This window comes from Ochlerotatus camptorhynchus, unplaced genomic scaffold (genome assembly GCF_037179485.1).
Source record: "Ochlerotatus camptorhynchus isolate MF236.1 unplaced genomic scaffold, CSIRO-AGI_Acam_v1.1 ptg000002l, whole genome shotgun sequence".
NCBI lineage: Eukaryota > Metazoa > Arthropoda > Insecta > Diptera > Culicidae > Ochlerotatus > Ochlerotatus camptorhynchus.
The window spans coordinates 2,607,232-3,183,947 of NW_027040494.1; the positions used below are offsets into that span (position 1 = coordinate 2,607,232).

The window sequence follows — 576,716 nt, forward strand, 5'->3', positions numbered from 1 at the left end:
CGTATTACTGATTTGTGCACGGTCAAATCATTGATTATACTGATGTTTTCTGCTCGATAGAACGGAAATGGACGAGTACGACGAAGTAGCGCCCTACCCTAGTTCGAAAAAGGAGGTTCTTATCTAGCGTTCAAAACGTCAAATACAACAGGGAAATGTTTTGCTGCTGGGTTATTAACGAAAGAGAAAGCCGATGAGGAGAATCAATCAATGCAGATAGGACCTTTTGAAATGTTTATCTAGAAATATGATCGGAAGGACACGTGTGCAAAGTGGACCCTACACGTTTGCTTTTATTGACAATAATCGTATTGTCAATATAGAATGACGTCCATATGTAGATGTATAGATGGAATATTTATGTAGTCATCAATAATATTATTGTCGATAATTCCTCTTCACGTCCATATATTGATACGTGTGGGGTTTGCTTAGGTGAGAAAATTTGCGAAAAAAAACTACGGCAATGTGGATTCATATCACACCGGTTGCCGTAGATTTGTTCCCAAATTTTATTACACACATGTGTCCTGCTGATTATTGTGCTTTTCTTCACAGTGTATCCTCTAATTGGTTCAAACAATTAAAAAATAGCTTGACTTAAAGTTGGAGAAAAGTATCTTGATTATGATAACGTGGAGAGTCTCCAGATTCCGATCAAAAATTCGTTGGATTGCAATTTTTCAAGTTTACCCAGAACCAAGAATTTAATAGATTTTTGCAAACGATACAATGTCATTCCGGAGATGCTGGGGTGTGCTATGAATGCGGTGTCCCCCGACGTTAGAATGGAATACTTTTGTACCATGGTATCGAAGATGATCTCTATGTGTGGGATGGTAATTTGAATTAAATCTTTTTACTATCTCCGGAAGTCCGCTCTTGGATCAGGAAAGATAACCAAAACAACTGTCTCGGTGAAACTTCTGTGTATCGAGCTGATATCCTTTACCGGCCAACTGGGTGGTTCAGAACACTGAATAAGCCTGAATTGGAACGTATCTCATTGTGGAAATCTGAGCTGTTGGATTTCGAATGCTAGGGAAACCTACACTACATCTGCAGTACAGCATGAACACGTTCCCCGTGTCCCAGAAGCTGCACACTACGAAAAAGTAATGTAAATTTCAGTGCCCTGAGACCGACACATGGAAGCGGTCCTTATGACATAAGAATCAGTTGAAAGAGACGAGAAAATCAATTCAATCAAACACACTTTTCGTCGAGTTGCGCATGCTTCGGTTTCGGTACACTTAATTTTACATGGCAACTTTGTTTACGTTCCATGATTTACGTCAAATATGAATTATGTCACGTGTAAAAATAGTAATTTTTAAGTGTATGTGTGCTAGTTTTGTGTAGCAGTTTGTCAAGCTGATCGATCATGACTTCAACCGATACGTGATCGTTGTGTGAGGGTCATCAAACGAAACTGCAATTGTATCTGCCCCAGGAGGAATTATGTGGATGTAAGTCCCTCAACATTGCCGCCAAAATACCGGATGAACTAAAACTTAAAGACTGCAAAATGGACCTCCGTATGAGAAACACCGGTTTCTGAAATCCTACGGAATCCAATTCTAGTTCGAAGATTCGATCGTTTGTCGCCAGATCGGCCTGGTCTCGGTAGCTGATCTATCTTCATCTTGTACTGCTAGTTTGTAGGTAGCATAGTTCTGGCTGGTCAATTTAGTTGATTTTGTCATTTTTATACCCGTCTTAATGTTAAAACATTTTTTAAATACATCAGTTATTTTGCTATAAATACAATATTCTTGATAAACTCACTTAAAGTTTATAATATATTATTCATCATTAAAAATTTTACATATACATTGTAACAAGAAAATATATAAATTTAAAATGAAAAAGCTTTTATTTAACATTAATAATAATAAAAATAAAATTTAAAATATTAAATTTAAAATTAAACGTTGAGAAAAAAAAAAGCATTTTAAGTTGATAATTCAAACATGCAAAATTAAAATAATAACACTAAACATTAACATTTTAAAGTTCATTTTTTTTAAATTTGGTATACAACATTTAAAATTTAACTTAAAATATAATTTGAACATTTCACTATCTACATTTAATATTTAATATTATTTAAAGTTCGTGATCGATTTTACTTTAAGGTTTTTTTTTGTATAAAGTAGTTTGACAGCTGCGCTACTGTATCTTCTTCATTTTATTTACTCCGCCAAATGAGAAGTTTTCTATGGTTCAGCAATAAAAAGATCTCATTATCATTATATATCATTCTTTTCGTCTCTGCTCATTCCTTTATATTACCAAAAACAGTATCGATTTTGGTCCTTTCCTTTATTTAACGTCGGTCTCTGTTCCGCAATCTAGTGCCAATCACCGACGGACATCGATTGCCATCCATTGACGGCAATCGAATGTGCAGGAAGGCAGCTTCCACACTTGCGAATGATATCGCACCCATTCAACACACATGGGCCGGAACCAACGGCTTTACTTCCCTTCCGAAGGAAGACGTGACCAGAGATTTTTATGCCTCAGAAAAATCCCACCGACCTCGGCTAGGAATGAACCCAGACCCATCGGGGTGTATCGATTTTGATGATTGGTCATTTCATATTCAATGTTACGGTGTCTTAAGTATGTCAAGTATTCTTTGAAATTTTTGCCACCTGGCCAAGTGTGCTTCACATAAAAATGAACCACCATTCGACCTTTTATAACTGATACTTTTTGACATTCGACGGTTTGTCCATTTGACTTTTTCATTTTGTCCCGCTTTGAATCGTTCAACCTTTTGTCCATTCGATCTTTTGTTCCCCTTCTCAAAATTCGATCTTTTGTCCTCCTTACCATTTGTCGATTCCAATGTTCGTCCCCCTTCTCAACATTCGGCCTTTTGTCCATTCGACGTTTTGTCCTCCTTCTCATCATTCGTGACATGGTCCATTCGACCATTTGTACCTACAACCGTTTGTCTTTCGACCGTGCGCTTTTACCTTAAATCGTGTTCGTGTCTTCGGCGTACTTCTTCCTTGGTTCGGTTGTAGGACAAAATGTTGAAAGACATAAGGTTGAAGGACAAAAGGTTTAATGGAGAAAATGTCGAACGTACAAATGGGTGATATGGACAAAAGGTCAAAATTGATAAATTGGTCAAGTTGTCGAATGATAAAATGGGTGGCTATTCTCAAATATGTTTCCTTCCTTAAATCATGAGCAGTTCTTTAAGAAATTAATGTAACATATAGTTACTGTGCGTGTCATGACAATTTACTATCTTTCTTTAGAATATATTCCTCCTTTAAATCATGAGCAGTTCTTTGAGAGTATTTTTTTACCCCTACTAAAGTTTGAGCTGGAAGATTTATCTATTAAATAAGTATAACATAATAGCAGTGCCGGTGGTGTAGTGGTAAGCGTGATTACCTCTGACCCCAGCAGGCCTGGGTTCAATCCCAGTTGGCGCCGCCGGGATGTAAAGTAAAGCCGTTGGTCCCCGGTTCATGAGTTGATGGGTCGATAGATAGGGTCCAGGTGTGGGAGCTGCCTCCCTGGCGTCGGTAGCATTGGTGCTCAGCACGGAAAACAAGATCGACGGAAAACAAACCAAAAAGAAAAAAAAGCATAACATCAGAACCAGATTATTAAAAATACCATCTGGTTACAATTACAGATATGAATTCCAGACTGATTCCCGACGAATTCGCAATCCATAGATTTTCATTTTTTTTTTGGCTGAAAATTTTCAGAAACGTTCCTCATGACCAAAAATTCCATTTTGCATCTTCAGATCACCATTTTTAATCGAACCTTAGTTTTGAAAAGGCCCTTTAGAAATACATTAAGTTTATCTTTAAAATCTGTTACTCGGAATATATGTGTCCAATCGGTTTGATACCTTAAGCAATGTCTTAGGGAACATCTGAAACTATTTAAAAACAAAATTACACTGTTAAAAAAAATACTATTTTTATAAATTAAGGACTATAGGACAAGATGCAAAATGATGGGCAAAAAAGTTATAATTAAAAAAAATCATAATATTTGGAAAATCTTCAAAACTTCAAAAATACACCAAATTTAAAATAAAAAAAACAACTACTTACTTTTGCTTAGTCATACCGTTTTCGAGATGTAGTGGTTTCATACATTTTTTAAAATGTTGGTAGTTTTTTAAACAATTAAACAATGCGGCCTTTTATCATAAACCTCATAGGCATTATCTACATTACATACTACCTATTGCTAAGCAATTCATGGTACCAAGCGGCATAGTTTTTAATTTCCTACATCCATATTTAAGGTAAGTCTGACACGGATTCAATATTAGAATATAATTTGCTGTGAAAAAAAAAGTGCCAAAATCTCACGGAAAATAATGTTCAGAAATTGATTGAGCTGGGTTTTGCGGAAGAGAACCAACTTAACAGTAACTTCAAAATTTGCGATTCTTGTCTTATACAGCTTTCTTAACGTACCAAACTATCAAGTAGCGATGAGTTATCGAACTGCAATAAACAAGATATCAACATGAATGTCCCAAGTCAAGTGTCCTTAGCAACTGTACCAACAAAAACATCGACAGAAACAATTGACTCTAATGTTGGCGAATATTCGCAAAGTGTTAATAACATTGAGCTTTTCAAATTTATTTATAGTAGTTTGACATCACTAATTAATCTGAAGAAAATGAGCTATGTAAACTATGCTGTGCAGAAATATCATGAAATTAATCAAAGAATTAGAAAGCACATCTTTGCACCTAATGCAGAAGCTAAGTGAGATGATAGCAAAACTGACTATTTTAATGAAATTATTGAACAGTGTACAGAGAACTTGATGATGACTGGCTCACGAAATAAAACCATGTTAAATAGTCAAATTTCCAATTTGATATTTAGTCATATTTTTAAGAGTTAGTAAGATTTAGGTTGGACAGTTGCAACTCAAACTTTCAAGACTCGGAGTGGGTTTGAAGTTTTGGAATATTTTAGGACTTGTGTGTTTAGTGTAATAGAGTTGGCTAAAACTCACTCTTATCCGCTTCAGTTACAAGATAACGGGATTTCACCAAATTTTCCACTAATCAAAAAGACTCTAGGACTTGGCAGAATCCAATTAAATCAACCCAGTAATATTTTCAAGCGTCTAAGGCTTAGCCAAATTTTCAAGGCTCAATGAATCAGCAGAATAATTCATGCATCTGGTAGTTGTAATAATTCTCAACATTATGGACCAAACTTTCAAAATTCTGAAACTTGACCTAAATGTCAATGTTCTAACATTAAGTGCAGTTTCTAATCTTTTAAGAATTAATGAACATTTTTAAATTCCGAAACCTGAAAAAAGAAAGCGTTTGGGACACTGTCACACATGCTTCGGAGATTTGTTTCAAGTGTTTATTGATTAAGGCCCAAATGACTTGAAGACTCTACGACACCGAGTTACAATGAATATTAATACAATTGAATGTCTATTATTTTTCCTGGAAGGCAGCTTCAGTTTACGCATTATTCAGAACTGAGTGGTGCGGAGCCGATCACTTTCAATTTTCAAGTTATTTTGTTTGAAAATTATTATTGTTCTTGCCCTTGTTTGGTGCCTTTTTTACAGAACAAAAGTGAGAACTCTTTCGTGACTTTCTTATTATTTGTTTGCTTGACAACAATTGCTTGATTGAGCCAATTTTTGTATAGTTCGAAATAAGCTTTAAAATGGTTATCAAGTAAGAAGCTTATTAATATCAAGTCAGTCGGTTAAATATGATTTTGCTGCTTTCACTCAGACTCGATTATTTTGATGTTTAAGTTTTCTTTGTTGAGGATGTTTACAGAACCATACTTTTTCATTGATATCAATAAATTTCACCAGCCTTTATATTACTTTACATTTCAATTTAAGGATAACATTTTAGTGTTGACCCTTATACTTTATGTTTCGAACGAATCTGTTCACGGTACGCAAGCCTTGGTGTTGGTCCTGACCGTTGGATTTTGTATTGACAACACCAGCTGGATTTTTGTTTTGACAACCATTTCGAATGAATCCACACCACTCAGGTTCAGACTATAGAGTTAATGTTATAATAATTATCGACAAGATACATGTCATCAAGATAGTATTATAACATGTTATAACTGCTCAGTCTGATCATAGCATTTGCTTCTGCTTTCTGCCGTTCCTGCCATTTACATGTATGTTCTTCTATTTGTTAGCCAGGTGGATAGACCTCCTCTATGACCTTCATCCGCTCCTTCTCCGAATACTCTACAATTCCAAATTTTGTAGAATTAATACGCGTCATTCCAATGTATCATTTGCTTCCTTTTCATTGTTCTTCTCGGCTTCCAGGGACATTCACCACCACTTCCTCAGACACCTGAACCGCTTCCTCTGTTTCCTTATCATAATTGTCCATCGATGTACTTTCTGTCACTACACAAGCATACGTACTACTACCGCTCTATTTTTTCTGTTGTTGCATTTATGGATGCAATTGAGCCTTCCGCTTAGGATAGGAATTCATCCAGTGCCCCTCCATAAGAAACTTATGTTTTCGTTCCCTTCATAGAATATATGAAATGCAACGAGATGTAAATTTCCCATGCCTTATCCATATGAACTTCTCGCACACCTGTGTACATGTCGAAGCGCATCTCCAAAGGGAATTTCTCCCGCATGACACGCTTCATTTTCCCATATTCCACCAGCACTAACGCTAGGTCGTGATCAGGAAGCTCCGATGGTAAATCATACACACGCACACATGCATACTACCTGTCACATAACGGCCATTTATCACTTCCGGGTTAAACATCAATTTTGCCTTGAACTTTAAAAAAAGAGCTTTGTCCCTCGTCATCCGAAAGGCTGCTTCCATTTGGACAGAAATCACATCCAGTGCTGTTTTGAAAATCATGATTTTCAGTTCTGACAAACGTGATTTAAGTTCATGAGTTGTGCTACCGTTAGAGCCACCGAAAGGTCTGCTACTGAAATACGACGACGAAAGGTCAGAATCTGCCAAAGTGGTCATCGATACAGAAGAAGAAGCGGATGTATCAGCTAGCACCCACATCACCGGTATTGGAGCCAGCTCCACTGACCACTCCGAAGCTAGACGAAATTGCTGCTGTACCGCGTAAAGTGGAAAAGTGGACTATCATCCGCCGTATACAAGTTTGATTGGTGAATTCTATAGCTGATATAAATGAACTCGCACCTTGCCTACCAAACAGCTAGTCATGAACAACGACTGAAAATGACAGCGGCCGCAGCTCTGCTCGTGATCAAAATTCACAGTAGCAAGAACGAAATCACGCTTATGGGTTCATGGTTCACGAAATCATGATTTCATTTAGTGTTTTAAATAGCGTTACGATTATTTGTTTGCTGCACTGTATAGGTGTGAACTATGTTCATAGATTTATGGTTAAATTTTTAAAAATCCGAATTAAGCGATCACGTTTACTGCAATAATGTCATGAATTCAGATCAACTAGCAGCTCACGAAATCATGATTTTTTGTTCACGAATGACGTAACGGTTTTTTTTGCGGGTACTTCTACAGCACACATTTTTTGCTTACAACGAAAAATGCAATCGAGCTGCAGGCAATGAAGAAAGCGCACCGAAACAATAGCTACTGTGGAGAATACAAACTGTCCATGACCAACACCGAGAGTTATTGCTGTGCTGCTGACGACATTGATGCTGATGAAACTGATGCTTGAGGGATTTGACCAAAATATCACAAATCCGAGACGGCCTTCACTTGAAGACTTGAAGTAATTTTCAAACTTTTAGCAATTAGCTGAGTCAAGACTTTAAGCTTTATGGACCTCCTAACTAGAATAAATTCTGCTGAAACTGCAAAACTGCTGAAACTTGGAAAGGCTTTGAATTGTAGCCAAATTTAAAAACGCTTTTGAAATTGGTAAATTTTGAATGTTTTCTAATTTAATGATTCTGGAACTAGGAATAATTGTCAATGTCCCGTGAGTTGGAGCAAAATAGTAAATCTTCCGAGACTTGAGCCAAATTTATAAATTTCTGAAACATTTCAAATAATTCAAGCTTATTAGATTTGGTTTAGCATTACAATGAACAAGGTGCCCAATTTCATATGTGACCATTGGATGAGAGTAGCAAAACTTCCACTTGTTATCGCGTTGCTCGAAATTTGGAATTCATCTTGATCTCTTAGATGGAATAACAGAAGAAGAACTCTACAATTTCTCATAAGTGCAGCAGGAGTTAGGAAGCTTCTTCTTGTTCATCACCGATGAACTGGACTCTATGTTAGGTTATGGTTTGGCAGGCAATATGCCCGTTGTGGTAAATCATCTAGTCCGTACATCACAACGGAGACGATGAACACTCAGAAATACGTTAAGGAATGTCTCCAGAAGCGATTGTTGCCGATGATCAGGCAGCACGAAGGTCAAGTAGTATTTTGGCCTGATTTGTCATGTCATTACGCAAAGGACACTTTAGAATGGTACAAAAGTCAAAATGTATGTTTCGAGCCGAAAGACATGAATCCGCCGAACTGCCCGGAGGCATGGCCAATCGAGACTTTTTGGGCTTTAACCAAAGCAAAGCTTCGAAAATTAATAAAACCAGCGGACGACATCCAAAAATTCAAAAAAGATTGGCCAAAAGTGGTCAAAATGGTGGGAAGTACCACTGTGCAGAAGCTAATGGGTCATGTTCGAGGAAAAGTTAGGAGTCTTGGCTATGATTAAATATGTTGATTAAACGAGAGTAAAATATCATTTGAAATACAAATATGATTTGCCAAATAAAATTATTAAAACTTAAACAAACACGACTTTTTTGTTATTTTGAAAGTGTGCTTATACTTTCTGGAACAGTCTATAGAACCCATCATCATATACACATGGATCGGGAATAATTACTTTACGACCTCGGCTGGAGTAGAACAAAGACCCACTGTGTTGATAGGCAGTCACGCTTACTGGCATCCACACGGAGCTTGCTGGTGGGGGAAGGAAATTTTCAAGCTACTGAAACATACACTGAGATTTAGTTGATGACTTGGTTAGAAGATTCCTAGATTTTGGGACTCACTACTGTAGGGTGTAGGACATAGTCAATAGGGAAGAATAGAAGACTTTCTGACATTCTGTGAAAATATGGTGGGCTTTACTCCCCACTCATCCTTCAACACGGTATTACCTACACACTACGAAAAAGTCATGTAAACATGGCACATGTAAGAATCAGTTGAAAGAAACGAGAAAATCAATTCAATCAAATTTTCTTTTCGTCGAGTTGCTTATATTTAGGTTTGAGAACACTTAATTTTACATGAAATATTTGTTTACGTTCCATGGTTTACGTCTAATATGGATTACGTCTCGCGTAAAAGTAGTTATTTCTAAGTGTGTAGATCATGGACAGTTCAGAAAATTATGGACAACACAATCAAAACAACTGCTAAACGATAAAGGTGTACACTCCACTATTACTTCGAGGTTAGGTAGTGGATTGAGTGATGATACAAAGGAACTTGTTCTACAGTTGTTTGAAGACGATGAAACCAGCGGAGCAATGTCTGGGCAGCGTGATTGTGATAAGCTGATAAGCGTCAGTCGGTTCAAAAATGGTTAATGACGACCACTTTATGGGAGTCCTACAACCGATTCAAATAATCAACTAGTGAAGTACAAGTTGGGTTTTCAACCTTTGCAAATCTCAGGCCTAAGAAATTTAATCTAATCTAATCTAATCTAACACCAACACAGCCAGTTCTTGAAAGCATCCTGGAAAATGATGGATATACCTCCATCATTTTTCTTGTCTATTTGAAATATGTTTCACATCAAAGATGCGTCCCACATATCAAAACGGCCAGGCCTACTGTGCAGCATTTAAGGGGCAAGATGATTCAGAAAACATCGGGCCTGTTCAAATCGAAGATTGAAGCACGATGCTTCAGAATGCAATAAATGGATGAAACGTGGACATCTCGTACCGTACGTTCCGATTTTGGTAATTATATGATTGGAAGCATCAAAGCTAGAAAGGTTAAGTGATGCTCCATTTTCTTCTGACGGTTGGGGCATGAGCACTAACTCTTGTCCTAGCCTTTTATGACTTATGGCTATAGCACCATTACTCGCTTTCTGAAAAGAGAAAAGGGAAAGGAAAAGGAGAAGGACAAAGGGAAAAGGATTATGTGAAATCTATGAACATAAAAAATATTTTTGATTTGAAATATACAATATAGAAATGCATAACCCGAGTCTTGTCACTATTATCAAGTCATAAAAAGGAATAAGGACTAAAATGATTGATTACTGGAAAATCTTGATTCCCTTGTTTGAAGTTGTCACGACTAGGGTTCGGTGGTGGATCTAATACCAGTAACGCACTATAAAAAGGTGATCTCCCAACGTTACTGGCTTGAAAAGATAAAAATTTACAAAATGGAACGAACTCACCAAGTTAAGCCAATTGAACCTGAAGGCTGTCTGACATGTGTTGATGTAGAAGTCCAAATTGTAGACAAAGCTTGACGAAGATCAACATGAACTAGTCTGGTGTATGGTGGTTGCGCGGAATGTCTTCCTTCGATTTGAGATAAACAAATGTTTGGATGTATGTAGTCGATTTTTGATATGCATTGGCAAGTCTTTTCGTGGCCAATAGTCAGGTTCAACGCTGAGACTCAACGAATGATGGATCTAATGATGGGACGAAGGATGGGACGCCTCGTGGAGGTTCTACTTGGCTTCTGAACAGTTTCTTAGCGGTAAATAATAGGGACCTATAATTTGATTTGTCCATTCGTTTGACGTCGATTACAGATAGTTTGATATGAGAAAGAGATTTCTGCTTACGACGCTGTGAAAATTCCATAGACTCATATTTTTTCGAACAAAAATTGATGGAAGGAATCGTGGAAAGAGGCAATGATGACCTTGTCCATTCGACCTTGTTTTTCGTTTATTAGTTTATTAGTTAAAAATATGAAGCTTTTACGAAGACGTCAACATTTTAGCTGCCTTGGTTTTCAAGATACATTTGGATTTCAAATCTCAAAAATCAGTGTTTTACACTTGACTAAGTTTGTTATCATCAAACGTGGTAGTTTTTAAATTATGTACTGACGTATTCTAGGAATGATGCAAAAATAACGGACAAACAACCATTTCAAATTACGGTAGAAAACATGCAAAACACTAACAACAAAATCGATACAACAAAACTTTCCTATCGTTGTTTATTCACAACTGTTACCCCTCGGACCTCTTGCGACGCTATCCATCATCACATGCACAAGGACTGTCTATTTCCAATTGCCTATAATCATCGACAGCGAAGCCCCTTTCGTTGCCAGTGCCAGTGTTTTCTATTTCGTTCCGTTTTCGTTTCAGCTTGTGGAGGGAATGAAATAGTTCCTCTGTCAGTCCGGGCCGTCGATCGCACAGAATCGAACCGGGTAGAGAGGGGACATGTTTTATTCAAACTGCGCGTTATTGCGTTCGTTTTCAAGCAGACTGAGAGCGTTTTCGTGTGTCCGAGGGAAACTTGTAACAGCTAAATTAAATTTTTGTTTGATTTTGCGTGAAATATGATGCCTGAGTTTGAATTTTCCTCCCTGTTTTTCTCGTTCGCTTTTCGTGTGTGGAATGTGTTTCTGACGACGACGCACGGTCGGGGACGGTAAGTGTTTGCTCACCCCGATCAGAGGAGAATGCTGCACGGCCGATGAGAGTAACTCAGTAACTGAGTCGAATTCAACTGAAAATTGAAAAAAGTGGCGTTACTCAGTGAGTGAGTAAAATTTTCCTCACTTTTCCAGCGGCTTGAATAGGAGAAACATCGACCAAAATTATACTCACTCTAGGAGTGGAAAATCGAAGAAAAATTTACTCATTCACTGAGTAAATAAAGTTTTAAGCTACACTCATTGGCCGTGTGTTGCCTAGCTCGGCGTCAATTCTACGGACTCGGCAGCATGAGAGGTGGCGTGCTTGGTTTGGCGTTTTATTTTTTTTTGCGCAAAATCTGTTATTAATCGTAAACAACTGTAAATCAAAAATGCTATATTATTCGCACAATGGATTTGTTTGTTACTGCGAACACGATCGGTGGCGAAAGCGATGGCGTTCGGAAGATGAGTAACAGTTGATTGGTTTATTGGTTGTTTGTTTATTACACTGTAGTTCATTGAAGCTGCGTTTGAGTCACGATGTTAGAGCATCGAAATTGGAAATTACGTCGATTACGGTTTAACGTTAGAAGCAGCACGAGTGGTGTTGTGAATAAATTTTAAAACAAAATACATTGAGGAAACAGTTCCGGCAAATTTCATGAAATTAAACATGTGCATGTATAGTTGAATACGATTCTAAACACGATCCAGTTTCATAAGTATCTTTTGTTTGCACGCTAGCTATCATATTTTTGGCTTCTTGCTGATCAGTAAATGTGCCTTCCTACAGCCTTACTTTTGGAGGCCAAACCTATAGCCTTACTTGTGGGGAAGGCCTAACGTGCTTAATGTGTTTTTTATTGTTACGAATAGACATACGAATAGCAATGTTCAAAATGAGAAGAACTATGTTCGAAATTATGGTATGTATGTATGTATGTAAGGTAGCCATCCCTTCAAAGATCTTGTCTTGTTTGCAGCTCCACTTAATAGCAAGATCAATTTGAGCTACCGATCTGAATTCACAATATCGCTGTATGAAGGGCCAAAAACGGAGGTACGGATCCGTAAGCAGAGACTCTTACACGAAATCCACGGAAATTTAAGAATCTCCTTCCAACGATACGATCCAACAAATCGAATAACACAATTCGCAATACTTATTAAGCTTTCTACAGGATGGTTTGTAAAGAAGGGCGCGTCAATCTCAGTGAAACTGTTGAAGTAGAATTAACACCACCACAATCGAATCTGCAGGATAAAGAAAATGATAGTGTTTATTCCCTCCTAGACTCCGGTTGTCATACCACTCCATCGTCCAGTCCCAGGTCAAATGATACCCTGATGCTCCCTCCCAACCCAGTATTTATTTATATAATGAAAATATATGTAGTGGAGGAATTAAGTATATCAAAACATTAAATATGAAATAATGAATATAAAATTATATAGCTAAAATAGTTGATATTCTGCAATGAAAATAATAATTATTTTACATATAATAAGATGCAGCTCTATGTTTCCTCAGCTCACAATATCAAGTGGATGTAACACTGAAATTTCAAGGTTATATTAAGCAAATATATATTTTTATCTCTAATTACTAATAATGTAAGGATGTAAATGTAAGGTGTAAAGTGTGATGTATAACTAACATGACTAACAATAAAATGGGATTACGAGAAAAATAAAGGAAAGATATCACCCGATATGTTGCAAAGGAATCCATGACATCACGATGATTTCGAAGAGCTCCTAATTACTAATAAAGATATGCTGCCGCTACTTCTTCAACCGGTGTTAAAAACAGCACTCTCGCCTTTCGGTTCTCACACATCAGAGCAAACCCCATCAACCACGAAATACACTCTAGAGGGATCTCAGCAGAGAAAAAAAGGACTGCATCCACTTTCCATCACCAATCACTCGCGACGGCAGTTCCTCACCGGCCCAATCAACTCGCGACCAACGCCGAAATCAGAACCAAACCAGGGATGTGTTCATAATTTATTATATAAATAATGATCATGTTTAAAGTTTGCCATACAAGTGTATCCGCGGCATTACACTGACCAGCAGACGATCACTTTTGTAAGCCGTAAGAACAATGTTCGAAATTATGGTCTACTGAAAATTGGAACAGATTGGCCAAGTGGTTCCGGTTTTATTCCGGGTTTCCAAGAGGCCATCGGGGGCGATAAAAGGTACCATGATTATTCTCTGCCACTATATGAAATGAAGTAAAATGGTGATTTTTGATGTATCAGCTGGTCAATGGCTCCGAGTGGTCATCAGATGACCCGCCGAAAGATCGGAACATCCGTCAAAATTAGTTGCTCTGTAAATTTGATCAAAGTAGGCCTTGATGTGATTTGATACGAAATGGAATGTAGAGAAATGGTGATTTTTGATATATTAGTTGGTAATTGCTTCTAAGTGGCCACCAGATGGCCCCTGGAAGATCCCGAACATCCGTAAAATTTATTGTTGTATACATTTGATCAAAGTAGGCCATGATTTTTCTTTGTAACTATATGAAATGTAGTCAAATGGTGGATATATATATATATTTATATTTATATTAGCTGGCCATTGGCTTCAAATGGTCACCCAGAAGGTCCACCAGAAGATTCGTAACATACGTAAAACTGATTGTTATGTAAATTTGATCAAAGCTTGCCTTGATTTCTATATGCAACTATATGGAATGTCGTAAAACAATGGTTTTTGATAAATTAGCTCGTCATTGACTCCGAGTGGTTCCTGGATGATCCACCGGAAGATTTGGAACATTCGTAAGATTGATTGCTGCGTAAATTTGATCAAAGTAGGCCTAGATTTTTATCTGGAACTATATGGAATGTAGTAAAATGGTGATTTTCGATATACAGGTATACCTAGATATAACGTAACTGTCACATCGTCAATATCTCGCTCATTGCAATTTAATCATACAAATTATTATTACCAATAGATGGGGGATTATCTCATGTGTCCACTGGTGATATTATTTTGCTTGTTTGAATGATAATTTGCGAAAAATCAGTGATAGAAGTCAAAAGTGACAGTTACGTCACAGACAAACAGACATAACACATTGAATATTGCTCATTGTAAAACATCGTGTGTAAACATTACCGCCATCTGTTGAGTACACTGTGGTGGGTAGTATGCTGAACAGATGGCGGTAGTGTGTAAACGTCAAACGCAAGGGAATTGATTATGCACGCCACAGGTGCCAATACTACCCACTGAGATACTTTTAAATTGACTGTTAAATGCTTGTTCGATTAACAACTTGTGAGTGTTATGTCTGTTCTTCTGTGGTTACGTTATATCGAGGTATACCTGTATTAGCTGGTAATTGGCTCCGAGTCCGCAGGAAGATCCGTTCAATTTTTTGGGGTCTTAGACAGTAGCGTATCTAGAGGCGGCAAACTTGATTTCCGGAGCGGTCTAGAAAATGTGTAGACCTATACTTACCACAAGATTTTTCGCTGGTTTAAAAAGTTATAATTATGCACGAGCTTGTAATTTTTTTTTTTTAGTTTATTAGATCCACTAGCTTGTTGATTCTCTTGAGCAACTATGGGAAAGAAAGGGTTAACATCAAATAGACAGACTTTAATCACAGAAAGACTGTTGAAAATGATTTTTTTATGTCCATAAATTGGTGATAGCACTACCGATAATGCTTGATTACTCACTGTCTGAAGATTTGTGTGTTTAATCATTTATGAAGAGCCAATGTGTGTAACCTGCTGATATTTTTACAGTATAGATTTACTCAAGTGTATATTGCTTCAAATTGTTTTATATTGATAATTTTGTTTTATTATTATGAGCTTCAAAACATTATAGGCCATTCACTAGGTCATAATTGTCGCAGGATGAGATGTAGACTCGTGACCTTCAGCGTGAGATGATTGATGAGCTTTACATGAGCGATTCTCTCTTTCTCAACTACATACTAAGAAGTCATCGCTATGAGACGTTACAAAACTAATCCAATGAAACCGTCACTGTGATGCGACGCAGAAAACTGTATGGAGCATTTTACGAGACGTTTCTTATAGGCTAATTTATCAACTCATGACAGGAGACAGCCTCCTAAAATCTGTAAGAAGCAACATCAATAACATTTGAATCTGTCTGGCAAACTAGATCCTGATGTTTCGTAAAATGATCTATAAAGAACTGGCAAATGTAGCAAAAGTGGCAAATGATTAAGAACCAACCCCTTCAATCATCTTCTTCAGCTTCAGAGAAAAGTCACATTAGGCCAAATCTACTATGCGGTTTGAAAAACGTATGTTTTGTTGTATTTGGTAATATTCTAGTGATCAATACCTTGCATTTTCAAGATCAAATACACGATATTATCAATTTAACAGATGTTCCGTGTCCAGTGGATCACCCAGTGAACACTCAGAGTCTATGATCACCCTTTGTTGTATTTGATATCGATCTAGAGAAAATTTCTTAGATTCCCTCAAACACGCATATGATTTCTCAAAAGTACCGTTTTGTTACATCCAATATTTTGCAGAGTATGATCACTTCATTCTTCAACCTAACATACAAACGAATTAGTGTTATGGATGTTCATAATTTTGTGGAAGAGTATTAGGTGACAACCCAGAGTTTTTGATAAGCATATCACAAATCACAATGTTCCAGTGAAAGCAGTGAAATAATTATTATTCAAAAAGTGAACGTTGTATTGAAATACTTTAAATCGTGTTAAATTTAAATGCTCCCTCATTTCACGTTGAACCATTCTGAACGGTGTTAAGAAAATACCCGGAGATGAGCCCTCCAAGGACTAGACACTCTTAGTTCTGAGCTATGAGTGTGAACAAAATTAAACTTTCTTCACACATTCGATCTTGGGATACGGGCCTCCCCGGGCTCAGTCGGTAAAAGCGCAGCTACAAAGCATTACCATGCTGGAGGTGGCTGGGTCAGATTTCCGGTCCGGTCCAGGAATTTTTCGGGTTCCCTAGGCACAGAGTATGATTGTACTTCTATGTCCAAAACTATCGTGGGATAACCAGCCTTTCTGCCGCTTTGAAGCTATACGGGATCATCGTCAGCGATCATATTCTGCGTGCTGCAAAGACCCACATTACGACCGATCAACACGTGTTCATTCCCGGCAGGTCCGTAGCTACTAATTTGTTTGATCTAACTACCAACTGTTTTACGGCTATGTAATCTACACGGACCTCAAGGCGGCTTTTGACAAAATCGATCACAAAATGTTACTCAGCAAATTATCACGATTGATAGCCTCGAATAGACTGCCAATAAACGCATATCAGTCCCATATGGATTTTCGTAAATTTTGAGATAACAACACTATACTCATCAATCAATTTAGACTGTACACTATCAAGTGGCATCTACTTTCATATTATGTAATAAAACTACGGACTTAGATCATGAAAAATGTGAAAACAACAACAAGTCAGTTTGTCTCATCAATCAAAGTACTCGCATATCAGTCCCATCCTTGATATGCAAGCTTCAATGAAACTGATTTTAACTTGACAAAATATTATTAAAATTACATCGATTTTTCTAATATTTTCATGGGAATGCACTTCGTAACTTTGATTGCCATTTTCTCAATGCTTATATTTTCCATATGTGACTGATATGGGACATCGCCTAGACATCGCCATTTGCTAGCACGTCCGGCGTCCCACAAGGACACAATTTGGAACCGTTACTATTTGTCATATTTCTTAATGACGTTGCATCTTCACTTGGCTGTAGGTGCAAGCTAATGATCTAAAGATATATGTGGTGACATCGATATTTGTCTTCACCAGTAAATGTTGCTCTAGAAGTGAACAAACACTGTGTCGCTCGAATAAACTTGTCATCGGCATCATCAAAAAATGTCACGTGATGACCTTCCATCGTTGCAAAGACCTGATAACACTAGTTTACAAATAAAAGTTAAAAAAAAAATGTAAAATCGTGCGCTGAATGCAAAAATGTAATGAAGCTTTATCAATTATTAAAACGACAAATGAAAGGTGAGAAAATTTTATTTCAATCAACTAAACATCATTTATCAGTGAGATGTTGTTGTGTTCTGCAACCTTTGATCACCTTCACAGAGGACCACCAACTATCGACGGAGGACATCATGATTTTACGAACCGTATCTACACCATGGAAACAGGATGTTGCAGAGAGCCTCGAGATCAACAAACAACGGAATTCAACTTTACTCAACAGGGATCAAGGAAACGGACACACGTGGCTTTTCAAGTTACTACCTAGGACACATCAACGAGTAAGCAGCAGAGTACCTGCTCCTACAGGAAATTAAATTTAAGTTTAACTAGATTCTAAGTGAAAATGTACCTGTGTTAATATATATTCGGTAAAATGCGATCTTTTTCTTCAGTCGAGTATTAGTACAAGACACTGAAGAATTCTGCACATTGTAGACGAAATACGCGTATCTGTCAAGGATAAGCTAATGAGGTAGTGGAACTAAATGGAAATTACTAATCCTTCTCTCTCTATACAGATATTCCACTAAGACGCCCACATTCATCAGGATTGATATAGCTTCATTACAGCATATTTAGTTCACAAACTTTTATTAGGTGAAATTTCATTTGTTAAGCTGTATCTAGAAAACTATCCTACTGAGATATGTTCTGACTACATTTTTGGATTCAGCGCACGATTTTACATGGGAAATGACCATCAGCGTACATACCCAACAAACAATTGAGAGCTCTTATATAACACCTGAGTTGATCAAACGTTGAATGAATTGAACAAGAATGTAGTTGTATTGCCATTTGATTAAAAGTTTTAAAAGCTGTTGGAGCACTCTTAAATGATTGTTTACGTTCGGTTTAACTATATGCTTTATAAGACCTACGATAACTTTTATAACACCTTTGTTAAACTGATTGACAAGAGCTATATAGAACGTGAAATAAACGCATCAAAACAAACCATTGGAAGCTCTTATAAAACACCTGAGTTGATCAAACGTTGAATAATAGCTTCCAGAGTTGTACAAGAATGTAGTTGTATTGCCATTTGGTTAAAAGCTTCAAAAGCTGCTTAGAGCACTCTTAAATGATTGTTTACGTTCGACCAACCACCAACCACAATTTTGTTGCTAAAAATAGCACAAGTGATAGGCACGTTTATATGACCATAAGGCAATGATTATTCGACTGCAAGAGAAGTTACTCAAGATGAGCTTCATATACTTCTCTCATAGGATCAAAATATGTATTCAAGAATAGAGCAGATGGAAACAGAAGCGGCTGGCAATCCGGGATCATGAGTTCGAATCTTGCTTCGAGAAACCCTCGGTGGAGTAGAGGTAAATTATATATAGGTGTTATTAATAAATGCAAACATTAATTTAAGACATATATCATATAATTAACGATAACATTTCTAGATAAATTATCTCAATTAATGATTAGAGAGATTAATTGAAAGAATATCAATCAAAGATTAAACAGATGCTTGTTACTACTTCCTCCATGATCACAGAATGTGAATTATGGTATAATTACATATTTTTTTCAATGTGCACAAATAAATTAAATTAATAAAAACTGTACAAGCAATTATTTTGGCGTACCACGAAAATTGTTAAACTAATTTTAATCTGTGAATATTGTGAGTACTTACACAACGGTTATTAAGGAGTCATTAAAAGTGCTATAAACGCTTTTCACCGCTTGCTGTATAGTGATTATTTAGGAGTCATAAAAGAGTGTAACAAACGCCTCTCAGGTTTCCTCTCTACTAAATTTCAAAGCAGCTGTCAGGAAGTGTCTACAAACGTTGTATAAGAGCTTTCACCAAAACAATAAAGCTTGACTTTAAATATGTATCTATAAACGTTGTATAAAAGTTGCTTCTATCCGGTTATTAAGGAGTCATTGAAAAGTGCTATAAACGCTTTTCACCGCTTGCTGTACAATGATTATTTAGGAGTCATAAAAGAGTGCACACACCAAATTCTAGTTTTGATGTTCGGTAATTTTTTTTACGGTTTTGATCTGTAAAATTTAATTTCTACAGAGTGATCTGTAAAATTGCTTTAATTTTCTTCTGTCTGTCAAATAAATACAAGTTTTCGGTAATTCCCATGAAAATATTACTGAAAATTTGCATCTATTTTACCGATGTAGTTTGTAAGCCATGAAATGTCATTTAATCTAAACTGTTCAGTAAAAGTTTTACCGATTTCCAGTGAACAATTTATAAATACTGACGAAAAATGTAAACAATACAGGAGTTCAGTAATTATTACTGAACGCTTCAGTTAAAATCATGCCTGTCAAATCTTCGTCAATTTCACATGTTAAGCGGTGTAAAATTCAAGTGTAAATAAATTTTAAGAAAATCGTGCGCATATTAGCAGAAAAAAAAACTTGTAAACCATTGAAATGGAAGACGTGTTCGATGAGATTAGATGTGCTAGCGGCCCGATGCGGAAGTAAGGGATCTTTTCATTAAGTACCATTTATATTATCTAAATGTTTTAATTTTTTAGCACTCAAATAAAATGGCTGGCGACCGCTGACTCGTTGTATAAACAGATTGATGAATTGCATTTAATAAAAGATATAAACAACAATTTATATTGTGCATGATTTGAACGGAACAATTTCCTATATTTCACGGTTTTTCAGTAAAAACTACCGAAAGAACTGTAATTTTTGGCAGATGACGAGCTTTCTATTTTTACAGATTATTTTGTAAATTTTACCGAACTTCGGTATTGAGTGATGAGCTAGTCGGTATTTTTTGACAGTTGAGTATACATTGCAAGTTTACTGATCGTTCAGTAAACCAAACTTTTACCGAACTGATTACCGAATGTTCAGCTGTTTGAAAGTCAGTAAAATGTTTACCGACAACTGTAAAAACAACTTGGTGTGCAACAAACGCCTCTCAGGTTTACTATCTACTAAATTTCAAAGCAGCTGTCAAGAAGTGTCTACAAACGTTGTATAAGAGCTTTCACCAAAATAATAAAGCTTGAGTTTAAATATGTATCTATAAACGTTGTATAAAAGTTGCTTCTACTCCTATACCGCGTATACATATAATGCTGTAGTTGAACAGGTTCTCCAAACGAGTTTAAACAAGAGTTTTACAGAAGTTGTAATAAACAAATTGTACAGTTATTATTCAGCATGAAGTTGAATAAAATCACAATGGAAGCGTTTCTTCAACAAGAAATTGATTTTGGGTAAACGTTTTACTGAATACGTTAGACAACACCTTTGTATTGCAGTCGTATAGGTTCTCCAAACCAGTGTAAACAAGGGTTTTATAAAAGTTGTGGTGAACACATTGTGCAATTATTATTCAACATGCAGCTGAACAAAATCAAAACGAAAGCGTTTCTTCAACTGGAAATTGTTACTTGGGTAGTTCAAAAATGCTGTAAACTAGTGTAATGTATGACCACATCGATTTATAGGGTGGACCATGTGACTGATCTTGGTGTTGTGTTGCATTCGAAGCTCTTCTTCCATTCCTATTATGCATCGATTATTTCCAAAGCAACCCGTCAACTTAGCTAGCTGAAAGTACTATATTGTTCCATCGTGCGACCGATTCTAGAAAACACTTTAGTCATATGGGCTCCAAACGACGTTATCAGCATTGGCGTAGCTAGACAATTTATCTTGTGGGGGGGCCTAGATACTTCTGGAGGGGGCCTAGATAATTCTGGAGGGAGGCCTAGATAATTCTGGAGGAGGCCTGGCACCCCCATTAGCTACGCCAATGGTTACCAGGCTTGCTCTCAAGAATCTACCGTGGAATCAGTTTGGCACTGATGCTATATTCGGATCATATCGCAACGTTATTTCTAGATATGGCTGCCATTGACAATATGCTGTGTATTCCCATCAATTTTAAGCGTCTAATTTGACGGCTTCCAGTGCTTCGTAAACCGCTTTCACTTCGCTCCTCTCAGTCGGCTGCTCTGTTTTTTGTTGACCGATTTTGTCGGAGCTGCGGAGTCTCCCAGAAAGTTGTGGAATTGGATTCCTTTTCTCTTCCGTCGACAGCATTGCAAGAATAATTACTAGATTATCCTTTGGCATTTCCTTGTAACTCTGCGTTTGAATAGGGTTAACTACCCCATTTCCGGCCTATTAAGCACAACCCGCATTTAGTCTTTCTTAATCAAGCGCAGTTTAGTACCAAACGGAATGTTATTATTACTGATGGCTTCCAAATTTATTTACCTTTCCGTACGTACCGTAAGATTCGATAAAGAGAAACAAATCGTTGAGATATTGTCTAAAGTATAACACTGCTTCTTGACGCCAAACTCGGCCTACTGATTTTAAACTCGGCCTAACGCATTGAAACGCCATTGGAACGACAATGAATTCACTTCGGCCTATCGGATGAAGATAAAAATTGATTCGGTCGGAGCGCTTCTTTTGTTTTTGGGAGTTATGGGTGCAAACGTTCATATGACGCGTTCTCATTGACTTCGTTCGGTAGCTTATTAACTAAATTATCGTACCAAACACATAATTGACTTGTTAACTCTGAAATCATAGATTTATTTGAAGTTTTCTGCTCGATAGGCTCAAAATGGGCGATTAGGCCATACCCTACCCCACCCGATTATGTTTTTCTCTGTCTCAAGGCGGATCCATATTTTTAGCTTTATTTGAAAACAGTGGAAGGTTTTGTGATACACTTCATTTACACCAAAACGCATCAATATATGCTTTTTAATCCCGTTTGAACCCGAGCGGTTTCATAATTGCTTTTATAATGATAAAACATTTAATGGAGTATTTTGACATGATATTAATAAAACAAATACCAATTGATTTACTGAACTTTTTTATAAAGGGATAGACTGCCGTTATACGCATTAGAGTCCCACGGTGCATAAGGATTGCGTAGAACATGGGACAGTTAGGCGTAGAACGGCAGTAGAGTGCTGCATTAAATTCATTTTTAAACCAGACAATTTCTGATTTTCTAGTCAGGTATTAAAAGGTTTTTAAAACGGCATAAAGCTGAACTACTAATCAAGAATGTTTTGCATTTTTAAATGCTGTATTTAAGCTAAAAAGATTGCTTATTGCCGTTATAAAGCCACAATAAATCAGAGTGAAAGCCAAAAGGCTGTTAAATTGTTACTTGGGAATTATTTGCATCCGTTGAATCCGCTTTCGATTTTGGTATGTCCACGCCACAATTTGTAAATAGAGTAAGAAGATTGAACATTATTTAAGATATTCATTAAGTCTGTTTTGTTAGATGAATTACTGATCAATAAATAAATAAATACCTAGCCGTGATAGAATTTTGAAACGATCATCAATTCGATTGTTCTTGCGTTGGCCACGAGGCGTAACTTTTGATCGCGAATAGCAAGCGATCAGCGGGGACTTTTTATATACCAGCTACCACCATACATTTTGATTCATAACCCCAAAATATGAGTCGGGGTGAACAAATGCTGAACGGTTAGAGGTCGCGCAAATAGTTTAAAGTTGCTGCATGGCCGATGAGCAGCGTTGCCAGATATACCGATTTATCGGTATTTATACCGATTTTCAAACTAGATACCGATATACAGATAAGGTTCCTCAGAATACCGATTTTTAAGATTTAATACCGATTAACACCGTTTTTTTTAAATAATCAAAATTAGTATTGCCTGCCCGCGCACGAATTTTGAATAATTTTTTTGTGAGAGACTTGTATCTTTTTGACTACCTCTTTCCACTCATGTTTGCATTTCCTCACCGTTTTTGGCAACCCATCAATCGAGATATAGTCGATGGCTCTTTCCGGTAATTTCTAGGGAATCGAGAAATATATTTTAAACATTATTTAACTTCCGAAAGTTTTTATTCATTTTGAAACTTCTTGAAGGTTCATCCAACTTTCCCTGGAATTTTCTTCCACCTTACCTTGGAAGCTTCTTCAGCCTTCGCTCGAATGATTATTTCATCTCCTCCCGCCCGTTTTTTTTTTTAACTTTTCCGGAGCTTCAAGGCTGCTATCAGATTTTTATTGCGGATCCACACTAGCTGCAGGCACATTTAAGAAGTTCTGAATCATCAGAAAAGTACAGACTTTTGTGTAAGTTTCGATAAATTAAAGACAGTTTTATTAAATTCTGTTAAAATTCGAAAACCTGGAAATTTCGGAAAAGTCCTGCAAACTTCAGTGAACTTAAGGAAACATCATAAATATTTTGGAAACTTCACAAGTCCAAAGAACTTCAGGGAAATTTAATGGTTTTCAGGAACTATTGTGAACCTCAGAGAACATCAGCACAGATCAATTAATTTCTATGAGGTTGCTGAAATTATAAAAAAGTTCCTAGAAACTCAGGCGATTTCCGAAAATTTCAGCAATGTCCATGCAAATTTGGGAAACGTAAGGGAAGTTTACATTAGATCATTGTGAGAACATTTTATGGGAATTTCTATGCTTTTTAATGGCAGTGTCGATAACTTTAAAAAATCGGGACGATCAGAGAACTTCAATATTGATGTTACAATAAATTCAAAAAAAAAATGTGAGAGCACTTAAGAGATTTCGTAATCTTCAATAAAGTCCAGAGATCGTCTAAGATGCTTAGAGATATTCCGGTAGTCTTAGTATGATCAGGGAAGTTCCGAGCACTTCGAGGATGACCAGAGAACTCCAAAACAGTCCCTTATTTCAGGAAAATTACAAGAACTTCTATGGAATTTCGAGGAATTATGGAACAGTCCTAAGTGCATTTCGGGAATGTTCCGAAAACGTCAGGGATGTTTTTTGAATATCAGGAAAATTTTCTGGATCATTAGAAAATCCCTCAGGAATCTCTTTCTTCCGGAATTATGTCCTTGTTTTTTTCGACCGTTCCGTAAGCGCTCTGGCTTCCGACTTTCTTCAGATGTTTCTTCCAATCTACCTAACGAAGTTTCTGCCTGTGTCTGCAGGTAGTTTATTTCATCTTCTCAACAAAAATAATTCTCCCAGAAATTTCTTTCGTCTTCTTCTGGAAGTTTGACCATAATCCAAAGGTTTTTTTGTTCGACTTCTATTGGAAGTTTTTTCTGATCTTCTTCTGGCTTTCCCTGGAAATGGCTACTTCTGGAAATTTACTTCCGGTTTTCGAAACTTTTCTGGCTTCATTTGGACGTGATATCCGATTTTCTTCCGATAGTTTATTTAAATTTCCGCCACAAGTTTCTCAATTCGTATCTTGAAAGTTTGCCGGAGGTTTTTAAAGCTTTTCTCGAGCTTCATTCAGGAGAGCTGCTTTCGTTTTTCTCTGGATTTTTTTTTCAGCTCCATTCAGAAGCTAATACAAACATTCCCCGGAGTTTTCTTCCGGAATTTTGCGATCAAAGTTCAAAAGCTTAAATTTTGCTTTGATTAACGGCTTTCTCAGTCTTAAAACACTACAACGACTACGATGTAATCTGCCCGACATTTCGGTCATAGGTTGTGGATTTTTTCAAGGAACAATATTGTTTGTCGTTATTGTCAATAGTTTAGTCGTTGTTGTGGCTGATTTTCCATATATAGGTTTCATTTAATGATACACACACAGCAACGTTTTTTAATGATAATCGGTAAATGAATAATATTACAGATTTTCGGTAATTTTTTTTACCAACATTCGGTAATTTTTTACCGAAGTGACGGTGTCTAAGTGTGTTTTTAATTGAAAAAAAAAACTACTTGGTCACAATTTTGATCACTACTTGAGGACAATGATAATTTTAAAATTTAAATTAAAAAAATAAAAGAGTTTTTTAAGACTGAGAAAGCCGTCAAACAAAGCAATTCCCCTCAAATGCCAGTCATTACAATCGTTAGAATTCTCGCTTTCAAAAACGGCAAAAATATAAAATTAAATAAATAGTTAATACCGATAAATACCGATTTTTTAATACATTTGATACCGATAAGCTTTAAAACAATCTGGCAACGCTGCCGATGAGATCCACTGAAAATGGAGTCGCATTTCACTCAAAATCGTGAAAAGGTAGATTTACTCACAGAGTGAGTGAAATTTTCCTCAATTTTCCTTAATAATCTGCCTGAATATGAAGATGATTGAGAAAAATTAAATATGAATATACTTGAAATCAAAATTTGGGCAGAAGAGCATTAAAATTGTATATTAACTGTGATCTGAAACAGTATTTCAAACCATGATACTTATTTTCACTGCTTATAATCTTTAGCACTTTACAAGTCTTATATAAGACACACACAAAATCAAATTCTAACGTTATTTTGCCACATGTCGGTTAGGCCGTTATAACTATACAGTGTATACACTTATCTAAAATCGATAAAGATTCCAACGAATTCTATCAATCACCTCGCAGTAATTTCATTCCGTGGTTGAATTTGAATGGCCGAATAAATCAATCGTCCACTCGGGACATAAAACTTTGGTTAACTCCATTCACGCCGACCATAAGCCTGCCATAAAGAAAGAAGAAAAATCCCCTCGTGATAGCCGCATAAAAACATCAAAAGTAGAATTAACGCCACCGCCGCCGCTGTCGCAGCCACCACCACCACCGACGGTCCTCGGAATCATCATCCGATTCTCCATCCTTTCCCATTGGTTTCTCTATTTATGCTCGCTCGAGTGCTGCTGCGGCTGTTGTTGCTGTTCCTCTTCACTCTGGAATCAAATTATGTTTGGATTATACACGCTCTTCCAAAAGCAGATCCCGACGACGGCGGCAAGGCGAGCACCGAGGGCAACAACTTTAGCTTCATCGCAGCCAGCATCCGGCCCAGCACAAATGAGAAACCATCCAATCGGTAATTTTTCTATTTCTTCATTTTATTGTGTCCTTCACTCCTACTTTTTCTGGCCGCTTGGATCGCATCATCACACACCACGGAACGACCACAACGGACAGTCGATGACGCCGTGTTTTTCCCGTTTTTCTCTGATTCTGTTTGGTAGTAGGTACAACATTCGAAGGGTTCCGAGGCAATGCGTGTGGGGTGGGCTGCGAAGCGTAATCATCAAGGGGGGTTATTATTCCCCATGCCCATCGCCACACCGTTTTTGTGGAAGGGTGCAATGCTTACCTCTTCTCTAATTTACTTTGCTACTTTTCTGCATACCTGACGTAGCTTACCTACTATTCTAGCTATTTTGGACTGTGTTTTTGACAGCTTATGTTTTATGTTCTTCCGACTATTATCTTTTGTACCGCGAGCAGAAGTAAATAAAAAGTCCATTTTATAGTTTGTGATAATCGCGTGTTTTTCTCCGGGTTTTTCGTTCCGAAAGTCCTATCGCGGGGTGATATTCGCTGTGCTGGCCTCCGGACTCTGCCGTCAGGTTATGGGCCCAGAAAGAATCGGAACAGAAAACGGAAAGATTCGATCGGGAAGAATCGAATAGTGTTGTGTGCTTGCTCGTCGCGTCGGCTAAGTGCGATTCCGCGAAAGACCTTTGTGCTCGGTGTGAAGAGCCATTTTTTTTGGACAAAAGTGCGGTTGATTGAAAGTGAAGAATGGCTGATTCGAGATTTGCCATTGCCAAGTTGAACGGTACCAACTGGCAAACCTGGAAGATACGCCTCGAGATGCTGCTAGCTCGAGAGGACCTCTGGCACGTCATCGAGAAGGATATCCCGCAAGGAGCAAACCTGACTTCGATGTGGAAGAGCGACGATCGGAAGGCGAAAGCGACGATGATTTTGTTACTGGAGGACAGCCAGCTCCCGTTGGTGAGGGATTGCGCTCATGCCAAGGATGCATTCAATGCCCTCAAGCGCTATCATCAGAAGACAACCCGATCGATCCGTGTATCGCTGTTAAAGAAACTATGTTCCACAAACCTCTCGGAAAACAGTGATGTCGAAAAACATCTTCACGATTTTGACGACATTTTCGATCGGTTGGATGCTGCAGGGATGAAGCTGGACAAGGATACCAAGGTCTGTATGCTGCTGCGCAGCCTTCCTCCTTCATTCGACGGCTTGGTTACGGCTCTGGACAGCCGTTCAGACGACGATATTTCACTCGACGTCGTCAAGTCAAAGCTGGTGGACGAATACAACCGGCAACTGGAACGAAAAGGAGGACCGGCCAAGGTGGAAAAAGCGATGCGATCGGAGATGCGTTATCCGGAGAATAAGCCGGATGTGCGTACTTGCCACTTCTGCAAGAAGCCCGGGCATATCAAGCGGAATTGCCGAAAGTTTTTGTCGACGCTGAAGAAGGATGGGAATTCGTCCCGTTCTGATACGAATGGTCATGCCAAGGCCAAAGCTGCTAAGGGTGACGTCAGAGGTGTGGCGTTCGTCGCTGGAGAAGAAAAATCGTCCAGCTGGGTGATCGATAGCGGTGCCAGCGCGCACATGACCAACGACAGGTCGTTTTTTGGATCGTTGAGTGAATTCGCTGGTGGCTGTATCACACTGGCGGATGGTAAGAAGACGAAAATCGAAGGAGAAGGAAGCGGAGTGATCCATGGCATTGGCGCTGCTGGTAATACCGTGAAGATAGAAATGAACGATGTGAAATTCGTGCCAGGACTGTCTACCAACCTGATATCGGTCGGGAAGTTGGCTCAGAAGAGTTTTCGAATAGTTTTTCACAAAAGTGGTTGTGAAATACTCGATGCTGAAGGTGTAGTTGTTGCTACGGGAAACTGCCGAGGCGGTTTATACTATCTGCGGGTTGCAGAAGCATCGATGACTGCATCTGAAGGGGTGCATAAACTCAACTGCCAGCACCAGTGGCATCGTCGGCTCGGTCATCGTGATTGGGCTGCGGCTGAGCGGATTCTGAAAGAGGACATGGCTACTGGAATCAAGGTGAGCGAATGCGGGCTACGCCTGGTGTGCGAATGCTGCATGGAAGGTAAGTCTGCTAGGCTTCCCTTCCCCCCGGTCGTTGACCGGAAGTCCTGTCGAGTGTTGGACATTGTCCACACTGACTTATGTGGACCTATGGATAACGTCACCCCGAGTGGCAATCGGTATGTGATGACGATCACTGATGATCACAGCCGATTTACAGTCACATACCTTCTGAAACATAAATCGGAAGCAGCCGGTAATCTGAAAGATTATGTTCGATGGGTCGATAATATTTTCGGGCGCAAACCACACGTTGTGCGCTCTGATGGAGGGGGTGAATTTGATAATAAAGAGCTGCGGGCGTTTTACAAATCGGAAGGGATTCAACCGCAGTTCACGACTCCCTATTCTCCCCAACAGAACGGTGTTGCCGAACGGAAAAACAGGTCGCTGACGGAGATGGCAACGTGTATGTTGGTAGATGCTGGATTGGAGAAGCGGTACTGGGGTGAAGCTATTCTCACTGCTACGTACCTGCAGAACCGACTACCATCAAGATCGATCCCGAAGACACCGTATGAGCTGTGGTGGAGTCGTAAGCCGGACCTCAGCCATCTTCGGGTGTTTGGAAGCCACGCCTACGTGCACGTACCGGACGTCAAACGCAAGAAATTGGATAGCAAGGCGACCAAGTTAACGTTCATCGGGTATGCAGTAGACCAGAAAGGATATCGTTTCGTGGACCTGGAGACGGATCAAATCACCATAAGCCGGGACGCACGGTTCATCGAACTCGGGAATGGTACTACGACAGTGGAAGTATCGTTTCCGGTTGCAAGCAAGGAGGCTGAAGAAGAAGAAATCCAGCTGCTGCCGAAGAAAGAAGACATTCCAGATAAGGATCCGGATGAAGACGAACGTGAAAGTGATCCCGAAGACTACTATGAAGCGGATAGTGGAGAGGAAGGTGCAAGTTCAACCCTTCGGCGAACAGAACGGTCGACTCGAGGTGTGCGTCCGAAGTACCTTGATGATTTCCAGCTGGAGTATGCTGCAGGCGTAGCAGCGTGTGCAGTTGAAGAACCTGTTAACTTGAAGGATGCCATGGAAGAACCTGTGTGGCGCAAGGCGATGCAAGAGGAGTTGGACGCTCATCAGCGTAACGGAACGTGGCGGTTAGTGCCGCTGCCGGAAGGACGCAAGGTCATTGGATCCAAATGGGTCTACAAGGCGAAGCGAGATGAAAACAACCGCATAGTTAAGTTCAAAGCTAGATTGGTGGCTCAGGGCTATGCGCAACGGTTTGGAGTTGATGTTGGTGAAGTTTTTGCTCCCGTGACCAGTCAAGCAACTTTCCGGACGTTTCTGACAGTGGCAGCGAAGCGCAATATGTTCGTTAAACATCTGGACATCAAGACAGCGTATTTGCATGGAATCCTCGAAGAAGAAGTCTACATGCGCCAACCTCCGGGCTTCGTTTCTCCCGGAAAGGAAAAGCTTGTTTGCCGTCTTCAACGAAGCATATATGGTTTGCGTCAGTCGGCTCGCTGTTGGAATAAAAGACTACATGAAGTGCTCGTGAAGAACGGATTCAAGGCAGCAACGGCAGATCCCTGTTTGTATGTGAAGGATGGCGGGAAGGCTAGAGTACTTCTGTTGGTATACGTTGATGACCTGTTGTTAGCGTCTACGGATGAAAGCGAGATGACGAAGATCCAGGATCGCCTGAATGCGGAGTTCGAGTTGACCAGCCTCGGGGAAGTGCGGCATTTCCTGGGAGTTGAAGTGAAGCGTGAAGGAGATACGTTCAAGGTGAGCTTGCGCAATTATATTGAAAAACTGCTGAAGGAACACGGAATGGAAGAAGCAAAAGCAGCGAAGTCGCCGATGGATCCTGGATACTTGAAGATGGTGGATTCAGGAAAAGCGTTCGACGATCCGACGAATTACAGAAGCCTGGTTGGTGGATTTCTCTATCTGGCCGTTGTTGCAAGACCGGATATTGCCGCCAGTGCAGCCATTCTGGGAAGGAAGTTCAGCGAACCGACGGATTGTGATTGGACAGCAGCGAAGCGTGTACTACGGTTCTTGAAAGGCACGAAGGACTATCAACTGCAGTTGGGCGGAACTGGTGATCAACCTCTGTTTGGTTTCTCTGATGCAGATTGGGCAGGTGACGTCTGCAGTCGTCGTTCTACTTCCGGAGCGGTGTTCGTGTTCGGTGGAGCTACAATTTCGTGGAAAAGCCGTCGTCAATCTTGCGTGACCCTTTCGTCCATGGAAGCCGAATACGTAGCGCTCAGCGAGGCGTGTCAAGAAGCGTTGTGGCTCAGGCAGCTGCTCAAGGATCTTGGCGAGCAACAGGATCAGCCCACGGTTCTCAAGGAGGACAATCAGGGATGTTTGGCGTTTGTGCGGTCGGAGAGGACAAGCAGACGGTCCAAGCATATCGACACCCGAGAGCGATTCGTCCAGGAGCTGTGTGAAACAAAGAAGATACGGCTGGAGTATTGTCCGACGGAGAATATGACAGCCGACATCATGACGAAGCCTCTAGGACCACAAAAGCACCGAGAATTCTGCGTATTGCTCGGGCTAAAGGAAGAGATTACACATTGAGGGGGAGTGTGGAAGGGTGCAATGCTTACCTCTTCTCTAATTTACTTTGCTACTTTTCTGCATACCTGACGTAGCTTACCTACTATTCTAGCTATTTTGGACTGTGTTTTTGACAGCTTATGTTTTATGTTCTTCCGACTATTATCTTTTGTACCGCGAGCAGAAGTAAATAAAAAGTCCATTTTATAGTTTGTGATAATCGCGTGTTTTTCTCCGGGTTTTTCGTTCCGAAAGTCCTATCGCGGGGTGATATTCGCTGTGCTGGCCTCCGGACTCTGCCGTCAGTTTTAACCTCAGCGTCTTCTTGGGTGAACTCGACGCTGAGATACATCGCGGCACGCACCCCAATCGAATCAAGACCGAAAGCGAATATCATATTGGTAGCTGGTAGGTTAGGTGGGTTACCCGTTCCGAGCCGAAATCGCAGTCACACAGACATGCACAAACACAAAGGGCAAAACAATTGAAATGCCACTCACGTTCTACCGCGTTGTCGTCGTCGTCGTCGTCGTCGTTCCACGATATGTTGTTCAATGGCTATGGTACAGTCACTTCACTGCTAGATGCAAGATTCGGTTACTTTGCCACCAGAAGGGACAATTTGATGGTGATAAAAGCCGTTTCGAGGTTGTAAGTGCTCAGTTGAATGAAATTGAAGCTCATTGCCACGGCAGCCACACTTACCTGTTGTATTGAAACAATTTTTTAACGTTACTTGCTATTTAGACAATTTTTTAATGAAAGGTAGTTGTAATTTTTTTCTTATAAAGGCAAAAATAAATCACCGGAAATTTAATCGTTAACATGAATTCGGTTTACTGCCAACAAACAATTCAAATAGTCAAAAAAACATACCTATCGAATGCATGCAGAATATTGAACAGAATTATATTTAGATTAATAGAATCGCTTCTGTTCATTTTCTGCTGTTATTTGAATATTTTTTTTTCTTCCTTTGATTTGTTTTCCGTCGATCTTGTTTTCCGTGCTGAGCACCAATGCTACCGATGCCAGGAAGGCAGCTCCCACACCTGGATCCTACCTATCGACCCATCAACTCATGAACCGGGGACCAACGGCTTTACTTCCCTTCCGAAGGAAGGTGTGATCAGAGATGTTATGCCTCAGTAATCACGCTTACCAATACACCACTGGCGCCGCTACTTTTGATGGCATATTAGAACAGTCAGAACAAGTAATTGCTTCTAAGTTTAATGACTATTTTGTCGAGAGCGTTTCACTGATCAATCAATCTATTGAACTGATCAATGAACCGGACGAAATAAAACAGCCGATTAATAGTAATTGTAGATTTGATGGTTTTCACCCAATTACATTAGATGAACTTAAAAATATTTGCTTTTCATTAGGAAAAACGGCTGGAGTAGATAATGTTAATGCTAGAGTTATTCAAGATTGCTTTCATGTCATTCGACACACTCTGCGGGACCTTATTAATCAATCATTGCAATCTGGGCACGTGCCGCATATTTGGAAAGAATCTTTAGTTGTTCCTATACAAAAAGTTGCTGGGACGATTAAAGCCGAAGAGTTTCGTCCCATCAACATGTTGCACACATTAGAGAAAATTTTGGAACTTGTTGTAAAAGGCCAGCTGTTAGAATATTTAAATAGTAACTGTTTGTTGATACCGGAACAATCGGGATACCGGGAAGGCCATTCTTGTGAAACCGCGTTAAACTTAGTGTTAGCTAAATGGAAAGAAAATTTGGAGCATAAAGATACGATTGTTGCTGTGTTTTTGGATCTAAAACGCGCTTTTGAGACAATTTCTAGGCCCTTATTGTTGAGAACAATCAAGCGCTTTGGAATTTCGGGTTCTGCATACAAATGGTTTGAAAGCTATTTATCTGACAGAACACAAAGGACTGTTTTTAATGATTTTGTATCTTGTCCCGTTGACAATGACCTTGGAGTGCCTCAGGGAAGTGTATTAGGGCCCCTTTTATTTATTATGTATATTAATGACATGCGACGAGTTTTACGGTTTTGTGATATTAATCTTTTTGCTGACGATACTGTGTTATTCATTGCAGCTAAAGATTTAGAAGAAGCCGTTTCACGCTTGAATGAAGATTTGCGTTCTCTAAGTAGATGGTTGAAGTATAAACAATTGAAATTGAATATAAGTAAAACTAAATTCATGGTAATTTCGCGGAATCGTGTAGATGATGATGTCTGTGTTGTTATTGATGATGAGACACTTGATCGCGTTCAGGAAATTAAATATCTTGGCGTGATTATTGATGACAAACTCAAGTTCAATTCTCATATTGACAATGTCATCAAGAAAATTGCCAAGAAGTATGGAATCCTATGTCGCTTGAAAAACGATTTAACTATTGGTAGTAAAATACAGTTATACAAATCAATCATCTCCCCTCATCTAGACTTTTGCCCTTCCATTTTATTTTTGGCCAATGAAACACAAATATCGAGATTACAGCGTTTGCAGAATAAAGTAATGCGTTTGATTTTAAGATGTAATAGATTCACTTCCTCAACTTTTATGCTGGACGCTTTGCAATGGCTGTCAGTGAAGCAAAGAATTGTGTTTTTGACTATGGTGTTCATTTTTAAAGTAGTTAACGGTTTGCTGCCTCGATATTTGTGTGATCGGATTGAAAGAGGAAGGGATTTTCATAGATATAACACTAGAAACGCGGATGAAGTAAGAACACCACATCTTTTGAATAATGCTTCACAAAATTCATTATTTTTCAAAGGTATAAATGTTTTCAATTCGATGCCTAGACACATCAAGCGTGCAACTACACTTACAGAATTCAAGAGACGCTGCATTTCACATGTAAAAGCTGTTTATTGAGCAGTTAAATTTTTATGAATGGATAAATCATGTATCTTGACAAAGTTATCTCTAACGGATTATTTTGTATGGTGACTGTCATATAGACATTTTAGTAATTGGTGTAGCATATACAAAAAACTACATTGTTTGCCTCGATGGTGATGATGGATTTTTAGTTTTTTGATTTTGTAGTAGTAATAGTAAAAATAGCTTTGAGTAGTCTACGATGGTTTGAGCCTCGCGCGCGGAATACAGGTATAAATGACTAATACGTGGAAATTGTGGCAAAAGCCTTGAATTAGTAAAGGGTTGGCTGGAAGTCGTTTCCTTGGATATAGTCCTGGCACTGCGGAAGCTTAAACGTGTAAATCCCAGGTCACGTGTAAATGGAAGTATTGTCGAGGACTATACTTGGACTTTTGATAACTAGTTACACCTTTGAATGTTTTTGGTTGATGCCTATAGCATATTTAACAGGACATTTATATCTGTAATTGTAACCAGCTCGATTTTGTTTGCAAACCTGGTTAAAATGTTTATATTTAATTATCTTAAAGATAACTCGTCCAGCTCAAACCTTTGTAGGGGTAAGAGGTGGGACCATCATCATCATCATCATCATATACCGTACCGTTCACTGGTGGAAAGTTGATCACATTTTACTAATAAAACAAAAATAGATAGATCCAAGCACATATTCGATACAATAACAAATGTCTCTCAAACCACTTGGGACTCCTTTTCTGATGACGTAACTGAGTTCCATTGGCAAACAATGTGCTAAATTAATGCTATTATAGACAGCGTATAAGCTTGTATCTACATCTGAATAGTTTCTCTCGGGAAAATATTTTTGATGATTCCTGGCGGATTGATTTGAACAAAGTAAGATCTATAACTTTAAATTGTCTACGTAGTTAATGAACAGCCCCTATTTAAGTTCCAGGTGACGATGAGATGTTCTATATCCTCATCAAAAAACTCCCAGAGAGTACCTACTATTTTAGTTTCCATTAAGCATACTTTCCTGATAAAGGGAAAAATGCAAAAGTTGTTGGAATTTTTGAGCCGGATAAAAATCCAGCTGAAGCTTCTAACTACCGTCCAATAAATTTGCATTCATCAATAACTAAACTTTTATAAAAGCTAGTTTTGAACAGAATGATGCTTCAAATCAAAACGACATATTTTTTTGCAAATGATCAGTTTGTCTAGCGCAGTTTAGCACCATGTTATTATTACTGATGGCTTCCAAATTTATTTGCCTTTCCGTACGTACCGTAAAGTGGACCCTACACGATTACTTTTATTGACAATAATCGTATTGTCAATACATTCTATATTGACGTCAATATATCGAGATTGACAATATTTCTGAATTCACATCATCAATATTATTGTCAATAATTCCCCTTCGCGTCAATATATTGATGCGTGTGGGGTTTGCTTAAGATTTGCTAAAGAGAAACCAATCGTTGTCAAAAGTCTAACACTGCTTCTTGACGCCAAACTCGGCCTACGGATTCTAAACTCGGCCTAACGCATTGAAACGCCAGTGATTTCACTTCGGCCTGTCGGATGAAGATAAAAATTGATTCGGTCGGAGCGCTTTTTTTTGTTTTTGGGAATAATGGGTGCAAACCTTCATATCACGCGTTTTCATTGACTTCGTTCGGTAGATTATTAGCTAAAGTATCGTACCAAATGCATAATTGACTTGTTAACTCCGAAATCGTGGATTTATTTGAAGTTTTCTGCTCGATAGGCCCAAAATGGGCCATTAGGCCGAAGAAGTTCTCTACCCTACTCATCAGCTTTTAAGAGCTACCAATTTAATTCGTTTAAACAAATCTGACGGCTGCTCAACTGGAGTTGCTCTTCTAGACATAGAAAACATTCAACAGTGTTTAGCATGAAGCCTTGATTTCTAAACTGAAAAACTTTAATTTTCCACACTGGATAATGAACTCTGCTGCAACAGGTATATTATCGAAGTTCCAATTCAAAAGCAAATTTTCATTATGTCGAAAGTAACATTCGTACTGATCCGAGAAAAATAAAGTTTTGTTTTGATGACCGAAAAGTTATTCCTATTTCCAATTGAACACATAAGCGCACTGTGGGCGGAAGCGGAACGGAAACGGAAAGTTTGACAGTTGTCACAAATGACATCTATGTAGATGCCTAAAGGCCCAAACGCAATGTGGGCGGAAGCGGAACGGAAACGGAAAGTTTGACAGTTGTCACAAATGACATCAAGCTGCCTAACCGAAGTCGATTTGGTTCTAACTTGTTTTCAATCCGACAAATAGGCTTACTCAGATCGGGCTATTCCGCTGCCGCTGCCGTTCCGCTTCCGCTGTCATTGCGCTTGGGCCTTAACCGAAGTCGATTTGGTTCTAACCTGGGAGGGAGAAACAGACTCGGAAAATGTGAATGTTAATTGAAGGATTGAAGCCAGAAATGAGCTGTCACAAACTGTCAGTGGGAGCCAGCAGTACAAAACATCAATCAATGGGAAGTATTGATATCGAATACAAAATATTTTCTTGCTTGAAAACAATTTGCACTGCAAAATTTTCGTTTTTTCAGTTCAGGAATCGGTATGTAATTTAGCTAAATTGTAGTGTATCAAGCATGTTATATCGTAAATTTGATAGTTTTCTCAAAATGGAGGGGGTTGTAGAGATATTCAGGTACGGTTACTCTAAATTTCCGGGTTCGTGTCGGGTACGAGTATACGAAGAAAATATTTTTGAGTTCGAATCGGGTAAGGGGTATATTTGGGTACGGGTAGCATCGAGGGCACGCAAAAACTTCAACTACGGCACAGGAAGTAGCCGTAATTAAATTAATTCCATTAATTACAGGGGTCAGGTCGGCTTCGGGTTCTTGAAATTTTTATGAATTGGGTACGGGTTTGGTTCGGGTATTCAAATGTCTATATCTGACCATATTTATTGGATTGTTTGTTCATGTGATGTATTGTTATTGATAAATAAAGGAAATGCTTAAAATATTCACATTTATTCATCATTTCATAACAGTTGGTAACAACAAAATTTCAGCTCAATTCAACTCAACATACTTCGGCTATCAAATTTTCTTTTCCTCATTTTACGATCTCTGTTAGTTTTAATTTTGAAGAGCAAAAATCTTTTAACAAGCTTGAATTTGATATTATGGCAATTCTGAATTTGCAGCGGCAGCGACATCAATGTCTTTTGTGCCTGAAGGATTACACTTCTGTTAGTTGATGCCTTGTCAGTGAAATTTTCTTTGAAAATTGAGTCCATACACGTAAAGAAATAAAATATTTCTTTCGAAACATAGGCATGAGGCCTTCCTCTCGCTTTTGCTAGTAAACATGAGAATTTGCCATAACTTTTATCGAACGGAATCGCAGTTATAAAATCTTGTATACAGTAGGAGCATGAAGTGCTGTTTTTTCTTATGCTTCCCATTAGATATCCTGCAATGTGAAATAAGGCGTTAGTTTCGGCATTATTCAAATTTAGAAGGATCTGTTTCGCCAAAGTTGATATTTCAGCTTTCGAAAAATCAAGAGTTTCTTCCAGGATCGCTGTAGATTGCGTTGCAGAAGGTTGCTCTGCGTTGTTCAAGTGATCCATAAATCCTGACAAATATTCTCTGTCGTGCATGTTGTAAAAAGAGTTTTTGACGACTACCGGGTCTGAATCCTCTTCAGTGATCATCTTTTTCATCTCCAATAGCAACCCATTCAGGCACCACAGCAGAAAAGTTCGCGTAGTTATGATCCAGAAGAGCCGGCGAAGAGTAGAGGGGACGGGATTTATAAAAGTCCAACAACCGATCGCTCTCTTCCGGTTCGTCTTCAGGAGGTAGCAAGAAAGCTTCAATCGACGGAACGGCATCTTTTTTTTATCGTTTTCTTCCCATTTTTATCGACGCGGAAGCAGTCCTCTAAGAAATGGGCCAGCAAATAATTAAAAAAGATCATAGCAACATTGATAAAATGCAAAACACTTGTACCGTCAACACTTACGCTACAGACTCGCGAGCTTGGTTTAATTTCGCCGGTTCCGGAATCCATCCGACAGAACTTAATCCATTGGGATCTTGTGATATAATCAGTAGCAAAGCGCAAAAAACCCAATCCAGGATAATTCCTGCTGTTCCGGCCGCAGTATTTCACCTGACACTTCATTTTGGCTGATTCACTAGGAGTCTCTACAAGTGATTTTTCAACTCCAACTTTACACAAGCATTAAGTCATCCGACGGTAACACGTAAACAACAGAGACACGAAAAACCGTGACCCCTCATTATGGGAACAAATTTTTTGATAATTTTTATTTGCCAAGAATTTTCTTGCGCAATATTGTGATTGATTTATTAGATTTTGTATGTAGTATTTGCTTCTCCCTCCCAGGTTCTAACTAGTTTTCAATCCGACAAGTAGGCTTACTCAGATCGGGCTTTTCCGCTGAAACTGCCGTTCCGCTTCCACTGTCATTGCGCTTGGGCCTATAGGTATCCCAACAAACAATTGCCTATTGAAGAAACGACTTCTTGACGATTTTATTCCAGTTCATGCTTAATAATACTTGTACTATTTTTAATAATAACTTCTGTTCAGGCTTTGTTCACACAAATCTGGAGAATTAATTCAACATATTTGGTGTTGAATAAGGTATGTCGAGAAGCTTTTATACTTACAAGAGTTTTAAACAGAGCTTTATTCGATCAAATTTTTGATTATTCAGCGTTTATTAGACATCATTTACTTCCTTAAACAGCGATGGTATAAAGGTGTATTATAGACGCTTGATTCTCATGTGAAATAATGTTTAATTAAACACTATTATACGTTTATTAAACTACGGGATAATTAATCCGAAAATAAGAACGGCACAGAGCAGGGGGGGGGGGGGGTTGTTTTTCTCGTTCGTGATTGTTGTGTCATTATTTCTGTCGAAGCAAGCCACCCACCCACCCACCACACAGATACTACAAAATTTATTACATACACACACACACACATGTCGTTAGATGGGATTCAAACCATGACCTTCCTGATCACCAGCCGCTTGCCTTGCCATCTGAGCTATCCTAGAATACATCATATGGGCAGCTAAATAAGCAATAAAAGCTTGAATCTGAATACCTATCAGCACTCCCTGCCGTAACTCTAGCTAATTCAAGGAGATGTGAGAATGATTAAATCATTAATAGTTGTTTTACATGAGACCAATGTTACCTCTCCATCTCTCTAATTTCGATGGAAAGGAAAGGATGCTGGGCTATTCTTTTAGATAGATTTATGAATTAGTTGTCGTGAGTGATACAATCTATGATTACGATTTAAATAAATTAGGCGTAGAAAATATATATAAAAAAGGGTTTAGGTTGGGATTGAACTCGCTACCTTCTACTTGGAAAGCGGAAACGGTAACCACTATGCTACCAATTTCGTTTTGTTGTTAGCCTGAAGCAGTGCTGTGGAATAATGAATGAATAGGCCGCTTGTAAAGCATTTACAAAGCATGAAATTAAAACATGGACGCATAGTGGTATAAGAGCTATTATGCTGACTGTATTCACCTTCATTCAGCATTATTGTTAAGCAATGCAATGGAATCTAATAATGGATCTAGAAAACAATTATTAGACGTATAATAAAGCATGTTATTGAATCAATTTGAAACAGTCGAATTAAAGCGTCAATGTATGTGAAAATTACACTTATTCAGTATGTTATTAGATCAAACTTCTGGTGTGGAATCAGGAAGACAGTCATCGTTTGTATAGATTTGAATAAGTATATTAATCTGATCAGAGCAATCAGTGGAACAAAGGCGCATCATCGATCTCAATGTGGTTTTATGAGCACATAATTTGACAACCCGTTTTATTCAGCATTGTACACTGTTATAAAGCATTTATTCAGTTTGTGACTCTGAATTGTTCAGTCAGTGTTGTGGAATAATGAATCTAATACGTCGTTTATAAAGCATTTACATGGCATGCAATTAAAACATGGACGCAAAGTGGTATAAGAGCTAATTTTCTGTATTCACCTTTATACAGCAATATTGTAAAGCAATACAATGAAATCTAATAATGGAGCTATAAAACATTTATATGTATGTGCAAATTACACTTATTCAGTTTGTTATGAGATCAACCTTCTGGTTCTGAATCAGGAAGACAGTCAACGTTTATAAAGCATTTAATAAGTAAATTAGTCATATCAGAGCAAACGGCGGAATAAAGGCGCATCTTTCGTTCTCAATGAGCTTTGTTTCAGCATATAATTCGACATCATGTTTTATTCAAGAATGTACACTGTTATACAGCAATTATTCAATGTGTATGCTTATTTGTGACTGTGAATTGTTTGTTGGGTTTTACTGTATTTGTTTTTTTTTGTTGCCATAAAAATTACATGAGATTTTTTACATGATTGAAGTGCATCCTATTGGATTTAATATTATAATTAATTTTTTGCTGTGTGGGGCAATATAACCCTCCTTATCATGACCAATTGATGCAGAAGAACGTCTTGGTTTTTGACTGCCAGTTCCGATCGTAGTTGTTCTGGGTAGGTGAGGGCTGGCTAAACTAGCAGGACAAGAGTGTTTTAAAACCCCCAGTGAGTTTGAGGTGTTTCAGTAGACTTCGAAACGTTGCGGACAATTTCTGAAGAAAGAGTTGAACGTAAACAATCTTGTTTACTAAAGGATCATTTTGCCCCGAACTTAGGAGTGCATTTTCCTCCGAATGTACAAAGAAAATGTTTTTGATCATAAAATAGAAATACACATTAAAACTTATCGGTGTTTCATCGTAAAGATGTAGCTCTAACCTCAGTCAAACGGGTAATATCTTTCACCGATGCAACAAATATATAAAATGTGTGTATCTTCTTATAAACAGAAATCCAAACTTGGCCTGAATAATAAACAGCTAATATTGAACCAAGTTTTAAGAACGACCATGCTTTATGCTGTGCCAATATGCGTTGTTGCACTACCAGGAAAAAAGCACTTCAAAGGATTCAGAACAATGTTCTGAAGATGATTTTGAAGTTGCCTCCTTGGTACAGTACTACCGAGGTACATAGAATTTAGGGTGTTGAGACTATAGAACAAAGTACATCAACATAATTAATAATTTCAGGCATAAATCGTTGCAATCTTCAATAAATGATATGATGAAATGATAAATGATGACTACAAACGATCAAAACTTTAGCTCGTTTGGTTTATTGTACTTCATGAAATTCCAGTTTCAGAAAAGATACCGATAAGTTTTGGATACTTGACCAAACAAGCAGCCACATATTCAGGAAACTTCATGGTTAAAGGGTGTACCGTTTAAAATCCGCACACACACTCAAATTGCTCTTACTTCTAATCCGTTGGGTAACATTAATTGTTTAATGTGTATTGTTTTTTTTTTTTTCCTTTGGTTTGTTTTTTCCGTCGATCTTGTTTTCCGTGCTGAACACCAATGCTACCGACGTGCCAGGAAGGCAGCTCACACACCTGGACCCTACCTATCGACCCATCAACTCATGAACCGGGGACCAACGGCTTTACTTCCCATCCGAAGGAAGGCGTGGATCAGAGATGTTATGCCTCAGAACATCCCGGCGGCGCCGACTGGGATTGAACCCAGGCCTGCTGGGGTGAGAGGTAATCACGCTTACCACTACACCACCGGTGCCGTTAATGTGTATTGTTTACACTCTGTGAGTTGATTTCATCAGGTGCGCAAAAGTGTTCAAAATGGCGACGAAAGAACAGTGCGTGCGCGAAAAAGTTTTGCACGAGTACTTTGAGAATAAGGATTTGTCGCATCGTGCCATCGGAAAAAAAAGTTGGGAATCACGAATTCCACGGTGTCTGGTATCATAAAATATTTTGAAGAACGTCTGATTGTTGATCGGAAGCGAAGATCTGAAAAAAAAGTCGTCAGGTCAACGAGAACGATCACAACCCGAGCAAAGTTGGATATCAAAATACTATCAAAATGATAAATATCCAATTATGTTTTTGAAATCATGTTGATATTTTGATATTCTATTTTTTAAAGTTTAGTTGAATTCATATTTTGATATTATTTTTACAGTTCTAAAAAATATAATTAAAAAAATATATATATAAAATGAGCATCCACATTTATCACTGAAATCTATTTTTTCTCTTACGAGTCAATCAGGATGCTTGCTGTTTTCTTCATGAACATCACAAAGACAATAATGATTTTTACAGTTATATTTAACAACATTTATTGATATTAATCCACCTGCGAATTGAATTTACACACTTAAAATTTTTCGCCGAGATTCCAACAGCCGAGCAGTTCTGCAATATATTTTGCTGAGATTCAGTAAAACATTTGCCGAGATTCAGCTAACAAATAACATTTTACTGAGAGATCAGCTAACAAACAGATATTTTGAAGAGATATCAGCAAAAGTAAATGCCGAGGTAATCGGCTGTTGGAGATTTTACCGAGCTGGATTAAGTGTGTACATATCGATATAATTGTAAGAAATCGATATAACTGATTGAAATATAGGTGGGATTTTTCTGAGGCATAAAAATCTCTGGTCACGTCTTCCTTCGGAAGGGAAGTAAAGCTGCTGGTCCCGGCCCATGTGTGTTTGAATGGGTGCGATATCCTACGCAGGTGTGGAAGCTGCCTTGCTGCACATTCGATTGTCGTCAATGGATGGCAATGGATGTCCGTCGGTGATTGGCACTAGATTGCGGAACAGAGACCGACGTTAAATAAAGGAAAGAAGAAGAAGAAGAAGAAATTCATATGCAGCTGAATATGCGGTCAGATTCTGACCTGAAGCATATGCGAGTGTAGTCGATGTGCACTCAATAAAACAACCAATATTCGTGTTTGATATATTAATTACCAAAATTCAGATTCTGGCAAGATCAGGTACCTCAGATGTACCAGTATCAGCATATGGGGGTGACCAATGTCAATGAGGTTTGTACAGGTGTGGCACAAGAGAGTATTTGTTGGTATTAGTAGCAAAAAAGAGGTAAACAATCGGTGATGACGTAAAACTCCTAAAAAATTTACATGAAAAATGTGGAGTTTGGCGTCACGGAAAGTATCATTCACAAACACTATGACGTATTTTGCACTACACGAATACCGTTTTACGATCATTTCCTCACCTGTACATATATCTTATTGGACCAATGTAACGGTACACTCAAAAATATTAGTAAACAACGAAAGATTAAAATTTAATCATTTTATCCTTAAGTTATATTTATACATTGATAAGATTAATATTCAACTTCAAAATTATACTAATTCAGAATAACGTCTCACAATTCGTTCAGTGTATACCTGCGTTGCGTTTGGCAGGCATCTGTTTTTGAAAAAAAAACAAACTCTGTTGCGAAGTTCATCAGTGCGCGAAAACAGGAACAACATTTAATTAGAAAAGTCATAGGGATTCTTTCGAAAGCATGACTGTAAAATTGTTTACAAATGAACGCTGGTCGAGGTCAATAGCAAATAATCAAGTAATTCTCTATCCAACATCTAGCGAACCTAATGATGGACAAGGGCGAAGCATAGGAAGGTTTAACCGAAACCTGGCACCATTACCATCTCATCCCTGCAGGCAAAAATCGTTGTTCCAGGACGGATCGAGTGTAGTTACACGGACATTCTGATGACTATCCTATATATGGGTTCGACCCAAGTGCAATTCGCTAAAAACAACAATGATCCGACTGGGTTCCGACGTCCACCTCTGCCAAGAAAAGGATAGGATCGGAAGGCAGCTGACTGAGATCCGGTAGGAGAATGCCAAATCTTTTCAGGTATGTTACTGGGGTTTTATTTTTGGTGTGTTTAACTAAGGTATATTCTTTAATTAATTTCAGCACAAGGAAGCTGTCCCATCCATGATGTCGTTAATTCCTGATGATTTCGATGATTTACAAAGTGTGGGAGTGAAAAAGATAACGACAGCATTCTCCAAGGAGGGTTTCGGTGCAGCGTTGAAGATGAACAAGGCGCAGCGGGAAATGGAGGAAACTATTAGTCTATGCTGATTGATTAGCTCACTGCAGATACAGGTTAACCCGATTGGTTGTAATGCTGATAGCTGGCAAGTACAGATAGCCCGACAAGTAAAACAGGACATAGCAACAATCACAACCCCAGCCCGATACGAAACAACCTGGTGGTAAGTCTAGCCAGTCAAGCCAGCTGGAGTCCGGAATCGATCGCAACGGCCACGAAATAAAATGCAACCCTCGGCGCAACCACAACCCATTCGATGATTGCTACATGCCCGGTGAGATGATCACGATGGCGATGATAATTACAAGTACAATTATTGTAAGGAAAAATTCAAAATAAATAGCTTTCAATGTTTCTTCATACTTCGTTTCTCTATCCAATTAAAATGAAAATAAAATTCTAGTTCTGACAGCAGCCTCAATACAAGCAAACCAAGTTTTAACTAAGATTGTATACTTGCAGAATATATATTATCACGTATAATCCATTTTTATACTAAGTGTGTATTCTCTGTCTTTATTTCAAGCTATGCATCGGTCAGGAGAGGTGACTTAGTGTAACTTTTAATCTATTTAGATTTGAAAATCTTTTGAGTGTACGTCCCTTACGACCAACACAGACAAGCGGGTATTTTGACATGAGAATCAGTTGAAAGAAACGAGAAATTCAATTCATTGAAACGCACTTTTCGTTGAGTTGTACATGTTTTTGATTCAGAACACTTAATAGTACATGACATGTTTGTTTACGCACCATGATTTACGTTCAAAATGAATTACGTCACGTGTGAAAACAGTTTTTTTTTATCTAGTTTGAGGAGCTGATAATTAATTGTAAACTATTTTTAACAAAATTCACTTAATTCCATGTCCAGTAGGAGTTGGGCTGAATACTCGCGGCTTACCCGAGGTTAGAGGGGCACATTGTTGAAGGATAGGATCAGGGGAGGAGCTTGGAGGTGGGGTTTCGTTGTCTCATCAGAGCGCTGTCGCCAGTATGAACGGTAGTGCGGTTCTAACTTCGTCTGGAGTTCGACTATGGTGACCAGTGGGCGACGATGAGACTCATCTGGACGTGGGAACAAGACAAACAAAAAATAATAAAGAGAAACAAAAGACAAAGGAATTAAATTCTTATGCTAGACATTTGAAGAAAAACTTACATCTACTGCATATCGTACACTGAAACAAATCGACATGTACCGTTTATTGGATCCATCTTATAACATAGCAATGTTAGCAGATTTATTCATCCTATGTGATGATTGGTAGATTCCATTGGATTATCACTTAAAAACTATGACTGCGATATGGAATGACTTCTATCGTAATTTCACATATTTAGTTCTTGATAATACGTTGCTTCGAGCGTGGTTAGCGATAGATAAGATGTATATGAATATTGTCTGATATATTTCATGGTGAAAAACTGGTGATATGTAATGGGACATCTAGAAACTAATGGAAAATCATATAAGTTTGCACTATGAGAAAATTCAATAAAGTATACCTGTTTTCATGATGAATATTGCTCACTAAAAGATATATCTTATAACATAATTATGTATATTTTATTGGAGTTGCTTTTAACGATTTTTGACGTTTGTTGATTTGTCACGTTAAAACAGACATGTAGAAACTATTGGACAGTCATTTAACTTTGCAGTATAGGAAAACATGTACATCTCATTGTAATAGCTTCCTTTGATTTTTGACGTTTAAAGATTGTAAACAGATCTATCCCAATCATTATATAATCATATAGATTTGCCTTTTACGAAATCCAACAGCAAACATTTATTTTGGCATGGTTTTCTGGGATGAATATCGCTCCCAATAAAATACATCTTACATGATTGTTCTTCATAAATTATTGAAACAATTTTCAACGATGTTATCGTACACTCATTAAAATGATTAGTTGAACTAAAAATAACTAACAACAATGATACTGTATTGAATAATCCTTGTTTGTTATTGTTCCATAAGATAAGGGGTTCCGGAAAAGAATGTATTTAGATTGAAAAAAAAAAAATGATTCTACTGCAATATTTACTTTGCTAAGATTCTAATTGTAAGCCTTCTACAAACACTTAGAAATTATCGCCGAGTTCGGTAATTTTTACCGAAATCTGAACAGCTGCTTTGAAACTAAATCTCTACTAAAATGACAAGATTTGATCATTTAAACAAGGTTGAACATATTTTGAAACTATTTTCAAATTCAATTACCTTTAAAATTAAGGTCAAAGTTTTACCGAATGTTCAGTTGTTCTGATTTCGGTAAAATTAACCGAACACGGAAACAAAATCTAAGTGTGCGTGGCTAATTCAGATTCCAGCACTAGTACTCGATCTTCATGAACCAGTTCCATGAACTCATATAATGTAGTCGTCGTATTATTGCACACAGGAGCATTAAGAAAGATTTGAATTCACGACCCCAGCATAAATTTGTCATAAATTTTTCACTCTAGCAAAACGGCATAACGTTGCACTGCATTCCATGTCGGGAGAGCTGTTCTTACTTCATGCTAATTGAACGAGCTCAATCATGAAGTCAGCCGTGGCCCAGTGGAATCGAGCGCACACACCGAAAGCATCACACCTCAACAGTTCTGGATCGAATCCCAAATCAGCTACAATAAAAAAAAGACACAACTGTGAAAGCTCTCACTGCCTGATCTTTATTTTTCGATTTATTTTTAGAAATCGATTAAATATATGTGTCAAAAGAAGAAGTAAATTTCGTGTGATTTTCACATAAACTTTTCTTCGATTTTTTTTCCTTTGGTTTGTTTTTTCCGTCGATCTTGTTTTCCGTGCTGAGCACCAATGCTACCGACGTGCCAGGAAGGCAGCTCCCACACCTGGACCCTATCTATCGACCCATCAACTCATGAACCGGGGACCAACGGCTTTACTTCCCATCCGAAGGAAGGCGTGATCAGAGATGTTATGCCTCAGAACATCCGGCGGCGCCGACTGGTATTGAACCCAGACCTGCTGGGGTGAGAGGTAATCACGCTTACCACTACACCATCGGCGCCGTTTTTTTTTACTTCGATTGATTTATGGCATATATTATATTGTGGTGAAAAGTAAAGCTTATGCTAGCGATTTGCATTTGTATGATTAAAACCCTGCTAAATATGTTAAACATTGCTATCACTATGAGATTATATGTGTTTACTTGGAAATAGGAATAACTTTTCGGTCATCAAAACAAAACTTTATTTTTCTCGGATCGTCGCGAATGTTACTTACGACATAATGAAAATTTGCTCTTGAATAAAAGTTACCAAATTATTAGCATTGTAAATGTATTACATATTCATATAGAATTCAACTGACACATTTTCAGTCAAATAATTTCCATTGGATTATCTTATAGCGCAAATTTATTAAACTTCCTCAGAACAGGAATATGTCATATTGGTTCAGTGTACCAATGCTACCGACGCCAGGGAGGCAGCTCTCACATCTGGACCCTACCTATCGATTCTTTCGAAGCAAAGCGTGTTCGAAAAAAAAACTAATTTTACACGAGACGTAATCCATATTGGACGTAAATCATAGAACGTAAACAAACACTAAGTGAAATTTTCATATAACATTCTAGATAAACATTTTTAAAGGTCCTATCTGCATTGATCGATTCTCTTCATCGACTTTCTCTTTCGACAATAACTCAGCTGCAAAACCTTTCCCTGTTGTATTTGACGTTTTGGACGCTAGTTAATAACCTCCTTTATCAAGCTATGTGGTAGAATTAGCGCAAAATCCGTTTGGATAGCAGTGGTTATGAAAAGAGAAAGTCGATGAAGAGAATCGATCAAAGCAGATAGGACCATTTGAAATGTTCATCTAGAATTAAGTGTTTTCAAACCGAAACATCAGCTAGTCGACGAAGAAAATGTTTGATTGAATTGATTTTTACGTTTCTTTCAACTGATTCTTATGTCAAAAGGCTCGCTTACATGTGTCGGTCTCAGAGAACCGAAATTTACATGAGAACCCAGGCCCTTTGGGGTGAGTGTAGCTTGATTATTAGTGGTCATCATAGTAAAACCCACTTTGAACATTCCTACTAAGACATATTTTGGAAGATTCCACATCTTTTGCAAATTACCCCTATCAATTTCATAGTTCATCAGGTTCTTCAGATTTGTGCAAAAAAAAGTGCCCCTGAAATGGCGATACATTCTGATCATTGTTTCCAACTTCTCCATTCACACTTAGAAAAAATAACCGACTTCGGTAATTCATTTACCGAATTCTCAACAGCTGAACGGTCGGTAATGTTTTCGGTAATCGAGAACATTACCGAAAATCTGTAAACTGAATCAGCAAAATTAGCTGTCAAATTTACCGAACGATCGGTAACGTTTACCGAAAAAATATGCATGATTTGTAATCGACTTTACCGGAGAACTGTAATTTTGAAGTCGATATGGAAAATGAAATTTACCGAAAGATCTGTAGTTTTTTAAAAGGTTACCGACTCAACTGTAATTCGCTTAAATATTGTTTCAAGGTATTTTCTTGGTTTTATCAATTGAATAAAATAATTTTTCCTTATCCTTTATTTTATTTTATTCTTACGGATATGCTTTTCGTAAATCTAAAAACCCAAAACTTACTCGTAGCGCTGGCGGTCACTGCAATCCATGCAAATATTTGGCTCCAGTTGTGGTCAATGTATTAAAGTTTAAAAATTGCTGCCGGTATAAAATTTCTCTTCTTATATGGTCATTGTTATGTCGGTGCAGTCCGGTAACATAGCCTGGTACTTGTGACCGACAGAAAAAATCGGCCATCTGTAACAATGGGTGTTTATTTAGATAACGAAATACCATTACTTACGGAAAATATCTACGATTTGCTCATCTTTATGCGTTGCAGCTGGTCCATAAAAGCCTCCATCATTTCACTTTTTGTTTTTCATAACATTTTCCACTTACACACTTTTTTTTAAAGGTCGAAAACACATTACGGCGGATTTGACGTTTCTCGCTGTGAAAGCTACCGAACTCGGTAATGGAACGCTTTGTTTACCGAAACTTCAGTAACATATTTCACCGAAGTCAGTGATTAAGCTGATTTACAGATCTGCCGGTATGTTTTTGCCGTTTTCGTTGAATTGAAATGAAATCACCGAAATTCGGTAATTTTATTTACAGTTTTCAGCAATATAGCGAGAAAATACCGAAACATCTGTAATTTTTAGGATTACCGATCTATGACGGTAATTTTATTTACCGAACTCAGGGTCTCTGTTTAAGTGTGTTTACACCGCAAAAACCACCGAAAGTGCACTAATCCGCATGTTTCATCTCAGTGCTCGTTGCGGTGGCAGAATACCCCCCGTCTTGTCCTGCTATTATCTGATGATGTTACGTACCCACACCAGCCATCATCCGCACGGTTCACAGAGCACTGCACAAAAACGAACCGAGTGGCGGGCAAAGCTATGTGGAACGGCGACGAGTTGGAACTGAGAAACTTGAAACGTTTGCAACGTTTCTTCGAGGGCATCGTTTTGATTTCTGTTCATGAAAGTGGAATCAGAAAAGTCAGTGTCCGCTTCAGCAGGAATCGGTAGGTATCAGGTTATGTGCTAAATTGTGGAAAAGTTGGCAAAGTGTAATGATATTTATTTTTCGAATCAATGAATAGATCATGTCTGATACACATGAGGCTTTCGTATGCCTTTTCTAATGCGTCTGAATTGGGATTTGATCCTGGACTGCTGGAGAATGACGTTATCGGTAACTTCGCCCGACCTCATTGGTTCAGCATTGTAAGACTGTTTTATGATTATGGATAATGATGATGAAGACAAAACACTTAGTTTCGATGATTGCCTTGCAGCAAAAGCAATTTACGTCGTATTCAAATGTAAAACACTTCAGATTCAGTTGCTTTGAAAAGTAGTGCGATTTAATTTGTAGCTGACGGTGAAATATTTTTGAACATTTAAACACATTTAGACACCTGGAAATTAATGAGAAACTCACTGAAAAAAATCAATATTAATGTGCTTTTGAAAATTCAAGTGCTTACACACTTCGATCAGACGTGTGGATTTTTTCGAGAATATTATTGTCGATGCCACACAATATGTATACAAATTCATGCATTGGTGGGTATAGAATGCTCTCAATTGATTAAAGACTGGAACGCACAAAAATTGGTCGACAAAAAAAATCGTTCCTTTCAGTCAAAATTCATATCACAAAAATCCTCTTATTTTTCTTTTGGTAGTTCAATTCATATATTTAAAGGAAAAAAAATGTTCGTTTATTCTTTTGGTTTGCCAAATCCGAACTGCCGTGCCTTCCGCTTAACCCCTTCCATTAAATTTGGCACAGTGGTCTCATCGACCTTATTCGCCGCCGAACGACAGTTAGATTCAAACCGCTGCTCGTTTTCCATGGATTTATTAGTTTTTTTGAGATTCCGTTTGACCAAGGCCTAACACCGTTCGATAGGGCGGAGTTCTGGGCTGTTGGGAGGGTTGTGGTCTTTGGGTACCACAACCACGTTGTTCGCATCGTACCACTCGATTGCCTTTTCCCCATAGTGGCAGCTCGCCAAGTCCGGACAGAACAGCACAGGTCTATTCTGTTGCTTTAGGAATGGTAGCAGCCGCTTTTCCAGGCACTCCTGGACGTAGATCTCTTGATTGATGGTTCCCGTAGTAATGAAAATGGCACTTTTTAGACTACACGTGCATATGGTCTGCCAGACGAGAAATTTTTTTTTGGGAACTTCGATAGTTTGATGGTTTTGAAAATTTCAGCCACCTTCCCTTTTCCTGATGTGGTATAAAACTCCTGTCCCGGAAGCTGCTTGAAATCCGCCTTCACATAAGTTTCGTCGTCCATGACGACACAGTCGAACTTTGTGAGCAGATTCGTATACAGCTTTCGGGACCGCTGCTTTGCCGACGTGTTTTGTTTGTAATCTCGGTTCGCCACCTTCACCTTCTTAAACGTCGACAACCCGGCTCGTTTCTTGGCCCGCTGCACAGTAGTATGGGAGACATTGAGCTTGTCAGCGACGTCCCGGATGGAGATGTTAGGATTCCGCTTATATTTCACCGCCACCTTCTTTGTCGTCGCCGCCAAGTCTGGATTACGATTGCCACTGCTTCCAGGCTTTCTGGCAGTCGACAGATGCTCCCCAAACACTTTTAAAACGTTTGTCACGGTCGATTTGGTAATTTTGCCAACTTGGCGTGTGAGAACGTCGGATTCTCTTGCTGCACGAGCAAAATTTTGACACGCTGCTCCTCTTGCTTGGATGTCATGTTGAAAACTGCAGAGCAAACGGTGAAAACTCATCAAAGCAACCATTGTATATACACTCAACTTCCAAATGCAGCATCTAACAGAAATACACCAATTTTTTTTTTTTTTTGTTGATTACTTTATTTGTACAGGCTCATTCGAATAAACTTTACAGAGCCAAGTTATCATTTTCTTTATACATTATAAATGTCTTAAATCTAAAATTAAAGGATTGGAACCGATTACTCGCGGTCTTCTCGAGGTTAGTGGATGACAATTGTTTGGATCGGGAGAGGGAAAAGGAGATTTGGAATATGATTTATGATTCAAAAATGTCACTATTTCTAAAACAAATACTTAATCCTATCGACGTTATATCAACTCTGTAATTATACAATTATTACAGAAACAAATCTACAAAAAAAAAATACACACACACATACAAAACACAAACTAAACACAAGGTTAATAAAACTTACAATCTATGGTTAATATTCTTCAAGAAAACATATATGAGTTGCATAAACTCCAGATCGCGTCTAGCCAAAATATCCCGAACTGGAACATTAGGTTGTCTACCTCGAGCCCGAAGGGAATCGTACAACTCGGATCTGACTCCACGGTGCTCAGCACATGACCAAATAATGTGATCTGCGTCCTGGTAACCTTGTCCACATTCACAGAGATTACTGTCCCCCAGCTCAACACGGAACAAGTGAGCGTTTAACGAGTAGTGATTGGACATGAGGCGAGACATCATACGAATGAAGTCTCGACCCACATCCAACCCCTTGAACCAAGGACACTTCGACACCTTAGGGATGATTGAATATAACCATCGTCCCAAACTCCCTTCACTCCATTTATGTTGCCAGCTGGCGAGTGACTGTTGACGAAAAATGAAGAAAAAATCGTTTTAGGCGATTTGTCGATCGTAAATATCGTCTTCCATAGCATAGCGCCCACCTTTGCAAGCGAGTCCGCCTTCTCATTGCCCGGAATCGAGCAATGAGATGGGACCCATGCAAAGGTGATGACAAAAGATCTTAAAGATAAAGCACTTAGAAGCTCTCGTATTTTCATGAGAAAATACGAGGAGTGCTTTACCGGCCTCATGGAGCGAATAGCCTCGACAGAACTGAGACTATCCGTAAAAATAAAATAATGATCTGGTGCAAGTGAGGCGATCGTTTCTATCGTATAATGTATTGCCGCCAGTTCAGCAACATATACGGAAAAAATAGCATGAAGCATTCGAGAGGCGCTATGAAATTCGTTAAAAATACCAAAACCAGCGGACGCCTCTATTAGTGATCCATCTGTGAAGAACGATCTTGCGGAATCAACTTGGCCAAACTTTGCAGCGAAAATTGACGGAGCAATCATGGAACGATGATGCTCTGGGATTCCGCGAATCTCTTGCGTCATTGATAAATCAAAATGAACAGAACTGTCGAAGTCGGAGAAGCAAACACGATAGGGATTATGCTGCGAAGGGCTGACATCCTGTGTTATGTACACGTAGTACAATGACATAAAACGAGTTTGAGGGTTTAGCTCAAGAAGCTTCTCAAAGTTTGCAATCACCAGTGGGTTCATAATTTCACAACGGGTGAGGAGCCTGAGGGATAATTCCGAAAACCGATCAGAGAGTGGCAACATGCCCGCTAACACTTCGAGACTCATCGTATGAGTCGAGTGCATGCATCCTAACGCGATACGAAGACAGCGATACTGGATCCGTTCCAGTTTGATGATGTGAGTTTTAGCCGCCGACTGGAAACAAAAACTACCGTATTCTAAAACCGATAAAATCGTTGTCCGGTACAACGTTAGAAGATCTTGCGGATGGGCTCCCCACCACGTTCCGGTAATTGTTCGGAGAAAATTGATCCTTTGTTGGCATTTCCGCTTCAGATACTCAATGTGGGATCTCCAGGTGCATTTTGAATCGAACCAGACCCCAAGATATTTGAAAGACATGGAATGAGTGATCGGCTTACCCAAAAGTTGAAGCTTCGGTTGTACTGGGCTATGCTTCCTAGAAAAAACGACCAACTCAGTTTTCTCCGTGGAGAATTCGATACCTAGCTGGATAGCCCAAGTAGACAAATTGTCTAAGGTATCCTGTAAGGGTCCTTGCAGGTCGGCCTCTCTGGGTCCTGTCATAGACACTACTCCGTCATCTGCAAGTTGTCTCAACGTGCAGTTGTCCCTTAGACAATTGTCAATTTCTCTGACGTAGAAATTATACAGAAGGGGGCTTAAACATGAGCCCTGGGGGAGACCCATGTAGCTAAATCGTGAAGCTGTAGAGTTTCCATGAGAAAAGCTCATATGTTTCTCTGACAGCAAATTGTACAAAAAGTTATTAATTAATGGAGAAAGGCCACAAGCGTGGAGTTTGTCTGAAAGGGCTTCAACCGATACTGAATCAAAAGCCCCCTTAATATCCAAGAAGACAGAAGCCATTTGCTCTTTATTAGAAAAAGCCAACTGAATTTCAGTGGAAAGCAACGCGAGACAGTCGTTCGTTCCCTGCCCCTACGGAAACCAAATTGAGTATCTGAGAGTAGGTGGTTCAACTCAACCCATTTTATCCAGGCGAAAAAGGATCATTTTCTCCAACAATTTTCGAATACACGATAGCATCGCAATGGGACGATACGAGTTGTGATCTGACGCGGGTTTTCCAGGCTTTTTAATGGCTATAACTCTCACCCGCCTCCAATCATCCGGAACAATATTAAGCTCCAGGAACTGACCAAACAAGTTCAACATGCGCCTCTTAGCGACGTCTGGGAGGTTCTTCAACAAGTTGAACTTGATTCTATCAGCCCCCGGAGCCGAATTGCCACACGAAAGGAGCGCGAGTGAGAGCTCCAGCATTGAAAAAGGCTGGCTGATCTCGTCTACCGAATTCGTCGTTTCGCGAGGAATCATCTGTGCCGGCACAGAATCAGGACATACTTTTCGCGCGAACTTGAGAATCCAACTATCGGAGTACTCCTCGCTCTCGTTGTTTGAAGACCGGTTACGCATCCTTCGCGCCGCATTCCAAAGCGTATTCATCGACGTTTCGCGCGATAATCCGTCCACGAATTGCCGCCAGTATCCGCGTTTCTTGGTTTTGATGAGGCTCTTGAGTTCGCGTTCAAGAGCCGAGTACGCTTCGAAATGTACGGGTGTTCCACGTTTCCGGAAAAGCTTAAACGCGTCGGACTTTTTACGATAAACCTCAGTGCATTGCTGGTCCCACCAAGGGGAAGGAGGTTTCCTACGGAAAGACGTTCCTGGAACCGGCCGAGTTTGAGCTTGAAGCGCGCTGTCCAAGATCAGATTGGAGAGGAAGTTATATTCCTCCAACGGTGGAAGCCCTTCTACCGACGTTAGGGCATCTTCTATCACATTCTTGAACTTTGTCCAATCGATATTACGGGTAAGATCGTACGCGACGTTAACGGGTTCCGACGGATTGAACCCACTGGCAACTGAAACTTTGATCGGCAAGTGATCACTACCGTGGGGATCTTGGATCACATTCCACGTGCAATCCAACGATAATGAGTTAGAGCAAAGTGTGAGGTCTAATCTACTTCCATTCGAGGATGGGCCAGCCAAACGTGTTACTTCTCCATTGTTAAGAATTGTCATATTAAAGCTGTCGCAGAGGTCATATATCAAAGTAGAACGGTTGTCATCATGCAGTTCCCCCCAGCCTGTACCATGGGAATTCAAATCTCCCATAATCAACCGTGGAGCAGGAAGTACCGAACAGATATCTGAAAGTTGTTTGCGATTAACAACGGCTCTAGGAGGAATATAAACAGAAGCAATACAAAGGCTCTTACGTTTAATAATAGCCTGACATGCAACAACTTCAATACCTGGAAATTGTGGAAGATTCACTCTATAGAAGGAATGGCACTTTTTGATCCCCAAAAGTACTCCTCCTCCACGCGAATCCTCACGATCCAGTCGAATAATGTTAAAATCATAAAAAGGAAGATCGATATCTGAAGAGAGCCAAGTTTCACAAACAGCAAATGCATCACAATCATTATTGTGAATTAAAAACTTAAAAGAATCTAATTTAGGAATGAGACTTCGACAATTCCACTGTAGAACAGTGATCAAATCCCCGACCTCGTTTGGAAAATTATCCATCGAAGGAAATGATTGCTGCAATGAGGGGCCACTTCAATGTCAATTGCTTCAAGAGGGTCTTCACAGAAGGAAGCATTGCCAGAACAATGCTTTTGAGAGGATCAGAAATATTGAGGTACTTGAGAATATCGTCCACAATTTTATCAAATGAGAACAACCCGGATGAAGAAGGGGCTTCTGTTCTTAAAAATGGGCCATCAGGGGTTTTTGATGTCCCCGGGAGAGATGGAAAGTTCTGGTTATAGTCAGTTCTGCGGAAACCAGGAGGAGTTGAAACTTCCTTTTTTCCATCACTCCTTGATTTGGGCAAGCTGATTTGGGGTTCCTTATCTGCAACTTTCCGCGAACGGATGCGTTTTCGTTTCCGTGCAGAACCTTCCGGAAAACTGAAAGAAACTCCCTCCTCAGCCAAGTCAGAGTCAGACTCGTCATCAGACAAAACAGCAAAGGGATTTTTGTCGATGGTTGATGGTGTGGCTGTTTTTAGCATTGCTGCAAAAGACTGCCTGGAACGCTCCTTAAGAGAGCGTTCTAGTTTCTCCCCGCGTTGTTTGTACGCCGGGCACGATGAGAGACCATGAGGAGTTCCCTTACAGTACACGCATTTTGGTGCAGTGACTGAGCAGGCGCCATCCTCGTGCTTCTCCCCGCATTTAGAACAGCGTGCCTTGCTGCCACAGTGAGAGGCCGTATGTCCCAACTGTTTGCAGTTTTGGCAGTTCATGACCCGAGGAACAAACAAACGCACAGGTAGCCGAAGTTTTCCCAACTCGATGTAGTGAGGAAGGGCTGAACCAGAAAAGGTCACTCGAAACGAGTCTGTGGGGGTAAAGCTCTTTTTACCCTCGCTGAAAGATACTGAGTTCAGCTTCTGGACTTCCAGTATCTCAACCGTGGGAAGCAAGGGGTTTTTGAAACGGCCAACCGCTTGCTTCGCCAAGATCTCGGGAGTCAGACTCGCTTCGGTGACCACACCTTCGATCTCCACATTACGAGCTGGGATGTACACTCTATACTCGAGTGTAAAGAGCTGGGAGGCAGCAATCTCGTTAGCTTGTTTCAGGTTAGAGACGACAACGCGAAGTTTATTGTACCTCACCTTAGAGATTTCGGTCACGGCCGAGAACCGCTTCGTCAGATCATTAGTAATTTGCATTACATTCAAAGGTTTCTTTTTGGGCTGAAAGTAAACAACCCATGGGCCAGTCGAGTCTTCTGGGTAGGCTCGCGATCGGGGGCTTATCTGTCCCTGTCCATTACCAGACTGAGATGACGAACCAGGGATGACATCATCTGATTTCTGGGATGACAGACGTTTTCGACCCTTCTTGCTATCGCGTGGCAAAGTGGTGTCATCTTCCGACAAAACGTCCATTTCGTCTTCCGACAAAATGTCCATTTTGCCGTACTAGTGGGAGCGAAAAACGCTCTACCACTGCAACGATAATCAAAATTACTCGGACACAATACACGAGAAAAAAAATACAAACACAGAAACACAAACTTAAAATTTAACTGATAGGAGAAAGAAAGAAACAAGAACAAAAACTTATCTGATAATCCTATACTACTACCACCGAGCGTTTACACAGCAGCAGCGGAGCGACGCGCAGCTTTGATGATCTTCGATCCGCGTGTGCGGGCGGTCTTCGTTGGTGTGTGCTTGTATGAAGCTCGGCACTCAGCTGAACACACGAGATGGATGAGCGGTTTGAATGTGGAGGCAGATGCTGACACTCGATGACGATGATCCGTGTGCACAGGTATGCGTGACCACGTACCGATGGTGCGCAAAATGGTTGGCGAATTGGCAATCGCAAAAACAATTTTCCTTCCGATGATGCCGAAAACACACTTTCTTCTCAGAAAAAAACTCACTTTTTGATAAATTTATCGGGAATTATGCCAGGAATCACTAAGCGAGAAAAAACTGATTATTTACGTCAGATAATAGCGAGAAAACTTCCAAATTAACGGAGCGCGAAACAAGTCGACCGTTCTTCTTGCTAGGACGCAGTGAGATGATACACCAATTTGAAGTTGACAAATTTTTGTGCGTTCCAGGCTTTACTGTTGAAGTGCTTCAAAGAAAACTTAGTCGAGAGGAGGCACAAGCTCTGCAAGGGCGCCAAAGCCATGAAGAAGAAGGATCATATAATTATAGTGTAACCGAAAGAGCCCAATTCGATACTTAATCGGTATCTTTTTTCGATGAATCAAAATATGGTTACCTTTATAGACACTTAACTTTAGAGAGTTATATTGGGAAACCACTCTGTAAAGCAATCTATCATCTGTTGATAAATCAAACAATATATTTTGACATCGTCGGCAACCGATTACCAAGCCTGTGACGGACTAGGTGGTAGCGATAATGAATAGCAAAAATTGATGTAGTTCTATGTTACTTTCCTGTGGTTAGGCGGTAAAATTGGTGAATGGATATTGAATAGCCATGATCACCCTAATAAAAAAAAACACTATACTCGAACCCAAATGATAAAACTATTCCACCCTGAATACGTCGTTAAGCAAAATAATTTTAATCATATTATAAGGGCAGCCATTCCATCATGGATACAAAAATCATTTGTTGGTAGAGGAAACTTCCTCCACCACGATATAGACAATTTTCGATTTCCACGCTTTGCCAATGTTCGTACATCCTCTGATAGCGGTGACTAAGTTTCAATCTCGTTTGTCAGTTCAGATCAGCAAATGACGTTCGATAGAACTATTTACATAATCGTTTTGGATGATTTGCGTTATGGGGTTGAACCAATACCATATGTATTTCAATTAGGATGACAATATTACCACAAACGAAGTGACAGACGACTAACTGGCGAAGAAATCAATTAAAATAATGTGGTTCGCTGTAATAGAATTTTCTTAGATGCTTGTACCATCAGCCACTAGATGGGCTAGTATTTTTGTTTTGATTTGAACATAGTTGATTTTGTGTGCAATATGATCTTTGACAGTGTGCAAAGAGTGTATCATTTTGTCATTTTTTTATGCATTTCAGTTTAGATTAGAGTGAAAGAGATAGAATCAAAACATTCTAGTACAATTAGTGTTGCCATGTGGTACAATCCATTAGTAGTGTTGCCATGTGGCACAATCCAGTAGTAGTGGTGTTGCCATGTGGTACACTGAAAAATTGCATTAGCAGGTGCGTCACCAAAGTTTTCGAGCCGCTCCGTCTGTCACTTCGTTTGTCACGTATTTCAACTGAGGATCGTTCGCCTCTCGTATCAATGTTCATCCTGTATTCGACAGGAGCATCCTTTGATTACGAAACAACCCTTACCCGGTTGCATCTATCATCAGAAAAAGTGATTCCGATGTTTCGATTTAATTGGTCTGAGGTTTCATTCGAACAGAGGATGGTGTTTTGGTGCAGTGTACTCTGGTAGCATGTTCAAATATATAATAATGCATCTTTCAAATTGTAAACATTTGCGAATAGATAATCAACCTCAAAACTCATCATCCAACAATCACAAATGGAGCACTCATAAACGCAAAATCGCTACCGACCGTCACACAGTTGTATCATGTCCAAACGGAGCAAGCCAGCAGCAACCAAACAAGTTTAATAAAACTGTGCGCCCGTACACACGGCGAGAGCGGAGCGGCCTTCGAATTTAAATTAACGTAAACAAGCTTCGCCAATGTTGACATACACGAAAGCCGAAACCACGTCGAGCTGCGGGAGAGCTGAAAGAGCGAAGAAGTGCATCAAGAAGACTACGAAAATCGAAATCAGCGACACAGAGCGAAACGGCAGAAAACGGTACAACGAGCGACGAGCGGTTCGGCACGAATCTTTCAGCATTTTGCAGCAGTGCTGCAGTGCTCCTTCTTTGATTTTCAATTCCGAACGACAGTGATGCCAGCCGATGAAGCAGCTTGATCAGAAACATCGGGAATGCTCTCAAGCGATTTGAGCTCGTCGGTGAGGATGTGTGGGTTATTTAATGACTCTACCAGTAAGTGTGTGCGTGATTTTTGTTCGGCAACAGCCACAGTCGGATGATTTTCGTTTCCATCGGATTTTAGCCCGAGCATAGTTCGGATGTGCCCGAAATGAGAGAAATGCAACGTTGTTTGACGAAGTTAAACGCTCTGTTGCCGTATTTTTTTTCGAAATAATTTTCAAATTATTGCTGAAATTCGTGGTTTTGGGACTGTTTTCACATAGTTTTCGAAATTTGATCATGGAAATCAAATTTTGATGCTCTGTTCGAGTAACAGTTTGCTGAAGTGGAACAAATTGCATGTCACCACGACGTCTTGCACACAGTATGAACTCGTCGGCGCTTGTATGAAGAGTTAAAGAGACGAATAATTTTCGAACGAGATCAAACCATGGTCGTGAAAGCATTATGTAAGGAATTAAGAATTCATCCAAAAGATTTGAACGAAAAATCGGATATTTAGATGATATTATAGTACAAACTAATAAGATTCAGCTTGACTTATTCGTGGAATGAGATATGAACTCGGCGGTACTTGTCAAATCATCGTGCAAAACAGTGAAGTTGAGTTTGCGCAGTACACTACAGCTTGGGAGCAGTTTGGGAGGATACCAAATTATTTTAGGGTGTTATTTCTGAAAAGAAAAATTAACATCGAAATTGAATTTCTGGAAGTTGTAGCGATTAGGCCCTCTTAACTTATTATAGTTGATTAATGTTGCGAATTTAAATTTGATGCTCACCGAATGCAAAAAGAAATGTTCTAGAGCAGAATAATCCTTGTCGCTACTTTAATAATTTTTGTTAACCGATTAGTATATCATCAAAACTCTGCATGAGCATATGTTTTTCACGTTGAAAACACGTTTTCCGAAAAATAGAAAGTATTGATTTTTTTCCAAAATGGAGAACGACCACTACCCAATAACGTGGCAACGTAGCGTCCAGCATGAACTCGTTAACTTTATCGCCAAATTTTATCGTTATAACCATCGCTCGATCAAACCCACAGTGGGATAACAAATCTCCTCAATTTTCCCATCGGAATTCAACTTTCATCGGTTGTGAAATCAATTTCCCATATTGAAATTTAATGAATCAAAATTGTTTCAATTTCGATCCGGAGAAAATTCGCCAACAACGCGTGGCCTGTCAAATCGAACGAACGACGCAGTACGTTGTTGCCGCTATTTTCAAGCGTGCCTACCCGAACGGGTACCACGAAGGTGCGATCGGCTCGTCAAGCACACGAACCATGATCGGCCCATTCCGCTCTCGGGGCTTGGGTCCACCTACTTCGGCCATGTTCGTGCGCCGATCGGGCGTTGCCTTCGGGGATCGTTAAAAATGGAGAACTTCGCAGCGGAATTGAAGGGTTTTTTGGATTTTCTAAATCAAATTTGAAATTTTTCACCTGGTCAAGGCAGTTTTTAATTTGGTCATAGATTTGAAAGCACTGTGAGTTTAGTTTACGATTGAATATTTGATATAGAACCACGTTCCAGTAATGATAAGTGATGTGCAAGGGCTAGGGGAGTTCATACCAGTATGAACTAGTCGGAACTTACTCCGTAGGTAATTCGAATAGTTTGACGGTATTTTATCATGATATAGATGGAAATCCATACAATTTTGATTCGTAAATGATGTCAAAATATGCAAAGAATATTGTCGGATTGGAAATCTTCACCTATTGCTCTATATGTCTCAAGTACCACTACCACTTCAATTACTGGTTCTTTGAATGTATTAACTTTACGGGACTTGATTACAAAGATTTTCTTATAATCTGTTTTTTTATGTATTTCTGCTATGGTTTTTCAATAAATCGACTATTGAGTAAGGCAGCATTTAAACAAGGTTGAAGTACATGACATGAAAATGCAAAAATCCAGATGCGACAGATTTCTACCTGGAACATACGGTGTTGCTAATTTTCTAACTTTATACACGCAAAACATATGTCTCTTATCTCCAAGGTAAGGTTGGATTTATTACATCCTCTGTTTCATAAAACGAATGAAAGTGCAATTCTTGCAATGAACTGCAGCGTACTAATGAGGTTTTCCAGAATGCATATTTTTGTATAAAACCTCCTTCAGGAGATGATTTTCTAGACGTTATGCGGTTGGGCAAACTATCTTTGTTCGAAAAATTTGCTAATATTAAAATAACAAAATTATTTTAAAAACCTTCTGGCGAGCACATTACAAAATCAGTTCATGGCGAACAGGAATCACCATCAAGATAGCCCTATAAAATGTTATAACCATAGAGGTAACTCTAAGACCAGAAGTTCATGAATAGATGGATAGAAACGCCTGGGACGGTGGCGACGAAATTTGATAATAATGCCGGAACAAATCACATGTTTTTCATTTGTCACTCGATACTCTCACTGGAAGAGAGGGGGGGGGGGGGAGCGGATGAACAAAAAAACATTCAAAATTCGTTTTACATCACATATAAACCGTCTATTTCAAGCGTTTAAATTACTTCTTAGCCTTTGCTTTAGTCACAAATGTTGACTTTATTATGTGTAACACTCGAGTTATCAACAAGACATTTCGCGCATAAGTGTGATTTTTGGGTTTTGATAAATGCTGGGTAAACCATCAAGTGGAATACCACAAACGTAATAGTTCTTATAAAAAAACGTTCTAATTTCGGTAGTTCCTCCATATTCAAATGTTACATGGCAGAACAGGAAACCCAAATTGATATGAAAATGCCTACTTTGTGAATTTCAACTCAGTTTTCGCAATTGCGCGTGCTTCAAAAAATCTAACTAGACGTATGAATTCAGGAAGGTCTATTCAACAAAATCAAAGCCTTATATTCAGAGGAAGAAGCTAAAATCCATCTTGGCTGAACATAAAAACCAAATTTTAACAAAAATACGTACTTTTGTCAATTTAATCCTAGCTTTGTGTGTGATTATAAAATTAATTATAACGTATGAATTCAGCAGGACCATAACTTTCAAAGGACGGTATCAAAATTCAACTTAGCAGAAAAGGAAACCCAAATTTTCTAAAAATATACTTTTCGAATTGCAAACCCGGTTCAACCTTCACGCGAGGTCCATTCAATAAAATACATGCAGAACCGAAAAACCAAATTTCTATAAAAATAGAAACATAGTATTTTTGTGCGGTTTTCACAAAAAATTAAAAATTTAAACCTGAAGTATGGTTTCAGCAAGGTCCATTCTATAAAATCCAAGTCTATTTTTCAAATATCGGAGCCGAACTTCAACTTGGCAGAACAAAAAATCAAAGTTTCTATGAAAATAAGTAATTTTGTGAATTTAAACTCGTTTTTCTTCAAAATTGAGAAATTCAACCCTCGCGTATGGATTCAGAAAGTTCCATTCTATAAAATCAAAGCACAAATTTCGAACGATAGAACCGAAATCCAATCTGGCTTCAGAGAGTAGGCTCTGCCTTTGAACAAATTTGACGTGCATTTTCTCCGCTGTTTATTTGACGAGTAAAAAATAGGAAAATATATTTCGTCATATTTTTATAACAGTATCAAAAACCAACCATCACACCGGTCCAGGAGTCGATAACAAAGAGTTCAAGCAAAGAGTCAAGAAGGAGCTTCGAAAACAAACTCCCCCACTGAACCCCCGACGTTCTTTCGTTTGCGACGACGTCACGGAGAAGCAACCCACAAGTGGTGATCCTGGAGACTCCTTTAATCACAGATACAGGCAGGAAATTCCCCTGATTAAAAGGAATCAGCATGGATCAAGGTGTATTCAAGGAGGGGCAACATGTTATTTCAGTTGAAAAGCATCATCAGTACGAGGCGGAGGAAGCGGTCAAGGGTGGATATCATTCTGATTCAAGCAAGAAAGATGGACCAGCAGCGCCATGCAATTTCATCCGGTTGACATTGCTCATGGATTCATTTGGTGAGTTCGTTCCTATTCATTAATTCACTTGTGATGATGATCGTCAACAGCATTGAACAGCCAGAAACAGTTGCAGAATTAGGCAAGAGCTTTCCATTTATTTGATTTAAATCCCAAACATCATCTGTTGGTTCTTTGTGTAAATGCAGCTGATCTGGCGATAACAGAGCAGCAGCCGTGGGCGGTTAATCATGCTGATGCTGATGCTGATGCTCATGCAAGTAGTCGCTTACCCAGTGCTTCCAAATCAGGTTGGCTTGGATTGGAGATAATCGCCATCATTGCCACAGCACGGTGACGCCATTATCGTGGGTGCAAAGTGGATTGACAATATTGAATGACCTCAGGAAGAAGTGATTCTACTAGCGTACTATTCAAATTCCTGTTCGACATGGTCAAATAACCCTGTATCAAAGGAATTCAGAAGTATATTATTTTGCATGGATCCCTAGGACACATCAGAGTAAATGAAAACGTGGAAACAGCATATTTTGCAGCCTTTGGCAGACTAGCAAGCTGCTACACCTGGAAGGTCCCTGCCCTGGATCTACATCATTGGCTCGTGACCACAATATTAAACTGCTGAAAATGCGGAATGCCTACAGACAGGAAATCATTTCTTCCGGAGGATTAAGGGGGATACAACGAGATGGGAAGACCCACCATTGAGGAGGATTGGCGACATAGCCTGATCGCAAGTTCCACATGGCCAGATGTCAACAGGCACTATTAAGCCGAATGTAACTAGGCCCAAGAAGTCACTCGGTCAAATGAGTAATGTAACTGATTTTTAAATTTGTGTCAAACTGCATAAGTGATTTTCAAATTTGCATGATGAAGAGCATATTCCAAATTGACTTGATAATAGTGACAAGAATCGGGTTGTGACCACCACCGTTATGAATTTCTATATTGTATATTTCAAATCAAAAATATTTTTTATGTTGATAGATTTTACATAATCCCTTCCCCTTTGTTCTTCTCCTTTTCATTTCCCTTTTCTCTTTCCAGAAAGCGAGTAATGGCGCTATAGCCATAAGTCATAAAAGGCTAGGACAAGAGTTAGTGCTCATGCCCCAACCGTCAGAATAGAGCATCACTTAACCTTTCTAGCTTTGATGCTTCCAACGACCACCCAATCATATAATTACCAAAATCGGAACGTACGGTACGAGATGTCCACGTTTCATCAATTTATTGGATTCTGAAGGCGATGTTTTCTGAATCATCTTGCCCCTTAAATACTGCACAGTAAGCCTGGCCGTTTTGATATGTATGACGCATCTTCGATGTGAAACATATATAAAATAGACAAGAAAAATAATGTAGGTATATACATCATTTTCCAGGATGCTTTCAAGAACTGGCTGTGTTGGTGTTAGATCAGATTTGATTAGATAGAACCGAAATCCAACCTGGCTTCAAAAAAATCTACCATCACGTATGAACTCACAAAGGTCTATTCTCCAAAATCCAAGCCTGTTTTTCAAAGGACGGAGCCAAAATCCAACTTGGCTGATCAAGAAACCAAAATTTCCTTAAAAATAAGTACTTTTGTGGACGTAAACCCAGTTTTCTCAACAATTGTGCTTGCTTAAAAATATATACCGTATGCGTGATAATGTTTGCACCATCGTACAAATAAGGTTCCCGTTTCACCTGTGCATACAATGCCTTGGTTTTCTTTGCATGCACGTAATATATAGCTCATACCGTAGTAGGCTGTGTATAAAAGAAAATGATTTACTTAGTTTGACAGTTGCACCATGGCGAAGTGGCAGCGTATTCGTGATTTGTCCCACGCGCAAATGTCGCAAGAAGACATTTCAATCGCCGTCGGAGTGTCCCGGTGGACCGTCAAAACGGTTTTAGACCGAGAAAAGAAAGGACAACTATCCACGAAGGTGGCCACAGGTCGTCCGAGGTCAGCTCGGGTTCCGAGGGTTATCGCTGCTATCAAAAGGAAGATTCGGGTGAATCCAGTGCGTTCAATAAGTAAAATGGCAAAGGAACACGGGATCAGTGACTTTACGGCACGGAAGATCGTAAAGGAAGATTGCGGGGCGAAGTCGAGGGCACGAAAAAAAAAACTCACATGATTACCAACCGCATCCGAAAGCTATGAGTCGAACGATGCAAGAAAATCTTGAACTTCCATAAGCTAAAAAATCCAGTAATCCTGTTCACCGACGAGTGCATGTTTACCGTCGATCCCGTATCAAATTCCAGAACCGACCGGTATATTAGTTCTCTTCCGGTAAAAGGCGTGGCCGACGAGCACAAGAACGTGTATTTGACCAAGCATCCTGCTAGCGTTGTGGTGTTTGGATTGGTGGCTTCCGGTGGCAAAAAAAATGGACCCGGTGTTCATTCCAGAAGGCGACAAGGTCAACACGGAGGTCTACATTGGGATTTTAAGTAAGTATGTTCTTCCGTGGATTAAAGAACAGCACGGTCCGAAGCCAAATGTTGTATTTCAACAAGATGGGGCTCCGTGCCACACCTCGAACCGCACTCAGAAGTGGTTGCAGGAACATCTTCCGTTCTAGGCGAAGGATATGTGGCTGCCATCCAGCTCCGATCTTAATCCGCTGGATTACACAATATGGCGCGTCATGAAGGCCAAGGCTTGTTCTAAACGCCACCCGAGTACAGCAAGCCTCAGACAAACATTGACCCGTACTTGGAGAGAAATGGATCCAGACTATATTATTAGAACAAACATTATCACGCATACGGTACTATTTACCATCTCGTTATCGCTTTCCCCTCACACACCATTGTCTTTAGGACAATCAACCTACGTATGCTTATATCATATCGTAAAAGTCAACCGCCCGCAAGAAATTGAGTACAGTTTGTGCTGTACTCCTGTCGTTGTACAATACCTCACGGATTGAACCAATGACACCCATTTCTTCCCTCAATTGTGCTCGAGCCGGGCACTGCACCAATAGATGATTTACATCTAAAACCGCACCGCATCTCTGGCAGTAGACCACACTGCCGCTACAACGAGGTCCATGAGTGAGCCGTGGATGACCAATCCTCAGCTGAGTCAGAACTTTCCGATCTCGAGAATTGGGTACATCTTTCCACTCTTGTGTAGTGTTCTTGATTCTACGCAGGAATGCATCACAGTTGTTATGCCAAGATACATTCCATGCGTATCGCGAGGTCTGCTTCACCCAGCGGGTAGCGTCACTATAGGGCACCGAAGTGGCCTCTAGCTGAGCAAGACGACCCTGGTTAGCTAGTCTATCAGCAGCCTCATTCCCTGGTATACCTGCGTGCCCAGGTACCCATACGAAGGTTATGTTAGCGTACCGTTGCACCTCCAACAACCGCGGGTGTCCAACCCGCCCATGCTCAAGGGCAGAAAGACAACTCGCAGAGTCAGAGAATACAACGACCTGAGACCCGTTTGCTAGCCTGCAAGCTTGAGGAGAGCATAGGCCTTCCCAGACACCCCACAACCAACTTCCTCGTCGATCAGCATGGGCCTTCCCTCGTATGAGGCAGCAACCTCCCTGAATGCAGCTTTTGCCACACCAGAGCTGGTCCCCGCCCCGCACATAGCTTTAACTCTCCAATCAACTTTCGGGGCAGTAGCATCCCATGCCCGTTGCCACAGCCTAACTCGATGGGCTAACGTGAGAAAATCTACTCCCGTCAAATCGCTCCACCATTCTCTCGCCCTTGCAACCGTGGGCCTCTCTAATAACCTCAGCGCCTTAGTGGCCAGGTCTTCAGTGACAACATTCACCAAAGGTACCTTACCATTCTCCATCAACAGGAAACCTATTGGTGAAGACCTCAGCGCTCCACTACAGATTCTGTACGCCTCATTGTATTGAGGTTCCAGAATCTTGAGCAGGGAGACACCACCCCTGCTCCACAATTCCGCTCCGTAAAGGATGCTAGGGACAACCAGAGCCCTAGCAACCTTGGTCAATGTGCTACGAGAGGCTTCAGAGAAGCGACCATTTAGGGTCCGAAGGATATTCAACTTGTTGTTGACGTTATCCTTCACCAACTTGGCGTGCTTAACAAATCGGAGCTTGTTATCAATAGTCACACCAATCAGTTTCATCTCGTGCACGGCCTTGACTGCATGCTCACCGATACTAACAAATGGCAGACTCGGTCTGTGATGATGGCCAAAGCAGACATGCAACAGTTTGGACTTCTCGGGGGAAATTACAAACCCAATACTATCTGCCCAGTCAACGACAGACTGCACTGCATCCTGCATTTTATGCCTAACCACCCTACCGTATTTACCTAACACGATGAGGGTAATATCATCGGCGTACACAATAATGTGTACTTCCTTAGGAATGCGTTCAAACACTGAGTTCATCGCAATGAGAAACAGTGTAACCGAGATGACAGACCCTTGCGGGATACCATTCTCCAGCAACCTCGAGGAAGAGGCTTCGCCAGCGTTCAAAACTCGGAACCTACGGTTCTGTAGACAGTTTTCTACGTAGTTAAACATACATCCTTGGAAGTTCCAGTTCTTCAGGGAAATCAAGATAGGAAGCTTCTATGTCATATCATATGCCTTGGACAAATCGAGGGAGACTACATCTACATGCAAATCATCCAACGAGGCCTTGTCCAATAAATGATCGAGCTCAGAGAATAACGTCTCCGATCCATAGCCGCATCGGAATGCGTGTTGCTGTGGGTGGATCCGTCCTTGCCTCTCCAGCTCAATTGACAGACGACGATTAACCATCCGCTCGAGTGTTTTTCCCATGCAGCTCAGCAGGGTTATCGGTCGATAACCATCCGTTTGGGTTTTATCCTTCTCAGGTTTGGGAATGGGAATAACCAACCCTTCTTTCCACTCGTCCGGTATCTGGCCGTTCATTGTCTCAAGAAGAGCCAATCGGCCGACAAGAGGTAATCTCCTAAGCAGGGGATACCCAATGTCGTCAGGGCCAGCAGCCTTACCAATGCCACGGCGCAGGGCCCAGTTGAGCTCCACTGCCTGTCACGGGAGTAGCGGTACTCCCCCTTAGCCAATGACTTTACACGCAGGCACTCATCACTGTGATTGCTGTTTGCCGACACCTTGGCAAATTGATCAGCAAAGGCCTCACTGATAAGTCCTGGGTCTTTCGTGTATTCACCATTCAACTTAATCACCCTCTCAGCATGTCTATTCTTACCACCGACAGACTTTACCTTTCGCCATAGCTCACCAGAGGTAGTGGTTTCCGATATGTCCGCGGTGAAAGCAAACCATGTATCCCGCTTTGCAGCTTTGATTACGCTTCTAGATTTAGATCGAGCAAGCTGAAACTCCCTCAATCTGTCGGCCGTAGAAGGATCATCAAGCTGCAACCTACGCAGCACCCTTAGACATTTACATCTAGCCCTAATCGCCGTATGAACTTCTGTCCCCCACCAAGGGACAGTTTTCATACCTCCCCTACCACCTTCAGCCTTTGGGATGTGACGATGAGCGGCCTTACTCAAGATTTGGGGCCAGTCACCTGGTCTCAGTATCGTGTCATCACCTGGCAGTTAACGACAGACTTCTTTGCCAAAGCCGTCCCAATCTGCCTTCTCAAGCTTCCATCTAAGTCTTGTCACAGTAGACGGGAGGTCTACCACCTGTGACAATGAAAAAGGGAAATGATCACTTCCGTGTAAGTCATCGTCAACCCACCAGATAAACTGGCTGGCTACATCCCAAGAGGCTATGGCCAAATCAATCAGGGACTCTACCCTGGTGGTGGGATCGAACCGAGTCGGTCTGCCATCGTTCAGCACTGAACAACCCAACGTGTCCAGTAGCTGATACAACCTCTTACCGCGAATGTCAGTCTTATGTGATCCCCAAGAGGGGTGATGCGCATTCAGATCGCCCACTATCACATAAGGGACAGGCAGCTGCGAGATGAGATCTTGCAGTTTGCCGATGACGTTCAGTTCTTTGCCAACCCTATTCCTCGGAGCCATGTATAAGCTAACAACAGTCAGCTTATACGGAAATTGAATGGTGACCGCGGTGGCCTCCAGTTTAGTATCCAACTGCTCTACCTTATGTGGTATATCTTCTCTAACAGCCAATCCAGTGCTGTGGATGTAGGCATTAATGTGAGGCTTAATATACCACTTATATCTACCACTGAGATAGTTTGGAGGTAGATCTGCTACCTTGGCCATCGTTTCTTAGTCAATAGTTGGATCTCAGATAACTTTGATCGCAACCCATGGACATTCCATTGCAGTATTACGTTCGATGGCTCTTTGCCATTCTGTTGTGGGACATCAGACAACGTAACTACTTATTACCGGTAACAGCATCGCTTTCGCGCTCCGATACCGAGTCAATAAGGGGGAGAAGGTGCTACATTTTCTCCTCTTTTACGGCTCTTATGGCCACGAGTGTCCTCGAGGCCGGCAGTCTGTTTCCTTTTCCGGCGGGTCATGGGAACAGTAACCTCGCTCTCATCGGAGTCGAGGTTAACGCCTACTCTTTCGAGTTGTCCAACAAGGGAAGCACATTCCATCTCAAGGTGAGTCTTCGACTCCTTGAGCTGTTTGATTTTTCCCTTGCCAAGGGCGACCTCCTTTCGCAGGCTTTCCAACAACTTTTCCAGGAGCTGTTTTTCATTTTCAGTTGGTGTTTCGGCATCAGGCAAGGGGTCGGTGCCAACCTCTTGGGTTGGCACTTCGCCCTCCCTACCAGTAGCCTTACCACTCTTAGCAACATCTCGTGCAAGACCGGCAGGTGGACTAGCACCAACCCCAGTACTCTTGCACTGGGTAGTTCCCTTTTTGCCGGTCTTGGCACCCTTAGCAGACGAAGCTCCATCTGTCCCTTTGCCCTGAGGGATTGATTGCGCAGCTCCCTGCTTAGCCTTCTTCTTTTTCTTACCTTTGGGAGGTAAAAAAGAGGCCTGCGGAACCTTACCAGAGTCCACAGGCGCAGTCCTAGCAACCTCTGAATACGAATTTCCACCCTTCTCCGCGCTATAAACCCTCTTGGCATCCCCAAAGGAAACACCAAGGTTGGTCTTAATACGCAGTATATCAGCCTTCTTCACGTAGGTAGGACACCTACGGCTAGTCGGCTGATGATTGCCTCGACAATTGGAGCAGAAGGCCTTTGCTCCACATTTCTCAGCAACCGGGTGGACCCATGAGTAGACCCCGCACCTGGTCTTGTTCTTGCAACCCGCGCGACCATGCCCATACCCACATCAGTTGTAACACTGCAAGGGAATGGCGTAGTACGCTCGGGTTCTCATGCTGAGGAGACCAAACTTAACCGTTTCCGGAAAGCTGGTCCCCTCGAAAGTTAACACCATGGATGAGGTTTTAACCTTCCCCTCGCCACTACCCTTACAGATTCTGTGGACATCTACTACACCCTGTGTAGCAAAATGCTCCTTCAGAATCTGCTCCGATTCGTTGATGATATCCACCCTTGATATCACGCAACGAATTTTGTTCAAGGTAGGGTGTGCACCCACCCGAACCTTGAACCCTCCACTTAGTTCACTGACCTCTAGAACGTAGCGCGAACCACCCCGATCTGTATGGACCTCAACGGCATGCCCAGCAGAACGCTGAACCGCTGAAACCACATCGAGATGGTTCCACACTACATTCTTCCCTCCATCGATTGCCTCCATGAGGAGAGCAATCGTCCCGCTACGTTTATTTCTCGCCAGGGTCCGTTGACCCTCAGTATAGCTGATTTTATTTTGCATAAATCAACTATTTCGTACGGAACTGCCGCCAGAAAGGCTGAGCACGATAATCGGATGGGCCTAAGACGTGACTAGGTCCCATCCTGCACACACTCAAAACTTTCGGAGTCCCTCGTTCTTGATCGCGTTACTGGCTACAACGCATCATAGCCAGCAACCCCACCGAGCGCGTGGAGGTAAGAATCGGAGTTCAGATGCACAGAAAACACAAGTCGCCGATCGTCTGGCAGAGCCCGACAACCATTGACGAGCGCTCTTATGCACCTGCTTTGCCCGGCGATTGCCCCTTCCAGGAGTGTCAAATCTTTTTTGATTTTAAACGTATCCGCATCCGATTCGGCTTGGGCTTCTAACAGTCATTACTTATATTGAAACTGCAATATGCTTATTGATCCTATGATACCGTTTCCAAGAAGCGTACTTGTTCCCAGCATCGCCAAGAATTTTGCAAGTTTGGTGTAATGGCAGTTTATTGTGTCGCTGTCGATATGATGCTGGCTAAAACCATAACTCTTGAACCAGTCATACTCGTAATGAAATTATTTTAGCAAACCATAAACAATATAATCTGAAAAATGTCTTCCACAACAATTTTTCACGGTTTGATGAATGAGAAAAAAAAAAACTGAAAAGGTAATTTTCCAGGTGGCGAACATTTTACTCAAACAAATCTCTTGTTTAAAAGATTTTTTTTTCATTCACTGGTCAAAGTTTTTCAGTGCTCTTACCATTTTTAAGTTATGGATTTTTAAAGTAAGTATTTTAAATTCCGGATAATCGAAAAAGTTGACCTACATTTGTCCTAACAGTTAGTTTCTCGTTCATAACTCAGAAAAGGCATGATCTTTTTAAAATCTTTACACAGGAGATGTTTAGACACGGGCTAGTTCTTATCCGAAGAAACGGCAGGACACAAGTAACAATTGGGGTTTTATGAGGGTTCTGTAGACCATAATTTAGACTTGAAGAATGCTTTAAAACCTCGATAAAACTTGAATTGTTACTTGGGGAGACACCACTTTAAAATTTTCCCTTGAACCCGCGGAAGTGATAGAGAATCTCCTTCCAGAAGTAAGTTCATACAGCCAGAAACCAAATTGTCTTAATAGATGGGGAGAAGAGCCCGCCCTCCATTAATGAAATGTAAGCAATAGGGAGTTGGAAATCCCACTCTTCCCATGAAAATCGCATCAATCGGGTGCCCTGATGGTGCCACCCGGTACCCGATATATATTTTATTGATTGAACAAGAAGCACCCAGCGGCAGTTTTTGCAACATTTGTAGCAAGTGCAAAATAACCTAAAATTCTAAAACTTCCCAAATTTGCACTTCTTAGGACATTAATCATGTTTTTTTTTTGTATTCTATGTGCGACATATTTTTGGTCATTGAACATTAGAAAATATTGAGAAACTGTTTCACATGATTCACATTCACACAAGCAAAAGAAATATTTTCAAATGACGCCTACAGCTGAGTACCTTGTAGGGTAAATGTTGGCTTCGGCACCCATTGACTGTTTTCGGCAACCAAAATTTAAACGTTAATTTCACTATGTTTTCCCATCAACGCACTTCCCTGAATGTGTCCAAACGATTGTTTAGCTTTTCAGCTTCAATCTGATTATATTTGAACGATCGAGCAATCCAGTAATGCTACATTTTTCTTCAAATAAAGCATACGCACTACAAAATGAGGTTGATTTCGAGTTGCCGATAATAGAACAGCTGGTTAACACGCAGTTCTAATGGGAAGGTTGCCGAAGAAAAAGAGACTGCCGACAATAGTCACACTCACCTGAGAAGTTTGGAGCGTTGTAAAAACGCTTTCAAAACGTTTTGAAAAATTCTGTCGATTGGAATGGATAGAGAAGCAAGCAGCAGATGAATGTAAACAAACAGACACATCATATATGTGCGTGACGCTGAGAAAATGCTAGTAGAAGTGCAGACGCTGCTTAGATTGACGAGAATACGTAAATTCCCCTATGTTCAATATTTTTTTTATCAATCTTAACAACCACTTACCTATGTTGCCATATGTTAGTGACATTTTTCCCCAGCCGGATACCTGAAAGATAAATGAAAACACTAACAGGCACACACACATACACACACGGACGCACACAGATCAGGCCTGTAATTTGATGAGATAATCAATAAATAAACCAAAAATAAAAATTACCTAGCAACAATGGCAAGAGGTTTTACGACGAAATAATGAAGCTACACACAATTAGCTTAGACCATAACGTTGACTGGAAGGGTGCAACAAGGTGGTAATCATAATTTAATACCAATACTGCTGAACCATTGATAAATGAAGATGACCCCCCGATTATATCCCGCCTCTTCAACCTGGTAAACCTGAGAATCCAGTAGCTTCTCTTGTCTTCTTTTTAGACGTTTACAGAACAACGTATGAACATCCTGAGCAATCAGTCGGACATTATCCCGTAGATGGGCAGCATATTTTTGTGATACGCAAGGAGTATTCTTTTGTTATATTTTTTGTTGTGTTGGCTGTTTATTTCAAGGGACAGGCATGCAGCCATCTTTTCGTAGGCAGCATAAAAAAAGTTAAAACAAAGCAATCAAAGCTAGTGCAAGCTAGGGCAAGCAAAGCTAGGCCCAAGCGTGGGCCCGCGGCTACTTGTTATTAGTAGAGATAGGGGTGCCACTTCCCTGGTTTATTTAACTACCTTGATAACCGGGTATCAGTCCTTGTTATGCGGAATTATGTATCCGCATGTCTATGAATGTAGTGACTATAGATACGACCTTTGCTCATCATGCAATCTGCATTGATTGATTACCTACATTGATTTTCTCTTTGGTGAAACAATTTTGTGTGGGTATTTTCACCATTACGTTTTTACAAACATCTCAAAACGACAAGCACATTCAGGAATATTTGGGAGTGGGAGAATCCAAAGGGATTATTCCCCCCTAACCAATAATTACTATTGATTCTCTGAATTAAACATGCTTTTGCAGCAGAAAATCATTCACAGAGATATGCCTTTTTTCGTGTTACATGTATCCGAGAGATATCAGCAATCATATTATTGCTGAAATGGCATTTAAATGCTTCTTCGAGAATAAGTCATCCGTATTTAAGAACTATTTTTCATACTGGCCTTGTTGCACGTACGAACTAACCGGAACTCACTTGCAGTGTATGATGTAACCTTAATTGGCAGCAAAATAAATAAATTCTCCGATCTTAAGCTGTATATAGCTAAAAGCAATAAGGTAATTCAACTTTTTCAAATTTTAGATCATAAAGTATTCGAACGTTTCATACTATTAAAAAATTTCTTCTCATTACTAAAATTTGACGAGTTCATACCATGCAACACCTTCTCATACGAGTAGGCATCTCTCAACAGCAGTCGCGCGACGTCCCTTTGTTGCAAAGGGGTGGAGCTTGTGCATTCGCATCGACCAATCACAGTCATCCGCTTTGGGAAATAACGGCATGGGGGACGTCTTACGATTGACTGTATTGGTGATGTATTGCACGTCTTCCAGTAAACGAGTTATTAACCGTTGCAAGCCAGAAGCAGGTATAATCTGGGTCAAACGTGCACTGCATCGGTGGCAGCGTTGGTGTTGATGGTGGTGGTGGTGGTGGAGGTGGCTGTCGCGTGGCTTTGAATACAGCTAAAGGAGAAACACGGTGCATTTGGAGTGTTTTTTTTTCGGTAAGTGCATGTTTGAGGGCACGTATAGAAAAGTGTTGCGAAACTGGTCTACATGAAAGGAATGGAAGGTGATTAATTATCTGAACGTAGAGGTGCTTGATCAAAATACAACTGTTTATGGATTAGTACAATACTTTGGAGAAGCCTGCTCATTGTAGACGATAATCGTGTATCTTTTTTTTCTCCCAGACCTGTTGGTCCATATTTATTCGTGTATCTGTCAACGATAAGCAAAATTTGATTCTTTAATTTTGGAAACCAGCCGGCGCCGGTGGTGTAGTGGTAAGCGTGACTGCTTTCTAACACCCCGATCGGTCTGGGTTCAACCCCAGCCGAGGTCGGTGGGATTTTTCTGAGGCATAAAAATCTCTGGTCACGTCCCGGCCCATGTGTGTTGAAATGGGTGCGATATCCTACGCAGGTGTGGAAACTGCATTCCTGCACATTCGATTGCCGTCAATGGATGGCAATCGATGTCCGTCGGTGATTGGCACTAGATTGCGGAACAGAGACCGACGTTAAATAAAGGAAAAAGATAAATTTTGGAAACTGTAACGGTTTTAATTCGTCATCTGAAAGAGCTTCGTTTTCTAGGCACAACGATATTTTTCTATATCCCATAGACTGTCCTCTCGACTTCACTATTTGACACCAATCTAAGAAATTGGCAACTATACAAAAGTGATTTTTTTTCTAATGTAATCGCACTTATTTCAAAATAATCCAGTGCACCACAATTGATGACATTTTGGATTTTGTTCCATTTTTAATGCAGTTTTTGAATATGCATTTAGAGATTGGCAATCCGTTCACGAGCGGTTCTAAAGAACTATTTTTTTCCTTTGTTTGTTTTTCGTCGATCTTGTTTTCCGTGCTGAGCACCAATGCTACTGATGCCAGGGAGACAGCACCCACACCTGGACCCTACCTATCGACCCATCAACGTCAAAAAGTTCATCCGATGAACACTGAGTTCATTTGTGACTTGAAGCTAATGAACGAATGAACGATCGTTCTTTTTAAAAGAATGGTAGTTCTTTTGGAAGAAATAAAGCAAAACGAATGAACGGATCAAAGAACGTGAACTGTCACATGGAGATGAAAAACTACCCAAAATTAAGTACTTTTCCCTCAATTCCCAGGTTCGGCCCAATAGCCCATATTTGAGTAAACGCCAGCAAATAAATTATGTACTCTCAAGTGCAACCGTACCAATAAGTATATAAGGCACATTTACCAACCTCTACCATAACGCTAATTGCGTACCGGGGGTTGCTATTCAGGTGGGGGAAATAGCAATCCGCACCTTGGGAAGTAGTGAGTTCATAAATTTAGCAACCCGGTAGCAACGCATAATACGGTTGCTATTTTGAATAAACGTCAAAAGTTTGTTTTGCCGGTGTGGAAAACGGTAACTTAAATTATGACTCTGATAGCAACGACCGGTGTGGAGAGGAGTGATTAAGCCAAAATGGAAACACTGTGCGTAAGTAAAATAGTGCCGCAAATGGCAACGACTGGTACGGTTGCTCTAAGTATATTCTACCCAAAATTAAGTTTAATTCACGTTAATTTGAGAACATGCAATTTACTCAAAAGTAACTTATTGGACTGAACTATACCGTTGGGTGTAATCTCTCGTTCCTTTTTTGGCAACAATAACGAGTGCAAGTGAGCGGCTCAACTCAAAATTAATTAAAAAGAACTCAAATTTTGGGTAGTATTTTTTTATCCGTTTACATCGAACAATTCAAACAATTCATTCAACTGGAGCCGAAGACGACTGAAAACCGTCTTCGCATGCAATTCCTACTTTTTTTGTTTATTAATTTATCTGATAAGGCTCAACCGAATTAAATATACAGTACATCTTAAAACTATAGTCAAAAAGGTACAACACAATAATCATTTTATCTTCCGCTATCCAATAAGCCTCCTATACCAGAACGGGAGCCGCTTCCAGTGGTTTCATTGTATGGCAGATTCGCCAACGGAGGTCAGAGCGCTTCCATTGCAGCAATGGACGCAAAACGTGGTCGGCACTCACACATTCATCACAAAACGGTTGTTTGCCAAAGTCGACTACGCATCGACTGAAAGAACTGCTGATGAAGAGCAATAAGGAGGAGCACACAATGGTAATGCCGAGTAAACAGACGATCGCGTAACACACATTGAGAGTGGTCTGCTTCTGTCGACAGCCGAGTGAACACTCTTTCAATTCCTACTTACCTTAATACATTCCGGCCGGTGTTATACAATAATTTCGCCGTTTCTTAGAGCATTTGCTCCGACACGGTTGGCATTTTTTTAAGTCCCAGATTTGGCTGACTGAGTGGCTTTTACTCAGTTTGAAATTTCTCGTTTACTCAGATTTTGACAACCTAATGCATCATACGAAATTGAGTACGTTCGACTCACCCGGTGAGTAAGCTGAAGTAAGCGTGTAGTAACAGATCCATACACGCTAACTTGAAAGTACCCATTAATGGTTGAAAAAGACCCATTTTGAACAAAAGTGGCTTAACTCATTAAATGAGTAAATTTTTTAATTGTTAATCATTAATGGGTAACAGATACTCATTAATGGGTAAAATTGTTTAATCATTAATGAGTTAAGCCACTTTTCTTCAAAATGGGTCTTTTTTTACTCATTAATGAGTACTTTCAAGTTAGCGTGTACGAGAGGGAACATAATGCATAGAACGGCCAAGATAAGTACTCTAAATAAAGTGATCTGACTAGTGTAAAGGACAATTTGAGCCATTTTTAAATTTCTGAGTTATTGTCTAAGTTCCTCTGAGTTTTTTTCCTTTGTTGGGAATATTAAACCACTGCGACTAGTACTTTGATCCGAGGGGGGCGACACATCGAAAATGTCATTTAGCTTCAACTCTATTTACATATGATTTTCTTGTTCAGTGTAGATTTGCAGGATTCCGTTTCCTACTGTTCGCTGGCATCTACTTTTTCGATGCTGCAGTAGATAGAAGTCGATGGTGATAGGTACGGAATGATTTTTCATGAAAAATAGGTGTGTGTGTCAATTCATTTGCTGCTAAGTAGACACGAGCCTACATATGCTTGAAATCAGTGAGCTTGCAACTCTGAGGTGTCACGGTCTAGAACAGTATGTTTCTCGGAAAATGAGAGGATTATATATGTATACCGTAATAAAATTGACATATTTCATAACGAACCAATACTCGGAAATAATCAATTTTATGAGCAGCATACAAACTTTTGTATGGTAGGGGAAATGTATGTAATGTCAGCCTAAATGCCTCTAATTTTAGCCCATACATAAATTCAGCAATCGTCCAAATTTTCAATAGCGACCAAAAATATCCATTTGTACCGTCCCAAGACGCGTTCATCTAGATAAAATTGATAAATAGCAGATTTTTAGGGATGAAACCAATCTTAGAGCAATTTCCCCTATATGTTTAAAAAATGATGTACCATATAGAGATACAGGTGTTGTCAATCAGGCTGGTTGGTTTATATAACACATATGTTATCGATAGGAAACCTTCAAAAACTAGAAGGCTGGTGATCCAGTACAGTAATAGACCTAAGCGGATCGGAAGAATTGTGGATTAAAACTTGCGCTTTTCCATGAATAGAGCATTTTACGAGACATTTCTGGTTAAATTCATGATTGAACGCGTAATACTCTTGTAAATCTTTGAAGTAAATCTGCCGACCGAGAGTACGTGCCGCTACAGGAATAACCGAAGAAATTCATGTTACAGTAAACAAGCCCGGTCAAACCGTGAACGAGTTAGTTTTCACAATACCGCAACCTACCTGTTGCGGGGGGTTATTCCGAGAGTCGAAGTAACTTTTGTCACTTGTGAAGTGAGAAAAATCACGTCGTGGTGACGTGGCTCTCTGTGCAAATCAAATGAAGAATCACGTCACCACGACGTGACTTTTCTCACTTCATTAGTGACAATAATCACTTGGACTCTCGGAATAACCCCCGCTGACTGACTTTGACTAGAAAGATGCCGGAGATTTACGACCATTGCGTTTCTCTTTGCAGAACCCTAAACTGGCAGTGGTTTTCATTGGCCGGTACGGCAAGGATTCAAGCTTCCACAAAGAAATTTCGTAGCGCTGAATTCATTTGCTCGTAAGAGTATAGATTCTTAAAATCTGCAATACTAGAGCTTCCTAAATGACCATCATTTAGTGGCACCATCTCTATCGCCGAACGGACCGCTTAAAACACACAAATCTATAATTCTGGTGTTACGACGTTGAACAATTATCCCTTGACCACAGTGTCACCGAAATGTAAATAAACACCTCCGGTTTGCTGCTTCGTCTGCAATGGTTGTTTCTTCGGTGATAGCTCGATCACGAAAAGATTCGAGCATGCGTAAGTAGATGGTAGTAGATGCCAAAGATGCAAACAGATGGTGTACGGTAAATAAATATATAAAACATAGGACAGATTCACGCTGAAAATGAGATAATATGGATGTGTCGCCCCCCTCACTTTGATCTATTGTATCTTAGTTTTGTGCATGTCATATTACCCACCGATGGAAACTAACGATTTCAAATTGGCTCACTACTTGACTAGCCAATTGGTCCCAAGTACATCTATAAGCGTACCCCATTCTAGACGAAATTCAAGTACTACACAATGTTTGTTTTGATTCGCTATAAAAGTTTGACCGATAAAATGAGGGGTTCGTGGATTTTCCTATGTTTCGAGGGGTGCATCGATTAGCTTGGGACCGAAGAGCGTACCAGAGCTGAGCCAAAAAGTTGAGCACGTTTCTCCGGGACCTTCTGGTCTTAGAGTTAGCTCTATGATATTATTCCTTTACTATTGAGAAATGATGAAGTATTCGGTTTTGATACAGTTGTCATTCTTCCCTTCATCGCAAGGAATCGATTCTAATTTAAAGGACCCGCTATTTATACCCTTCGAAGAGTGACAGCATCACCGCTGCAAAATATCAATATCACAACCTACGAAATGCTGCTGCTGAATTTCACTAGCCACCTGATGTCAGTATCAGTTTACACAGTCAGAATATCAATATCATTCGCCTCAATGTCAGTGCGCAAATGACATTGACATCTTAAAGGGACTACGCTATACAAAAAAGCAGATTTATTGAGATAAATGTAAGATTTTAAAATGTTCCCAAGTGGTATTCATATGGATAGTAATATCAAAGCCGTACCGCCTGATATTCTACTTACCAAGAATATCAGTGCCGGTAGTGAAATTTGAAATTCAGTGCTAGACCAATATCTTACGTCAATTGACATTGTTGACAACACGCAGCACTGGACAGCACCCTTCAAAGGCGCATCCCTTTGTCAGTCAAGATTGGATTCCTTAGCAATAAAATCAAGCAATAACATCGATAAAGAATATGCATCAGAACCCTAGTCTTATCCACTTCAAACTTGGGAACAATGAACAGAATATTACTCATTTTTCCTTGTTTCAAGATCATCCTCGGTAGATAAAGCCGAGTCTTACCATTATTAATAAGACATACAAAGATGGGTTACTTTGATTACTGAAAAATTCTGCTCCCCTAGTTTGAAGTAGTCAAGACTAGGAATCGGTGATAGACCTTGCATCCCGTAACGTACCACGAAAAGATGATCTACCCACGTTACAGGGCTCCTCAGAGGTTTATTTCCAAACATTTCTAGGAACTGCATAATTAAAAGCATATTATCGAATACAACATATCAATATAACATAACATGATATGTTGTCTTCGATATTATGCAGGTGTTGTAGTTTTTAGATGCACAGCCGAATATTTTCGATTACTGATGAAGATATTTTCACAATCCATTCCAAAGAACCACGATGCCATCGATTCGAAAGAATTTTCTATGCTGACCACGTTGCTGTTTCAAACAAATTGCTAAGTGCCAATGCTATAAACAAACGACTGAGGACCAGTTCTCAGAGTGTTCCTCCCTGCGTTGCCTAACGAAAGCAGGACCACCAGTTGGTATCTGTGGACAAAGGAAAGACTTAGACCGCAGACAACAAATCAAGAAGACTGGCATCTCGTCCATTTTCTCATACCAACGCTATGCGACAGGTACAATCGCGTCATCTGTCGCTCAAAGGTAAATACTTCGAACGAATTTGATAGCAAAGATTACATCCTCAGAAGAAGGGTTTGTGTATTTGCTCATTTTTCTATGCGTTGCTTCCACACTCAAGCGCAGCGCCATTGCATCTGTCACTTGGATTCTGGGAAAGTTGCCAGTCTTCTTGATTTGTTGTCTTCGCTTAGACTCAACGATGAGCGTTTTATTAGAATAATTGTATCAGAACTTCGTGTCATGAAAGCCAAGCGTACCGCTGCTAAGAAGGACAAGAACTTGCTCAATTCGAATGCCACGGGGCCAGAAAGGGAGCGGATTCCGGTGCCCGCAAATCACAGAAAAAAGTTCAAAACGTTAACTGTCGCGTAAAATCTCCCCTCGTTTAATTTTATAGTTGGCATAATCATCCAAATTGCTTACAAGCTTATGTACATACAATATTATGAAATATAGTGTAAAATTACGCAAAATCTAGTGTTAATAACGTTAGTGCTATATATCGCAGAAATTTACATGAATTTCTCGTACGGTGAGTTCGAAGCAGATGACGACGGAATGTCCTATGTGAAAGTGTAAGACAATCTTATAGACTCGTGAACCATGCCCGGAACTATTTTTTTTTATTAAATCATTCTAATTAAAATAAATTATTTGTAAATATCACAAAATATTTTTGATATTATTTACAAAAGAAAAATAAAAACAAGCATATCATAAAATTAATTCAAATACGAATAAATAACGACTATGCATAGAAAGAATACGTGCATTGCATTATATACGTCAATGAATATTGGAGAAGGGGCCCTGGTCAGCCGTACGACGCAACTTAGTCGCGATGCTCTCACAAGAGCGCTGGACGGCACTGAAATCATTCTCATTTTTCATTGAACACCCGTTATATACCAAGCTATGCGTCGGACAGGAGAAATCTATTTAGATTTGAAAATCTTTTGAGCATTTGTCTTAAATCTCCTTCGGTATTCGATTCAACCAAAATACTGGTATTGCCTAGGGTATTGTCGCAGAACAACACTCACTTTTGATTAAAAATAAGTGATTATTTCACTTAAAGGGGCTGATTATCATTCAGTCCGTTAACTTACTATGTTCAAACGAGCGTTGAAAATGTTCGCGATATTTCACTAAGTTCTCGAGTCATAGTGAGATTTCGGGATCTTTCCCATCACTGGTTCAAACCCATATGTTTATCAAACCTTTTCAAATGAACTTAGTCTAGAAGGTATTTTAACGTTGTCTCATTTTGTAGGGGAAATACTTTAAACTATTATCGTCAGAGGGTAAATAAAGTCCTAGAGCACTCAAATTTGGCCAATATTTGCTCTGAAACACAATGCCAAAATTTAGCTTTCAAGGACGATGTTTACCCCCTGACAATAAAAGAATATAGTATTGTCGAAGCCATCGTTTACCCTATATATTCCGTTTAAGGAAATTCATCAATATCCTAAAGATTGCAAAGAAAGAATGGCAGATGAAACGCACGACGACAGCCATTGCTAAAATGATGATGTCCAATATAGGAAGCAGCTGCTCGCCTGTCGTGAAACCAACGAATCAGAACAAGTTCGGTTCGATTTCTCTTCACTGCTAACAGGGGGATGCGATAGAAAGCTTTTCAGAGTTCCGTTTTCTCTCACAAGATGTCTCCTTTGTTGTTAAAGCTGTATTCGTGCACTTGAAAGCACACGGCTATTGAACATTAATCAAATTTGAGTACCTTTAACTCTCCCTCGCATAAACATGTATGGCAAATGAATCTATTCATATTTAAGTACCGTTTACACAAATTCGCATAAACGTATGTCGTTCATAAAATGAGTAAATATTAACTCAAGTATGAGTAAATGTTTACTCTAATATGTGTGACATTCACTCATTTTTTAGTAAACATTAGCTCATTCTATGGGTGACCTACGTTTTGCAAATTTGAGTGAATGGTACTTATATATGAATTATTTTTTTTTACCGTGTTATTTATTGGAATTTGAGTGAACGGAACTCAAATATGAGTTAGATTCAATGGCCGTGAGAAAAGCGTTTGTATGCTTTCATTTTCGTGCGTTTTTCTGATAGTTTCCATGTTTTGCTGATGGAGGGTGATGATGATAGATGCATGGATGATTAAATCGACTCAAAATTAAGTTGAATTTGACTCTATTTTGCAAAAAGTGGATTAGGTCAGAAAGTAACATTTCCCCAGAGACGACGTTTTATAAGAGACGCGCGGAGAGAATAAAAGTAAATCTGGTTGCACGGCCAACTAAGCTATTTTGACTGCAAGGTTTGGCAACCCGCAATTTTGTGTTTGCTTCGAGTGATTTTTAAGGCTCTGAACCATTTGGCGAATTTTTTATCATTTGGTTAAAAAATTGAAAGCATGTGATCAAGCTTACCAGCAAAAGGAATAACAATTATTAATAAAATATTTTGTCCACTCGGTCGCCAGCTTTCATTCTGACAGGCATCTTAGAGTGAGTAAAATTTTTGACCATTTTTCTCACATTCGAGAAGTTTTCAGGGAAAAGCTCTGAAAATTTTACTCATTTTGTGAGCAAACCTACTTTCAACTGAATTTTGAGATGATCTCATTGTCCGTGTATTGAAAAGCGGATACGGGCGGTTCGACCCAAATATGTGTTTCATTTACTCAAATTTGCAAAACCCAGGGTCACTCGTGGACTGAGTAAAACTTTACTCAAATATGAGAAAATGTCGCTAAGTCATAACATTTTACCGAAGACATCATATCAAGAAGACTGGCAACTTTGCCATATTCCAAGCGACAGATACAATAACGCTGCACTTGAGCGAAGATGGAAGCAACGTAAAGAAAAATTAGCAAATACACAAACCTTTCTTCTGAGGATGTAATCTTTGCTATCAAATTCGTTCGAAGCATTTACCTTTGAGCGGCAGATGACGCGATTGTACCCTAGATTGTACCTGTCTCATAGCGTCCGTATGAGAAAATGGAAGAGTTGCCAGTCTTCTTGATTTGTTGTCTTCGATTTAAGCCAAGAAGTTTTTTTTTTGTGAATTTTAGTAAACGGAACGGAAAATGTTCACAAAATAAGTTTTTAACATACATGTTATCGACTAATGCACTCATTTCAGATGCCTGCTAATAATTTGTAAAGTTCTATGCATTATTGCCGAAAAAAAAAAAATAAGTTTTGTTTACATTCATATGTACCTACAATATGGGTATTTTTTAAACGGGAATTACTTGTTGAGGCCGGAAGTTGAAGATTGACACCATTTTGAAAAATACCCTGCAATATGGATGCTTCTTGGAATGAGCATGATGAGTATAGTTGACAATCACCAATTGACGCCATTTTGAAATCAAATATGGTGACTGCGGTTTAAGAATATTTGATAAACATTAAAAAATGGGTGTTTTTTAAACGGGAATGGCGTGAAGAGGCCGAAAATCGACGATTGATGTTCTTTTTAAAACCAAGATGGCAGCTTCCCTTAGCTCAGTCGGTAAAGGCGCAGCTACAAAGCAAGACCATGCTGGAGGTGGCTGAGTTCGATTCCCGGTCCGGTCTAGGAATTTTTCGGGTTGGAAATTTTCTCGACTTCCCTGGGCATAATAGAGTATGATTGTACTTGCCACACAATTATACCAATGCAGAAATGGTGCAGGCATCGAAAGCTCTCAATTGATAACTGTGGAAGTGCACAAAGTTGAGAGCACGCAATAAGCTACACAGCTAAAAAAAAGTAGTGTAAATTTCCGTTACTATGATGCACATAAATGGAGCGTCATATATCATACAAGTTTAGATTATAGATCGTGTAAATTTATGAGACATGTCATTCAATATTCCACATATTGTATGCAACTGTCCACTTTTGTTTGCAACAATTCTTGCAAGCTGCTAGTTTACGTGAAAAGGAAGTTTACATGTATGGATGTTTGCATGCATGGATGTTTACATCGCCAGTAAAATTCAGTATTTTTTGGTGTGATAATATGCAATATGCAATAAGCTTGGAATGCGAAGAAGAAGAAGCTTTCGTTTTTATAAAATATTTCAAATAATCTAGATCCACTATATGGGTACAACGAGAACGGAAACGACGAGAAGATACAGATCGATGATGGCTGTTTCTGGTTTCTGAAAATGGACCGAATTACTTACCAATTCAGGTTTTTTTTTCGGAACAGTTGTGACGTGTAGTGGCAGGTTCAGAGACAACATGACAAATTTGGTAATGTTTGAAAAATCACTCTATTACTCCGTAACTATTCAGTTTTACTAACCTGCCCTTGTTTTTTTAAGCTAGAGGAGTGGAGCGATAGGCATGCATCTAGAACAAGCTTTTTAATAAGCTTATAAACATGATATCTAACGGGAAGCCTACCGACTAAAAGTACTGAAAAAGATATCACAAATCCAAGAAAATAGTTTTTTTTTAGCACATATTACTGAAAAGTGTCAAAGTTCTACTTTTCAACACTCTTTTGAGAAGCCGGCGCCGGTGGTCTGGGTTCAATCCCAGTTGAGGTCGGTGGGATTTTTCTGTGGCATAAAAATCTCTGGTCACGTCTTCCTTCGGAAGGGAAGTAAGCCGTTGGTCCCGGCCCATGTGTGTTGATGAATGGGTGCGATATCCTACGCAGGTGTGGAAGCTGCCTTCCTGCACATTCGATTGCCATCAATGGATGGCAATCGATGTCCGTCGGTGATTGGCACTAGATTGCGGAACAGAGACCGACGTTAAATAAAGGAAAGAACACTCTTTTGAGTGCATTTTTTTTGTATACAACGCAGCAGGCCTCGTTGGATAAATTAATTCTCTTGTTGAAAAAATCTTCTTTTTGCAACTTGTAGCATAAATAGCTTTTTTACTTTTATACTTTTATTTTATTTTTATAGCTATTGGACTCTAAACAAAACCGAAAGGTCGAAATATGCGTTTTCTTGAATCCAGCTTTTTGCCCTGACGTATTAGAAAAACTGTTACACGTAATTTTTTTGAAAAGGAGTTAAAAACTGATGTTTTTTTTTATTTTTGATATCTTAACCCGGTAAACTTCCCTTTTAAGAAGATCAGAAGATTAACTCCATTTTGGAATCCAAAAATAGCGATTTCCAGTTTAAATTACTGTGAATTATCCAGGGGGCAGGACACCTTGGCTGAATATATCATAATATTTTCAGGTATCTTCAATTTGTTGACTTAGAATGGAAAACAAACGTATCCGAATAAGAAAAATTGTTCATCACAAAAAGATCTATCTGTTGCATGTATTAATTATTAACAATGCTTAAATATTTACGATGATATCTAATTTTTTTTTGTAGATATTTTCATACACAGTGAGCTGTCCACAACTCGATATCCACTAATGTCCACTAACTCAATATCGAGTTATGGAACCTTATATGGTAACGCCAAAATACCCAATAATGGCTACAAAGTAAGCATTTTAGAGGGAAACTGGGACTACCCATTGAATGAGTAAAATTTGACCCATTTATGAGGAATTACAACTACAAAAATGAGTAGTAAGTATTGATTTATGAGTCCCAGTTTCCCTCGAAAATGCTTACTTTGTAGTCAATATTGAGTCTTCTATAGTCATTATAGGGTAGTTTGCGGTTACCGTGTAGTAAAGAATAATGTCATGACTACTGTGATAGCGATTTTTTATGGGATGTTATTATATAACTCGATGGTCCCTTCAATATCGAGTTGTAGAGAGTGCACTGTATATCTAAATATGTTATATTGCCCCTTTGAATTACCTTGCAATATGAATTTGACCAAAAATGTGTTAAACTGACTATAATACCACAAACTTTGATGACGAAACTGCTATAACAATTGTTCAGTATAACTCATGGCAACACAAATGCCATGAGACACCAGATGGGATAGTATTTTTGTTTTGATTTGAACAAAGTTGATTTTGTGGCAGCGTGCAAAGATTGTTTCATTTTGTAATTATTTTTATGCTTTTATTTTTTGAGTAGAGTGAAAGAGATATAACCATAGAGGTTACTCTAAGACTAGAAGGTCCCGAAATAACGTGCTCAACTTTTTGGCTCAGCTCTGGTACTCTCTTCGGTCCCAAGCTAATCGATTCACCCCTCGAAACATAGGAAAAACTAATAACCCCAAACTTTCATACTCGGTAACCGCAAAATACCCAATAATGACTACAAAGTAAGTATTTTCGAGGGAAACTGGGACTACCCATTAAATGACTAAAATTTTACCCATTTATGAGTAATTACAACCAGTGCTGCAAAATCTCGACAGTACACGGTGATATTGACAATTCTGCTTTGGTCACTCATTTGAGCTAACAGTCATAGTCAAGGCAAACCATGTCAATTGTCAATGACAATGGTGTCAGTGACGAACATGTGCAGATTTGTTTATTAGCTTAATTTGTACGAAATTAAATGACTTGAGCAAAACAATTACATGGATCCATTTTAATGAACAAGTATCTACGTCCTGATAACAATAATGTGACACAGAATGTACTAAATTACACTTTTTGTTACCAGGTGAATCTTTGTCATTGACGAAAAAATGAATGAGATTTTGACGAAGGTTTTTTTGAGGATCAAGTCTGTCAGTGACTATGTGACGAACTATTTTGTCAATATCGCGCGAAAGTCTGTCAATGACAATGACAAATCTCAGCACTGATTACAACTACAAGAACAAGTAGTAAATATTCATTTTTGAATAACAAATACTCGTAAATTGGTAATATTTTTACTCATTTAATGGGTAGTCCCAGTCTCTCTCGAAAATGCTTACTTTGTAATCATTATTGGGTATTTTGCGGTTACAGTGTAGCGAATCAAAACAAACATTGCGTAGTACTAGAATTTCGACTAGAATGGGATACGTTAATCGTTTACTTGGGACCAATAGGCTAGTCAAGTAGTGAGCCAATTTAAAATCGTTGGCTACAAAGTAAGCATTAGTAAGCATAGAGGAGGTTACCTCTATGGTAGTAGCACCGACAAACTGACATGAAACTTAAACTTAACTCTTAATCGAGAATCCATAATGGCCGACTCAAATGTGCAGCGATCCTATCTGTCATAACCATAGATTTTTTTTATCTAGATAAAAATAATTTGTCCGGAATAGATTAGACACGAACCAACTCATAAAATTTGTACGCGTGTTTGTGGCTAGTATAAACATTTTCCACGAACACGGCGGCAGATGCCAGTTTTGTGTTTTGATCAGAAATTTCATTGTAATTTGTTTGGTCATTCATGTCGGTTTGTCGGTGGCAATCTAGTAGTAGCAACAATCAATTCGAAACTAACGATTTTAAATTGGCTCACTACTTAACTGGCCTATTGGTCCCAAGCAAACGATTAACGTATCCCATTCTAGTCGAAATTCTAATACTACACTATGTTTGTTTTGATTCGCTATGAAAGTTTGACAGATAAAATGAGGGGTTAGTGGATTTTCCTATGTTTCGAGGGGTGAATCAATTAGCTTGGGACCGAAGATAGTACCAGAGCTGTGTGTGTGTGTGTGTGTGTGTGTGTGTGTGTGTGTGTGTGTGTGTGTGTGTGTGTGTGTGTGTGTGTGTGTGTGTGTGTGTGCAATCTAACCCCCACTGTCCGGCAGTGTTATTATGGAAGAAAACTGCTTTTTATTACCCTTCAATTAAAGCAGGTTTAGTCCGGACCGAAGATAGTACCAGAGCTGAGCCAAAAAGTTGAGCTCGTTTCTTCGGGACCTTCTGGTCTTAGAGTTACCTCTATGGTAGTAGTGTTACCATGTGGTACACTGAAAAATTGCAATAGCAGGTTCGTCACCAAAGTTTTCGAGCCGCTCCGTTTGTCACTTCGTTTGTGCTACTACTGGATTGTACTAGTATTTTCACCAAATGTACTAGAATGTTTTGGTTCTATCTCTTTCACTCAACTCAAAACTGAAATGCATAAAAAATGACAAAATGATACACTTTTAGCACACTGTCAAAGATCATTGCACACAAAATCAACGTTGTTCAAATCATAACAAAAATACTCGTCCATCTGATGGCTGATGACATAAGCTTTCAAGAAAATTCTATTACATCGAACCACATTACTTTAATTGATTTCTTCGACAGTTAGTCGTCTGTGATTTCGTTTGTGGTATTCAGAAGCGACGCCGGTGGTGTAGCGGTAAGCGTGATTGCCTCTCATCCCAAAAGGCCTTGGTTTAATCCCAGTCGGCACCGCCGGGATTTTCTGTGGCATAACATCCCTGATCACGTCTTCCTTCGGAAGGGAAGTAAAGCTGTTGGTCCCCGGTTTATGAGTTGATGTGTGGATAGGTAGGGTCCAGGTGTGAGAGCTGCCTTTCTGGCGTCGGTAGCATTGGTATTCAGTACGAAAACAAGATGTTTTTCCTTGATTTGTTCAAGGAAAAAAAAGTAAGAGGTTGTATCCAAGACACGACCGTTGATTTGACGTAGGATTACGTGCTCGATATCAATATCAGGACTGATAGCATAGAGGTAACTCTAAGACTAGTAGGTCCCGAAGAAACGTGCTCAACTTTTTGGCTCAGCTCTGGTATAATCTTCGGTCCCAAGCTAATCGATGCACCCCTCGAAACATATGAAAATCCACGAACCCCTCATTATATCTGTCAAACTTTCATAGCGAATCAAAACAAACATAGTGTTGTACTAGAATTTCGAGAAGAATGGGGTACGTTAATTGTTTGCTTGGGACCAATAGGCTAGTCAAGTAGTGAGTTAATTTAAAATCGTTAGTTTCGAATTGATTGTTGCTGATAGTGCTGATGCGAAATAATAGTAGTGACTTTAGTGACTAAAATAACGTTAATAGTGGCCAAATAGTGACTCTAAAATAATAAATAAGTAACCAATAGTGACATTTATATGATGAATTAGAAACTCAAATTAGGTTTAAAATTGGAATAAACTGTTTTTATCATGAAACTTAATATCATATTTCATCAATTCCTCTAATTATTTCGAAACTCTCAACGGAATCTCCTTTGAAGAGCACTTGAAGTGATTTGAATAATTTTCTTTTGATTACGTTATACACTATGGCCAGCAAATAGCTATTTCCGGATTTTCTCGGAGTTTTTTTTTTAAATGTTGCTGGTTGAGCGTTACATAAATTTCCGCTTAGAATAATTTTGGACTTCCCCCATGATTTATATTGGAAATTCAATTCGTGTTCTCCTCAGAATTTTAATGGTATTTCCTCAGCATTCTCAAAACAAAAATCCATCTCAGAACACCCTTGAAACTCTTCGAAGAATTCCATTGCGATTGAACCCTCAAAGCCGATTCCATTGGAATTCTTCTCGGAATTTATTTCGAACTCTTTAGACTTTTCTTGAAAGTATCCTCAGAAATCATTCCATAATTCTTTTATAACTATCCGCAGAGATCGTCTGTGGAGTTCGTGGGATTTAAATGGAATTCTCATCAGAGCTCTCTCAAAAAATGAAAAAAATAGGTTTGAAATCTTATTAGAATTGTACCTGGAATCCTCATCATAGAATTCTCTCAATTGGAATTATTTCCAGAATTGCTACGAAGCTGAATTTTGCATCTTTAATCATTTAAACAATAATCAAAAGTAACGCTCGTATGTGCCAGTCTCAGGACTGGATTTTTCACCTCCGCTTAAGCTTTCAACCAGGCACCGGTGGTGTAGTGGTAAGCGTGATTACCTCTCACCCCAGCAGGCCTGGGTTCAATCCCAGTCGGCGCCGCCGGGATGTTCTGAGGCATAACATCTCTGATCACGCCTTCCTTCGGGAAGTAAAGCCGTTGGTCCACGGTTCATGAGTTGATGGGTCGAGGTAGGGTCCAGGTGTGGGAGCTGCCTCCCTGGCGTCGGTAGCATTGGTGCTCAGCACGGAAAACAAGATCGACGGAAAACAAATCAAGAGAAAAAAAAGCTTTCAACCAGGTTTAGCTATATGGATAAACCTGGTTTAAGATTTCAGCGGAGGTGAAGAAATCGGCCCTTGATTTGCACTTAATTTTACATGAGACTTTCGTAGTCTGTACTTTGGTATTCTTCTCTGAAATGTCTTGGAAATGTCATTTAAAATTGTCTTAAAATGGCTTTTGATTTTTTTTTAAGTTCTTGACAATTCTTCAAAGTCTTCTGAAAATCTAGCACAGACAAATACTGTTGAAAAGTTTTTTAGGTTCAGAATTTACTTTTGGAGATAGAAGGTATATTTTCCCCGATTTTTCATCAACATTTAAAGCATTTCCCAGTATTTATCCTGGTCTTAAAGTAAAGTAAAGGTCCTTGAATTTTTGCGGTTCACTGGTCATCCTGGTTAAAATTGTTTATTTTTCAACAGATATTCATATTTTGTCATAATTGGAGGCGAACCAGCCCAAGGCTGAAAGCCTCCTTAATAAAGCTAAATAATAATAATAATATTTTTTCATAACTACTGTAGACTTCCTTAGTGCCAAGTAATCAATTTAAAAATTTCCTTGATATTTTTCCATTTACTCTATTTTAGTTGGGAAAAAGTGACTTGAGTGACTATTACTAGGGATATAGTGACTTTAGTGACTTTTTGGTGTGAAAAGTGACTTTTTAGTGACTGACTTCAAAATAGTGACAAGGTCACTTAAAAGTGACCTGCTTCCTGTCGTGCAATATTCGGCGATTGTGGTGGGAAACCCACTTTTTCCCATAAGGGAAAAGCTTTTCTGATGACCAAATTACACATTTTCGTGTAGAAAACGCACGGAATTTGGGTATATTCAGTAAATAAAAAAAAAAAAAAAAAAAAAACGAAAATTGATTGATTTTCCAATCGCGAGATATTCACGATCAATCATATAAATTCTAGATTTCTTTGCTTTTTCTAGCGTCCTGGACAAAACCTTACCTTAATTCGAAGTGTTTCTAGTTAATTTAAAACATCATGTGGTATTCGGTCATTGTGTGACCACTTCAATACTGTTACGCATTTGATCTCAAACGTTTGGCTACTGGGTACATTAGCAAAGAGCTCTGGGGGTAATGTGACTTGCAGCAGTGAAGGAGGAAACGTTTTATGAAAATTAACTGTTAAACAACAATAATTTATGGTGGTCCTGAAAAGAACTGTTTTGTGGTGATGGTTGAGTAATGCTGAGCTATTAGGGTGTTCAACACGGCTGAAGCTGGTGAGCTGAATGTTACTTGGATTGAGAGTGACGTGCTTGGCATAGGTGGCCCATAGCGACTCACGAAGAGCAACTGAATCCGTTTGCGGCTTCTTCTCCCTTCTTCAGTGAATGGACGCTCATGTGGGTTGCAGCTCTCTGCTTGCAGGCTGCCTTTCGTTGTGTACTGGAGAATAATGTTCAACGCCCTTCTGCTGTTGCTGCTCATGACGACCGATCGGACACCACCACATATGGTGATTGGATAAGCACCGTTCAGCGAGACCGGATGGAATCTGAGTTTGAAATGTGTATTGGGGAAAGTGCTTTTTGCAGGCTATCGGTGATAATTTTGATCATCATTGCAACAGTTGGACATTCGTGTAGTTTTCATTTTAACTGATTCGTAGAAAAGTTCCCAATCGATTGGTTTGTTTAGAATTAAAATCCATCCGTTATTGACAGAGTTATAAGTGGTCAAAACCTGACCACTTTTCGTAATGCGGTTATGGTTTTTTAAATTGCACCCCAATATGTTGCCGAAAGACGTAATCCTACGTAAAAAGAAAAAGATTGCATTCATTTACCTGCCTGTGGAAAATTTAGAAATCATCATCACTTTCATAGTTCTTCTATTCTCCAATGTTTTCTTTTTGTAAACCTACCCTGGATTCTACCCATATTTGAGTAGTTTGGCAAGATAAGTAGGGAAGAATGGTACAAAACGTGCGTACTTCCCCGGGTAGAACGCACTTTGTCAATTTTATTTTGAGTTTTTCTTTGAATTTTTAATTCAATTGTAAGATTTATCATGCATCATTTTGAGTTCTGCTGCTATGCTAAAAGTGCTGCTTGATAGGACATCGAAAAAGTTACCAAAAAGCCATGAAAAACACAAATGAAAGTAAGCTGGTGCGTTCTTCCCAGGGGGTGCGTTGTATACCATTGTCCCCTAAGTAAATAATGTTGATGAGCTGAGAGTTTTCATGTTTGTCTACTCACAATTAGGAACTTTCGGATTAAAGCAATTAAACTTAGTACTTTATTTTTTTTATTTTCGTTTTATTTCATTATTCGCATCGTGCCCATTCATACAGTTGCTCATTGTTGAAGAATGCTAAGTTGCATGCATTCTCCGTTTTGTTGTAGGTTCGTTTTGATTTTCCGTTCAAAGACAAGTGACAGTTATTAAGAGAGTTGTAGCGGTAATGGAAAAATGACAGTTATAACATCGATTAAAGGTAGACTTGACGTTAAAGTTTTAAGTTGATTTGCTCTCTCTCGCTTTCTCTGTGACAGTTAAGAAAAATTTAAATTTACAATGGTTCTTGACAGCAGAGTCGTTTTCGTTTTAAACATTTAACTTATCGGCTTTGCATTTTGGCAGTGTTTTGTTTTTGTTTGTTTTGAGATTTTAGCAAATCAGATCAGGTTAAATTTTATTAAAAATTAGCCAAAATTTGCGTCGAAGCTAGCCAATTTATCAAAACAATTATCAATCTTAGTAGAGACTGCTTGCTAACATTTACAGATTAAAAACAGTTTTCAACGTAAATTCGGATTCGGTTGCATGTAGAAAAATAAACATCCTTCCCCCGGGGTTGGCATCCGGAAGACCGCGTAGAAGAAATAGAACATAATTTTGACCCTGTACTTTCCTTTCTTGTGTTAAATATTAGTGGTAGATTTTTTTTTCAATCCGTACATTTAGCAAGAGAAGTTTTTAGTTTAAAGTTTAACTTTACGGTTACTTCGGGACTCGTTTTTCACTCCTCCGGTTGGTAATATTTACAGAGCTGAAAGATAGAAATTACGAGCAAAGCGGTTTGCCTGGCAGGCAGCGTGAGAAGTTTCTCTTTTTTTTCCCCTTCCGAGGAACAATAAATTCGAAGTGAAGCAAACCTAAAAAAGCGACTAGGAGTTGGTATGACCGAAAAGTAGCGAAAGTGGCATAGAACTGACTTGCTCCCATTCGCTCTCTCTCTCTCCACGATGGTTCCCTGATGTGGATGCAGCTGTGGGGGGTTGCACCTTAAGTGAGAATGAGTTTCACGTGGGTGATTTTAATTTGTGGCTGGAAAGTTTTTCTTTTCCGCACAGGATTTCTCCAGACAAGGATTGAGAGAGACGGAGAGTGAGGGGGAGGAAGAGATTTCACGGGTGCAGTAAGCTTATCCGGTTTTTAGCTTTTGTAAAACAGAAACTTTTCCTTAAATAATGCGTTCTAGCAACAATGCTTCCACTTTGATTCACTTTTTTTTTCTGGTTTTGTTCGGTTTATAAAAATTTTACTCGTAACAAAAATATATATTTATATAAATCTGTGTGGTTTTCGTAACTCTCACTTTTTCCTCTTCTAGCTAACTATAAGCCTAGTACGTACTAATTGTTGTTGATGTTGTTGTGTTATTTTGTAAGTTGGTTGTTATTTCCCGCTTGGCTCACCTACTTCTATCAATCGAGTTTAGCAAAATTTTCACTTTCTTGTGCTAGTTTAGGTTGTCTCACATTTACAACAATTATTGTGAAGTATTTTGGATTGCAAGGTTTGTTTGATCGACATGATAAAGTATCCTAAAAAAAATACGCCGGAGCTGAATCGATGGGCGATGAAATAATTCACAGAGAGTTGTTGTACAGTTTTTAAGGGACTTTAATAAGGATCTAAAAGAAGGGAAAAAATTTTAAAGAAGGGAAAATATTAATTTCAAGGATGATTTTTCAAAAGAATGTAACTGCATTTGTAAGCAAATATTCAAACGTCATTTTTTCGAAACTCTTAAGGGCCACCCAAAATAGATCCATTTACCTTGCGTTGACGTAAATTTGACAGATAGACAATAGATTTAGCTGTCACTTTGCTGCAACGTATGACATCTGGATCTATTGTCTCGACTTTTTGTTGTTGAATCTTTTGTTGTTTCGAACTTGTATCATTCGAAATTTTGTCCTTAAACCCTTGGATTCCACAAGGTGTGGTTATTGATTTGTAATGCATGCATATTGCATGATTTCAGATACGATGTCCGATGGCCGCTTTCCAAAATGGCGGCTTGCTTCGCCTTGGCAACTTGGTATCTTTGAAAACCTTGCGCATGATAGCACCCAACACACAATTCAGAGTCACAAATAAGTATAAACGCAAACCAAAAAAAAAAAAATATTACAATGAATGTTAGTTCCCTTTCCTATCATCCTCTGTTCCTGAACATCACAGCGAATTTAAGAAGTTGATCTTTCAGTCGATGTAATGGTTTTTTGTCATTTTTATTTCGTATTCTGTCTGTACGCTTTCGACTATACCAGTAAGCTTTTTATTTATAACATTGTAGAACGACTGACACACATACCTCGAATCTCTCCAGCAGAAAAGCATACGAAGTCGAGCATGAGAGGAAATGAGCGCTTCTTGTTTGCTTTTAGCCTATCCATATCCTGAATCATGGAGAGAGCAGCGGAGAATGTTTTCCAGATTCAACACCAGAAGCTTGATCTGATAACAAACTTAATAAGTGTAATTTACACATACATCGACGCTTTAATTCGACACTTTTCAATTGATTTAATAAGATGCTTTATTAGAAGTCCAATAAATGTTTTCTAGCTCCAATATTAGATTTCATTGTATTGTTTTGCAATATTGCCGTATAAATGTGGATACAGTCAGCATAATAGCTCTTATACCACTATGCGTACATGTTGTAATCGCATGCTTTGTAAATGCTTTATAAACAACGTAGGGTAATTGATTTTGATTGGACCTATCCAAAAACTGATGATGATTGGACCTATTTTTTCAATCGCTATTTTGGTCAATCTTTGCTATTTTTTTTTCAAAGATTGCTTTACTATCATAAACAACTCTTTTTCTTAAATTTGCATATATGTTTTATTGAAAAAACTTCAAAACAATTGAGCTTCAATGTGTTTTCAAAACAGTTCACTTTCCACGCATTAGCACATCATCATGCCTTACTTTCAAACATACAAAAAATGAATATTTTTTACATTCTTTTAAATTTTCATGCAGTATAATACTGCTTTAAGATGTCCACAACACATTAATGCACCATTTATCCATTAGTTTTACTAAAATATTTGAATAATTGACGAAATTCGAATAGATATAGGTTGGACCTACGCATGATGACGGTAGGACCTATGTGTTTCCTAAGACGGCTGTTCATGCACAGCTGATTTGAAATTCGATTTCGCGTGTTCTTCGGAAGTTTCTTCGGTTGAAGAAATAGCTAAAGAAAAGAGTTGTACAGCCGAAAATCTTCAAGAAGCTGTTATTTTAGTAAGAAATAAATCATTTACCGCATACCAGGCACAGAAAAGGTACAATATTCCGAAAACGACACTTCACGCAAAAATTAAGGGAAGCTAGCTAGGGGATTGGGTTTGCATGTGCGCTGCTTCTGGCAGTCCCAAGACGAACAAAAAGATCTTGAAAACTGCTAAGGACCTTGCGTCACTAGTTGGACGTAAATTTAAAGGAGGGATTCCATCGCCAGGTAGGCTGAAAGGGTAATCATTAAAAATATTCAAAATTGCATGCTACAATATGCAATTCCTTCTTTTCGTGTAGTGTTATTCCATTATTTAATTTTGTATTTTAAAGTCTGAGATAATATTCAAATCGCATTCAATTGTTCCTTTGTTATAAAATGTACCTTCCGGTATAGCTTTATTTACCTGCATCCAACAATCTCAAAACGTACTCCTGAGGCATTGGGAAAATCATCTGCTGGGTTTAATATGAATTTACATAAAGCCTTTCTCATACACCTTCTGTGCGTGAATTAACTTGAAATAAAATTTCTAACAAACTTTTTTTTTTCGAAAAAAAAACTCCTACGAAAAAACTATTAAACCGGAATTGATTCACCTGTGGTGTGATCTGACCCTTAATATATCTGTAAGTTCAGATATTCTGTCATTTTAAGTTCCTCAATTCCCCGTGGGCACCCATAACATGTCCGGAAGTGGTCAATGTGGTCCAATGCACTCAATATTGTTATTGATCTTGTTATCGAATTTGGAAGTGATGTGAAGTGTCGAATGATAGGTTTTATTCCTTCCATGTCAAATTTAAGTCCATGGTCCAGAGCGTAAAATTATTGACTGCTTAGGCTGAGTGTGAAAGCACTGCACTACGAGGGGCACGCAATATAAAGAACCGGTGCGTGGATTTTAAAATGCAATCAAAAGTACTTAAAGTAATTAATGCGTTTTGAAGTAGTACTGACGGTAATTAAAATTATCTATCGGTAATTAATGTAATTAAAAGTATTGAAAATGTAATTAATGTACTTTAATTACGAATCTTCGAATGTAATTAATGGAGTTAAAAAGTAGTTAATGTTCTACATTGTGTAATTAATGTAATTAAAGCAGTAGTTAATGGAATTAATTTAAATACAGCCGTTGCCTGCGTTGGAGTTAAAGGTTATTGCGTGCCCCTAGCTGCACTATTCAATCCATTGCTCAAATGGTAAAGCTGGGTTTAGGCAGGGCAAGTCAATTGATCAAGTCAGTTGAATTCAACTGACTTGAACGCGAATTGAACGTGTAAACCATGCCCTTCAACTGACTTGATCAACTCACTTGAATTGAAAAAAGTTGAACCAGGCTCAACTTTTCAAGCCAATTGAATTCAACTGAGTTGATCATTTGACTTGCCTAGTCTAAACACAGCTTAAAGGACGAGGCAATGAAAGAGCCAGCAAATACATTCAGTCACTCACGAACAGGTGACTCACATCGCTTGCTTTCGCACACACAGCTGTAACTGAGGCATTTTTCCATGGAAAATGTACGCTCAGTGATTCAAAACAAGTATTGGGTATCATGACGGAAGAATAAACTTTGCTGACTGAGCTCCGCTGTCAGTGACTCGTTTACCTCTCAATCATTCAGACTCTCACGAGGCAGTGAATGATGAGACAGATGCTAGCTCATATTCATACGAAAATGACTCATTGAACTTGACAGTTTTGCGCACTGCCATGGTCCATATTTCCGGAACCAGTGGACCGATTCCAAAAAATATTCGATAACTTTCGATAGGACCACAATCCCTATAGTTTGTTGTTAAAAATTTTCCCAATCGGGTCAGTGATTCCGGAGAAAATGCGCCATAATGAATAGCCAATGCGTGAATTTAAAAAATAACGCAATGGAATTCAATTGTTTTGGTTTTTTTTTTGTAACGAATTCCTAAAAATTTATTTTTTTAATAACAAATTCATAAACTAAACTAGCATTTGCAAAAATAGGTCAGACCATCATCATTTTTTAGGTCCAACCAAGATCATAATTCTTTGCTGAATAAAAGCGATTTATAAAATCATTTGTTCATAATATTTAACTTTTTATGTTTTTATTAGAAACAAGAAAGGTAGATCTTTCCCCTAAGCACGCATTTTTCATAATTATATGTTGAATTCATAAAAAATACGACATGCATTTTGACGTCGTGTAAAACTGACCTAAATAGGTCCAACCATCATCAATTACCCTATTAGATTTATTATTCCACAACACTGGTTCAGCCTAACAACAAGACGAAATCAGTAGAGTAGTGGTTACCGTCTCCGCTTCCCAAGAATAAGGTCACGAGTTCAATCCCAAGCACAATCCTTTTTTATTTGTGTTCTTCATCTAATTAATTTAAATCGTTATCATCGATCGAATGACTCACGAAAATGAATTCACTGATCTAGTTTAAAAATAACCCAGCATCCTTTCCTTGGAAATTGGAGAGATGAAGTGGTAGAATTGGTCTAATGTAAAACAACGATGAACGAATTAATCATTCCCACTGGATCTTGAAGGAGATATAACTATAGAATCGTTATCGGGAGTGCTGATAGGTATTCAGCTTTAAGCAAGCTTTCGTTGGTTATTGAGCTGCCCATATGATGTATTCTAGGATAGTTTAGATGGCAAGGCAATCGGCCGTTGATCGGTTTGAATCCCACGCAACTACATGATACATTTTCTAATATCTGTGTGTGGTGCGCGTGCTTCGGCAGAAAAATGAAAACAATCACTAAACAAAACAACCCCCTGTCTTCCGTTCTTATTTTTCGGGTAAACGTTCCGCAGTTAAATAGTCGTTTTATAACCTTAACTTAACGCTGTTTAAGTAAGCAATGATGTCTTATAAACGAACGTCCTATAATCAAAAATTAGATCGAATAAGTTCTGTTACAACTCATGTAAGTCAAATAAAAGATTCTCGAAACGAATAATACAACACCAAGTAGTTCAATGTTATGGTTGAATATTAATATTAAGCAATGAAGTTGAATAAAATCGTCAAGAAGTCGTTTCTTCAATAGGCGATTGGTCGTTGGGCATCTTTCTTCATGACCATGACCATGAGATATTCTATATGTGTTGGAGAGTATCCCACCCCAAATTGGAAAAAGAGCGGCCATACGGAGTGGGTGCGATGTAATGTTTGGGTATCATTCATTGGGCTTGATCATCGCATAATTGGAGTTATGGAGTACGCACACACAGCGTTGCCAGTATTCTAGATTTATCTGGATTTTCAAGATTTTCAATCGTCTAGCAAAGTACACAGACAGATCACGTTTATATCCAGATTTTTTTAATATGTTCTTGATTTTCCCAGATTTTTTTTTCAAATATGTTGCTTTATAAATATCACTGCAATTAATGGACCCTCTAATCAAAAAATAAAAAGCCAAACTTGCTACTTTAATTACTTAAGTATCAATGTTGGACATTATTGCAATATCATACATGGAACTGTTACAGCATGTTTGCATTGCAGAATCATGAAAATTGAGACATTTTCTAAACATTATTGGCTGTACAAAATCTTCAAATTTTTAAAAATATCAAGCCAGAATTTTAGTGTGTTTCTGGTTAGATTTGGGCTATAATTAATATTTTTTGAATCCTGGATTTATAAAAATCAATATATCAATATGGAGGATTTTTCCTAATTCTGGAATTTAGTGAAATCGAAACCTGTTCAGGATTGAATACAATGAATTGAGCTTTGAAAAATTACCAAGGCTTTGGAATCTAGACAACCACTAGGATTTTGAAGTAGGGTAAATGTTGGCTTCGGCACCCATTGACTGTTTTCGGCAACCAAAATTTAAACGTTAATTTCACTATGTTTTCCCATCAACGCACTTCCCTGAATGTGTCCAAACGATTGTTTAGCCTTTCAGCTTCAATCTGATTATATTTGAACGATCGAGCAATCCAGTAATGCTACATTTTTCTTCAAATAAAGCATACGTACTACAAAATGAGGTTGATTTCGAGTTGCCGATAATAGAACAGCTGGTTAACACGCAGTTCTAATGGGAAGGTTGCCGAAGAAAAAGAGGCTGCCGACAATAGTCACACTCACCTGAGAAGTTTGGAGCGTTGTAAAAACGCTTTCAAAACGTTTTGAAAAATTCTGTCGATTGGAATGGATAGAGAAGCAAGCAGCAGATGAATGTAAACAAACAGACACATCATATATGTGCGTGACGCTGAGAAAATGCTAGTAGAAGTGCAGACGCTGCTTAGATTGACGAGAATACGTAAATTCCCCTATGTTTATGATATTTTTTAGAATAATCAATTAGCTTTTGAAATATAATTTTATAGTACCTGTGAATATTGAGTTATCTTAGTAGTCTGAAATACTTTAGAATTTTTTTTTATTGTTATTATAGTCACTTTAACACTCTTGGGTCATTCGTGACTTGTCCGGGGGTGAGATTTGAACTCGTGACTTTGGCGTGAGAGGTATGGATGTTAACCACTACGCCGGGGTCGCCCCCCTACTTTAGAATTCTGCATTGCCATAAATTTAAGAATTTTAAGGTAATTCTAAAATATTTTACAGTGCAGTGTAAGTATGCAGTCAGTGCAACCTTTGATTGAAGTGAAGACGGTATAAATTGTCTTTTGCAAATTCTGATGACAATTGCATGGAGATTTTTTGAAGAAAGGAAATAGTTAGAATTCAGAAGAAAAATCATAGACAATTCTTAAGATGAAACCAATGCTTTAGCGCCCATTACAAGTAGTATGAAAGCTGAGTGCCTCTAGTGGCGTAGTTTTACTTGGGTCCTATGGCCCATTCTTTTTTGGTCTAATCCTGAAAAATAAGTTTGACGAACACAATAAACTTTCATATTTTGAAATAAATGATCCAAATAGCGAATACCCCATTTACCGTAAGTATCCTTCGATTATTTTTGCAAGTTGTCTGATTTAGTTCATAGCAAATATAACTTCTATTTAAAACATTCCCTCCTCAAACGTGAATCATTTCATCGCCATCGATTCCATCCTCCGCCAATAATTCAAACGCACCCATCCATTCGCAATACTAATTGGCATTCATTCCATTTCAGCATAGTTTTGAACTTGTTTCCCTAGTATAATTTTATCTACTCTCGATCCATCACGATCGCGATACGCATGGCAGTAGTACTCATGCATCTGGAATACAAAAGTTTATCGATAAATCTACCTGAAATCTTTCTCTACATTCAAGTTCCCCCCTAGCCCAGTTATTGCACCGTTTGATTTGCCGTGCATCTTCACATATGATGCTAATCTGCATAGTGTTTCGTTTCCGTCCTCTCCTTCCCTGGAATCTGGCTCCAATTTTTTTCTTGTTAACAAACTGTGCACAGCTTCACTTACAAGCAATGATGCTAGGCTGCACTATTACATATATAGGTAACGATCGTGTGACGTTGCGAGAAAAGCACCTTCAATCATATCAAAAGTAGCCTAGTGCTCACGTTGTGGACGTTGTAACGACCAAGAACCGCTCGGTTGGTTGGCCGGATCGCCGGAGAAATTACCATTTGACACGCCACCACCGCTCTACTAGACGTACTTGCTCAGGTCCTCGTGGAAGTCGTGCAGGTAGGCAATTAGCTGCGGGAACGAGGGACGCTGCTTGTAGTCCTGAAGCCAGCAGCAGGACATTACGGTGTAGCTGTGGATGGGAGAAACAATGGCACATGAGAAAATGGGGGAAACAAACTGGTGTAGGGTTAAGATCTAATGTCCGTCATACTAAGCACAATCCGAACTTGACTACTTTTTTTTTCCACCGGGGTTGAACAAAAAATTGAATGTTTCTATCAAAGATGTTTTTTTTTAATTTATGCACCTTACCTTTGATATAATCAATCAATTTCTTGTTCAAACCCGTTCGAAAAATAGAGGTCAAGTGCGGATTGTTAGATTTGATAAAGAGTCACAAATTTTAAAAATCTAACACTACTTCTTGATTTCATTTCCGTCGAAACACATTGAAACGTCATTGGTTTCACTTAGGCTTACGTATAAAGACAGAAAAAGGATTCGCTAGTTTTGAGTTTGAGAATAATGAATGTAAATATTCATACTAGGCGTACTTATACACTTTGTTCTGCACCTGTTAAACGAAATCAGAGATATATTTGATGAATCTTCTAGATTTGACGGAAATGAGCGCTTATGCCGAAGTACTGCTCCACCCTATTAGCTTACATTCTATGCTTTCGTTTTTTTTATGCTCTTACTATCGTTGGCGTCGTAAGTACTCGGTATGGGTATTTTCCCACTGAGCTGCAACCGCGGAGGAGAGGGATGTGAAAGCGTGTGAAGAACTTTTTTTCTGGGTTTATGACAGTCGTGTCGGGTGAGATTAGTCCGGCCGGAAGGTGTTATCGGACTAAGAGGATTTAGGGTTGGAATGAATTTATTGTGACCAGCGACCGAGCGAGCCCGTGAGAGATGCGACATGTTCATATGGTTGAAAGGAGATTTTGTGAAAGGTTGGTTGGGATTGGGACAATGTGTTGTAAGCACTAATTACATCGATGAATGAATTAATTTTGGCTCCGTTGATCCTACGGATCATATGGATTTGTTTTGTTTTATTTACTCAGTGTGAGATTGGTGAATTTATTGGTTGCTGTAAGCGATCCATTCCAGTGAGATCGTAGCAAATATGTTTGCTGGAAATACGTAGTGACTATCAAATCTAAATTAATCACGGGATTACAACTACAATTAGTTGAGGAATATTCCATTCATGATGCTTTCAGTCTAGGAACGGTAGGTTCTGGAATCATAACGTGTGACCGTTATATGCGTGATGAGGAACCTTTATGAAACATCTCATCAGTGTTGCGAAAAAAATAAAAAATAAAACTCAAATATCATGCTTGTCACAGATTAGTTTTACCTTGCGAAATTCAAGTCACCGATGAGCATTCCGGATCTTTGCTTTACATTTATTTATTGTTTTTTTTTAGCATTATTGGATGAAAAACTAACCAAACATGCATATGCATACAATCAACTGAAGTTTGGGTGGTTTTTTATGAGTTTTAAGGTACGGCCGCACTGGCATCCGATATAGGACGACACGATCCCGAAGAAACGTGCGCAATTTTTTGGCTCAGCTCTGGTACTCTATTCGGTCCCAAGCAAATCGATACCTTACCTTACCAATCAGGCTAAGGCCTTGTTGTCCTCTGCTGTCCGAAGAAGTCGTCTCCACTCTACTCGATCCATGGCCACACTTCGCCAGCCTCGTAGTCTGCGAAGGGTTCGCAGGTTGCCTTCTACTTGGTCGATCCACCTTGCCCGCTGCGCGCCTCTTCTTCTTGTTCCTGTTGGGTCGCTTTCTAGAACCATTTTCACTGGGTCGTCGTGCGGCATTCTTACGACGTGCCCAGCCCACCGTAGTCGCCCATTTTTTGCAATGTGGACGATAGATGGTTCTCCCAGCAGCTGGTCCAATTCGTGGTTCATTCGCTTCCTCCACGTTCCGTCATCCATCTGCACTCCACCGTAGATGGTACGCAACACCTTGCGTTCGAAAACACCAAGGGCGCGTTGGTCCTCCACGAGCATAGTCCAGGTCAGCGTCTTGTAGACAGTCAACTTGGTGCGGCGGCGAATTTTATTAGACCGGAGCGTCCTCCGGAGTCCAAAGTAGGCACGATTCCCTGCCATAATGCGTCTTTGAATTTCTCTGCTGGTATCATTTTCGGCGGTCACCAGTGAGCCCAAATACACGAACTCATCGACCACCTCGATTTCATCACCATCAATCTGAACTCAGGGTGGGAGGCTAACATTGTTTTCCTTTCATGTATTTTGTCTTTGATGCGTTGATGGCAAGTCCCTTTCCGCCTAGCTTCAACCTTCAGTCTGATGTAAGGGAGAACAGCCCATAATGCACCCCTGGGGTAAAATGCCCACTTATAGAAAAACAGCGATAACTTTTCCTCAGATGCATTTTCCGGGTAACGGATTGTGTTTGTTTTCAACTAGAGGTTTCACAGTTGATTCTTGATCATAAAATCATATTTTGACCTACTGATTCCCTTAGAAAATAGCATTTTGTGCAAAATATGATACAGTTGTTAAAATCGTCGACTTCAAATTAAGCTTTTAACAGCATATATCGCAAAAAATTGAACTAATTCACTTTTCGTATATTTTTTAGATGTTTTACTTAATGCATCACAGCTTAACACTCTTGCGACCTTATTTCTGATGTAACATAAAGGAATAATCAACAGGCGTCAGATCACCATGAATCAGGCGTTTTGCCCCGCTATCATATTGGAACCAATTTATAAAATACCTTGAAAATCATGAAAATGCATCGTTCTATAGTTCGAAATCACTTGATCTTCGTAGAAAACATGGTAATGAACCAAACACCATTACTTTCTTCTTGATTTTAGCTTCCATACGCCAGCAATTGACGATTTTGCTTAAACGGTGCGTTTTGCACCATCCTACCCTACGTTTCCGACATCGTCTCAAAGTTCCGTGCCATGATGTCAATGTCATCGGTGAAGCCAAGAAGCTGGTTGGACTTCTTGAAGATCGTGCTACTCGTGTCTATCCCAGCTCTTCTGATCACACCTTCTAATGCGATGTTGAATAGCAGACACGAAAGTCCATCACCTTACCGTAACCCCCTTCGAGATTCAAAGGGACTCGAGAGTGTCCCCGATACTCGAACAACGCACATCACTCGATCCATCGTTGCCTTGACCAATCGCGTCAGTTTGTCCGGAAATCCGTACTCGTGCATAATCTGCCATAGCTGATCTCGATCGATTGTGTCGTATGCGGATTTGAAATTAATGAACAAATGATATGTGGGCACGTTGTATTCGCGGCATTTCTGCAGAACCTGCCGAATCGCAAAAATTTGGTCCGTGGTAGCGCAAGTGCACCCATGAATCCCGCCTGGTATTGCCCCACGAACTCTCTTGCAAATGGTGACAGGCGGCGGCATAGAATTTGGAAGAGTAACTTTGTAACGATAACTTTACAACCCAATAGCATTTAATAAACATTTCGCCTTTAATTATACTCATTAGACTGCACCCGGCTTAAGCTACTCGATACCCTACCAACACAGTACCATCCCAAACTGCTCGAATTGATCTTCCAGTGTATAGGCGATCGAGAGAAAAGTTTTTATTTAATTTTCCCACGACGCAATAAAATGAATTTGCCTCACTCAAACGCTATTACATTTTGTCTTTGGGTTTGATTTAAACGACGGAAATAAATTTGATTGGTTAATCCAAGGTCATGGGACTTGAAAGGATTAACCCAGAACACATTTAAATGACTTTTGTTGGAGTGCTTAGATTGTTCGGTTCGATTTTTATAAAGCGGAATAAGTTTTGAAATAGTAAAGAAAAGTTTGAATTGGTTTAGTGGTGAATTTTTGGAAAAGCCTAGAACAAATTTACTTTAGTGAATTGTATAAGCTGAACCTAAAACAAATAGTGAACATTGGTAGTATTTAGAACCAGGTCCCCCATTAACGTGGGACTTTGGTTGGGATCGAGAATCCCCTATTTCGAGAGCGAATAAGGCTAATAGCGGTCGTGGATAAAGCAGGTGGTAGACTATACCCGTGAACACTACACGTGGTCCTCGAGACCGAACAAAACGTTACCCTGCACTCCCCTAATACGGAGACGCATTTACTCCGTCCACCTCGTAACAACACACACCGCATCCTTCGGAAAATATTAGTACCAAACCGCCGGCAGATTCTAACCTCTCGTCGTCAAGTTCGAGAGAAGGTGAGTCATCAGACGTTACGCACGCGAGGGTTCTCGCTTAGCCTGGACAACCATCCGTAGCAGATGTAGAGTTCGTCTCGTCGTAGAGGAGCCACTCCGACAGCACCAGCACGGCCGATGAATGATAAAGGGTTATGAAAACAGGTCAGTGATCACTGCTTAGGACATCTTTGAGCTCATTGATTAGATTGGACTGGTTCAAATAAATCCCGGGTCAGAATATCAAATGATCGATTAAATTAATGCAAACGTTTGAAATCGCGTTTCGAATAAATGTTCTGAATGAACACTTTGGCTGTGCGCTTCCATGAGAGTAGTTTGCGTTCGTTTTTAATTAAAAATAAAGCTTCTCGTAATTGATTTTGAGTTAGATTATTGGTTGTATGACGTTTCGATTTACTCGCCCGCAGATTGGGAGTTTCAGGCAGGGCATCCCTGAAATAATTTCCGCTTTCGACCTCCGGTAAGGAGTGGCGCTTAAGTCGTTTGCAGGTTTGAAAAGAAACTGAGCATTTCCTGTATTTCGGGGACTGAGCAACACAGCAAAAAAATAATTTTGATATCACGTCAAAGTGGATGCACTACAATCGTGTCGAAAATATGGTGTAATATTACTTGCTAAAAAGGACAAAATTATCAATAATACAATGCATGAACTGACATTACGCTGCTTTTACTGCATTTGTTTATTTATGTGGTCATAAAAATTACATGAAATTTTCGACATAATTGTAGTGCATCCACTTTGATGTGATATCAAAATTATTTTTTTGCTGTGAATGTAACGCTTGGTCGTTCGTTCGTTGAGAAAAGTTACGCGTTACACCTAGTAGGCAGGGCTCAGCAGTGTGATCACGCGGTTGTTGCAGTAATCCAACTTGTCGCCCTTTTTGTAGATTGGGCATACGACACCTTCCATCCACTCCTCCGGTAATATCTCCTCCTCCCAAATCTTGGCAATTACCCAGTCCAGCGCTCTAGCCAGTGCTTCACCACCGTATTTTAAAAGCTCACTTGGTAGTTGATCTACACCAGTTGCTTTGTTGTTCTTCAGCCGACCGATCTCCTCCTCAACTTCTTGAAGATCAGGGGTCGGTAGCCTGTCGTCTTCTGTGCGTGTTGCCGTGCCACCTTCGTTTTCTGCTGCTTCACCGTTGAGGTGCTCGTCATAGTACTGCTTCCACCTCTCAATCACCTCACACTCGTTCGTGAGAAGGTTACCGTCCAAGTCCTTGCACATATCGGCTTGCGGCACGTAGCCTTTGCGCGAACTATTTAGCTTCTCGTAGAACTTCCGTGTGTCGTTTACGCGGTACAGATTTTCCATCGCCTCGCGATCTCGGTCTTCCTGCTGACGCTTCTTCATTCGGAAAACCGAGTTTTGTCTGTTCCGCGCTTGTCTGTATCGCTCCACATTCAATCTCGTGTGTTGCAGCATTCTCGCCCGTGCTGCATTCTTCTCCTCTACTAACAGTTTGCATTCGCCGTCAAACCAGTCATTTCTTCGGTCCGGGATTGCAGTACCTAGTGCCGCTGCAGCAGTAGTACCCATGGCGGAATGGATGTCCCTCCAGCCATCTTCAAGAGAAGCTACGCCAAGCTGCTCTTCCGTGGGTAGTGCAACTTCCAGCTGCTGCGCGTAGTCCTGGGCAACTCCGGTGTCCCGTAGTTGCTCAATGTTGGGTCGTGGCGTTCGACTTCGACGTGTGTTATGCACCGTCGAGAGTTTTGAGCGCATGCATACTGCAACTAGGTAGTGGTCCGAATCTATGTTCGCACTGCGGTACGTGCGGACGTTGATAATGTCGGAGAAGAATTTCCCGTCGATTAGAACGTGATCGATTTGGTTTTCTGTGTGTTGGTCAGGTGATCTCCAGGTGGCTTTGTGGATATCCTTGCGGGCGAAAAAGGTACTTCGAACTACCATACCCCGAGAGGCTGCAAAGTTCACGCATCGTTGGCCGTTGTCGTTCGATACGGCATGCAGGCTGTTTGGCCCGATTGCCGGTCTATACATTGCCTCCCGTCCTACCTGAGCGTTCATGTCGCCGAAGATTATTTTGACGTCCCGTTGCGAACAGCCGTCGTACACCTGCTCCCTTCGTGTGGGCAGTGCACGTTGATGATACTGTAGTTGAAGAAACGGCCCTTAATCCTCAACTTGCACATCCTCGCGTTGATCGGCTGCCAACCAATCACTTGTTGGCGCATCTTACCCAGCACTAAAAAGCCGGTTCCCAGCTCGTTGGTGGTGCCACAGCTCTGAAAGAAAGTAGCCGCTCGATGCCCGCTTTTCCATACCTTTTGTCCCGTCCAGCAAAGTTCCTGCAGGGCTACGACTTCGAAGTTGCGTGGATGAAGTTCATTATATATTAACCTATCGCAGCCCGGAAGCCGAGCGATTTGCAGTTCCATGTTCCGAGTTTCCAATCGTAGTTCTTATTTCGTCGCGTAGATCTGTGCCGATTGTTCCGATCCGTATTTCTTTCTTCAGTATTTGCAACTTTATGTTTTTTTTCCAGGGCAGCTTGTTGGGCCTGCCCCAACCCCCTGTCTTGCCGGGGGACCATCGTGCACAGCTCTGTTTAGAGTCCCACGCTGGCACTAGGACGGTGATCAGCCGCTCCTAACATAAAGAACAGACGCCGTTTTGAGCCGCACCGCCATGGTGAACAGACGCTCGGGTTTGGTGAAGCATTTCCTCTTTCACCGTACTATGGTTACCACGCCAGTGCTCGCGTGTATAAGCATTCAATCAACTGAAGTTTGAATGGTTTTTATGAGTTTTAAGGTACGGCCTCACTGGCATCCGATATAAGACGAGACGATCCCGAAGAAACATGATCAACTTTTTGGCTCAGCTCTGGTACTCTCTTCGGTCCCAAGCTAATCGATGCACCCCGCGAAACATAGGAAAATCCACGAACCCCTCATTTTATCTGTCAAACTTTCACAGCGAATCAAAACAAACATAGTGTAGTACTAGAATTTCGACTAGAATGGGGCACGCTTATAGATGTTCTTGGGACCAATAGGCTAGTTGAGTAGTGAACCAATTTAAAATTGTTAGTTTCCACCGGTTGATAATACGGGAATATCATGGCGCCTAAAAATCGAGAAATTTGAAAATTTCACTTAACTTTTTTCTTTAAAAAAGATCAATAAATATTCTAAATTTGTCTGAGAGTTACATAATTACCAAATCAACGGATGCAGCCAGCAACAAGCACACTCACCGCATTTCAGGGACTCCACGAGCGATTTTAACGGTTGTGTACTACTGTGGTAACTACGGTTGTGGTAGTGCACCGGTTCACACGGGCTCCCGGAATTCTACCACTACTATGCGGGCAGTCTGATGGTCATCGGTAGGAGAATGTAGAAAACTGGGAGAATAGTCAGTAGAAATAGATCCGTCGTCGCGATCAGTGACAAGGGGCAAACCCTTGTTATCGTTTTTTTTTTTAATTGTTTACTGTTAGCCTTAAGAATAAATGTACGAGTGAATAAATAATGTAGTGTCGTTTGTTAAGCTTAAATAAATTCGTGTATTGTGTGAAGAGTGTGTTTGATTGCTGCATGTGAAGAAGGATCTGCCGATGACAAGGATACAGGAAGGATAAGGATCAAGGAAGCAAAGGACGATTCGTTCAAGAAGGAGGTACGTTTTCTGGTGAAGGTCGTGTGGAGGTCGAAACCAAATCGGTCGGACAGGTCTCCGACATAAGCTGGTCTATCGAGCCAGATCTCCACTACCTGCGGACTGAATCTCGACGATCTCGGCGCCAATAAACATCCATCAAAAGGCCAACCTGGGACAAAGCATTCGCGCCATTCCATAGTGCCCTGAATGGAACAGTCGCCATCTCATCGGTGCATGAATAGATCCTGTGGCCATTCCGATTGCATGAAAAGGAGTCAGCAGCCATCGTCTTGCTCATCAATAGTCCTTTTGAATCGTGCCCAATCTATCCGCCATCGTCCTCTTCTGTGAAGACATCAGCTACATCAACCTTCATCAGCGAGTGGGAAAACGGACTTCGAAGGCTACATCGGTTGTTCATCAGGATTGTAGAATAACCAGAGCGTTTTCTACTACCATTCCAGGACCTACTATCGACGGACACTACATTGGCATTGGTGAATCAGTTTGCGAAGAATCGATTCACAACGCTTCCTTCGATCGGTGCATGGTGCATGCAATCCAATGCGATTCGGTTGGACCTGCAACGACGACACAACTACGATTCATTTGCGACGACGGAGGACACCACGATTGCTTCGAGCTCGGGCATTGCAGCGGCCATTTGCGGTCAGGTAAATAGAATAATTACTCTTATAAGTATATGCCCAGCCGAAGCTGGATTTGGATACCACAACAATAAATTATTACCCTTTCGATGCACATTGGACTGTTTCGAGTCAACTCATTTATGGACGCAATCCCTGAGGTTTCACTGTGGTTTTCGGACTGAAGCTAATTCGTCAGCACCATCTTTAGTGCTCTAGGTGAGGCAAAGTATATGTCCTACCGGGGCAGGCTTATTTGTGAAACTACATTGGTCATTTTTTCTCCGCTGTACTGGATTTGAACTTTCGAGACGATTTCGTACTGTACTACTCGCTGCATACAAACATAAGAGACGATTTTGATGCCTTTTGAGCTCGGCTGCTGCTACATGCTACTGTTTCATAGGTGAGCTGAGCAGTATATGTCTAGCCGAAGTTTCAATTTTGTATACTACATTCGCTTCTTCACCCCCTCGCATTTCACTGGTTTGAATCTGAATCTGAGGTTACTGATCGAACGTTGGAGGTGTGTCGATTTGGATTTGCTGTTTGGCTTCGGAGGTGCCACTGTTTCTTCACACAGGTGAGGTGAACGGTATATGCCCAGCCGAAGTAGACAAATTTGGATACTACATCTACGTTTTCTCTCGCCTTTCTGAACTGCCAGTGGAGTAACCTGTTCATCAACTGACATTCGGTCGAGTTCCTGTACTGTGACGACAGCAATTATGGCAACAAAACCCGTAACCAGGAATGCCGGATCCCTGAAGGTTTTAACATCCCAACTCAAGGGGCTCAAATTATCATTAAGCAATATTTGTCAGTATGTTAAGAACTTCAAAGAGGGAACCTCTGCCAATCAAATTAATGTTCGTATTGAGCGGTTAGATATACTGTGGGTACAAATTAGCGAAACAATCTGGGACATCCAAGCGCATGAGGAATATGCAGAGCAAGATGGTAGCCAAAGGGAGCAGTTGGAGATTGAAAATCGTTACTACGATGCGAAATCGTTTCTGGTTGAAAAGGTTGACGGATTGCAGGAAGGGTCTTCGTCAAACCAAACAGTGCGGACTGCAGATGCCACTCTACATGGCGTAATAGATCATGTTCGTCTACCTCAAATCCAGTCGCAATCCTTTGATGGTAGTATCGACGATTGGTTGAGTTTTAGAGACCTCTACACATATCTGATTCACGAAAAACCCGATCTACCTGATGTAGAGAAACTTCATTACCTCAAAGGGTGCTTAGCAGGCGAGGCTAAGGCACTGATTGATCCGCTAAGGATCACGAAAGACAATTATCAAGTTGCTTGGGACACGTTGCTAAAACGTTACAACAACAACAAACTTTTGAAGAAGAAGCAAGTTCAAGCGCTCATCAAGCTGCCTTCGCTTAGCAAGGAATCTATCACGGATCTCCATAAATTGGTGGATGGTTTCGACCGTGTGATTCGGACGTTAGACCAAATCATCGAACCAGCCGATTATAAAGATTTGTTGCTGGTAGAGCTGCTGAGCACTCGTCTCGATCCTGCCACACGACGAGGGTGGGAAGAACATTCGTCTACGAAGCAGTAAGACACCCTAAAGGATCTGCAGGAGTTTCTTCAACGCAGAATGCAGATTCTTGAAGCCTTACCTGCGAAGGTGGAAGCGAAGGTTGAACGGTTCCAACAACTAAAAAGAAAGCCGTTCTCTACAAGGGTCAGCCATAGTGCCGTACAAGGAAACAACGCTAAGTGTCCTTCTTGCGCGGAGATTCATGGACTGCATACTTGCACGTTTCATCTACTCCATCTATCGTATAAAAATTACCACTACAGTCTGTTATTTGAAATTAGCATCTTCAACTAGGTTTAATGTGTCAAACACATTCTTCGCAACCTCTTCTTGTATCCTACCAAATTAAAAATATGATCATGGCATCTAATTATTTCATAATTAAAAAAAAAAACATTGTTTTAGCTGAAATGAGCATTTGCAACATTGGTTCAGAAATCATTATGACTACTAAATTTAAAGAATTTGAACATGTATACTTTCCTCCGAACAAAGCTCATAAGGACACGTATGATAAGTTTTTTGGAAAAGCAGAAGAAATTTTGTCTACTTTACCCCCTCAAGGAAAAGTACATATATATTAGACCTGTTCATGTTAACAGAAATGTTCGTGATGCACCACCGTGTTTACTGTTCGTCATGTTAATTTGAACTTCTGTGCAAATTTTCAGCAAAATCGGTAATGATTTGGAGGTGCTTCAAGTTAATTTTATGTTTTTTAGGTAATTTACGGCTTGTAATATTTGTATCTCGAGATTGAAACATATCTGAAAGATATCTTAAAAAGTGAAGAATTTTAAAGTATTTGATCTACGAACTTTGCACCTTGTGTAGTCTACGGTATAATGTTCCTTATACTATTCTAGAAATTTTGTTTAAACATAGTTTTCGTGTAGATTCCATAGATTGAGAGATAAAAATCAGAAAAGAGGCCGTTATAGCTCAAATTCACAAGACAACAGAGCCAATAAAAGTTTCAATTAGATTGACAGAATATAGTTGCATTGCTTTTCAATGACGACCGATGACTGTTTTATTGATTGATTACTTTTTTAGATATATGAATCCTCAGTAGACGTGTTTTTTTTTATCAAAGGCAAGTGTCACTCGAGCCATCCAAAATGGAAGATGTGGAAAGGGCTACAATCCCTCGAGTTTGTGTGGTTAGACCGCATTTTGAAAGAAATTGTCTACCATCCGCAAGGCGAGTTCTACTGGTATTTTTTCACTACAATCGTAAAGAACATAAATATGTACCCCAGATTTGCGCTACAGTTGCTCAGAAAATAACAGCAATTTATAAAATAAATTTATAACCCACAATGACAAATCTGATGAAGAATGATGATATTTATATATATGTTTATTTTGAAATATTTACCATTTACTTTTCCATTCCCTTTTCCATTTATTATGCTTAAATGAAGCTGTTATAAATAAAAACATCAATTCCATAATACATTTTAATAAATAGTCTTGTGATAAGCTGCAAAAACCGAAAAATGTCGGAACCTTTAAGATTTATTAAAAAAAAAGTTTAACAAAAACGAAGTTTTGAAACCTGAACTATCGGATTCACAACCTGATGCCTGTGACCACTTGACTATAAGACCATCTTAATTTATGCTCATAAAATTCCATATTAAATACACACTGGGTTGCTGGTGCTCGGTTTCAGGCTCATCATGCACATAAGACACATTATCTTCAAAGTGTTTTTATGTTACTTCATACGCGAAGTTAGCAATTTTCAGAGTTGGTTGGAAATGCTAACATGAAGCTTTAGTGTGATGATTTATTAGCTAGAGAATGATCTTTAGAAGAGGGTAGGTGGATAGTTCCGTTAGAGTACGGCAGTGTGAAAATTGAATAGAAGTTGAAAATGAGCGAAGGGCCATTAATGCGACAGTTTTTAAAGATAGACGCACATTTTTGCCTAACCCGTACGACTTGAAGTATGTCTCCAAGTCTACAGGCAAAAATTTTGCTCATAAACTGACTGCGGCTGTGGAATAGTTCTAGCGACGTTTTCATCACTACCTAAAGCCCCACGTTGCGAGAGCATTTCCAGTCGATGGTGTGTTATAATGTAGTTCTTCTTTACCCAACTATTGTGTTGCTCCTCTCGTCATGACCAACGTGATCATCTCAGAGAGAAAGCAGTAGGGTGGTTGTTGCGTGCTGTACCAGGTAGTGATGATAGGTAGTGATGAAAACGTCGCTAGAACTATTCCACAGCCGCAGTCAGTTTATGAGCAAAAAGAGGGACGCACATTTTTTTTTTTGGCTCCCGGACCAAACATTTGTGGCATCGCGAGTGAAAATTTTAATTTCTGTTTATTTACGCGGTGATGAGCACGGCGCTGATCTATTGTTAGGGTTTTGCGATGTGCATTGCTTTTGTGCATGGAGTGTCTTGAAAGTGAAGAAAAGTGATATTTGGTTGTTGTGTGGTTGAAGTGGAGAGAAAAATATGCGTGGAAGCATCGGGAATGCGCTCTCGGGTGAAGTGATTTGGTGAGTACGTTCCAGTTGAAGAACCAACTCAGACACATTATCATTTATATTGCACATTAGCCATCTAGTTTTTCAAGTCGTTATCCTCGCAAATAATTTTTTTTTTTAATTTTATGTAGTGGGGACTTGTCAAGAGTGCCACCTATCAAGTAACATCATTTTCTTAATTTTTATCATTTATGGGCAGCATAAGAACGTATTTTTCACTTTTAATAAAATGAAAATATCGTAACAATACTATTGTGCCATCGGAATGAAGGAATTATTAAATAGCATTGATTTTCCACCAGAAAAGCTCAAAACTACCACTCACTAATTTGGTCATATCTCAAAAACTATTTGTCCAAATCATTTGCCCTTGGAAACACATAAACTAGAAGAGTGTTCCAAAGTGCGGTGAAAATTTGAGCCCAAAATATTAAGAAATAAAAAATCTCGTCCCTGGCCCTGGTGAAAATAGGCCATGTTTTGGCAATTTGGATACCTGTCAGGAATCAGCCTGTTTACTCTAGTTACTGTATAACAAAAACAAAATGTGGGTGCACCTATGTGAATCTACATTAAATAACCCAAATTTACGTCCTAAGATCACGAATAGCTTATTTGGTTGTGGAGTAATCATTTCTGAAAGATAATTTTTTGAAATCTCGAAAATCCAGGGTTGTAGCCGAGAGGGATCTAGGCACTTCAGAGCAAAATAATAAAAAAAAAAATCTCAAATCTCAATCTTCTCTCAAATCGGTGACATCGACCACAGGTGGTGTACCCACTTGAGCTGGAATGACTCATAGGCTAGTCAAGTTGTGAGCATAGGCTCAAGTAGAGACAAATATTAAATGTACGGAACGGTGCCACCGAACATTTATTATCAAGTTTGAGTGGTAGTAAACAGTAAAGTAAGAAACTAAAAAAAAATCAGTTTGCATCGTGCTCTCTTGCCTTGCACATCTATTTGCTTTTTGCTGAAGGAAGGTGTAGGGGAGCTGGTTCTCCGGACTAGTGGTGGACTCGCGGCGGATAGTGTCCTTCGGGTATGGTTTTCACCGTAGCCAAAACATGCGAATTGTGGATGATACGTGGTACACTGAACTACTGTACTCGGAACTTTATTTACTGCGATAGAATTTTAGATGTACACTCGTCGGTAGCTTTATTGTACTGATTTTTATTCGATAATCTGATACGGGCTATCAGTGAAGAGAGGTTGTGTGTGTCCTATATGGTGTGTGAGAAATCCTACCTACGGGCTTTCTTCTCTGCTTTGTGGCATGCAAAATAAATTGAGTATGAGTGCCCTACTTCAACTAGCACAAATTCATTTAGGGTAAATTTTATAATTATTAGAAGTGCCTTAACAGAAGGCCTACTGCTACCTTAAGCTACAACAAATTTAAACAGCACTTTTCAGTGCCCAACTTGTAAAATGTCTACCTTGATTGACTCTTACTCCTCTTCGATCCTACTTGGATATCGTTTTGGAAAATTCTTCTTCAATCCTTCGGATTCTTATGTAATCTGCTTGGAAGTCGTTTTGAACAAACTTGGTTCTGCCGCCATGGCGCCTAAGCGCAAAAGAAAAAGGCAATCGCTTGACCGGTTTCCGATGAAATTCAATTGAGCAAACAATTTGATATTCCTATGGATGATGAGAGTGATCCACCATCCATTAAATATTCCCGGCTTAATGCCAAAATGGAAAAGATTCCCCCTATTGTTGCAACCACTTCCTATTTCCATGCTCTTCGCAAGGAAGTTTTAAACTTCGTTCAATTGAAGTTTTCACTTCAAATTCGCCGTTGGAGTGAATGCCATGTATTGGTTGAAACCTTGTACTGATTCAAACGTCTTCTCAAGTACCTTACTGAGAAGCAACACACATTTTTCACTTACGACACCAAAACTGAACGTCCGTTCAAGGTTGTCTAGAAAGGTCTGCCAAGTATGTAGTGGTGAATCAGAGGATCAGATCAAAGATGAATTGACTAAATTACTTGGAGTTCAGCATGTATAAGTAATCATAATTAAAATGAAATCCCGTCCTAGCGATTCACGCAACGGGATTTCCAATGATTTTTATATTAATTTTAATATGTATCGATTAAAACTTAATTATAATAATTAATATTAATTTTGCGTTAACACCAAATAAAAATAAATATTAAGTGATTCCTTCACTTGTATAATCGTTGCTATCATGAAGCAATGTCTCTTTTAGTTGATGAGAAAAGTTTATATAGCTCAGTTAAAATAAATTACAATGATTTCGTGTCATAATGTAATATTTTTTTATTTTGAAACTGTTCGACACAAGAAAAAGTATGTCATACGCCGAGAGTTCACAAGTCTTCCACTGCATGGCAATCGTAAAACAACCGTGATCATTCCGGAATTAGCCGCGAGTGTTCCACAAACTTCACCTCCCATCACGTGTCCCAATGCCAGGCCAGATTCAAAGACCACGGCAGCTTTAATCAGAGCAAATGGAATCATAACTTTATTTCCCATCATAAAACACTTTCAGCTTCACTTCGGCAAAGGCAGAGCAGTTCAAAAGAGCAGTTGACTTCAAAGAGCGAAGGTAAAAAGCCCCGGCAATAATGTCAAAACAGGAAGAGCAACCGTACAATAATAAAAAAAAAATAAAGGAACACCAAGCATGAGTGCAGCAAAAAAAAAGCAAAAATCATTGTTCTCTTTAGTGCCATAACTTCGACGGTAATTTGCTTCCATCCTCAACTGCCATATTGCCGTGTCCTCTGTGTCCTCCCTTCCCACTGAGCTGCCTTTCCATCATCGAAACCGCATTCCTCCAGTGCCTCGTTTTGCCACCATATTGCCCTCTCCGGTTTCGAATGTGCTGATTATAATAAGAGCATAAGCGAGAACAACAAAAATGAAACGAACACAATACAGTAGCAAGAAAAATATTTACTGCAAATAAAAAACCAAATAGCCCCCCTCCCATCTTGCACACCCATCACCGGTGCATGAGAGCTTAAAATTTCGTTTATGTTCTAGTAAATGGTAAATTGAGCTCTTCACTTCAAAACTTCACAGCCCAACGAGTGGATTGCCCATACTTTTCCCTTTTTTTTCCATTCTCTTCCGAGAGTGAGGGGTGCAATTTGGCCCTTTGATTCCACGCTTTTATTGCACTCATTTCCATATTGTCGCGTGGTGGTGGTGCCTTTTTTGCCCTGCTGAACTCACGTTCCGGTGCAAAGTATGGCTATGGTAGTTGTGTAAAAGGATATCTACAAGCCTACGAACGAAGAGTGGATGCAATTTCCGAAATGGAGGAAGGGGAAATAACTGATGGGGTGAGTGCCGTAGAAGCGTTGCATAATTTTGAGTATCTTCGCTTGGTTCCACCATTTTCAACAGTCGCACAGGCATGCAGGCAGATAATGGCAGGTAGTGATGAAGAAAGGAACGAAACTGGGTAAATGAATGGCCAAAAAAAAAAAAATGGGTAGGAAATTTGCTCTTAGAAGCGAAGCAACCCGAGTAAGATTTTTTCCAGAATGATAGCTTTTATGAAAAGTTGATTAGTGTCCCTAATCAACTTTTCAAAAAAGCTATCATTCTGGAAAAAATCTGCTAGTTTGGACCCTTGCTCCAGTAATTGGGCTTAATGGATAAATTATTAAAAATATCCGATGCTATACAAATATAGATCTTTGAATGGTTGTAATTTGAAAGAGCGATACATATTGAGTTGTTGTCTAAAATCTCACTGTATTCTATTTGAAGCAATGCGATTTATTTCAAATAATGACTCTGTCATACGAGACAATTCGTTATCCACATTGATTTAGTGTAGAACAATGAAAATTTGGAGCAAATCATTTATCGTGTAATCGTTAAGCAAACTATTAAAGTTTTAAACAAAAATGCAAACTAAATCGCTATTTCACTTTATTTTATGTTTTTCGACTACGGCCAAAAACTAGATCAGCAGATCATAGTGTGCACTAATTGACACTAGTGTGATAGCGAGCTTTACTTGTTGATTTTTGCTAGTATTTGTTCGGCTCGGATTTTCAACTTTAATTTGATTGGATCGTGTTTCAAGGTAAGGAGAAAAAGTGTTTCATAATTCGACTTTGAAACAACTTTTATTTCTCTCGATTACCGAAATCACTCCGATTACTTAAATAATTTTAGGAATTACTCTATTATTCAATGATTAACAATGTTTCCAACGGTGTTAAGCGATACAAACTATTGCCTTTCTATCATTGTATGTGATACAAAAAGATCCATCCAAATTTACTTTCATTTATTTAAGATAATCATAGGTCAAAAATTGTCCAATGTACAGTTTGAAATGATGGGTACCTGATTGTTACTTCGGTCATTTGGACTGCCTAACATGATTGGTGCTCATTTTCTAAAGGCGGGGCCAATCTAAAGTTAGGTACTCTACTCTGAAATCTGTGAAAGGGAATACAGTATCATGTAGAACAAAGTGTCCAATGTAGCACTCATTGATTATGTCATTCAGAAAAATCGTCCAATGTAACATGTTCTATATACAACTTGACTAGGAAAAACGTCCTATGTGTTTTTTTATATTGTAGCATGAAATTCAAAGTAAAATTGTGATTTTACTGTTTTTACTGAATTTTCAACGTTACTATTCACTGGTTACATTAAAAATAGTATTGCAAAATGTATTGTTTCCAAACAATTAAAATAATAACCTGTCGAACTTCAACTTCGATTTTCTCAAAGTGGTAGATATGTTTCATTGGTCTATTTGAAAAATGAAATTTTATGTTTTTTTTTTTTTAAATTTTATTCAATATAGTTTAACTCGATACACTTAGGGGCTGTTCATAAACTACGTATACAGTTTACGGGGGGGGGGGATAATTGTCTAATCCACGGCCCATCAAATTTCAAAAAAATTGTATGAACAATTGTCTACGCAGGGGGAGGGGGGGGTCAAGAATCCCAAAAAAACTGTCTATGTAGTTTATGAACAGCCCCTTATTCCAGCGATTTTCCAACTTGATGATCCCGTGCGAAAATGAAATTTCCGGTAGGTCTGCAAAATACTCCTACGCGGCGTTGATGATTTATTTCCTCACGTGAGCTGAATTTTTAATTGATGAGCCATCTTTAAAGGTGAAGTTCATTGCCGGACACTCATTCTGTTCTCTGGGGTGTAATAGTCGATCCAGGTTTCATCAATAGTTACCAATCGACGCCAATAGTACGCCCGATTACGCGTCAGCAAGTTCAAACACTCTTTTGAAGTGCTCTCGCGTTCGTGTTTTTGGTCAGGAGTGAGCGTGCGCAGCACCCAGCAGCAGGATAACTTTTTCATATGCAGAATCTCGCCCAAAATATGGTATCTGCTAGCTCGCGCACCTTCAATTTCCGGTCAGCCAACACCGTTTCATGTATTTTTTATATTGTCCTCTGTAACCGCATCGGAGCGCCTGCCGCTGCGGACGTGATCGGTAGTGGCATGCTTGGCATACACAGTTTTGGTCACGACCTGCTCATTTGCTAATAACTTTGCACACAGTTGACGGAACATAGTTCTTTTTGAAGCAGTAGATAGAATAAGAGTGTTAGCTTGTTATAGATATATAAAAAAAAGTAGATTTTAATGCTGGTAGTAAACAGTATTTGTTTTTGCGTTGTAAAAATGAGCTGAGAAATGCTCACTACACATCTCGGAATTTAAGTGTTAAATTGATTAGTGGTGATTCAAACGTTAAGCTTTACTTAATCTTCGCATATCTATAGTTAACTATGAGCCTAATCTATCAATTACTTTAAAGAAAAATAAATTTCAACATCTGAGTGAAAAGTTATTGCCAAATGAGCAGTTGGTGTGTACAACTGTACATGCCAAGCATGGGTAGTGGAGCTGCTGCCACCACGAAACTCTCGAAACCAATATTTGAAGGTGTAATCTGACGGAGCATTAGCCCCATAATATTTATTCAACTTTTCTTTTTTTTCCTTCGCCTGAAATTTGGCATGTGTGCCTCAAGTCCCCGGAAAGGTGACAGATAACCTTAGTTTCACGTACCCACTTGCAAATCGTAGATGTCGCCACACAACTTAAACAAAGGGATTGTTCTTCACTGCCGCAACGGTATTTCTCTATGGAAAACCAACTTTTTGTTTCACCATGTATGGATGTCAAACAACAGACAAGAACTCCATATGAAAAGAGCTAATTTATGATTTTCGTGGTGAAACGAAATAAATCCATACAAATTGAACCGAGTTTCATCTTCATATACCATCGAATGGCAATAATAATACTGTGGTTTCTTCAGTTATTTTTTGCTCTTAAATTTGACTATCCTTCAGATTATTGCTTTGAGCATACACACTAATCGAGTCAGTACGGTTTTACCGAGTTTTTGAATTGCGGAACTGTTCGGTAAAAGTTTAAAAATCCTTGGAAAATTTATTAATGAGAATATTTGTTCTGAACTTGTACATACTTAGTTCTGTTAACCCCATTTAATGATAGAAAATAAAATTGGTCGATTTCATTGATTCCTTACGGATAACGGTCATTTGAATTTTTACCGACTTTTTCAGCAATTCAAAAACCCAGTAACAAAATACTGACTCCTGTAAAAAATCTTAGTGTGTAGTAGTGTAATGAAGGCTTGTCCTGGTTGTAACGAGCATGTATGTCGTTATCTATTTCGTTTGTCGTATAAATCCATCCGTATTCAAGAATATTTGTTAACTACTTAAATAATTATTCACCCGATCAGAGTTCTTTATATTCATTTTGTTCACCAGTTACACAGATGCACAAAGTAAAATTAAATGAGTTCCCACACGTTTGTGATCGCTTTGATCATCTCGTATCAGCTTATAGGCGCTGGGTTGCTCGATCGTCGCGTAGCTACCGCGATTATCAACCCGTTGGAAATCCTTTCACGATGTATTGACCTTTCCCTAATTTTCTCTCCCATCCTGGTTTTGGGCCGAAGTTGGTTGGGGGATAGAAATCGTTCTTTGGAAAGAGATGCAAAAATGGCGCGCAATGAAACTAATGGGAGCGTGAGAGCAATTTTCGGTATCACGAATTTAAACTTCGTGATTTCCGGTAGCGAAGATTTCAATATCGTGGTTAATCTGAGGATCTTCAAACTTAGTCTCGTGCACTTTGAACTGATCCGTGGAAGGAGTGGCCCAAAGTAGTTCTCACGCCGTAGTGTTGTCCAAAAGTTTTTTGTAGCGTAGAAGTGAGAAGTGTGTGCTATTCTCTCAGGTCGTGTGTTATCGGGTTGTGCTTTGGTGAATAAGCAGATTCGTGGCAGTACCAATATACGTCCAACACACCACACCGAACCATCTGTGACCATTTCTGACCCCACCGTCAGCTTCAAAGCTCCCGGAGTACGCCGGAAGAGGGACGTGAACATCAACGACGCACCCTAGGCAAGGCGATCGGCCATTCAACAGCTCAGCAGTTAGCAACACGTTTTTCCTCCCGTTGGTGACGACCAAAGGGATACCAACGCTCGTACCGCGTCGTGCAAGACCACGAGTCGATGAATAAGACGTACTGGTTCATCCGATGCACGTAGCACGCATCTAGACTTCCGGCGGTCTCCGCTGTCGAACAACGCAGAAGTAGCAGAGTTCACCACCACCCCGTCCGTTCATTCGTCGAATGCGCGGCGTCCATCACCGGCATCATGAAAAGGTCGTGAGCACAAGTACTTTATGTTGTGAGTGTCCATGCGCATGTGACTCTAAAACGTAACCATTGCTATGTACGGTTACGAGGCGTACGAGCATCCGGCCATCGCCATCCGGGCATCGCCATCCGGGCATCGCCATCCGGGCATCGCCATCCGGGCATCGCCATCCGGGCATCGCCATCCGGGCATCGCCATCCGGCCATCGCCATCCGGCCATCGCCATCCGGCCATCGCCATCCGGCCATCGCCATCCGGCCATCGCCATCCGGCCATCGCCATCCGGCCATCGCCATCCGGCCATCGCCATCCGGCCATCGCCATCCGGCCATCGCCATCCGGCCATCGCCATCCGGCCATCGCCATCCGGCCATCGCCATCCGGCCATCGCCATCCGGCCATCGCCATCCGGCCATCGCCATCCGGCCATCGCCATCCGGCCATCGCCATCCGGCCATCGCCATCCGGCCATCGCCATCCGGTCATCGCCATCCGGCCATCGCCATCCGGTCACCACTATTCGGCCACCGCCATCAGAAAGCCACTATCTGGCCATCGTCATCCGACAGCCACTATCTGGCCATCGTCATCAGACCAACTTTATCCGGCTGGCTGTCGCAATCAGGCCACCGCCTTCAGACTGCTTCCATTCTGCTGCCGCCATCGAGCCGCCGCCATAGGGGTGCTTCCCTTCGGCTGCGACCAGACGGTATTAGGCTGCCGCCATCTGACCGTCAACATCCTGCTGTCACTAACTGGCCGCCACCATCTTCTTCTTCTTCTTCTTCTTCTTTCTTTTATTTAACGTCGGTCTCTGTTCCGCAATCTAGTGCCAATCACCGACGGACATCAATTGCCATCCATTGACGACAATCGAATGTGCAGGAAGGCAGCTTACACACCTGCGTAGGATATCGCACCCTTTCACAACACACATGGGCCGGGACCAACGGCTTTACTTCCCTTCCGAAGGAAGACGTGACCAGAGATTTTTATGTCTCAGAAAAATCCCACCGACCTCGACTGGGATTGAACCCAGACCCATTGGGGTGAGAAAGCAGTCACGCTTACCACTACACCACCGGCACCGGCGCCGCCACCATCTAGACAATCATATTGGTTCGCATAACAAATAAATCGACAGTGAGCATCCATAAGGGCGAATACGCGATGATCGATTCTCTCTATCGATTTTCTCTTTTCATTGCTACAGCTAAGCGAAACAATTTTCTAGAATTTGTTCAATACAGAGTAGTAACAGGTTGTATTGGCTATCAAAAGCAACAGCAAACGCACCGAGAAACGTTAAATATAGCGAGTTATTAACTAAAGAGAAAATCGACGAAGAGAATCGATCATCGCGTATACGCCCTTATTCATGCTCACTGTCGAAATGTAAGGTAAATTCTACTTTTATAGTTGGTTAGGACTTCCTCACAATCCTAAAGCTTCCCTACGCAAAAACGCCCTGGGATCCGGAACCAAAAGAGGCCTTGAGTGCCCACCCCAGGAGCTGCCGTTGGTTTAAGACCATCAGCTCGGGGCTTAGGCTGGTTCCCTTCTGGGACTAAGAGGTTCCGGGGCCTTAAGTTGTTTCAGTATATTCCCAAGCTGCCTGTTGGCCCGGACTTTATATAAACGTCATTGACGTAATGTGGCCCCTATTTTTTAAGATATTATTTTTTTTAATATCTAATTTAATTTCCACTAATTCAATAATAAATTAACCTGAAACAACTAAAATCATAAAATTTACATAAAATAATACGCCGTTTTAATAGAAACTAAGCGATTGATTCAACCTCTGGTGGTGAATATGAGAACGTCAAAAATAGTGTTGTGAGCAGAAATTTTTGCAGTGAGACATAGGAAGTGGAACACTTTTTCACTTTTCCTGATAAATTGATTCCTTCTTCTGATGCAAACAAACGGTTTGATTGACGTTTCCTCTTGAACTCTCGTGGTGCCCTTTACGTTGGTAGTGCATTAAAAAGGCCTTTAAAGAATATGATAATTCCAGAGTACAAATATTTATGGAATTACTCGAATTACTGTTAACAAATAATTTTCCAGGCAGTAGGAATTACATTGAAATTAGTGAGTAATTCATTATTCAATAATTATTTTAATAATTTGTGGTAATTTTTGATTACCGATCACCTTAAAAGGTTGGTAGAGACCTCTTGCTCAGGTGGCTCGTTTTATTACTCAGAATTGTCTAAGCTTCAATTTAATGGCGTACTTAAGTAAGAAAATATGCTTGCTAACTAGTGCCAAAACGGGCCCACCTACCCTACTTGCTCATGTAACTTAACACTGGTCTCTTAAAATATTTAGAACAATTATTCGTTAAACTCGCATTATGAATTAAGACGGAAAGCCTTTTGAAATAATTGACATAAATTTAAGGAAATCATTCCAATACCATTTTGGATTCAGATTTGTCAGGGACAAATTTTGTCCCATTCCAGTTCTGCAATAGCTTTTTGGTTCCTTCCAGTTAAATATTGTTATACAGAGACAACTTTAAACGGGGCTACAACTTTTATCGGAACATTTGACTAGGAAATAAATGAGATGTATTAAATGTGTCTCAAAGCTTAAGCATACGGACAATTTGCAGAGCGTAAATATTCAAGCATCCGCCAGTAAACCACCGTCCAGTGGGCGCAGGCATGCCAAGAAACTTTCCATTACCCCACATGCAGGAAAGCAAATGTAAATGTAGACAACAACAGCAAAAAACAACTTCGGAATGCTGTCATCACACGAGACACCAAAAAATGCTGTTCAACCCAAACCCATTAGTAAGACTCTCTGACTTCCCAACATTAAACCGAGCACTGCTGGCTCTGTCACCCACTTGCCTTGCCCAGGAAAAGTAATACGGTAGGATGTATACAAGCCCTGTCGTAGTTGTTGTTTATGGGGTTTATGCAAAACGTCGAGCCCACTTCTACTCGTTCTGTTAACTTGCCTAGCTGCCGTCAAGCTAACAGCAATGATGACTGAAGGAACGGGGGTGGAAATTGGAAACATGAAGCAGGGTAATGAATGAATAAACAGAAACATATTTTCCTTTTTTTCCATCGTGGCGGCTTGATGATACTTGGTGGATGCTCTCACGCAGAGCGATGGCGACACTCATTTTCGTGGGTAATTGCTGGAAATGGCAGATAACTGGAGGGAATTTCCTCGACAAATGAGCATTTCGGAGTATAGGTTTCGCGAAACTTTTTATTTTTGGTGTTTCGTGTAAATTAGGCATGCAAAGGAGATAGCTTTACGCGCTGCAACTGTCAGGGTGTAGACATTCGAAGACGTTCTTACTTTGGTGTTCTTAAAAGTTGTGAATAAGTTTCAACTTCACTGAAGTTCGGTTACACAACTCTTTGGAGATATTCATATATTAGTAAGCAATTTGTCGGTCGTTTAATCATTTTATTTATGCAACATTTTGTTTACCTTTGGGCCCATACAATAATTGAGCAGCTTCACACCAAATGACGCATCGGAAAAAAATCGACCTTCTCCGAGTAGCAGAGGAAAAGATGAGCGGAGAGAATGTTTTGAGCCAAATGAACTGTCATTAATCTGAGCCAATCGAACATCTCCATTAGATTTTTTTTCGAGGATTTCTTATTCTTAAGCGCCCATTACACATGTCAATATATTGCCAAACATCGTATTGTCAATTTTACTTACAATATATCGTTACACGGGTCAATATATTGACAGTAAATTGACATACTGCTTATATTATTGAAAAGGTAATATTGATGACGATGGATTGATGATGAGTATTGTTGAATTTAATTTCAATTTGTCAATGTTCTTCCCCTACCCAAGAGGAGGCACCTTCGCGCATGCAGCGAGGCATGTAGTGTTGCCATTTGTTTAAATCTTCTTGTGTGATATAAAATCGATTTCAAACTAAATAAAAAAAGGTATCTTTTTACGTTTATATGAATGAACATTTTCTACAAAATCACAAGCATAATCATGTTATTTTTTTACTTTAAAATAAAATAAATACTATCAGCGTTTCACATACCTACACGTAACGTAAATTATTTATTATATGCATGATTTTCATTTATGAATGTTTACCAAACATCAGCATGATAGTTTCTATTTGGGAAACTGCGTAACGTGAACGTGGGTTATTCCACACGTGTAGTAATTCCGCGCACTCTACAATCGTTTTGATTAAATTCTATCAATTTGGAAGTACATGTCATATTATCTGTTGTCCCGTGTATTTTCTGTGTCCTGTCAAATAGTTACAACATTTGGTATACCAATTTGGCATTACAGCTTATTCTGCGTGATCACGTTCACGGTACATCGTACACACCAAAAATTTCTGAATTTTACTGGCGATGTAAACATCCATGCATGCAAATATTCATACATGTAAACTTCCTTTTCACGTAAACTAGCAACTTGCAAGAAATGTTGCAAACAAAAGTGGACAGTTGCATACAATATATGGGATATTGCATGATATGTCTCATAAATTTACACGATCTATATCTAAACTTGTATGATATATGACGCTCCATTTATGTGCATCATAGTAACGGAAATTTACACTACTTTTTTTAGCTGTGTATGTTTATTAATAAACTTTATGTGTGTCTTTTAAAACAGTTTATATGACATATTACCTGCATTAACTGCACATCTTCTGTTCATTAGTTGACTTTAACAATCATCAATAGTAATTTGCCAGAAAGTATAAGAGGATTTTCATCATGATAAAACTAGTGTATCATTATGATAAAACTAAGAATTATATGTATGGGTAACATTAAGTAAACATTATTGTTCTAACGAAACAGGAGATGCTATAATTAATCACCTAGTTCTTACATCATTCTGAGAACTTAAGAATAGGCCTGGATTAGATCATAATTAACACTATTTATTCTAAAAATCTTGAAAATTAGTTTAAAATGTACAAGTATAAGTAAATGTTGGGTGAAAATCGGTTTCTATATATCCACTAAACCTAAACTCCGCTGTTCGGTAATTTTAAAACTACGGTTCGGTAAAAGTTAACAAATCAGTGAAAATTTTTAAAAAATTTGGAAGCTTATTCCGAAAATGTACGAACCTAGTTTACCTCATTTAGGAATACAAATCAAATGTGTCAATTTTATTGAATATATTAATATATTGCACGTACATCCAAAAGAAAAAAGTAAAGTTGTAGAAATATATTTTATCGGATTCATCCGATATAATCGTGCATAAATCTCTAAAAACAAATAATATCGATTTTTATCGGTCACATCTCTTATATCGGGTCACATCTCTATAAGTATCATGGCAGGTAACGATGAAAGCCGTTTGTTTATAGAAAGGAACGTCGTGAAATCTCAACCAACAATTCAAAAAGGCGGATCAGCTTTTGTAATCAAATCTTGCAATGCTCTTTTCTCGCAAATCGAAGCTCACAGTGCCAAATCAACAACCACCTTTTCTCCTATCCGATGGTGGAATTCGTTTGCGTAGGTGTTTATTTGTTTATTTGTTTATTTGTTATGGTTGCATCAACAGACTAGAAATAGTCCCAATGATGTGTTGTAAAAAAAGTACAGATTATACAGACGACATACATATACTATAGTTACTACAGTTACAAACGAAAATAACTTGGAAAGCATTGTCAAGTTACTAAAAATTAAATTTTACACTTAGCTGTTGGGTATCAAGCGCCTTCGGTCAGCAAAAAAGGCAGAGAATCTTCGGCGAAGCATATTCCGTGTCAAGTGGAAATCGAACATCGACGCTACTCGGTTGAACACTAGCTGCAAGCCGTAAATAGCGCTCCCTATGCTATAATTAGTTCGAAGAAGTGGAAGTCTCAGCATAAGACTGTTGCGTAGTGATCGAGGTTGAACATTAATGTTCACTTGTTGCAGAATTGCTTCGCAGTCGATTCTTCCTTGCAGAGTATCGGCGACGGTTAAGGCTCTGAAAACATCTCTTCGGATACGTAAGGGCTCGACATTGATCAATTGGCAGCGATTCTCGTAGCTTGGAAGACGAAGTGGGCATCTCCAAGGCAGCTTACGCAGCGCGAAGTGAAGAAAACGTCGTTGAACAGATTCAATTCGCTCGGCCTATTATTGTAGTTCGGGCTCCAGACAGCAGAGCAGTATTCCAACGTAGATCGTACGAGAGAGCAATAGAGCGATTTCAAGCAGTAAATGTCCGTGAAGTTCTTAGTAATCTTGAAGACAAAGCCAAGCGTTCTGGACGCTTTGCGACGACATACGATATATGGTGTGAGTATGTCAGCTTTGAGTCTAGAAAAACGCCTAAGCCTTTCACGCAGTGCACCCGTTCGATAGTTGTGCCTAGATGTTTGTAGTTGAAAATAATCGGTTGTAACTTGCGTGAGAAAGTAATAACTGTACACTTAGCTGGGTTGACCACCAGTCGGTTTAGACTACACTAGTCAGCAAAGATGTCAATCTGATTTTGGAGAGAACGGCAGTCGGCGAGTGAGCGGATGCGCAGAAAAACTTTCAGATCGTCTGCAAACGATAATCGTGGCTCTGTGATAACATGGTGAACGTCGTCGAAGTAGAGGAGAAATACCAATGGTCCCAGATGGCTACCCTGAAGTATACCGGACTTTGCGCAGAAGCTTGCTGAGCAACAAGTACCCAAAGTTACTGTCAATTGGCGCTCCGTGAGGTAAGAACGAAACCATCTCAAAAGATTTCCACCGATCTCTAGCCTATCGAGCTTAGTGATCGCAATTTCGTGGTTCAGCTTATCGAAGGCTGCCGTAAGATCTGTGTAGATAACGTCCGTTTGGGTCCGAGCAATCAAACTGTCTGTGATGTAAGACGTTAGGCACAGCAGGTTCGTAGTTGTGGAACGCCCACTTATGAATTCGTGTTGATCTGTACTCAGATATGGCTTGCAATGCGCATTTAGGGACTCTATGACAACCAATTCAAAAAGTTTTGATACAGCACTCAGCGATGTGATTCCCTGGTAGTTGTTTACGTCGCGTTTGCTTACCTTTTTATGAACAGGAAACATATCCGCAGTCTTCCAGCAAGACGGAAAAATGCCGCTGGAAAGATAGAGCTGGAATATGCGGCGCAGTGGATCTAAAAGACAAGTGATGTTCTATCTAAGAATAATCGACGTCTTAAGTTTAGATGCTGCTCTAGAAATCGTATCTGTAGTGGCTTCGACCATGCTGAGCGTTTGGTGTGCTTAAGTTTGCAAGATAAGATCATTACAAGTTTGCTGATCCACCTTTTAGTGTTGTTGGTTGATAAGTCTGTTCGAAAATCGTTTGTTCAAAAATCATTTATGGTGATTCCTTGAAGAATCCACAAATTACCTGATGATGGCTGAGATGCCCTTATCACTTCAAGTGTTCTAGAGCACAACTTTCGGACACAGTTGTGACATCCCAAGTAACAAATCTAGAGCTGCTTGGCTATATTCCAAATTTATAAAGGTTTTATTGCAGCTGCAACCATTACCTACAGCTTTATGACGGTCATATACAATGCAAGTCATGAAACATTCTTATAGCTATCTACAAAACCCCTATAAAGCTAATTAAAAAACCAACTGATGCTTATGCTATTTTCACTTATGAAAGGTTTTATGATTGCTTTGAAGTATACAAAAAAGTAATATAAATTGCCCTTATAAAACCAAAAAATTAATCCTTTCGTTGCTTTATAAATAACCGCACTAAAACTAGTTGGCCATGAAACAGTTATTTTAAAACAATTATAAGCATTCAGTTGCGACTTGTCAGAAATGTAAATAGGTGGTTTATTTTTACAACATAGAAAAGAATCAAAACTTTCCGGTACTTCCAAGCGGAGCGCAAAGAAAATCAACAAAATTGTTAGCATGAGCATGAAAACATTTCGTGTATACGTCTCGCTCGCATAGACATGGGGTGACACGGTCGAATCTTGGTCGAAATGGTGACAGTCCTAGGGCAAAAAGGTTGAAATCACGCATAACTTTTCATAAAGGTTAATGTACCATTCAAAACTTTTCTAAATGTTTGTAAAATTCATCGGTTGCACCCGTAGAATAGGAATATACATTTGCCCTCAAATAAAAAAATGAATTCTAGCTGAACATTGCATTAGGTTCTAAGTAATATTGACAGATTCGCTTCGTCAACTTTCTCTTTGCATCCCCACGGTCATGTAAAGACATTCCCAGGTATTTTCAGCACATAAACCGATAAAAGAAGCTTTTATTTAGCATCCAATACGACAAACACATCAAGAAACGGTTCTGTGAATAAGTTATCAACGAAAGAGAAAGTCGACGAAGAGAATCGATCAATGTTACTTAGGACCTAATGCAAAGTTCAGCTTGAATTGCTCTTGTAAAAAGAAAATAGTTCTCGTAATAAAATCATGCATTATGCTTTTCTGTTCTGCTTTCATCCTATGCACACTGGGCCAGGAATGCAACCTAGCGGATCAAAATTAATAACTCCGAAACGAAGCATTTCCGCGACTTGGTGTCTTCGGCAAAATTTTTCGTCATAATAAGGACCATCATTGACATAAACAAATAGTTCAAAACTCTTCCGCAAAGATGGTGTTACAATCTAACTTCTTTCTCTGACGTTTTGGAAACTTGATGTCTTCGGCAAAGTTGTTTATTTTGACAAAATGGACAGCTCTTTCAAAGACGTTAAATTTCCACAGTCTACTAGTTCCAAGTTATATGGAGTTAAAGAAAAAAATGTCGAAAATATGTTTTTTTTCAGTTTCGGTTTTTTTGCTTACAGTTTTATAATGTTATGTTTTTCTCTTATGCAAATACATTAAATAAATAGCTTTTGTGAAGAAACATACTGGATTAAGCTTCAAATTTCAAAGATATTGTTGAAAAAACGAGAAAAAAAAACACCATTTTTGAACATTAATATCTCCTAAAGCGCAGAAAATCGCAACCTGACATTTTCAGCAAAAAAATAAGCAATACTCGATAAACAAAATATCAAAATTTGAGAGAGGTATATTTTGGTGTTTTGTAGATATCTTCATTTTAATGGAACATTATTTTTTTCTATAACTTTTTTAATGCATTGAAATGGCGTTTTGAAGACTTGACGACTTTGGCAAAATTGTTTATCTTGATAAAATAAACAACTCTTCTTAAGACGTTAAAACTTCACAGCCTACTGTTTTCGAGGTATATTCATTTAAACAATATATTTAAAATTAAAACACTTATATTCATATTTTTTCTGTAATTTCACATAACTCGAAAACAGTAGGCTGTAAAGTTTTAACATATTTAGAAAAGTTGTTTATTTTATCAAGATATCCAACTTTGACAAAGTCGTGAAGTCTTCGAAACACAAATTCAATGCATTAAAAAAAGCTATTTCTTAAGCTCTCAAATTTTGATATTTTGTTTATCGAGTATTGCTTAATTTTTGCTGAAAATGTCAGGTTGCGATTTTTTGCGCTTTGGGAGATATTAATGTTCAAAAATTGTGTTTTTTTTCTCGTGTTTTCAACAATATCTTTGAAATTTGAAGCTTAATCCAGTATGTTTCATCACAAAAGCTATTTATTTAATGTATTTGCATAAGAGAATAATAAAACATTATAAAGCTGTAAACAAAAAAACACCATATTTTCAACATTTTTTTTCTTTAACTCCATATAACTTGGAACCAGTAGACAGTGGAAATTTAACGTCTTTGAAAGAGCTGTTCATTTTGTCAAGATAAACAACTTTGCCCAAGACATCAAGTTTCCAAAACGTCAGAGAAAGAAGTTAGATTGTAACACCATCTTTGCGGAAGAGTTTTGAACTATTTGTTTATGTCAATAGATGGTCCTTATTATGACGAAAAATTTTGCCCAAGACACCAAGTCGCGGAAATGCTACGTTTCGGAGTTATTAATTTTGATCCGCTAGGTTGCATTCCTGACCCAGTGTGCAATGTAAGCATTAGACATTTTAAGAAATTGCGCTTGGTGTTTTTCTTGCCTGCTGTCCTCTGTCGCCATATTGTCATTATGAAAATGCCATTAGCCTTGGAATAAAATCCAAGAAATTTCAATAAAATAATGGCTAAATAAGAGATCCGAAATGATTTCCAGTGTGCATTGGTATGAATTTATGTATTGAGATCAATTTTCTGTAAAATTAAGGTAATTCCATCAAATTCATTTGATTTCTGAAACAATCTTTTTTGTTAACTTGAATTATTTTGGAGGCGCATTTATTTAACGCTCATATTACCTCAATATACACGATAACATTTCAAGCGCATATGTTTTGGAACTTCTAAAAAGTCATATATTTTCTTTAAAATTTTCACTAATGTCGCCATGAAACAAAATTGATGGCATGGTGATCTTGACACCAACACTCAAACATATTTTTACCGCTAAAGATTTCCATTTGGAAAAAAAAGTTTCAGCAGAACAGAACAACAACAAGCTAATTTATGGCGGTTGCTTTGAAGCCAATAAAAATTAAATTGGCTTTATAACTGATTTTCACCAAAGCGTAATAAAACTGCTTGGATACAATATTACTCTTATAGAGGCTATGAGAACCTTTTGTAGAGTATGAGGCTTCCTGACAAAAGGTTTTAAGACAGCTTTATTGTGATTCTCAAACATGCTTTATAAACCTTATCAAGAGTGGTCCACTAAGCTGTATGACGATCTTATAGCGGTTATCAAAAGGTTGTGCTGGAGCTATTAATTTTATTGGCGGTTTTATGAAATTGATCTCAATAACCACTAATAGAGTGCAATAAAACAAGAAATGCTACTTGGGATCGCTCATGAAATTGGAACTTCCTGTTTGCTGCATCAAATGTGAAGTTCTGGTTTCATTGTTGTATGTTTTGTGGCAACTGTGCTCTTGAAATTTTGATAAGTGCGGAAACGCTTATATCCATCACTACCTCAACAGACTCCCCCAATCTCAGGCATCCGGTGAAGATCAGCATCGATGGCCATCAATTCTTCCAGAGTTCGAACATGCAACAATCACAAAAGCAGGTGCTCAAGAAAGTGACAGTTCACATCACAAAACACACTAAAAACAACATCAGCATAACGCTCGATAATTCTACCATATCCAAGATTATCGATCAATAGTGCTTGAAATCGGATAATATCGGCAGGTGCTTCTTATTATTGATTACGACTCGAATTTATCTTAAAAACCGAAATTTTGAAGCAAATTTTATAGAAATCCGTTGTATGAAATGTAAAGTTGATTACTTTCGTCTCCCTTGTTAATCATAAAAAAAAAATCATTTCACTTTACATTTAACCACATGCACTCACTGTATAATTTGATTAGGGCCTATGCGTTAATTATGTCACGCTAAATCGAGCAAAAAATTACCCCCTCTCCCCCTATCGTGACGTTTTTCCTATACCTTATGCATTGCATGTCACAAAATCTTAGACCCCCCTCCCTTCTTAGAGCGTGACATAATATATGCATCAACCCTTACTTTATCACTCACTAAATGATCTTCTCTTCAATTCTAAACTAAGACTGACTTCCGATTGCCTGTCGGGCCCTATTTAAAACCTAAACCTTCCTATCCTGCAATAAAGTCCGGCGTTTCAGGTTCCTCCAAATCTGCTGACCCTGGCTTGGTGACAACGCTGGCTTGTACCACATCCCTGACCGAAGCATTGGGATTCCGCTTAAACGCTTTCACGACACGCTTGTGATCCTGATCACTAATAGAACATCCATTCTGACCGCATTTCTCCGTCTGTTAGATGTTCAGAGTTTCGTAGTAATGTTTAATCACACGACTCACCGTTGACTGCACGATTCCGAGTTGTTTTCCGATGTCCCGATGAGAGAGTTGAGGATTTTCCAGGTGCATGCGCAAAATCAATTCACGACGTTACTTTTCGGGTGACGCCATTGTTTCCAACTTAGGATTGGGCTATCTTGGATCGATCGATTTTTTGTCCACGAAAAGATCGAAAAAATCGATTTTTTTTCGATCTTTTCGATTGTCAATAAAAATATGTGTTCAATTTTTTAAGAGCATTTACATCGAAAAAACGATTTACTCTCACCCCAGACTTCGTGGTAAATTTAACAAACATAACGTCAACATTAGCATCGCTCTCTATGTTAGTTGAATTTCCAATATTTACGAATACAGCAACTTAATTCATTAATTAATCATTCTGTTTTTCCGTGGCAATCGAACTGAATTGACACACACATTGACAGTGAGTTCATTTCCTCGTTGTTTTGCATTTTATTAAAAAAAATTCTGGCCGGTGATTTAATTGAATATTATAAAGGAAAGAATTTCTTGGGGTACCAACGTAAACAAGCGTATCACAAAAAAATCAAAAGATCGATCTACCAAAGATCGATTCTTTGGTACCGATTTAATCAGTGAATCGATTCTAGAGCCAAATATAAGATCGATTCATCAAGATCGATCTTTTTTGAAGATCACCCAATCCTATTCCATCATTTAAAAAACTGACAGCGATAAAAATACAGTGTAAACAATGTACTCTAAACTACTTCTGCCCAAATTTTCAAGAGAAAACACCCAATGGGTAATTTTTTACAGCGTTTTTTTCGTGATGCAATTTGATGTGGGACACCCTTTAAAACATTCTGAAAATTGTACGTAGTCTACTTTGCTTGACTAAATAAATAAATAATTAAATCTGGTAACGCTGACTAATATCGAGTGCTTTAAATTATGAACATAAAAATGCAGACTTTTTTTTCTTCTTTATTACCGTGATTTTTAGCAGTAGGCTTGTTCATCACGGTCTATAGCAGATGTTCAGGCTAGATCCTTACTCAAAAAAATAGGTTTAAATTTGACATTAATTAACGTGACGTATAACTGACCCTGATTTCCCAACGAATGAGACAGACAACATTTTAAAAACATAATGTAAAGTGAGGATTACATCGGGGCTGTGGTGAGGGCTGGGTGCGTGAACAAGGTAGAGCTCCACCGACCGTAGAAGACAGTGCCCGGTCCGAGGGAGAAACCCCGATGGCAGAAAAAAAGAAAGGTTCGGAAAACACGATCAGTGCAGCCACCGACGGGGGGCTAGATTTGATCTTAAAGTGGGCATCCTTGCGAAAGACGATCAGCGCAGCCAACGTCGAGGGGTCATAACCAAGCAAATTACTGACGTTGTTCGGGAGTTCATGTTGTTAGCGTAGCTTCTGAAACTCCGGGCAGACACACAGCACGTGTTCCACCGAGGCGGGGATGCTGCAAATTGAACAAACCTTGCGGAAAGGTGTCCCACCGAAATTACAGGAAATCTTCGCATGGCCGGTCCGGAGTCTTGAGATGATCCGCTGGTTCTTGTACTTTTGGCTGTCCAGCCAGGAGCGTACGGTTTCCTTGTTCTTCCTCAGGAAAGTGGTCCGGGACTGAAATCATTCCTGCTGCCAGGCTTCTATAATAGTTTTCACAATCCAACGCCTGACGTCTAGGAGGGGTACGTTCCTGATGCAGCGGGGACGGTAGGCACCAGATCTCGCCAGGCTGTCCGCAGCTTCGTTTCTGGGAACACCGCAGTGTCCGGGGATCCACGTAAATACGGTTGAAGGTGGGGCGTACCATGTTATGGCTTGTATCCAGGGGTGGCTCGGGGCTTCGGCTTATAGCACTTGGATGACGCTGTGTGAGTCAGTTAGCCCGAGGATCGGTTGATCTGCTGGAGTGATGGCTGCGTTTAGAATAGCTGCGGCTTCAGCGGAAAACACGGAACACTCCTCCGGTAGACGTTGACTCGTTACAGTGTTCGGTCCTGCCACTCCGAGTCCAACTCCAGCCCGCGACCGCGATCCGTCCGTAAAGCGATGAACGTGCCCCGTATAAATCGACCCGAGAAGCTCTGGAACAGAACGTCTCAAAGCTACAGAGTTATCTCCGGCTTGGAATCCACTCTTAATCCACTTATCGATTTTGACAACTTTTGATCGCCAACTCTTCTCTCCATTCCAGTGGACCCTGGCCACCGGGGGAGGTCACGGTTGGCTGCACTGCGGAGGGCTCTGTCGCCTCGTTGAGGAGGAAGACCCTTTTCGTTCCCGGATGTCTTAGCACCGCGGGCAGCGGCTTTCGTAGCAATGGCTGCAGCAGATCGATAGCAGAAAGGGAGAATTCCGATTTCCACGCATGCGGCGTCTGCAGGCGTGGAAGGGAGAAGACCGGATACGATGCGTACGTAGGTGTTGTATACCGAACCGAGGATGTGGTTGAGCTTCTCGGTGGCTAAGCAGGTTATTTCGAGGCCGTAGAAAAGCCGACTGTCGATAACAGCCCGAACGACAAGAAGGCGGATCTCACGGTTGCTGGAGCGATGCGGGCGGGAGATTGTCTTGACTATGTTGATGCGGCTACGACAGTTTTCTTTCACCATCCTGAAGTGCTGGTTGAATCTTAGGGTGCGATCAAGTACTACCCCCAGAACACGCATTGTTTTTTTTAGTGGAATCGGATGATCTTGGATGGTGATCGGTGGTCCTCGAATCAGATGGCCCGAGTGACAGATAAGGCACCGTACACTCTTCGGCGCGGAGAGCTGGAAACTAACCGAATGTGCCCACCTGCTGATGGCGGAGAATGCTGCTTGAGCTATGTTGCTGGTCCGCTTAGTCGTTCTCCCGTCCCGTCGGCATAAAAGATTACGTGCCCGTTCTTGGGCAATCGGCTGAATACCCCGTTCATTGCCACCAGGAATAGCGTTACCGCTATGACGGATTCCTGGGCCACTACAGTTTCCTCGGAGAATGGATCCGAGCGAGTGTTCCCGACAGTCACCTGGAAACAGTCAAGGAGGAAATTCCGTACAAAATGTGTGATGCTGCCTGATGACACCAGGTGTCCATGTCCTGTTGAACGCCTTTGAAATATCAAGGGAGACTAACTCCGCATGGTGACCGTTGTCCTGGGCTTCCTTAAGTACTTTCCCGAGGGCTGCAAAGTAAGTGGAGGAACCGTGTCCTTGCCGGAACGCAAGCTGCCGTTCGTCAAGGAAGCCGTTTGACTCAAGGAACTGCCTACGACGATGATTTACCGTTCCCTCCATCACTTTTTCCGCACAGCAAGTGAGCGCAATCGGCCTAAAGGAGGAGGCTTCTTCACTCGACGTGTTGTTCTTTGGAATGGCCACAACCAAGCTTTGTTTCCAGAGGTTTGGATACGAGTCAGTGAGCAATAGATCGTTGAAGAGGTCGATTAGCCTCGTTTTTCCGTCGAGGGAGATGTAGTATTCCAAAATAATCATTTACAGATCATTTCATATCTCAAGTCATAAATTACAATAAGACACTTGTGAGTGGCCAACACTCGCAAGTGCATGCTCAGCGAAACTCAAAACAAACCTCATTCCAAATTTATTGCATTCACATGTTTGCATAAACATGTTATTTCTTTCCTTTTTTTTATGTTACTTCATACGCGAAGTTAACGATTTTCAGAGTTGGTTTGGAAATGCTAACATGAAGCTTTAGTGTGATGATTTATTAGCTAGAGAATGATCTTTAGAAGAGGGTAGGTGGATAGTTCCGTTAGAGTACGGCAGTATGAAAATTGAATAGAAGTTGAAAATGAGTAAAGGGCCATTAATGCGACAGTTTTTAGAGATAGACGCACATTTTTGCCTAACCCCTACGATGTACGCGGGGACTTGAAGTATGTCTCCAAGTCCACAGGCAAAAATGTGCGTCCCTCTTTTTGCTCATAAACTGACTGCGGCTGTGGAATAGTTCTAGCGACGTTTTCATCACTACCTATCATCACTACCTGGTACAGCACGCAACAACCACCCTACTGCTTTCTCTCTGAGATGATCACGTTGGTCATGACAAGAGGAGCAACACAATAGTTGGGTAAAGAAGAACTGCATTATAACACACCATCGACTGGAAATGCCCTCGCAACGTGGGGCTTTAGGTAGTGATGAAAACGTCGCTAGAACTATTCTACAGCCGCAGTCAGTTTATGAGCAAAAAGAGGGACGCACATTATTGCCTGTGGACTTGGAGACATACTTCAAGTCCCCGCGTACATCGTACGGGTTAGGCAAAACTGTGCGTCTATCTTTAAAAACTGTCGCATTAATGGCCCTTCGCTCATTTTCAACTTCTATTCAATTTTCACACTGCCGTACTCTAACGGAACTATCCACCTACCCTCTTCTAAAGATAATTCTCTAGCTAATAAATCATCACACTAAAGCTTCATGTTAGCATTTCCAAACCAACTCTGATGTTATTTCTTCCAAACCATAATATGGACTTTACCACTTCAAAATAAAAGCAAAACCAGCAAAATGCCACCCGTGCAGAAAAGATACATGTCGCGCGTATTTATTGGTCCGATTCCACAACACATGTTGAACAAATAGACTATTCAATGACGATTGGCTATCGTCTTTACAAAAGTGAGTCCAAGCTCCTCCCATAGAATAAATGTTGTGTAGAGTTAAGATTTTCAATGTAGAGTTAAGTTTGAATGTAATGAAAACTGATGAAGAAATATAATTGAAGTTGTACTCTAGACGAGTGAAGAAGTGTTTCTTATGAAAGAGAAACTCCCGACCGGTTTTTTTTAACACCAGGTATCCAATCTCGTCAGGCCCGGCAGATTTACCACTACTGCTGCCGAGGGCAAATTGAAGCTCCCGGAAGGTAAGAGCTTCGTTGATCTGGAGCACAGCAACATCGGGTGGAATTCGCAAATCGCGAATGCTGCTTGTGGAAGGTTTGACGCGCTGGACGAAATCGCTGTCGTAGCCACTGACAGCAGATAGACCGGCAAAATATTTTCCTAGTTCGTCGGCGATGTCCTTCGGTTCTGAGATCGAGGTGCCATGAGCTTGGTGGAGTAGACCGCCGCTTGCCACTCAGAGCGTTGACACGATTCCACAATTCACTCGACGATTGGGATTCGTCGATTGAATCCAGGAAATCCATCCAGCTAGATCGCTTTGCGTCACGGATCACCTGTCTGCACGAGAGATGGCGTTCTCGGTAAAACTTCAGCGCTTCCTCCCTATCCGGGTCGTCTAAGGCGAGACGCTTAAGCCGGCGTGAAGCTTTGCGTCGCGCTTTCACCGCACATTTGGTATCCTCGTTCCATCAACGTAGGGTTTTTCGCCAAGGTATGCTACCCGTTCTTGGGATAGATACTGTTGCAGCTTCGTAGAGTACTTCCGTGAAGCTCGAGATGTCGTTCGGATCGCGTTGCTGAAGGAGAGCGTCGGATTTATCCCTGAAGGCGTCCTAGTTGGCTTCCTCGTAGTGCCATCTGGGTCTCCGAGTCGTTGGAGGGGCCGCGCCTGTTACCGGATCGGGTAATGGTCAATACCATGCAGGTCGTTACTGATATTCCACTGTGTCCTGTTCGCGATAGATCGACTGACAGTGGACATGTCGATCGCGGTGGTGTGCCGTCCATTAAAAAAAGTGGGAGCGCCGTCGTTCAGCACCACCAGGTCCCCACTCTCGAAGATGTTCGCCAGGGGTCTGGGCGAGGGCTGCCCCAGTCTAGATAGTTTGAAGTCACCGACGATGAGCCGCGGTTCTGGAAGCTAACAAATAGCTGCACTTAAGTCTCCATCTAAGTTGGCTATCCGTCCGCAGGGCAGGTACGCACAGCCGATAGCTAAGTTAGCGGCGTTCTTAAGGTGAACGCCAACGATTGGTAGGTCGGTTTGGAGGTCAAGAACTTGGTGTGGAATGCTCCTAAGCACCCCGATGGCTACGGAGTGCCTGAAGTTGCCGCAGCGCTTGTAACTCCAATCGTATCTCCCTCCCAACGAACGATTGAGTTGGTCGGTTGTAACTTTATTGACCTCTTGTAGAACTGACTGGTTCTTTCATCGGTTTTAGATAATCTTTGAAACACTCTATAATATGACTATTTTCCATATATCTGGAAATTTGTATTTCTTTTCGTAAACCGATGACTGTCATCTTGGATTCCAAAATGACGTCCAATACGTATTTTTTTTAGCATCTAACGGTTATCCTCGCTTCAATAATACCCATATTGTAGGGTACAGAGAAATCTCGATTTTGGAAACATAACTGCACATTAGACTGATGCAAAATTTGAAATTTTCGCTCCACAGGGCTCAAACGGTTTCAAATCAGGTCCTGATTAGCCTCCCAAAATTTAAACTCATTTGGTAAGAAACTGATTTGGCACAAACTATTTGAAGTTTATATAGAAATTACTATGGGAAAACCAAACTTTTTGTTCATTGTCTACTACCCATTTTCCATATTGCTTTTTCGAAAAGTTCTATAATTATTCTTATGGCATTATTTTTCTAAGCTACAACTTTGCGGAATATCGTTTTTCATAGTTGAAGATGCTAATTTCAAATAACAGACTGTAGTGGTAATTTTTATACGATAGATGGAGTAGATGAAAGCATAGAGTTGATAGTTCCGTTAGAGTACGGCAGTGTGAAGATTGTATATAGATATTAGATAAGCGAGCTAGGACAAGTTTTAAGGAAGGTACAAATCGGTTTTTTCATCTCTCTTTACCAAACTCCCCCTTTGGAGAGGGATGGTGAGGGGTGTCCCCCCCCCCCCGCCACCACTGGCAAAAAGAGATGAAAACCGACCCGCTCAAGTACCAACTGTGTGTTTGAAACAGTTCTACCGATTTTTTACCGCACTTCAGTTGTTATTTGAAGGAAGGCATCCAGTCGTAGGTTTGGAAATTGCAACTATTGTTTACCCCTACCACGATATGTGCTCCTGTCATCGTTTTTCAGCCAAATGTCAAATGAAATAGTTATTAATTGTTTGAGAGATTGATAATCTTATGGCATGATCAAGCAGCTGTTCTGTTAGCAACACTGTATTCTGCAGTGTGACATAGTAGCCATGATATTTGTGCTATATTCTTCGCACCAGAAACACCAATGCTGCCTGCTGAACAGTTGAATGAGCATAATCATAAGATATCAGTTACTTGAATCATTAATAACTTTTGTTCCTTACATTTGATTGAAAAGTGGATTTCAACAAAGTTGTAGCTGGGAAAATTTTCTACAATTATTGCTATCATTTTTAAAAGCATAGTGATGTGGTGAATTATTAGATACATATGAACAAAAACATAAGTTTTCCCATAGTAATTCCCATATAAACTTGAAATGATTTGTGCGAAGTCAGTTTTTTACTAAAGTAGTTCAAATTTTTGGAGGCTAAGCAGGGCCCAATTTGGAACCGTTTAAGCACTGTGGAGCGAAAATTTAAAATTTGATGATCGAAGTAGGTCGCGCTGTAAAACTGACGTGTTTTGTTTTTACTGCGGCTTCCCTTTCACTAATTTAACGAATGTTGTGGTGAAAATTCAGTGTGGAAAACGTGAAATTTGTTCATTTGTTGATGAGAAATAGTGATCATTATCGAATCATGTGCAGCAAAGGTTTTGAATTCCACGTGAAGTTTACGGACAAGTTGCATCCAGCAGTCAACTAAATTGGTAAGTTCACTCATGTTTAATTGTTTTTTTTTCATATACTTAGGGGCTGTTCATAAACTACGTAGACTCTTTACAGGGGGAGGGGGTGTTAACAAATGTCTACGGTCCATACACATTTTCAAAAAAATGTATCGATTGTCTACGCCGGGAGAGGGGGAGGGTCTAAAACCTCTAAAAATCGGTCTACGTAGCTTATGAACAGCTCCTTAGCTAGGGTAGGATATTCAAACAGATGCTTGAGCCTGGGAAAAGAGGGAGGAAAAGATATTAAGATATTATATATCTATCCCAGGCCGTTATTTTAGAAAATCGTTACAGATAGAACTCTGGTTTGAAAAGCATTGTTAACTGCTTTCGGAAACGTCATTTTATTCAAATAGCTTTTTATCCGGACTTCAAATATCGTCTTTCGTAGCGTTTTTGCTTCTCTGTTCGGGACCAAACACTACTGCGACCAGTAAATTGATCTATTGTAGTCCTATTGTAGGCGTTTTTGCTTACTGAGCAGAAGATTATGGGTTAGCACTCAAGCCTATTTGCATTATTGAGTTGATCAATACTGGGTCTGTATTATATATTGGGCGGAACGCGTCAGAATGTTTAGAAAAATAGGGCGCACGCTTGATCCGGTTTAAGATACATTGTTGACTGCTTTCGGGAACGTAATTTCATTTTAATAACTTGTTTACTTGTTTAACCAGGGCTTAAGCAATCGTCACGTCGGTCATAGCTTGTTATGATAGCCTGAACAATGCGTAAAGAGCAAACCGCGAAACATTGAACATCGCGTGAAAGTGGAACTTAATGAAGGCCTAAGTGCTTTTTCGTAACTTTTAGTTTTCGGATTAGAAAAATCATCGGTTGCAGGACAGTGTTACCGATTTATATTGGATGATCCAAAGCTATGTTGATCATTATAACATTAAATTTTGAATAACAAATGATAAGACAATCTTATTCAAATGTCGTAATAATACCTCTGACCAAGGAAAAATGATTTATATGGTTTTCATAAAAGTTGACGATACAAATACTAATGAGGAAAGGAATTCCGCATTTCCTTTTCCCAAGTCCTTTTCCTCTCCTTCCCTTCCCTTCTTCTCTTTTCAGAAAGCGAGTAATGGCGCTATAACCATATGCCATATAGGGCTAGGACAAGAGTTAGTGCTCAGGTCCCAACCGCTAGAAGAAAATGGTAGCGAGCAAGGGCGCTATAACCTAGGCGAATACAGCATTCCCTCCGTATAGGTTACGTCCGCACACCGCTCTCTGTTGTCCTTCGACTGAGGTCGGCTGGATCGATTGAGGGATGGCAGTGGGTGGGCGGTGCCGTCCATGCTTGTACGGAGGGAGGACTGTACGCTCGAACACAAGGGGTAAATACCTGTGTTCCATCCCAGGAGATCGGAAAACCAAGGAGTGTACATTAACTTTCTTAGCTCTGTCACTCCCAACGATTTATATAGCCTATTTTCAAATCCTGCATACGGAGCGGTTGGTACGGTATGTCCCCGCTCTTTGATTACCTGTGGATTAAATGTTAACCACTGTCTATACTTATTAAGTAGACATGGTAAACATTCACTTCCACAAAAATTAACTAAACACTACACAGTAGGCCTGGCCGCTTTATTGTTTGTTTCACATCCTTGATGTGCAGCAGGCATTAATAATGACAAGAAAAATGATAGATGTATCATTTTCCAGGATTCTTTCAAGTACTGGCTGTGTATGTGTAGACTAGACTAGACTAGACTAGACTGTGGAGCGAAAATTTCAAATTTTGCATCAGTCTACTGCACATGTTTGTTGCCAAAATCGAGATCTTTTTTCTATGTGTTAAAGTTGAGTGCAAGGATGACCTAACAATTAAAATTAACGTTCCCTGTATGAATGTTTTTGAAAAACTATTGAAAAATGGTTTTTAGGAATATTTACAGATATTTTAAATTTTCTCGGGAAGAGTAGGTTCTATCTTTGAACAAGTTTGACGTGCATTTTCTTTGCTGTGATTTTTAAAACAGTATAAAAAACTAATCTGATAGTGATTTCTAAAGTTATTCAAGTTTGGGGCTGTCTTTCCATGACTCTTAACAAAACCCGTGTCATGAAGTTTTTTCAGAGCTTCAGAGGGCAGCAGCTCCAAAAAAAAAAACTCCCCCAGTGAACCCCCAACGTTTACATTTAAAATGTAATGGTTTCATGATTCCTAATTCAGTAAATGCATGGCAAAAACCTTGCTTCTAACTCCTAACTCGACGGATAAGCGTGTTTGTTCCGTTAATTGTAACGAAAATTATAGAGTTATTGTCATTTTTGAGGAGGGTGGGGGTTTACTATACTTGATTACGCAATGAAACGAATAATGAAAACTGATTCCATGACACTGTGATGAGAAATCTTTGAACTGTAAGCTAATTATTAATTTGATAGTACAACATAATCATCTAGGTAACGTGATTAATTGGTCCAAAAAAGTGAATTTGCCTTTCAAGTGGGATAAAAACATAAGAAAACAAATAAATATAATATTATATGAAAAAAGTCTGGACAATTTGCCCCCGGAAAGTTACACTCTTAAGAAATCTTAATTTTACACGTGACGGAATCCATTTTTGACATAAAGGATGAGACGTAAACAAACAGGTCATGTAAAATTAAGTGCTCCGAGACTGAAAAGTTCGTTACTCGACGAAAAGGACGTTTGCTTGAAATGAATTTCGCGTCTATTATGACTCAATTTTATGTCAACATTGACGCTCGTATATGTCAGTCTCAGAGCACCTAAATTTACACGATTTTTTCTAGGTATGTAACGTGTTTTTTGAAATTATATAGTTGTTCGAATCCTAATGTTTTTGTGATCTTCCTAGAAAGATCTTCGCGCATTTTAGGCATGTTAACATTTCCTGAAAGAAACGCAAACCCAACCAACCAACCACTTAACTTGTTATTTAACAAATCCACCATTTCAATATCAACTACCACTTTAGAATACTCAGATTAACCTACATTCATCACTCTTCTAGTCTTCTCAATCCTTTTAAAAGTACTCCACACGCTTTTTCAAATCTTTTAAACTAGAAAAATACTTACAATTCATCCGGACAATTTACGGGTTGTGCTAACCGATAGCCATCCCTGAGGTAAGCACCCAGCTCAAACGAATCCACCTCCTGTTGAATGCAAAAGAGAGAGAGAGAAAAAAAAAGGGAAAACTGTAAGTGGGGGCGCTATAGTGTTACAGCCACAGACAGTAGCGGACGGCAACAAACACCATTTCGCCTTAACCGCAGGTGGCCAAAGTAGGTATCTAAGTGAGAAAGTGAATAAATAAAAAAAGAAGTAACTAGAACATGGGGAGCTCCATAGCTCCATCCGTGCTATAATTTCACTGCTGCTAGTCGACCAACCACCCACCCACCCACGCCGATAGAATTACGCGCGGGCTGGCTTTGATCTCCGCTAGAATTCATTAAATCCACAGAAAATAATGTTGCCCTGCCCCGACTGCAACCGACGTGTAGAAAAAGATTAAAGCGACTTGCTACGGCTAACCTCCATTTCTGGTGTGAGAGCCAATAAAGTAATTTAGTTCCTGGGTGGTTGCAGAAGGGAAGGTCCTTGTAAAAGGGTCCCTCATACTTTACGGCCACCGTCGTTGTCGGCTGGCTGTATGACGCCTTTGGTCGTGGTTTGGTTCGGAATGCGCGCTACGAGAAATGAACGACCATAAAATCTTATGGCCGACTGGCTTAGCAAAATGGTTCGCTTTGACTGGGATAAAACTGTAAGAGTCCAATGTTCTTCTTCTTTGGCTTTATGACGTCCCATCTGGAACTTTACGCCGGCTCTCAACTTTGTGTTTTTTGAAAGCAGTTGTTAATTGAGAGCTTTTTAAACCAGTACCATTTTTTGCATTAGAAGGATTGTATGCCCAGGGAAGTCGAGACAATTTTGAGCCCGAAAAATTCCACCTCCAGCCTGGTCTTGCTTCGCAGCTACGGCTTTACCGACTGAGCTAAGGGAGGCCCAATGTATGTTCATGAAATAGAGGAATGAATGAATATGAAACAATAACACGAGAAAGCAATAAAGACTAAACCACTGGAAACATTGTCGAAGGGGATGCGATGAATTTGTGGTATAGAGCAGGGTTGGCAAATGTTTAGTTTGTCTTATTGGATTAATAGAGAATCGAAATAAATCGTATCAATTATGTTCAAAATGTTGCACAGTTCAAACTGCGTGGATGTAATACACACTTAGAAAAATTCATGTAAATTTAGGTGCTCTGAGACTGACATATATGAGCGAATTTTGGTGCTGATTTTCATTTGGTGATTTTAACAATTTTAATCATGTTAACAAACCTCCAATTGTTCAATTGTTCAAAATCTCATGAACGGGATCGAAATAGATCAGACCATGGCGGATGATAAGTAAAAAGGAAAAAGAAAAAGTTGGAAGGGTTGTATACTAGATACGACCGCAGGGTTGGCGTTGGATAACGTCTGTTATGTGTTGTACTTAATTGTGTATATTATATTTTTGGAATATTCCTTAATAACTCTTTTGCGAAAGTTTGGTGGCCCTGAAAAGGGCCGTTTTGTTGGGCTGATGTTGTTGACAATAGTATATACAGAAAATATCAGAGGTGTCAGATACTCGCATACGTACGTTAAACACTTTCTTGATAATGTTGTGGCCCTGAAAAGGGCCATTTGTCCAACGCGCTCGGCGTAGTTGCCCTTGCGGAGCAGACGGTGAATACGACCGACTGAGAACTGCAGCAGCTGGGCATTCCATGACGGCGACCCAGTATACCGGAGCACTGGCACCAACGCACTCGGCGTAGTTGCCCTTTCGCCCCCAGGCTCTGCTGCCGCTGCTCTGCTGCCGCTGCTCTGCTGCCGCTGCTCTGCTGCCGCTGCTCTGCTGCCGCTGCTCTGCTGCCGCTGCTCTGCTGCCGCTGCTCTGCTGCCGCTGCTCTGCTGCCGCTGCTCTGCTGCCGCTGCTCTGCTGCCGCTGCTCTGCTGCCGCTGCTCTGGTACGGCTGCTCTGCTGCTCTGCTGCTGGGTCGACGATCGGATAGACAATGATGGAACGGGCGACCTTGTTGGACGCTTATATAGTAGAACAGAAAATATCAGAGGTGTCAGATACTCGCATCTGATGTCTCGGTTGGCGAAATATAAGAATATAAAAAAATCAATCGATTTTCACCATCTTTAGACAATGGTTTACTTTTAACCATTTTTCAATAGTTTACAGAATGAAATCAATAGTTTTGAAACATTCAGCAAATTGCTAGAAATATTTCCAATCGATTGATGCCATTATCTCGTAAATCTATCGAGAGACGGTTGAGTTATTATCGTTCAAAATCTTTTAATTTTTCGTAACGCATCTAAAATGACTGTTTTCAATTTTGTACCCCCGTATGTTGCCGAAAGACGTTATCCAACGTCAAAAGGGAGATCCAGGAGCGGTGTTTGTTGGGAGCTGTCTTAGCTGATGGGCAACGAAGATCCCAAGATGATCACGATGGTGTGAATCAAGGTTGCAAAGACTCATTTCAGCTAAAACAATGTTTTTCTAAATTATGAAATAGTTAGATGCCATGATCAAATTTTGAATTGGTAGGATACAAGAAGAGGTTGCAAAGAATGTGTTTGACATATTAAACCTGTTTATTTCACTTCATGAGAGTCACAATCAGCGATTTTTCACAAACTCACTCACTCACTCACTCACTCACTCACTCACTCAGCGATCAGCAAATCGCTGATTGTGACTCATAGAAAGCAAAATTTACAGGTTTTATGTTTCCAACGCATACTTTGTAACCTCTTCTTGTAAGTTACAAGTAAAACATGCCATCATACCATCTTTTGGTTTTATTATTCCGAAAAACATTATTTTAGCTGAAATGAGTCTTTGCAACCTTGGTGTGAATCTAGCAGGATTATAGCGATACCGAGAGATGCCGGACTGTTGCATTTGATGCATCTCTTTCCGAGGGCTTGTAACGAGTAGCGGTTTTCCTTAATCAAGATCCAAGAAACTTTTCTAAACTGTATTCGGGAGCTTCAAGGATAATTCGGGTGAGATCCTTCCATTTTATTTATTTAGTTCGTAGCATTATGTTCCATATAAAATAAACAGTTTAGGCTTGGCAGTCTGCCAATCACTCAATCAGAACAAATTAATTTTGTAATTTGTACCTACGTTTCGGCTCTTTTTTTTATATAATCCATTTATTTGTAAATGCTCAAATGCGGTAGCTTTACGGAGCCAAATTAATTTAAATGTAATTTTTTATAATTTGTTTTACAACTAAAGTTAGTAGAATGGGGGCCGAATACTCGGGGTTTACTCGAGATTAATAAATACATTTATTTAGAGGATTGGAAGGGGGCAAAGGGAAAGGGATATTGGTAAATCTTCTTTCTGCTTCATTCGACGGATGAGTGTCACTGCACTGTATTGGCGGGTATGTGCTGTGGATATCGAAGCATTGAAAGCACAGCTGAAATGATACAAGATGGGACTTGGGTTGGGATAGTGATGAAAGAATGAAAGAATTAAAACACAAAACACTACTACATACACAAATCAGCACTTTTTAAAAATACGTAAATTAATCTCATAACATCGAGATCACGGCAAGCCAGAACGTTTCTTATTGGTGTATAAGGTTAATCGCTTTACCCACCCTTAATCGAACAGGATTGCATTGTCAGGTGGTGCCTCTCTTGCATACTCTTCAACGAATTCCAGTGATTTGCCAAGCTGGAAAAAGTCACTAACAGGCCCTCACTCTTAAGTTAATCACTATCACCCAACTACGCCCCATCGTCTCCAAGCTATACACAGCAAAAAAATAATTTTGATATCACATCAAAGTGGATGCACTACAATCATGTCGAAAATTTCATGTAATTTTTATGACCACATAAATAAACAAATGCAGTAAAAGCAGCGTAATGTCAGTTCATGCATTGTATTAATGATAATTTTGTCCTTTTTAGCAAGTAATATTACACCATATTTTCGACATGATTGTAGTGCATCCACTTTGACGTGATATCAAAATTATTTTTTTGCTGTGTACATCGACACAAATCAACGATTCAGCGAATATTCCAGCATCTTCATATTCATCCATATTCACCAATCTGCAATTAGCAGACAAATTAAAAAAAAATCTTAGAAGTTATGGCAAACTCAGATGAGCTCAACGAACTTCAAATAGCTTCAGTAGAAATCTCTAAATTACATTAAACATCTCAAAACTGTTCTGCCAGCATCACAGAAGATCAGAGAGAAGTTTAGAAAATTTCAGATAAATGCTACCCTAAGAAAAGTCCTATGCGTTCGAATGAAGTATGCCTTACTTCAGAGTGGTTTTACAGATTTTTGAGTACTCTTACCAATTTCCTGTAAACTTCAGAGAGGCTATGCATACTGCATATATTTTAGTTTCATGCCTTTTCTGCGTGGTGTGAGATGTGGGATAACTCACTGACCTGATTTTATAAACATTTCACCTCAACCTTAGGCAGAGATCTTTGAAGACTAAACTAGATTCATTCTCAACACAGTGTACGGATTTCGATTCAAAATTGTACGGATTTTGATTCAATCGTAGAACGCTGTACGGATTTTGATTCAAGATATGTGCAATATTAATCCTTTTTTCTAATAATTAAAAGTAATTTTAAGACCTGGTGTTTGCAAATAATGGGAAAATATAGATAAATGTGTAGGGAAAAGATGTGATACAGAGCATAATGTGATAGCATTATTTAGTATTGACCGTTAATGATTCTCTCGTGCTTAGGAGCTGTTCATTAACAACGTAAACAGTTTTTTGGGATTCTTGACCCCCCCCCCTGCGTGGACATTTTTTTTTTTTAAATTTGTATGGGCCGTGGATTAATTACATCCCCCCCCCCTAAACTGTGAACAGCCCCTAGGTGTACGGATTTCGGTCCCGCACGGTATAGTTGCATTGCTTTTCAATGACGACCGATGACTGTTTCATTGATAGATGACTTTTTTAGAAATATGAATCCTCAGTAGACGTGTTTTTTTATCAAAGGCAAGTGTCACTCGAGCCATCCAAAATGTTTGTTATTTTATAAATTGCTGTTATAGCTCGAGTTAACTTGTGTTTGGAAAAAAAACCTCTACCGAGGATTCATATTTCTAAAAATATCATCTATCAATAAAACATCCATTGGCTGTCATTTAAAAGCAATGTTACTATGATCTGTTAATCTAATTGAAAGTTTTATTGGCTCTGTTGTCTTGTGAATTTTAGCTATAACGGCCTCTTTTCTGATTTTTATCTCTCAATCTATGGAATCTACACGAAAACTGTGTATGAACGAAATTTCTAGAACAGAATGAGAAACATTATACCGTAGACTATACATTTTGATATAATATGGATGGAAAGTTCGTAGAACAAATACTTTAAAATTCTTCACTTTTTAAGATATCTTCGAGCATGAAACTAAGTCAAACTTCAATAAAACCACTTTGAATAGTCAACCTTTGGTGACAAAGTTGGTAGATAACACATTAAGCTTTACTATGAAAGTTATCGTTTTTTTCAGTCTCGAGAAACAAATATTATAAGCCGTAAATTACCTTAATAACATAAAATAAGCTTGAAGCACCTTTAAATCATCACCGATTTTGCTGAAAATTTGCACAGAAGTTCAAATTAACATGACAAACAGTAATCTCGGTTGACCCGTTGCCTTCCGTACATTTCTGTTAAAATGAACAGGTCTACTACCTATGCAGTTTATGAATGATCGGATAACTTCAAGCGAAATTCTCTGAACTTAAAGGGAATTTCACAGAACATGCAACGAAAAGTTTACAGACCGCATAATTTCCACACGTTCACATAACTTCCGACGAAAAGTTTACAGAACTTCCTTGATGCTCAGAGTACTTAAAAATTCCTAAGGTCCACAGAACTTCCCTGAAATATACAGAACTTTATCAAATTTCCCTGAAGTTTGATGAAAAGTTAAAAGAACTTCCAACAAGAAGCTCAGAGATTTTCTGAAGAGAAGTTCCGAGAAGCACACAGAACTTCATTTAAGTTTTCTGAAGTTCCAACAACAAGTTTAGAGAGCTTCCAAAGAGAAGTTCTCTAACTTCCAACGAGATGTTCTGATGGTCAGAAGATGTTCATAGTACGTCGGAGGAGAGGTTCGCTAAATCAGAACCTCCGACAGATGGAGAAGTTCAGAGAGCTGTCAAGGAGAGGTACAGAGAAATTCCGAGTAGAAGATCAGAGTACCGTAAAACGGGGTAACATTGATAGTTTTTTACAACAATTTATGTTTTTCTTATTTTATTATTTTAAAACTAGTACTGGGGATCCTAGAGTTAATTCGTTTGTAATATGTTTACCAGAAATTATTGCATTTGCACTATTTTTATTGTCTTGTAACCGAACATATGTAAGCTTTTTGTTTTGGGTTTACTTTGATAATACTCGATGAATGTAGAAAACCATACGTGAATCTCATAATACACTTTGATAATACTCGATGAATGTAGAAAACCATACGTGAATCTCAAACAATTTTGATCAAGATATATAAAACTTTGAATGAGTATATAATCAGAAACGTCATAAGTTATTAAAAACAGTATTAAATTTGTGATGACTTTATAGGAAAACATTTAATAAGTGATTGTTTGAGTGCCTTTGCAATTAGCCGAAAAACAATAAAAAATGTTTTGCAGGTATTTGGAAAACTTGTAAAATATACTACTATTCTACTATCAAAGTTACCCGCATTATCAAAGATACCCTGTTTTACGGTAGAAGTTCAAAGCTAATTAGAAAAATATTTATGAAGATTGACAGAAATTTCAATGTCGATTCAATGGCTCATTTAACCTAGTGACACTTTCAGCCGGTGTCCGACCATTTGGCCGAATTCCATTTGTCCGAATGCCATTTTACCGAATGGGCCGTTTGGCCGAATGTCGCTTGACCGAATATTTGAAATGAGATTTCTAATTTTTGAACACTACTTGAACCTAAATGGCAACCCTGAGGACTTTTTTTTACTTTCCACAATTATGGTTTTTTGACATTATAAATATGGGATTTTTGGTTAAATTGTATGTTGTATAAAACTGAAATTTTATACTGTTGATGAATTCATTATTCTTATTAAGATGAGCTTTTTGTTATGTTATTAATATTTTTAGCAACCCTTTTTAACATGAGCAGTTCTTTGGAGTTTTGATGATCTTATTATTTTTTGCACAGTAAACGCAGCTTGTTAAAAAATTAAATTAAAAATTATTTGAACAATTTTAAGAGATTTTTCCTCGCCAGAGAGTGACTTTCAAATACCCTTGAGGCCCAAGGAAGACAACCCTATGTTCCTATCAGTGACGTGTTGGGAACTCGCTATATCTGCTATATGCAGTCGGTTTATGTATTTCTTCAAATGTCTAGTATAAGAATTTAATTCCTTTGTCTTTTGTCTCTCTTTATTAGTTTTTGTTTGTCTTGTCCCCCCGTCTCGATGAGTCTCATCGTCGCCCACTGGTCACCCACCATAGCCGGTCGAACTCCAGACGAAACTAGAACCGCACTACCATTCATACTGGCTAGAACGCTCTGATGAGACAACGAAACCTTACCCCCAAGCTCCTCCCTTGATCCTATCCTTTGACAATGTACCTCGCTAACCTCAAGTAAGCCGCGAGTATTCGGCCCAACTCCTACTAGACATAGAATTAAGTGAATTTTGTTACAAACAAAAAACAATGAACTATCGGCTCTGTAAAGCTAACGCAATTGAGCCTTCCAAATAAACAAACTAGTTAAAACAAAAAGAGATTTTTCCTTCTTTCAACCATGAGCAGTTCTATGGAGTTTTATTATTGTAGGGTTATCTACACGCAAACCAAAAATCTTTTACAATGAATGTTAGTTCCGTTTCCTATCATCCTCTGTTCATGAACATCGCAACGAATGTTAGAAATTGACCATGCAGGCGATGTAATGTTTTTTTTTGTCTTTTTTATTTCGTGTTCTATCTACGCTTTCGACTATAGCAGTAAGCTTGTAGAACGACGCACATTGTAGAACATTGTAGAACGACGCACACACCTGCCTCGAATCTCTCCAGCAGAAAAAGCATACGAAGTCGAGTATGCGAGAAAATGAGCGCTTCATTTTTGCTTTTAGGCTATTTAGAAGCATGGAGAAGGCAAGGGAGAGAGCACAGGTCTGATAATCGCAACATTCGTGGTTCGTGTCCAGTTGGCAATCTGTTTCCTATTTTGACGTAGGACTACGTCTTTCGGGAAGATGGGGGTACACTTTATGAAAACCGAAAAATGAAATTATGAAAGATTTTGAACGTTAATAACTTAGCTGCCCCTGGACCAATTTCAATAATTTTATGTCCAATCGATCAGAAACTTTTCTACGCATCGATAACAAAGCTTTGGACTGTTGATTTTTTAATTGAAACTATTGAAAAAGTGGTAAAGGTCAAGCATTGTCCAGAAGCTTCGAAATAACTAATAAATCCACCAATTACGTACATGCATGTGCTGCTTCCCCAACACAGTCATCAGATAATGGTTCCTAGATGAAACAAGTTGAAGTGACATTCGTCTCCAATCTTCGGGCGTGTATGAATAGGGAGGATGCAATTGCGGAACATTTTGTTGCCAATTCAGAACCACACGCCCACAACGACCACACAAAAGGCTCTCCGTTTTTTTTTCCTTGGATTTGTTTTCCGTGCTGTACACCAATGCTGGACACAATGCCACACCTGGACCCTACCTATCGACCCATCAACTCATGAACCGGGAACCAACGGCTTTACTTCCCTTCCAAAGGAAGGCATGATCAGAGATGTTATGCCTCAGAACTTCCTCTTTTCTGAAATCAACTTGGTGGACCTGAAAAGAGCCGTTTTGTTACGTTGGTGATAAGTTTTAACCTCCGAATCCGTACAGAATGCGTCCCTGTCGCTTCAGAGCGTAGACGACATCCATGGCCGTGACGGTTTTGCGCTTGGCGTGTTCAGTGTAGGTGACGGCATCAAGGATCATATTTTCTAGGAACACCTTCAGCACGCCTTTCAGCAAGCTTTGTCGATATTGAGAAATTGCTATGTAGCCTGTCAACATTATCATCATTATGCAGTGGCGACATCTGCGTAGAGCTTTTACGGCAATTTCCCAATATCGACAAAACTGCATCACCATCACTGTAAATAGCCAATGGGAAGCGAGGAAATATGGTACCGGCAGAGCTGGTTGTCTATATAAGAGGTTGCTAACCACGCTTTAGGCTTAGTTTCGATTCACCCGTTCAACGACAAACATCATGCATCAAAGACTGGTCATGGCAAGGGAGGCAAAAGTCTTGGATAAGGAGGCGCCAAGCGTCATCGGAAGTTCTTCGTGATAACATCCAGGGCCTGCCATCCGTCGTCTGGCTCGACGTGGTGGTGTCAAGCGTGTCTCCGGTCTGATCTACAAGGAAACCCGAGGTGTGCTGAAGGTGTTCCTAGAAAATATGATCCGTGATGCCGTCACCTACACTGAACACGCCTAGCGCAAAACCGTCACGGCCATGGATGTCGTCTACGCTCTGAAGCGACAGGGACGCACGCACTCTGTACGGTTTCGGAGGTTAAAACTTATTACCAACGTATCAAAACGGCCCTTTTCAGGGTCACCAAGTTCAATTCAGAAAAGAGTTAGAATAGAATTTATATAGAGTAACTCATGATTCACCCATTCAATTTGTCACTAAATTGATGTATATTGATGATACAAAAATCAAATAATTTGTTAGGGAAATAAATTATGTTCTATTTGTAGTCTTATCGGTGGGTCCGTTTAACTTTCATAAACTAAGAAACCCTCATCGTATGCATTCTCGTGCTGCGCGACATCTTCGAAAACGTCCGAACCGTTAAATAATACAGAGTACAGAGAGTACAGACTAAAAAATCGAACAAAAATTTCGTAGTCCTACGTCAACAATGCGGTCGTGTCTTGTACACCACCCTCCAACTTTTTTCGACATAACTGATTTACTTCACTAATACACTCTACATTTTTCGGTCTACAAATTTCCTGGAATGGACCTCAGCTAGGTATATCGCATACTCGGTTCATGCGGTCTCCACTAACATTCTCTGATGATGAATACCACATAATTGTAATCAAATCTTACATCCCCCGGTTGCGTGTTCCCCATTTCCGGCATATTAAGCACAACCCGCACTTATTCTTTCCTTCTTCTAGCGCAGTTTAGCACCAAATGGAATGTTATTATTACAGATGGCCTCCAAATTTATTTACCTTTCCGTACGTAAGAGAAACCAATCGTTGAGATATTGTCAAAAGTCTAACACTGCTTCTTGACGCCAAACTCGGCTGACGGATTCTAAGCTCGGCCTAATGCATTGAAACGCCATTCAAACACCATTGAATTCACTTCGGCCTATCGAATGAAGATAAAAATTGATTCGGTCGAAGCGCTTCTTTTGTTTTTGAGAATAATGGGAGCAAACATTTATATCACGCGTTCTTATTGACTTCGTTCGGTAGTTTCTGAACTAAAGTATCCCACCAAACGCATAATTGACTTGTTAACTCTGAAATCATGGATTTGTTTGAAGTTTTCTGCTCGATATGCCCAAAATGGGCGATTAGGCCGAAGTAGTTCTCTACCCTAGTTATGTTTTGCACAGTAAACGCAGCTTGTCATAAAAATGACGACAAATAAGAATTTAATAAAAATAGGTGATTTTTCGTTCTTTCAATCATGAGCAGTTCTTTGGAGTTTTGTTGTTCGGCATTCGGCCAAACGGCATTCGGCCAAACGGCATTCGGCCAAACGGCATTCGGCCAAACGGCATTCGGCCAAATGACATTCGGTTTAACGGCATTATGCTAAGCGGCATTCGACCAAACAACCCATTTGGCCAAATGGCATTCGTCCATATAACATTCGGCCAAACGGCATTCGACCAATTATCCGGAACCTTTCAGCCAAATCACATTCGGATAAATAGCATTTGACATTGTTAGATTATTTTACAGAAAGTAGTATTTTTTACTGGGTTCTTGAATTGTTCAACACGTTGGTAGAAATTCAAATGACCGTTGCCCGTAAGGAATAAATTAAACCGACAAATTTTATTTTCTATTATTCAATATGGTTAACAGAACTAAGTTTCTACAGTTTCAGATTGATTGATTGATTTATCTTTATTAAGGAGGCTTTCAGCCTGAGGCTGGTTCGCCTCCAATGTTTAAAGTTTCAGAGCAAATTTTCTCATTTTTGGATTTTCCACAGATTTTTAAACTTTTACCGAACAGTTACTGATCTAAAAACCTAGTAGAACCTTACTGACCGCGGAGGCGAACAAGCCTGAAAAATTCCATAATGAAGAAAACTCAACTTAACTTACTGACCGGATAAGTATGTAACCATAAATTCTACCTGTGGAGAAAATTTCCATAACCCTGATAATAAAAAAAAAAAAAAAATCCACTGGACACTCGACATGGCTTCCGTTGATCTTGTTTTGGAATTCTGAAGTAATTTGATGTGTCGCATGCTGGGTTTTGGTTCTACTCGGGAATTGGCCATTTCTTACCCGGAACATGGCTCTACGAGGCTAATGTGGTCCAGAGCACTCGGTTAGGCTGCCGTTGATCTTGTTTTTGTATTCTGATGTAGTTTGCTGTGTCACATGGTGGATTTTTGTTCTAGTGAGGATCTGGACCCTTCCCCGGAGGTTCCCAGAGCATGCCCAGATGTGACTAATATGCTCCTGGGCACTGGGTATGGCTATCGACGAACTTTTTTTGAATTCTCATGTGATTTGAGGTGTCGCATGGTGGGATTTGATCCCAGTCAGTTTTGGATCTTAGCTCGTATGACATGATAAAAGCATTTCTGAGTCAATGCTCATAATTTTTCGGCCCAAAGTTTTACGAACCAAATAGTTTTAGAAAGAATACAATCATAATGGCCTAATGCAGACAAACTCGTATCTCTACGCCAACAATGCGAGCATATCTTGAACGCAGTGCCTTTTTTTCACCAAAGAAAACAGCAACCCTTCTCGATAAGAGAAAGCCTGTAGCATTGTTTAATCGCTTTCCTGCACCACTGTCTACTCCATTCCTCAGAGTCTACCGATGCAACAACCGCACATCATTCCGAATCGGGGAAGGATTGTTTGTAAGCAAAGCACAATGTACCTACATTAGAATGCCAACAAGAAATGAATTATATTTGTTTTAACGAGCAGTGAATAAATGCCACTTCGAATCGGTTCACCACACAATGAACATTCGGTCAGGATATTAGGAGGGTTGTAAGGGTGAAGGGAGGGGTAAAGGGAAACTCACAGGATGTTTTATGAAGAAACGAGGCGAGAACGACAAAATTATTATTATGGCCATAATATCCTGGCTGAGCGGGAATTTGTGTTGTTATGAGGAGGAGTTGCTGAGAGACATAAAAGCATGTGTCGTAAAAGTGCCGGGCGAAACAGTGGAAGCGAATTAATTTAATTAATTGATGCTCATTTATTATTAATTTATAATCGAACATAATGTGGTTATGAATTAGCTTTAATGATTTTCCGAGCTGTTTCGGGAGTGTGTTGGATATTTCAACACACCATCGAACTGGAATGACCTAAATAGCTTTGAGGGACCGATTCGACGAATTTGTATGCCTTAATGGAGTGGTAACATTTGTTTGGACTGCGAGCCTAATTAATTGCCTTGCCACTTCGTTCAAAGGCAGCAGTAGGTATATTCGATTTGTTACGGTTTGATTTCTTTCTTCCTGAACAAGGTTCAGAAAGGAAACTAATCAACGAATGGGTTCGTCCTTTCACAATCCTGTCTGTGGCCCACCAACCATCACAGTCATCACAGTGTTATCACGAAACGCTGAATCGCTGCTCTTTTCGCTAGGATGGTGCCTGCAGCGGAGCACGAAGAGTAAAATAGGCCAATGTTTGGCACACATTTAATTCAATTTGGGCAGCTCGTTTCAATCGATTGGCATTTCTCCTACTCTTCTTCGAAGGCGGCGCACAAGGGATAGTCAACTATGATCGTAGTGCTCTATTTTTTCGCCGAACAATAAACATGAATTATCGTGATTGTTTTCATTTCAATTGAAAGCATTGATGCGTTTCAATGCTCGTTTGATTTTGTTGTTTTTGTTATGCACACTATTATTATTTTTTATGGTGATTACGGTGTTTGCATGTTTATTTGACCTAGCTTCAAACATCACGGATTTAACAAGCTAATAAGAGTAAAAAACAACGTCGATACTGAACTCAATTATACTAATTTTGGTGAGTGTATCGTTTTCAATTTTCAACGTGCAAGACTGGAACGCGCAAAAATTGGTCGAAAAAAAATCGTTTCTTTCAGTCAAAATTCATATCACAAAAATTGGTCTCTGGTCGGGTTGTTTCAACAATGATCATGCCTTGTTAAAAAATAAAGGAGATTCCCAGAAATCCGAACAAGATTCTTGAGAATATTTAGTTAACATTTTGACACCTTCAAAATATTGTGCGAAATAAACGGAATAACTCGATGTACCGCACACCCTTATGCCGCGGATACACTTGTATGACCTACTATGAGCATGAGCATTATTAGTATAATAATTATGAGCACTATACAACAACTTTACACAAACTATACAAGTGTGACCATGAATGCGCTCACAATTTATTATACAAATAATGCTAATGCTCATAGTTTGTCATCCAAGTGTATCCGCGGCATTACTCCCACTATGCATCACTTACCTCAAACGGCATCGCCGCCAGTGTGGCCAGCTCCCACAGCAGCACCCCCAGGCTCCAGATGTCACTCGAGGCGGTGTAGAACTTTTTCTCCAGCGTTTCCAGCGCCATCCACTTGATCGGGCGGTTCTCGTTGTCGCCAAGGCAGTGGTAATCATTCGGGAACACATCACGCGACAGTGCGTTATCACAGACTCGTACGTTTTGCTCGGAATCGAGCCTAAAGGCAGAGGGAAGAAATCGGGCAGAAATATCATGTCTCCGTGTTGCAATGAAGATCCGGTTGGGGGTGGAGGGTGAGTTGAAATTTGTAGACATAAACGAGGGAAATTTGTGTCTCTATTATACATGTCGCTTTTCTCTTCGGCCAGAGGGAGAGGGCGGGGGAGGGGGGAGTCTCTGGCAAGACAAGTCGTGCTTTGTACGTGATTGTGTACCACCGCACTCACATACATCAGGATGGCGGAGATTTATGAATACATTATCTTGTGAGAACGTATCAAGGGAAGGATAAAATTCAATTTCACTTTTTCTGGGAAAACTTTCTTCTTGACGTTTTTCATACGAGGCAAAACTTGATGGTTTGCCTTCTCAGCAAAAATCAGTTAGGCACACAGGGAAAGACGTTTTATTTATTGTGATTATTTTCCATTGAATGCAGAGCTGTCAGTAATATCTCGTACTCAAAAAGTTTCTGGTTTTGCTTTGAACCACTTGGATTAATGTCTGAATTAACGACAACCACAAACTACAAGTAACTACTAAGAAAGATTGCCGTATTTGAAAGCAGATTCGATTAGAAAGCAATTCTAAACCTTCCCAACTAATGCGTCGCGGTGACATACTTACACACAGTTTCTGGTGGCGACATCCTTGTGCAGGACTCCGAGCGAATGAAGATGCGAGATGCCACGGGCCACTTGCAGGCCACACTCCACCAGCTGTCGGGTGCTCAACGACATGCCCGAGCTTTGCATGCCGATATCACGACAGCTCTGAAGGTATCTGAGGAAAGAACGAAGAAAACGTGATACGCGAGAATGTGAGAAGATTGCGCAAGTTTAGAGCGAAGACGAGCAAAAAAAAAAAAACAAAACATCAAGGAAAGGTTCGATAGGGAAAATTTATGCAAATTTGTCGAATCACTTCTCCGCAGCAATGTGCCTTTTGTCGATGGGAGGGAAAAAAATGTTTTGATACGGAGGAAAAACGATAACACAACAACAACAGCATTGCCTGCAGGAAATATCTCTATGTCAACAGCAAACAATATGGGTCTTTTTGTCTCGCTTTCTTGCGATTGGTTGGCTTGTGTTATGACCGCTAAGGATAGTTTTTCATGTTTGTGAAATTGGCTCCCATTATCGTTGTTGCCCGGTGACGGCAAGATTTCTTGGGACCTGTTTGAGTAAGAGTTTCCGATGACTTTAAAATACAATTGAAGGGAAATTGCAGAGATCTGGTAGAATCAGGTGAAGAATATGGTATCGGGATACATGATAGGTTTAGAAGCAAAGTGATCTGGGCATCGAAACGATTCATGTTCAGGCCTGTCATGGTGCTACCATGAGTAAGGTTACTCTATAAGTAACTAGCTCCAAATGGTGATTATTATTATTATTATTATTTTTAATCAATATAAACTGGGCATATCGATCTACATGCGCTCTTCTCATAAAAGTTTTTGGATGCGTATCCAGGTTACTAAGCGGTCATATTTACAAAATTGCGCTGCAAACTTCATCTAAAATCAATCTGCACCTTTAAATGTGAAATGAAAGCAAAGGGTGTATCGTGGAAAATGGTATACACATAAACAGCTGTTATTTTTAAACTATTATATCAAATAACTTGACATTTTAAGTAAAGAATGTTTAGCCCATAACGGTAATTTTTATGAGGGTCTAAGCGGTTGTGTATCTCTGGCAATGGTCATGAGAACAAAATGTCTAATAAATTTTCAACAGTCAGTATTCAGTAAATTTGAAATCAGCGGTTATGCAAGGAGATTCTTTCGTAGTTGCTGATGAATCTTGGAATCCAACCATTTTATTTGCAAAATAGTATAGTTAAAGATTTTGCGCAATTAGTCCAAAATTTCACTGCCATATTTTGGCTCATTTTGAGTTAAAAAATCAAAACCTCTCGAAACAAATAAAAATTCATTCCTTTTACGCCAAACGATACCATTTTTTTCTGTCACACTTCAAAACGGCGTGAATAAATTGAACAAGGAGTTGAAAAAATAAGTAAACGTGAGCAAAATGTGCCACTGTACAACATATTTAGGATACCATTTTGTTTTTTTGATCTAAACTCAAGTCACAGCTCTTATTTGAATCCTTGAAATATTAAATTTATTTTGTGTGCTAGTTCAGCTGTAAGATTATGTGTATGCCATTTTCCACGAATACACGAAAGATGAGGGAATCAGATATTTAATGTATTACGCCCATCAGTTGTTGGGCCGCCATTTGCGCATATGCGCTCTTAAACGTGAACAAACATTGATCACCCTATCGAGATAAAAACAGTTAATATATTCATGGTATGGTGTCCAAATTCGTTAAGGAATTTGTGGATGCAAATTGTCAATAGGCGCTCGTAAGTACATATTGCTTCGCCACTATTGATAGAGCAAAACTTTAGAAAGTGCTCCACCCAATTTAGAAACATGTATACATTACATGAGAATACATAATCCAAACATGTTTTCAAAATATGCCTAAACCCTTTACCACTCGCTCAGTTTTTTTTTCCTTTGATTTGTTTTCCGTCGATCTTGTTTTCCGTGCTGAGCACCAATGCTACCGACGCCAGGGAGTCAGCTCCCACACCTGGACCCTACCTATCGACCCATCAACTCATGAACCGGGGACCAACACCTTTACTTCCCTTCCGAAACACAACCTCAGAACATCCCGGCGGCGCCGACTGGGATTGAACCCAGGCCTGCTGGGGTGAGAGGTAATCACGCTTACCACTACACCACCGGCCCCGCTAGACTCGCTCAGTTAACAGCACACAGGAATTCGCAAAACAACTTCAGGCATCAGGAGAAATTCGGGAAGATGAAGTCATGGTTTCATTTGATGTCACAGCACTTTTTCCGAGTGTATGTACCAGTAAAGGAAGCCCTCAACCTTTTAGAGGACTGGCTTCTGAAGCAACGTGAGGATTCTACTTGGAAAAACAAAGGTCGGTCATATCTTAACCTTACTCGTCTATGTATGGAGGAAAATTATTTCATATTCAGAGGGAATTTTTATAAGCAAACTAAAGGTGCTCCTATGGACAATCCGCTTTCTCCACTTTTATGTGAATTGTTCATAGCTAACCTAGAGAATACTCTGGATGATAGAAATTTGTTGCCCAAGTGTTGGTATAGGTACGTGGATGACATTGTTAGCATTGTCAAAAGGGAAGATTTATCAAAAAAAAAAAACAAAAAAAATGAGGCCATAAGCAACGTTCACAAGGACATCAAATTTACTCACGAAGAAGAGAGAGACGGCAAACTCCCCTTCTTAGATCTTCTCATCATCAGGGAAACGTCTTCGTTCAATTTCAAAATCTATAGGAATCCAACAAATACAAAGATAACCTCAAAGTATAATTATAGCGTCCAATAAATGCAGAATTCCGAGAAAAAAATATAGCGCAATGAGTCGAAGCAACCCTGGTTCAATTAATTTCAGGAACATAGAGGGAACCTTTAAGAAGTTCCGAAAATTCAACGATATGTACTGCCGCTCATGGCAAGTCCGTCCCATAGCACAAATCAGCAAGCCGAGAAAAACGCATTTTAAGTTTGTTTCTTATGTAATGGGACAAACCGTTTGACTGTTTTAACAAACTTTTCCATGACAAAGTTGTTCAGATCATGCAGTATAATCAATGTTTGGGTGAACTTACACTTCCATTGAAATGCATTCCATAGAACTTAGAAATTTAGGTATCTACACAGAAGTACCAAGATGTTCATGGAAGTCTAAAGCACTTAAGGGAAGTTTGGAGATCTTTGGGGCAGTCCCAACAATTTCAGGGTAATTCCAGAAACATTCTCAGGAGAATAGTGAGAACTTCAGGGAAGTTACTTGAATTTCAGAAAAGATTAGAAGACTTCAGGGCAGTCCCATTGACTTTACGAACATTGTATGAACGTTAAAAAAAAAGTTCAGAGGAATATATATAAATCCGACGAATGATTCATAAGAAAACTGCGAGAACAAAAGGGAAGTTCAAGAAAGATCTGAGAAATTCTAGGGAAATTCAGGGATCTTGAAAACTTCAAGTAAATTTTAAAGATGTAGACATAGCTTTAAAGAAGTTCCTATTTCCTCAGAGAAGCTAGCTTTAGAGAACTTTTCTGGATTTTTCTGATACTATATGGAATGTAGTAAAATTGTGTTTTTTTATATATTAGCCAGTCATTGGTTCTAAGTGGCCACCAGATGGTCCACCGGATTATCTGGAATATCCGTAATTACTTAATATTTATGTTATTTATGCTATTCATATGCCTGTTCGAAAAATAAGGCCATAACCAAAAGTAAGGCAGGTGGAGGTCATTTGAAACGCTAATAACTTTTCGGGGTTAACATCATGATTACATGGTCTACATGTTGTACACGAAGAAAACCTACTAGCTACAGAGCTACCTAGAGTCAGGAGTGGAAAACTGGCTCGTCCCTCCATAAATTTTTGTCGATTTTCCCCATACAAACTTCAAGCCCTTTCAGCGAGGGGTTCCATTTAACCAAATGACTTCAAATTTTGGCAGGGTGTTTCTGACCCCTCATACTACCATGTCAAGGGGTAGCAATTGAAATTTCAGGATTGACCTTTTTAGAAACACTCTAATGCATATCGATTATTTCAACATAAGATTATATTATTTGTATTTAAAAATTGCAATACCCCAGAAAAAAATAATTTTGATACCAATGAACAACATGTCTAGTTATTTAAATATTTTACATTTGCAGGGTTTCCTGTATACACAAGCATTGTTGATACATTCAATGGTATCCCTTGTAAATATAATCTCCCATGTCCAAATAACTTCGCACGTGAAAAAAGTGTGAGCACACTGAACGAAAACATCCGCAATATTTCGAATGATTATTGCATTACTCGAGCCCTTATGCTTTTGAATTTCGGATGATTTCCTTATGGTTGAATTCGTCATCAGATGATGAGCATGCATGTGACTGTCATCCAAATAAAGGATGATATTTATTTGAAAATTGGCTGTAAAACATACAGCGCTCATAGGACAACAATTTAAGAATATGATGACTAGCAAATGCTTTCAATGTTGGTAGCGGAAACTTCCTCTACCACCAAATAGACAATCTACGGTTTCCACGATTTACCGATGTTCGTGTCACCTCTGATAGCGATGACTGTGTTTCCACCTCGTTTGTCAGCTCAGATCAGCAAATGACGTTCGATAGAATTATTTACATCATCATCATTTTGGATGATTTTCGTTATGGGGCTGAACAAATACCATATGCATTTCAAGTTGGGATGACAATCATTCTACGGAGAGAACTACGTATTTCAACTGAGGTCCGTTCACATCTCGTATTAATGTTCATCCTGTCTTCGAGAGGAGCATCATCTGATTACAAAACAACCATCATCTGGTTGCAGCTATCATTAGAAAAAGCAATTTCAATGATTCGATTTGAATAGTCTGAGGTTTTATTCGAACATAGGCTGATGTTTTGGTACAGTGCAGCTCCAAACAAATATTATGGAATAAAATAAGTTGAATTGCAATAAATCAAAATCTAGGTTATTTGTATTATTTTTCATATTTTGTTTTTCACCACATATTTTATTTACATTAACTATTTCATGATTATTGGGGTGGGTCATCATGTTCACATTTTCAGAAAAATATTTTTTGGTTCCATTTGGGGTTGTAGCCCGGCTTTTCGCATTGCGTTTGAAATTTATATGGAAATTAGTAAGGGAAAACTTACGTTTTTGCTTTGTTATTCGTAGGGACCACAATTTTGCTTGAACTATGTGAAAGTACAGTACTGCAAGTGCCAAACAACTTTGCCCAGGGATGTATGGTGCTAGAATGTCTCTTAAAAAAAAGTTATACCCGTTCAAAGATCGATGTTTCGAAATAAATGCCAAAAATCACTTTTCCTGCCAACACTGCCGGTGTACCAGTGGAAGTCAGATTCCAAACTGAAATAACTTCGGAGTTTCTTATCTTAGGGGCTTACTATACCCCCGCTCCTCTCACTCATATAAATGGAAGTAAAGCTTCAAACTGAAATAACTTGAGAGTTTCCCATCTTCTCGAGTTGGTATATTCGGATGTGGATTTAAAAAAAACATTTCCTCAATCTCATAGGCATAGCTCAAAGGGGCAGAGTATTTCCTTAAACTGTTGTATTAAAAATTAACAAAAAACGAGCCGTCATCACTATCTGTAGTGTTTGGCTGAAAGAAATAACAATTCTAAAATTACATTTTATCAGTGGTCAATGAAATCACATTTTTTTAAATTATACGTACTTTTACGTTTATTTGTCGATTTTTGTTTAGTTAAAATTATTTTTATAATAAATTAAACGCCGACTTCAAAATTGAAATTCAATGCATCTATATCTACATCTATCCTATCATTACATTTTTCAATGAAGGTGATGTATATAAATAAAATCTTCAGAATTGCTGTTCTCGTATTCACAGATATCCTTTCTAATGAAGGTCGTAGAAGTTCGTCGCACTTGAAGGATCTCCATCTGCCAGCGCCATCAGTTTTTGCAGAAGTAATTCAAATGCACCACGTACTCTAGGGCAAGCAAAGAATTTGTGTTCAATGGTCTCTACAGCAGCCACACAATGAGTGCAATTTTCTCCGTCTGTACGTCTCATAATATTCAAAAGCCGCCGGTGTGGGACCTTTTGGTTCACCCAGATATACAACGCACTACGCTGCGACGACACTAGATTCCGTGTAGCAATATTGCTCCACACACGACGATTTCGGGGTTTGCTATCTCCACTTTTGGTCTGTCCGTGTGTTCTACCAAGAAGCGATGGATGAGATCGGCGGAGGGGTGTTGGCGGATTTGGAAATCCTGTTTGTTTTCAGCTGGGCGATTCTGTCTTTTACTGCAAGTGTTGCTTGAAAGATGTTTCGTCCGGCGTTTAAGCACTTTTGGGAGCCGGACAGAACACCATGAGTTCTAAGTAAATTTTCAAGCCGCTGCTTCAAGATCCGTGAATGAATTTTGTAGTCCACATTGACTAGGCTTATTGGCCTGCATAAGCGAGCGGTGTTCCCTGTACCGCGTTTCTTTACCAACACGATCACTCCATCAACGAACTGAGCTGGGAAGTTGGATCTGATGGCCTCATTCAATATCAGATTCAGTTCTCGATGAATCACATCGAATGTTCGTAGGTAGAACTCTTTAGGTAGACCGTCGGGACCTGGTGATTTTTTGGATGCGGACGTACGGATAGCAGAAAGAATTTCAGTCGTTGTGATCTCGTTCATGGTGGCTTCATTTACAGCATCTTGTTCGGGGATGACTCTCTCGCAGTAAAAAGGGTTGCCTTCATCTTCTTCGTACACTTGCTCACGAGCGTACAGGTTGGTGAAGTATTGTAGCATATGATCCTGAATAGATGCTGGATCTTCGATTATTTCGTCTCTCTCGTTCCGCAGCTGCTCGATGGTGGTTTTACGGCGCATTCGTTCACCCAGTTGGTAGGTAGATAGTGGCTCTCCGGCAACGAAAGTCTCGTTAATATGCACAAACAGTTCGGAGAAGCGACGTTGATGCGAGAGCATTTCTGCCTTTAGTCGGTTGATGGTGGCTAGCATGACACGGTTGTTTTGGTACGCTTGCCGTAGAAGCCCGTGGAGACGTTGTTGTTCACGATTGAACTCGTCGAAAGCGAGCTTTGATTTCCATCGGAAAAAAGATTTTGTTTTGGGCTTTGCGCACGATAGCCACCATTCCATCAATGACGTGAAATTACGACGTTGGCGAGTCCAATATTGCCACCGTATTTGGAACTCGTCAATATTTTCAGCAGTCAGTAGATGGGGACGGAGTGACCAGAAACCACGACCATGCGCTCTGTGAGGGAGAGGAAGGCATATTCTTACAGTGACGGCTTTAGGATCCGAGAAACAGCACACATGAACAGCTGTTGATCTCAGCTGTTGTCGAAGACCAGCACTTACGTAAAGCCGATCGAGCCTGGACGAAGAGTTGTACGTGATATAGGTACGTGTATACCATCTCACGCGGTTGCAGCTGCTGCCATACGTCATGCAGATGAAGTTGCTGAACGGTGGCTTGGAGAGCGGGACTCGTATTATATCCAGTCGCATCGCATTGTCGTAGCACACAGTTGAAATCGCCTCCTAGGGATGTGATCGGTGCGATGACGAAGGTAGTATGCGATTGTATTGTTGAAGAACCGCTCTCGTTCGGCACGCAGAACAGAACCCGATGGGACATACACATTACAGAGGGTAGTGTTGTATACACGCAACGCAAGCAGTCTTCCATCCAGGCTCTTCTCTACATGCGAGAATTTGAAGCTGATCGTTTTCCACCTCCTGCAGGAATACGATGTCCACTTCCATCGTGCGAACGAATGTGCGAAGGGCGTTTAGCTTGGTTGAGTTAGTGATTGTATTGATGTTGATGGTTCCGATATTGCAGCTCTCGTACTCCATCATTATTGCATATCTTCATCGAAGACGACGTGTTCGTGTTCGATGGTGGTGATGGCTTCTCCAGAGTGTCGCATTTTCTTGCCGGGCGGTTGTCTACGTGAACGTCGGCTGCCGTTCGAAGTTTGTGAGCTGTCCGTTTCGTTGCCATCGGTCCTGCGTTGAAAAACAATGGTGCTGATTGGGACTGACACCGGCGTGAGCTGGATGACGGCTTGTGTGGCGGTTGGTTTTTGTTTTTGTATAGTAGCAGGTGCAGCGGGGGGTGGCATCGTGGTTTTAAGTTGTGCTATTATAACTCGCGTCTCACTTGCTCCAATGAGATTTGGAGCCATGCCCGAGGCGCCTGGCTGTTCGATTACAAGCGGACCTTTTCTCGCCGGTTTGCGTTGCTCCTCTATGTACGGTGGAGGTTTGCTTGGTAGAGGTTTGTTCGGTTTACCTTTTGTAACGTTTGCGTACGATTGATCTGCTGCAAGCTTCTGTACCAGAAGTTTTTTTTGTTTCGCACACATGGGATGTGCGCAAATTCATGGCAGTGCAAACAGGTTTGCCTCTGCCCCTTGTAAGCCACCGCAGTTTCTTCGCCCTGAATCGTAACGAGAGAAGGAATGTTCTTCGTTACCACTACACGCGCGACACGAACACCGGTTTTAACACCACCAAAGTCATTGCAACGGGTATCCCATAGTAGGTCACAAATGTAGATGACATCACCGTATTCGGCGAGGAAAACTGCGATTTGTTCTTTGGAGACGCCTTCGGGTAGATCGAAAAATTTCACTTCCACCGCCTCCATCATAATTCGTAGCTTGTACGACTTTCCGTCAAACACGAACTCGTGTTTACCATCGTGTTGCTCCACGATCGTCTCGGCAAGATCGAGGTTGTTAACCTTCACGAAGGTACATCCCAGCCGTCTGCTTGGCTGGAGTTGTAGCACATTTTCACGCGTAAGACCAAGTTCTTTCGCGATGAACTTGTGCATCGCGTCATGGGAAAGGTGCTTCGGAAACTGCGAATAGTCGACGCGAAACGTATTTTCGCGGCGTGGCATCGCGAAATATGACGTCGCGACGGAGGCGAACGCGGTACTTGGTGCGACGGTATAAAAAACCGACAAAGAACGTACAAAGTAGCCTGTGAACGACTTCCGATATCTGCTCGTCCGAAAACATCGACTTGGAAGTTGACGAATGCAAACGCGAGTTTGATCAGCAAGCCCAAAAATTAACGTAATGGAACATGCATAAATGGTGTAGAATTAGAGGGGGCCGGGGAGTTTCAGTATCTTCAGTTGGTATCTTATGGATGGTTCCTAAATATAAAAGGAAAAAAATGAAAACTGGAGAAACATAAAACTGCCTTCACGAGTTTCGTTTTAGACACGTATATAGGTACAGTCGAATGTGGCTCGTTGGGCTATCTTTAGTGGGGCTATAGCCCACGTATATCAAAGTCAAACGTCATTTCTGACAAAGTTTATTCCTTTTCAAAATATCGACCGACTTCATATGACAACCGGTAAACGAGTGGTTTTGATATTTCTATAAAATATAATTAAAAACTAAATTTAATATTTTTTAAAATAACATCCACATATATCACTGAAATCTACATATATTTTTATTTTTTGACGTAGACTACGTCTTACGGGAAGGTACTGGGGGTAAATCGAAAATCTAAAATTGCGACCGTAACGAAAAGGTGTAAGATTTTGAACGCTTATAACTTTGTCATTTATAGATGAAATTAAAATCCAAATACACCAATTGATAGGAAATAACTCTCGTAAGCTGTAACAATAAACGCTTTTTAAATTTTTCATATAAAAAACTGTTAAAAATGTACAAATAAAAAGTGATAATTTTATCACTGTTTTCATGAAATAAACGTTCTCCCCAAACCCAGTCGTGATAATTGAATACCATTTGGTTGCACATCGTGCTGCTTGAATCTGAAAAGTTATAAAACCGTGCTGCTAATGTGCCTCAACTCATTTTCGCTTCGGACAGCGGGTAAACAGGTAGCAGCAGAAGCAGCAGTAGCAGTAGCAGCGGTAGGAAGGCGGTTCCTGTCAGGCGCGCAGCGTTCGAGTGTTGCACCTCGAACGTTGCGCGTCGTTCCCATCGAGATCACTGGCTGCTTGTAGCGGCGTCGCCTCGATGATGCAAGCGCTCCTTGTCTGAATGATAACTACAAATTTCGATTACTTTTTCGAAAGAACATATCAGTTTTTGTAAACAACGCATTTTATCGTCGGTTTGGCATAACTGATAGCTCCCCCTCGGAGCATGTTTTGCAATACACCTAATACATCGAAGGTCCCAACTTCTGAAACCCCTCTCCTCCCTCACTACGTTATTTATGAAAGTTCCCTAATCATTGGGCAACACTGAAAATCAGCAGCACACCACATTAAACGGGTTGGACAATTTCGGTATTGATCGTCAATATTTCGCGATCAGAACATTTTAGTTTGAAATCCCTCCATTTAATTCTCGGTACATCTTTAATCTATTGATTGAATTGAAAAATTCTTAACATGGTGTTTTAAGATTTCGTGCGTTTTGTGAACGCACATTATTTATTTTGCATAAGAAAACGGGAACGGGGTATTTCTGTGGTGATAAAAAGGATAAATCAAGACCAACAATTGAAATGGTCTTAACTCCATTTTGTCAACAAACCAAAGGCCATTTTCTCACGAACCGAAACCTTCATTCGCAAACCTAAACCACAATCGGGTAGAGGAGAATTTCCCCTGCCTGTTCATTATGTTGCTTTGTCTTTGCGGACTTCGGTTCGCGAGAAAATGGCCTTACAAGGTTTGTTTACAAAATGGAGTTAAGGCCATTTCAATTGTTGGTCTTGAAATGTGATAAATTATCAGACGGTACCTCTATTTATGCTTTTAGATTAGCTATGAAAGTCCCTCCTACTTGGAAAATTTTGCTATAGAACGATTTATACAACCCCAGTTTATTGCTGATGGGGGCGAGGCATAGCAAGCCGTTCGATTGCATAATTCTTCAAGTAGGAGGGACTTGCAATTCTGATCTCTTAGCATTAATAGAGGTACCGTTGAGTTTTTTTTTTCAGTGCTAGGTTCTGAAATTCGAAAGTGAGCGTTCAAAAGGGCCTATTTCGATTCTCTTCATCGATTTTATGTTTACATTGCTACAGCTAAGCGAAACAATTCAAGCTGAACATTGAATTAGGTCCTAAGTAACATTGACAAGATTTTCTTCGTCGACTTTCTCCTTGAATCCACGTGGTCCAGGTATTTTCAGCACACATACCGATAAAAGAAGTTTTTATTTAGCATCTAATACGAAAAACACAACAAGAAACGATTCTGTGCTCAAGTTATTAAGGCTGTGTTCCATTTGGTGAATTTTTACTTAAATTTGACAGATGGAAAATTTTCAAATAAACCTGTTATTCTGTCTATTCTTTTTTTATATAGACTTGCTTTTGACCGACAAGGAATCAATTTTTACAGACGCTTTCTCGAAAATCGGCCGATCAACAACAGAGGGATTTTCAAACATCTGAATTTATTTTCGAAGTGTTACATCTAAGTGAAAATTTTCCAAATGGAACACAGCCTTATTATTTTTTTTATTTGTTCAATCGGTAGATAAAAGATGTACCGAGAACTTTTTTGAGGGATTCATGGCTAATTGATATCATCCCTATCAACTATGAAATGTTGCATCATGTTGGTGCAAAATTGTGCACTCCGTTTTTGTGTGTGCATTTATTTTTAGCGTTTTGAAGTTGAATCGCTGAGGATCAATCTCATTACCATAGAAAAATTTCAAGAGTATCTACAGATATCAGCTCTCACAAAACTTATAACAAAGAAACTGGAACTTCACGTTTGTTGCAATCCAGTACACAAGGAGTTTCAATTTCATGAGTGATGTCACAACCGTCCAAGATTTGTGTCCTAGAAATCTTGAAGTGATAGGGAATATCAGCCATCATGACGGTCATTGTTGGACGCTTCAATGAATCACCTGAAGAAAGCCTTACTCATATCTGATTGTAGTTTAGGAACCAAATGGAATAGATGTATTGGCATTTTTATGAGGTCTAGAATTTAACCAAGTTTTACTAAGTAGGAAATCCAAAATATGTATATAGGACCGAAATCATATGTTACTTCTACTGTATTTTAAATCAATATCTAGAAAAATGCACGAGAGTTTCACTACACAGCTTAACGTAGTCTACGTCAACCATGCGGTCGTGTCTTGTACACAACCCCACCATTTTTTTTCTTACGAGTCAATCAGCATGCTTGCTATTTTCTTTATGATCATCACAAAGACAATTCAAGCTGAGCATTGCATTAGATCCTAAGTAACATTGATCGATTATCGTCGTCAACATTCTACAAAATTTATTGATATTAATCTACCTGCAAATTTAATTTACTAATCGATATAACTGATAGATATCGATAGAACTGATTGAAATATGGGTTTGTTTTTATTTTGAATAAATGAAAACTTAATGATAAGATTTTTTAATTTTGAATCTCTATATCAACCAATAGATTTCAAAACATTCAGATTACTAAATTTGATATCATGATCTCAAAATAATAACTTGAGCGGTGCCGGTGGTGTAGTGGTAAGCGTGATTACCTCTCACCCCAGCAGGCCTGGGTTCAATCCCAGTCGGCGCCGCCGGGATGTTCTGAGGCATAACATCTCTGATCACGTCTTCCTTCGGAAGGGAAGTAAAGCCGTTGGTCCCCGGTTCATGAGTTGATGGGTCGATAGGTAGGGTCCAGGTGTGGGAGCTGCCTTCCTGGCGTCGGTAGCATTGGTGCTCAGCACGGAAAACAAGATCGACGAAAAACAAAACCAAAAAAAAAAAAAAAAAAAAAAATAATAACTTATGTTGTTTTTTTTTTATTTTTTTGTTTTCCTACCACAGTTATAATAACATATTGATTACTTATTTTGTTTATTATTAACGAAATTACTGATATCAAAACGCATACATACATATCAAGAAAACATGATTTGTTATCTTTTTAATATCCTTCATATATCATTTAGATCTCATTTTTGTTACGATTACTGTTAACTCGACCACATGGTAGGCAAAATATGTTATCACGAACGCTTATATCAAAATATCAAATTTAGTTTTCATTTTGTTTTCATTTTCTGCTCGGGTATGGGATTGAGCTAATGGTTTTGAATAACCAACACCGATTCGAGAAGATGGGAAACTCTGAAATTATTTCTGTCTGTAACTTTAATTTTATTGATGAAATTGAGATGTCAGAGGGGGGAGGATACAGTAAGCCACTTATCTAATTATGCTTATGAGATTGAGCAATTGTTTTTGCATAATTCATCTGAACATACCAAATCGATAAGATAAGAAACTCCAAAGTTATTTCAGTTTGAAACTATAGTTCCATTGATATAGAAGGGTTGGGAGGGGGTGCAATAAGTACCCCCCCCCCCGCTCACCATATACGCATATGAAATAAAGCGATTGGATACTTCATCTGCACATACCAAATCGATAAGATAAGAACCTCCAACATTATTTTAGTTTGGAATCTGACACCCATTGGTACACTGGCAGTGTTGGAAGAAATAGTGAGTTTTGGCATTTAATTCAAACTATAAATATTTGAACAGTTATAACTTTTCAGACATTCTAGCATCGTATTTCCTCCGAAAAGGTTGTTAGACAATTCCTTGTCTATATTTTCACATGGTTATTGCATCATTCTAGCAAACTTGTGGTCTAGGGATAAATATGCAAAAAAGTAGGTTTTCCTACAACAAAACCGGGCTACAAACCCCATTGCAAAAATGGCCCCAAAAAATTGTTATTCTCGCTTGATAAGGTCGAGTTTGCGTTTTGACAGTTACCCACCCTAATGATTATATTTAAAATTATCCTGAGTATTCATGAAATGCTGGGACGGGCGGGATCATTGAAGTTGTAACTGGACAATGGAGTGGATTGTCAACCGGAGTCTAGGATGGGATGTGTACACTGAAGTCTTTTTTTACACGGTTTTTTTTACGCGGTTTTTTTTACACGGTTTTTTTTACACGGTTTTTTTTTACACGGTTTTCCACGATTTACACGGTACGTTTTTAACGATTTCTCGACAACGATACAACCTATCAACTTGATTCCAATCACATTATCCGTTTCAAGCTATAAGTAATCGAATGGCATACTTAAAAAACAAAAATCACAATTTTTGGTGTAAATACAGAATTTTTTTAAATATGTCTATATGGACCATATCATGCTTTAATTACAAATGGCATCAAAATCCGATTTTTTAAAAACATTTAATCATGCGAAAAATCAAAATCTCGTAGGTTTTTTTTACACGGTTTTTTTTACACGGTACGTATCCCCCGTGTAAAAAAAGACCTGAGTGTACTTTCATTTTAGATTTCACTCTAATAGTTGGAATGATTTGACGCGCTCTTCTCAAACAAACCCCTCCCGTTGAAAGCTTAACATGTATTACGAGTTTCGTTATTTGTTTCGTTGGATCCATATTGTTGGAAGGAGATGCTCTTATTCCCACGGGTTTCGCGTAAGTGTCTCTGCGTACGGACCCGTACAACCCTTTTTGGCCCTTCATACAGCAGGATGTTGAATTCAAAGTGATGACGAAATTTGATCTTGCTGTTGAGTGGAGCCACATGCAGGGCAAGATCCAGGTGGCTACTTCAATACATACATGCATAATATCCAAAGATTTCAACAACTCCAAAACTTTTCTTTTATTTAACAAAAAACCTTTAGAAGCTTTCAATTCCAACCAACTTTTTATTCCACCACAAAGCATTTGCCAAACAAGAAGACAATCTAACCCACACACTACGAAAATGTCATGTTAATATCGGTACCCTGAGACCAACACAAGTAAGCAACCCTTTTGACATAAAAATCAGTTAAAAGACACGAGAAATTAATTTCAATTAAACGTACTTTTCGGTTTCGAAACACTTCATTTTCGAAAAAAAATAATTATATCTCGTGTAAAAATAGTTATTTCCAAGTGTGCATTCCGGCACATGTTGTCAAGCCCCCCACAAGATACAATCTACATTTACCATGTGGCCCAGCTCGGCAAAAGTTGCTGCCATAATTTTAAAGTTCTGGTGCTCGCTGCTGTTTCTGTTCTATGCTAATGTTTGTTCGATATCGCCACTTGTCCTGTATAATTTTGTCTCCTTACCAGAACCCCTTCTCTCGTTGATCTACTGCCAGCTCCATCGCGCAACATATGCAGTATAATCTATGCTAGAACATGAAACTTAAAACCGAAAAAGCCCTGTCGGAAATCTCCGCCAGAAAACTTTACCCCACAGCCTGGAGGAGAGATATTTTGTTGCGTCCATTTCAAAGGAAGGAAAACCCGTTTTCTTCTATTCAGGTCATTGCTGCCGTTTCGTTTTCCCCCGTTCCGTGTTTTTGTGTGATTGACGAATGGGGACGAATTCGAGGAAAAACCCGAGGTCGTAATAAATCTTTGATTCAAAAATCACGATTCATGCGATATGCGGAGAAAGAAAAAAGAAAAAAAAAGAAAACAGAAAGAAGTCTGGCAAAATGGGTCTTACAGTTTGAGATTTCCTTTCGCTGCCAGCGGATAGGCAACTTTCGGTGGGCCCGAAAGCTCGGTGACAGCTGCCACAGGGAAGAGTATGTTGGGATGAGACACCCCACAAAGCGTTGATCCTTCCGACAGAAGATAGGCCACTTGACTGAGCGAGGCACCGTCTGAAAGCAGAGAGAATGAAATGTAAACGGTTCGTTGGAATTTGGATGCTACTTGTTAAACTGAAACCATGCGGGGAAATTTTATGGGAATTCCATCTGAATAGCCAATGCAGGCAACAGGAAACGGAAAGCTTTGGTAGCAAGGGAGGATGGGCAGCAAATTGAGAAGATTAATGGTTAGTTACCTATTCGAATCGATGCGGACATGGAAAGTGGATCACCACAATTGAATGCACCGCACAATAGCAAATAATTAAAACGACAAGAGGCTAGGATTTCGAACGGAATTTGATTCCATGGCAGGAGGAAAAGGTCATGATGGGGGTGGAAGCATACCAACAATCGTCCGACTTACCGACAACAGTTTTGATTAGGACGTCCCTCGTTTCGCCGAGAGGATGGTGCAGAACACCGTAGAATATCCGTCCGTAGGTGCCCTCCTGTGCCAGCTGCTGGCAGATGATGGTGTCCGGCGAGACGGCAATTCGTCGGAGCTTATCTTTCGGATTGGAGCTATTGCTATGGATACTCCGGGCTGGAGTCGATAGGCTGTACACCTGTGCAGAGATGAAGAGAGGGGTAGAGAAATAGTAGTTGAAGGACCGTAACAAAATGGGAAATCAGATAAGTGCATTTAATGCGACCGAAGAGAAATTGAGGATTTTTCCCCCTCAATGCGTAAATACAGATATCGGTGACGCGGTGGCCCTTAGAGGGTAGTTGGAGGTGAGTCACGTGAAGATTGTGGCAGAGAATGCAGTCTAGAGAGGAAGAAGCGTAATCTATCAATTTAGGATCCCGACGATTGGTCGGTTGCCATCGAGATGGTCTGGCATTAAGTTTCCGAACAGGAGATTTGGAGCTATCATGTTTCTTCGTTCAGAGCATGATTCACAGTGGGAATGACAGGCATTTGCACTACTCCGTCACTCAAGTCAAGTCGTACCAAATACTCTACAAATAAATAAGCCGAAAAAACGCATTTCAAGCTTGATATCCACTTTGCAATAGGACAACCAATTTGGTTGACTTTTCAATTCTAATTATAATCGTAGGATGGAGCGCTATTTCGTCGTAATCGCCCATTTCCGTTCTATCGAGCAGAAAAAATCAATAACATCAATGATTTGAACGTGCAGAAATCAATCATACGGTTGTTTCAATGCATTTGCTCATAAACTACAAATCAAAGTCTGTTAGAGCACATTGTATGAATATTTACACTCATTTTTCTCAAAACAAAAGAAGCGCTCATAGCAATCTCATTTTTCTGCGATCATTCGTACACACTTAGAAATACCTAATTTTTCACGTAACGGAATCCATATTTGACATATAGAATGAGACGTTAACAAACATGTCATGTTAAATTAAGTGCTCCTAGACTGAAAGATTGATCAAAGTAGTCGATCGCGTTCAGAAATAACGTCAAATAAAACTCTAAAAAAGGAAAAATATTGTGCACAAACACCTGGAAAATTCGGAGTGGTCCGATTCCAAGCTGCACACTAAGAAATAAGTGATTTTACAAGTGACAAAATTCGTCTTTGACATAAAAGATGAGACGTAAACAAACATGCCATGTAATATTAAGTGCTCCGAGACTGAAAAGTTCGTTGCTCGACAAAAAGTACGTTTGAGCTACATTTCGCGTCTGGTATAACTCAAATTTATGTCAAAATTGATGCTCGTATATGTCACACTCAGAGCACCTAAATTTACATGATTTTTTCTAAGAGTGTGTGGCTAAAGTGTTGAAGATGCCGAAAACAACAGTTTGTCGAGTGCTCAAAACCTACAAGGAAACCCTGAGTGTGAAAATGAATTAGCGGACCTACGAAAGAACTGGAACCAGGGAACGTCAGCTGTGCAGCAAGGTGTTGAGGTGCGTTAAAGCTAACCCTGGTCTTGCGATCCTAAATGTGGCCAGAAGGTACAACGCCTACTTTCAAAGAAGGATACTAGTCGTACAAATCCAGTAAATATCCAAAACCGGCACATGGAGCAGAATTCCGTGGTCAAAAAGCGTGCAAGGCTCTTGTACGACCGTGTTTTGATGGAACATAAGGGCTGCATTGATAAATGACGAAACATACGGCAAACTCAATTTTAAGCAGGTTCCCGGTCAAAAGTTTTACATCTCAACTTAACGTGGGGATGTGCTGGGAAGATTCAAGTTCGTGTTTTCCGACAAGTTCGTGAAAAAAAAGCCATGCTTTGGCAAGCGATTTGCAGTTGTGGCCTGAAAGCGGAACCATTCGTCACATCCTCGGCGATGACGTCCCTAGTTTACATCTAACAATGCCTGAAAAGCGTGTATTGCCGTTCATCCGTAAGCATACACGGTAAGAAAAAAGTACCCAACGGAAAGTTCACTTTTACCTACTTTTGACTAGTTTGTCTCCTTTTCCTTTTTAAGCTGTTTGCGCCTACTTTTCACACTGACTCCGCTTCTCCTACTTGAATAATCCTTCTCTTCTCCAATCTGCATCATCAACTCGTATTTCTGCCTCAAGTACTCCTGTTCTTCGTCGATTTCCTTCAGCTTGGCCCAATCATTTTTTCTTCTTCCGCACGTTTCTTCCACAGCTCCCGTTCCTCCTCAAGAAGTTGAAGGCTGAGCTGCAATCTTTGCGAAACTCGACTGCTCTTACTGACGGACGACTCGTTGAATGATGCACCCGACTTCGATGCACCACCTTCTCAGTCTGTCAGGCAATCGTTGCACTTTAAACTTCTTTCAGGCTGCGCAATAGATTCGCTGACACCCGCGCACAGTGGTCGGAGATGCCAATTTAGTGAACTTAATTATTTTGTTACCAAACCGCTGACCTAATCCAAAAACTGTCTTCAGAAGAATTGTTTACAAAAACATTGTGCATATTATGACAATTACCAATATTTGTCATGGCATACTATGAAAAAAATAAATAAAAAAAACTAACGTTTTTTTCAAAAGAGATAGAAGACTAGTTTCTTGAGCAAAGTTGTAGAACTTACAAAAATATGAAACTTTGCTCAAGACACAAAATTTGTATGACGAATACTTGTGAAGATATTATTGAAGGAAATGTCGATACTGAAGTAGAAAAATTTCACTTAATTCTACAAAACCTAATCTTAGAAACTGTACCATCAAAAAAAAGAAGACGAACACAAAACAATAAACTACCCGCATGGTTCAATCCACAACTGAAAAATTTGAAGAATAAAAAACAGAAAGCTCATAAACTATACAAAAAAGAAAAAACTGAAACCAATTTGCGAAACTATCACAACTTATGCAACCAATTACATACAGCCACTAACTCTGCATATGAGGACTATAACCGCAAAGTCGAAAATGAAGTCAAATCATGTCCTAAGAACTTTTTTAATTATGTAAACACGAAATTAAAAAGCAGCAATTTTCCTTCGCGAATGAATTTGGATGCAAATGTAGGTGAGAATTCTTCTGAAATTTGCAGTCTCTTTGCAAATTTCTTCCAAGAAGTATACACCACATTTTCCGAAGAAGATCGTGACCGCGATTTCTTTGCATTCATTCCTGAAATTTCTAAAAACATCTCTGTCAACCAACTTTCTCAACATGAAGTCCTCAATGCACTAAAAAACTTAAACGCGTCGAAAGGGTCTGGACCTGACGGCATCGCACCCATATTTTTGAAAAACCTTTCTGAAGAACTCGCATTTCCTCTAGAGCGTCTTTTCAACATGTCTCTGAAAAATGGAAAATTCCCTGAAATTTGGAAATCATCTTATTTGGTACCTATTTTCAAATCAGGTGCAAAATCAGACATTCGAAATTATCGTGGAATTGCTATTATTTCTTGCATTCCAAAACTTTTTTTTAATCAATCGTAAACGGAAATATTTTTCAGCAGGTGAAAAATCTAATTACAAGTAAACAACACGGCTTTTTTAAAGGTCGTTCAACTACCTCTAATCTTCTAGAATATGTTTCTTTCATTATTAAAGCGTTGGACAGTGGCAAGCACGTTGAAGCGCTATACACCGACTTCAGTAAAGCATTTGACCGCATCGACATACCATTATTAATCCTCAAATTGCAGAAAATAGGAATGGAGCCTGGACTTTTGAATTGGCTTCAATCATACCTAACACATCGTAAACAAATAGTTCGCTTTCAAAATAAACTTTCAGAACCAATTTCAGTCACCTCTGGGGTACCCCAGGGTTCTCATTTAGGCCCACTTCTTTTTATTTTGTACATAAACGACATTTCCTACATACTTAAAAAAAATAAATTTGCTTGTATATGCAGACGACATGAAGCTCTTTATGGAATTAAGTAATTCTAGCGATGCAGAAGAATTCCAGAATGAAATCAATATATTCCACACCTGGTGTAGTAAAAGTCTACTTAAACTGAATGTAAAAAAATGTACTGCAATAGCATTTAGCAGAAAAATTGAAACACCGCATATTGAAATATCATTAGGCAACCAAATAGTAGAAAAAAGCAAAATTGTAAGAGATCTAGGTGTAATCCTAGACTCCAAACTAACTTTTATAGAACATTATAATACTATCATTAGTAAAGCAAACAGAATGCTAGGCTTCATCAAAAGGTTCAGTCATAATTTCGAAGACCCATACACTATTAAGCTATTATATACCACATATGTAAGGCCAATTCTGGAATACTGCCACCTAGTATGGAATCCATACATTTCCATACACGAAGAACGCATAGAATCTGTCCAAAAACAATTCCTTTTATATGCTTTACGTAAATTGAATTGGACTGCATTTCCATTACCATCTTATGAAGCGCGCTGCATGCTCATCAATATACAAACACTTAAGGAGCGCCGCCAATTTGCAATGCTTTTCTTCATCAACGACATTATTTCAATGCGCATAGATTCGGCAGTAATTCTCGCACAATTAAATTTTTACACACCTTGTCGATATCTTAGAACACGGAATTTATTTTCAGAAACATCGTACAGAACAAACTATGCAAAAAATAGCCCAATCAATCGAATGATGCGCCTATATAATTTGCATTGCGGAACTATTGACATCACTATGTCCAAGCAGCAAATACAAACTAAGCTAAAACAGAATAGAATTAATGCATAGTATGTAAGTAAACATTGTAATAATCATTGTATGTAGTCTACACTGGCTTGACGAAATAGAAATAAATGAAATTGCACTTTTTGCAACGCTTTTCATTGGTAACCGAAGTCATACTGTTTGCGTCCGGCAGATCGACCTAAATTAACCTGACAACCGTCTCAAATGAAGCTTTTGCTTATCAATTTCTAACGACTAACTCTAATGCTAACGGACGGTGATCCTCGCGACCGACGAAGGTGACAGAATCAAAATAGGCACTGCCTTTATTATGCTACAGTTTCGATGTTGGTCCACAATCGATGCGAACCGTCATTGTTCATAAGCAAAACCTTCATTTGAGACGGTCGTCAGGTTAATTTAGGTCGATCTCGAAATGCCGGACGGCGGATTACTTCTAACTTTTTTCATCAACAGAATTTTACAAAAAGATGAATGAAGCTTTTGTAGACTTTGATATAAGCTACAAACTGTTGTCAGTAATGCAAAACTGTATCTCTTATGTATGACGAACAAGAGTGAGCAGAACTTGTTATTATTTTTCAGTGCATGTAAATAACATTCACTGAAAAACAATAGCAAGTTCTGCTCACTCTTGATCGTCATACATAAGAGATACAGTTTTTAAGTTATTCGCAGAAGTTTTAGCTAGTGTAATAAGTTTCAGCTAATATAATAAAATGCAAAAGCTTGATACATTATTTTCCGAATTTTTTTTTTGCTTAAAACAGATAGAGGCAAATTAATGTAAATGAACGCACGAAGTGAATGTAAATGATTGTCCGTGTCTGGTTACATGTATTACCCAATTGAAAATAAATGATCCACACTATGGAAGTATTCGACAACGTATTCAAGTGATGGATGCACATAGCTTATTTATTTATTTATTCTTATTTCATCTGACTTTTTTCTGTCCTAATGAAATCTAGAATGGGGAAAAGCCTCTTTGAGTAAACCATTCATAAACCCCATGTCTTTTCATACATATAACAATAGATAAAATTACAAATAGTCAATACACAGAATACGTTGAATACAAATTAATACAAATGACAAAAATATTAAAAGCTAAGTCAATAATCTAAAATAATTAAACACAACAATCTGCAAATGCGTCGCAGCTCACGCGTCGGAGGGTTGGAAACTCGGCGTAGTGTTGTAGAAGGACCATGTAATAAAAAAAAAACAGCGAATAATACACACTTTCGAAGTAGCAGTGATTGGACAGATACTCACCGCTGTGCATTGACGCGGCGTTGAAAAGTGGCAGCAGAAACATTGAAGTCAAATTGTCCACTAACATCGTTAAACCGAGAAAACATTATCCTGATAGGATCGTGTTGACCATAACGGCTGTTCCGGGTAGCAAGGTGCAGGAAATTACGTTGCCTCAAAGGTCTTTGCGGCGCCTATACGTTCAATTCAGCAAGAATATCTGGGGCATCAATTTCATTGGTCATTACCTTAGCGACGAAGATGGCTTGCAAATTGGATCTTCGCTTCTCCAGAGTATCGATGCCTAACAGCATAAAACGATGTTCATATGGAGGAAGATTTGACGAATCACGCCAGGGTAAGTGGCGAAGAGCGAGGCGCAAAAACTTTTTCTGCACCGCCTCGATACGGTCAATCCAGTTTCTGTTGTACGGACACCATACCAGCACGGAAGATTCCAAAATAGATCGAACCAGTGCACAGAAAAGGGACTTCAGGCAGAGAGGATCACGAAATCCATCAGCAAGCTTAAACATGAAGCCGAGCTGTTTATTGGCTTTTGCAATCACGTCTTCGTAATGCGGTCGGAAAGTGAGTTCGCGGTCCAATATCACACCGAGATCCCTAACCTGATACAAGCGCTCGAGAGTTTGTCCACACATGCTGTAGTTGAAATTGATTGGTTGCCGCTTCCTGCTGAATGATATTGTGTTGCATTTGGCTATGCATAAATCGAGTAGGTTTCGCTTGCTCCAGTCCTCGAACAAATCTAATAACCTCTGCAACTCCAGGCAATCCTCAGTGCACGTGATGATCATAAAGATCTTAACATCGTCGGCATAGAATATTTGCTGTCCACGTGGCAACACAAAGGCAATGTCATTTATGAATAATGAGAAAAGCAGCGGTCCAAGATTACTCCCTTGCGGTACGCCAGAAGGAATCATAAACGGCTCCGAATGTGACGAACCAATCCTTACTCTCACGGATCTTTCAGACAGATATGATCTAAACCAACTAACAAGCGCGGAAGATACCCCCAGCTTCTTGAGTTTTTGCAACAGGATATCATGATGCACACGATCGAATGCAGCCTTGAAGTCCGTGTATACGGCGTCCACTTGTGAACCCGCGTCCATAGAGCGTATGCAGAGTGAGGTGAACTGAGTGAGGTTAGTAGTAACAGATCGTTTCGGGTAGAATCCATGCTGGGCATATGAAATGTAGTTTTTGGTGGCTTCAAAGAGAGCGTTGTTTACAATTATTTCAAAAACTTTAGAGCAAGCGCTCAAGGACGTTATTCCATGGTAGTTGATGACGTTACATTTGTCACCCTTTTTGTGAATCGGTGATAGAAACGAAGTTTTCCATCTAGCAGGAAATTTTTGCTGTTGGAACGAGAGATTGAACAGTTTTACTAACGGTGTCATCAGAGAACTCGACCAGTTTTTCAACACAGATGGAGGAATCCCATCAGTACCGGGTGACACGGAATGTTTGAGCTTACGTAATGCATTTTCGACATGCACCTCGCTGATCTGGAAAATTCCATAGTCGATGCTATCTAGCGGCGTATCACGAACAGCAGCCTCTATCTGCGGTGGCTTAGCAGGCGTATTTGAGAAAACATTCTTGAAGTGTTCAGCAAAGATCTCACATTTACTAGAGGCTGTGCTAGCAAACCGGTCACCGAAATACATGGACGTAGGCAATTCATCTTCCTTGCGTTTAGTACGAACAAAAGACCAGAAATTTCTCTGTATCGGATCGAGCATACAATAGACGGTTATACCGTGTGTACTTGTTACTGGCCATTACAAAGCGATGTTTGGAGGGCTGCGGACGACTCCGACTATACGTTCGAAGTGCAGATCGCCTACGGCGCTTCAACGGGCGGAGGCTCCTGTTCGTCCAAGGAGGCATCAGTGGAGGGCGCTGAAGAGGCTCGTGAGCTTCGATGACTTGACGTATCTCCGTGTTAAAAATTAGACCTGTGCGCCGATCAAAATATTTTCGGCGGCGGCGTGATATGTTATTTTCTGCCGGCGGCGGCGGCGTGGCGGCGTCACGCCGTTTGCTTTCGGCGGCGGCGGCGTGGCGGCGTATGTCGGCGTGAGTTAATTCCAACTGATTTAGAAAAAAAAAATTACTTTCCAAACCTATCGCACATGAACAAAAAATGCTACCCACATTTGATTTCAGATTACTGAAAATCGCTAAAACGTAGGTCACTCATAGTTTGAGTAAATTTTCCGACACTTTCCCGGGAAAAACTTCTCGAATAGGGGAAAAATTAAAAAAATTACACAGGTTAGAAGTGTACTAGAAGACAGATTCAAACCACAATCAGTTTTCCTAATATTCGAGAAGTTTTCCTCGGAAAAGCGTCGGAAAATTTACTCAATCTATGAGTGACCTACGATTTTGCGAATTTGAGTAACCTGAACTCTCATGCTTCGTTAGTGTGGTGACCAAAATCAAAAGAGGCTACTGCTCAGAGGAAACTAGCAAAACTTCAACGTCTAGCATGCAATTGCAATAACGGGTGCGGTGCGTAGCACCCCATCAAAAGCATTAGAACCCTAGCAGCACACTTGTCACTGAGTAGTTGTGGAAACTTGTATGTAGCTTATTTCAGTCACAATCAAGTTGCGGCTACTTTTTATGATGGAAGTGTGTTGCTTGGGAAGCAATCCTCAATCTGCTGCCCTTGCATGAACATGTGCAACTAAAAGTGGAAAGAAGGGCTCAAAAGATCTAAAATAGTAATGCCAGTTGATCTTGTTGGTCATCTAAGCATCTTACAATACTTCCAAAGAGGACTAGTGATGAGTATGAATGGAGACTGGATGAAACCAGAGGACAACTATGAAATTCCCTTCAACGTATGTGAAACGGCACGTTCGGATTGGGAAACTGGTGGTCCTAACGTTCGTCAAGGCTCAATCATATTTTTCACAGATGGCTCAAAAATTGGAATACGAACAGATGCAGGAATTTTTGGCCCCGGGACAAATATTTCAGTTGCGATGGGACATTTGCCAAAGGTGTTTCAAGCGAACAATACTGTGGTATAACATACTGTATGGTAAAAATGGAACTCAAATGCTGGGAAGAGCAAAGGGTGATGGCCAATTGCACATGCACAAACTGCAACCAGTCGAAAAGATGTATAACTCCTAATATAACATACACCAAAAAGCTCTTAGTGCTCACTAAAAGAGCTCTTAGTATATACACTGGCCTAGTAACTAGTCACTGTCCTAGTAGATATCACATTAAGAAGATTGGTCGGGTTCAGAGTAATATCTGTCGTTTCTGTAATTTGGAACGTGAAATCTCGGAACATCTGTTCTGCAGTTGTGGTGCATTACACAAGCATATATCCAAATTTCTTGGAAGTATTAGCTTACAACCCAGTGATATTTAGTCTGCACATCATGGAAATGTAGTTGGTTCTATAAACCATATCATAATGGACTGGGAAAAGATGTGTCCAGGCAAATAGCTGTCTACTTGTTAAATAGTGGTCGATTTGCATGATACAAACAGCAAATAGGGGTACCACAAAAGTTCAAATAATGCACGGAGTGGTTTTACATTACTTACTCAATTTTGAGTCGTTATCATTGGCCGTACATGCGGAATTTGTTTAGGAAAATATTTCAAGTGCTTGTTGGTGAAGTCGTATTGCAAAGTGTTACAACCCTTCTATTAAGTATAAGAAAAGTACGACCCTATGAATTCTTTCATTTATTGAGCATTACATGTTTTTAATATGTTAATAGCGATAAATGATATGCTTGTACTACTCTGTTTGAATGTACACGCATTGTAGCCATACAACTTTTGGTTTATTTATTTGAAGCACAACTTGAACCTGTAAGAGATTAAAAAAAAAAGCTCAAATATCAACGTACTGTTAGTAATATAGAGTGTTGCAGAATGTCTTAGCACGATTTGAAAAAAAAAACGATGACGTAACTTTGTTTACAGCAAATACGATTTTTATTTTCATGTTCTCTATAGTATTCTTTTACAGTAAAACGTAGCTTCAGTCCAACAAGTTTGGATACTTTTTCCCAGTTTTTCACAAACTTTGTAACGGAATCCGCTGCCTCTACAAGTGTCCGCAAATATGCTTGGGTCAGAACCCAAAAAGTTTCGATTGGCCTGGCCTGGGGACAGTTTGGTGGATTCATCTCCTTGGGTACGAATTGGACTTTGTTGGCTTTATACCAGGCTATCGTGTCCTTGGAGTAATGAACCGACACCAAATCCAGCCAAAACAGTACTGAGGCGTCGTGTTTGCGGATCATGGGTAACAGACGCTTGTTTGAACACTCACGCACTTAAACATCGGTTGTCATTGTCTCCGTTGTCACCAACGGTTTGGAAAGCACTCACCAAATAGCGGAAAAAAAAAATCGACTTATCCGCGTTGTCAACACTTCGGCCATCACGAACGGCTTAGTACTGATCACTAGGAAGAGTTTTGTAATCAAATTTAACGTATGATTCAACGTCCATAATCTCGAACACCGATTTTCCGCACAGCAACTGGTCGTATAAACCTTTTTGACGTTTAATAGTCTTTCTCAATCTAGCATACATGGATGAATGAACGTATTGTTTTCCCACTAATCTGTTTCCCTCTTGCTCGTACTCGTTCGATTTAAATGGTGTAGTAGTGTGCGCAGATTAAACGTCAAAAAGCTATATAACTTCCGAGCAGGGTGGCCAGACCTACCGATTTATCGGTAGTCCTATCGATTTTCGATATGCCTACTGATTCACAGACAAAAGGTTAAAAAGCACCGATTTTTCACTTTTCCGAGAATCACAGATTTTTAGTAATCTTGAAAAATATTCATACTGATTTCGACACGTTTAAAGCAGAAGAACTGAAGGACAGTTACCCCCTCCGCTCATAAAGGTTTCAAGTATCGGGAAAGCCTTCTTCAGACGGCCTACCGATAACTATCGATAATAGTTTTGAGAAGCCACCTTCGCTTTGGCTTCTTCTGCTTTTGAAACGTCTTTAGACCCATTCTTGCCTTGGCCCGCTGGACGTTAGTTTTCGAGGATCCCACGTCTCGAACCGAAGCCCTTTTCTTGCGAGTGAAAGCTTGCACGATTTTCCGGTTCAGATTTTGGTCAACAGGGTTCCGTTTACCTCCAGATTTTTGCTTGTCCTGGAAAGTTGCTTCATCACCATACTTCCGAATCGCGTTTCGAACGGCTCCGATGCTTACACCTTCCAATTTCGCTAATTTACTCAGAGAAATGTTGGAGATTGGGCTGAAAGTCTCCTTAATAATGATATTTAAAAGAAAATGGGTACAGTACACCATTTGTGCACGATCTGTTTGCGCTTTTCCAGAGAAATGCTTCGCATTGTCACGGAAATGTAAAGAACCGTAACTTGCGATATGCGAAACTGTTGGTCGAAATGTAAACAATGATTCAGCGTGATAATCAGCTGCTTAAACGGCATATAAAACAAGCAGGGGTGTTCGAAAGTCGTGCTTAGACATTCTGGGACACCCTATATTCACTTATTCACCTTTATGTAAATCCGACCTGAATGATTCATTATTGTGTGCTCGATCGAGAAAGTGCGAACAAAAGTAAAAAAAAACTAAATGACAATCGGTGCACTACACGCTAATTTCAACGCGTTGAAGATGCATTTTACCTAAAAGGTGCTACGAATTTTTCATCGGCGTGACATAAATGTATTCGGCGGCGTGGAAGATTTTACTTCGGCGGCGCGCCGGCCTAATTTCATCGGCGGCGGCGGCGTATGAAAATCGTCGGCGGCGGCGGCGTGGCGCGGCGGCGCACAGGTCTATTAAAAATACATACAATATCGTCCAGATCCTGATCAGAATCCAAAAATTGCCAATTGATTGATAATAGCGCATCATTCATCGAACTATAATCAGTCCGACGAAAATCGAACCGGCAGTCGTCTAGAGATGGTTCAAGTGACACTGGTACCGAAATAGAAACGGTGACGTCAATAGCAGGATGTGGAGTATCGATTTCTACGAGCGATTCAGCCGCGTCAGATACGCAACAGCTTGATAACGCTGAATCATTCACGAGTACTAAATCGAGAATCCGTGAACTGGAGTTCTTCACAGTATTGATTTGTGTCAGACCCTGGAAGCAGAAGGCATCGTACACTGCACAACTAGTGGGAATCTATTGTGAGGCCACCATCCTCTGATGGTACCCGGTGCATTTCAGGATGATTATAGTCTCCAAACTGGAAAGCAAGGTCATGAGGCCTCAAGCCGGAAAGGATTGAATCAATGGAGTCAGTATGCTGCTGTATGAGCGACAGGTCGTCTCTACAATCAGGTGGTAGATAAAGCACTCCAAAGCTGACATCATAGTTCTGCAGTTTGATTTTAATCCAAAGCTGCTCGAGAGCGTTACTTATCGGAGCTGGATCAATACAGCAACACAATTTAGAAGAGACGGCTATCAATACACCTCCACCACGAGTTTTTCGACTGTTCAAAGAGCTACGATCTGTCCTGAACACAGTGTAAGAGTCGTTGAATAATTGAGTAGAGCCAAGTCTCAGTTAGCACGAAAACATCATATTCCGAGTCAGTTGTAGCTAAGAAGAAAGAATCTATCTTTGTCCGAAGTCCTCGTGCATTCTGATAGTATATGGGTAGCTCGGAAGTTGTTGAGGAAGGATTGTCACAAACTTCTCGTCCGTTCCTCGGCAGAATGCAATGAATTTGAGTGGGTGTTGCGCTGAAATCCAAATGTTGATCGCGAGGAGAACCACCGAGAAAGCACGCATACTTGCCTGAAAAGCCAGGATGGGAGACCCTCGCCCTATCTCCGACTACAGGGCCGGAACGACTTTGACGGTAGGATACCACAGATGACTGGCAGGAAACAGCAATTGGCTCGACTGGGTCAGAGTGAACGAGGGCTCCCAAGATACCTTGTGGCGTGCGTTCCCGATGCAACCTATTACGCTTGTGGAGAGTAAATATTTATTTTTTTGAGTATTTTTAGAGTTTAAAAAAAAAAACTTTTTAATTTTGGGTGTATTTTGATGTTTTAAATATGAAACGGACCACCCTAATAAAAAATAGGTGAACCACCCTTGTGAAGTACCACGTATTAGATACTAGTGATGGTTTAAAATGATATGCAAGCAGATTGGGGCTAGTTGTGAGTAGTTTTAAAAGTCAATCGACCATAAATATAGCCCGCTTTCCTCTTGAAAAAAAAACAGGGTCCCAGAAAGTCAATATTTGACAAACACATTGTTTTTCAAGATAACTCAAGATAACAATTTAATTTCAAGATTTGTTTGTGTTATGTCTGATTAAGCCCTATGTTTTCACATGGGCTTTTTTAGCGGCAATACATATTTTGCACATGGTCGGTTTTGGAAACCCAACATCACCATTTCCATTGGCTCCCTAATAATCATGTAGTATAATAACCGTATTTTCAGTTGAATTTGATCCCCAACAGACAGCATTCTTCACCATTGTGTCAAAACTCGTATCCAGACATTTATCATACCATACATCCCTTGAAACAAGAACAACTCGGGTTGAGTCATTCCTTAAACCTTTTATAATTAATTTTCATCAACTTTTATAGGGTGTCAGACACAATGGACTCCGAAATCCCACATACATGTGTCATTGTTTTTGCTCCCATCACTCACCTCGGCAGTGGATACAATATCACACCTAAACATAAAGAATTCCGTCCGTAGACGTACATATTATATATTGTTCGCCGTATCACCTCGCCGGCAGCAGCTCTATAAAATCCCTCGCCTTTCTCAGAACAGACATCACCCGAATGAATGGACCCATGATAAGTTAGGAGCGGCGGTGGCGGGGAGACTGTCCGCCGGTGGTCCTGTATCAAATTAAAGCCTTTTCATTCCTCGATGTCATTAACAGAGAACACAGAGAAAAGCGGCTTTCCTTTCGAGTGTTGCAGGATTCGAATCCCCCCTTCCCCTCGTCGTCTATCCATTCCGTCTTTCACCGGGTTTTATGCCACCTTTCAACGAGAGAGCATTCCACAACTTACGAAATAAGGCAGCAGCAGCAGCAGCGATCACAGGGTAAACTCTACGACGACAGACGCCGGGAGTGATTAAGGTGTATTCAGACCTGAGCGTGCACGAGCGGAGCGGAGCGGATTGAAAGATTCAACTAGAGCTAGTCAATCGCACTGCGCTTCGTCTGAATTGACCTTCAGACTTGAATACTAATAAGTACTTTTCTATCTCTCTCTTACCACGCCAAGCACGCTCAGGTCCGAATACAGCCTAAAGGTTTGCATCAGCAGCAGCGGAGTGAATGAAAAGGCAAAAATGCAAAAGGTGAAAAACGAACCCCATCTGCTTAAGCGACTGCTGACTAAAAATAGCTATAGGTAGGTATACAACAACGGCAACGGAATGAAAATTCAAAGCTGGGTTTCTTCCGTCGTCGTCGTCGTCGCTGTTGGGAAAAGTGGATTCATGGTTAAATTTGCTTTCACTTCACCTTCAACGCCATGAAGTGTGTAGGTAGGTAGAAAAGGATGGTCTAAAACGCACCCCTGGGGTAAAATGGCCCCGCAATTTTCAAAGCTTTCCGATTGTTAAATTCTTGAATTTCACGAGCAGCATTACTAGTTAACTAGGGTAAATGTCGGCTTCGGCACCCATTGACTGTTTTCGGCAACCAAAATTTAAACGTTAATTTCACTATGTTTTACGATCAACACACTTCCCTGAATGTATCCAAACGATTCTTTAGTCTTTCAGCTTCAATCTGATTATATTTGTAGGACCGAGCAATCCTGTTATGCCAGATTTTTCTTCAAATGAAGCATACGTACTACAAAATGGGGCTGATTTCGAGTTGCCGATAATAGAACAGCTGGTTAACACGCAGTTCTAATGGGAAGGTTGCCGAAGAAAAAGAGGCTGCCGACAATAGTCACACTCACCTGAGAAGTTTAGAGCGTTGTAAAAACGCTTTCAAACAGTTTTAAAGAATTCTGTCGATAGGAATGGATAGAGAAGCAAGCAGCAGATGAATTGAAACAAACAGACACGTCATATATGTGCGTGACGCTGTGAAAATGCTAATAGAAGTGCGGACGCTGCTTAGATTGACGAGAATACGTAAATTCCCCTACTTGAGCTATCATTCTGATACATAAAATCCCAGCATTAGTAATGGGAAAGCAACGAAAAACCATGCGGAGCCATTTTACCCCAGGGATGCAATATGGACTGTTCTCCTCTACAAGTTTCGAGAAAACAAAAGGCCCAGGTGTCGGATTGGGAGCTTGAGAGTAGCGGGCTCAGTCAAAGGTGAGAGGATAAATTTTCCAGGACGGAAGAGGAGGGGTTCAGGATGAGAAGCACGGGATTGTATTTCAAATTAAGTGCAAACGAAGCGCGCATTGTTGGTGTGAAAAGTGTAGGATTGCGTTTCGGCTTTCACCCCCGCCCAGCTGGTTGATCGGCCTGGGCGAGGAGCTGTTGGTGCACATTATGGGGCAAATAAATTAAAACATTGAAACTGAATGTTGCACTATGTTTTTGTGAGAGTGATTTTTTTATTTGGTTCTAAACAAGATGGTATAGCAAATGCATGGCCGTATCATAACATAATTGAAAGTAATACATTCGGTCTTGGACGTGGAACATTCGAAAGTTCCGAAAATCTTTAACATTTAGCAACTCCAGGAACTCTCGTAAAGTCTTGGAACTCTCGAATGTCGGAAATCATTCAACGCTCTTTTTTTCAAAAGGTTTGTCGTTGTTTGGACATGCAAAATTGTGTATTTGTAAAAAGTGGTAGAACAAAAGATGTCACATCCAAAATTTTCGAATCCATTAACGAAACAAATACAGTGCTTTCCCGATTTTGTCAGCTCCCAATTTTGTCTACCCCCTGATTTTAGCCAGAATTTTTTTCTCGATTTTGTCAGTCTGAAGATTTTGCTGAACTTTTTGGTTTTTGAGCATTCTCAAACATTTCGCACCAAATGACACTTAATTGTTTTGTCGCAACAATAACAGAGGTAACTCAAATAAACCTCAATTATTGCGACACTGCACAGTTGTATCGAGTCCCTCCCGATAAAGGTAACTAGATGGCGGATAGAGCTGGGCTGGCTCCAATACAAGTTATGGGCAGATACCCCATCCAAGAAGAAGGTTTCGTGATCGCCAAAATTAACGGAATATTCATATGCAGTTTCTACGCACCCGATGGACGATGGAGCAATTCCACGAGACGCTGGTTGAAATTACCGAAAAGCTGATCGGACCAAGACCGGTAGTCACATTCTGCTGGAAGCTCTGGCGAAGCTGGAAATTAGACTGTTCAATAAAGGCACCACCAGCACTTTTCGCAGAGATGGCTGGGAATCCATTATCGACGTCACTTTATGCGGACTGCAGTCCGTCGCTGGTGGAAAACATTAATTGGAGAGTGTGTGAAGGATATACCCATAGTGACCATCAGGCAATCTGATATGGTATCGGTCAACGGAATCCTCTGGCAGTACAGACGACGAGAACTTGCGACCTGAAGTGGAAGACGAGTTGACAGAATCGTTAGTGAGAGCATATGACACGACCATGCAGAGGAAACTGGAGCTATACAACAGAAGGCCCCCAGCTTACTGCTGCAACTGCAACGAGGCAATTAGCACCCTCCGCGCTAGCTGTCTCAGAGCCAGAAGACGTAGAAGAGGAACGTAGAGAAGTGTTGTGAGCACATAAACGAAAAATAAAGCAGAGCAAGTCAAACTGTCAACTGGAGCTGGGTCGAGACGCTGCTGCCAACGACGCACACCGTGTCGTGATGACGAAGATCAAATGTCAAGTCATGCCCACTGGAATGTGCTTTGAGAACCTGAAAATCATCGTGGAAAGACTTTTTCGAAGCATAATTAAACGATCTGGCCACCTACATCGTAGGGAGACGGAGAGGGAGATAACGACGATTTCACCAACGAGCAACTCGAAGCAGTGCTTGTTGAAAACACTCGGAAAACTCTTGGAGAGGAGCTTCCTAAACAGGCTGACGTAATGCATGGAGAGTTAGCAAGGATTGTCGGAGAGGCAGTTCGGATTTCGAAAAGTGGAGTGAAGTGGAGATTGGATCGATATTACGCCTTGATAACGATCGACGTCAAGAATGCGTTCAACAGCTCCAGCTGGGAGGCCGACGCTACTTCCAGAACCGGGTTCTGATGTACGAGCCAAATATGGGACAGAGATCGATTAGGATCACGGTGGGAATTTCCAACGCTCTAGAACGTGATTTAAAACGACGGTCCAACGCTGAAGCTACCCAAATGAGTTGAGATAGTTGGATTTAGATGGAATAGATGGAAATGTTGGCGACCGAGGCGGTCGACATGATTGGAAACCTCATGCATGAGGCGAAGCTACAGCCAGCCCACAACAAAAGCGGGGTGGTATTGATCAGTAACTTCAAAGTGCTGCAGTGGTCAGAAATTACCGTGTTGAAATGCCTGGGAGTGATGGTCGACGACCGTTTGGCTTCAACAGCTACGTAGAAGGCAGCGAAGGTCATCAACGCCGTAGCCAGAATCATACCGAACATCTCGGGACGGCTCCTGGCTACTGTATTTACGTTGATACTGAGATATGGAAGTTCTGCCTTGGTTGCAGCGCTGAAAACCAAGCGGAATTTAAGGAAACCGAACAGTACGTACCGGCTCAACAAACCGTACGCAAACATTTCCAGATATTTGGTGTATACAGCAAAAAAAAAAAAATTAATATCGCATCAAAGTGGATGCACTTTAATCAACAATCAATGCGAATTAACGATTTTAAATTGGCTCACTACTTGACTAGCCTCTTGGTCCCAAGCAAATCGATAACGTATCCCATTCTAGTATAAATTCCAGTACTACACTATGTTTGTTTTGATTCGCTATGAAAGTTTGACAGATAAAATGAGGGGTTAGTGGATTTTCCTATGTTTTGAGGGGTGAATCGATTAGCTTGGGACCGAAGATAGTACCAGAGCTGAGCCAAAAAGTTGAGCTTGTTTCTTCGGGACCTTCTGGTCTTAGAGTTACCTCTATGCTTCAATCGTGTCGAAAATATGGTGTTATATTACTTGCCAAAATGGACAACATTATCATCAATACCGTGTATGCACTGACATTACGCTCCTTTTACTGCATTTGTTTGTGGCCATAAAAACTACATGAGATTTTCGACATGATGTCAGTGCATCCTCTTGGATGTAATATTAAAATTTATTTTTTGCTTAACACTTAGAAAAAATCATGTAAATTTAGGTGCTCTGAGACTGACATATACGAGCGTCAATTTTGACATAAAATTGAGTCATAATAGATGTGAAATTCAGCTCAATCAAACGTACTTTTCGTCGAGTAATGAACTTTTCAGTCTCGGAGCACTTAATTTTACATGACATGTTTGTTTACGTCTCGTCCTTTCTGTCAAAGATGGATTCCGTCACGTGTAAAATTGGGTATTTCTAAGAGTGTGTGTACCCTTTGTTGTTAGAATAGTAAACATTTATCAGTAATTTCATTAACAGTGGATAAATAATGGTTAAACTTGATTACAAAATCATTTTGATGGTTAAAATATTGAAAAAGAAAATTTCCCGAATTAGTCAAACACTTAGAAATCATGAATTTTACACGTGACGGAATCCATCTTTGAAATAAAAGATGAGACGTAAACAAACATGTTATGTAATATTAAGTGCTCCGAAACTGAAAAGTTCGTTGCTCGACGAAAAGTACGTTTGATTGAGCTATATTTCACGTCTGTCATGACAAAATTGACGTTCGTTATGCCACTCTCAGAGCATCTAAATTTACATGAATTTTTCTAAGTGTGCAGCTTCCCGTTTTTGTCAGCCTAAAATTTCAGATGGGGCTGACAAAAACGGGAAAGTACTATATTAGAGCTCCGCGAAACTTCGCATAATTGATCGCTAGAGGAAATGAACCAAGTGTATGCTGGAATTAAGCCATTTTGGCTTTCGCCTAGTTTTTAAAAATGGAGTGTTCGATATTTGTCAATAAATCATAGCACGAAATCGGCTCTTCTAATCGAAATGGCGTCTGAGACAAAGTTGTACGCGTTATTTCGTCTTTTTGACTATTACGGTCCTCATCAGAACTTTCAAATACTGGTTTAGCCGATGTATAAACTTCGTTAAATTTCGGACACTTTTATTTCAGTGTAGTTATTTAAATATTTCACGAACCACTGAAACGTTTCACTTATATGACAGCTGAAGCTCTTCACTTTATTTCGTGGTACAACATGTTTACATTATAGTTCAGTGGCGTCGAATCAAGTGGAAGTACGCAAACGCGTTTTGTACTAATGGCAGCAAAATCCATCGTTATTGGAACGAGATATCGCCAAAAAGCTAAAACTGTCGAAGAGTACCGTGTTTAGAAGACTGATGCAAAATTTGAAATTTTCGCTCCACAATGATCAACCGGTTCCAAATTGGATCCTGATTATCCTCCCAAAATTTGAACTCCTTTAGTAAGAACCTGACTTGGCACAAACCATTTGAAGTTTATATGGAAATTGCTATGGGGAAACCATAATTTCGGTTCATATCAATCTCAAAACTCGTCAGTTCACTTTACTTTAAAAAATGATAACTGAACTTGTTGAAAATTTTCTCAGCTAAAACATTGTTGAAGACCACTTTTCGATCAAATATAAGGAACAAAACAATATTAATGATTCAAGTCACTGATGTCTTATGATTATGCTCAACCAACTGTTCAGCAGGCAACATTGGTGGAAAAAAAAAACATGGCTACTATGTCACACTGCAGAATACAGTGTTGCTCACAATACAGTTGCTTAAACTTGCCGTAAGATTATCAATCTCTTAAATAATAAATAACAATTTTATTTGACGTTTGGCTGATAAACGATTTTCTGCAGAGTTGTAGCTGATAAAAAATCCCATATGAATAGCAATAGATCTTGTTAACAGTACAATATGGAAAAAGACTAGAAGACAAGGAATAAAAAGATTGGTTTTCCCATAGTAATTTCAATATAAACTTCAAATGGTTTGTGCAAAGTCAGTTTCTTATCAAATAAATTTAAACTTTCGGAGGCTAATTAGGACCCGATTTGAAACCATTTGAACACTGTGGAGCGAAAATTTCAAATTTTGCATCAGTTTAGTGTTTAGTGTGTGCAAATCATTTGACCAGCGTTTAACTGTGGATCGGAAGGTTGCAAGTGGAACAAATCGAAAAGTATGCTTTCGACAAATGGACCAGAAGGTGGTAGGCATTCTTGGGAACCATCCAAACCTTTCAGTTCGTAATGTGGCTCGCAAAGTTTATAATCAAAATCATATGTACGAAAAGTGAAGCAGAGGCATGAGCTGAAGGTGTAAAAAGTGAAAATGGTGCCTTATCGTAATGATAAGCAAAATGTAACTGCAAAAAATCGTGCTAAGGAGCTTTTCACACCGTTTTTGCAAAAATGAACGACGAAACATATGTGCTCGAAGACTTTCCGAGATTGGCTTTTTATACTGCAAAAGGAATACCGTTTCCAAGTGTTTCGGGATAAAGAAGTTTTTGAAATTCCCCAAAAAGTATTTGGTTTGGCAGGCCATATGTAGTTGTGGCCGCAAATCCAAAAGTTTCATTTATAACAATGATGTATACGGAAAAAATGCTTGCAAATGCGGTTGCTACCTTTTATCAGAAGCTACGATACTGCAGCTCTGTTTTGGCCTGATTTGGCCTCTTGTCACTATGCAAAATCCATCCTGGAATGGTACAATACGTGCCAAAAGCAGCCAATCCGCCAAACTGTCCAGAACTTTGCCCAATAGAAAGGTACTGGGCTCTGGTTAAGCGGAAACTAGAGAAAAGCAAATGGCATCAATGATTTCAAGAGAAAATGGAGGCACATCACCACTAAGGTATCTGAGGATACTGTACGGAACCTGATGGCGGGTATCCCACAGAAAGTTCAAGAATTTTACAAACAAAAGAATTAACATTCAATTAAGCTACATTTGCTATCGATATTATGTGTAGATTTTTTTCGCTGACATTATCTTAGTGTCCGAAATTTAACGTGGACAGGCTTTATAACCAAAAAGGTTAAATAACGTACCTATGGTTCCTTGGGTGGTCTGCCTTAAAAAAAATACACACTGACAAGGCACTGGCCATGAACTACGTAACGGGAGAGGAGGCCCCTATATTGTTACGAATTGTGGAATTGGAGGGGAAATAATGCTTTACGTTACGTAAAAAAAAACAATGATTTTTCACTTTTTCATTACGAAAAGGTTGAAAATCCAGGTAAAAATTTGGTATCACTAAATCTTGCTTGTAGTGGCACCGGTGGCTTAGTGGTAAGCGAGATAACCTTTCACCATGTTCTGAGGCATTAAATCTCTGATCACGCTTTCCTTCGGAAGGGAAGTAAAGCCCCCCGGTTCATGAGTTGATGGGTCGATAGGTAGGGCCAGGTGTGAGAGCTGCCTCCCTGGTGCTCATCACGGCAAACAAGATCCACGGAAAACAAATCAAAGAAGAAAAAAAAAATCTTGTTTGTAAAATGGATGTGTTTTCATTTTCTATCTTGAGTTTCTTTGCTTTCGATATACTTTTGAAAAGCATATACTCCATGATACGCTTGTATTTTGTTTCAGTTGTGAGTTAAACTAATACCATGAAATAAAAAGGTTATAACTGAATCAAACATGGATCGAAAAATTTGAATTTCATGAAATTAACGAGGAGGGGGCTTTAAGAACGATACGTAATAAATAGAGGGGGGTTATTTTTCGTGTTAGATTTTGTCATCCCCTCTGCGTATCATACTTTAAACTTTGAATAATTTCCACGGGGGCAGCAATCAAGAATTTCGTCATAGCTGTAACCTGCGTGTTACAATTAATCCCGTTTTGTGTAGTTTTGCCGCCGAGTGTAATTTAGCCGTGTTTGTTATGTTTTTTTTTGTCATTTACCGGCCGGCAACATACTCACCACTATGCCTGCGTGAATAATTTTAATTTGTAAATTTTGCACGTTATTTTATTTGGTATTTTTTATTGCTAAAGTTTTATTGGTGATACGGTCAAAATTTGGTCAATATCAACTTGACGTATTTCTTTCAATTTTGCATTTAAAAAACCTAAACACCCCTCATTTTGAAGGTGTGTGTGTGTAGAATGTTGCTCCTATTTTGATTTTGGAATTCACTCTTCAGTTGTCAAAATGCCGTCCAAGCAAGAAGAGCAGCGTATCAAAATTTTGCTCGCGCATCGCGAAAATCCGAGCTACTCGCACGCAAAGTTGGCAAAATCGCTAAAAGTTGCCAAATTAACCGTTACAAATGTAATTAAAGTGTTTGGAGAACGTTTGTCGACAGCCAGGAAGTCTGGATCGGGGGGAAATCGAAAACCGGAAGCCGCTGAGACGACAAAGAGAGTTGCCGGTAGTTTCAAGCGAAACCCTAACCTCTCTCTCCGAGATGCCGCAAATAAGCTGGGTGTATCGTCTACAACCGTGCATCGAGCCAAAAAACGAGCAGGACTATCGACTTACAAGAAGGTAGTGACTTCAAATCGCGATGATAAACAAAATACGACGGCCAAAGCGCGATCCCGGAGGCTGTACACGACGATGCTGACGAAGTTTGACTGCGTGGTAATGGACGACGAAACCTACGTCAAAGCCGACTACAAGCAGCTTCCGGGACAGGAGTTTTATACGGCAAAAGGAAGGGGAAAGGTAGCAGATATTTTCAAGCACATGAAACTGTCAAAGTTCGCAAAGAAATATCTGGTTTGGCAAGCCATCTGTACCTGTGACTTGAAAAGCAGAATTTTCATAGCTTCCGGGACTGTCAACCAAGAAATTTACGTGAAAGAGTGTTTGAATAAACGTCTGCTGCCTTTCCTGAAGAAACACGGTTGTTCCGTACTGTTTTGGCCGGATTTGACATCTTGCCATTACGGTAAAAAGGCCATGGAGTGGTACGCCGCCAACAACGTGCAGGTGGTTCCCAAGGACAAGAACCCTCCCAACACGCCAGAGCTCCGCCCAATTGAGAAATACAGGGCTATTGTCAAGCGGAACCTAAAGAATACAAAAAAAAAAAAAACCGCTAAGGGCGAGCAGCAGTTCAAGGCAACCTGGCTTTCTGCGGCGAAGAAGGTGGACAAGGTGGCTGTACAAAATCTGATGGCAGGGGTCAAGCGTAAGGCCCGGCAATTCGGATTTGGAAAAGCGGAAGCCTAACTGAATATTTTTCCTGAATTTTATACTAATTGAACTTGAAAAAGAAATTTAATTCGATTTCACCGATTTACACGCGTTTTCCCTTGACCAAATTTTGACCGTATCACCCTTTAGTTTAGTTAGATGGGGAAAAAAATATCGTTTTAAAATGTATCGCGTCCCAAATAAAATTAGGCCTCAAAAGCTCCTCCCGCTGCAAATAAGGCGAAAAGCATAAAAGCATAACAGTCGAGCGTGGTTGCAGGAGCGATGGCGGTTTGTTGTTTTTTGTAATTGTAACGCTGTGAAGAGACGAACAATTCGAGCCACGGTGGAGTGAGCGTGTGTTTTTTTGTTCGGAGACGATTTTTGGATCCCGAACTAGCTGATCTCCTATTGAGAAGATTTCCCAATTGCGTCGCGAGTGCAAGTACGATTTGTGTAGTGTACCGAGAGTGGAAGCCGGCCCCGTGGCTGTGAAAATTAGTGTTGTTTAGTGCAACCAGAAAGGGTGTCGGATCGCCATTGTGGGAAGCAGGAGCTATACGCTTCTCTGGCTAATCACCAAGGATCCGGCCAACACTCGCCGTCCTGACTGCGGTGGCTCAGCCAATAGAGCCAGTCTCGCCACCGCAGTTAATCGTCAAGCAGGACAAAGCAGGCAGTACTACAGGTGAGTTTGCTTGGGCAGAAACACTGCTGTGTCTGCCGGGGTTGCCTACGGCGAGTAGGCAATCCGGTGATTCGTCACTAATGTCGCCGGGGGGTCTGATAGACGAGCCCAGCTCATCCTCCCGCTAATTGTCAAGGACAGCTGCTATACAGCCGAAGAACAATACCGCTCAGCACAGGCCGTGCTTTGTAGCAGCAGAACCGCCGCCATACCGTCGGCCACACCGAACATCAGCAGCAACAGCGAGGAGGAGGACAAAGGTCAGGTTAGACAATATAAGTAGTTAAATTCAATTTTCTTTCCTTCTTGTTGTTTTGTTGTAACACCCAAATCCGACCGACTTGGAGAGGAAGTACCCTTGCTCGAGGCCGCCCCGCCGGGTTAAAATCGGGTCAGCTATAGGCTGGTAGGTAAGCCGTGAGTTACATAGCTTACATCAATGTGATGATTACAGTGGTTAGGAATCCTTAGGATGACTGTAACCCCAACAAACAATTCTAAGTCACAAATAAACATACATATTGAATAAATGCTGTTTAAAAGTGTACAATGCTGAATAAAACAGGATGTCGAATTATGTGCTGAAAAAAGCTCATTGAGATCGATGCTCTCATATGAATAATGTACTTATTAAAAGCTTTATAAACGTTGACTGTCTTTCTGATTCAGAACCAGAAATTTGATCTAATAACACACTGAGTAAGTGTAATTTGCACATTCATGGACGCTTCAATTCGATTTAATAAAATGCTTTATTATACGTCGTATCAATATTTTCTAACTCAAATTATTAGATTTCATTGCATTGCTTTACAATATCGCTGTATAAAGGTGAATACAGTCAGCGTCATATTTAATGAACTAAATTGTTTGAATTTCATTCATTTTCTTCTACATTCATCGAGCATTATCAAAGTAACCCCGAATCAAAATACTGAAATTCGGTCACAAAACTAAAAAATAGTGCAAATGTTGAATTTCCGTAAAACATATTACAGAAAAAATAACTCTTCAATCCTCAGTACTTGTTTTAAAAATATAAAATTTGAAAAACATTTATTGTTGTAAAAAATATTTAGAATATACTTTAAAAAACTATCAATGTTACCCCGTTTTACGGTACTTATAAGCAAAAATTGTTCATAGCTTTCCAACAGAAAGAGATAGCAGCTTGTTCTAGAAGATCTAGAAATGTCTAGAACAAATCATTTGCAAGAAATCAATTTTCAAGTTTTTCTGAAACCGTAAGCCGCCATCTTGAATTTCAAAATGGTGTCAGACATCGGTTTCCGGTCCCTACAAGATACCTCGATTCCAAAAATACCCATATTGTGAGGTATTTGATAGTATTTCCCAGTTTTTCTCTAACCGGATGCCGCCATCTTGGATTGCAAAATGGAGTCAGACATGGTTTTCCGGTCCTTACACGTCGCCCCGTTTTCAAAACTACGCATATTGTGTGGTATTTGACGGTATTGGTGACAGACATGAATTTTCAATCCCTATACGTCACTCCGATTCCATATTGTGGGATATTCGACAGAATTTCCGAGTTTTTCTGAAACCGGAATCCACCATCTTGAATTTCAAAATGGTGACAGACATCGATTTTCGGTCCTTGTTTGTCATCCAGATTCCAAAGACCGCTTTACAATAGTGCGTTTGGCGGTATGGTTAAACAAAAGTTGAAGTTGAGTTTCAGCAGATATCTCTGACACCGTTATATTATCTGGAAGACATCTTTTGCGAGCCTTCATCAATCTTTTATACGAAGGGTAATTCTGAGTAACATTGCCTTGTTTTGTTACGCAGTAGTGTCCATTGGTCCTTGGAAAAGTCTCCATTGATAAATAACGACTGACCTTCATTTTCAGTCATAGATCGCTCGCTTCTGGAATCATTGTGTGACTTCCAAGTCTGTCGAATTTTCTTTGCTCGAGTGAGTTGTCTGCAATGCTTCATGTACTCATTTAGCCGCATCCGCCGATCCATCAGCACGTGTCTTTATTTCCGTAGCGTAAGCCAGTTCCTCGCTTGTTCCAGAATCTGTCAGAACTTTTACCCTGCGTCTCTTGTTCGGTCTATTCAGTTCAGTGAACAATTTTTTTGGTCGTCCTTTGGCAGTTTCGTGTGAAATATTTGAAAAAAAAAAAAAAAACGTTTCCCTTCAGCCAATCTGAGTTTGCAACTACAAAGCGGCTGAGCGTGCGTTTGGCCCTGAACCATCGCTTATCTAGATCTGCGCAAAATCTTGCTACAGCGTTTTTCTCATTTTTGCAGTTATCTTACAAAATTCCAACTTAATTTGAAAGCAGATTTTCATTTCACGATAATCATGATAATTATGTAGAATATTGCACAAATGGTGCTGTATAAAGTAGCTTCAAAAATTATGTACCCGACTGTTCCTGATACTATTTTTTTAAATACTTACACATAAAACCATGACATATTTTATGACGGTGAGTGTTGTTGAACAAACATGCACATTTTTGTAAAATTTATTTTAGAAAATTGGTGTATTTTGGCTTTGAAATAAAGGTACATTAAAATGAAGCCGATAAAAGTTGTTGGTGTCTTCATAAAAGTAATTGATTTTGATAATATCTTAATCTTTCTGGAACAATACGGTATTGATAAAAAATTAAAAAACTCGAAAACCAGTTTTAAGGAAGTCTGAAGAGAAAATCCGCTATATCTAATTGTGTCTTTAACAAAGTTTCTTAAAATATCTAGTTTCACAACTTCGCTGAACACGTAGTACGTCGGTCTCAATTACGTAAAATGTTCGATTTTCTAAGAGTAATACCCTCTTAATACAACATCAGTGTATATTTCAAAAGAAGTGGATCACCATTCCAAACAAATTCACCAAAGAAACCTACCCTCAGAAACGTCAATGAAGATGAGAAAAGACTTTTGACCGTCTTTTTTCCCGAACGGCCTCACTCTTTCGTCACGAATCGTACTTTTTCACCAAATCATTTTCAGCCACTCAAATTATAAACTGTTGTTCAATTCTTATAAGGAGTTTTAAGCATTTTCCGAAACTTGCAATCATATTTGAGGTTTACTTTTCATTTCCTTAGTGATGAAAACTGTTGAAAAATCAGGCAAAAACATTGATACATCCTGGTAGAATGAGTCTTCTGTATTTCTGTGCACAAAAAATTCCCCACATAACTGATTTGACATCTAATAAAAACTGACTGCAAGATTTCTGCCCTCATCAAGATTAAGCTCTACATGCCAAAACCAGCCTGGCGCCAAAAAGTATTGATCCACCAATTTCCCTCCACTGACTGCATCAGCAAAAACACTTTTCCGTCAGTAGTAAAGCCTAGCTGTCTAAGGAAATTGATGGCAAAATCATGTCTCAAGTTACTGCTAGCCCCCCCCTCGCCCCCCCCCCCATGCAGCAAGTGGGGCGCAATTTCAAAGGAAAATCTGTAGCTGATAGGTTGCCACAAAAATAAAAGCAAATTCTATAACCATCACTCCAAAGCAATTCCACGATTGAATACCTTCACCGTTGGAGTTCCCGGGATCTGAAAATCGAGAGTGTCTGATAAAAATGTAGCTGCCTCGATATTTGTTATTCAAACCCATTATTAGTGTTGGGATCAAACGTTCACCCCTTTTTCTGGCGTCGTCGTCGTCGTCGTCGTCGTCGTCAGCAGGGCATTGTTTCACGAAGGCAAGCGACTGTCAAGAAGGGAACGTTTTGTTCTGAAACTGAAGCTGGCGCGTGCAGAAGGCAGATCAAACAGCTTTTTCTCAGCACGTGGTTAGCCACATTCACATTCACATTCACAAACCCCCACGTTTATTGACTACATACTCAGCTGAGCTGATTTCCTCTGAGAGGAGGGTGTGCCGATGTAGAGCAAATAGGGGGTTTAACGCAATTTATTTCCCGTTTGTGTGGTCGGGCGGAAGGGGGAAGGGGTTTCAATGTTTGATTTCTCCTTTATTTAGACAAATATCCTTAGCTGGATCCAATCATTTCTCCGAACGATTTTAAATTTGGAAGAATGGTTCAATTTGAAAGAGGGTGACTGGCGAGTGTTGTGGAATGATAAGTGGATTTGATGTTTTGCTTGTTTGAAATTAATTCGTTGCCGTTATGTGTCTGTTGGAATTTGAGACTTACTAATCTTCAATTGCATCGTATAACAGGGTGAAGAAGTTGATGCTTGAGAATATGTATTATTCGCTGAAATTTACGTTTTCGAATCATAAAACCAATAGCATGGGAAAACTTGCTTCTAATTAAAACGTTTTCTCTGCTTGACATTTCTTGATTATTACTTATCGCATATCAGCTTATTGTCAGTTCTCAGTTCCACAGTTATTAATTGAGAGCTTTTGCTGCTTCTGTCATTTTTGCATTACATTCCTACTTGACTGGACGAACTTTTCGAGTACGACTAGGATCTTGTGTCTCTTCTACGTTTACCAGCACCTCTGGAGTATCTCAGGGAAGTAAACTGGGTGCACTTTTGTTTACATTATTCTTCAACGATGTAGCAGCTTTGTTGGGAGTTAAATGCAAGCTGCGAGTTTATGCAGATGATATACGTCATAGTTCACTCGATTGAGGATTGTCATCGTCTTCGAGCTCTGCTAGATTTGTTTGTGGATTGGTGCCGTCGCAATAAGCTCATCATCAGCGTTCCAAAGTGTGCAGTGATGACGTTTCACCACTCTAAGAGTTCAATCCTTTACGACTACTGCATTGACAATGTAACGCTTCGCAGAGTAGAACGTATGACTGCTCTTGGTGTCCTTTTAGATCCAAAGTTGACCTTCAATCTTCACTATTCTAAGATTGCACGAGATTTCAAAGACCCTCACTGCTTGAAGGCATTATATTGCTCTTTAATTTGGCCCATACTTGAGAATGCATCTGTGCGTCATATGAGCTAGTGTGGAATCTCCGAATAGGACGTGTTCAGAAAAGAATTTTGAGGTTGGCTTTGAGCAGCCTGCCATGGCGCGATCCAATGAATTTACCACCTTATGCAGACCGATGCATGTTATTGAACCTGGACACATTGGAACACAGAAGAAAAATGCAACAAGCCTTATTTGTAGCGAAACTTTTAAATGGCGATGTGGACTGCCCTCAACTGCTTTCACAATTAACCTTCCGTGTTCCTCAAAGGATGTTGCGGCAATCATCCTTACTTCAACCAAGATTCCATCGGACTGCATATGGATACCATGAGCCAATGTCTGCGAAGATTCGGACATTCTCCGCTGTGGAAGAAACATTTGAATTCGGAGAAACATCGAACCAATTTCGAAACCGATTGAGAAGATTGTGATTATTTTTGTAATCTGTTTATCTGTTGCTTTTTTGTGTTATATCTAAGTTTTATTCATTAAGACAACTACTGTCAGATGAATTACAATAAATGAATAAATAAATAAATATAAAAATAAAATAGTTTCACTTGAATTTGAAAATTAGCAGCAATGCATGCTTGTAAATCTACCCCGAATTCTCAATTGAGTACGTCCATCTGTTACCAAGAACATACCGGCAGCCGTTGGTTTACAATGCACCTTGTTTTCTGTCCCCATAAAAACGGATGTGTCAGCTGCTGCAGCAGCACAGAAACGATTTAATGAAAAACCAGCGCATCCAACACAATTGTGTCCATGTCCGGACATAACGCTACACACCAAAAAAAAAAAAAACATCCACAGAAATCCTCCAATATACGCGGTAGAAAATAAATGCTACCCACTCCTGTTATTCGATTGCTTTCCAACCATTCAATTCGATTTTTTGAATGTGATTAGTGCAACCCTAGACTAATCACTTACAAATAATCAGCTAGATTGGCTGGAAAGCAGTCGAATAATAGCGGTGGGTGGAACATATTTCCTACCGCGTTTATCGCGGGATTTATGTACTCTGCCGGTAGAACTTGAATAGACCGGCGCACCATAAAAAAAACCAGCGGCACACAGTGCACGATACTCACCTGAGTTAGTTGCGATGAAGCGTAATAGGACACCCGGGATGGACAGACCGATTCCGGCTTGGCGTAGACCGACTCCGTCGTGGGCAGTCCGTTCTGATGGCTGTGAGCGTGATTCAGCGGGAGTAGGGCCGTTGCGTACGGCGACGGGGACGGTGTGCTCCGAAACCCTAAAAATAAACATGCCACAGGGGTAAATAACAATATCATGAACAACGACAACAACATGACGGATCGGAGAAGGTGGAAAGCAGCGAGATGAAAAACGATGATTATCCTCTCATGATTATGACGGGGGAAAATCTCTACGCGGCGCGGCTGCTGAATATGGGACTGCGTATGAAATTGTGACGATGACGACGACGATGATGGGTTGGGTGCGGATGCTTTGCGGGTTGGTTACCGTGGTGAAAGTTTGTTTGTATGGTTGTACAGGGGAGAAACAGAAGAGCACCATTTTTGTTGGAAGGTAGACGATGGTTGTGAGCAGGGTGTCTTCCACTCACTTCACTCTAAAAAATGTTTTTCGAAATAATAAAGTCATTTGATGTTAAAATTTTATGTTGTACTTGTAAGTTACAAGAAGAGGTTGTTAAGTATGTATTTGATACGTACAACCCGTCAGTTTCGCATTCGGAGAGTCAAAATAAGCGAATATACGATTCATGAGCGGTCATTCAGAGTGAGCACCCACGAATTATAAAATCGCGGATTGTGACTTTCTGATAGCAAAATTAATCGTATTGTCGGGCAGTTTTCGGACAAAAATGGAGCATTATTTTCTATATTTTTCAAGCTTAGCCTAAATAAGACTTTATTTCCCCGAGGTTCTAGAAGAAATATTGTCTCAATAATGATCCACGGCAAAGTTCGAGCGGTAACGTCATTTTAAACTGCTCGAATGATGTGATCCATTGGAATGTCTTCTTGTAACTTACAGGTACAAAAATCATTATAATATCAAAAGATTTGATAATTTCGAAACAAAAACATTTTTGCATAGCGCAGTGAGTGGAAGCAACCCTGTCGAGAGGCAAATCTGAACCGGCTTTTGTTTCCCCCACGTGTTTTGTGGCGCTGGAGGCTTTAACTTGCCGGGTGTGTTTATTATATTTCATGGATGAGTAAATTTTGTTTACGTGCGTGTTTTCCAAGCTGTGAATGTCCGGAATGCAAAAAACAAAGTATCATGGGTCCGAAACGTGTAAATGTAGCGCCTGAAGGAGGGACTGTCGATGGAGTGTGAGTAGTCTGGGAAGGATTCATACCGTATTTCTTTCTCCGACTATATAGATAACAAAACATAATTCTCGATTACTTTTTCAAAGGGACGTATCAGCTTTTGTAAACAATGCATTTGATCGTCGATTTGCCGTAACTGGTAGCTCGCCCACACATGCTAACACTACTATCAGATAGGAGAAATTTTCCCCTACCTGTTAGTGGTGTTAGTAAGCGTAGTAAAGTAGTAAAGTAAAGCTGATACTTCCCTTTGAAAAGGTAATCGAGAATTGACTTTGTACTTTTCTAATACTAAGTAACTTAAAAATATGATATTAGAATATAAACTTCGGTTACTTGTATCAGAAACATTTCAAAATTATAAATATCTCTCATTTTCTCTATGATAAGTTTTGGACCAGTATAATGTTATTTTTTAACGACTATTGTAGTATACAACCTTCAAAGTTTTTCCAAATCATCATGTAATAGAATTCACAAGAAATAACATATTTTTCATAGCTACACTTCAGGTTTTTCCAGTTTCACTTCAAAAACAACATGTTTTATGCAAATCAGGAAACCTTTCTTTGGACTTACCCATAATAAAAACACGCAGCATATCTTTATATTTTTTTATTATACTAATTCTAACACTCTTGGGTCATTCTTGACTCGTCTGGGGGTGAGATTTGAACTCGTAACTTTGGCGTGATAGGTATGGATTCTAAACACAACGGCGGGGTCGCCCCCAAACATCTGTAGCTTAAGCCTAGCCTAGCATATAAGCTAATAACAATAATAAAGAAAATACAGTTTATTCTCATATACTCGTTACTGGACATGCTGTCCATCAATGTTTTATTTAGTATCACAGAAGCCATCAGTCGAGTAGAGTTGTTAACTATTATCAAATCTTGACTTAATAGAGTACTTTACGAGACGTTTCAGATTCAACTCATGAATAAATTTGACAGGCTGTGAGAAGGAACATGAACATTAGAGTGATGCAAAATTTGAAATTTTCGCTCCACAATACTTAAACGATTCCAAATCGGATCCTGACTAACCTCTCAAAATTTGAACCCATTTGGTGAGAAACTGAAATGGCACAAACCATTTGAAGTTTGTATGGGAATTACTATGGTAAAACCAAGATTTTTGTTCATGTCTATCTAATAATTCACCATATCGGTCTGCTTCAAAAGCTTTCAATTTTACTTGTAGGAAATTTTCCCAGCTACAACTTTGCCAAAGACTACTTTTTGCAAAGATGCAAGGATCGAAAGTTATTAATGGTTCAATGCACTGATGTCTTATGATCATGCTCAATCAACTGCTCAGCAGGCAACATTGGTGTTTCTGGGGCGTTGAATAGGACACCAAAATTATGGCTACTATGTCACACTGCAAAATACAGTGTTGCCTACAGAGCAGCTGCTTGATCATGTCATAAGTTTACCAATCTCTTAAATAATTAATAACTATTTTCTGTCTCGTTTTACATAGAAACGATCTTCAGCAAAGTTGTAGCTGAGAAAATTTTCTATAAGAATGGCTATCGAACTGTTTCGCAGCTCAGTATGGAAAAAGACTAGAAGGCAATGAACAAAAATTTGAGATTTCCCATAGTAATTTACATGAAAACTTCAAATGGTTTGTGCGAAGTCTGTTTCTAACCAAATGAGTTGTAACTTTTGGAGGGTAATCACGACCCGATTTGAAACCATTTAAGCACTGTGGAGCGAAAAAGTCAAATTTTGCATCAGTCTAATGAACATCATCAAATTCTGTCAGGCAAATCAGCTCCTACCATTTCGCAAAATGGTCTATACTCATTAGGCTTTGTGCACAAATCACGTAACGCATGAAGGGGGAGGAGGGGGATCGAGCTTGCGTTACTTATTGTTAGGGGAAGGGAGGTTAATGCTAAATGTTATGTAACAGAATAACCAATGAAAAATCAAAAACGGGGGTTGAGAATGCTTGCGTTTCGTAATTTCAGAGGGCGGAGCATAGGCGTAGCCAGATAGGGGCAGGGGGGGGGGCGACTGCTCCCCCCTAAACTCGGCAACACAAAGGCTTTCGAGGGAATGGCGTTCGGTGAAATGGCATTCGGCCAAATTTTCCATGGTAATTTTTTTTTCGCCCCTCCCTAGCTCGAAACCTGGCTACGCCCTTGGGGCGGAGTCTTATTAAGCGTTACTTATTGTTACATAAAGGGTGTCCTATATCAAATAGCATCACGGGAAAAAAAAACGCTGGGAAAAATTACCCATTGGTTATTTTTCTTGAAAAATGAGTAAAACTAGTTTAGAGTGTATTGTTTACACTGTATTTTTATCGCTGTCAGTTTTTCGAAAGTTGGAAAAAATGGCGTCATCCGAAAAGCAAGGTCACGAATTGATGTAGCGCAAGCACCCGGAAAATCCCCAACTCTCTCATCGGGACATCGGAAAACAATTCGAAATCGTGCAGTCAACGGTGAGTCGTGTGATTAAACGTTACTACGAAACTCTGAGCATCGAACGGAAGGAGACATGTGGTCAGAAAGAATGTTCTATTAGTGAGCAGGATCACAAGCGTGTCGTGAAAGCGTTTCAGCGGAATCCCAATGCGTCGGTCAAGGATGTGGCCAAAAAGTTGAATCTGTCCAAGTCTTTCGTTCAGAGACTCAATGACCGGGAGCGACTGCATACGTACGAAGTGCAGAAGTCTCCAAATCGGGACGAACGGCAAAATACGGTGGGAAAGTAACGGCCCTGAAACTGTACACTCAGATGCTGACGAAGCCTCATTGTCTCATCATGGATGATAAGGCTTACCTCAAGGTGGACTTCCGGCAGCTTCCGGAGCTACTGTTCTTCACCGCCCAGCACAAGTTTGATGTTCCGGAGGAAGTAAGGAAGCAGTTTGTCAAGAAATACATGATTTGGCAAGCGATCTGCTCATGTGTCAAACGGAGTACGCCGTTTGTAACTACCGGGACTGTAAACGGAGAGATCTACCTCAAGGAGTGTCCACAGAAGCACCTGCTTCCTCTGTTGAAGCAACACGAGGGGCCTACGATCTTCTGGCCGGATCTAGCTTCGTGCCACTATTCAAATGTTGTTCTGGAGTGGTACGAAGCCAACGGGGTCACTTTAGTACCTAAGGACATGAACTCCCTTAACTCACCGGAACTAAGGCCCATCGAAAAATACTGGGCCATTATGAAGCAGGCACAACGGAAGCATCCCAAGGAGGTCAAATCTGAGGAAGACATGAAGAAGGTTTCTGTACAGAAGAAGCTGCAGCAAGATGTTGTTCATAACCTTATGAGTGGAGTTAAGCGTAAGGTGTGAGCGTAGTGTTACGGTATTGAATTTGAATGAAATAAATATGCCAAAAGCTTACTAATTGGTCATATTTTACTGTCTGAAAGTTTGAAAAGGATCGGTCATTTAGGTAATTTACTACAGCGTTTTTTGGGACACCCTTTAGGGGTGAGGGGTCGAAAATCCGTATTTTTGTGTTTCGTAATTTGTGTATTGCACCTTATATGAGAGTTCATATCCGGAGAACAAACTTCAAGATATGGGCGTAACTGCTTTTGTACACAAATACAACAATCGCTGATTTCTCGCGAATAAAAGCTAAATCTCGGGATCAAATTATGCCAAATACTAGATGAATTATTCCTCAACCTGTGTGTGTTTTTAGTTTTCTAGGCTGAGCTTTTACTCGCGAGAAATCGCCAATTGAAGCGTTTATTATCAAAAGCAATTACGCCCAAATCTCAAACCACTCCGAATATACGGTAAATGACGACTTCGGCACCCAGTGACCGTTTTCGGTAACCAATATAAACACATTAATTTCACTGTATTTTCCCATCAAACACCATCCCTAAATGCAGACAAATAATTCCTTAGTGTTTCAGCATCAATCTGATTACCGTAGAACAGGATATTTCTGATAATGCGGGTAGTTTTGATAGTATAATTTAATGATTAATTTCAAGATTTTGCAAGTCAACGCCAATGGTAGCCTTTTCAAGTCCACTGCTTGCTTTGGTTTCTTTAGAGCAGGTTCTGGGTGCCCCGGGGGAAGTTTCCAGTTTGGAGCATGACTGGAACCATATCAATATGGGTGTCCAACTTCAAGATTGTTCAAACCATTGCCAATGGTAGATTACCCATGTCCACAGCTTGCCATGGTAACCCTGTAGCAGGTTCTGGATGCTCCTGGGAACGTGGCCAATATGGGTATGAAACTTCAAGATTTTGCAACGAATGCCAATGGAAGATTTTTCAAGTCAATAGCTTGCCCAATTACTCTGGAGCAGTTTCTGTGTACCCCGGGGAAGTGGCCAATTTCCAGAACCTGCTCCAAGGAAACCGAGGCAAGCTATGGACCTGAAAATGCTACCATTGGCATTGGCTTGCAAAATCTTGAAGTTTGACATCCATGTTGATATGGTTCTGGTCATGCCCCAAATTGGCCACTCCCTACGGGGAATCCACAACTTGTGGTGCTGAACACGAATCTGGGACATGGCGCTGAAAATCATGGGAATTGATACCCATTTTGGCGATTTCAAGGAAATTGCTTGATCTCGGTTGTTTCTCAACAGATCTTGAAACTGTGGCCAACATTGAATTGAGAATTGATTTTGGTATCAGGAAAAATTTGAATTCAAATAATTTTTCATACCAGAAAAAAAAATACAAACGACAGTTTTAGACATACCCCTCGAAATCCGGAACATCTCTGGCCACCACAAATTTTTGAATGATTCACTCAAACTACTATAAATTTTCCGTCAAATGCATCCGGTCACATCAAAATTGGTTTATTTTTCAAAAAGTTTATACCATTTGCATTTTGACATTAACTGATCATTTTGTCTATCCACTGTACACTGAAATGATATGCATTAACAATAACATAAAATACAGCGATTTTATAGCAAAAAAAAAACAATGTTTACTTTTAAAAGGATTTCCATGCCAAATACTTTTTCAAGTAATATAATGAAGGGGCCATTGACTTGAGAAGGATTTTGAGTAATTATACTTGATTTTTCTGACTGTTGGGTGGTAATTTCTACGATTTTCGGCTATACAGTCTGGCGAGGTTTTAATTTACAAGCAACCAAAAGTTCCGCATTCCACGATAAAACCCACTTTCAAGTTCCATAAAGTGCATATAAAGTTCCAACAGAACTTTCTGGCTGCTTTAGAAAGGCTCCAAAAAGTTCCAATGCGTACTATTAGCAACTTGAAGTTCAAAAATGTTCCACAAATCATCCCTAAGATCTTCTTAGGAACTTCAGGAAAGACTGAAAACATGGTCAAAACAAAGTTCCGAACAAGTTACCAGCGGATCTTCTTAGCTACTTGAAAGTTTCTAAAAAGGTCCGTCAAAGCCCACATCAAATAATCCGCATAAGTCTTTATAAGTAACATAATTTCATGTACGCAAATATGAAATGATCAGTGGCTCTAATAAATCATAATCCTTATATTTATGTAGTGCATCAATATTCTAAACAAACATTAAACAAATCAAATTATAGAGCAATTTCCTGGATTCGAACCCGTGCAACCGGCATGCGATCTACGAACGCTAACGGCTGCGCCGCAAGTGTCTTGAAATACCATGCGGGCAAACACCAATTTAAAATTCATCAAGGTGTTTCGTATTCAAGTTCGTCAGCTAGATCTGAAGACTCCAACAGAAGGCGGGACAATTGTTAACATTAATATATCTCAGATGGCGTAGCGGTTCGGGCTTGCGTTCTCACGCAGAAGGACTGGGTTTAATTCTTCAAACAGCTCTGAATTGATCACTATCACGGTTGTTTTGGATTTTACGGATATTCTGGATGGACAGTTGTTTTTGGGGCTGTTTTTCTAGTAATAAGTTCGAATTTTTTCTTTTGAAACTTCTAAAAGTACTCCAGGATCAGTTTCATGAATTGACTACCCCCTGCATACATTTTAGGTCACAAGTCTGAAATCATTTTTATGAGAATTCTATAAGTACTTTGGAAAAAATCCCGGTGCTCTAGGGCTAGGTTCATGAATAGACCACTTTAACGGTGTACGGTTCCGTATCTTCCGGAAAGGTGCCAGGTGTTCCTTTTTTTGGTCAAAACTCAAGTCCGACGTCATTCGATTGAAAAAAAAAGTCCACATGGCTCCAGCAGTAATTTCATGAATTGACTACTTTTACGTTCAAAGTGTTTTTTATGTTACTCCCTACTTTTACGATTAATCCAGATCTTCCATAACGTCATCCCATGTTCCCCCAGTGCCATTTTTGTTTTGACAAAAGCCATTCTAATAAGACTTGTATTAGTGCTTTCGAAAAAAGCACAGAGCTCTAGGACCACTTTCATGAATTGATCCGATTGTTCCGGATTTTCTGGAAAGTGATCTCGTTACTCCACCCCAGTGCTATGTTTCTGGTAAGTCTTAAGTCATTCTTATTAGACTTGTATGGGTGCTTTCGAAAAAAAACTGCGGTACACAGAGGAGCGGGTCGAGCAAGCATCTCAAATATGCTTCAAAAAGAAGCTTCCAAAATAAGCTTTTAAAAGAAGCTTCTAAAAAAAAGGTTCAAAAAGAAGCTTCCAAAGAAGCTTCCAACACAAGCTTCAAAAAAATCCTTCTAAAAGAAACTTTCAAAACAACCTTCCATAAAAAGCTTCAAAAAGAAGCATCCAAAAGAAGGACACGAACCAGCCAAAATGTGAAAGTCTTCCAAAATATGCTTCCAAAAGATACATACAAAAATAGCTTCAAACAGAAGCTTTCAAAAGAAGCTTCTAAAACATGCTTGAAAAACAGTTTCCAACAGAAGCTTTAAAAAAACTTCCAACAGAAACTTCCAAAACAATCTTCTAATAGAAGGTTCTAATAGAAGCTTCCAAAGAAAGCTTACAGAAAATCCTTCCAATAGAAGCTTTCAAAAGTAGTTTCATAAAAAAAGCTTCCAAAAAATGAAAACGAACCAGCCAAGGTCTTCCAAATGATGATTCCAAAAATGCTTTAAAAAAAAAACTTCCAAAAGAAGCTTCCAAAAGAAGCATCCGAAAGATAGAGACGTCTTGAACTAAAAGCCTCTTTAATAAAGAATCAATTAAAAAGGTCCCATGAGAAGCTTCCATAAGAAGCTTCCAAACCATGCTTCTAAAGAAGCTTCCAAAAGATGCTTCGAATGATGCTTTCAAAAGAAACTTCCAAAAGCAGCTTCTTAAAGAAGTTTCCAAATGAAACTTTCAAAAAAAGGTTCCAAAATAAGCTTTAAAGAGAAGCTTCCAAAAGAAACTTCCAAAAGAAGATCCCAAAAGATGCTTCCAAAAGAAGCTTTCAAAAGAAGCTTTCAAAACAAAATTCCTATAGAAGCTTCCATAAGAAACTTCCTCAAGATATTTCCTAAAGATGCTCCCAAAAGAAGCTTCCAAAAAAGCTTCCAAAAGATGCTTCCGAAAGAAGCTTCCAAAAGAAGCTTTCAAAAATGGGTCCAAAAGAAGGTTCCAAAAGAAGTTCAAAAGAAGCTTCCAAAAGAAACATCCATAAAAACCTTTACAAAGAAGCTTCCAGAAGAAGCTCCAAGAAAAAGCTTCCAAAAGATGCTTTCAGAAGAAGCTTCCAAAAGAAGTTTTCAAGACAAAGCTTCCAACAGAAGCTTCCAAAAGAAGCCTCCAAAAAATGCTCCCAAAAGAAGCATCCAAGAGATGCTTCGGAAAGAAGCTTCCAAAAGAAGCTTTGGAAGAAGCTTCCAAAAGAAGATTCCAAAAGAAGTTTTCAAAAGGAGCTTTCAATAGAAGCTTCAAAAAGAAGCATCCAAAAGAAGCTTTCAAAATGAGCTTTCAAAAGAAGCTTCCAAAAGAAGCATCCAAAATGAGCTTCCAAAAGAAGCTTCCGAAAGAAGTATTCAAAAGGAGCTTCCAATGGTTGGCAATCGATGTCCGTCGGTGATTGGCACTAGATTGCGGAACAGAGACCGACGTTAAATAAAGGAAAACAAAAGTTTTCAAAACAATGCTTCCAACAGAAGCTTCTAAAAGAAGCCTACAATGGATACTCCCAAAAGAAGCTTCCAAGAGATGCTTTCAAAAGAAGCTTCGAAAAGAAGCTTCCAAAAGAAGCTTCGAAAAGAAGCTTCCAAAAGAAGCCTCCAAAAGAAGTTTTCAAAAGGAGCTTCCAATAGAAACTTTCAAAAGAAGCTTCCAAAAGAAGCTTCCATAAGAAGCATCCAAAAGAAGCATAAAAAAAAAACTGTCTAAAGAAAATTTCAAAAGAAGATGCTTCCAAAAGAAGCTTCCAAAATAAGCATAAAAAGAAGTTTCCAAAAGAAGCTTCCAACAGAAACTTTCAAAATAAACATCCAAAAGACGCTTCCAAATGAAACTTCCATAAGAAGCATCCAGAAAAAAGGTTTCAAAAGATTCTTCCAGAAGAAGCTTTCAAGAGATGCTTCCAAAAGATGCTTCCAAAATAAGTATCCAAAAGAAGCCTCCAAAATAAGCATCCAAAAGAAGCTTCCAAAAGCTGCTTACAATATAAACTTCCAAAAGAAGCTTCAAATAGAAGCTTCCAAAAGAAGATTCCAAAATAAGCTTCTTAAAGCAGCTTCCAAAAGAATCTTCTAAAAGAAGCTTCCAAACGAGGCTTTCAAATCATGCTTAAAACATTTCTTGCAACAGAAGCTTCCAAAAGAAGCTTCTTAAAAAAAGCTTCCAAAAAAAGCTTCCCAAACAGCTTCCGAAAGAATCTCCCAAAATATGCTTCCTTAAAAAGCATCCAAAAGATGCTTTTAAAGAAGCTTCCAAAAGAAAGCGACGGAGTAGCCTAAGGCTGAAAATCTTTTTAATATACAAAAAAAAAAGCTTCAAAGGGAAGCTTCCAAGAGAAGTTTCCAAAAGATGCTTCCAAAAGATAAAGACGAACCAGCCTAAGGCTGAAAGTCTCTTTAATAAATAAACAAACAAAAAAGTTTCAAACAGAAGCTTCCAAAAAAAAAGCTTCCTAAATTGGCTCTTAAAAGATGCTTCGAAAAGAAGCATCCAAAAGAAGCATCAAAAAGAAGCATCCAAAAGAAGCTTCCACAAGAAACTTCATAAAGAAACTTCCAAAAGAAGCTTTCAGGAGATGCTTCCAAAATAAGCATCCAAAAGAAGTTTCCAAAAGAAGCTTCTAAAAGAAGCTTCCAACAGAAATTTCCTAAAGAAACTTCCAAAATACGCTTCCAAATGAAGCTTCCAAAAGAAGCATCCAAAAGAAGCTTCCAAAAGCAGCTTACAATAGAAACTTCCAAAAGAAACTTACAATAGAAGCTTCATAACGAAGATTCCAAAATAAGATTCTTAAAGCAGCTTCCAAACGAGGCTTCCAAAACATGCTTAAAAAGCTTCCAAAAGAAGCTTCTTAAAAAAAAGCTTCCCAAACAGAATTCCTCAAAATATGCTTCTTAAAAAGCATTTAAAAGCTACTTCTAAAGAAGCTTCCAAAAGTAAGCGACGGATTAGCCTAAGGCTAAAAATCTCTTTAATAAACAAAACAAAAAAAAAGCTTCAAAAGGAAGCTTCCAAGAGAAGATTCCAAAAGATGCTCCAGAAAGAAGCTTTCAAAAGATATAAACGAACCAGCCTAAGGCTGAAAGTCTCTTTAATAAATAAACAAACAAAAAAGTTTCAAACAGAAGCTTCAAAAAAAAAAAAACCTTCCCAAAGCGGCTCCCAAAAGATGCTTCGAAACGAAGCTTCCAAAAATTAGAGACGAACCAGCCTAAGGCTGAAAGTTGCTTTGATAATGAAACCGAAAGAGCTTCCAAAGCTTTAAAAAAAAAAACATCCAAAAGGTATTTCCAAAAGAGCTTCCAAAAAGATGCTTTCTAAAGGCTTCCAAAAGATGCTTCCGAAAAAAGCTTCCAAAAGATAGAGACGATACAACCTAAGGCTGAAAGTCTCTTCAATAAAAAACATAAATAAAAGCTTTCACAAAATGCTTCCAAAAGAAACTTTTGAAAGATGCTTTTAACAGAAGCTTCCATAAGATGGTTTCAAAAGAAGCTCCTAAAAGATGCTTACAAAAGAAGCTCTCAAAAAAGCTTTCGATCAAAGCTTAGAAAAACGAAGAAGCTTCACAAAGGAACTGTTTTAGAAGCTTGCCCGTTGTTCCGCTACTATATCTACAGAAAACACGGACAAGAAAGTAAATCTTAGTAGCTAAGCAGTAAAGGAACAATTTCCCAATGTTTATGGATAAAAGATTAAAAAAAATAGTGTCCAAAATATGAAAAAATATATGTCGAATTTATGGATTATACTAATATTTTTTTAAAGCGCATACTTGAATTTCTATGGTTCAATTGCGTTAGTTTTAAGGATCATTGTTGATCGTTTTATAGATCAATTACAATGTGTTTATAATTCATTCATGCAATTTCAATGCTCATTCTTTAGAAATTTTGCAAACAATTTTACAATTGTGTTGCAAATTTTTTCTTAAAATATGGATCTCTGGATGGATATCTTTTATGGAGCATTTCAACTTTATCATTTGGGTGTTTTTAAGGAACTTTTACAATTACTTACGGATCGTTGTTTAAATTCTACAGGTGTATACTTAGGGCTGCCCCTGGCTGTTCTTTAGACTCTGGACGAGCCGAGAACGTTCATCTTGGGAAGGTTCAGAGACACCTGTCTGAGGTCAGATCAGAAGATCCTTAGGGATCTAGCACTCTAAGAAAAGCTTTGTGTAGTTAGGTACACACTTAGAAATTATTACCGACTTCGGTAAGTTCTTTCCAAATTTGCTACAATACAAATGTACTACAATAGATCAAATTACTGGTCGCAGTGGTTTTATGTCCCGAACAGAGGAAAAAAAAAAAAAAAGTTCTTACCAAACTTTCAACAGCTGAACGTTCGGTAAAACTATGACTCTTATTAGAAAAGCAGTTTCACTAAATTTTAATTTTAAAACACTCTCAGCCCTGTTAACATATTGCGTGCTCTCAACTTAGTGTTCTAAATGCACTTCCACAGTTATTAATTGAGAGCTTTCGATGCCAATTACCAATGCATGAATGTGTATATTGTGTGGCAAGCACAATGATACTCTATGCCCAGGGAAGTCGAGAAAATTTCCAGCCCGAAAGATTCCCTCGACCGGACCGGGAATCGAACCCACCGCCTCCGGCTTGGTAATACCGTGCCTTTACTGACTAGGCTATGAGGCCCCGAAACAAAAACTAATGGATAACAATGCGGTAAAAATTACCGAAGTCGGTAATCGTTTCTAAGCGTGTAGGTTATAAAAATTTTCTATACATACATTCTTAATAGCCCCCAAGGAGCAATAAATGTAAGCTAGTTGTCAAACGAATGATGCATATGAAACAATTAAAATGAAGAGTAGGGTGGGTCAGGGTTGTATGGTGTACAACATTCCCTGTTCCCCACTGCTCTTCCGATGGGTATTGAGGTCCCCAACAACACTGTCAAATTTGAACGAATTTGGTTATGATCTGGATTTGCGAGAGAATTTTAAATTTTGTATGGGAAACGAAACGAACCTATTCATTTACTTGTCAAAAATTCAAATAATGCTAAAATTTCACCAAATCACGGGAGTAGATGGAGAATACTATGCAGAACAACTTTTTCCGAGACTGCAAATTGATTAGACTTCGGTAAAAAAAAGGTATTATTATATTTATTTCGACCTGTTCTTCCGCGCATACCTACAACAGGACATATGAGCTTGTAGGCACGTGTCAAACACTTGGTCAAAAGTGAAAGATTAGTAAGTTTTTGTAGATCAAATCGATTGCAGTCTTCGACAAAGTTTTTCTGTATAGTATTCTTATCAAAGTCTAGATAATATTTGGTAAAATTTGAGTAATTTTTAATTTTTGGAAGCTAATTAATAGGATTGTTCCGTATCCCATACAACATTCACTATTCTCCAGAAAATCTAGAGTATAACCAAATTTGTTTAAATTTGTCACAGTTGTTGGGAACCTCAATATGCATTGAAAGAGCAGTGGGAAACGAGGGATTGAAAAGTTGACTCACTCTAATGAAGAGCCCTTCAGGCTAAATCACTTCAAATGGTACACATTAATCAATAGAAATGTACACCATTTTACTACTGCTAAAATATTCTAATGATTTAAGTAAATCCTCACTGGTAAATTAAATCCATTGACTGGGACCATTTCTCGACAGAGATACTGAACGATCCTGATCTTCATCAGATTTCCGCTTTGCCGTAAATCCACCTTCGCTCCCATGCCGTCACAACCCAAGTCAAGCATATATGCTCTGCCTATATCCAATATCCTACATAGATCCATACTTACATGATTTTTTCGACTCACTGATGGGGTATTTGTTGAGGCTGGCAATCGTAGCGTAGGAGCCACTGTTCGCACTGGGTGGTCGCCCCAGGGGATCCAGACGGATGAAAACATTCTGATGGCTGCCATAAGCAGCAGTGGTAAAGCTGGTGCTGTTTGTTTTCCAAAGCGTTGGGCGTGGAGCGTCGATGCAGGGAGAAAAACAGAACAAAAGGAAAAGCAGTTTATTTTAAAGTGTTAAATCTGTTGGCTTTACAGTAGTACTGTTGTTGTGAATAACTTTATTAAGAACTTTTCGGTCGGCAGTGCCATATTGTGGGATGTCAGAGCTCGGAATGACAGTCGCCTGTGGATACGGATAAAAGTGATTATCTGATAGTTGGAATGTTGTGTTAGGTCTCTGTTTCGAAGTTGAACCCAAAAGCATTAGAAAATTAATGCGCATGCAAATAGAATCCATAAGTATGATGGTGAGACTTGATGGTGCCAGTGGGGCTAGAAGTAGGGACACTTTGTTGTTGGCTGCCTGGCAACATATGCTCGAACAAGTTTGTGATTTTAGATCAGATTGGCAATGTACTGTGGAGCCAAATGACTCAATTTTACAAGGCAAGGAGAAGGCTTAAAACTAGAGAATGGTGCAAATCATGCAAAAGTGATTGCAAATTGAATTAGCAATATCTTGAATTACTATGAAATTGAATATCGATTCTGATCATCAAAACTACTAACATAATTGATTTTTACTCTAACAAAGACCAAGATCCATCGTCCTAAAATTTAATTTCAGATAGTCCTGCAAAAACTTGTCAAGCTTCTTCTGAATAATCATGACCTGTACAGGGGGATCAAGCTTCCATCAATTACACGGTCAATGAAGAAAATGGATTTCTTCGAAACGCACGGAACCGCAAAATCAAATCACACTTGTTTTCTATTTTTCATCCATCCATCCATCCATCAGACAATCACTTTCAATTGTTCCGTTTGGCTTCCACTCGGTAACGATAACAATCTACCGACACCGGGAGAGAGAGGGAAAGGGAGATAGCCTCCCGACATGGGGTGATAAATTGTTGCATCTACCCGAGTCCCCCTGGTGGCACACCGTGTAAACATGTACGTAAAGTACCAGACCGTAGGAAACAGCTCAAGACAGCTAAGAAACAAGGCACAACAATGTTCCGGAGAATCATTACTCACTGTAGCGAGTCCTGGCGTATCTGCTTGCGGGCCCTCACGTACATCGCGCTGGCAATGAGCCCCACTACCAGGACCAATCCGAGGGCACAGGCCGCGGCACCGAGGAGGGCAGGTCCCTGTGGGGGTGCGATTTCCGCTGCCGGGAGCCGGTGTCGTGGCGGGAAGATGCCTAAATTAAAAGAAAGTATGTACATACAATGATCAGCATCAGCATCAGCAACAACAACAACAACAGCCGGATAAAGTTTCGGTGCGGGTGGAGCAGAGAGTGAAAATTAATGTTCAATTAGGAAACATCGCTGGGAGTCGAGCGTAACGCTGGAGCAAAGTTTAATTTGGTGGGTGAAACGTTGTCAGCGGGGGAGGTAATTCGAATTTTTTGAAGAGTGGTTCTTCTTTCCCGTTTTATTAACCACACGAACGCAAATTAATAAAACAAGAAACTGGAGAAAGCACTCGGCAATCCATCACGCGGTTGTCGGCGAATTTTTCCGTAAATTAAATAACGAGAAGCATTAACTGTTGCTCTTTGGGTGTCGTTTTCGGTTTGAGCCGATATCGTTCATCTCCGAAAGGCGGACTCATCGGCGTCGGCGTTCGCTTCGATAAACATTGTTGCGAGTTTCATCCGATCCGATGGAAAGAGGACTCGAGTGGCAAACAAAATTAATCGAATTCCAACTTGCTGATCTGCCAAACAATTTCCAGATGAATTCAATGGCGGCGTTGCAGAGGATATACATTTTCAGTGGAAGCGAAACGGTATGAAACCAACATGGTTTTAACAATGATGAGAATTGTATGAGCTAGTGGCATTTAATTAAAATCGTTTTCTGAAACTTTTTTGTTTTGTTTTACTAAGATTCCAAGATCATTTATTACAATTAATTGTAATAAAATATCACCGAATGTGCTTAAATTTTCAACAGCTGAGCATTTAGTAAAACATGATCCCTCCTTTTAAATTGAAAACTGCAAGGTAAAGTTCCCACTGATTTGGTGGCGCACTGGACAAATTTCTGAAAGGCATGGAAAAAGATACTTTAGGGGACCTTTCGGTTCACGCCAAAGCGGGAATAAGACCATACACGCATACATTTCGACGGTTGATTTCGTTGTTGAACCTCCGATTGGGTGATCGGTTACAGTTTGAGGGTTCTGACATCGGGTGGCTATGATGATCGTTATAGTTGCCATTCCAAGCCATCCTGGCCGACAACTACTACAATCACTACTGAACACCTGGATCCCTCTCTTCTTGAAGAAAGAGAAAGAACTACTGTGTCAGCCCTTGCTCAAGTGATCGAGACCAGTCCAGTCTTTGGTCTACGATATTCTTTGAACGATCTTCTCCGATTATAAGCTCTCATCCGAAGATACGTCCACAACTGCAAGAACCGTGAAGATCGTAGAGTAGGCTTGCGTCAGCTGCTAGCTCTTGCCCAACAGGAAAGTTTCCCCGAAGATCTCGCCGAGAATGGTGAAGTCAAGCCTACATCGAGAATTAACCAACTCACTCCACGCTTAGTAAGCGGATTAATCCAGGTTGGCGGCCGGCTCGCGAATCCTAGTATTTCGGCTGACTGAAAACATCCAATTATCATTGACAATCAACACCCGCTATCAAGTCTCATCGCTGTCGATTATCACCTGAATCATCTCCAAGCTGGACAACAATTACTGATCGCCAGCATGCGGGAAAGATACTGGCCAATTTCTGCTCGGAACCTGGCACGCATGGTCATTCATCGCTGCGTAAAGTGCTTCCGTGCTCGACGGATGCATCACGAACAACTCATGGCGGACTTTCCAAACGAGCGAGTAACTCCCTTACTTACCTTACCAATCAGGCGAAGGCCTTGTTGTCCTCTGCTGTACGAAGAAGTCGTCTCCACTCTACTCGATCCATGGCCACAGTTCGCCAGCCTCGTAGTCTGCGAAGGGTCCGCAGGTCACCTTCTACTTGGTCGATCCACCTTGCCCGCTGCGCACCTCTTCTTCTTGTTCCTGTTGGGTCGCTTTCTAGAACCACAGAACCGCTTTCACTGGGTCGTCGTGCGGCATTCTTACGACGTGCAAAGCCCACCGTAGTCGCCCAATTTTTGCAATGTGGACGATGGATGGTTCTTCCAGCAGCTGGTGCAATTCGTGGTTCATTCGCCTCCTCCACGTTCCGTCATCCATCTGCACTCCACCGTAGATGGTACGCAATACCTTCCAATCGAAAACACCAAGGGCGCGTTGGTCCTCCACGAGCATAGTCTCGTGGCCGTAAAGGACCACCGGTCTAATCAGCGTCTTGTAGACAGTCAACTTCGTGCGGCGGCGAATTTTATTCGACCGGAGCGTCCTCCAGAGTCCAAAGTAGGCACGATTCCCTGCCATAATGCGTCTTTGAATTTCTCTGCTGGTATCATTTTCGGCGGTCACCAGTGATCCCAAATACACGAACTCATCGACCACCTCGATTTCGTCACCGTCGATCTGAACTCGGGGTGGAAGGCTAACATTGTTTTCCCAAGAACCTCTTCCTTTCATGTATTTTGTCTTTGATGCGTTGATGGCAAGTCCAATCCGTCTAGCTTCAGCCTTCAGTCTGATGTACGTTTCCGCCATCATCTCAAAGTTCCGTGCAGTTCCGTTCGAGATTCAAAGGGACTCGAGAGTGTCCCCGATACTCGAACAACGCACATCACTCGATCCATCGTCGCCTTGACCAATCGCGTCAGTTTATCCGGAAGTCCGTACTAGTGCATAATCTGCCATAGCTGATCTCGATCGATTGTGTCGTATGCGGATTTGAAATCGATGAACAAATGATGTGTGGGCACGTTGTATTCGCGGCATTTCTGCAGAACCTGCCGAATCGCGAGAATTTGGTCCGTGGTAGCGCGGGCACCCATGAATCCCGCCTGGTATTGCCCCACGAACTCTCTTGCATATGGTGACAGACGGCGGCATAGAATTTGGGAGAGTACCTTGTAGGCGGCGCTCAGCAGTGTGATCGCGCGGTAGTTGCAGCAATCAAACTTGTCGCCCTTTTTGTAGATTGGGCATACGACACCTTCCATCCACTCATCCGGTAATATCTCCTCCTCCCAAATCTTGTCAATTACCCAGTGCAGCGCTCTAGCCAGTGCTTCACCACCGTATTTTAATAGCTCACTTGGTAGTTGATCTACACCAGTTGCTTTGTTGTTCTTCAGCCGACCGATCTCCTCCTCAACTTCTTGAAGATCAGGGGCCGGTAGCCTGTCGTCTTCTGCGCGTGCTCCAAGGTCTGTTGCCGTGCCACCTTCGTTTTTTGCTGCTTCACCGTTGAGGTGCTCATAGTACTGCTTCCACCTCTCAATCACCTCACACTCTTTCGTGAGAAGGTTACCGTCCAAGTCCTTGCACATATCGGCTTGCGGCACGTAGCCTTTGCGCGTACTATTTAGCTTCCGTGTGTCGTTTACGCAGTACAGATTTTCCATCGCCTCGGGATCTCGGTCTTCCTGCTGACGCTTCTTCCTTCGGAAAACCGAGTTTTGTCTGTTCCGCGCTTGTCTGTATCGCTCCACATTCAATCTCGTGCGGTGTTGCAGCATTCTCGCCCGTGCTGCATTCTTCTCCTCTACTAACAGTTTGAATTCGCCGTCCAACCAGTCATTTCTTCGGTCCGGGATTGCAGTACCTAGTGCCGCTGCAGCAGTACTACCTATGGCTGAACGGATGTCCCTCCAGCCATCTTCAAGAGAAGCTGCGCCTAGCTGCTCTTCCGTGGGTAGTGCAACTTCCAGCTGCTGTGCGTAGTCCTGGGCAACTCCGGCGTCCCGTAGTTGCTCAATGTTGGGTCGCGGCGTTCGACTTCGACGTGTGTTATGCACCGTCGAGAGTTTTGAGCGCATGCATACTGCAATTAGGTAGTGGTCCGAATCTATGTTCGCACTGCGGTACGTGCGGACGTTGATAATGCCGGAGAAGAATTTCCCGTCGATTAGAACGTGATCAATTTGGTTTTCTGTGTGTTGGTCAGGTGATCTCCAGGTGGCTTTGTGGATATCCTTGCGGGGGAAAAAGGTACTTCGAACTACCATACCCCGGGAGGCTGCAAAGTTCACGCATCGTTGGCCGTTGTCGTTCGATACGGCATGCAGGCTGTTTGGCCCGATTGCCGGTCTATACATTGCCTCCCGTCCTACCTGAGCGTTCATATCGCCGATGACGATTTTGACGTCCCGTTGCGAATAGCTGTCGTACACCTGCTCCAGCTGCGCATAGAATGCTTCTTCCTCGTCGTCGGGTCTCCCTTCGTGTGCGCAGTGCACGTTGATGATGCTGTAGTTGAAGAAACGGCCCTTAACGGCTGCCAACCAATCACGCGTTGGCGCATCTTACCCAGCACTACAAAGCCGGTTCCCAACTCGTTGGTGGTGCAACAGCTCTGGTAGAAAGTAGCCGCTCGATGCCCGCTTTTCGATACCTTTTGTCCCGTCCAGCAAAATTCCTGCAGTGCTACGAATTCGAAGTTGCGTGGTTGAAGTTCGTCATACATAGATTAACCTATCGCAACCCGGGAAGCCGAGCGATTTGCAGTTCCATGTTCCGAGTTTCCAATCGTAGTACTTATTTCGTCGCGTAGGTCTGTGCCGATTGTTCCGATCCGTATTTTTTTTCCAGGGCGGCTTGTTGGGCCTGCCCCTGTCTCGCCGGTTGATCATCATGCACAGCTCTGTTTAGAGTCCCACGCTGGCACTAGGACGGTGATCAGCCGCTCCTAACATGGAGAACAGACGCCGTTTTGAGCCGCACCTCCATGGTGAACATACGCTCGGGTTTGGTGAAGCATTTCATCTATCACCGTACTATGGTTACCACGCCAGTGTTCGCGTCGCACCTCTTCACTTTGCTATTGCCGGACTGGCAACATTGCCCAGGCTACGCCACCCAGCTGTGTCCATGCTTCAGCTGGTAGTCTTTTGTTATCATATGACTCGAGGAGGCGTGAACTTGTGAGGACCAGGGCTAGGATTTCCGGTCCTTCCAGGTTGTCAACTCACCATTTTGTACCCCAGCGAGTAACTCCCGCTCCTCCGTTAATGAGGGTAGGACTGGATTGCTGTGGTCCGTTCAATATACAGTACCCGTATAGAAAGGGAGCACCCATCAAGTGCTTCGTCGCCGTTTTCGTGTGCCATGTAGGGGAGGCTGTCCACCTGGAGATCGTGGGAGACCTCACCAGTCAAGCCTTCATCGCTGCATTGAAAAGATTTGTCGCTCGCCGCGGTTGCCCAGAAATCATCATGTGTGATAACGCTACCAATTTCATCGGGGCATGGCGCGAATGGGATCAACTACGGAATGTTCAACAACCAAAAATTTGCGAAGAGAGTTGCAGAAGAGACGGCGATGGACAACATCAATTTCAAATTCATCTCGGCAAAGTCACCAAATTTCGGAGGCCTTTGGGAGGCCGCCGTAACATCGATGAAGGGACACCTGAAACGTACTGTAGGAAACACAATTATCTCATCGGATGAAATGGCAACTCTGGTGGTACAAATTGAGGCCTGTTTCAACTCGAGGCCGATTACACCACTCTCGAATGACCTGAACGACATGGAAATCCTGACTCCTGGTCACTTCTCGAATATGGGGAAATTAAAAAAAATAGTACACAGACTAAAACCACAATCAGTTTTTGTCATATTCGAGAAGTATTCCTCGGAAAATATTCGGAAAATTTACTCATTATATGAGTGACCTACGTTTTCGAGAATTTGAGTAACTTGAACTCAAATATGAGTAACTTTTACTCAATTTGGAGTCGTTCTCATTGGCCGTGCATGCGGAATTTGTTTAGAAAAGTATAGGGGATTTTTGTTTAATTGCCGAACATGTTTGGGCCGAAGGGTCTTCGATTTCTATTAAACTTCGCCCATAGGTAGAGTTCATGGATATGTTAACATAAGTAAATTACAAATCGTGAATAAGGCTGAAATTACCAATAAATAGATTCACTTACCCGGTAGCCATAAAATGGCAGGATTAACCTGGATTAACCTGAAAAGTGGTCGATTTGCTACCAAAGGGCCATACATATCACTTCAGATATTATCAGTCTGTCAAAGAGATTCTTGTTTTGTTTCGGATAATATTCTTTTGAACAAAAAATGAACGAAAATAAACAGTAAAAATAATTATCTCTTATTTTCTGGGTTTGCTTCTATACATAAAAAAAAACAATGAAAATTCATCATTGCCATCATTCACAGCATTCCTCACATCTATATTCAATATAGCATGATCGATGTGCAGAGCAAATGGTGTTTCCGCAAGTGTTACATTTTACTCGACATTTTGATGAGTTTTCCTTTCCTTATAGAATAAGTAATCTGACTTGACGGTTCTTCGTCTTAAGTTTTCTCCTTCACAATTGATGCAAACATAATACAAGCTGTGACGCTTAAAAACACCTGAAAATTGCAAAAATTACACTTTCTTAAATGGTTTGACCGAGTGCAACTCTTACAACTTGTTGTTTGCGGAAGATTTTGATTTGCTTTGATTGATTGCCCTTTTGTAGGAATAATTCAAAGTCTCTTTGTAAGTTAGTATGCGCTACTCCTTTCTTCGATTTTTGCTGTCGCGATGTATCCAGATATCCTGAGCATCGTTTTCTGGCCACCCTGAAGCAGCATCGATAGGGTGATGGCATAATTCATCTATACTCAAGATTGTATGCAATTTAGAAAAAAATCACAGACCTCTGGGACTAGTTTGGGAAATAAACAATTTCCCAGTGAATCCGGATATCCAGATGGGCGTTTTATGGCCACCGGGGGATTGAATCAATATATAGCTGAGATATCGCGTCTCAACTGAAGGTTATTCATATTTTCTAAAAAATCTTAAATCTCTAGGTTTACCTCAAAAAATTGACCATGATTCCAGGGATTTCGGATATCCAGAAGACCGTTTTCTGGTCACTCGGAAGCAGCATAGATATGGTGATGGCATATTTCCTCTGAGCTCATGATTGTATGCAATTTAAGAAAAGAATCGTGGAACTCTAGGACCATTTTCAGGAATTTGTTAATCCAGATATCCAAAAGGGCACTTTATGGCCATCCGGCAGCAGAATCGGATTAGTGATGGCATATTTCCTCTATGCTCATGCTTGTATGCAATTTAGTCTCTGGGTCTACTTTTAAGAATTGACTTTTTTCCTGGTGATTCCGGATATCCAGAGGACCGTATTCCGGCCACCTAGTAGCAGAATCGATATGATGATAACAAATTTCTTCTATGCTCATAATTTAAAGCAAATCTAGAAAAAACACGAATCTATATGTCTACTTTGAAGAATTAACTATTTTCTCGGTGACTCCGGATATCCACAGGACCGTTTTCTGGCTACTTGGTTGCAGAATCGATATGGTGAAGGTTTATTTCCTCTATGCTCATGATTGTTAGCAAATTAGAAAAAAAAAATCGCGCAGCTCTAGCTCTACTTTTAAGAACTGACCATTTTCCCGGTGAATCCGGATATCCAGAAAGCAATTTAATGGCCACCAGGGGACCAAATCAACATGTCACTGAGATATATCTTCTTAACTAAGGGTTCTTCACATTTTCAAAAAAGCACGGATCTCTAGGTCTACTTTTTGGAATTGACTAATTTCCCGGTGATTCCGGATATCCAGAGGACCGTTTTCTGGCCACTTGGTTGCAAAATAGATATGGCGATGGTATATTTCCTCTATGCTCATGATTATATGCAATTAAGAAAAAAATCACTGATCTCTAGGTCTACTTTCAGGAATTGACCATTTTCCTAGTGAATCCGAATTTCCACAGAGTCACCTTTCACGGGTTTTATCGTTCCGATTGGCCATCCACAACTCCAATCGGTTCTTTGACTGTTCCGTTTGAAAGTAGATAGTCATACCTTTCAAGTAGTGGCTGTGGTAACCAAATTGCCGAGAACCAGTCATGTCAACATGAATCGACACGCATTTTGCTCGGGACTTTTCCGGGATTTTCCGTTCCGACTGGCCAACGACAGGTCCAATTGGGTTTCTGAGAACCAGCCATGTCAAAATGCATCGACACGCATTTTGCAGCCTTGGGGTTTTGTCAGTTAAAATCGGACGCAAGTGTATTCACCTTGTTTATTCTGCAGGAAGCCAAATTTTCGTAGGTTATTAATTACTAAAAAAATTAAATTAATCACTTCCTAGACCTTTAACACTAAATAAAATGTTATACTTCAACAGGACTACACATGGAGAAGGTAGCGTACTACAACGTTCAAGCATATTGCTGTAATTCAAACAAAATTATTCTGCTGGGAATCTAATTGGGGGCAAAATAAGCAATATTCAGAACAATATGTTTGAGTTACATTCGAAAGGCATGCAACGTGTAACAGATAAAATAAAACTGTGTACATCTTGTCGGCCTGCCATCCATTTGTTACAATTTGTTAACCCTAACCTCGAGATAGCCGCGAGTAATCGGCCCCCGATTTACTAACGTTAGTTTTAAGTAATTTTGTTATCTAAACAATGAATATCGGCTCCACAAAGCTACAGCAAATGAGCCTGGAAAAATAAACGCATTATTAAAAAACCATTCTTGTTTGATCCAAGATTCGATTCAAAGCCCCAAGTAACTATTCACCCTTTTGTAGTTTACTACAATAAAGGTTGCTCTTTAAAAGTTTTAAATTCTATTGTAATAGCAGATATGAGAAAAAAAACATTACTCAATATCGGTTTACACGTTTCAATATAAATAACTTTCAAAATTAGAAGATAAATTTCCTGATCTTCAAAAAAATATTTATCTGTCTGATGGTTGCCGAGAGTAGACGATAATTTCCACAGATTTTCTTTAAAGGTGAAAATCTTTTATGAATAGTTGATAAAATTTCAAGAATTTTTTTTCAATTGACTTTGACTGTGCGATGCTTGGTTCAAAAGTAATTATTTTTTTAAAGTTTGTGGTGTCCGAGAAAATCGGAAAATTTAGCTATGGTTTTCCGAAAAAAAAATGCAACCCTATTTTTTCAAAATTTACTTTTGTTAATATATCTATGAACTCTACCTATTGGCGAAGTTTCATAGAAATCGAAGACCCTTCGGCCCAATTTGTCCGGTAATTAAAATAATCCCCGTGTGTCAAGTGCTTGTTAAAATTGCAGGGGGTGGAGTCGTATGGCAAAGTGTTACAACCCTTTTATTAAGTATAAAAAAGTACGTTATGTAGGAGTGTATAGTATTTAAAAGTAATCTGTTGCATTACGTAACATTGTAATGGGCCCTAGAAATCCTTTCATTTATTGAGCATTACACGTTATTAATATGTTGATAGCGATAAGGGTTGATGCATATATTATGTCACGCTCTATGGGGGGAGAGGGGGTATAAAATTTTGTGACAAGTAATGCATTAGGTATGCTTGATTTAGCGTGACATAATTAATGCATGGGCCCTAAATGATATGCTTGTATTACTCTGATACATATTTGAATGTCATATAACTTTTTGTTTATGTATTTGAAGATGATGTATTTCGGATATACGTAGAATCTTGCACAACTTGGACCTGTGAGAGGTCAAATATCAACGTGTTGTTAATAATAGTCACTTATTTACCTTTATTTAAATCCGATCCGAATAATTCATTCCTGTGTGCTAGATCGAGAAAGTGTAAACAAACGTCAAAAAACTAAATGACAATCGCTGCATAACACACAAGTTCTAATTTCAACGCGTTCAAGATCCATTTTACTGAAAAGGTGCTGCGGATTTTTCATCGGCGTGACATACATTTATTCGGCGGCGTGAAAGATTTTACTGCGGCGGCAAGCCGGCTCAATTTCATCGGCGGCGGCGGCGTATGAAAATCGTCGTCGGCGGCGGCGTGGCGTTGCGTCGCACAGGTCTAGTGGAGATTACCCGGGAAAGGACGGCAACATCCACGTCGTTAAGGTTCGCACGAAGGACGGAGAGTTCCTACGGGCGATATCCAAAATTTGTATCCTGTCAATACGGGACAATGAAGCAACTACAACATCAGTTCACGGGGAGTATTAGTTCCTTCTTCATCGAGCGCTTTAGAGCGCTTTCGAGCGCTGCAGAAGCCTGAGGATCTCCACGTACCAGTTAAGCCTTCGTTTTTCAATGAACGGTCAAAAAGGTTAGAGAATGTTTTGTCGCCCATAGTCCAGTTCCTCCGTCGCGGCTGGAGCCGCACGTCCGAAGTTCTAATGTCCGCGGTGTTCCTCTGCCCTTCATCTACCAGTCATCATTAACTGTCGTGCAAGTATCAGCCTCGAAGTCATACCGAAGTGTCAACAACAACCAAATTCCACTTGGACAGCCCTGAAACATCCGGTCTGAAGGCAATTCTTCATCATCTGATGGTTACTCGACGGGGTCATCGGAAGCGCAATTGCGTTAGCGGAGGCGGACGGCCTCCGCGGACCGGGGAAGTCGTTCGATCTTTATAATTGATTGACAAAAAATCGCCTCACATCTTATTTAGAGAATTCCAGTCGAAGATAGCCTCATCCGAGGTTGAAGGGTCAACTAGCGAATTGAGTCGGAATCCATGGACGATCCCCAACCATCCATCGACCACATAGGCCGTGTGAGCGATGACGAGACAGACGAACGAGGCATACATTCCAGCAGCTGCAGTACAGTGATATCTATTGTTCTATTTGTACATACGTTTGTTTTGATTTGCATGTTACTAAAAATTGATTTGCATGTTGTTGGAAAAATCATTTTCAAAAAAAGTTCTATCACAGCTCATTGCAGAGATAAATCCCAAAGGAACTTCTCACAAAAAGTTCGCGAACGAGAGATGATAAAAAGTTCATGAAAGCGTAGAGCGAGAGAAATTTTCATTTCGTATCGCGAAAGATCTTTCGTCTCTCCATATCACATCAATTCACACGTACTCGTGATTCGAACCAACCAAATATCCCCTCAGCTTTGTTCTTTTTTTTCCAGCGAGTAAAGGTAGGCGATGATCATGGGAGAGTGTCTGTTTGTTTTCTTCTCGTTCTCCGATATTTTTCGCATCCTTCACATTAAATACCATTTCCAGAGAACTTTGAGATTTGGGTGTAATTGCTTTTGTAAACAAACACGTCATTCAGCGATTTCTCACGAATCAAAGCACAATCTAGCGAACTATACTATTCCAAATGAATCATTCCTCTACCTGTCTGTGTTGTTAGTTTTTTAGATTGAACTTTAATTCACGAGAAATCGGCGAATTAAGTGTGTGTTTACAAAAGAAATTACGCACTAATCTCAAAGTTTTCCGGATTTATTTATAGTTTTAGTTCTCAATGCAACCAGCTAATAATAGATACTTGTAACCAGTGCTGTAAATTTTCATATCATTCGATTGAAGATGAACCACTACAACCATTCACAGAATTGTGTAAACGAATTCTCACATGACCATAATTTGAAGAGCCCCTTTCTCATTCGAAGCTCATTGTCACTGTCAATTGAGTCACTCAGTATCATTTGATATACGACAGTGGAGTATGGAAGAAATCCAGGAAAATGGTCCCGAACAGACAAGTCGACCCGATGTCGGATCAATGTAAGGCTAATTTAAGGTCGATGTCGACCCAATGTCGTGTTAATGTCGGGTCAATTTTGGGTTTATGTCGGGTCAATGTCGGGTCAACATCAGGTTGGGGTTTGATAGAAGTCAGGTTGGTGTCGGGTTGGCTTAGCTTTTTCGCCGGAATGTCGACCAGAGCTCCGTTTGTGTGTAGGTTACACTCAATCGAATGATATATAGCGTTTCTCAAATGAGAATGATCCATGCCTTCGTCAAATGACTAAGCAACTGATATTTATCACCCATTCGGAGGAGGTCCCCTTTGATAGCGAATAGCTACTTTTCTAATTTTCATCAAAAATGTTCAAATGATTTTGAGAATTTACAGCACTGGTAATAGCACAGTGAAAAAGTTCACCACCACCTATATTCCCAACCATCCCCCTGCATATAATTATTGCATAAGAGCTTACAGGAACGATATTACGAACACTAGTGATGAGAGGAGCCATGCATTAACTTTATTTCGTGAAAATGAGGATACATTAGGCGCTCCTCCTTCCGCAACCCCCTATCCTGAGGAACGGTTTTAATATAAAAATTGCTAGTCACAAAATCTTACACTACCCTCCCCGTTCCTCGTTAATGTCGCGTTGACACTTGTGCTGATTCATTCATTTTTTTGCCAGAAACCAATGCACCAATCAATCAGTTGCACAAAACTGTTCACATCATCCTGATATGCTTTAAACAACAGGCGCCAGTAGACAGCCAGGTACCAGACTTATCAGTCTTTAGAGATTGTATTGATTTACTCGGGATAGCTTTCTGTCTATAATCTTTCCCTTGTGAAATGTGCAGTGCAATTGTCAAGAACGAATGTGGTGTAAAGAGATAGAGAGAAAAAATGATCTGATATTTTTCGTATCCTCACGTTGGTGATTCGAGTTAAAAAAGTTCGCGATATCTCATTCTCTCATCCCAGAAAGTTCGCTCAGGAAATATTGGAGTGTGAAACTAGTGAGGGAAAGTTCCCAAGAGAAAACGTATCGCAAGCGAAAATGATATTTTGGTGAGAATTCCATCACTGCATGTTAGGAGATAGGAGTTATTTGTTTCCTGTTGAGAGCTATCGAAGTATATACATATTGTAAGTTGAAACTAGGCATTTCACGCCGGTTACCGAGGTATAAGTTTTTTGACGTAGGACTGCGTCTGTGATTTCTATATGGAGGTACACTTTGTGAAAATCAAAAATGGAACATGTAACAAAATTATGAAAGATTTTGAACGTTAATAACTCAGCTGCCCCTGGACCAATTTCAATCGTTTTATAGCCAATCGATCAGAAATATTCCTACGGAAATTATGAATTTATCGTTTTTCAAAATGTTACTATTGAAAATTGCACGAATGTGGAACCGTTTCTTATGATAGTTAAAATAATCACCAATTGCCTACCAAAAGCGATTTCCCTAACACAGATTGCAAAGTTAAATTTCATCCGGTCTGACCAAACGTTGTTTATTCATTGAGTGGTGGTGTTCTCCAGTACACAACGAAAGACTCCCCACAAGCAGCTAGCTATCAAGGCTGGCCTCAACCGCTGATCGAATTCAGTTTCAATCAAAGTGTGTGGTGGTGTCCGGTCGTCGGCATCAGCAGCAGCAGCAGTGCTTTCGGCACGTGGCGTTGAACATTTTTCTCCAGTACACAACAAAAGTGAGCTGCAGCCCACATGAGCATCCACAGAAGGAGGAAGACGCTGCCTTAAACTACAGTTTGCATGTGGTAAGGGGTATAAAGAACTACGTAAAATGGGTTACCCGTCAGTCAGTCGCCGAAGCCTACGCCAGCGACTTGAGGCATTGCACTTTCTTCCGGGTAAAATAAAATTCTCTATAGGAAACTAAATCAAATTAATTCTATATAATTTCATTTTTAATTTATTGGAATTTCTCCTGAAATTTTTGAACTTTTGCAGCATAAAGTTCATAGTTTTGACAAAAACGAGCGTGATTGTGGAATTTTCATTGATGAAATGGCTATTGAGGATGTAATTCGCTTTGACCCAATCTCTAAAACAGATTTGGGACACGTAACTTTGGGAGATCCTACTATTGTTGCGAATAATGCGCTGGTGTTTATGTTGGTTGGCGTGTGGAGTCGTTGGAAACAAGTTGTTGGCTACCATCTTACAAGCGACTCAGTTAATGGTGATCTGATGAAATCAGAAACTCTTAGAGTTATCCATGAGGCAAAAAATATTGGGCTCAATGTTCATTTCGTTACAAGTGACTGTGGAGCATGTAACAAAAGGATGTGGGCAGAGTTCGGAATCAAAACTGGAAAGCAAACCATCACCAATAACTACACTCTTCCTCATCCAGCTAATCCATCTCGATTTATTGAGTTTATTCCGGACCCTGTCCACGTTTATAAATCGGTTGTTCGAGGTTGGATCAACAACCGTATTGTTAATTTTGACGATTCCTTTGTCCAACATCATCACTTGGAAACAAATGCCGCAGATATTTCACATTTGACCGAACTGGTTGCTTGGGAATCTCGGATGCAAGTTTACCCTGTTCATACGTTGACGAAAGAGGATGTGGAGTTCTCACTGTACGTATCAAATGTGGATAGAATGGAAGGTGTCAATTCGTCTAAGTATGTGAATAAAGACGTAGCAAATGCCCTAAGATTTATGGCAGATCAAGATAATCGAAAAGATTTTTTGACGACTGCAATGTTCATGGAGCAGGTTGCTCGCTGGTATGCGCTCACGAACTCCCGAGAAAATTCCTCAGATATGCTTGACCCATCAGATTCCCGGAAGTACGAGGAAAACATTCAATGGTTGGAAAACTTTTCGGATTCAGTTTCACTAATGAAGGTTGGTGAAAAAGGAGCTTGGAAACCATGGCAATCATCAGTGATAATAGCAACTAAAGCTGTTATTCGGTTGCAAGCACGCTTGTTCGACAGTCTAGATACTCCAATGGTTTGTTTCTGCCTCATATTTTTTATATATTTGTGTATGTTCTTAATATATTTTTTATCCCTACAGCCTCTTCCAACGTCTCGATTTGTCCAAGACTGTATAGAAAATCTTTTTTCCAAGTGCGAGCAAAACAATCATATCCAAACGATTCCTGTTTCGGGACTCCCTTCGTACGATCACAATTTCAGGATACATGTCTGACGTTGGCGGCTTTTCATACGAGAGTGATGAACGATCTCATCTGATAGAGTACTGCTCGGAAACCTCTAGGATCAACGACGAAACAGCCTTCTGTCTTCCGGTTGGTGAAAAATTCAGAATTGACATTTGTGACGAAAATTTGAACAATACTCAGAAAAACATGATCTATTATGTCGCATGTATGTTGATGAAGCGATTGAAAAAAATAAGCATTTGCTCTAAATGTTACGTACATTGCGTTTGTGAAAAACCATCTAAGACTGGCTTTGCCAAGTTTGCATTGTTCCACAGTTCAAACCGACTAGAAAGCGTTTTCATAAATCACGATTTTGTATGAGTATTTTCTGGCAATCAACAAAATTTTTTCATATTATATTCGGCATGTAAAAGAAGAAAAAGTGGATGTTAAAAAAGCTATGTTCTCCATACTCCTCCAAATTCCAATTAATTTGCCTAACTGCAATGATATTCAAGCAAATTTGATCCATTCATTTATAACATATCGTTTGAAAAACATGCAGAGGGGAAAATGAAGAAGACACGATTCAGTAGCAAATCTATGATGCTGTAAGATTTTCTTGTTAATTTTTTTTGTACTCTATTTGTTTATATTTGTTTTAATAAATTTAAAAAAAAAACAAAAATACGTTTGTTCATCAAAACTATGAATATGTTTCCAAAAATAATAACAACTACGCTTTAGATTACAACACTCCATATCTGTTTCTTCCGTATGAGCTCTTAAAAGAACAGTAACAAATGGTTCGATTTTGACAGTTCAAATTGGTTCGAAATCCATTACGAGTCCGCCAGACCTAGATTGCAACCAAATGGTTCACGATTATGACGACTGGGTTTGGGAAGAACGTTTATTTCGTGAAAACAGTGATAACATTATCACGTTTTATTTGTACATTAAACAAGTCTTGACAATATCACTTTTTCGATAGTTTCGTGTTGAAAATCAACAATCAGAAGCATTGTTATTGAAGCATCGAAATATTTCTGATCGATTGGTGATAACATTATTGAAATTGGTCCAGGGGCAGTTGAGTTATTAATGTTGAAAATCTTTCATAATTTTGTTACATGTTCCATTTTCGGTCTTCAAAAAGTGTACCCCCGTATAGAAATCACAGACGTAGTCCTACGTCAAAACATCGCATGCAATGCCACACTGGGCAAAAATTCACAAAACCGCGACTAAATTGAATATATCGGTTGCCAAACGGTTTCAGTCAACATGTTATACATATTCTCAAAGGAAAAAAAAATTGCTGAATCGATTGGCGGTGGTCTCATTTACCGGAGACTTTTGCGTACCGAGATAGAGAGCCGGGATCAATCCGAATTCCCGGTAAAGTAGGAAATGCCACTATTTATCGACATAATTTTACACTTTACTTACCGTATTTACTGAAAATTGATAGTACTAAGTATATATGGTGTAAAGACACCATATACGCCCTCAGGAAAACTCTACTGGCCTAAAGGAGGATCCGGATCGACCGATAAAGTGGCCACATTATAAAAATGATCCTAGAGCCTTGCGATTTTTTCTATGTTGTTCACAATCAAGAGATCAAAGCGTATTTTATATGGAAACTATATTTTAGGGTAAAGTGGCCATTTTATGGTTCTACGGATAATCTGGATTGACCGATAAAGTGGCCACATTATAAAAATTATCCTAGAGCCTTGCGATTTTTTCTATGTTGTTCAGAATCAAGAGATCAAAGCGTATTTAATATGGAAACTATATTTTTGGGTATAGTGGCCATATTCTAGTTCTCCGGATTGACCGATAAAGTGGCCACATTATAAAAAAATTAAATGTTGTTCAAGGCAGTCTGCAATTCGTCTGGCTTCCAACTTCCCTTCCAGGTGAGTGAGGGCTGGATGTCCTGGTACTAATTTTTTGGCTCCTGAGCGGATGTCCCACTGAACGGAATTCACTTTATCGGTCAATGCAGATTATCCGGGAAATCAGAATATGACCACTATACCCCAAAACATAGTTTCCATATAAAATTCGCTTTGATCTCATGATTCTGAACAAACATAAAAAAAATCGCAAGGTTCTAGGACAACTTTTATAATGTTACCACTTTATCGGTCAATCCATATTATCCGGAGAACCAGAATATGGTCACTATACCCCAAAATATAGTTTCCGTATAAAATTCGCTTTGATCCCATGATTCTGAAGAACATAGAAAAAATCGAAAGGTTCTAGGTCAATTTTTATAATGTGGCCACTTTATCGGTCGTTCCGGATCCTCCTTTAGGCCAGTAGAGTTTACCTGAGGGCGTTTGTGGTGTCTTTACAGCATATATACTTAGTACTATCAATTTCCAGTATTATACGTTAAGTAAAGTGTAAAATTATGTCGATAAATAGTGGCATTTCCTACTTTACCGGGAATTCAGGTTGATCCCGGCCCTCTATCTTGGTACGCAAAAGTCTCCGGTCAATGAGACCACCACCAATCGATTCAGCAGAATTTTTCGTTTGAGAACATGTATAATATGTTGACTGAAACCGTTTGGCAGCCGAGATATTCAATATAGTCGCGGTTTTGTGAATTTTTGCCCACTGTGCAATGGTGTAGATCCATAATTGATCATATAAGTTAGTTCGCAATAAACCTTCCGTACGAGTTCATCGGTTTCTGTACACTACGCGTGTGACTAATTGTGTAATTGTGAAGAACAATACAGTCCACTTCTTACACCGTCTAAGTCCGCGAGTTTAAGTATCTGTGCGCGTTATCCGACGACTTTGAAGTCAGTGTTTAAGTCTCCGGTTGAACACCATGGTTTAGACTTTTAAATTGCTGTAAAACCTCAATAAAACTTTCAATGTTACTTGCGATGGGTTGTCACAGTATTGCTCCCTGAATTTTTCCATTACCGCCAAGAGATTCTTACATGACAACCGGACTAGGTACAGTACTAGAAGACGGCAGATTTGAAGACATGCCTTCATTTTTAAAATTTTTGAAATTTTGGATGCCATTTTTTTATCTGCAGACATTTTGGAGACCTTCTATGTTTAAATACATGCTGAAACTGAATAAGACTTCCAAAGGATTTTTTTTTTTAATTTATGCAGACATAAGACGTAAGACATGACAGTTTCAATAACTTCAAGAACATTTCTGGTAAGTTTAGATCTTTAAAAAGTCAGAAAGCTTCGGGATAGTTCTCAGAATGTCAGGGTGGTTCCATGAACATCTAAGTAATTGTGGAAAGCTTAGGGAAGTTAACTACAACATAAATGCAGTCCAGAAATTTTCAATGCATTTTGGAGCCCAACACACATTTTGTGTTGATTAAAAGCTGAAGAAGCAATTTTTAAGCTGAAAAAACATATTTTTGACTGAATAAACTCTTATACTATACTGCTTCTAATGTTTGTTGGAAGCACCATACATAAAGCCCTCCCAATTTAGAATCGGTACGCTTATTTTTGTCCGGTACAGCGTTCCTAGTAGTCGCTTCTTGAATCTTTTGACATACATCTGTCTACGATGTCTTTCTCTTTCATTTAATTTATGTCTTTCCTGTGCAAAAATTAAAAAAAAAGAAAATTTGTTGATTTCTTGAAATGCCACGCGATGGAAGAAAAAAGAAAGGAATTAATACTGCACACAAGATATGAAAACCCGGTGCCGGTCAGGTACGATGCTCGTAAAGGTGTTGAAAATGGCCAAAACCACCGTCCGTGCAGTGCTGAAACGTTTCAAGGAACGTTTGTCTGTTTTCCGGAAGGTGCAATCAAGGTGTCGAACCGGTACAGTGGACCGGAAACTGCGGATGTTAACGGACTGGTTCAGGTCAATGCTGGCAATTTTGTCGCACAAAGCTTGCGGTTGTTCAATGTATTGATTTATAGGACATACTTCCCAAGTCTTCGATGTGTATCATACCAAATTTCTCAAAAGCATACTTTTCAGTACAGTGCAAAGCAAAATCAAAATCACACACATCCCAACCATGCATTTGGCTCGTACTCGCACATTAATGCATAATATATTGACCTCGACATAATCCTAAGAATAATTTTGCATTCATCTCACAATCCAACAAACAGATTCCTCCCTCCCGTGTATCCGTGTATAACATTTAATGACACAGAAATGAAGCGAAAATCAAATTGCAATCTAATAACCGACGCGCTGATTGGCAAGAACTGAATAAACAGAAAAAAGAATACTCCATTAACCTATCCCAATCAACTGGTATCCAGCCAAACACTCCCGCACTGCTACTGGGGATGGATGGGGATAGCAATCCAATCCCATCACCATCACCATCAGCATCACCATCATCATTGTAGCCGTTGAAATGGAAGCTCTACTAAAGTGCGTTCTCCATGCTCGTTGTGAAGTGAGAATCCCACCACCAGCACCACCACCAGGAATATACGGATTCGCACGCAAAGCTGATCTAATATTGATATCATTGCGCTCCGGTATAAACGTTAAACGCCTCGGCTGATCCCTCGGCCATAGCCACATGGTTCGACCGAAAATAAAAACTGCGAAGTGAGAGATCTAGGAGAAAAATACACATTTCGATTCCATTTCCATTTGAAATGATGACACGTGAGCGTGGCACGTGGTGCGGGTATTGTGTGGGGTTGGAGGTTTTTTGAAGCGATAAGCTATCAGAAATGGAAATTGTATTTCAATGTGTTCAATGAGAGGCAGGATCCTGGGATAGGATTTGCAAACGAAGCGGGTTCTGGTTCTGGAGCGTGTAGGAATACATTATTGATGAGCCGTTTAGGGTCGGAGAACAACCCTAGCAAGCACCGCACCTCATCGCCTCGAACGGGAACAAGGATAATGAAGTGGAAAGTGCTAGGTTGAAAAACGGAAATCGCTGTGGGCGTGTGTGACATCTGTTAGCAAAAATATCGATCCGGGGCACCACTGACTGGGTTGTGTGTTGCAATTAGACCTGAGCACCGTCTGGGAATTTCGGTGGTGCTGGAGGTGGAGAGAATGAGCTTTGTACAATGGTTCAGATTGAGGGCAGTTGGGGGAATGAACATGCAGCAAACTTATCGGCACACGTGAGCAGCAACTCCTGAAGGCTATCGAAAATGTCAGCTGTTGTATTGAAAAACGTGTTCTATGTAATTGAAAATTCTCATTTATATATTCTGAGCTCCTCCAGGTCCAGGTCCACAGGGCCAACATGAAAGACTTCCAATTTGAGATACTACTTGCTTTAACCGTAATGTGGGTCCAGGATAATTCTGGGTCCGGGATTCTATGGAATTCCTATTGGTATTCTATGGAATCTCTTTGGGATTCTCCGGAATCCAGAATGCCATGAAATATCATCTGAGGTTTGTGGAATTTGGGATTCATTTACATTTCTGCCGATAGTCATTGGGAACCTAATCAGGAGTCGGTGGAGTCCAAATGCATCCTTGTGTATTTGTCGAATAGTTGGTTGTTGGTGTAAATTTGACAAAAATGATATCACGTATTAAGGTTGTTGGGTGACTACTTAGTTTGATTATTTTGTGAAATATGAAAACCGATTACTTCTTTCGGGACCTCTGGATTCTACTGGATAATGTAGTTCTGGATAGTTATTATTATTATTATTATTAGGTGGTTGATTGTTCCATCCTGAAAATGTTGATGCATCGCAAAATGGAGTTCTGTGAAATATGAGGACAAACCTATCCTAACGTTTTTTTTTTCTTTGATTTGTTTTCCGTCGATCTTGTTTTCCGTACTGAGTACCAATGCTACTGACGCCAGGGACGCAGCTCCCATACCTGGACCCTTACCTATCGACCCATCGACTCATGAACCGGTGACCAACAGCTTTACTTCGCTGTACAGGATCTTACAAACGGCAGTAAAAAGTTCTGGAAAATTTTCAAGCTTGTTCGTAATAGGATCAAATACAATCCACCATTCAAAGAAAAGGTTGAAGTACTTGTGAGGAGCTTTGCGAAGGCACACGACAACCAAATACCGGGGGATCAAGCTACCAGTGCGGAGGTCCAGCAGACAGTAAACATGATACGAGAAGACAACAGTGAGAATTCCGACTGGTTAACCTACATGAAACAAAAAGAGATAAAGATGCTTATCCGGAGGCTAAAAAACTACAAGGGACAGCCCTATGTGGTTGTACGCAATGTTGACGTAGGACTACGTGGTCTTATATAATAAATCTTATTTGTTAACAGCAGCAGGAGCTTGTGTTTGGTGTAGGAATAGGAATTTGTGCGGGATTTATACTCTGTTTATACTCTTAAGTGTGACGCGCTTGACGTAGATGGCCCGCAGCGACTCACGAAGAGCTACTGATTCTGATCAATAGTGACAGAGCTACTGATTCTGATCAATAGTGATTCTGATCAATAGTAACACTCAATTTTTACAGATTCGTAGAAAAAAACCCAACGATTGGCGTAATAAGAATTAAAATCCATCCTCTCTGGATCAAAATCAGACCACTGTCATGCCGCGACCGACTTTGGTTCTTGAAATTGCACCCCCAATGTTGCCTTCAAGAACATGGTATGTTAGATTTAAACATATCTAGATAAAGCTGAAATTAGGCGTTAACAGCTTTTGTAAACAATGATTTCTCTCGTTGATTTTTAGGAATTCAAGGCAAGCCCACGCAAACCAACATTACCGTCGTGTAGAGGAAGTCTTACCCTACCTGATGGTGATGATGGTTTGCGTGAGCGAGCCTTGACTTTCAAGACATCATCGAAAGAAGTAATTGTTTACAAAAGCTGCTACGCCGTAATTCCAGCTCTATCTTGATATGGGAACTAACATCCGATTGATGATTTTGAAAAATGTCCCAAAAATACTCTGTTACAAATTTATGGTGGGCCTGAAAAGGACCGTTTTGCCGTGATGATTGAGTAATGCTGAGCTATTAGGGTGTTGAACACAGATGAGGCTGGTGAGCTGTATGTTTTCTGGAATGAGGGTGATGCGCTTGGCATAGATGGCCCACCGCGATTCACGAAGAGCTACTGATTCTGATAAATAGCGGTGCTGCTTCTTCCTCCTTCTATGGATGTTCATGTAGGCTGCAGCTCGCTGTTTGCAGGCAGCCTTTTGTTGTGTACTGGAGAACAATGTTCAACGCCACACGCCGAAAGCACTGCTGCTGCTGGTGATGCAGACTACCGGGCACCACCACACACGGTGATTGGAACTGAATCCGATCAGCGGTTGAGGCCAGCCTTGATAGCTAGCTGCTTGCGGGGAGCCTTTCGTTGTGTATTGGAGAACATCACCACTCACCACGCTGTGATTGAATAAACACCGTTTAGTAAGACCGGATGGAATTCAACTTTGAAATCTGTGTTAGGGAAATCGCTTTTCTCAGGCAATCGGTGATAATTTCAATTATCATAGCAACAGTTTCACAGTCGTGCAGTTTTCAATAGTGACATTTTGAAGAATGATAAAGTCTTAAATTGAACAAATGCGTAGAAATATTTCTGATCAAATTGTGATAAAATTATTGAAATTGGTCCAGGGGCAGCGGAGTTATTAACGTTCAAAATCTTTCATAATTTTGTTACATGTTCCATTAGACTGATGCAAAATTTAAATTTTACTCCACGGTTTTCAAACGGTTTCAAATCAGGTCCTGATTAGCCTCCAAAAGTTTAAACTCATTTGATAAGAAACTGATTTGGCACAAACCATTTGAAGTTTATATGGAAATTACTATGGGAAAACAAAACTTTTTGTTCATTGTCTTTTAGCTTTTTTACATATTGTACTGTTAACAAATTCTATTACCATTCTTATGGGAATTTTTATCAGCTACAACTTTGCAGAAAATTGTTTTTCAGTCAAATGACAAATTAAATAGTTATTAATTGTTTAAGAGATTGATAATCTTATGGCATGATCAAGCAACTGTTCTGTGGGCAACACTGTATTCTGCAGTGTGACATAGTAGCCATGATTTTTGTCCTCTATTCTACGCACCATAAACACCAATGTTGCCTGCTGAACAGTTGATTGAGCATAATCATTAGACATCAGTGAGTTGAATCATTATTTAATAACTTTTGTTCCTTACATTTGATCGAAAAGTGGTTTTGAACAAAGTTGTAGCTGAGAAAATTTTCAACAAGCTCAGCTATCATTTTCTAAAGTAGAGTAAAGTGGTGGATTTTGAGATAGATATGAACCTAAATTATGGTTTTTCCATAGTAATTCCCATATAAACTTCAAATGGTTTGTGCCAAGTCAGTTTCTCACTAAATGTGTTCAAATTTTGCGAGGCTAATCAGTACCAAATTTGGAACCGTTTGAGCACTGTGGAGCGAAAATTTCAAATTTTGCATCAGTCTAATGTTCCATTTTCTGTTTTCACAAAGTGTACCCCCATATAGAAATCACAGACGTAGTCCTACATCAAAACAAAAAGGCACCGGGCTTGGATGGCCTCCAAATCGTGGTACTGAAGCAGCTACCAAGAAAAGGACTGGTCTCTTTCACTAAGATTTGCAATGATTGTTTAAAACTGAGCTATTTCCCAACAACATGGAAGCACGCGCTAGCAGTAGGCATACCAAAGACGAAAAAAAACCTCGCCCAACCAGGGAACTATCGTTCAATAAGTCTGCTAAATTCGCTCCGTAAAAGTTTCCAAGTCGTCATGAATGAATCACTGTGAACAACACACGAAATCCCATTTGGAGTACAACATTTTTACTGCCGATGTCATAATCGTAGACGAAGCAATATATGCATTCTTCGCTGATGATACCGGTTACCTCGTATTGTACAAAGATCCAGAAATCGTAATGGTTAAACTTCAGGGCCCAAGTAACATTGCAAGTTTTATCGCGGTTTTATAGCATTCTACAAGTCTAAATCCCAAATTATTACTGGGGGAAGTACATAATCGCCTTGAGGAGTTCTACGACAAATGGAGAATCAACATCAATCGCATTAAACCCAAGCTCCATGGTCCGACGATGCTAAATATTTAGGATTAGTCCTCGACTTCAAGCGTACGTTTGCCAAACACAATAATCAAACGCTTGCAAAGTGCTCGGGACTGACCCGATGTCTGTACTCTATGGTGAATCGAAGAACTCGCCTCCAGCTTCACAACATACTGCAGCTATATAAATTTGTATTTCGGCCTGTACTAACCTACGGATTTCCAGCCTGGATCAACTGTGCAAAGACGCATCGTATCCGTCTCCAAAGGGTGCAAAATAAACCCCTCAAAATGATATACAAACTCGCATCCAACCGAAGTCCTGCTCACTAGCGTGCACAGTAGACTGATGCTAAATTTGAAATTTTCGCTCCACGGTACTCAAGCGTTGCCAAAGTGGGTACTGATTAGCCTCCCAAAATTTTAACTAGTTTATTAAGAAACTGAATTGGTACAAACCTTGCGAAGTTTATATGGAAATTACTATGGGAAGACCAAATGTTTTGCTCATATCTCTTTAAAAATTCACAATGTCGCACTACTTTTAAAAATAATAGCTTTGCTTGTAGAAATTTTTCTCAGCTACAACTTTGTCCAGTACCACTTTTCGATCAAATGTAAGGAGCAAAAGATAATCACGATTCAAGTCACTGATGTATTATGATTATGCTCAATGAACTGTTCTGCAGGCAACATTGGTGTTTCTGTAGCGTAGAATAGAGCACAAAAATCATGGCTACTCTGTCACACTGCACAATACAGTGTTGCACACAAAACAGCTGCTTGATCATGCCATAAGATCATCAAACAATTGATAAATATTTAATTTGAAGTTTGGCTGGAAAACGATCTTTTGCAAAGTTGTAGCTGAGAAAATATTCCATATGAATATGTAGAACTTTTTGACAGTGCAATATGGAAAAAAGGGTAGAAGGCAATGAACACAAAACTTGATTTTCCCATAGTAATCGCCATATAAACTTCCAAAATTCCAACTTCAAATGGTTTGTGCCAAGTCAGTTTCTAATCAAATGAGAATGGGAAGTTAATCAGGACCCGATTTGGAACCGATTGAGCATTCTGTGGAGCAAAAATTTCAAATTTTGCATCGGTCTAGTGCACAGGGTGGGGCAAGGTGAGGAAAATTTCCCCCTTTATATAAGAGATTTTTATTTTCTCATTTACAAAACTATGATATAAAATAACTTGACTTCTTGATAACTTGATTTGAGGGTAAAATAACTTCATTTCATAATATAAGGGCACTGAAAAACTTTTATTGTGTCAATTCCTTTGAGATAGTGCCTGAAAATTGCACCAAAAAGGTGCATGAAGGGACAAACTTATATGAAATTTTTGGGTGCATACAAAAAATATCTGCATATTTTTTTTTTCAAGGTTGTTCATGAAGAATTAAAAGAAGAGGGTAAATTTAAGGTTGAAAAAATTCATCTTCGTGGTGGTAAATCGAAAAAAAAGCTTTTTATTGAATATTTCTGGTGTAAAAATATCATCAAGCTGGTGGTAAAAATTTGGAGGTGCACATTTAACTGAAAATTTCTGGTAGAAAGTTCGCAACACTGTGGTGAATGTAGAAGCAAGGTTTATTCCTTTTTCTGGTTCATAATTTGCATCGTTCTGGAGAGATTTTTTTTTCCTCTGTTCGGGACATAACACCACTGCGACCAGTAATTTGATCTATTGTAGTATATCCCGTGTCCTTAGTTTAGTGCATGTCGTATTACTCCATCACTATTGAGAAATGATGAAGTATTCGGTTTTGATACAGTTGTCATTCTTGCCTACATCGCAAGGAATCGATTCTAACTGAAAGGTTCCGCTATTTATACCCTTCGGAGTTGGAACACCCTCCAAAGGCGCGCCCCTTTGTCAGTCAAAATTGGATTCCTTCACAACAAAAACAAGCTATGACACCGATAATGACCATGCATCAGAACCCTAGTCTTTACCACTTCAAACTAGGGAACAACGATTAGAAGATTAGGAATCACATAGGTGAAGACTAACTAACTCATTTTTTCCTTGTTTCAAGATCATCCTCGGTCCAGGCAACCCGAGGACTTATCACTATCAACAAGGCATAAAAAGTAACAAGGACTAAGATGTGTTCCTTTGATTATTGAAAAATCCTGTTCCCCTAGTTTGAAGAAGTTAGGACTAGGAATCGGTGGTAGATCTTACATCCCGTAACGTACCACGAAAAGGTGATCTACCCACGTTACGGGGCTTCTGGAGAGATATTTGAGGGGTGGGGGTAAGTGGTTCAAAATCTAACCCCCTTAAGTACTCATCCCTAGGTAAAAAAGTCAAGATCACAGTTATAAAAATGAAACTACAATGTGTCGAATCGGGTTAGATTTTAATAAGTTCTTTAGTGGGAATGACACTGATGAAGACTGCACATTGTAGTCGAAATACGTATCTGTCATGGATACCAAAATTAATTAAGTGGAATTAAATGGAAGATAACCTTTTTTGCTGTTTTATTTAAGCATTCCGCTAACAACCCAATTTCATTACTTCATTTATTGATGATTTTCATAAATTGTGGTATCTCTAGAATTTCTAGGGTATGTAGATTATTTTTAACGTAAAAATATGAGAAATAGGATCATCTACTTTTTTAAAAAGCGAAAAGAGTCGTTACACTTTTTTTTAAAGGTGTGTTTATGGGTTTGGCAAGTGGCTTAAGGGCTATACTTTAGATTAATGGGAAAAAATGTTCATAACTAGCCAGAATACAGTCATGGTTCCTGTATCCAGGAGACAACGGAACGATCCTCCGGAAGATCCGCAACATCCGTTAAAGTGGTCCGTCTGGATGATCTGGAACAACCGTAAAATGGTCAATTCATAAAACTGATCCAAGAGTTCCACGGAACACGTGGAACTGTGTTATAAGAAATAATTTGGAGTCGTAAGATAAGCATGGACCTTGCGAAAAAAAACTGCGGAGCTCTAGGATCAGGTTCGTGAATTGACCACTTTTACGGATCTTTCGAGGACCGTTCCGTTGTCTCCTGGATCTATATGTAGAAACCAAGACTGTATTCTGGCTAATTATGAACATATGTGTCCAATAATCTAAATTATAGATCTTAAGCCACTTGCAAAACCCATAAACACACCTTAAAAAAAAACGTGTAACGACTCTTTTAACTTAAAAAAAAGTATGCAACCCAAATTTCAATCTTTTTGGAAAGCATCATTAACTGCTTTCGGTGACGTCACTTCATTTAATAGCTTTTTGTTAAGTTAGTCGTAGATTGTGGTGATGTGAGGCAACCGTTTTGTGGCTTTAGAGCAACCGGTTTTGCCTAATGAGTAGAAGATCAAGGGTTAAAACTCAAGCTTCATTACATTGCTAAGTTAATATATCCAGGCCTCTATTGTAGAAAATCATTGAAAACAGAAATTGGAGGAACGATTCAGAAATGTAATAAGTGAGATGTGAAACACACGAAAAAGCAGCACAGCTATTATCCTCTGCAAACCAGTCATTGTCGGACAGGTACTCGATTGAAGTTCTCAAGCCTCTCAGACCTAGGATGAAAATCATTGGCTTTTCGGATACGATTGACGAGCAGCAACTAATCGACAAGCTCAGAAAGCAGAATGATCTCGCAGATACGGTTTCGCTCGAGGTCATTCGACTGATGAAAAATGTGAATAGACCATCAAATCCAATGAGTGCGCTGATCGAAACTGATTCTGGGATGTTTGACACTCTGATGAAACAGCAGAAAGTTAACGTTGGATGGGATCGCTGTAAGGTTGTGGAGGCAGTTGATGTTCTCCGGTGTTTCAAGTGCTCCGAATACTGACACAAAGCTTGTTCATGTCCAAATCCGTCCTGCTGCCCAAGATGTGCGGAATGTCACCAAGCCAATGAATGCATCTCGGATTACGAAAAATGTGTTAACTGCGATAAACTTAATAAGCGTCAACGACTGCCAGCTGATGATGCGTTGGAAATCTCCCACGCGTCTTGGAGTTCAGACTGCCCCATCTACCAGAAAAGGTTGAAGAATGCGAAGCAGCGAATTGATTACTCCAGCTAGCAATCATCAGCGAATGGTGCATACATTACCCCACCTGAGCTTCCTGTTTCTCCAGGTGAGCTTACGAATGGTATATGTCCCGCCGAAGTCCGGCAGGATACTGCACCAAATTTGAATGAGCCTTCTTGGTTACAGTGCAATGAAGATATCAACCTTTGCCGCACATCTCTTAACGACAACGCAATCATCACCTCGGCAGATGACGTCAACCACTCAGGAGCGGCCTTCCCTGTTCTTCCAGGTAAGGCAAACAGTGGTATATGTCTCGCCGAAGCCGGGCTAGATGCTATCACGAAATTGAATATTGTTCCCACGTTCCAGCCCGCTGTCGACTCAGTACAAACCTCTGCTAACACAACGCCCTCTGATGACATTGAAGATATCAACATCACTGTAATCACCGCGCCTTTCGGCACTGGGGATTTTTGTGCATATCACTCGGTTGCACTTCCTGTTTCACCAGGTAAGCTAAACAGTGGTATATGTCCCGCCGAAGCCGGAAAGGATACTGCACAATCTCTGAATAGTAACCACCTATTTCAGCCTGTCCGAGAAGAGTCCACCATCTCTTTGCTTCAGCCTACTACTACCACCTGCGACGTCGAAACCCATGAAACTGGTCGCCCACGCTGTGTAAGCTTCTACTACTCAGAACCAAAATAGAAGGCTTCTTTCTCGCTGTCTCGGAGATGGAGTACGACATCGTTGTTCTCACAGAAACCTGGTTAAACAACGAGATCTCATCGCCTCAAATCTTTGGGCCACAGTATCAAGTGTACCGTAAGGATGGCGATCCCATACAATCTGGTAAGACAAGAGGTGGTGGGGTACTAGTAGCTGTGCATACTCGACTGAGCTCCAGCATTTATTCTGTCGCAGTGGATGCAGATATAGAACAAATTTGGGTAGTTATAGATGCAGGAGCTAGACATATTTACGTAGGGTCCGCTTACATTCCTCCTGATCTGGCAGGCAACGTGAACATTATTAGTAAGTTCGTTGAATCAGCTGATAGAGTTCTAAACTCGGCTCAAGAGCTGGATTTGCAAATGGTATTTGGAGATTTTAATCAACCTTCACTTGTATGGTACCCAACCCCGGATAGATTTGCCCTTACGGATCCCCACGAATCTTCGTTTCCACAATCCAGTATTCGGAATGACAGTATTTTGTTTAAAGCAGTTGATTTCGATCAAAAATGTAGGAAACAAAACCTTAGACCTTTTGTTCGTTAACGCAGACACCAGACCATTATGTGACGTCTTTGAGCCCCCTGAACCACTAACAAGCGTGGATCAATTACATCCGCCATTCCAAGTTCTACTGCAGTGTTCTCCACCCACCAGGTTTGAAGAACTAAACGACGACAGAGAGTTCAACTTCAGTAAAACTGACTTTGCCGCTCTGAATCTGGCTCTCTCTTCCATCGACTGGTCCCGACTGTATGAGTCTGTTGACGTTAATGAAGCAGTTGATGTGTTCATCATCACCTTGCACCAGTTGTTCCGTGAACATGTCCCTCCACCACGTTCTCGCCCATCACCGCTATGGTCAAATAGCCATCTCCGACAACTCAAACGTGAGAGAGCAGCAGCACTGAGGAAATACTCAAGGGACAAGAACCCCTTCTCCAAGAGAAATTTCTGTGTTGCTAGTAACAGATACAAAAAGTATAATCGTTTTTTGTATGCTAGACATGTTCGTCAGCTTTAATCAGATCTCAAAGAAAACCCGAAAAGATTCTGGACGTTTGTTAACAACAAAAGAAAGGAAAATGGCCTTCCAACGAACATGTTCCTGGGAGACGAATCCTCTGACTCTATTGATGGTATATGTAACCTGTTCGCTGAAAACTTTGCAAACGTATTTGACGAACTTATGGTGGACGAAGATCAAATAAGAATTGCTCTTTCAGATGTTCCAGCGAATGCTCTCAACTTCCGCGTAGGTGACATCGCAGATACGGATGTGCTCACAGCTCTGAGGAAAATGAAGCCTTCGCATGTCAGCTCGACCAGATGGAATTCCTGCTACAGTTCTGAAAAAAATGTGCTGAGAATGTCTGTGGGCCCTTGAGATTTATCTGCAATAAATCACTTTCAGACTCTGTATTTCCCGATAAATGGAAGGATTCGATAATGTTCCCGACGTTCAAAAAAGGAGACAAAAGAGATATCGCAAATTACCGTGGAGTAACATCATTGTGTGCTGGGTCGAAGCTGTTGGAGGTACTGGTGTACAACATGCTAATTCGTGCTGCTAAGATGTACATATCCCCGGATCAACATGGTTTTTTTTTCCAGGGAGATCCACTGCCACTAACTTGATTCAGTTCACATCTAGCTGCCTTTTAAGTATGCACGGTGGTCATCAAATGGATTCCATTTATACGGACTTAAAAGCCGCATTCGATCGTGTCAATCACCGAATCCTGCTCGCAAAACTCGAACGCTTAGGAGTTGAAACTCGGTTTGTCAAATGGATGGAATCTTACCTTGCGAACCGTCATCTTTGCGTGAAACTTGGCACTTTTGAGTCGCACACTTTCAGCAACAGCTCAGGAGTTCCACAAGGAAGCAATCTTGGACCACTGTTATTTTCCCTGTTTTTCAACAATGTCTGCTCTCTCCTACCAGACGGGTGTAAAATCTTGTATGCAGATGATCTAAAATTGTACTTGATAATACGATCTATAGAAGACTGCCAGAAGCTTCAACAGTATATTGATCTCTTCGAAGCCTGGTGTGACAGGAATCATCTCGTTATAAGTGTGAAAAAATGTGCCGTGATATCTTTCACCCGCAAGAAATCTCCAATCTGCTGGCCATACACGATTCGCGGAGAAGCATTGGAAAGAGTCACAAGCATCAGGGATCTTGGAGTGGAGCTTGATAGCAAAATGACGTTTCGGGATCATTACTCCAACATCATCGCTAGGGCTAACAGAAATCTGGGATTCATCTTCCGCATTTCGAAAGAGTTTCGCGACCCGTACTGCTTACGATCACTGTACTACTCCCTTGTACGTTCCGGGCTAGAATCTGCTTCTGTCGTCGGAGTCCTCACCACGAGGTCTGGATAAAAAGGATAGAAGCAGTTCAATCACGATTCGTAAAATACGCGCTCCGGTTCCTGCCTTGGAATAACCCAAACGATTTACCACCGTACGAGAGTCGCTGTCGCCTGCTAGGAATGACAACTCTGGAAAGCAGGCGAAGCCAACAGAAACCAGTTTTTGTTGCGAAGCTGCTGTTAGGAGAAATTGACGCTCCTGACATACTCTCTCGAATAAACCTTGGTATTACACCCAGACAACTCCGTCAACGGCAGATCTTGAGGCTTAATTTTCAGAGGACCGATTATGCTCAGAATGAACCTATTAGGGCAATGTGTGTTGAATTCAACCAAGTTTTTTATCTATTTGATTTCAATGTTAGTATTAATGTTTTCATTCAACGACTTCGATCAATGCTATAGTGTTAAGGGTGCCTAGTGTATGTTAATTCATGTAGACCGTCGTATGTCCGATGAATAATAATAATAATAATAATAATAATAATATGGTTCTTTGTGCATATTTTGCTAAATCTGGTCAATCTCGCAGTAGCAACTACTGAAATATATGGTCGTCAATACTCATGCTCATGCTCAACAATTATCTAAACTAAGGCTGTATTAAAATCGTTGTAAAGCATCAAATTGTTTAGTTGAAGATGCTAATTTCAAATAACAGACTGTAGTGGTAATTTTTATACGATAGATGGAGTAGGTGAAAGCATAGAGTTGATAGTTCCGTTAGAGTACGGCAGTGTGAAGATTGTATATAGATATTAGACAAGCGAGCTAGGACAACTTTTAAGGAAGGTACAAATCGGTTTTTTCATCTTTCTTTACCAAACTCCCCCTTTGGAGAGGGATGGTGAGGGGTGTCCCCCCCCGCCACCACTGGCAAAAAGAGATGAAAACCGACCCGCTCATGTACCAACTGTGTGTTTGAAACAGTTCTACCGATTTTTTACCGCACTTCAGTTGTTATTTGAAGGAAGGCATCCAGTCGTAGGTTTGGAAATTGCAACTATTGTTTACCCCTACCACGATATGTGCTCCTGTCATCAAATTGTTACCTGGGTTGAATGTTGATATATTTTTACATTTTTTTGCCCAATATACCTCCCTTTAAAAACAAATTGTTTGAAACTGAACTACCGCTAATATTTGATCATTTGCACCCGGAACACGACTGGCCATATTACGATTATAAACATAAGGCCAAAAGATTATCATTGGCTCCACCGAGCAGTGGTCATCGGCGCACTCATCTACCCTCGGTGCAATGTGTGAAAAGACCATTCACCCGCCAAACGCCCCCCTTTCATCCGTCCAGAAGAGAAGAGCAAGAGCAATTTGCATTCATCGAAAGGGACATGCAGACAGACAACATCGACGACAACGGCGACGCCCTGAATGCTCTCAGGCGGAAAAGCGTCCGACCGGGAAATGTGCAGAAAAGAGCACTCACCTTTAATGCAAATTTTATTTCGTTTGATAATCAATTTCGTATCGTTTTGCTTCGGTGGACCCTCGACGTGTAGTTGGATTCCGACCGGCACCTCCCTCGACACGTTGCCGGTGCAACGCAAATGGACCTTGAACGTCTCGACCGTCCTCGGGATGGCTCCGCTGCTGGGAATGTTCAGCTCCGGGTGCTGCAGGGCTCCCTGGTTGTCGTCCAAGTGCACCGATATCGTATAAGCAAGCTGCAAAGAGACGGAGAGCAAGAAAAATCGCAACATGAAGTGATTTTGAGGTTTTGGTCTTGCCTTTCTACGGCTTAAACTGCAAATGGAAGAATGTGTATGGCAAACAGTATTAATTGAACCCCCATCAGAAATACACCGGACATTTCAGAGTGTCATGTTTTTTTTTTTTCATCGATCGATCGAGAACACTAATGAAAGCATGTGCCCCTTGAAAGCAATCGAGTTTGCCATCTGTTGGAAAATGTCCTAGCAAGATCAAACATTTCCTCTACCTTAGAGGAGCAGAACGAAGAAATTGAAATACTTTCTAATTGAATTACCAGCACAGCAGAGGGAAAACGAAAGGTTTACATCGATCCACCCACTGCACCCTTCGGGAAAATAATAGACTTCTTCGAATCAAATCATCTGAAAATAAGTTTCCACTTCCTCACTCCACTAGAGCTCCGTTACCGTTTGCCATTTTTCATACTTCATTTGAGAAAAGGTACAGCCTCCATTTTCCGACCTGGAAGGAATTGAATTTGAAATCTCTGCAAAATTAATTAACAACTTAACTCCCATCGGCACGCCACCGAGAGGAAGATTATTCCATACACAAACACAAGCTCCCATCCGTGGTGAATGGTAACGATGATTGGAAGTCGGGGAAATAGTTCTTCCTGCAGTGGAGGTGGAAAGGAAAACTATTAAGACGATCTGCCCTCACCCCTGGCTTCGTTCTCCAGTCAGTGCCAGTGGTGGTGCTGTTTTCTGCTCTTTCCTTATTTCTGACGTCGACGACGGACGGTTTAATTCAATTAGGCAAGACTTTCGGGGCCAATTTAGGGGCTAGCGCGTTGCTAATGGCAGGGTATATAGCCCTGGATGGATGTATTAAATGGTGCGTTCAAATATTCATGAGATTATGGAAAAAGGTGGATTTCTGGCCAAAGGGAACTGGTTCTGGTTCGCAAATCGGTTGGACATGATGTTAGAGTTTACACAGAACATTTATGGGAAGCTAATATACATAACCTACATTTCCACTGATTTGTTTTCAGCAGGGAGAAAAAGTTGAGTTCTATCGAGAAAAAAATAAATAGCGAGACCAGAAGAATATGAACATTTCAAGAAAGTCTTGGAAAGTTATACCTACTTTCTTTGCTTCACTCGTTTAGGTTGCGTATGGGGAAAACGTAAAGAATGTATTGCAGTCATCAATATACAAAAAATAACTTTTCACGATTCACGCGTTATGACCGCATATTTCAAGATTCACTTCCACTGAAAAAGCTACCTTAGCCCTCATTTTCTGACAGACAATGCCATTTTAAGTTCTCTAAATACTTGCATGAAATGTATTTTAAACAGATATTATGGAAAATATTATTTCTAAATTCAGTTTTATGTAGAGGAAATGGATGTAATGTCGGCCTAAATGCCCCTAATTTAGGCCCATACATAAATTCAGCAATCGACTAAATTTTCAATAGCGACCAAAAATATCCATAAGTACCGTCCCAATGACGCGTTCATCTTGATAAAATGGAGAAATAGCAGATTTTTAACGATGGGCCCAATCTTAGATCCATAGGACAACATGAGAGCCAATTCCCCAACCACTGGTAATTTAACAGATCAATGAAAATGTTACTATCAAGTTTTGAGCCACAATCGTTCTACCCCAGTGGTTAATTTACCCCGGATCACAGTAGTTATTTTGTGTGTGTGACGAAATGTACACACTTAGAAATTATCGCCGAATTCGATAATTTTAACCGAAATCTGAACCGAAATCGGTAAAATTTATGGCATTCAATTCAATTGCTTTTCAGCTACTTTAAAACTAAATCCCCACAAAAATGACAAGAACATGTTTTAAATTCTTTTCAAATTCAATAGCCTTTAACATGAAGGTCAAAGTTTTACCGAACGTTCAGCTGTTCTGATTTCGTTAAAATTTACCGAACACGAAAACAAAATCTTAGTGTGTAGATACCATATTTTTATATGATTTTTTTTTTCTTTTCTTTTTTCCTTCATTTGTTTTTTGTCGATCTTGTTTTCCGTACTGAGTGCCAGTGCTACCGACGCCAGGGAGGCAGCTTCTACACCTGGACCCTACCTATCACCCAATCAACTCATGGACCGGGGACCAACGGCTTTACTTCCCTTCTGAAGGAAGGCGTTAACAGAAATTTGATCCCTCAGAAAATCCCAGTGGTGCCGACTGGGATCGAACCCAGGCTCTTTGGGGTGAGAGGCAATCACGCTTACCACTAAATCACCGGCGCCGCTGATTTTCTTCTGATTGTTTTACTATGGGAAAACTTATGTTTTTGTTCATATCTATCAAACAATTCACCACATCACTATGCTTTAATAAATGATAGCAGTGATTGCAGCAAATTTTCCCAGCTTCAACTTTGTTAAAAACCACTTTTCAATCAAATATAAGGAACAAAAGTTATTAATGATTCAAGTCATCAATGTCTTATGATTATGCTCATTCAACTGTTCAACAGGCAACATTGGTGTTTCTGACGCGAAGAATAGAGCAAAAATATCATGGCTACTATGTCACACTGCAGAATACAGTGTTGCTTACAGAATAGCTGCTTGATCATGCCATAAGATTATCAATTTCTTAAACAATTAATAACAATTTAATTTGTCATTTGGCTGAAAAACGATATTCGGCAATGTTGTAGCTTAGAAAATTTTCCGTAGTTATAGAAATTTTCGTAAAAGCAATATGGAAAATGGGTAGAAGACAATGAACAAAAAGTTTGGTTTTCCCATAGTAATTTCCATATAAACTTCGAATAGCCAAGTCATTTTCTTACCAAATGAGTTTAAATTTTGGAAGGCTAATCAGGACCTGATTTGAAATCGTTTGAGCACTGTGTAGCGAAAATTTCAAATTTTGCATCAGTCTAATGCATATGCTGCTTTCCCAACACAGTCATCAGAGAATCATTCCTAGAACCAAACATGTCGATGTAGCATTACGACGAGGCTCGGTAGCTCAGTGGTTACCGTTTCTGCTTACTGAGCAGAAGGTCAGTGTTCAATCCCAGGCCCGTCCCCGTCCTTGCAATTTTTCACTTTGCCTTATCCTATGCCCACTAGATTTAAATTAAAACAAATTTTGCTTTAACCGATCGCATCACTTACCACATGAATCCTGATCTAAAAATAACCTAGCTCACTAACACAACTATCCTTCCCGAGACAGCCGTGAAGATGTTGAGGAATTCTCTATCTCTGGTAACAACAGCACTGCGCAAGTTGATTAGTTCTGATCATTCACGGAGGAGCAACTAAGAAGGTCGGATAACGTTAACTCGACGGCAAACATTCATTGATACCATTGTTGTTGTGGGTGATAGAAGAGAATAGCAAAAATAGTGCGAAATAGGTTAGTGAAGCCATGGTGATCACAAAAGAGGAAATCGATAAAGAATTGGCTTTCACCCTTCTGCTTCTAAGCCCCTTACAGTCGTCATAACAGTAATGAAAACTAGCATCGCACCGCTCAGGAGCATCTGAAATTCGTGCTTACTGGTTGAGCTTGGTTGTAAACACCCCATGAGTAAGGAAAACGTAGACAATTTGACTGCAGTCGTCGTTTGACTGCCGAGTGCTAAAAAGAAGAGGTTTTTGTTGAGTTATACACTGAAAACGAAAATAAATCAGTGAGTGAGTAGTTTTTATTGAGCTGTGAGTCAATTTTACTCATTCGAATGGAGATATTTCTTAAAGCGTTGGTCACTCACAGCATGAGTAATACACGCTTTTAGACATTTCTCCATATGGGTGAATAAAAGTGACTCACTGTCTGAGTGAGATTCGTTTTTAGTGTAACTTTCCATCCAGGGTAGAAACAAAAGTGATTCAGATGCATAACCCAACTAACATTTTCAGCTTTATCAGCCAAATTTTCCAGCATTGTGCTGTAAAGTAGCTGAAAAAAGCTGCAGATGCAGCTACAAGCAAAGGCTAGTAAAATAGTTTTGGAGAGCATTTACTCAACTTTTTCACAACCATTATTCAATTTGTCAGTCGCACTGAATAAAAGCAGCAACGCTAATGTCACTTCTATGCAAATATTAATCAACTTTCAACATGTAGCTGCAAAACAAAGCTTATAAAGTGAATATATTACTCATTTGATGGCTGTTACACAACCAACCACTCTTGCTGAATAACATAAACATCAAAAGTAACTTTTCTGCAACTAAACAACTTGTACTCAGCTAACAAACTGTGTAAGCGCTACATTGGAAGCATTTTGAAAGTCATCTAGGTTTATTTTTAGACTTGTGCAGTTTTACATCTCTTACTCCGCTCATTTACAAAGCTGAACTTACTAGTCGATGGGAGTGATTCATGTGTACTATGGTGGTGCCGGTGTTGTAGTGGTAACCGTGTTTACCTCTCATCCCAACAGGCTTGGGTTCAATCCCAGTAGGCGCCACTGGGATTTTCTGAAGGGAAGTAAAGCCGTTGGTCCACGGTTCATGAGTTGATGGGTCGATAGGTAGGGTCCAGGTGTAGGAGCTGCCTCCCTGGCGTCGGTAGCATTGGTGCTCAGTACGGAAAACAAGATCGACGGAAAACAAAGCAAGGAAAAAAATGTGTACTATTATAAAGCCTCTACTCAGCGATCTTGTTGTAGAACGTCATGTAGATTTGTTTACGTCAGTTCAAAGTGTCGGCGTAGCGAAGTTCGTAGTGTCAAGGTTTGCAAATACGAAGTTTGAGTCAGGTTCCGGTGCAGGGTAATAATTTGGTGGTGTGCTTATATTATAGCTAATTTCGAGTAATTTGATTCGCAGATAAATAAAATCAATAAATGCCATCAGTACAAAAAGTAAACTTTATTCAACCCGGCTTCAGGATCAAGCGGTGTAGTGATTAAATATTGGATAATCAGGAAAAGGTTGAATAAGCGCTTTTCAACTAAATAGCAGAATAACTGATGTAAAGAAGCGTAAGTATATACGCAATAAGAGCTTGTCCCAACCGTCCCAACAACCATAAGTAGCTGACTAAGGTTACCTCATGTTGTATAGCATTTGAATACAGCTTGAGGCTGTATAAATGAAATGAGCAAAGCGGTTACGTTGTGAAAATTTTTAGTTGGGAAGGCCTATTGGATGATGAAGCTCAGTGTGCTATTTGCATTAAATTTCCTTCTGTATTCAGTGAAGTTATTTGGATAGACACATTTTCTGTGATAATCGGCTGCCTTTGCTTCCGACATTTGCAAAACAAGCTATCAAATGACAGTACCAAACTAAAATGTCATATGACAGTCTCTGTCATACGCCACTGTCACCGTAGATTGTCAAGTATTTATGTATTTTAGCTTGTCTCATAACATGAACTGCTAATGTTGTGATGGTGTGAATTCTGAAAAGAACAAGCAGCGATGTTCTTGTAATAACATTTCAGATCACGAATGAGAACGAAATCACACATTGTCATATGACAATTGTTTGATTTTTTTTTTGCTTGAATGTTGTTCTACCGTTTGTGTTGTGTGAGAGAGACGACGGTAGAGCATGAGTGTACGAATACAAATAAACTGTCGCGCACAATAACGAAGCGAGTGTAGTAAAAAACGTCAACCGTTTTAACCGCTGGATGGACAAGGCCTATCGCAAGATTGGCCTCTCAGCTAAGAATTCACTCACCAGGCAGCGCTAGTGTCATTTTATTGCTTGCTTAAGCACTCTAAAGTCACTGAAAACGAATCTTATTTTGAGAGTGAGTCATGTTTACTCATTCGTATGGAGAAATTTCTTAAAACGTAGGTCATGCGCTGAGTGACCTACGCTTTTAGAAGTTTCTCCATACGAATAAGTAAAAGTGACTCACTCTCAAAAAAGATTCGTTTTCTGTGAATTTAGAGTGCTTAAGCAAGCAATGAAATGACACTAGCGCTGCCTTGTAGTGAATTCTAGTTAGTTTCGTTTTCAGTGTTTCGACTAAATAGGAGTTATTCAAATGTTTAAAACCTATTTTGTAGTCCTTTTTAATTGGGTCGTATGTAACATTTTTGTCAATTAGAGAAACGAGGTGTTTTGTTTCTATTTTCAATGAGATAGATAACACTAGTTTACAGCATATTTGAACTTTGTACGCTGATGGTCATTTCCCATGTAAAATCATGCGTTAAATCCAAAAATGTAGTCCAAACAAATCTCAGCTGAATAGTTTTCGAGACATAGCATGAAATTTCACTTTTTGAATAGTTTTCGAGACATAGCATGAAATTTCACTTTAAAAAATTTGTTCACTAAAATACAAATATCTCCGATTGTAATGAAGCTATATTAATTATTTTAACGCAAAACTTAAGGTGATAAAATTTGTTTTCGATTGTTAACACATAATTTTTCAGTGAGATTAGTGGTACAACCTTTACAAACATTTTCATTTGCTCTGCTTAAAAGCATAGAAGAAATTCAATTTTTCTGGGAAAAATGCAAAATATAAAAAATAAATAAACAAAATAATAATTAATAACAAAAACACAAAACTCACTGACAATTTCTAATAGATTGTTGGAAGAAAAATTTCTAACCTTTAATTTGGTGTTAAAATAATTGATATATTATCGTTGTTAGGTACTGATCTAAACCTAAACTTATCTAATAGCTTGAAAGTAGAATTTGTTCCTAGAAGTAAATTGAATTTCTTGTATCTAATTTAACCTAGAGACATTATTTGCTGTCTACCTTACAAACAACGAAACAGATCTAATTTCTTATATACTAGTACCTACGAACTACGAACAAATCACACAATGCAAACATGCAAATACACCGATCGCGATTATACTACTCGATCCCGATCTTTTTCCTTTCAAACACATACATACATGCAGAGCATTAAGCAAAAGCAGTTTAAAACTGCGATCATTATGTACGTAGAGTTAGTTGCCATCAGAAGTTCGGGAAATATAGACGTTCCAACGAGAAACGCTATTTTTTCAAAGTGATCCGAAAGATTTTCTCTTGGTTGACCGAGGTCGGTGTCCGCCGTGTGGTTTTTGCTAAGTGCCGTTTTAGCAAGACACTTTGTCACTTCGGTTGTGTGGTCGAAGAAGGTTTTTCTACTAAGTCCCAAATTAACGGGGGACTTAGCCGTTGATGGTGAGAACTTGACGATATGTGCGTCGGCCGATCTTTAGTGAAAAAGAGGGCGAGCAACGATCAAGTTCTGGGTTAGGAAAACCCCATCGCCGCGTGTGTGGGAAGCGAACGCCTTCGTTCAATTCCATCGTGACGTTTTTGTTTCAACGTGCCGCAGATACGCTTTTGGGCCCAGAGGCCACCAGTGCCGTCAAGAAAGCCTGCGTATGTCCGGAAATTAGTGCGTGGCGCGTACAATCGTTACAACCGGCGATATTTGTATATTAGTAAACAAATTTTTTTAAAGTAAATTTTCATTTTTTAGCTGTATCTCAAAAACTATCTTCCTGAGATTTTTTTGACTAAATTTTTGGATTCAGTGCCGCACGATTTTACATAAGTATCATTGGTCAAAGAATCAAGTTAATCTTTTTACTTACTGACCTTTTGCATGTTATGTTGGTACATTCGACCTTGTGCATTTTAGTGGCTTAAAAATGTATAACAATGGGTAATATCTCATGGAAAGCGTAGTTATCTTTTTTTGGACCACCCATAACCGTTTTACATTGCATTTACATTGAAGATTTGCAAAATTTGCACATTTATTACGAAAAAACAACAGGTTGTTACATATGCGTTCATCCCTTGGCACATAGGACCAATAGCTTTTTGATGAAAAAATGTAACAGAAATGAGGTAGTGGGCCCAAATTTAAACAGAGTACTGTCTGGTAGCATTAATCTGTCAATTTGTTAACGTTTGTTACATACGACCTTTTCAAAAAGCACTCCAGTATTGTTTAATGGACAGCTCAGATCAGAATTCTCATATCTGTCGGCGCTTATGTACCATTTGACTTCTGATTGCTTGCTTTAAGTTCACTGCTCTGCTACATAGAAGGTTGCTGATTGCGCACGGGCGGGATCCCTACGTTGTGTTTATGATCGTTGTGATAGGTACGGAGATGGAAATAAATAAAACACACAGTTTGCTTGACCGTCCTGCCATGGCGGAGGTATTCGAGATACTGTATTGTTTTCTATATTTCTTTGTATAGTAGCTACAGTGGGTAGGGTAGTTGTACATGTAAATGACATTGCACAAACAGTTGCTGTCTTTGGAAAAGTTGTTCAGATGAGTACTTACAACAAATTCCGAATTTTATTGTTACGTTCCAACTGGAATTATATACCTCTCTTCAACCACTTGCTGTGAAAGTGGTAAAATTTTGCTTTCAAATCGCTTTTCATAGCAAATAAAGCAATATACAATATTGCTGAATTCAGAAAAGTTGTGTATTTTTATGATATTTAAAATTTTGTAGAGGCGTAGAAGGCATGTTATCACCTCTTTTGTGTTCTTAAATAGTTAATGATGTTCTCAAAAATTGAATAGCCCAAGGATTCGAAATAGTTGGCATCGCAGATGATATAGTCATAATTGTACGTGGAAAATATTATTGTATTATCGCTAACAGAATGCAAATTGCCTTAAATTTTGTCTTATCATGGTGTGATATGGAAGGATTGAACATAAATCCTTCTAAAACTACTATTGTGCCATTTACGCGAATGAAGAATGTTTCATTAGGCAATATAAGATTGAAAGGCACACTTTTAGAACTTTCTAATGCTGTCAAATATCTTTGAGTAATCCTTGATAGTAAACTTAATTGGAACATGCATCTTGAGCAGGCAATAAACAAAGCTACTAATGCTCTATGGATATGCAAAAGAACAGTTGGTAAATAGTGGGGACTCGGCAATTGTGAAACCCAGGGCTACTTATGGTGCATTGGTCTGGTGGTCAAAAACAAAAGACCGTGTTGCTCAGAGGAAGTTAGAATAACTCCAAAGGTTAGTATGCTAGCCCCCATTAGCCATTAGTTGGACTTTCGGACGTGACGACTATACACAAGAATTGGTCAAGAATCCGTGCAGTTGTTTATTCCACTCATATTTTATATCTTACATTCTAGTACTTCAGCTACACTTCAAGAGAATGCTTACGCCTAGCTTATCGTACGATTCTCTCTTTCTCTCTACACATGCTCTGTCATACATTCTTACGTGAGCATGAGTGACCGTCGTAGCTTACGTTCTTATGACCTAGTTGTGGGCTTTTGGTGTGGTGGCATGAGGAAATAAGTAAGTTTACTGGTAAGCACATTGTGTGCTTGGAAGTAGGTTTTGGAAACGATGACCAAACATTGTTGTTTAAAGTTAAGCAGAAAGGTATGAAGAAAATGGAAGTTTAAAGGTACACAACTCTCTCAATAACAGGTGCAATGAGAAGTACACCATCGAAAGCATTGGATGCTTTGCTTTGCATCAATTTGTACTATTAGAAGCCGAACATTGTGCTCTAAGGATTACAACGTCAGTGAAACTCTTTGAGGAGACCTTAGAGGACATCTTAGGATTCTAAAAACTGTTAGTATCTGTAGAGTTGGGAAATTAAATAAATCACTATTTCATTTACGTTTATGATTCACCCCTAAGAAATTATAGTTTTAGTTGATGACTTGACTTCACCCCTGACGAACGACGGCAGAAAGGAGACGGGAGCTCTTGATGCTCGGGGGCAGTCGTGATCGAACCTTTATGGAAAGCGGTAGCTAGACCTCTTAGTAGCAGGAGTGTTTTTGGAAGGGCAAATAGGAGTGATTTCAAGGCCGGCGTGATTCTACAATTTGGCGCAGCCGGTAGCATTAATTGAGGTGAGTAAAGCAGGATAATGATGCTATGTTTGTTAATATTCGATTCGGAAAAATTTTTGATGTTCGGGAGCGTTTTTATTTTCTCGTAATGTGAGAACAAAATGGCGGCTAGGATGAAGAAAAAAGTGGTAAAATGAAATCGACAGCGGGTCCGATAAAATGTCGTAGCGCTCACACTGATACATAGCAAAAAGGAGGCAAAAGTGAAAAGCGAGACCGGTTCATAGCCGCAGCGCTGATTTGTTAAAGTAGAGGAAGCGAGTCCGGTCGATGTCCGAAGTGCTCACCATTGTATAGAAGCGAAAATTTGAGCGAGACCGGTTGAGGACCGCAGCGCACGAAATCGAAGCTTTCTATGTGAATGTGGAGTAAATAGCGAGGCCGGTTGACGACCGCAGCGCGCAGCAATACATAGAGGTATAAATATAAGCGAAGCCGGTTGAGGACCGTAGCGCACACAATTAAAGCTCACCACATGTGTGTAAAAAAATAACGAGACCGGCTGATGACCGCAGCGTGCATGAATACGAAGAAGCAAAACGAAATGATAGCGAGGCCGGTTGAAGACCGAAGCGCATATGCTAGCATTGTGTCTGTGTATGGAAGAGAAAAAAAAATTGCAAGGCCGGTTGAGGACCGCAGTGCTCACAAATATTTAGAAGTAGGTAATAATGCGAGTCTGGTTGATGATCGAAGCGCTTGTGTACAAGCTCTGGTAAATAGGAAGCAAGCGAAAAAGTGGTAAATAATGACAAACAACGAGTTTTTAGAATTGTGTACATGATGATGTTTTGTTGCTGAGGACAGCCAGTAGTGTAATGAGATAATTAAAGCAGACTTAATCACGGGTCATTGAATTGTTAATCACAACATGCATTTGCTGAGTTAATTAGGCTACATTTTCGCTATAAATTTCGAAAGATAGATTTTTTTAATTCGAGGAACTGTTTTGTTACAGCTGGATCCGGACAAGGATTGGCCGTTGGAGCCATTTAATGACGCAGTTGTCCCTTCCGATTTACGTCGTGAATGGGAAGAATGATTCAGAGCGTTCGAACTTATCGTAGAATTGAAGAAGATTGAGTCGCAACATGACAAGCTTGTTCTACTCCTGGCACGAGGAGGCCGAGGCCTTCAGCGAATTTTCTACAACTTGCGACCGGTGGCTGATGAAATTTATCCGGAGCCGGCTGAAGTACCATTTCTGCCAGTAGAGACACCGGAGTACGACAACGCAATCAAAAGATTGAGCAACTTCTTCGTGGGAAAACGCAACGAGCGCATCGAGCTGGAGGTATTCCGGGCGTTGAAGCAATCGCCTGATGAATCCTTCAACCATTTCATACTGAAGTTACGTACACAAGCCGCTCGTTGCGACTTCCGGGTTCGAGAAGAGATGGAAATATTGCATCAGGTAGCGATGGGAGCCCATGACGAACGAGTCAGGGACAAAGGTCTTGAAAATTCAATGAACCTGGATGAGCTGACCAACTACGCTGTAAACAGAGAGATGTTATTGAAGCAGAAAGAAAAGGCACTTCCTTTCAAGGCTGAAGTAGATTATGGTACTGTGGCTGCGGTCAAGCAGGAATGGAACAGGGAGCCTAGACCGACAAATTTGGGATTGCGTGAGAGACGACGGGAACAGAGCAGCCGTATGGAGTGTAGAAATTGTGGATCATGGAAGCATCGAAAGGATTCTCGGGAATGTTCTGCCCGAAACGCCCGGTGCAACAACTGTGGGCGTACCGGTCATTATGCAAGAAAGTGCAGATCAAGACACGAAAATGCCAGGAACTGGAAGCGTTCATTTGGTGAAGCCAACTCGGTGCGAGAGGACGAACGTCGTCGTTTTGGTTACCGCTACCGGGAGGACCCTGAGGAAGGACCATCTCGACGTCCCAGCCCGGTGTTGAAGGTAGAATAATTTATATCTTCCTTCTTTTTGATTTACAATTATATTTCAGTTCAAGTTGAATTCGATAAGTTTTGATTTTTTTTGTAAGCATATGTTGAGGGCTTGTAGAATCACTCACCGCATATTTTTTTTCCTGATTAGTGTGGATTACTAATAACTTAAATTAAACGGAAAATAAAATAAAACTGAAATGATGTTTATATTTGATTTCTTTATTAAAACTAGGGAAGTACAACGAATGACGGAAAAATAACCTGCAAGATTGATGAGCTTCCAGTGGCATTCTTAATAGACTCTGGTGCCGCCATCAACACAATCACGGAAGAAGATTGGAAGGCACTTGTAGAGAACAAGGCAAAGATATACAAGAAGAGGTATAACTGTGATCGACAGTTCACTGCATACGCCAGTCAGGAACCTTTGCAGGTTGAGCTAATATTCGAAGCTTGGATTTCAATTAATGACTTCAAACCACGAACCTACGCCGAGTTTTTTGTCATTAAGGGAGCCAAAAAGTCTTTGCTTTGCAAGAGGACTGCGGAAGAACTCAAAGTATTAAAAGTTGGCCTTGATGTTGCAAATGTCGAAGTTACGGATGATGTTTTTCCGAAATTCCCGAATATTCAAATTAAGTTCTCGATCGATCCAGACATTCCTCCACGGAAAGTAGCATTCTTAAGAATCCCAGCTGCGATGGAAGAGAAGGTGGACAACAAAATTATGCAGATGTTGCATAGCGATGTCATTGAACCGGCCGTAGGACCGCCGGAGTGGATATCTCCAATGGTTGTGGTTCCGAAAGGGAAGAGCGATATTCGCTTGTGCATAAATATGAAATACCCTAATCAAGCTATCCAGCGCGAACATTATCCGCTTCCCATGATCGACACTTTACTGAACAAGCTAAGGGGCTCGAAATTATTTTCTAAACTGGATATAACATCTGCATTTCACCACATTGAGCTTCACCCTGATTCCCGTGGAATAACCACTTTCATGACCAGTAGGGGTCTCATGAGATTTAAAAAGTTGATGTTCGGCATCAACTGAGCGCCGGAAATTTTTCAGCGGGTGATGTCCGAAATGCTGGTTGGGATCGAGGGAATAATAGTATACATTGACGATATAGTCGTTTCTGGAAAAACACGTGAAGAACATGATGCTCGGCTAAAGGAGGTATTGGCAGTTCTAAAGGCAAATAACGCGACGCTGAGCTGAACAAGGAGAAGTGTGTGTTTGGTGCAACGAAACTTGAAATCCTGGGCTATGAGGTCAGCGCAGCCGGGATCAGCCCTTCTGAAAACAAGATCTCTGCAATTCAGAATTTCCGACGACCAGAGACGAAGGAAGAAGTTCGTAGCTTCCTTGGACTCGTCAATTTCGTCGGGCAATTCATTCCGGATCTATCTACGAGGACTGAGCCGCTTCGTCAGTTTATTAGGGGAGACGTAGAGAATTTCGGCGATGCCCAGCAGGTGGCTTTTGACGATTTACGAAATATGCTTGCAAGTACTGTTCGTAAGCTGGGATTTTTTGATCCCCGAGATAATACGGAACTGTTTGTAGATGCATCACCCGTTGGTCTGGGCGCAGTTCTAACTCAAAAGGACAAATCGAACAAGTCACGAATTATAAGTTTTGCTTCCAAGGGCTTGACAAAAGCAGAAAGAGTGTATCCACAAACTCAGCGGGAGGCACTGGCGGTTGTATGGGCCGTCGAAAAATTCTACCCATATCTATTTGGAAGTAGATTTACAGTATTCACGGACCATAAGACTTTAGAGTACATCTACGGAGGAAAACACCAAAATGGAAAGCGTGCCTGTACCAGAGCTGAAGATTGGGCCTTGCGTCTTCAACCTTATGACTTCACGGTGCATCATATTCCAGGCTCAAGTAACATCTCGGATATTTGTTCTCGATTGTGTACTTCATCAGAAGAGCCATTCGATGAAACTACAGAACATTATCTCTGCGCGGTAGGGGAAGGGCCAACCGCCATTACATTAAAGGAAATAAAATCCGAAACGGCAAGTGATGAAACCATGACGGCGGTTATCAAGGCTATTCATATTCAGCAATGGCCACAGGACTTATATCGGTATCAGGCATTCTCAAAAGAGCTGGGAGTGATCGAAGACATCGTAGTTAGAGAGGATCGAATTGTGCTTCCGCTAAAACTGCGACAGAGAGCATTACGGATTGCTCATAGAGGTCATCCTGGTATAGTTGCGATGCGGCGAAACTTACGTGAGAAGGTATGGTGGCCATGTATGGATCGCGATGTTGGTGATTATATACAGTACTAAGCCGTATTGGTGCCGGGATGAAGAATCACGGGACCGTGATGCAATCAAGAAAATGCAATGCAAGATCTACGCTGACAACCGAAGGAAGGCAAAGGAATCGGAAATTGATGTGGGTGACGAAGTAATGCTCAAAAATTACGAGACAGGCAAATTGGAACCAAATTTCAAGCTTGAAAAGTTCGTGGTGGTTAAGAAAACTGGAAGTGATGTCATCGTTAAAAATGAAGAAGGAGTAACGTATCGCCGTTCCGTTTCCCATTTAAAGAAGTGGCCATCTTCACGAAATGCAGGTGGACTGCCCGAAACTCCGGATCATTCGAAGGATTCATTTCTACAAACGGCGAAACCATCAATATCCCGAGAAGTTGAGCTGGCATCAGAAAGAGAAGCGGAAGCACAGAACTCCGATCTGGAAGGAAGCTCCCCTCAACAGCGCCCGAAGCGAATGAAGAAGTTGCCGGCAAGATACAACGAATAAATGGTCAACGTGGTCGGACCAAGATTCTGATTTTTTCTTTTCTTTTTCTTCTTTTTTTTTTTTCTTTTCTCACAGCAGAAAAGGGATGTAGAGTTGGGAAATTAAATAAATCACTATTTCATTTACGTTTATGATTCACCCCTAAGAAATTATAGTTTTAGTTGATGACTTGACTCCACCCCTGACGAACGACGGCAGAAAGGAGACGGGAGCTCTTGATGCTCGGGGGCAGTCGTGATCGAACCTTTATGGAAAGCGGTAGCTAGACCTCTTAGTAGCAGGAGTGTTTTTGGAAGTGCAAATAGGAGTGATTTCAAGGCCGGCGTGATTCTACAGTATCAACTCTCTAGTTAGGAGCAACGAAGACTGGGTAGAGAAAAGATTCCATTTCAATCGACTTTTTCAAGTATTTGACCCTGGGCGTGGCAATTTGGTGGTCCGATTTTTCGTCTAGGTTCGATTGTTTTTTATACAGATAGTTCAAGATTGAACAATCAATTGGGAGCAGGAGGAACTGGCCCAGAGATAGACATATTGGTTCCTAAGGGCAGATGGCCAACTGTATTCCAAACTGAAATCCAAGCAATTTTAGAGTGTTCTATGATATGTTTGCGTAGAAACTATAAGAGTTCAAATATATGCATAATGTACGGCAGTCAAGCTGCTCTAAATGCTTTGAAATCGGCGACATGTACATCAAAACTTGTCTGGGAGTGTGTTCAATCACTTTAAACATTGTCTTGTCTTATATTGAGTTCCTGGTCATTGCGGGAATGACGGAAATGAAAGAGCTGATGCACTAACAAGACTCGGATCTTCTAATAAGTTCATAGGGTCAGAGCCCTTTTGTGGCTTATCGGCTGCATCTTTTAGAATGGAACTAAAAGCGTAGGAATCTTTAAAAGTGGAGGAAAACTTGAAGAACACTTCCATTGCTAGGCAGTCGAAGTGATTCATTAATCCAAACATTTCTGTGACCCTCAAAATCCTGGAAGTTTCTATGAAAGATCTTGGCATGTATACAGGTCTTATAACAGGCATAGAAAAGGAACACTCGGAACATTTGCTATGCCACTGTCCGGCAATTTTCAATAAAAGGCGTAAGCTATTCGACAAGAACCCTTTGACATTTGGAGAACAACTTCCAGTACGGCAGTGCACTTTATTCGAAGGGTAATGCCTTGCTGAGATAATGCTATTTGTCAAACAAGCACGATAATAGTAGTAATACGGCATCTTGATAAAGCTAAAAAAAAATTGGGAGTATATCACAATAGATCAGAAAAATAGTCACAGTGATGAAAACACCCGACAAGGATTTAAAAAAAAACATTGAGAGCTTCCGATGCCTGCACCATTTTTTGCATTAGTATAATTGTGTGGCAAGTACAATCATACTCTATTGCCCAGGGAAGTCAAGCAATTTTCCAACCAGAAAAATTCCTAGAACAGACCGGGAATCGAACACAGCCACCTCCAGCATGGTCTTGCTTTGCAGCTGCGCCTTTACCGACTGAGCTATGGGAAGTCCTACATAAACATATTATCTTGTGATTTAAAACAGTTATTTTATCTAAGTGTAATATCACCCTAATAATATTTAATATAGACATTTCAGAGGATGCCGAATAACATTTCAAGAAACTTCTTTAAAGACTTCGAAACGCTAAACATCGTGGAAAGCGAGAAAAGGATTTTGATCAGAATGGTCCCACTGTGCTCCGTGTAGCAACTTCGGCGGTTCAATTATGAGCTATTCTTCCGGCAGGGAGTGTTTTAGGATGATAATAAACTGCTGCTCGGCTATGTTTGTGGTGGTAAGTGAGCTGTCAGTAATATACATATTAGAATATCCCTAGGTTATTATTGCAAAATCTTGACACGAACTCTGAGAAAATTGGGGATGATTTAAATGGAATTCTTGAAATAACTCTCCATGGAAACCTGTGAGAGTTCAAACGAAATTATAACAGTAATTCCAAAATGCAGGGTCAAACAATTCTCAACATTTTGAGGATTAAGTTGGACATCCCAGGCTCAGCAAAAATATTGTTTTTTGAAATAATGAGATTCCATTCCTTTCTTTTTTTTCGACAATTTAAACAAATCCATTTATCCATCGTCTCCGACATGGAGAGCTAGCAAGTTTTTAATACGATCGACTAACACCGGTCCAGTCCACTGTAATTCAGGTCGAGCTCAAATTTATCCCGTTAAAGCAAACTTCAGCTATCCCACCATTAATCACTCCCATGTCAGGAAGGTGGAATAAAAATTTGGCGATTGTCTGAACACCTAACAGCAGCCACTCCCCCGCACTGCTCGGAAATGGAAACGGCAGCCGGTCGGGATCGCTTTCCACGTTTTCGGTACTTGGAATTAAATTTACTGAACAAATATTTGCTCGAAAAGGCGTATAGTCTCTTCTCCCTATATGGTAGGATGGCAACCAACATTGGACGCAACGTTCTAGTGATGATGGAGGTGTTCTGTGGTGCTGCAGGTGGCAGAACGAAAATGAAACAATGCTAAATCAACATCCGGCACAAATTCGACCTTTACCGGTGTGTATGTGTGTGCGAACGCCAACCTCCGTATGCATTGTAGGACCAGGAATGCGTGTTATGCCAACCGACGACGACGACGACGACGACGACCTGATGATGATCCCCGTATGTTAACCCACATTTGAAGGCATGGGTGAGTAGGAAGGTGCAGATGATGCCTACATGGGGCGGTTCAGCTTGGGTGCACCACATAGAGCCAGCAATGCAGGGCTTTGACTTTACCGAGCTCGAATGCGCTTTGGCGTGGAATTACTATTTGCGAAGCTTTTCACAGTCACTTCTGCCGCAAAGGATGAATTATTACTGAGAGACCTATATTTGAACGAAAATTGCCGAAATGAAGCGAGTTTTTTTTGGAACTTGTTCATGCTTCTTATTTGCAGAACAGGAACTGGATGGAATCGATTTAGATACTAGTACGCAAGTCTATGCTTGAGAATGCTTAGGATAGGTGCTTTAATGTTTATGCTCAGAATGGTTAGTAATTGAAACAAAATGAATAGTTTAATAGCCAGAGTGAGGCGAAAATTTCACGCGGTTAAAAAAGGCCATTTTCTGCTAGGTTCAACGAAACAAACTTTCGTAACAAAGACAAATTAGCTAAGGTAGGGGGCTTTAGATAGCCTGGTCAGTAATGGAGTGCTAATCTTTGACTATTCCATTCATGGTAATAACCTAGACTCATCGTTCAAGATACACTCTCAAGGCCTTGCAATATTAAAGTCTTCTTAATCGTTAAAGAGATCAGATCACATGATGTACTAGATTTGCCGTGACTATGACCGTAGCAGTAGAAACATGTCCAAGCTGATTCATACAATGTAGGGGAAATGGATCTAATTTTGGCCTATGGATCTAAGATTGGGCCCATCGCTAAAAATCTGCTATTTATCAATTGTATCTAGATGAACGCGTCATTAAGACGGTACTAAGCCGTTGCTCTACCTGATGCTGCTTCCACTTCCAGATTGCAGCCCGCTGTTCCATGCGTCCCAGCATCTCAAATTCTGCTATACTACCAGAACGTCGGTGGCATAAACAGCTCACTCGCCGAATACCAGCTAGCATGCAGCGACGCATGCTACGACATATACGCCTTCTCGGAAACCTGGATGAATAACAACACTTTGTCAAAGCAGTTGTTTAACGATACATATTCCGTCTACCGTCAAGATCGATCAACCCTCAACAGCAACAAGACCTCCGGTGGTGGAGTCCTTCTGGCCATTCGCTCCTGCTTCGTATCTCGCTTACTGAAACCTCCTGAAGATTCGACGGTTGAGCATCTGTGGGTTGCAATTTCAACTCTAAGTGGTACAATCTATATCTGCGTGATATACGTTCCTTCCGACCGCGTTAACGACCACAGCCTGATTGAGAAGCATGCACTTTCGCTGGATTGGATTGTCTCTCAAATGGATGCCAGGGACAGCATCGTCATCTTGGGCGATTTCAACCTTGGCACTGTATCGTGGCTTAGCGATGCTCACGGCTTCTTCTTTCCTGACAATTCCCGTTCATCGTTCAGACCGGCTTCTCTCTCCTTGCTTGACGCGTATTCAACCGCAAGGCTTCAGCAAGTGAATGGCGTTCTGAATGCAAACAACCGTTTGCTCGATCTGTGCTTTGTCGGGGAGGATTTGGGACAAAGCTGCTCTGTTACCCATGCTCCGGCACCGCTCGTCAAAAACTGCAGACATCATTCACCTCTACTGTTGACGCTTGCAATCGATCCTGAGAAACGCTTCCAAGACCACGCCGAAACCGTCTTCTACAACTTTCACAAAGGAGACTTCGAGCGAATGAATAACTTTCTCGCTAATGTGGATTGGAATGCGACACTAGACTCCGGGGATGCGAATTTGGCTGCCTCGACCATGTGTGGTATCATATTCTACGCTATCGTTCAGTTTGTGCCAAAAAAACTACGGTGTAAACCTGCCAAACCCGCCTGGTCGAACTCTGATCTTAAGCATCTGAAAAAGGTGAAAAGGGCTGCACTGAGGAAACACAGTAAATATCACACAGATTCTACGAAGGCTAATTACGTCCGCGCCAACAACGAGTACAGAGATCTCAATGCAAGCTTGTACAACGCACATCAGTCTCACTTGCAGAGTCGTCTCAAAGCTAATCCTAAGGAATTCTGGCGATATGTGAACGAGCAACGGAAAGAAACGGGATTACCGTCCAATATGACTGATGGCGTTACTGATGCCAACTCCGTCGCAGATATCGCCAATATGTTTCGCACACAATTCAGCAGCGTTTTTTCAGACGAAGTTTTTGATGCTCAGGAAATTGCTGCTGCCACGAGTAATGTCCCTCGTACGTCGGTGTTTGGTTCTCCATTCACCATCCACAGCGACATGGTGATTTCAGCCGGGAAACAGATGAAAACATCTACAGGATCTGGTCCAGATGGCATTCCCTCATTAGTACTGAAACGTTGCTTAGACACTCTTTCAGAGCCCTTAGCTAAGGTGTCACACTTGTCAATGACCTCCGGAGTTTTTCCAGAATGTTGGAAGGATTCGTTTGTTTTCCCTGTTCACAAAAAAGGATGCAAGCAGACTGTCGCCAATTACCGCGGAATAGCTGCATTGAGTGCTATCTCCAAACTATTCGAGCTAATTGTCCTGGAAAAGTTGGTTCAAGACTGCTCGTACAGTATTTCTCAGGATCAACACGGCTTCATGCCTAAGCGCTCGACGACGACTAATCTAACTGTTTTTACATCGTTCATTATTCGTGAGATTGAACGTGGCCATCAAGTTGACGCCATATACACCGACCTCTCTGCAGCTTTCGATAGAGTGAACCATGAAATTACCATCTCTAAATATGACAAAATGGGTGTTCATGGGAGTCTACTTACCTGGCTTCGCTCCTATCTGACTGGCAGATCTATGTCTGTTAAGATCGGTGACTACGCTTCTCCACCCTTCATTGCTTTTCCTGTTGTATATGAACGACGTGAATTTGATCCTCAAATGCCTTAAACTCTCGTACGCCGACGACATGAAGCTCTACTACGTAATAAAAGGGCCTCAAGACGCTCATTTCCTCCACCAAGTACTTGAAGTCTTTGATGATTGGTGCCGGATAAACAGGATGTCTTTAAATGTGTCCAAGTGCTCGGTCATCTCATTTGGACGTAAACGGGCGATGCATTTCCACGATTACACCTTAAGAGGAATAAGCTTGAAACGCGAATCGACTGTCAAGGACTTAGGAGTCATGCTCGATTGCAAATTAACGTTCAAGGATCACATTGCTTATGTTGTATCTAAAGCTTCATCGCAGCTAGGATTTTTATTCCATTTCGCCAAAAGCTTCAAGGACGTGTATTGACTGAAGGCGTTATACTATTCCCTGGTTCGACCTATACTGGAATACTCTGCCGTTGTTTGGTCGCCATTCTATAAGAATGCCATCCATAGAATTGAAGCTGTTCAGCGAAAATTTATTCGCTTTGCGTTGCGACACCTTCGTTGGCGCGACCCGCGTAACTTGCAGAGCTATGAAAGTCGCTGTAACCTCATCGACCTGGAGCTCTTGGAAGGAAGGCGTAATGTGGCGAAGGCTTGTTTCGTTGCGGATCTTCTGCAAGGGAACGTCGACTTCTCCACACTTCTCAGTCTTCTTGACTTCAACACTCAACGACGGGACCTCCGGCTGCATGCGTTCTTCAACAACCGGCGTTCGAGGACCAACTATGGCGTACACGAACCAATGTTGAGTATGTGCCGCGTTTTCAATAGTTGTTATTATGTGTTCGATTTTAATGTGTCCCGCGAGAAAAATAAGCGTAGCTTTAGGAGATGTCTGCGTTAATTTTGTGTTTGAAGCAGTTTTGATGTTTAGATATAGAAAATTGGTAACTATTTTATCTGTTGACAAGTAGAAATAAATAAATAAATAAATAATGAATATTTTTGGTCGCTATTGAAAATTTAGTCGATTGCTGAATTTATGTATGGGCCCAAATTAGGGACACTTAGGCCGACATTACATACATTTAACCATATATACTCTATTCTAAGTTTTCAAAATCTCCAAAGCTCAGATACAATTATTACCGACTGGAACTAGTGTAACATGTCCACGAAGATTCATATTGTCTCTGCACATCATCTTCGATTCGTGTCCATATATCCGATATTCTAGGTTATCCAAATTGCTATTTGCGATTCCGACGCCGTTGTTATAGAAGTGGACCTCGTATGCACTGGATCCAGATGATTCAGGAGAATTATTAAGGGAACAATGAAAAGTAGAACGTATACTTACTATATGATCCTTGGGCCTTAGTGATGTATAGTTTTATCAAAATTGGTCATACAAAGAGGGCTGAGTGAAAAGTGGTGCATAGCAAAATATTCTCGAATTGATACATATTCTGTAGATATGACAAACTATAAAAGTCGATTCCCATTCTGTTTCAAAAGAAAATATTATATTTACCTCTGGACATATGAACCCTTAACTCACCCCCCCCCCCTCTCTTCGCTACGCCACTGACTCCCATATATTTTACTTACTACCTTTCTGCAAAGAGAGTAAGCTACTGTGTCTCTTTCACAATTATCTCTCTCTCACTCAACATGCCATATATTTTTATAACACACGATTTGTGATTTACATCTTACAAACTTAATAATAAATGGAGTTTATGACATTGAATAAGTAGTAAAAAGTAGTAAAATTACGTTTATTTCTGTTAATTATAATTTTACATTATTTTAACATTTTAATTGATTAGCCTATCAGGCTCTTTATCTTTGTTTAATTTGTTATTCTAATTTACGTATTCACGTTTTTCTACTAGTGTAAAGAATACCCCTGGGGGGAGGGGGGGGGGGGGTGGTTATATTTTAATTGAAAAAAGTGATAACCTACCTTACTACGAGTATAACTAAACCTAGCTAGATCACGTATGGCCTGATGCATTGACCTCAGACAGGTGTCTCTGAACCTTTCCAACTCTCCGTTCTTCTAATGTCTGAATTCCAGGTGGATTTCTAGTTCAGCAAGATTCTAGTTCTAGACAGCAAGATTATTTTTCAGGGACAGGATGGATCTCCTGTTGATGAGTGGATACAGTGATCTTATTAAGATGTTACACTTGGTTTTCGGTTTGTCAACGTGCTCCCTGAAAATCAGCTTGCTGTCTAGTGTTAAGCCGAGGTAGACTACCTCTTTCGACCATTCCATTACTGTGCCGTTCAGGCAGATCTTACCTGGGTCTTTGCCGCGTTGATACGGATCTTCCAGCTGTTGAAATATTCAGACAGGACGTCCAGGTCTCTCTGAAGTTTGGCAGTCAGAGCTCCGATGATCCTACCCTTGTAGAAGATAGATGTGTCATCTGCGAACAGAGACAACGATCCACCATCAGGGAGAGCCGGCATATCGGAGGTGAACAGGTTGAATAGAATGGGGTCAATGATGCTTCCCGGCACCGATGTTGAAAGCATCCGATGTGATGCCATTTAGAGAGACTCGGAACGTCCTGTCCGATAGATAGGTATTTATTATCATCACTAGGAAAATTGTAAGACCGTACTGCTGCAATTTGAACACCAGGTCATCATACCAGACATTGTCGAACACTTTTTCAACGTCCAACGCCATGGCAGATGTTTTCGAAACAGACTTGTTCCGTCTGAGAATGTTTGTTACTCGAGTCAGCTGGTGGACGGTCGAACGCCCTTTCCGAAAACCAAGCTGTTCCTCGAGTAACAAGTTGTTTTCTTCGGCAGTTGTTAGGAGCCGGTGGTAGACTGCTCTTTCGAACAGTTTTGATAACCCTGAGAGAAGGCTGATTGGTCGATAACTTGAAGGTGAGGATGGATCTTTCCCAGGTTTCCAGATCGGTATGACATTAGCTGACTTCCAACACGAGGGGAGGTAGCGAAGTTGGCGGCACAGATTAAAAATCAGTGCCCGATGGTTGTAGAATCAGGAACTCAGTTCCAGATTCAGGATGTTGTCGAAACCTGGGGCTTTCATGTTTTTAGATGATTTGATATAGGCCAACAGTTCGTCAGCCTTAATCTCGGATTCCTCGGAAAAAATATTGGGAATCTGATGAGGTTTGTTGCGTTTTCAGCAACCTCAGCTTCGTGAGGGCTGACGATGTTTTGTCCGAGATTATGAGAGCTGACGAAGTGTTGACCTATCGCGGCAGCCTTCTCTTCAGGAGTTATCAGATGAACCACTGGGTCGCGGGGACTATACAGTGGGGTCAGTGGTGGAATGGGTCTTGGCTTATTTTCAAGACTTTTATTTAGTTTCCAAAAGGGTTTTGCTCAATCCGGGAGAGAGCGGATCCTGTTAGCAAAGTTCTAATTTTTTTAGGACCACCATCCTGGCTTGGATGGTCTTTTATAGGCGATTACAGTGGGTCTTCAAGACAGGCAAGCCAGAACAATGATATTGACTTCAAATTGAGTTACGGAGTCTAACAAGATTTTTGGTAATTATTTCAAGTTCACCTGTCTGGATACTGGCACGTGTTGTTCCCTGGCCCGGGATATCGCCTCCTCGATGGAACTCAGACACCCGTCAACGTCTTTGGGTGTCTCCGGAAGGACACCGTAGTCCCAGTGGAGTCGACACAGTGTAGGAACTGACCCCAGCTGACGATCATACGATGGTAGTTGCGTCGGGAAGCTTGGAATCGGTTGACGGATGAGCCCACCTCGGCTACCACCGGATAGTTGTCCGAACTCAGCTCCTGGTCACAGGTTGCGAGATGTTGTCTCCCATGTTGCTGACGAAGATTCCAGATCGGCTCAACCGGGTGAGAAAGTCCGGTGCTAATATGGTGTAGCGAACGTCTTGCAGGTCGTCGTTCAAGATTGTGCCGTTTTGGTTGCGTCGAATGTTGCCCCAATGATGTACTTCTCATGCCATCGAGTTAGTCTGATGATGTCTCTCCGCAGGTCTGCTGCCGACCGTCCCTGATGGTGACTTGTTTGGGACAGTAGGCCGCAATGATGGTAATAGGGCTGACAGGAGTGGAGACTTCCACACCCACTGCTCCGATCATCTTCAGCTGGAAACTCGGTAGCAGTCGACAGCCAATATTTCTCCTTAATGCGATAACCACGCCTCCTGGTTCGGTCTAGCCTTACGAGCTGAAAATCTGGGAGGTGAACATTTATCTCCGGCTTCAGGTGTGTTTCGGTGATGACGGCGATGTCAATGCTCAATGAAATCAATGAACTCAATGATTGAGCGAGCAAGCGTTCCAGTTGACTATTTTGATGGCTTCACGGTCCATACTTTTGCACGAGGGATATAACTGCACGAAGCTGTTCAGGTAGTGTCTTGGTGGTGCGCAAGATTATGATCACCTCAGTCACGAGGATCACTAGTTTGTCGCTTGTGAGTGGAGAATTGTCTTCTGACTCACCTGACACAGCACGGGCGTACGATAATCCCAGGGCAGTAGAGCCATGGCTCGGCTGGGCCGCAGCGGCTGTGAGGCGATGCTTAACTGAACGATGGCTGGGACCCGCTTGATTTGATGTTGGATTCGCAAGGGGGAGGGGGGGGGGTTCGCTGGTTTAGTGGAATCGGTGCTAGATTCGGGACCATAAGATGAGCTTGAAGTACTGAAAACGTGGTTCCTCGTGCAAGCCTGTTGTCGGATCTGGATGAAGGCCGCTCGCTTGGGACATCTCCTATCGCTGCCCAGGTGGTTGCAATTACAGCTCCCGCACTGTTTCTTCTTCCTTTTTGCAGGCGGTAGTATGGTAAAACCCATCACATTTGCCACATCGAGCTTTCATGTGACAATTCTTCGTACCGTGCCCAAATGCCAGACAATTCGTGCACTGTGTCACGTCACGGTGCCGAGGGCGATGCTTCTCCCACTGAATCACGATATTGAACAGCGCGTGAATCTGCCGTAGAGCAGCCACACTGGTGGAGCCCTTATCGAAGTGCACCAGTTACAACTGGTCCCGAAATGCACTGGTTTCATCACGTCTCGCAATGGGGAAAATGTTGATTGGTTGCAGATGAATGCGGTCCAATTCCGCTTTAATCTCCGCACAGAGTGATTTGGAAGACCACGGATCACCATTTTCAGTAGTTTGCTTTCAGGAACGTCGTGAGTGTAGAACTCAAACCGATTCAGCTGAAGAAATGTGCGAACACCAGCGTCGAGAACAGCGAAAGGATCTGATTTTTAACCAGCTCATTCCTGAGCAACGCGAGTTCTTTCGTCGAGGTGAACAGTAGGGGCACTTTTCCCCGTTTCTCAACTGGATGTATATTTGCTTCTTCGTGAAGTGCTGAGAACGTAATACTATGAAGCAACCCTTCCGTATGGTTGCTGACACCAGCTTTCTTGCGAGGTCTTTTCGGGGCATGTTGAACGGATGCGGTCCCGAGCAGGAACGAATATTTTGATACCTTTAATTGGTATGGATGAGCCTGACATAAAAGCTAAAATACCAAAAAAAAAAAAAAAAATCTCACAATATAATTCCAATACCAAATTATGATAATGCGATACCAAAACAATACCACAGAGGTATTCTTTTCGTATCCAAATATAATTTTTTGTTATTCAAAAAACATTTTGCATGTAATTTTTTGGTATTATTCTTTGGTTGGCTCTTATGTCATGTTGGTCAATACCAAATTTTGGTAGCAGATCAGAATGAGGTATTCGTTAGTTATTTTCTCCTGCTCGGTGTTGCATCCAAACTTTGGCGACCCATCACTTTTTGTTTTTTAACGGTTGATTGGATGAATGCCTGAATTGTTGCTTCACTACCGCCGATTTAGTGACTGCCTCAAGGGAGGCGAGAACTGACGACACGTTGTTAGACAAAGCGAAAACTCGCGACGGGTTACCACGACTGAACGACCGACTCAATACACCGAACGACTCGAGAGAGAGTGCGAAAAGAAAAACCGGACTATACAGCTTGATAGTCAAGCAGGCAATGATGGCAATGGCAATGAAAAAGTTGTCGATCGGTACCCTTATTTATGTATTTCGATTGACATTCGAAGTCCCTCCTTTCAGGCATACTTGTTACAAAACATACTTCCAAAGCTCCGCCCCTTACGGGATTTCACGATATTTCTCTGATTGGGGTGGGGCTAACGCTGGTAATGCTGGTAGATTACCTTTTCGTGATGCGTTACTGGTACACTGGAACCTCCATTTACGAACCAAAACGGGGGTTCGTAAATCGAATTAGTGCGTAAAAAAAAACCTCGTTATTTGGGATTTACTTCGTAAAAAGAAAACTCGTTATTTGGGATTTACTTCGTAAAAAGAGGTTTTTGAAAATATTGTCAAATACCCCACAATATGGGTATTTTTGGAATCGGAGTGACGTTGAGGGACCGGAAATCGATGCCTGACGCCATTTTTAAATCCAAGATGGTGGCTTCCGGTTACAGAAAAACTTGGAAATTCTGCCAAATACCCCACAATATGAGTATTTTTGGAATCAGAGTGACGTGTAGGGACCGGAAATCGATGTCTGGCGCCATTTTGAAATCCAAGATGGTGGTTTCCGCTAGCAAAAAGACTTCGAAATTCTATCAAATACCCCACAATATGGGTACTTTGGAATCGGAGTGACGTTGAGGGACCGGAAATCGATGTCTGACGCCATTTTGAAATCCAAGATGGTGGCTTCCGCTAACAAAAAGACTTCGAAATTCTATCAAATACCCCACAATATGGGTATTTTGGAATTGGAGTGACGTGTAAGGACCGGATATCGATGTCTGACGCTATTTTGAAATCCAAAATGGCGACTTCCGGTTACAGAAAAACTTGGAAATTCAGTCAAATAGCCCACAATATGGGTATTTTGGAATCGAAGTGACGTGTAGGGACCGGAAATCGATGTGTGATGCAATTTTTTAATCCAAGATAGCGACTGCCGGTTACAGGAAAACAGAAAAATACCGTTAAATACACAAGAATATGGATATTTTTGGTATCGGAGTAACCTGTGAGAACCGAGAATCCATGTCTGACGCCATTTCGAAATCTAAGATGGTGACATCCGGTTACAGAAACACTGGGCAATACTGTCAAATACCCCACAATACGGGTTTTTTGGAATCAGGGTGACTTATTAGGACTGAAAACCCATGTATGACGCCATTTTGAAATTCAATATGGTGACTTCCGGTTACACAAAAATCATGTTAATAACCTACAATACGGGTATCCTAAGAATCGGGGTGCCGTGGTGGTATTTGCCAATTTTTCTGTAACCGGAAGCCGCCATCTTGGATTTATAAATGACGTCAGACATAAATTTCCGTTTCTTACACGTCACTCCAATTCCAAAAATACACATATTGTGGGGTATATGACAGAATTTCCAAGTTTTTCTGTAACCGGAAGCCACCATCTTGGATTTCAAAATGGCGTCAGACATCAATTTTCGGTCCCTCAACGTCACTCCGATTTCAAAAATACTCATATTGTGGGGTATTTGGCATAATTTCCAAGTTTTTCTGTAACCGGAAGTCGCCATCTTGGATTTCAAAATGAGGTCGGACATCGATTTTCGGTCCTTTCACGTCACTCCGATTCCAAAAATACCCATTTTGTGTTGTATATGGCAGAATGTCCAAGTTTTTCTGTAACCGGAAGCCGCCATCTTGGATTTCAAGATGACGTCAAACATAGTTTCCCAGTTTTTCCCAGATTCCCATGATCGCAAAAAAAACTCGTTACTTGGAATTTACTTCGTAAAAGAAAACTCGTTACTTGAAATTTACTTCGTAAAAGAAAACTCGTAATTTGGGATTTACTTCGAAAAAAGAGGGACGTAAATTTAATACTGCGTAAAAAAAGACTTCGTAAACGAAGGTTTCAGTGTATAAGATCTACCACTGAGCCCTAGTCCTGGCAACTTCAATCTAGGTGATAAGGATTTTCAGTAATCAAGGGAACACATTTTACTTCTTGTTACTTTGTATGCCTTGTTAATACACACTTAGAAATAATTAATCTTACACGTGACGGAATCCATCTTGGACATAAAGTATGAGACGTAAACAAACATGTCATTTAAATTTAAGTGCTCCGAAACTGAAAAGTTTGTTATCCGACGAAATGAACGTTTGATTGAGCTGAATTTTGCATCTGCTATGACGCAATTTTATGTCAATTGACGCTCGTATGTGTCAGTCTCCGTTAGCTCAGTCGGTAAAGGCGCAGCTACAAAGCAAGACCATGCTGGAGGTGGCAGGGTTCGATACCCGGTCCGGTCTAGGAATTTTTCGGGTTGGAAATTTTCTCAACTTCTCTGGGCATAGAGTATGATTGTTTACTAATATAAAACCCGAATTTATCCACCTATGGTGTGATCAGACCCTTCTTACTTATTCAAGTTTATTTATTTTATTGTCATTATCAGTGACCAAGCCCCCCACCCCCGTGTCATCCAGTGACGCTACGCCACTGCCTGGGGGTACCCGGAATATATCCGGGTGTAGTCTATTTGGTGAGGCTACCAATCACCTTATCATCGTATTTTAATGTGATTTAATGGGTTTTAATTCAATTCATATTCAAGCAACTTCCCCGGGGTACCCGGAACATGTTCAAGTGTGTCCAATGTGGTCTGGAACACTTAACACGACTTGCATTGATCTTATTTTTGAATTCTGTAGTAACTTGATGTGTCGCTTGATGGTTTTGATACGTTTTCCGTTAAATCCAGCGTGAAGGCCCATATTCACCGGATCTTATTCCGGCTATATCTCCGGAACCGGTCCACCTATTCCAAAACCGTTCAATAGCGTTCAATGGGACCCCAAGACCTATCATTTGGCGCCGAGGTTGTTCAAATCGGTTGAGCTGTTGCTGCGAAACGTGAGCGCATTCATTTCGTTACACACACTCACACACACACACACACACACACACACACACACACACACACACACACACACACACACACACACACACACACACACACACACACACACACACACACACACACACAACACACACACACACACACACACACACACACACACATACACACACACACACACACACAAACACACACACATACACACACACAGACACACACACACAAACACACACACACACACAAACACAGACACACACACACACACACACACACACACACACACACACACACACACACACACACACACACACACACACACACACACACACACACACACACACACACACACACACACACACACACACACACACACAGGGCTACAAATGGTGAGTTGACAACCTAGCTCTGGTTCTCACAAGTTCCTACCTCACGCCTCCCCGTGGTGTAGCCTGGGCAATGTTGTCCTTCTGACAATAGCAAAGTGAGGGGGTGCGACGCGAACACTGGCGCGGTAACCATAACACGGCGATAGAGGAAATGCTTCGTCAACCCGCAGGAGTGCCAACCGGCACATTAGGATCGACGCCAGTAAGACCCTTATTACGGCATACTGGATACGGCATGGAACTATGGACACGACACGGCACAATGGATTGGATACCACGCTACAGGGCTGACAGTCGTGCTATTCTGCTCCCTAAGTAAAGAAGGGTGACACCTTCTTGAAATGGCGAGTGGGCTAATAGTGCGGCTGCCCCCGTCCCGGTAAAACCTTGGCAGGCCTCCGGATACGTTCAAAACTCGTCACCAATTGGTGATTGGTGAGTAGTAGGCTCAGATGTAACATTCCTGACTTACGCCGATCTGGCTCTGAACACGGCCCCCATGAAGGACCGTGTCAACCCTAGCATGGCCTCCCTGCTTGCATAGATAACCATGGGATCACGATAGGAGACTACATACAACGAGTGGAGATAGCGGCCCGAAGGGGGGACCCATCAGAATGGATAAAATTGGAGAAAAAAATAAAAATGAAGAAAAAGAAAAAACCAAAAAAAATATGAAGAACGACGGCAATACGCCAGACAGTGAAAACGGAGGAGCAAACGTGTTCGCAAGGAGTGGGATATTGCAGAGATCACCAGTGTCGAACCTGGGGGTCACTGCGAGTTCCAGCAGCAGCAGTAAGTTTCAAGAAGAGCAGCCAGGCGTTGGGCTAAGCCAGATATTCACACCAATATCCAGTAGTAGCAAATCCCAAGAACTGCAGCTCGGGAGAACCAAAATGACGGAGGTCAGGAGGAAGATCGATGATCTCTATGTGTTCGTGAAGGATAAAAACAACGTACACAAAGAGATCAAGCAACTTGTGACCGGTATCAAATCCGGCATAACAGTGGCAGATCGGGAATGTCAAGAGTGGAGAAAAAGGGCCGAAAATGCCGAAAAGGCTCTGCTGGAGGCCAAGGAGAGCATAAGACTGGCTCAAGCACATGAGACTCCGAAGGGACCCACAAATCCACGTCCTGAAAAGAGAGATAGGGACACGCCAGGAGATGAGGAGGAGCCCAAAAAACGCAGGGACGACGAGGAAGGCATCAAGGAGATGGGAGAAAATGGTGCGTGGCGTAAAGTCGAGAACCAGAAGGAGAGGAAGAAAAAACAGAAGGAAGATGAAGTGAGGAAGAAGGAAGAGGAAGCGAGGAGGAAGGAAGAAGAAGCGAGGAAGAAGGAAGAGAAGAAGAAGGAAGACAGGAAGAATAAGGAGAATCCTAGGCCTCGTAGGGAGAGAAGCAAGGGTGACGCTCTGGTTGTTGAGGCGAAGGACAAAACGTCCTACGCAGCACTCCTCCGGAAAGTGAGAGATGATCCGGAGTTGAAACACTTAGGCGAGAATGTGGTGAAAACCAGGCGAACCCAGAAAGGCGAGATGCTATTCGAGCTGAAAAGGGACCCTACGGTTAAGAGCTCAGCTTTTAAGGAGCTCGTCGAAAAATCTCTTGGCGAGACGGCGAACGTAAGAGCCTTATCCCAGGAGTCAGTGGTCGAGTGCAGGGATCTGGACGAGATCACAACAGAAGACGAGTTGAAAAGTGCGCTGAAGGTGCAATGCAACCTGGGAGACGTACCGATGGCAATTCGGTTGAGAAAGGCGTATGGTGGCACGCAGACGGCGTCGATACGACTTTCTTCGGACGCAGCTAACGAGCTGCTGAAGACTGGCCGAATCAAGGTTGGGTGGTCAGTGTGCCCGTTGAAAGCTATTCCTCGGGTATCTAAGAAAATGGAGAGATGCTACAAATGCATGGGCTTCGGTCACCAGGCGAGACACTGCAAAGGCCCTGACAGATCTGATCTGTGCAGGAAATGCGGAGAGAAGGGGCACGTTGCAAAAGACTGTACAAAGCAACCGAGGTGCATGCTCTGCAAAAAGGAGGACGGAAATGGCCATGTGACGGGAAGTTTCAGGTGCCCTGAGTTCAAGAAGGCGATGGTGGGCCAGCAATAATGAAGGTAACCCAAATAAATCTCAATCATTGTAACACAGCACAGCAACTGTTGTGGCAGTCAACAACGGAAACAAAGTGCGACGTTGCAATCATTGCAGAGCCATACCGAGTCCCTCTCGATAATGGTAACTGGGTGGCGGATAGAGCAGGAATGGCGGCCATACAAGTCATGGGCAGGTATCCCATACAACAAGTGGTGGCAAGCTCATATGAAGGTTTCGTGATCGCCAAAATCAATGGAATCTATGTATGTAGTTGCTACGCACCCCCGAGATGGACAATTGAGCAGTTCCACCAGATGCTAGATGGGCTCACCGAAGAGCTCATTGGACGGAGACCAGTCGTCATCGCAGGAGACTTCAATGCTTGGGCAGTGGATTGGGGGAGCAGATGTACCAACGCAAGAGGGTATAGCCTGCTGGAAGCTCTGGCAAAGTTGAACGTCAGTCTGGCCAACGAAGGAACCATCAGCACCTTCCGCAAAGATGGTAGGGAATCCATTATCGACGTTACTTTCTGCAGTACGTCGCTAATGGCAAATATGAACTGGACGGTGTGCGAGGAGTACACCCATAGTGACCATCAGGCGATCCGGTACAGTATCGGCGAACGAACACCGGTGGAAATGCGGAGGACGAAAGTAAGCGAGCGGAAGTGGAAGACGAAGGCATTCAATAAGGATCTCTTCATCGAAGCTCTAAGGGTAGACAACAGCGTCCCGGGCCTAAGCGCGAATGAGTTGACCGAATTATTAGCAAGGGCATGTGACACAACTATGTCGAGAAAACTGGAGCCAACGAACAGGCGGCGTCCAGCCTACTGGTGGAACGAGGAAATTAGCACCCTCCGTGCTACTTGTCTTCTAGCCAGAAGGCGTGCTCAGAGAGCAAGAACAGAAGCAGACAGAGAGGAGCGCAGGGTGGTGTTCCGAGAGGCCAGGGCTGCACTGAAACGAAAGATAAAGCTGAGCAAGTCAAATAGTTTCAAGGAGTTGTGCCGCGATGCCGATGCCAACCCCTGGGGCAACGCATACCGAGTTGCGATGGCGAAGATCAGAGGCCCAACGATGCCGGTTGAAATGTGTCACAACAAGCTGAAAGTCATCGTGGAGGGACTTTTCCCACAGCATGACCCAACGAACTGGCCACCTACACCATATGGCGAGGTAGATGAAGACAACGTTGAACAAGTCTCCAACGAGGAACTCATAGCAGCAGCGAAAGGGTTGAAAGCGAATAAAGCTCCCGGCCCGGATGGAATTCCCAACGTGGCGTTGAAGGCGGCGATCCAGACGTTCCCGGACATGTTCAGGATGGTGCTGCAGAAATGTCTGGACGATGGTCAGTTCCCTGATAGGTGGAAGGTACAAAAGCTTGTGCTGTTGCCGAAGCCCGGAAAACCGCCGGGGGATCCTGCATCGTATAGGCCAATATGCTTGCTGGATACTGTAGGAAAGCTCTTAGAGAGGATCATCCTCAACAGGCTGACGAAATGCACGGAGAGTGAACACGGATTGTCGGAGAGACAGTTTGGATTCCGGAAAGGGAGATCGACGGTGGATGCAATTCGGACAGTGATTGACAGAGCCGAGAAAGCTTCCAAACAGAAGCGGAGAGGAAATCGATACTGCGCCGTGATTACGATCGATGTCAAGAATGCATTCAATAGCGCCAGCTGGGAGGCCATCGCCAAGGCGCTCCATAGAATGAGGGTTCCGGGCTACCTCTGCAGGATTCTAAGTAGTTATTTCCAGAACCGGGTCCTTGTCTACGTGACAGACACGGGGCAGAAATCGCTTAGAATCACGGCGGGGGTTCCCCAAGGCTCCATTCTAGGTCCCACGCTGTGGAACGGAATGTACAATGGCGTGCTGACGCTCAAGCTGCCCAAAGGAGTTGAGATCGTTGGCTTTGCGGACGATTTCGTCTTGACGGTAACCGGTGAGACGCTGGAAGAAGTGGAAATGTTGGCGGCTGAGGCGATAGATACGATTGGTAACTGGATGCAAGGAGCGAAGCTGCAGATAGCCCACCACAAAACAGAAGTGATGTTGGTCAGTAACTGCAAAGCAGTGCAGCGGGCAGAAATTACCGTTGGAGAGCACACCATTGCTTCGAAGCGCATGCTTAAGTATCTGGGAGTGATGATCGACGACCGGCTAAACTTTAATAGCCACATCGAATATGCTTGCGAGAAGGCGACGAAGGTCATCAACGCAATAGCCAGAATCATGCCGAACAATTCTGGTCCAAGCAGCAGCAAGAGACGTCTTCTGGCTAGTGTTTCCTCATCAATACTAAGGTACGGAGGTCCAGCCTGGATTGAAGCGCTGAAAACGAAGCAGAACCAAAGGAAATTGAGCAGTACGTTCCGGCTCATGGCCATGCGAGTCGTGAGTGCGTACAGAACCATTTCGATGGAGGCAGTATGCGTTATCGCCGGTATGATCCCAATCGGCATCACCTTGGCGGAGGACTACGAGTGCTATATGACGAGAGAAACCAGAGGAGTACGAAAAATGGTGAGAACGGAGTCGATGGCTAAGTGGCAGCAGGAGTGGGATGCAGCAGAGAACGGTAGATGGACACACAGGCTAATACCGACTCTTTCGACCTGGGTGAACAGGAAGCATGGAGAAGCCAACTTCCACTTGACGCAGTTCCTGTCTGGTCATGGCTGCTTCAGGAAGTACCTGCATCGGTTCGGACACACAACGTCACCCTTCTGTCCGGAGTGTGGGAATGTGGAAGAATCACCAGAGCACGTGGTTTTCGAATGTCCTAGATTTGATGATGTGCGAGAGGATATGCTCGCCCTTAGCACGGAGAATGTCGTCGAAGAAATGTGTCGAGAGGAGGGCACCTTTAACGCCGTCAGCAGAGCAGTAACGCAGATCATGTCAGCGCTGCAGCGAAAATGGCGGGAAGACCAACTAGAAAGTAGTAATGTGCTCACACAAGTGCGAACTGAAAGCCGAAGCCGGGAGAACTCTCCATCAGAGTAGGCTGTATCCACCACCAGGGATAACCGAGTAGAACGTGACGCTGGGAGATAAATGGCTCACAAATTGGAGAGACGATCAGCGAACTGGAAGCGCCAATTAGCTGAGGTAAAGTGAGGTGCGTAATGCACGGCCCCCTCCGAAGTAATACGACAAGTGGTTCCGGGGGAAAAGGGCAAGGCGTCTAAGGAGGTTTTAGTGCGGTAAGAATCCCACACACCGTGTCACCGCGACTGTGCGCCCAGTCGTCAAGCGGTGGCACGATGGCCTTTTTAAAGGTTTCCTCCTTGCCAAAAAAAAAAAAAAAAAAAAACACACACACACAGACATGTTCCGATCTCGTCGAGCTGAGTCGAATGGTATATGACACTCGGCCCTCCGGGCCTCGGATCGATAGTCGGTTTTACAAGTGATATCTATACCCTTCTTTGTAAGAAGGGTAAAAATGGTACAGGAATCGAAAGCTCCCAATTAATCACTGAGAAAGTGCATCTAGAAGTTGAGAGCACGCAATAAGCTAAAATGCGATAAGCATTAAGCTTGAAATGCGAAGAAGAAGAAGAAGAAGAAGAATAAGAAGAAGAAGAAAAATATGTCGATCTCAGAGTACCTAAATTTTCATGAATTTTTCGAACATGTTATCATGGTGGTTGAATAAACAGCCAACATAACAAATATTATAACGAAAGAATACTCCTTGGATATCACAAAAAAAAAACTGTGTTAGTTGTCATTGAAAACATCTTGATAACAAATCCTGTGATCCATTCGAACTTTTTCAGCAATTTCAAATTATTTGATCGATTTGGTATAACAGCGTTGGGCTGATAAATGAAATGTGTTTTTATTTCTTACCATGCGAATAATTTTGGAAGTTTTGAACTGACCTTGTATCATTTCATTTTCTCTCATGATAACATTTGATAACAAAATTAGTCGAGGTTGACAACTAAATTAGTTATGTGTTAACAAGTGAAAACAACATGATATCTGGAATAACAAAACATGTTTTCAGGATGACATCAGGTTGTTATTTTACCTTGCTCGGGTACCCGTTACAACCACACCCAAATTAAGAAAGGAACCAATACCAACATGCATTGCAAATTAGAAAAATTGGAAGTATTGAAATTTTCACCATATGCGTAAATACAATATTATTGTATAATTGTAATAATTCTACTACTGAAATGACAACTTCAAAGGCGAGATTCCAAGTTCAGGGAAGGTCTGCCGAAGGACAAGGAAATCCTAATGAAGCTCAGGGCAGTCTTGCCGTAGTTCAGGAAAGGTCTGCAGAACTTCAAGGAAGTCCTGACGAAGTTCAGGGAAGTCCTGCCATTAAAATTCTTAGATGTTGGTTTATTTTCACAATGGTTTCACAATTTGGTTTAAAAAATAATTTATTTAGCAATGGCAAAGGTGGGTGATTTCTTAAATAGTTCAATTCACCAAAATATTTTTAAGAATATCCAAAACAAAATAATAAAAAAAAACTACAAGGGACAGCCCAATGGGGTTGTACGCAATGGTGACGTAGTACTACGTGGTCTTATATAATAAATCTTATTTGTTAACTGCAGCAGGAGCTTGTGTAGAAATATGAATTTGAGTGGGGTTTCCTCTGTTTATACTCTTTAGAATGACGCGCTTGACATAGATGGCCCACAACGACTTACGATGAGCTACTGATTCCGGTCAATAGCGGTGCGGCTTCTTCCTCCTTTTATGGATGCTCATATGGGGTGCAGCTCGCTGCATACAGGTAGCCTTTCGTTGTGTACTGGAGAACACCGCCACTCACCACGCGGTGTTGAATAAACACCGTTTGGTGAGACCAGATGGAATTCATTTTTGAAATCTGTGTTAGGAAAATTGCTTTTCGCAGGCATTCAGTGATGATTTTAATGATCATAGCAACAGTTGCACATTCGTCCAATTTTAAATAGTGACATTTTGAAAAATGATAAAATCTTAAATTTAGCAGATGCGTAGAAATATATCTGATCGATTGGTCAAAAAATAATTGAAATTGGTCCAGGGGCGGCTGAGTTATTAACGTTCAAAATCTTTCATAATTTTGTTACATGTTCCATTTTTGGTTTTCACAAAGTGTACCCCCATATAGATATCACAGACGTAGTCCTACGTCAAAATATTCAACTATCGTTATTTTTCGCAGAATATTTTGAATTGAAATACCAAAAGATATCTAACAATGTTCATCAATTATTGCAAACGTAAAACGTCACGCGCAAGCTCGATCATGCTCTCGGTGCTGATGGTTTTTCTTGCTAATTTATGCATGGATCACCCCATCGTGTGGCTTTTCATTTCGCTTCTCTGTTTTGTGCGAGCATTCCCAATCACTTTGTTCTTCCACTTGGAGACTACTTATGCACAGATGCATGCAAAAGCCAGTTGATTGCTTAGGAAAACAAAATCTAATGCTTAGGGTTGCGTTACAAAAAAAAAAAAGATATTGTATTCAGAGGAAATGATCCTGAAAATATTTTGAAACTATCGACGGAAGTCAAATACGACAATTCGTACTAAATACTTGTGTAATTTATGAGCAAAGTTAGCGACAAGTATGATTTTGATCCTAAAATTGAACGTAAAAAATAATTTTCAGAAAACTTAATTAATAAATCAATCTTGTAAAAAGATAGTCATTTAAGTTTTTTTTTTTTTAATTTTTCACAGTTTTTTTCGATTGAGCTTTGCGTTATTTTGTAAAAAAAATCGATGTAGTGAGTCATTCTGAACCAATTCTCTTTCACCAAGCTTTAACTTGCAGAATCAGAATAGTTGAGACATTATTGTTATTTTTTTTTAAATTGTAATCGTTGAACGAAAAATTACACTGAAAATTGAGCAAAATCGTACAAATAAGCTGTACTACGAAATGATTTTTTATTTTAGTTGGTGTGTATCATCTTTTAGACGAGCTAAAATCAAAAAAAAAAATTAATTAATCCTGGGTTTCAAGTTATATAGGCAGTATAAAAATTGATATATGAATACATTGCTTACTATTTTTTCATGATGCTTATAAGTAGAGCTTAAAACTTGCCAAAGGAAGTGTAGTGTAGTCAGATAATAAAGTTGTGACTGAAAGTGTGTGTCCGTTTTATAATCGGAACAGTCCTTAATTGCGACTATTCGCATAACAGAATGTTATGCGAATAGCGGCAACTAAGCGCAGAAACTATTTCCATAGATTCATTCACCTGATGACTAAAGCCAAACATCATTTCTCCCGAATCCACATTTAACAAACTCAAATTTATCGACCAAAGCAATACCGGACACATCACTCAACCGGTGAGCAGTTCTGATGATGATGACCATGCACATTCGTGCTGACAGACAACACTATGACAACAACCCATCATCCACAATCAGCCCGGACAGTCGGGAAGGTAAATGCACTCACCGGATACGCCGTTCGGCTCTGCCAGGAGAACTGCATATCGTCGTTGCCGGTCTTCATCGGAACCATGAAGCTGAGGGCGTAGTCGCTAATGACACCATTCCGAACGTAGAACAGATCTGCCTTGAGGCCTGCAAAAAAAAACGTGGAAAAAAATGCAACGATGAAAAATAAAAATGAATATTTTAGTCCAAGAGTCGTCGTCATCGTCGTCGTTGGTGCTGCCTAGGAGCATTCACGAGAGAAATACATTAAAAACAAATTTATCATGATAAAGTTGGGTGACGGGGTAAAATGGAAAATATTTTCAGTGGGCTGGGTGCTGGCGGCGTCTGTTCCTTCTTCCCACCGCCGGTTTTTTTTTTTTTTTTCGGGGCTGTTGCTGGCTCACTGAACTTTTGCTAGCCGCACGCCCATGTGGAACGGGTTGTATGCAGAATCATGACGACGGGAGAGGGAGAAGGCCAAAGCGCGAAAGTTCAAAAGTAGACACGTTGTCAGCAAATATTTTCTCATTAGTTTTGAAGTTGGCCTATTCATTGGAACCGACGGACTCCGGCAGCCGGACTGGGGTTAAGTTTTCAAGTGAATGTTTTCGATGAGGGCCAGAAAGTTTTTCCATCCGGAAGAGAAAGAACAACAACAAAGCGGCAAGTTATGGGCTCAACTCGAAAGCTTTTGACAGTTATTGTTTGTTTTTTCCTTAGGTTTTCCTTTGGGAATGAGATACGCTTATGGATCATAATAGCAGGAATGTTCAAGACTGTTTTGTTCGCATCGTATTCTTCGCATTCAGTTGCAATGGGAAATTAGAATCATTAAAAGAGAGCTTTGAAATTTTGAGATATTTATTCAACTATGTAAATCGTTAACTTCACGCAGAAGTAATACAAACAAATAGTTAAAGTACAATATACTATTTTTATTCACTTCCGAATCCCGGGATGGTGGAAACCAGCGGAAAATAGAAGCTCTACAACCAGGTACTGTACTTGATCAAGTCATACGAGGTGGACAGTCCACTGTCTAATGGCTGTGCCCTGCAACAATGAGTGGTATGCTTTACATACATACATACATACAAATATACATTGGATGCTTTCAGGAACATCTTTAAACATAGGAAAAGAACTTTTTGATTTAGAGAAAAGGGATATTTAAAACTGTCCGACTCTATTTCCTGTATCTCAGTAAGTAGGAGATTAGAAGTAAAATGCCCGTAGTGGGAAAAATGCGCCCCCCCCCCTTCTATCTCCGCTAGTTAATATGATTTCGAAAAATTGTTGCCATACGTTAAATCTTAAACGTACTGGGAAAAGAATGAAATGTCGGCCTAAATGCCGCTAATTTGAGCCCATACATAAATTCAGCAATTGATTAAATTTTCAATAGCGACCAAAAATATCCATTACTACCGTCTGAATACTACTTGCAGTCTTTATCAGCGCCAAGTGGTGTTGAGTACTTGGCACTAATGAAGTCTGCAAGTAGTAGACGAAATACGCGTATCTGCCAAAAGATAAGCAATTATAACGGAATTTAAAGGAAATAAACCAACACACTCTTTATAGATAAAATTGATAAATAGCAGATATTTGGCGATGGGCCCAATCTTAGATCCATAGGCCAACATTAGAGCCATTTCCCCTATATGAATGGAAGCAAACCAATTTTAGTAGAAAGTTCCTCCGGTTACTATGGGGTGTGATATATGACGGCGAGTCCATTCCAGTGCTGGAATTCTCACCAAAATATCATTTTCGCTTGCGATACGTTTTCTCCTGGGAACTTTCCCTCACTAGTTTCACACTCCAATATTTCCTGAGCGAACTTTCTGGGATGAGAGAATGAGATATCGCGAACTTTTTTAACTCGAATCACCAACGTGAGGATACGAAAAATATCAGATCATTTTTTCTCTCTATCTCTTTACACCACATTCGTTCTTGAAAATTGCACTGCACATTTCACAAGGGAAAGATTATAGACAGAAAGCTATCCCGAGTAAATCAATACAATCTCTAAAGACTGATAAGTCTGGTACCTGGCTGTCTACTGGCGCCTGTTGTTTAAAGTAGCCGTTATCAGGATGATGTGAACAGTTTTGTGCAACTGATTGATTGGTGCATTGGTTTCTGGCAAAAAAATGAATGAATCAGCACAAGTGTCAACGCGACATTAACGAGGAACGGGGAGGGTAGTGTAAGATTTTGTGACTAGCAATTTTTATATTAAAACCGTTCCTCAGGATAGGGGGTTGCGGAAGGAGGAGTGCCTAATGTATCCTCATTTTCACGAAATACAGTTAATGCATGGCTCCTCTCATCACTAGTGTTCGTAATACCGTTCCTGTAAGCTCTTATGCAATAATTATATGCAGGAGGATGGTTGGGAATATAGGTGGTGGTGAACTTTTTCACTGTGCTATTGCTATTACTGTCCTCTCCCATGACTGAGAATCCTGTAAAACAATGTAAAACTAGAAAGGGTCTAGACCCTCCCTATGTAAAACCATAAGGTATGCGGGACTGCTGCACTGCTGAACTTCAAAACGCTTTATTTGCTGACCAAGGATCTGACCAAAACATCTTTTTAGTGTGCAATTTAGGATGATAAAAAATTTAAACAGGTTATTCAATGTCCATTAAAACTGTAAAAAATATAGGCAGAAAAAAAAGAAAACAAAAAATTATTACCAGTTGGCTGGAAATGAACACAAAATTAATCAAAGTACCATGTACCTTGAGCTTTTGATATAGTGATAGATTGAGAACGATCTAAATTTTCCATCCACAAGTATTGCAAGACTTGAAATTAACAGACAATATCAAAATACTTTCAACTTGCGAAGTGATAGATTCCCAAGTGAATACACCTGCTGAATAAAAATTATCAAGTAAACTATTTTTTTAGAATCGATTTTTAATAGATTTTTTTTGCAGTTTGAGATCCATGAAAAAAGGTACAGTAGCTTTATGGCACCAGTGACCAGCAAATTTAATATTTTCATTCAAGGTTGTGTGGAAATTCAAGCTACCGGGCGAGCTACTGGGTTACATTGCTGTCCTCTACCTAATGCAGTCGAGTGATCAAATCAGAAAGTTAGCAGATTAGAAATCAATTAATAACTAATTTCCTCAACGTTAAATTAAAAAGTGGTCTTTAGAAAAAAAATGTAGCTGAGAAAATTTCCTATGAGTACACAAGGCAAATTTATTGGTAGATCATTATGGCGAAATTTAAAGACGAGGTGAACAAAATAATCACTTTTCCCATAGTAATACAATAAATTGGCAAAATTTAATAAGTATTGAAGGAAATGTCGATACTGAAGTAGAAAAATTTCACTCAATTCTTCAAAGCCTAATTTTAGAAACTGTACCATCAAAAAAAAGAAGACGAACACAAAACAATAAACTACCCGCATGGTTCAATCCACAACTGAAAAATTTAAAGAATAAAAAACAGAAAGCTCATAAACTATACAAAAAAGAAAAAACTGAAACCAATTTGCGAAACTATCACAACTTATGCAACCAATTAAGTACAGCCATCAACTCTGCATATGAGGACTATAACCGCAAAGTCGAAAATGAAGTCAAATCATGTCCTAAGAACTTTTTTAATTATGTAAACACGAAATTAAAAAGCAGCAATTTTCCTTCGCGAATGAATTTGGATGCAAATGTAGGTGAGAATTCTTCTGAAATTTGCAATCTCTTTGCAAATTTCTTCCAAGAAGTATACACCACATTTTCCGAAGAAGATCGTGACCGCGATTTCTTTGCATTCATTCCTGAAATTTCTAAAAACATCTCTGTCAACCAACTTTCTCAACATGAAGTCCTCAATGCACTAAAAAACTTAAGCGCGTCGAAAGGGTCTGGACCTGACGGCATCGCACCCATATTTTTGAAAAACCTTTCTGAAGAACTCGCATTTCCTCTAGAGCGTCTTTTCAACATGTCTCTGAAAAATGGAAAATTCCCTGAAATTTGGAAATCATCTTATTTGGTACCTATTTTCAAATCAGGTGCAAAGTCAAACATTCGAAATTATCGTGGAATTGCTATTATTTCTTGCATTCCAAAACTTTTTGAATCAATCGTAAACGGCAATATTTTTCAGCAGGTGAAAAATCTAATTACAAGTAAACAGCACGGCTTTTTTAAAGGTCGCTCAACTACCTCTAATCTTCTAGAATATGTATCTTTCATTATTAAAGCGTTGGACAGTGGCAAGCACGTTGAAGCGCTATACACCGACTTCAGTAAAGCATTTGACCGCATCGACATACCATTATTAATCCTCAAATTGCAGAAAATAGGAATGGAGCCTGGACTTTTGAATTGGCTTCAATCATACCTAACACATCGTAAACAAATAGTTCGCTTTCAAAATAAACTTTCAGAACCAATTTCAGTCACCTCTGGGGTACCCCAGGGTTCTCATTTAGGCCCACTTCTTTTTATTTTGTACATAAACGACATTTCCTACATACTTAAAAAAATAAAATTGCTTGTATATGCAGACGACATGAAGCTCTTTATGGAAATAAGTAATTCTAGCGATGCAGAAGAATTCCAGAATGAAATCAATATATTCCACACCTGGTGTAGTAAAAGTCTACTTCAACTGAACGTAAAAAAATGTACTGCAATAGCATTTAGCAGAAAAATTGAAACACCGCATATTGAAATATCATTAGGCAACCAAATAGTAGAAAAAAGCAAAATTGTAAGAGATCTAGGTGTAATCCTAGACTCCAAACTAACTTTTATAGAACATTATAATACTATCATTAGTAAAGCAAACAGAATGCTAGGCTTCATCAAAAGGTTCAGTCATAATTTCGAAGACCCATACACTATTAAGCTTTTATATACCACATATGTAAGGCCAATTCTGGAATACTGCCACCTAGTATGGAATCCATACATTTCCATACACGAAGAACGCATAGAATCTGTCCAAAAACAATTCCTTTTATATGCTTTACGTAAATTGAATTGGACTGCATTTCCATTACCATCTTATGAAGCGCGCTGCATGCTCATCAATATACAAACACTTAAGGAGCGCCGCCAATTTGCAATGCTTTTCTTCATCAACGACATTATTTCAATGCGCATAGATTCGGCAGAAATTCTCGCACAATTAAATTTTTACACACCTTGTCGATATCTTAGAACACGGAATTTATTTTCAGAAACATCGTACAGAACAAACTATGCAAAAAATAGCCCAATCAATCGAATGATGCGCCTATATAATTTGCATTGCGGAACTATTGACATCACTATGTCCAAGCAGCAAATAAAAACTAAGCTAAAACATAATAGAATTAATGCATAGCATGTAAGTAAACATTGTAATAATCATTGTATGTAGTCTACACTGGCTTGACGAAATGGAAATAAATAAATACCTTTATAAATTTTAGATGGCTCAAATTTTGGGAGAATTATCTGGACCTGATTAAAAATCGATTGAAATTAGTGAAGCAAAGCCGATATTTTGAACCACCCTAATAAGCATGTTCTCAATGCAGTAAGACTAATCAACAGAATGCTTGCTAGCTAACACTCAACATTTCTAAGCGCCAATCTCAGTGGTCTAACTGTACTTCGCACTAATAGCATAGTTCTTCTTGTCGAAGAGTACAGCTTATAGGAAAGTTTGAACATACTGAGAGGTAAGCACATATCATCGGTAAGAGACATGTGTGTGAGAAAATTTGCGAAAAAATCTAAGGGCACCGGTGGGATACGAACCCACAATTCCCATTCAGTACACGGGTGCATTGCCAATTATACAACGGTGGACCTATGGTCTACGGATGTATTTGGCTAATGACATTTGAGTTTCGAATCCGTTCCCCACCCTAGTCTTTTTGCGCAAGCGTTCTCTGATACACAACAATCGTCTATTATCGACGATATGTGCTTGTACCGCAACCACTCAGTATCAGTCGATGTGAACAAACACAGCTCATTTTTGTTGTTCATCTTACATGCTGAAATATGTCCAGTACAGTATGACTCTAACATTTTGAGCTGCCGGCCTCACCTCCGACCACCGGGCCGTAGTTGATGAATATCAATTACTTTTACTTTTTGATTTTACGGTTTAGCGACTTTGCAGTCAATTTAATTGTTTATAGGAAAGTTTGAACATACTGAGAGGTAAGCACATATCATCGGTAAGAGACATGTGTGTGAGAAAATTTGCGAAAAAATCTAAGGGCCACTAATCCCACCGGTGCCCTTAGATTTTTTCGCAAATTTTCTCACACACATGTCTCTTACCGATGATATGTGCTTACCTCTCAGTATGTTCAAACTTTCCTATAAACAATTAAATTGACTGCAAAGTCGCTAAACCGTAAAATCGAAGAGTACAGCCACAAATGATGATTTGGTCAGCAAAGATTAGACTCTTGGTGAATAGTTACAAGTATCTACTATTAGCTGGTTGCATTGAGAACTAAAACTATAAATAAATCCGGAAAACTTTGAGATTAGGGCGTAATTTCTTTTGTAAACACACACTTAATTCGCCGATTTCTCGTGAATTAAAGTTCAATCTAAAAAACTAACAACACAGCCAGGTAGAGGAATGATTCATTTGGTATAGTATAGTTCGCTAGATTGTGCTTTGATTCGTGAGAAATCGCTGAATGACGTGTTTGTTTACAAAAGCAAATACGCCCAAATCTCAAAGTTCTCTGGAAATGGTATTTAATGTGGAGAACGAGAAGAAAAGAAACAGACACTCTCGCGTGGTCATCGCCTACCTTTACTCGCTGGAAAAAAAAAAAGAACAAAGCTGAGGGGATATTTGGTTGGTGCGAATCACCAGTACGTGTGAAATGATGTGAGATGGAGAGACGAAAGATCTTTCGCGATACGAAATGAAAATTTCTCTCGCTCTACGCTTTCATGAACTTTTTATCATCTCTCGTTCGCGAACTTTTTGTGAGAAGTTCCTTTGGGATTTATCTCCGCAATGAGCTGTGATAGAACTTTTTTTGAAAATGATTTTTCCAACACTGGTCCATTCTAAATGATGATCACCTTAACTCTAATTTATTTACATCCTATTTTCTATGTATATGTAAGGGAGAACAGCCCATAATGCACCCCTGGGGTAAAATGCCCACTTATAGAAAAACAGCGATAACTTTTCCTCAGATGCATTTTCTGGGTAACGGTTTGTGATTGTTTTCAACTGGAGGTTAAACAAATTATTCTTGATCATAAAATCTTATTGACCTACTGATTCCTTAAAAAAATTGCATTTTGTGCAAAACAGGACACAGTTGTTAAAATCATCGACTGTAAATTAAGCTTTTATCATCATGTATCACAAAAAAAAAATTAAAAAATTTACGTTTCGTATATTTTTTAGATATTTTACTAGATGAATCACAGTTTAACATTCTATTGAGATTTTGAGACCTTATTTCTGATGTAACATAAAGAAATAATCATTTGAAATACCGCATCCCTTTGCATTATCTACTTGCAGGGGTTATGGTTTGTTTACCATGGGGTGCATTTTACCCCAATGTTGTGGTGCGTTTTAGCCATTGTTGTCGTGCGTCTTGTCCCAATGTTGTGGTGCATATTGCATCATGAATCAGGCGTTTTGCCCCGCTATCATTTTGGAAGCAATTTAAAAAATACCTTGAAAGTCATGGAAAATCATCCTTTTGTAGTTCTAAATCACTCGATCTTTGTAGAAAACATGGTAATGAACCAAACGCCATTACTTTCTTCTTGATTTTAGCTTCCATTCGCCAGCCATTGACGATTTTGCTTAAAGGGTGCGTTTTGCACCATCCTACCCTACACTGAAACCTCCGTTTACGAAGTCTTTTTTTTACGCAGTATTCAATTTACGTCCTTCTTTTTACGAAGTAAATCCCAAATAACGAGGTTTTTTTTTGTGATTTTGGGAAACTGGGATATACTGTAAAATACCCCACAATATGGGTATTGTTGGAATCGGAGTGACGTGTAGGGACCGGAAATCGATGTCTGTCGCCATTTTGAAATCTAAGATGGCGGCTTCCGGTAACAGAAAAGCTTGGAAATTCTGTCATACGCCCCACAATATGGGTATTTTTGGAAATGGAGTGACGTCTAAGAACCGGAAATCGATGTCTGAAGTCATTTCGAAATCCAAGATGGCGGCTTCCGGTTACATAAAAACATGGAAATTCTGCCAAATACCCCACAATATGGGTATTTTTGAAATCGGAGTGACGTTCAGGGACCGGAAATTGATGTCTGACGCCATTTTGAAATCCAAGATGGCGGATTCCGGTAACAGAAAAGCTTGGAAATTCTGTCATACACCCCACAATATGGGTATTTTTGGAAATGAAGTGACGTCTAAGAACCGGAAATCGATGTCTGAAGTCATTTCGCAATCCAAGATGGCGGCTTCCGGTCACAGAAAAATTGGCAAATACCACCACCTCACCCCGATTCTTAAATACCCATATTGTACTTTTATGTTTTTATGTAACCGGAAGTCGCGATATTGAATTTCAATATGGCGTCAGACATTGGTTTTCAGTCCTAATAAGTCACTCCGATTCCAAACAACCCATATTGTTGAGTATTTGACAATACTTCCCAGTGTTTCTGTAACCGGATGTCACCATCTTGGATTTCGAAATGGCGCCAGACATGGGTTCTCGGTTCTCATAGGTCACCCCGATTCCAAATATATCCATATTGTTGTGTATTTAACGGTATTTTTCTGTTTTCCTGTAACCGGAAGCCACCATGTTGGATTTCAAAATGGCGTCAGACATCGATTTCTGGTCCCTACACGTCACCCCGATTCCAAAAATACCCATATTGTGGGGTATTTGACAGAATTTCGAAGTTTTTCTGTTACCGGAAGCCACCATCTTGGATTTCAAAATGGTGCCACACATCGATTTTCGGTCCTTACACGTCACTCCGATTCCAAAAATACGCATATTGTGGGGTATTTGACAGAATTTCTATTTTTTCTGTTACCGGAAGCCACCATCTTGGATTTCAAAATGGTGCCACACATCGATTTCCGGTCCTTACACGTCACTCCGATTCCAAAAATACGCATATTGTGGGGTATTTGACAGAATTTCCATTTTTTCTGTTTCCGGAAGCCGCCATCTTGGATTTCAAAATGGCGTCAGACATCGATTTTCGGTCCCTATACGTCACTCCGATTCCGAAAATACCCATATTGTGGGGTATTTGACAGAATTTCCATGTTTTTATGTAACCGGAAGCCGCCATCTTGGATTTCGAAATGACTTCAGACATCGATTTCCGGTTCTTAGACGTCACTCCGATTCCGAAAATACCCATATTGTGGGGTATTTGACAATATATTTTTTTTTTATATTTTTTTTTTTATTATCCCAAATAACGAGGTTTTTTTTTACGCACTAATTCGATTTACGAACCCGAAATTTTAACTTTTTCGCTCCACAATGCTTAAATGGTTTCAAATCGGGTTCTGATTAGCCTCCCAAAGTTACAACTCATTTGGTTAGAAACAGACTTCGCACAAGCCATTTGAAGTTTACATGTAAATTACTATGGGAAATCTCAACTTTTTGTTCATTGCCTTCGAGTCTTTTTCCATATTGAGCTGTGAAACACCATTCTTATAGAAAATTTTCTCAGCTACAGCTTTGCCGAAGATTGTTTCTATGTAAAACATGACAGGAAAAAGTTATTAATTATTTAAGAGATTGGTAAACTTATGACATGATCAAGCAGCTGCTCTGTAGGCAACACTGTATTTTGCAGTGTGACATAGTAGCCATGATGTTTGTGTCCTATTCAACGCCCCAGAAACACCAATGTTGCCTGCTGAGCAGTTGATTGAGCATGATCATAAGACATCAGCGCATTGAACCATTGATAACTTTCGTTTCTTGCATTTAATTAAAAAGTGGTCTTCAGCAAAGTTGTAGCTGGGAAAATTTTCTACAAGTACAGTTGAAAGCTTTTGAAGCAGACCGATATGGTGACATGAACAAAAATCTTGGTTTTACATAGTAATTCCCATACAAACTTCAAATGGTTTGTGCCATCTCAGTTTCTCACCAAATGGGTTCAAATTTTGAGAGGCTAGTTAGGATCCGATTTGGAATCGTTTAAGTATTGTGGAGCGAAAATTTCAAATTTTGCATCACTCTAGTATACACGTTAAATAACATGTATTGTATACACACTATAAATAGCATTTTACGCTTCAGAGCATCTTATCGATCAGAATGGATTGTGCATATGTTAAGGAGCAACCGAATTTCAAGGAGTCAACCTTTTACAATTCTGAATCTGATGACTGTTTTGAATAATGGGTTTAGGTAATAAGCAGCAACAACGGTAAATGGATAAATGATTTACAGGTTTTATTTATTAAATACTTGATATTACGATTGCCAGCAACGCCGGCTGGGCAAATCCTATGGCTTACCTTCCCTGCTAACAAAATTCCACCCTTCCCATTACACTTATGAGGGGTCGTAGAGGTCTCTGCATCTCTCTTAAGTAAGTGTCGGACTAACATTACCCTCCCATCCCCACAAGATGCAAGGACGTGGGCGGTACAGCTCTAGTCTGTCGGAGAAAGACTCATCCTGTATCTAAGAGGTAGTGGTTAACCACAGATTACTATCTGACAGCAATGGATGAAGGTGGGTCTCCTCCTTAACAACAGTTTGGAGCTTGTACCAACTACGACATTGTGCAACCTGGTTTATGCTATGCTATGCTTTAAAATTTTGAGATATTTGGGTTTATATATATTTTTTATACTTGAAATTACAGTTAACTACACACTTAGAAAAATTCATGTAAATTTAGGTGCTCTGAGACTGACATATACAAGTGTCAATTTTGACAGAAAATTGAGTCATAACAGACGTGAAATTCAGCTCAATCAAACGTACTTTTCGTCGAGTAACGATCTTTTCAGTCTCGGCGCACTTAATTTTACATAACATGTTTGTTTACGTCTCAACCCGTGTGTCAAAGATAGATTCCGTCACGTGTAAAATTAATTATTTCTAAGTGTGTATCTACAACTCGATATTGAAGGGACCATCGAGTTATGGAAATACCACATTGAACAACAACAATCCTAAAGAAAATAACCATCGCAGTAGCCATTAAATTAAATTTTACTATGGTTCTATAGCTCAATATCGAGTTAGGGGACATCGAGCTGTGGAGAGTTGACTGTAGTACGGTTTTCTGCTCAGTAAGCAAAATAGGTCGTTCCTAGGACACCGAGCTTCAAAAAACAATTATGATCAAGTTTCCGTTCAACTTGATGTTATCCCAGTGGTGACCTCAATGACGACGACAACAACTGCTCTGGGGAAGGATTTGATTTGGATTGCCAATCTACACGTCTTTCCTAAAACTCAAATATTACTTCTTTTACGTACCAGGCCCTTCAACCGAATTTCTTCACGCTTTACATCGTATTATGAAAGAAACCCGACTTAAAATATTACTGTATAATGTGAAGGAAGTTAAGATTCAACCCATGCTTTTCTGCTCAGTAAGCTGAGCTCATTATTTCACTAACAATTACGACCAATTTCATGTTAAATTTGCTGTTACTACGATAACAGCTGCTCTTGAGAAGGATTTGTTATAGATTTCCAACCATCACGTATTTTCTTAAATTCGGATATTATTTCTTTTACGTACTCGTTCCTCCAACCGAATTTCAATGCGCTTTATCTCATAGTAAGAATAAATCCGATTCACAGCAAAGCTCTTATTATGTGACGGAGCGTGAGATTGAACCCATAGTTTTCTGCTCAGTATGCAAAATCGGTCACCACTAGGATCATCACGCCTTAAACATAAAGCGGCAGCCATAAAGCAGCCAAACTCCTCAATTAATTCTTTGATACATTATTTGGTAAAGATTGAATTAAATATAAACAAATAACTGGAAAGAATCTCAGCCAAACGATCTGTAATTAGCTGGTCTCCTAATGTTTCATAAGCTTAAAATTAATCGCTCTTGCAAGTTTACCACCTAAAAAAAATATATAGGGGAAAGGGATGTAATGTCGGCCTAAATGTCCCTAATGTGGGCCCATACATAAATTCAGCAATCGACTAAATTTTCAATAGCGACCAAAAATATTCATTACTTCCATCCCAATGACGCGTTTATCTAGATAGAATAGCAGATTTTTAGCGATGGGCCCAATCTTAGATCCATAGGTCAATATTAGAGCCAATTTTATCGTGTCGTTATTTCCGTATAAAAAATATAAAAAATAAAGATTTCAAAAATTTACAAGCAAAAACTTCCACCTATCAACTCGACAAAAAAATCGCAATTTAGGCCTTAATTAAAAAGATAAATGCGATTAAAGATTTTGAACCATCGAACATCCTTCAAATCGCGGGTCTCTCGCCAGTGTCGGAGATTGTGAGCAAGCTGAAGGATGCTTCGCTGGATACGCCCAAGACTGGACGGGTGGTAGCTGGTGGCCGTGAACGGTTCCTGGGGAAAGCACTAGACGTGAACCTCCTCGCAGATGACCATGGTAATGCAAGAACATTTGTTTTCGTTGAAGGAAGTATTACAACAAAGGTAATTGCTATTAGATGTTTTTACAAACAGTGACAGATAGCAGACATCAAGCTCAAGTGGAGGTGCCGGGCAAAGGTGTTATATCCTAGACAAATGGTAAGTTACAAATTCGCTGTGGTCGTCGTCGTAATCGCCGTCGTAGGTGCCGTAGGCAGTACCGTTAGTATATTTAAAATTTACTATCAGCCACTGAAACTATACGAATTACCGAGAGCGTAATTTCATTTGAATTGCTTGTTTAACCAGGGCTTAAACAATCGTCACGTCGGTCATAGCTTATTATGATTGCCTGAACAATGTATAAAGAATAAATCAAAACATTGAACGTCGCGTGAAAGTGGAACTTTATGAAGGCCTAAGTACTCTTTCGTAGCTATTAGTTTTCGGATTTGAAAGATCAACGGTTGCAATGACTTGCTTACTGAGCAGAAAATCGCGGTCCCAGGTCCTGTAATATTAAAAATGTATGGTAAGATCGCTTGTTTATCGTGTATTTTGTAAAACTTTTCGCTGTCGTCGGTGCCGTGTTTGTATAGTTATAACAACTTGAGTAACGGTATAATGTGATATGAGGGGCTCGGTGGCCTTAGAGCTACCGTTTTTTGCTTACTGAGCAGAACATCGTAAGTCTAATCTCAAGCTCATCAACATTCAAGATTCGTCAATCGTTTTAGATGTTAACATGACTACATGGCAATAACAGCAACTCGATGATTAATTTACTTTTCAATATTTTTAAATTTAAATTAGCAACAATTTACTATTATACTTAAGACGCTCAAAAATCGTTCTGCTCCACATTATTACAATTTTAATTTAATAAAGAAACTATAATTTATCATTGAGCTTTATCTAGTCAAATATCAACTAACCTAATGTTTTATTATAACGAGGAAACTAACAGCTTCACCAAATTTTTAAACATAGGGAAAATGGCTGTAATGGATCTAAGATTGGGCCCATCGCTAAAAATTTGCTATTTATCAATTTTATCTAGATGAACGCGTCATTGGGACGGTATTAATGGATATTTTTGGTCGCTTTTGAAAATTTAGTCGATTGCTGAATTTATGTATGGGCCCAAATTAGGGACATTTCCTCTTTTAGATTTTAATGCCAGTCAAAGTTCTATTTATTAACACATTAATTTAAATTTCAAAAAATTCATTTAAAATTCTGTCATTCTGAATTTCAGAACTTAGAGTTTCACCTAAGATTCATATAATCAAATGTAACGTCAATCTTGAGTGACATTTATTATGACAATTTAAGCCAAGCTCTAACGTTTATTGTAGGATTCAAGCCAAGCTGCATGAGCCCAATTTTTTAAAATTTTCAATTTTAAGCATCCAAAACTAACTGTTAGAAACTCGAAGCTCTTAAGGCCCACACACATTAGATCCGGATCGGACGCGTTGCGGCAAAGTGACAGCTAAATCTATTGTCTAACTGTCAAATTTACGTCAACGCAACACAAACGGATCTAATGTGGGTGGCCCTTTATTTATTTTAACTTCAGTCATAGAAATCATCAATTTTTATTTATAATTATGTTTTTGTGGTTGCCCACTTAAAGCATTTTAATTTTAATTTATTATACTTTATTAAAAATATTCAAAGGTCTTATCTACTATTAATCATAAGCATTTCGGAGCTTTACATGTTTTTAGATTTTAATTTCAAGTATGCTAAACTAAGGTCTGTATTCACATTAATCCGGACACCTTCAAATCACTGTAACTTTTGAAATATTGCACGTAAGAGTGCAAAATTTCGCTGAGGTGTAGCTGGGAGTTATTGATGGAAAATACTATGATTGGTGTTTACATTCCATGTTAAGTGTTCAAGATGGTAACGAAAACACGTGCGCGAGTAGATTTTGTACGGACGTAATGTAAATCCTGAATTGTCAATACGGGAACTTGCAAAAAAATGGATTTTCCTGAATCCACTGTTCACGGTGTGCTCAAATCATTTTCGGAACGTTTGACGGTCGAGAGGAAACCGAAAAGTGGTAAAAACATTGGACGTGCTGCTCCTGTCATGGACCGAAAGATGAAGAGGATATAGAAGGGAAACCCGAATCTCTCTGTTTGAACGGTGGCTCAAACGTTGTTATGGACGACAAAACTTATGTCCTGGAGGATTTCAAGAAGCTTCCAGAGCTGTCTTTCTATAATGCTATGGCTAAAAATGCTACAGATGAGTATTTCAGGACGAAGAAGTCATCGAAATTTCCCAAAAAAAAAACCTTATCTGTTAAGCAATTTGCACGTGTGTGGCCGAAAGAGTAAATCTTTCGTCACTAGAGGTATAATCAACAAGGTGGTTTACCAGAAAGAGTGCCTGCAGAAGCGATTGCCACTCTTCATCAAAAGCCACAAAGAAAACCGTTTGTTCTGGCTGAACATCATGCCATTATGCTACAACTGTGATGGAGTAGTACGAAGCAAATCAAGTAAATATTGTACCAAAAACCGCAAATCCGCCAAATTGTCCAGAGTTACGTCCAATCGATTCAGATCGGGCTCTGATGAAGCGGAAGCTTTCTGGAAAGAAACAAGAAATACAAGATATCAAACAATTCCTACTAATTTGGACAAAGACAGCCACTACGGTATTTGAAGAGTCTGTACAAACCCTAATGGAGCACAAAGGTCGAAAGTTTTAAATTTTATGGAAATACCGGATAACTATGTTTTGGCTTCATGAATTTTTGAATCATATTCCCTGAATCTGAAATAAACAACTACAATTGAAATACGCGCTGCTTGTGTACTTCGGATGCTGCTGCTGGTGCGACTTGTTCCGAAGGGCAAAGATACCACCAACTTGACGTTTGTGTCTTACAAAATCGGATTGGACCCTAATCTGAAGGAATTGGCGTTGGAACCCTCGACTTGGTCCGTTGGTATCCGATTACGGGAGTTTGTCAATTTCCTAAAAAACTGATGCTTCCTGTCGGATAGACGGACCCCGTGACGCATGTTAAAAAGCACATTGGAGGCCTCTTCTCAGCTCGACACAGTTCGGTCTATTGCTGCCAACATTCATCATAGTCGTCGCGGTCCTGCTGTCGAGACTGTAGTTGAGGTCCTCCAGCCTGCTTTCCTAGGCAAGTACGTTCTTTTTCATAAACTTTCACTTCCTGATCGTCCTTCCGATTCCAGCGTTTGAGGACACTATTTGTTGCAATATACCAACGCATAGACCTTCATCACTTTTCAACGCTTCATCTTCACGCCACTCTTCAACACAACCAAGCTCATCGTCATCTGACCCGGGACGCCCTACGCATAGCAGTACGGAAGCCTCTGACCCGCCTAGCTCAGTCGAGCCCGTAGCCGTCATGGAAACTATCTCGCAGCTTTCTCGTTCCTGTCACCCAATTCGTCCCGGCCCTGAGTCTAGTACTGGCGATGGGGTCTTCCAAGCTGCCTATCATGGCAAGTATCCTTGCAGTAACAGCAATTTTCGTTCTGAATAACTTTCGTTCCCTACACGCAAACCAAAAATCTATTACAATGAATGTTAGTTCCGTTTCCTATCATCCTCTGTTCATGAACATCGCAACGAATGTTAGAAATTGACAATGCAGGCGATGTAATGGTTTTTTGTCTTTTTTATTTCGTGTTCCATCTACGCTTTCGACTATACCAGTAAGCTTGTAGAACGACGCACATTGTAGAACATTGTAGAACGACGCACACACTTGTCTCGAATCTCTCCAGCAGAAAAAGCATACGAAGTCGAGTATGCGAGAAAATGAGCGCTTCATGCTTGCTTTTAGTCTGCCCATATTCAGAAGCATGGAGAAAGCAGTGGAAAAAGCACAGGTCTGATAGTCGCAACGTCCGTGGTTCGATTCCAGGCGGCAACCTTTTTTCTATTTTTTTTTTCGACATAATTAATTTCACTCACTAATACACTCCACATTTTTCGGTCTCCAATTTTCTTACATCGGACCGCAGCTAGGTATATCGCATCCTCGGTTCATGCGGTCTCCACTTACATCCTCTGATGATGAATCCCACATAATTGTAAGCGAATCTTACATCCACCGGTTGGGTGTTGGAGATGTCTGGATTTATTATCAAATCGTGAGAGGTTTGAGGACTAAACTGGACGACATTTTTTTTGGCATTTCTCGACAGTACCTACGATGTCGTTATGCTAACGGAGACAGGATTAGACGAAAGCATTAATTTCCTGCAGGTTTTTCGAAATTCCTTCAACGTTTTCCGTTGTGATCGTTCCCCTTTGAATAGCGACAAGCACTGCTTTAGTGGTGCGCTCATAGCCGTTGCCGAACGACATGGCAGCTTGCGCATTGATACGAACAATGGGAGGAGACTGGAGCAAGTGTGTGTTTCTGCCAATATTCGTGGTCGTCGATTCCTGATGTGCAATATCTACATTCCACCGGACAAAAGCCGTAATGTCGATCTGATTGAAGAACACATCGCCACCGTTCGTGAACTCTGCGACAACGCTTCTCTGAATGACATTGTACTCGTGTGCGGCGATTACAATCAACCTCGTACACTGAACCAAAACATCCGCAATACTTCGAATGATTATTGCATTGCTCGAGCCCTTTAACAATATACATTCGAATTTCGGATGATTTTCTTATGGTTGAATTCGTCGTCAGATGATGAACAACCATATGACTGTCATCCAAAAACAGGATGATTTTGGTTTGAAAATTAGCTATAAAACATACGGCACTCAGAGGACAAACATTTAAAAATAGTGTGACATGCAAGTGCTTTTAATTAGATTTATAATTTTATTATTTACAATTCCATATTGAATAGCCATAATAAGCCATTCCATTATGGACACAAAAAATTTTCGTGGTGGAGAAAACCTCCTCCACCACGAATTAGCCAAACATTGGTTTTCATCCTTTACCTTTGTTCGTAACAGCTCTGATAGCGATGCATATCCTTCCACCTCGTTTGTCAGCTCCGATCAGCAAATGACGCTCGATAGAATTATTTACATCATCATTTTGAATGATTTTCGTTAAGGGGCTGAACCAATACCATATGCATTTCCATTTAGTATGACAGTCATTCTGCAAAGAGCATTACGCATTTCAATTGAAGGCCCGGTTTCTTCTCATAACAATTTTCATCCTGTAGTCGAGAGGAAAATCATCTGATTTCAAATCAACCGTCATCCGGTAGCAGCTATCATTCGAAAAAGCGATTTCGGTGTTTTGTTTTGAATGGTCTGAGGTTTTATTCGATCAGAGGATGATGTTTGTGTACAGTGTACTGCCTGGTCTGAGGATGAAAATGGCATTCGTCTTGCTTTTTCGACGCTTTTGACTTCGGCGAGTAGGGGAAACGCTCCTATAGTTGCGGTAAGTTAGAAGCGTTAGGTTCCTATAGTTGTGTATGGAGACTCCATACACAACTATAGGAACCTAACGCTTCTAACGTACCGCAACTATAGGAGCGTTTCCCCTACAGCGTTATTCGAAGGTATGGGCTTCTTGAACCTGAATCAAGTTAACGTACAGCTGAATAATTTAGGTCGCACTCTCGATTTGGTTTTCGCGCCCGTGGCTAGCTCTTCTGTAGTATATTCTGCTGATGATCCATTGCTGCCAGTAGATCTGCCATAATATTCGCGTTAATGTTGCAGTTGAATGTCCTAGGCCACTTCCGGTGGCAAATTAATTTGAAAAAGCACTCACTTACCGCAAAATCGACTTTGATGTGCTTTTCGCTAAGCTGTCAGGCCTCGACTGGCATTGTGTCTACGACAGTGTGGATGTCCATGACATGGCCTCAAATTTTTGTGCTATCATCCGCCAATGGTTGAAATTAATCGTTCCTACGAAGAGAAACCTGTCTCTCCTCCTTGGAGTACGCCCCTTCTTAGGAAATCTAAGAAAAAACGTAATCGGTGCACGCAAACCAAAAATCTATTACAATGAATGTTAGTTCCGTTTCCTATCATCCTCTGTTCATGAACATCGCAACGAATGTTAGAAATTGCCATGCAGGCGATGTAATGGTTTTTTGTCTTTTTTTATTTCGTGTTCCATCTACGCTTTCGACTATACCAGTAAGCTTGTAGAACGACGCACATTGTAGAACATTGTAGAACGACGCACACACTTGTCTCGAATCTCTCCAGCAGAAAAAGCATACGAAGTCGAGCATTTTTATTTCGTGTTGCATCTACGCTTTCGACTATAGGTACCAGTAAGCTTGTAGAACGACGCACATTGTAGAACAACTCAAATCTCTCCAGCAGAAAAAGCATACGAAGTCGAGCATGCGAGAAAATGAACGCTTCATGTTTACTTTTAGGCTAACTTTAATTCATAAGCATGTAGAGGGCAGTGGAGAAAGCACAGGTTTGATAATCGCAACGTCCGTGGTTCGAGTCCAGTCGGCAACCTTTTTTCTATTTTTTTCGACATAATTAATTTCACGCACTAATACAACTCCACATTTTTCGGTCTCCAATTTTCTTACATCGGACCACAGCTAGGTATATCGCATCCTCGGTTCATGCGGTCTCCATTTACATCCTCTGATGATGAATCCCACATAATTGTAAGCGAATCTTACATCCACCGGTTGGGTGTGGCAACGTTATTTCCGGGCGCATAGCTAAATCCGTATTTGCAAAAGCTAACTTCACACGAGCGAGCGACGGCTACAGTAAGTTGAATGCTTCACTCTTCAAATCACACGTTTTGAGGGTGCAGTTTGGTTTACGCCGGGATCCGAAATCGTTTTGGGGTTTCGTAAACAGCAAGAGGACAAGCTCATCAGTTCCGCCTGATGTGATTCATGATGGCAAAGAGTCCAATAGTGAAGAAGAAGCATGCAATTTCTTCGCGATGCATTTCGCATCCATCTTCGAACCAGTGTCATCGTCCGACGTCGAGGACGAACTGGCTGCGTCAAATGTCGCGCTGGATGCAGTTGATTTAGACACGTTCGATATTTCATCTGCAATGATCATCGGTGCGTCAAAAAAGTTGAAGAATTTATTTGCTCCTGGCTCCTGCTGTTTTCCGTCACTGCGCATGCACAGTAGCTAAGCCGCTAGCCTTCATTTTCAACCGTTCGTTTGAGCTAGGTGAATTTCCCATTGTAAGATCCGTACAATCCTCGTTCCGTAGGTCTTGTGATTCCGCTGGTACAACACCTCCACTTTGCAAGCCGCGCGTTCAGTAACGTCCGATCAGCAATAGTGTCTTTTCTCCACTGCCGTGTTCGTTTTCTGCACAGCGCACGCTCGCTGCCTCCAACTCTACACTGTGCGTCGGTTGTTCAAACTCTCCACTCGCACGGTTAATCTAGTTTACCCAATTTACCTTATTATAAACACATTATAGAAATACTATAATCATAACTCTACACCCATGAGATGAAAACTATCGTGCATGTTTCCTGTGCACAAAAGTGGTGACCGACGAGATGATAAAAACTACCGTGGGATAACCAGCCTTTCTGCCGCATCGAAGCTTCTCGAGATTATCATCAGTGATCAAATTCTACGCGCTACAAAAAACCACATTTCGTCAGATCAACATGGATTTATTCCCGGTAGGTCTGTTGCTACTAACTTGCTGGATCTAACTACTACCTGTTTTTCGGCTATGGGAGATAAAGCGTAGGTTGACTATACGGACCTAAAGGCGGCTTTTGACAAAATTGATCATAAAGTGTTGCTCTGCAAGCTATCCCGATTGGGAGCCTAAAATCGATTGGTGTCGTGGTTGTCATCGTACTTGACTGGCAGAACGCTGTACGTTAAACACGGATCTTATGTTTCATCGCCATTTGCTGGCACGTCCGGTGTCCCGCAAGGAAGTAATTTGGGACTGTTATTGTTTGTGTTATTCTTCAATGACGCTGCATCTACCCTTGGCCAAAATTGCAAGCTCATATATGCTGATGATCTGAAAATCTATGTGGTGCTACGCTGCATCGAGGACTGTTTTCACCTGCAAATGTTGCTCAACATGTTCGGTCAGTGGTGCCGCTCGAACAAGCTTGTCATCAGCGTCGCGGTACAAATACCCGTTAATTTACGAATACCGCACATCAATGATACTGTTCTTAGCAGAGTGGATCAAGTGACGGATCTTGGTGTCGTATTGGACTCGAAGCTTTCCTTTCATTCCCATTATGCATTGATTATTTCCAAGGCTAATTGTCAACTTGGCTTCCTCTCTAAGATTGCGATGAATTTCACCGATCTACACTGTCTAAAAGCATTGTATTGTTCACTCGTAAGGCCGATCCTAGAAAATGCTTCAGATGTACGGGCTTCAAACGACGTATCATGGAATCTAAGAATCGAGCGTGTGCAAAAAAGATTCATACGACTTGCGGTCAGAAACCTACCGTGGCGTGATCCTTTGAACCTTCCAGCATATCCCGATAGATGCCGTCTGCTTGACCTCGAAATGCTTGATCGAAGACGTAAGCTACAACAGGCTACGTTTATTACTCAACGGTGACGTCGATTGCTCTCATCTTCTGTCACTGCTTGATTTCCGTGCTTCAGGTAGGATGTTAAGTCAGCAATCCCTGATGCAACCGAGCTTTCATCGTACTCTCTCTGGCTACAACTAGCCTATTTGTGCAATGGTTCGTATGTTTGTATCCGTCGAGTCCGTGTTTGATTTTGGTACGTCCACACCTCAATTTGTGAATGGAGTAAGAAGACTGAACCTTATTTAAGACGAATAGTTTATTCATTAAGACCACTTTGTCAGATGACTTATAAAATAAATAAATAAATTTGTTTATTAATTTATTTGATAAGGCTAAATCAAATTAACTTTATAGAACCGAGGATTCTTGTTCATTATAAAAAAACACCTTAAAACCATAGTTAACAGGTACAACAAAACAAACACTTTTCCACTATTCAATACAACCTGGTCTATACAAGGTGTGGAGATCTAGCCCTCACGTATGTGTTGGTAGAGAGAAAAAGGTAAACATTGCGGGAGAGGATGACCACGACGTCATAGCACTCGAAAGCAAATTTGTGAAATATGAAGTACAGTAAATTCTAGATATGTTTACATGATGATTGCGCTTGCTTGTATGCTTTTGTAAAGTATCCGGAAAATATCAGCAGGCGTTTTGTATTTTTTTTTGTATCAACCGCAAGGCTTCAGCAAGTGAATGGCGTTCTGAATGCAAACAACCGTTTGCTCGATCTGTGCTTTGTCGGGGAGGATTTGGGACAAAGCTGCTCTGTTACCCATGCTCCGCCACCGCTCGTCAAAAACTGCAGACATCATTCACCTCTACTGTTGACGCTTGCAATCGATCCTGAGAAACGCTTCCAAGACCACGCCGAAACCGTCTTCTACAACTTTCACAAAGGAGACTTCGAGCGAATGAATAACTTTCTCGCTAATGTGGATTGGAATGCGACACTAGACTCCGGGGATGCGAATCTGGCTGCCTCGACCATGTGTGGTATCATATTCTACGCTATCGATCAGTTTGTGCCTAAAAAACTACGGTGTAAACCTGCCAAACCCGCCTGGTCGAACTCTGATCTTAAGCATCTGAAAAAGGTGAAAAGGGCTGCACTGAGGAAACACAGTAAATATCACACAGATTCTACGAAGGCTAATTACGTCCGCGCCAACAACGAGTACAGAGATCTCAATGCAAGCTTGTACAACGCACATCAGTCTCACTTGCAGAGTCGTCTCAAAGCTAATCCTAAGGAATTCTGGCGATATGTGAACGAGCAACGGAAAGAAACGGGATTGCCGTCCAATATGACTGATGGCGTTACTGATGCCAACCCCGTCGCTGAAATCGCCAATATGTTTCGCACACAATTCAGCAGCGTTTTTTCAGACGAAGTTCTTGATGCTCAGGAAATTGCTGCTGCCACGAGTAATGTCCCTCGTACGTCGGTGTTTGGTTCTCCATTCACCATCCACAGCGACATGGTGATTTCAGCCGGGAAACAGATGAAAACATCAACAGGATCTGGTCCAGATGGCATTCCCTCATTAGTACTGAAACGTTGCTTAGACACTCTTTCAGAGCCCTTAGCTAAGGTCTTCAACTTGTCAATGACCTCCGGAGTTTTTCCAGAATGTTGGAAGGATTCGTTTGTTTTCCCTGTTCACAAAAAAGGATGCAAGCAGACTGTCGCCAATTACCGCGGAATAGCTGCATTGAGTGCTATCTCCAAACTATTCGAGCTAATTGTCCTGGAAAAGTTGGTTCAAGACTGCTCGTACAGTATTTCTCAGGATCAACACGGCTTCATGCCTAAGCGCTCGACGACGACTAATCTAACTGTTTTTACATCGTTCATTATTCGTGAGATTGAACGTGGCCATCAAGTTGACGCCATATACACCGACCTCTCTGCAGCTTTCGATAGAGTGAACCATGAAATTACCATCTCTAAATATGACAAAATGGGTGTTCATGGGAGTCTACTTACCTGGCTTCGCTCCTATCTGACTGGCAGATCTATGTCTGTTAAGATCGGTGACTACGCTTCTCCACCCTTCATTGTTACATCTGGTGTTCCTCAAGGCAGCCACCTGGGGCCATTGCTTTTCCTGTTGTATATGAACGACGTGAACTTGATCCTCAAATGCCTTAAACTCTCGTACGCCGACGACATGAAGCTCTACTACGTAATAAAAGGGCCTCAAGACGCTCATTTCCTCCACCAAGAACTTGAAGTCTTTGATGATTGGTGCCGGATAAACAGGATGTCTTTAAATGTGTCCAAGTGCTCGGTCATCTCATTTGGACGTAAACGGGCGATGCATTTCCACGATTACACCTTAAGAGGAATAAGCTTGAAACGCGAATCGACTGTCAAGGACTTAGGAGTCATGCTCGATTGCAAATTAACGTTCAAGGATCACATTGCTTATGTTGTATCTAAAGCTTCATCGCAGCTAGGATTTTTATTCCATTTCGCCAAAAGCTTCAAGGACGTGTATTGCCTGAAGGCGTTATACTATTCCCTGGTTCGACCTATACTGGAATACTCTGCCGTTGTTTGGTCGCCATTCTATAAGAATGCCATCCATAGAATTGAAGCTGTTCAGCGAAAATTTATTCGCTTTGCGTTGCGACACCTTCGTTGGCGCGACCCGCGTAACTTGCCGAGCTATGAAAGTCGCTGTAACCTCATCGACCTGGAGCTCTTGGAAGGAAGGCGTAATGTGGCGAAGGCTTGTTTCGTTGCGGATCTTGTGCAAGGGAACGTCGACTTCTCCACACTTCTCAGTCTTCTTGACTTCAACACTCAACGACGGGACCTCCGGCTGCATGCGTTCTTCAACAACCGGCGTTCGAGGACCAACTATGGCGTACACGAACCAATGTTGAGTATGTGCCGCGTTTTCAATAGTTGTTATTATGTGTTCGATTTTAATGTGTCCCGCGAGAAAAATAAGCGTAGCTTTAAGAGATGTTTGCGTTAATTTTGTGTTTGAAGCAGTTTTGATGTTTAGATATAGAAAATTGTCATTAGGGTAACTATTTTATCTGTTGACAAGTAGAAATAAATAAATAAACCCATTTATAGTAACTTCTTACTTGGAAACGGGCAAAAACTAACCAGCAGGCCTTTTCATGTCATACAGTGTGCTAATAAAATAATCAATACATTATCTCAACATTCAGTGGAAAAGCATTGATACATTTTGGATTCATACAGACATTTTATAATTCATATTCAATTTCCAATGCAAAAGCTGATTGAAACAAACGCTATGACGTAACTACGAGCGTGCTTGAGCGTACGAGAGAAGCAAATCGTGTGAAGCCGACTGAAAGCCGAGTGAAAAACGAACTGCACCAATACGTACCGGCCATGAATTTCACACCTTGTATAGACCAGGTTGTATTCAATAAGCCTTCTCCATAAGTGAGCTCCTATTGGCAACCATCTTATTGAGTGGTGTTTCGTGCGAATGAAAAGGGATGGTAAACTGAGAGACTAAAAGCAGAGAGGGATTTAGGGCGACCATGTGAGTAAACTGTGACGGAGTCACAAGCCAACATTATGAAACTATCGGTTGCAATACTTCCCACCTATTTGAAAATAATCTCGAATTTAGTATATGTATTGGAGTCCTTAAACCACAACCAATACATATGTTCAAATTACTAAAACATACTAATACATACAAACGATAAATCCAATCTGATGTGCATCTCAAAGATGCGACTTAAAAACGAGTATTTAAGTCACTATATTTGGATCAAGCAATCAGTCTAAAGCTACATTCGAACTCGACTTACAATGTGATCTTCGGCTGCCACCACTTAGCCGATGTGCTCCCGGACCGTTTACCGGTTTCTCAGATACCGCTCAGTTCAGCCCGCGACGGGGAAAATTTTCACCTAGTTTCGTCCAAGGTTTGAAAAGTTAATATAGCAGCGAGTGAACAGTGATGCGACGAAGTGATCATCTAAATTAAAGTATAACACGTTAGTATACAATACTAAGCTATTTGAAGGCCCAAATTCCACCCTGCGTGGATAAATTCAGGTTTTTTTATTTGTATACTGATAATAATAAGACTTACAATTTCAAACCTCAGTTGCTTGTAGTTGCCACACTGATCACACAAACCTTGTTAAGTTCTACGGCAACCTGCTACTGCAGCTGAACGATTCCGACACATGATTATAATCTCATTACGGTGAGGATAATCATCTGTGCTCTCGCCGGCATCCGGAAGCTTTCCCTTCACAGAGTCACGCCTTCACATTTAATCAGTATAATCAAGATATGACTTAATCCACTTTTTCCTTCTTTCACTTTGCCACCCACATTGCCGGGGCAGTGCTTCATCCCGTTTGTAGGTTGACTCGAATGCAGAGCAAAAGCAAACAGGGAAAAAACATCGCCGCTTATCCTTTTGCTTCTGCTGACAAATCGCATAATGAGAAACTGCAGTAGCCGCAAAAGTTGCCCTAACTCCTATTTGTGCAATACGAAACCTTCAGTATACATAAGCTTCTTTTTTTTTTTATCCCGCAGGACCTACTACAGTCAGTAGCAGAAAAAAGGAGTCTCTAGGTTACGATCCGATTTCAGCTCCAGTTGATGCTAAATTGCAACACACAGAAAAAGCCAAGAGGTGACGACAATCTGAGCTTGGAGGCAAATCTGTGCTGCTCTTGTCCGCCGTCTCTCGACAACGACGATGACGACGATGACGACGACGACGGCGAAGAGCAGGCAACAACTGGAATGCAGCAGTGGAATAAATCTCGATGAAATATTTACCTTCAGTTATGCTGGGACCTACCACACTTCTGGGGCCATATGATTTGACTCGAATGGCAAGCTGGGTGTGTGTTTATGGTTGCTGTAGGAATATAAACTGGTGCGGTGGGATTCAGTGTATCCTGCCTGCTGTTGTTGCCAATGTATCACGATGAATTGTCGCTCACAAATGTTTGAAAGGCCTAGCAAGACCGAAAACTCTAGAAGCTCTGGAAGTTCCAAATCAACGAAAATTGTCACTTCCATCTGGCAACCCTTCACAGCGTTCACACAGTTCAAAGTTGCAACTAGAAAAGACACATCCAAATATGCCCACACACTAACTACACAATCTGCGACTCTCTTCTTCTCCAACAGACCATGGCCGTAATGACATTGGATTCTCGGATGCTGCTGCTGCTGCTGCTGCTTCTACACTGCGGCAGTGCGATACGGTTCCACAGATAGTTGACGGCTCCTACAAGTCATCCCCAAACAGCCAAACAGGACGAGAATCATACGACCAGAAAGAGAAAAAAAAACACAACAGGAAGAAAGGAAAGCAAAGGAAAATCATAACAGTCACTTGAGTAAATATTTGCATGAAAAATAGGCGAACGAGATCCGGCGGGTGGGAGCGAAAGGAAACGAGATGCTGCGGCAATAGGATGAACTTGGGCTGGGGACTCTCCCCGGCTTGGCATGGTACTGGTACTGGCAAAACAAAATACCCTAGTAGGAAATCTTCTCCTCTCGTCGGAATTTTTCTTTTCCCCAAGCACAGCTGAACTTTGGACGATTTTCCCTTCTCCGAACAGGTCGGGGGTTGCCTTCTGGTACTAGTACTAGGTGTAGATTCCAATAAACATTCGTCGTTGGCGTAGCAAAAAAAAAAGAGCTAAATCTGAGAGCAACCCGTGGATTGTTGTTGGGTAATATTTATTCAACCAGATTGCTGTTTATTTTCCAATTGCTTTTTTATTTGAGCAGCTATTTCATCTACTGAACTTGCTGCTGCCGCCGGTGGGTGAGAAGTTTATGATCCTTCTCCTTCTGTGAAGTGCATCCGACAAGAGAATGTTATATTTGAAGCGATGATCATCATCAAGGCTAACATGTTGACAGAAGATTGCGAATCTTCAAGATAGCCGTTGCAATCAGTGCGCTGCGGGGCTGGCTGGTCTTTTTAAATCGAGTGTAAGTTTATTGAATTGAACATGCATGCTCCTTTTTGTGCCAATTGTGAAGAAATCGTGGAAAATTTGAGCAATGGGTCACAACCGACCAGTGTTGGGAAAATATCAAAAAATCAAATCTCATCAACGCCTAAGATCACGCTTGATTTTCGTAGACAAAAATCAACAAGCAAACAACTGCGGTTGATTTTGCAAGCTGTGATATCGCAGTTCAGAATATCAAGCTAACAAATCTCACCAGCTGCAAATCTCAACAAGCTGTGGTGAGTTTGAGTTCCATGATTTTTGCTTTACACCCGAATGCAGTCTAAACTTCCATAACGGCTGGCAGCAGTCACTTCTTGTCTGCCATCGGTGAGGAGTAAAAAGAGATAGCAAACTATACTATCTCTTTATAAGAAAACGATGTGCAACGGAATCATTTTTGTGTCGAGTCAACTCTCAGCTTGATTTTTGCACGTTGTGAATAGTCTCGCAATATCAAAGGAGCTAGCAAAATCAATTTCAAGCATGATATTTTGTTCCAATATCACGCGTGATATTTCGAGCGCATGAGAGCGGAAAAATATCAATTGATTGCTGATTTTGCCAATACTGCAACCGACAGGTTTGAAATAGAAACATCAGTTAAACAGCCAGATGAATAATTTTCTTATTTAATTGGTAAATTCAAAAAATTAATACCTCATAGTTTTATAAAACAACAGCAGTCTAGGTTGTTGCAAAATAAATCAAAATTACAGGAAGGTGAATTTGTAGTAATATGGGATTTTTCAGGAAACTATACTTTTGTTTTACTAAGTTCAAAGTCATCACTGGAATAATCATTTATCAGTTATCATTTATTTTAAACATGATGGAAAAATTAATCATTTAAATTATGTAGTCATTTCAAAAGATTTGCTTCATGATTTTGTATCTGGAAACTTATTAATCTCACAAATGATTGCTTTTCTACATACATGACAGCACTTAACTATGAATAAAGTCTGTGTCATGTTTGACGGACCTGCATCCCGTTATAAAAATTGGAGATTTTATTACTAGTCTTTGTCAATTTAAGAATAAATTCCTTCTCAAGAGCAATTGTTGTCGTCGTCTGTGACGTCGCCGCCGGAAATTTTGTAACAGCAAGTAAAGCTTGATTCAAAGTAAATCTGGACGCACGGTTTAATACGCCACCGCACCCCTGGTGGTTGGAACAAAAAAAAAACGTTTGACAGGCATTTGTTGATGTTTCATTGACGAAGAAATTGGTGAAAAGTTTTTCTCGATTGATCGACGCATAACGAAATTACGGATCATGGAACTTGAGAAAAGAAAATAAATTGTGCACAAAAATCTAGAGAACCCTTCGTAGTCTGCCTCAAAAATAGCAAAAGTGTTAAAGTGTGTCTTGTTATCAAACGTTACAAGGATACTCTGAGTGTGGATAGAGCACAGCGCATCTATCATAAGCACTAGGGACAAAGAGCTGAGAAGAAAGGTGTTGAGGTACGTGAAAAGCAACCCAGGTATCTCCATACGTGATTTGGCAAAGAAATACGATTCCAACTTTTCCACCGTGCGTAACATCCTTTCAAGAGAAGGATATAAGTCTTTTTGTGCCAGTAAACATCCGAATCGCTCCCTGAAACAAAATTTAGTGGCCAAAAAGCGAGCACGATTACTTTACTAACGAGTTTTAACGAAATTTGATGGCTGTATTTTAATGGATGACGAAACATATGTCAGAATGGATTGTAATCAAATCCCCGGACGAAAATTTTACCTGCCAACTGGTCGTGGGGATGTCCCTTCAAGGTATAAATATGTTTTTGCTGATAAGTTTGCTCGGAAACTAATGATTTGGCAAGTAATCTGCAGTTGTGGCCTTAGAACCAAGGTTTTCATCACATCTCACACAATGACGTCGAAGGTTTACATTAACCCGTAAAAACCCGGGACAAACTTTTATTTTCAAAAATTTGTATCTCAGAGATGCCATGGCTGATTTAAATGACTTTTTTTTTAACATCATTCCGGAGAGTGGTTCTTACATTTGTTGGGTGGTACTCTCCCCCATGACCCTCCCTCTTTTCTATATATTCAAGAATGTGTTGGCACAGGGGTATTTTTTTTTCAATCTTTATCACATATCTTACATATCATTGCGACAACATATTGATTTTTTCGTGAAACTCCTGGAAATGATAGAGAACATTCATAAGACCACATGGCTACCATGGAACCGATTCCGGATGTTCCGGATTATGGTTCCAAATGGAAAAAATTATTGTCTGTCATAACAATATCAATCAACATATTAAATCACATCTACTCGACGAAATATGACCAATGGCACTCGAAAAGACGTCCACAGAGCCATATGGCCACCGTTAAACCGGTCCAGATATTCCGGATTATGGTTCCACATGGTCAAATTTGAAATCTCTCATAATTATATCAAGCGACATATCAAATCACATCTACTCGATGAAATATGACCAACGGCACTTAAAACGACGTCCACAGAGCCATATAAAAACCGTAAAACCGGTTCCGGATATTCCGGATTATAGTTCTGTATGGTCAAATTTGATATCGCTCATAACCATACCAAGCGACATATCAAATTACATCTACTCGACGAAATATGACCAATGGCACTCAAAACAACAACAATAGAGCCATAGGGCCACCGTGGAACCGGTTCCAGATATTCCGTATGATCGAATTTTATATCTCACACAACCATATCAAGCGACATATCAAATCACATCTACTCAATGAAATATGTCCAATGGCACTCAAAACAACAACTATAGAGCCATAGTGCCACTGTGAAACCGGTTCAAGATTTTCAGAAAAATAAATAGAGATATTTTGATAACTTAGAATAGGTTTCCGATGAACCAGGTAATGGATTAATTTTCTTTAATTTCATGGTTAATCATTTTCATATCATACGATAAATCATCAAAGCATATGTACTCGACGAAATATTTATCACCAATCTCAAATAAAAAAAAACATAAAATCATATGAACGGCTCCAGATATTTGGATGCAGGCAAATCCGTTGTCTATCAATTTTTGGTTCTAAGATTTCAAATATTTGGTATCAAATTTACAAGGAGACATAAGTAAAACTATTTTTTTCCTTGATTTTGTTTTCCGTACTTAGCACCAATGCTACCGACTCCAGAGACGCAGCTCTCTGGCCCTACATATCGACCCATCAACTCATGAACCGGGGATCAACGGCTTTACTTCCCTATAATATCCCGGCGGCGCCGACTGGGATTGAACCCAGGCCTGCTGGAGTGAGAGGTATTTTTTATATATATATTTCGATTTTTTAATTCTAAACCTACGCTATATACATGGCCGTGTATGCAGTTCAAAATCAATTACACCTGCTTTCATCGGTAAAAATCAATACCGATGGGAGGTAACTTCTAGCGAAAGTGCATTCGTTGGTGGTAAATTTCATCTACTCAATATTGGGCCAGCGAGTCATTGTAAAAACATGAAAACTCCACGACATGTTTTCGAAGCGTTCTTTACAGCCGAAATTATTGAAGAAGTGGTTTCTTGTACAAATGGCTATGGCGTACAAAGGTTCTCAGAAAGCTGGAAACCTGTAACAAGAATCGAAATGCTAGGATTTATTGCCATCTTGATTGCGACCGGTCGAAATAAACAGAACCATGTCAGTTTGGATCAACTATGGACATCAGATAAAGTTTGGCGGATTGAGTTCTACCGACTGGTAATGAGTAAAAATCGATTCAAGCAAATCTATATCGGCCTACGGTTTGACGATCGGTCCACTCGTCCTCAGCGGTTCCAAGTTAGCAATGACAAACTTGAACCAATTCGATCGGTGTTCGACAAGTTTGTTGTCAGGTGTCAAGATAATTACGTCGCTCCCAAAAATTTGACCGTAGACGAACGACTGTGCCTTTTCAGAGGTAAGTAAGGATTCAAATTAAAATATTGCTTAAGAGTATGAAAGAGAATGTAGTTTGTATTTAATTCTTTGACACAAGTGTTTATAAGCAACGTTTGGCAGATTGTATAAGCAACAGGGTAAGTGTGCCAATTATGGCACAAGTTCTTCAGTTTTTGGCCCTAGCGCCTAACTTAAATTTAAAATAAATTGTCTTGGCTTTATTTGCATAGATATACGACAAAATCTATATTCTAATCGTGCATCTAAATAAATTTGGTAAAGAATTAATAAAAAAATAAAGGTAGGGCCAATTAGAGGACCACTAGGATCAAAAACTAGCTCACTTACCCTAGTTTTCATGGTCAGATCTGCTTTCCTTGTATATGTATAAAACGAGTTCACGATTTGATAAAAACGGCTTTAAATTTCTTCGTATCCACAGGACACTGCCAATTCCGCGTTTATATAAAATCGAAACCCGGCAAATATAGGATCAAAATATGGGTTTGTTCTTCAATTCAAGGATATATACTAAACTTGCAAGTATATACGGGCAAGGTGAATAATATGCTCGAAAAAAATCAAGCTATGCGGGTGGTCACTGATCTCGTCTCTTCATATTTGAATGAATGGAGGGAGGTAAAAGCAGATAATTTATTCTCATCCATAGACCTCGTCAACTACCTGTGGCATAACAGCACTTACTATACAGGAACAGTCAGATCAAACAAACCCTTAATTCCACCAGAATTTCTAATTCAAAAGGACGAGAGTCTAATTCAATCATTCAAGGATTCAGCACTTTTATGACATTGACGTCATATTTTGAACGCAAGAGAAAGAAGCCCATCGTCTTGATTACTTCAAAAAGTATCCAAGAAACAGATCCTCGAATTGAAAAACCGGATGTTGTAAAATATTACAATCAAGCCAAGGGTGGTGTCAATGCAGGAGATCACAGAACGAGAAATACAACCGATGCAAGGAGAAGTCCAGTGTGGATCAAAAAAAAATTCTTTGAAATTATTGACATTGGATGCCTGAATGCATACATGATTTTCATAGAGCTGTACCCAAATTGGGAAAATTCGAATCCCAGCCGACATTCCGAATTTTTGCGAATTCTTTCAGAAGAACTGTCGATAGAACAAATGGAGAACCGATTGGAAGCTGGTCCCCTTCCACAAGACGTAAGTGATGGAATTCGGGATCAATTGAAACGGTTTTGAGTTTCTTAGGCAGTTTATATATTTGCATCGTCTTTCTTATGTTTCTTTATAAATTTTAAACCAAATATTTTAAATATTAGAAACAAAAATTGATAAACAACGGATTTATCTGCATCCACTTCGGATAAACTCAAAAACTCAAATTCACTTATGAGTTTTTCCTTGCAATCACCAATGAGGTTCAAAAATTAATTGCTTTATATTTTGGAGCTATTCATAGTTAGTACTGTTATCTTTTTTTTACATTTCATACAATTGGTAATTTGTAACTCCAGTACCAGATGATCGTCCTCGTGCCACCGTGGGTCTCTAAACAGTGCTCTTATTCTCTCTGGGAGGCTCCTTAATAAATGATATATAAGGATGATTTTCCAAACACTGGCCATAATGTTGAACATATAGTTTTTGTTATTGCTGTGTTAGTGCCATTGGTCATATTTCGTCGAGTAGATGTGATTTGATATGTCGCTTGATATGGTTGCGTGAGATATAAAATTCGATCATACGGAACCATAATTCGGAATATCTGGAACCAGTTCCACGGTGGCCCTATGGCTCTATTGTTGTTGTTCTGAGTGCCATTGGTCATATTTCGTCGAGTAGATGTAATTTGACATGTCGCTTGGTATGGTTATGAGCGATATCAAATTTGACCATACAGAACCATAATCCGGAATATCCGGAACTGGTTTTACGGTTGCCATATGGCTTTGTTGAGATCGTTTTGAGTGCCGTTGGTCATATTTCATCGAGTAGATGTGATTTGATATGTCGCTTAATATAATTATGAGATATTTCAAATTTGACCATGTGGAACCATAATCCGGAATATCCGGAACCGGTTTTAGGGTTGCCATATGGCTCTGTGGACGTCGTTTTGAGTGCCGTTGGTCATATTTCGTCGAGTAGATGTGATTTGATATGTCGCTTGATATAATTATGAGAGATTTCAAATTTGACCATGTGGAACCATAATCCGGAATATCTGGACCGGTTTAACGGTGGCCATATGGCTCTGTGGACGTCGTTTTGAAGGCCATTGGTCATATTTCGTCGAGTAGATGTGATTTGATATGTCGCTTGGTATGGTTATGAGCGATATCAAATTTGACCATACGGATCCATAATCCGGAATATCCGGAACCGATTTTACGGTGGTCATATGGCTCTGTGGACGTCGTTTTGAGTGCCATTGGTCATATTTCGTCGAGTAGATGTGATTTAATATGTTGCTTGATATTGTTAAGACAGACAATAAATTTTACCATTTGGAACCATAATCCGGAACATCCGGAACCGGTTCCATGGTAGCCATGTGGTCTTATGAATGTTCTCTATCATTTCCAGGAGTTTCACGAAAAAAAACAATATGTTGTCGCAATGATATGTAAGATATATTATAGAGATTGAAAAAAAAAAACCCCTGTGCCAACACATTCTTGAATATATATAAAAAAGGGAGGGTCATGGGGGGGAGTACCACCCAACAAATGTAAGAACCACTCACCGGAATGATGTTAAAAAAAGTCATTTAAATCGGCCATGGCATCTCTGAGATACAAATTTATGAAAATAAAAAGTTTGTCCCGGGCTTTTACGGGTTAAAGAATGTCTGAAAAAGCGGATTTTACCCTTCATTCGGCAACACAAGACCAACGTTATGTTTTGGCATGATCTAGCCAGCTGGCACTACTCTAAGGAGGTACTAGAATGGTATGCTGCAAACAATGTTAATTTCGTCGCCAAAGAGATTAATCCTCCGAATTGCCCTGAGTTCAGACCGATCGAAAAATATTGGACAATTGTCAAGCGAAAACTTCGAAGATGCGGTAAAGAAGTGACAAATGCACAACAAATGCTTTTAAAGTGGAATAAGTTCGCCGGTACAGTGTTACCAGCGACTGTGCAGATAATGATGGCATCGATCACAAGTAAAGTGCGACAGTTCGTTCGAAACGGTGAAATGTAATAACTTGTTATATACCGTTTGAAAGCTGACGTTTTGTTTAACTGTGAATGTTGTTTAATTCTTGAGTTATGATCACTTGAATGCGTCCAAATTTACTTTGAATCGGGCTTTAGAAAGGGAACTTGATCGTTTTGTGATATAAGGAGCTCGGTGGCCTAGTGGCGACCCATTTTGCTTATTGAGCAGAAAATTATGGATTCAATCTCAAGCTCCTTCACATTATAAAGTTTCAGTGTGAATCGGATTAATTTTTCATATAATATATAGCGTATTAAAATTCGGTTGGAGGAACGAGTACGGAAAAGAAATAATATAAGAGTTTCAGAAAATACGTGTTGATCGGAAATCCGTACCAAATCCTTCTCAAGAGCAGTTGTTGTAGTCATCGGTGAGGTCGTCACCGGGATCGCAATCTAGTAACAACAAGTTGAACTGAAACTTGGTCGTAATTGTTTTGTTATATAAGGAGCTCGGTGGCCTAGTCAAGGTTACTAGGGAAGTGTTCAACAAATTCAGTATTTTTTATTTAAAACATGTTGTTTATTCTTTAAAAAAACGTCAAGGCATATTGAGGAAGGGGCTCAGTCAGCCGTACGACGCAACTTAGCAGCGATGCTCTCACAAGAGCGCTGGACGGCACTGAAATCATTTTCATTTTTTATTGAACACCCGTTAATTTACTTTTAGTCAGCCTTTTGTTGAGGATTTCTCAACATTCGGGTGCAACTGGAGGCGATGACTGCGGTTCCCGGTTCGATCAAGGAATTTTTCGAACAGGAAGTTGCTTACACTTCCCAGGGTATATGCAATATACGACTGCAAAGCTAAATTTAGTGGCCTGCACACATTTTATAATCTGGTTACCTAAACTATTTTCATCTGAGTTTTTCACCAAATTCTAGTAGCTGAACTCAAAACTACTCATCTGAAAATAGGTTCGTTTTTGTATTGTTGTTTTTTTGTTAATAATGATTCATGTTTTCGGAAATGTAGTTCAATGGTTTACCCAAATAATCAACAAGCCCGCTTATCGCTCGTTTGCAATATAATGCTGATATACGGGCATACAATTTGTGTTTAGTTGGACGCATTTATGCCCGGTTTATACTTTTGTTGGTTCAGTAGCGCTGATGAGACAGCTGCTGACAAAAACAGTTATCAGCATGATGTAAACAGTTTTTAGCAGTTAATTCTTATAAAAATAACCTGCTGAAATCTAATTTCATCATGCAGATGACAATGTTTGCCAGCAGCTGACTCAGTGCTAGTAAACCGGCACAAGTGTAATAGGGTGTTTACAATTGTGCTGATTCACATCCCGAGCAGGAGAAAATAACTAATGAATACCTAATACTGATCTGATACCAAAATTTGATATTGTTCAGCATGACATAAGAGGTAAAATCCATCCATACCAATTTAAGGTATCGAGATATTCGTTCCTGCTCGGGATGCTAGTGAGTCTGTCGTTCGTGCACCCATGGTTATTAGCAGGATTTAAACAGTTTATCGTTGCTGATTAACATTGGTGCATCATTTTATGACCCAACCAAACCCGAGCGTCTGTTCACGATGGAGGTGCGGCTCAAAACGGCGTCTGTTTTCCATGTTAGGAGCGACTGATCTCCGTCTTAGTGCCAGCGTGGGACTCTAAACAGAGGTGTGCACGAAATCGCTCGGCTTCTCGGGCTGCGATAAGTTAATCTATGGCGAACTTCAACCTCGCAACATCGAACAAGGCAATAGTCTTTCCTGTCTCCTGTTCAACATTGCGCTAGAAGGTGTTATGAAACTTGCGGGTTGTAACATGCGGAGCATGATCTTCAATAAGTCCAGCCAGTTCATCTGATTCGCTGACGACGTGGACATTGTCGAAAGAACGTTTCAGGCCGTGGCGGATCAAAGATGAATACGTCGAAGACAAAGTATCTGTTAGCTGGAGGAACCAAGCGGGATAGGGCTCACATAGGCAGAAGCGTTACAATCGACGGAGATGAGTTCGAGGTGGTGGATGAATTTGTGTACCTCGGATCATTGGTGACGTCGGATAACAACTGCAGTAGAGAAATACGTCGGCGTATTATTGCTGGAAGTCGTGACTCTACAAGACCCTGAGGTCGGGTAAACTTCACCTGCGTACTAAATGTACCATGTACAAGACGCTGATAAGATCGGTAGTTCTCTACGGGCACGAGAAGTGGAAGATGCTCGAGGAGGACCTGAAAGCACTGGGTGTTTTTGAACGACGAGTGCTTAGGACCATCTTTGGCGGGGTATGTGAGAACGGTGTATGGAGAAGGATGAGCCACGAGCTGGCGCAAATCTATGGCAAACCCAGCATCCAGAAAGTCGCAAAAGCTGGACGGGTACGATGGGCGGCACACGTTGTAAGAATGCCGGACAATAATCCCACAAAAATTGTGTTTGCCGAATCCGGCCGGTACAAGACGCAGAGGAGCACAGCTAGCAAGGTGGATACATCAAATGGAGCAAGATCTAGGAAGTGTGAGACGTTCAAGAAATTGGAGACAAGCAGCCACGAACCGAGTTAGTTGGCGTAAGATTGTGCAGGTGCAATCCTGAGGGGCTTCGTACCAGGAAAAGTAAGTAAGTTTTTTGAAGCCACATGAGCTTGGAATAGTTCAGGGAATTACGTACAAGTTCAAGAAATTCCATACATGGAACATCGCGGAAAATCACCATTCTATGTATTTCGACCAAGATTCGACAGTGTCACCCCATGAAAAAAAGGAAAGAAAAGGAAAAAAATGTCAATGCTGATTGTTGAATTGTTGTGACCATCCACGACTGTAGATCTAATAAGAGACGCAAGTTGGCATAGGTATCATCTTCTGACTCCAGATAATTATATATTTCCTCTTCATGAGTAATTTTTGGTGTAGCAATGTGTCCATTTGAAGTGAAGATGGTTCAGAATGGTGAGGAGGCACACTCTTTACAGCTTCCTTTGTGACATCCGCAGAAAATGCAGTGGCATTTTTTTTTCTTGGTTGGAGTTATTCACGAAGGTTTGCTGTAGCAAATAAACGGGCTCATGCTAAAAATTTTGTTGATTTTCTTTGCGCTCCGCTTGGAAGCACCGGAAAGTTTTGATTCTTTCTAAAGGGTGTCCACGATGAAATTGCCACACACAAAATTGATTCGCAAAATTCGAGTTTTCATCCGATTGCCATCAAATTTTCAGGGATTGAGAAATAACTATTAAACTTCATTTTACCATTTTACTCGTATTTTATTTACAGTCCATACGCAAATGCCCGCACCTTGGCCTTAACCCCGGCCATAAGATTCTGCACAACCTGTGAATCAACCGTTTTTGCATGTAAACCCATACTTTCTTCAGTTCCTCGACTGTCTTCACTACCTTAGGTCGTTTAAGAAGGTGCTGCTTCATAATCGCCCAGTACTTCTCGATGGGGCGGAGCTCCGGAGTGTTGGGAGGGTTGAACATTTTCGGCACGAAATTGACCTTATTGTCCGCATACCACTTCAGCACGTCCTTGGAGTAGTGGCATGAGGCCAAATCCGGCCAGAAGATTGTTGGGACGTTGTGGGCCTTCAGGAGAGGAAGCAGCCGCTGGTGTCCTGGGTCACGAAAGGTGCACTCCGCTTCCCGCACGTGCAGATGGCTTGCCAAACCAGGAATTTCTTCGCAAATTTGGACATCTTCTGAGTGCGGACATGCTCCGGAACGCTGAACTTATCCTTGGCCGTGAAAAACAGGTTGCCGGGGATCTGTTTGAAGTCGGCCTTCACATATGTTTCGTCGTCCATGATGCAGCATTCAACTTTCGTCAGCATGTTGAGGTACAACTTCCTGGCACGGGTTTTGGCGGACTTGTTCTGCTTCTCGTCGCGATTAGGGGCCTTTTGTACCTTGAACGTTCGAAGCCCAGCCTTAGTTTTGGCCTTCTGGACAAAACTTCGGCTTAGGTGCAGCTTCTTAGCCACATCCCTAACGGAGGCGTTCGGATTTCGGTTGAAGGCCCTAACTACGCGGTTGTGATTTTTGGTGTTGTACGGAACAGGCATGGAAAATCATTTACATTCATTTTATACATTCATTTACATTCATTTGCCCCTAACTTTTTTCATCAACAGAATTCCGCAAAATAGTGTTTGGAACTTTTGTAGGTTTTGTTATTAGCTACAACTTTTGTTAAAAACTCAAATCCGTATCTCTTATGCATGACGAACCAGAGCAAACAGAATCCACTACTGTTTTTGAGTGAATGTATTTTACATTCACTGAAAAACAGTAACGAGTTCTGCCCGCTCTAATTCGTGATGCATAAGAGATACAGATTTGAGTTTCTAGCAAACGTTGTAGCTAATAACAAAATTTACAAAAGCTCCATACATCATTTTGCGGAATTCTGTTGATGAAAATAGTTAGGGGCAAATGAATGTAAATGAATGCATGAAATGAATGTAAATGATTTTCCATGCCTGGTACGGAATACTTTTTCCTTCACTTCTGGGCTTCCGATCGGTGGTCAACCGTTCCTCGAACCGCTTAATCACTCGCGACACCGTGGAATTCGCGATTCCCAACGTTTTAGCGATGGAACGATGCGAGAGATCCTTGTTCTCGAGATGAATGCGCAAGATTTTATCACGCACGAGCTGTTCTTTCGACTCCATTTCCGCGAGTTTTGATCACAGGACTTTAAAACTTGCAGGATGCAAATAATGCACTATGAACTAAATCCACCCAAATTTTCATTCAATTCTACCCAACGGTTAAAAAGTTAGAGCAATTTCATAGTGTGGCAATTTCATCGTGGACACCCTTTATGTTGTAAAAATAAACCGCCCAGTTACACTTCTGACAAGTTGCAACTGAATGCTTATAATTGTTTTGAAATAACTGTTTCATGGTCAACTAGTTTTATTGCGATTACTTATATATTTATTTTTGGGTTTTATAAGGGCAATTCATATTGCTTTTTTTTATACTTCAAGGCAATCATAAAACCTTTCATAAGTGAAAATAGCATAAGCATCAGTTGGTTTTTTTATTAGCTTTATAGGGGTTTTGTAGATAGCTATGAGAATGTTCCATGACTTGCATTGTATATGACCGTCATAAAGCTGCAATAAAACCTTTATAAATTTTGAATATAGTCAAGCAGCTCTAGATTTGTTACTTGGGTTGCCACGTTAAGGCAATGTTTATGCTGTTTAAGCTGCCTTCGGGTACGGTTGACAGGAAATGGATGCGAAAAACTTTCCATATAACTAAATTCTTCTTGCAAGTTGTTGCATTTTTGTTCCTTTATCGTTTATGATTGGTTGAACATTACAAAAGTATGTTATAAAATAGAGGAGAAAGCGGTTGAAATTTTTATTCAACGTGTTCGATTAATAGTAACTGCACCGTAACTAAGAACAATGGCTCGTACCAAGCAGACCGCTCATAAGTCCACCGGATGAAAGGCTACTCCTGAAATCGCCCAGGACTTCAAGACGAATCTGCGCTTCCAGAGCTCGGCCGTTGCAGGAATCCAGTGAGGCCTATCTGGTCGGTCTGTTCGAAGATACCAACCTGTGCGCTATTTACATCAAGCGTGTCACAATTATGCCAAAGGACATTCAGCTAGCTCGTCGTATTCGTAGTGAACGCTCTTAATTTCTCCGTCGAAATCTAACAAAACTGGCCCATTTCAGAGCCATTAAAAGATTCCACAAGAGAGTTGGGATGGAAATTTCTGATCGCATCACAGTGAATCCTGATCTTAAAATTGCAACCAGCAAGTGTAACCCAAGAACCAAAAGCGGTGCGATGCTAGTTTTCATTGCTGTGAAGACGACTGAAAGAGGCTTAGAAGCAGAAGGGTGAAAGCCAATTCTTTATCGATTTCCTCTTTTGTGATCACCATGGCTTCACTAACCTATTTCGCACTATTTCTGCTATTCTCTTCTATCATCCACAACAACAATGGCATCGATGAATGTTTGCCGTCGAGTTAACGTTATCCGACCTTCTTAGTTGCTCCTCCGTGAATGATCAGAACTAATCAACTTGCACAGTGCTGTTGTTACTAGAGACCGAGAATTCCTCAACATCTCCACGGCTGTCTCAGGAGGGCTAGTTGTGTTAGTGAGCTATGTTATTTTTAGATCAGGATTCATGTGGTAATTTTAGGCGATCGGTTAAAGCAGAATTTGTTTTCATTTAAATCTAGTGAGGATAGGATAAGGCAAAGTGAAAAATTGCAAGGGTGGGGACGGGCCTGGGATTGAACCCCGACCTTCTGCTCAGTAAGCAGAAACGGTAACCACTGAGCTACCGATCCTCGTCGTAATGCTACATCGACATGTTTCGTCTAGGAATGATTCTCTGATGACTGTGTTGGGAAAGCAGCATATAGATGTACGTAATTGGTCGATTTATTAGTTAATTCAACGCTTTTAGACAATGCTGAACATTTACCACTTTTTCAGTAGTTTCTTGTTAAAAATCAACTGTCGCAAGCATTGCTATCGATGCGTAGAAATATTGCTGATCGATTGGTGATAAACTTTTGAAATTGGACCAGGGGCAGCTGAGTTATTAACTTTCAAAATCTTTCACAATTTTGTTTCATGTTTCATTTCCGGTTTTCGCAAAGTGTACCCCCATATTGAAATCATAGACGTAATCCTACGTCAAAAACAAATAATTATTCCGAGCTGCTTACTAATGGAGAAACCAAGAGTAGCCACCATGACAGGCCTTCCAAGCAACAAGCAATCTAAAAATCTAAATCATGGTTTAAATAGCCAAAATTGTTACTAGGGATGGTTGCTTCAATCAGGCTTTTCCCCATCAAACTGACTGACTTAGTCATATGGAGAAGAACAATTCATCAATTAAACAACACGGCAACAATAGTTCTTTCTAGTTACATCTAAAATCATGCAACAAAATCAATCACGAAGAGCAAATATTCACAACCCGCAATAAGGCATGCCATCCTTGTCTCAACGACCATCGAGACCAAGTAAATTAAAATCTCCAAAACTCGTCAAACAGCAAACAGCAGTCAAATAGCATGTTAATCGTGCCTAGCTCGTTACTTCCGCTACGAGTCCTCAGCATCAGTGCTTAACAACACTCCCACCACGCCAATGAGTGCCATATCGCTATGGGAACCCCCCCCCCCCCAACTATGTAGAGTCAGTGCTGCTGTTGCTGCTGAAGAGCCCCTCAAGGACCCCCACATTAACGAATTCCCACCCACTCGCTCTTCGCCGGCGTTCCCGTTCAAATGTCGCGTAAGATGATTACGTACAGCACATTGACTTTTACGAGCTGCTGCCGATCTGCCTGGAAACTTTCCTTCCATGCTCTTTGATGAACTGCCTCCCTCTCCGCCAGTATGGCTTTAAAATAATCTCTCCTTCTACCGTCGTCGATGCTCGGGCCAAAGTTGGCCCAAATTTCGATATGGCCATTGTCGTCAGTTTAGACACGGGACACCACCAGTTCCGGTAGTCCATTTTCCTATCTTACCCGGTGTGTTGAATGAGTACACAAAGAGGCACTCATTATAACGACTTGTTAGGCAACCGACTTTATGATGCAGAAATATCTCATGATGCTTTCGCTACTGCTACTATCGTTTTTTTTTTCGGGTGGTGCTGCGAATCATTTAGTCAGTGGCGTGGTCAGAACTGAATGTACTAAGTGTTTTCTGATGCTCATTACACACTGAGATTATTTCATTGATTTCTGTGACATTTTACCGAAAACTCAACACCTGAACGTTCGGTAAATAGATCGGTGGTTTTTCACAGTTATTCAGCTGGTGAGATTTCGGTTAAATTTCACAGAAATCTGAGAAATAATCTTAGTGTGTAACGACTAGGCTATCGGGATGTCTCAAATGTTCCTTCAGCTGAATGACGTTTTGGCGATTTGTCCTGACTTTCCTAAATTATAATGAATTTGTCTAGCTATATGAAAAAGATATTTATCTGAAGTAGTTTCCTGGTAAATCCCTGTATCAATCTCACCCTTACCCACCTACCCCCATGTTGAATGCAGGTTGTCCATCACTGAAGATAATGGAGCAGACTGGCGTTGACGCGATGTTGCTATTCTTCCCAGCCATTATTCCACTAGGTGCCCGGAACATCTGAATGAGTGTAGTCCCACCGTGAACAAGACTGGCGAAATGTAGCTCAACGACGACGACGATGATGAAAAGAGACACTTTTTAGGGGGATAAAGAAACGCAATTATAGCATTGCCGGGGGGTGAAATTTGAATTGGAGTGGGTGGAACGGGACGAAAGTTTTCTTCGTACAGAGATAAATTATAAGTTGGGTGTTGTTTGGTTTTTTTGGTTGTTGCTCAATGCGGGGAGGAGAAGAGCATCGCGAGCCATTATGTCGCTCATTTGCAATATTATAGCTTCTGCAAACCGGGAATGTGCATTTTAAACGATTATCGGGGAAATCTGATTATAACTTCCCGTGTTATTATTTAATACATCGAAAATTCAATCAATCACCGAAGTCGTTATACATGGAAACACGGGATCCCGGTGATAATCTTGTGCAATTATCAGGCTCAGAACGGAGCTCTGGGATAATCCCGTTACAAAATATATCGGCCAACATCAAATATGCCAACCAAGCCGAGGGCTGTCATAATTCGTTGCGGCGTATGCGAAAGCCTCCGAGCCACCATATTATCTCTCTGGTATCAATGTTCACCATCGCAATCAGCTTGGGCGCGTTTATTTGAAGTGCCAGCATGTTTTCAATGGAAATCATCGAATTTACATACATTGAACACAGGCCGACGATGGACGGACGCTTGCATTGAAATACGCTTGTGCACGCAAATTACCAGCCTTAATCGTCCGTGTCCCACTCTGCCCTCGAAGAGTTGACGTGGGATGCGATCGGAGCTGCTGGCTTTTCCCAAGGTGTGCTGCATTGGAAAAACAATGTTTTCAGCACATTGAACAAAACCATTCTGGAGCCGCACGTGCCAGTTGCAGTTCTATTTGGGGCTCTATTTTTAGGGATGTTAATGTGCATTTTTCAGTGGAACGTAATTGAGGTGTGGTTTTGAGCACGCGAATTGAACGTATTTGAACATGGATATTTTAATATCATGGTAATTGCATTTTCAGAACTACTTAAATTTGGTGGTCATGAAATTGATAAAACCTTTTAGTTGAAAGTGGTTGAGGTAAATTAGGTTTTATTGAACATTGATATAATTATGTAACGCTTTTAATATGATGTATCATATGTATGATATATATGTATATATATATATATGTATGATATATATGCCAGAAATAAAATGGAAGGGCAAAAGTCTAGATGAGGGGAGATGATGTATGTTACTACCAATAGTTAAATCGTTTTTCAAGCGACATAGAATTCCATACTTCTTGGCAATTTTCTTGATGACATTGTCAATATGAGAATTGAACTGGAGGGTGCATCAATAATCACGCAAAGATATTTAATTTCCTGAACGCGATGAATTGTGTCATCATCAATAACAACAGAGACATCATCACCTACACGACTCCGCAAAATTACTATGAATTTAATTTTACTTATTTTAAATTTCAATTGTTTATACTTCAACCATCTACTTAGAGAACGCAAATCTTCATTTAAGCGTGAAACGGCTTCTTCTAAATCTTTAGCTGCAATGAATAACACAGTATCTTCAGCAAAAAGATTAATATCACAAAACCGTAAAACTCGTCGCATGTCATTAATCTATCTATCTATCTATCTATCTATCTATCTTCTATCTTCTATCTTCTATAAATATAAAAATGAATTTCTGTCTGTCTGTCTGTCTGTCTGTCTGATTCTTATAGACTCGGAAACTACTGAACCAATCGGCGTGAAAATTTGTATGCATGGGTTTTTGGGGCTGGGGAAGGTTCTTATGATGGTTTGAGACCCCTCCCCTCTCTGCAAGGGGGGGCTCCCATACAAATGAAACATAAATTTCTGCATAACTCGAGAACTAATCAAGTTAATGAAACCAAATTTGGCATGTGGAGGTTTATGAAGGCAAAACATGTTTCTATGGTGGTTTGAGACCCCTTCCTTCTCTGTAAGGGGGGGCTCTCATACAAATGAAACATAAATTTCTGCATAACTCGAGAACTAATCAAGCTAATGAAGCCAAATTTGGCATGTGGAGGTTTATGAAGGCAAGAAATGTTTCTATGGTGGTTCTAGACCCCTCTCCTCTCTGGTTCAAATTGACAGGATATGGCGTTGTTTTAAGATAAAATGTTTGTCTATGAAATGCTTCTACATAGAATGAAAAACTATGGTAGAACTGATCCGAGGATTAAATTAAAAACATAAAACCTACGTTTTTTTTTGCAGAAAATAATTTCGTTTAGTTCCTTATTTTTGTTAACAAAATGCAGATGCACCCTATTACGCAGCCGATCATAGCCAAAAAGTTTATCGCGTAATCCAAACATTCCTCTTTATGCGTTACGTGATATGGAAACAATCCCCCATTTGACATTCGACTTTGCGCGCATTGATTTTTGCATCGGCGAAAAATAAAAGGAAGTTTTAACGTTTGCTCTGAGATTACATTTGTCCCTTCAGAATACTTCATCGTCTCTCTCGAGAAAGAGGTTTCTGAAGGGCCATATGAAATCGAATCGCAGAGCAAACGTCAAAACTTCTTTTTCTTTTTCACCGATGCAAAAGTCAATCACGCAGTCGGCCTTGGTTGAGATGATAGGAGAAGATAATAAAAAATATCTATTGGTGTGTGCTAAAAATTTTGAAAAATAAGGGAAAATTTCTTAATTTCATAGCCTGCAAGTTGGAAGGTGATTCGTTCGAAGCTAGGAGGTAAACGTTCAGTGTCCCATGACAAAACGTTTGTCGTACGGAGAAGTTACTGTGAGTGAATTTGATATTGTTATTTCGATGTTGTTGAATTGAAACCGTTTTGAAAGATTTGCAGCGTTCGACTCAGTCAAAATCTGATTGCAGAGTGTCATTGGATCAACCAACAAGCCTTGCTAAGGGTTTACGAGGTAAGTGAACATGTTTTAATTTATTACGGCTAAGGATCCGACATACAATTATTCGACTCCATGAAACTTCTCCATAACTTGAAACTTCTAAATAACTCTTCGAGGAAAGGGGACCGCGTCATTTGGCCGAAATTTTGGTCATGAAGAACAATCCACAACCATTAGTAAAGTGTACTGATCGATGAGATGATTCAGTACGGAGCGGCCGTAGGCCGGAGTGTTATTCCGGCAACCCGCCGTCGGAAGCGCAGGACTGCGGAGGAGCAGCGCCCCCGCAGGAACATTGCCGTCTAAGGTTTATACGATTGCCCGATTTACTGTCCCAAACTTTCAATCCTTTCGCTACCACACCCCGCAGGGCACTAATTTGCTCGGGATACTGTTTCATATGTGAAACCCGTTAGATCGTCAAATGACCCTGTCCCTACTGTTTTGATTATTCACGCTTTTAAAAGATGCATTTCAGTAAATATCACTCAGTGCTGGATTGTCGATTGATTTTAATATGAAGATCGATATGATATGATAAAATTGTAAACACTGGCCATGATTTTATTTTGTACAGATTTTACACATTGATTATATAATAAAATAATCAACATAATAATTAAAAAAAAAAAAACTATCCGATAAAGCATGCCTCCTAAAAAAAGAACAGCGATTGGTAGGTCTACACCTAACGTTAAAAAGTTGAAACTAGCACGAGCCTCAGAGACGAGTGAGCACAGAGATGTAAGATTGGCGTCCGATCGAGAGCGCCACGCTGAAGCCCGATCCGCTGAATCCAGTGAGAACCGAGCAGCAAGGCTTAATGCCGACCGACATCACCACACAGATGCACGTTCCTCTGAGTCCAGTGAACAACGAACAAGTAGACAACAATCCGACCGAGAGAGCCGCACCAAGAATGACCTTCCCGGTATCCCGATTGTTCCGGTATCAACAAGCAGTTACTTTTTAAATATTCTGACAGCTGGCCTGGGTTGAAACTCTTTTCAATCATTTTGGCCCATCCAAACATCGTCCCAGGACGGGTACTTCCAACGATTGTCATTAATTATTGTATCTCTGGGTGACTTTAACCTCCCCAATTTGCGTTGGCAATTGAACGAGGATGTAAATGGGTTCATTCCCTTGAACGCTTCGGAAAGCTTCTCGACCTTGTAGTCGTCAGTCTTCCAGAGCGACTAGACCTCATGGAACCCACCACGCTTCTGTTGCCCGTAGACAATCATCACGTGCCTTTTGTTTTGCTGTTCGATGAGAATATCGAAGATTTAGTAGTACAGAACGAGTCGGAGTGGCCAGTTGAAAACGGCTCTAGCTGCCATTGAATGGGATTCCTTATCGCTTACCGGGCCATTGGATAGAACATTATCAACATTCTATGACAAGCTTTATGCAGTGCTTAACGACTATGTTCCTCGGAAAATACGATCGTTCAATTCAGTTTTCAGCAAGCCATGGTGGACCTCCGAACTACGGCATCTTCGTAACATCCTAAGGAAAGCACGTCACCGTTTCTTCTTTTTGAAGTCTGAGAGCGACCGTAATTACCTTCACGAAGTAGAGCTGCAGTACAAAACAATTCTATTATCCACGTACGATAACTACTTGCTCAAGATCCAGGACAGTGTAAAACAAAATCCATCGTGCTTCTGGGATTTCGTGAAAAAGCGGCAAGCATCTTCTCGAATCCCATGCAACGTTACCTTCAATGATGCCCAGGCTAATACAAATGTGGACGCTGCTAACCTTTTCGCCATGTTCTTCGAGAGCGTTTTTAGTAAAGTGTCACCTGTACCAAGGCGCGATTGTTTTGCCCACGTTCCTTTGCACAACATCAACCTACCCGTTATTCAGTTTTCCGCAAATGAAGTAGTAGAAGTCATCGATGAGCTTGACATCAAAAAAGGACCTGGGACGGACGGAATATCACCCCTGTTACTGAAAAACTGTTCAACTGAACCCAATTGCTCGCTTATTCAACCGATCACTTCATGAAAGAACCTTTCCGACAGCTTGGAAAGCTGCTTGCATCGTTTCTATTGACAAATCTGGCAACTGTAATCAGGTTACAAATTATCGCGGCGTATCTATACTTTGCTGTCTCAGCAAAGTGTTTGAAATACTGGTGCACAACGTTCTATACAACGTAGCGTCTCCCATCATCTTTGACGGTCAGCATGGCTTTATGAAGCATCGTTCTACAACAACGAACCTCATGTGTTACGTCACCGAACTGTCCCGCGAAGTAGAAGAGAGGCGGCAGGTTGACGCGGTGTATGTTGACTTTGCGAAAGCTTTTGACACTGTACCGCACATTCTAGCCGTGGAAAAACTGAAGCACATAGGTTTTCCAGATTGGATTCAAGGAGTGGATGTATTCGTACTTGTGCGATCGTACTGCATATGTTGCGGTAAACTCGACTCGATCCCGCACTTTCAAAATCACGTCTGGTGTACCCCAAGAAAGCGTTCTGGGACCATTAATATTCAACATTTTTATAAATGACCTGTGTCTGCTGCTTTCCTCGTTTAAGCTTTGATTCGCTGATGACCTAAAAATGTATCATGTCATAGCTTCTCTTCCGGATTGTGTTGCCCTACAAGAAGATATTGATACTTTACTGGTATGGTGTGGCGATACCGGCATGCGGGTCAATAACATGAAGTGCAAAGTTATTACCTTCGGTCGCTGCAAAAACCCTATTCTTCATCAATACAGCATGGAAACTGTATCATTGGAACGTGTGTCGTCCATCTGTAACCTTGGCGTTACCATCGATTCGAGGCTCATATTCAACGAACACGTGAGGATTACCTCTGCCAAAGTTTTTTCTGTGCTGGGATTCATCCGTCGCAACACTTCTGAGTTCACCGACACCCACGCTTTAAAAACTCTCTATTGCTCGTTGGTTCGTAGCATTCTGGTCTGTTGCTGCTCCGATTTGGTCCCCTTATTATGTAGCTCATGTTCTCACGATTGAACGGGTGCAGAAAAAGTTTTGGACTGAGACAACTTCCTTGGAACGATCCGACCAATCTTCCTCCATATTCTGACCGATGCAAGCTCATAGGATTGGAACCACTATCTGTCAGACGAGTAACGATGCAGCGGCTATTTATTTTCGATGTCATTGGAGGATCTACCGATTGCCCTGAACTGATCCTGCTCAACATTCCTCCTCGACGGTTTCGGAGCTCAGCTTTAATAGCAGTCAGGGCGTCACAATATCAGCTTCAATCGACCAAATCGATGCGACGAAGAGACTGCTGGCTTTCTTTTTCTGTTAAAGTCGAACAACTTCGCAGAATTCTAGAACCTCAGTCGGCGTGCACAAACAAATGTTCAATCGCTTGTCTCTCTTTCTCCCGTCGCCCCATTGGTCTTCCTTTCAAGCTTCGGTGAAACGGATGAGCAAAAGAGCGCTCGACTTTGATAGTTTTCTCTTTCATGAAACACATCAACAGAGGTTTCATGAACGTATATGACGGAAAATGAAATTACATATTTAAAGCATTTCTCACGTAAAAACACTTGAAGATTACACGTAATATGTTTAATTAATCTTCCATCCACATATTTATCTAAAAAAAATTAACGTAAACGAGACATAACGCATTTTAAACTAATTGAAAGAGCGGTGATAGAGTGTTCGTGAAAGGGGATTGAAAGCCATAATGAGGTTTCGTTTAACTTGAAAATCGATGTTACTTATATTGAAAGCGATGAGCAAAGCAACGACGAGAAGACCCACAGTCAGCGTTTCCTTCTAAGCGTGCTTCTTTCATTTCTAGCGTTGAACACGTTTGTATGAGAGAAACAAAACTCGAGTTAATTTTAGAGCTTCGAAAATGTAGAGCCCTGATAGCAGTCCCATACCACAGAACAAACTACGGCTACAACGACCCTTTTGATTCGTGTCTTCGCTTGTTCCATGTTGTCTGTAACGAATTCGATTTTAACTTGACTAAAAACCTTTTTAGAAATAGGATTAGTCGTAATTTCTAGTTTATAAGTACAATAGTTCAGTCTGTACGACTAGTCGAAGACGGTGATAAATAAATAAACAAAAAGAGAACAGAGTGTGGCATTTTCAATAAAATAATTTTATTAAAAACATTTAAAAACATTTAACAATTAACACATCATACATTGATCATCCCTGTTTGCTAAATTCGATACATATTGAAGTAAGCTAAATTGAGTAAGCAATACAGTGCTCGTCAGAACAATAGATCTAGTTTCTGTGGGGGAAGGTGTTGCCCGATAAAGGAGATGTGGGTCGTCAATGCCGCAATTGTTGCATTTCTTCCTCTCGGCTGGACATCGATTTCCAGTATGGGACTGTCGGTTACACCTTGAACATCGTGAGCGCCGTCCCTGACCATAGCGTCCTGATGATCGATATGATTTTGTGGGTCTCGCACGTGTCTGCTCCAATTGTCTGGAATGCTGCTGTGACAGCGAGTATAGCCTGAGGGTGATCAACATTCCGCTTGTTTTCTGCTTCGTCTGCCTTATCTCTGGTTGCAGACTGCACAATGTAATTCGTTTCATAATTGAACGTGCGAGCGGTTTTGGCCAAGTCCTTGTTCAGCATACCCTTATGCAGGTGTGTTCGGACGAATCTCTCTTGGTCGTCTAAGCTGTATCCACACAATCTCACTTTCTCTGGGAGTCTAGAATGAAAAGCAACGACGAACTCGGCCTTGCCTTGCTGCATACTCCGATGCCGAATCCGTCATTGACCTCAAATACGTATCAACGTTCGTTACGAATGACGAGTAGCAAGTCGATTCATCTATGTTCGGCCTAAGCTTAGCGGCTCTGACTATCCCTTGCAATTATGTGCCCATTGACAATGGCGCGACAAATAGGATCCGACACATTCGAAAGCGATATTGCTATCTCGAAATTTTCGAGATACCGCTGCCAAGCCTCCCACAGCTTATTGGCGGGCACATCTTTGGGGAAAGCTGGGATTTGTTCCCAACGGATGCTTTAGGTGTTTTGAAGAGTTCCGCTAGTCTCAACGGAGTTTCCTCAGCCTTTTTCCCTTTAATGCGGACGATCAGATCCTTTTGGGACCTCGTGTAGAACGTTTCCTTGGGCAGTTTCCATGGATTTTACGAGCTGCGTTAAGATGTTTTCAAGGCGAGAAATCCGTCCATAGAGGCTTTCATCAGCTTCCATTGTGGGTGCTATGGCTTCCGGTGCTGTATCGTCTGAAATAGCTTCAGATGCCATCTCCATGCCAGCAGTGATACCAGTTGGTTCTTCCCGAACTACACGTAATGTTAATATAAAACTCCTGAAATTAGGGCACTGAAAAAGTTGTTTGCCTTCATGATGTGGATGTATTTACACAAAAAGATGCCCTTGAAGGATCAAAACACTGGTGAATATGACGACGACATGTCTCAGGAATTGGTTCACAATATTACTTTTTTTTTCAACTGATTGGTAAACAAAAGAGATTCATCAGTTTTAGTGATTGTGCGATTTTGATTGGTTCTATTGTTCTGACATATATCAACATTAATGATTTTCAAAATCTCGATTATTGGTGTTTTATTAATTCAAGAACAACATGTGGCAAGGGTAAACACACCTTCTTATGCCCTTTTCTTGCCACCCATATGACCAACGCAAACCATCAACATCACCGGGTAGGGGAAACTTTCCCCTTCCCGATAATGTTGTTGGTTTGCGTGGGTGACCCTCGGTTGCCGAGAAAAGGGCCTTCAAAGGTTTGTTTACAAATAGCTTGTATGCCCTTTTCACATGTGGCTCTTGAATTCCACAATAGCATACAAACAACACTCGTTTATGCTCCAGATACTCTTGGAAAAAATGGTCAGAACTAGAAAGGGTCTAGTATAAGACATGAGCAGACTGAACCGATGTGTCAAAGCCAATGTCAAACGATCCTTCAAAAGCCAATCCAATCGAACAAGCCAAATTGTTTCTTATATCAAGCCGACTGCGATTGAAATGCAATTTTGTCATTTGACAACATTGAATACATGCTTCATCGCAATTTAAGATTATTGCTTATCGCAGATAGCCTTATTGCGTGCTCTCATCTTTATGTTTTAGATGCACTTCCACAGTTTGATCAAATTAAATTGATTCGAAAAGATAATTGGTACGCCCCTCGCGCGCCGCTAGCACACCTCTAGTTGGGAATCGAAAATCTTTCACAGTGGTTTGTTTACACTTCTTTAGAGAACAACTGGTGCAAGTTCGATCAAAGTAGTCGATCGCGTTCAGAAATAACGTCAAATGGAACTCGAAAGAAGAAAAAAATATTGTGCACAAACAGCTGGAAAATCCGGAGGGGTCCGGTTCCAAGTTGGCTAAAGTGCTGAAGATGCTGAAAACAACAGTTTGTCGAGTGCTCAAAACCTACGAGGATACCCTGAGTATGGAAAGGGATCAGTGGACCTACGAAAAAACTGGAACCAGGGATCGTCAGCTGCACAGTGTGTTAAAGTCAACCCCGTTCTTTCGATCCGAGATGTGGCCGGAATGCAAACTTTCAAACGGTGCGGAACAACCTTGCCAGGGAAGGATACAAGTCGTACGAAGCCTGTGAACATCCGAACCGGCATATGAAGCAGAATTCCGTGGTTAAAAAGCGTGCTAAGGCTGCTGTAAGATTGTGTTTTGACGAAACACAAGGGCTGCACTTTAATCGATGACGAAACGTACGTCAAACTCGATTTTAAGCAGCTTCCCGGTCAAAAGTTTTACATCGCGGCTGGACGTGAGGATGTGCAGGGAAGATTCTAGTTTGTATTTGCCGACAAGTTCACGAATAAGGCCATTCGTCACATCCTCAACTATGACATCCCAAGTTTACATCGAAGAATGCCTGAAAAATCGTGTATTGTCGTTCATCCACAAGCATAGGGGCAAAGTCATCTTTTGGCCAGATTTGGCCAGCTGTCACTACTCAAAGGTGGTTCTGGAGTGGTATGCTGCCAACAAGATCGATTTTGTCCCCAAACTAATGAATCCTCCGAATTGCCCGGAATTTCGACCAATCTAAAAATACTGGGCAATTTCAAAACAGCGGTACATCCAGCAAATACGGGCAAAATGGAAAAAGTGCGCTGATTCCAACTGAAAAGTATTGAGGGAATTTATATCTTTAACTGTTAAATGTTATACTTACTCATCTTAAAGATAAATCATCCAGTTCAAACCTTTGTAGGGGTAAGCGGTGGGACCATCATCATCATTATCATTAGGACAGCCAATGTAGAGCCTCCGGAAGTTCATCGTTCGAATTCAGTTGCTCCTGTCTTAGCCGCTGACCGAACATTGAACCGATAAGAACCAAAGGGTAGAATATCTGTGACATCTCCGATAGAAAAATGCGCTTAGTGACCTGTAGTTGTGGTGGAAGATCAAGAAAATTGAATCTAACTTTGAACTCAAAATCGTCAAAATCTCTCTTAAGCTCGCCTAGTATGTGTTTCAGAATAGTGGGATGATATGCGGTTCACTTGTGGAGATTAAAACCACATCTCTTTAGTGTTAGTTCAATCAGCTGTAAGCAGATTAGATTAGGCTAGGTTACTTTATTAAAGAGACTTTCAGCCATTGGATGGTTCGTCTCTGGGAATATCCGAGGAGGGTCTCCGGGAAAGAAGATGAGGGCCCAGAAGGGGGTCCCCCTAATGCAGAGTTGTATAAAACAGAGTGTTGTGTGCTGTCTAGTTTGTTGTCAGGAAGGGTCAATGGTTCTTTGCGGGTGGGATCTGGTTAGGCCGTCTGTTGGGGTCTTGGTTGTATCATTGGTCAGTTTAGGGTCGGTAATCCGGGTGATGATGCGGGTGGTCAGTCCATGATGAAGAGGAGGGTGCCACCGTTAGCAGGCTTCAGTGAGGGGTCCGCTGCCGGCAGCAAGCAAAATGATAGTTGCATAACTAGGTGGAAGAGCACTGTCTCTTTAAGAAAAGTAGTAGAGCAGCGGTCCAGCTTGCGTCATTGCTGAGCGCGTCTTTTACACTGCTTAGAATCCCCTAAAACTCTCTTGTTCCCTGGAATTGAGGGCAGCGACATAGGAAATGCTCAACAGAGTGATGAATGCTGCATTTTATTTTTTTCCTCTGTTCGGGACGAAACACCACGGCGACCAGTAATTTGATATATTGTAGTATATCCCATGTCCTTAGTTTAGAGCATGTCGTATTACTCCATCACTATTGAGAAATGATTAAGTATTCGATTTTTTATACAGTTGTTATTCTTGCATTTATCACAAGGATCCGACTCTAATTGAAAGGTCCCGCTATTTATACCCTTCGGAGTGTTGGAACACCCTCTAAAGGCGCGCCCCTTTGTCAATCAAAATTGGATTCCTTAGCAACAAAATTAAGGAATGACACCGATAATGACCATGCATCAGAACCCTAGTCTTTACCACTTCAAACTAGGGAACAACCAATAGAAGATTAGGAATCACATAGCTGAAAACTAACTAACTCATTTTTTCAAGATCATCCTCGGTGGACAAAGCCGAGTCTTGTCACTATCAACAAGGCATACAAAGTAAAAACGACTAAGATATGTTCCTTTGATATCTGTAAAATCCTGTTCCCCTAGTTTGATGTAGTCAAGACTAGGAATCGGTGGTAGATCTTACATCCAGTAACGTACCACGAAAAGGTGATCTACCCACGTTACGGGGCTGAATGCAGCATAAGGAGCAGGTCTTGTGGAAATCACCGTTTCCACTGAGGTTGTGGGAAAGCCGAGTGTGGCCAGATCTTAGCCGGGATAGGACAATTTGGAAGCGATGGGCTGCTGGATCCTTCCATTTGCCCGTGTATGCTTGTCCTGATGAAGAGGTCGCGGGAGTTAATCCAGTCCCTATTCCAGGCTTCCCAAGTGATGCTAAAAATCCACTTTTTGAGGTCTGGGCCAGTGACTTTACACGTGTATAGGCACATATGTCTACCGGAGGAGGCGAGGCGATCAGATTCCACATTACCCTGGATTCCGCAGTGGCTGGGTATACAGGCGTCAGTAGAGCCAGGTAGAATACAGGCCATAGGATGGCCTGTATCCATGGGTGAGTCTGTGAAAAGGACGATTGGTTTGCTTGACGGAGTGGAGATGGCAAAGAAAGCGGCAGCGGCTTCAGCCGAGAACACGGTGCTTCGGGGTTGGAGATCCCAATGCCGACTTTACTCTGGGAAAGTGATCCGTCATAGTAACGTAACGTATCCTTTGTATCGGTGTTCGATTAGGTTATGGTGGGTCTGGGTAATGGCAACGGGGTTGGAACCGGCCTTGAACGTTTGTTTCATTGTCTGATCGATGGCAATCTTGGGCAGGTTCCAACCTCTAGTTCTACACCAGCAGTGTTGGGAAAATATCAAAAAATCAAATCTCACCAACGCCAAAGATCACGCTTGATTTTCGTAGAAAAAAAATCAACAAGCAAACAACTGCGGTTGATTTTACAAGCTGTGATATCGCAGCTCGGAATATCAAGCTAACAAAACTCACCAACTGCAAATCTCACCAAACTGTGGTGAGATTGAGTTTAATGATTTTTGCCTTACACCCGAATGCAGCTGAAACTTCCACTTGCAGCAGTCCCTTCGCGTCTGCCATCGGTGAAGATTAAAAAGAGATAGCAAACCATCCTTTCTCTTTCTAAGAAAACGATGTGCAGTGGAATCATTTTCGTGTCGAGTTAACTCTCAGCTTGATTTTTGCACGTTGTGAATAGTCTCGCAATATCAAAGGAGCTTGTAAAATCAATATCAAGCATGATATTTTGTTCCAATATCACGCGTGATATTGCGAGCGCATGAGAGCGGAAAAATATAAATTGATTTCTGATTTTGCCAACACTGTACACCAGTGAACCCTGGACACTGGGGGAGGGTCTGGTAGGCACTCACAAAACGCGACGCGAAACAAGACACAACAATTATCGTTCTTACAACTTTATAACATAGGGGAAATGGCTCTAATGTTGGCCTATGGATCTAAGATTGGGCCCATCGCTAAAAATCTGCTATTCATCAATTTTATCTAGATGAACGCGTCACTGGGATGGTACTTATGGATATTTTTGGTCGCTATTGAAAATTTAGTCGATTGCTGAATTTATGTATAGGCCCAAATTAGGGACATTTAGTAATGTCCAATCCATTTCCTCTATTAAAAATTACCTTTCTGTCAACCTAATTCGGGCGGGATGCTGCCCATCTACGGGACAATGTCTGACTCAGTTCTGGTGTGCAGTTCTGGTAAGAAGTTGGTTGGCCTCCTCGAAGAGGAAGACTCCTTCGCTAGAACCCGTAGTCTTCTCAAGGAATCAGATGGTCTGGCGGCAGATGGTCAGGTCGATAAGTCGGTCAAAGGGGAGTATGCTGCCCTCAACGCAGGCAGCTAAACCAGGGGAGGATGGAAGTAGACCGAAGGTGATGCGGATGGCCCTTTGATAGACAGTATTTAGTTTTTCTACGGGGGTCGATGATCGCCTTGCAGATACGGATTTGTAGGTGTCGGTTGCTAGCGGGATGGCGTCTGATGAGGAAGCGGAGTACCCCTTCATTGCTTTATTTAACGTCGATATATATTCCGCAATCTAGTGCCAATCATCGACAGACATCCACAGTCAACGAGCTGTTGGAGAACCTCCGGCATCCAGGTGTGGTTATAAGCTTAAGAGATGTCTAGTGCAGCTATCTCGAAGTGCTGATCGCACCCCATAGCGTACCAAAATACGTATTCGTCCCGTGGCCGGGTCGAAACGCATGCTGCGGTGATATAACAAGTTATGCTCATTAAAGAAGCTGCAGAGACGACGATTGACCATCCTCTCCATAACTTTGGAGAGGCAGCACGTAAGGGAAATTGAGCGGTAATCTCCTGATGATCGGCCTGGTTTGCCAGTCTTAAATATAGGGACAACCAGGCTGTGATTCCATAGTGACGGGAGGGAGTCGCTTAACCATTCCCTGTTGAACAGATCCAGCAGCTTGAGTTTACCAGTCAGGGGCAGATGGGTTAGAAGCGGATAACCGACCAGCTGTGAGCAGGATTGACTAGTGTTTCATTGCTGTCAACTGCATCGTCAACATAGAAGTCCTAAAACATTGAAACAGCACGTTAAAAATCATACCCTACAGCGTTTGCAAGCTGATTTAGGATTTTGGTGGCCAGATACGGAGTACAATGATGTGTCGTATGTTTGTTCTGGCAACAGGTTTTTAATGCCTTGGATTAATTTTTGCGTCAAGCAAGTTGCTGTAGAGTTTGATCGTTCTGATGAACCAATGCTTGTCGAAACATTTCCCTCACATCTCATTTTAGGGCAAAACGGTTGAACCGAGAGTTGACGACAATGTGCAACATTTAAGACTGAACTGTTGTTTGCACAAGATCATTCAAGGAGAGTGAGCTGCTACTTTTGGCTGAATAGTCAAACACTTTAACTTCGTTGTAAATATTGTTATTTTAAAACAAATATATATGATAAAAAATCGGAATAAAGTCTAAAGAAAATTGGTATTTTGACAAACTTTATCGGTAAATCGGTATCAAGCGTGGAAATCGGTTTAAATACCGATAAATCGGTATATCTGGCAACGTTTCTCTACAGCCCTGGTAATAAAATAGAAATCTATCCTATTTTCTTCCAGTATTTGTTTCAATATGTATCGGTAAATGCATCCAGAGCCTTGTTTGTCACATGTCAAGTTAAAATTAGGAATTGGTTGAAGATCTTACACCTCAATGCATCACTTAGAGGGGACCTACATGCGATACAGGCTACCGATAAGCAACACAAATTTCCCTTACATCTAATGTAAGGTTGAATATTGTTCATACAATAAATGTAATGGCAGTTCTTGGAATGGAGTGCAACTTACAAGTAAGTTTTTTCAGAATGCATATTTTTGTATAAAACCTTCAAGAGATGGTTTTCTAGACGCAATACATTTGGGGAAACAAACTTTGTTCGAAAAATAAGCTATCACAAAAATTACAAAACTATTTTAAAGGCCTTCCGGTGGCCACATTACAGAATCTGGTCATGTCGTGATACATTGCAAATTCTGCATGCCGTTCCTTCCAATCTGTAATAGAATCTTACATTTTCCAGTTGGATGTACCTAGAGAGGGTCTAGTATAAGAGAGAAGCGGATTCAAAACAAACTGCCTTGGCAACCTATGCCAATGCAATCAAGATAGGTGCTGCTCGATTGGCTCTGGCTTTGACAGTTCGTTTGGCTCAAAGCCTGCCTGTCCGCTCCTATCCTATACTAGACCCTCTCTAGATATACCTAAGGAGGATAAGAAAATTGACATCCTAACAAGATGCTCATCTACGGATTTACCTCACCACCATGAAGCATGAAATGCTTTTTCACTACGCACCTTTACTGGTTAGGCTAACGGACTCATTGCTTAAATATACTTAAATTATTCCGACATAACAACTTCTTTCATTTATGTAAGTACTCTATATACAAAAAAAAACATCCCTATCCTACGGAGTCAGTCCAGCAAGGCACTCATCATCGAAGCCAGCAAATGGTTCCCTCCTCCGATGGGAACATTTTTTGGCAGGTATTCGTATGCAAATAATCGAAATGCAATTTACGGGCTCGTGTTTAAAAGCGTGCGCTAAGCCGTAAATAATACGTACACATTGGCGATCTACTAGGTTCGTTGGCTAAATTTATGTTTCCACCATAAATTCAAAGTAAAAAACATCATGAGTCTCTGAACACAAGCCGATCATATCCACCGCACCGCAACCAATCCCAAACCGAACCAGCAATGTTACTCATTGCTCGTAAATTGTAGCAAAAGTGCATAGCTGGCGGGGGTTGTGGCGGCGGTAGATTCCAAATACCAATTGATTCCCTTTCGGTTTGGTTTTGGCACTCGGTGGGGGGGAAAAAACAAAAAGTGCATAAAATTTGATTTATTTGCATTTTCCGGGCTTGGACCGGATCGTTGTTGGGTATATTTCGTAAACAGAGCTCACCCGGCCTATCGAATGCAGCAGTCAGCTACAGTAGCTGATGATGACAGTTCATTGCATTTGTACCGAGTTCATTCCGATGCATATTTGCAAAATAATGTAGCGGATGTAGTTCGTTGGATGACTGGCTTGGGCATGTTTTTGCTGTCGGTTTTCGAGTGCATTCTATATTGGATCGTAATCGAATTTGTTCGGATAGAGTAAATATTGTTGCTGTCGATTGTGAAATTTTGTAGTGGACATGAGTTGTTTTTAGGCATCTGGATTTATGTTAGAAGCAACCATTGTGACCATTTGTTAGCCCAATCGAATTCCATCGCTTTCTTCGAAAATTCAATTCCATCTGGAGTCCAAGTGGTAGCAACTTGCTATTTCGTCCCAAGAAAATCATTCTTCAGCGACGTACGAGCGCAAAAGCGGCGGCGATTTAAAACGCTCCACTGGCAAAGTTTCCAGTCTAGCGTGCATAATCCTTTCTTCTGCCGAGTGGCCGTGACTGAGCCCACTGGATAAAATTACCCACGCTTCTCCGGAAGCTTCAACATGGTTTCCTATTTTCTTCACGAATTTCCTTTCATTCCGGCGTGGCGTGCTTGAAAGTCCGGAGTTTTCGCCTTCTCTGGAGATGTGCTTGATTGATTTGCTGCCAATATCCGCTTGACCCGGTTTCAATCTGAGAAGGAGAAACAAGTGGACTAAACCCCTTACGGAGTAGTCCCGGGACGCGTCCAGAAGACCATTCAGGTGTACTGGCAGCAGTTGGACTTGAAGCAACAGCATGCAACTCCCAACCAATAGCAGAGGTGGAAGGATGATGCAAGTTCAAAGAAGTTGAAACTGTTGGGTGTGGGAGTTTGGTCTGTCGTTCTACACTGCAGCAGGGCTAGGGTGAGGCTTTTTTGCTCTGTTTCTCTCCCACCTCCAAGCGGCCACGACCGACTACCATTGGAATCTAATTTTCTCCGTATTTTTACGCCAATTGCAAACTCAAGACGGTGGAAACAACTAGTTGGAGTTTTGCAACTCGGCTTTGAACGAATGTGGTGACCGTTCTAAATGGTGGGTGTGTATATTTACAGAGGGTGGCCTTGGTAGGAAGTATTGTATTGAGAAGTGCTGGCAGTGTATGAATTTAAGAAATTTAGCTGAGTAGAAAAATGGAGCATTTCCAGGAAAAATGGTAAAAAGAATTAGACCATCTCCGATTCGTATGAAACTTTGCATATTTGTTTGTAATGGTCAATCATTAACATTTGAGCTAAAATTTGGCCATTTTTAATCTAGCAAAACACTTCAAACTGTCGTATTCGAAATTTTTCAACATATCATAACTCGAAATATTTATTTATGCAACAAGTTGCCCAAAGCACGATTCGTATGTTTATCCAATTAGGCTAACCGAGTTGGATAATTACGACTGCATATGAACGTCCATGTTGAAGACCATCATTTTCAATCAAGTAGGTCGTGAAATATTTCTTTCATATTTTTTCAAGCCCTAATCAAGATTAGTCGATTATAAATCCAGATGAGCTATTCTGATTCTGACACCACACATATTACGAAAAAGTCGTGTAAATTTCGGTTCCCTGACACCGACACATGTAAGCGGCCGTCTTGACATAATAATCAGTTGAAGGAAACGAGAAAATCAATTCAATCAAACGTTCTCTTGGTTGAGTTGCTTATGTTTCGGTTTGAGAACTCCTAATTTTACATGAACTGTTTGTTTACATCCCTTGAATTACATTGAATTTTTTTTACATAGAACTACGTCTTTGTCGACTACACTGGGGTGTAAATCAAAACATATGTGTGGTGAAATAGTGTTTGGTTTTGAACGCTTGTAGCTTTGTCACATGTACAGATTTATCTGGAAAGGGACAGAGTTTTTGTTAATTTTTTGTACCAATTCTGTACCGCCCAGATTACAGATTATTGTGACAAAGTACAGATTGGTACAGATTTTTTAGATGGCTGAAATTATAATATTGAACCTCGCATTTTGAAGCCACTTGAGATGCACCCTGTGTATGAATGAACATTACGGCCAATCATACTAACTCAACGAATGAATTTAAATGACTCAGAGAATCTGTTGCTTTTTTGGAGTATATTTCGCCCCAGATTAATAAACTGAATCGCTTGTGCTAGTCTGCATGAAGAACTGAAAGACTTTTATCTGACGATTCTTACTAATGTCTGCGATGAAACATACGTACAATTAATATCCTGGACAAATGCTGCCAATTTTGAAAAACATCTGAAAACTGGAAAGGATATGTTGGGTAAGCAGCTGAAGAAGCAATTAAATCAATGGACGGTGAAAAGCAAAACATTTTCAGGGACATCTGTCGTAGTTTCTTAGTTGAGTTGGTTAAGCAGATGTGAAAGCGGTTCGATTTCAATGATCCTATCCTTTCCAATTTGACAGGAATCAGTATGGTACTGAACGCGTTTTTAGGTTTCTATGATGGAGATTTGCAAGAGTTGGAAAACGAATTCCGTGCCTTAAAAATTAAATTGCTTCGCAAAGGAATAAAAGTTGAAGAACCCGCATATGTGCAGGATTGGTGGACAAACATAGCAGGTTTGAAAAGAATTGACGGTTCTCATGCATTTTCAGCACTTCGACGTCTTGTGTATAATATTTTTATAATGCCTCACTTCTCAGCAACCGTAGAGCGATTCTTTTTCCCAATATAACAGCAATAAAACAAAACTTCGTAATCGGCTTAGCAACGACACAATCAACGGAAACCTGAAATCTAAAAATTTGATCAATCGGCGGTTCAAAACTGGTACTTACTGAGAGTATGCAGTCAAAGTTTTCAAAGACAATGTATACACATCACCGAAATGAGAACTAACGCGTCATTTGTTATTTAAAGCCTTTGTGACAATATTTGAAATGAATTAAGTGGATTTGTTTAATAAAAAATAATGGTGCAGATTTTGGTACAGATTTTTTTTCAGAAATAGTTCAGATGAAAAAGATTTTTGCAACTTTCAGTACATATGAAAATGTGGCAACACTGGTCGTGCCTCTGCTCATTCGCAGCCAGACTGTTAAGCAGTAAAGTCGACGTTTTTCTCTCGATCGCTTCGTTCATTAGATTCCGTTATTTCGTTTAGTCTCGCGTTGAGTAGTAACGCTCTTTTGCTGACCCAGCTATGGATAAAAAATCTCGCGGTGGTGCGAGTGCTGGCAATCCCGAGAAACGGTCTAGGCCTGAAGACAAAAGTGACAGTGCGACAGCTGCGAAAAAGCTGCTTGTCAACAATTGGTTCTCCGTTCTGAAGGACGGTGCAGAGCCGATGACAGTAACAACAGGACCGCCAAAAAGGACAGAATGCACCCTTCTACGTGAAAGGCTTCCCTCCCGGACTGCGGGAAAAAAATAGACAGACGTCCGGTTCACTACCCAGCTGTGCACGGAAGGATACAAATTGATAGTTCCTGCGTTGAACCATTACAATGCGGTTCAGACCATGCTGGATCAAGCACAGGTGGAGTACTTCTCTCACGACATCGAGGCTGTTAAGCCGCTCAAGGTGACCCTACGAGAACTATACGACATAGATACCAGCGTCCTCTTGGAAGAACTGGTGGGTAATGGACTGAAGCTGGTCCAAATTCACAAGATGGCCCTCCACAACAAGGCCGTCAAGTACCGTGACCAGCTATACCTGGTCCACCTTGAGAAGAACTCATCAAGTCTGGAGGACCTACAGGGCATCCGCGTCCTGTTCAACATCATGGTGAAGTGGGAACGGTACAAGCCAGTTAGCCGGGAATCACCCAATGCCCGAACTGCTTGCTGTTCGGACATGGAAGGTAAAATTGCCATATGGCCAGCCGTTGCATCAAGTGTGGGAAGCAACATCAGACCGACGCCTGCAACCGACTCGATGAAGCCGATCCCATTTGCACCAACTGCTGTGCTGCTCACAAAGCTACAAGCAAGGCCTGCCCGAAGTGCTCCCGAGAACATCGAGATCCGGAAGAAAGCATCGACGAGAAACCAGCCAAGCCGTAAGAAAGTGCCGGAAATTAATGACCAGAACGTCCCACCGGTACCACGACGACCGATTACAGTGCTGCCACTGCTGCCACTCAATCAATGATTGGCTGTTGCTCGTGCCGCTGTTACTGCTGCGGCGGTCGCCACTGCTCAAGTTCAAACTGCTAAAACTAAACTGACGTCGGGATGGACCGTCCTTAGCGCAGCCTGAAATCAACGATGCTTCATGGTTTACCGCAGCGGAACTAATGATCATCTTCCTCAAGAGGCACGACATTGCCAACACCATCAAGAACAAAACCGACAAGCTCCAAGCTGTGGCTATCTTCATGCTCAGTTATGGACCGTGAGCTCATCAAAACCGCAAACTGGAACGCTTGCTCGCTCAAGAGCAAAATAATCGAGTTCGTTGACTTCCTCAACGAACAAAGCATCGACATCGCCATCGTTACCGCAACTTATCTGAAACCGGAGGTGAACGTTTTTCTTCCTGGATTGCGGCTCGTGAGGCTGGATCGGGCAAGCTCTGCGGGTGGTGGAGTGGCCATCGCTACCAGGAACAACCTCTGCTGCCGGCTGTTACCCAGTTTTAGCTGAAAATGATCGAAGCATTGGGAGTGGAAGTCTCCACACCCGTCGGCCTCGTCACCATCATTGTGGCCTATTGCCCAAAACAAGCCAACGCCAGGGATGGGTTCGGGGCAGACCTGTGGAGGGATATTATCAAGATAACACGACGCCGTGGAAAATTCATCATCCCTGGCGACCTGAACGCCAAACATCAAGCTTGGGGCAACCAAAGGCGGAATCAGAACGGTACCATCTTAAATGACAACCTGAAAGAGGCCCAGTACACAACCCTGGCACTGGACGCTCTCACCCGGTTGAGCCGGTTCGGCGTGCACTCCATTATCGACATCTTTGTCAGCAACATGGAGAACATCTCCCAGCCGGTAGCCCACCAAGACTTGAGCTCGGACCACTTTCCGATGATGGCCACGGTGGGCTCCTCCGTTGATCGATTTCATGCTTCCCGTCGGAATCACCATCGGGTTAGCTGTGATCGGTTCCAACAAGTCGTCGACGAAGCCATCCATTTCGGCGCCCTCCTGGAGAGGACTGATGACATCGATAGATCTCTGTGCGTCGTCGAGGAGACCGTATTCCGAGCCCGCGAAAAACACGTGCCAGCTTCCAGACGGGTGAGTAATTCTCTGAATCTTGGTCAGAATACTAAAAGCCTAATCAGACTCCGTAACGCCATGCGTAGGCAGTACCAGAGAACTTGACCGCCTACCTTGAAGACCCATCATTCCAACTATCTAACCAAACTTATCATAGTCAAAATGGTGGAACTCAGAAATGAGAATTTTGCCAATAACATCCGTTCCCTCCCAGATTGTGCAAAACCCTTTTGGAAACTAACAAAAGTTCTCAAAACTAAACCGAGGCCTTTTCCACCGCTGGTTCAACTGAATTGTCCCAACGGTTCAGTTGTTCACCTGTTAAAACCTGAAGAGAAGGCTGCCGCGATAGGTTAACATTTCGTCAGCTCCCACAATCTCGGACAAAACATCGTCAGCCACACGAAGCTAAGGTCGCTGAAAATGTAACGAATCTCCACCAGTTTCCTAACATCTTTCCCGAGGAATCCTAGATCACGGCCGACGAACTGTTGACTTATATCAAAACTTCCAAAAACATAAAGGCCCCAGGTTTCGACAACATCCTGAATCTGGAACTCAAACACTTGAGTTCCACATTCTACAACCATCTGGCACTGATTTTTAATCAGTGCCTCCGACTTGGCTTCTTCCCCTCGTGCTGGAAGTTAGCTAAAGTCATCCTCATTCGAAAACCTGGGAAGGGTCCTTCCTCTTCTTCAAGTTACCGATCCATCAGCTTTCTCTCAGGGTTATCCAAGCTATTATCCGAAGGGGCAGTTTACAGCCGGCATCTATCATATGCCGAAGAAAACAAAATCTCACTCGAGGAGCAGTTTGGTTTTTGAAAACGTCGATCGACCATGCACCAACTGACCCGAGTAACAAACATTCTTAGACGGAACAAGGCTGTTTCTAAAACATCTGCTATGGCATTGTTAGACGTTGAAAAAGCGTTTGACAATGTCTGGCATGATGGCCTGGTGTTCAAATTGCAACAGTACGGTCTTCCAATCTTCCTAGTGAAGATAATAAATAACTATCTATCGGACAGGACGTTCCGAGTCTCTCTGCATGGCATCTCATCGGATGCTTTCAATATCGGTGTCGTGGTTTCACAAGGTAGCATCCTTAGCCCCATTCTATTTAACCTGTTCACCTCAGATATGCCAGCTATCCCTGATGGTGGATCGGTGCCTCTTTTCTTCAACAAGGGTAGGATCATCAGAGCTCTGACTGCCAAACTTCAGAGAGGTCTAGACGTCCTACTTGAATATTTCAACAGCTGGAAGATCCGTATCAACGCGGCAAAGACCCAGGTCATCATCTTTCCACATTCTAAATCTCCCAAACTTGTTCCGTCGGAGAATAATAAGATCTGCCTGAACGGTACAGTGGTGGAATTGTCGAAAGAGGTAGTCTACCTCGGCTTAACACTAGACAGAAAGCTGATTTTCAGGGAGCACGTTGTTAATGCGAAAACCAAACGCAACATCTTGATAAGATCATTGTATCCATTAATCAACAGGACGTCTACCCTGTCCCTGAAAAATAAGCTTGTTGTCTACAAACAAATCATCCTTGCCGTAATTGAGTACAGTATGCCAATCTTGGAGAGTTGCGCCAAATGCCATCACCTCAAACTCCAAAGGATTCAGAACAAGATCCTTAGGATGATCCTAAACAGTCTCCCGCGAACTAGAAATTCTGAGATCCACCTCTTGGCTGGAATTCAGATATTAGAAGAACGGAAAGTTTTTATCCTGGAAAGGTTCAGAGACACCTGTCTGAGGTCAACTCATCAGTTCATACGTGATCTAGCACGTTAGGTTAAGTTATACGTAGTTAGGTAGGTTATCACTTTTTTCAATTCAAACATAACACACCCCCCCAAGGGGTATTCTGTAGACTAGTAGAAAAACGTGAATACGTAAATTAGAATATCAAATAAACAAAGAAGAAGAGCCTGATAGGCTAATCAATTAAAGTGTTAAAACAATGTAAAATCATAATTAACAGAAATAAACGTAGTTTTACTTATTAAAAACAAACTACTACTAGAAAGAAGCACATGGGGAAGTTGAAACGGTAGATGTATCTCTTAGCGGAAGTGAATAATTACTGAGATTATTTCTAATATAGTAGTTTGTTTGCAGTAGTACACAATGCCACTCAAAAATAATTACGGTGTACCTTAACTATGATGCTTACTATCAAAACATTGAACAGGTGGAGAACCTGTATACGAGCTTTTGCTCTGTCTTTGAAATCCAATAACTGAATCCCCCTAATGTTCAATTAATGTTGTACTAAGTACCTACTTATTGTAAACCAAACATTTGATTTGACAAATTTCCCAGTATTCTATTTAGCATCCTTCTACGTACACGCTTTAAAGTACATAATGATGATGCATAATAATTATATGTGAGGGTTGTCCTCCAAATAATAAAAAAAGAGGTGCTTAAATTTCGTGTGATCGTTAGACCCCTACGACAGTGATCTGCACACCGAGATAGTATCGCTCGACATATCGAAGGCCTTCAACAGAACGTGGACGCCCCTCGTCCTTAAGCAACTAATTGACTGGGGTCTTAACGGACCCATCGTTCACTTCATCCAGAACTTCTTGTCCAACCGCTCATTCCGAGTCGCAGTCGGCAATACCAAATCCCGGCTTTTCCCCGAGGAAACGGGTGTCTCACAAGGATCGGTTATCGCCGTTATCCTGTTCCTCGTGACGATGAACGGGGTCTTCCGTCAACTACCGAGAAACACATATGTGTTCGTCTACGCTGACGACATCCTCATCGTCACCAACGGACCCACGCCAAAACGTACAAGGATGAGAGCCCAAGCGGCAATCTCCGCCGTCGCCAGGTGGGCCAACTCAGTAGGCTTTGAATTATCAGCCTCTAAAAGCATCAGGTGCCATGTCTGCCCTTCTCGACACAGAATTAGCGGACCACCGATCAAAATCGACGACCAGTCCATACGGCTGAAGAAGACCATCCGAGTTCTGGCAGTTCTCGTTGACCGATTCCTCAACTTTGAACAGCATTTCAATGCAGTCAAGAAAAATTGCCGCAGCCGTGTGAATCTCATCCGGACCATTTCCCGACAGAATAGATCGAACAACCGCAGCATCCGTTTTCACGTGGCGAGTGCAATTATCGACAGTCGCCTTCTATACGGGTTGGAGATGACCTGCATCGCAACGGATAAGCTTTTAGCTACGTTAGCACCAGTCTACAACACCTACGTCCGGATTGTCTCTGGCCTGCTGCCATCCACGGCCGCTGACGCTGCATCGACGCAGGCATCTTGCCCTTCCGCTTCCGTATAACCGCAGCTATCGCCACCAAAGCCGCTGCTTTCATCTCGAAGATATCCGGAAATCAAGGGATGTTCCTCCACGACGAGGGGAACATACTCCTCTGCACGGCTACCAACGAAGATCTCCGCCAGTGACCAGGGTCCACTGTCAAAGCCGGAGACAATTCCGTGGCCATGAAAAGGACTGTAGCTGAAATGTTAGGAAAAAAATACCCCACGCACACTCACCGATACACGGACGGATTTCGCTCTCGGGCCGGGGTCGGTATCGGTCCAGCCGGAAAAATCACACCAACCAGCTGCAGCTTACCACCGCAATGTTCTGTCTTCTCTGCTGAAGCTGCTGCCATCTTCATCGCTGCTACAACGCTCTCCAACCGACCGATCCTGGTCCTCACGGACTCATCCCTGGGTACAGGCGAAGATAAAGTCCACGCCACCAAACACGGTATTCTGCTGGGTTCCGGGGCACTGTGGAATACCAGGCAACTCTGAAGCTGACTTTCTGGCTGGGGCATGACCATCTGCCCCTCGCTATACCAACGAAGTACCGTTACACGATGTCAAGCGCTGGATCGTGAGAAAAATAACGAGAAGCTTGGGACGCAGAGTGGACCCAAAACCGCTCCCTCTTGATCAGACGGATCAAAGGGACGACGAGGAAATGGACAGAACAGTTGAACCAGCGGGATCAGAAGATAGCGTCGCGTTTGAGGACCGGTCACACCAAGATCTCGCACAATTTCGTTGGAACGCCGTTCCACAGGACTTGCGTCGGTTGTAGAACTCCAGCCTCAATCGAGCACATTCTATACGTATGTCCTCAGTATCAGAAACTGCGGGAATTCCACGGGCTTCCAAATAGCATACGCGACATGCTGGGTGATGATCCCTCCACACTGGCAGCAGTAATGCGCTTTTTAAAGGATACTGCATTGTATTTTAAAGTTTAGTCTTTTTAAATTCCTTCCGGGTGTTGGGACATCTCTGCTTGCTGGGGGCCCTCCCAGTTCCTTCAGTGTGGAGCTCTGTCTTATTCAGATTTTAATGATGTGTCTTTTATATGTTGTGTAAATGTACGATCGAGCCAGGAATCAATTTTTAGTTAAAGTAAACACAGTAAAAACTACTCTGTTGGGGGTCCTCCTTATGAGGCCCCACCTTTCATGGACGAGATCAACTAGCCTACGGCTAAAAATCAAAAAATAAAAAAATAAATAAAAAATAAACGCCCTCTATTTCTCTGACATATGAACCAACATTTTGTTCATTATTGAAAGTACCGTCTTCTGATAGGGAAAACAACTGCCTGTTGCGTTATCATAAAATTCACTCTCTTCTCTGCTTCAGAGACCTAATTTAAAACTAATGATGGAGCTACTGAAAAAAATTACGTATTTTTTTAGTATTGTTTTATCCCACAACAATGGCTCCCCAAAACCGTCTAACAGTGAGGCATTAAACTTTGTTAGGATTGGAATTCTGCCCGATGGCTGGACAAAGGAAGGAAAGAATAAAACCAAAGTTCGGAAGCTGCCTGTTCCGGTCGGGTCACATGATTATCATCTGTAAGAATCACGACACCGCCAAGTGGTTAAAGGCTACAATTCACAGTATTAAGCCATGGGAAGAAGCTAGTCTCATTGCAGTCGATGAGAAAGATATTCCTCGGCCTAAAATACTACTTGGCTTCTTTCCACGCAGTGTTGAGGACACAAATGAGGACATCCTTGCATATGTGGAAAGTCAAAATGAAGGGTTAATGGTTGATTCCTGGAGAATTATTAAGAGATACACGGTCAAACAGCATCACGTGGAGCTTGTCTTCACTGTTGATGCTGTTTCTATGAAGACTCTGGAAGACTGCAAATTTACTGTGGATTACAAATTTGGAGTTGCCTATATAAGGAAAAAAGCCTCCACGAAATCAGATGATACAAGAGATAAACAAGGTCTCAAAGAGGATAAACCTGATGACAATAAGGGTAAGGGCAATGCAGAACACTCCTGTTCAAGTTCTACAATCTGTGTAAATACTGAGGACGCTGAGATGCGTGATACTAACTGTGTGGTATAACAAGTTTATAATGGCAACCCTGCCGATAACGCCTGTCATGCGTTACTGAAATATCCCACCTTGTATGCACATACTTGACGCGTCACCATCTTCGGCATCACACGCCCGGTTGCGCAGCACCAAGCATCGTTCGCGGCATTAGCATACTGGCAGCAGGACAGGTAAGAGGCATTCGTTACAGAGCGTGTTGGGTGATTCCTCGGTTCCAGAAGCCACACAGATCTCAGAATTTTGAGTCCGCAGGGGACCGTTTAGGATCATCCAAATGATCTTGTTCTGGATCCTTTGCAGTTTTAGGTTATGGCATTTGGAAGAACTCTCCCAGATTGCATACAATATGAATGCACTGCATACAATTTTTTGCGCCGATCGGTTCAGTAGTTTCCGAGTCTATAAGGGTCAGACCGACAGACAAAAGTTCATTTATATATATACTAGCTGATTGTGCCCGGCCTTGCTCGGGATTCAATTAAAAAAAGCATGCTATATTGTACGTAGCCCTCTCCCCCTCTTATCTAAGGGGCTACCCCCTCCACATGCCAAATTTGGTTCAATTTGCTTGATTAGTTCTCGAATTATGCAGAAATTTCTGTTTCATTTGTATGGGAGTCCCCCTTTACAGAGGGGGGAGGGGTCTCGAACCATCATAAGAAGCTTTCCCTGCCCCTAAAACCCTCGCACAGAAAATTTTCACGTTGATCGGTTCAGTAGTTTCCGAGTCGACAAGGGTCAGACAGACAGAAATTTATTTTTATATAGGGGAAATAGCTCTAAGGTTGTAAAATCTGCTATTTATTAATTTTATCTAGATGAACGCGTCATTGGACGGTACTTATGGATATTTTTGGTCGCTATTGAAAATTTAGACGATTGCTGAATTTATGTATGGGCCCAAATTAGGGGCATATAGGCCGACATCACATCCATTTCCCCTATATAGATACACAGAGAAAAAATTACCCTAAATTTAAGTTCTCTTTACTTAATTTTGGGTAATTTTGAGTTTTGCATCTCACTCTCACTTTTTGTTGTTGACAAAAACGGAACAAGAGATTCGATTTTCTCATGACTATCGTTCAATAAGCTACTAGTGAGTATATGAGATATTCTCAAATTTGAGTCAATTGAAATTAATTTCGGGTAGAAAAATACTCAGTAAGAAATTATTTGAGGCATGACATTTCGTGTAACTTTCGACTAACTCGAAAACTTTGGTGACGCGTCAAGTATGTGCATACAAGGTGGGATATTTCAGTAACGCATGACAGGCGTTATCGGCAGGGTTGCCATTATAAACTTGTTATACCACACACTAACCAACAAAGAACAGAAGCTAGCGGTGAAAGCTGCAATGCTTCTGCAGAAGTTGAGTTTAGTTTGCACAACGCTGAACAGTGCCCTCCTGGAACTAGTGGAGCAACAAATAATGGAAATTCTGTGTTGCCCACCTCTTGTTTCAAGTTCACGGATCCTCTGGGTAATCGACCTGATTATGTAATAAAGGCAGACAATAATGCCAGTTTTGGTAAAAATAGTAACTCACAGAATTAGAAATGACCGGAACAAGTATCAAATTTATACAAGAAAACCTTCATCATGCAAAGGCAGCTTCCGCAATTCTATGTAAGACATTCATCAAAGGCAAACTGGACGTAGCGCTTCTTCAAGAGCCTTGGACATATCTATGACAATACTCAGCTTGTACCAAGAGCTGCAATTCTTGTGAACAGTAATGCTAAAATTACACCTGTTACAGAATTTATCAACAGAGATATTGCTGCAATTTCGTTAGAGGTGCCAACTACGAAAGGAAAAACGGAGATTTTCATTGCATCCGCTTATTTTTCCTGGCGACGTTGATGATGTACCTCCTCTTGATGTTGCAGCCTTTGTCTCATACTGCAGAAGGCAAAATAAAGCCTTTATCATCGGATGTGATGCCAACGCCCATCATACGATATGGAGTAGTTCGGGGATCAACAAAAGGGGTGAGTCACTTTTCGATTTCATTTCTCAGCGAAATATTGATATATGTAATAAGGGTAATTTTATTGTGGACGGTATTCTCAAATACCTCAACATTTCTGATCCTCTGAAAAGCACTGTCCTCACATTGCTTCCCACTGTGAAATCCTTCTTGAAGCAATTGACTTCAAAATGGCCCCTTCTTGCAGCTATCATCTCCTTCGATGGATAATTTTCCAAACGAGGTCGGGGATTTGATCACTGTTCTACAGTGGAATTGTCGAAGTCTTATTCCGAAATTAGATTCGTTTAAGTATTTAGTTCATAACAATAATTGCGATGCATTTGCCCTCTGTGAAACTTGGCTCTCTTCAGAAATTGATCTCCCTTTTTTTGATTTTAACATTATTCGATTGGATCGTGAGGATTCACGTGGAGGAGGGGTACTTTTGGGGATCAAAAAGTGCCATTCCTTCTATAGAGTGAATCTTCCCGAATTCCCCGGTATTGAAGTTGTCGCATGTCAGGCTACCATTAAAGGTAAGAGCCTTTGTATTGCTTCTGTATATATTGCTCCTAGAGTCTCTGTTAATCGCAAACAACTTTTCGACATATGTGCGGTACTTCCCGCTCCATGGTTGATCATGGGAGATTTTAACTCCCACGGTACAGGCTGGGGGGAGCTGTACGATGATAACCGTTCTACTTTGATTTATGATCTCTGCGACAACTTCAACATGACAATACTTAACAATGGAGAAGTAACACGTTTGGCTGGTCCATCCTCGAATGGTAGCAGATTAGACCTCATCTTTTGCTCCAATTCACTATCGTTGGATTGCACTTGGCATGTAATCCAGGATCCGCACGGTAGTGATCATCTGCCGATCAAAATTTCGATTGCCAGTGGGTTCAACTCGTCAGAATCCGTTAACGTCGCGTATGATCTAACCCGTAACATCGATTGGACTAAGTGTGCCGCGATCGTCAACCCGTAAGAAAACACCATCGCTCTGGTGGGATCAACAATGCACGGAGGTTTACCGTAAAAAGTCCGACGCGTTTAAACTTTTTCGGAAACGCGGAACACGCGAGCATTTCGACGCATACACATCCCTTGAACGCGAACTCAAGAGCAGTGGTGGCACGAGTCCTGGAGTTTAACATTTTTTCCTTAACATTTGATACTTTTTGCGATAACCATTTTGACGACACACAAAAACAAACTGGCAAGCGGCAAAAATGTCATGACATTTCTAAACTGTTTTCTGCCAGCGACAGAACATTTTCGCACAAAGAAGCAGACAAGACCGGCGGCGCGCGCGACATAAATTTATGTCGTGTAGAATTTTGCTGATTTCTGGCTAATTACTGCATTTATTTGATGTTTATTGCATGGAATTAAAAGATAAGAATGAAGACTGACCACTCATGAGCATTGATGTTAAAATTATGCGTAAATAAGGGAGTTGGTAATTTACTGTCACACGCAAGCCTGCAGCTAAAATTTCATTACAGTAAACTGTTTGGAAAAATCAGGCTGCGAGATTTTATTTATTCTCTATCTCCGCTGTTCGCTTGGAATGTAGTTATAAACGGCCGCCCGTGTGCTGGCTGTTTTGTTTCGCTCTGGACGATGGTTTTTCAAAAAATGTACTGTTGCCACCTCTGCTCAAGAGCCTCATCAAGGCCAAAAAACGGGGTTACTGGCGGCAGTTTGTAGACGGATTGTCGCGCGAAACGTCTATGAATACGCTTTGGAGTACGGCTCGAAGAATGCGTAGCCGGTCTACTAACAACGAAAGCGAGGAATGCTCGGATCAATGGATTCTTAAATTCGCGCGAAAAGTGTGTCCGGATTCCGTGCCGTCGCAGTTGATTCCTCACGAAACCGCGAATTCGGTAGACGAAATCAGTCAGCCTTTTTCAATGGTGGAACTTTCACTCGCTCTCCTTTCGTGTGGCAATTCTGCCCCGGGATCTGATAGAATCAAGTTCAACTTGCTGAAAAACCTCCCAGACGCCACTAAGAGGCGCATGTTGAACTTGTACAATCAGTTCTTGGAGCTCAATATTGTTCCCGACGATTGGAGACGAGTGATTGTGATAGCCATTAAAAAGCCTGATAAACCCGCGTCGGATCACAATTCGTATCGGCCCATCGCGATGCTGTCGTGTATTCGGAAATTGATGGAGAAAATGATCCTTTTTCGCCTCGACAAATGGGTTGAGACGAACCACCTTCTTTCAGATACTCAATTTGGTTTCCGTAGGGGTAAGGGAACGAACGACTGTCTCGCGTTGCTTTCCTCGGAAATTCAGTTAGCATTTGCTATGAAAGAGCAAATGGCTTCTGTGTTCTTGGATATCAAGGGAGCTTTTGATTCAGTATCCGTTGAAGTTCTTTCAGAGAAACTCCACGCTTATGGATTGTCTCCATTAATGAATAATTTTTTGAACAATTTGCTGTCAGAAAAACATATGAGCTTTTCTCATGGAAACTCTACACCCAACCGGTGGATGTAAGATTCGCTTACAATTATGTGGGATTCATCATCAGAGGATGTAAGTGGAGACCGCATGAACCGAGGATGCGATATACCTAGCTGCGGTCCGATGTAAGAAAATTGGAGACCGAAAAATGTGGAGTGTATTAGTGAGTGAAATTAATTATGTCGAAAAAAATAGAAATAAGGCTGCCGACTGGACTCGAACCACGGACGTTGCGACTATCAGACCTGTGCTTTCTCCACTGCTCTCTCTATGCTTCTGAATATGGTCAGCCTAAAAGCAAACATGAAGCGCTCATTTTCTCGCATGCTCGACTTCGTATGCTTTTTCTGCAGGAGAGATTCGAGATAAGTGTGTGCGTCGTTCTACAATGTTCAACAATGTGCGTCGTTCTACAAGCTTACTGGTATAGTCGAAAGCGTAGATTGAACCAGAAATAAAAATGCTCGACTTCGCATGCTTTTTCTGCTGGAGAGATTCGAGACAAGTGTGTGCGTCGTTCTACAATATTCTACAATGTACGTCGTTCTACAAGCTTACTGGTATAGTCGAAAGCGTAGATGGAAAACGAAATAAAAAAGACAAAAAACCATTACATCGCCTGCATGGTCAATTTCTAACATTCGTTGCGATGTTCATGAACAGAGGATGATAGGAAACGGAACTAACATTCATTGTAATAGATTTTTGGTTTGCGTGTACAGCTTTTCGATTTAGCTACATGGGTCTCCCCCAAGGCTCATGTTTAAGCCCCCTTTTGTACAATTTCTACGTTAGAGAAATTGATGTCTGTCTTAGTGACAATTGCACGTTGAGACAACTTGCAGATGACGGCGTAGTGTCTATCACAGGGCCAAAAGAGGTTGACCTGCAAGGACCCTTACAGGATACCTTGGACAATTTGTCTACTTGGGCTATTCAGCTAGGTATCGAATTCTCCACGGAGAAAACTGAGTTGGTCGTTTTTTCTAGGAAGCATAGCCCAGCACAACCGAAGCTTCAACTTTTGGGTAAACCGATCACTCATTCCATGTCTTTTAAATATCTCGGGGTCTGGTTCGATTCCAAATGCACCTGGAGATCCCACATTGAGTATCTGAGACGAAAATGCCAACTAAGGATCAATTTTCTTCGATCAATTACCGGAACGTGGTGGGGAGCCCATCCACAAGATCTTCTGACGTTGTACCGGACAACGATTTTATCGGTTTTAGAGTACGGTAGTTTTTGCTTCCAGTCGGCAGCTAAAACGCACATCATCAAGCTGGAACAGATCCAGTATCGTTGTCTTCGTATTGCGTTAGGATGCATGCACTCGACTCATACTATGAGTCTCGAAGTGCTGGCGGGCATGTTGCTACTATCCGTCCGTTTTTCAGAGTTATCTCTGAGGCTCCTCACCCGTTGCGAAGTAATGAACCCACTGGTGATCGAAAACTTTGAGAAGCTTCTGGAGCTAAATCCTCAAACATGTTTTATGACTTTGTACTATCTATATTTAACACAGGATGTCAGCCCTTCAAGAAATATTCCCAATCGTGTAGTCTTCGTACTATGATTGCTCCGTCATTATACTCTGCAAAGTTTGGCCATGTTGATTCTGCAAGAACGTTTTTCACAGATGGATCTCTAATAGAGGAGTCCGCTGGTTTTGGTGTATTTAATGAATTTCATAGCGCCTCTCGAAAACTTGAAGCTCCTTGTTCTGTGTATGTGGCTGAACTGGCTGCAATTCACTACACTTTGGAAACTATTGCTTCACTTCTTCCAGACCACTACTTTATTTTTACGGATAGTCTCAGTTCTGTCGAGGTTATCCGTTCCATTAGGCCGGTAAAGCACTTCTCGTATTTTCTCTTGAAAATACGAGAGCTGCTTAGTGCTTTATCCGTGCGCTCTTTCATCATCACCTTCGCGTGGGTCCCTTCGCATTGCTCAATTTTGGGCAATGAGAAGGCGGATTCACTTGCGAAGGTGGGCGCTATGGAAGGCGACATTTATGATCGACAGATCGCCTATAATGAATTTTTCTCTATTTATCGTCTGCAGTCGCTCGTTAGCTGGCAACATCAATGGTGTGAAGGGAGCTTGGGACGATGGCTACATTCAATTATCCCTAAGGTGTCGAAGTTTGCATGGTTCAAAGGGTTGGACTTGAGTCGAGACTTCGCGTGATGTCTCCTCTTATGTCCAATCACTATTGTCTAAACGCTCACTTGTTCCGTGTGGGGTTGGGAGACAGCAATCTCTGTGAATGTGGACAAGGTTACCAGGACGCTGATCACATCCTTTGGTCTTGTGTGGAGTATCGTGGAGTCAGATCACATTTTTATGATTCCCTTCGGGCTCGAGGTAGACAACCTAATGTTCCAGTTCGGGATATTTTGGCTAGACGCGATCTGGAGTTTATGAAACTCATATATGTTTACTTTAAGGATATTAACCTTAGATTGTAAGTTTGATTAACCTTGTGTTTAGTTTGTATTTTGTACGCGTGGGGTTTTTTTTTTCAATGTTTGTTTTCAACATGAATAGAAATAATTTCATGCTTTAGGATTAATTAAATAGTTTTATCGTAAACCACATTTCAAACCTCCTTCTTCCCTTTTCCCATCCAAAAAATTGTAAATCTCCACTAACCTCGAGACAACCGCGAGTACTCGGTCCAGTTCCTTTAACTTTAAATTTAAGACAGTAATAATGTAGAACGCAAAGAATAACTCGGCTCTGTAAAGTTTATTCGATTGAGCCTGTACAAATAAAGTAATCATAAAAAAAATAAGGGTAATTCGCCAACATTCATTAATTCAATAAGGGAAGAGGTGTTGGATCTAACACTTTGCAGTCCAACAATCTCAGATCGTATATTAAATTGGCATGTATCGGATGAAATTTCTTTATCTGATCATACACGCAAACCAAAAATCTATTACAATGAATGTTAGTTCCGTTTCCTATCATCCTCTGTTCATGAACATCGCAACGAATGTTAGAAATTGACCATGCAGGCGATGTAATGGTTTTTTGTCTTTTTTATTTCGTTTTCCATCTACGCTTTCGACTATACCAGTAAGCTTGTAGAACGACGTACATTGTAGAATATTGTAGAACGACGCACACACTTGTCTCGAATCTCTCCAGCAGAAAAAGCATGCGAAGTCGAGCATTTTTATTTCTGGTTCAATCTACGCTTTCGACTATACCAGTAAGCTTGTAGAACGACGCACATTGTTGAACATTGTAGAACGACGCACACACTTATCTCGAATCTCTCCTGCAGAAAAAGCATACGAAGTCGAGCATGCGAGAAAATGAGCGCTTCATGTTTGCTTTTAGGCTGACCATATTCAGAAGCATAGAGAGAGCAGTGGAGAAAGCACAGGTCTGATAGTCGCAACGTCCGTGGTTCGAGTCCAGTCGGCAGTCTTATTTCTATTTTTTTTCGACATAATTAATTTCACTCACTAATACACTCCACATTTTTCGGTCTCCAATTTTCTTACATCGGACCGCAGCTAGGTATATCGCATCCTCGGTTCATGCGGTCTCCACTTACATCCTCTGATGATGAATCCCACATAATTGTAAGCGAATCTTACATCCACCGGTTGGGTGTATGCAAATTATGTTTGAATTCACGGTTGATGATGTATTAAAGGAAACTTACAGAGATCCTCGTAAAACAAATTGGGAGCTATACAGCTTCAGTCTTCAGAGTCTAAATGAGCCCATTTGACAGGATTTTGATTCAATTTCTAAGCTAGAAAAAGCTGCTAATTGCTTAATAAGCAATATAAATCAGGCTTATAATATTAGTTGCCCTGCAAAGGTGCGCACGACTAACAGAAATGTGCCATGGTGGAATGATAGATTAGAAAAACTAAGGAAAAGGGCTAGGAAACTATTAAATTCTGCCAAATGCACAGCAAACTGGTCTCAGTATAAAGAGGCTCTAAGTGAGTATAACAGAGAAATAAGAAGATCCAAGCGAAAAGACTGGAAGCACATGTGTGAAAACATAGAAAGCACTCCTGAAACTGCAAGGCTTCATAAAGTTCTCTCAAAGGACCATTCTAACGGCCTGGGAGCTCTTAAAAAAGCTGATGGCTCTTTTACTATAAATGCAACAGAAACTTTGGAAATGATGATGCATTCTCATTTTCCAGGGTCTAGTCCTACTACTGACTGCATACAAGATACATCTCTAAGATGTGAAGAACAAAATGGTACTACTAGAATGAATAACTCTTGTGAACTAGTAGTGTTCAACAAGGAGGCTGTCAATCTAGCAAACATTCTATTTACAGACTCTAGAATTGAATGGGCAAAAGTCTCTTTCAGCCCATTCAAATCCCCAGGTGTAGATGGAATTTTTCCAGCACATATCCAAAATGCAAAACTTTAATAATTCCTATTTTAATCAAGCTCTTCAAATCGAGCTTTCTTCTAGGGTACATACCAAAAATATGGAGGCAAGTCCGGGTGGTGTTCATACCTAAGGCAAACAAAAAAGACAAAACCTCACCGAAATCATTTAGACCAATAAGTCTTTCATCAATATTGTTAACAAAGTAGGCGTTGGATTGCTGTCTTGAACTCCAATCAATTTTCTAGTGTTATTCCATATCAAGACACTGAAGAGAGCAGTCATACCAAGATAACTTTATCGTTAATAAAACTTGTTCATTGTTAAGTGTTGTCCTGGTTATTTCCTGTCCGCCCCATCCGTACCGTATTCCTTTAGGTTATGGGCTCGTCTACGAAGGAAGGCTCTGGAATTCCGCAGCTAAACGGATCGAACTTTGAGAACTGGCGTTTTCGCGTTCAACTCTACCTGGATGCGGCGGAAGTTTCAGAAGCGCTTACGGGGCAAGTTCCTGGTGCAATGGATGCTGGAAGAGCGAAGTTTATGCAGACAGATCGGAAAGCGAAGTCACTACTGGTCGGATTCCTTTCCGATGAATGTCTTGGCATAGTACGGGACAAGGAGACGGCTCGCGATATGTGGAAGGCACTCGAAGACACCTTCGCGAAGAAGTCTGTGGCAAGTCAGACTCTGTTACGGAAGCAACTGGCAAGACTTCGGATGAAGGAGGGTACTTCAATGCGGCATTATTTCCAGCAGTTCGACGACATCGTACGGCAGCTCAAGACCGCTGGTGCGAAATTGGAGGAGAACGATACGGTATCACAGTTATTTTTGACCCTTCCCGACAGCTACGACTCCATGGTAACAGCTTTAGAGAATATAAACGAAAAGGACCTGACGTTGGAAACCGTGAAGCAACGATTGTTGGCGGAGGAATCCAAGCGGTCTGATCGGATGGAAGATTCTTGTGAAGATAGGAGTGCAGCGTTTGTCGGAGGACGAAATAAGAAGACCAAAAAGTTTACCGGAAAATGCCATCGTTGCGGAAAGGTGGGACATATGCAAAAAGATTGCTATGTTAAGAAGCCAGAAGGTAAGGTGAATGCGGCCGTTAACAGCAAATCAGTTTCATTCATAGTGAACAAGATGCCGACGAAGACGGAACATAAGAGGTCAGTTTTCGTTGTGGATTCTGGATGCAGCGACCATCTGGTGAACACTTTGGAATGCATGCAGTCGGTGAGGAAACTCAAACAACCCTTCGTGATCGATGTAGCCAAAGATGGTGGTTCAACTATCGGAAACTACGAAGGTGAAGTTACTGGACTATCAAGAGAAGGTGTGAAGTTTGAAATGAAAAATGTGATTTTCGTGCCCGAGCTGATAGGAAACCTGCTATCCGTGAAGAAGATGTCCCAAGCGGGAATCGACGTACTATTCACAAGCCGTGGTGGAAAGCATCAAGCGATGATGAAAAAGAATGACTCAGTAATTGGAGTAGCGCATCTACGAGGTAATTTGTACGAATTGGATTTAAACTTGGACGTGTCAGGAGCTACCGCAAATCTATGCGCATCGGACGCTGGAAAAGTCTGGCATCGTCGTTTGGGTCACGCCAGTCAGACCACGATGAACACGTTGGCCCGGTATAGTGTGGCGGAAGGATTTGGTCCGAAGGTCAATGCTATCGGGTTCTGTGACATTTGCGTGCTCGGTAAGCAATGCAGAGAACCCTTCGACGGAACTCGTGAAAGAACTAGTCGTCTACTAGAGCGGATTCACTCGGACGTGTGTGGACCAATCAATCCTCCGGCCTGGGATGGATCGAAGTATTTTGTTTCATTCATCGAAGATTATAGTCACTTTGCGTGCATCTATGTGATGAAGAAGAAGTCCGAGGTTTTTGGTCGTTTTCAAGAATACGAAGCGATGGTGACCGCCCAGTTCGAAAAACGAATCAGCAAGCTAACCGTGGATCAACCGGCTCTAAAGAACAAGAAGCATTCTACAAGCGAAAGGGGATTCAAATCCAGCCAACCGTAGCATATTCTCCGCAACAGAACGGTGTTGCCGAGAGGTTCAATCGAACGCTAATTGAAAAGGTAAGGACAATGCTGATCGACTCGAATATGCCCAAGTACATGTGGTCGGAAGCAGTGCTTACCGGTACGTATATATTAAATCGTTGCCCTACTGCTGCTCTATCGGACAACCGTACGCCTGCTGAGTATTGGACCGGTGTGAAACCTGATCTATCGAAATTGAGGATTTTCGGATGCAAAGCATTTGCATGGGTGCCAGGTCAACTCCGGAAAAAGCTGGACAACAAGAGTCGCGAGGCGGTGATGGTGGGCTATGCTCCCAACGGATACCGCCTTTGGGATAGAACGTCAAGAAAAATCCTCGTAGCCCGTGACATCAAATTTGACGAGAATTCATTACCGTACGCTTTTGAAGACAGTCAAGATTCGAGGGTACCGTTGGTGATTCCAATGCTGTATCCGGCCGTCGAAGATGACCAGCAAGCTGAATTGGAAGAGCAGCCAGATGACCAGCAAGTTGAGTTCGAAGACGCGATGCCTGTGCTAAGTGATGACGAGGATCAGGTTGAACTAGACGAACAACCTGAGGAGCAACTTGAAAAACCTGGGGCGCTCCCTTCACAATCAAGAGGTGAAGACTGTTCAGAGTCAAACACTAGGCGTGGTGAACGGGAGCGCAGGCTCCCAGGTAAGTTTCTTGACTTTCTAACTGGGTTCAGAGCAACGTCTGCTGGAAAAATTTCAACATTCCCAGATTTCCCGGATTCGTACGATGAAATCAACGCGCGGAATGACCAAAAATCGATGAAGAACTGAAATCCCTGGAGGCCAACAAGGTATGGGAATTGGTGCCATGCCCAACCGGCGTCAAACCGCTGCAGTCAAAGTGGATCTTCCGCATGAAAGAGGATGAAGAAGGAAACCCTGTGCGCTATAAAGCAAGGTTGGTCGTGAAAGGTTTCTTGCAGAAAGCTGGTTTGGACTACAACGAAACCTACGCACCTGTGGCGAAGCTGACGACAATCCGTATTGTGCTGGCTGTCGGTGTTCAAAAAGGGTACCATTTCCACCAAATGGATGTGAAGACGGCGTTTCTTCACGGTGAGCTGCAAGAGAAAATATTCATGGCGGTTCCGAACGGCGTCAAGGCGAGAGCTGGCACGGTGTGCAAATTGAAAAAGAGTATGTATGGCTTGAAACAGTCCCCTCGCTGCTGGAACGAGAAGTTCAATCAAGCGCTGCTGAAGTTAGGTTTTATTCGTTCCAAGCACGATTATTGCCTGTACACCCGTACCGACGAGAGGGGGGAAGATGCCATTTTCGTCGTACTATATGTTGATGACCTTCTCATAGCGGGAGCGAAGCTGTCAACAATTTTGAAATTGAAGAACGAATTATCCCGGATGTTCGCCATGACCGACTGTGGAGAGCTTAGCCATTTCCTTGGCATGAAGATACGCTACAATCGACAAGACGGAAAGATGATGCTGTCTCAACAAGCAAGCCTAGAAAAGATCTTCCAGAAGTTTGGCATGTTGGAATGCAATCCTACAAGGACCCCGATGGAGAAAGGGTTGCAGCTTTATCGTCAAGTTTCCGAAGCTAATGGAGTACCGTATCGTGAGCTACTGGGAAGTTTAATGTACGTGATGGTATCAACGAGATCGGACATTTGCTATCCTGTCGGGTACCTGGGGAGATTCCAAGCTCAACCCGGACAACAGCACTGGACCGCGCTCAAGCGAGTAGTGCGTTACCTGAGAGGGACGATGGATCATTGCTTGACTTTAACCCGGGATGTTCAAGCAAAACCACTAGTTGGGTTCGCGGATGCAGACTGGGCTACCGATACCGAGGACAGGAAGTCAGTGAGCGGATTTGTCTTCCAGGTGTTTGGATCGACTGTTGCCTGGTCTAGTAAAAAACAAACGACGGTCGCCACTACATCAAGTGAAGCAGAGTATGTGGCGTTAAGCGCTGCAGCATCGGAAGCAATATGGTTGATTGGTGTCCTAGGCGATTTGGGTGAAAAGCAGATCGAGCCAGTTGCCATATATGAAGACAATCGTGGGTGCATCGGCATGGCTAAGAACGTGGAGAGCAAGAGAGTGAAGCATATTGATATCAAACATCATTTTCTTCGGGATCTTGTCACCGCTGGGAAGCTGCTGATAGAACCAATTGCAAGTGAGAACCAATTAGCTGACTTCTTTACCAAGTCCTTGGACGCTGGCCGATTCGAGGAATTAAGGACGAAGCTAGGAGTACCCAAACGAGAGGGGGTGTTAACAAAGTAGGCGTTGGATTGCTGTCTTGAACACTCCAATCAATTTTCTAGCGTTATTCCATATCAAGACACTGAAGAGAGCAGTCATACCAAGATAACTGTATCGTTAATAAAACTTGTTCATTGTTAAGTGTTGTTCTGGTTATTTCCTGTCCGCCCCATCCGTACCGTATTCCTTTAAATATTTTTGAAGTTAATAGAAAAACTTATAGATGAATATGTCAAATCAGATGTTTTTCATGGTAACCCACTATGTAGAGCCCAAGTCGCCTATCAGTCAGGCAAATCCACCATAACAGCTCTTCATATGCTAGTTACTAAAACAGAAAAAAACCTTCACAGCAAAGGAAATTCTATTAGCAGCGTTTCTGGATATTGAAGGTGCATTTGACAATGCGTCTTTTTCGTCAATGATAAACGCCATGAGAAATCGTGGCTTTAATGAAAACATAATTAAATGGATTGTGGAGATGCTATCCAAAAGAGAAATATCAGCTAATCTTGGAGATGCACTAGTAAAAGTAACAGCTGTAAAAGGCTGTCCCCAAGGAGGAGTTCTTTCTCAACTTCTGTGGTCTCTGGTAGTTGATGATCTTCTTTTAAAGTTAAAGCATCAAGGATTTGAAGTAATCGGATTTGCTGACGACATTGTTATTATAGTTCGCGGAAAATTTGATAAAATTGTATTTGATAGAATGCAAAAAGCATTAAAATTCACACTATCATGGTGCACACAAGAAGGACTGAACATAAATCCTGCGAAAACATCAATTGTACCCTTTACCAAAAGACGTAGAGTCTCTACCACTGATCTTAAACTAGGAGATGTTAAATTATCACTGTCGTCAGAAGTTAAGTATTTGGGAGTAATCCTAGATAGTAAACTCTGCTTGAACAGACATATGAAACAACAAATAGAAAAAACAACAAATGCTTTTTTGGGTCTGTAAAAGATCATTTGGTAAAAAATGGGGTCTAAAGCCGAAGATGATACATTGGATCTACTCGGCTATTGTTAAACCCAGAATCACTTATGCATCACTAATCTGGTGGCCGAAAACCAGACAACAAACGGCACAAGTTAAATTGAACAAGTTACAAAGACTTGCTACTCTTTCCATTACTGGAGCAATGCGTAGTACTCCTTCGAAGGCATTAGATGCTCTACTCAATATTCTTCCTTTACATCAATTTATTCAAATGGATGCAATGAAAAGTGCTCTGATGCTCAAACGGTCCATGAATTTCTTTGATGGAGATCATATTGGACATCTGAGCATTTTAAAAAAGTTTCAAATAAATCCACTAATTTTAATGAATGAAGACTGGATGTTAAATCGTAACAACTTCAATCACCAATTCAAAGTTCCTGAAGTGACTCGTTATGATTGGAATACAGGAGAGCCATCTTTTGGTCCTGGGTCAATAGTATTCTATACGGATGGATCGAAACAAGATAATATGGTTGGGGCTGGAATAAGTGGTCCTGGGATCAGCCTATCGGTGCCGATGGGAAAATGGCCAACAGTATTTCAAGCTGAAATATATGCCATCCTAGAATGTGCCACGATTTGCTTAAAAAGAAATTATAAAAATGCAAACATATGTATTTGTTCAGATAGCCAAGCAGCGTTGAATGCTCTAAAAACCAAAACTTGCACTTCAAAACTGGTTTGGGAATGCTCTAAGCTATTGCAGCATTTGTCCTACTGTAATAAGGTTAACCTATACTGGGTTCCTGGTCATTGCGGAATCGAAGGGAACGAAAAAGCTGATCAATTGGCTAAAGTGGGATCATCAATGCAATTTATTGGCCCTGAACCATTTTTAGGATTATCTTTTTGTGCTCTTAAAATGGAGTTCAATAACTGCGAAAGAATAAAGGTACAGTGCAACTGGAATAATACCTTAAACGCTCGGCAATCAAAACGTTTCATAGAGCCCAACGCTTTGCACACACAAAAACTGCTGACCTTATCGAAACACGATTTGAGTACATATACTGGTTTGATTACAGGACACTGTCCTAGTAAATATCACCTTAAACTTATCGGAAAAGTTGATGAAGACAGATGCCGTTTTTGTAAACTAGAGAGTGAGAGCTCTAAAAATTTGCTCCCAATCAAGTTATACATTTCATAAGGAATGCATTACCTGTTTGGGATAATTGCCAACAACAGTAGTGGTGGTTGCTCATATAAATAGCATCTTGCAATTGCGTTACGGCAAAATCAAAAGAGGATACACCACAATAGATCAAAGTTATGGTCGCGGTGGTATTATGTCCCCAACACAGAAAAAAAATCCCACAACATGCATGGCGTTTTTGAGTACTATACTGAGGTGCAAATCAACAAAAAATGTGTGACGAAATAGTGTCAGTTCCTATTGTAGTCGATGTCGAATTTGATCACAGCAAAATAGCTCAACATTGATCAACCCAATGTAGTTATGTAGGGAAAATTCTGGCATTTCTTAACCATTACATTCAATTTAAATACATTATCTCATGCGTAATACGAACGGTGCTCTGATTATGCTAACGTGAATTGTCGCGAATTGAATCATAACCGAAAAATTTAAGATAAAGTATAATAGTCAAAAATGCAGTTCTACGTCATACTGCGTTCGTGTCTAGGACACAACCCTTTATTTTTTTAGTGAATAGAAAAAGAAATGATTCCCTGGCAGTTTAACAAAAAAAAAAAATCATTAATAGCTAATCTGTTAACAAGACTTCTTCTGTGTGCAAATAATCGTGCTCACTCTGTGGAAACGCAAAAAAAACCGAAATGTTAGAGTTAATTCATTCAAGTTCTCCCCAATTATTCAGTAATTTAAAACTGCTCGAATGATTTGACCAAGTAACTCATATCCCATTGAGTGTTTAACTCCCACAATGCATTTTACTCTACGCGTTACCAATCATCTTCAAGGAGTAAAATCCTTCCTTAGTAATTCACTGTTCATGCTGCCGCAGTGCTACCCATACTTCCAGATCGAGGCCCATTAGCCCAGCCAGGACCATAACTTCCAATTGATTACACCTGTCACCCACATGGCTTCAACTGCACATAAACTGTTGCATGTACCTTCTCCCTCCCACGATAATGTCTGGCAGCACGGAAAGGGGAAAAACACCAGCCAAACCCAAGGGATGTGGAAAGAAAGACGAAAGCTTACTTACCCATTAGTTTTATTACTTCCGAGTGGTTGAGAAACAGGTCAAAGTATCCATGCGAGAGCTGAACCACGCTCAGCACCTGAAGCAGCAGCGGGAAGATATTCCAGTGGGAGGTCATTTTCAGAGTGCGAGCACTGAGATTGGCGCGAATTGAATTTCACTAGATTTCACGAGACGCACGAGTGTCACTTATTAATCACTTGCGATTTTCAGAGCATTATTTAAGTAGCAGCAGTGGACAGCAGTCGGAGTTGAAAGAGAATTACAGACGACTTCGCACCATCGAGTGTACGCGCACAGGCACTAATTGCACAAATACACCGACGACAACGACGACGAGCGATAGGCTCCACAGACACAATCAAATTAATTTCAGCATAAATTTATAATTATTTGTTTCGTTATTTGCACAGCGTAGCGTATTTTGCTTCATCAATCATTTCAACTGTCGCGTCCATGTTCCAGCGTCTGAGCCAGAGTGAGCATCAGTATCATCATCATTCATTCACTCGACGTCGACGATGACGTTTGGGAGGACAACGGAAGCGGAACTACGCGAGATTTCGTCCATTACTGCTCGGTGGGCTTTCACCCACTTTCTCGTTGAACGCGTTTGCGCAGGGGGGGAAAACGTTAATTCCACTATTGCATCAAGTGGTCGAGCTTTTTAACGATAATCCATCAGGTGCACTTCACCACGGGTAGAGGCCGGCAATCGGTCCCAGCAGCAGGCTGGCTCATCATGAATATTCATCACGGATGCTCGTAAAATTTGAATTTTTAATTATTTTCATTTCAGGTGCACTCCGGGGCACAATCACTCACCATTCCCGGGGACCCAGGCAGATTTGGAACCGCGGAAACGGTTGGGCTCAATTTATTATTAATTTTTATCTCCTCAGCTTTTGTTTTCACTCGTAATTAGATATTGATTTAACGCTCCACATGATTAATGCATCGGTTTTCGCAATTTGTCGCATTTTAATTTGATTACCACCTCTGCAATGGACTGCGATGTTGATGCTGATGAGCTGGTGGTGCTGTATGGCGAAAAGAGATACAAATGCCAAATTATTGTTTGTTGAACGAACAGACTTTATGGAGATTGGCTGGAAAGGTGGTTGATCGAGCGGTGATTATTTTAAATGACGTTTTCACAATGATACAGAATATGTGAGGATTTGTGACATTGGTGAAAATAACAATTTTATTCAATTACATTTCTTCTTGTGTAATTCACGTAAAGTAAACAGTTGTTAACGGAATTCAGCAAAAAAAAAAAAAAATCAAATTCCAACTGTAGAACAAACTGAAGTCAACTCTATCGGGCAGCTCTGTCGAATGAGCCAATTTCTTAAGGACCCATGCACTTACTACGTAAGATTTACAGACTTTTTTTTTCGTTTTCTTATAAGAGAGTGGTAGTGGCATTTTGTAGAGCGTATATTTTATGATAAGAAAATTCTGGCATAAAAAGATTGCTCAGCTGTAACATTTTTATCAGATTGGAGCGCATAGCCTAAGGAATCGGTAGAATACATTCAGTGAAATGTGTTGATGGGAAAATTCAGTTAAATTATCGTTTAAATTTTTGTTGCCGAAAACAGTCAATGGGTGCTCAAGCCGCCATTAACCCTAATTATCGCCCCGTAACGTGGGTAGATCACCTTTTCGTGGTACGTTACGGGATGTAAGATCTACCACCGATTCCTAGTCCTGACTTCTTCAAACTAGGGGAACAGGTTTTTTTCAGTAATCAAAGGAACACATCTTAGTCCTTGTTACTTTTTATGCCTTGTTGATAGTGATAAGTCCTCGGGTTGCGTGGACCGAGGATGATCTTGAAACAAGGAAAAAATGAGTTAGTTAGTCTTCACCTATGTGATTCCTAATCTTCTATTCGTTGTTTCCTAGTTTGAAGTGGTTAAGACTAGGGTTCTGATGCATGGTCATTATCGGTGTCATGTCTTGTTTTTTTTGCTAAGGAATCCAATTTTGACTGACAAAGGGGCGCGCCTTTGGAGGGTGTTTCAACACTCCGAAGGGTATAAATAGCGGAACCTTTCAGTTAGAATCGATTGCGTGCGATGAAGGCAAGAATGACAACTGTATCAAAACCGAATACTTCATCATTTCTCAATAGCACTAAACTAAGGACACGGATATACTACAATAGATCAAATTACTGGTCGCAGTGGTGTTATGTCCCGAACAGAGGAAAAAAAACCCTAATTATTTTTGAATTCTCATAGAATTATCTTAAAATCCTCCTTAAGGGGAAGTTCATCGCTCTGAAAAAAATAATTACGTTTTGATTTTTCTAAAAATATTAGAAAAATACATCAAAAATCTAAAAAGAACACATTTTTCAAGGAAAATGCAGATGCAAAAAAAAAGTAGAAGTCATCATCAAAAAACCACAAAACAACAACTTTTCGGTTTTGCTAAGGGTCACATTTTTTTCATGATGAGATAAAAAAAAAAATTATGTAAATTTTCAGAGAAATCTAAGGAAAACAAATATTTTCTTGAATTTTTGATAATTTTTCCCAACATTTTTAGAAAAAATAAAAATGTGCCGAAAAAAATATTCTTGGGCGGTAAACTTCCCTTTAAATTCACCTGCTATTCATTTTTTAAAGATTCCCATCAAATCTATTTTGAATCACTTAGGAATTCAATTCAGATCTTCTGTTGAACTGATTATAAATGATTAAAGTTAGAATCTTAAGTAGCATATAAGCCTTGAACATGTAGTTCTTTGTCAACTTTTGCAATCCCTAAATGTTGTTTTATGTCAGAATGTTCTGGAATGCTATTCAGAATGTTGAGGAAATATAAATCTAAATTCACTGTGAAATCTCCTCTTTTGAAAATCTCTTTAAATTGATTCAAAATCCTTATGAATTCTCGTAGCGATTTCCTTAAAACTATCTTAAGCTTGAAGTTCGATAACGTTTTTTTTTTTAATTGTTTTGAATTAATTGAATGATTGATTAACATTTAAGAGATTTTCTAGTTTCAGAGTGATCATTAGGAGTAGATTACGAATTGTTTCCATATTATAATTAAGTTTTTGCTAAAGTTAATTCACTTTGAATTCTCATTCCGAATTCTTTTAGAATGCTACCTGAAAATCCTTCAAAATTCTCTGCACTTCTGGTCATAATCTTAAAAAAATCTCCTTTTTACTACTTTTGGGATTCACCCATACTACAGTTTTCATGAAATGCTTTACAAAATTACATGCAGCTTATTTTCACATTTCTTTGGGATTGTCCTCTGAATTCTTTAAGCATTCTAGAGACTCTCTAGTAGAGAGAGACAATTGTAGCGGATTAAAATTCTCACCTTAGCTGACATTCTGAATTAAATTCTCTAGACATTTCTTCAAAATTTAAGTGTTAGGTGTTAAAATGTTTAAGTTTAATTTTAGTCCAAGAGTATTCTATCTGAGGTCTTTGTTTTTTTTTTATTTGAGGAATTTTTAAAGTCTGAATTTTTGAAAATTTTAGTTATGTAAAAACTGGTTAGCCTCCACATCTTGAACATTGTCTCTTGTGATTTTCAAAAAAATTCTTTATCCGCGATCTCTAAAGTCCTAAGCAGAATAGAATTTTAGAAGATAGTGCTATTTTTTTCCTAATTATCAGAATTTATGAGTTTATTCTATCAATGTATTACTATGACATTCGATCCAATTACCCACTCACCCTGTAGTGTTCAAAATTCCAAATCCTGCGACAAAATTTGGACTTCAAAAATTTATTTAAATTATGGAAAATCACTTGACAATTTAATGCAATTTTGGAGAAAAACCATGTTTTAAATTTAGATTTTTTTTTCATTGAGATTTTCCGGTTTGCTGCATTAAAAAAAAGCCATAACTTTTTTACCCAACGACATCTATTGCTGATATCAACCATGTTTTATCGAATTTTTCTGGTTATATACAACCTTGAAATAATGTGATGGGTACCTGGGAAAAATCCACTTGAATAGTTTCATGTTGCCAGGCTTTACCAATCGTTAGTTGTAATGGTTTGTTATGATGATAAAAAAGAAAAGGAGCTCGGTGGCTTAGCAGTGACCGATTTTGCTTACTGAGCATAATATTGTGGTTCGAATCCCATTTTTTGGATCATGACTATATTTTTAGCGCGCAAACTTGATTTTCTATGGATCTACATTACGTTATGGTTCATTGTGAACGTTCTATGGATCATTCGCAATATATGTATGAGTAATTCGTACAATTTAAATGCTCACTCTTTAGAAATTTAGCGGTACATTTGAACAATTATGTTGCTAAATTTTACATAATATGTGGATCTTAACGACAATTTTTATGGATCCTCCATACTTTTTAAGGGATTCTCACCGAAGTTTTATGGATCATTTCGAAGTTTTTTTAATGAGAATTTTTATTTCTTATGGATAATTTATTAATTTATTTATGCAAAAGTTTGTTTGCCCAAAGAAACATAATCCACGCCATAAAAAATATTGATTTTTCAACTCAAATTCCAGTGGCACCGGTGGTGTAGTGGTAAGCGTGATTGCTTATCACCCCAGCAGGCCTGGGTTTAACCCTAGTCGGCGCCGCCGGGATATTCTTAGGCATAACATCTCTGATCCAGCCTTCCTTCGGAAGGGAAGTAAAGCCGTTGGTACATGGTACATGAGTTGATGGGTCGATAGGTAGGGTCCAGGTGTGGGAGCTGCCTCCCTGGGGTCGGTTGCATTGGTACTCAGCACGCAAAACAAAATCGACGGAAAAAAATCAAGGAAAAACTCACATTGCTACAAACAATTACGAATACACTCAACGATTGCTTAATCAGCCTTAAACTTTAATAATATAGTATCTCTACGACTTAAATTCTTAGTAGTGATGATTGAGTACATGGCACTGAAGAAGTCTACAGGCAATTGTGGGCTCTGCAGAGATGCAGATTTGAGTTTTTCACAAAATTTGTAATTAATCAATATCTACAAAAACTTCATACATCTTTTTAAGAAATTCAGTTGAAAAAAATGTGAGAGGCAAACTTTCGTGTTAGTGAGGGCCAAAAAATCATCATATTTCCAATTTTTTCCCTTCGAAAAATTCTCCAAGACGCTATTTTTATGGAATTTATTAAACATTTGGGAAAATCTTAGTTTAAGCATATGGAGGGAAAAAACCTACTTTGGTTTTATTACATGCAATAGTGCCTATGATTCCGAGACCATGAAAATTATGAGAATCGATTACAAGCAATGTTTTAAATGTAAAACTACGATTAAAGTTCATAGTTATATTTTCCCTAAAAACTAGATTCAATAATCTTTCATTTGACTTTTTGATCCAAAAAATCGGTGAAGTGGTTCAAAAATGCTGTTTTTTCGGACCACTCTAATATTGGTCTTATATTTTTTGATAAGTAGCACATTACAAGTTGAACCCGATGTTTTTGTTGTTTTATTTATTAAAATTTACCTCATATTACACATACTGTAAGTAGTATTTAAGAAAATTCCATCTTGGAAAATTTTGCGAAGGCTATAGTATGAGTGGCAGTTGATAAATTTTTATCATTATTAATTTATTGGCTGATTTAAATTGTGCATTGTAATGCACACAATGCAGTTGTAAATATTTATTTTTGGGCCAAATATCTTCTACAGAACATGCACAATTGTTCAGAAGCCGTATTTAGGTCAAATACATTGATTAGTTGGAGCTGCTCTCTATGCTCCATATGTTCTTGTCTTTGGAGGTTGCTCTCAGTCTTCGAAGGGTATAGATAGCGGGACCTTTCAATTAAAATCGATTCCTTGCGATGAAGACAAGAAGGACAACTATATCAAAACCGAATACATAATCATTTCTCAATAGTGATGGAGTAATACGACATGCACTAAACTAAGAAAACGTGATATACGACAATAGATCAAATTACAGGTCGCAGTGATTTTATATTCTGCGAAAAAACATCCATTAGTTTTAAGTAAAAAGTACCATAGTAGATTAGCTGGCGTGTACCAAAAAAAAAATGCGGAAGAACTTTGAATATAGGGGAAATGCAGGTAATGTCAACCTAAGTTCCCCAATTTGGGCCCATACATAAATTCAGCAATCGAATAAATTTTCAATAGCAACCAAAAATATCCGTTAGTAACGTCTCAATAACGCGTTCATCTAGATAAAATTGATAAATAGCACATTTTTAGCGATGGGCCCAATCTTAGATCCATAGGCCAACATTAGAGACATTTCCCCTATGCGGTCCTTTTACGATGTCAATGTCATTTGCGCACTGACATTGAGGCGAATAAAATTGATTTTCTAACTGTACGAACTGATAATGACATCAGGTGGCAAGTGAAATTCAACATTTGGTAGGTATTGATATTTTGCAGCACTGATTGAGACAACATTGGTTTAGGAAGCAATTTTCCATCTCTTTTCTATCTATCTATCTATTAATTTATTTACAACTTTGTCGAGCATTGAGTATGTCACAAATAAGTTAGCGAGTTTGTAACATCAACATTTTAATTATTCGATATAGTTGTAGAACAATGTATTGAGCAATTCCAGGCCAAATAGCAACAAATAATGATGTTCGACCCGAGATTCTACTATTTTTCATAAACCTTGCATAATTGATTGTTAAGGACAATCATTCACATTTGCTCTAAAATTCGACCATTTTAATTCTTGCAAATTAAAAAAGGGCATATTCACCATTTTTCAATAAATCGTTGCACGAAAACATCTCTTCAAATCGAATTGACAGTGTTCACTCAGCTGTCGACAGAAGCAGGCTACTTTCAATGTGTGTCACGCAATCATCTGTTTACTCAGCAGCAACCATTGCATTGTGTGGTGCTCCTCATTGTCCTCCATCAGCAGTTCTTTCGGTCGATGCGTCGTCGACTTTGGAAAGCAACCGTTTAGTGATGAGTGTGTGAGTGCTGACCACGTTTTGCTTCCATTGCTGCAATAGAAGCGCCCTCCGTTGGCGATACTGCCATACAATGAAACCCCTGGAAACGGATCCCGTTCTGATGGAGGCGGCTTATGGGACAACGGAAGATATTGTTGCGCTTATGTTAACTTCTCATTTGGTGACGGTCGAAGTGCGCCGCTCTTAAGCGCGCTGCAACCCCACCCAGAAGGATTTTACACAGATTCTATCTAAGCTAGTTTTTTATGGCAGTGGCTTGAGGAGCGAATCCTGGATAAAGAGCCACCGTGTGTTTAATCAATGGGCGGAGTCATACGGCCATAAACAGAGAACAGATGGTATAATCCCATTTTGAGAAATTATTCTGCAACATACAATAAAGCGTTTATTGTGTTGTATCTTTTGACTATAGTATTAATATGTATTGTTTAGTAAACAAGAATCATCGGTTCTGTAAATTTAATTCGATTGAGCCTTATAAAATGAATTAATTAACTTCAAAACAAAAATATTCAAATTGACGTAAGAGAAACATTTATACGCAAAAATATATTATTTCTAGAAAAACATATAAACATATAAAAAACATATAAACGGTATTTAATTTGAAGTAACTTAGAGAAAAACAAAATCAAAAAAGTGATAAATATTAAAAAAAAATCATGTTCAATATATAAATGTTTGCAAACTTTCGAAATATTGTAAAACTTGAACAAAATATTTAGGGGCTGTTCATTAGCTACGTAGACAGTTATTTTGGATTCTTGACCCCCGCCCCTCCCCGTACGTAGACAATTGTCCATACAAAAAAAAAAATATTTGTATGGGCCATGGATGATTGCAACCCCCCCTTCCCCCCCACCTAAGCTGTCTACAGCCCTTTACATTCACTAATTTTCAGAAATCTTGGTTAACTTTGGTGAAATGTTGAACTTTTTGTTAGCTCCTTTTATTGAAATCTTTTCTAATATTCTACGAGACCCAAGCACATTTACAGTGGTCTTATTGCACCAAAGTATACCTAAAACATCACTTCCACTTTTTATAATTACTTTTTTCTCAAAATGATTATACCAAATTTACTGCACTTTTATTTCAATAAAGACTTTATTTTTCCCTAAACTTTGTTTTAGCAAAAATGTGAATGATTGCCCTTAACATAAAATTATACAAAACATGAAGCAAATCGAAGAAAATCGAGTCTGATCGATGCGTCATTTGACGTGAAACTGCTCTGTTTGAAGCAACTTTGCTGAAGAATGCCATTGTATATCTTTAATGGCTCACAATAGTGGTTTACAAGATTCCACTGGTGAATTGAAAAGAGATAACACTCCAAGGAAAAACTCGTCCCTGTAGATACTTTTGTTCCTTGATTTGTTTTCCGTCGATCTTGATTTTCGTACTGAGTACCAATGGTACCGACGCCAGGGAAGCAGCTCCCACACCTGATCGTTACCTATCGACCAATCAACTCATGGACAGAGGACCAACGACTTTACGTCTCGTGATCAGAGATTTTATGCCTCAGAACATTCCGACGGCGCCTGCTGGAATCGAAGCCAGGTCGATTGAGGTGAGAGGCAATCACGCTTCCCGGAGCCGTTACTTTGTATTTGAAAATCCATTAATTTGCATCTCTATTTTTATACAGCAATGAACGCAGTAAGCTCTGCCCGCGAACGGTTGGTATGTTTTCGCTGGCGCTGATTTCATCTGTTTTCCGCATACTTTTTAATTGTACCAAGTCAAAAAATATCAGTTTTCGCGATAAGTGTAAATTAAGATCTATCACGTTTTAAGAAGCTTTTTAGTGATATTGTAATTAATATGAAAACTCTGGGACAAGAATTTGTTTCGAGTAGCTGTATTGATGTGGTGTCGCGTTGGTCGGTTTTTCTTTTCGCTTGTGTTTGGTGCTTTGCTTCCTTCCCAAGTAGAGTTAGTAGTATAGTTTTTTTTTTCTTTTCTTGATACTGGCGTTCTGCCTTCCGAAGGATGCACGCGAGTGAGGTGCTAGGCAAAATTCGGTGCAAATGTATAACTTCACATGTGATGCAAAATGTTGTGTTGGGTTGTAAAAAACAACACGGAACACACGATTATCGCGAGTGGTTCGTTCACTTTTGGAGGCAAAATTTGGTGCGATCCATCTGATTATAAATCAATAATTAATGCACATTTCCATATATTACTAAATACGCGCCAGATTTTGAAACATCACATTTCACTACCATTATCGAATAATGGTAATGCAATTTACATGCGGGGCTTATTGTATGTGAAAGTAACCTAGGAATGGACGTGAATAACCAGGCATTTTGAAATGGGTTGCTGAATCTGCAGTAGAGCTACTCCCGGAGTAAACTTGCTTTAAATTATTACACCAAGGATTATGGTAAGCAAATTTCTTCCATAAAACCACTGTCGGCCAGTGGGGGTTAGATTGAATACATCTCTATTTTTATACAGCAGTGAAAAGTCAAAATGAAATTATTCTATGAACAACTTTATAAATTTACATGAACGAGTAAATCTTAGTTTTAAATAAATGAATTACTTATCGTTGAATGATAAATTTTATATCCAAAAACCTGTTCCAGTTTGTGGCTGAAACGTACAAAATATTTTTACATGTGTACAGAATATTTTCGTCGTTGGAGTTTAGCTTCATATAGACTTTAAAAACTCTGAAAATTACTCTTACAAAACAATTTATTTGAATAATGTATCGATTAATTATGAATTTGGACCAATCTGGTTTTGTCGACTTCCAAAAGATATGCAATTAAAAATTTTGATCTTAATTTTTACGCGTTGCATCACAACTCGATCAATTTTTATCACTAGTGCTTTTTGCTACAACGATCCTTAACAAAAAGTGCTGTCTGCGTGCAATGCTATTAACGAGAAACCTGATTTATTCAGCCAAACGAACAATGTGTAATGAAAACTTTGAATAGCATTTAAAAGTCATTAATAAATCATACACATCTAGCGCTGATAATCATAAGGGCCTAACTGCGATGATCGATTCTCTTCATCGATTTTCTCTTGTTTTTTTTTTTGTAATGCGTTTATTTTTTCCAGGCTAATATTCATCGTTTAGATTACAAGATTACAAAATTAATTAAAACTAACGTTAGTAAAGCGGGGGCCGATTACTCGCGGGTATCTCGAGGTTAGGGGTAACAAATCGATTTTCTTTTCGCTTTACTATAGTTAAGTGAAAAAAATTTCCAAAATTATTACAATACAGTGAAGTGAAAGCTGAGGGGAGCAGCTCTGTCGGTAAAGGCACAGCTACAAAGCAAAACCATGCTGGATACAAACATGATATAGGCATCAAAAGCTCTCAATTTAAAACTGTGAAAGTGCATCTAGAACACTACGTTGAGCGCACGCAATAAACTAATATGCGATAAGTTATAAGCTTGAACTGCGAAGAAGAAGAAGAAGAAGAAGAAGAAGAAGAAGAAGAAAAAGAAGTGAATGGATGTTGCTAACGAAAGCAAGAAATGTTACCCCAACCGATTTATTAACGATAGAGAAGCTCGGTGAAGAGAATCGATCATCGCAGGTAGACCTTTATGACTCTGAACGCTAGACATTATAGTTATTCATGGTCAGGATCGCTTGTATTTTTGTTTTTTTTTTTTATTATTATTCTAGTAGATATTCATGCTTCGAAAACCACACCAAAATCCACAATTCAAATAAATTTAATGTTCAACCCTGAATTCAGCAAAAGTAAGCAGATCAATTTCAACAATTCAAGACAAAGTCAAGAATGCTAAAGATTATTTGTTCTTGAATTAGTAGATTTTCATACTTTTAGAACCACACTACAAACGAAAATAAACAATGTAAATTAACTTCAATATCAAAACTTAATTTAGTTGCCAAAATTGCCTAAGCCTATCAATTGAAACAATCAGTGGAAATTCTGTGTAAATGTGAATGCTTGATCCTTTGAATTTAAAATTTAATGACCCAATAAAGAGTTAACAGATATAATATATAAACAGCCATTCCATAGCAAAACGATTTATTTAGTTATTTTTTTTTTTAGTTATATTTTATAAAAGCTATCAAGTTTTGGGTTTTCTCACAATACTCCTATGTGACAAGACTACCATGCGTCTCCATTTATACATAGCTAACATAGTCTCATAATCTATACCTATTTGATTTGATCTATATTTATTTAAGTGGCCTGCTTCTGTCGAGAGCCGAGTGAACACTGTTAGCAAAGGTTCACCTAATATTGTACGCACCCTTCATTATGAGAAACAAATTCTCTGAAGATCAGAACCATGAATTTTCTGAGAAACTTTTAAGAACACAAAAATCAATCCTTACATACAAACAATAGAATATTAGGATTGAAGACTTGATATAATTTAAAGGGAGCCTTGGATAAACTCCATCACCCTTGGAGCACAGAAGGGAACTTAAAACACTTCGCGGATGGATTCATAAATCATCTCAACAGAAATATAGGGATACCTGGGGTAACATACACCGTTGGGGCAAGATGCACTTTCTTCGTTTTAAGCAGAACATACATTTTTACAACAAAATAGTTATCCTACAAGTTTGTGTATGTTTGCTTTGGACACCGTATCAATTTGGCAGCTCGATGTTATCAGATGATATAAATAAAACCAAAACCAGTTTGCATTGGATATGGAGTAATTTTGTCCTCCGCATTGTAAAGATTTTAAAGTGATTCAAACATTATTAAACGTCGGTAAAAGATATTACCGATTTTATTGAGAATAGAACTACAGCTTTCTGATTAAAATACTGGTAACTTTTACTATGTATATCTCTTTAATGATAAAAAAAACATTTTCATTATACATTCGGGTCAAAATGCAGTCCAATGCTGATCATTTAGTAAAAAAGCTTTGTTCGTTCTATTCTTTCTTCAGAAATGGTCCGCAAAGTTCCGAAGTCTATAAAGCGGTAATGGTCCATTGGAAAACTACTATCCAAACTGGAAGCTGACCAAAACAAAGACGTTCTTCTGTCTCAATTGGTCATTAACTCTTATAAGACGGCAAAGAGTGTCATATTGACCCATTATTGTAATGCATTTTGCCACATTTTTGTGGTGAATTCGCCTCATCATTATGGTGCACTTTGCTCCTTTGTTGTAGTGCAGTTTACCCCAGCATGGGTGCATTTTTACATTTCCAGATTATTTGATCAATTTCTAAAATCGCTTTTAAAGGTATGTTTTCAAAGTTTTCATGTATGTTGCGAATATAAACTACTAAATAATGCTTACGATAATTTGGGCAATACATGATATTTACTTTTGCTTTTCATTTTAGCGAGCAGTCACCTTGATTTCCTTAACTAGTGCATTTCACCCCAGGAATCCCTACATTATATTCACTGATTGAGAAAACAGCTCTATTGCAAAATTAGCTGAATGAGAAAATTCCTCTTTGAGGTCAATCAAACTTTTGAACAAGGTTACCTTCATTAATTTAGCTACAAAACATGTGTTCGTACAAGCGACATTTTCCGCCTTGACCCTAAGTATATTATATCAACATTAACAATCGACATATACCACCACTTGTTCTTACTGTTTCTCTGTAATGTGCTGTCTCTGAAATACGAATACAATAAATATACCACAGTATCATCTGCTATGGCAGGACGGTTGAAATCGCATTATCGTCTTTTATTCATCAAATCACCAACGTACGAAAGGGTCCTGACCGTGCGCGATCAAGATGTTTTTCGGAAAAAATGTTCGCTAATTGCCTGATTGAGAAGTACGAAAATTAAATTTAGCTTAGTTACGAGAAGCGGTTGAAAAGTATGCACCTGAAACATAAAATATGTCATTTTCTCTCACCAATCATAAAATTGTAGCTCGCTGAATGCGAAATTGACTGGTGTCATGTGTCAAACACACCATTTTCAACCATTTCTTGTAACGTATAGATACAAAATATCATCATGACATCTGATGATTGCATGATTCTGATTAATTTTTTATAGCGACAGGAATGGTATCAACCTTGTTTTGGTATCTTTTCCGCTATCCTCCCGCTACTTGTTATTAGATTGTAGTCCGTCACTTCGAGTAAGCCGCGAGTATTCGGCTTCCTATTCTACTAACTTTAGTTATTAAGAAGTACTGTAAAAAGGACAATGGATTTCGCCCACATAGACCATGGTACATTTGGTAAAAAACCTTGCTTTTGAATACTTCTTTGTTTCGTCAATCATCAACTCTCCTCAAGGTCTATCTGCCAGATTTTCGAAATTCGGTGTCTGCCCGATCGAGTTTTATTTTATCTTACATACTTTAAGGTCCTGCAAACATTTTCATTCACACTTTGCACGTTCGAATAATACCTCGATCAACCTCCGATGATTAACCTCCAGCGTAAATCAATCCTTTTGGAAATTTCCACAAACCATTTATGCCCTCCATGGCAACTGGCACCAATTAATAAACTAAAGCCGTCTAACGATCCATTCTGCCGGAAACCACAAATTCACAACAACTGCCACAACAGGCAAACACGTACCCACACAGGCCACAGATATCGGTTACGATAACAACTCGGTAAAACCACATTAACAAACTGCGGATAATCACTTCCACGCTGCACGTCGACGGATGCCACGCACAACGATCCAACCTCTGGGGCGTTAAGTTATTAATTCACTACACGACCCGAACCAAATTCCTGCTACAGTGCAGTCTTCCACAACCACCATGTGCGTAGGTATCCTTGAAATTCACCGTGTCAATATTTGGACAGGACCAGCAAGCAGACTGGGGCGAGATTCACACGTCGTGCTCCAACGACCGCAGGATATCGACTGTGGGAGCTTTCCGTTCCATTGAGGACGACGACGACGACAGACGACTGTCAACAAGCTTACCCAACTCACACCCAATCGACCCCTTTCACTTCAATCGGTTGACTTTTTATCACCAAAACCACCCCACTTCCGGCGGTAGCAGCGAACGCGGAAACACATCCTTTCGAGTGGAAAACCGAACCGAGACTGATTGAATGCTAGGTTTCGCGGCGAGATCCTGCGTCCTGAACCGGTTCGAATCCTTCGGATGAATTCCACGGAAGGACGGAACGGGAACGCATGCGCTTGTCCTTCCGGTCGGTGTAGCGGGGAAAGATTCGGGTTGGTGTTCATTTTGCGGTTTCCATCGGAACTTCTCGTGCCAGAGTAGAGCTTAGGTTGGCTACTACTTGTTGATTCCACATGTACCGGCATCCGGCTGCGGCACGGCAAAGGTGCAGACTGGCACCTACTGTGAAAGTTGTTATCCCTCAAGCGAATCGTATCCTCTGGTTCACCATTGAGTGGAAAGGAATTGCTAGTGGTAGTGTGGGTAAGGTTCAAGGCAGGGAAGAGTACTTCTAGCTGCATTCCTTCCGGAATAGTCAACATAGGAGGGGAAGTGAGGGCCACCGGCGTAAAAGTTTACGCTTATCAATGGTTGTAAATTTACGTTTCTGCTGTGGTGGAGTGGAAATTATTGTTGTCTTTTTAACGCTTTTTCATGGTTTGGTGGTGATTTGCATTTTAAGCTTTGAAAAGAACTGCGATAAGCAATTCTAGAACGACTAGTTGAAAGAGACGGTTTATACTTTGTAGAACACATAAGAGATTCTCATTGCCATTTTGCTACCTAAGTTATCAATCGATCTGAAATCAACGTTTATTCCTCAAAAAACTTGTTTTCAACTAAACAAGCGGAGAAAAAAATTCGGTTTTTTAGGAAAATGTAAATGCAGACCGCGTAAACGGTGTCCATCAGACTGATGCAAAATATGAAATTTTTGCTCCACAGGGACAAATTTGGATTTCTCATAACAATTTCCATATAAACTTCAAATAGTTTGTGCCAAGTCAGTTTCTTACCAAATGAGTTCCAATTTTGGGAAGCTAATCAGGACCCGATTTGGAACCGTTTCACCACTGTGGAGCGAAAATTTTGCATCAGTCTACTGTCCATACTACTTGGGATTTGACTTGATTTGTTACAACATTTAATATCTTTACATCTTGACCAGATAGAGAGTTCCTGTCTTCGTGGTGCACAAAAGTTCAAAATTTTCACACTACGCGATAGAAAGTAAATGTCTTGGGCAAAGTTGTTCAGGAAGCCAAGATCTTTTCGTTGGTTGACAGTAGTACAGGCACTAGTATACACTTGCAATTCTCGCATATACAATAGCTCGAGATCTTGACCTGCTAGAAAGTTGCTGTATTCCGTAAACTTGTTCAGGGGCTCATTATATTTTGGCTGGTGGACAGAAGTTCACCATTTTCTCACTACGTGCCACTAGTTTACATGTAGGTCATTCCAGCTCAAGTATATACCACCTTTGTTTGATTTCACCGATTTGAACCAAACTTTGACAAAATGCTTATTTTGGCATTATGAACAAAACACATTTTTAGTTTTGATCTTAAGTGCTTCGATCCGTCTGGGCTACAACCCTGGATTTTCAAGATTTTCAGAAATTCTATCTCTAAGAAGAGATTACTTCACAACCAAGTAAGCTATTTTTGTTCTTGGCTCGTTATTTTCAAGCAATTTAATGTTAATTTTTAAAGATTTACTAGAATCTTATTTTTGATTCAGTAACTACTGAAAACAGACTGATTACCAGAAGGTATTTAAATTATCAAAAAATGGGCAATTGTCACCCAGGGTGAGATTTTTTTATGTCTTTGTTGTTTGAGCTCCAATTTTCTCCTCACTTTGAAAGACCCTTCTACTTGATGTGTTTTAAAGGGAACATATTTTGAAAAAAAAATGTTTTTAAGATATTACCGGATGAGTGACAGGTTGTTTTGTACTCTATTATTTAATTTTTTTTTCTTGAATTCCTTTCGATAGCACAATTGCACAATAATGTTTAAATGTTATTTTTCACATGACCTGGATAGATTTTTCATTAGATGTATCATATGAAATCATAACAAGCCCATTTGTTTGCATGTGTTCAGAATGTAATTGAGGTCATAACAGTGAAATATACGTTCCTAGATCAAGCCAAAATGTTCAGCTTTAGAAGTATGATGAATTCAGATGAATTAGCATCATGCAAAATTTCAGGTGTTGATGGCAGTTGCTACTTGAATAATGCACCTTAAGTTCGATTTTAACATATATTATATTACGCGATAAAACTGACAAAACAAGTTCAACATGCGCCTCTTAGCGACGTCTGGGAGGTTCTTCAACAAGTCGAACTTGATCCTATCAGCCCCCGGAGCCGAATTGCGACACGAAAGGAGCGCGAGTGAGAGCTCCAGCATTGAAAAAGGCTGGCTGATCTCGTCTACCGAATTCGTCGTTTCGCGAGGAATCATCTGTGCCGGCACGGAATCAGGACATACTTTTCGCGCGAACTTGAGAATCCACCGATCCGAGTACTCCTCGCTCTCGTTGTTTGAAGACCGGTTACGCATCCTTCGCGCCGTGTTCCAAAGCGTATTCATCGACGTTTCGCGCGATAAACCGTCCACGAATTGCCGCCAGTATCCGCGTTTCTTGGCTTTGATGAGGCTCTTGAGTTCGTGTTCAAGAGTCGAGTACGCTTCGAAATACTCGGGTGTTCCGCGTTTCCGGAAAAGCTTAAACGCGTCGGACTTTTTACGATAAACCTCAGTGCATTGCTGGTCCCACCAAGGGGTAGGAGGTTTCCTACGAAAAGACGTTCCTGGAAACGGCCGAGTTTGAGCTCGAAACGCGCTGTCCAAGATCAGATTGGAGAGGAAGTTATATTCCTCCAACGGTGGAAGCTCTTCTACCGACGACACGGCTTCATCTATCGCGGTCTTGAACGTTGTCCAATCGATATTACGGGTGAGGTCGTACGCGACGTTAACGGATTCCGACGAATTGAACCCACTGGCAATCGAAATGCCGATCGGCAAGTGATCACTACCGTGGGGATCCTGGATCACATTCCACGTGCAATCCAACGATAATGAATTAGAGCAAAGTGTGAGGTCTAATCTACTTCCATTTGAGGATGGACCAGCCAAACGTGTTACTTCTCCATTGTTAAGAATTGTCATATTGAAGTTATCACAGAGGTCATATATCAAAGTAGAGCGGTTGTCATCATACACTTCCCCCCAGCCTGTACCGTGGGAATTAAAATCTCCCATAATCAACCGTGGAGTAGGAAGAACTGAACAGATATCTGAAAGTTGTTTTTGACTAATCGAAACTCGGGGAGGAATATACACAGAAGCAATACAAAGGCTCTTGCCTTTAACAAAAGCCTGACATGCGACAACTTCAATACCTGGAAATTGTGGAAGATTCACTCTATAGAAGGAATGGCACTTTTTGATCCCCAAAAGTACTCCTCCTCAACGCGAATCCTCACGATCCAGTCGAATAATGTTAAAATCATGAAAAGGAAGATCGATATCTGAAGAGAGCCAAGTTTCACACAGAGCAAATGCATCACAATCATTATTGTGAACCAAAAACTCAAACGATTCTATCTTAGGAATAAGACTTCGACAATTCCACTGTAGAACAGTGATCAAATCCCCGACCTCGTTTGGAAAATTATCCATCGAAGGAGATGATAGCTGCAAGAAGGGGCCATTTTGAAGTCAATTGCTTCAAGAAGGATTTCACAGTCGGAAGCAATGTGAGGACAATGCTTTTCATAGGATCAGAAATGTTAAGGTATTTTTTTTTTTTTTTTTTTTTAACTCTTTATTTGTTCCAAATTCAAAATAAATTACATTTCATTTTAACCTAGGTGCTCCAGTTACTGCAGTAACGTACCAGCCTCAATTGTTATGATATATATCTAAGTGTTTTTACATTGTTCATGTCTTGGCAATTCAGTATTTTAAACAGGTTTTTTAACCTGCATGTCAGTATAACAATTGATATCTTAAAACTAAAAACTAAAACTAAATATTATCTAAGTATAAAGGGAATTAATCGTTGCAATTGAGGATTGCAACGATTTTTGCCTGAAATTATTAATTATTTTGTTGGACATTTGTGCTAAAGTCTCAACATTCGAAATTCTATGTACTTCGGTTGTACTGTACCAGGGAGGCAACTTCAAAATCATTTTCAGAATTTTGTTCTGAATCCTTTGAAGTGCTTTTTTCCTGGTAGTGCAGCAACTAGACCATATTGGCACAGCGTAAAGCATGGCCGGTCTAAAAAACTTGTTTAAATATTAGAAGTTTATTCGTCAGGCAAAGTTTGGATTTCCTGTTTATAAGAGGATACAAACATTTTATATATTTGTTACATTTGGCTTGAATGCCCTCAATGTGATCTTTAAAAGTTAATTGTTGGTCAAGTATTAATCCAAGATATTTCACTTGGTTTGACCAGGAAAATGGAACTCCGTTCATAGTGACTATGTGACTACTACTAGGTTTCAAAAACGAAGCTCTAGGCTTATGTGGAAATATTATAAGTTGAGTTTTGGAAGCGTTGGGAGAAATCTTCCATTTTTGTAAATAAGAAGAGAAAATATCTAAATTTTTCTGCAGTCTGCTGCAAATAACACGAAGACTTCTTCCTTTAGCGGAAATGCCTGTGTCATCATCGAACAAAGATTTGTGGCAACCCTGAGGCAAATCAGGTAGGTCCGAAGTGAAAATGTTATACAATATAGGCCCAAGAATGCTACCCTGAGGAACTCCTGCCCTAACAGGTAGTCGATAAGATTTGGAATTTTGATAATTTACTTGAAGAGTTCGGTCAGTTAAATAATTTTGAACTAATTTCATAATATAAAGTGGAAAATTAAACTTTTTCAATTTAGCAATCAAACCTTCATGCCAAACACTGTCGAATGCTTTTTCTATGTCTAGAAGAGCAACTCCAGTTGAGTGGCCTTCAGATTTGTTTGAACGAATTAAATTGTTAACTCTTAAGAGTTGATGAGTAGTTGAATGCCCATGGCGAAATCCAAACTGCTCATCTGCAAAAATTGAGTTCGTATTGATGTGAAGCATCATTCTATTCAAAATTATCTTTTCAAAAAGTTTGTTTATTGAAGAAAGCAAACTTATTGGACGGTAGCTAGAAGCTTCAGCTGGATTTTTATCCGGCTTCAAAATTGGAACAACTTTTGCATTTTTCCATTTATCAGGAAAGTATGCCAAATGGAAACATCTGTTAAATAATTTTACCAGGAAAGACAAGGTACTCTCTGGGAGTTTTTTGATGAGGATATAGAAAATTCCATCATCACCTGGAGCTTTCATATTTTGAAACTTTTTAGTTATAGACCTTACTTCGTCCAAATCAGTCCCCCAGGAATCATCAAAAATATTTTCCCGAGAGAAAATATTCCGAAAATCCCGAGCAACCTGATTCTCAATAGGACTAGTAAGACCCAAACTGAAATTATGGGAACTCTCGAATTGCTTAGCAAGTTTCTGAGCTTTTTCCAAATTTGTGATCAAAATTTTACCACCTTCTTTAAGCGCTGGAATAGGCTTTTGAGGTTTTTTCAAAATTTTTGTGAGTTTCCAAAAGGGTTTGGAACTCGGGTCTAATTTAGAAATATTATTTTCAAAAGTTTTGTTCCTCAGGGCAGAGAATCGCTTTTTAATTTGTTTTTGCAAATCCCGCCAGATAACTTTCATGGCAGGATCGCGTGTTCTTTGATATTGTCTCCTACGGACATTTTTAAGACGGATCAAGAGCTGAAGATCATCGTCTATTATAATTGAATCGAATTTAACCTCGCATTTTGGTACTGAGGCAGCTCTTGCTTCAACTATAGAAGTAGTCAGAGATTCAAGAGCATAATTAATTTCATCTTTGGTTTGCAAAGGAATGTTTGGATCAAAGTTATATTCCATAAATGTTCGATACTGCTCCCAATAAGCTCTATGGTAATTGAAAGTAGAGCTGTTGGGATTACAAATTATTTCTTGGGATATTTCAAAAGTTACTGGAAGGTGATCAGAACCGAAGTCAGCATGGGTAACCAATTGGCTACAAAGTTGACATGAATCAGTTAAGACCAAATCAATAGTGGAGGGATTTCTTGCAGAAGAAAAGCATGTTGGGCTGTTTGGATATTGAATAGTGTAATAACCTGCAGAACAATCATCAAACAGAATATTACCATTGGAATTGTTTTGAGCATTATTCCATGAGCGGTGTTTTGCATTAAAATCACCAATAATGAAGAATTTAGACCTATGACGGGTAAGTTTCTGGAGGTCACCCTTGAGAAAATTCTTTTGCTGGCCTACGCATTGGAATGGCAAATAGGCAGCTATAAACGTATGTTGTCCAAATTTTGTTTCAACAGAAACTCCCAAAGTTTCAAAAACTTTGGTTTCAAATGAAGAAAGTATTTTGTGTTTGATTCGTCTATGAATAATGATGGCAACGCCACCACAGGGTCCATCAAGACGATCATTTCTATAAATCAAGTAATTTGCGTCCTTCTTAACCTTATGGGCAGGTTTAAGGAACGTTTCAGTTATAACGGCAATATGCACGTTATGAACTCTCAAAAAGTTAAATAGCTCGTCTTCATTATCTTTAAGAGATCGAGCATTCCAATTTACAATATTTAATGCTTTAAAATCCATTACTGAATTTTAAAGTCATGACAATATTATTTGCAAATTTTACTCCAGTTTGAATAGCATCAAACATGGAGTTAGATTTAAGCATATCAGAAATCATATCAATTAATGAATTCTGTAAAAATTCCATTTTGGGGGCAGTAATGCTTCCTAAGTCAAAATTGTCAAAATTTCCGTTAGAACGTTGGTTAGTATTTTGATTTCTACCCGCTGCAATAGCAGCATAGGTAGCTCCATTAACTCGCTGAACATTGTTAGCAGCGAGGGGAGTAGGTACAGATGAAACATTTGTAGCAGGGGAGATATTTGTACCTACGGGTACGAATGTAGAATTTGTTCCTCGCTGACCGTTGTTAACAGCAGAGGAATTTGTACCTGGTCGGAAACGTGGAGCGTTTCCTACCTGACGGTTAGAACGAGATTGTAGGATCGCTTTGCGAGTCTTACATTCCCAAAAATTGGATTTGTGGTTTTCACCACAATTTGAACATTTAAATTTCTTAGGATCTTCCTTCACAGGACAGTCGTCCTTTGCGTGAGAGGAATCACCACAATTCATGCATTTAGCTGACATGTAGCAATTTTTAGTTCCGTGACCCCATCCCTGGCACTTACGGCACTGGGTGAGGTTTTGGAAATTTCTTCCAGTCTTCCTGAAGTGTTCCCACTTCACTCGGACATGGAGCATAAGGCTAGCTTTTTCTAAGGCCTTAAGGTTGTTTAGTTCACTAGACTTGAAGTGAACTAAATAAAAATCATTAGAAATCCCGTTGCGCGAATCGCCAGGACGGGATTTCATTTTCATTTTGATTACTTGGAGTGGCACAACTCCAAGTAATTTTGCCAGTTCATCTTTGATCTGATCCAGGGATTCACCACTGGGCAGTCCTTTCATGACAACCTTGAACACACGTTCAGTTTTGGTGTCGTAAGTAAAAAATTTGTGCTTCTTCTCAGTAAGATACTTGAGAAGACATTTAAATCCGTCCAAGGTTTCAGCCAATACACGGCATTCACCCCGACGTCCAATTTGTAGTGAAAACTTAACTTTCACGAAATTCAAAAGTTCCATGCGAAGAGCATGGAAATCGGTAGTGGTTATCACAATAGGGAGAATCTTTTCCTTCTTGGCATTAAGCCGGGAAAGTTTACTAGAATTTTTCTTGGATGATGGATCATTCTCATCATCCGTGAGCAAATCAAATTGATTACTCAAATTAATTTCTTCAGAAGGGGGGTCAACAGTTTGCCCCTTTCTTTTGCGTTTAGGCGCCATGGCGGCAGTAATTTTTTTATCCAAATCGACTTCCAAGCAGATTACTATAAGAATCTGAAGGATCGAAGAGGAATTTTCCAAATCGATATCCAAGAAGGATTACCTCGGGTAGGATCCAAACAAGGATCGAAGAGGAATAAGAGTTGAACAAGGTAGAAATTTTTTACAGGTTGAGCACTGAAAAGTGCTGTTTAAATTTGTTGTAGCTTTAGGTAGTAGTAACACTTCCTTAAGCAAAAAGCAAATAGATCCGCACGGCAAGAGAGCACGATGCGGACTGGTGTTGAGGTATTTGAGAATACCGTCCACAATGTCATCAAATGAGAACAGCCCAGATGAAGAAGGGGTTTCTGTTCTTGAAATTGGGGCATCAGGGGTTTTGGATGTCCCCGGAAGAGGTGGAAAATCCTGGGTATAATCAGTTCTGCGGAATCCAGGAGGAGTAGAAGTCTCCTTTTTTCCACCACTCCTTGATTTGGGCAAACTGATTTGGGGTTCTTGATCTGCAACTTTCCGTGAACGGATGCGTTTTCGTTTCCGGGCAGAACCTTCCGGAAAACTGAAAGAAACTCCCTCCTCAGCCAAGTCAGAGCCAGACTCGTCATCTGACAAAAGAGCGAAGGGATTAGTTTCGTTGGTGGATGGCTTGGATGTCTTAAGCATTTCTGCAAAAGACCGCCTGGAACGTTCTTTAAGAGAGCGCTCTAGTTTTTCCCCGCGTTGTTTGTACACCGGACACGACGAGAGACCATGAGGAGGAGATCCTTTGCAGTACACGCATTTTGGTGCCGTGAATGTGCAGGCGCCATCCTCGTGCTTCTCCCCGCATTTGGAACAGCGTGCCTTGCTGCCACAGTGAGAGGCCGTATGTCCCAACTGTTTGCAGTTTTGGCAGATCATGACCCGAGGAACAAACAAGCGCACAGGTAGCCGAAGTTTTCCCAACTCGATGTACTGAGGAAGGACTGAACCAGAAAAGGTCACGCGAAACGAGTCTGTGGGGGTAAAACTCTTTTTACCCTCGCTGACAGATACTGAGCCCAGTTTTTGGACATCCAGTATCTTCACCGGGGGGAGCAAGGGGTTCTTGAAACGGCCAACCGCCTGCTTCTCCAAGATCTCGGGGGGTCAGACTCGCTTCGGTGACCACACCTTCGATCTCCACATCACGAGCTGGTATGTAAACCCTGTACTCAATCGTAAAGAGCTGGGAGGCAGCAATCTCGTTAGCCTGCTTCAGGTTAGAAACGACAACACGAAGTTTATTATGCCTAACCTTCGTGATTTCGGTCACGGCCGAGTATTGCTTCGTCAGATCAGTGGAAATTTGCATCAAGTTCAAAGGTTTGTTTTTGGGTTGAAAGTAGACAACCCATGGCCCAGTCGAGTCATCTGGATAGGCTCGCGATCGGGGGCTTTTCTGAGACGAATCATGAATGACAGGACGTTTTCGTCTTTTCTTGCTATCGAGTGGCAAACTGGTGTCATCTTCCGACAAAATGTCCATATCGTCTTCTGACGAGACGTCCATTTTGCCGTACTAGTGGGAGCGGTAAACGCTCTACCACTGAAACGATGCTTAAAACCACACAGACACAATAAACAGAAAAAAATTACAAACACAGAAACACAAAATTAAATTTAACTGATGGGCGAGGGAAAGAAACAGGAAAAAAACTTATCTGCTATATTACTACCACCGAGTGATTACACAGCAGCAGCGGAGCGACGCGCAGCGTGGGTGACCTTCGATGCGCGTGTGCGGGCGATCTTTGTAGTGGTGTGCTTGTATTAGGCTCGGCACTCAGCTGGACACACGATGATGGATGACCGGTATAAATGCGGAGGCAGATGCTGACACTCGATGACGATGATCTGTGTGCAGGTATGCGTGATCACGCACCGATGGCAAAATGGTTGGCGAATTGGCAATCGCAAAAACAATTTTCCTTCCGATGATGCCGAAAACACACTTTCTTCTCAGAAAAAAACTCACTTTCAGATAATTGTTTAGCCGGGTACTATGCCAGTAATCACTAAGCGAGAAAAAACTGATAATTTAAACCAACCGAATACCGAGAAAACTTCCGAAATACCGGAGCGCGAAACAAGTCGACTGTACTTCTTGCTAGGTCGCAGTGGGATGAATTATTAATTTTGAACACTGTAGATTTACTACACTTCACGCTTTTTGTCAATTCTCGAAACGACAACTTTTCGAGAAACCATTTGTGCAGAATTATTCTGCGAGTTAATGAGCTGATCCGACCCATCGTTCGAAATTTCTCACTTTTTTATTTTTATATTTCAGATGTGTTGTCAGAACAAACAATGATTTTACACACTGAGCATAAATTTACAATTTTTCGTTACGTTTTAACCCTAAACCATTGATAAACAGGTGTCCACTTTCTTTAATGAACAGTCCTTACACGTTGTCCTCGTTCCGGAGATTCCCATATATTTGGGAATCTGCAGAATTTTATACCTGATGGCTGCCATCTTGGATTCCAAAGTGGTGTCCAAAATCTATTTTTGACCTCTACACGTCGCCCTTGTGTCGGAAATACCCATATTGTAGCGTATTTGACAGTTTTTTTTTTAACCGGTGGATTTCAAAATAACGGTGATCATCGAATATTGTCGTCTACAAGTCATCCTCGTTCCGAAAATACTCATATTGTAGGGTATTTGATATTTTTTTAAAACCAATGGCGCCATCGGATCTCAAAAAGTGTGGCGGACATTGAATTTTGACATCTACACGTCGGTCTCTTTCCGAAAATACCCTGCACTGTGGTATTTGACAGTATTTATAAATCCGATGGCCGCCATCCGAAAATTTGCTGAAGACAGAAAAAAATGGCCAGGATCTCGAGATACACAATGTACAAGAAGTTCATTTGCACACTAGCGCCACGTATTGTTAGATTTATAATTTAATGTGCCACCATCCGAAAGAACTTGATCACCTGAACAACTTTGCTCAAGACAACAACTTTCTATATGACCAGGATCAAGAGATATTCTATGTTGGACTCAAATTCCATCAATACAGTGCCCGTCATAAGTAATATTTATTTATTTGTTTTTATTTATTTATTTGTTCTTGGACAAATTAAAATCAAAGACAGCACTAACATTGTTAAACGCCCTAACACAATTATCAATAGGGTTGTTATACCCGTACGTGGTTCTATGTCGCCCGACTGCAGAAGTGAAGGGCAATCCAGGTTACCCTTGACAAGATCGAATACAAATAACCTCTGAAGTTTAGTGCGTCTGTGAGCTAGAGTTTCCATGTCTATAAGCCTGCAACGGCTTGTATAGTCAGGAAGATTTCCTGGATCATTCCACGGAAGTTGTCGAAAAGCATACCGTATAAAGCTACGTTGAACCCTTTCCATTCTGATGATCTGCTGTGCGTGATATAGCAACCATACACTAACAGCATATTCCATGATGCTACGAACAATTGAAGAGTACAGTTCCTTGAGAGCATATATATCTTGATAATTCTGGCATTAGGGCATAACAGCTTTTGTAAACAATGACTTCTCTCGATGATTTCTAAAACGCCAAGGCTCGTTCACTTAAATCAACTTCACCATCGGGTAGGGGAAGACCTCCCCTTCCCGTTGGTTATGTTGGTTTGCGTGAGCGTGCCTTGAGTTTCGAGAAATCATCGAGAGAAATCATAGTTCACAAAAGCTGTTACGTCCTAATGCAAAGGCCTCAAAATCCAATATCAATCTGAGTAAGAAATTAACCAGTAATAGACCCCCATACGGTAGTAGAAAATACACAACTTAACAGCAGCAGTGACAATGTTGCACATTTCCAGGGTCAGTTGTTTATAAACAGTTGCTACCGCGTCGTCAGCGATGCGCGCTGGCTTAACTAGGTGCTTCGAGAAAGGTCAAAGTAAACATTGGTGAGTAAGCATCATACATAGCCGTTCCTACCGCGAGGAGCATTAATTCTTGTTAAAAAAAACAGACACCGACTTTCCAAGAGAAAAACTATCTGTCTCGCTTTATATGTACATACTGGAGAAAAACTATTGTGTAGAGTTTAAGTAACAAATTCATGTATAAAAGGTTTCGAATAATAAAGAATCGGGGCAGTTGTTCTGATGAGTTTATTATCCGAGGTTTGCTAGGTGCGGACGAGCACAGTTCCAACCTCAGGATAACTGATTCATCAAAGAGCTTTTTCCATACAGTAGAAATGGAATTGCACTGTCTTTCATTTCACGGAGAAAGAAAGACCACGCGAGTTGTTGCTTTACGTTGGGCACTTCAACACGGGAGTGAAACATGGATGCGCAACGGAGTATGGGCGCTTCATCTGGTGACAGCGGAAACTAAACCGCTATTTTCAAGTGTTGGAACGCCAAAATTTCGACTGGCTAAAATCAGTAAGTGTTAAAAACCAAAAAGTGACTTTGATTAAATTACAAAAAAAAGAAAAAGTGAACAAGTGATTAATAAAGAGTACAGCACATTGGTGCACATCTGGTCAACTATAAAGATATGGGGACTTCATCTGGGAACTTCATCGCAGACTCAACAAGGAATAACCCTGATCCTGCTCCTGATAGTGTGAGTACACAGTTAAAAAAAAAATGTGTAAAGTTCTGATACATTACCGTATTATAAATATTTTACGCGTACAATATTATAAATAGTATACATTTCATCTTTGTAAGCAACATTTCTTGCAAGATGCTTAATGCTTAATCAACCACTTTAAGGGAACGTTAAATTAATTTAAACAAATTTAAAAGGCCAACAAGCAAATTCGATTAACAAAGCACAAAACATGAAAAAAAAAATTTCTTGAATTTACGCGGAAAACGTTTTTGATCCACTTAAATTCGCGAAGAGCCAAGATAATAGCAATATCCATAATTTAATAAGGGACTGAGAAACAGTCGCATTTTTTCTCGTTTGCTTCGAAAAACAAACAAAAAAATGGCAGAGTTCCCAACTGAAAGAGCTATTCAATGCATTCCAGAGTTCAGAGGCGCGGCCTCAGAATTACGATCGTTTTTATACCAGTGCGATTTCTTCGCTAAGAAATTGCCAGTAGAAGAATCGCATGAACCTTTAATTCAGGTAATTTTGATGAAATTGAAAGATCCGGCATCAGGGTATTTCAAACGCATTTATGCGGAAACATGGCCCGAAGTGAGAACCAATCTCGAAAGAGAATTTGGGACAAATGTTAAACTGGAAGAAATTTTTCAGAAAATCGAAACTTTGGAGCAAGGACCAAACGAATCCTTTCAAGATTACAAAGATAGGGCATTAACGTTAAAAGAACACGTGGATGAATATGAAGAAAACAATGCCAAAGGCAGAGAGTCATATGCACTACGGAATTTGAGGATACATTTTTTGGGAGGTTTGAAAAATAGAAACTTGAAAAATATGGCAAAATCACAGAAAAATAACACCTTCAATGAACTAGTCAAATATTTACAGGAAGAGTGTATCTACGAAAAACAAATTGAGGATATCGAAAAAAGACTTCAGTGTATTCACATCGCTGAAAAATCAAAATCACAAAGGAACCGAAATAATTGGGATAATCATGTCAATCAACCCAAATATTTTAACCAGTATCAACGAAACCATCAACAAAACAATTCGTTTGATAGAAAATTCGGATCTCATAGAGATTTTCCGAATAATTTCGTTAGGTCTAATCAAAGGCCATTCAATGGAAATCAAAATGTTTACAGGGGCACGAGTTGCGAATACCAAAAAAATAATAATTTTAGCAGAAATATGAACAACAATAGTTCACCAAATAGGTCAGACAATTACAACAGAAATGATAACGGAAACTACAACATAAATTACCAAGGTGAATACAGCAATAGATACAATGACGAAAACCGCAGAGAGAATTTCAGTATCAGAGATAATTTCAGCACAAGATATAAAAAACTAAAATTCCGGAATCATGGAAAGACACATGTTACAGATTCCCAATGTTTTCACGCTGGGATAAAATTTGACCCAATCATTACAACAAAGCATAAATATCCAATGTTCGGTGGAAATAACGGAGATTTCTACTGGTATATGTCAACAGCAGAAAACCCAGAGTTCTTTTGCAGATACTATTTTAACACAAGTAAAACCGAAAATTTTATGCACAAAAGTATAGCATTGAAAGTGGGAGCAAAACTGATAAACCCACTTAGTGTGGCATATACAGAGATAGACGGAGAAGAAGAAGAATCATTTGGAGACATTTGGGTCAATTTAAAAATAGGCAGAAGTAACATACCAATAAAATTTAACTTAGTTCATAATTTAGCTGTACCAGCCACAATAGGCACAGCATTCGCAAGAGATCATATCGAAAGTATAGGTGGGAGCTTCAGATTTGCAATCTTCAAAAGCTTCTCTCATCCTATAAATAAAGAATATATTGATTATATACATAGAGAAAGTAGTGTAAAAGATATTAAACGATATGTGGAAATTGAACCATACGTTTTTAAAAAGGACATGGTAGGAATCACAGCGGATGAAAATATAATTGAGAGAAATAAGGAGCTCTCAAGTAAAAATAGTCATGAAATAGAATTTAATTTTCATGCAATAATGGGGAAACAAAATAAAAATAAGCAATATAATAACAGCGAATCACCCCTTTATAATATAATATCAAATAAAATAGCACTTAAAAAAATCTATTCTAGAGATAACTTATTTTTTGTCGAGATACCTACATCTAATAACCCCGCATATAGGCTGAGATGTTTACTCGATACAGGTTCATCAGTAAATCTGCTCAGATATGAAGCAGTCAAATCGCTAAGAATAGACCAAGTAAATACAAATGATACTATAACAATAACGGGAATTGGTGGAAATACAAAAACAATGGGATCAGTTAACATAGGTTTAATCATAGGAAACATAGTATTCCCAGCAAAATTTCATTTAATGACACATTTATTAGTACCATGTATACTCGGAGGAGAGTTCCTTCAAAAACATGTAGCACAAATTGGAAGAAATTTTGAATATGCTATTTTTGAGCTTGACACTTGCAAGAAAAACTATAAAGAAGACGAGTGTAAAGATTTTACACAAGTCCATACATTCAATGGAATGGAAATAGATGACCCGTCGGAAAATGATTTTTATCATGAAGAATATAATGAAGAAGGAAGTGAATATGACGACAGAGAAATGTTGGACTTAAATGCTGACATAGACTACGATATTGTCAAATACAAAAATATTAAAATGCTTCAAGGACACGAACGATATAATAAAATCTTCGAACAGATCGAACTTGATCATTTATCACGAAGCGCTTTAGAATCAATTGAATCAATTTTAAGTAATTTTAGTGATGTGTTTTTTCTTGAGGGTGATAAACTGACCCACACAGATGCGGCAGTGCACGAAATAGAAACTTCAACGAACGTACCCATTAATAAACGGCAATACAGATTCCCAGAAGCAACAAAAAAGCAAATTAATGAAGAAATCGAAGAAATGTATAGGCAAGGTATCATCAGACCAAGTAAAAGCCCATGGAATGCACCAGTCTTGTGTATACCAAAAAGGGACTTGGATACAGCTGGAAATAAGAAATATCGAATTGTAGTGGACTTTAGGGCTTTAAATTTGATAACTAAGCCTTTTGTATATCCAATTCCACTCATCAATGAAATCATGGATAATCTTGGAGATAGTGTATATTTTTCAACATTGGATTTAAAGTCGGGATTTTATCAAATCCCAATCGATCCAAAAGATGCCGCTAAAACAGCCTTCTCAACCCCAAAAGGACACTTTGAATTTACAAGAATGCCTATGGGATTAAGGAATAGTCCATCAACTTTTCAAAAATTAATGAATACGGTACTATACGAAATCGGAGATGTTCGAGCCGTTGTTTATCTGGATGATGTCATCATTTCAGGAAGAACAATCGAAGAACATAATGAAAACTTATATAAAGTGTTGCAAGGACTACGCAAACATAATTTAAAATTGGAACCGGTGAAATGCAAAATTTTGAAAACAGAAATCAAATATCTTGGTCATATAATAAATCAATATGGTATAAAACCAACCAAAGAAAATGTAGAAAGTATACAAAAGATGAAAAGTCCATCTACAGTGAAAGATGTTCGATCATTTTTAGGTACAATTAATTTTTATGGAAAATTCATTCCCAACATTGCAAAGTACAGGAAACTTTTGAACGATTTATTGAAGAAGAATGTAAAATTTGTATGGACGCGTGAATGTGAGGAAGCTTTCGAAATGCTTAAAACATGCCTCATATCTGAACCTTTGTTAGTAAGGCCTAATTATGAGGATACTTTTGTCATCACCACAGATGCTAGCAATTACGCGATAGGAGCGGTGTTATCTAATGAGAAAACTGTCGATAGACCGATCGCCTTTGCGAGCAGGGCATTAATAGGTGCAGAAAGTAGATACCACACAATCGAGAAAGAATTATTAGCGATCGTTTGGGCGGTTGACTATTTTAGACATTTTATATTTGATCAAAAATTCATTATTTACACAGATCACAGGCCTCTAATTTCAATTTGGCGGTTAAAGGAAACGTCACCCACATTAACAAGATTGCGACTTAAGCTGCAAGGTCTTAAATGTGATATACGCTACAAACAAGGGAAAGAGAACATTGTTGCAGACTTTTTGTCAAGGCTACCATGCACGAAGGAAAACAAAAACGTCAACCAGATTCAACCAACAAGTTATTGTCAGGGGCAATCAAGGTTACAACGTTGTAATTGTAAAAAAGGTAACGTAAACATTAAGAATCAACAACATACGTCGGTAGAACAAGAGCAGGTAGTTGCAGTCGTTACGCGACAGCAGCAAAGAATGCAGAGGCAGACAACCCAAACAGAAATAAACAACAAGCGATCAAGCGATTCCACTGACCAATATTTGAGAACTGACCAACCTCAAAGGAACTCAGTTTTTAATGAATTAGTTAACATGGATATAAGTGACAATGGAAACACCACAAAGAAAGATGATAACCACAATTTATATAATGATTTCAAAGCAAGCGTAGAACAATCATTAGTAAACACAGATGAACTTATGATTTCAGGGAAATTAACTAATGACTCAGCAGATGCTACATTAGTTATATTGAATAGTAGATCAGCCTACAAGGAAATTTCAACTCTGTGTAATTTACCACATGGATTGAAGGATTATGACAAAAATGGAATTATAAATATACCAAACGAAAAGATTGCAGGATTGATTATCGAGGGGAAAAATAACTCTTTGCTCAATGGTAAAAGTTTCCTAAAGAAACTCAATAGGAGCTTTATGGAAGGTCCTGACTATCTAAAGCAAGCAAAACATGTCCATATATTATCATTTCGCAAAATAAAACAGTTTGAAGTATTACAAATGATACAATTCATATCATTGAAATTTGATAAGAAAATTTCTTTGTACAATGCAGACTCTGAACGTATTCAAATAGAGGGTGAAGAAATCGAAACAATTTTACGAGAATTTCATGACGCACCCCTAGGTGGACATGTAGGAGCAAAACGTATGCGAAAGAGAGTTGGGTCTCTTTTTACATGGAAAAATATGAGACGAGACATTGAAGATTATGTAAGAAAATGTGATTCGTGTCAGAAAAACAAAATTTGCAAATCCAACAAAATTCCAATGAAAATTACTACAACAGCTACAAAGCCGTTTGAAAAATTATTTATGGATATCGTTGTTTTACCCGAATCGGAATGGGGTAATAAATACGGATTAGTCGTTCAGGATGATCTAACCAGATATTTAATTGTCGCATGTATGGAAAATCAGGAAGCACAAACAGTAGCAAGAACTTTTGTCGAAAACGTGATCTGTAAATTCGGGTGTCCAAAAGAAATAGTGACCGATCAAGGTGCAAACTTCATGAGTAACCTCATGAAAAACATATGTAAAATTTTGAAAATTAAAAAAATCAACACAAGTGCATACCATCCACAGGCTAATTTAGTGGAACGTTCAAACAGAGAGTTAAAAACCTATTTAAGACAATTTGTTGGAGGGAATCAAAGAACATGGGACCAATTGATACCATACTTCAACTTTGAATACAATACAACGATTAACTCTTCAACAAATTACACTCCATTTGAGTTATTATATGGACGAAAGGCAAAAATTCCTACATCCATTTATAAAAAAGGTAATTCCACAATGGACTATCATGATTACGTTGGTGAAATGAAGAGCATTTTGAGCAACATTCATTATAACGCAAGAGAAAACTTGAAAATATCAAAAGAAAAGCGGAAGGTTCAATATGACAAAAATTCAAATCAATGGCAACCAATGTGGGGAGATTTAGTTTTAGTGCAATCAAACCCTATGGGGGTAGGACAAAAACTACAGAGTATGTGGCGTGGCCCATATACAGTAATGGAAATTCCTAGTGAACAAACCGTGGTAATACAGAATGGAAAGAAATTAGAAAAAATCCACGTAAATCGTATAAAGCGATACAATGATTAATCAATGAACAATGAAAAGTACGCGGAACAAATTCGTCAGTACCGATAAATAATTATTTATTTATCGATTATTATATACATAATATTTATATTATAATTAAGAAAAGAGCGACACACATATTAAAATAACAATTAAAATTTGGATGTTACTCCAGGAGATGACTATGAAAATGGAAAGAATACTGCGAGCAAATAATAAAAATATTAGTGAAAAAAAAAAAGAAGTGATAAACTGTAGCTAATGTATAAGAAAGATACATGGAATGTTTGTGAGAGCGTGCGTTAGACAAGGGAAGACGTTCCCGGAACGAATGATGTATATGGTGATGATTAAATTGAATAGTAATATAAATAAATAATAAGAATAAAAATCGAATGGATATTATTGACTAAATGATAATGACCCCGGGGTATGTAGATATAAAATTAAGTATTGTTATTTGAAAATGAATATATGGAATCACCAGAATGATAAGAGACAGTTGAAAATTGTAAAGAAAAAGTATATATTAAATTTCAATTGGGATTAACAAGGGATTGAACAAAATGTTCAAAACATGCATATATGGAGATGGAAACATAAAAGCGAAGCTTCAAATAAAGTTTCAAGAAAATGAAAACAAAGGTAAAAACATATATAGATAATAATAGTAAACAGTATTTTCTAATATAATTAGTGATAAAACATTTCAAAGAGATACTAAAAATTTCGACCTATAGGTAATGCATGCAGTAATTGAATGATTCAGCTAATAAAACAAATGTATTCATCAAAAAAGAGCAAAATATTTTGCAGTACGATTTTGAATGGATCGAAGAGCTAAGGATTGACTTTACAGCACACAATATGGGTTAAATTACTGAAAAACAGTTACAGATTTATACAACAATTTCATAAAAAAAAAATTTCACGTTGAAAAATAATACTTATGATAATGATGAAAAAAAAACGGTGAACAACAAGATCAAAGTGGACAAGAATATTGTACCTAAGCGCTTTGGACTAACTGTGCACTAGAATCTCACAGCGAGATTGAATACAAAACAATTTTGAACGGAAAATACCGTCAAAACACAGAATATACTGTAAATGATCCCAGAGTCGTGAATGATGTTATGGTTGACAATTTATTAAAGGCCGTTTTATTTTTTACAGACCGTTACAGATGTGGAGATGAACAATTGGACAATGGCATTCGGAATCCAGAATGCACGAGAATTTATGAATGAGTCGAACTGAAATTTAAGTTTACTTACAGATACCCACCGTTTCCACTCAATTAGCAAAGACGAGCACTTGCAGCAATTTGGCCACTTACAAGACATTAATTGAATTGACTAAATAAAAAAGTTAAACGTATGGCCAGAGGAACCTGGAACCGAGCATAAATGAATCGAATTACAGATACGTGCCGTTTAAAACCTCATTAGGAGAAAGAGAGTACTTGCTGCAATTTCATGACGTAGCCATTCAGATGATTTGATTAATTGGTGAGTTACAACTACAAACAAAAAGAGTTAAACGAAGTAAGAAAAAAAAAGTAGGGTAATAAAATAAAAATACTAGCAAAACATGATGAAAGATATCAGAATAAGAAGTATGACACAAAGGAACAAAGTTAAGAGTAAAACAAGAAGTGTAATATCGACAATCAGATAAAAATGTTCAGTTAAAGTAATAAATTCTGAATTTGTTTGCAGAAAATAGATAGCATACTGATTATTTATTGTGTAGATGAAAATATAAATTTGAAAAAAAAAGAGAAGCAAGCAACTAACGCAGAATTCTATTAATCATATCATGTCAATGATATCAAAGTATGTAAGCCAAGTTAAAAAAAATTATAATTATAGTTGATTCAAAAGATGAGTAGAAAATAATTTGAATATACCAAAGTTATAGTTTAATGAATGTTTTAGAGTGAAATTGATAAAAAAATAAATTATAGAAAAGAAAATTATTGATGATACAGTGAAAAAGGGAAAATCGATTTTGAATATCCTTGGATGTACCAGGTGGCGAATCTCAGAGACCGTCAACAGCGAAGGAAGAGTCACATTCACAATGGCTAGATGACAATCGAAAGACAAATCATGCGGAAGATTGAAGATTGACGGTGTTGGGTAGGATGATCGGAAAAGTACAAGGAACAGGAAGATGGAATCGAGTGGTTTATCGAGGATAACAGAATTGATCAACACATTATACTGTATAGATGAGATCTTTGGCATAAGCTCATCACACAGCATCTAAAATGACAAATTACTTCAGCAACGGTTTCGCAAACATCATCATAAAACTACAGAACATACAACGTAACGTTTGATATGACATCATTAAACATCAAACTCAAAAATGGCAATGAAGCACAATCAAGTACACAACTAACGCATGGTATGGCACAAACAATAAATTGACTAGCTGCATATATAAACACAGATAGAAAACAGTCGTGGATAAAATCCAAAACAAGTTTACATCTTATAACGAAAATCATCGAAGATGTGGAATCATACTACACCATAGAGAAAGTTGAAGTTCTAATAAGCACTAAAAAAGTTTCCAACAGAAACATACATAATGACGAGATGCGATCAGTAAAAGACATAGATATGAAAGACGATGAAGAGTAACCTGAATGCGGCAAACAACGAATCATAGATGGCGGGGAATGGCAGATACACCCACACCTGATATTTGATATCAACCAAATGACGAGTCAGGAACAGCTTAAAATCGCATGGATGAACGAGCAGAAACGAAGGAGCTTTTACGAAAGATACAATTGAGGATCACCCTAAGGTTAGGAGAAATATGGCAACAAGAAAACACGAAATTTTCAAATCGAAGATTACCAACTCAAGCTTATTGATAATAATTTTTAAAAAAATTGATTCTCAAGCTGAGTAAGTAAGGGGGGATGCAACAACCCCAAATTCTAACATCAATCCTTATAGTGAATTATTCGTAATGATTCTATAGAATGTTAACATTAAATATCAATTGCAACAAGAATGGTATAACTCAACTAAACGCATAATTAACGTAAGTCAGTTAGGCAAATTTTCATATCAGCAAAACGCGTTTTTTTCGAATCAAACAAACGTTGCATAAGGTGTCCTTAGAGGCTAACATGATAAAACTTGTAGACACAGATGATTTGTCAAATGACAAAATTTAGTTAAAGTATGAACGACTGAATAACTTTATTAATAGTACAAAGTAGTGTCTTAAGAAAGGCACAGTAGGAGTAAGAACCATAATAAGAAGATCCAGTTAAAAATTTAGCAAATATAGAATAGTTACCAGCGCATATCCTTGAGAAGAATCTCTTCGATATTATTCTCAAGCTGGTTAAGTAAGAGGGGATGCAAAGGCCTCAAAATCCAATATCAATCTGAGTAAGAAATTAACCAGTAATAGACCCCCATACGGTAGTAGAAAATACACAACTTAACAGCAGCAGTGACAATGTTGCACATTTCCAGGGTCAGTTGTTTATAAACAGTTGCTACCGCGTCGTCAGCGATGCGCGCTGGCTTAACTAGGTGCTTCGAGAAAGGTCAAAGTAAACATTGGTGAGTAAGCATCATACATAGCCGTTCCTACCGCGAGGAGCATTAATTCTTGTTAAAAAAAACAGACACCGACTTTCCAAGAGAAAAACTATCTGTCTCGCTTTATATGTACATACTGGAGAAAAACTATTGTGTAGAGTTTAAGTAACAAATTCATGTATAAAAGGTTTCGAATAATAAAGAATCGGGGCAGTTGTTCTGATGAGTTTATTATCCGAGGTTTGCTAGGTGCGGACGAGCACAGTTCCAACCTCAGGATAACTGATTCATCAAAGAGCTTTTTCCATACAGTAGAAATGGAATTGCACTGTCTTTCATTTCACGGAGAAAGAAAGACCACGCGAGTTGTTGCTTTACGTTGGGCACTTCAACACGGGAGTGAAACATGGATGCGCAACGGAGTATGGGCGCTTCACTAATTCCAGCTCTATCAAGATGTATACTATCTATCGGTGAAACCACTTGTATTGTGACGAATAAATTCCAGGGCCTTTGCGGTAGTTATGCTGACATGCTCGTTGAATCGGAGTTTACTGTCCACAGTGACACCTAGGTCACGTATTGCTTGAACACGTTCTATAGCCTCTGAGCTGATGGAGTATTCAAACTCTGTTCGGGATTGTCGGCGAGAAAACGAAATGACTTTGCACTTTTTCATGTTAAGTTCCATTCCATTCTAACAGCACCATAGCAGAAGCTCGTCAACCTCGGCCTGAAGAGCACAGCAGTCGAGATGCGTTGATATCACTTGGTATATTTTTATAGCGAATTCGTTTATTATTCAGTTCCAACCTGGATCGGGTATCAAGATTGGGTCTGCTTGTTTTCTAGCAAACGTCAGTTTGATCGTTTGTTTTTAAAACCTGGCACGGGTCGAGGTTCGCACTGACAAAAAGTTCGGGTTCTATTTGCTTTTTGCTTAAGGAAGTGTTACTACTACCTAAAGCTACAACAAATTTAAACAGCACTTTTCAGTGCTCAACCTGTAAAAAATTTCTACCTTGTTCAACTCTTATTCCTCTTCGATCCTTGTTTGGACCCTACCCGAGGTAATCCTTCTTGGATATCGATTTGGAAAATTCCTCTTCGATCCTTCAGATTCTTATAGTAATCTGCTTGGAAGTCGATTTGGATAAAAATTTACTGCCACCATGGCGCCTAAGCGCAAAAGAAAGGGGCAAACTCTTGACCCCCCTTCTGACGAAATTAATTTGAGTAATCAATTTGATTTGCTCACGGATGATGAGAATGATCCATCATCCAAGAAAAATTCTAGTAAACTTTCCCGTTAAACTTAATGCCAAGAAGGAAAAGATTCCCCCTATTGTGATAATCACTAGCGATTTCCATGCTCTTCGCATGGAACTTTTGAATTTCGTGAAAGTTAAGTTTTCACTACAAATTGGACGTCGGGGTGAATGCCATGTATTGGCTGAAACCTTGGACGGATTTAAATGTCTTCTCAAGTATCTTACTGAGAAGAAGCACAATTTTTTTACTTACGACACCAAAACTGAACGTGTGTTCAAGGTTGTCATGAAAGGACTGCCCAGTGGTGAATCCCTGGATCAGATCAAAGATGAACTGGCAAAATTACTTGGAGTTGTGCCACTCCAAGTAATCAAAATGAAAATGAAATCCCGTCCTGGCGATTCGCGCAACGGGATTTCTAATGATTTTTATTTAGTTCACTTCAAGTCTAGTGAACTAAACAACCTTAAGGCCTTAGAAAAAGCTAGCCTTATGCTCCATGTCCGAGTGAAGTGGGAACACTTCAGGAAGACTGGAGGAAATTTCCAAAACCTCACCCAATGCCGTAAGTGCCAGGGATGGGGTCACGGAACTAAAAATTGCTACATGCCAGCTAAATGCATGAATTGTAGTGATTCCTCTCACAAAAAGGACGACTGTCCTGTGAAGGAAGATCCTAAGAAATTTAAATGTTCAAATTGTGGTGAAAACCACAAATCCAATTTTTGGGAATGTAAGACTCGCAAAGCGATCCTACAATCTCGTTCTAACCGTCAGGTAGGAAACGCTCCACGTTTCCGACCAGGTACAAATTCCTCTGCTGTTAACAACGGTCAGCGAGGAACAAATTCTACATTCGTACCCGTAGGTACAAATATCTCCCCTGCTTCAAATGTTTCATCTGTACCTACTCCCCTCGCTGCTAACAATGTTCAGCGAGTTAATGGAGCTACCTATGCTGCTATTGCAGCGGGTAGAAATCAAAATACTAACCAAAGTAATTCTAACGGAAATTTTGACAATTTTGACTTAGGAAGCATTACTGCCCCTAAAATGGAATTTTTACAGAAATCATTAATTGACATGATTTCTGATATGCTTAAATCTAACTCCATGTTTGATGCTATTCAAACTGGAGTAAAATTTGCAAATAATATTGTCATGACTTTAAAATTCAGTAATGGATTTTAAAGCATTAAATATTGTAAATTGGAATGCTCGATCTCTTAAAGATAATGAAGACGAGCTATTTAACTTTTTGCGAGTTCATAACGTGCATATTGCCGTTGTAACTGAAACGTTCCTTAAACCTGACCATAAGGTTAAGAAGGACGCAAATTACTTGATTTATAGAAATGATCGTCTTGATGGACCCTGTGGTGGCGTTGCCATCATTGTTCATAGACGAATCAAACATAAAATTCTTTCTTCATTTGAAACCAAAGTTTTTGAAACTTTGGGAGTTTCTGTTGAAACAAAATTTGGACAACTTACGTTTATAGCTGCCTATTTGCCATTTCAATGCGTAGGCCAGCAAAAGAATTTTCTCAAGGGTGACCTCCAGAAACTTACCCGTCATAGGTCTAAATTCTTCATTATTTGTGATTTTAATGCAAAACACCGCTCATGGAATAATGCTCAAAGCAATTCCAATGGTAATATTCTGTTTGATGATTGTTCTGCAGGTTATTACACTATTCAATATCCAAACAGCCCAACATGCTTTTCTTCTGCAAGAAATCCCTCCACTATTGATTTGGTCTTAACTGATTCATGTCAACTTTGTAGCCAATTGGTTACCCATGCTGACTTCGGTTCTGATCACCTTCCAGTAACTTTTGAAATATCCCAAGAAATAATTTGTAATCCCAACAGTTCTACTTTCAATTACCATAGAGCTGATTGGGAGCAATATCGAACATTTATGGAATATAACTTCGATCCAAACATTCCTTTGCAAACCAAAGATGAAATTAATTATGCTCTTGAATCTCTGACTACTTCTATAGTTGAAGCAAGAGCTGCCTCAGTACCAAAATGCGAGGTTAAATTCGATTCAATTATAATAGACGATGATCTTCAGCTCTTGATCCGTCATAAAAATGTCCGTAGGAGACAATATCAAAGAACACGCGATCCTGCCATGAAAGTTATCTGGCGGGATTTGCAAAAACAAATTAAAAAGCTATTCTCTGCCCTGAGGAACAAAACTTTTGAAAATAATATTTCTAAATTAGACCCGAGTTCCAAACCCTTTTGGAAACTCACAAAAAATTTGAAAAAACCTCAAAAGCCTATTCCAGCGCTTAAAGAAGGTGGTAACATTTTGATCACAAATTTGGAAAAAGCTTGCTAAGCTATTCGAGAGTTCCCATAATTTCAGTTTGGGTCTTACTAGTCCTATTGAGAATCAGGTTGCTCGGGATTATCTGAATATTTTCTCTCGGGAAAATATTTTTGATGATTCCTGGGGGACTGATTTGGACGAAGTAAGGTCTATAACTAAAAAAATTCAAAATATGAAAGCTCCAGGTGATGATGGAATTTTCTATATCCTCATCAAAAAACTCCCAGAGAGTACCTTGTCTTTCTTGGTAAAATTATTTAACAGATGTTTTTATTTGGCATACTTTCCTGATAAATGAAAAAATGCAAAAGTTGTTCCAATTTTGAAGCCGGATAAAAATCCAGCTGAAACTTCTAGTTACCGTCCAATAAGTTTGCTTTCTTCAATAAGTAAACTTTTTGAAAAGATAATTTTGAATAGAATGATGCTTCACATCAATACGAACTCAATTTTTGCAGATGAGCAGTTTGGATTTCGCCATGGGCATTCAACTATTCATCAACTCTTAAGAGTTACCAATTTAATTCGTTCAAACAAATCGGAAGGCCACTCAACTGGAGTTGCTCTTCTAGACATAGAAAAAGCATTCGACAGTGTTTGGCATGAAGGTTTGATTGCTAAATTGAAAAAGTTTAATTTTCCACTTTATATTATGAAATTAGTTCAAAATTATTTAACTGACAGAACTCTTCAAGTAAATTATCAAAATTCCAAATCTAATCGACTACCTGTTAGAGCAGGAGTTCCTCAAGGTAGCATTCTTGGGCCTATATTGTATAACATTTTCACCTCCCTGATTTGCCTCAGAGTTGCCACAAATCTTTGTTCGCTGATGACACAGGCATTTCCGCTAAAGGAAGAAGTCTTCGTGTTATTTGCAGCAGACTGCAGAAAAGTTTAGATATTTTCTCTTCTTATTTACAAAAATGGAAGATTTCTCCCAACGCTTCCAAAACTCAACTTATAATATTTCCACATAAGCCTAGACCTTCGTTTTTGAAACCTAGTAGTAGTCACATAGTCACTATGAACGGAGTTCCAATTTCCTGGTCAAACCAAGTGAAATATCTTGGATTAATACTTGACCAAAAATTAACTTTTAAAGATCACATTGAGGGCATTCAAGCCAAATGTAACAAATATATAAAATGTTTGTATCCTCTTATAAACAGGAAATCCAAACTTTGCCTGACGAATAAACTTCTAATATTTAAACAAGTTTTTAGACCGGCCATGCTTTACGCTGTGCCAATATGGTCTAGTTGCTGCACTACCAGGAAAAAAGCACTTCAAAGGATTCAGAACAAAATTCTGAAAATGATTTTTAAGTTGCCTCCCTGGTACAGTACAACCGAAGTACATAGAATTTCGAATGTTGAGACTTTAGCACAAATGTCCAACAAAATAATTAATAATTTCAGGCAAAAATCGTTGCAATCCTCAATTGTAACGATTAATTCCCTTTATACTTAGATAAGATTTAGTTTTAGTTTTTAGTTTTAAGATATCAATTGTTATACTGACATGCAGGTTAAAAAACCTGTTTAAAATACTGAATTGCGAAGACATGAATAATGTAAAAACACTTAGATATATATCATAACAATTAAGGCTGGTACGTTACTGCAGTAACTGGAGCACCTAGGTTAAAATGAAATGTAATTTATTTTGAATTTGGAACAAATAAAGAGTTAAAAAAAAAAAAAAGTGGTCTCAAAATGCTTTCTTGTGGGACACCTGACATGATGGAAAAATCGCGGGAACGAGTACCGTTTAATTTGACGAATGCCCTCCGACCGGATAGGTAAGAGCGCAGCCATTCGGTGATCCAATTAGGAAAACCCAGATGCTTGAATTTGCCAATTGCGAGGTCATGAGGAACCTTGTCAAACACCTTCGAGAAAACGAAGTATATGGCATCAACTTGGTGCCGATTCTCGATTTTTGAAGACAGAACGCTTACGTAGGACTTTAGGTTCATTGTCGTAGATTGCTTCTTAACAAATTCATGTTGAAAGTCCGATATCGGCGGTCGGGAGGCGACATAATGAGCTTTGTGAACCAATTGTTTGAACACTTTAGCTAGACAGCATAAAATCGAAACACCTCTTCAATTTTCAACAGCATGATTGTTACCAACTTTGAAGATCGGAGTGATCGAAGCTAACTTCCACGCGTCGGGAAAAGTACTTTAACTGAGTGACCTGTTAATCAGCGTCAGCAGTGAACCAGCACATTCTCTTAAAAACAACTGCGGTATGCTGTCAGTGCCAGGCCCTTTCGAAAAGTCTAACTTTTGCAAAGTTAAAAATATTTCTTTCTGACTCACAACTAGAGGCGGATAATTAAGATTGTATGCAGGGCAGGTCCTTACACTGTCAGGAGAGAATGTCGGCGATGATGTACTGTGCACATTCTCGAAGAATTCAGCAAAAAGATTAGCTAGCTCATGCGGTGAATCAGCAGAGGAATTCTTGAAAGTATGCAATGAAAGGGAAGTGCCTCTTGCGGCATACTTCCCAATTAAACCAGAATCGAATTGCATAGGCATGTTGGTCTACCCCAGTACAACAACTTTGTCCAAGACAGTATAGCTTTATATATTGAAACAAATGAGATAATCGACCCCAGCCCTACTAGTGGAAATTCCATAAAATGTGGGTATACTTATTTGCGGTTCCTTATTCACGCCCCGTTACCCCGGTAATAAGGATTCCTGACTGATTGTCATTAGTTCAAGATGCAGTGGCTTCGAAATCAATTCATAACTAATTACCTTGTATTCTATTAAAAAAAAATGATCTTAAGCGGCGCTGGTGGTGTAGTGGTAAGCATGATTACCTCTCACCCCAACAGGCCTGTGTTCAATCCCAGTCGGCGCCGCCGGGATGTTCTGAGCCATAACATCTCTGATCACGGTTTCCTTCGAAAACAAGATCGACGGAAAACAAATAAAGGAAAAAAAAGTAATTCCCACCTTGACTATGAATCTGAGGAATCACTCGTGAGTTTAAGTAGTCACGTGTTGATTAATTTTAGAGACAACTGTCTCAAAATCTTATTCTGTTTCTCAAATACATCTCTCTCCACAGTCGCTATAGCGACAACCATTCCTACCGGCTACCGGTGCCATCGTCTGTATCAACTTTCTTTTCCTTTCATAAACTTTTACAATAAAACTTTTCAAATCCCTCGACGGTTAAGGCGGCTGGCTAGTGACACCCACACACCGCAAAAAATAGCAAATGTATTGCTGGTGCCAGACTCAAGCCACATTAGAACCAGACTTACCGACCCCGCCGTTGGTGAATGTTTCGAATGGTCGGCCGGTAGCTCTGACCTCGATGGTGATGCTACTGGTGGCGGACGACATGTAGGTACAGGCATCCCCGAATATTTCTCGGCAATCCTCCAACCAATTACGCTGATTTTTTGTATCACATAGAGTCAACCATATACAAGTCATCTACAGGAAATCATCTCAATTGGCAGGATGACAGCCGAGAAATAGTGATGGGTGGACTGCATCACCTACCGCGCTATTCACAGGATTCCTGTATACGGAACCAAATCTTCACAAAAGCAAAACTTGAGCTTGGTTACCCTTGGGCCGAGAAAAGCGTCGAGTAAGTTAGTGGAATTCATACGCGTGAGAAAACGAGAAAAACCATCAAAAGTTGGAAATCACTTTGATGTAGGACCTAGGTGCCGGGCGGTCCCGGTGGTGTGGCATGTAAAAGACCTTGACAAATGATATCCGGGTTTCTTTTGGTTTTTAGCATCGATTTCCATAAGACGATGCTGTGTAACATTTGTTTTGATTAAAGTAAGGAAAAAAATCTGGCACGCTCCTGGTCTGGTATTCAAAGAAGGAAGGGGAAAAATCCGAGCAGAGATCAATAACACTTTCAGCATTATAAACGACTCGGCTTTATGATGCGTAACAGGATACGTAATTTCTATTTGCTTTTCTTCTGATGATGGTATCATTCTCCTTGTATGGCGCGTGGTGGTTGAAAAGGAATCGCTTTCAAGACATGGCGACAGAAGTAGTAAAAATGTACACTCACGTGTGTTGAACATTTCCTTCGGTGCTTTGGCAAGGAGACCACTTCGTTTGAGAATCAGAAACAGTGGGTGAAAGGAACATGCGTGGTGGTAATATTTGATGAAAGGAGAATTTCTGGACACATTTTATTGATCGCTACGCTGGACATGCACATTTTCAGTTGGGTGATGAGATTTCTACGAAGTATTCCGTAGCAATTGCACTCATTCAACAAGTCGTCAACGGGATCTAGCAAGGAATTAGTTGAGAAGTCATCGAATTATTCCTGATGTCATTTGAAGATATCTTCAACGTCGTGAACATTTTTCTAGTTTTTTTTATAACAGAAAATTGATAAATAGCAGATTTTTAGCGATGGGCCCAATCTCATATCCATAGGGAAACATTAGAGCCATTTCCCCTATATGTTCCAAATAAAATTGTACGAACAGTATGTTTGTTAGATACATAAGAATGTGTAATACAATAGTCATATATATCAAGTTTGTATAATGGTTAAGTAAACCACTTGACATGAGCAAAGTTGTATGTATGCCCAAATTATCTCCTTGTAGAAGACATAGTACAAATCTGACTTTTATAGTTTCGTTATTAAGCTTCAATTCTACTGCGTATTGTTCAATTTGAGAGAATTCCTCTATCAATGCGTTCATTAGGTTGTTAATGCCACTTAGCTTTGCTTGAAATTCTTCTGTTCTTCTAGTTTTGCTTGATTTCGTGCCATTTAGTTCCATTGAAGAAGTTTACAATTTTCGCAGCCTTTTCTAGTTTTGCGGTGCGTGAAATGATTGTTTGCAGTACATTATGTGATTCTAAAAAAAAAACTTTATTTGGAATTATATAGGCATTAGTATAAGGAAGTTTTTGTCCTGTCCTATTTCAACGTCTGCTTAAAATTGCATGAGCTTAGAATTTATCTTACTTTTCTCTACAATTACTATTGTTGATAATTGAAAGTTTCCAGTTTTACGTAAGAATTTAAAAAATTTAAAATCTGAGCTTATAACTCTAAACACGTTTTTCATCTTCTCAAGGTAGTTTTTAAAATTGAATTAATTCTCTACACTCTCTAACGCCATATTAAAATCACCCTACAAATGTGCTAGCTCTAAAATTATTATACCTGCTTCGTTTTGAATATCGTATACATCTTTTCTAGTAATATTATCCTTATTATGCAAACATCACAGCTGCCTGGTCTACCTTATCATGTTTCTCAGTATTATCCCGTTCTAGATCGCAGTTGGTGGTAGCTGCCTCAAACGTTTGCCTCTTAGCACTGGAATGTGGAGATTTTTCACATGTAGCTTCTACGTGTTCGTCTATGACATTGGTATTATCGTAGATATCGGTTGTATCATACTGTACATTCGCAGCTCGATGTTCGGAATGACCTATGATGTGCTTTCTAAACGGATGATATTTGGTAAAAATTTGACGGCAATCCAACTTCATGCATTCGTAACGATAGATAGTTCGTACCCGGTGGAACTTTTTAAGGTGATCCAGATGCGATTCTGCTGTCTGGAAAACATGGTTACACTTTTTTAACATACAGTTGAACATGATTTAAAGTTGATCCTTTGCTGCTTTCAAAAAACCATTCAGCCGATTGATACTCGCGTAAGATTCCGGATGTTTGATATCGTAGGCAGAATTTGCTAAGAAATTCCAAACAAGGTTGGACACTTTGAAGTATGGTACTCCAAGAGCAACAGATAGCTTGATCAATACGTCAATAGCTGCAACAGATGTCCAAATGCAAATTGCTTGAACATGGTCTATTGATTCGGCGAAGACGATTGTATCCTCCTGTGCCAGGTGAATTGTTAGTTTGAATCGGAGGCCAACTATGAGTGGTGCTAGTACTGTGCTTAAGCCTAGCAGCAAGGCGCACAATCTACTGGCTACGGAAGAAAACAATTATTATTACATCAATAAAATAACGATCAAACAATAAGTCTTACTTGCATTTGTGTTGCTGTTCGTGGGGTGTTTCAGCAAATTGACAACCGATGGTTCAGTGCCATTTCTAGCAATATACGATACAATAGCTGGTGTAAGGTGTTCCCGTTTAGTTAATCCATTGGAGGCGCCTAATTCCAAGTGACGATAATCGATATCGTCCTTTAAAGAAAAATGAGAATGTATACCTATATTTTTGATAAAAAAAAAAATCAAAACTATCGTGTGACAAGTCACTCCGTTCGTTCACTCAGTCCATAGTATTTATACCACAAATAGGGATTTGTTTATGTGTATAGAGGAAAAATCATAAATAAAACCTTAACTAGCTAGAAAGGGACCTAGTTCAAACTAAAATAATAAATATATAAGCTATTTAAATAATAAAATTCATGCAAATAAATAAATTAAACTAGGTATCATGCAAAATTAATCTAGGAGGCAAAAGACGGCTAACGACTAAATTAAAAAAAACACAACACACTGTGAAGGTTTTGTACGCAGCCTCAACAACACGACACACTCACAATATACCCCTAAGCGCTGGTATTTTTGGTAGTAGTACTGCTTGATGGGTAGATGCTACCTACAACAACCACAGAAAAAGGCCTATTCGCCCGTTCCTGAGGATTGCAAATATATTGGCTCGGTCACTTGCTTGAGCACTAGGAAAGCCCACCCATACGTTAGCTCACGAAGAAAAAGTTGGTGAAGGAATTTATTCTCCATAAAGCGGTGAAAAGGTTCTACGAAACCACCAGAGTCGTCACTGCCATACAAAAAACGGTAAGCTGACATAAGTGGACGAAGCGAACCTGCGAATCCAAGAGAACAAGACCAGTCTCGAGTAGCACACTTCCACTAAAATAAGTTGCAGCAACTTGTTTATGACTGAAATAAGTCGTATAGAAGTTTCCACAACCGATTAGAGACAAGCGTGCTACTATGGGTGTGATCCGTACAATCAGCGTAATAGACGCACACGGAGGAATCGGGGCAGTCAGCATGATTGTCACGAACGATCATCACCAGATATCGGGGAGGCCAGATCGGCGCAATCGGGGCAATCGGCACAATTGGCGCGAACGGCAAAGAAGGAGATTGTTTCAGACGAGCTGGTAAATTGTCTTAAGCCATAATAGCAGAGAAAAATGTTTTTTTACGTTGGCTCTATAAGAAAGCATTACGAATTAATGGGTAATTCAAATATATTTAATTCATTTTATTATAGTTCATTGGTTTGAAAGCAATTACTCAGTTGCCTCACCTATTTTTCACTTACCCCACTGTACCTTATTGATTATTATAATGAATAAAACTAACCAAATCCGTTTAAGATTCAATATGTTATGAAAATGAGTTTAATACATTTAGCGTTTCTGATTACCCCGGCTTCCCCTATGGGGATGACTTTAACTAATTCAGACTTTCTCCAGTATTGGAGCTTGAACATAGCTTCAAAAGTACTTTACTAAACTGATTTACAGCAATAAGCAGAAGCATTGATGGTAAATTGACACAGATAACAACATACAATAAAAAAAAAAAGCTTACCAATTGGTAACCATGAGGTGCCTTATAGTGCGTCGTAAACAATCGAGTAACGAAATTGTGGTGGTTGAGATACTGTTTCCGGTAGCTGAAACTTATAGGCCAGTTGTACAAGACCGTATCAACCACTCAATAGCTGTTTTTTTCTTTTGAGTACCCTCCACTCTACCCCACACCAAAAAGCTCAATTTTGAACCCCCTGGTAGTGGACACTCAAAAACTCAGCCATAGGCAACATCATGTATGTAAGAAGCCACCATCCTAGCTTGGGTCTTGCCCTGCATGCGGCTCCACTTAACAGCAAGATCAAATTTCGTAATCATTCTGAATTCAACATATTGCTGTATGAAGGGCCAAAAAGGATTGGGCGGGCCCGTAAGCAGATACACTTACGCGACACTCGCGGGAATAAAAGAATCTCCTTCCAGCAATATGATCCAACAAAACGAACCATGAAATTCGCCATACATGATAACAATGTTGCTGATTGATGAGAGAAGCCGCGATTTGAAACCGACAATAATCTCCACGGGAGAGAACTACACACCAAAACTGTCTCTGTTCATCAGTCACCTACCGCTTCAAGAGAAGAGCGAAAGAGTGCCCTTAAGGTTTACGCCTTTATCCGTTCATTCTATGAAATGCACAAATCCAAGCCGATACCGAGGAAACTCGGGCACTGAGTGAGTGCCGCTCGAGTTTCAGGTGGCTTGAATCACTGATTGACTGAGTCAATGGTTGAGCAAGATTTTACTGGTTATTATGTACGGATACGGAGACACGACAAAGAGAGAGAAAGAAAGTTTCTTTTTCTCTCTGCCTGCCGCAGTCCTGGTGGTGAAACACCTAAATTTTGCTGCGGGGAGGCGAAATAGTTTGCAACAAATGGATGGTTTTGCGCTAACGAGGCAACTTGAGTTCAGTGAGGGAAAGATGGTCACTTTCTGTTTTAATTCAAAAAATAGTGTCGCATAAAATTGAATGTACTAATATTAGTGCTTTAGCCCACGAAGTGCTCTGTTTTTAATTTATGAAATGTTGCATACATGCAGAGTTTATAGTTACCGGAAATCCGTATATGTCACGATGCAAATCAGGGCTAGAGATTGTTTTTGGATTTATAAACAATAATAATTAAATAGGGGCTCTTCATTAACTACATGGACTGTTTTGGGGGTTCTACACAGTTAACGTTTTTAGTGCATATTTTTATTGGAAATTGTGTGAACTGTGGACATTTGCCATATCTCTTGTCCTATAGATGACTACAGTAGTCTGGGGGCAAATAGATCACCGGGGTAAAATTGATCACAATGCGATGTATTTTTGGTTAGCTTATAGTATATTTTTGGTGGTAGATATCAAGACAATTCTGATAGCATTTCATTGTGAGACTCCAATAACTGCTTTGACGAGTTTTTCAAAACATACATGTTTTTCTGCATAAATTTCAGATTTAATAAATCATCAAATTTCATCACTCAAACAAATACAATAGAAATTGATGCCACTGCACAGTGTTGCTTTTTGCCGTTTACGTGCGCTTTTTTAATAACTTCTCAAACATTGATTTAAGAGATATAGTTTGTTCAAAGATGTTTTTGCATATGTTAATCCATTTCTTTTGATGTAGACGGTTTGGTGATTAATCTACCTTAAAGTGAGATCAAAAAAATATTTTTTTATCTGATTTAGATAGAGACTTAACGTCTTGCATAAAGTTGTAGCAAATGTTATTTTAAGCAACTTTGTTAAACACTCAAAATTTCTAGCTCTTATAAATTACGAGATATGTATCATTTTTCGTGAAATGCGCCTTTAAATCATATTTTTTAATATAACTGATTTTCTAGGCATCCTACAATTTTAGTTTCTTCTACATTTATATTTTGCATGTTTAAACACATGCTTTGCTGAACATTGTAAATAATTATCTCTTGAAACAAAAAAGTTATTCTTGAATAATCGATATTTTTAGGGGTATTTGCTCCTCAAATAACTATTTCCAGCGCAAATTGGCGCAAATTCTAGGAAGGATTCTGAATCTATACTTATTTTACTGCCGAAAAGTTTTAAAAACATGTGGCAGCACGTGATATTTTAGGTGTTTTTTAATAACTACAAAATTCCTGCAAATGTCTAATTTTTGAATACACTGGAGTCGCTTTTTACGCGGTTTTTTTTACACGGTTTTTTTTCACGCGGTTTGTTTTTGCGGATTTCGGAATTTACACGGTTTTTTTTTTATCCGTATTTCGGAATTCACGCGTTTTTTTTTGTGCGGATTTTGGTTTTTTTTTACGCGGATTTCAGAATTAACACGGTTTATCGTTATACACTAGAGTCACTTTTTACGCGATTTTTTTTTACACGGTTTTTTTACGCGGATTTTACGCGGTTTTTTTTACGCGGTTTTTTTTACGCGGGACGTATCACCCGCGTAAAAAGCGACTCCAGTGTACATATTTTAATTTTAAAAGATAGCATGTTACAATGTTCAGCAAAAATATGTATTTTTTTTTCCTTTGGTTTGTTTTTTTTCCGTCGATCTTGTTTTCCGTGCTGAGCACCAATGCTACCGATGTGCCAGGAAGGCAGCTCCCACACCTGGACCCTACCCTATCGACCCATCAACTCATGAACCGGGGACCAACGGCTTTACTTCCCATCCGTGATCAGAGATGTTATGCCTCAGAACATCCCGGCGGCGCCTACTGGTATTGAACCCAGGCCTGCTGGGGTGAGAGGTAATCACACTTACCACTACACCACCGGCGCCGTTTGAATATGTATTTCTGTATGGAAAACAACTATGTAGAATATGTTAAATATACAGTTTTCATTTCGGTGGCACTCTTGTTTCATCTGGCCCTATATTACCCGCCCCCTATGTAATAATAAGTAACGAAAAATCACCCTTTCCCCACATACGTTACATAATTTGTAATGCAAATCACAAAAGATTTTTTATATTTCTTTTTCAGTTTTAAAAATAATTGTTTCTGTACTTACCCGAATGAATAATTTCAACATTCTCATTCTCATCCATGCATTGTGCGTTTATTGCAAAAATGTGGCGACCCCGACATGACACTGAATCTATTTTCAGGTTCAACAGTCGCCGCTATGCACACTTACTATAAAGTTGTTTTATTTCCCTTGCCCCTTTATCAACGTACCCAGGTACATCTGCTTCAACGAACATGTAGACTCACTCTAACTCAATTTGTCTCTATCAGCACACTCTGACTCAGACCTCGAGTTAGAAGCATGGTGAATCAGAACGACTAAGCTCAATTACTGAGAGAGAGAAAGTCTGGTTAGATGAACACATTCTCAGCATTTGTCTGTTCTCCCACTGAGTTGAGTCGGAATATTTTTGTTATTGCCTCTGTCCTATTCGTAGTGAGAGCCTGGTTGGAAAGTGAACATTGTGAGTTGTATCTCTCAAATAATGGTACTGAGTTTTCATTGATGCGAAAATTTGCAACATTGCATGATAAGTTTTCCACGGGATGGTTTGTTTGAGAAGAGCGCGTCAAATTCATTGCAACTGTTGGAGTAAAATGCAACTATCTAAAATGACAGAACATTTCCTCCTAGACTCCGGCTGGCACTCCACTCCATTGTCCAGTTACAGTATACAATATAATTTTAAATATATAACATGCTTTATTTGAAGTTTATTAAATATATAGTGAATTGCAAAATATAAGAGAAAATAAGCATGAAAATGTTCAAATAACGTAGATTTTAACTTTTTACAATTGCACTGGTTGCAGCAGTTTCGATGTAATATTCAACAACTTGTTTTGCTGTGTATATATAATTATTATTACCCCTTAATATTTTAGTAGGCTTTAAACATTTAGCCATAGAATGACCTAACGCATCATGGAATATTTTGAAAATATCGATACTATTTTTAGCAATGAATCAATAGACCGAAAAATCTAGGTTATTTGGACATGAAACAATACTTTTGCAAGGATACTAATGAATAAACCAACAATGATTGTATATAGTGGAAACGCTGTAAGAGTAAAATTATTTGGTTATTACACTGTAATGTAAGGTTATATTAAGGCAATTTGAAATTATCTCCAATGATGCTATGCTGTTTACTTCCAGACGTATTTATATCCTGTTTGTAAATATTTGAACAATTAATTAATTATTTTGAACAAAAAAATTATAATTTCATATAATGTATTCGTTTTCGCATTATACCAATATCGATACTTTTATGAGTTGGCTTTTAAGACAGGTTCTATGCTACTAAAACAATTTAAAAAATGGGATTATACAATTTATGTTAAAAGTTGCATGGATGTTCTTCGATTGAAAGCAGCCATAGGCAACATCATAAATACAAAACACTACATATTAAATGGCTGAGCATATTTTAATTTACAATTCTACAATAAGGAGATACTATTACGAACAAAACAATTTATGCGCTTCTAGTGGATAAAGTATCCTTTTGCCGTCGACTCATGGATTTGAACAGATTCCGCAGACAGTTTTAAGTTTTTTGCATGCTGCTGCTCTTTGAATTCACTTTTACGCTTTTTTAGCTTCAAGTTTGCAACCTTGTTTGCAATTTTGCAACCATGATTTCGTCGATCCCCACCGCGGTAAATGTAATAGTTTTCGTGTAATCAGCACATAATCAGGAAAAACATCAACCAAAAAATTACTAAACTTACCTTTCTTTCGAATTTAGACAGTGCCGTCAACACCAAACTGTAAACTTCCAAATCCTCTGTCCTAAGCCTGTTTCTGTTCTTCAGGTGAAATCTGGCAATGGTCCCAGCTAATTGCAGCTGTTTTGCCTCTGATAATTCACCGATTTTCGACTTCCAAATGATTTCTCTTCCTTCCTCTGTTGCTTCCAACAACGACAGTAAAACTTTTGGTGAAAATGCGGGGCTCGCTTCTACAGATGGATGTTCCGATTCATCTATTGGACTATTTACTTCTGATATTGTTGTCTGTACAGTTGCTGGTGCTTAGATTTGCCGAGGTACGGATGAGCTTTCTTCGTATGCAATCACTGGGTCATCGTTTTCATCCGATCCAGCTGCCACAAGTGTTTCGTTAATGCATGATGTGAAATCCGGAACATCACTTAATCCTTCTTTCTCTCTTCGGCCAGAATTGTCAATAGCTGACGTACTTGGATGATCGTCGTGTTTTTCAGAAGTTTCTACTGTGAGCCTATTGTCTTTCTTCTAGCTCTGTTGACTCAAGTGGCTCTGGTTTTGTCGGAAATGTTCTTACCACAAACACTCGTTTGCCGCCGGACCTGACGGCATTCCGTCATCAGTTCTAAAACGTTATGTAGCCAATCTCTGCCTTCCACTTGCGAGGCTATTCAATCTCTCGACACAGTTATGTGAGTTCCCCTGCCGCTGGAAACTGTCTTATCTGTTCCCAGTCTACAAAAAAAGGAGATAAACGGAATGTCGTAAATTATCGTGGAATCACCTCTCTGTGTGCCTGCTCAAAACAGTTCGAGATTATCATAAATGATGCTCTGTTCGCGTGGTGCAAAACTTATATCGATACAGAACAAAACGGCTTTTACCCGAAGCGCTCCGTGTCCACGAACCTGGTGCAGTTTACTTCTAACTGTTTGCGATGCCTGGATTTAGGATGGCAAGTCGATGCTGCGTATATGGATCTTAAAGCTGCATTTGACACGGTGGACCATAATATCTTGCTTGCCAATCTGGAGATACATCGCGTCTCGTCAACGGCTGTGGATTGCTTCAGATCTTACTTGGTGAATCGCTATGTACGGATTAAGATTGGCGCGTCGGAATCGGATGTTTTCTCAAACAACTCGGGAGATCCGCAAGGCAGTAACCTAGGACCGCTACTGTTTTCGATCTTTTTAAACGACGTCGCCTTTCTGATACCATCAGGATCCCGCATATTCTATGCAGACGATACGAAAATCTACAAAATTATTAAAAGTCTCTCGGACTGTTGGGATCTCCAGAATATTTGAGATATTTTTGCTGACTGGTGCTCGAGAAATTTGATGAGTACATACACACATTTATTTGTACAACATCACATTTAAAATAAGACATAATGAACAATAGTACGCCACAATACTCGGTTTGCGGCTGTCGCTCTCCATCCTCGGTCATGCCCAATGCTCACTAGATTACGCTCTACCTGGTCCACCCATCGTGCTCTCTGCGCTCCAAGCCTTCTTGTGCCAACCGGATCAGTAGCGAACACCAACTTTGCAGGGTTGTTGTCCGGCATTCTTGCAACATGCCCTGCCCACCGCATCCTTCCGGCTTTGGCCACCTTCTGGATGCTGGGTTCGCCGTAGAGTGCAGCGAGCTCGTGGTTCATTCTTCGCCGCCACTCACCGTTCTCCTGCACACCGCCGAAGATCGTCCTTAGCACACGTCGCTCGAAAACTCCGAGTGCTTGCAGGTCCTCCTCCAGCATAGTCCATGTCTCGTGTCCATAGAGGACCACCGGTCTTATTAGCGTTCTGTACATGGTACATTTGGTGCGGGGGTGAATCTTTTTTAACCGCAGTTTCTTCTGGAGCCCGTAGTAGGCACGACTTCCACTGATGATGCGCCTTCGTATTTCACGACTCACATTGTTGTCAGCCGTCATTAAGGATCCAAGGTAAACGAATTCCTCCACTACCTCGAAAGTATCCCCGTCTATCGTGACATTACTTCCTAGACGAATCCTGTCATGTTCGGTTCCGCCTACTAGCATGTACTTTGTTTTTGACGCACTCACCACCAGTCCGACCTTTGCTGCTTCGTGTTTCAGGCGGGTGTATAGTTCTGCCACCGTTCCAAATGTTCTTGCGATAATGTCCATGTCGTCCGCAAAGCACACAAATTGACCGGATTTCGTGAAAATCGTACCCCGGCTGTTGAGCGCGGCTCGTCGCATTACACCTTCTAGAGCGATGTTGAAGAGTAGGCATGAGAGTCCGTCACCTTGTCGCAGTCCCCGGCGAGATTCGAATGAACTGGATAGTTCACCCGAAACCCTAACGCAGTTTTGCACACCGTCCATCGTTGCTTTGATCAGTCTGATCAGCTTCCCAGGAAAACCGTTTTCGTCCATGATTTTCCATAGCTCTGTGCGGTCGATATTGTCGTATGCCGCCTTAAAGTCGATGAACAAATGATGCGTTGGGACCTGGTATTCACGGCATTTCTGAAGGATTTGCCGTACGGTGAAGATCTGGTCGGTTGTCGATCGGCCGTCAATGAAGCCGGCTTGATAACTTCCCACGAACTCGGTCATTTTAGGTGATAGACGACGGAAGATAATCTGGGATAGCACTTTGTAGGCGGCATTCAAAATGGTGATCGCTCGGAAGTTCTCACATTCCAAATGGTCTTTCTTGTGAATGGGCCAGATTACCCCCTCCTTCCACTTCTCCGGTAGCTGTTCTGTTTCCCAGATCCTGACTATCATCCGGTGCAGGCAGGTGGCCAACTTTTCTGGGCCCATCTTGATAAGTTCGGCTGCGATACCATCCTTATCAGCTGCTTTGTTGTTTTTGAGCTGCTGAATTGAGTCCTTAACTCTGCTGCACTGACGTAGTCGTTTCCTCCATTGCGCTGGTCTCCCGTGCCTACGTTCTCCTCGCCATTCAGGTGCGCATCGAAGTGCTGCTTCCACCTTTCAATCACCTCACGTCCGTCCGTCAAGAGGCTCCCGTCCTTATCCTTGCACATTTCGGCTCGCGGCACGAAGCCGTTGCGGGATGCGTTGAGCTTCTGGTAGAACTTGATCAGTCTAAGCATCGAAAAATGTAACATTATTTCCTATCACCGAAAAATCGAACCAATCATGTTTGACTATGTTCTCTGCTCGTGTTCGTGTAGAGCATTAAAGATCTCGGCGTTACCTTGGACTGCAGATTCACTTTCAGAATCCACTACAATGACATCATCTCCAGAGCTAATCGACAATTGGGCATTATTTTCAAAATTGCCGATGAGTTCCGTGACCCGCTCTGCCTCAGGTCACTCTACTGCTCGCTTGTGCGATCCTTATTGGAGCCAAGTTTAGTTGTTTGGTGCCCTTTCCATGCTAGCTGGATCACTAGAATTGAATCCGTTCCACGCAAGTTTGTGAGATATGCTCTTGGTTTCCTCAACTGGCGTGACCCAACCAACTTGCCACCGTACGAGGAGCGTTGCCGTCTCCTGGGAATCGAACCATTAGAGGTGAGACGGACAGTCGCTGGAAAGCTGCTTACGGGTGACATTGACTGTCCAACACTGCTGGCTCAGCTAAATATGTATGCCCCTGAGAGGCCTCTTCGTCAACGCGACTTTCTGTTTTTGGAACCACGCGCCGAAATTATACACACCACGAGCCAATTCGAGCAATCAGCCGGCAATTCAACAACTTCTTTTATATGTTCGACTTCAATGTATCAGCTGACGTGTTTCGTCATCGGTTACTTGGCCTTTTCCGTACCGTTGCCCGTAACTATTTAGTTTAAGTTTTATTCATTTAGACAATAATTGTCAGTTGAATTTTTTAATTATCAAATAAACAAGCTATAAATTATTAAGTTATGTTGAAATATGTATTTAAATACAAATATATTTAAAAAAAAACTTTTATTGCGCTTCCACCAAGCTTCAATAGCGCCGAAGAAACTTCGTATTTCCACTGGACTGGCGTTGATTTCAATCTGTTCTTGAAATCTTCAAACGAACACGATACTAATTCAAACAGAGTAATACCATATTCTAGAAATATAACAAACTTAAAATTACCCACCAATAAATAAGAATATACACCTTTGATTAAATAACTCCAGTAAATCGTCAAGAAATCCGAGATCAGTGAATAAAGTTTGCTTGATTGCCGCCATCTTGAAAACACTATGTTTTTTCACATTAGGAAATCACATACATTCTATCTGATTTTGCACATCCTTCATGATATCTGTAAATCATATGAAATTTAATGGCAACTAATCAATCACATTATCTCTATTAGAGCATCATAAAATGATTATAAGATTCATGTAGAACTTAATAAAATTGAATCTTTGCGTATGCATCTGATTTTCTATTAATAATTATTGGAATACTTCGTTCAGTGTAGGCAATGAGAAAATGGCAGTTGAAGTTAAAAAGTTCAATTTTCATGTAAATATTTAAAAAATATATTGAATTAATCGATAACTTGGTCAAGTTAAAATCAGTTGCAATGAAACATGCGTATTTTGTTATAAAGCTATGTCCATTTAGAGTCCGGAATAATAAAATCATCTGTATCTCGGTAACGGATTGACGTACAAATAAGGTAAATACATCAAAACAAAGGTAATTAACTTTTAGGAAAAAATATCAATACAAATCATTTCCCTTCGTTTCTATTGAAAATGTATTCCTCCCATCAAACGCTGCATACCTCCGAAGTCAACTTCCTTGGCACATTTGTTCCAGATTTTGGTCATCTGATTCGCGTCCCGAGCCGTTTTTCCACTTTTCTTAAGCTTCCGCTTCATTATTGCCCAAAACCTCTCGATGGGCCGGAACTGCGGGCAGTTGGGTGGATTTATGTTCTTATCGATGAAATCTACGTTATTATCGCGGCACCACTGGATGACTTTCCGGCTGTAATGAAAGGTAGTACGTGGTTTTTGAGGCATTCTTCCTTACACAGCTTCGAGTCCATCGTATTATCGTCACGAACACTTTGGTTTTTGCTCCGCAGCTGCATATCCCTTGCCAAATCATCAGTTTTTTTTGGCAAATTTGTCCATAACAGTAAACACTTCGCAGGAACATCTCCTCGTGCCGTCGCCATGTAGAATTTTTGGCCAGCAAGCTGTCAGAAATCCGTTTTGACGTAAGTTTCATCGTCGATGGTACTTCGTCAAAACCTGCTAGTAAAATTTCCGAGCTCGAGTTTTGGTGACGAAACTTCGCTGCAACGTTCTGTTTGGTTGCTTGCTGGCTCGATAAGAACGATATCCTGCTCGCAAATGAATTCTTCGAACGGTACTGCGAGCAGCAGCGTATTTTTGTGCAATTTCATTAACTGATAGTCCAGGGTTTGCTCTGACGGTTCTCAACAACTTCTGGTTCAGCTTGCGGTAATATGTTCGACTACGACGCTTACCTTGAGGCACTCGATCCACGCTTTTTCGCTCCCTGAAACGTTTGAGCACATCATACACGGTTGATTTGGCGATTTTCAACGTTTTTGCGATTTTTATTGCGGACCACGTTGGATTATCAATGTGGGTGTGCAGAATTTTTTCTCTCCTCTCGACTTCCATCTGGAATAATGTTTGACTCACTGCACGAAACACCGTGAAATTTATACCACAGAAAGTGGGCGTAGGTAAACAAACCGCTGTAAAATAATTCTTGCAGCGGTCACTTTCCGTGCTGCTGCAACACAATAAGTGATTCCGGATTCTAACTGGACAGAACTTTATTAGCGAAACATATGGCGATTTAAAAAGCATAACTGTAACTTGACCTAAGGACGATTGAATTTCAGGATAAGGAGCTAAAGTGGAATAATCTTATCTAATCTTTATTATAGAGATTTTTAGCCTAAGGCTAGTTCATCTCTGGTGGAATAAAATGGTATATTCATGCTTTGACCAAAATGGCATTTTGCAATGCTTTATAGTGCCGTTCCGAGCAAGGACGAGTTTTTTAAATCAATACAATCAACTAAGAAATGTATGTTTTGATTTAACTACATTTAAATGTGACTCTTTGTTTATTCTTTCAGTCTTCAGGCGATGATAAAACTGTGAACAGCGCTTTTTCTTGAAGACTGAAATGCCAAATCAAAAATATCGATCTTATTTATTCATTATCAATTTATCACTACCATTGCCCTAGTATGGATTATGAATTGAAAAAAAAAATCATTGCATAATTTGCTAGCATGCAAAACACAAAACGAACCACACTGTGGTGAAAGAAAACTGATAATCAAAAGGTCAAACTTCTGATTGGACTGAAAATCTTATCCCTTTCAGTCGATACGATCACTGTGCAGCGAAAAGAAAAACATCCCCAACCGCGCACGGCTCTGATGGTAATGTCGGCGGTATCGAAACATAAAAAACCATCATCCACTAGTGACTGTGCGGAACAGAGAGACCAAGAAAATAGCTTTTCTTGTCCTTTGATTTTGCTGTCTGGGAAACGATTCGTTCGAAGTTTTTTTTTTTTGTCTTCCCCGCGACTGTTTGTTCGCGGAGAAGTTTTTGTTTGTCTTTCAGCACGGTCGGAACAAGTTTTTGATGCTGTGTTTAAGTTGCCATAAAATAAAAGTCAACTTAATTTATAGTGACTCGACACTATTTTCCTTTCAATAATGGATGTATTTTCTCAGTCGCCATCGTCAAACGTGAGGCTGAGTAAAATTCCGACAAGGCAAATGACTCATCCGATGGGAATTGGAACAGCCGCCATAGCAGCAGAGGCACCCTAATCCTCCAGTGTGGATTCATCTCGAAAATGAAGTGCAAATCATATCTCAAGGCATAATCAAATAGCAATTTTCCAATTTCGAAGGGTAGGTGTATGTGCCTTGCATGGGCGTGTGACAACAACGTCACACCAGAACAAAATCCGCTAAATACTCAAAGACACTCTCGAGAGATTCGCTTCACGTGAGACTCAAGGATGCAGAGGAAAGCGTAATAAAAAAAAAGTATCCCTTTGCTGTTCTTCCTTTTCTATTCAGTTACTCAATAAGGACTTTAGCAGCGGTGCAGAAATCTGAAGATGCACAGGATAGGATTTCCACCTTCGGAGCTATAATTTTCCTAAAGTAAGATCACTGATCCAATCACCGCTCGAACGCCCTTTTCGCAATTTCGGGTGACAACCTGTCCGTTTCCTCCCCCGCACGTATCACAAGTGCAATTATGTTGTCCCCTTACCGTGTAGCTACTGCACGCTTTTGTGAGTTGAAATTGAGTTTGAGATATTTTTACGATGAGACAACAGTTGCCATCGCACTTGGCTCCCTTTCCGACACGAGGTGAAAGTTTTTCTTTTCTTCATTTCGATTTCATTTCTAACCTCGCCCGAGCAGGGGACTGCCGACAGAGGAGCTTATGGTCGCTTAGCGAAGCATGTCGCCAAGTAATCCCGCTATTACTAGCCTTGAAGCGGCATGATGCACCCTTGCCGTTGCTTCCCTACGAATAGATAAAGAGCAGTGATCGAATTTGTCTGTTTATCGCCGCAGGACATATTGCTTTTGTGCGTTTTGGAATTGGTCATGCGAAGTATGAGAGATTGCGATAACTTTCTCCGTCGGGAGCGGGAGGAAAATGTCCGGATTACAAAACGATGTGCTACAACGCGTGTTTTTGTAATTGAGGTAGGTTGCAAGCATTTTAGAATCTGAAAGTGGATATTTTTGCATGCACAGTTCTGCTGACAACCGGATAATTTTTGACAACTTTAAGTTCAGTTGACAATGACCTCTCAAGTAGGCTTTTGGTTTTTGGAAACTATGCTCATGCATCTCTCTTTAGCTCAGCTAGCCGGCAATCTTAGCTAGTTCACTGATCATCTCTACATTTTCGCACTATAGCTTAAACAGTATTGGCATCACATTCCACGTGCCCTCATTTCATCGACGACGTTCTCCGCGTTAATGGCAGGCATCTGTATCATATCTAGGGCAGTCGAGAACCACGTGCTCCGTTGATTCTTCTCCGGTTACGTGTCCAAACCGATGTAGATACTTCTTGAAGCAACCATGACCAGAGTTTCCCAAGTAACAATTTGGGTTTTATGAGGGTTCTGTAGACCGTGTTTTAGACTTGTAGAACGCTTTAAAACCTCGATAAAACTTGCAATGTTACTTGGGTTTACCTCTCCGTTAACCCAGATCGAGAGACCTGGTATTACTAATACCGTATAAGCCAGCTACCGTTCTTCGAAGTGTACCATATCTGCTGACATCGACTGACTGTCATCGAATCCGCTCTTCCGCTTGTAGCACTCGCTGTCAGTGCTGTCATGGTAAATTTAGCGCTGGTAACTCACTGATTTTTCTATGTGGACCCCCACCATCCTCAAATCCATGCGCCCTGTATCAGGAGCGCTCGTAATTGCAATAAAAGAATGTGTAGCTTTATTAAGCTACAATGTAACACAAAACCAAACGGAAAATCAATAGCTTGGTATTACAGTCAAAGTAAAAACCAACATCCACCGCCATTGGGTATCCAAGATGGCGGACCAAAATCCAATATGGTGGCCTCTGGACAGTTAATATGCATCTAAACCCATGCAACATGGGTATCTACGGAATGGAAATTGACATCCACCGCCATTTTGGAATCCAATATGGTGGACCACAATCCAATATGGCGTCCCCTGGATCGGGAATATGCATCTAAACCCATGCAATATGGGTATCTACGGAATGGACTTGATGAGGGGAAGTGGAAAATTGACATCCGCCGCCAATTTTGAATCAAAGATAGTGGACCAAAATCCAATATGACGGCCCCTGGACAGGGAATATGCATCTAAACCCATGCAATATGGGTATCTACACACTTAAAATTAACTACTTTTACACGAGACGTAATCCATATTAGACGTAAATCATAGAACGTAAACAAACATTTCATTTAAAATTAAGTGTTCTCAAACCAAAACATCAGCTAAGTCGACGAAGAGAACGTTTGAATGAATTGATTTTCACGTTTATTTCCACTGATTCTTATGTCAAAAGGCTCGCTTACATGTGTCGGTCTCAGAGAACCGAAATTTACATGAGTTTTTGGTAGTGTGTACGAAATGGGCTCGACAAGTGGAAGTGGAAAATTTACATGCGCTGCCATTTTATAATCCAAGATGGCGGACCAAAATCCAATATGGCGGCCCCTGGACAGTTCATATGCATCTAAACCCATGCAATATGGGTATCTACGGAATGAGATTGATGAGGGGAAGTGGAAAATTGACATCCACTGCCATTTTGTAATTCAAGATGGCGGACCAAAATCCAATATGGCAGCCTCCGGACAGTGTATATGCATTACAACCCATGCAATATAGGTATCTGCGAAACGGGCTCGATGAGGGGAAGTGGAAAATTGACATCCGACGCCATTTTGGAATCCAAAGCGACGTACCAAAATCGAATACGGCGGCCCCCGGACAGTTCATATGCATCTAAACCCATGCAATATGGGTATCTACGAAAAAGGCTTGATGAAGGAAAGTGGAAAATTGACATCTGCCGCCATTTTGGAATCCAATATGGTGGAAAACATCCAATATGGCGGCCTCTGGCGGCCCCTGGACAAGGAATAGATGTATATGGGTATCTACGAAATTGGCTCGATAAGTGGAAGTGGAAAATTGACATCCGCTGCCGTTTTGGAATTCAAGATGGTGGACCAAAATCCCCTGGACATTTCATAGCAGTTTTTCAGAGCATGAGTATGAGCATGAGCATGATTGACAGCCGTAATTTTTTTTTTTCAATCATCCTCAATGTGAAAAAACTGCTGATCTCAAACTAGGCAATACCAGCGCCGACCGCGCCCGAACACATGTCAAGAAAGGAAGGGGTAGAAATGTATTGACGTGACACTCGCTTTGATGGAAGGCGAGAACTTCACTGGGATATTGGGTAATAGGGTTGGGTTTGCAGCAGGGTTAGTTTTGGTAAACGATAAGCTGAATTGATGTCCTAACAATCATATAACGGGAAGGAGCTTGGGATTGAACCCACGGTCTTCTGCTCAGTAAGCAAAAACGTTTGCCACTAGGCAGACGAGCTCCTTTTTAATCATCGAGTTGCTGTTATTACCATGTAGTCATGTTAACAAATAAAACGATTGACGAATCTTGAAAGTGGATGGGCTTGAGAACTCATGATGTTCTGCGCAGTAAGCAAAACCGGTTGCTCTTAGGCCACCGAGCCCCTCATATCACATTTTAGCGTTGCTCAAGTTTTTATAACTATTCAAACCGGGCACCGACGACAACATTGCACTGGTTCTTCATGTCCGCTATCTGTCACTGTTTGCAAAAAATATCTAATAGCAATTACTTTTGTTGTAATACTTCCTGCTTTGCCATGGTCATCTGGGAGGAGGGTTGCATCTAGTGCTTTCCTCAGGAACCGTTCACGGATACCAGCTACCGCCCGCCCAGTCTTGGGCGTATCCAGCGAGGCATCCCTCAGCTTACTCACAATCTCCGACACTCAATGCAAATCGCAGGCACCCGTGCAAAGAAACGGGTCCAATAAACGTCACTCTTGCGAAAGCACACCCATCGTCGTCGAACGGCAAAAAAAGAAGGAATCGGTGGGCAATTTTGTGATACGGATTTCCACAATCAACCGGGAATCCATTTCAAAGCAGTTTGCCCAGTTTTGATGCAATCATTTCATTTTTACATATAAATTAGAAATTTAGCTAACATTGGAGGCAATTGGTGAGATCTTTCCATTACACTATATTATATAAACCATTCATTTCATCACATATTATTGTTACATTCACACTTACATTACTCGGACCGTTTGTTACGGTATTTCCAGGCATCTTTCCACCCCTGTAATTACACGATTCGCTGTTTAAATAGATTTATTTAAACTCGAACCATTTCACGCAATCATCTTTGCGGCAAATGCAATGCAGTAAACCTGGCCATTTTGATGTTTGTGTCATATCAAAGATATGCTGCAAACATCAATGTTGACAAGAACAATTATCAGGCGTTATCTACTAAGAGGAAGAGGAGACAACTGGCTCGACTTATGAACAACATATACACTGAAACCTCCGTTTACGAAGTCTTTTTTTTTACGCAGTATTCAATTTACGTCCCTCTTCTTAAATAACGAGTTTGTGATTTTGAGAAACTGGGGTATACTGTGAAATACCCCACAATATGGGTATTTTTGGAATCGGAGTGATGTGTAGGGATTGGAAATCGATGTCTGACGACATTTTGGATTCCAAGATGGCGGCTTCCGGTTACAGAAAAATTGGTAAATACAACCACAGCACCCCGATTCTAGAGATACCCATATTGTAGGTTATTTAACATTACATATTTTTATGTTTTTATGTAACCGAAAGTCACCATATTTAACTTCAAAATAACGTCAGACATGGGTTTTCAGTCCTAATAAGTCACCCCGACTCCAAAAAACCCATATTGTGGGTTTATTTGACAGTATTTTCCAGTGTTTCTGTAACCAGATGTCACCATCTTGGATTTCAAAATGGCGCCAGACATGGATTCCCGGTTCTCACAGGTCACCCCGATTCCAAAAATATCCATATTGTTGTGTATTTAACGGTATTTTTCTGTTTTCCTGTAACCGGAAGCCACCATCTTGGATTTCAAAATGGCGTCAGACATTGATTTCCGGTCCCTACACGTCACACTGATTCTTAAGATACTCATATTGTGGGGTATTTGGCAGAATTTCCAAGTTTTTCTGTAACCAGAAGCCACCATCTTGGATTTCAAAATGGCGTCAGAAATCAATTTCCGGTCCCTACACGTCACTCCGATTCCAAAAATACCCATATTGTGGGGTATTTGACAGAATTTCAAAGTTTTTAAGTTACCGGAAGCCGCCATCTTGGATTTCAAAATGGTGTGAGAAATCGATTTTCGGCCCCTACACGTCACTCCGATTCCAAAAATACCCATATTGTGGGGTATTTGACAGAATTTCCCAATTTTTTCTGTAACCGGAAGCCGCCATTTTGGATTTTAAAATGGCGTCAGACATCGATTTCCGGTCCCTACACGTCACTTTGATTAAAAAAATACCCATATTGTGGGGTATTTGACAATATTTTCAAAAACCTCTTTTTACGAAGTAAATTCCAAATAACGAGTTTCCTTTTTACGAAGTAAATCCCAAATAACGAGGTTTTTTTACGCACTAATTCGATTTACGAGCCCCCGTTTTGGTTCGTAAATGGAGGTTCCAGTGTACTAATTTCATAAGCTTGACTTATGAATGATTCTCGCGTAGCATGAGGTAGCTCTTATACGCCTTTAACCATTTAATTTTCCCAAGCGTTGAAAGACGAGTGGTCAACATACGGGCCCCCTAACCGCAACGTCCATTTTCTCGTTCCAGTATGCTCCGATTAATGATATTTTTGGTCAACATTATTTTTCATAAGGCAATTAATAAAATTCACACTCATTTCTTATGACTAAAATTCATAAGAGTTTCTTATGGAATTCTTAGTTCTTGCCTGCGTGTACTCTTTTATCTCTATCTCTATCTATATCCATCTCTATCTCTATTTTACACTTAATCACTTCAAATCGGCCAATCATGAGCTGGTTCGCGTTTGGCATAAAAGTGGTTCGTTTTCACCCCCGTATTGTCTCCTCTTCTCTTAGGTTATCTAACCTAATAATTTTCCAGGATGCTGTCTCGTATTTTGTTTGTATTAGATTAGATTAGATTATATTAGATTAGATTAGATTAGATTAGATTAGATTAGATTAGATTAGATTAGATTAGATTAGTTATATTAGATTAGATTAAATATACACACTTTTGATTTATGCAATAAATCAAACCCGTTTTTTTTTAAGCTTTGCAGGTAGGCATGACCCCTTCCAACACTCTTTGCACAATGCACACTATGCAAAACGGTGTATCTGTCCACAAGATCAGAAGTTCAACTCAACTGGCAATTATACCTCGGTGGAACCTTGTACCACCAGCGAATGACAACGGGCCAGGTGGAATAACCAAAGAGAAATCATTGGCCATACATAATTCATACGAACTACGTCCTGCAAGTTGGCCTGCAAGTGGGCAGATCCTTGCTCAGAAACGGTGGTGGTGACATGACTGTTGCTGCCGCAGCCAGAGAGACTCTTATAACCTCATTGTGAATGAAGAGAAGCGCAGCTTAGCTAGATACTGCTGGTGATGCTACAGCAGCAGACCGAGTAGCCGCCATTCAAGAAGGTATGAACCAGTTCATTGGCACCCCTCTCCGACGGCACCACCCTCGACTTTCTCTCTTGAACCGAGAGGCAAATGAATCCTTATTGTTTGCAAACAGTTTTCAAAGGAGTCAATTTGATTTTGAACTTTATGCTGCTCGTTAGGTTTGGAAAGAGCTTTCAAGGGAATTATATCGGTGATGAGTGCCGAGATAAGGACAGTGTCTTGTTGCATCCTTCTTCTGGTGATACTAACAAGGATGTATTGTGCAGCTTGATCTCTAGTGATAATGGGGGATGCGAGAGGCACTTGGTGCTAAGTTAAATTAAATCTGATTTTGTTTATCCGTTACAGTGATAGAGACTAAATATGCATTAGGTTCCATTAGAATAAAATCGATTTTTTACACTCCAATGACTCTCGATAAGAAACCTACAAAAGTAGGTCAATGGGGTCATTTTCTTGCCACACTGTTTGTTTCCCATAAAAATTGGTCGTATCGTTCCCGAAGAGCAAACGTCGTTGGTTATTCTTTGCAGACTTAATAAAACAGGACTTTCACCGCCACCAAATGAGGATGTGAAGTACGGGGCAAATGCCTTCACCAGCTGCTGGCCAACGACATTGACCCAAGCTGCAATAAAAACCACTGCTGCTCGTAAAATTCCCTCTTGAGAAGCAAGCCGGGCCACGTGGCTTTGGTGAATGATTTTAAATGCTTGCAGAGAATGAACTACAAACCGGCACAAATGTGCAGAACTGCTATTGGTTTGAGTACTACTGATTGCCATAAATTACGATCAAACAGATCGAACCACCACACGATGGCACATCCTCCAGAGGAGGGGGGGGGGGGGGTAGCAGCAAGCGCTTAATGGGTTGTAATAAAGGGAATAACTTTTATCTATTGGCAGGAGATCATCAGACAACGAGTCAGCAATTTGGATGCCATCAATCACACAGCTTGATGTCCCATCATCGTTGACGAAGAGCTGACGCGCCTGCCTTTATCCCTTTGTCTTTCAGTGAGTTTCTCATTCGAGCCCCATGGCGGGAGGAAGGCGTGAGACCTGACTGTATGCCTAAATATTGAGCCAAAGGAAGCTCTCGTATGATTTTATCGCCGCCGTCTGGCAAATTGAGTGGGAGTTCATAAAAAGGATCACACTCAATTTATCCTAGGAGGGATTTATGAATAGCTTGCAGACAGAGAAACAGTAAATAGTACTTGATGCAGCTCTTTTTTTTTTCTTACTGCTTCTGACACAGAATCAAGATTGCTCTTGCGTGGCCCATTCATAATTCATAGCCAGTGGGCAGAGCACATTCGTCCGTTGGTATCATCCCGTGCTTTTTGGGTTATATCAATGATACATCACGTAGTATGGCAAGTAACGAAAGGGTAAGCGGTCTTTTTCACGTACTTACTTGATTGCTGTACAGATAGGATGAAAAAAAAACTTATTCGGTAGTTGGCAACTTGGAATCAGGCCAAGGCTTGCAGAGCACTCGCGTGATGGAAAAGGATTCAGTAAGTTCAATATAATTTTGTTAATAATACAGTAAATTCTCTCTAGGTCAACAGTAGATTTTATGGAATGAACCATCGATCTGGGAAGGGTTGATGCATATATTATGTCACGATCTAAGGGGGGGGGGGTCTAAGATTTTGTGACAAGCAATGCATTTGGTATAGGAAAAACGTCACGATAGGGGGAGGGTAAATTTCTCCACGTGACATAATTAATGCATGGGCCCGAAGGTCAAATCAGTTGGGTTTTCATGAAACTATTAAGTGAGAACCCTGATTTTTTAAAGTTTCAAGTTCACAGTGTTCCAGATTGGGAAGTTAGCAAGAAAGGTGCGTTTAGAGCCTGAAATTGAAAATTATAAATCAAATTCTTCTACAAAGTTGTTCCTTGCAGTTTACTCTCCAGCATTGGCGTAGCTAGAACATTTTTCTGGAGGGGGCCGAAGGGGGGCCTGCTGCACTTTTTTTAATTTTGCAAAGCTACGGTTTATTGAAAACTCACTCAAATTGCGTCCAAGGCAGCTTATTTTTGGGTACATTTTTTTTTCTGTGACCAATAATATGACATTGAGGCTTGCTTTTATTTTAATGGTGAAACAATAAATTTGATTATATTTATTCCATAACAACGATTGGGACCTCGATTGGGTGATCCTTATACGCTTGATGATTTTGAAAAAGCAATGATCGTTTGTTCATGTTTTTTGTAATAAAATCACAGTCCGGATCTTGTAAATGTAAGCATCTCAAACTTAAGAAAATTCTCAGGGTTGGATGATTTCATAAATTTTGTAACTAGATTTTTTTTTTTTGATTTTGAATACATCACCATCAGTCAAATCTCAGACAAAGGAACCAAAATCAAACTTTAGGAGTTTGAATTTTATAATTTTATAAAATTCTGGCAGTTTCAAGGTAAAGTGCACACAGAATAAATTTAATACGACGTAGGAAAATGTTCAAGATGCACAATTTTTGGACGTAGGACTACGTCAGTGATTTCTATATGGGGGTACACTTTGTGAAAACTGAAAATGGAACATGTAACGAAATTATGAAAGATTTTGAACGTTAATAATTCAGCTGCTCCTGGACCAATTTCAATAATTTTATTACCAACCGATCGATTTTGAACTAGAAATTATTTAAAAATGGGAAATGTCAAGCATTGTTAAAAAGCGTCGAAATAACTAACAAATCCACTAATTACGTACATGCATATGCTGCAGATGCACAATTCTTAACATTGTTAATGTTAAAATAGAAATAGTTTTGTGATCCCAAACCCATATGTTTTCAAGATTTTTAACTAATAAAAAAGGATATCTCTGATACAGATTGTAAGCATTAACGAATTTAGATCAATTATAAGACTAAGATAAAATTGCAATATCCTTCCTGGACAGTCATTTCATCAAAATTCTAGTACATTAATATAAAAAAAAAAAACAAATAAGAATTTTATTACTTATAGTATGTTTGACCTAATCAAGAGTTTAAAAAAAACTCCACAAAATAAATAAGCCTTCTCAAAAAAATATGGACAAAATTTAGTTCAAAATAAATTTAATGGACTTAAAAAATTGTCGATATCATAGGCTTAGACAAGTTTTGAATCTTCTGATCTTCAAAATTCGTAATTCAAGATCTTAGGAAACTTACCTAGATTCTGAGACTCACAGCATTTATCGAGAGAAAAATTGTTCAAGATAAGAAAGTAAGAAAAAATTAGGAATCAAAATTTCGAAAAATCTTGACATGTGTCAAAAATTGTGAATAATCAGATTATAATTTAATTTCATCAGGTTTTTAAGATACTGGATTTTGAATGTCATGATTTTGATATTTGAAGTGAAAAAAAAAGTAATAAAGCATTTATCCAGAACATTTTTTTTAATTTTAAAACTAACTAACGAAATCAATTAACTATATTTCTAATCGAAAGGAATACACTCGAAACTTGCATGATTGTGTTCCTTCTTATAACTAGATAGTAATTTAACATTTTTTTTACAAACGTTTGGATTTTTTTAATATTTTAAATTTAGTTAGTTGTGGTTAAACCCATTTGGTATCAATTTATTATTTACATGTACATTATACAGGAAAGAGCTTTTTCAAGTAATTTATTTAATCAAAAAATACACACACAAAGCACGCAATTTTTTATGTCCTGATCCATCCCATCCCATCCCATCCATCCCAACAATCGTGCAGCTGAATTCTGGGCATACAATTCATCGAAACGAAAGAAATATTAAGTATATGCAGAAATTGAAATTTCTGCTGCTGGAGTGCAAATTTGTAACAATATAGCTAAAACACCAAGGTACGGGTCTTCCCTATAGAGAATTTACAAATATGGCCATAAAATCAAGATTTATCATTCAAGATTCCATCTGATTCCATTAGCTGGAAAACTTTTGAAAACTTTCTGATCAATCTACAACCTACCAAATATCCAGTGAACTTTATTAATATCTTGGACTATATGGAAATCTTTCGAATATTTCATGATGTCTAGGAAGGATGTTTGAAAGAATATCCTGTAACTTATGCAACGTTTCCTGAACATCTAAAAAACTTATGTTTTACAAAATTTCCTCAACTTCTACGAAGATCCCTGAATTTATTGCAAATTCCATATTTTTTCCATTTCTTTAAGTTCTACATATGTTTGCACTTCTGGAAAGCCACATAAGACATCTACAAATACTCTTGAACACCTAGAAAGTTCCTTGAATTCAGCAAAGTACCCAAAACCTCCAAAAGTAGTAAGTAAGTGGAGTAAGATCTCTGAAAAACTGCAACGAAGTTCCCTAAGCTGAAGCTAAGATCCCTGAAGTTCTTAAAAATTTATTGAACTATTTTTAGATCTTTTAAAAAATTCCCTGAACTTTTTCAAAATTCCATACACTTATATGAAGTTCTACGCAGCTCCTCAAAATGCTACGAAATTCGAAAATCTTCTACAAAGTTTGCTGTTGAATCTCCACAACTATTCCAAGTCCATGAGGCTAAAAAACTGAAATTATGTAGAGGTTCCCGAACAATAATGAGCTTTCCTAAAATAAAATAATATTCCTTTAACTTCTACGAAGCTCCTCAAATTTAAATGAATTCTCTACTTATACGCAGTTTTCAGAATTTTTCCAAGTTCCTTTTATCTACGAATTTTTCTGAGGGTCTATGAATTTCCCAGAATTTCTACCAAGTTTACTTAATTTCTACGATCTTCCCTGAACTTCTATTTGAAGTTTTACGAAGTTTCCACAAGTTAAAGAAAAAATCCTGGGCTCATGGATAATTTCTAGAGCCTGAAGACGTCTTATTGCCATCGATTTGATATAATATAATTTCTCAAAATTGTTTCTTCTAGTCCAGACCATAACAAAAGTAATCGATATAAAGGACATTAAAAAATCTTTGTTGGTGGTGCAATTTTATCACTGTTAAATAGTAGCATTGAACTTAACAAGCTTCACAAAATACTGGTGAGTCAAAAACAAACACAAAACATTCTGGAGGGGGCCTGGCCCCCTGGCCCCCCATTAACTACGCCAATGCTCCCCAGTGTGGTGTCAATTCATACTAAAGTGGTTCTTGTTATCGTCGAAATAAAAAAAAAATCAACTTTCTTTTTGCATGAAAAAAGTATACATTCTTCGGCAAAGTTGTTGATCTGCTAAGTGCAAGCAACTTTGTTAAAAAAAACTGATTTAAAGCAATTTTCCAGATAATATTTTAGTTTATCATTGTTAAACTATTGTAAATTCGAAATGATCGTCCCTTCGACACAAGAATTTCAGACCTCCACCAAGAACGTTCCAAAATTAGATCTTAATATTGCTGACATTAAGACTAGGTTTGTGCATAAATGCACATCAGAACATGTTTGAAAAGCAATATGTGTTTAGTAAGCTTATTTATTTTTCTTTAATTTTTTTATTCAGTCTTCAACGATTTTGCTTATCTTAACCCATCCTATTTACTCTTAAAACATTTTTAAAATAGAGCCTAGTAATATTAAAGTGGAAGTCGTAACAAACAGAATAAAGCTCTAAGGCAGGAACTCAGTGGATTATTAAACCCATAACTAGTCCTGTGACTGGGAATGACGATAAGGACAGAGTACCGTCATTGGCGTTGGCGTTGGCATTGGTGCGCTAAGCAAAACTTCTTGTAGAAGCTCCGGGCAGTCAGTGTTGTTCATCAGGATGTCGAATACCACTAATTGTTGCAATCTCAGGCGTCTCGCCAATAGCAAGTCTAGATTGATCAATCGCCAACGTTCTTGGTAATCTGGAAGATTAACGGGATCATTCCACGGAATACGTTCGATGCGGATCACCTGGGACGTGTGGTATGGTGCACAAACCGGAGTAGCGTATTCCAGAATACTGCGCACTAAAGAGCAAAAAAAAACGACTTTAATGCGTACACATCGGTTAATTGAGAAGCATTACGACGAATGAAACCGAGTACGGAAAATGCTTTGGCTATAATGGTGGAAATATGATCGTTAAAGTGAAGTTTACAGTCCATTGTAACTCCCTTATCGCGAGTAGACTGCACACGTTCCAGCGAAGTTGTTTCGATTCGATATTAGTGAATGAGTGTTGACCAACTGCGGCTAAATGTGCTCGTTTTGCATTTATTGATGTTCACACTCATACCATTATCTTCAAATCAGCTCAACACTGCATTCTTGTAAGTTTTCAGTACAATACAGTCAAGTGCAGGCATGATAATTCTGAAGTTTTTAAGGTCATCAACATAACGCAGCTTTCCAGAGGATATTCTAAGCCATAGGTCGTTAATGCAGAGGACAAAGATCAAAGGTCCTAACACACTACCCTGCGTTACGCCAGATGGTATGTTACTGGACCGTGATGAATTTACCTGCACAACTGCCCTTTGACCTATTAGATATGACATAGGGTTAACTACCCCATTTCCGGCCTATTAAGCACAACTCGCACTTAGTCTTTCTTAATCTAGCGCAGTTTAGCACCAAACGGAATGTTATTATTACTGATGGCTTCCAAATTTATTTACCTTTCCGTATGTACCATAAGATTTGATAATGAGAAACCAATCGGTGAGATATTGTCAAAAGTATAACACTGCTTATTGACGCCAAACTCGGCCTACGGATTCTAAACTCGACCTAACGCATTGAAACGCCATTGAAACGCTAATGAATACACTTCGGCCTATCGGATGAAAATAAAAATGGATTCGGTCGGAGCGCTTTTTTTGTTTTTGGGAATAATGGGTGCAAACCATCATATCACGCGTTCTCATTGACTTCGTTCTGTAGCTTATTAACTAAAGTATCGTACCAAACGCAAAATTGACTTGTTAACTCTGAAATCATGGATTTATTTGAAGTTTACTGCTCGATAGGCCCAAAATGGACGACTAGGCCGAAGTAGTTCTCTACCCTATCTAGTCCGCAATAAAATCAGGAAAGCTTCTCCGAAGCATAGGCGTGCGAAACAGTGACGAACGCAAGGGGTAGGTCACTCCGCACACCAATCTTGGGTCAACATTTTTCCCAGTGTTCCGCAAGTGTACCGAAGGTGTGCCGATTGTGCCGGTCATAGAGCAAGCTGCGTTCTTTATTTTGTGAAATACGAATATTATGGTATATTTGGCAACCCGAAATTTCTGACAGCTTGAATGTTTTGGCGTGGCTGCTAGGATACGAGCTGACTGATACGATTATGGTGCTGTGTGAAAAGTCCATCTTATTCCTGACCAGCAAGTAGAAGATCGAGCGGTGAAGCTGTTGGTTCGACAAAGACATGGCACATTTTGAAAAGATGCTGGAGGCGATTTGAACATTTGATAGAGTGAAAAAACTACTCTACAAAATCGAGCAAAAAGCATCCTGTGGATGCTCCTAATCAACCAACAGGAGCAGGATTCATTCCAAACAATGATATTGATTTTACAGTCCTCCGTCGCTATCCTATAGAAAAGTGTGTGGACCGATGCAGAATATCCACAGAGCAGTCATGGTTATGATCCAGATCCCACACAAAGACACGAAACGCCGTCAAATTGAACTCCAGATAGTGACCACAAACGGAGAATGTTACTGAAAACGATTATTCACCCGTGTGGGTCCAGACGTGAGTCTTCAGGTGATGAATTAACCAACGAGTGACGGCTGACTTCTTCCTCGTTTGGAAACGAACGCAAACTCAAATATTGAAACGAATCCTGGAATATGTGCGTCTTCATGTGGGTTTTCATGTTATTCGATTTGGTGAACGTTTTCTGGCAGATCTGACTTGTTATTATTGTGCTGCTATACGTGATCTCCCATATCGTCCACATTCATGAAGACTTTGATACAGCCGGTACAGATGTTGAACTTGTGATCTGCACAGTAAATCTGGACGTGTTCTCACAAGCAGACATAAATGAACTTGTGATCTGCACAGTAAATCTGGACTCACAAGCGGACATAAATGTCTCTCGATCCGTTTTTCTCATTTCCCCCGTTCTAGTTCCAAGTATTGATCTCATCAGTAGCTTGAGGTTCAATATGCAGAAAAAGTAGACTGTGGTGCTACCGGACGAATGGATTCAGTTTCATCAACGGAATAATGCACTGCGAGTATACTAATGATCCAACGTGAAGGTGGAGATATGAATTATCCCATTTTTTTTTTTTTCTAAAGTACTTTGATCACTTTTTTTACACACTAAGCGACCAGAAACCGATAATTACTTATGTAACCGATATTTAATTATGTAACTATCGATTATAATAACTTTCAGCAAGATGACGATTTCCTATGGAGAGAAATAAATTATAAATTTTGCAAACATGTCGAAGAAAAATCAGCGATATAGCCTTATTATGCCTTTTTACAAGTACCGTGCCGATTCAAATTTCGGACACTTAAACTCGGACACTTTTAAAAGTTGATTATCTCGGTCGAATATGATCCACATGTCTTCTAAATTTTAAATTTTTTTGACTAGTGCCCTCCACGATCATCTAACATTGTTACTTTGTTTCTAACTGGATGTAATATTTAATTAAAAATGAAAGTGTCCGAAATTTGAATCGGAACGGTATGTAGGCTCGCGGCATAATCAAGGAATGGATGCGGTGTCCTCATCTGTTTATCCCAGAGGGCAGAAGAGGATTGCAGAGCCTTGGGGAATTTATTTTCCTTTTAGCGGTGTCCAAACCTGTGTATCCCAAGTGGGGCAGGAGAGGTTCGTAATCCAAAGTGATTCTTTGATCGAAAGTATCTGTCTTTATTAATGAACTGCTAGGGTTTATATACGGAATTATTGTCATAATACATTTTACAAATTGTTGCATTGGTATGGTGTGATTTACATTTAATTACTGTAAGCAAAGTGAGATGCCTATAACGGTGTGACAATTCTATGTTTGTTTCATTGATGTCAATGTGCTTGCTAGGCTATTAGCGTATTGAAAGATGTAACATGATCCGCGCATTCGGGTTCGCTATTCTGGGTGTAGGAAAGGTAAATGAATAATTCTGTTTGGCAAGGCTATGGTAGAAGTGAACGCTACTGACGTGAGTGCAATTGCATGATATGCATTATTCTGTCTTATCGGCAAATTTAGTAAGTTCAATTCTTACAGTGGCGTAAATGATTTTAGCTACATATGACAAACTGAACGAATTCTTTGCCATTATCCGGAGTTAGCATAAATTTAAAATAAATTTTAATCATATTAATATATAAAGATTTCTTAAACATAAATTGATTAAATTTTAATCAATCTTTATTTAGTAATATTTTCGAGAGAACAACTTCAATGACAGCTGATCAGCTGTGTTCCCATTTTATTTAATTAACAATCATTGCCTACTGGATTGTGCCGAAGGTGTGCCGATGAATGTGCCCAAGCTGTGCCGAATCTATTTTCGACACACTGCGCTTAGTGACCTACCCCTTGACGATGTCGAAAAGTCGATGTAAATAATGCCCACCTGGTTTTGACGTTCGATCTCGCGGAACAGTACGTTGGTGTAGCATAGTAAGTTTGTTGCTGTAGACCAGTGTGGTATATGCAGCGCAATTCTTAACTAATAAAGGTGACAGACCATCGACTCCAGCACTAATGTATTTAGTACTTCATCACAAGAAAAACTGAAGATTGGAAGGTGGATACCACATCAAGACGGCAAGTATTGGAAACATCCCGGGGTTCAGGTGGAGTTGAACAGAGCACACTTTGGAAGAAGCTCGAAAAAAGATTTGCTGCGTCGTCGACGTTGTTCGGCACACGGTTGCTAGCCCTTTGACTCTTATGGGGTGTTTACATCTGTGCGGATTTACTCGCGCTAGTGTTCTCGCCAACTAGCACGAATTTCAGTTGCTCCTGAAATTTCATGCTGGTAGACGCTGATGCCCTGTTTACATTATGCTAGTATGCTTTTTTGCTAGCAGCTAGCTCATTAGCGCTAGTGAAATAGCATAAGTGTAAACACCCCATTAACGTACCTCCAGAAAAGATGGATGGATTTTATTTTAGGTTGGATTCCAGCTTGTGCATGTATACTTGGTAGCTTGCAGTGAGCAGTTCATTATAGAATGATACAATAAGGCGAATAAGATTTCTGTTCTCATTGGATTTGTGTGCGAAAAATCGTTTCCGTGCTTTCCTCAGTCTGTTGCGCAGATTACTCAACTCAGTCGTCCACCAAGACTTCATGTTGACACCCCTTTAAGTACGACAGCGGCGGGGAGCATTTGAGTGAAGAATCTCATACAGCTTGTCATAAAACAAAAGCGCTTTTGCGTCAACAGAGTGTTCGTGTAGAAAAAACTGCCAGATCGAAGTAAACGCGGCGTTAAGCGAATCGAAGTTGCCATGCATGAAGTCCTAATCAATTGCATCCGAATCAGGGTTAACTTGGTGGTTTATGATGGAGCTGTGCACATCCACTTGTAGAATAAACGGTGGGTGATGAGCATCGGTAGGTAAAGGTGGTAGTGGTGGCTGCAATTCTTCAATGACATCCGGAGAATTCGTTAATACTAGATTGAATAGCCTACCGTGCGGGTTTGCATAAGATTGATTCGGTGAGATTGAGTTCTTGTTCACAGAAGTTTGTAATCACCAAAAAGTAGAATAATGTCATTGTCTGACTAACGATCCGATAAATTCTTGACAGCCGTAGCCCTGCGTTGGAATTCGGGTGAAGATAGATGCCAATGATAAACAGCGAATGGCGAGGAAGTATTATTCGTACAGCAATTTTTTTAAGCTGACTACAATCATCCAAAGAAATTGCAGTACAGCGCAGCTTAGTTTTCACAGGAACAAGGACTCCACCGCCCCTTGAATAGTTTATTGAGTAGTCAGATGTGAGTTTGATATTACTTATATCGGACCAGAGCCATGCTTTGGTAAAAACTATTAGATCGTAGTCCCAGCACGATTGCCTTAACTTCAATTAATTCTTTTGTGCGCAGAACTCTGACTTTCTGTAAGTAGATGGATAAAAATTGGTGTCCTGACTGCGCTGCAACGTTCCAGCTTCTGGTCAATGGACAATTTAACTCGTTGACGTTTGAAGAGCGATAGTTGGTTGTGGCGCTACAACCAGTAGACCAATCAGAAGTTAAACTGCTCAAAACAGAATCGTACTTGCTAAAAATAGCGGTTTGGAAGACCCCTTCTTCCCCTTCCCACACACAGGGCCAGGACGACTGTTGAACGATGACGGAAAACACTCGACTGTGGTGATGGGATAAGGAGCTTCCATGTAGCCAATATCGATGCGTCCCAGAGTTGAAACATGTTACGTTGCAATTGTTGAATAATGACGGCTAAAGGGAATAGTACTGAAACCAAGCAACGAATCAGGAGTTGAACTGATCAAAAAGGAATCGTACTTGCCTGCAGTATCTGTTTGAAAGACCACGGTTCCTAACTCACACACAGGGCCGTGACTGATGAGTGATGGCAGGAATAGCACGACTGTGGTGAGTGGATCGGTGGCTTCCATAGGGCCAACACTGGTGCGTCCCAGAGTAGATGCATGTTGCGTTGAGATGCGGTTATATTGCAGTTAGTTGCATTGTATTCCGAAAAACTTATTGTGGAGGTATTGGTGGTCGTAAGTTGAGTGGAGCCGTGTCGTTTTTTGGTTGTAATTCACGTACATTTACTCCATCAGGCCAGTATACTGATACTTTGAAGGAGACAAAGGTTAGTTCGTTGACTTTTTTGTCTCTAGGTACCAGCTTCACAAATCGCACCGAGGAATTTTCGATGTTGAGAGTATCACGGGTAGCGGTGCCGGTAGTGATTACCTCTCACCCCATTAGGCTTGGGTAAAATTCCAGTAGGCGCAGCCGGGATGTTCTGAGACATAACATCTCTGATCACGATCCGTCGATCTTGTTTTCCGTACTGAGTACCAATACTACCAATGCCAGGGAGGTAGCTCCCTCACTTGGACCCTACCTATTGACCCATCAACTCATGGACCGGGGACCAACGATTTTACTTTATGCATCAGCAAATCTCGACGGCGCCGACTGTGATTGAACCCAGGCCCTTTGGAGTGATAGGCAGTCACGCTTACCACTACACAACGGGTGCCGCTATTTGTTGGAAATTTTAATTATCGCTTGATTTAATTGCTTCCCAATTCTTATTTGTGAAAGACAGTGAAACAAGCATGGTGGGGTAGTTCAAGGATTAGGGGTTTGGGTTATCAAGGCAAGGGTCTGGGTCAACTCTAATTGGCGAAAGTGTGCATCTTAGATATTTCCTTTGTAACAAAAGGAAATGATGGAACTTTACGAAATGCACTATGGCCTGCTTAAGATTTTTTGCTAGCTAATTGCAAACAAGTTTTTCCCATACTCCAATGTTATTTAGAGGGAACTAAAGTATGTGCAATTCAGTAACACATTCCTATATCACAATGATGAGCAGTCTTGAAAGAGGACGTATGGATTTGAGATGGGCGGAACGTGAACATCTTAAAAACCAGTGAGAAAACAGCTCTAAATTTGCCATGACTGCACTCCCGAACAAATGATTACACCAAATTGATAACAAATTTGTAACCGACTGTTACAAATTGTTAGTTTTTTTTAATTCGTGCTTTTATTTTGTGGACAGTCACGTCTCTAGAGTTAAATGGTGTTATATTAAAGTTAGGGTTAGTAGTAGGGTTAGAAAATGTTAGTACAAATGTACCTATTATCTATTTAAAAAATGTGATAGATTAGTTGAATTTAAATTTTGTACAAAACAAGTGGGGTGAATCGCATGCAAGCCAGTGGGTACAACAACTAAGTAATAGAAGAGTAGACCAGCAGGTGAAGGGGGTCAAAATCTACTGGTGATAACACCCCTCCTCCCAACTTTACAGGCAGCAACAAAGAAGTTACAACGGGGTCCAAGAGAATAAGAGGAGGAGCGCCATTGCTAATAAAGTTACAGGCGTTCGTGTGCACAAGAGCCAAATTCTAAAGTGTCCTCCTCATTTCTAAGTGAGTGGTATCCAACTTAAAAGGGAGAGGACGGCGGATTCGTCAGGTACCTATCCTGACCTATCCTACGCTTCAAGTCTAACTAAATCTAGCCTACTACTAATGAATAGAAGATTAGTACGGCTTCTCTAATAGCTCCCATTACCCTCACAGGACCTTTTGTACTATACTGTTAATTCGACTGAAAGTCGCCATTTTGTCTGGTCAAAAGCTCGACCAGATGCACACGATTGCTACGTTTAACCGCATAGGACCATTTCCAACCTCTGGGCCAACCGCTCGTTAAGGAAATTTTCAAGCTCGGGGTTGAAAACCCTAACCGTTTAGGAGCATTACCCTCTTGAAACGCTCACTCCGGTATCGTCCTGTACCGTCAACGTGGGAGGACGCCTGAAAGGCTAGCACAGCCACACACGATCGACAAACCCCACTAAAACATCGTGCGACCATTCGCCACCGTTTCGGGTACCATCAGCCACTATTCTTCACCAGATCATCTGCATAAGCATCAAAGAGCAGTACGAACCGAAGATAATAGTTAATTTTCCCCACACACACAAACAGAATAATAAACTGCAGTAGATTAACCCAATCCCACCAATTAGTTAAATAAAAACCCTTGTTTATCGTCTAAGTAATTCTTTCAATTCACACTACACAATATCTCAAGTCAGGCTGCACATCTTGTCCGCGAAGCTCCTCGTGATTACCAAGTAATAAGCCGATCCTGAGACCCAGCTCGAAGGGTCTCTTGCTACTGAACTTGCCGAGATAAACGAACAGTTACAAGTTCTGATACCCAGTTATCATGATTTGCTAACGTAACATATTATCATAGGGGTTGAATAAATAGCGAACATAACACAAATTATAACAAAATAATACTTTTTGGACTCTTTCGTAGTAACTGATTTAGCTATCATTGAAACCATCTTGATAGCAGATCCTGTGGTCCATGCATTTTTTTTTTCAATAAAGTTCAAATTATTTTATTAGAAGTTTTTATTTTCTTATTATGCGGATAATGTTTGAAGTTTTGAACTAACTTTGCATCATTTGATATTCTTTCATGGTCGAGGTTGATAACCAAATTAGTTATGCGATAACAACTGAAAATATGATGATATCTGGAATAACACGACTTATTTTCAATATTTTTTTATATAATTACTTTATTTGTACAGGCTCAATCGAATAAACTTTACAGAGCCGAGTTATCCTTTGCGTTATTCATTATTACTGTCTTAAATTTAAAGTTAAAGGAACTGAACCGAGTACTCGCGATCTATTTTCAATATGATATAAGGTTGTTATTTTACTTTACTTAGGCTGTCTGCCAACTGGTTAATGTTTTGTAGGTTTCCTGAATAAGTTTAATTAATTATGATCCGTACTGACAGAAACAGAGAGGCACTGCATGTATTTTTTTGCACAGATTTGTCTTCCTTCGAAATATTTAGCTTGATGATCGAATCCTAGCCCCCTCTCCCCTCCCCCTTGTTCAACTGAATGAAAAAATATTGTTTTCTAAAATCACGTCAATTGGTTGCGATTAAGTTCAATAATCGTCAACGCATTTTTCAACATAAACGTAAACATCTTCCCCACGTCAACACTGTTTGAACCTTTCCCCTACTTGAAATCCCAGGTCCGAAAAAAAACCCCCAAACTCTTTTACTAAGTTTGCCACCCCGGATCGCAAAAGAATGCGTTTCCGGCTTTCACGACAGCTTCGAAGCTCCGTTTCCTGCAAATTTGTTTGCGGTGACTATGTGGACGTGCTCCGGAAAGTTTGCCTTCGAAAGGAAAACCAATAACCGTAATTATCCGGATGGTGAATCGATTTGTCAATTTCACAGCTCATAAACTTTTCCGCAGAGCCATTTGTTCTTGTTGTCCTCCTCTCCTCCCACGCCTCACTAGGACAGGAGCGCGTTGTGCGGAAATGTCTCCATCACGTGCGTGATTTCCTTTTCTTCTTGTTCCGCACGAATGTGTGTGTGTGAATGACTGTGTCACCACGGACCAGCCGAATAACGGTTTGCTTGGGGAAAACATATTTGATTTTGTCAGACGAGAATTTTCAATATCTTGCCTTTGCGTCGTCGTCTGTCTCACGTTTCGTCCCCGAACCGAGAGGGGGGCTGAGGATGAAAGCAATATGCCTTATGGACATATTTCCTTCGTTTACCCAAACACCCATTCATTCACTTCCAGACATATACACACATACAGGCGAGCACATATGAGAGCGATCGTTTCCAGTCCCTACGCAGTCTTCTCATGGCCCGAGAAGGCAGAAGCTTTTTCCCAAGTAGCCGACTTGTTTTCTTCAGAAATGTGCGACCGGGTCCATTGGATTGGGCTTTTGCTGGCTGGCTGGCTGGATGGTCTTTTGTCCCGGTCCTCCTTGGTCTCGGACGATTGGTCTTGTGTTACAAACGAGCAAGCTGACCACCAGCAATAAATCGCCATAACTGTCACTTTAAATCAATTTATTATCGAAGATATTTATATTGGCAGAGGGATAGTGGTGTAGTGGCCCTTGTGCTATGTCTCCGGAGGCTGACCGTGAAGGGCTGGCAATATGTTTGCCTGGAAGTTTGAATGTTGCCGCTTGTGATGGTTGAGCTCGGTTGTCGCTTGGATGGCTTGATTGGATCATCATCATAACGTGTCAACAAGCACAACTCAGCAAAAGAAGTTTTGACCTCAAGCTATACCGGCCGGTTGGTGGTTCTGGATGGGAGGTGGAACTGGATTTTGTTGAGTTTTAGGGATGGTTCTTCTACCTTGCTTTGACGCTCTTAAACCACCTATCGTCTGCTCTCAACTTATCGTTCTTGAAGCATTTCCTTTGGTTTGTTTTTTTCCGTCGATCTTGTTTTCCGTGCTGAGCACCAATGCTACCGACGTGCCAGGAAGGCAGCTCCCACACCTGGACCCTACCTATCGACCCATCAACTCATGAACCGAAGGAATTGAAGCATTTCGACAGCTCGAGAATTTCCTATGTCAAACAATGTACGAATTTGTTTATTGTGTGGCAAGCACAATCATGCTATATGCCCAGGGTTATCAAGAAAATTTAAAACTCGAAAAATTTCCAAGACCGGACCTGGAATCGAACCCACACATCTTTTCTATTGTTCTACAAATCCCTTGCCTAGGGCTGGTAGCAGGTAACTTTTTAGTAAATTAGTCACTTTATAGAAGAAGCTGGAACACATTATTTTATAGTAAGGATACATTTAGAGAAAGTTGATAGGTCTTATATGGGACGGTCTGAGGACTTTCAAATACCAGGGAAAGTTTAGAAAATTTTTGGAAGAAGTCTAAATTACGGGTTTTCAAAGTGTGCTCCGTGCTGCTTCTATGGTACCGTAAAACGGGGTAACATTGGTAGTTTTTTAAAGTATATTCAAAATATTTTTTTACAGCAATGACTGTTTTTCAAATTTAATATTTTTAAAACAAGTACTGAGGACCCAAGATTAATTCGTTACTAATACGTTGAACGAAAATTAAAGAATTTGCACTTTGGACCCTACCCGAGGTAATCCTTCTTGGATATCGATTTGGAAAATTCCTCTTCGATCCTTCAGATTCTTTAGTAATCTGCTTGGAAGTCGATTTGGATAAAAATTTACTGCCGCCATGGCGCCTAAACGCAAAAGAAAGGGGCAAACTCTTGACCCCCCTTCTGATGAAATTAATTTGAGTAATCAATTTGATTTGCTCACGGATGATGAGAATGATCCATCATCCAAGAAAAATTCTAGTAAACTTTCCCGGCTTAATGCCAAGAAAGAAAAGATTCCCCCTATTGTGATAACCACTACCGATTTCCATGCTCTTCGCATGGAACTTTTGAATTTCGTGAAAGTTAAGTTTTCACTACAAATTGGACGTCGGGGTGAATGCCGTGTATTGGCTGAAACCTTGGACGGATTTAAATGTCTTCTCAAGTATCTTACTGAGAAGAAGCACAAATTTTTTACTTACGACACCAAAACTGAACGTGTGTTCAAGGTTGTCATGAAAGGACTGCCCAGTGGTGAATCCCTGGATCAGATCAAAGATGAACTGGCAAAATTACTTGGAGTTGTGCCACTCCAAGTAATCAAAATGAAAATGAAATCCCGTCCTGGCGATTCGCGCAACGGGATTTCTAATGATTTTTATTTAGTTCACTTCAAGTCTAGTGAACTAAACAACCTTAAGGCCTTAGAAAAAGCTAGCCTTATGCTCCATGTCCGAGTGAAGTGGGAACACTTCAGGAAGACTGGAGGAAATTTCCAAAACCTCACCCAGTGCCGTAAGTGCCAGGGATGGGGTCACGGAACTAAAAATTGCTACATGCCAGCTAAATGCATGAATTGTGGTGATTCCTCTCACGCAAAGGACGACTGTCCTGTGAAGGAAGATCCTAAGAAATTTAAATGTTCAAATTGTGGTGAAAACCACAAATCCAATTTTTGGGAATGTAAGACTCGCAAAGCGATCCTACAATCTCGTTCTAACCGTCAGGTAGGAAACGCTCCACGTTTCCGACCAGGTACAAATTCCTCTGCTGTTAACAACGGTCAGCGAGGAACAAATTCTACATTCGTACCCGTAGGTACAAATATCTCCCCTGCTTCAAATGTTTCATCTGTACCTACTCCCCTCGCTGCTAACAATGTTCAGCGAGTTAATGGAGCTACCTATGCTGCTATTGCAGCGGGTAGAAATCAAAATACTAACCAACGTTCTAACGGAAATTTTGACAATTTTGACTTAGGAAGCATTACTGCCCCTAAAATGGAATTTTTACAGAATTCATTAATTGACATGATTTCTGATATGCTTAAATCTAACTCCATGTTTGATGCTATTCAAACTGGAGTAAAATTTGCTAATAATATTGTCATGACTTTAAAATTCAGTAATGGATTTTAAAGCTTTAAACATTTTAAATTGGAACGCTCGATCTCTTAAAGATAATGAAGACGAGCTATTTAATTTTTTGAGAGTTCATAACGTGCATATTGCCGTTATAACTGAAACGTTCCTTAAACCTGACCATAAGGTTAAGAAGGACGCAAATTACTTGATTTATAGAAATGATCGTCTTGATGGACCCTGTGGTGGCGTTGCCATCATTATTCATAGACGAATCAAGCATAAAATTCTTTCTTTATTTGAAACCAAAGTTTTTGAAACTTTGGGAGTTTCTGTTGAAACAAAATTTGGACAACTTACGTTTATAGCTGCCTATTTGCCATTCCAATGCGTAGGCCAGCAAAAGAATTATCTCAAGGGTGACCTCCAGAAACTTACCCGTCATAGGTCTAAATTCTTCATTATTGGTGATTTTAATGCAAAACACCGCTCATGGAATAATGCTCAAAGCAATTCCAATGGTAATATTCTGTTTGATGATTGTTCTGCAGGTTATTACACTATTCAATATCCAAACAGCCCAACATGCTTTTCTTCTGCAAGAAATCCCTCAACTATTGATTTGGTCTTAACTGATTCATGTCATCTTTGTAGCCAATTGGTTACCCATGCTGACTTCGGTTCTGATCACCTTCCAGTAACTTTTGAAATATCCCAAGAGATAATTTCCAATCCCAACAGCTTTACTTTCAATTACCATAGGGCTGATTGGGAGCAATATCGAACATTTATGGAATATAACTTCGATCCAAACATTCCTTTGCAAACCAAAGATGAAATTAATTATGCTCTTGAATCTCTGACTACTTCTATAGTTGAAGCAAGAGCTGCCTCAGTACCAAAATGCGAGGTTAAATTCGATTCAATTATAATAGACGATGATCTTCAGCTCTTGATCCGTCTTAAAAATGTCCGTAGGAGACAATTTCAAAGAACACGCGATCCTGCCATGAAAGTTATCTGGCGGGATTTGCAAAAACAAATTAAAAAGCGATTCTCTGCCCTGAGGAACAAAACTTTTGAAAATAATGTTTCTAAATTAGACCCGAGTTCCAAACCCTTTTGGAAACTCACAAAAATTTTGAAAAAACCTCAAAAGCCAATTCCAGCGCTTAAAGTAGGTGGTAAAATTTTGATCACAAATTTGGAAAAAGCTCAGAAACTTGCTAAGCAATTCGAGAGTTCCCATAATTTCAGTTTGGGTCTTACTAGTCCTATTGAGAATCAGGTTGCTCGGGATTTTCTGAATATTTTCTCTCGGGAAAATATTTTTGATGATTCCTGGGGGACTGATTTGGACGAAGTAAGGTCTATAACCAAAAAATTTCAAAATATGAAAGCTCCAGGTGATGATGGTATTTTCTATATCCTCATCAAAAAACTCCCAGAGAGTATCTTGTCTTTCCTGGTAAAATTATTTAACAGATGTTTCCATTTGGCATACTTTCCTGATAAATGGAAAAATGCAAAAGTTGTTCCAATTTTGAAGCCGGATAAAAATCCAGCTGAAGCTTCTAGCTACCGTCCAATAAGTTTGCTTTCTTCAATAAGTAAACTTTTTGAAAAGATAATTTTGAATAGAATGATGCTTCACATCAACACGAACTCAATTTTTGCAGATGAGCAGTTTGGATTTCGCCATGGGCATTCAACTACTCATCAACTCTTGAGAGTTACCAATTTAATTCGTTCAAACAAATCTGAAGGCCACTCAACTGGAGTTGCTCTTCTAGACATAGAAAAAGCATTCGACAGTGTTTGGCATGAAGGTTTGATTGCTAAATTGAAAAAGTTTAATTTTCCACTTTATATTATGAAATTAGTTCAAAATTATTTAACTGACAGAACTCTCCAGGTAAATTATCAAAATTCCAAATCTAATCGACTACCTGTTAGAGCAGGAGTTCCTCAGGGTAGCATTCTTGGGCCTATATTGTATAACATTTTCACTTCGGACCTCCCTGATTTGCCTCAGGGTTGCCACAAATCTTTGTTCGCTGATGACACAGGCATTTCCGCTAAAGGAAGAAGTCTTCGTGTTATTTGCAGCAGACTTCAGAAAAGTTTAGATATTTTCTCTTCTTATTTACAAAAATGGAAGATTTCTCCCAACGCTTCCAAAACTCAACTTATAATATTTCCACATAAGCCCAGGGCTTCCTTTTTGAAACCTAGTAGTAGTCACATAGTCACTATGAACGGAGTTCCAATTTCCTGGTCAACCCAAGTGAAATATCTTGGATTAATACTTGACCATAAATTAACTTTTAAAGATCACATTGAGGGCATTCAAGCCAAATGTAACAAATATATAAAATGTTTGTATCCTCTTATAAACAGGAAATCCAAACTTTGCCTGACGAATAAACTTCTAATATTTAAACAAGTTTTTAGACCGGCCATGCTTTACGCTGTGCCAATATGGTCTAGTTGTTGCACTACCAGGAAAAAAGCACTTCAAAGGATTCAGAACAAAATTCTGAAGATGATTTTGAAGTTGCCTCCCTGGTACAGTACAACCGAAGTACATAGAATTTCGAATGTTGAGACTTTAGCACAAATGTCCAACAAAATAATTAATAATTTCAGGCAAAAATCGTTGCAATCCTCAATTGCAACGATTAATTCCCTTTATACTTAGATAAGATTTAGTTTTAGTTTTTAGTTTTAAGATATCAATTGTTATACTGACATGCAGGTTAAAAAACCTGTTTAAAATACTGAATTGCCAAGACAGGAACAATGTAAAAATACTTAGATATATATCATAACAATTAAGGCTGGTAAGTTACTGTAGTAACTGGAGCACCTAGGTTAAAAATGAAATGTAATTTATTTTGAATTTGGAACAAATAAAGAGTTAAAAAAAAAAAAAAAAAAAAAAAAAAAAAAAAAAAAAAAAAAAAAAAAAAAAAGAATTTGCACTATTTTTTTCGTTTTGTGACCGAACTTCAGTATTTTGATTTGGGGTTACTTTGATAATTCTCTATGAATGTAGAAAAAAATGAAACTCAAATAATTTAGTTCTTTAAACTAAATGAAACTTGAATGAATATATAATCAGGAAACTTCATAAGTAATAAGAATACAACATTGAATTTGTGATAGCTGTATCGGAAATGCATTTCATAAGTGATGGTTTGAGTGATTTTTCAAAAAGGCGGAAAACACGAAAATGGTTTATAAATATTTTTGTAAAATATGTAACACATACTACTTAAAAACTATATACCATATCAACGGAAATACCCTAAGCTACAATATGGAACCAATGTTTCTTATTTAGACAAAGCACAGCGAGTAAATTTATTCTTTATATTATACTATCAAAGTTACCCGCATTATCAAAGAAACCCCGTTTTACGGTACTTAAAATTGGTAAAGTGAAATAAAGATTTCAAGCAATAACAGATTCATGATGACGTATTGAGATAATATTACATTCAAATTAATGTAAGACCAACGGAGTTAGTTATGATGAAACACTTTTCTCAAATACGATGATAATGAAATTACTGAAGTGAATTGAATGAATTGTATGAGTATTTTTTCCTTAATATACAGTGGTGACCCGATTTTGTCAGCCCCCGATTTTGTTCACCCCCGATTTTGTCAGCTTTTTGACCCGATTTTGTCAGTCTATATGATTCAATTAGTTTTGGTTGAGGTGGACTGTTTTGTACAGTCGTATTCGTATTTTATTGATTGTCGAGCTCAATAATGACATTTTTCGAGAATTAAATGTGCAGTGGTGGAGGAGGGTTGAGGGGCTAGTTGAAAATTACGCATTTTTTTTTATAAGTAAGGAAAGCTTCAAAAGCCCGGCCTGTCACTGTGTTGCGTGTTTGTTCTCCTTCTGGCACAGTGTGGAACTCTTAACCACTAAAACCTTACTCTCCTCTAGCCACTATCCCCCCGGATTTCCCATAGAGTATTTCGTCGGGGGGGGGGGGGGGGGGGTTGCTGTGCTCAAGCACATCTCTACAGCTCAGCTAGCCGGCGTTTCTAACTCGCTGATCATCTCTCCATTTTCGCTGCAGCTCCGACAAAATTTGCGTCACTGCCCTGCACCACGTCCTCTCATCCCGGCACATTTCACTGACGACATTTCTCGCGCTAAGGGCCGGCATCTCCACTCGCACTGCCTCAAATCTTGGGCAGTCGAAAACCACGTGCTCCGGCGTTTCGTCCACGTTGTCACACTCCGGACAGAGGGGTGACGTTGTGTGTCCAAAGCGATGCAGGTACTTCCTGAAGCAGCCATGACCAGACAGGAACTGCGTCAAATGGAAGTTGACTTCTCCATGCTTTCTGTTCACTCAGGTTGAAAGAATCGGTATTAGCCTGTGTGTCCATCTACCGTTCTCAGCTGCGTCCCACTCCTGTTGCCACTTAGCCATCGACTCCGTTCTCACCAATTGTCGTACTCCTCTGGTATCTCTTCGCATATAGCATTCGGTGTCCTCCGCCAAGGTGATGATGATGGGTATCATACCGGCGATAACGCATACTGCTTCCGTCGAAATTGTTCTGTACGGACTCACGACTCGCATGGCCATGAGGCGGAACGTACTGTTCAATTTTCAGCGCTGCATCCCAGGCTAGACCTCCATACCTCAGTATCGATGACGATACACTAGCCAGAAGACGCCTCTTGCTGCTGCTTGGTCCAGAGTTGTTCGGTATGATTCTAGCTTCTCACATGCGTAGTCGACGTGGCTATTGAAGCTTAGTCGGTCATCGAGTATCACTCCAAGATACTTCAGCACGCGCTTTGATGCTATGGCGTTCTCTCCGACGGTAATTGCTGCTCACTGAACAGCTGTACAGTTACTGACCAATAGCACTTCCGTTTTGTGGTGGGCTATCTGCAGCTTCCCTCCTTGCAACCAGTTGGAAACCGTGTCGATCGCCTCGGTTTCCAGCATTTCCACCTCTTCCAACGTTTCGCCTTCTACCGCCAAACCGACGTCGTCCGCAAATCCTACGATCTCGACTCTTTTGGGCAGCTTCAGCGTTAGCACGCCGTTGTACATCGCGTTCCAGAGCGTTGGGCCAAGGATGGAGCCTTGTGGCACATCCGCCGTGATCCGGATTGATTTCTCTCCCATGTCCGTCTCGTAGACTAGAACCCGGTTCTGGAAGTAACTCCTTATAATGCTACACAGGAAATCAGGAAAAATTTGAAATTCCAGCTCCCCCCGCCCCCCTAAATGGGCTCGTATATATTGAATGATTCCTAAAACATAAATCTTGCATTATCAAACAGCATTTAAAGATATTATGTTAAACAAATTTAGCGAAGAAAAATGTCCCGATTTTGTCAGTGTCCCGTTTTTGTCAGCCCTAAATTCATCAGGGGGCTGACAAAATCGGGACATTACTGGATTCCCATTGCAATACATGCTTTACATTAATGCAATCTAGAAGTCTTATGAAAGAAAGTTTGGAGTAGAACTAAACGGAAATTCAATATTGTGGAACTTTCTGAACGAAGATTTTCTAAAAATCGATAGTTCTTTATAAGGCTAAAATTTTCTTACGTAAGCAACTCAAAAATTTGCAAGCATAGGTTCTTGATTTTTAGCAATAGGGTATATGTTCCTAACCTCGGTCTAATATGACGCCTTCAATTACATCTTATGTAATCATTGAGCTGCAGTCGATATTTCACTATGAACATGCAAGTTTAGATATTCTTATTATTGGATGTAATGTGGTCTACTGTATTGGGTCTATAGATAGATGTAACTTCGTCCTATCGAAGATGAACCTTGATCTGCAAAGGTTCGGCATGTGAAATCGCGCTTCTTTTTCACTCCTTATCATTCATACGTAACCACATTGTTGACGTCACTTTCACTGCTTTCATTCCGTTTGATCCAGATAATGAATCATGAACAGAAGATGCTTTTTAGAATCAAAATAAAATCCGAATAGATCCAACCAAGTTTAAACAAGGTGTGGAGATCTAGCCCTCACGTATTGCGAGAGACGATGGTGAGCAACTCGAAAGCAATTTTGCGAAATATGAAGCAAAACAAATCCTACGCTTGATTGAATTCATTTGTCAAGTCGCCGCCAAATATCAGCTTGTTTTTTTCACAATAACTCCTTACTTTAAAACGATCAAAAACTCATCGGCAGGCAGCTTTTTCATGTGACAGTGTGAACACACAATAATCAATAAATTATATCAATAAGTGGAAGAACATTCAAAAATATTGGTAAAATACAAGAATTCTATAATACACATTTAAATTCCTATGCAAACGCTAATCGAAACAAAACGTTATGACGTCACTACAAGGGTGATTGAGCGAACGAAACAAACGAATCATGCGAAGCGGAATGAAAGCCGAGTGAAAAACAAAGTGCATCAATACATTCTGCCCTTCAATTCCACACCTTGTATAGCGCCCATTACACATGTCAATATATTGACAAACATCGTATTGTCAATTTTTCTTACAATATTATCAATACATAAATATTGACAACATTAATGACAACACACTAAAGCACTCGTTACACGGGTCAATATATTGACAGTAAATTGACACACTGACAATATTATTGAAAAGGTAATATTGATGACGATGGATTGATGACGAGTATTGTTGAAAAACTGATTTTGATTGCACTTTGTCAATATTCTTCCCCTACCCAAGTGGAGGGAGAACGTACGTCATTTAGATCGACTGACTCACAATGCACCTTTGTCCATGTAGCGAGGCATGCAGTGTTGCCATTTGTTGAAATCTTCGTGTGTGATATAAGCAGAGATGCCAGATTTTTTTCTTTGCAATTCCGTAGACTTATTCAAATCTACGGATTTCTACGGTTTTTTTTTTTCGAACTTCTGTTAGGTGATATTTTACGTTAAATGATAAATCGATGATAGAACTTTTGAAAAAATGGTTTAAAATTTCGATTTTTCGGAACCACTCTTACTAACACGTGCACACTCACATACGCATATGTAGATCTCGTTGAGCGTAGTCGATTGGTATAAGACACTCTGCCCTCCGGGTCTAACATCAAAAGTTGAAATGAAATTGGAATATTCAACTATCAAAAGTTGGTTTTACAGGTGCTGTGTATACTTTTTTTTAAGAAATATTAAACAGCAGAAAAGGATATCATCCATTAAATTCCACTTAATTAATTTTGGTATCCATGACAGATACGTATTTCGACTACAATGTGCAGTCTTCATCAGTGTCAATTTCAATAAATTACTTATCAAAACCTAACCCCCTTAAGTTCTCATCCCCTAGGTGAAAATGTCAAGATCACAGATATAAAAATATTATGGATACCAAAATTAATCGAGTAGAATTAAATGAAAGATAACTTTTTTCCTGTTTTATTTAAATCATTCCGATAACAACCCAATTTCATTGCTTCATTTAAGAAATATAAAAATACTTGGTGAAACAGACAGTTTGTTTGAGATATATTTGTGTATTTTATCATTTTTGTTACATTTAGGTGTTTTAAAATGATTTTAGGATAACTTATCATATCAAACAATAACAAATTAAACTTTGTTTAAAATTTGTAGAACATAGCTGAAATCTTCTTCCTCTTCTTCGTTTGTCTGTGATTTAGTGACATACATTGCAGAGTTGAACTTGCTTCGCATGTTTACTGGGATTAAACTGAGCTAGAAGTTCCAAGTGTTTTCAGCCAATCCTTTGTTCTTAATATTCCAACCAGCGTTTCGTTTGATAATCTGTCTGAAGGAAGTCTTGTTGAGGTTTTGGGCTGAAAATATTCGTTCAGCCGCCACGGAAGAATGCGGTAATGCAAGAATCGCCTTCAGTAGCCGCCAAAGAAATGGAAAGAAGAAATGTTCATCGTTTTTCCGCAGCTCAAGAATCTTTGTCTAAAAATCGTCAGCATTCCCAAGTAACATTACAAGTTTTATCGATGTTTTAAAGCATGCTACAAGTCTAAATCATGGTCTTCAGAATTCTCATAAAACCAAAATTGTTACTTGGCTTGTCTTCACCCGTAGCACCGATGTCTTTAAAGTCGAAAACTTGCAGCTCACTGAACTCATTATCGACTTGCTGCCAGTCTTCTTTGTCACGTTATCCGTTACCACGTTATCCAATTGCAATCGTTTAAGCATTTGCTTAACCAGCTCCAGATTTAAGCATAAACACTGGTTTTGAAATTCTGTAATTCTTTTCCTGTCGTATTTTACGGAGCTGATGAGGACTGATACTTTAACGCCAAAGTATATTTCACCCAATGGTTTGAAATCACTGTTTTCAAATCTAAGCTCTTTCGGATTAGAAGCAGCGAGTAAAACTTGAGGTTTTGTGAAATAGCCCAAGATTTGGTTTACTTTTCGTGTCAAAGTAGAGTGCATGGATATTATTTCTGGCTTTTCTGCTTGAAAAATCTTGTTAATTTTATCGACAATCGGCAGAATTAAATTAAGCAACTCCAGGTACAGCTCGGTAATTGGGTCTTGTAGCACGTTTCCATTTTCGTTGCGTTGGAAAGCGAGCAAGAAAACGGTTGACAAGTTGCATGGGTGTATTTTACTTTATGCTTCTTTCCCTTCAGAATCAGATTATACTCTAGATCGTAAAATTGGGTTCTGAAGGGAGGAAACTAGTAAACTGACGTACACTGAATAAAAAAATCCGTAGAAACTGTACCGAATTCCGTAGATTTTGCCTACGGATCCGTATTTCCGCAAAAAATTGTGAAATCCGTAGATCTACGGAGATTTCCGTAGATCTGGCATCTCTGGTGCGGAGGGCGTTTAGCTTGGTCTGGTGGGTGATCGTGTTGATATTGATAGTTCCGATGTTACAGCTGACGTACTCCATTATTGTTGCATGTTTTCATCGGAAATTTGGACGTGTTCGTGTTCGGTGCTGGTGTTGGTTTCTTCGTGTCGCATTTTCTTGCCTGGTGGTTGTCTACGCGAGCGTCGGCTGCTGTTTGAAGTCTGCGAGTTGTCCGTTTCGTTCCCATCAGTCCTACGATGTGATGTGATGGTGCCGATTGGGATGGAAATTGGTGAAAGCTGGATGACAGCTTGCGCTGTGGAGGATTTTTTTTTGCATTGTAACAGGTACAGCGGGGGCTGCATCGTGTTTTTCTGTAGTGTTGCTACAGTACGTGACTCACTTGTACCAAGGAGATTTGAAGACATACCCGAAGCGCCAAGTTGTTCGGATACAAACGAAGCCTTATTCTGCCCAGAATGTGGTTTTCGTAGATCCGTAGGTTTCTGTGGAGGTTTGATCGGTGTAGGTTTGTTTGTTTTACCTCTCGTAACGTTTGCGTACGATTGGTCTGTGGCAAGTTTCTGCACCAGCAGTTTTTTGTTCTGCACACATGGGATGCCGATGTGTGCAAATTCATGGCAGTGCAAGCAGGTTTGCCGCTGCCCCTTGTAGCCCTTGTAGCGACTTCTTCGCCCTGAATGGTCACGATAGAAGGAATGTTTTTCGTAACCACCATACGAGCAACACGAACACCGGTTGCAACACCACCAAAATCACTGTATAGGTCATCCCACAGTAGGTCACGAACACTGATAACTTCTCCGTATTCGGCAAGGAAAACTGCAATCTGATCGTTGGTGACGCCTTCGGGTAGCTCGGAAAACTTCACCTCCACCGCTCCATCCTCCATCGTAATCATTAGCTTGTAGGACTTCCCATCAAACACGAATTCGTGCTTTCCGTCTTGTTGCTCCACGATCTTCTCGGCTAGTTCGAGGTTGATAACTTTCACGAAGGTACATCTTAGGCGTCTGCTTGGCAGGAGTAGAACCACGTTTTCGCGAGTAAGACCGAGTTCTTTCGCGATGAACTTATGGATCTCGTCATGGGAAAGCAGCTTCGGAAACTGTGAGTAATCGACGCGAAACATTTTCTCGCGGCGAGGCATCGCGGAATATGACATCGCGACGAGCGCGAACGCGATACTTGATACGTCGAAAAAGAAAACTGACAAAAAGCGTACTATATAGTCTGTGAACGACTTCCGAGATCTGCTCGTCCGAAAACATCAACTGATCGGCTCGGAAGTTGAGCGCTTACTGTAATAGTCAGAAATGCATGACATACATCAATTTTGCGTGGTTCTACGTCATACTGCGGTCGTGTATAGGACACAACCCTTTAATTTTTCTTTATAGAATAATTTCATCAGCAAAGTTGCTTAGATGGTCAATTCAGTGCCAACATTTCAAAGGGGCGTAATTGCATTTGTAAACAATGGCTTTAGCCTTCGATTTCTCTTGAATAAAAGCTCACTCATGAAAGTTATTTACACCATCAAGTAGGGGAATGTTTCCTCTACCATCTAGAATTGTTAATTTGAAGAGGTGAGCTTTCAGTTGCGAGAAATCGACAGCTAAAGCCATTGTTCACAAAAGCAATTACGCCCCTTTGAAATGTTGGCACTGAATTCCAAATAATAAAAAAAATGATACCTGGAACTCAATAACATGGGAACCACCCTAATGTCCCTCACTTATTTATTTGTCAAAGACCTGGACAATGTTATACAACGTTGTAAAACAATTAATTTGAAGTAACTTTACTGAAGAAACCAATTTTCAGTTTTTCGGTGCGGTATTTTTACTGGTTCAAACAGTACGGAATTTTTTGGTAAAATGTGTGGTATGATCTATCTGGATTCGAAGCAAAATTGACTCCATGCAAGACTGCAAGCCGTTGGCACTATCGTACGCAGCAGGGAGAACAGAGGTGACAAACTCGCTGTATATTACTGGGTGATTTGGAATAACTGTGGCCATAACTATTGAACGCTTGCATGAATTTCTGATATCAGTATATTCCAGACACACTGCATATATAACCTTCAACTATTTAAGCATACTTTAATTCAAATCTCTCTTCCCTTACCTTTAATTACCAGCCACATTTGTCACGAAAATTAACCCCAGCTGGAACGATCGCTTTAGCTCCAGCACTTTTGAAGTTCTGGAGATGCGTCTAAGTTCTGATATTGATAGGATTTTCCACGCATGTTCGATTGTACCTCTATAATGATGCAAAAATTAAATGTTTCATTATTTCGAAGAGTTTTCAGTTTCTTAAAGATAACACACGATTATGCTCAATTTTCACGTCAACGGCTACTTGAAATCGCAAACGAATGAAATTTCAATTTCTTCTATTAACACAAGTTGATAATTGTACACACTGTAAAATAAAAATACGTGAACATATACCCATTGCATATTTGTGAAATCGGTGACAGTTATTCTGAATCACTCTGTAGAGAGATAAGGAATCACGTAGATCATCGAGTCTCCACCTGGGGCTCGCGAACCCCCACTAAGCGAAAAGCACATGAAAAGAAGCGATGTTGAGCGAGCCTGACCGCACGGGTGGGGGAACGTTGAGAATCTATGACATATATGACGACTTGCCTATTTTTCAATGTTTCAAGATCATCCTCGGTGAAGCAACCCGAGTCATGTTACTTTTAACAAGGCATAAACCTTAACAATGACTAAGATGTGCTCCTTTTATTATAGAAAAATTCTGTTCCCCTAGTTTGAAGTATTATTGTAACTAGTTCGTTTATTTTCTAGGCTCAGTCGTGTGTGACACTTTGCGGAGACAAAAATCAGAAATTTTTTAAACAGCAGTAAATTTAGGTTAGTATTGGGTACCAATTACTCATGGTACTAAGAAACAATTTCGATTGGAAGGAGCTAGGTAGGAAACAGCATTTTGAAGCCTCGTTCGGATACTACTCTCGGTCCGCAGCAAAATCCCAAGCAACACAGAAAACATCTCAATTCTTTTATTTTTTTATTTAAGTTGCCCAGAAATCCCTTAAATGAAACAGGAAATACATCTTGATACGACAAAGTTTCAGCTTTGTTGCTTCATTTACTTTAGATCACAATAATGAAACTCAACTGTTTCAATGTACTGCTTGGATGACCTGTCAAATCATGCCTCAAATGGGAGGAGCAAACATGTTACACTCAAATTGGTATGAAGTTATATGCTACGTGATATTGTATGAAACACTTGAGCAACAAATCTAACTTGTTTTGTGTTTGTTGAATGAGAATTTCATACAACATAATGTTTCTTAAAACTTTGGTGCAACAGAGTGGGAACTATACACACTAAGATTTTTTTACAGGAGTCAGTAATGTTTTACTGGGTTTTTGAATTGCTGAAAAAGTCGGTAAAAATTCAAATGACCGTTATCCGTAAGAAATCAATGAAAACGACCAACTTTATTTTCTATCATTAAATAGGGTTAACAGAACTAAGTATGTACAAGTTCAGATCAAATTTTCTCATTAATAAATTTTCCACAGATTTTTAAACTTTTACCGAACAGTTCCACAATCCAAAAACTCAGTAAAACCGTACTGACTCGATTAGTGTGTATGTTTTTTGTACCTATTGAGCAACTGTTTCGAAATGTTACTAAAAAGTTGACGAACCAATATGTGTTGAAGAACCTATTTGCAATCTTGTTCCAATTAAGCGTATGAATCTATAAGTTTTCAAACTTCGTTTTGCAACCAACTGAATCAAGTTGTCACTGTAAGGTTTGTTGTAACCATCTAGTATCAACCATGGCTCAAATATGTCTTGTCCCTTTGATGTTGTAAAATATTTTTGGACAACATTGGCAAAAGCGGAGGAATCGTAAGGCATGTGCAAACGTCTGCGTAAGAAATGGAAGACCACGACGAGGACGATAGGATTACGGATGGCGGGGGACGATGGTGACTAAAGATGATGTCAACAGCGGCTGGCGTGGCCGTAGTCTATCAACCAACCGGGTGTTCAAAGGGCTAAATAGAACGGTGGGAAGCCTGAGGTGACGATGTATTGGTTGTTGCATGAGCTGGAGGCAGCAAATATGTTGATATTGCCGAATGGAGATGTGGCCGTTGAGGATCCGCGAACTGGAAACGGCACCAAATAGCGGGTGGATTGCCAGAACTAGTGGCTTATTTATAATGCCGAAACCTGATGACTACTGCCGGAGGAGCTGCACCGATGTCGCTACCACTCGATGTCACATTGCTACTGACAAGTGACGTTTAAAGCACGCACATACTCAACAAATTCTATGATTGTTCAAACTACGCATTTGCTACTTATTTTCAACATAACTGGAACATGGATACCATCGATAATACGTAATGGTGCAGTTATGTTGACAAATCGTTGCGGTGTTGTTGCAGTTCAATATGAATCATTAATTTTAATATCCACTCATCTGCAACGTAAAAAATACTTGTTGTAAACTTTTCATGATGTCTTGAAAATAGCTACATTATTGTAACGTACTATTTAACATGTTTGCAACAGTTCAGTGAGCTGGATTATATCTGGATGAACCGTAAACTACCGGCCAAAATTATGTTGCTATAATGGAGAATGTTCACAAATATTCCAAACATTAAAAAATTAATTCAATTCAGAATTTACACTTGTTAATGGTTATGAGAGGGCGTTTTGATGTGTTATCGGGGCAGGTCATTAAAGAACTATTTTTAGTTCTCCATTTTGGTTTACTCTATTTTCTAATGGTATAATGTTGTTCAGGTAAAGGCTTTGATTTGTATTTTGTCAAAATTTCGATAGATATCTTTGCTTTATAATTATAAGCTATTGTTTAAAAGATCAGTGAATAATGACTAGATGATTATGAAAAGAAGTCTAACGGTTTGCGTAATCGACGTGGTGAAATCGCTTTAATTCTCGCCCAATAAACTGGGAGTTTGAAACCTAAGCGTTGATATATCGATCCAATTCACTAATTATTGGATAGCAATATTATGATCGAACAAGGGGTCAAAAATCAAGGATTTATATATTGACCAGGAATTGATGATACGCAGAAGCTAGCTGGTTTATTTATTTGGAGTTAAATTTTTGATTCTTGTTTCCGGGAGTCATACAAGTCCCACCACAGATCTCCAATGACCGTCTTTGGAATCCGTAACCACTCAAGTTTTCTCATTTTTTTAGAGAATATTGACGGATAAATACATTTTTTTTTTCAGACATCATCGTACAAAGATGGACTCAAAAGCCGCAGAAAATCAACCTTTCGGTTTGGTTGGGAGTCCAACTTTCTTCGATAAGATTGAATTTTCTATGAAATCTTTGGAAAAAATGATTTTCGTGGATTATTTATATCTTTTTCAACATTTGGGATCATTCACAAATTTTGTAACGGAATGGGGGGAGAGGGGGGTTGACATTTTTATTCATAAAATTTAGTAGTTTTCGTGCATAAAATTTAATGCGCAAATGCATGTAAAAAATTACCCAAATCGATATCTTACGATCCTCGGAAAATTTTAAAATCTTAGAAAGACTTTTGGGAGAAGGGTTGCGAACTGCAAGTTTTACAGAGTCTTACAAGGACGGGAGGGGCATTTAATGATCATTCAAAAACCCTTACATAATTTGTGGATGGCTTCCTATTAGAAAAATCAAAATGCATCGAAAAAAAAATCGAGCCGGTAAACTATCGTTTGATTTTCAAACCCCCAATGTCAAAAATTTACACTATTTCAGTTCATAATGTTTTCAGAATCAGAAATTTTTTTGAAATACTACAATTCTCATCAAAACTTGAGAAGTTTGCGGTTCTATTGCAATGGATGGATAAAAATATTCTGTTAAAAAATGACGAAATTATGAAAGTTTTAGCATTTTTCAGTAATAGACGGTGGAGGTTTGCGAATTAAAGTCATTAATTCCAATTGGTTTACAGGCTATTTTAATTTGTTTTTATTTCATTTATTCATTTACTTGTTGATTGATTGATTTTTCAAATTGATAAAAATTTATACCATTTATTTTATTTAAAAAAAAAATGTGTTATGTTTAAATATATATTCTTAAAATTAGTTTTTAAGCATCTTTGCGTTCAATAAACTTTCTGTCAGCTAAAAAATTAAAATTAATAGGATCCATCGGTACTGCATAAAAAACGCTTATTTGGTTTAAAAAGCTGATCACTTATTAGGCCTTAATTGATTGTAACTGGTAAAGTATTTATTTCAAATTTACTATGCTGATTAAAATTTAGGTTGGCGGCTACGGGTTGGGCACTTCATGAAATAGGGGTCTGGTAGGTGTGTTTTAGTTGCCCACTGATGTGACGGAGTGTGGCATCTACCAGCTTGTCAGAATATCTTGTCGGTGATCGGCTCACAACAGAGCGCTGCCTTGCCTAAGAGAGCCGAAAAAGTGCCTGGGTACAGTATGTAGAGTTACCACTGATCATCCCATTGATTATTACTTTTTTTAAACATAATTTTGAGTTTTAAGAACTCATCACCATGCTTATTTAATTCGGTAAGAATGAAATCAAAAATGTATCACATTCGCAAACACAACCGCACATACAAAAAAATATGGTTGTACCGAACATGTTGACCCGCAATGTACACAATTAGAATGCTGTTCGTAAGACTGTAATCCACCAGAAATAATCATAATAAACCTATTTTTCAATATATTTATGTTTCACACCCTATTAACGTAAAAAAGTGAAATACTTATTACAGCTGTAATGTTTTCCAATAGTTTGAATATAAATATTTTATTTTAGAGATCAATTTTTTATTTCGACATATTTTTAAGCTGCAAATTTGTGGCATAAATTTGTAAGCTTTTGAAGGCGTATATATTTAATCGAAGCAAAATGTGTAATTTCACCATAAAACTAGATGCGTTTTAAAAAAACGGACTAGTTATCAATATTTTAATGTAATTAATTTCGTACTTTTATTTAAATGACTTTTTCTACGATTGCCATATCTGATTTTGCAGTATGCTTTTTCCACATCACCTCACAAAAATATCTTATACATTTATGTGGTTAACTTGAATGTCAGTTACATGTACTCGAAAACATCACAGTACTGTTTTAAATATTTCAGTGAAACATTGCAGTTAAGTCAGTTAATACCTCATTTACAACTTGTGTCATTCATATATCATGTTACATGCACCTTATTTGCAACACCTTATGCCACAAACATAAGTTGCAAAGAGACTCCACCTTCTGCGCTTTTTAAGGTACAATGAAGTTTTATATGCGGTGCATTGTCCATAGTTTGAACCGTCTATTAGTCAAACTAAGGTTGTTGTTACTCGCTGAGAAACAAATGGTGTTGCTTGGGAATTTAGGTGAGCATTGCTCAGTGGGTGAAGACAGCACAATCTACATCAGTAAGAATAACAACAATAAGCTTAACCAATTAAACAGAACGCGGACTGCGGCAGGCTGAGAGAAAAAAAAACTCTCTTTCCCTCTCTTTGTCATGTCTCTGTATCCGTACATAATAACCAGTAAAATCTTGCACAACCATTGACTCAGTCAATCAGTGATTCAGCTACCTCAAACTCGAGCAAAGTTGTCATGACTAGGGTTCGGTGATAGATCTTACACCGTAACTCACCTCGAATAGGTGATCTACCCGCGTTACGTGGAATAACAGGCTTTACTACTATTCGTCAAAAATCGACTGAAATCATTAGCTATCCCCCATCCCCCTAAATCTTTACCGACTTATACTCTATAATTATTATAATTACGGCTGCAATTCAAATTGCAGTCGACCAAACGATATTGGTTTGATGATGATTATATTTAAATTTGTTAATTACCATGGAACATTTGTTGAACAGTGAGTTAGCATTCGGGTCTCTGCCACAGGCTTAGTATTGAACTAACCCAATCAGCTTTAAAAGAACGGCAGCATCATTCCGATCCAAAGTCTACGTCCTCCTGCAACAGGAACGTGTACAGCAAAGCAATTAGAAATTATTTACAAATTAGTAATTGAATCCCCGTGTCATTAACAAACTGTTGCGCCCATCCTCATCCAGCGCAATTCAGACAACCGGTACTGGCGACGACTGACGCGTACCGAAATGTCCTCTGCTAAGCCGGTAAACCAAGCGCGAATCGTTTTGTGATAATATCCAATCAGAATCGTCAGCGTCTGTCTCGGTTTTGCAACCGCGTGGTTCTTCTGTCCGTGTCCGTGGTGGATGGAAAATGTTGCGCTCCATCGGTTCTTTGGGTGCATCCACCAGATGAGCATTTTCCCAGTGCGCGATTCCCTCCCTCGTTGTCAATTCTGCTATACGAGTCCGTCGCGGTGGAAAATTGTTTTGTGTCTAGAATTGAAATTTAATTGAAAACTAAAACAATTGAACCTGAAATGAATTGTACTTTGGTGCTGATCATTTCGCTCCGGTCGCTCTTTTGTAGTTGTTCCCTCGCTTTCTGTCGGTTGTCGGAGTATCCTGTTGCCGACGATGCCTTTCAGCAGATGTTTACCAGTCTCCATCCGTCGCCGTCGACATCGTTCGTCTGATGGCAAAGAGTATTATTTATTTGTATCTGTTTAAACTGCTTGTAGCTCTCGGCATGTCAAACGGAAACAGAGGGTGGCAGGACGACTGTTTGCATCGGGTTTGGCACCGGGAAGGAAACTCCATCCAGCTCTCTGTTTCAATGCTATTTTTAATTTAGTTCAATTTTCTGCTTACCTACTGGAAACGATTTTCCCCCCATGTAGCTGTGGGAGAAATTGGAAAGCAACGAAACTTCTGAAGCTGCTCCACACCCAGCTTGGAGAGAGTATGTATGTGCTGAAAGTGTCATTTTACTTTCCTTTGATCAGGAATCCGCCCCTCTTTGTGCTGGATTGTTAGCTGCAGTTCCTGTTTCTGGTGTTAACGTCGTCGTTTCGGAGATGTAGGTACAAGAAGTCAAAGAGAGTTCCGGTTGTTTTTTTCAGCTGGGGTGGAATGGCAACCATGGTGATTTAGGTTGCTTTCATGGCGATGCTGCAATATCAATTTACCAAGCATTGCTTTCCCGGTTTCGTGACAAATGAAAAAGTTATGCACAAAGTGTTGGAAATAAAACTTATAATAAAGTGAAGTGTCAGTGGACAATTATGCACATTTTCCGAGATTTTCATAATGAATGTGATGAACCGATTTGAAGCCTAAAAATTAGTCGAGACTTTTTTCGTGACCTGTGGAAAAATCATTATCTCCAATGCCGAAAACATGTTGAAAGTTTATCGTGCCAGTTTTTGACTTTTTATGGCAGATTCCACCAGGAAATGCTCTATAATGCTGAACATGTTTGAAAATCCACTCTTCACTTACAACAAGTTTAGTGTTGTAATTGAAGTCGATGTCGATACGTATAAATGTTCGATAAGTGCGAAATTACCGCACTGGCTTGACGTGGTACACACGATGGAGAAGGCCTGCGCAGATTGTTGCACGGCTATCAATGGTATCGACCAAGTTGCTTGCCGAGGCTTCTGTGGTAGAGTGTTCCACATGCCGTGTGCTGGAGTGTCACGAGCACTTCTGGGATATTTCACGACGCACAAAAATTATTTATTTTGGATGTGCGTCAAGTGTGCTGAATTGTTCGAGAATTCACACTTTCGTTCAATATCACGTCCTCATGAGTTTTCCCCACTCGCATCGTTATCGGAGGCAATCAAAGATCCGCGTGTCGAAATTAGGCAGCTTTCAAGTATGCCCGCCGCTCCACCTGTACTACCAATTCCACCAAAACCTGCTCTCCAGCCCCCTCAAGTTCCAAGAGTACGTCACACGCCTATCACACCAGCTCAATACGGTTCCAAGGAAACTACCAAGAACATTGTCACGGTCACGAATCAAAACCCTTCGGCTGACAAGGACAAATTCTGGCTTTATTTGTCACGCATCCGTTATGTGATGAACTAGCCTACGGCTAAAAATCACAAAAAAAAAGAAAAAAAAAAAAAAAAAAAAAACGCATCCGTCCCGAAACAACCAACGATGTAATCTCAGCGATGGCCAAGGAATGTCTGAAAATCATCACGGAGCCTGATGTGGTGAAACTCGTACCAAAGGGTAAGGACATTTCGGGTTTGTCATTTATCTCGTTCAAAATCGGCCTCGACCCGGAGTTGAAGAACGTGGCATTGGATCCCTCAACATGGCCAGAAGGTATCCTGTTCAGGGAATTTGAAGACTAAGGCTCCTCAACTTTTCGAAAGCCAAATTTGGAAGCTTAATCAACGTCCTCACAACCTGACGAGTACTAACCGGCAATCTTCGGGACGCACTGAAAAAGTCTCATGGAAGTCCCGGAACCAGTCAAAGCAGTCTTGATTTGCAGTTACAGTTCCTATCCTAGCCGTCCCGGACCTGCTTTTGACATCGGTGATGGGATCTTCCAACTCGCTACTCCAGGCAAGTACCAATATGTTAAGAACCCTACCGTGCCTGATGCTCCACTGTGTTTTAGCCATACCGATGCCAACGTCTTTGCTGCCCTAGGCTCTACTGATTCCACAATCTTGGAATTCACCTCACCGAGACGCACGCCACAAAGCATCTTGGAAGCCCCCGAGCCCTCCGACCCAGTCGAGCCTGCAACGCCAACCTCCACACTTTCACTCTCCGGTGTATCCTGCCATCAAAGTCGTCTCGGCCCTGCGGTCGGAAATGGTGAGGGGGTCTTCCAGTCAGCGTTGCCAGGCAAGTACTTCGATTCGACGTTCCATCCGCCTCCTGATAGTTTCGTGGTTTCCAACTCATTATCCAGCGATGTCAGCAACAGCGCATGCACATACCCTCGCAGTCAAATTGATCCTATGTTCACTATTTACTACCAAAACGTAAGAGGTTTACGAACAAAGATAACCGAGCTCCGCTTGATGCTTTCAACATGCGACTACGACGTTCTGGTTCTCACCGAAACCTGGCTTCGAGCGGACATTCAGAACTGTGAGCTATCGTCAGATTATCATTTCTTCCGGTGCGACCGTAATCGAGCTACCAGTCAGCTTTCCAGAGGCGGCGGTGTACTTATTGCGATAAAATCCAAGCATTCATGCATATCAGTTTCGCTCGTGAATTGCGACCGTCTGGAGCAAGTGGCTGTGCGCATCACTCTGCAGTACCGCTCGCTATTCATCACCGGAATCTATCTCCGTCCTCTCTCCAGCCCGGACTTATACACGTCTCACACTACTGCACAACAGACTATCTTTGAGAGATCTTCGAACGCCGATATCATCTTGGCAATGGGCGACTACAACCTTCTGTTTCTGAGTTGGACTTTCGACGAGGACGTGAACGGTTATTTACCATCAAACGCGTCCACTGAACAGGAACTGGCTCTCACGGAACCGATGCTCGCTAGCAGGCTAATAAAAGTCAATTCACTGTCTACTTTGAATGGAAGACTGCTTGACTTAGCCTTCATCAGTGATCCGGATAACGTTAACCTTCTTGAGCCTCCGGTCCCTCTACTGGATATCGATCATCATCATAAGCCATTCATCTTACGACTTGATGCCGACTGCAATCCGCCCATGATATCGGACTGTGATTCGTATCCACCTGAATTGGATTTCAGGCACTGCGATTACTGCTCGTTGAATAATGAACTGTCCACTATCAATTGGCAACAGATTCTGGATGGTTTTTCTGTCAACGCTATTGCTGACCAATTCTACGACAATCTGTGGAGCCCTGAGCTACGTAATTTGCGGAACGTATTGCGTAAGTCGCGCAAATGCTATTTCAGTACCAGAACCAACGAGAGCAAAAATAGTCTCCGATTAATCGAAACGAGATACAACGGACTGTTGAAGTCTAGCTATGGGGAGTACGTCCAGCGAACGCAAGCGAATCTGAAGCAGCACCTATCGGCGTCCGTAATCGTATTCCGGACATAGTTGAGTTTAACGGGATCGCTGCTAGCTCCCCTATCGATGTTGCTAACTTGTTTGCGAGCTTCTTCCAATCAGTTTACAACACAAATTCACCACCTCTAAATCCTTCAAGTTTCGATCGCATCCACGAGTACAACCTGAATATCCCAACGTTGCGCTTCTCACCGGACGACGTTATGAAAGCCTTGAATGACCTCGATGTTTCTAAAGGCCCTGGGGTAGATGGTATTCCCCCATCTCTGCTCAAATATTGCGCACGCTCACTCGCTTCTCCGATCTCCTGCATATTCAACCGTTCGCTGAGCGAAAGATCATTTCCCAATGTTTGGAAGACAGCTTCAATTGTGCCAATCCATAAAGCGGGTAACCGAAACCGAGCTGAAAACTACCGTGGAATATCAATTCTCTGTTGCATTAGCAAGGTCTTTGAAACCTTAGTGCACAATGCTCTGTACAATGTGGTTCATCCTATAATATCGAAGTTCCAGCATGGGTTCGTCCAGCACCGCTCTACTACTACAAATTTGCTGTGCCACACTAATACTCTGTTTCGAGAGGTTGAAGCCCGGCGACAGGTGGACTCCATTTACATCGACTTTTCAAAAGCATTTGACACAGTGCCACACGTGTACGCTACCGAAAAATTAAGAGCTATTGGATTCCCTACTTGGTTAGTTGATTGGACTCTCTCTTACTTGACCGACCGCCATTCCTTCTGCACGCTCGAAGGTCTTTGCAATTACTTCGGGAGTACCGTAAGGAAGTGTGCTCGGCCCAATGCTGTTTGTCCTTTTCGTCAACGATCTGTGCCTTCAGATTTCTTAATTCAAGCAAATGTTCGCCGACGACCTGAAGATGTTCAGAGTCATCGCGACCGTACTCAACTGCCTCGCCCTGCAAAATGACATAAATGGGCTACTCCTATGGTGCCAAGAAAATGGTATGAGTGTCAACATAGGAAAATGCAAGGTGATATCGTTTTCCCGTCGGAGCACCACCGTCAACCACCAATACACAATTGGATCCGTGTCATAAGAGCGTGTTACCTCAATTTGTGATCTTGGTGTTACTATTGACTCGAAGTTAAGATTCAACGAACATGTTGCACTTGTCACGGCTAAAGCTTCTACGGTTCTTGGATGCATTCGACACTATACGTGGCAGTTTACAGACATTTTTGCACAAAAAACATTGTTCTGTACTTTGGTACGTAGCATCCTGGAATACGCGACCTCTGCCTGGACACCTTATCACGCATCGCTGATCATCAGAGTCGAAACAATTTAGAAGGTTTTCATTCGATTCACGCTGCGCAACCTTCCATGGAACGACCCGCTAAGTCTGCCTGACTACACTGCACGCTGTATGCTGATTGATTTGGAAACCTTACGTGTTAGGCGCACAAACATTCAGCAACTAGTTATTTTCGACTTACTGCGTGGCAACATTGATTGTCCTCAACTACTACAGGATGTCGTTCTATACGTTCCACCCCGACAGTTGAGGAGCTCACAACTTGTCGCTGTGCCGGCTCACCGGACTGGTTACGGTTTCAACAATCCATTCGACGCTTGTCTGCGAGCTTTTAACGATACTAACGAGGATTGATTTAATATAATAATAAGATTTTTATTTTTGATCGAAGATAAAACAACAAATAAATAAATAAATAAAAAAGTAAATGTAGGGTTTGATCGGTGCTTGATAGTTCCCACGATTAATTTGTTGAGATGCTTCAAATGTGGAGAATTTGGGCACAAGAGCATGGATTGCAAAAATTGTGATAGATGCTCTAGGCGCAGCCAACAACACAAAACGTCGGAGTGTACGTCAACTGTATTGAAATGTATTAACTGTTTGAAAATGAATAAAGAACGAAAAATTAACTTGGAAGTCAACCATGCCGCATTTAGCTCCGAATATTTGCTCTATAAAAGACTTTTTGATCAGAAGAAAATCAGCTTGCGTTTCAATAAATAGCAGCTAAGTTCCAGGAATGTGAATCAATTCGATTTTTTAAATTTGAATATTACGGGGTTGTCCTCAAACTACGTAGCATTACGTCAAATTGTTGAGGAAAAACGTCCTCTTTTAGTTTTATTATCTGAAACTCATATTGTAGAAACTGAAGCTTTTGATCAATATAGTATTCCGGGATATATTGTTGCTACTTGTTTATCACATTCTAGACACACTGGCGGTGTTGCTATTTATGTCAAAGAATCAGTTCAATTCAACCTTCGTACCAACGAAGTTATTGATGGCAACTGATTCTTGGGCATTACAGTTGTACATGGCATAAAGATGGATAATTATGGTGCTTTGTATCATTCTCCCAGTTCTAGTGACCAGCGATTTGTTGAAGTTTTAGAGAACTGGCTCGCGACGTTCCTTGATGCTAGTGATTTTAATATTAATTGCCGTGACAACCATAATTCGAATCATTTGAGTCGTTTAGCTGAGTTTTTTTTTTAAATTAACAAACGGTAAATGAATTTACGCGTATTTCCAGGCACAGTAGAACTTTAATTGACCACGTTTATTCCAATTTTGATTCCATTTGTTCAGTTACGGATACTGATTTGAAAATAACCGATCATGAGACCTTAGTGATTAATGTCTTAGACCATGTTAACGATAACGATAATTTTGAAAAATTGAAGTGCTGGAGGAAATATTCGAAGCAAGCTGTTTCGAATCTTGTTGAGAGGAGCGTGGATTTTCCATTCGCGGCCGGTAACTTAGATGAATCTACAGCTGTTCTTAGTAACGCTTTGAAAAAGTGCACCAATCAACTTGTTCGGGAGCAGCGTGAATACCACCCACCCAAGGATACAACCTTGGGTAGACACACTCTCTGCGGCGGACATCAACACTCGGTTTGGAGAGATCAGTGGCGTCATAGATTCATGATTACGGGGTGATTGGGTAGATCTAGGAAATCTATCTATATATATAAAAATGAATTTCTGTCTGTCTGTCTGTCTGACCCTTATAGACTCGGAAACTACTGAACCGATTGGCGTAAAAACTTGTATACAGGGGTTTTTGGGGCCGTGGAATGTTCTTATGATGGTTCGAAACCCCTCTCCCTTCTGTAAGGGGGGGCTCGCATACAAATGAAACAGAAATTTCTGCATAACTCGAGAACTAATCAAGCAAATGGAACCAAATTAGGCAAATGGGGGCGAGTGTGGGGGTATAAGGAGATAATCATAGGGGGTAGCCCCTTAGATAATAGGGGGGGGGGGCTACGTACAATATAGCATGCTTTTTTTTAAATCGGCGCATAAAGTCAAGCTAATATTGAATCCCGAGCAACACCGGGCACACTCAGCTAGTTAGATATATTGTTGCAATCTGCCTGATATGGCAAACGGATCCTAGGGCCCTTCTTGGGCACCAATATCAAATGTTTTATGTATAAACGTAAATACGTTGTACGTTAAATAAAGTAGTTTTATTGTGAAGTGTCAGTGTAATGTAAAACCCGTGTTTTGTGTAAGCAACGATGGCCGAAACATTCCCGTAAGACAGCAGAAAGGACAGGATATTAGATGGACCTCATTTTAACCCCTGGGCCCTGGCAAAATATATGTTCAACCAGAGGCTCTTACCCCCTTATGATGTTGTGGGTTGGATGGAAAAGGCCCCAACAAACTAGTTGAGCAAAAGTTTGTTTCTTTGGAAAACTCGAACAGCTGGTACAATTTGGATATTTTGCGTCTTAAACGTGTAACGAATGCTTTTATCCTCGCAACCAACAACAGCTTACGCGCCACTCTCCGGCTGCTGAGGCGTTTCTTACACACGACTGAGACTCGTAATCTAGGGCGAGTTGGTAGGTTTTTCAAACATCCGATCTCATTTTAACTTTCCCAAACAAGCGGCATTCAATCCCAAAATTCTTCACAACAATCTTGAATTCAAACCCGAAAAAATGGAGATGCAATCATTAATTTCAAGCAGATCAAAAAACTACGCGACAACCGATCAAAAATCTCCGTGGAATCATCAACCAAAATAATCAAGGCTAGATTTGTGTTAGAGAGCATTGGAGCATTTGTATTCAAATTTTACACTGGTTTGAACGTTTTAACCGTGTATTCGTTCAAAATTTACTAGCCTACTCTAACTGGCCTTCCTTGCTCGATCGTTGGTTGAGAGAAATTTAACAAATGGGTTGGGCTTACGACGTTCACTGACTGTCGTTCGCGTTTGGGCGTGAACAACATTCTCGAAAATCGGACGATCATCAACAGAGCGATTTTAGAACATTATAATGTATTTCTGAGGTGTCAAAATTAAGTGGAAACCACCAAATCGGACACAGCCCAAGTAACATTTTAAGTTTTATGAAATACTACAAAGCAACTATAAAACAACATTCATAAAACCCTGGTCAAGGCTATCTTGTCATTAATGCATCCACCAAAACCTCATTAAGACTAGAATATGTCTAGTTGGCCCACCCAGAAGAAGGTTCTGAAGGGTGTATTCTCGAAGCTCTTCAAGATTGATTTACTGCAAAAGGTTGTATGACGAACGGATTGAGAACCATTTGAAAACTACAACAAAAGCTATTTAGCAACCCTTTCCGAGCCATTTCCCCTAGCCGCTTACTAAATCCACTAAGAAAGCATCAATCAAGATAGAAAAGGATTTATGAATCCGATCTTATCAAAATAATTAAAATAGAAACTGATGGTATAAAAATTGTGTTTAATATCCAAATTTATTACAATAGTTCTCATTATGTGGCCTAGTTTTAAGTGCCTTATTAAATGTCATGTGAAGTGTACATGAAAAGATCGAAAAAAAATAGGTCCGCTCTCGTAAAACGTCGATTTGACTAATTATTTTACATTGAATAAAATAAATTATTTTTCAGATCGAGCTAGGCCGAGATTATTTTATTATGATTTTCGCATTTAAATGTTTGCTCATTGCTAAATTTACCAAAATATAGTTATATCCAAGGAAATATAGATAGAAAATCGAAGATTGTAAAAAAACAAGCAAACTAATTGCAACATGGCGGTGGCATAAAAGTTGATTTTCATGGGTCATTTGTGAAAAAGTTGTTTTGCTTTTAAGAAATCCATAACAAAATCCTTAGGTTGTAAAATGGCTTTTATGAGGAAAACTTGCAGGCTGAATTGTATTTATCTAAAGCCATTTTGCTTGATCTTAACCCGTTCAAATTTATGGCAGCATTCATATAGGCAAAGTTGCCTGCAAAAGTTAAACGTCAAAGTTTGTTTATCTTTCGATAGTTGCGCTGTTAGATTCAGCGTTCTTCCAGGCGATTCTCTCCCGATGGCTTGGAAGCAGTTACTAAGAAAGTGTTCACAACATTTCGCATTTCGCACAGCTGTAACCTCGATAATTCCCGAAAAGATCCCCTTCTTCCGGATGGTTCTGGAAGTGCACCATCAAACGATGCAGAAATGTACAGTTGAATTATTTTTTTCCAAGTGATGACCCTTTCACCGAATAAAATCGCAGCTATGGATCGGAAACCAACTAGTGTCTGCTAACTGACAGTTTCAGTGGTTTTCTGTCGGTACTGACACAAGTTATTCCGATCTTCATCTGTTCGCAAGGTCTGGAGAAGGCTGGTCTGTTTTCAGGCTGTTTTGACAATGTTTTATGAATTTGAGGGCCACGCTCACTTCTCTCTTCTCCACCAGATGCTCAGTTGTTGATTGTACCCGTTCCGCCGGACGTGCTGGTTCTGAAATCGACCTCCCTTCGGTCGTTAGCATCACTTGAATTTTTCTTCCAACTTCGTTTATCCTTCGATATATCCTTGTCATAAATTTGGTTTTTATTCACTGTGAGGATCCATCCTTAAAATTCAATTTGTAAACAGAGGAGATTTTATGATACACTTATAAAAGCCTAAAAGGCAACAATATATGCCATTTGCTCTCATTTAAAACTTAATGGTTTTATGATTGCTTTTATAATGATAGAACAGGTTTAAAGAGTATTTTATCAAGACATTAATAAAAAAATTGCTAATGAAGTTTATGATTGATTTATAGAACAGTTTTATGGTGGGATTGAGAACAACTTTAAATTTAATTTTAAAACAAGACAGTTTTTGACTTCTCGACAGACTGTAAAAGGTTTTTAAAACAGCGAAAAGGTGAACTACTAAGCAGGAACGTGTTACACTGCGAAATGCTGTATTTAAACTAAATGGATCATTCATTGCCATTATAAAACCATCATAAATCAGAGTGGATGCCAAATGATTGCAAAATTGTTACTTGGGAGTCTTAGAGAAATCCGAAAAACCAGATGTGCTATTAAATACTATTTCATCTTACGTCTAATTGATTACATGAATGGATTTCATTTAATATGTTATAAAGTAATCGATGTACTCTACATGATTTGAATAAAGAAAAGGCTACAAGAAAATAACTTGATGCATATTTTTCGACACAGTGTACGATCCTTTTTTTTTAACTTTATTAGAGAGATTTTTAGCCGTTGGCTAGTTCATCTCTATTACATATTTGCTATGCATGGAACAAAATTACGTAAAGTGGGAAATAACGGTAGGTTTTAAATTTACATATCTTAGTTTAAGTTCGTTTAAAATTCACATACTAAGTTTTTAAAGCCATGTAAGTTTAAAACGTTATTGAATATTAAATATATTTAGCCATTGGTGTGCACCTGCTTGGTCGTAGATTTACATTATTTTTTTAAAGTGTGCAGGACCACATTGGCCACTCCTGGACATATTCAAGAATGTGGTCAAAATCATATTGAATAAAAACCCATTATGCGACACGTCAAATCACATGAGAATTCCACAACATTATCAACGGGAGCCGCTTCCAGTGGATGCATTGTATGGCAGTATCACCAACGGGAGGCAGAGCGCTTCCATTGTTGCTGAAATAACTGCTGATGAAGAACAATGAGGAGGACCACACAATGGTTGCTGCTGAGTAAACAGACGATCACGTGACACACACCGAGCATGGCCTGCTTCTGTCGACAGCCGAGTGAACACTGAAATCAAGCTGAAAATTGCATTAGGTCCTAAGTAACATTGACAGATTATCTTCGTCAAATTATCTTGTTCGTAGTGCTTTCAAAATTTGATCGTTAAAAGCTCCCGAACGAGAAGTTTGTTTCAATTCATTGTTTTGACACTCTGTAAGTTCGGGAGCTAGAAGGTGTTCATTAATGATAAAAACTTATTGTTAGTCTATTCTGTATTGAAAATATATACAAGAATCTTGAAGATTTCTTATACAACTCGTTGTAGTTATCCCACTGGGCGTTCTTACCCCGGCTTCCCCTACTCACTTTTATGTTCTGCTCATCATGTGTATTTACTGCTCAGTATCCTTTCCGAAGGAAATAATTATATCTTTTCCGTTCAGAATACGGTAAATTCATCATTTTTAACATTTTCAAGAATTGTGGATCCTTGTAAGATCCTTGCTTTGCGAACTTCAAACTTTATCTTAAACTCCACAATGCAAACTTGCCTATTTACAAGAGCATCTTGTGCGATGATCCAAAGATAAGATCCAAACGTGTTTTCATTAATAAACTGTAATCAAAAGGCTATAAAAGCAAATGTTTATGTGTGTTTCAAGCTTAGAAAAAAAAAAGTTGTCTGCAAAACTACCAACGATACCATGAAATGGTCAAATGCTTCCTTATATGCATTCATTCCGTTCAAATAGCTGCTTCATTTCGCATCTAAAGATCCCATCTCGTCGCCGTCGTCGCCGTTGTCGTCATCGTCCCGACAACCAGCGTAGGCAGATCGGAACACATCGACACTCGCCGCGGAGCCCTTTCTCTGCCAGACAGAATCCATAAAAGCGACATTATACAGTCTCAATATTTCCTCCCGAATATTATGCTCCAACTGTTGGCTGCTGTTCGGTGGTGTTCCGTTCATGTGACTACACTTCGGCTAGACTGGGTGGTATGTTGCCATTCTATTCGATGATGCTCCGACGGTTGGCAGTTTTCCCTATGATAAAAGCAATGCATCTGACTGGAGGAGGAAAAAAATACCGAACGGAAGCAACTGTATGGAGATCGAAACAAAAACAAAGGAGAAATTTTTAGCGATAAAATACTGAACCAATTTCTCCATCAACCCGCGTCGGAGCAGGTCCCGAGTGGATGGAACTGACGGAAAATGAGCTCTTTCTGTTGCTGATCACAACAGAACGATTGATAGGAACGATGCTGGAGCAGGACTGTCTTCGGGGCAAGTGCAATGATGATGATACACATGAATCCGTTTTCATATTCATTGATTCGAGTTTTTCCATAAGGGGAAGCATTTTCAAATTTCAACGACCGGGGGAGAAAGGATGAGCAATCTGTATTTTGGGGAAAATGGAAAAACGGTGTGCGTTTGGAGCTAGTATTTGTTGTTGTTTTCGATGCTGGCATTGCCACACGCGCGTGGTGGAGCAAATGTTTATTGCGCGAGACAGCTCTCTCGAATCACTGACGGGCGGGGGTGTTGCGGCGGGATGAGAATATTCGGTTCAACCCTTCAGGAATAACGTGGTGGAAGAGATCAAACCACAGCGGTAAATTGATTGGCTGCATAGCTTGAATACATTCGACACGTGTTTTGCTAAATAGCAGCATTGCTTCAATAAAGTCTCTGCCAAATGTAACTGGAAATTCGATTGATAGTGTTGCTCCGCTATGCAATTTTTGTTTCATGTCAGGTGATATGAATTAAGTGTGTAGCCTCTTTCGTTTTTGGCTACCACACTAATGAAGCATAATTTACTTTTGGACGGATTACTGATGTGTAAATCCACATTGTCATTATTGGTTTTAAACCCCAACAGTTTTAGAGCACAACCACAGGGCACTGGTTGCTTTGTTGACCACATAATCAATCTGAGCATTACAATTCAACTTGGCATCCAATATAACTCCTAGGTATTTGATCTGTTCACTAAGATGGATCTGTTCTCCTCCAAGCTCCTTTAGTTCGAACTTCCTCTTTCTAGTAAAAGGACCGATTACTACTTTTGATTAATGTTTAGGCCATCCTTAATATACCAAGATTGGGTAAACTTTAGAGCCTGCTGCATTCTTTCTGAAATGATAGCGTCAAACTTCTGTGACAGGTTGAAAAAATGAGGCCAAGCATGCTTCCCTGCGGGACACCCGCACCGATGTGGAAATCATCCGATGTGATGCCATTGAGATAGACTCTGAATAATGTCCTGTTCGAGACATAAACAAAGGAGGAACTCCATCAGGTTCAGAGCCTTTGGATGCATCTAGATGTTTTAAAGCATCCAAAATGTCATGCACATTGACTTGACTGACGCTTATGTCGCTGGAAAATTCTGGGTGGAACTCAAAATATTCACGATCACAATCTGCTTCCGAATATGTTCTTTTGAAAGAAATCTACAAACAAATCGCATATATCTTCCCAACTATAACGTTCATTGTCGTCAAAATACATTGTGGATGGAAAATTGTCGGACTTTAATTTGGTCTTAACATCGTTAAAGAAGTTTTTTGGGCATGATTTAATTTCATCCTTAGTTTGAATACTCTACAAAACCGATTTTTTAAGGCATTTTTAAACTCATCTTTCATTTTTTCTATTATCTAATGAATTGAACTGAGTTGACAAGTTCACCATCCTAAAATAAAAATAAACCGCTAATACTATTCACAGCCTCAGCATAATCATTCTCACAACACTGCAGCATTCATGGACGAATCTTCATTCTAATCTATGATTCCACACACTATAAATAACATTTTACACATGAGAACCTCCTGTCGATCAGAATGAATTGTGCATATGCTTAGGAACAATGAAATTGTCAGGTGCAAAGAAAAAACAGGATCGAGATGATAACGTTTATCAATTCCGAAAGCTGAAGACTGTTTTGAATAATGTGTTTAGGTATTGAGCAGTAACAACGGCCAGCAGATGAACAACTAACAACTTTTAGTTCTTAAATACTTGATATAACGATTGCCAGCAATGCTGGCTGGGCGTATCCTATGGCTTATCCTTCCTACTAACAAAATTCCGCCTTCCCCCCCCCCTTCCCCATTGTGATTCGCGTTAAGACTGGGGTTAGCTTTATTCAAGAAGCATCTATTACAAAGATCAGCACATAAGGTGATGGTATTCGTGGTATTCACAAAGTGTGAAACACGTTAAATGCAAACTACTCACAAGTTGCTACATTGCATCTTTCTTTTTTTAGAACGTTAATAATAATCAAAATCTTTAAACCTCAATGGTTTAACAACACGGCCGCTACGTGTTGTTCGCTGTTGCTTTCCAACCATTTGATCTCCACTCGGTTCTTCAGCTGGTTGGTTGACTTCTGAGTTGCTCGTTGATGCTTTTGGCAGACTCTGCAGGCATCGACTATTTCCTGGATGTCGGAATTCATGTTTATCCAAAATAGGGACTGTTTCGCACGCTTCACACAATTGTGTAGTGCGGGATGTCCGCTATGGTTAGTTGTTAGCATTTTTTTCGCAGTGATCGTGAAACCATTACTTGATTAGCCTTGAACACTATTCCCTCGTAAACCGCAAGTTCATCGCGGAAACACCAGAATTTACGCAGGATAGGATTTACATCGTCTCGTTGATCTGGCCAACCAGTCATTATCACTTGTTTCAGTAGTTGCATTTCATGATCAATCGTGACGTGATCTCGAAGCTCGGTAGCTGCTCGCTTAGACATCTGTAGTACGATATGAACCTCGAGTTCTTCCTCAAACTCATCTTTATGTTGATTCAAGATGTCCCGACTCAGTATATCTGGGATTGGTATGTCCTTGCCTCTTACGTAGACGACACGTGGATTATACTGCGCAACATCCAGCCTAATCCTCTTCAATGGTGCGCGGTCTAAAGGTTTCCGAAAAATTGACTCCAGTGGTTAATGGTAAATCTCGATGGTCAATTCTTTGCCCTATATGTACTGGTGAAATTTTTGACATGCAAAACGAATTGCTGCAGCCTCTTTCTCTATTTGCGGATAATTGAGTTCTGCTGGATTTAACGACTTCGAAGCGTAGGCGACTGGCTGACCACCTTGCAATAGCACTGCCCCCATCGCTTTGGAACTGGCATCCACCGACACCGTAACAGGTGCATTGACGTCGTAGAAGGCTAGTATGGGCGGAGAAATCATCATGTTTTTTTATTTTCAGAAAGGCTCTTCTTGTTCTACGTTCCAATCCCATACAACGTTCTTTGCTAAAAGCGTTCGGAGTGGACTTGTAATTTCTGACAGGTTTTTAATGAACTTACCGAGGTACGTAATCATGTCTAGAGCTCTCTGCAGTTGCTGCCTATTAGGAGGTACTTGGAGATTCCGTATTGTATCAAGTTTATCATCATCTGCTTTTAATCCGTCGGCCGACAGGATGTGTCCCAGGAACTTTACTGCTGGCTGGTGAAACAAGCACTTCTCACGGTTCAACTTTAGTCCTGCAGTCTGGATTTGTTTCAATACGATGTTTGTAATTTCCTGCAACTCCCTTGAGCTCCTGGTGTGAATCAATATATCATCCATAGAGCATTCAACGCCATCGATACCTCCAATTACCTCTAGCATAATGCTTTGGAATATCTCGGGAGCCGATGACAGGCCAAATGGTAGTCGCTTACAACAATAACGGCCCCACGGCGTTCCAAACGTGAGGTATTTTGATGTGCGGTCAGTCACTTTTATCTGCCAGAAACCTTTTTTACAATCCAAGATTGTGAACCGACTAGAATTCTTAAGGCGTGCAGCGATTTCCTCAATCGTTGTAATTGGGTGATGTCTTCTTAAGAGATTCCGATTAACCTGCGATGGATCTATGCAGATCCGCAATTTTCCTTTCTTTCGAACAATAACCATGGCATTATTAACGAGGGTTGGTTCACGTATCTTTGCAATCACTCCTAATCTTTCCATACTAGAAAGTTCTTTTTTAACATCCTCTCTGATGCTGTGGGGTACGTTTCTCGATGGGCGGATCTCCCATGCTGGATTACCAACGAGATCAATATCATAAACGTAATTTCGCAAACATCCAAGGCCTTCGTACAGATCACTTTTGTTTATTTCAACAGTGTTAATCCTGGCTATCAGTTGAAGGACAATGCAAGTTTTGCGGTCTAGCAGTGGGGTGACGTCTTGCTTCACAACTTTAAAAGTAATTGGACTAGATCCTATGTCAATCATACAAGGTCTGGAACAACAGGCAGCTTGCAACAGAAGCAAAAATGTTGTAAACATTGCTAAACAAGCGAATGACGATGTCACGGCAGCACAACATTCCATACTACGAATGGCAGACGTGTCGTCACATAAAACAGCTGTTTCGTGTAAAAAGATAAACATCGCGATGAAATACGAACACCACCAAACATTTCCACATTTCACACACATCGAAAGGTTCTTCGTCCTTCTGTACTATTTTGTTGTGATGTATGATTTCGGAGTAAAGTACTCGTTGAATTTTTGAACTATCACGGTAATGTCATATTCCTGCTCGGGACGTAGCCCAAAAGTATCGAAAATACGTATACAATCCACACCGATTGCACTTAACAGCGTTGCTGCCTGCACTGCGCTTGCACGGGAAAAAATCCGACTTCCGAAATGAGAAAAATGACTCATGATTTCATGAACACAGCATATTTTCCTGTTATGAAAATACGCCATGAATAATATTCATGATATCACGAGCAACTTTTGCGTACCGCAGCAAACATTTCCAAAATCATGAATCATCCGAGTTGAAATCATGAGCTAAATTCATGGGATTAACTTTTAACCAAAAAATGTAAAAAGAATAAAATAAAGCATCAGACTGGATTCGAACCAAGAACCTTGAGATTGTATGAGATAGAAGACAAAAGGCGTTTAATAGATACCTATGTAGTGTGGTTCATGAACACGGTTTGCCAAGTACGTGTAACGCTTGTAGCGGTCTTGATTCCACTGCATTATGAAATCATGAATTTCCAAGACGAAATCATGAATCATTATGAAGCAATGAAATTGGGTTGTTAGCGGAATGCTAAATAAAACAGCAAAAAAGGTTATCTTCCATTTAATTCCACTTATTTAATTTTGGTATCCATGACAGATACGTATTTCGACTACAATGTGCAGTCTTCATCAGTGTCATTCCCACTAAAGAACTTATCAAAATCTAACCCCCTTAAGTACTCATCTCCTAGGTAAAAAAAAGTCAAGATCATAGGTATAAAAATGAAACTACAATGTGTTGAATCGGAACCTACCTAACTAATAAAAACCAAAGATTTAAGTAAGCTAAAGGAGAAAAATCAAACAACCCAATTTCATTACTTCATTATGATGGCTACCAAGCCTTTGGGGATTTTTCTTATTAGAGAGTTGTATAGATTTTTCTCCTTTAGCTTACTTAAATCTTTGGTTTTTATTAGTTAGGTAGGTTCCGATTCAACACATTGTAGTTTCATTTTTATACCTATGATCTTGACTTTTTTTACCTAGGGGATGAGTACTTAAGGGGGTTAGATTTTGATAAGTTCGTTAGTGGGAATGACACTGATGAAGACTGCATGATTTTTTATTCATGAAAATGGAATCGGATTTGTTTCCGTGTGGTTTCACACCTAATTGTGTCGCGATTGAAAACCACCTTAACTGACGGTACCAACTTCGCCACTGTTTTGCCATATTATCACTTAACACTAGTGGTTTTGGTGGCTTCGGACCTGCTGTAGAAGCAGCCGGGGCCCCACCAGCAGCCGCCATGTTGTATGCGATTACAAAACTCGTTTTTTCGTGTTTCCGTTCGTTTTTCACGATGTTCACGTTCGTGAGGAAACAATTCACTGTTTCTTATCTTTATTGTTGTTTCTCAACATTTTACGGCCAATTGCACTCGAAACTCCGCGGTTTACCAAAATTTAATTCTGACACCATGTGATTCGCGTTGAGACTGGAGTTAGCTTTATTCAAGAAGCATCTATTACAAAGGTGAGCACATAAGGTGATGGTATTCACAAAGTGTGAAACATGTTAAATGTAAACTACTCACAAGTTACTACATTACACCCATCAGATGCAAGGTTGTGGCCAGAACAGCTATGGTCTGTTGGAGGGAGAAACATCCTTTATCTAAGAGAATTACTATCTACACAGCAAAACAGAAATTTCATTATTACACCCAAAAGGATGCACTTCAATCATGTCGAAAATCTAAGGTAATTTTTATGGCCACTAAACATATGCCGTAAAAGCAGTGTAATTTCAGTTCATGCACTGTATTAATGATAATTTTGTCGTTTTTGTCAAGTAATATTAAACCATATTTTCGACACGATTGATGTGCATCCACTTTGATGTGATATTAAAATTAATTTCTCGCTGTATAACAGCAACGGATGACGGTGGGTCTCCTTCTTAACAACAGTGTGGAGCTCGAACCACGTACGACATTGTGTAACCTGTTTTATGCTATGCTATGCTAATTGGGTTCTTTAAGGGTATTGGCAGAACAGTATTGAGATAAATGCATATTCGTATTCTGCATTAAAAATGGAATCCAAACCCAGAATTTCATCAATTTTGGAACTATTTTAAATAAGAACAAATACATTTGCAAAAATCACCTTATTAGCGTCCCTCGGTGTCACTTTGTATGGGAGCGAGCAGTCAGTTTGTCAGTTTAGTGTCAAACAGTAAAGTTATTATTTTGCTTTAAATCTTGATTTAAAAATCTAGATGAAAGTGCGTGGGTTCGAAAAAAATATCGCTGTGCTTAGAAAACGAGGAATGCCTGAAAAAGCGTGTATTGCTGTTCATCCGCTAGCAGAGGGGCAAAGTCGAATTGGCCCGATTTGGCCAGCTGCCACTACTCCAAGGTGGTTCTGGAGTGGTATGCTGCCAACAAGATCGATTTTGTCCCCAAGCTAATGAATCCTCCGAATTGTCCGTAATTTTGACCAATCGAAACATACTGGACAATTTCAAAGCAGTGACTTCGACGAAGCGGCGGGGCATTTAAGGACATCCAGCAAATGCGGGCAAAATGGAAGAAATGCGCTGATCCCATGTCCGTTTCCACTGTGCGGGCGCTGATGGGCTCCATCAAGAGGAAGGTTCGAGATTTAGTTTGAACTGGAGAAATGTAACCATCTACCCTAGCAGCACACTTGTCATTTAACTGTTGTGGTTACTTGTATGCACCTTATTTCAGTCACAATCAAGTTGCAACAACCTATTTTGATGGATGTGTGTTGCTTGGGTAATGCTGTAACTTTGAATACAGTTTCATATATGCTGACAATATGAAACTGTACATGGAAATCTTTAACAAATCTGATTTGCTACATTTTCAATATGAAATTGATGTTTTCTACAATTGGTGCGTTAAAAGTCAGCTAAATATTAATGTTAAAAATGCAATATTATATCTTATTCCAGAAAACACACTACTCTTGATTTTACATGTACTCTAGGAAACCAGTTGGTTGTAAGGTGCGATAAAATTATGGACTTAGGAGTAATTCTTGACTCGAAGTTGACATTTGTTAATCATGTGAATACCACAATTCACAAAGCAAATAATATGTTGGGATTCATGAAAAATTTAGTTACCGTTTTAAGGACCCATATACCATCAAAACACTTGGGCTACAAAATGGTGTGTTGACAACCTGGAAGGAGAGTGATTCAAGCTCCGGTCCTCACCAGTTTCTACCTCACGCCTCCACGCCAAACGACTACCAGCTGAAACATGGATACAGCTGGGTGACGTAGCCTGGGCAATGTTGTCAATCCGACAATAGCAAAGTGAGGAGCTGCGAAGCGAACACTGGTGCGGTAACCGTAGCACGGCGATAGAGAAAATGCTTCGCCAACCCGAGCGTCTGTCCACCACGGAGGTATGGCTCAAAAAGCGTCAGACTGACATCCAGCGGCTAAATAAGAAATGCTCTTCCCCGGAAGCTACACCTAAGATGGCAGTCCTATCAGAGGATAAGATACCTTTGGCCAACCACCTACAAGAAGGCCAACCAAAGATAAGAAGGAAGATGGTTATCAGTTAGGTAGGTTACTTTATCATCAATGGTAAGTCGCCGTATATACTTTCACAAAATGATAGCATATGCAAATAAAACATTATATTATTATATGAACCAATACATGATGGGAAGGGGAGGGACCACCAGGGCACCCAATTGAAGCTATTTGGATGGGGAAAGTGAAATTGTCAACTCCATGTTGTTAACATCTAGTGGAAAAAGGGCGGGCTCTTCTCCACACTCATTGGGGTATCCTTCTGTCGGACGGCTCGTTTTTTGACCAATTGTATGATCATGTGGCTGGAAGGAGATTCTCTATCATACCGTAGAGGCGTATAGGTGAATTACTTATGGATCCAACAAAACCGTTTTTGGCCCTGTTGAGGACAAGCAGAGGTTATTAAGCTTGATCAAATCAAACAGTGAGGAGCGCCCACTGCTATCGGGCTTAGTTTACGTGCTACATTGAGTGGTAGACAATTATCATACATATACCATCAAAACACTTTATATAGGTTACAGGAGATCAATTCCCGAATATTGCAGTCACAGTCCATACCATGAAGCGTATAAAAGCAGTACAAAAATAGTTTATGTTATTTACTTTCAGGAAAATAGGCTGATACTCTTTTCTCTTCCTACGTGTAAGTAAAGTTGCATGTTGATAAACATTTAAACACTTAAGAAACGAAAACAAATTTCCATGATTTCCTATGTTAATGATCTTATCTCACAACGCGTAAATTCAGAAAAAAATATTTTCAAGCTTAAATTGTGCTAAAAAATCATTATCATTGGAAATATAACAATAGTTCAGTGTTCACTCGGCTGGCGACAAAACCAGGCCACTCTCGATGTATGCCACGATGTGTGTGACGTCGATTTTCTCGGCAGCAATCATTGTGTGGTCCTCCTTATTGTTCTTCATCAACAGCTCTTTCGGTCGATGTGTCGTCGACTTTGGAAAGCAACCGTTTAGTGATGAGTGTGTGAGTGCTGACCACGTTTTGCGTCCATTGCTGCAATGGAAGCGCTCTGACCCCTGTTGGCAAGACTGCCATACAATTAAACCACTGGAAGCGGCTCCCGTTCTGATTGAGGAGGATTTTTGAATAGCGGAAGATAATGTGTTTATTGTGTTGTACCTTTTGACTATAGTTTTAACTTTTAAGATGCATTGTATAGTGACCAAGAATCCTCGGCTCTGTAAAGTTAATTCGGTTGAGCCTTATCAAATTAATTAATGAATAAAAAAGAAATAACAATAGTTAAGCCTAACATTATGCAATATTGATAAACCAGAGTTTCCTATAGTCCCGATTCGTTCGTTGCTATCAGAATTTAAATTCATTTGCCAAGACAACAAAAACTGAACGCTATCTAATCGTGCGTAGGTGCCAACACTTTCCTACCCATCAATTGTTTTAGTTAATATCCCATCCCAGCTGGGTTAAATGATGTGCTCATCTGTCGGTCCATTTCCCGTTTTTCAGATACAGAATGCATTGAACACCAGCCAACGAGGGAGCGACGCAGAACCTTCTGAAAGCTGCTCCCCTGTTTTCATAAAATCGTTTTCATATATTGTTACAGCTGGAACCGCTTCCAACCTGATGGGGCGCAACCACAGTAACAACGTCAAAACCATTCCCTGCCTGGGGTGCCTTCGGCGTCGAACCAATCGGAGATTCCTGCAGTTGAGACAAAACTGCGACTTCGACAACGATGACAACGCGCCGGCTAGGATGAGGGTGATATGTAGGTATGTATAGCTATGACAGGCCTATGTGTATTGAAGCATGCAAAAGGCACACGCACTCGCATTCTGTTCGCACTAATTTACATATCGTGGAACATAATTAAAATTCCATTGAATTGTGACTGTGATTTATTGGCCTGCAAACAAGCAACAATAAGTGGTGCGGTTAAAGTAACGTGCTCGCGGAATGCTCTACGGTGTTGCTGCCAGTGCGTTCTCTTCCAATTTGCAGTCGTTCGTAAATGGGTTTTACGGTTGAAGAGGGTGATTGCTTTTTGTTAATTTGCGGGTAATGTTACAAGTTTGTGTAATGAATTTATTTAGTTTATGCATTCGTTCGAACAAATTCTACGTTAAGCGTTGCTTCATTCATTCCGAACCAAAAGATTTCCTTTGATGTGCACCGCCTATTTCAGAAATCAAGCTCCCCTCCTACAAATTGTCCTTCTTTTGGGATTGTTATCGAAAATTTGCATACTAATTTCGTTTGACGAATACCCTGTAGTACTACAACCAAAAGATTGAAGCACGACACTGACTGACTGTGGCAAGCCAGAAAAATTACTGACTTATCCAGGATCTCCAGGGTCTGCGCGCCACTCCCACCCGATTTGTCAAACTGCTTTCACCGCAATCGTCGTCGTCGTCGTCTTTTCGTCGTGATAACTGGTCGACAATGGGGAATATTTGACACGCGCCATGCCGCACCATACCGCACCAAAGAATATAAGTAACGAAATTTGTCGCCGAATTGGAGATGAAGCAATTTGAATACCAAATTTCCGAAAGAGACAAGGAAAAGGGCAAATAATCTGGAAGATTGCTTGCTACGAGCGGTGTCGGTTGGTGATGTTTGGGGCATGGGTAAACAAGCTTTTTTTTCTGCTTGGTTGATGCCGGTGTAGATGCAAATTCCAAAAGATATTTAGGTGAACCGAATTTAGATTTTTTGTCATTTGACGCACATTGCGGTCACGAGTAATTCGGGCCCATTGAAGACCAAACGACCCATCTTCAATTTGATTGACAGCTCTCATCGTGTCCCGTAGATCCTTCATAAAATGCACAATTTATTTCGTTCGGCTGTGATGTTCTACAGGAGATGAGTTATCAAGAAAAATGTATTCACGGACGAGATGACTTGCTTACAACTACAGCATACAGGCAGCCATTTAGAAGCCCATCAATCATAATCAATGTCAATGCTATGGGATGATGCCCGTCGGAGATGGTGCATGTAATGCTTTACTCGTGTTCAATTTTCAGCGACCGGCAGAAAAGGCATTAGCGACCTTGTTGTGTCACGTTTGAGTTTCATCAAAGGGAAGATGTTCTACCATGGAAATACATTTTGAATCATACTTCCTTGGCGCGTGATGCAAGGACGAGATCCGATGGTTTCAACATGGTATGGTCGTGGGGGCCTCCCTTAGCTTAGTCGATAAAGCGCAGCTGATGAATGTGAGACTCAACATATAAATACAACCATGATTCAGACTTAAAAAGCTTTTAGTAAGGAACTCTGGTAAGCAGTGTTGGAAAAATCATTTTCAAAAAAAGTTCTATCACAGCTCATTGCAGAGATAAATCCCAAAGGAACTTCTCACAAAAAGTTCGCGAACGAGAGATGATCATTCCGTATCGAGCGCTGAGCCAGTTAACAGCGTCCTGGTCTCTTCATACGACACTCGTTTTTTACCGCGTTTCCATCGCTATCGTTGTAGAAAAAAAAGTGTTCAGGTGAATCGCGCACGGTTTTCGGAAGCAGCTATCGTAAGCTGAGTCTTACGTATAGACTGTTCACCTTTACCCCAGTGATCGATCATCATCAAATCATCACCATCATCATCGCATCATCTCCGTCAATAGCCGCAGCGTAGCAGCAGCAAACGGAATACCTAGCTGCACCGGCTGATAGGTTGTTTACACAACCGGCATAAGTATAGTACAATACATTTTGCAAGTCCATTGCCTCCCTATTGTAGTTTTGTTTTGCCTCGTGGCGCGTGGTTCTGTCTCTCACCCCTGGTAAGGGAGTATGGTTCATAGTGAGACAACTTGTTGCAACTAGATAAAAGTTTTTTTTTCGATTTTTTTCTCGCTTTAATTTGCTTGTACGCCGTGCAAAAATTTAATTACTAGTAATTAAAATTAATAAATTGGAGAAGGTTTTTATTTTTTTTTTTCCTTCTTAAGCGGTTGCGCACCGCTTTTGCGCAACACTTATGGCATCTTCCGATGCCAACGTTGCGCGAACCAGGTATTACCAACCACTTTCGAAAGGACCATGGGTTGTCTTTTTTCGGCCTAAAAATAAACCCTTGAAAACTCTCGATATTTCGAGAGACTTGCTGCGTAAGTATCCGGGAATCTTGGTACATAAGGAGAGATTCAACAAACTGCGTGTAGAAGCACCGAATTATGATGTAGCAAATAAAATTGCTGATCACGAGTTGTTTAGTGTTGAGTACAACATCTACATCCCTTCTCGAGATGTGGAGATAGAAGGCGTGGTCTCCGACGCGAGTCTGTCTGTCGAGGACTTGAAACGTGCCTCGGGTTGTTTTAAAAACAGAAAAGTCACAAGCGAGCTTGTAAAGATACTGGATGTTAGGCAACTGCATTCAGTGTCTTTACAAGATGGCAAGAAAGTCTATCAGCATTCAGACTCGTTTCGGGTGACTTTCGCTGGTTCAGTTCTCCCAAACTTTGTCAAAGTTGATGGTGCTTTTTTTCCGGTGCGGTTGTTTGTACAGAGGGTTTATAACTGTACCAACTGCAAAAGGCTAGGACACTCGGCCAGCCATTGCGGCAACAAAACTCGTTGTGGCAAATGTGGTGAAAACCACAAAGAGGATTCTTGCCACAAAGAATCAGTAAAATGCGCGTACTGTGGCGAGAATCCTCACCCCTTGCAGGAGTGCCCGATGTACAAGCAGCACTCCGATAAAGTGCAGCGTTCAATCTCAGGACGCTCCAAGCAGACATATGCTCAAATGGTGAAGGCTGCATCAGCCGTCCAAGATGCAAACCAATTTTCGATTTTGTCAGCTGAAGAATCGGATTCTGACTCATCCGATGAAGGTGATTCTACGGTGGTACACGCACCTTCAAAAATGGACGGATCCTCAAAAAGAAAATGCCCCTCCCCGAAAGTGCGCCGTAAGAAAACTAAAGTCACCTCCAGAAGATTGGCAAATTTCCAGGGTAATGGGGATGAAAAAACGAAACCGAAGGCTCCTGCTGAACCAATCCCTGGATGCAGCAGGAATTTTCCACCATTGCCCAAAAAAGATAAGAAAAATAATAAAGCTGCTCCTCAAACTTCTCAAAAGAAATCCAAGTCCGAGCGAGGTTTGCTAGCTTTTTCGGACATTGTGGAATTCATATTAAATATGTTCAACATACAAGACCCTCTTAGAAGCTTAGTTTCTGCCTTGCTTCCAACATTAGAATCATATCTTAAGCAATTGACTGTTTCATGGCCCCTCCTTGCATCAATCATATCTTTCGATGGATAATTCGTCGAACGAGGTTGAAGATATGATCACTGTGCTACAGTGGAACTGCCGTAGTCTAGTGCCTAAACTAGACTCGTTCAAATTTTTACTTCACAATTCTGATTGTGATATATTTGCTCTCTGTGAAACATGGCTTTCTTCCGATGAAGAACTCAACTTCCACGATTTTAACATTATACGCCTGGATAGAGACGATTCTTATGGAGGAGTACTTTTAGGGATCAAAAAGTGCTACCCTTTCTACAAAATTTCCCTTCCTGCTCTATCAGGCATCGAAATCGTCGCTTGCCAAATAAATGTGAAGAACAAAGACCTTTGCATAGCTTCAGTTTATGTTCCACCAAGAACCTCCATTAGCCGTAGTCAACTCTGGAATCTAGTTTCGATTCTTCCATCCCCAGTATTAATTCTGGGTGATATGAACTCCCATGGTACTGGGTGGGGCGATCTATATGATGACAATAGAGCGGCTATTTTTTACGATTTATGCGACGATTTCAACTTGACTATTTTGAACACTGGTGAAGTGACACGTATAGCAAAACCTCCGGCTCGAGAAAGCCGACTCGACATATCTTTGTGTTCAAGATCGCTATCATTGGATTGTCTGTGGAAGGTTATCAATGATCCCCATGGTAGCGATCATTTGCCAATCATCATTTCAATTAAGTGTGCCCCTCACTCTGCAGAACCATCTCGAGTTCCATTTGATCTTACAAGGAACATAGATTGGCATAAATATGCAACGGCGGTGACAATCGGTGCCGAATCAATAGATACGCTTCCACCATTGGAAGAATATCGATTCCTCGCCGATTTGATTTACAAAAGTTCACTGGAAGCACAAAAAAGAAAAGTTCCAAGTGCGCCCTTCAAAAGGAGACCAGCCACACCTGGATGGGACGAAGAATGCACAAAACTGTATGTAGAAAAATCTGATGCTTTCAAAGCTTTTCGTAGACACAAAACCTCCACTTACTTCGAGGAATATTCAAAGCTTGAGACAAAGCTGAAACAATTAATCAAAGCAAAAAAACGCGGTTATTGGCGAAATTTCGTCGAGGGACTCTCACGAGAAACCTCAATGACCACCTTGTGGAGGGTGGCTCGCAACATGCGTAACCGCTCATCTTCTAATGAGAGTGAAGAATACTCCAACCGATGGATATTCGATTTCGCTAAAAAGGTCTGTCCGGACTCAGTTCCAGCACAACACATTCTTCGAGAAGCGTCTCCGAGCGGCAGCTCACTGGATAGACCATTCACAATGCTGGAATTCTCTATGGCTCTTCTTTCATCGAACAACTCCTCACCGGGAAGCGATATGATTAAATTCAATCTTCTGAAAAATCTCCCAGATATCGCTAAAAGACGCTTGCTAGACTTATTCAATTCCTTACTAGAAAACAACATTATACCGCCTGAATGGAGACAGGTCAAAGTAATAGCCATTCGAAAACCTGGCAAACCAGCGTCTGACCATAACTCATACCGTCCGATTGCCATGCTTTCGTGCATTAGGAAATTGTTGGAGAAAATGATCCTTCGGAGACTCGATCAGTGGGTCGAAACAAATAACTTGCTATCAAATACACAGTTTGGGTTCCGCAAGAGCAAAGGAACAAACGATTGTCTAGCGCTGCTTTCCACAGATATTCAACTGGCCTTTGCGCACAAGGAGCAATTGGCTTCAGTATTCTTGGACATTAAGGGGGCTTTTGATTCAGTTTCCATTGAAATTCTGTCAGACAATCTGCACAGATGTGGACTTTCCGGAATTTTAAATAATTTCTTGTACAATTTGTTGTCAGAAAAGCAAATGAACTTTTCCCTTGGACAACTGACAACTTCCAGAATTAGCTACATGGGCCTGCCCCAAGGCTCATGTCTCAGCCCTCTTCTTTATAACTTTTATGTCAAAGATATCGACAACTGTTTGGCAGAACAATGCACGCTAAGACAACTTGCAGATGACGGTGTGGTTTCCGTAAGAGGTCCACATGCCGTGGACTTGCAAGGACCATTGCAAAGTTCCTTAGATAACTTGTCTTCTTGGGCTAGGAATCTAGGGATCGAATTCTCGCCGCAGAAAACTGAACTGGTAGTGTTTACTCGAAAGCGGTACCCAGCCCAAATGCATCTTAATCTTTTGGGCAGAAACATTACTCAATCATTGTTTTTCAAGTACCTTGGGGTCTGGTTTGATTCAAAGTGCACTTGGAATACCCATATTACGTATTTGAAGCAAAAATGTCAGCAGAGGATCAACTTTCTCCGTTCAATTTGCGGCACATGGTGGGGTTCTCATCCGGGAGACCTCATAACGCTTTATAAAACAACTATTCTCTCTGTTCTAGAGTACGGCTCTTTCTGCTTTCTCTCGGCAAGAAAATGTCACCTAATAAAATTGGAACGAATTCAATATCGTTGTCTGCGTATTGCTCTTGGCTGTATGCACTCAACGCATAACATGAGTCTCGAAGTTCTGGCAGGAGTAACACCCCTCCAGAACCGTTTCTGGGAGCTCTCTCTCAGAATACTAATCAAATGCGGAGTGACGAACACACTTATAATTGCAAATTTTGAAGAAATTCTTGGGCTGAATTCACAATCTCGATTTATGAGAATCTACCACCACTACATATCGTCGGATATGTGTCTTCCTTGTTATACTCCAGACCGTGCTCACTTCACCAATCGCAGTTCCTCAATTGAATATGATCTGTCCATGAAACAAGTGATTAACGGGATTCCAGATCAACTTCGAACTATTATTATCCCGCGTATTTTTACTGAAAAGTACCAACACGTCAATTGCGTAAACAGATATTTTACAGACGGGTCTCGTCTCAGTGGATCCACTGGCTTCGGTGTCTTCAATGAAAACTCTAGCGCCTTCCGCAAACTCCAGGAACCTTGTTCCGTTTTTGTTGCTGAGCTGGCAGCAATCAACTTCGCATTGGGGATGATTTCCAACATGCCCGCAGACCATTACTTCATCTTCTCGGATAGTCTCAGTTCGATTGAGGCTATTCGGTCGATGAAACCAAGTAGGCACTCATCTTATTTCCTTTCAAAGGTAAGGGAGCAGATGAGTGTACTGGTCGAAAGATCATATATGATTACCTTTGTATGGGTCCCATCACATTGCTCAATCCCAGGCAATGAGAAGGCGGACTCTCTCGCAAAGGTGGGCGCGCAGGAAGGCGAATTTTATGACAGGCAAATTTCACACGATGAATTTTACCATTTAGTGCGTCAGAGTACCCTTTCGAGTTGGCAAACCGATTGGGACAATGGAAATCTTGGACGGTGGTTACATTCAATTATTCCTAATGTTTCTTCGAGAGCGTGGTTTAAAGGCTTGGACTTAAGTCGTGACTTCATTCGCGTGATGAGTAGACTTATGTCCAACCACTACTCGCTAGATGCTCATCTCAATAGAATAAACCTCGTAGACAGCAACATCTGTCGGTGTGGAAACGGTTACGATGACATCGATCATGCAGTTTGGCAATGTACGGATAATTACGCCGCCAGAGAGCGACTTTTGAATACCCTTGAGGCCCAAGGAAGACAACCCTATGTTCCTATCAGAGACGTGTTGGGAACTCGCGATATCTGCTATATGCAGTCGGTTTATGTGTTTCTTCAAATGTCTAGTATAAGAATTTAATTCCTTGTCTTTTGTCTCTCTTTAATAGTTTTTGTTTGTCTTGTCCCCCCGTCTCGATGAGTCTCATCGTCGCCCACTGGTCACCATAGCCGGTCGAACTCCAGACGAAACTAGAACCGCACTACCATTCATACTGGCGACAACGCTCTGATGAGACAACGAAACCTTACCCCCAAACTCCTCCCCTGATCCTATCCTTCGACAATGTACCTCTCTAACCTCGAGTAAGCCGCGAGTATTCGGCCCAACTCCTACTAGACATAGAATTAAGTGAATTTTGTTACAAACAAAGAACAATGAACTATCGGCTCCGTAAAGCTAACGCGATTGAGCCTCCCAAATAAACGAACTAGTTAAAAAAAAAAAAAAACGAGAGATGATAAAAAGTTCATGAAAGTGTAGAGCGAGAGAAATTTTCATTTCGTATCGCGAAAGATCTTTCGTCTCTCCATCTCACATCATTTCACACGTACTCGTGATTCGAACCAACCAAATATCCCCTCAGCTTTGTTCTTTTTTTTCCAGCGAGTAAAGGTAGGCGATGATCACGCGAGAGTGTCTGTTTGTTTTCTTCTCGTTCTCCGATATTTTTCGCATCCTTCACATTAAATACCATTTCCAGAGAACTTTGAGATTTGGGCGTAATTGCTTTTGTAAACAAACACGTCATTCAGCGATTTCTCACGAATCAAAGCACAATCTAGCGAACTATACTATACCAAATGAATCATTCCTCTACCTGTCTGTGTTGTTAGTTTTTTAGATTGAACTTTAATTCACGAGAAATCGGCGAATTAAGTGTGTGTTTAAATTTTTTTTATCATCCTAAATTGCACACTAAAAAGATGTTTTTGTCAGATCCTTGGTCAGCAAATAAAGCGTTTTGAAGTTCAGCAGTGCAGCAGTCCCGCATACCTTATGATTTTACATAGGGAGGGTCTAGACCCTTTCTAGTTTTACATTGTTTTACAGGATTCCCAGTCATGGGAGAGGACAGTAATTGCCAGTGCTGTAAATTTTCATATCATTCGATTGAAGATGAACCACTACAACCATTCAATCAATTCTGTGTAAACGAATTCTCACATGACCATAATTTGAAGAGCCCCTTTCTCATTCGAAGCTCATTGTCACTGTCAATTGAGTCACTCAGTATCATTTGATATACGACAGTGGAGTATGGAAGAAATCCAGGAAAATGGTCCCGAACAGACAAGTCGACCCGATGTCGGATCAATGTAAGGCTAATTTAAGGTCGATGTCGACCCAATGTCGTGTTAATGTCGGGTCAATTTTGGGTTTATGTCGGGTCAATGTCGGGTCAACATCGGGTTGGGGTTTGATAGAAGTCAGGTTGGTGTCGGGTTGGCTTAGCTTTTTCGCCGGAATGTCGACCAGAGCTCCGTTTATGTGTAGGTTACACTCATTCGAATGATATATAGCGTTTCTCAAATGAGAATGATCCATGCAAATGACTAAGCAACTGATATCACCCATTCGGAGGAGGTCCCCTTTGATAGCGAATAGCTACTTTTCTCATTTTCATCAAAAATGTTCAAATGATTTTGAGAATTTACAGCACTGGTAATAGCACAGTGAAAAAGTTCACCACCACCTATATTCCCAAGCATATAATTATTGCATAAGAGCTTACAGGAACGATATTACGAACACTAGTGATGAGAGGAGCCATGCATTAACTGTATTTCGTGAAAATTAGGATACATTAGGCGCTCCTCCTTCCGCAACCCCCTATCCTGAGGAACGGTTTTAATATAAAAATTGCTAGTCACAAAATCTTACACTACCCTCCCCGTTCCTCGTTAATGTCGCGTTGACACTTGTGCTGATTCATTCATTTTTTTTGTCAGAAACCAATGCACCAATCAATCAGTTGCACAAAACTGTTCACATCATCCTGATAACGGCTACTTTAAACAACAGGCGCCAGTAGACAGCCAGGTACCAGACTTATCAGTCTTTAGAGATTGTATTGATTTACTCGGGATAGCTTTCTGTCTATAATCTTTCCCTTGTGAAATGTGCAGTGCAATTTTCAAGAACGAATGTGGTGTAAAGAGATAGAGAGAAAAAATGTTCTGATATTTTTCGTATCCTCACGTTGGTGATTCGAGTTAAAAAAGTTCGCGATATCTCATTCTCTCATCCCAGAAAGTTCGCTCAGGAAATATTGGAGTGTGAAACTAGTGAGGGAAAGTTCCCAAGAGAAAACGTATCGCAAGCGAAAATGATATTTTGGTGAGAATGCCATCACTGCTGGTAAGGGCAACTTAGATCTCAATTCACTTTGGAAAGTTATGCGAAATTATAAACCTGTATTTAAAGCGAATAATGTGACGCTTTCAACTCAGTAGTGTGCAGGGGTCTGTGGTTGAACTGACGATATTCTGGTCATCACTGTGATAACCTATCTAACTACGAGTATAACTTAATCTAACGTGCTAGATCACGTATGATCTGATGATCTGATCTCAGACAGGTGTCTCTGAACATTTCCAGGATGAATACTCTCCGTTCTTCTAATGTCTGAATTCCAGCCAGGCGGTGGATCTCAGAATTTTGAGTCAGCAGTGGACTGTTTAGGATAATCCTAAGGATCTTGATCTGGATCCTTGGCAGTTTTAGGTGATGGCATTTGGAACAACTCTTCCAGATTGGCATGCCATACTCAATAACAGGTAGGATTAGTTAGTTGTCTATAGACAGCAAGCTTATTTTTCAGGGATAAGGTGGACTTCCTATTGATAAGCGGATACATTGATCTTATCAAAAAGTTGCACTTGGTGTTAGTTTTGTCAATGTCTACTTCTTCTTATTTGCATTTCAAGCTTATTACTTAGCGCATATTAGCTTATTGGGTGCTCTCAACTTAGTGTTCTAAATGCACTTCCACAGTTATTAATTGAGAGCTTTCGATGCCAAAAACAATGCATGAATTTGTATATTGTGTTGCAAGCACAACGATACTCTATGCCCAGGGAAGTCGAGAAAATGTCCAACCCGAAAGATTCCCTCGACCGGACCGGGAATCGAACCCGCCGCCTCCGGCTTGGTAATACCGTGCCTTTACTGACTAGGCTATGACTTTTGTCAATGTGCTCCCTGAAAAGAAGCTTGCTGTCTACTGTTAGTCCGGGGTACACAACCTCTTTGGACCATTCCACCAGTGAGCTGTTCAAGCATATCTTATATTCTCAGACGGAACAAGTTTTGGTGATTGGGAATGTGGAAATATGATGACCTGGGTCTTCACCACGTTGATACGGATCTTACAACTGTTGAAATACTCAGACAGGACATTCAATCCTCTCTGAAGTTTGGCAGTAAGAGCTCCGGTGACCCTTCCCTTGTAGACGATGGATGTGTCATCTACAATCAGAGACAACGTTCCAACATTTGGGAGAGCCGGAATGTCGGAGGTAAACAAGTTGAAGAGGATGGGCCCAAGAATACTTCCTTGCGGATCGCCCGCACCAATGTTGAAGGCATGAGAAGTGATTCCATAGAGAGAGAGACTTGGAATGTCCGTCTGAGAGGTAATTTTGGATGATCTTCACGAGGAAGATTGGAAGAACGTATCTTTGTAATTTGTGCACGAGGCCATCATGCCAGACATTATCAAACGCTTTTTCAACGTCTAACAATGCCATGGCGGATGTGTTAGATACCGACTTGTTCCAACTGAGAATATTCCAAGTAACACACCTTGTAGTAGTACAGTTCAACATAATTTTCAAATACATCCTTCAGTTTTATAATTAAGTTTGCGCTACATATATCATGACTACTCTATTACCAAAAAAACGCAGAACGGGTAATCTTATAAAACAAGTTATGGTAGTATAAGAAGTTGGGCATAACATCATACGCACAAAGCAAGTTTAAATGAAGTTTCAAAACACAATTCAATGACTAAAAACTAAGAGCTTTGAAAAAAGTTGTTATTTTTGGGATGATATTACTATTTGATTAACACTATCGTGGAACCTCAAAATTGTAGATATACCAGACTTCACAAAACTATAACAATAAGAGTACAAATGCAAAATAGCTCTTCTGAATTTATATATTGAAAGCGGTGAAATAATTAACGACTTTCCAAGTGCTATCACTTGGTCTCCAGATATATTTTTTTTCAGCCAGCACTGTAATTTGATTGGAACGCCTTCAAAAAATTGTGTGGTAATATTTAACTGCTTATAGATGGTAATGCAGCAGCGAACACAGTTTGTCCAGATTTGACAACAAAAACCAAACGAATGAACTAGAAGAAGCGGTAGTGTCGGCAATTCCTTAGTTGCAGGCTCTTCAACCTCCTGCTTACAACCATACAGCACCTGCAGAGCATAGCTAGGCAAACCAGTATTCCCCGAATGATGATACGACTGTAGCTCCTGAATCGTTCTGCGTGCAGCGGCATGTAGGAGACAGTGCAGCAGTTTTATCAACAAACCAAAACGTTGATTATCGGCATCAGAGATTCCTCTTGACAGATCCATTTTTCCTATGTGCACATGTTAATCATCAACATCTCAAATACAAAAATCTAACTAAAAGTCGGCAGTTCGAACATAACATAAGTTCTAAATAGAATGTTCTTAGAAACATTAATGGAACAACACAAAAACGTTTAAAATGGTTTTTGATTTGGAACATGTTTCGTGTTTTCTCAAGTATAACGTCTTGCAGACAACTTAAAAACACGCTATTGCCTCATGATACAAGAGGTTTTCAAAATACGTTTAAAGTACTCTTATAAGACAACTTATCAAGAATATTATTAAGTAACTTGTTTTGTGTGTTACTTTGGTAACATTATTTTTTTTCCTTGATTTGTTCTCCGTCGATCTTGTTTTCCGTGCTGAACACCAATGTTACCGACGCCAGGGAGGCAGCTCCCACACCTGGACCCTACCTATCGACCCAGCAACTCATGAACCGGGGACCAACGGCTTTACTTCCCTTCCGAAGGAAGGCGTGATCAGAGATGTTATGCCTTAGAACATCCCGACGGTGCCGACTGGGATTGAACCCAGACCTGCTGGGGTGAGAGATAATCACGCTTTGGTAACATATTGAAGACAACTTAAAAACGCGCTTTTGCTATATATTTGTCATGAGGTGTCCAATACACTCATGTTATATATAATTGAACAACTTAAAAACGTAATAATGACGAGAGATGTTAAAAAACGTTTATAGTACTTTTCATAGTACAGACAACTTTTCATGAACATTATTTTCCAACTTGTTTTGTGTGTTACTTGGGATTGCTTACTCGAGTAAATTTGTGAGTAGTCGACCGACCTTGTCGAAAACCAAACTGCTCCTCGAGTAAGATGTAATTTTCGTCGGCAGATGTTAGAAGACGCCGGTAAATTGATTTTTCAAGAAGCCTTGATAATCCTGAGAGAAGGTGTGTAGCTGGAAAAAAAAGGAAGGATCCTTCCCAGGTTTGCGGATGGGCATGACTTTAGCTAACTTCCAGCACGAGGGGAAGTAGCCAACCCTAAGGCACTGATTGAGAATCAGTGACAGGTAATCATAGAATCAAGAACTCATGTGTTTGAGCTCTAGATTCTATATGTTATCAAAACCTGGGACCTTCATGTTATTGGAAGATTTGATACAGGCCAACAGTTCATCAGCTGTAATCTCTGAAACTTCAGGGAAGTTGTTGGGAATCAAATGGAGATTGACTGCATTTTCAGCAGCAGAAACCTCATGTGGACTAATCATGTTTTTCCCGAGATTATGGGAGCATGAGCATAAGAATGATTGACTGCCCGTGGATGCTACTCTGTTATTGCCAGATCAGCTGTACATAGAGAACCAATAGACGACGCTTGGGAGTAGCATTCATACTCAATATGTAAAAACTAGTGATCTCAAACTAGGCAATACCAGCGCCGGCCGCACCCGAATGCAGGTCAAGAAAGGAAAGGGTAAGAATGTGTTGGCGTGATACCCACTGTGTTGAAAGCCGAAAAAGCATTTCCACTTCCACGAGAAATCACTGGGATGTTGGAAAAAAGGTTGGGTTTGCAGCAGGGTTCGTTTTGGTAAACAATAAACTGAATTGATATCCTAACGGTCCTATAACGCGAAGGAGTTTGGGATTGAACCCACGGTCTTCTGCTCAGTAATCAAAAAAGTCAGCCACTAGGCAAACGAGCTCCTTTCATTACAACACACAAATGATCGATTTGTTGTTATTCCAATGTATTCACATTAACAAATATAGCAATTAACGAATCTTGAAAGTGGAGGGACTTGAGATTCAACTCATAATGCTAATGCCCCTAATATCACATCATACAAGCTACGATAGCGGTGTTATTGTTTCACAAAACACACGATAATCAAGCGATGTTACTACACGCTATTTCAAAACTACCCAAATTTGGGGAGAATCCACCCAGATCTGTCAAAACTGAACCTACCCAAAAATAGGTAAACTATGTTGGGAGTGACAAGTTGACAAATGAACAAAGTCGATCAGATTCATGTCGATGTTGCCAATTTGTCAACTTGTCACTCCCAACATAGTTTACCCATTTTTGGGTAGGTTCAGTTTTGACCGATCTGGGTGGATTCTACCCAAATTTGGGTAGTTTTAAAATAGTGTGTAGTAGTCTCCTTAATATAATATGGTTTTATTCAAACTCAAACTCGAAAGCGGTGCCCTTTACACAAGAATAAGCCTCTACGACCGATGCTCTTTTAAACCTGGAGAAAAAAAGCTACGAAAAAGCGCTAATGCCTTAATTAAATTCTACTTTTACGCAACGTTCGTTGTTTCGATTTGGTCCTTACGTAAGATGCGAACAGAATCCATGAAACTTTAACATATATAGGCTACCATGTCGTTCACTTCACAAATTAAAATACAACTTCCGCAACGATTTTACCAGCGTACAAATATTTCAAATCCTTTAAGATGTTTCGCTGTGAGATTCTTAATCTCGTAACCACTTCGAAACTTTAAGTGCACAAATATCAGCTTTCTCGAAACGTACCACATTGAAACTGTTACTTCACGTTTGCTGTGCTGCAGCATACATGAAGTAGCAATTTCAGGTGAAATGGAGCATTCATTTTCGAGAAATTCGAAGTGGAAGTGCATGTATAGCCTACTTGGCGGCCATTTGTGGACTCTACAAGGAATCACCTTAAGCTATCTCGACCGAACTCTATTGCGTTTTAAAACAAATTTTTTCTCCTTCATAGTGCACTGGATCGCCCCGATTATGCGTCAATCTACCGCATCAAAACCACCAAACCACACAATCAAACACGACCTGCCGTGACTACCGTCAGTCTTCAACCACGGCCCTCATGATTGTCTTAAGGACACACCTAACAACACATTAAAAACTAATCTGTCAAGTGCCATGTTTGCTTGTTCGATCGTGACATATATCAGGCATAACATTTGATGACGGCACAAAAGCATTTGTAAACAAACTTTCTAAGGCCCTTTACACGCGTACCAAAGTACGCCCACGCAAACCAATGCCACTTTCGGAAAGGTGATAGTTACCCCTATCCGATGATGGTTGACGTAGACTACGTTAAGCTGTATAGTGAAATTCTCGTGCATTTTTCTAGATATTGATTTAAAATACAGTAGAAGTAACTTATGATTTCGCTCCTCTATGTACATATTTTGGATTTCCTACTTAATAAAACTTGGTTAAATTCAGGACCTCATAAAAATGCGAATACATATTCTATTACATTTGGTTCCTAAATTACAATCAGATATGAGTAAGGCTTTCTTCAGGTGATTCATTGAAGCGTCCAACAATGACCGTCATGATGGCTGATATTCCCTATCACTTCATTCAAGATTTCTAGGACACAAATGTTGGACGGTTGTGACATCACTCATGAAATTGAAACTCCTTGTGTACTGGACTGCAACAAACGTGAAGTTCCAGTTTCTTTGTTATAAGTTTTATGTGGCTAATATCTGTACTCTTGAAATTTTTATGTGGTAATGAGATTGATCTTCGGCGATTCAACTTCAAAACGATAAAAATAAATGGCCACACAAAAACGGAGTGCACAATTTTGCATCAATGTTACGCAACATTTCATAGTTGATCGAGATGATATCAATTAGCCATGAATCCCTCCAATAAGTTCTCGGTACATATTTTATCTACCGATTGAACAAATAAAAAAACAAATACTAATGTTGTGTTCCATTTGGAAAATTTTCACTTAGATTTGACACTTTGAAAATAAATTAAGATGTTCGAAAATCCCTCTGTTGTAGATCGGCCGATTATCGAGAAAGCGTCTGTCAAATTGATTTCTTGTCTGTCAGAAATAAATCTGCTGGAATAACAGCTTTATTTGAAAATTTTTCCATCTGTCAAATTTAAGTAATAATTCACCAAATGGAATACAGCCTCAATAACTTGAGCACAGAATCGTTTCTTGTTGTTGATGCTAAATAAAAGCTTCTTTTATCGATATGTGTGCTGAAAATACCTGGACCGAGTGGATTCAAGGAGAAAGTCGACGAAGAGAATCTTGTCAGTGTTGTTTAGGACCTAATGAAATGTTCAGCTTGAGTTGTTTCGCTTAGCTGTAGCAATGTAAATAGAAAATCGATGAAGAGAATCGAACATTACACGTAGGCCCATTTGAACGCTCACTGTCGAATTTCAGAACCTGACACTGAATTTTTTTTTAACTTACTTAAAACTTTAAATGATGTTTATTTCTTGCATTTGTGTGGCTTGAAAAAAACTCGACGGTACCTCTATTTATGCTAAGAGATAAGCATTACAAGTCCCTCCTACTTGAAGAATTATGTAATCGAACGGCTTGCTATGCCTCGCCCCCATCAGCAGAAAAACTGGGGTTGTATAATCCGTTCTATAGCATAATTTTCCAAGTAGGAGGGACTTTCATACCTAATCTAAAAGCATAAATAGAGGAACCGACTGAGAATTTATCACATTTATCCTTTTTATCACCACAGAAACACCTCGTTCCCGTTTTCTTATGCAAATTAATGAATGTTCACAAAACGCACAAAATCCTTAAAAAAAACCATATTAAGAATAGATTAAAGTAGACCGAGAATTAAATGGAGGGATTGCAAACTAAAATGTTCTGATCGCGAAATATTGACGATCAATACCGCAATTGTCCAACCCCTACAATGTGGTGTGCTGCTGATTTTCAATGTTGCCCAATGTTTAGGGAAGTTTCATAAATAACGTAGTAGTTGAGGGAGGAGAGGGGTTTCAGAAGTTGGGACCAGCCATGTATTAGATGTATTGCAAAACACGCTCTGAGGAGGAGGGGGGGTTAATTGACCAGTAATTTATGAATGGCCCTAATTTTACTTCCAAGGCTGTGTCACAATGGGCGAGTTAAATTTAACTCGTGGTTAAAAGTGACAGATAAGTTATCGAATAACCCGAGCGTGGTTATTTCGGACCGACTAGAGGTTAAATTTTGGTAACCGTGGCTGAAAACTGATCAATTTCCTGCATTTTCGAACATTGAAAAAACATTCGAAATGTCACGTTTAACCACGAGTTAAATTTAACTCGGCAATTGGAACACAGCCCAAGAAGTATTTCTTGATTACTTTTTCGAAGGAACGTATCAGTTTTTGTAAACAGCACATTTGATCGTCGATTTGCCGTAGCCGCTGTTTACAAAACCTGAAATGTTCTTTCGAAAAAGTAGTCGAGATTTGTAGTTATCATTCAGGCAAGGAGCGCTTGCGCCATCGACGTGACGCCGCTACCAGCAGCCAGTGATCTCAACGGGAACGACGCGCAAAGTTCGAGGTGCAAAACTCGGACGCTGCGCGCTTGGCAGGAACCGCCTTCCTACTGCTGCTACTGCTACATAGCAAAAAAAAAATGTAATATCGATCAATGTAATTAAAGCTGATGTATGAAATAATGATGTAATAGCAAAAAGAAGATACAATATTACATCAATGGATGTTATTTTGTTCGCAAAATCGATGTACATCGTACAATGTGATATTACACAACCGATGGATTGACCTGGTTGCAGCAGTTTCGATGTAATATTCAACAACTTTTTTTGCTGTGTACCTGCTTACCCGCCGTCCGAAGCGAAAATGAGTTGAGGCATATTAGCAACGCTGTTTTATAACTTTTCAGATTCAAGCAGCACGATGTGCAACCAAATGGTACTCGATTATCACGACTGGGTTTGGGGAGAACGTTTATTTCATTGAAACAGTGATAAAATTCATTTTTTATTTGTACACTTTGAAAACAGTTTTAATCTTAAAATCTCTGGTCACGTCACGGGAAGTAAAGCCGTTGGTCCCAGCCCATGTGTATTTTAATGGGTGCGATATACTACGCCGGTGTGGAAGCTGCCTTCCAGCACATTCGATTGCCGTCAATGGATGGCAATCGACGTCCGTCGGTGATTAGAACTAGATTGCGGAACAGAGACCGACGTTAAATAAAGGAAAAACAGTTTTAATGAAAAACTGAAAAAGCGTTTATTGTAACAGCTTACGAGAGTTATTTCCTATCGATTGGTGTATTTGGATTTTAATTTCATCTATAAATGACAAAGTTATAAGCTTTCAAAAACTTACACCTTTTCGTGGCGGTCGCAATTTTAGATTTTCGATTTACCCCCAGTACCTTCCCGTAAGACGTAGTCTTTGTCAAAAATCATAATCCACTATTCGTAGGCACCTAACCGTAAAAACCGAGGAACATGCCTCACGCGATCGAGGTCATCCCTCTAGCAAATGGCAAACGATGAAAATAAATCTGGATTACTTCCTCGAAGGGACGCATCTGCTCCCGCAAACAATGCATCCGATCCCCAATACGGCGCAACCGACATCTCGCCCACGCATGCCAACACCATCATCAGATAGGGAAAATTTTCCCCTACCTGATAGCGACACCAGCACGCGCCGGCAAACCACCAGTCCCCTTAAACCGACCATCAAATGCACTGCTCACAAAAGCAGATGTAATCGAGAAAAGTATAATAACAATCTTCAACTGGAACGTACTCACCCGTACATTCCCGATGCTTCCACGCATATTTTCCTGTAGTCATTTTAAAACAATTCCTGCTCCAGCGATTCCAACCACACAATACATAGATATCACAGCACGGTCGAGTCACACCGGCAACAAAGGGAAGCGAGAGCACACCGAGCACCAGGGGGGAAAACATCAGCACAACACTTTTCCTAATTCCAATTATCGCGCCCAGGACACAAAACTAATTAAATGCTAGCACCGAAGAATTCCACACCAGCACAGAAGCCTGAACTCAAAAATTCTGTGTCAAAAAATAAATAAACTAGAATAAAAACCCACAGCGGAGCAAAAACAAACCCGTTCTAGAACGATTCTCAAAGCGAACGTCATATTTTGTCCGAGAACTTATTGGCAAAATCTAAGATCCACCATCCTGGCCTGAATGATCTTTGTTAATTGATTACAATTGGTCTCCAAATTAGGCAGACTAGTACGTTGGTACTGCCTACGAATGCTGTTATGGAGTCCAATGAGGTCTTTAGTAGAGCTGTCAAGGTTCAGAGTGTTACTCACCTGTCTGGATGGCACGTGTTGGTTTAAGAAATCATCTACTCGATGGTATGTAGACACCTGTTAACGTTTTCAGACGTGTCCGGTTGGACATCGTAGCCGACCGATACATCGACGCAGTGTTAAAAACGTTCCCAGTTGACACGATGATAGTTGGGCCGAAAAGCTTCAAATTGGTTCACGGAAGATCTCACCTCAGCCACCACTGGATAGTGGAGTTCCTGGAAGGCAACCGGAGGGTCATGTTGCTGATGTAGAAGTCAATGGTGGTGTAAGCACCGGACCGACTCAGCTGGGTCCCACCCTCCGGACTCAAGATTCAAGATGTTGTAGTGAGCCGAAAGTCCGATAGATAGATGTTCACTTCCGGCTTTAGATGGGTTTTGGTGGTAATAGAATGTTCCAGTAAAATTTTCTACGTTTCCCTTACTTGAGTACTTAGATTAGCATTCTAAGTCCTACCTTTTTTACTGATTTTGAATTAACAGGAATAAAGTAAAGAAAAAATGACTGAGTACTGTCTGTTTTTGAGTGAGCACGTGATTGGTTGATTACGGCTGACAACTTTCATCAAATTTCTATAGTTAACCATCGATAAACAACTATCTTCTTTATATCAAACAAATCTTACATTCAATCTGAATAAAATGGCTTTATTTAAATTGAGTTCCATTCATAAATGACCGTGTTATAAGCCTTTAAAACCTTACACTATTCCGTCACACTTTTTTTTAATTTGCCCTCCTGTATAGATCATAAAGTCGTAGTCAAAAATATTCTTACGTGTGCGATGACGTGTGCCTTAAAGGAAAACAAATGTGAAGGTGACTTCCTGCATAAAGTATCAAGAAAAGAGCTGTTGGCGAGTCCACGCCAACGCGCCGCTACTGTAGGTCAACTGCAGCTCGGATTCAACCATTGGGCAACCAACCCTATGCGCACCGGTCTGAAAAGCTTCATGTCAATAGTGGTGAGTGGGTAGAAAACTAAAGTAGAAAACATTGAAAGTAGAAAAGTACATCAACCATAGCATCATGTTGCATTTAGTTTTCAATAAAAGTTTTTAAGTTCTAACAATTAAAATAAAAGAGCTAGTTGATTATTGATGGATGGATATATGGATTGAAACTAAATTATACTTAATATCACTTTATTTACTTAGTGATTAATGCCTACAAAGTGAATTCCCCGTGATTCCTAACCTAAAACTAAGCCTACAAATTGCAAAAAGTGTGAGTTAAACCCTCTTAATTTATGTAGAATACGCCTAACTTAATATATTATAGTACGGTTGAATAGTACGGGCAAATAGTACAGGCAAATGTTGTGATTGCACGAACATATTTGCCTGACAGTCGACAGTAGACGACTAGGACCAAGTCTATGCTGACGGACACATGATGAGACATATGAGACATGATGAGACAAGACATATGATAAGCGAACACCGAACACTTGAACATAAAACATTTATAGCATAAGGCGTTGGTTGGATGGTTGTCTTTATTAAGGAGATTTTCAGCCAGACGCTGGTTCATCTCCGGCTGTACCGGCGTTTTAATTCCGGTATTATTATTTTGGAATTTCCCGAGTCGTTGGCAATTCCCAAATTGTGTAGCAACGATGATAACGAACTAACTCTAAGTGTTTCTATCAGTTAGAAATTTTTGTGTACATCGCAATAAACACAAAGCTTAGAGTGGGATGCCAATTGTAGAATCTTCCTGTCCGCATCAAGTTAGCCCCAGATGGAACTTCGCTGATAACTTATCGCCACGTGGTGAATGTGATATCTCTTGACAACTGGACACTACCGACGTTGGAGTTTTAATGTTCTGCCTTTATTTTTACGTATAACAACCAGCAACCTGACTTGAAACATGCTGACGAGGAGTCATTTTTAGTCGAACAATTTACGGTGCGACATGATCGAGGCGATCGTCCCCACAATTGCCGGTTATGTTGAAATGCTGATTTAAGTAGACGCTGGAGTAGCGTTTAATGTTTCTATGTTATATTTTGCTGGAAGCATGTCCGTACACTACACCCTACACAGCAGGAACTTTGTAAATGTACATGTGACATATTTATGAACTTTCTAGCCTTTATTGAAACAGCAATAGCATTTCAATTTTATATGAAAGTGTTTAATTATACATTAAATTGCATTGAATTTAACATGTATGTGTGTTTCTATATTAAAGTCAAAAGTTCAATTGAAATTGATTTAATTTTCATCGAACAAAGATATAAATTTCCATGAACGTGTAATTTCAGCTTTAACGAATTGAATTTCAGATCTTTAAACGTGTAGTTTGATATTTAAAAACGTGCTTCGGTTGGTAGTTGAAAATTACAAAATATGTTTATCTGTGTATTACGCATTTTGCACCTTAGTAGACTCCTGAGCTGAAATTATTTTCTCATCCCTCACCTCACCCACAGGCGTGCATGCTTCGATCGTTTTTCTTGATTTGTTTTGATGGTTTTCCACTTACGCGCTTGTCAGATTGTATTCAATTGTTCTGTTCCACTGTTTTTGTTCTATTTTAATAAAACACACTAGATTTAGTTTAGTAACACTCCAATAGTCTCTTTATTCACTAGCGAACTGTACTCTTCGATACGCAGTAGAGTTATGAATGAATCAACAAAAGCATGAATGAAGTGAGAGGCAAGAGAATGAATGACAACCCAGAAGGGGTGCACATACTCTGTAGGGATGTTCAAGTAATGCAACATCCTCCCTGTTTCAACAAAACATCACTTGTACTCAATAACATAGTCCATCAGCTTCTCTGGAATACGAGACACCCGTTTCGGACGACTGTTGATGGAACTGGATGCTGAATTCAAATTCTCCTTAGGCTTCGGTGACTGACACATACGAGGCGCTGCGATCGGTAGAATCGGCGAAGTCGAAACTGGCACCACTGCCTGAGCTGGTGACTTGTTGTGAGAATTCTGGGTGAGAACTGATTGAGAACTGTCAACTGGATAACTGCAATTTTCTTCTTCGTTTTCTCCCTCCGATGGCTTTGGAACTGTGTTTGTTGTTAAATTTTCTGCCGACGATTCGGGTTCCTTACGCGGCTTCAAGTGAATCAAACTCCGACGATAGTTGCTGCCATTCACATTCACGGTGTAAGACCGATCACTGAGGCGATTGGCAACGGTTCTCGGCGTCCACTGTTTTGAAATTTCCGGATTCATCTGCACATAAACGGGTGATCCAGTCTGTAGGTCAGGTAGGTTTCTTGTTTTTCTGTCGTAATTCAATTTAATCTTCCTTCTGTTCTCCTCGATTGCTTCAGGAACATGTTCGACAACTTTCGGCATAAGATTCGCCCCGGATGTTGGTATTCCACAACGTGTAGAACGAGAAAACAAACGAGCAGCAGGACTAGAGCCAATCTTATTCGGGATGTTCCTCCAATGCAAAAGTGCATACCAGAAGTCCGTTCCGGTTTCCTCCGATTTCTTCAGTAAGCGCTTTGCAATCTTCACGGCTGCCTCCGATTTCCCGTTAGCCTGCTGATGATGAGGAGCCGAAGTGACGTGTTTGATGTCCCATTCCGTTGCAAACTTCCTCATTTTCTGGTTGAGGAAGTTCGTTCCATTGTCGGTCAACAAGGTTTGTGGTTTTCCATGTCGAGCGAAATTTCTACTGCAAGCTGCTATAACCGATTCCGGTGTCAGATCCTTTAGGATATCCACCTCAAAGAAATCTGAATAGTGGTCGACGGTGACCAGGAACTTCTGATTGCGACCACGGAACTCACTGAAGAAAACATCCATCGAGATCAACTGGAACGGATACAGGGGAATTTGATGACTCATCATGGGTGGATTCGGCTGCGACGAAGCAAATTTTGCGCAAACCGGACAACCTTTCACGACATCCTTGATTTGACTGCTCATGCCTGGCCAAAACAGGTTTGCTCTAGCCAACTTGAGAGTCGCTTCACTCCCATTGTGACTAACGTGACACTTTTCGATCATCTCTCTTCGCAAAGCATGTGGAACAAGAATGCGATCATGTCGAAAAACGATTCCATCCTGTACTGATATCTCATCCCGATACCCGAAATACACACGGAGTCCATCTGGTACTTTATCAGCCGTTCCAGGCCAACCTTGCTGAACAAAAGTGATGATGCTCTGCATACAAGGATCCCTCACCGTTTCATCCATGATCTCGTTCAGGCAACTGTCCGATATGTTAAGAAACTTCGTAAGCTCCAACCCTTCGACATCATCAAACACTTTGTAAATGTGCATCTTGTTATATTCGTCTTTCACTGCCTTGTCATCGAACGGTGCACGGGATAGCGCATCAGCCACAACATTTTCCTTTCCTGTGACGAACTCAATTACCAAATTGTAACGTTGTAGGTTGAGCAGCATATGTTGCAATCTTCTTGGAGCAGACAACAAAGGCTTCCGGAAAATGCTGATCAAGGGCTTATGATCGGTCTTCACAATCGTTTTCGGATTTCCAACCACAAGTTGGTCGAAACGAACACACGCAAACAGAATCGCCAACAGCTCCTTATCCATCTGCGCGTAGTTTCGTTCAGTCGCAGTCAACGTCCTTGAGGCATAGCCTATTATTCCTTCATCCTGGTAGACAGCAACTCCCAATCCAAAGCAACTTGCATCGCATTCAATGGTCAATGGTTTTCTTGGGTTATAGTACTGCAAGGTTCCAACGTCTGCAACCAAGCCCTTTACTCGGTTGAACTCTTCCACCTCAATATTCGTCCAGCGCCAGGGAACTTCATCTGAAATCAGCTTACGAAGGTTTGTCAGGTTGCTGCTAAGATTTGGAATAAATCTGCCCAAATAGTTCACCATTCCAATAAAACGGTGTATTTCCTTCCGGTTGAGAGGTGTAGGAAAATTTTGGATCGTAGCAACCTTCGACTCATCTGGTAGAAGACCTTTGCTTGACAGGACATGTCCGAAGAATTTCACAGACGTTTGGCAGAGCTTGAGCTTCGTTTTGTTCAGTTTTACGTTGTGCTCTTCCAGGCGAATTAGAAGATTCTTCAAGCATCTGTTGTGGTTAATGAGCGCTTCTTGCAAAGTTTCCCCAACTCCAAATATCAGCAAATCGTCTGCCAAACATTCGACTCCTTCGAGACCCTGGATAACCTCCTGCAGCTTCGTCTGGAAGATTTCAGGAGCTGATGCGATACCAAAAGGCAGCCTAGTCCAACGATACCGACCGAAAGGAGTCCAAAATGTTGTAAGCTTGCTGCTGGGTTCGTCGAGCTCTACGTGCCAAAACCCTTTCTTGGCGTCCGCAGTAGAAAACACCTTCGCCTTGCCCAGCTCAGGAAGAATTTCATCCAGTGTAGCAAACTGTAGGTTCGGTCTCTTCAGCGCCTTGTTGAGTGGAATAGGATCAAGACAGATTCTGATGCTTGAAGATTCCGGGTCACCCCGTTGCACAATCACAATGTTGCTGACCCAATCGGTATGCCTGGCTTCCTTCACGATCATTCCCTCCTTCTCCAATGATTCCAATTCGTTCTTCAACTTGCTTCTCAGGGCGATCGGAACACGACGAGGAGGTTGGATTGAAGGTGTAACAGAATGGTCTACCTCCAACGATACTTGACCTTCAAATTTTCCGTAACCAGAAAAGATTCCTTTGTGGCCTTGGATAATCTTCTCCGCTTCGATCCTGTGAACATTCAACAAGTTTGGCGAATTTGCTTCATCAGACTTACCGAATGTGACCGATTTGCAGAACTTGACGAAGCCCAGAACACGTGATGCCTTTGCCGACAGTAGGGGGCAATGGTCCACGTCCACAACTTGCAGAACCAATCGGTATCGACGCTTCATCCGACGGCACGGTATCTTCACTTCCCCAAGCACTTTGATGGGATTCCCACCGAAGCTTTGGAGCTTGTACGTCGACGGCATCATCTGCGGGGTTTCCTCTCCTGTGAGTTTGACCAACCAATTATGGCCAATCAGGCTGGTATTAGCTCCGGTGTCCACTTCGCAAATCACTGACTTCCACTTGTTATCAAAGTTGAGATCCAACTCAGCCATCACGCCACCTCCTTTCGATGAATTATCGAAAATCTTGCCGATTTCGTATTCGTCCTCGCTTGCTTCCGATGAACCTTCATTGCAAGAAAGTGCTTGCTCCTCCGAATCAGTGCTTTCGTCCTTCACCTCCTTCACCTTACGAGACTTCCTGTTCTGGAATCTGTTGCTGGCCTTGCATACCTTTCCGAAATGGTTCCTTCCGTTGCACCTATGGCACCGCTTACCAAGAGCGGGACAGGAACCTTTAGAGAAGTCATGACGGTCTCCGCAGAACTTGCACCGCTGTGATTGAGGCTTGGAACGGAACTTAGCTTTCGCGACTTTGTTCACCTCTACTTCCGGATAGAAAACTGAAAGTTCCTGGTACCGCTTAGTCGTGATCTCCTCCGCTCGACACATGTCTATCGCTTTCGTCAATGTTATGTCTGCAATGCTTAACATTTTTGATCGCATACTTGGCCACTTGTTGGACGTGACCACCTTATATGCGATAAGGTCCGTCTCTAGCACTCCGAGTTTAGCCATTTTTGCCAGAGTCTTGAGACGAGAGGCATAATCGTCGATTGATTCTCGAGTCTGCTGTGTCGTAGAGAAAAAGTCGAGCCGGTCCACTATGACATTCCTCTTCGCAACAACCTTCTCTCGTATGGCGGCCAATGTGGCCTCCGGATCTGCACCTTCCGCTGCTGTCAACTCGAAGTTGAAGTATTTTTTCCTTGCCGGCTCTCCTATGACCGACAGCAAGAAGCTTACCTTCTGTGGGTTTTCTTCTGGCGGCCACCGATCCATACCAATGGCCTTAGCGTAGTCTTTCCAGCTTTTCTCAAAAAAATCCATGTTTTCCTGCATGTCGCCTTCCACTGCTAGCGGCGATGGTTGCGGAACCTGCACATTCGACGCACTTTGCCGCTGCATCGCTTGAGCCTGATTCTGCGTCGCTTGCATTCCCTCCATCATCTTCGTAAACATCTGCATTTGTTGCTCCAACAACATTTTCATTTGATTTGCATCCATTTTTAAGCGAATCACTCTTCACTCCCGATCCCGACCGAAAAATACAAAATGGCCGCTGACACGACGCGACTTGAGAACGATTTTCCCCGGACCGATTTCCGATTCGCGATTTCGATAATGACGCGAATTTTCACTTGAAGCACACGGTAACTTCTGACACCATGTTCTATTTTAATAAAACACACTAGATTTAGTTTAGTAACACTCCAATAGTCTCTTTATTCACTAGCGAACTGTACTCTTCGATACGCAGTAGAGTTATGAATGAATCAACAAAAGCATGAATGAAGTGAGAGGCAAGAGAATGAATGACAACCCAGAAGGGGTGCACATACTCTGTAGGGATGTTCAAGTAATGCAACAGTTTTCCTACAGGCTTCATTCCGGAATAAATAGTCTGCGGAAAAGTCAATTGTACCAGTGTCAAGGGGCGATCAACTCTGCACACTGTGCCGAAACACATCGTAGCACACTAATCGGCACGTTAGAGCGCTCGATGATAAGTATGAGATAGAATATAATATAAAATGGCATCACTGCTTTGAGTTGACATTTTGACAAGCGTTGCTAACGTAGTAAACGTTTGTTTACTTCACAGTAAAGGGGAAGTTTTTTTCAGATTATTTTTCTATTTTCCAGCGAGAGCATCCTCAATCAAAATAAAAGGTTGCACAATCGGTAGGATTCATGTTTTGGGTTAGAATAGGCCTGCTTACGTATTCCCAGATCGCAATAGAATACGGACTGAAAGCAAATTGTATAAACAAGAATAGTTACAGAATCCTGCTGGAATTTATTTGGTGGACGATGAGGATAAACGGATTAAAAGTAAAAAGTTGAGAGCCATGAGAAAGAAGAAGAGTAGCACTATTTATGTTTGTGTTGTTAACGAACAATCTCAGTGATTTCCTGTGTCTCCTGTTTATTTATAAGGGTTTTCAATAGTTCAAAACCATGGACGCAGTCGATAGAAACTCCCACCAAAACATGTTTAGCAAGCTTTTACTTCTGAATTCAGTATCCAAACGTTAAGGCTAACACTAGGAAGCAACTGAAGGTCTATTGCTGCTTCTACTATCGCCAGTAGGAATTTTTGGTGGAATCCTTCTTAATTTCTACGTTGTAGCATTGTCCGAGCACCATGATGAAAATGTAGAGGTACATTTTCCACTTGCCGAGTGGGTCATAAGTACAGGTTTCGGCAAACGTCCACCAGAATGAGACACGGTAAAGAAATTTATTGTCCAGGATGGACAGCTTCTGCCATCACTCACCCTTCTTCTTCTCGTGGAGGAGTTGAAATTAATGGTTGGCTACAGTCAGCGTATACTGGCTAACAGTTCCAGCATTGGCCGACGATCTCGCGCAGCAATAGGATTAAATTCATGATCATCTGCTCAGTAAGTAAATTCGTTGGTTACTAGGTCAGCAAGCTCTCTAAATCACTAAAAATCGCTAAAACGACGATCCCTCAAACCCGGCAATACGAAGCTTTACAAATGTAATCGGTGTGATAAATCATGGGGTCGTCAAGAAAGTAAGTGATCGTGGTTAGAAACCACAAAGATAAATCTATACAACAATCACCACTACACCTCTGAGTTCCTTCAGATCGCTACAAACCACTAAGACTGTTACGAACACCTTGATCGTGTGATGGTTTCGTCGTTCGCATGACTGTCCTACATAATGAAATATCATTAAGAAAACTCACTGAACCGAGTTGCAAGTCCCCTGTGCTAGCTAAACTGCACTATAGGCTCACTGCAAAACTCCAAAACGAAGCCATCCCGTTGCGAGTTTAACAAGCCTTATCACTTCTCCATTAGTGTGGAATTCCCAGGAACCCGATAATATCCTTGAGCATGTCCTGAGGCGTGGAATCGTGTGGCTTTAATGTGAGTATTATCCACACGAAATGCATGTATCTTGTTAATCAATTGATTACTTGATGGCTGGTACTTTAAGTCAGGTTGACCGAAACGCTGGTAAAACATACTCTCCATGGTACGCAATTCACTTTTCACCACAGCGTTAATACTGAACTACGTTGCTTCTGTCCAGCAAGGATATGACAAATATTTGTCTACGATAGAACCCAGAGCAGTTTACCATGTACCTACCAAAAGCCAAGCACAGCACAGCCGTACCACTAAATGATGGAGGAAACTGAATTTCCTACTTAGCTCTACGCCCTGTGATCTCTCCATCTCGATGCATTTTGCCATCAGGACTCTTCCTTCTCATAATGGAAAAACAAACAACTCGAACGCTTTCAGATCAATTAGGGCTCAAACCATCGTCAGAATATTTCACCAATCACCTTAACCAATCTCTCTGTGTTCCGTCAAGAGACGTGCACCTTTCAGCAAGGGATACCGGAAAACACTTATTATTATTCCTGGTGCTATTGCTGCCAGACAGTGTACTGCCGATGGTGGTTCCAGTTTCTAAAAAAACACACACATTTCCGGTAACCAGGTTAAATGAAATTCAACCAACCAGTCATCTGGTAACCCGAAGCCAAGCACGGCTGGAACCAATACCGTAGCACCGTCTGCGGGAGCTGCATCCCACTGAAGCGATGCGATGGAGCAGCTGAGAAAATCGTGAGCTCCATAAACGTTGTTTGGTCGGTGCATAATACACGCTTCACCGCATCTTCATACATGAAGATGGACGAGGTTTTTGGAACTTGATCAAATTTCTTGCACAGAAATGGTTGATTGCAACCAGGGATGGATTCAAAATTATGCAATTGCATTTTTTTTCAACAGCGACTCGAAACATTATTATGCCCAAAAGCAAAGTGAAATTGCTCAATCCGATGATGGCATATAGTTTTGTGTGTAGCACCCCATCGAAGGCTTTCAACTCAAATGTGAACCGGTATTTGTCTTCATCGAAATGTATCCGGTTGATAAAGCATGAACACACACACGTAGAAAACCCATCGAATGAAGTGCGGGAAAACTTCATTCCCATTTCCCGCTTGATGAGGTCGGGAAGATATGCAACCATGGCGAATAAGAAACAAAAACAAACCAACGAACCGACAGCGATTGCTTGGTGCACAAACTTCCCGGAAGAGCGGACCCGACGAGCGATGAAGATAATTTATAGTCTTCCGCAAGACGAGCATCGTCGGATGGACTCGACCGACAGAAAGTGATGAAGCTTTCGCCACCCCATGCTCGTGCCAACCAAATGCGGAACTGAAAGTTGATGTGGTGCATCGGGAAAAGTGATAGCAGTTTTTCCTGAGTTGGATGGAAAAGTGTGTGGGGGAATAAAAACTGTGCCGCAGCTCTGCGCTGCTGCTGCTGCTGCTGCTGCCAGCTGATTGCATATTCAATGAGCTGAAACAGATTTCTTCTGGAGCGCACCAGCACCCAGTAGGGAAAAGATTGTCATAAATTGGGAACGCTTGTTTGCAACATGCCATCGTGTGATTCGATAACGGTTGAAAAACAAAACTGATGTGGAGAAGAACTTGAAAATTTCTGGAAGTCTTTATTACAGCATTCATTTATAATTTAAAAACAAAGACCGCATTCATTCTTCATGCAACATTGGACAACATTTTATCGGATTTCCCAGAAAGTCTGGAAAAATTTTCAAATTTAAAAAATCTCCTGCTGTTAATTTTTCAAACACATTTTATGAAAATCAAATCAAGCAACAATAGGACTGATATGCGATTATGGGCAGTATAGTTTATGGCGAAAATATGGTCACCAGGCCGGATTTTCACCGGTGCACAATGGGGCAACGATCCCGGTAGCGTGTCCAAAGCTCTAGCGTCGTGGATATGCATCCTACAGATTTGCAGTCTTGTACAAAGAGGCCGGCTTTCGGTGGTTTCCGATTAGTTCGTATTCCTGCCGCTTCCTACAAGGATTCGTGTGGGATGCACCCATGGGCTACATCCGCCTCTTTTAACTGGCTAGCTCGAGCCTGAGGCCACGTAGGCTCAAGGTCGGCTTTAAGCTTTTTAGACACTGATCGGAAGCACAAAAACACCACTAAATGTACTTTTAAAGGTTTTATTTAACTTACGGTGTGTCTTGTGTTGATGTTGCGCTACTCTGCTTTTAAGTTTATGACGCATACCTGACTCGTGCTGCGTGAATTGTTCACTTTTGTCGTTTTTTTTAACTTTTGGTTGAAATTTGACAGATGGTAAGTTATCGATTAACCCTGCTATCCGAGCATGGTTATTTCTGACAGACAAGAAGTTAAATTTTGACAATCGTGGCTCGAAAACCGGTCGATCGACAGCACGGGGATTTTCGAACATAGAAAATAACTTTCGAAATGTCATTTTAAACCACAAGTTAAATTCAACTCAGCAAATGGTTCACAACCTTAGTAGGCTGATGTGTCACGGGTTACTCAGGCTGTGTTCCATTTGGTGAATTTTCACTTAAATTTGACAGATGGAAAAGTAAATACTTCCATCGTGAATTACCGGAAAATTGCTCTAGCTACGGCAGGCGTATTTGCTTTTATAATTTTAAATAAAATGAGAAGGAGAAGATGCACTTTATGGAGTAGGAAATGGTTGCTCAGGAGGAACACCAGCAGGGAGCTGGCTAATCTTGTTCTTCAAGAACTGTGATATGAAGACGAAAAAGGATTTCAAAACTTTGCCAGGATGTCGATACCAACTTTCAACAAACTAGTGGGAAAAGTTCTCTATAGATCTACATGATTCCTTGAGTTCTGAAAATTTATGTTAAGTCAAGGTTGTGTGGTCTGGTCAGAAGATGATGCAGCTTCGAATTGTTGATTTCCAACATCCGACGATACCTCTTCCATCGATGAACGTACCTCTGAAGATCTCGATTTATACGTAACAGGTTTAAGGTGTGACACATTCCTATGGTAAGTCTTTCCTGTTTCCAAAGATCGAAGTTCCACATCCGTGCCTGACAGTTTTCTTATCTTGAACTGTTCTGAACCAAAATTACTGCTGAGTTTATTTTCTTTTGACATCCTCTTGGCCACAACGATGTCCCCCTCTCGTAACTCAATTCGTTTTGCCTGTCGACGTTTATCTTCGAACTCCGCAGCTGCAACTTTTCTCGTCCAGTCCCGGTCCCTGATGCCTTCGGTAAGGTTCTCTGTTGACTCACGTACACCCTTCCAAACATTAAAGCCGAAGGAGCCACCCCAGTGATAGAGTGCGGTGTTGAATTATACATAAGTAAGAAACTTCTTAAGTCCCACTTCCAATCCAATGCACCTAATTCTTGACTAATTCGAAGTCGCTTAAGGATGTTCATTCTTTCTACTTCTCCGTTGGCCTGAGGCCAGTATGGAGTGGTTTTCTGTTGCTCGATACCATATTCTCTGCAGAATGTTGTAAGAGATTCACTAATGAATTGAGGTCCATGGTCCGAACGTAGCACCTCCGGGATACCAAAACGGCTGAACGTCTCGAATAGAGCTTGAACAGTGAGTTCTGCGGTAATCTGCTTCATCACTATTACCTCCGTAAACCGACTGAAATAATCAACCATAACCAATAAATTATGACCACTTGGCAGAGGGCCCAAAAAATCTACCGCAACATCTGACCACGCTCTGGTTGGCATTCTTGACCGTCTCATTGGTGCCGGAGGACTTATTGTCGATACTAACGTGCAGGCATTGCAACCTTTGACGCATTTCTCTACCTGTTCGTCAAGTTTAGGTCACCATATCTTTTGCCGCAGTCTCCCGGATGACCTTCATGAGCCCATAGGATCACCTACGGTTGTAGTTTCTCCGGGATCACCAACCTATCTCCTCGCATAATTATACTCCCAATAGTATGAAGTTCCGGTTTAAATTGTTTATATCCTTTGACTCTCTCGGTCCATATGTCTGTTTCAAGACATTTCTGCAGTTCTTGGAGAACAGTGTCTTCTTGTGATGCTTCCCTAACATCTTCCAGAGTGACTGCTTATGGTACAGCATATTCAAACAATTGGTTCACATAGGCTTCTCCGGATGTGTCGAATGCTTTCCGAATTCTTACTGACAATCGAGATAGTGCATCCGCAAGATTACTGGCTCCCGGCTCATGTATGATCTCATAATCATATGACTGTAAACGGAGGACCCACCGTTGAATACGAGGGCATGGACGAGAACGAGGGTTGAATAGGAATTTTAGCGCTTTGCAGTCTGTGATCAGTTGAAAATGTCCCCCTAATAGGTAGAGGCTGAACTTTTCGACTCCCCACACCAGTGCTAAGGCTTCCCGCTCCGTTTGAAAATGTTTCTTTTCAAGTTCCGTAAGAGCTTAGCTCGCACATGCAATTATTCTGATTTTTCCTTCACCATCTTCCTGTAATAACATAGCTTCCAATCCGTCGGGACTTGCATCAGCGATCAGCTTAGTTTTATCGTTTTTGTTAAAGAATCCCAAGTATCCAATATCACCAATAGCCTCTTTGATCCTGTCAAAAGCTTTACGATGCGCCTCTTCCCAACGAAAAGTAACCCCAGCTCTCAATAGCTGTCTGAGAGGCTCAGTTTTTGCAGCTAGATGAGGTATGAATCGACCTACATAAGTTATCAGCCCCAAATAGCTCCTGAGTTCTGATATATTCTTAGGTTCCCTGAAACCCTTAATGGCTGCCATTTGGTGCTCCATGGGTCTAATTCCTTCCCGATTCAAAATATGGCCAAGGAATTCCAGTTCTCCCACCTTATACACACATTTGTTATGGTTGAGAAGAATCCCATATATGTATTCATTTACGCAATCTCGAAGTGCTTTAAGACGTTCATCGTGTTCTTCTTCAGTCGCTCCGGAAACTACCACATCATCAAGATAAACAATGATGCCTTTCAAACCTACAAGAATGTTCTCCATTGTTTTTTGAAATATTTCCGGAGTACAGCTTATACCAAACATTAGTCTTTTGAATCTGTATGGTCCATTCTTCGAAACGAACGTTGTTATTGGTCGTGACTTCTCCGAAATTTCTATTTGATGATATGCATCTTTGATGTCTATTTTAGAGAACACGGTTGCCCCGCTGACAGATCCTAGCAGCTCATCCACCCACTTTGAGTACCTGGAGACATTTTGCGGTATCGTCCCCTAGAAGACATTGTTGCCCCTTCTCCGCCACATAAAACTTCGCCTTAGTTTGCCTTCCTCCACCTTCGATGTTGGACATGAAACTTCCAATGATCTCCATGGGTGTCTCCGAAGCATAACAAGTAAAATGCTTATCCACTTCCGTAGTCATATCCCATACCTGCACGCCTGATTGCTACATCTGGTCGCAAGTCTTCTTGTTGATGATATTAGCTGCCGCTCCGGAGTCGATTGTCATGGGGATTTCAATGCCTCCAATGGTAAATCGGAAAATATTGCTCCCCATTGCGTAAAAAACAAATCCATCACCTTTGTCATCTTCACTTTGCTCCTGAACCGTTCTAACACGCTTGGCTGAAGTTAATGGCTGCTGGTCAGTATTCACGCGTTTAAGGCACTGTCTCGCAAAATGCCCAATCCTTCTGCATCTCAGGCAAGTCGCACACATTGCCGGACACATTTCTGCACCTTTAACATGGCCTCGTCTGCCACAGGCAAAGGTTCCGAATGAAAACTTTTTTTGCTGAGAATTGGAGTGAAATCCTGAAGAAGAAATATTGGATCTGGGCTCCTCTATTTGTCCTAGCTTGATATCTTCTGAATTGGACTTTTGGTTGTTTTATTTACTTTCTGAACCTCGCTTTTAGTTAGCTCCTTGACCTTTTTCTCGCTCTCTTCCAAACTTGTCCGAATGGCTTCAACTTCTTCCAAACTCATATCTTGCTTCAACATTTTTTGTTTCAGCTTAGTCGACACACATTTCTCCACAATATGGTCCAACATAATTTCTTCCGGCTTATCATATTCACAACGCTTGATCTGCGTCCGCAGCCTGAGCATAAATTCCGTGAACCGCTCACATGTATTCTTAGCGATTTGTCTGAATTGGTGACGCTCGACGACCAACGCCGACGTTCGACGACGGAACGGTTCAAAATGAGCGTCGAGTTTGGAAATGGCCACATCATAATATGGTGGATCTTTCAACACGTATGATACCTGAGCCGTGTCGGGCAGAACCGCCCAAATACAATAATTTAGAGCGTTTATCGTACTGGGAAATGATCTTTTCCGATTCAAAATAAGATTCCAAATCCCTTTTCCCTTTTGACCAGGCCAGAGGGAGTTGTGAAGGGTCCTCTGGAAGATCCGGAACTAGTAACCGTAAAAGTGGTCTATTCTCGATACTCATCCTAGAGCGCTGTGGATTTTTGTAAGATGCTTGTAAATGTGTTATCAGTCCAAATTTAGACCTTTGACCACAATATAGGCTTTGGAACCACAGAGTGGGCCTCTGGAAGATCCGGAACAACCGTACAATTTATCAGTTCGTAAAACTGTACGTTGAGCTTTACGTTTTGTTTTTTTTTTTTTGAAGAATGCTTGTAGATGTGTTATCAGATCAAGTTTTGACTTGTGATCGGAATATGGACCCTGGTAGCCAAACAGTGGTCCGAAAGAAGTGCTAAATTCATGATCCTAGAACACCGTGTTTTTTAACTTTTTTTTTTTAAATACTTGTTGATGTGACAGCAGTCCAAACTTGGGCTATTGGCCTGAATATGAAACCTGTTAGCAATAGTGTGGCTCTCTGGAAGGTCAGGAACAGCCGTGATAGTGGTCAGTGCTTGATAATCATCCTAGAGCACCAAGCTGTTTTTAAATGCTTATAGATGTTTTATTAGACAAAACTCGATCTTTGAGGACTAGAGATGGTTGGGTACAGGCACGTAGCCATGGGGGGGGGGCTATGGGGCTGAAGCCCCCCCCCCCAAATTATTATAATCATGTGAAAAAAAAATCTGACCCAAGATAATGGATATCTGTTACCTGTACTGTACAGGTAATAGATATCCCTTACCTGGGTAAGGTTTTTTTTTTTCATATTATATTAAAATAATTTATGGCTTCAGGCCTATAGCCCCCTCTGGCAATAGGACTCGGGCTGTATCTATATAGTGTGCATGAACAATTTATGTTTGCAGCGATTCTGTTAAAGATCATGGGACCATAGAGTTTTTATGAAAGATCAACCTCGTTTCACTTCCGTAGGAACTAGGGTGTAGACCCAATTTGTAGCCTTCTAAACACAATCCGCACTGTACCCCTCTTTTTCAAGCAGGATTTCATACAAAATAGAATGTTTCGACAACAAATGACTTCTTAATTTATTTACCTTTCCATATGTACCATTGGATTTAATAAAGAGGCACACACTGTTTCTATTTAGATTGTAACTCTTTTATTGTTCAAAATTCAAAATAAATTACATTTCGTTTTAACCCAGGTGCTCAAGCCACCTAGTAATTTATCTGCTGTAATTTTTATCATATAAATCTAAGTGATTTTACATTGTTCCTGCCTTGGAAATTCAGTATTTTAAACAGATCTTCTAAACCTGTATGTCAGTATAACAATTCACATCATAACTAAAAACTAAAACTATATCTTATCTATGTATAAAGGGAAATAATCGTTGCAATTGAAGATTGCAACGATTTTTCCCTAAAATTATTAATTATTGTGTTGGTCATTTCTAGATAGAGCTGGAATTAATGCATAACAGCTTTTGTAAACAATGGCTTCTCTCGATGATTTCTCGAAAGACATGGCTCTTCCTGGCAAATCAACATTACCATCGAATAGGGGAAGACTTCCCCTACCCGATGGATATGTCGATTTGTGTAGGGGTGCCTTGAGTTGCTAGAAATCGACGAGATAATTCATTGTTTACAAAAGCTGTTACGCCCTAATTCCAGCTCTATCTATGTACTTCGGTAATACTGTACCAGGGAGGCAATTTCAAAATCATTTTCAGAACTTTGTTCTTAATCCTTTGAAGTTCTTTTTTCCTGGTAGTGCAAGATCTAGACCATATTGGCACAGTATAAAGCAGGACCGGTCTAAAACCTTATTTAAATATTAGAAGTTCATTCTTCAGGCAAAGTATGCATTTTCTGTTTATAAGAGGATACAAACATCTTATATATTTATTACATCAATGTGATCTTTCAACACAAGCACTTTCAATAGGATTACAATCTAACCTCATATCGGCTCTTAATCATGCGAGCAGTATAATTCAGGTTTTTAAGGAGAGACGAGCTGACGCTAAAGCAAAATTTGCTGAAATTTTTAATGCAGCCTCAAAGCTGCATATGTCTGTTTTCGAATGCGCAGTTACGACTGCATCCATGTGCATCCAAGCTAACAATACGTGCAAATCAACCAGTAGAAACACCAGAGGAATACTATCAAAGAACAGTTTTCATTCCATGAGTCGATGGATTGATCCAAAACATGATGGGACGTTTCCACAAAAATGATGACATCCTTCCGGTGTTCCAAATATTGTTGCCTGGTTTTACATATATTGGAGAGTCATCCCAACTTGACAAACTTAACTGTTATTCCTGTGATTTCACCAGCGTGGTTGCCAGAGTTGCGACCTATCACAATCACGATCGCCAAACAGTTGATGGTAGTAACGCTTTGTACATTCCTATCAATGTGCTCATCGAAGCTCTCTCTATGACCATCCATTAAGTTGACGAAAGAAGTAAAAAGCAACTGGTGAATGTCGTCTTCTGTTGTGATCCATCACCGATCTGGTCATACCCGACAATCACGACACTCATCTGTGCTCGTTTTGAAGCAGTTACTGCTTTGCTTGCTTATTTGAGTGTGTTGGTGAGTGAGCTCAACAGCTTCCGTTTCATGTTGCCTGCTTTGTTTGTAACTCACACAGTTGCACCTGCCGAGACGAACTTGGAATGCGTAGGCATTGTTTTCATTTTCTTCTGTCGCTTCGCTTTTTCTCATCATCGTACTGCAGGAGTCTTCACTGTTTTCGTTGTGCTTTTCATCATCAGCAGCGAGTGTAACGTTTTGCTTGTGAGCAGCGACCATTCCTGGTGATTGTTGTTTGCCATAGCTCTAACTCTCAGAGCGTGACAAAACCGATCTGTTAGCGATAGTCGGTTGATGCGAAGACGAGTGTCACGTGAGTGTCATGATATTTTGCATCACTGCCTGGTTGCAGGTAAAGGTGGAATACGAGCTCTGGTGCCAGACATCCATAAATATTAACAAGAATTTTGAGACATTTGGGCTGCTTGATAAATGTGACTCGACGTATTTTCCAACAATCAATGTTTTGTTGAAGATTTTGGTGACACTCCCGGCCACTACAGCCAGTGTGGAAAGATCTTTCTCCACACTGAAACGAATTAAAACTAATGGGAAACCAGCGACTTTCGGGCTTGGCTATAATATCAATCAACTGCTTAGAGTAAAGCTAGAAGATTACTTTTGTAATAACCAGGTATAATGTCCAGGATATGGCTCTACGTTGTGTTTAATTTGTTGCTCAGATTTTTGGACAGCAGTTTGGAGATCGGCAACTGATTCAAATGAAGTAAAAGAATACATTTCTCATTCACTTTTTATTACCTCCTTCAGGCAGCACCCTGATCGAAAGTCAAATTCAAACTTTATCTAATTGCATTAAATATTTGTACTTATATAGCTAACTGGAACAATACAAAATATCACAGAATAACGATCAATTCAAAAACAAAACAAAAATACAGTGATGCTAAAACAAAAACTGATAAACATACAGAATGATGAAGGCAACAATATTCGCTGTTCGTGAATCACATTGCTACCACTGCATCGAGGGATGTTTGTTTTTACAGCCTTCATAAATTTAAATGAATTAGGATCCGGTGCCGGTGATTTTACGATTCAACACCATTAAAATCTTAAAATAATTATGTTTTAAAAAATATGTAACATATTTTTGTCTTTCTTAACAGAATGCAAACCTTGATCATCATTACCAACAGAAAACAAACAAAACTACAAATATTTTCTTGAATTTCATACATTTGTTTAACTTTTCTCATAACTGCGTATTAAAGAGTTTGAAAAAATATTATTTTACATTCTGATGGTTCATTAAAAATTCCGATCAAAGATCAAAACGAATTAACAAAAAAAAATGATGACACATGATTTTTAACGATTTTGGTTAAGGTAAAAAAACAGTGTATCATTCGATGTTCAGTTATGCGCACATTTTATAAATCATTGAAGTTTTTATGTCATAAAATTAGCTCCCCCCGAAACCAAATGCTGGCTACGGGCCTGGTCGGGTACGTGTATTTTACTTAAAACCCGACCTGTATCCGTACCCCACGGTTTCGCTCAACAAACAATTTTAGCTGCATTCTAGCTTATACAGGCAGAAATACGCTGTATAAGCCACAGCTATCATTGTTAGTTAGGCGGGTCGGGTACGGGTATGCAAATAAATACATTTTTGGGTTCGGGTCAGGTACGGGTAGAGACAAACGTGGAATAGGCGGGTACGGGTATTTCTTATCCAATTAAGAAAGTAATGATTTTGAGCATCATAACAAAGATTTCGGCGAATTCAACAAATAATACATGTTATTCATGTAAAGAGAAATCATACAAATAATTCGGCTAGGGTGCAGGTCAGAGATGCCAGATTGACAGACATGTCTGTGAATTTACAGACTTTTATTTTTTTCACAGACATTTACAGACTTTTTAGTTTTTTCACAGATATTTACAGACTTTTGTAATCGAGTGAAAATTTTAAAATTTATTTGGTTACATTGTTTTACATATTTAATCAATTTACACGTGCGATGCATTTTGCAAAAGGCATTAGAAATTCGCACGTTTTCAAATCTACCACACGAACGAGCTGTCACTGTAATAGAGATGAGTGACGTTTAACGTACGCACATTAGTGGGTGCATCACCGTGTAAAGTTGTTTATTATTTTCGTGAAGTTTTAGAGCTGAACGAAGCAGCCATTTTCGCCGTTCTGTACCTGAATAAGAGTCGTAAACATGTGGAAAAAAGCGAGGAAAATCAAAGCTAACCCGAGAGGAAACCAAAGGATATTGCGGGACTATTCAAAGCATGCAAAAATCAAGCTGACAGTTGACTCGACACAAAAATGATTCCGTTGCACCTCGTTTTCTTAGAAAGAGAAAGCATAGTTTGCTATCTCTTTTTAATCTTCACCGATGGCAGACACGAAGGGACTGCTGCAAGCCGTTATAAAAGTTTCGGTTGTTTTACGGTCGCGTGTGTCCGAGGTGGCCGTTTCGGAATAGCAGTATTAAAACGCGACACGTAAAGTTAATCAAATTAAAAACTGTATTTTACGATAAAATAGACGGTTACAAACTACGCGTGTTCGCGGTTTTTCGTGTTCTTCTCTTCTTCTTTTACTCTCTGTTTTTTCAATGACGTTTCTTGTTGGTGCTGTCATGGCATCGACGTTGATGGCAGCTTGACTGTCATCTGTGAGCCCAGCCGAAAAGTGATAAAAAAAATAGAGTTGGTCCAAAGTCCCAACATCTCCTCTCTAATACAGGAGGTATGGCTGGAATCGCTAAGGCGCTCTTCGAACGCGCGAAGAGTGGCGAGGTGCCTGGACTACTGGTTCTAGCTCGATGGCATACTGGAAGTCCGAAGTGACTGAGCCTGCTGTAGACGCCGAGACTTGTGGGAAGCTCAACGAGGACGCTGAAAAGGGCGACGGAAGCACCGGTGACAATACCGAGACGTGCATCAAGCTGTTGGGTGTCGAGGACGGCAAGGGTGGTGGATTGCCTAGAGGTCCGATCGGCAATGGTCCTGGTGACAAAATCTGCGAGTGAGACTTGGGCAGATCCCACGCATCAAGCAGGATGTTGATGGGAAGCTTCTTGGTATCTTGTGTGACAGCTTTGGCATGTCGATCAGCTGCAGCACGGTCCTTGAGCTGGTTGATATGTGACCGCACGAGCTTCCGATTGTTGACCCAAACATTGTACATAACTGTACCGCTTTTCTCCAATACAACTCCAGGTGTCCAGTGCCAGTTGTTATTAACGTAGACTTTCGCAAAGACCAGGTCGTCACGTTGGTAACTTCGTTCTGTTCTTGCCTCCGTCGGTTAGTTGTGAAACGTTGAGTGGTCAGGCGGCGGACGAAGCAACTCCAAACACGTTCTGATTGGACGACCGAACATGATTTCCGTTGGCGATTTGCCATCCGATGCTGAATGGTTAGGAGTGCTTCTGTAGGTGATCAGGAAAGTGTTGAGTGCTGCGTGTATTGTTCCTCTTCCCTCCTGAATTTTCTTGACAGACCGTTTAAAAGTATCGACAAACCTTTCAGCTTGCCCGTTGGATTGCGGATGAAACGGTGCAATAGTAAGGTGGTCGATGCCGTTCTCCACACAGAACCCTTGGAATTCTGCACTGGTGAACTGCGGCCCATTGTCGCTGACCAATGTAGCTGGCATACCAAATCGTGCGAATACGTCCTTCAGGATGCCAATTGTTGCTGCACTAGTCGTACTACGAGTTTGGATGATTTCTGGCCATTTCGAGTACGAGTCCACGACGACGAGGTAGTATTCTCCGTTAATGGGTCCAGCATAATCTATGTGGACGCGCTCCCATGGCTTGCTGGATCTTGGCCACGGTACCGGGGCACACTTTGGTGGAGACTTCGCAGCGGTGGCGCAATGTCGGCATGACTTGACGTAGTCGGCAATTTCGCTGTCCAAGAATGGCCAGTAGACGTACGATCTGGCAATGGCTTTCATTCGTTGAATACCCGGATGACCTCGGTGAAGCTGGTCGAGGCAGCGCTTGCGGTACGACGAAGGAATGACCAGACGTTCGCCGAAGAGGATACAGCCTTAGACAGTGATGAGTGACTCCTGACGGTCGCAAAAAAGCTTCAACTCTGGGTCGAAAATCTGCTTAGATGCTGGCCAGCCATCGTGCAGGAAACGGTATAACTTTTTTGTGACAGGATTGGACTGAGTGGCTTTTTGTACGATCCTGAAACTCAAAGGAAGGATATTAATCGTATCGGTGGTAACTGACCTGATATCGTCCTCAAGAGCAACCGAGGCGATTACGTAATCCTCATGCGGTCTCACGTGCTGACTGATGAGTCGAGAAAGCACATCCGCGTTACCGAACTTCGCTGTTGGAACGTGCTCGATGGTGAAGTCGTACAATAGCAGCGATAGGGCCCAGCACTGCAATCGGTTCGACGTGTAGACCGGAATGCCTTTCTTCGAGCCAAAAATCTTCAAAAGAGGTGCGTGATCCGTTTGCAGATGGAAGCGCCGACCAAACAACATTCTGTGAAATTTCGTTACCGCGAATATGATGGCTAGGCCTTCGCGATCGGGTTGGCTATAGTTCCGCTCGGCCGGTGTGAGTACTCGCGACGCATGCTGAACGACCTTCATGGTACCATCCGGGAATTTATGGCTGATAGTGGCACCAACACCGACAGAAGAAGCGTCTGCCGATACGACGATGTCGAGATTCGGGTTGTAATGGGTGAGGAGCAAATCTGAAGCAAGAATCTCCTTGAACCTCATGAACGCCTGTTGGCATTGTGTTGTCCAACGGAATTCGGTACCAGCCTTGAGTAGCTCGTCCAACGTGAAACGAAGAGTTCTCATTCTATGGACGAATTTACCGTAATAATTAACCGCCCCGAGGAAAGAGCGTACGCCGGACACATCAGTGGGAGGAGCCATGTCGGTGATAGCTTGAATCTTCGCTGGATCTGGTCGTAGCCCGTTGCGGTCGAGCAGGTAGCCCAAATATTTGATTTGTGGCTGAGCGAACGTACACTTCTCTGGCCGGATGGTGAAACCAAATTCTTGAATCCGCTCCAACATTGCACGAAGATTGGTCCAATGCTCCTCAGTGTCTTTTCCGCCAACAATCACGTCATCAAGGTTACCAGAAGTGCACGGGAGACCAGCTAACCAGCTGGATTTAACGGAAAACGTATCAAAACCATCATGCGACACATCAAATTACTGCAGAATTCAAAAATAAGATCAATGCAAGTCGTGTTTAGTGTTCCAGACCACATTGGACACACTTGGACATGTTCCGGGTACCCCGGGGAAGTTGCTTGAGTATGAATTGAATTAAAACCCATTAAATCACATTAAAATACGATGATAAGGTGATTCGTAGCCTCACCAAATAGACTACACCCGGATATATTCCGGGTAACCCCAGTCAGTGGCTTAGCGTCACTGGATGACACGGGGGTGGGGGGGCTTGGTCACTGATAATGACAATAAAATAAATAAACTTGAATAAGTAAGAAGGGTCTGATCACACCATAGGTGGATAAATTCGGGTTTTTAATAATTGATTTAACGTAAACAGCGGAAATGGATGCATTCCCAAGTCCTTAAATTCAATTCGTTAAAAGCAGGTCTTTTTTGCTCGAACATGTCTTTTCTGACATATGTATTTAAAATTTTGCATCTATCTCATAAACCCCCCCCCCCCCCCCCTTCGTCACACACAAAACTTATGCTAATTTTATGCAGCCCAAATACAGAAATTTTTGAAATTCACAGACATTTCTGAAATTCACAGACCTTTTTCGCAGACTTCTGAAGAAAAAATCTGGCATCTCTGGCGCAGGTATTCAGAAAAATAAATATTCGGGTTCGGGTCGGGTAGGAGTTCTTGAAAATTTTATGACTCGAGTACGGGTCAAGTTCAGGTATTTAAAATTACATACCCGACCATCTCTACTGAGAACAATGGAGTGGTCCTCTTAGGATCAGGAGCAACCGTGAAAGCGGTCTTAGAGCGATGCTATTTTTTCGAAACGATTGTTACTTCACATAGAGTATTTTTGTTGGTAATTCTTTCAAACCTTGTCGTGAGCAGTGGACATTAGGGTGTTTCATTTTGAAAAAAGTGATGAATTTTTGATAGGCCACCCTCCAGTTCGATTCATAGCCCCAAAATATGAACCTGTGCAAAAAATGGTAAAGATTGATGAAGGTTTAGAGGTCGCGCCAATGATTTGGATTTTGTATGGAGATTTTGGTGAATTAGTATGGGAAATTATTGATTTTCGTTTACATTGCTCTAACTTTGGTTGTAGTTGTCCAAACGTTGAAAAAAAAAAATATGTGGTTGTCATGACAATGATCAACAAGCCTGTTGTTGTTGCGATGAAATTGGCGTTGTTGCCTTGTACATATTCATCTGTCAATTTACCCTATTTTGCCATTTTTTCACATTTTTATAATTCTTGATACGCTGCAAAACTGAGCGTAGCAACTGTAGGCTTTTTGTTTATTGCCATAGCAATAACATACTAAATTTTTTCGACATTTGGACAAGTAGAAGCAAAGTTATAGCGATATAAGCGATTTTTTAAATTCTTCCATAGTAATTCCCATACAAATTTCAAATCATTGGCGCGACCTCTAAACCTTCATCAATCTTTACCAATTTTTGCACAGGTTCATATTTTGGGGCTATGAATCGAACTGGAGGGTGGCCCATCAGAAATTCATCACTTTTTTCAGAATGAAGCACCCTAGTTGACATTTGGCAACTGCAGTGGAACTTCTTGTTCTTTGAATCAATTCGTTTAAGGGAAATAGATTTACATATAGAGAATATTTTCTACGCACCACTCTCGAGTGTAAAAAGACTGTCTCTTTTTCCGTCGTTTTAACTTTAATTCTTAAATTGTTCATACCAACAGGAAAAAAAAATAATCTTGCATGGTTTGACTGTGAAAATATTACTAAAATTCATCCACAATTAGCATGAAAAATTGCAACAAATGAAAAGTCCCCTCTTTCGAATGGTTCGTGAATGCCAAGTTTTGTTTGTGTTTTAAAGTTATTCTAACAAAGACATCGTGAGGTGCTCTTGAGCATCCCAAACTCAACTGGAATTTCCTGATGTGGATAAAGACTTTACTGAACCTATAGAGCTTAAACATCTTAATTCCAGAATAATGTAGCCATTCAGCCAGTTAATTTAGCAGAATATATTTCTCTGTTAAACCACTCCATGTTGAATGTATTGAAAAATAGAGTATCAAACTAAAAACAGTTTAATGATTAACTTAGGCATATGCTTATACAAATTTAGCCAAACGATGCGGAAAACCCAAGAAAAGCATTTTGATTACCTCCAGATTGTGCACAGTTATCCTGTTTACTTAGTTAATTTATTTGTCAAGACCTATTCGTTTTAACTTCACTGTGCTGAAGTTCAATTTTTTTGGCAGTTATCCTGAAGAAAATTTGTTTCGTGTTCGGTTAGACACCTAATTTACAACAAATGGGTCTTCAATGAGGCACATGAAAGAAAAAGGGTGATCTTTTCTATAATATGAGATGATCAAATTTAGAGCGACTATCTATCTCAAATTTCAGGACTAAAGTATAATCCGTAATCAAGCATGAATTGTTCTTTGAAATAAACGAGAGCTAAGAGATAACTATTTATTTTTCAAATCTGGCAAAATATGATGCTTCTGCTTCATCTCTGAAGAGCTGCATCACTTGCGCACAGAACCATTTCAATATTTACCGTCCCTCTGAGCAACAGGTCCTCCACCCCACAAGCTCGGGATTAGCTTAACTGAAAAACTCATTTGAAAATCGATTATCCCTGCCTACCGGGAAATCATTTAATTTCCTGCTCCCCCTTCATGAAAGCATCCTTGTTCGCATCTGAAGACTCCTTTCTCTTGATGAGTATTTCATGGAAGGGTCTCCTCCTGCGAACGGGAGAAAAATGCGCTTGATTTTGTTTTGATTGCCCACTGAAATTGAATCAGGTTGATGGATTTCAAATTCTCGCACAGAAAATAAAACCTTAACTGATTAATATGAGCGTTGTTGTCAAATGCAGAAATCATGACTTGCAAAAGAAAGTGTCACACCCCGGCGTCGTCGTCGTCGTCGTTAGTTGGCAAGCAAATCTTTGCATACAATCCGTTCGTTGGGTCACGTTTGCAAGCTCGTTGAATAAATACAACTTCTGCTCTTTATCGAGTACGGAAAATTTGCCCAATCACGTACTAATGCATTTCCGGGTTTCATCAGCGTGGTTTCCGCCATTCACTGGAGAACTGCTGCTGTTGCTACTCACAAGAAGCGATGATTGTGCAACAAATGTAACGCATCTAGATGGTACTGTGGATTGAAAGCTACATAAACCCATTTTTCGCTAATACAAAAGTGCTGATTTGTACCCAACAATAGAAGCGTTTCTTCCATTAACGAGGTTCAATGTCTGGATTAGGAGGTGAAGACTGGGGAGTATTGAACCTTTATAAAAGCTTCCTAAATTGAAAATCGATGTTTGCTATGAAAAGCTGCATCCTGTATGCAAAGGCTGTGATTATGGCGAAAAATTAAATCGAGATTCTTCGACATGGTGTCACCACATAATCGATTCAGATTGGCAAGGAAATATCCTGATAACTACCGTCCACGTAATGTCTCAATCCAATGGGTGAAAGGAAACACCGGCTGGCACGAATGGGTTTCGAACACGAACGCGCGAACATGTTTATGTAAATGTTAATTAAGTGGTACATATGCAAAACGGGGCTGATGCCTTATGGATTCGTGCTAAGATTGTGGTTGTAGTGGTAATACAGGAAGAACATTTTATTGGAAACTTGTTGAATATCACTCTTTCCGCTAAAAAAAAATTATTCACCTTTTTGGAGAATGATTATGTATACTTTGGAATCACTATATGATTTTTAGTACATAAAACCACCACTCAAAAGTGCATTGCATGCTACCATCCCATAAATTCTCAAACCGTTGTTGAAAAAGTTCCCCAAATCTGATAAGAAACCCTATCGCCGAGGAAAATTAAAATCGTTTAACACAAGGCAAGTGCTGCACAGTAAATGCAACAGCTTTATTACAGCAGCCGTACGATCGGTTGCATGACTGCTCATGTGTTAATTATTATGCTACAAAGAAATCAATCCTGCTCTAACAAGGCTTGTTACGCTTGTACTTGCACAGCAGCACAATTTACAATCCCCAGTATTCCCTTTTCCTCCTTCTTGGATTCTGGATCTGAACATCATCACAAACATTGTAGGTAGGTACCTTACCTACTACACATTTCAAACTCTGAAAGCTCCCATCAATAGCCGTTGAAGCGAAACAAATTGTTCAATTAAATGCAAATCAGCAGTCATGTTCGGCTGGATACGCTTTGATTTTCCGATCAGTCGCACAAATTCAAAATGGCGAAACTGACGTGATGATGGTGATGCCGATGGTGATGGTACGGGAATCTAATTAGGAAACAATCAGAAGATGCCAGCCAACAATAAACGGCCTAATCATCATTATCCATCCTTGATGCGTCGGCGATTGGCATTGTCTGTGATGTGGAACTAGGATGGAACAGGAATCTCGTATTGATGGTCGATTTATGATTGAACACGTTATTTATCATTCAATATGGGTTAATCTATAGGGTCCTGACATGCTGGGTTTGTAGTGATGGGTAAAAGCAATTCCTAAGCGACCGACTCTAGAACAAGCAAAGTACATTTTGTTTATTATTGTGTAAGCACCACCTAGTTCAGAACAATAGCATGTATACAATGATTTGAAGACTCCACCCTTCTGAACCAAGTTGCTGGAGACAGGAACCTTAGCTGTGGCTAGGATATGTATTAGGATGGGTCATCATGATCATTTTTTCATAACAATGTTTTTTTGGTTCCTTTTAAGGTCCCAAACAACTTTGCAAAATTTGGGGACGATTGGTTGTAACCAGGATTTCCCCATTGCATTTGAATTTTGTATGGAAATTAGTATGGGAAAACCTACTTTTTTGCATCTTTATTACTAGGGACCACAATTTTGCACAAAACACGCATCTAAATACGTTAAAGTGTAGCCCAGGAAGTGTAAACAAGCTCATTAATGTATTGTGCTAAAATGCACCTAAAAAAAGTTATAGCTGTTCAAAGATCAAAGTTTCGAATTAAATGCCAAAAATCCCTTTTTCTGCCAACACTGCCGGTGTACCAATGAAAGTCAGACCCCAAATTCGAAGTTAATTATTTTATCATTTTGGTATGTTCAAATGAAATATCAATAGAAGTAAAGTTTCAATCTGAAATAACTCCGGAGTTTCTTATCTTATCGATTTGGTATGTTCAGTTGAATTATTCAAAAACAATTTTTCAATTTCATAGACATATTAAAAGATGAGGAGGGGGGCTAACAATACCCCCGCCCCCTCACCCATATAAATAGAGGTAATTGAAGCCTGCAATAACTTCGGTGTTTCTGATCTTGTCAAGATGGTATGTTCATATATATTCAAAAAAAATGTGCTCCATTTAATAGGCGTAATTAGATATGGGGGGCTTACTGTATGCTTTCCGGCCATCACTTATACCAATGAAAGTAAAGATAAAGACTAAAATAACTTCGAAGTTTCTCATCTCTCGAGTTGTTCGGATGGGTTATTCAAAAACATTTGCTTAATCTCATAAGAGCAGTTGTAAAGCGAGTACTACCATTCTCTTCCCTACTCTTTTGATGCAATAAACAAAGTCAGACATATTCACACAAATTTCATTGTAAAACATGTCATCATACCATCTTTTGGTTTTTTTTTTATTCCGAAAAACATTATTTTAGCTGAAATGAGTATTTGCAACCTTGCTGTTAAAAGTGACGTTTCGGCTTGGGAGCCCAACTGAAACTTAGCCCAATTAAAGTTAGAAGACAGTTTTCGTTTTCTCTTATTTTTAGTTCTTGGCGTACGACTACTTCTGTGTTTTCTATATGCGGGTGGCCCGAATGGTAGTTTAATATTTCAAATAAAAGGTTTGTATAGACATTTAAAATTTCCCAGCTGCTAATAATTCAAACAACATCTCCTCACTAATAAATGAACCGACAAGTGGATATTACATATTTACACTACAACAATTTTCGTTTAAAAAACTGCATACAGTAAGCCCTTCCCTCCTGCACCCCCACCCCGTTGTCTAACAACGCTTATGAGATTGAGCAAATGATTTAGAATAATTCATCCTGAACATACCAAATCGGTAAAATAAGAAGCTCCGAAGTTATTTCAAACTGATACTATTGATATGAGTGAGCGGGATGGGGTATATTATTAACCCCTCCCCCCCCCCTTCCAACTACACATATGATATAGAGCAATTGTTTTTGACTAATTTATCTGAACATACCAAATCGGTAAGATAAGAAACTCCGATATTATTTCAGTTTGGAATCTGACTTCCATTGGTACACCAGCAGTGTTGGCAGAAAAAAATAATTTTTGGTGTTTAATTCAAACCATAAATATTTGAATAGCTATAACTTTTTTTAGATACATTTTGGCACCATACTTCCTTTTGCAAAGTTGTTCGGCACTTCCTGGACTACATACTTAGTACATCCGGTTCATGCAAAATTGTGGTCTCTAGGGATGAAAATGCAAAACAGTTGGTTTTCCCATACTAATTGCCACACAAATTTCAATCGCAATGCGGAAAACCGAGTTACAACCAATCGTCCCCAAATTTTGCACAGTTGTTTGGGACTCAAAATGAAATTAAAAAAGGGTTGTTCTCAATTGGTGCGGTAAAGTTTGCGTTTTTTTTGACCCACCCTACATATTATGTATGTTTAAAAAACAAAATTTCAGCAAGCATATAAGTGCAATCTTATGGCTCTCAAATGAATCTAAATTCGAAATTTTAGTCAAGACGAAGTTCTGGGAAGGTGAAGAAAACATCAAGTTCAATCCTCTTTAGAGGTAGTTCTGAGGAACTACAGATTTCATGTGAATCCTGAGGCGAATACCAAAGTAGTTCTGATTAGAATTCCATGTAAAGTATGAATAAACATCAATCGAAATTTGAATGAAAATTCATCGCAATTTCTCTGTTGGAGGCGAACCAGCCCAAGGCTGAAAGCCTCCTTAATAAAGCTAAATAATAATAATAATAATCGCAATTTCTGAAAGGATATAATTGTATCGTATTATTCCATGATAATTCTGAGGTGAACTCCAAGGCAAGTCAAAGCAGAAATCCAATGGAATTCTAAGGATAGTTTAATGAAATTTCGGACAATACTTAGGAGGTATGATAAACGAGTGCAGAACTTGATTCCCTTTCTGACGATAATCGCTACACCCTCCCTGGAGCTGGTGCGATCAAGCCGGATAATGTTGTGGTCAGGCAACCATAAGCTGGCGCCGGACTTTAGATGGGTCTCGGTTAGAAGACCCACGTCGATGCTGTGCTTGCGGAGGAAGTCGGCAAGCTCAATCTGTTCCAGGTGGCGATAGTTAGCGGTTTAGACACCATACTGGATGATGAACTTACCGAGAACTTGGATCCAGGCGTTTCTTGCGGGGGAGCAAATCGCACCCGCAAATTCGCTTGTCCGTGAAGAGGCAGAAGTCTTTCGCCCTGAAAGCTAGGGCCTGATTGATTGCTGGTGGACGCCTGTTTTTGGATGCGCTTGAAATTCTCGTGTTTAGGGCACTGCTTGCCGGATCCTTGGTGAGCATCACCACACTTGGCACATTTGGACGCCACAGCTTCATCCGCAGCACATGGTTTTGAGCGCAATTGCCGCAGTGTGGCTTAATGTTGTAGTATCGGGTGCCGTGTCCAAAGTTCAGACAACGTTGACACTGATTCACATAGCGATGGCTTCCACGATATGACTCCCAGCGGACGATGATGGAATTGATGGAGTGGATGGCTTTCAGCGCGTTGAGCGTCACCGTTTCCTTCTGGAAGTGCACCAGGAAAAGGCAATCCGGATACGCGTTCTCATTCTTGTCCTTCCTTGTCAGCTTGTACCGGGAGGAAGTTTGGTACCCAACAAACATTAAATGTTAAATAACAACTTCTTCAGACAAAAATAAGCTTCTACATCTAAAAAATGGCTTATCAGCTGTTGAACAACTCAAATTGTTTGTTGGGTAGGTCCCTGATGACGACCTTGAACCGTTTTTCACCGGGAATGTCGTGGGTGAAGAATTCCACCTTGGCAGTCGTCAGGTGGGTGACGACCAAGCTATACTCCGGTTTCGTACGGAGCACCACCTTGGTGCCGACTCTGCCCAACTTGTGTTCGACTTTGACGTCTAGTGACGCCCGATCTGCGATGAGCTCGTTAAGATGGGCGTTTTTCTCTACCAGCGGAGATAGCTTCACTTTTGTCGCGCTCATTTCGGCAGCATTTTCGGTTTCGGCAGCGTCACCGAAATCTCCGACATTACTGCCGTTCGTCGCAGTGACTTCGTCACGACCAATCATGACATGTGGCCCCTGTTCTTCTTCCTCTTCTTGCTGCGTTTTTCCGTCACAGCTGGCTGGATAATCCCATCCATGGGGAGAACAGCAAACCTGTTGGATGTAGGTACACCCGAGCTTCCTTCACCGGGCTTCCGAGCGATCTTTATCCATACACACACACACACACACACACACACACACACACACACACACACACACACACACACACACACACACACACACACACACACACACACACACACACACACACACACACACACACACACACACACACATACACACACACACACACACACACAAAAACCGCGAAAGAGAGAGCGCGAACACTATCGGCACGAACTTTTCGAACAACTCGAGAGAGCGACCTAACACCGAACTGAACTGCTTGACGATCAAGCAGAGAATCCTGATGAGCACAGGCGCAATGACACTGGTCTTAGATAGTGGCTGCAGGTTGACTGCTGCCACGTTATTGGTTAATCGCAGTCATCGCAGGGTTTGCTTCTGGCAAAATGATCGAACTCTTTAAGGGGAAATTAGTTTTGTTGCCCTGAAAAGGAAGGGTTTGGTTTGATGCGCATGGTCGTCTGTCGAGCGGTATGCAAATTACCCGGCTGTTGGCCCTAGGTAAAAGTGTAGCCTTGATATTAGACGGATCTCCACTTTACGATTAACAATACGCACTATATCGTGACGACATTTATCACAGGTTCGTATTCTTCTGGCAGCGGCATTTGGGGAATTGACGCATTTCGCGCCAAATCGAATGGAAGCTGGCAGCACCCTCTCAGATTTCAATAAAATTTTCTGGATGTGTAGACTTTGACTGAATAAGCACTTTTGCATACTCAGTTTTTCTAAAATTTATCTAGACTAACATTTGAGAAGGGCCAAAATTTTTTGTGCCAATTTTTTTCAAAAAATATTATGGAAAAATGACAACTCCAACAAAAAAAATGTTGTTATGATTACTTTTAGAAAATTGACTAAATTATCGAAAAAAAATACTGAAAAAAATGTCATTTGAGACCTACACTGAAAAAAATCGATTTTCAAAATTTAAAGTCGATTTAAAAAAAATGGCCATGTTTGATTTTGATGAAACTTTGCCTCAAGATAGCTAATTATTTTTTTTTTGTTTATTAATTTATTTGATAAGGCTCAACCGAATTAACTTTACAGAGCCGGGGATTCTTGGTCACTATACAATACATCTTAAAACTATAGTCAAAAGGTACAACACAATAAACATCCAATCTTCCGCTATCCAAAAAGCCTCCTCCATCAGAACTGGAGCCGCTTCCAGTAGTTTCATTGTATGGCAAATTGTTGTACGCCAACGAGGGTCAGAGCGCGTCCATTGCAGCAATGGACGCAAAACGTGGTCAGCACTCACACACTCATCACGAAACGGTTGCTTTCCAAAGTCGACGACGCATCGACCGAAAGAACTGCTGATGAAGAACAATGAGGAGGACCACACAATGGTTGCTGCCGAGAAAACAGACGATCGCGTAGCACACATCGAGAGTGGCCTGCTTTTGTCGACAGCCGAGTGAACACTGTGATAGCTAATTATGTTTACTACCATCCGTCCATACATTGCGAGATGGGCACTTTTAAGGAAAAAAAAAAAGATTTTTTTACAAAAACTTTTTCATGTCTGAACTGATTTTTTTAACGTACCATTTTTACACAAAACTAAACCAGTGAAGCTCAAAATCATCTCAGAACCCTATTTTTTCTTTTTTTTTCTTTACTATAGAGATTTTTAGCCATAGGCTAGTTCATCTCTTATCAGAACCCAATGAAGCTCCATTTGTGATTCAATTTTGTCTAATCAGCAACTAATCAATTGGATTAATCGAGAATTCCATATGAAAAGGTCTTATATCATTAGAAAATAATTTTATTGATTATATTGTCTACTACTGAGGCAAAATCCGATACTCCTATAGCAACTTAGAATTCTTAGCTACTGGTATACATAATATATGTATTTGTACAATTCATGAAAATGTAAAATTAATTATCAACAGTTTAAGAATTATGTCACAAGATGCAATAAAAGAAAAAAATGCTTTGTAATATTTCTACTAGAACAACTGATTGCTTTTTCCGTGCTTGCGAAAAGTGTGCTTCCAATGAACATATTGAAGAGGAACTTACTTTGCTATTAGAATCAAATGACAAACAAGATGTTGTGTTTCAACAGTGGCTGAATACTGATCGTTGTAATTTGGAAACGATTATCAAGCCTGTTGATGAATTTGTTCCGTATCTCATTGATAAATTTAACAAACTTATAACTCATGACTTTATTTACAAACAACAGTCATCTTTTCTAAGAAATAAAAAAAGAATCATTAAAAGAAGGCGAAATTCTAGCAATTTGTGATTTTTCTGAAAATTATTCATTCATCCAAAACGCTGTTCAAGGATATCACTGGAATAATTCTCAAGCAGCAATACATCCATTTGAAGTTTCTTATAAGAAAGACAATAAACTTGAAAATGTTAGCTTCATTATCATATCAGAAGTAATGACTCACGATACAGTTGCAGTTCAGTTGTTCATCTCAAAAATGACAGATTTTATTAAGCAATCGATCGATTTTTCTAAAATTACTTTTATGTCAGATGGGGCAGCATCACAATACAAAAATAAAAAAAAAACTTTGCTAGTCTGTGTAGATTTAAGTCAAAGCATAGACTAGAAGCAGAATGGCATTTTTTTTTTGCAACGTCTCATGGAAAAGGTCACTGTGATGCCATTGCTGGCACTCTCAAGCAAATGGCAAAGAGAGCTAGTCTTGCTCGAGATTATGGAAACACCATAACAACTCCACGAGAATTATATAACTGGGCAGTTGAACAAACAGATAAAAATATCACAAAACTACGTTTCGAGTACATATCCACTGAACAGTACATCGAAATGTCAGAAGAACTCGAAGAACTATATAACAGCACAAAGACAATATCTGGCACACAGAAATTCCACAGTTTTGTGTCTATAACTGGTGACAAAGTAGCGGCAAAAAGGTATTCTAATTCAGAAGATGAAGCAAAAATAATTAACTTGATTGGAAAAAGGAAAAAATAGCACGCATGAAAATAGGTTTAAAACATTGAAAATATATAAATAAATGATGTATGAAAAATCTTGTCATAACATAATCAAACATATTATCAAATTTTGCATCAGTAGTAGACAACAGATTAAGGGAATGATATTTTTTTGACAAGGTCTACATGTCCAAATAGTTTTATTGAACTCTGAGAGGGTGCTGCCAATTCCAAATACGATTTGGAGAGAAATGCATCATGAGCCCTTTTCATATGAAATTTTCGATTAATCAAAGTGAACTTAAGTGCTGATTAGACAAAAATGAATCGCAAATTGAGCTTCATTGGATTCTGAGATGATTTTGAGCTTCACTGGTTTAGTTTTGTGTGGAAATGGCAAATCAAAAAAAAAAAATCAGTTCGGACATGAAAAAGTTTTTGTAAGAAAAACTTTTTTTCCTTAAAAGTGCCCATCTTGCGATGTATGAACGGTTGGTAGTTAACATAATTACCTATCTTGAGGCAAAGTTTCATCAAAATCAAACAAGGTCATTTTTTTTAAATCGACTTTAAATTTTTAAAATCGTTTTTTTTTAGTGTAGGCCTCAAATGATTTTTTTTTCCAGTATTTTTTTTACGATAGCTTGGACAATTTCCTAAAAGTCATCGATACAACACATTTTTGTAGGAGTTGTCATTTTTCCATAATATTTTTTTGAAAAAATTCGGCAGAAAAAGTTTGGCCCTTCTTATATGTTAGTCTAGATAAATTTTGGAAAAACTAAGCAGCAAAGTGGCATATTTAGTCAAGGTCCACACATCCAGAAAGTTTCATTGAAATCTGAGAGGGTGCTGCCAGCTCCGAATACGATTTGGCGCGAAATGCGTCAATTCTGAGACCTGTAAGCACTTTCTCCACGGATACGGTGAGCTAGTTTGATGTTCTTCGGCATGGCGATAACGCGCTAGATAAAGATGGCTCGCAGTGGTGTTTCTCACGATACGCAACTGTACCCGAACAGTGGCAGTGTGGCTTCTTCACTACTTCTCTGGCTAGAGCGCTTTTGCAGGCAGTCCATATGTATGGGAAATTTTGATGCTACAAATTTATGTTAAATTTCTTAGCTGTTTAACTATTTTCATTATTTGTACTATATGCCACAACATTGCTGAATGAAGCACCCGTCTACTGGCATATTGCATGACATATTTCACATTAATGCTTTGGAGAAATATGCGTTTAAAACCTGACCACTTTTCGTTACATGTTCATTTCCGTACACGCAAAGTGTACCCCCATATAGAAAACAAAGACGTAGTCCTATGTCAAAAATGTAAGGAGGTTTCCAAGTGAATTCTTAGAAATTGAAAAATGTGTTAATTGTTAGTGAACAAATGAAATTTTGTACTGAAATACTTTAAATCGTTTTAAATTTTATTGTTCCCTCATTTCACATCCGATGAACCATTCTGAACGGCCATTCCGTTGTGGTTATATCACATCATTGCTAATATTGTATACATCTATATGTTTTCCGGTGCCATGGAGTCAACAAAGTAAAAGTGAAAGAAGAGTTGTAAAATGGAGAACATGCGAGACAAAAATGGTGTGATGCTCGCTAAGAAAATGCCCAGAGACACAGTCCATTTTCCACAGCTAGGGGCAGGAGTGAATAAAATATGAATATAAAATTCGGGTATGATAACAGCATAACTGGCAACCTAAATATAGATTTGACAAGCCTGACATAAGAGGTAAAATACCAAACATAATACTTCAAAAATATTCTACAAATAATAATAATAATAGTTCTAATATCAATTCAATAACTCTTTGAGGTGTTATGTTCTAAAAACTGAGTGTTATTGTGTTACATATTTTGTGTTTTACAAAATATTCAGATGGCTGAAAAGGTTTTATACCACAAGTAAACTAACATATGATATCATATCTAATTAGGAAATTAATATGTTATCGGTCAGTTATTGGTTCTTGTTCGGGAAATTAATCAGTTGCAGATCAAATTCCAATACATTTAATCATTGTTTCAACCCTTCATCGCAACATTGTTGCTCCGATTTCAAATCCGAAAAAAAGGAAACAACATTCTTGATGAAAAAAAAAAAATATTGAGTGACAACTTGGTGTTCGTTTTCACCGCGTTACCGATTCCCGTGCATCGTCTGTAGCGAATATCTACCGTTCGAGTATCAGTCAAGTTTTTCCTTTTATTACAGTATCGTTCACGCTACAGTTGCTTTTGCTCCCTTGTTACCACTTGCCCGGAATGTTCATTTTAAAATAATATAACTTTTCCACTACAAGGATCAATTGGAAACCTCCACCTCCACTCCACACTCCCGCGTGCGTTCGTCATCATGGCCACAACTATAAACCACCCAACCGATTTCTCTGTCTGCAAAGTTGTGGCAAAAAGTTGGTGAATACATTTGTGTTGGTGTGTGTGTGTGTGCGTAGTACGTAGGGATGACTGTGGTTGTGGGCTGTCTGCACTGCGCCAGCTATGAGCTATAAAGTTCAATCTATCAATTTGATATCAGACACGACTCTCTCTCTCTCTATCTCTCGCTGCTTGGGTGGGTTGGTGGCTGGTTGAATGGTGGTAGCAATCGCTCAGTGTGGGTGTTTGAGCGAAAGGGACTGTTATTTACCGATTTGAGGAAAAACATCCGAATTGTGCGGTTGAACCGATGCAGAGTTTGAGAGCAAAGCGAGCGCCAGAAGAAGGTAGTAGGAAAAACTTTTATTGAGTTCAAATTGGTTAGTTTGTACAACAATTTGCTCACGTTCGTCGAGTTGGGCCCCGGCTGGGAAGAAGTGCAAGTTTCAATTTAATGGTCTTATCAATTTCTTTTCACCGTTTGTTTTTCCAGTTTTGATGTATCGACTTGGATGGTTTTTTTTTTGTTTGCGATGAAAAGTATTTCATGATGAGTTTGAGCAAAACTGACAACAATTAAACTGAATTATTTCTTGCAATCAATCGGACAAATTCGAGCAGTAAACTTTCAAAGGTCAGTCCGAAACAGCGACGCGTTGCCGCACCGAATATTGTTCTAGACATAAGGACAACACAAAGGATTTTATCTTGGCCCGTCGGGAAGAATAACGATGGGAAACCGTTTATCTTGCGGCTTTAATTTATGTGCATAATTACGACTGTTGCTTTTAATTAGGAAATAATGAAATTTTCTCCACTTTCCGTTTTGCGTTATACGCTTAATAAATTTCAATTATCGTTTCCGTACCTTTTCCGCTGCGCTGGTTGGTCTGAATTCGGTGCGATGGGCTCTCGATTCGAGTGAAAGGCGTGCAATTTGGCCAGAAGCAATTCGTTTCAATTGTTTTCAGTTTAGGAGTAGTCCGACTGTCATGGCAGGGCTCGGTGAGAGTGCGGTTGAATCAATCCAGAGATGGAAGCCATTCATTATGATGGGGCCAAAAGGGGTTGATTTTCGTTGATTGTAATTTGGAGGAACATCAGCGATGATCAATGCCTAGCGATGCTGCTTACTGTTTATGGAGTGATTAAATAATTTAATTACAAGGGACAACAGTTTCAGGAGGATTCATCCGTCTACATTTCATGATTATAGTCAAACTGTATGATCATATGAGATCCATACAATGTTAAGTAAATTCGAGATTGCACACTTTTTTTTAATTTACGGACTCGGAAACCCAGACTTAGGTAAATGTTGTGCCAGTTAAATGCAGAAGCAATCGTACGAACGAATAATTTATCAGCTTCTCATACTGAATGGGTTAACTTACTGATTTGAGCTGTCACATTTTTAGAAGAATTTCTACTCACCGATATTATTCGATTTTTTACCGTGCTTGTTAGTTATGTGAATAGTAAAGGGTGGAACGGTCAAAAATGTGTAAAATATCTGATTATGTTATTTTATAAAAGATAAAACTTTATTTCTTTTTATCGTTTGTTTTCCGTACTGAGTACCAATGCTACCGACGCCAGGAAGGATGCTTCCACACCTGGATCCTATCTATCGACCCATCAACTCATGAACCGGGCCAACGGCTTTACTTCCTTTCCGAAGGAAGGCGTGATCAGATATGTTATGCCTCAGAAAACCCCGGCGGCGCCAACTGGATCTTTTTGAAGTTCAACGGCTACGAAATACAGGAATATTCAGTGTTGGTTGAAAATGCTATCTAACATGAAGCTTTACTGCGATAATTTATTAGCTAGAGAATGGTCTTAGAAGAGAGTAGGTAGATAGTTCCGTTAGATTACGACAGTATGAAAATTGAAAGAAGTTAAAAATGAGCGAAGGGCCATTAATGCGACAGTACAAGTCAAACGCACACTTTTTTGCCTAACGATGTCCGAGCAGATTTGAAGTATGTCTTTAAATCAACAGGCAAAAAGTGTGCGCTTGATTTGCTCATATACTGTCTGCGGCTGTGGAATAGTTCTAGTGACGTTTCATTACTACACTATTCTATCCAAAACTATCTGTGACTACTAACGCTATACCCTGACTGACCTTGTGAATCTTGCTATCCTACTGCATAAACTCGAAAAACTGTGAGTATCTCCAGTCCTTGATAGTTATACCGATCTGGAAGATCTGTGCGAGTAAGAATCAGTTTGTCGCTCTCGGAAGCGTTTCTTACTCCTTCTGGCGTATCGCAAGAGAGTAATCTTGGCGCGCAAGAGAGTAATCGCGTTCTGCGGCGAATTTTCTATGTAGACTTCGTTAAGAATATTATGGTTATTATATTATTAAGATTGCTTGGAGCTTTTTTTGAGGACTGGACTCCTAAGCGGAATCTTCATGAATTATGTTAACCCTCCGTTACTCGCGCCAACTTTTGTAACACGAGTACTCGCGCGTTGTACTTTGTACGACAGTGTGAGTTTTTCATTGCCATTTTGCAGCCGAGCTACCAATCAATATGAAACCAACGGGTATTCCTTAAAAAAAACTTGTTTTTAACTAAACAAGCTAAACTTTTATCACAGTTTACCCCCAAACAATGCGAATAATAGAGAAAATGTGAATGGAAACCGCATAAACGGTGTCCGTACTACGTGTGATTTGACTTAATTGGTTACAACATGGAAAATCTCGATATCCTGACCAGATAGAAAATTCTCACTACGTGGTGCAAGTATATACGTGCAATTTTCGCATATTCAATAGCTCGAGTTCCCAGCCAGATAGAAAGGTACTGTGTTCGACATAGTTGTTCAGGAGGTCAAGACCTTTTTGCAGGTGGACAGTAGTTCAGAATTTTCTCACTAAGCGGCGCTAGTTTACGCGTGAAATTCTCATATTTAATATCTCGAGATTCTGACCAGATAGAATGTTACTGTCTTCGGCAAAGCTGTTCAGGAGATCATAAACTTGTTGATGGTTAACAGTAGTTCAGAATCTTCTCACTAGATAGCGCTCGTACACATGTTAAGTTCTCGCATGTGATACATCCTGACCAGAAAGAGAGTAAATGTCTTTGGCAAAGTTGTTCAGGAAGTCAAGATCTTTTCGTTGGTGGACAGTTGTTCAAAATTTTCTCACTACGCGGTGCTAGTAGACACATGCAATTCTCGCATATACAATAGGTCGAGATCCTGAGCAGATAGAAAGTTACTGTTTTGGGCAAACTTGTTCAGGGTGTCAAGACTTTTCGGCTGGTGGACAGAAATTCATTTTTTTTTTCACATCATTGCGCTTGAATACACGTGCAATTCTCGCATTAGATATATTTCGAGACCTGCTAAACTATCATCGGCAAAGTTGTCCAGGAGATCAAATTTTTTTCGTTGGTCGACTGTACAGAATTTTCTCACTACACGGCGCTAAGATATAAGTGAAATCTTAGCATATATAATATCCCGAGATCCTGAACAGCTAGAAATTTACTATTTTTGGCAAAGCTGTTAAGGAGATAAAGATCTTTTGGCTGATGAACAGTAGTGCAGAAATTTCTCAAAACTTGGTGGGCAATTCTCGCATATCAAATACAATAAAATTAAAATACAATTTACATCAGCCTAAGTGGAATAAGACAGATAATTCTGGATTTCTTTTACTGGTGAAGATTTTCATGCAGATTTGTGGATACATAAATTGGGATGAGTCGTTCCACTTGTATACCTCTGGTAAATTAGTGGTAACACGTATCTCAGAAGGAAAACATTATCTTAAAAGATCAATATCGCTGAAACTTCCACCAAATGAATGTTTAGAGTTTCGCTTTCATTTTAGGCTAATTTCAAAATGTCTTATCGAAGGGTCTAGAACCAAAAAAATCCCTGTATTTACGTGTGCACGGACAACGAGACTAACTCAGTGAGTGAGGCACTTTTGCTCAGTTGAATGGTGAAATTTATAAATCCGTTCACTCTAAACTATAAGTTTAAGGATACCCCCAAAAAAAGATGCAAATGTGTTATGTTCATATCTTTCAATTTTCGTTTTTTAGAACATTTGAAAGATTTTGAATGGAAATACGAAGCGGCAAATTGCTCAATATAATTTTAAAATTGTGTATACCAAAGGTTCACCCAAAGTTACACTATTTTTCAAAATTTACTCTGAAGAATCATGATTAATTTTCTCAGAATTGAGTTGAAAAAAAATATTAGAAATTAAAAGTAGTAGTAGAACCCTTATGCTATACCATTCATAACATTCCACCTAAGGAGATCAAAAATTGGACGTAAAATGAGAGAGCTTTGAACAAAACACATTTGCATGTATTTTTGAAGTGTATTTAAGCTTATGATCGGGAGTGTAGGTTACTCAGCGCTGAGAGAACTACGATTTTGGAAATTTCTCCAGACAACTGAGTAAAACAATCTCACGACTGGCTCGACTGGCTAACTCGTGTGCATATATTTTATACATTTTTCATTACATTACATATTTTAGATGAACTGAGTAGATTCTTATCGTTTAGATTTAGGCTAAGGTGTATGTAACCATAAATTCGACGTCACACTCCTAGCAGCGTAGGAATAGCGGTATAATGAAAGAGATGATAATTTCATATTATCAGGCCTTTTCTTTATAACTTTGGATGTACCTAAACACTTCTATTTTTTTGCCGACATGGTCACCACCGAGCAGCTCGGTATTTTATTTTGCTGGATCTTAACGAAAAATCTGCTACTACTTCTTAACTACTTGCTTAACTACTTAACTTCTACAAGCCAAAAAGTCTTGACCCCCTAAACAACTTTGCCGAAGACAATTATTGTCACCCAACAAAAAGATCTTGACTTCCTGAAAAACTATACCGAATACATTTACTTTCTATCTGGATCTAGAGATATTTTATATGCGAGAATTTCACTTGTATAGCAGCACCACGAAGTGAGAAAACTCTGAACTACTGTCCACCTGCGAAAAGGCCTTGATCTCCTGAACAGCTATGCCGTAGACAGAACCTTTCTATCTGGTTGGGAACTCAAGATATTTTATATGAGAATTTCACGTGTATACTAGCATCGCGTAGTGAGCAAATTCTGAACTATTGAGCACCAAGCAATAGGCTTTGACCTCCTGAAAAGCTTTGTGAAAGACAGTAACTTACTATCTGGTCAGGATCTCGAGACATATCACATGCAAAAATTTCACATGTATGCTAGCGCTACGTAGTGAGAAAATTCTGAACTACTGGCCACCAGCGACAAGACTATGATCTCCTAAACAACTTCATCTAAGACAGTAACTTTCTATCTGGTCAGGATCTCTATATATTCTATGTTGTAATCAATTAAGTCAAATCCCACGTAGCATGGTCACAGTTTACGCGGTTTCCATCTACATTTTCCCTAGGCGTTTACTGTAATCAAAGTTTAGCTTGTTTAGATCAAAACAAGTTTTTTGAGGAATACTCGTTGATTTCAGATCGATTGGTAACTCAGCAACAAAACGGCAATGCAAAACTCATGTGTGTTGTACAAAATAAAACAGCGCGAGTAACGGAGGGTTAAGCCAAATGCAACACCATTTCGCTTAGCAGAGAGCATCAAACGATCGAGCTTTACTTTACTACTTTAATTTAATTAATTTAATTTAATTTAATTAATTTAATTTAATTTAATTAATTTAATTTAATTTAATTTATTTAATTTAATTTAATTTATTTAATTTGTTTTTCTTCATCGGACTTAACGTGTCTAAATGAAGCCTGACGGGGAAAAGCCTAGAAAAGGCGTAAAAACCCCATATCTTTTCGAAATACATGAATCACAATAATACAATACAATTAAAACGAACATTAATCAAGTCTATTGCATAAAAAAAATTTATCCTCCTATGGCATAGAGTTGTTCGTGAATCAGGTAGAAGTCCTCGTCATGCAGTTGAACCGGAAACAAAAAATAAACAGGTAGCACCGTCCTTCAAGTGTACATTCAATGGACAGCTACTCACCTTCTCAGGAGTCTGCGTTGAATACGGTGACAAAAGGTTTCCACTGCACAGTTAAAGTCGAAACACTCGTAAAACTCGTTGAAACGCCCAGACATGAACCGTATTGGGTCATGCAAGCTGTAGTTCGCAGCACGAGGTCCAAGATGCAGGAAACTCCTCGTTGGAAGAACTCGTTCGGGTGCGTAGATTTCGAATTCAGCCAAGATTCCTGGAGAGTCGATATCACCAGTAAGTACTTTCGCTGCGAACACGGCCTGACTAATCGTCTGCCTATGTTCTAGTGTTTCAAGACCCAGGAGTTGACAACGATCTTCGTACGGCGGAAGGTTCACAGGGTCATGCCAAGGAAGGTGACGAAAGGCATACCGAACAAATTTCCTTTGAACAGATTCAATCCTCGCTATCCAAACTGCTTGATACGGGCACCATGCTACCGAGCTGAATTCCAAGATCGATCACACTAGAGAGCAGTATAGAGCTTTTAGACAGGCAGGATCGCGAAACTCGTCAGCGATCTTGAAAATGAACCCGAGTTGCCTGTTAGCTTTCGCATCGATGCCCGAGTAATGAAACTTGAATGTTAAGGCGCAGTCCAGCGTGATTCCTAGGTCACGAATATTGTCCACACGTTGCAGAAGGTGGTGATTTATCTTATACTTGAATGCCACTGGTTTCAGCTTGCGATGAAATGAGATAATATTACATTCGTTCATTCAACGTGAGATAGTTTCTTGAGCACCACTCTTCGAAAGTATCGATTAGGTGCTGAAGTCGCAAGCAATCGGCGAAGATACGAACAATCACATATTTAGATCTTCACATCATCCGCGTAGAACGATCGGCAACCAGTTGGGACGATCAGTCCGGCCTCATTCACAAAAATCGAGTATAGCAATGGTCCCAAGTTGCTACCTTGAGGAACACCGGAGCTGTTTGTAAAATAGTCCGATTGCTGTGATCCGATTCTAACACAAAGTTCCCGATTGGTCAGATAGGACTTGAACCAACGAGTTAAACCCGAGGATACACCAAGTTTTTCAAGTTTAGCTAGCAGTATGGAGTGGTCAACCTGGTCAAATGCAGCTTTAAGATCTGTATATACAACGTCCACCTGCGCTCCAGCTTCCATACTCCGAAGACATAAAGAAATGAACGGAGCTAGATTTGTTGAAACTGATCTCTTGGGATAAAAACCGTGTTGGTTAGGAGAAATGTAATTTCTGCAGCTAGAGAATAATGCGTCGTTGATGATGATTTCGAAAACTTTAGAGCAGGCACTGCGTGATGTGATCCCTTGGTAATTTTCGACGTTTCTCTTGTCTCCTTTCTTGTAGATCGTGAACATGAATGACGATTTCCAACGCGTAGGGAACTCCCCCTGCTGTAATGAAATATTGAACAGCTTCGAAAGCGGTGTTGTAAGCTCTGAACAGCATCGCTTCAGGATGCTTGAGGGAATCCCGTCAGGGCCAGCAGCATTAGACAATTTCAGCTTCTTGATGGCGGATTCAACGAGATCTACTGTAACCGAGGTAATCGAAAAATTAAAAGCATCACTGGGAGTGTCCCTCACCGCTTTAGCAACTTGGGACAACGAAGCCGTAGTGTCATTGAAAATACTTTTGAAATGTTCTACCAGAAGATTACATTTCTCAAGGGAATTGCTGGCGATTCTATCACCCAGGTGAATTTCGACTGGTAGCCCCTCCTCGTTTCGTTTGGTATTCACGAATGACCAGAACTGCTTTGGATTAAGCCGGAAAATAGCCTGCACACGCCTTGTGTAGCTCTTGTAAAGAATGCGGTTATTTGTGCGATATTCGTTGCTCGCTGTTGAAAATAATCGTTTTGGAGGGCCTTTGATCTCAGACGCTTCAAATTCCGTAGTCGAGCATTGGACCATGCGGGGTTGGGAGAGGGTCTCCTCAATGGGACAGAATCAGTTATTGCCCGGCCAACGACCTCAGCGAAGTAGTTGACGGCTTCATCAATAGATAAACACGTGTCAAGGAACTGCCAATCTGCCTGGGCAAGCGAGTGTACATCAACAGGGGGTTATCGTAGCGAACAGAAACAGATAGGTTGATGGAAACTTTCAACGCAGGATGATTGGTGTCGATGCCAATCAAAGGCTCTGGGGCTTCTAGGATAGAACATTCCAGTCCTGCAGCTTCGTTCGCCAGAACGAGATCAAGCAGCCGAGAGTTGCTATTCAGTATCGAGTTGATTTGCGTTAAGCCATGCAGGTTGAAACCATCAAGAAGAGCACAGCAGGATGCGGGCATGTTCGAGCGAAGAACATCAATGCTAGGAAGATCGTTTGCAGGAACGTTCCATGAGAGCCCAGACTGATTGTAGTCACCAAATACCAGAGCTAGGTCGTTTTGTTCTAGTCGAGAGAACACGGTACCAATCGAACTGATGTGGTTTGCAATGCTGCTCAAATCAGATTTCCGGTCTGGAGGTAGATACATAGCGCCAATACTTATTGATCTACGAGGCGTCGTTATTTTGACCCACAACTGCTCTAGAGAAGTGCAAACTGGAGCAGGATCGATGCAGGAGCTTAGGCGTTTGGATACCGCAATCAAGACGCCTCCCCCCACGCGATTTGGTACTATTGTGGTGGTTGCGATTGTTTTGAAATACCGTGAATAGACTGCCAAATAATTGCGATGAATTAATGCGGTCATCGAGCCAGGTTTCCTTAAGAACTATGGCATCGTAGTCAGAGTCAACGGCAGTCAGGAAAAAATCATCAATCTTTGTTCGTAGGCCACGAACGTTCTGGTAATACACCAACAGGCTGTCGAACAAAGTCGGTTGGAGGTCTGCAGAATGATCGATCAGCCGAAACGAGCATGGTGGTACTCTGGAACACAGGGACGGATCAGGAGAATAAATGTTTTCAACAAACGCATACTTGCCTGATGTAGAAGGTTGGAAGACTCCTTCACCATTCTCAACCACAGGGCCAGAACGACTACGATGACAGGAATCAGCAACCGCGACTGGGTTGAGTGGCTCAGGGGCTTCCTTGAGGCAGCAGGCAGCGCGTTCTGGTCTGGGATGTTTTTCAGTTGAACCAGCCGGTTGTTGCTCTTGAGGCGGTGAGTTGCTGGAAGCAACGGACGAATCAGGAGCGGAACTGGTGATGACACGAACATACTTGCCTTGAGTTTCGGGTTGAAAGACCCCTTCTCCAAGCCCACACACAGGTTCAGGACGACTGCAGGACGATGACTGGATTAACTCGACTGTGGCGGGAGAAGAAGGGGCTTCCGCAATGCTAACTTCACTGCGTCCCAAGAGTGTGCAGGTGACAGACGGGCGATGGATGGTTGAAGGTTGGTATAGCGCTAAAACCAATGGACGAATCAGTAGCGGGACAGATAATGACACGATCATACTTGCCTTGAACTGCAGGTTGGAAGACCCCAGTGGACAAACTCTTGAACGCGTTGATCAGGTTGGGGTTCTTGGTTATCCAGAGTCTCTAGGAACATGGCAAATCCTCAAATTAAATCAGAAGATCCGCGATTTTTCTGAATTGCATACAATAATGAGCATAGAGGAACTATGCAATCACCATATCAATTCTTCTACTGGGTGGCCAGAAGCAGTTCTATGGATATCCGGAATCACCGGATACGTTTTTTCTAAATTGCATACAATTATGAGCATAGAAGAAAAATATGCCATCACCACATCGATTCTGATACCGGGTGGTCAGAAACGGTTCTTTGGATATCGGAAATCACCGAAAAATGGTAAATTCCTGTTAGTAGACCTAGAGACCCTCTTTTTTTTTGGTTTGTTTTCCATCGATCTTGTTTTCCGTGCTGAGCACCAATCCTACCGACGTGCCAGGAAGGCAGCTCCCACACCTGGACCCTACCTGTCGACCCATCAACTCATGAACCGGGCGGCTTTACTTCCCATCCGAAGGAAGGCGTGATCAGAGATGTTATGCCTCAGAACATCCCGGCGGCGCCGACTGGGATTGAACCCAGACCTGCTGGGGTGAGAGGTAATCATGCTTACCACTACACCACTGGCGCCGTTCTAGAGACTCTCGCATGAAGGAAAGATGCCATCACTATATCGATTCTGCTACTGGGTGGTTGGAAAACGGTCCTCTTGATATCGTAAATCACCGGGAAAATGGTCAATTCATTAAAGTTGACAAGAAGAACGTTACATCTGCTAAATTGCATACGGAAATATTCCAAAACTTTATCGATTCTGCTACCTGGTTGATGGTAAACGGTTCTCTGGAAATCTTGATAATTGTTGCTGTTTCTTATAAGACTAGTATACCATAAGATATACTGTACACCTCTTCTTGATCAAATTTCACGATTTGTTTACAAAATGGAGTTTGAGGCCTTCTCAATGGTTGGTCTTGAATTGTCTTTATTGAGGTTTACTTGTTTTTTTTGTCTTTATTAAAGAGACTTTCAGCTCTAGGCTGGTTCGTCTCTATGGTTTACTTGTGGAATATTTGTATTCATCTAGGAAATACGTATTTGAATCATATCACCATAACTTCAAAATTTAATGTTTTTACAACAGCTCTTTAACAGCGAAATATTATTTATATTTATAATTGATTCAAAGATGGCACAGTTTTTGGAGACATCAATACAGAAAGAGCAGTTGGGGCAGAAAGTGTTGATTCTCAATACATACTTGTACCACCCTTATGCACATGCAGAATATTTAAAAGAAAAATTAGGATTCAAAACATTTTGCTGACACTTCGGTTACTCCATAGAATTTACAAAGAATACCAACGTAAACATTTACGCAATCAATTAAAATCACATACTCAATAATAATATCTCGCAGGAAACGACAATATCTTATCCGTAACAAAACGAGATATTATTGAATATATTGAAAATCACCCTGTGTGTAAAGTTCACGCGACACACTTTCGTCTTTGAAAATTATAACCTTGACAACCGAAGAAAATATTGGTCCTTTTTTATCTATCTTCAACAAGAAGGGTTCTTATGATTTCCAATTTGTAATATTAAAATTTGCTATTGCTTAGATATTTTAATCTACTCGAGTATTTTCATCATTGTCATAGACTTCATATTTATATGGTGTTCTGCCAAGTTCTGTTCAAGATTTCCACCCAAATAATTTGAAACGAGATACAACTCTCATTCAACATCCATCGATTGAAGCAGACCACGAACGCGACGCCGCAACGGTTATGGTTACTGTTATTACTGACAGCAAAAATACGCGACACCAGTGAGTGACCTAGCCGATGAGTAATGGATGAACTCTGTCAAGGGTACGATAACTTGTTAACATTTTTTTCGTTGTTCGCTTGATCAAAATGACATCCCCCCTGTGGGTATCTGATGCTTATTGTCATAAATGTTTAGTGTATTCGCTGATGAAGCACTCACTCCCTAACGGTAGGTACTGCCATCCGGTTGATGGCAGACCGAAATTCCTATTCGGAAATTTTTATGCCACTGAAACTCACAGTTCATTTTTATTGCCAAAGATACCAATAAAAATGCAAGTCAAAAACCGCAACCGTTGTCGTCTGCCAAGGCACTCAGTAGATGCAACCAGTTTTGGAAGCACGCGATCCGTTAAGTTTCGATCTGTCTACGCTGCAGGATGGAACGGAACAGTTGATGACATTTTCCATCGAACAAACCATTTCCGGGACACAATTGGAATCGATTTCACAAATTCGGTTAAGGAAAGAATGTCAGTATGCAAATTTGGGGATCCATTTGGCAAACCACACATCACAGCCCCGCATTTGGCAGCTCCACGTTTGTCGGAGTCTACGAGTGAATATTTAATAAATTAAGCTTGCAAATTTCATGCGGTCTATTTTGTGTGCTGCCTAGTTTCCATTGGACCTAAATTGAATTTGTTTCATTTCCTACCACATACGTCAGGTTGAATGAACGGGGAATGATGTAACATTTAGATTTTCCATGGTTCGACAAGATTGCTCACATGTTTGATAACTTCACCTATATAATGAGCTCAAAGCAAACATTTACCTAGGCAAACGGTACTTATCAAGCATACTGGTACCACTCGAAGGAAGACAAATTCAATATGTAATAAATGTCGGTTGGATAATCACATCGACTGCATCGTCAAGGCTTCTCTATGGAAATTATTAATCCTGTGCCGTAGGAAATGGTTCCATTCTGTGCCATCTCTTGAGGTTTGTAGTGCTCCTCTTCACAGGCGGATATCAATATTGATCTATCGTTAGAATAAATGTTTTGTGATTAGACTGTTTGGATATAGGTGAGTAGGATGTTAAGCAGCACATGAGAGCGGAATATTAAAATAGGATTTCTTTGATGATGGGTTACAGGTTAGACTAGTCGTATTGGGAATCATGCGAGATTTTAGTTGTAACAATGCCCTCAATGTTTCATTATTTATTTATTCATGACTAAACATCAACAGGCGTCATTGGCCCCAATGATGTAACCTAAACTAAACATGAAAAGTACTAAAACTAAATATCAATATCTTATCTATCTTCCTTTTTTTTGGCAAAGTTTCACTTTCATTGAATGAAATGCTTTTTTCCGAGATGAAATATTCATGTCTAATTGAAAAAAAAAAACTTGAAATAAATGTTACCGGCTCACAGTTGTCTAGAACTGTGAAAAGACTGTCAATCTCATGAATCTTGCATTTTAGACTAGTGGTGTTTTCAGAAAAGTTTCTGGATATAAAAAGGTCCTTCTTTTGACATTTTTTTTTAACTAGTTCGTTTATTCACTAGGCTCAGTCGTGTGTGACACTTTGCAGAGCCAAAATCAGTAATGTTTGAATTTACATTTTAAATAGCAGTAGTTCTAGGCTAGTATTAGGTACCAATTTCTCGTGGCAGGTTCGAGGTTAATGGGTAACAATTTCGATTGGAAGGAGCTAGGTAGGAAACTGGTTTCTGAAGCCTCCTTCAGATAGTACTCTCGGACGGTTGACCAAATCCCGGCTGCGCAGGGGCAAGTAGCACAGGAACAGGGGGATAATAGGACTGAGACACAATGGCTGGAAATTGTTTGGAAAGGAGGGGATGGTCACATCAAACTCTAACATCAGACAAACAAAGGAATTCGTAGATCACTTGCATGTAGGGAAGATCACGTGTTCCCAATACATCTCTTACTTCACGGAAGGGTTGTCTACCTGGAGCCACTAGGGTATCCAATAGTCGTGCTCTGGAGGCGTCATTACCCGGGCAATACCAAACTGCGTGATCGATGTTATCATAACCGGTTCTGCACCTACATATATTGCTGTCAACGAGGTTTATTCTATAGAGATGTGCGTCTAGCGAGTAGTGGTTGGACATAAGTCTTGACATCACTCGAATGAATCCCCGACTTACATCCAGACCTTTGAACCACGCTCTCGAAGAAACATTTGGAATAATGGAATGTAACCACCGCCCAAGAGAATTACTTGTCCAATCGTTTTGCCAACTTAAAAAAGAACTCTGACGTACTAATGGGAATAATTCTTCATGTGAAATTCTTCTATCATAAATCTCGCCTTGTTGTGTGCCCACTTTTGCGAGAGAGTCTGCCTTCTGATTGCCTGGGATTGAGCAATGTGAGGGAACCCATACAAAGGTAATCATATATGATCTTTCGACCAGCAAACTCATCTGTTCCCTTACCTTTGAAAGGAAACAAGATGAGTGCCTACCTTGTTTCATCGACCAAATAGCCTCAATCGAACTGAGACTATCCGAGAAGATGAAGTAATGGTCTATGGGCATATCGGAGATCATCCCCAATGCGAAGTTGATTGCTGCTAGCTCAGCAACATAAACGGAACAAGGTTCCTGAAGTTTCCGAAAGGCGGCTGAGTATTCATTGAAGACGCCGAAGCCAGTGGATCCATCAATGCGAGATCCATCAGTGAAAAATCTTCTATTGCAATTGACTTGTTGGCAAAAATGCGGGAAATAGAGATAGGTCGAAGTTGATCTGGAACTCCTTGAATAACCTGTTTCATGGAGAGATCATAGTCAATGGGGGAACTGTAGTTAGTAAAGCATACACGAGAGGGGTTATAGCAAGGAAGGCTAATATCCGATGACATATAATTAAGATAGATTCGCACGAATCTAGACTGGATGCTCAATTCGAGCATTTCTTCGAAGTTTTCAATCACAAGGTTGTTACTGACACTACATTTAATCAATATTCTTAGTGAGAGCTCCCAGAAACGGTTCTGCAGGGGTTTTACGCCCGCTAGGACCTCTAGGCTCATATTGTGTGTTGAATGCATACAGCCAAGGGCAATACGTAAACAACGATATTGAATGCGTTCCAATTTAATTAGGTGGGATTTTCTTGCCGAGAGGAAGCAAAAAGAGCCATACTCAAGAACTGAAAGAATAGTCGTTTTATATAGTTTAATGAGGTCTTCCGGGTGAGCACCCCACCATGTCCCGGAAATTGATCGTAGAAAGTTGATCCTTTGTTGACACTTTTGTTTCAAATACGTAATGGGGTACCCCAAGTGCATTTTGAATCAAACCAGACTCCAAGGTATTTGAAGGTTAAAGATTGGGTAATGTCTCTGCCCAAAAGATTTAGACGCAGTTGGGCTGGAAGCCGCTTTCTTGTCAACACTACCAATTCAGTTTTTTGCGGTGAAAACTCGATCCCTAAATTCCTTGCCCAGAAAGACAGATTATTTTGGGAATTTTGCAATGGTCTTTGCAAGATTTCCGCACGTGGACCTCTCATCGAAACCACGACATCGTCTGCAAGCTGTCTAAGCGTGCATAGATTATCTAAGCAGTTATCAATATCTTTGACATAAACAATATAAAGTAAGGGACTTAAACATGAACCTTGGGGTAAGCCCATGTAGCTAATTCTAGAATTTGTCAGTTGACCTTGATTGAAGGTCATTTGTTTTTCTGACAGCAAATCAAACAAGAAATTATTTAAAATACCGGCTAATCCACTACTGTGCAGACTGTCTGACAGTATGTCTATGGAAACTGAATCAAATGCGCCCTTAATATCCAAAAAGACTGAAGCCAATTGCTCCATGTGCGCAAAGGCCAGTTGAATATCAGATGAAAGCATCGCTAGGCAATCGTCTGTTCCTTTACTCTTTCGGAAACCAAATTGCGTATTTGAAAGTATATTGTTTGATTCAACCCAATGGTCAAGTCTTAATAGGATCATTTTTTCTAATAATTTCCTGAGGCATGATAACATAGAGATCGGACGGTAAGAATTGTGATCAGACGCTGGTTTCCCAGGCTTTTGAATAGCTATTACTTTAACCTGTCTTCATGCTGGTGGAAGTATATTGAATTTCATAAATGAATTATATAGGTAATCGTCTTTTAGCGATATCGGGGAGGTTTTTTATGAAGGTCGAATTTGATCATATCGCTTCCCGGAGCAGAGTTATTCGATGAAAGAAGTGCCATTGAAAATTCCAGCATTGTGAATGGTTCATCCAGAGAACCGTTACTTCGGGCTGTATCCCGTAAAGTTGGTTGTGCTGGAACAGAATCTGGACAAACCTTTTTAGCGAAGTCGAATGTCCATTGGGAGGAGTATATAGCGAGCCTTTTTCCAAAGCGTTGTCATCGAGGTTTCTCTAGAAAGTCCCTCGATAAAAGTACGCCTGTAATTTCGTTTCTTTGCTTTTAATAAGTTTTTTTCAAGCTTTAGATACTTTTCAAAAAGCTTAGATCTTTCATGTCTAAGATAATCTTTAGAGGCATTGGATTTCTCAAGATACAACTTTGTGCATTCGTCTTCCCATCCAGGGGTGGCGGGTCTTCTTTTGAGGGATGCACTTGGAACACGTCGTTTCTGAGCTTCTAATGCGCTTTTGTAGATTAGTTCGGTAAAGAAACGATACTCTTCCAGTGGTGGTAGAGGATCGGTAGAATCAATACCAAGAGTTACCGCCGATACAAATTTTTGCCAATCAATGTTCCTCGTGAGGTCAAAAGGAACTTGAATTGACTGATCTGTTCTTAGACGACCACTCTTGATTGAAATAATAATTGGCAAGTGATCACTACCATGGGGATCATTGATAACCTTCCACAGACAATCTAATAATAGTGAGTTAGAGCACAAAGATATGTCAAGACGGCTCTCTCGAGCAGGAGGGTTTGCTATACGTGTTGCTTCACCAGTGTTCAAGATAGTCAAGTTGAAATCGTCGCACAAATCATAGAAAATACCCGCTCTATTGTCATCATATGATTCGCCCCAACCAGTACCGTGTGAGTTCATATCGCCCAGTATTAGAACTGGAGATGCAAGGATATTAACTGAACTCCAAAGCTGACGGAGGTTTATGGAAGTCCTTGGAGGGACAGTTAGTTTAATTATGTATTTTTTTCTCTTTTATGTATTATATCCGGAGCATGTTTCTTTCTCCAGTTTTTCGTCGGCAAATTTCATAGCGATGATACTGTACTTGGTCAGATCAGATTTAATATTGCCCCCTTTCCTTCCACTCTTTCTGAACCATGTGCAGGATTCGATTTCGTCCAGTAGATCAATCCTGGGATTGAAGTCCGGACGACGATCGAGGATCATACTCACCGGCTTCGGCAGTGGCAGCTGACTAAATACTCTGGTCTCTTCTATACCGGTGATTTCACGTTCTCCTCAGTGGACATCTGAAAACGATTCCTCTGGCTATTTTAAGAGAACAAATAACCTGTTTCCACCTACCTTCAGGTAATTCACATCCAACTTTTCGAGACGGAAGAGTACGAACAAAAATCACTTCCAAACCAGTTACAGCAGCTGGTGACGGAGGCCCCCTTTGAAATCCTTCTTAGCATAGTTCAAGCCGTTTTCCGGAAAAAATTCCTTTTGATCCCAGTGGAACTGGAATTCACATCGTTTGAATAGCAGATCTGAACAATCTTACTGTGCTTACAAACAAAATTGACGTCTAATATAAGATAAATCTGTTCAAAGAGAGTAAACGGGGTAAGCAGAGAGAAAACATCGATGAACATCGATTGAATTTTGAGGTACATTGAGTTACTCGTTGAAAACAAAAGCAGCTCAGAGTCGAGCTGTCTCACCCCTTGCTGCGAGCCGTTTCTTTTCTGAATGGGGATTATCAGCAGAGATAACCGGTATTAATCCAGATGTAATCTATCGATGCAAAACAACCCTTATAACATGTTATAACTCTCCAGTCTGGAAAGCGTTTTATACTATCATCAGGCTGTGAAATAAACTGCGAGAGGTTCGAAAGCAATGGAATAGAAACGGCTCGTAAACTAGTCGATCTATATCCATGGTACTATCTCCCCGTGTCTGTTCATAAAGTGCTCATACACGGGGCGAAAGTGATTTCTTCGTTTCTAATACCCATTGGGCAACCTTCCTGAAAGTTGACCTTTGCTCGCTTGCTACTCTCTACATACAATTTTCACACTGCCGTACTCTAACGGAACTATCAACTCTATACTTTCATCTCCTCATCTATCTTATAAAATGAAAACACACTTAAATACTTCTATTCCTATTGGTTTTGTCGTGGGATTTAGCGATCTAGTGTGCTATGATATTCATCAAACTTATGTGTATTAATGTTTTGAGCAATGTTGTAGAACATTCCAAACCTGTAGAAGTTTAAAAAAAAAATTATTAAGTAGAAACTTTTATTAGGACGTTTTCCACAAAAAACGTTCCATATTTCAAGGAGATGAAGAAATAGCCACCTAGTGTCTTGGGCAAACTTTCTTGTTTTGATATTTTCTAAAACTTTGCCGAAAACACCGAACCGGAATATGGATTTTTTGAAAAAAAAAATTATTTTAAATCTCACTTCTAGGAGGGCTAATCAATGATTTGTCAATGTCCAAAGAAGGGCCTTTTTAAATCCAGAAACTTTCCTGAAGACACCACTAGTCTAAAATGCAAGATTCATGAAATAATGACTTTTGACCGTCTTTTCACAGTTCTAGACCACTGTCAGGCAGATCTTGGATTCAAATTTCAACCAGCACGAAACGCCCTTCGGTGAAATAACACAGCCTCGGTTTCAGCATATCAGTAATAATATCGATTAATGATTTCTGTAAAAAATCCAGTTTAAGAGCAATAATGCTACCTTAGTCAAAATCATCCAAACTACCGTTAGAATTTTGATTTCGATTTCCACCAGCTGCAATAGCAGCATAGGTAGCTCCATTTACTCGTTGAACATTGTTGGCAGCAGGTATTGATAAAGAATTTGAAGCAGGAGAGCTATTTGTACCCAATCCTTGGAACTTACGGCACTGAATGAGGTTTTTGAAATTTCCTCAAGTCTTTCTGAAGTGTTCCCACTGAAGTGTTACATGGAACATAAGGCTAGCTTTCTCGAAGTAATTTTGTAAGTTCATCTTTGATCTGATCCTGGGATTCACCACTGGGCAGACCTTTCAAGACAACCTTGAACAGGCGTTCAGTTTTGGTGTCGTAAGTGAAAAATGTGTGTTGCTTCTCAGTAAGATACTTGAGAAGACGTTTGAATCCGTCCAAAATTTCAACCAAAACACGGTATTCACCTCGACGGCCAATCTGAAGTAAAAACTTGAATTTAACGAAGTTCAAAAGTTCCGTGCGAAAAGCATTTAAATTGGTAGTGGTTATCACAATAGGGGGGACCTTTTCCTTCTTGGCATTAGGCCGGGAATGTTTAATGTAGTTTTGCCTGGATGGTGGATCATTCTCATCAGCCGTGAGCAAATCAAATTGATTGCTCAAATTAATCTCATCCGAAGGGGGATCCTGTTCCGTATATGTTCCTGAACTGGCGGCAATACATTACACGGTAGAAACGATCGCCGCACTTTCACCAAATCACTATTTTATTTTGACGGATAGTCTCAGTTCTGTCGAGGCTATTCGCTCTATGAGGCCGGTAAAGCACTCCTAGTATTTTCTCATGAAAATACGAGAGTTTCTAAGTGTTTTATCTTTAAGATCTTTTGTCATCACCTTTGCATGGGTCCCATCTCATAGCTCGATTCCGGGCAATGAGAAGGTGGACTCACTTGCTAAGGTGGGCGCTATGCAAGGCGATATTTACGATCGACAAATCGCCTACGACGAATTTTTCTTCATTTATCGTCAACAGTCACTCGTCAGCTGGCAGAATAAATGGAGCGAAGGAAGTTTGGGACGATGGCTATATTCGATCATCCCTAAGGTTTCGAAGAGTCCTTGGTTCAAGGGGTTGGATGTGGGTCGAGACTTCATTCGTATGATGTCTCGCCTCATGTCCAATCACTACTCGATAAACGCTCACTTGTTCCGTGTTGGGCTGGGGGACAGCAATCTCTGTGAATGTGGACAAGGTTACCAGGACGCAGATCACATTATTTGGTCTTGTGCTGAGCATCGTGCAGTCAGATCTGAACTGTACGATTCCCTTCGGGCTCGAGGTAGACAACCTAATGTTTCAGTTCGAGATATTTTGGGTAGACGCGATCTGGAGTTTATGAAACTTTTATATGTTTTCTTTAAGAATATTAACCTTATATTGTAAGTTTGACTAACCTGTGTTTAGTTTTTGTTTTCTTCGTGTGGGTTTTTTTTTTAATGTTTGTTTCTGTAATAATTGTATAATTACACTGTGGATACCAAATTGAATAGGAATAAGTTCATGTTTAAGGAATAATGAAATATTTGTATCGTAAATCATAACTCAAACCTCCTCCTCCCTCTCCCCGTCCATAAAACTGTAAATCTCTACTAACCTCGAGATGACCGCGAGTAATCGGTTCAGTTCCTTTAAATCTAGATTTAAGACATCAATTATGTATAACGCAAATGATAACTTTGCTCTGTAAAGTTTATTCGATTGAGCCTGTGCAAATAAATTAATTAAAAAAAAAAGAAGGGGGATCAAGAGATTGCCCTTTTCTTTTGCGTTTAGGTGCCATGGTGGCAGTAAAACGTTTCTCCCTGCGCTTTGGTCAGAAAGCGTATAGGGCGTCATTGTGCCAATTTGGTCGTGGCACATTTCGAGTATGAGAGAGTTATATCAGTTAGATCAAAGGTGCCAGAGAAAAACGTAAGTACTTTCACGAATTACCCGAAGCTGCGGTTTGATCACAGACAAGCAGACATAACACTTATAAAATACTTTAATTATTCATGTTTGTATTACTTAACGATTTTACATAGTTGAAGATGTCAAGTTTCGTCTCGGAGACGAGCCAGCCACCGGCTGAAAGTCTCCTTAATAAAGATATAAAAAAAAAAATGTCAAGTTCCAAATAACAGACTTAAAGTGGTCATTTTATATGATAGATGAGTTGGAGATGTACGAGGATGATGATGGGCGATATGCTCTCCTGACTTCGAAAATATTTGGGTCGTCCTGTTGACGCATCTCGGATTCGAAAGCCTCATCCCTTGTAGCGGATTGTACGATAAAATTCGTTTCATGGCCATAGATCCTTCCCTGTTTCACGAGTTCTCTGGTCCTTAGCCCACTTAATAACTGTGCACGCACGAATCAGTCCTCGTCGTCAACGCTGTAGTTGCACGACCGTACCATAGAGGTAACTCTAAGACAAGAAGATCCCAAAATAATGTGCTCAACTTTTTTGGCTCAGCTCTGGTACTCTCTTCGGTCCCAAGCTAATCGATTCACCCCTCGAAACATAGGAAAAACCACTTACCCGTCATTTTATCTGTCATACTTTCATAGCGAATCAAAACAAACATTGTGTAGTAGTAAAATTTCGACTAGAATGGGGTACGTTAATCGTTTGCTTGGACCAATAGGCTAGTCAAGTAGTGAGCCAATTTAAAATCGTAAGTTTCGTATTGATTGTTGACCGTACTTTACACATCAACCGGGCGTGAAAAACGACCGCTGATTCACCGTTTTCCTGCTTCATTCTAGAAAAAGCCTCGTGCTCTGCTGCCGTGTCCGTCATCGACCGTAGGTAGGTTTTGATGATCGTAATGAAGACTCGGTAGCATTCCGGGTTTGTCAAGCTTGGGCGAAGCGAAGCGAGGTGCGATCATAAGATCCGCAGCGTGATTTTTTTAATCCGCTCTATTAATGGACAATGTGTTCGATGCGCGATCGTAAGGTCCGCTGCTAAGAACCTGTCATCATTTTATCAATGCGCGACCTTTTCGATCCACTTTTTAAATGCGTGACGTTTTGATCCGCTTGCGCGACTTTTTATGCCTGCTTCCCTAATGCGCAATCTATCTGATCCACTCATCTTGTGCACAATCTTAATAGATTGGCGTTTTATGCATTAAAAAAAAAGCAATCCAAGCGCGATTTTTTTAATACACTCAATCTGACCTCACTTTATTTTTATACATACCTATTTTTTTTTTGTGTTGCGTTGAAAATTTTGGGAGATTCCTTTCCGGCTTCTAATTGAGGTTCTGATTTTTGCGTTGCAGCAAAGGTTGGTAGTTGCAACTCCTAGCAGGATCGCCATTGGGGATAACTGACCATCAGCCGGAAAGGAATCTGCCCGATATCGCCGAACGTCTTACCTCCACGGTGGTTGGTGATTCAGAGTCACAAGAATGCAGTGTCTAGTTCGTTGTCATCACAACGCTCATTATTGCTGACTACGAGTCCCTGCAATAGTGCTGAATGTTCAGCACAGTGCACTGAGAAGCATTGGGCGCTCTTTGCACCAACACAATGAGGAGATGGTATCCAAATTTGCTCAAGGAAACGTGAAACAAAAACTTCAAATATGAAGATTCATTAATGGAATGTTTTTAAGAATACATCGAATACTGTTTTGATTCAACAGAACATGTTTATATTATTGGGGAAATACTCACTACGTAAAAGCTTCATGAAAATATGTATACGAATGAATACTCAGGAACCTCAAACTTATCTATATCAATGATTCCCTACGAGCCTGTGTTAATGTTACGATTTCAAATGGTGAAGACGCAGAACGTTATTTGAACTATGTTTCCATATGCAAAGCCAGAACACAAATTGATTAGCATATATAGTTATAATATCATTTCAAATGTGAACCGTTTTTGTAGAATAATAATAATCCTAAAACCTGATTATCAAATGCTCTTATTTTAAATATATTAAAACTTTATTATCATAGCATTAATTTGTAATGAGTTGTTACTGTGAAAATTCTAATAAAACACTAAAGGGTGTCCACGATGAAATTGCCACACACAAAATTGATTCGCAAACTTCATTTTACCATTTTACTCGTATTTTATTTACAGTCCATACGCAAATGCCCGCACCTTGGCCTTAGCCAGGGCCATAAGATTCTGCACAACCTGTGAATCAACCGTTTTTTGCATGTAAACCCATACTTTCTTCAGTTCCTCGACTGTCTTCACTACCTTAGGTCGTTTAAGAAGGTGCTACTTCATAATTGCCCAGTACTTCTCGATGGGGCGGAGCTCCGGAGTGTTGGGAGGGTTGAACATTTTCGGCACGAAATTGACCTTATTGTCCGCATACCACTTCAGCACGTCCTTGGAGTAGTGGCATGAGGCCAAATCCGGCCAGAAGATTGTTGGGACGTTGTGGGCCTTCAGGAGAGGAAGCAGCCGCTTCTGGAGGCACTCTTTTATGTACACCTGTCCGTTCATCGTGTCCTGGGTCACGAAAGGTGCACTCCGCTTCCCGCACGTGCAGATGGCTTGCCAAACCAGGAATTTCTTCGCAAATTTGGACATCTTCTGAGTGCGGACATGCTCCGGAACGCTGAACTTATCCTTGGCCGTGAAAAACAGGTTGCCGGGGATCTGTTTGAAGTCGGCCTTCACATATGTTTCGTCGTCCATGATGCAGCATTCAACTTTCGTCAGCTTGTTGAGGTACAACTTCCTGGCGCGGGTTTTGGCGGACTTGTTCTGCTTCTCGTCGCGATTAGGGGCCTTTTGTACCTTGAACGTTCGAAGCCCAGCCTTAGTTTTGGCCTTCTGGACAAAACTTCGGCTTAGGTGCAGCTTCTTAGCCACATCCCTAACGGAGGCGTTCGGATTTCGGTTGAAGGCCCCAACTACGCGGTTGTGA

At 40.2% G+C, this 576,716-nt stretch overlaps 2 protein-coding genes across 2 annotated transcripts; both read right to left on the minus strand.

Moving 5' to 3' along the window:
* Positions 1-101,567: 101,567 nt before the first annotated feature.
* Drl-2 (Derailed 2) lies at positions 101,568-377,023 on the minus strand. The gene is made up of 12 exons (XM_065225169.1): positions 376,182-377,023; positions 290,888-291,015; positions 252,694-252,931; positions 220,338-220,506; positions 219,138-219,286; positions 205,560-205,726; positions 175,603-175,804; positions 175,088-175,247; positions 159,572-159,727; positions 158,726-158,942; positions 144,936-145,015; positions 101,568-102,119 (listed from the first exon to the last, which is right to left on the minus strand). Exons 1-12 carry the CDS (start codon positions 376,294-376,296, stop codon positions 102,008-102,010), a joined length of 1,893 nt encoding a protein of 630 aa, XP_065081241.1. The 5' UTR covers positions 376,297-377,023; the 3' UTR covers positions 101,568-102,007.
* Positions 377,024-519,529: 142,506 nt separating this feature from the next.
* LOC135697156 (uncharacterized protein K02A2.6-like) lies at positions 519,530-523,849 on the minus strand. Its single transcript, XM_065216808.1, has one exon. It carries the CDS (start codon positions 523,847-523,849, stop codon positions 519,530-519,532), a length of 4,320 nt encoding a protein of 1,439 aa, XP_065072880.1.
* Positions 523,850-576,716: the final 52,867 nt, after the last annotated feature.

Coding starts and splice junctions, on each gene's coding strand:
- LOC135697156 (XM_065216808.1), bottom strand. CDS start 523,849: ATGGATGCAAATCAAATGAAAATGTTGTTGGAGCAACAAATGCAGATG.
- Drl-2 (XM_065225169.1), bottom strand. CDS start 376,296: ATGACCTCCCACTGGAATATCTTCCCGCTGCTGCTTCAGGTGCTGAGC. Junction 252,932..290,887: donor AGAGCCGAACGGCGTATCCG/GTGAGTGCATTT, acceptor GTCTCTTTGCAG/CTTGCTTATACGATATCGGT. Junction 159,728..175,087: donor GCGAAAGGAAATCTCAAACT/GTAAGACCCATT, acceptor TTCTTTCCTCAG/ATACCTTCAGAGCTGTCGTG.